Source organism: Delphinus delphis, chromosome 6 (genome assembly GCF_949987515.2).
Source record: "Delphinus delphis chromosome 6, mDelDel1.2, whole genome shotgun sequence".
Lineage (NCBI taxonomy): Eukaryota > Metazoa > Chordata > Mammalia > Artiodactyla > Delphinidae > Delphinus > Delphinus delphis.
In genome coordinates this window covers 53,191,966-53,653,876 of record NC_082688.1, presented here as the reverse complement: position 1 = coordinate 53,653,876, position 461,911 = coordinate 53,191,966, and the positions used below count along the sequence as shown (strand labels likewise).

The 461,911-nt window shown below is 41.1% G+C and overlaps 3 protein-coding genes and 2 long non-coding RNA genes across 8 annotated transcripts; 4 read left to right on the top strand and 1 right to left on the bottom strand.

Annotated features, from left to right (window-relative positions):
• Positions 1–1,260: 1,260 nt before the first annotated feature.
• LOC132426645 (histone-arginine methyltransferase CARM1-like) lies at positions 1,261–269,448 on the top strand. The gene is made up of 13 exons (XM_060013442.1): positions 1,261–1,438; positions 102,464–102,589; positions 160,336–160,442; positions 161,436–161,540; positions 180,363–180,473; positions 217,296–217,473; positions 222,447–222,537; positions 237,315–237,396; positions 238,630–238,715; positions 241,279–241,368; positions 243,210–243,347; positions 260,090–260,179; positions 269,415–269,448. The coding sequence occupies exons 1-13, from the start codon at positions 1,261–1,263 to the stop codon at positions 269,446–269,448; spliced, it is 1,416 nt and encodes a 471-aa protein (XP_059869425.1).
• Positions 269,449–296,392: 26,944 nt separating this feature from the next.
• LOC138414096 (uncharacterized) lies at positions 296,393–306,296 on the top strand. The gene is made up of 3 exons (XR_011246500.1): positions 296,393–296,637; positions 302,700–302,814; positions 305,985–306,296. It is a non-coding gene; the product is annotated as an uncharacterized lncRNA (long non-coding RNA).
• Positions 306,297–311,015: 4,719 nt separating this feature from the next.
• On the top strand, positions 311,016–357,955 carry PUM3 (pumilio RNA binding family member 3). 4 transcript variants are annotated; one of them, XR_009519873.1, is made up of 20 exons: positions 311,016–311,050; positions 316,428–316,519; positions 317,446–317,664; positions 320,258–320,393; positions 320,987–321,062; positions 323,108–323,201; positions 323,463–323,529; positions 325,164–325,338; positions 326,323–326,426; positions 327,424–327,502; positions 329,644–329,742; positions 330,665–330,718; positions 334,592–334,672; positions 341,821–341,963; positions 342,627–342,849; positions 344,479–344,566; positions 346,901–346,991; positions 350,681–350,813; positions 351,118–351,211; positions 352,176–353,129. XR_009519873.1 is itself a non-coding variant. In XM_060014682.1 (19 exons), exons 2-18 carry the CDS (start codon positions 316,438–316,440, stop codon positions 350,811–350,813), a joined length of 1,944 nt encoding a protein of 647 aa, XP_059870665.1. In that variant the 5' UTR covers positions 311,016–311,050; positions 316,428–316,437; the 3' UTR covers positions 356,059–357,955. The 4 variants fall into 4 exon arrangements, 3 of the variants coding, with proteins under 3 accessions (XP_059870665.1, XP_059870662.1, XP_059870663.1); XM_060014682.1 differs by lacking the exons at positions 351,118–351,211; positions 352,176–353,129 and adding an exon at positions 356,059–357,955; XM_060014679.1 differs by lacking the exon at positions 352,176–353,129 and having other exon boundaries at positions 351,118–352,166.
• A 247-nt stretch (positions 357,956–358,202) lies between these two features.
• Positions 358,203–461,019, top strand: LOC132426644 (uncharacterized). The gene is made up of 3 exons (XR_009519745.1): positions 358,203–358,316; positions 428,731–428,989; positions 460,979–461,019. It is a non-coding gene; the product is annotated as an uncharacterized lncRNA (long non-coding RNA).
• KCNV2 (potassium voltage-gated channel modifier subfamily V member 2) lies at positions 399,196–415,745 on the bottom strand. Its single transcript, XM_060013440.1, has 2 exons — positions 414,345–415,745; positions 399,196–399,477 (listed from the first exon to the last, which is right to left on the bottom strand). Exons 1-2 carry the CDS (start codon positions 415,743–415,745, stop codon positions 399,196–399,198), a joined length of 1,683 nt encoding a protein of 560 aa, XP_059869423.1.
• Positions 461,020–461,911: the final 892 nt, after the last annotated feature.

Sequence of the window (461,911 nt, the reverse complement as noted above, 5' to 3'; positions counted from 1 at the left end):
TTTAGATGAAAGAGAGAGACAAGAGACAGAGAAGGAGGGGAAAGCCTTGGGAGTGAATAAGGGGAGGAGGCAGAGAGGCCACATCAGGAACTCGGATCACATGGGAGGTGGGGTGGGAGTGGGGAGATGAATGAGACCAGGGATTTCATAAAGCCGGGCTGGGTTTAACAGTCCAGTTGGAAATTCTGAAGCTACAAACCCCAGGGCCTCGAGGGAAGCTCATTCTTGTAAAGTCAGCCTGCTTGGTTAAGGACATTGTCTTCATGGAATCCAAATGGATTTACAATCCTTGCTTCTTCCCTGCAGTTCATTGTCAGGAGATTACAAATTTAGGACACAGAAGTTGGTTCAGAATTTGAAAAGTTCCCTTTATAGCAAATGAGTCTACGATTGCGGGGCACTCTCCTCAAAAGAAGGACTGCTTCTTTTTCTTACCCCCCTGCAGCAGAAGACCAATTTCTCTGCAGAGAAGACAATGTTTGGTACGGTTTGGAGCCTCCATGCTTTGACGCTGGAGCTAACTGGGTAGGTTAGGTAGCTGGTGGAGTCAGGCGTCAACTTGGGGATGAGACTCCCCGGCCCTCCCGACTCACGTCTAGCGAAATGGTTCACAATCCAGCAGTGAGTACGTTTTCAATTCCGAGTTAGGTGATGGGAGATGAACGTGATCATCCGGGACCAGCCAGTCGCAAGAGTGTCCCCGGGCTTCCCCGCCGCCTGGCTGCTACTGCCGGGACCCTGTCAATGAGTAAAGAGCTCGGTACTTGGGACGGCTGTTCACACGTGAGCGCTAGGAGCCCCAGAACCCGCCCGAGAGCCAGTGGCCACCCAGAAGAAGCTCGGGCCGCGGCCATTTCCAAACCGACGCCCACGCCCGCCGAGCGGTACCAGCGAACAGCAGGTGTCACCCTTCTGCTTCCAAACCCCAACTGCCTCCAGGTGCCTCGCGTGCTCTCTAAACTTGTGCGTTCGGAGCCACGGCCCCGTGGGATGGCTGCACCCTCCCGCGCAGCTACCGCGCGGCCCTGTGTGCCTGGGGTCGCCGCGTGGCAGCGGCGGCCGGGCACCGGCTGTTGCGAGCGGATGCGCAAGGGGGCGGGGGCGGCCCCAGCCGGCGGACGAAGAGCGAACTCGCGGCGGAGGTGAGGAAGGTGCGGCGCTTCCAAGTCCCTCCCCTTCCCGCGGCGAGTTCTGGGCGCACGGAGCAGTGCGGGGCGACGCCGCGGCGCCGCTCAGGCTCGTGGTAGAGGCGCTCGCACCATGGCCGACGCTCCCGCTCCCGTCCGGATCCCGGCGCGCCGGCAGTACCGCGTGCAACTGCGCTTCGTCACCGAGGAGCAGCTCTTCAATGCGGGGCCGCTCTCGCTTCCCAACCCGAAGTCTCTACGGCTGGAGGTGCACCCGGCAGGGGAGGAGGCGGATGCGACGGTGACTGACGGTGAGGTACTGGCGCGACCCACGCACGCGAGTCGCGCTCGGAAGTGGCGGACCCTGGCGCGCGCGTGGGAGAGGGGCGCGGGGTGCGGTCCTCGTGGCCCTGAGCAGGTGTGCGCCCCCTCCGCACGACAGCTCGCTGGGGGGAAGTGCGGGGCTACCTCGCCAGTGCTGAAGAGGCCCAGATGGATCTAATTGTGTATGACTGCGCTCAGAGAAACTTCGGCGCTCGGGGCAGACAGGCTCTGCGAACTAGTCTCGGCCATAACTTATAGCTTGTCCAAAGTGAGGCGCGTGATTTCCTTGCCGGGAACCTATGCCTCCTTCCTTCCAGGCCTCGCTCCCTTTCCGAGGCAGTGGGCCACCTTCCAGCCTGACGCTCTCTTGAGGGCGAAGTTCTGAGTGTAGGAAGGACTGAGCCGGGTGTGCAGCAGTCTGAGCCCCTGGGGCGGCTTGTGTGGTGTCTACCAGGCATTAGTTTTTGGTTCAGAAGGTGACCTTTATCAAGGACGTGCAAGTGCAGCCCCGGGGGTTCCTCGAGCCGAGCAGTGGGTATATTAAAGGAATGCTGCTAATCTTTGTGGGATCCCGGACCTTTTTGAGAATTCGAGGAAACGTCTAGAACGTGGCCCCAGAAAATGTGTATACTTGCGCACCAGACTTTGCATATGACTATGAGGGGGTCACATCTCTTTCCTGCAGCTCATATTAAGTACCGGGTTCTAATAAGTGTAGGGAATAGAGCCTGAGGCAGCTGCAAGTCTTTTAAGACTCCTCAGGTTTCTTCCGACCCTAACTTCTAAGACGCTGTGTAGAGTTTAAAGTGTTCTGTGTCGTGGTTTGGTTCCAGTGGGAATTTAAAGTACTGCCCTCCTGCTCAGTGATAAGTAGGATACCGATTCACTGCTGCATCTCTAAGGCCTTAGAACAGATCCAGGCACATAGTTGGCACTCAAAAATTGCTTGTTGTAGAGTAAAAGAAACCCTTCACGTGTGTCTTCTTCCTTTACTCTAGGCTGGGATAGGGAGGTTTGGGTTTTTTAAAAAAAGAAGCATTAAACATCATTTGACCAGTATCTTAGGAAGCCTGAGGTTGGGCAAGAGATCAAAAGCCTTACTCAGCAACTCATTGCTTTCTCTTTTGGAAAGGAGAAGGAAAGAGAAGTAGATTTCAGTGTTGCTCCTGGGAATTCTGAAACTCAAGGTGCCAGAAAAAGAATTCAGTTTGCCTGTTACGGTAATTTTGTTTAATCTGTAGCCATTCATAGAAACAGAAGAGCAGATTTGAGATATACATGGTACTTGCTGTCCTGTGGCTTTTCCACAAAAGTGCCTTAAAAGAAGACATATTAGAGGTTCAAGGTGACTGAAGTTGTAGACTCCCCAGAGCACACCCAGTGCCTGGCCTGTGAGGATATAATTATCTTACAGAGAGGAGTAAGTTTCCCCCGGTGTAGCACATCAAGTCTGGAGATAACCTGTGTGGTATGTATTAAACCAAATTAATGGAAATAAAAAGAATAATTAAAGCTAAGGCAAGCAGTCATTGCCACAAGACTTTGACTAAATTCCTTGGGAAAGATTCACTCACAAAAAAGCAGAGAACTCGCTCTCCTAACAGCTTGAGTCCTAACATGCATTCTGTATATGAACACAGTTACTAAGGTTTGCCACTTTTTTATGGAGAGTTTTTGGAGAACAATTCTGGAGTTTTTTTTAACAGTAGCTCATTTTACTATATAACCAACTAGACTCCTGTGGATGGTGGCCAGGCAGAGCAGCTTACAAACAAATCCTAATGAACTATTAGAAGAAACATTCTATTGTACTCAAATAATGTACATTTAGTAGCAGCATTTTGAAAGGGTAGAATTTCTCCTGGAATAAAGATTGGCCCAAATTCTTTAATGGATTATAAGAAAGGGCCTAAGCAATGTATCATTAGAAAACTATATAGTTTCTTAACTCACATCTAGAATTAGTTATTAAACAAGTGGACTCTGAAGTAACACTGCCTGGATCTTTTTATAACTGTGCTACATTTAGCAAAACTTTCATCCTACTTCAGTTTTTTCATTTGTAAAATAATACACATGTGTTATGATAATACACATGTTATGAGGATCAAATAGAAGGGTGCAAACACCATGCTTGATACAATACCTGGCATATATTAAGAGATCAGTAAGTGTTGACTGTTTTCAATAATATTATTGAATTATTGAATAATTATTGAATAATGATTGAATAATATTATGTCCTGTCCCCAAAACAATAGTTTTCTCAGGCTGTTCTGAGGAATAACTAGGCTGTATTTTTGTGAAGATGTTTCAAAGGAAACTTAATGAAATCTGATAATAGCTTGGAAAAATGGAATAATCTTTTAGATTCCCGGTCTCAATAGTTTGTCACGTAAAGAATGGAACAGAACAAGACAAATCAGTTTATTTTCAATCCCTCCAAAATTGACAGTGATTTTATGAGGGGAACATACCAGGGGATACAGCCAGTAATGTGCTCTAGCTTGTGGAGTCTGGGAAGACATTCATCTATTCCTTTTTCCCTTAACAATTTTTTTGAGCCCCTTTCCTACCAGGAGCCTGCCTGAGAGCATGCTTAGTTCATCCTCCTATCCCCAGAGCCTTCCACAATACACACAAGGCATCAATAAATGTTTCTTGAGCGAGTCAGTGACTTAATTCAAGAAGTTTTTAATCTTGCTAAAATGAGAATTAAAATACTGAGTACTGAGAGTGCAGGCTCTGAGTTGTCTCCCAAATGATTAAGACACTGGCTTCACTTACAGTCTAGAAGGATGTTTTAAAATATAGTGAGTTAACAGACAATCAGAGGTATAGTAAGGTCAACAGATCAGGAGCCAGTTGCCGTTGAAAAGATAGTTTGTTACTCAGTTCTCAAGAGGAGAGGGCACAACATGGTGGGGCGGGGGGGGGGGTGGGGTGGGTGAGGGGAAGCGCTGGAGTCCGTCAGGAGGCGGGGGAGCTGGGGAGCTGTGGGCAGGAGCCTTCACCGTGCTTTCTGTGGGAAGGAATGGCTGAGGCCGGGTGGGCAGGTGTAGATTGGCTAGTTTGAATAATTCCAGTGGATTCTGGTGCATACACGCTCTCCCTAGTGGTCGGGTATCTGGCCCTGGGGTGATGAGGGCAGGTGGATAGTGGCCCAGAGTGTGACGGCCCAATAAAGCAGGTGGTTGGAGTGTGGGCTTTGGATTGGTTGGATTATATTTGAAAAGTGTGCTTGCAGGTGTGTTGTTTACTGTCTTTAGGAATTGGCTTACCCTGGGAGGGGCACTCTCTCCCGGCATCAGCAAGGCCCCTAATGTCAAAGCCTCAGAATACAAAACGAAAAGACATGGTTAATACGAGGGAGAATCAGAATACAAGGGAATTAATAAGTATATAGGGTGGGGCTGAGTCCTGCTGGGAGAGGAGGGTGGCTGCAGGTAGGAAGGGCTTGTGAGTCAGGAGTTGAGTTCAGGTGACGGGGAAGAATATACATTGTTTTCATACCTCAAGTGTATAAAAGAACTGGGAAAGGGAGGGGAACCAAAAAAAAGTGGGGAATGAGGCTGCTTCTTCTCCACCCCTTTCTCCAGGGTCTCTGTAAGCCCCGTGCTGTGGGTCTGGGGGAGGAAGTTAAGAGCTGAGACTGTATTGTGCAAAGGCTAAAGGCAGAGTGGATCTCCAGGAGAAAAGAGAGAACTTTTCCTCCCTTCCTCAGTTTAGAGTTGCCTTTTAGTTAATCTGGAAGAGTTTGGAAAATATGTGAATAAGCCACACTGATAATCCAGTATAAAAATGCAATGGTTTTTGTCTCTGAGAGGTTGTGAGAGGATGCTAGGTCTTTTGTTCCCTCGTGGTTGCTCATCTCATTAGAGGAGGGAGAAGAAACGTCAGAGAAGCATATCCTTTGTATCACATGGGAGGACTAATTTTCCTTCATTCAGTCTGTGATAAAAGTGTTAGTAAATTGAGGTCTACGGACAGAATCTGGAAGTCAGTCACCTATGTATGACATGAGCATTAATTACTTTTCATTCCAAAAATATTTATTGAACATGTGTTCTGTGCTAATCACTGTATGGGCAATACAGGGGCTAGATAAAGACCCAGCTTTATGGAACTCATGTTTTAACTGGGAGAAGACAATAGCCAAAGACACAACAAGATAATTTCAGATTGAGGTAAATGTTTTAAAGAAAACGAACAGAATGAAAAAACATTCTGACATTGAGACATTGAGAGGAAGGCTGATTTAGAGAGTGTGGTCAGGGAAGGCCTCTCTGAGGAAGTAATCTTTGAGGCAGGAAGGATGAAGAGAGCCAGCTAAGCACTGGGCTGGAGGAAAACTATCACAGGCCAAGAGAACAGCAGGTGGAAAGGCCCTGGAGCTAGAAGGAGCTGGTGTGTTTGAGATGGCCAGTGTAGCTGATGCTTGTTAAGGGGGAGGGGGAGGAATGTAAGTTAAAGTTAGCGTCCCAGTTATTATTGGAGCATAACAAGCTACCTCTGTGACTTAAAATAACTATTTTATAATGCTCCCAGACAGACTCTGTGGGTTAAGAAACCAGGCAGGGAGTGGCTGGGTGATTCCTTTGCTCCTTGTGGCATTGACAGGTTACTCCTTGGCACACAGCTGGTGGCCAGCCTGGTCTGGGGGATCTAGGAAGGCTTCCTTCACCTGGGTTTGCATCTGGGCTGGTGTGATGCTTAATTTTGCTTGTTAATTTGGGTGGGCCATGTGCCCAGATATCTGGTCAAACATTGTTCTGGATGTTTCTGTGAGGGTGTTTTGGGATGAGGTTAATATTTAAATTGGTGACTTTGAGGAAAGCAGATTGCCCCCCCACCCCCGCCCGAATGTGGTGGGCCTCATCAAATCAGTTGAAGGCCTTAATAGATTAAAGACTGATCTTCCCTGAGCAAGAAAGAATTCTGCCAGTAGATGGCCTTTGGACACGAACTAGAACGCTGAGGCTGTCAGTATGGAGACTACAGGTGACCTCTGCATATGGCGTGGCTTCCTCCTGCATGGTTTCTTCACTCTGGGGCTTTCTACCAGGGAGACTTTTGGCTCCAAGTGGGAATTTTCCAGCACACAAAGCAGAAGCTGCATTCCTTTTTGTGATGCATGCATGGAAGTCAGTTGACGTCACCTGTGTCATGCTCTATTGGTCAAAGCATTTATTAACCTGCTCAGGTTCAAAGGGAGAGGATGTAGACCCCGCCTCTTTATGGGAGGAGTATCAAAGAATTTGGGGACGATGTTTTAAAACTGCCAGTTAGACCATCTGGGTCATGTAGGGTGTAACACACACACACACACACACACACACACACACACACACACTCTCTCTCTCTCTCTCTCTCTCTCTCTCTCTCTCTCACTCTCACTCTCTCTCACTCTCACTCTCACTCTCACTCTCACTCTCACTCTCACTCTCACTCTCACTAATGGGGTTTTGCAGGAACTACAATAACAGCCTTCTTCATCACAATTACTGAAAAAGCTGGTAGAGAGCATGGGTTTGGATGTATACCACACTGGGCTTTCTCATTCTTCTCTTATAAATTGAACTTGCTCCCACTTGGGGTGAGCACCCCATAAAATAACTTTTCTCCAAGCAGCAGACCAAGAAGCAAGCAGGGAGGGGGCCGGAGTGAGCAGGTCCTATGCTGCTCCCAAAGGCACAAATCAGAGAACCCTGTGGGAGACAGGGCGGTGGTGGGGAGGGAGGCTAGACTCCTCACTGGGGCACAGCATTTCTCAGTGGGGCACAAATAACATTTGTGCTGGGGACGTTCTTCCTTCTGAGAAACACTGCAGCGTGGTTAGCACCCTGCACCCCGCCTCTCATACCCCAGTTTCCGTCACAGTGAAGAGCAGTCTTCGCGCGCGCTAGTGGAGCTCCCGTCACGTGGACACATGAGGGAGGAGAAATGCAGAACTCCCCCTCCTGCCTGCCCCAGCAGTCACAAATGCAGCACACCCTAACACGCCTCCATCTAAACTATTTGGAAAACAACTACATATTTCTCTGACACAGTAGCCTCTCCCCTAAACAGTAGGCTATTCCTTCTGTTCATGGGCAAACCTGACCTTGCTGCTCTTTGATCCTAGCAACTATCTCGATATTGTTGCCCTGAAGAGTTGTTTGAAGATGTGAAATACCGTCAGAATCCTGCCAAGTAACTCCTTTCTTTCATTGTTATTTTACCAAAAGCAGTGCTATCATGATTTCATTGTAGCTTTCCAAGGAAGATATTTAATGCAGTGAAACTGAGGCTTTCAGCTAGACCTGGTTTTGTGTTCCAGCATTATGGGATATATACCAGTGAAGAAAAAGCGTTTCCTTCCTCTGTCAGGCAGTAACGGTACCTCGAACGGATGACAAATGGAAAACCGTTCAAGGCCCTTGTGCATCCGAGTCTAAGGACACCAGAAGTGGAAATAGATGAAAAGACTTGTTTTCCTGGCCAAATAAAGACCCTTTAAGATCCCTTTCCTCCCCCATTTTCAATAGTCTTACTAAATTGTGGTCTGTGATCAGTACCAATGAGTAAACTAGTCCAAAGACAGGCAATCCACTGATTAATACTTAGTGCCCCTGGGAAGAGAAAAGAGGCATGGGGATCTTGTGCATAAACTGTAGATAGCATAGTTGCCCGTAATTTTCAGAGTTGTTATTCAAAACAAAGAGGTTGTTGAAGGGGAAGAAAAGCAATATCACTGACGTCATATTTGTGCTTTGTGTTGTGACTGGCCACAGGATATTGGAAGTAGATAATTACTTGAAAAGATGACGCTTATAAAAATGTATCAGATTAGAACCATCCTGATGATGAAACTCCTTCTGTACCTCCTTCCCCCCTCCTGTGGTCACAGGTGATGTACGCTCTTAACCCTGGCACACTGGAGCATGTGGAGTGCGTTCTGTCGTCGGTATCCTCCTCCTCCCAGGATTTTCCTCCCTTATAAATCCCCGGTGCCTGGGAGCCTTCCCCACACCCCTCACTTCCCTCTCTATTTTGCCAGGGTTTCACCCTGAAGATTTGTGGGTAGAAGCTGAAGAGGTTAGGTTTTTCCAGTGCATTAGCATTTTAATAGGGACAGATTCCTTGCTCACTGGAACGCCCTTATAGTCTTGAATAAGGTGTTTTTTCTTCAGGTCTGAGAGATGGCTGGGTATCCCAGATCACTTTTTAATTATTATATTTACCTCCATTTAGCTAAGCTACTCCTTCGTGGTAGGTAGGAGATAGCGCGTTATCTCCAGCCTCACAATGACCTGGAGGGTAAATAATATTGACCTTATTTTATGGGTCCATTTTCTTCCAGGTATATTGTCCTCAAAGCCTGAGCACCTTCCCCTTTCCATGATACCATCTTGTGTTTAGCTACCTGGTCTTTAGCCTGTGATAAAGTTGGATGTCTAGCTGCAAACCCATAGGATGAGAAAACACTTGCTTGTTGCTTGGAGGGAGCTGGATTCTTCAGTGAGCTTAGAAACCTGAGGGAGCGGGTAGAGTGGCTGATGGTATTGTTCTTGGCATATTTTAGACAGAAATGAGGTTTCCTGAATTCCAGGCCAGCCATCTAAATAAAATTCTGTGACCTTTTTTGGTTAATTGCTTCTCACCATTTGAACCTCTGTTTTATGATGAGGCTGGTGAGGTGGCTGGATCAACCAGATCAGATTCCCCCATTTACTGGCTCCATGACCTTGGGTAGGTTTACTGGCTCTATGACCTTGGGTAGGTTTACTGGCTCCATGACCTTGGGTAGGTTGACTGAACCTGCCTGAACCTTGGTTTTCTCTTCTGGAAGCTGAGGTAAGTTTTACCTCATAAAGTAATGGGGAAAATAAACAGAATAATAAAAAGTGGAAAAATTCAAAATGACTTCAATTAATTTCCAAAGTAAATGGAGTCAAAGTTATCAGATAAAAATAGTGCAGAGATATTTGACAAGCAGTTGTAAAGCTAAGCTGCCACTTCTCTGGAGCTTACATTCTAGCACCATTCAGAAAGCATCAGGATTCTTTGTCTGGGCTGGACTTCCTGCAGGACTGTTGGAGGACATGTATATTTTGTGATTCCAATAGATTCTTTGTGTATAGTTGTCTTTCATATTCAGAACATGGCTAACTCTCTGCTGTCAACCTCTCTGCTGATGGATCTTTTCTCAGGGCCTTTTTATGTGCTGTTCCTTCTGCTTGAAATGCTGTTCCATGTCCACATCCCCATCCCAGCCCTTTGTGTATTTGGGTCCTTCTCATCCTTTAGTTTGAAAGTTATGTTTCTCACCAGGCTAAGTGCCCACTGTTCTTACTGCATCCACGGCCATTTAGCTCAGCCCTCTCGCTTTCATAGCAATTATCACAACGTGTAATGAGGAACTTTAAAATAGTTATTCACTCTTCGTTAAAATTGAAGTTGGAATCACAGGCCACAATCACAGGAGTATTGAGTGAGAAACCTTGAGAAAAAGGGAAGGGGTTGACCCCAATGCTTTTGAGAATGTGAGGAGAGGGTTGAAGCATATTTTCCAGTTAGGAACCATGAAGGCATAAAGAATAAAGAGCACTTGTCAGGTCAGGTGGAAGGACTATTTGGATCAGGGCTACGCGTATTCTGAATTTTGTCATCATGGAATTGAGTTCCTGGCCAGTCTGTTTGTGAAGGGGAAAAAAAGTCTCCCATAATATTTTGTTTTTAACTATAGAAAGTTTACTGTTATCTCCTGGGAAACATAAGTCAACCTAGAGGGTCTTATGACTACTGAAAAGCTTATTTAACATGTTTGCTATGAGAAATTGTATCTACTTACTATATGTTGGTTTTAGAAACTTGCATTTGTTAGAATGTTTGTTGTAGAAAATTGAGTCTGTTCACCTAGTTGTGTTGTACACAGCAGCACTGTGAGGAATAGGTTACTAACTTTCCTCAGTAATGCTCCGCATATCAGTGATGGGAATTAATGTCATTTATTGGTTAATGCAGTTCATATTTACTGCTCATGAGCCAGGCACTGTCCAAGGTGCTGGGCAGGTAGCAGGGTATTAGTTATCTATTGCTGAGTAACAAATAATCACCAACCCAGTGGCTTAAAAACACCCACTGCTTGTCTTACTCTTTCTAGGGTCAGGAATCTTGGCGTGGCTTAGCAGGGTCCTCTGCTCAGGATCTCTCAGAGCTGCAGTCAAGGCTCTGCTTGTGCCGAGGTCTCATGTAAAGATTTGACCGGGGAGGGATCCTCTGCTAAGCCCACTTGTGTGGGTTATTGGCATAATTCAATCAGTCGTTGTTCACTGAGGGCCTCGATTCCTTGTGGCCCACTTGCAGGAGGCCCCCTCCAGTTCCTCCGTACATGGGCTGCCCAACATGGTAACTCGTGTCATCAAGGCCAGTAAGAGAGAAAGGAGTCTGACAGCAAGATGAAAGTCTCAGTCTTTTTTTTTTTTTTTTTCCTGCGGTCCGCGGGCCTCTCACTGCTGTGGTCTCTCCCGTTGCGGAGCACAGGCTCCGGACACTCAGGCTCAGCGGCCATGGCTCACGGGCCCAGCTGCTCCGCGGCATGTGGGATCTTCGCGGACCGGGGCACGAACCCGTGTCCCCTGCATCGGCAGGCGGACTCTCAACCACTGTGCCACTAGGGAAGCCCGAAAGTCTCAGTCTTTTGTAACCTAATCATGCAAGTGACAGCCATGACCTTTGTCGTAGTCTGTCAGCCAGTAGGCCATTCCACACCCGATGGGAGAGAATTCCATAGTGGCATGAATACCAGGAAGCAGGGACCACTGAGGGCCATCTCAGAGTCTGCCTGTCACAAGGAATGACCAAAACAAAGTCACTGCTTTTACCAAGCATACATTCTGGTACCAGTCAGAAAGCATCAGTGTCTTTGTCTCTTCTGGACTTTCTGTGGACTTGTGTGAAGAGAATATATTTGTGCTTCTAACACAAATTGCTAAACACCAGGTGAAGAATCCTGCTTTTTAAAATTAGTTGTCATGTATAGTCCTGCCGTGAAGCTCTCAGGGAGTTTGCTGCTCAGTTGTAGAACTAAAGCACATATCTCAAAGTATAGGAAATCTCTCAACAGAGCTTCACTGATCAATGGAACAGAAAATCCGTTCCAGTGTGCTTTTGGCTTCTAGGTCCTTTGCTTTGCTTTGGATAGCTGGATGGCAGAGGCCCATATTTATGATTAAGGCAAATCCTGTTGTGGGAACCTCTGTTTAATTTTTAGTCAGCTTTACTTCATCATGACTTCATTTCTTTGTCTGGAAGGCTCAGCTAGCTTTTCTTCTTTGCAGGAATGCAGGGAAGAGATTATTGAAGATAAAATTTGCCTTGTGTTTAGGTTCAGACACGGAAGCATTTTTATGAAGTCACTCCCAGGGGAAACTGAGCGAGCTGCTGTTTCAAATACAGGAAATTACAGTGAAGTTTTATAGAGTGAAACAAAGAAGTTAGGACAAGATGGGAGAGGAGAAAGAAAGAAGGAACAGTGGATGGATTGGTGGATGGATAGAAGGGAGGGAGGGAAGAAGAAAGGAAGCTAGAGTGCTCACTGTGGGTTTATTGCATCTTAGGGGATAAACAACCGGTTCACTCCAGCAATACTGCTGTTTTCTATACTAGCCATATTTTCTGTACTAGCCACGTTTTATGTCATTATCTAAAATATATTTCACAAACTTCGACATTTACACAGTCATGGATTTAGAATGTATATTTTAAAAGACATGGAGGGACTTCCCTGGTGGCACAGTGGTTAAGAATCTGCCTGCCAATGCAGGAGACACGGGTTTGAGCCCTGGTCCAGGAAGATCCTACATGCCGCGGAGTAACTAAGCCCGTGCGCCACAACTACTGAGCCTGCGCTCTTAGCCCTCGAGCCATAACTACTGAGCCCACGTGCCACAACTCCTGAAGCCTGCGCGCCTAGAGCCCGTGCTCTGCAGTGAGAAGCCACCGCAATGAGAAGCCTGCGCACCGCAATGAAGAGTAGCCCCCGCTCACCACAACTAGAGAAAGCCCATGCGCAGCAGCAATGAAGACCCAACGCAGCCAAAAAAAAAAAAGACATGGAGATAGATAGTGGACAGGGTTGAGAGAATACCTACGTCTTGAATCGTGGGTATCAGAAAATAAAAGATGAATGAAAATCCGTAAATTAGGGCAGGGAAGAGGAATGTGAATCTAAATTTTATGCATTGCTGTCAGCCTAACCAAGTCCAGCTAATGACACTGCAGATCCCAAGGTATTTATAAATATTGCAAATTAATGGGAGATGGCCTGCTACACTTGGCAAAAGACTGAGGCACATAGCAAAAGTCTCTTATTGGATAGTTGTTTACCATGTATCTGCTCCCTAACATTTCTGCTTTTTCTTTTTGTCTCATATTTTTTTCACTTTCAGTTAGTTAACTATGTGGTGGGGGGGGGATTTCTTCTTTTTTGGACAGACATGTACATGTAAGTCTTCTGTGATTCTGAGATGCCCAGTCTTCCTATGTTATTTGGGGCATGAGATTATATGCTCTAATTTACTAGAGAATTAATAAACATGTTTTGGGGTATCATGGCAAGGGTAGAGAACTCTCATAGCTGACAGTCATTAGAAGTATTTTATGTGGTGGTACAACATTATCAAGTATTTTAATTTGCGGGGTAGTTGAGGTAATGGTGATGGTATAAACCTCAATCTCCCAACATATCCTCCTCCCAAAACAAAAATAACAAGAAGAAATAAAACTCATGTTCTCAGCATAACAAGAAGACGAAAACTGTCCAAACTTCAAAATACCTGCAACTGCAAAAATAAACATGGAGTCTCAGTGAGTTCTCTCTCATCCTCCTGCTGTATGCCCTTATAGGTTACAAGGGCAGTCCCTGAAAAGTTGCATAAAATAAAGAAGGAAGAACTTGTAGCAGGCCTCATATTGATCTAAAGCTATCACCATAAAAAGAAAGTCCACTCTAAGAGTGAAAATTCTGGAAAGAAAAAAGGTAATGTCGTAGATCAGGAAACTGACAATAGGAAAGAAACTTAAATTGCAAACAGTGTGTCAAGAAGCAGTTTTGGAAAGGTAACACTTCAGGAGAAGAGAAGAAGTTTATAACAGGAGAGGCACCCTTAGAAAACCACATGTTGCAGAGAAATAAAAGAAAGCACATTTGTGATCCTACAAGGCAAAAGAAAAAAGAAAAGGACAAACAACCCCACCCCTACAGCCTTGTTCCCAAACAAACAAACAAAAAACAGTGGGCAGAAGAACTGAATAGACATGTCTCCAAAGAGGAAGTGCAGATGGCCAACAGGCACATGAAAAGATGCTCAACATTGCTAATGATCAGGGAAATGCAAATCAAAACCACAGTGAGATATCACCTCACACCTATCAGAATGACTATCATCAAAAGGAATACAAATAACAAATGTTGGCGAGGATGTAGAGAAAAGGGAACCCTCCTACACTGTTGGTGGGAATGTAAATTGGTGCAGCCACTGTGGAAAATAGTACGGAGGTTTCTCAAAAAACTAAAAATAGAACTACCATATGATCCAGCATTTTCACTCCTGGGTATATGTCGAAAAACAAACAAGATCACTAATTTAAAAGATGCATGCATCCCAGTGTTCATAGCAGCATTATTTACATTTGCCAAGGTATGGGAGCAACCTAAGTGTCCATCAACAGATGAATGAATAAAGAAAATATGGTATATATATACAATGAAATACTACTTATCCATAAAAGAATAAATTTTGCCATTTGCAGCAACATAGATGGACTTGGAGGGCATTGTGCTAAGTGAAATAAGTCAAACCGAGAAAGACAAATACTGTAGGATATCATTTATATGTGGAATCTAAAAAAATTACAACAAACTAGTGAATAAAACAAAAATGAAGCAGACTCAGAGATACAGAGAAGAAACTAGTGGTTACCAGCGGGGAGAGGGAAGGGGGTGGGGGGCGAATATAGGGGTAGGGGAAAAAAAAGGTTGTTACTTTGGAAAATTGTAAAGCGCTATAGAATTTAAAGAATCTTTCAATAAAAAATTAAAAATAATTTTAAAAGCCATCCAGTAAATCTACCACATTTTAGTACCCTGATAGAAGAGTGTACTCTTAAAGTAGGCATCTCTTAAACCACTCCAAGCCACCTGTACATAGAAATGCAGAGGTGTCAACAGTTTTCATTTGTATGTAACTACCTTAAAAATATAGCAGGAAATGAGAAGCAAATTAAATCAACTGATGAAATTTCTACCAACTAAATGAAATAAAATAAAATATTCTCAAATAAACTTTTGAGGATTTGAAAAAACAAACATTTGAAGCAGAAATTTAAAAACCAATAATAGACCAATAATAGAATAATAACCAATGAAGACTAATTTAAAAAATTCCCTAAGGTATCTGAGACCCAAATGAAAACCTAATAAGAGCATTAAAGAAAGTCAGGAAAATACCAAGAGAATGAAAAATGATATTGAAAAAGAAATAGAAAGGTAAGAGAGAAAGTATTTGAAATGCAATGTAGGCAAAGATGATCCAATTAGGTATAACTGGATTCCCTGAAAAAAGATATACAAAACAATGGAACAGAATTAATATTTAAAACTATAATTAAAAAATCCTTATTTCTTGCAAGTAAAAGGTCAGAATCTACATACTGAAAAGGCTTACTAGATATCAGGGAATATCGGCCCATAACAACTAACTCTGAGACCTATCTCAGTAAAATAGATTATATAAAGCTTTTTTAAAAAGTCCTTAGAGTTACATGGCAAAAAGATAAAATATCTTACAAAGATATTTGGGTCGCCTTAGACATTCAAAAACAACATAATATTTGTTTTTAAAAAACAAAATACAAAGTACATCAGCAGTAGAACAGCATTGTCATGTTTTTTACATCGGCAAGAACTCAGGACTTTGTAACCAGGACCCTTCTTGTGAATCTATCAGACTCCCACTAACACATGAGGAGATGAGCTTCAGAAGGGCTGGTGATGAGAATTTAATGTATTTCATTGTACATCTAACACTAAAAACGGGGATGAGGATAGAGAAATCTGTTATATTTGTTACATGTTAAAGTAGTGATGAGAAGAAAATTTATCATCTTAAACACTTTTATCAATGAAAATAAAAATGAACAAATGAAATTCCAAACTCAAAAAGCTAGAAAATGTATACAAAAACAAAAGACAAAGGAGGAAAATAATAAATAAAATTAGATATAATCAATAAGTCAAAACCATGGTTTTTGAAAAAATTAGCAAAATATACAAACTACTAACTAACCTAATGAGAAGTATAAATATTCAAAACAAGAATTGGCAAGGAAGAAATAACACTTAAAACAGAAGAATTAAAAAAAATCATTAGAGACAATTTTGCCAACATCTGTGCAAATAAATTTGAAAACCTGTGTGGAATAGACAGTGTCCTAAAGAAATTGACTTTGTTAGAAACAGAAGGTAAAACAGACTAATTTCCGTCAAAGAAATAGAGAAGGTTATAAGGGAGCTACTTCATAAGGAAGTACCAGATCCTGATGGTTTCACAGCGGAATTCTTCCAAACCATCAAAGACCAGATAAACCCACTGCTCTGTAATTTATTTGAGAGTATTGAAATTCTTTTTTAATAAGTAAGCTAATGAAATTATAATTAGAAAATTAGTACCAATATAATTTATGAATATTGGTGCAAAGTTACTTAATAAAACATTAGCAAATAGAATCCAATGCCACAATAAAAAACTGATAAACCATGATTAAGTGGCATTTATTCCAGGAGTGCAAGATTGTTTCACAATTAGGAAATCCAGTAAAATAATACACCACATTAACAGATCTAAGGAGAAAAAAATCATATAGACATCTCCAGAGATGCTAAAAAATCTTTGGACAAAATCCAACTTAATAAAAGATATGTAACTCATTCTTAAGGCCAGCATCTTAATGGGAAAATGCTAGAGGCACTTCCACTAATACTAAGAACAAGAAAAATACTCATACTATCTGTACTACTGTTCAACCTTGTCCTAGAAGTAATAGCCAAGACAATTAGAGGGATAAGAGTTGGAAAAGAAGAAGTAAAATAATTGTTTCTATTTGCAGATAATATGATGGTGTACCTGGAAAACCCTAGGAAAACAATGGTAAAACTTTCTCACATAATAGAAAGAATTCAGTAAAGCAGCAGAATATAAATTTAAAATAAGGAAATTGAAATTGCTTGTCTTCAGATAGAGAAACTGTATTTCAGATGAAAAGCACAACCACACCATAGCTCTCTGAGAGAAACAAACATAGAAAACAACAATTCTATGATGTTTGAACATCGTAAGCTTAAAAAGTGCTTAATCTACTGTAACTCTTGACCAGGGGACCAGAGATTAGAGTCATGTGGCCACAAGTCAGGGAACAGGAGAGGCTGAACGAGGTAAAGAATGGATTCTTCTGTAGACCCTCCAGAGGCCACACAGCCCTGGTGACACCTGGAGGCTATATGTGTATTGTTTCAAGCCATCGGGTTTGTGGTAATTTGTTACAGCAGCCATAGGAAATTAACATGGAAAACATTGAGTTACATTCATGTTTGGAAATAATGTAGGTGTGGTTGTTTAAAACAGAAAATCAGTATCTGGATAATTCACTCTTTGAATTTACAACCATTTTTCTCTGAGTAGACATAACCAGTGCCTTCTAGTAGGAGTTTGTGGTGCATTATCTCAGTATAATTATGGGCAGTCAAATTATTCCTCTGAGACTGAGTAAAAAATGTAGCTCAATATTCCTCTGGACCTTGGAGTTAAATATAGATGACCTAATGACCATGGCTAACTACAAAGAATTTGAAATCTAAGAAATATTTGCTCCCGCCACTATGTATCATCATAATAATGATACTTTAGACACTTTTAAAAAAACTGTGAGTGTGAGAAAAAAAACACAAAACTTCTGAACATTTTATAGTACAAAAAGGGCACTGAATAAGTAGCTTGAGACCATGTGAATTAAATCCATCCTTAACTTTCAGATGAGACAACATGACAGATTGGGAAGACCGCTAGATTGAGAGTTAGCTTATTCAGTTGCATTAGATTTTTCTGGGTTCATTCCAAGAGGTTTGAAAAGTATAAATTGCTCCATTTATGACTATGATGGGTTGGAAGGGTGTCACTTCTTCCAAGGAAAATAAGCTCTTCAGTTGCAGTTTTTTAAAAAACTCTTAAAATTTTTAAGGACATATAGTTGATTTACAATTTTGTGTTAGTTTGTGGTGTACAGCAAAGTGATTCAGTTATATATATATATTTATTTTATATTCTTTTCCACTATGGTTTATTACAGGATATTGAATATAATTCCCTGTGCTATAAAATTAGGACCTTGTTGTTTATCCATTTTATGTATAATAGTTTGTATCTACTAGTCCCAAACTCCCAATCCAACCCTCCTCTTCCCCCCTCTGCCCCTTGGCAACCACAAGTCTGTTCTCTGTGTCTGTCGGTCTGTTTCTGTTTCATAGATAAGTTCATTTGTGTCATATTTTGGATTCTACATATAAGTGATATCATATGGTATTTGTCTTTCTCTTTCTGACTTACGACACTTAGTATGATAATCTTTAGGTCCATCCTTGTAGCTGCAGATAGCATTATTTCATTCTTTTTTATGGCTAAGTAATATTCTGTTCTATATATATACCACATCTTCTTTATCCATTCATCTGTTGATGGACATTTAGGTTGTTTTCATGTCTTGGCTGTTGTAAATAGTGCTGCTATGGACACAGGGGTGTCTGTATCTGTTCGAACTATAGTTTCCTCTGGATATATACCCAGGAGTGGGATTGCCAGATCATGTGGCAACTCTATTTTTCGTTTTTTGAGGAACCTCCATACTGTTCTCCACAGTGGCTGTACCAATTTACACTCACACCAGCAGGGTAGGAGGGCTCTCTTTACTCCACACCCTCTCCAGCATTTGTTATTTGTAGACTTTTTAATGATGGCTATACTGACCGGTGTGAGTTTTACAAATCACTGTAGTTTTGATTTGATTAGCGATGTTGTAAGCTCTTCGAAAGGAAGTGCAGGTGTTCTGAGTATTTGGATGTTGTGTTCACGGGAACACACAAACTCAGGATTGGTGGCATGAAAGCTTTTGACTGAGAATGAAATAGGGGGCTGGGATGATATCAAGGTGGGAGTGTGTCATAGAATTCCTGACCTAGTGGAAATCATGGGTGGATGCTGCATGCCTGGCAATGATCACCAATTAGGTGTAGGAGTGGTGAGAGGTTTCTGTTATCTGTGTATCCACTGGTGAGGAACTTGAACTATCAGTACAAATATTACATTGAGTGAATGTTTGATTTCTTTGGTTGACAGTTTCTTTTTTTTAGAAAGCAAAATAATTGATCCATTCTACACATCAGAGAAACATTATTTAGAGATGTGAAAGTGATGGGACTCTTGAATAAAAATGGCTCTATTGTAGCAGGAAGAATCCAGGGCATTTGGAGACATGTACTCTAGGTTTTAGGAAGTGTACATAACTGTGGTCCAAGATTCAAAATTTGAAGATGGTCATCATGATTTGGATGTTATCAAAACTGACATTCTCATAGAATAATCGTGCATAATTCCAGTGAAGAACAAAGGGATGACATCTTTAAAGACTATGACTGCATGAGGAACTCTAGAACAGGTTTTTATTGATCGTGAATAAAAAGTGTAAAGCAAAGGTATGTAAATAACCAGGGATAAATAATTGCATGATACAGAACTGTAAGAAATTAATCAGAAAATCTACAGTACAGCATGGCTTGAGACTTGTAAAGTAAAATTCAAGGGATTTTTCCTTTTTTTTTTTGCTTATGTGGACCACCATCTTGGGTGAATATACAATGTTAATTGGAAACAGCAGACTCTGTTTTGCTTCTCTATTCTCTAATAAAGGGGAATAGAATTCCAGTTTAGGTGAAAGGGTGGAAGAAGTTAAACTCTTCATAGATTCTTAACTTGGGATCCCTAGACTGCCAAGCAGACTGTGGGTAGAATTCAGAGGGTCCATGAACTTGAATGGGCGAAAAGATACATTTTAATTTTATTTTCACTGACCTCTCACTTAAATTTAATATTTCTTTCAATTTTGAACATGGGCAACAAGGCCCAGTAATGTTAGCATTAAACTTTATCACTAATAAAATCACAGATGTTTTCATATGTTATTACAATAGTTGCAGCAGCCTCAAAATATCATATATGCATGTCACTGCTTTAAAATTACAGTAGTTTTAAGAACCACAGTTAGATCATGTTAGTTAATTTCTTAATAAGGAAAGCATTTCTTAATATATTATCATATTCTGAAAACTATTTCAATATTAGTTTTCTTAATAATTTTGTATATTTTATTTTATGCATTTAAAAATGTTGTTCTGAGAAGGGACCCATAGGCTTCATCAGACTGCCATAGGGGTCTACAGCATAAACATTTTAGGAACCCCTGAACTGGCTTCTCTAAATGAGTGTGTCTCCTAGCTTGAATATCCTGGTTACGTGGACAATGGGAAGAATTATGAACTGAACTTGGTTATCTCTAGGAAAAGTGCAGAGTCACAGAGGTACCAAATGATTGTAACTGGGTAAATGTCATAATTTAACTTAGATAGTCAATTTGGTCTTAATATTTAGCAAACTAGTAAAGATTTTACTAGTATGTCTCATAAGGCTGTACATAGTGCTACTCTGATCTATTTGGATCAAAGTCCTCCAACAGCCTTTGTGGTCAGTAACACAACTTTACACCGTGGGCCCATATTTCACCTTGAGGTCAGTTAAAAATCAACCAGAACGTGCTGTGCCCACCTTCAGCAACCACCCCTAGTGAAGCCTCTCTGGTCATTCAACCTCTTCCTTAAGGACCGTGGTACCTGTTCACAGTTTTCCCCTCCAGTTTGCATCTTCTCATGAGCCTTGGTAGTTTTATGGCCTTTGGGTAACCTCCGTGACCTCAAGCTTTCATTTCAGTTTGGCCATGCACTACCTTGGCCACACTTTTTTTTTTTTAAGATTTCCAAAACAACAAAACATTTATTTTGAGATTTGAGAATAATGGGAAAATTAAGTAATGGGAATTGGACCCTCATCCAAGTCTTCTGGGAAATTGGAAGCACCACCCTCTTCTGCAGCTCGATGCTTCTCCAGTTTAGCAATCAGTTCTTTCGCTGGATTGAAGACACCATTGGTCTGCTGGTCACAGACATAGCAGCGCGGGGTGGTGCGGAAATGCTGCAGTGCACAGCTCTCGCAGAAATAATGCCTGCACTTGGAGACAACTGGGTTTTGGAAGGTCTGGCGACAGACTCTAGAATTTGTTACCTATCAGAAATGCTCCATTTCTGAAATCTCAAACTTAGAGAAGACAGATATCTTACTGTCTAATCTCAACAGCTTGGCTTTTTCTTTAAACAAATGTTAAAATTTATAATTGAATTAATAGCCACCATTTAAAAATGGAGAGATTTAGTATGAAAGTCTGGATTTTTCAGCTTCTCTTTAAGAATTGGAAGATTTACGATGTTGGCCCTGAGCTTCTGTGTGGGTGGAGTAGCGTAAGGGCTGTCAGTTTTAGATGGAAAAGTGATCTCCAGGTCGCCTCAGTCCCTCTTGTCTCTGTTGTTTCCCATCATCCCTATTGTTTCTTTGATCTTGAGGCCAAATGTTAGTTATTATTTATCATTGCATTTGTTCTTCTCTCTTCCAGTTCTCTTTGAGCACTTACCTGCATTTTTGGCGATTAGGCATTTGACTCTGCAATGTTTGCAGTTTCTAGTTTTCATTATAGTTCTTTTTTAAAAAAAATAAATCCTCTATGTATGTTTGTTTATTTTTTGGCCACGTCGAGTCCTAGTTGCAGCATGCGGGCTTCTCTCTAGTTGTGGCGCATGGGCTCCAGAGCTTGGGGGCTCTGTAGTTGTGGCACGTGGGCTCGGTAGTTGCGGCGTGCACGCTTAATTGCCCTGAGGCACGTGGGATCTTGGTTCCCCAACCAGGGAGCGAACCTGCGTCCCCTGCACTGGAAGGTGGATTCTCAACCACTGGTCCACCAAGGAAGTCCCTCATTATAGTTTTTTATCTGTTCAAGAACCTAGACCCTTTACTCCATTTTCTTCCCATTTTATTGATATAAACACACTGCTTGCTTTGCTTCTTTTTTTGTCTTGTGGGGATCTAAAGTTTCATTACTTTGAAAACTTTTTTTAAATCACTGCTCTAAAAGCCATTTAAGGTTATTAGCATAAAAATAGAAATTGGAAACAAAATTTTTAAAACACAGGGCCTTCTTGGAAATTTAAAAACAGAGCAAATAAACAATTAAACACCTCTTGACCTATCATAGTCCGTAGGATATAGCTAAAACAGTTGTCAGAGGGAATTTATGGCAGTAAATTATCATATCAATAAAAATGAAAAGAAATAAATACCCAACTCAAAAGTTATAAAAATAACATTCAAACAAACAAAAACAGAAGAAATTAAAATTAAAAGTAGTAATTAATGAGTTAGAAAGTTGAAAACATGAAAAAACTTTCAAAATCTTGTTCTTCAAGAAAAATCAATGAGAGAAACCATTAGCTAACCTAATCTAGGAAAAAGGAGAAAGCACAAATACACAAAACTAGAATTGACAAGGAGAAATAGATGTTAAAAGAGAGGAAATTATAAAACTCATGAGACTACTTTGTACTAAATTAAAAAAACTGAGAAAGTAAATACCACAAATAATTTTAAAAATGCAGCTTACAAAATTGACCCTTTTAGAAGTCGAAGCTCTGAACAGAACAATTATAGTCGAAGCTCTGAACAGAACAATTATCATAGAAGAAAATAGAGGTAATATTTAAAGGGCTACCCCATTAAAGCACCAGGTCCAAATGGTGTCACAGGGGAAGTCTACCAAACTTTTTAAAGGTCAGTAGCATAAAGAATACTTAAAATATTCCAAAGTAGAGTAAAGGACATCTTTCAAATTTGTTTTAAGAGACATATTTATCATTGATCCACAAACTGATAAAGACTGCATAAAAATTTACTGGTTATAAAAATTTATAACCAATCTCAGTTATGACTATTGATGAAAAAAGTCTTCAGTAAAAGTAAACAGACTCCAACAGAATATTTAAAAAATATTCAATAAAATTTCATTGTAAGAATATTAGAAAATTCATTAATTTGTTATTTTAATAGAGCTAGGGAGGAAAACAGTTGTATGATTTCCAGAGACGTAATAGACATTTAACTTCTCTGGAAGCTCCCGCTCTACTCTCATACCTTGTCAGGCTCTGCACCCTGTGACATCAGGTGCTCTCAGGTTTCCCGCTTTGCATTCAGTCTTTCTCATAAGCACTGTGGAGGCCCATAGAAAAGAGTTGGTGAGTGGGTAAGGGCTCCACTTGTGTCTGGGGCTTCCAGGGATTCTAAACTGTTGTGCTAGTCTACTTCAGTCTTTAAAAATGTATTAATCTTTCACTTAATGTTTTTAAGTTTGCCACCTCTTTCTTCCCTAGTTTGCCAATTTGCATCTCTCATCTCTCCTCAGGGGGTTTTGAATTCAGTTTGCCTTGTAACCTCAAGGTTAGTCTCGGTTCTCCAGAGAAATGGTACCAGTAGGATATGGAAATATTTATATATATTTTATGTATATACATATATACATATGAATGAAGAATTGACTGTAAGGAATTGGCTCATGCAGTTATGGAGGCTGAGGTCCTACGATATGCTGTCTGCTAGCTGGAGACCAGGAAAGACAGTGGTGTAATTCAGCCCAAGTCTGAAGGCCTGAAAACCAGGAGTGCTGAGGACCGGACAACATCAGTGTACCAGCTCAAGTAGTCAGGCAGGAAGGGTTGAATTCTTGCTTCCTCTGCCTTTTTGTTTTATTCATGGCTTCAGTGGATGGGATGATGCCAACCCACATTGGGGAGGGCAAAGTGCTTTACTGATTTTACCAATTCAGATGCTGATTTCATCCAGACATACCCAGAAATAATGTTTAGCCAAATATCTGGGCACCCCATGATCCAGTCAGCTTGACACATAAATATAAAACTAGGGTTAGAGTGATGGTCTTTTGTGGCTTTTTATATCCTAAACTCAGGAATTGTGGCTTTTTCATCAATATATCCTCATAACTGAACACAGAACTCTCCTATTAACCTCATTATTGGCATAAACTAGACATGTTAAGTTACTTTAGTTGGAAAATTTTCTATTTTTTTTCCTTCTATGTATGAAGAATCTTAGTATTTACTCTTGGTTACACCCTAGTGGTAGCATTTTTAAAACAACTGACAGTATTTATTAGTAAATTATCTGATAGCATTTCAGGAATGAAAAATAAGCTGTAACTAAATAAGCCAGTGTACAGAAGAGCAGAAACAAATCCTTTTGGAGACAAATAAGTATTGCTATATTAAAGAAAGATGAAGAAATAATCACCAAGATTTTTCTTAAATAGAATACATTTCTGAGAAAAGTTACCAACCTCAGATTTTTCACCCCAGAGACTTTCTGAAGACAACCAGGGCTTTCTTTTGTGTTGTCGGAGTTCCTCCTCTAATGAATGTTGTATTTAGGGGGAAGAATAGAAAAACAAACCAAATAGATGCAAAATTAAGTGCCTAGCCGGGAGAATGCAAAGTCCAGTCCTCTAACACAGCACACAGCCAGCCAGACCGTTGAAATTAATTGGGCATTTCCTTCACTTCTCATCTTTCCTAGCCTCTGTTCTGTAATTTATTTCTCTTGGTTTCTGGGTTTTGTCATTTATTTATTTATCGTATTATTTTTGAAAAACTTTGATTCTGATTTTGGTTCCTGGCAGCCGCTGTTCTCCTGGGTCACTTTGGCCTCAGCTTCACTACTTACCTCAGCTCCTGTTTCTCTGAGTGGGTCTGACAGTCAAGCCCTTGCACAGGTAAACACCTCTGGTATGATTGAGCCCTATCCCATGGCCAGTGTTTCAAGTTAGATTATGTCTTCTCCATTTCTATGTATATTTCACATCTGATATTTATCTCTTTCAAGTGTTTTCTAATGTCTACCCAATAATACCTTTTTCTGGATTAGTTTACCTTAATCCAGATCAGTCTCCATCTCACACCTCCTCCTCTACTCAACCTGATTTGTGTGTTAATGTATCTAAATTATGTGTTTATTTTCATGTTTTCCTTGTATTCATGGAATGTCTCTGGTGAACCATTAATAGATTATCTGTGGCATCTCTCTTTGTCCATTCTGTTTTCTCAGTAGATTGTAGATTCAGCATAGGCAAGATGGAAACTTAGCCCATCTCTAAACTTTAGAACAAAGCTTAATTTCATGCTTCTTGGGAGGATGCAGGAAAGCCTTTTATGAGTCTGGTGCGTCATTGTGAGCTGTAATTAACATATGCCCTTCAGTGGTTGTTCGGAAATGCTTGAGTCTAGATGTGCTAGGGATGTTATACAAAAACTGCTCTTAGAGCTTTTGGAAGATAATGCAGATAGCAAGCATCCATATTAACTATTCTTATTCTTATCTTTTGGCACCATTTTCTTTTGGGATTAGAAAAGCATTTCCATAATTAACCACTGAGGACTCCTTGATCATCCACATCTATCACAGACAGTATAGGTTACCAATTCTTTTTTTTTTTTTTTTTTTTTTGCGGTACGTGGGCCTCTCACTGTTGTGGCCTCTCCCGCTGCAGAGCACAGGCTCCGGACGCGCAGGCTCAGTGGCCATGGCTCACGGGCCCAGCAGCTCTGCGCGGCATGTAGGATCTTCCTGGACCGGGGCCCGAAGCCGTGTCCCCTGCATCGGCAGGCGGACTCTCAACCACTGCGCCACCAGGGAAGCCCTCTTTTTTTATTTTAACTGGAACAAATTAATTGTGCCAGTTGACTTTCAAAAATGCTGCCTCATCCTTCACTCTCAAATCTGTTGGTTCAGGCAGACTGTCTTCTGAGTGGCTAATATCTAATCAAACATATTTACTTCTCATGTGTCCTCACATGGTAAAAGAGGGAGACAGAGCTCTCTGGGGTCTCTTTTCTAAGGGTACTAATCCCATTCATGACGGCTCCACACTCAAGACCTAAGCACCTCGCAAAGGCTCCACCTCCTAATATCATTATATTAGGGGTTAGGATATCAGCATATGAATTTTGCTGGGGGAAACAAACATTCACAAATGGCAGGTATTACATTTTCTAACAATTAGCTCTTGGGTTATATGAAATCTTTGGCTCTATATAACACACTAAACTTCACATATCTTCAAAGAAAAATTGCCTTACCAATTAACTTTGGTCAGCAAATACTAGGTCCTTTTTCGTTGCATAATCTAATTTTTAAAATCTTGGTGTTTTGTTTCTCTCAATCCCATAATACCAATTGATACTTTAAAAAGTTTGCTGTGTGAATTAAGAACAGTGTTCTTTAGCAAAGGCAATTATTTGATTACCTACCTGTGCCAGCTGCAGCCTGGCATTTAATCTGGCTGCGGCCCACAGACCGCAATTTGAACAATCAGGGTAGTTTTCTGTAATTGCAATAAATCATATCATTAACCATGACAGACTTTTCCTCCCACAGATTTTTTTTTTTTCAGTAACAGTTAACTCCTGAACCCCTCATGAAAGCCAGATTTCACTGTAGTCAAATGAATTTCATAGTCAGCTTGCAGAATATAAAGACGGAGCCTGTGTTGGAAAAACACTGTTGTCCTGAGAGTGGAGCCTGAGGAGGTCGCTCTAACTTTAGGAGATGGAAGGCTCAGATTAATGTGCCACACACAGAGGCCATCTGAAGGGATAATTTGTGAAAGGATGATCTGCTGCAAGGCTGTTTAATTTTCTAACAGGGAAACAGATGGAGATCAAGATGTGAGGCATACTTATATTGTTACATTTCGGTCATTTATATAAAATACACCTGCCACTGTATTGAGGCTTCCTGGGATGAAAAATATGAAAAGAGAAAATATTTTAAAAGGAACATTTATTGCCACCTTATGTAAGCTCATTTTACAATATGTCCCTTTTAAATAGGAATTTGAAAAGTGGGCTAGGTTCAAGATTCTACGATCTTAAAAACTTTACCTTCACATACGCCCTGTCCAGTGCCTGCTGTGTAGCCATGTTTAATCGTTTATGATGTCACATGATATACTCTTCTTTGTTATCCAGTTGGTTTTCAAACTGTTGGCTCTTGTCATGGTAGATGAGAAGTTTAGACCATTTTCACTCTAACCTTACTGATTTTGTTAAACACATATCTTTTCCCATTATTGATGTTTTGACCACTTATTTCTTGTTCCGTATCCCTAAGTCTCCTTTGCTTTGTCTATAAGTGCAATAAAATAGTGTAGTGTTATGATTATCTAAATTGTATTCATACTTAAAACAGTACCAAGTACTGGTTAGGACTTACATAGAGAAAGCAATATAATTTCATATCTCTAAACCCTTGCTAACCAAGGAATAATATCCCAATGGCAAAGACATTGCTTTCTTTAATTTCTTTTGGGATTTCTTTCTACTTCTAAGTCATTTTTGGCTCTCATTGTGTGCTATATTAGGTGCATGGGAGGTGAATTCTCTGACTCTTGAATAACCCAGACTGTCTTTATTTTGCCCTCAAGTTAATTTCTAACTGCTGGCTGTACAATTCACCTCAGACATTGAATGCATTTCCACATAGCCTTCTAGTATTCAGTGTTGTTTTGAGAAATCTGTTCTCAGTTTGATCTAGTTTTTTATAGGTAATCCACTTTTCCCCCCGTAGTAGTTTTGTTTTTCTCTCTATACTTGGTATTCTGAAATTTCACAAAAATGAATCTGAATCTTTAAATTTTTTAAAAACTTCATCTTCCTCAGCAATTAGTGCCCTTTCACTTTTTTGACCTTCAGACTTACTCATTCTAATAATCACCTCGTTCCATTTCAGAATTCTTTCTTATTTTTTATCCCTCAATTATAGCAGCTTGTCTTTGTCCTTGTTTTATAGACAAATATTCTTTTGCCTGTTAACTTTTCAAAAAAGATTTCTGAACATAGAGAAATACTAAAAAGTGGGTACAATGACTACCTAATACCCTCCAACTAGATTCAACCATTGCTAAAATTTGATGCAATATCCTTTGTAATTTCTCTGTGGATATCAAACCTTCTAAAATATCCTCTTTTTACTAAATTATTTCTAGTTCTTGTGGTGTCAGTTGTTCTGATTATTTCTCTTGGTTATTCTCTTTTGTGGCATTGGTTTTCCTTAGTTGTATGTACTTATATTAGTTGTTTATATTAGTTTATGTATTTTTAAAAAGACTAGATTGATTAGTGTATAGGATTGATGGGCATTTCCTGTGCAATTATGTGTTGATTATTCTATAAGCCAGCATGAGTTTCTACTAACATGCACTAGTGAGGGTCTATTTCCCCAACATATTTTGCTCTTCAGTGAGAAGCCTGGCAGTAGGCTCTTGTAAGAGAGCAGGCTTCACTTTACAGTGTGGATGTGCAGCAGGCAATCAGCCTGGGGACCTCTGCTCCAGTTGCCAAAGGTATAGATGACACCAGGACTTCAGTGTATTTGTCACTAGGCAGAGTGATCGTTCTTCTTTTTCCTCTTGCATGTCTGTTGTGTGATTCCAGAGTTATCTTCTGCTTTGTTTGTGTGCTCGACTTCTATGTTCAGGGCCATTGTTGAGTTAGAAGAAGGTACCTCCCTCTGCACAGATACAAAAGATATGGTTAACAAGAGTGTGGCCTGGATTTCAGCCCTTGTTAAACCCCTGTGTGCAGTGTACAACCTACGCACCTGTGTGTGGTGGCCTTACCTACATCTAAGACCTCAGAGCCTTCCCCGGAGCGCACATTTGAAATGCTCCATAGGGCGAAGGGAACTAGATGGAAGGCTGCAACAGCCTTTCTAGTGCCCACCCCAATTCCCACTTACGTATAATTTCTACATTGCTACTAGTACGATTTTTCCAGTATTCACAAACGTAACGTCTTCACCTGTCCAACAAGAGAGGGAGATGTGAGTGTGAGGCTTCCATCCTGAATAAAGTTATATTAATAGATGCTGTGAAGTCGTGAGAGCGAGCTACTGGAAAGTCGGGACAAGGGAAGGCTAAAACAAAGAGGAAATGCCCAGATGGAAATAAGTGGTGTGAGGTAAAACTCAGAAAGGGTACAGGGTTAGCGATAGTGTCTGGAGAATCACCTCCATGGAGGTGATTCCTGAAGCCAGAAGAGAGAAGAAACTGTGAGGGGCCACATGCAGAGAGTGCAGAGAGCCTTGCCAAACATGTCTAGGGTGGAAAAGGCAAGAGTTTGTGAAGTTAAGAGAAGAAACATCTTAGGCATGGGAAAACAATCCATGCCATTTTGTATCATATTTAGCCGACATTTATAATTATTGTTTCCTCACTGAACACTGGAAAAACAACTATTGTGCATGGCATACAGTTTCCTCCAGGATCTGACCACTGTTTAGCCGCCTCCTGTCCCCCAATCCCCAGCTTTCCTGGGCACTCCTGCATTTCCAAACCCTTTTGTGTTCTCTCCTATGTCCGTAACTTTGAACATAATAGTTACCTAATTCTTTTCCATCAACCTGAAAAACTCATTTGTCTCCTCCTAGGCTTAGCTAGATGTCTCTTTGCCGTTGAAACCATTCCTAACTGTAGCCCATGTTGAGTTGATTTGTTCCTCCATTGTCTTCCCTTTGTATATTGCCCTTAAATCGTATTGCATTTAATTACCCATATCAGAATGGTTTCCTTCCAAAACTGTCCTCATCATGCCATCCACATTACCTGATACTCAACAGGGAGGTGCTTAGTGATTGCCAGCTAAGTGGATGAATGAGGTCCATGCCCATTGCCCCCCCCCCGCCCCAGCCCTTGATTCTCTGACACATCCACCTTCCTTTTGGCCCTCTTTTATACATGAACAGTTTTCATTCTTCAGATTCAGAAAAACCCATCTGAAAGACTTACCTGCTTAGAGGCTACAATAGCAAGCAGTCTATTTATTCCTCCATATATCCATTTAGTACACAGTACTGGGTACTGGCAGAAATACTGAAGATGAACAAAAGCAGACCCAATTCCTGCCATCTTCGAACTCAGTGGGAGAAACTGATGTCAATCACATGATTATATAGACAAGTGTAATCTTGTTCTCCAAAGAAAAAACACATGGTGCTAGGAAAACCTCTAGTGGGGCAGTAGGTAGTCAGGGAGGTCATGGAAAGTCTGCTTCTGGGAAAGTGGCACAAGCTGAGATTAACAAGGAGGAGTGGGGAGAGTGATCCAGCAAGTCTGAGCAGTATGTGCAAAGATCCTGTGGCTGGCACAGGGAACAGAATGCTCTAAAAGAGGCCACTGTGGCCAGTAGTGAGGAGCAAAGGTGAGGATATTGAAGAAGATGTTGGAGAACTGTAGGCATCTGCACATGCTGTGTCCTCTGAGCTAGGCTAAGTAGCTTTTGTCTTTAGTGTGCAGATCCTGGGACCAGTCTGCCTGGGTTTATATACTGACTCTAGCGCTTAGGTCCTGTGTGACTTGGGAAAGTCTCTGTGCTTCAGTTTGCTCACCTGGAACATTAGGATCATATTAGTACCTACCTTAGGATGAAATGAGTTAGTGTGAAAAGCATTTAGAATAGTGCCTAGCATATAGCACTGTGATAATTGCCAGCCATCGTCATATCTTTCCCAGGCATATTACCAAAATAAATCTGGACAATATTATAATCAAGGAAGTATTTGCACTAAGTCATGGGAAAAATATATGAAATATATACCTATGATGATATATATACAGATATATATAAAATATATACTTATGACAATATAGATGTTTGTACATGTGTATAAAATATATACTAATGATATGTATATTTTATACTTCTAAATATATTTTATATCTGTCCTTATTGGTATATATTTTAAAAACATGTGTATAGTATATATATCTATATCATTGTAGACATATACATATGATTTTTATGACAGTGCAAATAATTCCTTGTATCTAGTCTTGTCCATATGTATTTTGGTAGTATGCCTGGGAAAGATGTGTTATATTGGAAAGTACAGAGAGAAGGGAAATTAAAGGATTGTTTCACTAATTTTCCTTTAAACTTTGATACAGTTAAAAAACCTGTGTGTAAAGGATTTTTTTTTCCATTTCTTACCCCTGTTTAAGAGCAGGAAGGACCCTGCAGTTATCATTTTTCTACAAGCTAGGAGACAGCATGCTTTATGCACCTAAATACATTGATCCAGTACCTCTTGACCCTGTAAATCAAGGTAGACGTGCAATAGCAGAAATTTTGCTGATAAAAATCCACTTGTTCAAGTCAGTAACTACTACTACGATATACTTGCATAAAGGGTATAAAAGGATTTCATTTCAAGCATCATTGAGTTGTGAAAGTAAGAATTATGCATAATTGGTTTCATTGGAACTATTATTTAAGAGGCCTTATTGATTTTCATTGGTGTCCACATATAACTTGTAATATTTCCTTCAATGATCATTTTGATTGCACTTGTGTTAAAATAGCATCAAAAGCACAAATAGAGGGAAAAGAGGGATTTCATTTTTTAATTTTTTTATGGAATGCCAGCTTTGTGCTGTTTGGCAAAAGTTGACATTGTGTGTGTGTGTGTGTGTGTGTGTGTGTGTGTGTGTGTGTGTGTGACCAAGTTTAGTGTCTCTTAGAAGATATTAGCTTCTGAATACATTTGGACCATGAAACAGTGTTCCCTTTGTCTCCCTTTGTCATTGCTAATTAGGAAAAATTGTCAGACTCCCCAGTGGTAGCATGTCTAATTTAATAACCTGAGAATGTGATGCTTGAATATATAATGAAATGTACTAAATACCATGGCTGTTTTATAATTACTGATACAAAACATATTGTAACTAATCTTAACTGACTAGAAAAGACTTTTATAAAGCACAAAATAGAGTCAGATGAGAACTACAGCTCTAGCTGCCTAATTTAATATAATTATCAATCAGGAAGTTGTTCTTGAGCATGGGCTGATGGGCCAGAATTTGTTTGAAGATAAAGAATATCAGTGAACAACCCTCTTGCTAGATTTTTTTTCTTACCTCTGTGAAAAATTTAATGGAAGTCTCTCTTTCTTTGGGAAAGCTTCTATCATTTGGTTTCCACCAGCAGCCTAAGTGATCATCCTAACAGAAACGGCAATTTTACTCGATGTTTCGATATCGTGTGTATACTACCTGAGCCGGTATTTCTATACACTTTAGGAAGCCCAGTCTCTTCCAATATTTTCTTTGTTTTAAAAAATTATATAGGTGGTAGTATGGAATAGTCAACCTTACTTGCATTGAATTCCAGTTTGAGTCTTCCCTAGGTGTGTGACCTCAGAGAAAGATGAATTTGGCAGGTGACTTAACCTTGGAATCTCAATCTCCTTATCTGACAACACAGGTACATTTATTACAGGGATTAAATAAGATTTTAATGCAAAGCACATTATCTGACACATGATAGGTATCAAAAAATCGTTTTCCTTCCTCTTCTACCTTCTCCTCTTGAGAAAGCAGCCCTGATATGGGAGTAATGACACATGAAGACTTAGTGTAACGTGTGACTTTGAAGCAGCAACACAATTTATTAGTTTATATTTGAGTGCCTTTAATTTTGTCAGAAGAGTCTAACCCTGTGTGCGTGGGAGATGCTTGAACATGGTGATTCAGAGCTTGGAGGTGAATGAATTTAAGCTTGGATGAACTTGAATCCTGGCTTAGCTACCTGTGAGTTTTGTGCTCTGGGGAGATTACTTAATGCCTGGGAACCTTTCCTGATCTGTAAAATGGGGATTGTAATAGTATCACTTCCTAAGGGATTAAGTAGTGAAGGTTCAATAAATTGAGGCCTATGAAACCTCATACAATAAGGGACTCAGGGATGCTTTCCTGTGTCCTTGTATTTTAGGTGTGTCTCTTATAATTCACACATCCTGGTGAGGCTTTTGGCTTCGCTGATCTACCCCTTATTTCTGATGCTGGCATCTGAAATTCCCTTAAGGTAAAACATGGATTTTTATTCCTCATTTAGCAACCATTTTGACTATGCAAATATTGCAAGGATAATTTAATTAGTTTGAATGGATTTGTGATTGGTGGTGGAATCAGGTTTTTTCCCCTATTAATAATGGTAGCAAAGAGGTTCAAAAGCAGGCAGTAGCTAGTCACACACGTTCCTCCAAAGAGTAAAAACATCTATCTCTGCATAGTTTCTCCAAAATTACACATTTTGGAGTTGTTTCAGGAGGTTGAGAAGATAGAAGCTCCAAAAATTTTGCATGTTTTAAAACATATTCCCATTTTTCCCTCAGCATAGACCAGATTCCCTGCATATGTCATTTGCTTGTTTCACCCATTTTTTTCAGTGCACATTTATTGAGCATTTAATAGATACAGAGTTTCAGGTATGATCCCTGCCATCAGGATATTCATAGATAGGGTCAGAGAGCAGTGGGGACAGATGCAGAAATGGATAATGCGATAATACACTCTAATGGACAGTACTGCAGACCTGAGAAGGTGTTACGGGGGCATGAGAAGGGGCACCTGACCTAACCTGGGGAAGAGCAGGAAGGGAAAAATGGAGGAGGCTCTAACCAGGGGTTGGTTCTCAGAGGTGGTTCTATGCTCCTAGGAGGTGCTTAGAATATATGGGGGCATTTTTGATTGTCACAATGATTAAGGAGTGGCATATTTGGCCTTTAGTGAGTGAAGGCAATAATGCTAAATGCCCTTTAAAGTACAGGACAATTCCACACAGCAAAGTTGTCATTTCACAAATGTTAATGGTGTCCTGGTTGAGAAACACTGAGCGAAGAGGGAAAATAAAGGGAGTAGCATTATAATCTGTGTCTATTTTGGGGCGGCAGGGGTGGTGGAGGGGAAGGTTTGCTTTGAGCTTGTAGCACTTGTGAAAATAGAAGCAGTGAGAAAGCGGGAATAGTCTTTTCCTGTCTCTTGCTTTCTGTTGGAGTGCCTTGAACTGGTTTTGCAATCCCACGACTTTCCCAAAGCTTCATGATCCGTGTTGGCTTGAATATGCCTGTTGGAGAGGGCAGGGCTTCTCAAGTCCCTGGAGAATGAGTCCACCCAGCTCACTAACAGAATGATGAAAACCCCAGGAGGAAACATTTCCAATTTTTATTTTTTTCTTCCCAGCAGACTGCCAAGTTAAGAAGGGGCCAACTATAAAACAGTAGTGACATTCTGAACCAGAAAATCTGTTTTTCTTTTCTTTGATACATTTTAAAATAAAATAGTTTTGCTTAGACATGCAGAGAAGTTAATAGAGTTGTCCGTGGCTATGGCCTAAAAGGAGAGAAGACACCAGGAGAAATAATTGAGTACATGCAGTGGCAGGAGGAAAGGAAGAGGAACAGGGCTCATGCGTCTGGGTGCCTCTGGCCCCAGGGGAGCACCCAGTGATCACAGAGGATATATAGCCCAGTAGTGAAGGCAGAAACAGTATTTCGGCAGAAACAGGAGTCCCATGATGATATATGCAAAGGTACAGATTCCAGTCCATTAAGTCCCAGGGTTTTGCAGATGTATGGTGTAGGCCAGAGTTAGGGACGGAGTGGAGGAGGTGTAAGGAGGGGCTGGGTCAGCCAGTCCCTCCCCTGGCCTTTAGTCGGCACCTCTGACTATTATATATATTGGAGGTCCGTGTAAGATTTCATTACAAAATAATGAAAAAAGTTTTCCTTTAAAAATTATTTGAAAACCCACTAGTATCGAAGTGCTCTTTCCTGTGTTAGCCATTCATTTAAAAATTAATCTACTGTGCAACTTCGGTCAAATGCCTGGGCCTCTCTCTGCCATTATTTTTTTCTCATCTGGATAATAAGAGGTTCAGGCTAGAATTTCTAAGGACCTTTCAGCTTTAACATTCTGTGAATTTTCTAATATATTAATCAGTTTACTGCACTGTTATGAAAGGGAATGATTTGGTAGCCCGAGTATGGATTGATTCACAGCTAGTAGCAGATGAACAACACAGAAGACCTAGGAGAGTCTAGGTTTTGGATTTGAAATTTACAAGAGGTGTGAAATGAAAACGTGGTTGTTTATGGAAATTCGCAGTTTCCTGCACTCACAGTTGCTAGTGGTTTTCATCTAGGCAGAACATCTTGACAAACAAAGAACAGGAGCCCTAATTCACCAATTTCCCCAATGTTCTAATTTAGGTCTTTAACTGGGACAGTTAGTGGGCCAGCCTTCCACTAGGTAGATGTGTTGGTTTTTATGGAGTAAAATTTTTACAGTGGCATGGTCAGAAAAGAGTTCTCTCAATTCATGTGGTAAGTGTCTTTAGCTAGTTAATACAGGTCTATGGGGTATAAAATGACTTTTCTAAGAGCGCTTTGATTAAGCAATACTCTCTGTATCGCCTTGCTTCCAGTGCAAGGATTTGGAAGCATTGTGCAGCCTGTCTATTCTCACACTTTCATACATTTGCTTCCTGTTTTCCTATTAGCATTTAAAAAATCATATTACTTACTTGACCTCCATTCATTTTAAGCATATTATCCCTGCTGCAGGTTCAAGCGGCTTGTTAAGGAGCAGCACCTCTGGGTTCTGCTACCATCCTTTCCGTTTGCCTGGGGAGGTCCCTTGGCTATCTGCCAGTAATTTTAAATGGTTTTGCAGGATGGTTGGGTTTAGGCTCACTCTCCACTTGTTTTGAAATATACTGGCTGGCATAGTAGTAATTTCTTCAGAATGATCTTCACATGAAAAGAGAAATGAAATGCCCAAAAAGAAGAGTAAAGCCTAGCACGTCTTTATACAGCAATTACAAATCCACGTGTTGGTATTTTATTTAAGTCTACAACAACCCCATGAGGAAGGTATTATTATTATTAATTATTATGATAATTATCATCACTGTCATCATCATTATTATCTCATAATTATAGCTAAGGAAATTGAGACTTAGAAGGTGAAATAACTTAACCCAAAGTCTCCTAAGCCTGTTTCGATCGCTTAGCAAACTTCGTTAGCTAGCTTCCACTTGGTGGTTGTTTGTAGAAATTATAAAGGTATATAACAATATATTCTTCAGTTACATGTACATGGTTGTAGTCTAGTATCCCAGATTCTTGTACTAATTTAAATTGGAACAAGAGCACATCACTTCTATTAGATTAATTCACACTCAGGTCTGATGAAATGTCATGGACACCAGGTGAAGCGTGACTATTATTTTGTGAGAGCTTTTGGTTTGGGGCTGGCATTTTCATGGTTTTTTGCTAATGCATCCAGCATCATGGAGTGACAGAGTGCAGCCTGGCTCACAGCCCTTTAACTATGAAATGCACGGCCACTGGTGTCTCTCAATTATGTTTTGAGATTCTGTGGAACAGAATGCTCCATCTAGTTCCTTTCCTTTGTTATACCTGAAAGCAGATCGGAAGCCTGAAGTCTTTATTTCTTTCTATGAGTGCTTACAAATCAACAGTGAGAGAAAAGGATTCATTAGACGTTTTCCAGCCTTTCTGACAAGGGAGTAAAGCAGATAGGTGGGTTCAAGTGATGTCAAGTATCAATACTGGTTTGTTTCAATGGCCCGGCACAATTCATCCTTTCAGAATACCGTCAGTATTTAACATTGCCTTGACTCAGATCTCTGCAGTTCTCAGAGTCGCTGGGATTCACAAGGACGCAGTAGAATAGCACATCGTTAAGGTATTGTGACTGATGCTTGCCGAGTTCACCTGTACTCTCCAAGGAGGTTTGTCACAAGTTTCCCTCTTTTGCCCTCATCAAATCTTGTAAACAACCTGAAATTCTTATCAGAAATAGGTAAGCCTGTAAATCATAAATGAATAATTTCCACTATGTACTCTGCCCAGTACCTCCTTCCTGCTGCACATCTGTACTTCACTTTATGCTAATTTCTTGCACTTTTATTACATGTTGCTTGGTCGTTATTTTAATTTAATCTAAGGTATGTGCAAATTGTTTCAAAGTTTTTGAGGGCGCTGAATTATATTCATTTTTCGAGATAAAGGTTTTTTTTCCCCTCGGTGTAGAAGTACTGCAAACTCATTATGTAAAGCAAAAAGGAAACTATAAAAGGGTGGAAGGCAGAAGAAAACAAAACTATCTCATAAGACAATCATCACTAATACTCTAAGTCTTCGTTCTAAGTATTTTTTTTTACATACTTGTTTTTACAGCATATGTAAAATTGGTGCTCTGGTTTTCATTGATCACAATATAGCACTTTTCTGTGCTCAGAAAATCCTCTCTAAATGTCATTCTAAGTAAATCCGTGGTATTGTAAATATTCGATATCCAACATAATTTTCTGCTACTAAACTCAGGAAGAGAAGGATTCTTAATATCTTTAAGGGTACAGATCTTCACTCAACAGCCTATTTTATAATGTTGATATAGAAGAAACTTTAATGGCTGGTAAGCACATTGCAGGTACCACCAGAGAGGATGGCCAGGAGCCTTTGAACTGGATGAGTCCTTTGAAGGCTTCTGCTGTGCAAAGCATTTACCTTTCTGGGTGGGAAACTGGGCGTTTCCTGGGGGGTGTCAGGACAGCAGCTGGTATGGTACCTGTAAGGCCATACCAATAGACTGGGTGAAAATTAGTTCTGGATTTCTGTTTAGAGTCAGGACCAGGACAAGGACACCTGCTAAACCGTTATCATTCTGGAAAGTTCTAACCAATTCAATGACAAGTGTAAAAATAAGAAAAAAGGAAAGAAAATCTATAGATCATTTGTCTATCTAAAAAAATTAAAGAGAATCAATTGAAAAATTAGAATTATCCAGAGTTGTGACCAGATTCAAAACAAACATACAGAAATAGTTCACATGACCACAGATGAGCTGAAACATAATAGAGCCTATAATGGAATAAATTCTGTGTAGACAATTGGTCTAAATATAAAATCCCTAGGAATGACCTTAAAAAATTGTCTAGCGATCTACATTAAGAGACTTTAAAACTTGACTGCGAGCCTTGAAAAACTTGGATAAATGAAGGAACATACTGTGTTCCACGTTAGAAAAATCCCTTCTTATTAATGCTGGTATCAAAATTATCCAAACTATAATCAACAGACTGATCAGTGGGAGAGAATTGATATCCCAGAAATGGACCTGAGTGTGTAATTTTATATCCCGTGGGTATTACCGTGGGGCACTGTGGGCTGTTACTGTGCGAGGGAGTATACATGGAGGCTAAAAAGATACACTGTGGAATCAGACAGGCACAGATTGAAATCCCAAATCTGCTAATTTTTGTTCTTTGCTGTTGTTTTCCCCATAGACGTAACGTGAGGATAGTAACTCCTGTTATCTGAGGGTTAAATGGTACCTGGTATCCAGTCAACAAATGGCAGAGTTGATTAATGTTATTTCATCTTAAAATATTTGGAAAATTATGCTTCCTGATTTTTTCCAAACATTATCCTTGAGATTTTAAAATGTATTCTTGAATCTGTATTTGTGTAATTATGAAAGATAAAATATAATAACATTTGACTCTTATGGAGTATAAGGAAATTAATATAATATTTCCTGTGTCCCTACAATTTGACCAATCATTAGTTATAACGAAGCCTGTCATTTTCACCTGGGTTCCAGGAGCATCTTAGAAGTAAGTCATGTATTTCTATGATTCAGTTATATGCAGCGTCAAGTGTGTGATTTACTGTCATACGTAAGCAATCCTTAGTTATAACAGTGATAATTGTCTATTGTAGAAAGTTTGAAAAGCACAAAAAGGTACGAGGAAGAAATTTAGAAGGATTTCGTAATTCCATCACTTGAAGATAATCATCGTTAGTGTTCTTAGGTTTTTCCTCTGGATTCTTTTTCCAATTAGATATGCAATTTTTTTAGAATTAATAAATACATTCAGTCCAATTTTAATAAAATCTCAACTGAACTTGCTGGAAGTTCAATTCAATTTAACAAAAGTATTCCAAAAAGTTTTATGGAAGAATGAATAATAACAGTTTAAAAAATGTTTCAAAAAGAAAAATATTTAGGGGAGACTCTCCCCTATCAGATATGAACCTGTGTTGTAAAACTCCCCAAATTAAAATTGTATTGTACTGGTGCAAGATTGGATAGTAGATGTGTAGTATTGTAGATATCCCAGAAATAGAATTTAGTGTTTAGGAGAATTCAGTACTTATCAGTGGGAAGAAACATTATTTAGCAAATTTGTGATAATGAATTAGATCCTTACCTCTGACCGTAAAGCAAAATCAATTTTATACTAATCTAAGGTTAGAACAGTTCTTACAGTTTTTACAGTTCTTACAGTTTTACAGTTTAAACAGTTATTACAGTTTTTAAGTTGGGTACCATATGTGTAATTCTAATATAGGCTTTCTTTATCTTAACCTGTACCTTGCTAGTAATAGTCTGCTTTATTTTAAAAAGGCAGTTTCTTCTTTTATCTTATTGAGAACTTGAACTAAAACTTCCTTCTTGCAGTAAGTTTGTTTCATTAAGGTGACTTTTATTTGAGAGGGCATTATTTACCATGCTTTTTTTGTGTTTCAGAATAATTTCATAGGCCCAGGACATTTACTTATCCTTAGAGAGAGAGTAGTAGTTATTTTTTTTTCTTTTGTTTTTTGTTTGTTTGTTTTTTTGGTACACGGGCCTCTCACTGCTGTGGCCTCTCCCGTCACGTCACGGAGCACAGGCTCCAGACGTGCAGGCCCAGCGGCCACGGCTCACGGGCCCAGCTGCTCCGCAGCATGCAGGATACTCCCGGACCGGGGCATGAACCCATATCCCCTGCATCGGCAGGCGGACTCTCAACCGCTGCGCCACCAGGGAAGCCCAGTAGTAGTTACTTTGATGTAGCAGGGTAAGTTTTTCACACTTGCTAGAGGGCTTCTAGGATCTTTTCAGGAGAATTCAGAAGGCACTTTTCATGGCACGCACTCAAGCACCTGTTTTGACTTATGTATGATTTATTTTGTTTCATTTCTCTGATTTCATATATGTACATGCTCACTGAGTGCCTCTTCATGATCCAATCTAATATGGACAGGATTCTACTAATTTGGATTTCTGTAGCTCCCCCAATTAGGACTTTGATTTGTATAACTCATATAAGTGTTTCATCGAATAACAATTGTAAATGCATGCAGAGTTGCTGACACCCCTAGCAATTTTTTTTTTTTTTTTTTTTTTTTGTGGTACGCAGGCCTCTCCCTGTTGTGGCCTCTCCCGTTGAGGAGCACAGGCTCCGGACGCGCAGGGTCAGCGGCCATGGCTCACGGGCCCAGCCGCTCCGCCGGCATGTGGGATCTTCCCTGACCGGAGCACGAACCCGTGTCCCCTGCATCGGCAGGCAGACTCTCAACCACTGCGCAACCAGGGAAGCCCACCCCTAGCATTTTAATTGTTGAAGGTAGAGGGATGATTCCAAGATTACCCAAGAATTCTGTGACTGAATCATCGCTCCTCTAGAATCCTCTATTCACTTGGATTGTACCGTGTAACTTGCATATGATAGGTAGATCTGTCATGAAACTTAACATTTGTCTGGTCACCTAACAATTCCCATTTTTGATTTGTGATATGCTGGGTATATTCAGTAATTTTAGCACTGTTAGAAAATTCTAGAAAGAATCCTCAAGGTAAAATTAATTGTGACTTACTATGAACACAATGTTATATGGCTTCCTGGAGAATGATAAAGGAGGTTAATGTAATTTGCAGCAAAAAATAATAAATGAGTGATCAGATAATAAACACTGACAGTGAAGCCCAATACACTGAAATTTCAAGCTTTCGCTATTGTGTGAACCTTTTTTATTTTTTGTATCACCCTGTTTTTTAAAAAAATAAGGCTTGCAGTAAAGTTATTGTTTCCTTTTCCTGCAATTGCTGAGAGGGTTTAGTTGCTAATGAAAATGCCTTTGTCTATTTTTAAACTGTGAGAATGTGCTTTGGAGACACGAGTAGTTTTTTCTTCTGCAAATACTCTTGTAATAATCTTTATTGACGTGCTAATCTTTGGTTGTCTGAATTTCCAATGTGTTAAGAGAATGGTCATGTTATAAGAATGTTGAGCATCATACCGTAGGCAAAAAGAGCTACCATATCCCTTAAGGTTTTTCTAATCAACTATTTGTTGAGAAAATTTGGTGATTGTGTTTGACTTACAGGACTTGGCATGCTTAGTTGAACAATACTAGATTTTGAATGAAGTTTTTTTAAAGGGAATAACATGCATCATAGCACTGTATCACCAATGTGCACAACTGACAGTTTTTTAAGATAGTAATTTTAATCCACTTGTTACCAAAATCTGATTTCAGAGTTCCACAGTATTAAAGCTGTATATAGCTTATAGAACCTATAGCAGCCCATTCATATATTCTGAGATGCAAAATAGATATGATGGAAACTTTTGTCATATGATGTATAATAAAGAAGAATTAAGTATCGTGGCCATTGGTTTGTTAATCTGTAAGAATGTGTGAATTTCCATGTTTCATGTTTCCAATTCCAAATTGGAACGGATGGGACCTGAATAATTTTAGTAAATATTGTCTTGAAATGAGAAGGAACTTTTCAGAGTGGCTTTCTAATTTCAGTAAGCATGTCATGGCTACTCAGTATCTGAGATGGCCAATGACCCATAAATTTATTTTGGAAAGACTGCCACTGGGTAAAGTTTTCTGAAGTGTTTGATTTTCCTGGATCAAGATTGTTTTAATTTCTGTGTGGCTTCTTCCAAGTTTATGCAAACCCCATAGGGAGAAAACACAAGCTATATCCTTGTTCTACAGGGAAAAAACTACTTTAGAGAGAATTGCCTTGTCCTGAGTTACTGAGCCAAGTGGCAACTCTAAGAGTAGAATCTGTTCATACAGTTACATGACACAGGTCTGGTTTTGTTTCTTCCTATCACTGATTTCTGTCCTAATAAGTTAGCTTCTGTTTGCAGTCAGTCTAACGTGGTAGACATAGCTAAAAACCCAAGGCTAACCCTTCTGGTGTTCTGATGTCTTTCGGCCAATGGACAAGATCTTACAAATGACATATAGTACAGGTTTCACATATTGTGGCAAACATTACCATCCCCAGACCGGTTGTAGCTGATGATTCATCCCTTATATAGAGCCACCAATAACACTCCAAATATAACCTCAGAAAATTGTGAATCACAGATTTTCTGTGAACATCGTATGAAAGGATCAAAGTGAGCCAAAGAGAGTGGGGACACACAGAGCATTGTGTGTTTCGAGCTGGTCTCGGTCGGTTGGAGAACCTGGAGTTCGGAGAGCAAGTCCAGAGACTGTGCTTGTCCCCTGCATGGAACCCTTGCCAGAAAACCTCCTTCTCTCTCTCTTTTTATGTCTCTATCAAATGGTTTTACTAACATTTGGGATGGATTCCCCACCCCGCCAGCCCACCCATCTTGGGAGGCATAATCAGTGTAACTAGTCATCTAAAATGACTAGCTGGAAATGTTATGTGATGGAGTACCCTTGGTACCTGTGGTGGTTAATTCTGTGTGTCAACTTGGTTAGACTATCAGCAGTTATTTGGCCAAATACTAGTCTAGACGTTGCTGAAAATGTATTTTTTCCATGTGATTAACATTTAAAAGCAGTTGGCGGGACTTCCCTGGTGGTCCAGTGGTTAAGACTCCACGCTCCCAACGTTGGGGGGCCCGGGTTCAATCCCTGGTCAGGGAACTAGATCCAGTGTGCCGCAACTAAGAGTTTGCATGCCGCAGCTAAGATCCTGCACGCTGCAACTAAGACCTGGTGCAGTCAAATAAATAAAGACAATTTTTTTTAAAAAATTAAAAAAAATCAGTTGGCATTAAGTAAAACAGATTATCCTCTGTAGTGTGGGTAGGCCTCATCCAATCAGCTGAAGGCCTTTTGAGGAAAGACTGAGGTCTTCCAAAGAAAGAGTGAATTCTGCCTTCACACAGCCTTTGGACTGGAGACTGCAACATCAAATTTATCCCTGAGTCTCCAGCCTGCTGGCCTGTCCTGCAGGTTTAGGATTTGCTACCCCCTATGATTGTGTGAACTAGTTCCTTAACATCAGTCAATCAATCCATCCATCAATCTCTCTTTCTCTTTCTCTCCCCCCTCCCTCCCCACCTCCGTCTCCTTCTTTCTCTCTCTCCTCTCTCTCCTCTCTCCCTCTCTCTCTCCCTCTCTCTCTCTCTCTCTCTCTCTCTCGCTCTCTCTCTCGCTCTCTCTCTCTCGCTCTCTCTCTCGCTCTCTCTCTCTCTCGCTCGCTCTCTCGCTCTCTCTCTCGCTCTTGCTCTCTCTCGCTCTCTCTCTCGCTCTCTCTCTCTCTGTCTGTGTGTGTGTGTGTGTGTGTGTGTGTGTGTGTATATATATCCTATTGTTTCTCTGGGAGAACACTGACTAATGCAGTACACAAGAGTTTTCCTTGTGATAACAAAAATATATTTTAATTGAGTGTGTGTTACATACTGGACACTATCCCAGATTTTATTTAAGTTACATAATAATCCTATGAAACAGATATTTTCTCCACTTAAGAGGTAAGAGAAACCAAAGCTCAGAGAATCTAAGCAACATGCCTAAACTTTCACATCCAGTTGGTTGCCAGCTTGGCAGTCATTTAAAAATCTTAAATTCAATCCTCTGCACAGAGAAATGGCTGTCACTTTGATGTTTGTCGTATAATTGCTTAGATGACTAGAAAAGCAACCTTGCCTTTTCTTCTCCAGGTTAATGGTAGATAACAACCTAGTCACCGAAGCAAGGTGTGTAATGGAATTCAGGAGCAGCCACCTAGACTGTTGTTACATTTAAAACTCATCCCAAACTTGTCCTTGACCTAAGGGAGTCTCAAGTAAAACAGGCCTTAGGAAGGAAGAACCCGGGCCCAGCGGGGAGAAGCAGCAGTTAGTGTAAATGTCAGTTCAGTTTCCTAGGGGATGGACTCAGGTGCGAGGATTATGGGTGCCCATATTCCACTTGATCCCGAGAGGCTTACTTTGATCAGCTTCATAAACCAAGGGTAACTGGCCAGCTTGAGTTTCCTAGGAGTTAGGGTCCTTTCTGTTTGGGCACAACTAATGTCTTTTCTACAGATAGTTGTCAGCCAGTGAAGATGTTGCACGTCTCAAACTCTTCAAATTCTGCTCTCATCTCGTATAATTGATCTGTTTAATTCTACAGGTAAAGTAGCACCTGGATGGGATGAAACCATTGTAGATGCTATTAATTTAAAAATAGTTTTTATTGTGGTAAAATATACATATGATAAAATTTACCATTTTAACCTTTTTTTTTTTTTTTTTTTTTTTGGCGGTACGCGGGCCTCTCACAGTTGTGGCCTCTCCCGTTGCGGAGCACAGGCTCCGGACGCGCAGGCTCAGTGGCCATGGCTCACGGGCCCAGCCGCTCCGCGGCATGTGGGATCCTCCCGGACCGGGGCACGAACCTGTGTCCCCTGCATTGGCAGGTGGACTCTCAACCACTGCGCCACCAGGGAAGCCCATTTTAACCATTTATAAGTGTACAATTTAGTGGCATTAACGTAAGTCACAATGTGTGCAACCATTGCTACTATCCATCTCCAGAATTTTTTGTCATCCCAAACAGAAACTCTGTGCCCATTAAATGATAACCCTCCACTCTTCCCTCCTCCTAGCCCTGGTAACCTCTGTTGTAACTTTCTGTCTCTATATGTATGCCTCTTAGGTATCTCGTAAAGGTGTAACCATACAGTATTTGTCCTTTTGCGTCTGCCTTATCTCAGTTAGCTCAGTATTTTCAGGTTTTATCTATGTTGTAGTGTGTATCAGAATTTTTTTCATTGCCTTTGGTCCCACCTCGAGTTCTACTTCTCTGGCCCAGCCCCTATTCATGCATCAGAATTTGCTTCCTTTTGAGTCCCTGCTTTAAATTCTTTTGGGTTTATATCTAGAATGGAATTGCAGGATCAGTGATTAACTTTTAGAGGATCCACCAAACTGTTTTCTACAGTGACTACACCATTTTATATTCCCACCAGCAATGCACAGGTTTCTAGTTTCTTCAGGTAGGTCCTCATTAACTTATTATTTTGGGGGGAGGGGGTTGTTCGTTTGTTTTTATAGTAGCCATCCTAATGCATGTGAGGTGGTATCTCATTTTGGTTTTGACCGTGCATTTCCATAATGGTTAGTGATGCTGAACAGCTTTGCATATGCTTCTCGACCATTTGTGTATCTTTGGAGAATTGTCTATTTAATAAGCCCTTTGTCTGTTTTTGAATTAGGCTGTTTGGTTTTTTGATGAGTAGTAAGTTCTTTATATCTTCTGGATATTAATCCTTTATCAGATATATGCTTTGCAAATATGTTCTTCCATTCTTTGGGTTGTCTTTTCCACTCTCTTGATATTGTCCTTTGATGCCCAAAAGCTGTTAATTTTGATGAAATCTCATTTAAAAAAAAAAATCTATTGTTGCCTGTGCTTTTGGTGTCATCTTTTTTTTATTTAAAGGACATTTGTATATAACCATTCCCTCCCCAAATGGTAGATCCATTAGTTTATTGGACATCCCATTCAAAACATATTCTAAACCTCCTTTGAAAAAACAAGTTTGTGCTTCATGAGCCAAGATACTATAGCACAGCACAGTGATTAGAGCATGATTCTGAAGTTAGACTGGCTAGGTTTTAAGTCTGTTTAGCCACCCTCTAGTTATGTGATTTGGGGCAGATTCATTCATATTTCTGTGCCTCAGTTTTATCATCTGTAAATTTGGGTTACAGTAGTACTGAACTTAAAGGGTTGTTGTGAGAATTAAATGAGGTAATTACTGTCACATCTCTAGAACACTGCCTATTAAATTATATAAGGCAACGTAGTGTAAGGTAGACCACTCATATATTCTTTATAACCTTATAGAGAAATCTGTCAGGATTCTCTATATAACTTTTCCAGACTTTTTATTGCTCTTTTCTCTCTTTGACTTATGTACAGGAGCTAGCTAACTTGCTTAACCTCAATAAAAACTTCGTCTACAGATGCTTACTTAGAGCTCAAAACTTAATACCCCTAAAAAAAGCAGAATGAACAGGCAAGGATCCTCTGACACAGAAAATAATGCCTCTTATGCTGTAAAGCCGAGAAGAGTATAGCCAGTTCTCTTAATTTGATCTTAAAGATGTCAACCAATTTTTGTATCACATTCCTTTAGATAGATAAGGAAAATATATAAAGGATATGATTTTATTACCACAAATTAGAACTAAACTCAACTGACAGCTGGTCCTGCTAGATACCTAATTACTGTCAGAACAAACCATGGCCCACAGTCAACTACTTTTCAACCAAGATCTTATTTTTAACAGATGTTCTAGGATGTTTCATTGGTTTATATCTAGTAACTATACAAAAGGTCAGTTCAAGGTGTTGCCTAGAGGTTAGTTTTGCAACTAATTCATCTTAAAGGGTTCACAAGGAGGTTGCGTTACTTAAAATTAATAATGCCAGTTTTCAGGAAGAAAAGATTTCAGCCCTGTTCTCTTTGAAAGAAGCATAGGGCTACCATTCTTTCTCCCCTCTTTGGATGAGAACAGATCCAAAGCTGTTTTCTCAATATATCTTGGCTTTATGCACTGGTCCTCCTCCATCAACTCCTTTGGTCCACCCTCTTTGAAGGTGGAGTGTCTTATTTTGGAGACTAGTATACTGATTAAGCTCCTCAGATTTCAATATCAAAACATGTAAGTCTTCCATTTTGGGGGAAACAGGGAACATGGGCATTCTAGTTTCTTGAGAGAGACTATAACACAACGATCTGCTGTCTGCAGTTGACAAAATCAAGTCAACAATTTAAAATAATATTCATGTAGGTACATGTCTGAAATAATTAAATTCAGCCCTTCGTCTATAGACTAAATTTTGTCTTAGGTAAAAACAGGCTGTTTATGACTGGAGAGCATTATTTTTGATCTCTAGTAGAATAACTTTTGATTTATTTACAATTTGTCCTGAAAGTCTCAACTTAAGTTGAAATATGATAAGTAGAAGCTATATGAAACTTACCCTGGTATATCTTATCTGTTGAGAGTGTTGTGCACCACATCAGTTTGTTTTCCTCATGAAAATTCAGAAGAGGAATTTCTCAGGTATCTCTGATATCTGTGAGTAATTGATATGTATTTGTATTCTGGACATTGTGAGCCAGTATCTGATTATGTTCATCTCTGTGTGTAACCAACCTGTTAACCAGATTTAGAAGGTTTGAGACAAACTGACAGCCCATTTCTAGCAAGCGTATGAGACTGTAGGATGTGTGCCTGTGTACTTATTCCACCTTTAAGCAGAGAAGTGGATTAACCTATTGATTAAGAGGATGGGCTCTGAAGCAGGACAGCTTGGGCTCAACTCCTAGTGCCCTAGTTTACTAACTTTGTGAGTGGGGCTGGGTTAATTTCTCAAGTTTTTTTTGCGTTTCAATATCCTTATCTGTAGAAGGGAGACAACAGTAATATCTTTCTCACTGATTTGTTGTGAGAATTAAATAAGTACCATGTATAAAGCAGTTAGGACAGTTTATGGTGCATGTAATTCTCCATGCGTTAGATATTATTTTTGCTCTCTTACTGTTTTTCTTAATTCTCTTTTTTATCAAGTTATATATGTATTTTTATTAGAAGAATAATCTATTTCTGGGGACTCTTTTTGTTGTAGGTGTCAGAATCACATGTTAAACTGCAGTAAGTAAAAAGACTAATGTTACAGAATTTCAAAAATGATTTTGCTTCAGGCATAGCAGGACTCAGGAGCTCAAATAATGTCATTGTTTCTCATGTTTGATTAGTCCTGGTCTATTTTAAATGGAGCAGAGATCACTTCTTGCCCTTTTGACACAGTCACTCCATCCTGTAGATTTATATAGAAGCAAATTGAATTAAAATACCTTTGTCGACTGAAAAAAGAAATGCACGGCCTAAAAGTTGAGAAGTATGTTTTATTTGGCAGACAAAACTGAGGACTTAATCTGGGAAGACAGCCTCTCAGATAGCTCTGAGGGACTGCTCCAAAGAGGTAAGGGAGGAACCAGGATATAAAGGAATTTTTGCAACAGAAACCAGGTAGTCAGAACATCAAAAGGTTACTGTTAATTAAAGAAAACCAGACATCTTAAATTAATGAATTTAGTGCCTTTCTATGTTTGAGAAGATGCTAGGGTCTGGGCTCATTGAAATCATTCCTTTAATAGGCACCTTAACTATGGCCAGTATCCTGCTTTTCTCTATCCTGAACCCCCTGAGGGTGCACAGTTAGGGGTTACTACAGTGACTGCTGGCTTGAAGGCCTCAACATCCTTTGCTTACTGGTATGGCAGGCAACATTTTTCCTTCATACCTTGATTCCACAATCTTCAAAAACCACACAAAAGAAAACAAATGAACTAATAAATCTTTTGTGCTATACAGTTCTTCAGGACATTCAGAACCTTTTGGAAATGAGATAGAATATAAGTTGCTATAAGTTACTAAATAAAATATGTTACTTAGCAGTGTCTTTAAATTTTGACTCTTGTGAATATTACTTTCAGTGCTGCACATATTTCTTTTGCTAAAAGGATAAGAATTATTTTGCCTCTACCATGAGAGAATTTTCATCCTCATAGTTTGAAAATTCTGTAACAGTTCAGACTGTGTTTCCACAGAGAATCCTCCACAGTCAACAGAGCTCAGTTATGTAACTATCAAGTCATGTTTATAGTTAACGGTAATGTGACTACTGCATCCATGACCCAAAGACACGTGGGCAAGGGCCAAGATCACTAAGTTTCTTCTTTGTCAACTCGTACAAATTAGTAATGCCCACTAGACATTGTGTTGAGAGGGACTCTGGGACTGCTCTGGGCTGGATGGGAAGGAGTGCCCTGATGGATTTTTAGGATCTGCATTGAATAAGTGAGTTGCCATAGATTTGTCATCCTTGTTTTATACTATCAGTTCTAACCAGCTACAGATTATATCTTGCGGAGCCACATGGAATTCTCATCTGCCTGTATAAAATAATTCCAAGATGTTCATAATCTGTCATATGTAAAAACTTAAAGAGTCAGAAATTTTGAACTCTTTCTTGGTAGAATTATTAGAAATGAGAATTGTCACTTAGAAATTCTAGTTTAACACAACTGTTACTATTTAAACTTACTTTCTTTGCTCCCCTATGTAGAAAACACTTGAATAGAAAAGGATTGCTTTATTCAAAACAATTCAAAATAGAAATCCATTAACTTTCCCAGATGATTAGAACGTGACACATACGGATATAAAAAAAGTTTGGGTAGAGGTAAATATATCTTTTGAAGGCAGTTATTCAAAACCAATTCATAACTGGCTTTCAAAATATCCCTTTCAAAATTACATTCTCTGTGTAGATACAGATTGGATTTCTGATGCAGCTCTAATAAAAATAGCAGACAATGTAAACACAGTTAATTCAAAATATACATTTTGGGTTATATTCCAGATTAATATGCTTTAACTTTAGAAAAATGGTTATTATGGCCACAAATCCTCCATTAAAAAAAATAATACCACTTTCAAATATTTTCACCTAAATTTCGAGAAGTACAAACTTCCTCTTTACCCCAAATATTTTAATGAAAATTTTATATTGTTAACATTCATATATCCAAAACCTAGATTCCATCACTAATGTTTTCCTATACTTGCTTTATACATATGTTTATTAATCCATTCCTCTATCAATTCATAAATATTTTTGGTTTTGACATGTTTCAAAATCAGTTGTAGACGTCTGTACATTTCTCCTTAAATACTTCAGCATGCAAGTCATAAAGTTTGATAACTTGTTTACTGTTTTTTTTCTTTTTTGGTAAAAGTGATACATGAATGAAATATGTAAATCTTATGTGTACCATTTGATAAGTTTTGACAAATTCTTCTGTTCATGTAACCCAGTGGCTATCAAGATAGAGAACATTACCAGTACCCCTAAAAGTTTCTCAGTCTTGTGCCTCCCCACCCCCTCAAAAGCAACCACTATTTTTATACTTTTCCCCTTGAATTAGTTTTGCCTGTCTTCTGTGTGGAACCACGCAGTATGTACTCTTTTTTTGTGTGTAAAGCGTCTTTTACTCAACATAATATTTTTGAGATTCATCCATGCTGTTCTGAGTATCAGTACTTTAGTTCCTTTTTATTGGCGGCTTGTATTCCAGTGTATGAATATACCTCTGTTTGTTTGTACATTTCTGTTGATGGACACATGGTCTCTTTCCAGTTTCTGGCTATTATAAATAAAGCTGCTGTAAATATCTGTCAGCTGCAAAAAAAAATGCACAACCTAAAAGCTGAGAAATCATGTTTTATTCAGCGGACTTTCTGAGGACTCAAGCCTGGGAGGCAGCCTCTCAGATAGCTCTGAGGGACTGCTCGGAAGAGGTAAGGGGGGAGCCAGGATGTTGGGGCCCCCCATCGGGGGCCGCTGCCATGGCTGACCACTTGGTGGTGTGCCGGGGAACCTGTTTGTCTCCATCCTGAGCTCCTTCAGGGCTCACCACGGAGGTGGGCGGCGGCTACAGTGGCTGATGGCTTGATGGCTGCAATATCCTTTGTGTGCTGATATGGCAGTGACATTTTTCATCCATATATCCTTGTACCTAGTCTTTTTTATGAACGCATATTTTCATTTCTCATGAGAAAATACCTAGAATTGGAAATGCTGAGTCATAGAGTGAATAGATGTTGGGTTTTGTAAGAAATTTCCAGGCCTTTTCTAAAGTGGATAGACCATTTTGCACTCCCACCAACTATGCGTGAAAGTTCTGGATGCTTCACAAGCTCAGTTAAGTGTTCTTGGTCTTCTTAATTGGAACCATTCTGGTGGGTTTTAGTAGTGTGTATTTTGTTGTAGTTTTAATTAAGTTGACTACTGATGTTGAGAACTTTTTCAGGTGCTTATTTGCTGCGCATATTTTCTTTTCTGAAGTATCATTTCAAGTCTTTTGCCTATTTTGGGGTTTTGTCTTTTTATTATGGAGTTGTGGGAGTATTTTATAAATCCTGTGTACCAGTATATTAACAACTGTGTTTTGAGGATGTTTTCTTCTCCTTGTGGCTTGCCTGTTCACATTGTTAAACCATTAGGTATAATGTTTTATGAGGTTTTTTGTAAATGCCCTTTGCCAGATTGAGGAAATTCCCTTCTATTCTAGTTTGCTGAGAGTTTTTAATCGGTGATTACTGAATTATGTCAAATGGCTTTTCTTTGTTAATTGAAACATTATAGTTTAAAGTGGTGAATTATGTGATTGATTTTTTTTAACATATTTACTGGAGTATAATTGCTTTACAATGGTGTTTTAGTTTCTGCTTTATTACAAAGTGAATCAGCTATACTTACACATATATCCCCATATATCCTCCCCCTTGCATCTCCCTCCCACCCTCCCTATCCCACCCCTCTAGGTGGTCACAAAGCATCAAGCTGATCTCCCTGTGCTATGCGGCTGCTTCCCACTAGCTATCTATTTTACATTTGATAGTGTATATATGTCCACGCCACTCTCTCACTTCGTCCCAGCTTACCCTTCCCCCTCCCCGTATCCTCAAGTCCATTCTCTACATCTGCGTCTTTATTCCTGTCCTGCCCCTAGGTTCTTCAGAAACATTTTTTTTTTTGATTCCATATATATGTGTTAGCATATGGTATTTATTTTTCTCTTTCTGACTTACTTCACTCTGTATGACAGGCTCTTGGTCCATCCACCTCACTACAAATAATTCAGTTTTGTTTCTTTTTATGTCTGAGTAATATTCCATTGTATATATGTGCCACATCTCCTTTTTCCATTCATCTGTTGATGGACACTTCAGGTTGCATCCATGTCGTGGTGATTATAAATAGCACTGCAATGAACATTGTAGTACATATCTCTTTCTTTCTTTCTTTCTTTCTTTTTTTGGCGGTATGCGGGCCTCTCACTATTGTGGCCTCTCCCGTTGCGGAGCACAGGCTCCGGACACGCAGGCTCAGCGGCCATGGCTCACGGGCCTAGCCGCTCTGCGGCATGTGGGATCTTCCCGGACTGGGGCACGAACCCGTGTCCCCTGCATCAGCAGGCGGACTCTCAACCACCGCGCCACCAGGGAAGTCCCTACATGTCTCTTTTTGAATTATGGTTTCCTCAGGGTTTATGCCCAGTAGTGGGATTGTTGGGTCGTATGGTAGTTCTATTTTTACTTTTTTAAGGAACCTCAGTACTGTTCTCCATAGTGACTGTATCAATTTACATTCCCACCAACAGTGCAGGAGGTTTCCCTTTTCTCCACACCCTCTCCAGAATTTATTGTTTGTAGATATTTTGATGATGGCCATTCTGACTGCTGTGAGATGATATCTCATTGTAGTTTTGATTTGCATTTCTCTAATGATTAATGATGTTGAGCATTCTGTCATGTGTTTGTTGGCAGTCTGTATATCTTCTTTGGAGAAATGTCTATTTAGGTCTTCTGCCCATTTTTGGATTGGGTTGTTTGTTTTTTTGATATTGAGCTGCATGAGCTGCTTGTAAATTTTGGAGATTAATCTTACTCTGTAAGTTGCTTCATTTGCAAATATTTTCTCCCATTCTGAGGGTTGTCTTTTGGTCTTGTTTATGGTTTCCTTTGCTGTGCAAAAGCTTTAAAGTTTCATTAGGTCCCATTTGTTTATTTTTGTTTTTATTTCCATTTCTCTAGGAGGTGGGTCAAAAAGGATCTTGCTGTGATTTATGTCATAGAGTGTTCTGCCTATGTTTTCCTCTCAGACTTTGATAGTGTCTGGCCTTACATTTAGGTCTTTAATCCATTTTGAGTTTATTTTTGTGTATGGTGTTAAGGAGTGTTCTAATTTCATACTTTTACATGTACCTGTCCAGTTTTCCCAGCACCACTTATTGAAGAGGCTGCCTTTTCTCCACTGAATATTCTTGCCTCCTTTATCAAAGATAAGGTGACCATATATGTGTGGGTTTATCTCTGGGCTTTCTGTCCTGTTCCATTGATCTATCTTTCTGTTTCTGTGCCAGTACCATACTATCGTGATTACTGTAGCTTTGTAGTATAGTCTGAAGTCAGGGAGTCTGATTGCCCCAGCTCCATTTTTCTTTCGCAAGATTGCTTTGGCTCTTCGGGGTCTTTTGTGTTTCAGTACAAACTGTGAAATTTTTTGTTCTAGTTCTGTGAAAAATGCCAGTGGTAGTTTGATGGGGATTGCATTGAATCTCTAGATTGCTGTGGGTAGTAAAGTCATTTTCACAATGTTGATTCTTACAATCCAAGAACATGGTATATCTCGCCATCTATTTGTATCATCTTTAATTTCTTTCATCAGTGTCTTATAATTTTCTGCATACAGGTCTTTTGTCTCCTTAGGTAGGTTTAATCCTAGGTATTTTATTCTTTTTGCTACAGTGGTAAATGGAAGTGTTTCCTTAATTTCTCTTTCAGATTTTTCATTGTTAGTGTATAGGAATGCAAGAGATTTCTGTGCATTAATTTTGTATCCTGCTACTTTACCAAATTCATTGATTAGCTCTAGTAGTTTTCTGGTAGCATCTTTAGGATACTCTATGTATAGTATCATGTCATCTGCAAACAGTGACAGCTTTACTTCTTCTTTTCCAATTTGGATTCCTTTTATTTCTTTTTCTTCTCTGATTTCTCTGGCTAAAAGTTCCCAAACTGGGCTTCCCTGGTGGCGCAGTGGTTGAGAATCCGCCTGCCAATGCAGGGGACACGGGTTCGTGCCCCAGTCCAGGAGGATCCCACATGCGCGGAGCGGCTAGACCTCTGAGCCATGGCCGCTGAGCCTGCGTGTCCAGAGCCTGAGCTCCGCAATGGGAGAGGCCACAACAGTGAGAGACCCATGTAGTGCAAAACAAAAAATGTTCCCAAACTATGTTGAATAAGAGTGGTGAGAGTGGGCAACCTTGTCTTGTTCCTGATCTTCGAGGAAATGGTTTCAGTTATTCACCATTGAGGACGATGTTGGCTGTGGATTTGTCATATATGGCCTTTATTATGTTGAGGAAAGTTTCCTCTATTCCTACTTTCTGGAGGGTTTTTATGATAAATGGGTGTTGAATTTTCTCGAAAGCTTTCTCTGCATCTATTGAGATGATCATATGGTTTTTCTCCTTCAATTTGTTAATATGGTGTATCACATTGATTGATTTGCATATATTGAAGAATACTTGCATTCCTGGGATAAACCCCACTTGAACATGGTATATGATCCTTTTCATGTGCTGTTGGATTCTGTGTGCTAGTATTTTGTTGAGGATTTTTGCATCTATGTTCATCAGTGATATTGGCCTGTAGTCTTCTTTCTTGTGACATCTTTGTCTGGTTTTGGTATCAGGGTGATGGTGGCCTCGTAGAATGAGTTTGGGAGTGTCCCTCCCTCTGCTATATTTTGGAAGAGTTTGAGAAGGACAGGTGTTAGCTCTTCTCTAAACGTTTTGATAGAATTCGCCTGTGAAGCCATCTGGTCCTGGGCTTTTGTTTGTTGGAAGATTTTTAATCACAGTTTCAATTTCAGTGCTTGTGATTGGTCTGTTCATATTTTCTGTTTCTTCCTGGTTCAGTCTCAGAAGGTTGTGCATTTCTAAGAATTTGTCCATTCCTTCCAGGTTGTCCATTTTATTGGTATGGATTTGCTTGTAGTAATCTCTCATGATCCTTTGTATTTCTGCAGTGTCAGTTGTTACTTCTCCTTTTTCATTTCTAATCCTATTCATTTGAGTCTTCTCCCTTTTTTTCTTGATGAGTCTGGCTAATGGTTTATCAATTTTGTTTATTTTCTCAAAGAACCAGCTTTTAGTTTTATTGATCTTTGCTATCGTTTCCTTCGTTTCTTTTTCATTTATTTCTGATCTGACCTTTATGATTTCTTTCCTTCTGCTAACTTTGGGGTTTTTTTGTTCTTGTTTCTCTAATTGCTTTAGGTATAATGTTAGGTTGATTATTTGAGATGTTTCTTGTTTCTTAAGGTAGGGTTGTATTGCTATAAAGTGCCCGCTTAGAACTGTTTTTGCTGCATGCCATAGGTTTTGGGCCGTTGTGCTTTCATTGTCATTTGTTTTTAGGTAATTTTTGATTTCTTCTTTGATTTCTTCAGTGATCTCTTGGTTATTAAGTAGTGTATTGTTTAGCCTCAGTGTGTTTGTATTTTTTACAGATGTTTTCCTCTAGTTGATATCTAGTCTCATAGCGTTGTGGTCGGAAAAGATACTTGATACAATTTCAATTTTCTTAAATTTACCAAGGCTTGATTTGTGACCCATGATATGATTTATCCTGGAGAATGTTCCATGAGCACTTGAGAAGAAAGTGTATTCTGTTGTTTTTGGATGGAATGTCCTATAAATATCAATTAAGTCCATCTTGTTTAACGTATCATTTAAAGCTTGTGTTTCCTTATTTATTTTCATTTTGGATGATCTGTCCATTGGTGAAAGTGGGGTGTTAAAGTCCCCTACTATGATTGTGTTACTCTCAATTTCCCCTTTTATGGCTGTTAGTATTTGCTTTATGTATTGATGCGCTCCTCTGTTAGGTGCATAAATATTTACAGTTGTTATATCTTCTTGGGTTGATCCCTTGATCATTTTGTAGTGTCCTTCTTTGTCTCTTGTAATAGTCTCTATTTTAAAGTCTATTTTGTCTGATATGAGAATTGCTACTCCAGCTTTCTTTTGATTTCCATTTGCATGGAATATCTTTTTCCATCCCCTCACTTTCAGTCTGTATGTGTCCCTAGGTCTAAAGTGGGTCTCTTGTAGACAGCATATATATGGGTCTTGTTTTTGTATCCATTCAGCCAGTCTTTGTCTTTTGGTTGGAGCATTTAATCCATTTACATTTAAGGTATTTATCGATATGTATGTTCCTATTACCATTTTCTCAATTTTGGGGGGTTTGTTATTGTAGGGGTTTTCCATCCCTTGTGTTTCCTGCCTAGAAAAGTTCCTTTAGCATTTGTTGTAGAGCTGGTTTGGTGGTGCTGAATTCTCTTAGCTTTTGCTTGTCTGTAAAGGTTTTAATTTCTCCATCAAGTTTGAGTGAGATCCTTGCTGGGTAGAGTAATCTTGGCTGTAGGTTTTTCTCCTTCATCACTTTAAATATGTCCTGCCACTCCCTTCTGGCTTGCAGACTTTGTGCTGAAAGATCAGCTGTTATCCTTATGGGGATTCCCTTGTGTGTTATTTGTTGTTTTTCCCTTGCTGCTTTTAATATTTGTTCTTTGTATTTAATTTTTGATAGTTTGATTAATATGTGTCTTGGCTTGTTTCTCCTTGGATTTATCCTGTATGGGACTCTCTGTGCTTCTTGGACTTGATTAACTGTTTTCTTTCCCATATTAGGGAAGTTTTCAAGTATAATGTCTTTCTCAGTCCCTTTCTTTTTCTCTTCTTCTTCTGGTACCCCTATAATTCGAATGTTGGTGCGTTTAATGTTGTTCCAGAGGTCTCTGAGACTTTCTTCAATTCTTTTCATTCTTTTTTCTTTATTCTGCTCTGCAGTAGTTATTTCTACTATTTTATCTTCCAGGTCAGTTATCCGTTCTTCTGCCTCAGTTTTTCTGGTATAGATCCCTTCTAGAGAATTTTTAATTTCATTTATTGTGTTGTTCACCACTGTTTGTTTGCTCTTTCGTTCTTCTAGTCCTTCTTAAATGTTTCTTGTATTTTCTCCATTCTATTTCCAAGAATTTGGATCATCTTTACTATCATTATTCTGCATTATTTTTCAGGTAGACTGCCTTTTTCCTCTTCATTTGTTAGGTCTGGTGGGTGTTTGCCTTGCTTCTTCATCTGCTGTGTGGTTTTCTGTCTTCTCATTTTGGTTAACTTACTGTATTTGGGGTGTCCTTTTCGCAGACTGCAGGTTCGTAGTTCCCATTGTTTTTGGTGTCAGTCCCCAGTGGCTAAGGTTTGTTCAGTGGGTTATGTAGGCTTCCTGGTGGAGGGGACTAGTGCCTGTGTTCTGGTGGATGAGGCTGGATCTTGTCTTTCTGGTAGGGAGGTCCACGTTTGGTGGTGTTTTTTGGGGTGTCTGTGGCCGTATTATGATTTTAGGCAGCCTCTCTGCTAATGGATGGGGTTTTGTTCCTGTCTTGCTAGTTGTTTGGCATCAGGTGTCCAGCACTGTAGCTTGCTGGTCGTTGAGTGAAGCTGGGTCTTGGCATTGAGATCGAGATCTCTGGGAGATTTTCGCCATTTGATCTTACGTGGAGCTGGGAGTTCTCTTGTGGACCAGTGTCCTGAAGTTGGCTCTCCCACCTGAGAGTCACAGCCCTGACGCCTGGCTGGAGCACCAAGAGCTTTTCATCCACACGGCTCAGAATAAAAGGGAGAAAAAATAGAAAGAAAGAAGATAAAATAAAGTAAAATAATATAAAATTAAAAAAATTATTAAGAAAAACGTTTTTAAAAGTTAAAAAAAAAAAACAAATGGAGAGACAGAGCCCTAGGACTAATGGTAAAAGCAAAGATGTACAGATAATATCACACACAGAAGCATACACATACACACTGACAATAAGAGAAAAAGGGGGAAAAATATATATATATATATATATTGTTGCTCCCAAAGTCCACCTCCTCAATTTGGGATGATTCCTTGTCAATTATTCAGGTATTCCACAGATGCAGGGTACATGAAGTTGATTGTGGAGGTTTAATCCGATGCTCCTGAGGCTGCTGGGAGAGATTTCCCTTTCTCGTATTTGTTAGCACAGCTCCCGGGGCTCAGCTTTGGATTTGGCCCCGCCTCTGAATGTAGGTCGCAGGAGGGCGTCTGTTCTTCGCTCAGACAGGACGGGGTTAAAGGAGCAGCTGATTCGGGGGCTCTGGCTCACTCAGGCCGGGGGGAGGGAGGGTTACGGATGCGGGGTGAGCCTGCGGCGGCAGAGGCCGGCGTGACATTGCACCAGCCTGAGGCGCACCGTGCGTTGTCCCGGGGGAGTTGTCCCTGCATCCTGGGACCCTGGCAGTGGCGGGCTGCACAGGCTCCTGGGAGGTGAGGTGTAGATAGTGAGCTGTGCTCGCACACAGGCTTCTTGGTGGCAGCAGCAGCAGCCTTAGCGTCCCATGCCCGTCTCTGGGGTCCGTGCTAATAGCCGCGGCTCGCGCCCATCTCTGGAGCTCCTTTAAGCAGCATTCTGAAGCTCTTCTCCTCGCGCACCAGGAAACAAAGAGGCAAGAAAAAGTCTCTTGCCTCTTCGGCAGCTCCAGACTTTTTCCGGACTCCCTCCCGGCTAGGTGTGGCGCACTAGCCCCTTCAGGCTGTGTTCACGCAGCCAACCCCAGTCCTCTCCCTGGGATCCGACCTCTGAAGCCCGAGCCTCAACTCCCAGCCCCACCCGCCCCGGCGGGTGAGCAGACAATCCTCTTGGGCTGGTGAGTGCCGGTCGGCCCTGAGCCTCTGTGCGGGAATCTCCCCGCTTTGCCCTCCGCACCCCTGTTGCTGCGCTCTCCTCCGCGGCTCCGAAGCTTCCCCCCTCCGGCCCCCCCAGTCTCAGCCCGCAAAGGGGCTTCCTAGTGTGTGGCAACCTTTCCGTCTTCACAGCTCCCTCCCACTGGTGCAGGTCCCGTCCCTATCCCTTTGTCTCTGTTTATTCTTTTTTCTTTTGCCCTACCCAGGTACGTGGGGAGTTTCTTGCCTTCTGGGAGGTCTGAGGTCTTCTGCCAGCGTTCAGTAGGTGCTCTGTAGGAGTTGTTCCACGTGTAGATGTATTTCTGCTGTATTTGTGGAGAGGAAGGTGATTTCTGCCTCTCAGGCTTCCACCATCTTAAGCTCCTCTCTGGCAATTTTTGCTTCATGTAGTTTGAAACTCTGCTACTAGGTATATACACTTTTTTGATTATTTGTTTTCCTGATGAAATGACCATATTCCATTATGAAATGACTCTTTTTATCTCTGGTATGTCTTTATTCTTGAAGTATACTTTATGTGATACGAGTCTACCTACGCCAACCATACGCCTGTCAGCTGAAAAATAATGAACAACATGAGAGTTGTGAGTCACGTTTTATTTGGGGCAAAATGAGGACTATAGCCCGGGAGACAGCATCTAAGATAGCTCTGAGAAATTGCTCCGGAGAGGTAGGGGTGAAGGTCAGTATATATGTGATTGTGGTGAGGGGGGGAGTACATGCAATCAAGCACATATTTTTGCAGAAGGTTTCTGCTCGTCTCATCAAGGTTACTGCTAGTCACGAGGAGCAGTTGTCACCATGAAGGATTTTAGTGCTTTTGTAGATGTGAGGAGATACAAGAATTGGGCTCATAAAATCAGCTCCTGAAAATATCTGTCTGAAGACCTGTTCTGCCAGTTTTTCCCCGAGCACAGAGTGCCTCATTGCTGTTCTCCACCGTGAACTCCTTTCAGGGGTGTTGAAAATCAGCAGCTGCAATAGCGCATGATTTAATCCTTGTAGAGGTAGATGGCAAGTACCAGTTTGTAGTTGACATGCTTATGGATTGCACATATATATATTTAAAAGTGGTGTAGACGTCATATAGTTGGGTTTTGGTTTTCAGTTAATTCCAATAAACTCTGCCTTTTAATTAAAACATTTAGTTCATTAACATTTAATTAACTATTGATATGGTTGATTTACTTCTGTCATCTTATTATTTGTTTGTCCCCTCTGCCATTTTTTTCCTCTGTTCCTTCTACCTTGCCTTCTTGTGGATTATTTGAATATTTTAAATAAATCCTTTTAAATTTATCTGTTGACTTTTAGCTATATCTCTTTGCAGTTTTAGGAGTGGATTTAGGAATTATAATACACATTTTAACTTTTCATAGTCTATTTAGAGTTATTATGGTACCACTTATGTAAAATGTAGAAAATTCACAGCTGTACAGTTCCATTTACTTTCCTATTGTTTATATTTATCATATGTATTACATCTCCATTTGTTATAAACCTCAGAACACAATGGCATACATTTTATTTTAAATTATAATGCAACTTTTAAAGCAACTAAGAGAACATAATCTGTTTTAATTAAAACATATTTACTATGTCTGATGTTTTTCTTTCCTTTCTGAAAATTCAGGTTTCCATCTGGTATAATTTCCCTCAGCTTTTTAGCATTTTTTAGAGTGCAGGTCTTCTAGAAACACATTCTTTTTGGTTTCCATAATCTGAAAGTATCTTAATTTTGCTTTCATTTTTGAAGAATATATTCTCTGGATATAGAATTTGGGGTTAGTAGCTGTTTTTTTCTTTCAGTATTTTGAGGGTGTTCTACTATCTTTGAACTCTGTTATTACAGATAGCAGTCACTGATAATTCAAACTGCTGTACTGTTGTATGTTAAATGTCATTTTTCTCTCGCTACTTTCGAGATTTTATGTGTTTCTCATTGAAGTATAGTTGACTTACAGTATTGTTAGTTTCAGGTATACAGCAGAGTGATTCAATTATATATAAATATATTTTTTAGGTTATTTTCCATTATGGCTTATCACAAGATATTGAATATAGTTTCCTGTGCTATACAGTAAATCCATGTTGCTTGTCAATTTTATGTATAGTAGTTTGTATCTGTTAATCACATACTCCTAACTTTTCCCTCCCCCGCCTACTTTCCCCTTTGGTGCCCATAAGTTTATTTTCTGTGTCTGTGAGTCTGTTTCTGTTTTGTATATAGATTCATTTTTTTAGATTCCACATACAAGTAAAATCATATAGTATTTATCTTTCTCTGACATACTTCGTTTGGTATGATATTCTCTAGGTTCATCCATGTTGCTGCAAATGGCGCTAGTTCATTCTTTTTTTGGCTGAGTAATATTCCACTGTGTGTATATATCAAATCTTCATAAGCCAGTCATTTGTTGATGCCTTTCCTATTGTAAATACTGCTGCTATGAGCATAGGGGTGCATGTATCTTTTCAAATTAGAGTTTTTGTCCTTTCCGGATATATATGCAGGAGTGGGATTGCTGAATCATATGGTAGCTCTATTTTTAATTTTTTAAGGAACCTCCATACTGTTCTCATAGTGGCTGCACCAATTACATTTCCACCAACAACGTAGGAAGGTTCACTTTTCTCCACACTCTTTCCAGGTATTTCTTATTTGTAAACTTTTTAATGATAGCCATTCTGACTGGTATGAAGTGATACCTCATTGTAGTTTTAATTTGGATTTCTCTAATAATTAGTGATGTTGAGCATCTTTTCACATGCCTGTTGCCTATCTCTGTGTCTTCTTTGGAGAAATGTCTATTTAGGTCTTCTGCCCATCTTTTATTGGGTTGTTTACTTTTTCAATATCGAGTTGTTTATTTTGGATATTAACCCCTTGTCAGCCACATCATTTGCAAACAGTTTCTCCCATTCTGTAGGTTGCCTTTTTGTTTAGTTGATGGTTTCCTTTGCTGTGCAAAAGCTTGTAAATTTGATTAGGTCCTATTTGTTTATTTTTACTTTTATTTCTTTTGCCTTGGGAGACTGACCTAAGAAAATATTAGTACAATTTATATCTGAGAATATTTTCTCTATGTTCTCTTTTAGGAGTTTTATGGTGTCATGTCTTACATTTAGGTCTTTAAACCATTTTGAATTTATTTTTGTATATGGTGTGAGAAAATATTCTAATTTCATTGATATACGTGTAGCTCTCCAACTTTCCCAGCAACACTTTTTGAAGAGACTGTCTTTTCTCCATTGTGTATTCTTGCCTCCTTTTTTCGTAGATTAATTGACCATAGGTGTATGGGTTTGTTTTTGGGATCTCCATTCTGTTCCATTGATCTATATATATGTTTTTGTGCTAGTACCATGCTGTTTTGATTCCTGTAGCTTTGTTGTGTTGACTGAAGTCTGGAAGGGTTATGGCTCCAGTTTCGTTGTTTTTCCTCAGGATTACTTTGGCAATTCTGGGTCTTTTATGGCTCCATATAAATTTTAGGATTATTTCTTCTAGTTCTGTGAAAAATGTTGTAGGTATTTTTATAGGGATCATGTGAAGTCTGTAGATTGCTTTGGGTAGTATGGCCATTTTATCAATATTAATTATTCCAATCCAAGAGCATGGGATATCTTTCCTTTTCTTTGAATCATCTTCAGTTTCTTTTATCAATGTTTTATAGTTTTTGGTCTTTCAACTCCATGGTTAAGTTTAATCCTAATAATTTTCCTTTTTTGATGCAATTTTAAACGGGATTTTAAAAAAACTTTCTGATATTTCATTGTTGGTGTAAAGAAATGCAACAAATTTCTGTATATTGGGACTTACCTGGTGGTGCAGTGGTTAAGAATCTGCCTGCCAATGCAGGGGACATGGGTTCAAGCCCCTGGTCTGGGAAGATCCCACATGCCATGGAGCAACTAAACCCATGTGCCACAAGTTGAGCCTGCACTGTAGAGCCCACGAGCCACAACTACTGAAGCTTGCATGCCTAGAGCCCATGCTCTGCAACAAAGAGAAGCCACCGCAATGAGAAGAAGCCTGTGCACCACAACGAAGAGTAGCCCCTGCTTGCTGCAGCTAGAGAAAGCCCACGCACAGCAGCGAACACCCAAGACAGCCAAAAATAAATAACTAAATAAATTTCTTTAAAAAAGTTTTCTGTTTATTAATCTTGTATCCTGATACCTTGCTGAATTCATTTATTAGTTCTAATAGTTTTTCTGTGCAGACTTTAGAGTTCTCTATATAAAGTATCATGTCATCTGCAAATAATGACAGTTTTACCTCCTCCCCTCCAATTTGTATACCTTTTATTTCGCTTTCTTGTCTGATTTCTGTGGCTAGGAGTTCCAATATGATGTTGAATAGAAGAGGTGAGAGTGGGCATCCTTGTCTTGTTTCTGAATTTAGCAAGAAGCCTTTCAGCTTTTTACTGTTGAGTATTATTTTGGCTGTGGGTTTGTCATAAATGACTTAATTATGTTAGAATACGTTCCCTCTCTACTCACTTTGGTTAGAGTTTTTATCATGAATGGACTATGAATTTTGTATTGAAATGATTATGTGATTTTTATCCTTCCTTTTATTTATTTACTTATTTTTATAAGTTTATTTTATTTATTTTTGGCTGCATTGGGTCTTTGTTGCTGCCTGTGGGCTTTCTCAAGTTGTGGCGAGCAGGGGCTACTCTTTGTTGCAGTGCACGGACTTCTCATTGTGGTGGCTTCTCTTATTATGGAGCACAGGCTCTAGACACACGGGCTTCAGTAGTTGTGGCACACAGGCTCAGTAGTTGTGGCTCGCGGGCTTATTTGCTCCACGGCATGTGGGATCTTCCTGGATCAGGAAGATCCCCTGCACTGGCAGGAGGATTCTTAACCACTGTGCCACCAGGGAAGTCCATCCTTCCTTTTATTAATTTGGTGTATCACATTGATTGATATGTGTATATTAAACCATCTTTGTGGCCCTGGAATGAGTCCACCTTGATTATGGTGTATGATCCTTGTTATGGATTCGTTTTGCTAATATTTTGTTAAGGATTTTTACATTTGTATTCATCAAAGATATTGGCCTGTAATATTGTTGTAGTGTCTTTCTTTGGTTTTTATATTGGGGTGATGATGGCCTCATAGAATGAATTTGGAAGTGTTCCCTTCTCTTCGTTTGTAATACTTTGAGAAGAATGGGTATAAGTTTTTCTTTGTATGTTTGGTAGAATTCGCCAGTGAAGCCATCCAGTTCTGAACTTTTGTTTGTAGGGAGTTTTTTTATATTATTGTTATTATTACAGGCTCAGATTCAGTTTCCCTTCTAGTGATCAGTCTCTTCAAATTATCTCTTTCCTCTTGACTTAGTTTTGGCAGGTTGTATGTTTCTAGAAATTTGTCCATTTCTTCTGTGTTGTCCAACTTGTTGGCATACAACTGTTCATAGTATTCTCTTATGATATTTTGTATTTCTGTGGTATCAATTGTTATTTCTTCTCTTTTATTTCTTATTCTGTTTACTTGGGTCCTCTCTTTTCTTCTTGGTACGCTTGGCTAGAGGTTTGTCGATTTCCTTAACCTTTTCAGAAAAACAGCTCTTGCTTTTATTGATCTTTTATATTTTTTGATCTCTGTTTTATTTATTTCCTTTCTGATCTTTATTATTTCCTTCCTTCTGCTGACCTTGAGTTTCGTTTGTTCTTTTCTACTTCTTTTAGGTGGTGAGTTAGGTTCTTTTTTTTTTTTTTTTTTTTTTTTTTTGCAGTACATGGGCCTCTCACTGTTGTGGCCTCTCCTGTTCTCCGGACACACAGGCTCAGCGGCCATGGCTCACAGGCCCAGCCACTCTGCGGCATGTGGGATCCTCCTGGACCAGGGCCCGAACCCGTGTCCCGTGCATCGGCAGGCGGATTCTGAACCACTGCACCACCAGGGAAGCCCAGTTAGGTTCTTTATTTGAGATTTTTCTTGTTCCTTGAGGAACATCTTTATTGCTATGAATTTCCCTTTTAGAACTGCTTTTCCTGCATCCCATAGATTTTGTAAGGTTGTGTTTTCATTTTTGTTTGTCTTGATATATTTTATGATTTCTTCTTTGGTTTTATCATTGACCAATTGGTTTTTTAGTAGCATGTTGTTAAGTCACAATGTGATCATTCTTTTCCCACTTTTATGTAGTTGATTTCTAATTTTATACTGTTGTGGTCAGAAAAGATGTTTGAGGTAATTTCTGTCCTCTTAAAGTTGTTGAGGCTTATTTTGTGACCTAGTATGTGGTCTATCATAGAGAAGGTTCCATGTGAGTTTGAAAAGAATGTGTATTCTGTTGTTGTTTTTTTTTGATGTAGTGTCCTGTAGTTATGTAAGTCCAGCTTGTCTATTGTGTCATTTAAGATCTTTGTTGCCTTACTGATTTTCAGTCTGGATGATCTGTACAATGAAGTAAGTGGGATGTTAAAGTCTCCTACTATAATATTATTGTATTATTGTCAGTTTCTCCCTTTATGTTTGTTAGTTTTTGTTTTAGATATTTGGATACTCCTGTATTGGATGTGTATATGTTAATGAGTATAATATCCTCTTTTTGTATTGATCTCTTTATTATTATAAAATGTCCTTCTTTGTCTTTCTTTATAGTCTTTGTCTTAAGTCTATTTTGTCTGAGATGAGTATTGCTACCCTTGCTTTCTTGTCATTTCCACTAGCATGAAATATTTATTTTCATCTTCTGATGTTCATTCTGTGTGTGTCTTTCACCCTGAAGTGAGTCTCTTGTAGGCAGCATATTGTAGGTTCTTGTTTTATTAACCAATCCGCCACTGTATGTCCTTTGATCTGAACATTTAGTCCATTGACATTTAAAGTAATTATCGATGGTATGTACTTACTGCCATTTTAAACCTTGTTTTCCAGTTGTTTTGTAGTTCTGTCTTCACTTTTTGTTTTTGCTTTTGTGGTTTGATGATTTTCTTTTGTGGTATGCTTGAGCTCCTTTCTATTGGTTTTTGTGAGTCTATTGTGTATTTTTGATTTGTTATTAACATGGAGTTCAAGTGTGTTGACACTCAGCTATACCTACTGCTTTAAACTGATAGTCATACAGGTTCAAACACATTCTAAAAGATCTATGCTTTTATACTCTCCTCTCCCATATTTTATGACTTTGATGTCCTAGTTTACATCTCATGCTTATCCTTTTGCTGTTAACTGTAGTTATAACTACTTTTACAAAATTTTTTTGGATTGTTTTAAAATCTGTATACTGGCTTATTTAAGTAATCTTCAGTCCTTTTATATATTTGTGTTTCCTGTTGTGATTTCCCCTTTCCAATAGATTCTTCCTTTTTTTTCTGTTGAGAGAAGACCCTTCAATATTTCTTTTGGGGTAGGTTTGGTGTTGCTGAATTCTTTTAGTTTTTGCCTGAGAAATTATTAAAAAAAATTTTATTGAAGTACAGTTGATTTACAATGTTTCGTTAATTTCTGCTGTACAGCACGGTGACTCAGTTATACATACATATATATTATATATATATAAATACATATGTAGGTGTAAATATAATGTATATATTCTTTTCCTTATTCTTTGCCATTGTGGTTTATCACAGGATATTTGATCTAGTTCCCTGTGCTCTATAGTAGGACCTTGTTGTTTATCCATCCTATATATAATAGTTTGCATCTGCTAATCCCAAACTCCCAGTCCTTTCCTTCTACATTCCCTCCCCCTTGGCAACCACAAGTCTGTTCTCTATATCTGTGAGTCTCTTTCTGTTTCATAGATATGTTCATTTGTGTCATATTTTAGATTCCACATGTAAGTGATATCATATGGTATTTGTCTTTCTCTTTTTGACTTATTGTACTTGGCTTAGTACGATAATCTCTAGGTCTATTCATGTTGCTGCAAATGGCATGATTTCATTCTTTTTAATGGCTGAGTAATAGTCCATGAGAAATTCTTTATATCTTCTTCTGTTCAAAATGATAATCTTGCTGGGTAGAGTATCCTTGGTTGCGAGTTTTTGCCTTTCCGGATTTTGAATACATAACGCCACTCCTTGCTGGCCTGCAAAGTTTCTGAAGAGCAATCAGCTGATAGTCTAGTGGGGGTTCCTTTGTAACTGACGCTTTGTTTCTCGCTGCCTTCAGAATCTTCTCTTTATCTCTCAGCTTTGCCATTTTAATGATGATATGACTTGGCGTGTGTCTGTATAGGTTGATCTTGTTGGGGACACCCTGTTCTTTCTGTACCTGGCTATCTGTTTTCTTCCTTAGATTTGGGGAGCTTTCAGCCATAATTTTCTCAAATTCACTTTCGATCTCCTTTTTTCTCTCTTCTCTTTCTGGAACCCCTATGATGTGTGTAGGTTGGCATGTTTTATATGATCCCATAGAGGTTTTTATTTTGGTTGCACCACACAGCATGCAGGACCTTAGTTCCCTGACCAGGAATCAAACCCGTGCCCTCTGCAGTGGAAGTGTGAAGTCTTAACCACTGGACTACTAGGGAAGTCACCTGTCCCATAGATCTTGTATGTTGCTTTCATTTTTTTCATTTGTCTTTCTCTCTGCTGTTCTGATTAGGTGGTTTCCATTTTTCTTTCTTTCAGATCACTTATTCATTCTTCTTTGTCATTTAGTCTGCTATTCATTCCAGAAAACAGAAGTCCAGGACCGGATGGCTTCATAGGGGAATTCTGTGAAATGTATAAGGAAGAATACCTATCCTTCTTAAACTCTTCCAAAAAGTTCAAGTGTATGGAGCACCCCCAGATTCATTCTACAGGTGCATCATTACCCTGATACCAAACCCAGACAAAAAACACTAAAGAAAAAAAAAAAAGAAAGTTGCATGCCAGTATCTCTGATGACTATAGATGCAAAGACACTCAAAAATGTTAGCAAACCGAATTCAACAATATATAAGAAGGATCATATACCATGATCAAGTGGGACTCATTCTAGGGATGCAAGAATGGGTCAGAATCCACTGATCAATCAATGTGATATGCCATATTAACAAAAGTAAGGATAATAATTGCATGATCATCTCAAGAGATGCAGAAGCATTTGACAAAATTCAACATCCATTCATAATAAAAACTCTCATCAAATTTAGTAGAGGGAACATATCTCAACATAATAAAGGTCATGTATGACAAACCCACAGCTAACATCTTATTCAGTGGTAAAAAGCTGAAAGCCTTTTCTGTAAAATCAAGAACAAGTCAAGCATGCCCCCTCTCACAACTTCTGTTTACATTGGATTGGCAGTCCTATAGCAATAAGACAAGGAAAAGAAATAGAAATTATCCAAATTGGAAAGGAAGAAGTAAAACTGTCATTATTTGCAGATGGCATGATTGTATATGTAGAAAACCGTAAAGTCTCCACTAGAGAACTCTTAGGACTAATAAATGAATTGAGTAAAGTTGCAGGACACAAAATTAATATAGAGAAATCTGTTGCTTTTCAATACACTAATAGTAAAGTATCAGAGAAAATGAGAAAACAATCCCATTTAGAGGTTGGAGTTAGCGGATGTAGGCTTTTATATATGGAATGAATAAGCAGCAAGGTCCTATCGTATGGCACTGAGAACTATGTTCAGTATCCTGTGATAAACCATACTGGAAAAGAATGTATATGTCTGTATAACTGAATCACTTTGCTGTACAGCAGTAATTAACACAACATTGTACATCAACTATACTTCAATTAAAAATAAAAGTAAATTTAAAAAGAAAACAATCCCATTTAAAATCACATCAAAAGGAGTAAAATATTTGGAATAAATTTAACCATGGAAGTCAAAGACCTGTACTCTGAAAACTATAAAACTCTGTTGATGGAAATTGAAGATGATAAAAAGAAATGGAAAGATACTTGTGTTCCTGGACTGGAAAAATTAGTATTGTTAAAATGTTCATACTGCCCAAAGCAATCTACAGATTTAATGCAATCCCTGTCAAAACACCTGTGACATTTTTCACAGAACTAGAACAGATAATTCTAACATTTATGTGACACCACAGAAGACCTCGAATTGCAAAAGCATTCCTGAGGAAAAAGAACAAATCTTGAGGCATAACCCTTCCAGACTTCGGTCTAAATACACATCTCCAGTAATCAAAACAGCATGGTACTCGCACAAAAACAGACACACAGATCAATGGAACAGAATAGGGAGCCCAGAAATAAACCCACACACTTATGGTCAATCACTCTGTGACAAAGGGGACAAGAATATATCAATACAATGGAAAAAAGGCAGTCTTTTCACTAAGTGGAGCTGGGAAAAGTGGACAGCCAAATGTAAAAGAATGAAATTAGAACATTTTCTCATACCATATATAAAAATAAGCTCAAAATGGATTAAAGACCTAAATGTAAGACCTGAAATCATAAAACTCCTAGAAAAGAATATAGACAGAACACTCTTTGACATAAATTGTAGCAATGTATTGGGTTGACCGAAAGTTCCTTCGGTTTTTAAGTAAAAATAAAGGACACATTTTTCATTTTCACCAAGAACTTTATTGAACAACATATTTACCATTTTGTTCCACTACCTTTTGCCATTTTTCAGGCAACTTAATAATTCCATCTTCCCAAAACTTTTTGAGCAAAGAACCGTTCCAGGTACCTTTTACAGTCTTCCAGGGAATTAAAATTTTTTTCCATTAAGAGAATTTTGTAAAGACTGAAATAAATGTAAATCCGAAGGTGCAATGTCTGGTGAATACAGCGGATGAATCAGAACTTCCCAGACAAGCTGTAACAGTTTTTGCCTGGTCATCAAAGAAACTTGCGGTCTTGCGTTGTCCTGATGGAAGATTATGCGTTTTCTGTTGACTAATTCCGGACGCTTATTGTCAAGTGCTGCTTTCAGTTGGTATAATTGGGAGCAAACTTGTTGGAATTAATCATTTGGTTTCCTGGAAGGTGCTCATAATAGAGGACTCCCTTCCAATCCCACCATATACACATCACGTTCTTTGGATGAAGACCAGCTTTTGGTGTGGTTGGTGGTGGTTCATTTCACTTGTTGCACTATCTCTTCTGGTCCACATTATTGTACAATATCCACTTTTCATTGCCTTTCACAATTTGTTTTAAAAACGGAAGATTTTTGTTACATTTAAGTAGAGAATTGCATGTGGAAATACAGTCAAGAAGGTTTTTTTCCCTTAACTTATGTGGAACCCAAACATCAAAGCGATTCACATAACCAGGCTGGTGCAAATGATTTTCAGTGCTTGATTTGGATATTTTGAGTATGTCAGCTATCTCCCATGTGGTACAATGATGATTGTTCTCAGTTAATGTCTCGATTTGATCACTGTCAACTTCAACTGGTCTACTTGACCATGGAACATCGTCCAGCGAGAAATCTCGTTCAGCACGAAACTTTGCAAACCACATTTGACACATTCGATCAGTCACAGCACCTTCTCCATACTCTGCACAAATCTTTTTTTGTGTTTCAGTTGCGTTTTTACCTTTCTTGAAATAATGAAGCATAATATGCCAAAAATGTTGCTTTTTTTTCTTGCATCTCCAGTATTAAAATGGCTAAAAAAAAATTCACCAATTTTGATAATTTTTTTTAAATGCACTCTGATATGACAGCTGTCACAATACAATCTAAGAAAATTGTTTTGAATGAAGTTAAAGACAACCAAGTACTGCTAGAGCTATCTTACAGAAAAAAACGAACGAATCTTTTGGCCAACTCAATGTTTTTATGGATCTGTCTTCTGAGACAAAGTAAACAAAGGCAATAGTAAACATATGGGACCTAATTAAAGTTAAAAGCTCTTTCACAGCAAAGGAAATCATCAACAAAACGAAAAGGCAGCCTATTGACTTGGAGAAAATATTTGCAAATGATCTGACTGATAAAGGATTAATATGTAAAATATATAAACAGCGAATACAAATCAATATCAAGAAAACAAACAACCCAATTTAAAAATGGGCAGAAGACCCAAATAGACATTTTTCTAAAAAAGATATACAGATGGTTAATAGGCACATGAAAAGATGCTCAGCATCACTAATTATCAGAGAAATGCAAGTCAGTACCACAGTGAGATATCACCTCACACCTGTCAGAATGGCTGTCATCAAAAAGTCTACAAATAACAAATGTTGGCAAGGATGTGGAGAAAAGGGAACCCTAGTACACTGTTGGTTGGGATGTAAATTGGTGCTCCCCCTTTGCAAAATACTGTAGAGTTTCCTCAAAAAATAAAAGTAGAACTACCATGTATGATCTAGCAATTCCATTTCTGGGTATATATTCGAGAAAATGAAAACACTAATTTGAAAATATTCATACACCTGAATGTTTATAGTAGTATTATTTACAATAGCCAATATATGGAATCAAGCAAAGTGTCCATCAACAGTTGAATGGATGACTGTGTTGTGTGTGTGTATATATATACACACAGTGGAATACTAAGCTACGAAAAATGAAGGGAATTCTACCATTTGCAGCAATGTGTATAGACCTACATGATATTATACTTAGTGAAATAAGTCAGACAGAGAAAGTCAAATACTCTATATGCAGATCTAAAAAATAAAACAAATGACTATACGTAACAAAACAGAAACAGACTCACAGATATAGAGAACAAACTATTTGTTACCAGTGGGGAGAGGAAAGAGGGTAGGGGATTAAGAGGTACAAACTGCTATGTATAAAATAAATAAGCAACAAGGATATATGCTACAGCACAGAGAAATAATAGCCATTATTTTGTAATAACTTGAAATGGGGTGTGATCAATAAAAATATTGAATCACCATGCAGTACACCTGAAACTAATATAATACTGTAAATCAAGTCTACCTCAGTAAAAAGAGAATAGCTTAAAAAAGAAAACAAGCCCATGATCTTAATTGTTTGCTAATCATATTCAACGTGTGTTCTGCTTTGGATCTTTCTCCAGTGCATCATCTGTGTTTGGTTCATTATGTAGCCCTCCTAAGGGTGAAATTTTGTCCTTTCCTGTTCTGTCTTCCGTTTAGGGCAGATAACAGTGTCTTGCACGTAGTAGGTGGTCAATAAATATGTGCTGAGTTGAGTTGCTTTTGTTCCATCGTGGCAGATGATCAGGTCTGCTGTTGTAATCTCTCACTGCACTTTCAGTTTCCCTTCATAATGTATTTCCACCAAGATTTACTGATTTACAAGACTGCTAATCTCTCCAACTATATCACATGTATTTTTAAAACTACTTTATCCCCAGTACTTAACCTAATACATGGTATACAGGGTACAATCAGTAAATATATGGTCAATGAATAGTTGGGAAGGACATGGTTTAGCCTTGAATAATGCAAAAATATATATCCTAATACATGTGAACTTATGCTTGGTGTTTTGAATGAGAAGGCTGTTTGTTTATTCAGATTAGATTTTAAACCCTGTCCACTAGCCTAAGTATTTTACCTAGTAGTGAGCCTTTTCAGAAAGATTTTATTAGAAGTGATTAAACCCCCAAAAGGTTCAGTTCTTAGAGGGATCCTTCATTTTCATAAAACATTGATTTACATGGGACATATTTTTAGATATCAGTTAATATATTTAATATGTTGCATTGTTTATTTGTTCATTTATTCACTCATTCAAAAATATTTTTGAGTTTTATATGCCAGGCCTATGCTAGACTCTGGGGATACAAATATGAAAAAAAAGGCAAATTCCCAAACTAATAACTATCCCTCCTAACTCATTATATTTCTGACAGACCATTTCTCTCATTTTGTCTTTCATCTTGGGCTCGATATCCTTTGTCCAGGTTATTATTATCTAGCCTATAAAAATCAAATCCAAAAAAAAGTGTTATTCTGTTCTTTTAAGGTGTTGATCAAAGTCATACCAAATCACAATTCTCTACCTTTAAGCATTGTTCTCACTGAATTCTGGCAAATTCAGTTGCAGTATCCAGCTGGTGGTCATTGGCACGTATGACTCAGCGTCAAGAAATGTACTAGAACTTTTGAGTTAATGCTCAGACTTCAGGGCATTTTGTGAATCAGCCCTGCTGAGTGTTTAGATGACAAGTAGTTGTCTATTAATAGAGTGGACTCTAACAGGAAACAGTGCGCTAGCTGGCTGGTTGTTATGGACACATATTCCTTGAATGACAGTCTCTGCATGTAGCCTGTGGTGGAGTTTCACAGAAGGGAGAATGAAAGACCTTGTTAGTGAGCGCTTGCTATCTGTGACTGTGTTTGCTTGGCACAGATGTTTAGGACCATTTATTCCAAATAGGCAAACCTACATTTTTGCTGGCAAGTGTTGGGTTTTTTCTGTGAAAGGGTTGATGGGTCTCCACTTTTGGGGAGAATTGTTCCTAAGGGCGTGAACTCCTTGGCATTCCTAGACTACTCTGACCATGGGCTGAGCCAGATATATATGCCTCAGGGTAAATCCAAGGTGACATATCTGAGCCAGAATCTTTCAGGTAGAGAGACACAGAAGCTCCTGGTAAAAAAGTCATTGGCGTGAATGGGAAGTTTCCACCAAGCTGCATAAGATCCCTGGACATATTGGTAGGGGACTGACAGCGTGTGATGCAGAAGGTCTTTGATTATATGTATCCAGTAAAGGTATCCTGTCAGGAATATGTAAAGAATTCCTACAAATCAATATGAAAAAAGGTAGTTTTATCAATAGACAGATGGACAGAAGCTTAAATAGGATATCCAAATGGCTAATGAACATGAGAAAAAGCCCTCAATCTCACTTATTATTAGGGGAATAGAAAATAAAATCACAGCAATATATCATTCTGCACACACCAGAATGGATAAAATTTTAAAAGCTGATGATACCAGGTGTTGGTGAGAATTTGAAGCAACTGAATCTCTCATACACTCTTAATGGAAGTGTAAATTGTTACAACACCTTTGGAAAAACGTTTGACAGTAGCTACCATAGCACGTTCTTACCCTATAACCCAGCAATTCTGTCTCCTATGTGTTTACAGCAATTCTGCCTCCCAGATATATTATAGAAATGCTTATAGATGTGTATCAAAAACACGTACAAAATGTTCGTAGCAGCACTAGTTGTAATAGCCCCAAACGGAAAACAACCTAAATGTTAATCAACAGTAGAATGGATAACTTAATTATGAAGTTTTCATAAAATGGAATATGTTATAGCAATAAGATGGAATTAAGTATTGTTACATACAATATGAAAGAATCTCATTATAATTAAAGAAAAAAAAGACAGATGCAAAAGAGGTTCATAGTGTAATTCCATTTGTGTGAAGTTTTAAGCAGGCAGTACTAATCTATGGCAACAACAGTCAGGATAGCAAGTCAGGAAAAGAGACTCCAGAGTGGGCATGAGTGGGGCTGCTGGATTGTACCATTTATTCATATTGGTGCTGGATACATGTTGCATTTGTGAAAGTTTCTTGAGCTGTACACTTATGATGTCTTCATGTTTCTTTTGTATGGTGTGTTTTGAATTTAGAACATAAGATATAAGATGAAAAAATACATTTGAGGAACTTTCTGTTGATAGTGAAGTAGTGAGTTTTAAAAACATTTTGGCTATGGCAAAGTATTTTACTCTTCCTCAGCAAGCTTGCATGCCTTAATCCAGCAAAACTGAAGAAATTAACAATTTTATTTTGAAATTTTTGATTAAATTATTTCACAGTGTGATAATCAATAATCTTTTAATATTTGGACTTTCTTTTAATAACTGATTTATTTTAAAATCTAATAACTCATGCACTTAATTGATCCAGCCAAAAAAATGAATATGGCCTTCTGATCCAATTTCTCTCTCTCTCTCTCTCTCTCTCTCTCTCTCCTCTTTCTCTCCCCCCACCCTCTCTTCCCCCTTCCCTCCCCTCTCCCTCTCCTTCTCTCTCTATTGCTCTCTGTCTCTCTCTCTCTCTCTGTCTTTCCTTATCTCTGACTTCTTTCCTCCCTCCCTCCCACCCTGCCTTCCTTCCTTCTTTCTTTTTTGTAAGTATATGCTTTGGGGGAACTTATGATTTTTTAATTGAATAGGTAAGATTCTGTTTTATTGACATATTTGGAGTGGACCTATTGAAAGAGAAATTTTATGAAAACATATTGGTTAGAATGTGGTTCTAAAGAGGTCATGATAATATGTTCCTAGATGGAGCAATGATCTTGATGGCCCCTTGGCCATAGGTGACATTTGCAGCTTCCAGTAACTCCCTTGAAGATACTGAATGTTGGCCTTGAGACAGACAAGAGGAAAGATATATATGCCTCAGGGTAAATCCAAGGTGACCATATCACACTGAGTGCTGCAATGATATAAATCTTCCTGTGAAGAAGAGTTCATTTCATAAAATTAACCATAAAAATTTGCCATAGGAATATTTCCTCACCTTATTGAGCATGTAATTTTGAGGAACTTTCAAGAGACTAACATTATTAATATACGCAGAGTTTATATAATGTGTACAATCTATAGAGATGCAGGTTAAATTTACTTAGGAGCAGACACTTATCCAGTATGGGCACTTCACCATTTAGAACTTCACTGACTTTAAAATGAAATGTGCATTGTTACCCATTTGATCTTCACAGGCCTCAGCATATTTCTGTATTGCTTGCTAAAACATAATCTACTTTCTGTTCCCCCCAAACCATTACTCATTAATCCCCTTTATTGCTGCTTCTCATGAATTCTTTCTTTTGTTTACATTATTTATACCTAGCAGGGTTCCATCATTCATTCATTCAGTTGCTCATTCATTTATTCATTTACTTATTCATACTATTGAGAGCTTACTCTGGGCTAGTCACTGTGCTGGCTTCTGAAGGTGAAGTTGTAATTAGGTCACAGTCTTGAACCTCCAAGAGCTCACCATTCAGTAAGAGAGACCAATAGATAAATACATATTTGAAATGCAGTGAGCTTCGTACTTTAATACAGGACTCCACAGAGTATAGTAGTGAGAGAAAGAGTTGTTCAGTTCAGCTCTTCTGTATAGGAAGGTTGGGTAGGGTGGAGGGAATAGGAAGACTCTGTCTGTCTATCTATCTATCTATTTGGAGAGGTTAGATAATTGGGTTGGCTCTGGAGAAAGAGGATTTCACCTGCTAGAATAGATGGGCAAAGGTTGGGTACATAACACAGAATGTTGTGGGAATTGTTTAATGTAGAGGGAACTATAGGTCACTCCACATAGTTTGTCAGGAACAGATCACAATTAATGGGGAAGGCAGTAAAAACTAATAGCAATAGCTAATATGCTTTAAGCACTTACTAAGTCTCATCTTAATATTTTATATATAACAACTCTTTTCACCTACTCAACAACCTGTGTGGCAGTTACTCTTATCGCCTTTTCATAGATGAGGAAACCGAGGTCAGACGGGTTAAATGATTTGTCCAGCTACCAGTTATTGGTGAAACCAGGATTTGAACTCTTAACTCCTATGCCATGTTGATTCTTAAATAAGAAATAAGAGCTTGGAGAAAGAGGTCTTAGAGGCCCCATGCAAATGAATACGGAATCAGTTCCACGTATTATGGGGAGACTTCTAAGAGTTTTAAGGAGAGCAGTGGCAGGATAAAAAGTTTATTTTGGAAAATTCACTCCACATCCGTGGGGAGAATAAGTATTAGCAATTTTGGAAGCAGGGAGATCAGCTATTTATCTGTCCCCCATTCTATTTCATAATGAAATCAGAGAGACTTCAAAGATTTGAATAATACACAGTAAGAAAATTAATTTCCAGTAGGAAAGAAAGATAAAGAGGAAAAAGAGGGTAAAGATATGAAGTGGTATCAGTATTAAGGCAAGGGCAGCAAACACGGTTCTGTGCTATGGACTTGCTAAGGGTGTACGACAAGATTAGTTCTAAGCCATCTACGTAAAGATGGAAAAATAATCAATTCACAGTCTCCTATATGGGAGACTATGGGACAATGGAAGGGGAAGAGGAGAGGTATCAAAGGAAGGATGGATGTGTGATACACATTTTTCTGATCGTTTACCTTAATATAGAGGCGGACATTAGAATGTCAAGGCTGGCAGACATATTTTAAAAATATTACTGTTAGTCCATATTTTGATAAATATTGGGAAGGAGTTCAAAATTATGTTTCTGAGTAAGCTCCTTTTGTGCACCCGTTGAATGAAGGGTCATGTGCTTTAACTGTCAGCTGAGCTAGGCACATAGTTGGTGTTCTTTTATAAAAATGGGGTTGAGGGAGAAAATTGCATGCCCGAGTAGAACTAGTCTCTATGCCTTACTCCGTTCCATTGCTTACCTATGCACTCATGCACACATATTCTGCTTGGAAGTGAACTTAAGGGCAACAGTTGAGAGTAGAGACTCAAAGGCAGGATCAATATTATCATAAGAGAAAAATTTCCATCTGTGCTAACATAGAGTCAGGATGTATAGACCAAGAGCGAAAGTTCTGCTCCATATAGCATGACCATATAAATTTTAGTCTGGAAAAATTGTTAAAGCAGGTGCAACCAAATATCCACCACAGTTACGACTCATTAAAATATCCAGAAGGCTGGGTTTGAGCAGGACAACCTCCTGGTGTGTCTTCCAAGATTAATTATTTGTGAAATGTAAACCAAAGTGAATCAGGTATTGTGCTATGTGGAATTGTTTGATCTACACCAATTAATAGTTCTTCTGAAGCTCTTCGTGGTGGCAATATTATACAGTAGGATCGATTTATTCTTAAGGCCCACGTTGCTCCTAATTAGAAAAGAAACCATAAAGCAATAAGCCACGCACTTCAAAAGTGGTATTTGATTAGTAAGGAACAAGTTGAAAAGAGCATGATATGAAACTTTTAAAAAGAAATCGTTTAAAAGAAACATTTTGGGGCTTCCTTGGTGGCGCAGCGGTTGAGGGTCCACCTGCTGATGCAGGGGACACGGGTTCGTGCCCCGGTCCAGGAGGATCCCACATGCCGCGGAGCGCCTAGGCCCGTGAGCCATGGCCGCTGGGCCTGTGCATCCGGAGCCTGTGCTCCGCAACGGGAGAGGCCACAACAGTGAGAGGCCTGCGTACCGCAAAAAAAAAAAGAAACATTTTGGTTGACGGGAAAGTATTAATGGAATTAATTCCTCAGAACCCTGGCTCTCTCAGTAGCTGGATAGTGGGAACTTGACAAATATCAGAAACCAGGGGTCTACACTGAGAGTAAGTAGCTTTTTTTAAAATTTATTTTTATATTTTTAAGAAGATGTTGGGGGTAGAAGTTTATTAATTAATTAATTTATTTTTGCTGTGTTGGGTCTTCGTTTCTGTGCGAGGGCTTTCTCTAGTTGTGGCAAGCGGGGGCCACTCTTCATCGCGGTGCGCGGGCCTCTCACTATCGTGGCCTCTCTTGTTGCGGAGCACAGGCTCCAGACGCACAGGCTCAGTAGTTGTGGCTCACGGGCCTAGTTGCTCTGCAGCATGTGGGATCCTCCCAGACCAGGGCTTGAATCCATGTCCCCTGCATTAGCAGGCAGATTCTTAACCACTGCGCCACCAGGGAAGCCCGAGAGTAAGTAGCTTTTAATCCATAACCAATCCTTGCCTCTGGACTCAAAGGACAAGGACAAGAAAACAGCAGATTTACAGATAATCTTGCATTTACTCTTTTAGACTTCTCTAGAGGTGATAAAGAGAATAATAGAGTTTGAAGTAGAATCACCAAGAGCTTACCTTTTCACCTGCTCTTTCACCCTCTTCCTTGTTTTGGGGTAGATTGATCTAAGAAACCTCAGTTTGCAATTTGATCAAGCAAGAAACCAGTGTATGATTTGGAGAACATTCCAAAAGATAAAGAAGGAGATAATTTTGGAGAAAAATTTTAAGTGTCATTTTTTACTAAAGTGGGGTAGTTAATTGGGAGTCTTTTACCAAATCCTTAAGAAAAAAGATAATTACAATGTTATTAAACTTGATCCAGAGTTAGAGTATTTTGGTCAATTTCATGAGGCACTGTATTCATTTTGAGTTAACATGCCACTGACAGCCAAATATGGCGAAAGAGCAAAGCAACCGTAGATTAATCTTCCGTAGGAATAAAGGTGTGAAAATATACTAAACTCTTAACAAATGAAGCACAGTAGCTTATTAGAACAATAATTAACAATATTTAAGACAGTTTGTCAAAGAAATGTAGGGATAGAATACCTGTGAATAAAATTCTGCACTTAGCACATTAATAGACTAAAGGAGAAGAAAATATAAATAGATGCTGAAAACATAAGTTCAAGCTTCATTTGTGATAAAAATATTAGTAAACAATGTTAAAAATTTAAACTCCGTTAATATAGTAAAGACTTTGTATCATAAGTCTATAGCAGACATCATACTAAATGGTCAAACTAGAGATGTTAATCTAATAGTAAAAAAATATGACATAGATGCCTACTCTCACTGCTATTTGTTCCATGGTGTCATCGAAGTTTTAGGCAATAAAATAAGTTTTTTTTAAAAGGTGCCAGAAAGGAAATCACAAAATTATCATTGTTTTCAAATATCAGAGTATTTACCTAGAATCAACTGAAAACACTATTAGGTATATTAATAAATTTGGTAAAGTTACCTGATAAAGGGGGGGGGTAAAGCTTCCAATAAATATTTTAATGGAGAGCATATAATATATATAACTAATTTATTAAAGGTCAGACAATGATAAAGCTGTGTGGAGAATTAAAATAGGGTTAATGTGTTAGGGAGTCACTGAGAGACTAAAGATGGAATGATGGGGGGCAGCAGGGGGGCTTTATTAGGAAGTGATTTTGAAACTGATATTTGAGTGAGAAAAAGGAGCCAGTCATGAAGTAAAGGAGTTCTCACCTACAGAACTATGAGCTAATAAACTTGTGTCAATTTAAACTGCTACGGTTGTGGTCATTTGTTACCAGCAATAGGTAAGTAATACCTAAGGGGTGTCAGAAAGAAAAATAGCTTTTAATTGAGAGGCCTGCAGAGTGAGCTCATTATGGGTCAGCCAGGTTTCTGGTATACAAGAGAATGCGGGGAACTTCAAATACAAGATCAAGGTTATGGAGGAAAAGACCAGGGGTATAGTAACGGCTAGTAACAGTGTGTTGGAGGCCATGGAATTACAGGATACTGGGCCAGGTAAATGAGTGACTTGGGAGGCTTCAAATTCTAGTACTCCATGAGGTTAATGGGAGGGTGAAGCATAATGGGATCAGTCCTGAATGTGAGGAAAGTGGGCACCAGCTGGAAGGTTTGGGGCCACTGGGTATTATTCTCTTCTATAGTTCTTGGGGGTGTGACAACAAAGAGGTTAATAAAGTTTTCTTGGAGAAGTGTTCTCTTAGTGAGTGGAACTAAGAGGTAGCATCTTAGTCGTCTTGGTGGTGTGGAGGGCTGGGAGAAAAGTGCTCTCATTGGGAAGAGGAGGCTAGAAACTGTCTCTTCTTGCACAGAATCTAGAGTGTAGAGAGATAATAGACTGAGAAACCTAGCAGACACTAGGAACATTATGATAATAAAATTGCCCTTAGTTTATAAAGCAGAGAAAGTGAATCTCCCAGTATTAACCTGCATCTCTATGCTTCCAATCTTGTAACTCTTCAGTCTCCTGCTTAGAATCCTTGGTGACCACAGCTGACATCATACTTAATGGTGAAGCACTAAAAACTTTCCCCCTAAGATCAAAAACAAGACAAGGATGTTTGCTCTCACCAGTGCTATTCAACATTGTACAGGAGACTGAAACAAGAAAATGAAATCAAAGCATCCAAACTGAAAAGGAAGAAGTAAAAATATTTCTGTTTGTGTATAAAAAATCCTAAGGAACCCATATACACTGAAAAGCTGTTAGAGCTAGTAAAGGAGTTTAGCAAGTTTGCAGTATACAAAATCAACACAGAGAAATCAGTTGGATTTCTATACACTGGACAATCTGAAGATAATTTTAAATTGTTTGAATAAAATAATTAGGAATAAATTTAACAGAGGAAGTGTATGAGTTGTATACTGAAAACTACAAAACATGGTTGAAAGAAATTAAGATGAATAATTGGAGAGACATCTTGTGTTCATAGATTGGAAGACAGTTTTATTAAGATGATATTGGAAGACTAAATATTATTAAGATGACAGTACTCACCAAATTTATCTACAGATTCAGTGCAATTTCTGTAAAAAATCCAATTATCTCTGTTGCAGAAATGGATAAACTGATCCTAAAATTTGTATGGGAATGTAAGACACCCAGAATAGACAAAACAATCTTGCAAAAGAACAAAGTTGGAGGACTCACACTTCTCAATTTCAAAACTTAGTACAAAGCTATAAGTAATCAAGACAGTGTGGTACTGGCATAAGAATAGACATTTAGATCAATGGACTAGACTTGAGAGTTCAGAAATAAACCCATACGTCTGTGGTCAATTGATTTTTGACAAGGGTGTCAGTTAAATGGGGAAAGAATAGTCTTTTCAGCAAATAGTACCAGGACAATTGGATAGTCACATAAAAAGAAAAAAAGAATTTGGACTGCTTCACCATATACAGAAATGAACTAAAAATGGATAAAATTGTAAGGTTTAAAACTATGAAACTCTTAGAAGAAAATATAGGCTTAAATCTTGTGACCTTGGATTAGGTGATGATTTCTTAGATATGATACCTATAAACACAAGCCACTAAAAAAAACATAAATTGGAATTGGTCAAAATTAGAAACTCACATGAAAAGCAACTATCAAGAAAGTGAAGAGACAATACATAGAATGGGAGAAAATATGGACGAAAGATTTGAATTGACATTTCTCCAAAGAAGATATAAAATGGCCAGTAATCTCATGAAAAGATGCTTACTTACATCATTAGTCATAAGGGAAATGCAAATCAAAACCACAACATCACTTCATATCTATTGCGGTGGCAATAGTAATGATAATCTAATAATAGCAATAATAATAATAATAAACAGATAATAACTGGTGTTGGAGAGGATGTAGGGAAATTGGAAGCCTCATACATTGCTGGTGGCAATGTAACATGGTGCAACTGGTGGAAGACAATTTGACAATTCTTCAGAAAGTTAGATGTCGTTACCATATGACCTAGCAATTACACTGCTGGATGTAATCCCAAGAAAATTGAAAGCATATGTTAAAACAAAGACTTGTGCCGGAATGTTCATAGCAGCATTATTTATGATAGCAAAAAAAAAAAGGAAACAACCCAGCTGATCAGTGGATAAACTGATGAATGAATAAACAAATGATGGTATTTCCGTACATTAGGTTATTATTCAGCCGTAAAAAGGAATGAAGTATTAACATATGCTATGACATGGATGAACCCTGAACACATTAGGCTAAGTGAAAAAAGCCAGACATAAAGATCACATGTTGCATGAGTCCAGTTTTTAAAAATGTCCAGAATAGGGAAATACGTAGAGACAGAAAGCAGACTAGTGGTTAGCAAAGGGTAGAAGGAAAGAATATGGAGTGACTGAGAGTGGGTATGGGGTTTCTTTTTAGGGTAGTGAAAAAGTTCTGGAATTATATAATGAGGGTTGCACAACCTTATGAATTAAATAACCCACTGAATTGTACACTCTAAAATGGTGAATTTAATGGTATGTGAATTACATCTCAAACAAAAAAAAAGAAAATCCTTGATGAAACCCAGGTTCGTTTTCAGGGTGTGCTGAAGACCATGGTTTTGATGACTTGAATCCATTTTAACTTTTGTAGCAAGCCTCCATGCAGGCTAGAGGCTGGAGAGTTTCCACCAAGCAGGTGGATCTGGGAGAGCTTTTTTTTTAAGAGCCAGACATGATGCAAAGGCAATGTTTCTGATCTCTCCACCGTTAACACATTTGGAATTTAAATTTATTATGTGTTTTAGTGGCAGAGACAGCAGAGTTCCCAGGATCTAGTGTTGAGAGCTAGGACTGAAGCACCCATGTTGCTAGCATCAGTTGCAGCTGAGGTTGTATAGCCCTGTAGCCAGCAGCTGCAGCGGTAGCTTCTAGGTTCTCTGGTTTCTGATTATGGCAGAGATGGTGGCTTCATTGGAGGGTCATTTGGGAGGGATTGCTGTGGGGATCGCTCTTTAAGGGTGAGCCTAGAAGCTGCTTACAAAACTCTTCCAGTGAGTTTCCAAGCCCTGTTTCTCTAAATTAAATATCTTTTGTTTAATCTAGTTAGCGATTTCTGTTCTTTCAGCTAAAGCCTGATGGATCAACACGGTATATGAGGCTCCTGCCAACATCCTCCTCCTGTTTTTCCTGGCCCCTCCCTTTGTGTTCCAGCTCCATCAAACTAATGTCATTTCCCCTACATACCCCGCTTCTTTATGCCTCTGTGCCTTTGTACCTGCTGTTACTTCTGCCTGGATCATTTCATTCTCGCGTCTCTGCCTAGTCTTTTTTTTTTTTTTTTTTTTTTTTTGCGGTAGGCGGGCCTCCCACCGTTGTGGCCTCTGCCGTTGCGGAGCACAGGCTCCGGACGCGCAGGCTCAGCGGTCATGGCTCACGGGCCCAGCCGCTCCGCCTCTGCCTAGTCATTTTTAAGCCTCAATTTAGAATCATCTCCTGGAAGTCCCTTGGAACACCTTCCCTCCCCTCCAAGTCTGGGCAGGTGCTCTTCATCTGCAGCACACTGTCACCTTAACACTTGATGGTTATACTTTATGTTACAACACTTTAAAGTTGAGACTGTGAGCCCCTGAGGGCAGAAACTCTTCTTGCTCTTCTTTGTTACCTTCTTAATTAGCAAAGCCTGGAATGTTACAGCGCCTGCCTATGCTTGCTTTTCAGAATTGAATTTATGCCTGTAAACATTCCTATTAATTTTTATGTGTAACATTATATAAGGACTAAAAACCAGCTTAAAAATTCAATTAAAATACTGAAATATATGTAAGGGAAACGATAATAACTTGGGGCTCTATTTCTGGGTCCATGATGGAGTATAATTATTTCTTAATTTATCTCCCCAGGGTGATTTAAGGACTAATTACAATGAGAAATATTTTCACAGAATTGTGAACATGGTCAAATTAGGGCATACCTTAATCTACTTCTGTTGGGTTGGCAAAAAAGTTCATTTGGTTTTACATAAAAATAAAAGACACATTTTTCATTTTCACCAAGAATTTTATTGAACACTATATTCACTAACCGAACGAACATTTTGGCCAACCCAATACAAACATACAATACATGAGGCGGTCTAGGTTAAAAATTTGTATGATTTGATAATTGGATGGGAAATATATTCCAAATTACCATTAATTATTTACTCTTTATTGTCAACTACAACTTTAAACCCACAAATACATATTACGTATTTTATGAATATAAGCATATGTATGTATATAGATGTTTTAGCAAAGTATTTCAAGGGTTACAGATCTACAGTCTGAAGACTGAGCCTCTCCAAGTGTTGATGATGGAAACTTTAATTTAGAAATATGGCAGAAGATAAAAAGCAGGGGAGATAAATTTTTGTCTAGCAGTATTTCAGAGTGGCCTTCGTGAATGTCTGGACACTGAGTGTCTCATCTGGACACAGGTTTCACGTTCTGGATTTATCAGAAAAATTAAACAGACAAAGATTTCGAGTTAAGAAAAAAAGGTAGATGGTTAAGTTAGGAAAACTCACTACTCAAAATACAGCATGGTATTTTTAAAAAATAGTGAATTAGGAAGATATGCATAAACACCATACAATATATGAACTTGCACTCATTTGTTTGAAAACCTATGTGAATTTTTAGGGAAACGTGGGAAGACAGTCACATTCAGCCTTCATACTCTCATTCTTTATGATGCATTTACCGAACTCAGTGCCAAATGCCTTCTAATAATTCCCTAGAGGGGAATTTCAGTGTAGTGTTGTACATACATATGATTCATTTTCTGCACTTTTCAATTCAATGTAATAATACTAAGCGATTACTACCACTTTAAGGCATCTGAGATATATACTACATTTTTATCTCTTTTTGTAAAAATAAGTTTTATTGTCTTATGAAAAAAGCTATGCATATTAATTACTGAAAAATCAAGAAAAAACCCCAAAAAACAGGGACAAGAAGATAACCTGTAATTCTACCCACAGAAAAAAATGCTCTTAAAGATTCAGTGCCTATGCTTCCAGACACTTTTCTATAATTCTTTTCCTTATAAAATTAGAGTTACACAAAACATTTTATTCTTTTGAATATATGAGGAACAACTATTCATGTTGACATTTTTGACAATTTTATGGTGTTCCTTTATGTGGAGTACCCTGATCTATTTAATTAATCCCCTATTGCTTGACATTTAAAATTTTCCAATTTTTTGAAAGTACAAGTAGCACTATAATGAATGAATTGTAATTAAATCTTTCCACACAATCTTTATTATATTCTAAGAATAAACTCCCCAACCTGAAATGTGGGTGAGAGGGCATGATTACTTTTAAAGTTTTTGATATATCTTATCAAGTTGTCCTCCCCAAATATTCTCTCATTTACACTCACATCGTATGAGTGTTATTTCTCTGTATTGTAACCCACATTCACTAAAAACATCTCACGAATTTGATAGAGAAAAACGTTGCTTCTCTGCTTGTGGGTCTTTAAATATATTGTCCTTTTGTTATATATTGTGACATGTTTCCATTTTGTGATTTGTCTTAAGCTTGTGAGCTTGTAAAGAATGGATGGTCAAATGTATTTGGTTTTTTCCTCCATGGCATTTGACCTCAGTATCATGCCTAGAAAATGTATACACATATTCTGCAGCTCAAGTTTATATGGCAGTTTACCTATATTTTCTTCTGTTATCTTTATAGTTTATTTACTTTTTAAATTTATTTGTTTTATTTATTTTTATTTTTTGGCTGTGTTGGGTCTTTGTTGCTGCTCGCGGGCTTTCTGTAGTTACGGCGAGCCGGGACTACTCTTTGCAGTGCGTGGGCTGCTCAGTGCGGCGGCTTCTCGTTGCGGAGCACGGACTCTAGGCACGCGGACTTCAGTAGTTGTGGTGCACGGGCTTAGTTGCTCCGCAGCACGTGGGATCTTCCTGGACCAGGGCTCGAACCCACATCCCCTGCATTGGCAGGTGGTTTCTTAACCACTGTGCCACTAGGGAAGCCCCTATTTTTTTTTTTTACAAATAAATTTTTAATTTTGGGGGGGTGGGGGAAAATAAGAGGTAAATATGTAATTATTTTCATTCCTCAAATGTTTATCGAATTGTATCAACACAACTATTGAATAAACCATCCTGTCCTCACTTATTTGTGCTTTGTAAAGTTAAAAAGTAATTCAGTTATTAAAAAATTTGCATTGTGTTCTATAAAAACATGCTGATCTAAACATTAGCAATCCTTCTGTGACTGCATTAAAAATGGAACTGCTGTACTGGATCAAGTCTCTTAGTGCCTTTTATAAAAGAATCAAGAATTCCTTTATAAAGTGAAGGTGTGGGGCAAAATTATGATTTTTTTTTTCAAAATTATGATTTGATTGCCAGTGAGAGCCCTCTTGGTCATCTTGTCACCTTTTCTTCAAACCTAGGATTTCTTGGAAAATTCCAAATCAAGATCTGCTGTATTAAATGACATTAGGAAAACATTTCCTAGTTGCTCCCTAATTGTAAAGGAATATTGAAAGTATTGCACATTTAAAAAATTTAGACGGTTTATCTGTTTATTTAGTAACCATTTTGAAAAACATAACATTAACTGCTTTTGCGCTTGTCTACTGAAAAAAATGAACAACCTAAAAGTTGAGAATTATGTTTTATTCTTTGGGCAAAACTGAGGACCTAAGCCTGGGACACAGCCTCTCAGATAGCTCTGAGGGACTGCTCCAAAGAGGTTAGGGAGGAACCAGGATATATAGGAGTTTTTGCAACAAAGAACAGGTAGTTAGAACATCAAAAGATTTGTTAATGAAAGAAAATCATATCTCAACTTAAGGAATTTAGTGCTTTTCTGTGTATGGGAAGATGCAAGAGTCTGGGCTCACTGAAATCATTCTTTTTATATGCACCTCAGATATCTGGGGCCAGTATCCTGTGCTTTCACATCCTGAGTCACCTCTGGGTGCATTGCTGAGGGTGGCTGCAGTGGCTGAGGGCTGCAATATCCTTTGTTTATTGTGGCAGGCAACATTTTTTCATTGATACGCTTCTTAAAAACTTCTTAATAGCGTTAAGAAAATTGGAAATGCCTCCCAAGTCATTGATTATTGTTAAGAGCTGGTGGAACAGAGCTGAATTCATTCAGTGACTAATTAGATTGTTTCTTGTCTTACCTTTGTGATATACTGTGATTTGTAAGAAATATGGAGTTGGTCATTCAGATGACCAAAATATATTTCTCATATATATTAGGTGTTAGTCCACAGTTCCTGGCTAAGAGCTCCTAAAACCCTTGGAATTTCCTAAGTGTTGAGAGTGATAAAAGTGTCTTTGGGCTCGTTAATGAGGTGACCTTTGAAATGCACCTAGGGATGGGAGCTGGTTACCAATGGAGCCAACATGTGGTGAGAGGGCTGGACTTTTTAGGCCCATCCCCTGACCTTTGGGGAGGGAAGCTGGAGTTTGAATGAAATGTGTCTGTGTAATGCAGCCTCCGTAAAAACCCAAAAGGTTGGGGTTTGGAGAACTTCCAGGTTGGTGAACACGTGGAGTGCTGGGGGAGAGGTGTGCTTGGAGGGAGCGTGGAAACTCTGTGTCTTTTCTCCATACCTTGCCCTGTGCGTCTCTTTCGTCTGTTCCTGACTGATATCCTTTTAAAACAAACTGGTAATCTATTAAGTAAAATGTTTCTCGGTTCTGTGAGCTGCTCTAGCAAATTAATGGAATCCAGGGAGGGGGTTGTGGGTACCTGTGATCCGTAGCCACCTGGTCAGAAGCCCAGGTAACAACCTTGGCTTGTGACTGGCATCTGAAGTGGGCTGGGTTGGAGGCGGGGCAGTCTTGTAAGAGTGAACCCTTAACCAGTAGAATCTGATACTGTCTCTGGGTAGATAGTGTCAGAGACAGTCTGCTGGTGTCCAGAGAATTGCTTGCTGGTGTGGGGAAACTCCCGTTTACCACATTGTACTTGGTACCAGGAATCTACTTTAACCTTTATGCAGGCAAAAGACCAAAAACATTCAATTATCTATTTCTCAAGGGTAATTGAAGCAATCATTGAATTAAGCTTAATTTAGTGGTGTTAGAAATTACTTTTGAATGGAATAGAGACTTAGTCAAATATCTAATCGTTCTAATGATATTTTGAGGTCTAGCATTCACTTCTAGGAGCTCTGTTTTTCAAATAGCAAAGGTGCTGAGAATATAGGCACATATGAATTAATGAACATATAAACATATAGGCACATATGAATAAATGAACAGAAAAGAATATGAAAAAGAAATACATGGCATGACATAAAAAATAGGATAGACAATCCTTATTTTTGGATGGTTAGAACAGTCCTTCTTAAACTTTCTTGTTCATGAGTCATCCTGGGGTCTTCATTAAGATACGTATTCTAATGCAGAATCTAGGGTTGATTAAGATACGTATTCTAATGCAGAATCTGAGGTAAGCCTGACAGTCTACATTTCTAGCAAACTTCTGGGATTGATAAGGCTGCTGGTCCATGGAGCACACTTTGATTGGCAACAGAGGAATTTGAGTTCTTTCATCTCTGTAGTTCTAGGCTTAACTAACAATAAGAGATTCCTCCTTTACTTGGTAAAGGGATACCTTGGACTTAATTTTCCCAACTATATTTCTCTTTCAGTGTGCAAATCATCCACAATAACATCCAGAATCTTGACCCTCAAATAGATTACTTGCCACCTACAGGTAAAAAGGAAGGTGATAGCACATTCCCAGATTTCTCCAGGCAGTAATAGTAGAAGTGCAACAAAGTCAACAGAACTTCAGTGATGCTGAGCAATGCTTTTACAGCACATACAAGAGAGACTTTTGCAGTCTCTTCCATTGGGTAGAAAAGACCAGTCACCATGGAGTGTCTCTGCAGTAAGCTTTCCAAACTACACAAGAGCTGCTTCTCATTTGCCAAGAGTTTCTGATTTGCCTGACTCTCCTTTGGTCTCTTCTCTAACCTATGGTAATCATTAGTGTGTACAGGAGGCTGTGTGGAGTGTGAATGTGTGTGTGTGTGTTTAAATTGACAGATAATTTAAGGGTTTTTTTTGAATAAGGGTTTTAAGGCAAATGTAACCAACTAAAGAAATTCCAACTTTGCAGATTTCCAATTGCAAGGAGGCTAATGGAAGATGTTAAAGTTCTAGCCGCAGATTTGCTATTAACTAACTATATGGTCTTGGACAAATCACTTTATTTATTTATTAGTTATTTATTAAATGAGCAAGTGGGGTAAGATGACCTCTAGTGTCTTTTGAGTCAATAATTTGATAAGAAGAGCTTGGTATAAAATCTGAAATGCCTTTCTCTGTCCTTCTCCCCTTTCTTTTCACTTGTCAAGGGAGCTACATAAGGAAGAACAATGAGAATAGATTTGAAGCAGTCCAGACTGAGGTCAGCTTAAGCAAATCCCCCAATAATTCTGAGCCTCATGTTCTCAGAGATGGGAACCCCATCTCATGACACAGCAGTGAGGAACAAATGAGGTGAAAGATGTGAAAGTGCTCAACCAAGGTGGCTAGTTGGTGGGTCACCCGATTCTCGTTCTGTTACTTTGAGCAACTGTTGTCAAAATGGCAACATTAATTGCAGCAAATCAAAAGTTTTTAAAAATCCCTTTTCCAATTGCCCTATGCAGACTGATGTATTAACATTCATTATTCCACCTGCAAATGAAGCGGAACTTGCATATCTGCCGTCCTCATTCATGACATACTCATTCACTAGCCTATGTATCAATACATATGCTGTCCCCTCTGCTTGGAATGACCTTGCTCCCTTCTTTCCTTTCTGCTTGTAAAGCTCTTTTCTTCCAAGGCTCAAGTCAAGTGTAATGTCTCCTATGAGGGATCTCCCAGGCAAAATTCGTTGTTTGTTTCTCTGCAGTGCCATAACATTTGAACAGACCTCTTCTCCTTGCGCTGTGAGCTCTCTCAAGCCTGTGGCTACAGTTTATTTATCTTTGCATCTTCCCTAGTGTCAATCAACAGTGACAGGGTTATAGCAGATGCTCATAAATGTTAGCTGCGTGTGCATGTTTGATTGAATCCCCAAACCAAGGCTTGCAGACATCTGGTTCCACCACATCTGCTGCAGGGCAAAACCAAAAATGAATCTCTACAGCAGCTCTTGACAGCAGAATTGTTATTTTATACTCTTTCATTGGAAGCTCTTGCTTTTTTCTTGTTATAGCTAGTGAATCCACGCCAGAGCAATTATCCTCGATTGAGTTAACTTCAAGAGAATAGTTTATAGTCTCTAGAAACCACAAGGAGGAAGTTGGTGATCTGAGAAAACTCTTCCCAGAAAGAAAGTAGATACCACAATATTTAGTTTAGACTCTAAAGAGACATTCACAATGAAATTAAATTTAAATCTGAGATGACCAGCTTCTTCAGGGAAAGTAGGAAGAATTAAGAATTTTACATTCTTAATGGAAAAATGAGGAAGTGAATTTTTTTCTTGATCTTGTATCATAACTGGAAAATCATTTCATAAGCCAAAAGCTTCAAACCATTTGCCAGAGTTGGAAAAAAATTGTCAACTGAAAATACCAAGTATTTGATTGACACTTTGATATCTGTAATGCTCTGAGATTTCATTTTCATTGCTTTTGTGTGGTTTAGGAAGTGACCAAGGCTTCTGTAACTGTACTGATTCAGTTGTTTAATTCAGTAAGCATGTATCAGTCATATTCTATGTGCTGAGTGCTGTTCTGGAAACAGTAGACATGTATTTGATAGGAAAAACTTGAGATCAAAAGAAGAACAAGATCCAGTACCCCTTTTCCTAGAATTCCTAGTAACCATGGCCCTCTGGCACCTAGTCACTTTCACACCTTGAGAAATTGCAGGGGGAGCTGCAGGATTACTCAGGCAAGCATTGCAAATAAATTTGAGGGAGCAGTAGGTTCCTAGAGAAGCTGTTAGAGAAGTGGCATACTCTTTCATTAAAGGCAGTATGAAATGTTACTTCCTTCTGATTTGAAAATATTGGACGCGGAGGTGTTTGAAATTTCATTATGAAGTTGGTTTCAGTGTTTATTTGTTCTTTCTGCTGTGGTTATGTATGGAGAGAAGGATGTGGGAAAAAAAGAGAGAATGGTTACAAAATACATTTAAGCTGATTCAGAGTCTAGAAAGATGAGTCGAGTTTGTCGTTGCACTTTGTTTTCAGCAGTGGATATGGCAGATGGGCCAGACGTGTCTGAACTGGAGTGATCCTGATGGTGGTTCCAGTCAAGTTAACAGTTGATGGTCCCTGCTACGTACCAGGTCCTCCAGGGGAATCAAAGATAAAGAGGACACAGTCCCGCCCATGGAAGGTCTGACACATTGCAAAATGGTTAAGACTGGGCTGAAAATGGCAGAATAAGCTAAGTGCTATCACAGAGGTTCAAAGTGCTGTTGGTTTAGTAAAGTGAGGGAGATAACATATGCCAGTTGGGAACAAGGTGCCATGGCGGTGGTGGTGTTTAAAATGGACATTGGTAAATTAGGCAGTGTTTTCGGTGGCAGGATTGATTTTCTGTATCACTTTAGAAGTTCTGCTCTTCCAATTCACATTTCTACTATCACCATAGTCATAAGCGCTTCTTGTACAGCAGCTGGTAATTAGTCTGACTGGAGTACGGTATGTTATTAGGGGGTTGTGGATCTGTTGGGCAGAAACAGGAAAGATACCTGGGGATTTACAGCTCCAGGCAGGAGAGTCTGTTCTTTAATATTCAGTGGGGAAATCTTTGAAGGTTGGAGCAGAGAAGTGTAGTGACTGCACTTGTGCTTCATTAATAGTAATCTGGCAGCTTGGAGTAGTGCGAACTCATTTTCATTTGCCAGAGCAGATGAGAGTGGAGAGACTGTCACAGTTGTCCAGTTAAGATGTAGTGGAACCGTAGAACTAGCAAGGTCAAGGGACTCAGGCAGAGAGTTCTTAGGTTTGACACCAAAAGATGATCAATAAAAGGACAAATTGATAAATCGGACTTTATCAAAACTAGAAATTTGCTCTGTGAAAAAGCCTATTAAGAGGATTAAAAGACAAACTACAAAATGGGAGAATATATTTGCACATCACCTATCTGATAAAGGACTGTATCCACAGTATGTGAAGAACTCTCAAAACTCAATAGTAAGCAAAACAAAACAAAACCAATCCATTTTGAAAACGGGTAAATGATATAAACAGACATTCACTGAAGAGGATATTCAGATGGTAAATAAGCATATGAAAAGATGGTCAGCATCATTAGCCATTAGGGAAGTGCAAATTAAACCCACAGTGAGTATCACTACACAACTTTAAGAATGTCTAAAGGAAAAAATAGTGACAGCACAACACCATACATTGTTGAGTATGTAGAGAGACTGGATTATTGGCCCATTGCTCATATGAATGTTTAATATCACAGTCACTGTGGAAAAGAATTTAGTAGCTTCCTATAAAACTATATGTGTAATTACCATCCTTCCAAAAGTTCAGGAAAATGATATTTACATTAAAATGAGCAACAGAAGAGTATTGAGGTCAAATCCCATACAGAATGACTCGAAGAAAAAAGGTGGTCAGGGACATAATAACATGCCTACCAACAATGAAAGCATAGTATAAAGATATGTTCCAAAAATATCTGTAAGATTAATTTGCAAGACAAGAGACATTAAGAAAATTATATAGGACATGAAATAATAAACATAAATCAGAATTAGAAAAACTCAGAAGTGAAATGAAAGAATTCAAGAAATAATTAGAAATAAAATAATTAAAAATAAAATAATTTTATTTTTTAATTTAATTTTTTTTTATACAGGTTCTTATTAGCTACTTTACTAGTGGATATATGTCAATCCCAATCTCCCAATTCATCCCACCCCCCACCCCCCCGCTTTCCCCCTTGGTATCCATACGTTTATTCTCTACATCCGTGTCTCTATTTCTGCCTTACAGACCGGTTCATCTGTACCATTTTCCTAGATTCTACATATATGTGTTAACATACGATTTGTTTTTGTCTTTCTGACTTACTTAACTCTGTATGACCATCTGGGTCCATCCACGTCTCTACAGATGACTCAATTTCGTTCCTTTTTATGGCCGAGTAATATTCCATTGTGTATATGTACCACATCTTCTTTATCCATTCATCTGTCGATGAGCATTTAGGTTGCTTCCATGACCTGGCTATTGTAAATAGTGCTGCAGTGAACATTGGGGGGCATGTGTCTTTTTGAATTATGGTTTTCTCTGGGTATATGCCCAGTAGTGGGATTGATGGGTCACATGGTAGTTTTATTTTTAGTTTCTAAGGAACCTTCATACTGTTCTCCATAGTGGCTGTATCAATTTGCATTCCCACCAACAATGCAAGAGGGCTCCCTTTTCTCCACACCCTCCCCAGTATTTGTTGTTTGTAGATTTTCTGATGATGCCCATTCTAACTGGTGTGTGGTGATACCTCATTGTAGTTTTGATTTGCATTTCTCTAATAATTAGTGATGTTGAGCAGCTTTTCATGTGCCTCTTGGCCATCTGTATGTCTTCCTTGGAGAAATGTCTGTTTAGGTCTTCTGACCTTTTATTGATTGGGTTGTTTTTTTTAATATTGAGCTGCGTGAGCTGTTTATATATTTTGGAGATTAATCCTTTGTCCATTGATTCGTTTGCCAATATTTTCTCCCATTCTTAGGGTTGTCATTTCATCTTGTTTATAGTTTTCCTTTGCAGTGCAAAAGCCTTTAAGTTTCATTAGGTCCCATTTATTTATTTTTGTTTTTATTTCCATTACTCTAAGAGGTGGGTCAAAAAAGATCTTGCTGTGATTTATGTCAAAGAGTGTTCTTCCTATGTTTTCCTCTAAGAGTTTTATAGTGTCCAGTCTTACATTTAGGTCTTTAATCCATTTTGAGTTTATTTTTGTGTATGGTGTTAGGAAGTGTTCTAATTTCATTCTTTTACATGTAGCTGTCCAGTTTTCCGAGCACCACTTACTGAAGAGACTGTCTTTTCTCCATTGTATATACTTGCCTCCTTTGTCATAGATTAGTTGACCATAGGTGTGTGGGTTTTATCTCTGGGCTTTCTATCGTGTTCCATTGATCTAATATGTCTGTTGTTGTGCCAGTGCCATGTTGTTTTGATTACTGTAGCTTTGTAGTATAGTCTGAAGTCAGGGAGTATGATTTCTCCAGCTCCAGTATTTTCCCTCAAGATTGCTTTGGCTATTTGGAGTCTTTTGTCTCTCCATACAAATTTTAAGATTTTTTGTTCTAGTTCTATAAAAAATGCCATTGGTAATTTGATAGGGATTACATTGAATCTGTAGATTGCTTTGGGTAGTATAGTTATTTTCAAAGTATTGAGTCTTCCAATCCAAGAACATGGTATATCTTTCCATCTGTGTCATCTTTGATTTCTTTCATCAGTGTCTTAGAATTTTCTGAGTACAGGTCTTTTACCTCCTTAAGTAGGTTTATTCCTAGGTATTTTATTCTTTTTGTGGCAGTGGAGAATGGGATTGTTTCCTTAATTTCTCTTTCTGATCTTTTGTTGTTAGTGTATAGGAATGCAAGAGATTTCTGTTCATTAATCTTGTATCCTGCAACTTTACCAAATTCATTGAGTAGCTCTAGTAGTTTTCTGGTGGCATCTTTAGGATTATCTATGTATAGTACCATGTCATCTGCAAACAGTGACATGCTACTAGTCATGCCATGGCTAGGACTTCCAAAACTATGTTGAATAAGAGTGGCGAGAGTGGACATCCTTGTCTTTTTCCTGACCTTAGAGGAAATACTTTCAGTTTTTTACCATTGAGAATGATGTTTGCTGTGGGTTTGTCATATATGGCCTTTATTATGTTGAGGTAGATTCCCTCTATGCCCACTTTCTGGAGAGTTTTTATCATAAATGGGTGTTGAAATTTGTCAAAAGCTTTTTCTGCATCTATTGAGATGATCATATGGTTTTTCTTCTTCAGTTTGTAAATATGGTGTATCACATTGATTGATCTACGTATATTGAAGAACCCTGGCATCCCTGGGATAAATCCCACTTGATCATGGTGTATGATCCTTTTAATGTGTTGTTGGATTCTGTTTGCTAGTATTTTGTTGAGGATTTTTGCATGTAAATTCATCAGTTATATTGGTCAGTAATATTCTTTTTTTATATAGTATCTTTGTCTGGTTTTGGTATCAGGGTGATGGTGGCCTCTTAGAATGAGTTTGGGAGTGTTCCTTCCTCTGCAGTTTTTTTGGAAGAGTTTGAGAAGGATGGGTGTTAGCTCTTCTCTAAACGTTTGATAGAATTCACCTGTGAAGTCATCTGGTCCTGAGCTTTTGTTTGTTGGAAGATTTTTAATCACAGTTTCAATTTCATTACTTGTGATTGTTCTATTCATATTTTCTATTTCTTCCTGGTTCAGTCTTGGAAGGTTACCATCGATTTCCTCTTTTATAGCTGTTAGCATTTGCCTTATGTATTGAGGTGCTCCTAAGTTGGTTGCATATATATTTATAATTGTTATATCTTCTTGGATTGATCCCTTGATCATTATGTAGTGTCCTTCCTTGTCTCTTGTAACATTCTTTATTTTAGTTTATTTTGTGTGATATGAGTATTGCTACTCCAGCTTTCTTTTGATTTCCATTTGCGTGGAATATCTTTTTCCATCCCCTCACTTTCAGTCTGTATGTGTCCCTAGGTCTGAAGTGGGTCTCTTGTAGACAACGTATGTACGGGTCTTGTTTTTGTATCCGTTGAGCCAGTCTGTGTCTTTTGGATGGGGCATTTAATCCATTTACAGTTAAGGTAATTATCGATATGTATGTTCCTATTACCATTTTGTTAATTGTTTTGGGTTTATTTTTGTAGGTCTTTTCCTTCTCTTGTGTTTCCTGCCTAGAGAAGTTCCTTTAGCATTTGTTGTAAAGATGGTTTGGTGGTGCTGAATTCTCTTAGCTTTTGCTTGTCTGTAAAGCTTTTGATTTCTCCGTGCAATCTGAATGAGATCCTTGCTGGGTAGAGTAATCTTGGTTGTAGGTTCTTCCCTTTAATCACTTTAAATATATCATACCACTCCCTTTCTGGCTTGTAGAGTTTCTGCTGAGGAGCCAGCTGTTAACCTTATGGGAGTTCCCTTGTATGTTATTTGTCATTTTTCCTTTGCTGCTTTTAATAATTTTTCTTTGTCTTTCATTTTTGTCAATTTGATTACTATGTGTCTCAGCGTGTTTCTCCTTGGGTTCATCCTGCCCGGGACTCTCTGTGCTTCCTGGGCTTGGGTGGCTATTTCCTTTCCCATGTTAGGGAAGTTTCTGACTATAATCTCTTCAAATATTTTCTCGGGTCCTTTCTCTCTCTCTTCTCCTTCTGGGATTCCTATAATGTGAATGTTGTTGCATTTAATGTTGTCCCAGAGGTCTCTTAGGCTGTCATCATTTCTTTTCATTCTTTTTACTTCATTCTGTTCCACGGCAGTGAATTCCATCATTCTGTCTTCCAGGTCACTTATCCGTTCTTCTGCCTCAGTTATTCTACTATTGATTCCTTCTAGTGTATTTTTCATTTCAGTTATTGTATTGTTCATCTCTGTTTGTTTGTTCTTTAATTCTTCTTGGTCTTTGTTCTTTAATTCTTCTAGGTCTTTGGTAAACATTTCTTGCGTCTTCTCCATCTTTGCCTCCATTCTTTTTCCGAGGTCCTGGATCATCTTCACTATCATTATTGTGAATTCTTTTTCTGGAAGGTTGCCTATCTCCACTTCATTTAGTTGTTTTTCTGGGGTTTTATCTTGTTCCTTCATCTGGTACATAGCCGTCTGCCTTTTCATTTTGTCTTTCTGTGAATGTGGTTTTCATTTCCCAGGCTGCAGAATTGTAGTTCTTCTTGCTTCTGCTGTCTGCTCTCTGGTGGATGAGGCTATCTAAGAGGCTGTGCAAGCTTCCTGATGGGAGGGACTGGTGGTGGGTAGAGCTGGGTGTTGCTCTGGTGGGCAGAGCTCAGTAAAACTTTAATCTGCTTGTCTGCTGATGGGTGGGGCTGAGTTCCCTCCTTGTTGGTTGTTTGGCCTGAGGTGACCCAGCACAGGAGGCTACAGGCTCTTTGGTGGGGCTAATCATGTACTCTGGGAGGGCTCATGCCAAGGAGCACCTCCCAGAACCTCTACTGCCAGTGTCCCTGTCCCCGCGGTGAGCCACAGCCATCCCCTGCCTCTGCAGGAGACCCTTCAGCACTAGCAGGTAGGTCTGGTTCAGTCGCCCCTGGGGTCACTGCTTCTTCCCCTGGGTCCCGATGTGCACACTACTTTGTGTGTGCCCTCCAAGAGTGGAGTCTCTGTTTCCCCCAGTCCTGTCGAAGTCATGCAGTCAAATCCCTCTTGCCTTCAAATTCTGATTCTCTGGGAATTCCTCCTCCTGTTGCTGGACCCCCAGGTTGGGAAGCCTGATGTGGGGCTCAGAGCCTTCACTCCAGTGAGTGGACTTCTGTGTTATAATTGTTCTCCAGTTTGTGAGTCACCCACCCAGCTGTTATGGGATTCGATTTTATTGTGATTGTGCCCCCCCTACTGTCTCATTGCAGCTTCTCCTTTGTCTTTGGATGTGGGGTATCTTATTTGGTGAGTTCCACTGTCTTCCTGTCGATGATTGTTAAGGAGTTAGTTGTGATTTCGTTGCTCTTGCAAGAGGGAGTGAGCACACATCCTTCTACTCTGCCATCTTGGACCAGTCTTTCCAAAAATAAAATAATGATTTTAGAAATGAAGACTCAATAGAAGCAACAAAAACTACAGCAAATAAAGGAGAAAAATGGAAATTTTTTTAAATGTAAGAGGGAATATAAAAACACATAAGAAGAATTCAAAAGAAAATTGTAAACATAAGCAAAGAAGATGCAACATACACATAAGAGTCTCTGAAGAAGATATCAGAACAAAAAAACAAATACTAAAATTACCATTGAGAAAATATTGATGAAATAATTGAAAACATGTACCGAAAGAATAAACTTCATACCTGAAAATATTATATTGGCCTAGAATGCCCAGCATAAAGCACTTTCTAGTAAAAATTACTGACCTTATAAAGAAAGAGAAAAAAATCCTTAGGAATCTAGACAACATTAGCATATTATCTGTTATGAGAAAGAAAATCAGATTATCATTAGACTTTTGACAGTAATGCTATATGATGGAAGAAAATGGAGTAACATTAAAGATCTTCAGAGAAAGAAAATGTGATTTTATATCCAGAAAAACTGACCCTCAAAAATATAAAAGACATAGACAGTGATTTTCATGAAAGAATTCAGAGAATGTCATTCCCATGGCCCTTCCTAAGGAATCTACTAAAGAATTTGTTTCAGCGAGCCCTTCCTAAGGTTCCACTAGAGAATGACTTTGGACAACCAAAAAGACTAGAGAGGCATCCACACAGGACTAGTGTGGAGTATTAAGTAGTTATTAAATGAAGGCTGAAAGGGAACACTCCTACTGGGTAATGGGTGTATGAGTTGACAGTGCAGACTTAGCATAAATATAAAACAAAATGTAGAGGAAGGGGTGCACACTTACAAAACCAAACCAGTGCCAAACCAAAACAACAATAAAACAATTAGACATCTCTTTCAGTAATCATAGTTGGTAGTGATAGTATTCATTATTGTTATTCTGAGACTGATGTCTTAAAAGCTCCTTTTCTCTCTCTGTCTCTGTCTGTCACGTATGACAGCTACCACAGTCCTCAACTCTAGAACCACCTCCGGATCCCTTTCTTCCTTCTCCTAATCTTCCCATTCTCTTCATTTCTTTTCCGCTGTTAGCTTTTAGTCTCTTTCAACCTGAATCAATCGATCCATTTTCAGTTTTTCTTCACAATCATTACTCCAGCAAGCAAAAAACTAGAATCTAATCTTTCAAATACAAAATTCTCCTTACCAGGTAGAAGAGAGGAAAAAGCTATGAATATATCATTTATTACTACTGTGTCACATCCCCTAAGAAACTGTGTTATTCAATGTTGATGTCTAATTTTAATATTAGATTTCTTAGAGTTCCATAATTCTGCCCTTTTTTCTTACACTCATCTTCCGTAGTTAAATTTGTTGAAAATAATTGCTTAGTTGTCTGTATACTTTATTCCATCTTTATAGGTGCTGCCTGTACAGTCCTTTTTTTAGTTATGTGTCTAGGAAACATTCCTTAGATAGACTAACTTCCTAGTTCTTGATAGCAAAATATTAAAAGGCTTACTTAGCAAAGAACTGGCATAATGACATATTATTAGGTCATGAGCACTCTTTGGTCCAGGAATTTATGTATAAAAATATATTTTAGAATATCTGTTCTAGACCATGTCTGATATCTAATATTCTTAATCTACTAGTGTTGTAGCTTTCCTGTGGAGGTTGGATTTTGCATTTGCATAGGCTGAAAGGAGAGGGAGGTATATATGTGGAAAAGTGGAGAAATACTGGTTAAGAGAGACAAGGACAATTCTCTTGACTTTACCTGGTGCCACGTTCCATGTTTACTTGTATGCACTTTCCATGTTTACTTGTATGCACTCGTAAAATGGTTGCATCCTGGATTTCTTTGTGTGCCTTTGGAAGTTTTGTCAGATGGGCTGAGGTGGAGGATAGAGTAAGGCATCTGGATTCACTATCATTATGGATTTTCTTTGGGAGTCCTCTGGTAGAACAAGTGGCTTTTCCTCAAGTAGGAAACAGCAAGGCTCTGGGCTTTTCTAAAGTTCGATAAATTTTGTGCACATGAACTTACTCTGCTTGTTACTCTGCTGCTACCAAGAGATCAGGCCTTGCCCTTCGAAAAAGTAGCAAAGAGGGTCGTCAATGAAAGCAAAGTTCAAAAGCAGAATGATAGTGAATAGACAGGAGCAGCCAGCCTTCCATATCACTGAAAAGATGAAATGAGATGTTCGTAAAGGGAGTCAGAGTGCTCTGCAAATGTTGTTATTATTACAAGTAATAACAACTTGATAGAAATATAGATGCCTTGTACCTTACTTAAGTGTACAGTGGAAATGATCTCCACAGCATCCTTACTTTTCACCAATGTAATGGTATCTCCTGGTCTTGGATTTATATGTATCCCTCAAACAATTTTTTATCGTATGTCTTCATTTTTCTAATATAAATTCTCTAAAAAGACACAATTCTCAGTTAATACACTCTCCCCTAGAATAGCTGCAATTTAATCTTGACCATATTCGTCGACAGAAATCATTTAGAATGTTTGTTTTCTGTACTAACATGGTAAAAGGACAAGAAAGGAAATCAACACAAGAAGATATAAGATTAGCAAATAAAACACACGATAAAACATTCATTTCCATGAATGATTTTTTTAATTTTTACTTTTAATTTTTATTTATTTTTGGGTTGGGTCTTTGTTGCTGCATACGGGCTTTCTCTAGTTGCAGTGAGCAGGGGCCACTTTTCGTTGTGGTCCGTGGGCTTCTCATTGTGGTGGCTTCTCTTGTTGAGGAGCATGGACTCTACGTGCGTGGCTTCAGTAGTTGTGGTACGTGGGCTCAGTAGTTGTGGCTTGCAGGCTCTAGAGCACAGGGTCAGTAGTTTATGAGGGGAACTTTATGAGGGGGAAAAATAAAAATGTTCCCACATCTCTCCGTTCAGAGGAAACCACTGATGGCATTTTGATGTATATCTTTCAAAACAGCTCTCTCCAAAGTCAAACACAGCGTTAAATTGCCACAGTAATATTGCACATGCTGTTCGGCAGCCTTAACTTGGAGCTGCCTGATTAAAGCAGCCATGTAAGTGATGGGCTCTGGGCCTCTTTACATCTGATAGCTAAATAAACAGCTCTAAGATGCATGTCCTTGAATATACGTTTATTCACACTTGATAAAGTACATCGTAGAAAAAATTTTATTATGAGTGGAATATCTAACAAAGAGTACATAGGCTTTAAATTTTGAAGCATATGGGCAGACTGTATTCCAGGAGCATAGAAATTTACATTGTGAATAACTACCATTCACTGTGTTCTCACACCCTCTCCAGCATTTGATACTGTCATTTTATATTTTTAAAAACTTAACAGTAAGACATAAAAAGCTTGATCTCATTGTTTTATCATATATTTCTTTGATTATTTCTGAGATTCATTATTTTTTCACATTTTTTTTTGTTATCAGCATTTTTCTAGGTGCCAGTTGTCTATTAATCCTCCTTACTAAATTTTCAGTAGGTTGATTGCTTCTTATTTTTTACAGCTGATTGTATATTGAGGATATTAAGTCTTTGTTAAGTGTGTTGAAAATATTTTTCCTAGTTTATCATTGCTTTTTAAATTGGCTTAAAGTATTTGAAAAATTTTGCCATATGTAGGTTTTAAATTTTTGAGTAATTACCAGTACTTTCTGGATTTTGTTGTATACTTAAAAAGACATTCTCCACCCATATTTAAACAGAGGGTAAGAAGAGGATGAAGAAAGGAGGATACATGGACAGGCATTTTACAGTTTATAAAAGTAGGAAAAGGAGCTATTCAACAAAACAAACAATAATAAAACAAAACTTTATGAGCCTGTCTGGTTATGGAGAATTGAACCAGGTAAAATATAAAGCCGTTTACCTGTTCTGTGGGGGTGTGCAGTCAATACATGGAGAAATGCTTTCACTGATTCAGCAAATATTAAATACCAGGTACTGGGCTAGGTTTTGATTCAGAGGAAAAAAGATACTGATTCCAAAAATAAAGTAAAATTGCCCCTGCCCACAAAGAGCTTACAGACTGTAATAGTCATGTATGTACAAGGGACTGTAGAAGCCTAGAATCCTCATTCCTTCTTCCTTCTCTCTTATTCTACTTCTAAACCATAAAGGAAATAATTGGTAAATGCTAGGAATCCTGCTTTCTTGAAGAAAATATTTCTTTTGATTTCAAAAAAAAACGTATTGTTTAAAAGACCCCAGACTCCTCTTCTGTATCTACATTCATGGCTACCTCCCTGCAAGGAGACACTTATGCCTTTGAGGCACTGACTGGGCTGTAATCTCTAAACCTGTAATCATGTTTTATGCCAGGAAAATGTTTTCAAAACATCTGCAGTATTTAACCAGCCAAGATGTTTTGTGAAAAATATTTGTGAATGCTTCCATCAGGAGATACTCACTTGTGAGTGAAGTAATGGATGAAAATATTTGAAAATATTTGGTCATTTTAACTCTGTGTGTCTGTTTTGAATGTGCATATGCTCATGTGTAACAGTAGAATTTTATATATATATAATTATGTTTTTAAGTTAACACAACTATTCTATTTAATTTTGTAAGGGAGAAAGGAGAACATTAAGAATAGAAACTAAGATATACTTTATAATGAGAGGAATAGTAATAGTCCTTTATTGTTTTAATAGGATTTTAGAAATTATTTCACCTTTATTATTCAGTCTTCACAAAAAGCCTGTAAAATAAGCATCAGTATTTTTATTTTACATAATGAAGAAATGTGGCTCAAAATGATCGGGTGATTGAAGTTCCAATGTTAGTAAACATCAAAGATGAAAGCAAAACTGCAAGTTTCATTGCTCTTTCTACCATACTACAGCTGCCCAGGGTGAAGGCCCTGTCTAACCTGTAAAGAGAGGAATTGAGAGTTAGTTCCCAATTATCTATAGGTGAATCTAATGAGACCACAGCCACTTACCACGGGTTCTGCTTGCAGAATGAATCTCCCTCTTTATCCTGCTTGCACATTGTGGTAGGAAGAACGTGCGTTGGAGTCGAATACCTGGGTTTGAATTCCAGTTCTGCCACTTATTAGCATATCGAACCTAAACTCTTTTCCTAGTATTCACGTAGGAACACTGGCAGTGATGGTACATAGAGTGAAGATTTGTTGTGATATCTTGGGCACATAGTAGGTGCTCAAGAATCACCCAGAAAACCATGACCTGATCTCTCCTAGGATGGTGTCAAGAGATACAAAATGATTTGGGGAATAAAGGGTTATAGGGAATGGAACGATAGACACAAAAGCAAGAGACAAGAGTCAGTTTTGAGCCCTTTGTTCAGCCATATGCGAAGAATTATTTTTTTCACTGTGGTTACATTCATCCTCATGTTCACTTATGTCCCAGGAGGCATTATATTAGGAGATAGAAATGGGGAGCCTTGAAAACGGAAATGCAGGAATGGCTGAACCTTTTTATAGTCCTCAAAATGGACTTTCCTAATCCTTCTCTTTCCCACCTTTTATAGCTGATGGTGTCTGTATCTTCAGATGCTCACTCAACAGAGACACTGAATATTGCTGTGTGGGGAAGGAGTCCATCTTGATTTTTCTGGGCTACCACAGTGCTTTGCTGAAGTTTGAGTCTCATGCTGGTAAGTTTTGTGTCTTTTCCAAGCCCCTGGCTTTTCCAAAGGCAAATCTCCTGGTTGGTTGACTTTCGGCACCGTGTTTCCTGATGCGAGTTGCCATCCACTGATAGAATGATTTAAAACTGGTTCTGGTGCTTAACTTGATGTGGTGGCTAGAGAACAGTCAGCCTTCCCTAGACCGTGAGAACTTTTGTGTTCTCATACCCCGCCCCCCAACCCTGCTTTGGTTCTCCTTCATCCAAAGCTGCAGGAAAGGACACCAAGGATTGTCCAGATCTTCACCACTGTTGTTGATTCTCCTGTGAAGTTTGCCGAAATGTGATTTTCAGTTTGAGCGTCAATGATTTCATCCTGTTTTTGTCTTTGAATCACTTGCTGAGCATTTTTAGACTCTGGACAACAAATGTCTAGCAATAGGGAGGTAAATTAAAGTATAACTAGAAGTATTTTAAGAAAAGACTCAAAGGCACTCTGAAAGATTTCTGGCTGCTGGTGGGTGGGGCTGGGTCATGAGGCTGCTGGCTGTAGGATCCGGGGGGTCCGAAAGCTGGTGTCGACCTGCTGGTGGGTGAGGCTGAGGCCCAGGGGGCCCCAGAGCTAGTGCTGGCTCGTTGCTGGGGGGAACCAGGTGACTGGCTGCAGTGCCCTGTGAGTCTGGAGGCTAGTGCTGGCCTGCTGGTGGGCAGCCTAAATCCTGGTATGGCAGGCTGCAGGGCTTCAGTGGTCCTGGGGCTGGTGTCTGCCTGCTGCTAGGTGGGGCTGGGGCCCAGGGGAACCCAGGACTGGTATCCACCCAATGGTGGGTAAGACCAGGTCCTGGGCCTACTGCTGGCTCATGCCGGCTCACTGGTAGACAGAGCTGGGTCCCAGTGTCTCTGGCTGTAGGGCCCTGGGGGTCCCAGGGCTGGTGCTAGCGCACTGGTATGTGGAGCCAGCCCTGGGTCCTGGCCTCTCTGATGGACAGGGGCAGCTGTGGGCTCAGGGGGTCTTAAGGCCATGGGCCTGCTGGCGGGTGAGCCGTGTTCACCTGGCTAGTTGCTTGGCCTGAGGCATCCCAGTACTGAGGCTGAAAGGCTGGTAGGCAGGGCCACATCCCAGCACTCATAAGCTAGAGGGAGGATTCCAAAATGGCGCTTACCAGCACCAGTGCCCATGTGGTACAGTGAGCTCCCCAAATGGCTGCTACCAGTGTCTGTGTCCCCAGGGTAAGCTCCATTTGCCTCCTGCTTCTCTGGGAGGCTCCTTTCAAATGACCGCTTCTGCCTTGGGTCCCAGAGTGTGTGAGATTTTGTGTGCACCCTTTGAGAGCAGAGTCTGTTTCCCACAGCTTTTTGGAACTCCCGAAAGTAAGCCCCACTGGCCTTCAAAGCCAAATGTTCTAGGGGCTTATCTTCCTGGTGTGGGACCCCCCAGGCTGGGAAGCCCATTGTGGGGCTCAGGCCACTCCCTCCTTGGGGAGAACCTCTGCAATGTAATTATCTCCCCGTTTATGGGTCACCCACCTGGGGGCGTGGGTCTTGACTGTACGACATCTGCATCCCTCCTACCATCTTGTTGTGGTTCCTTCTTTATATCTTTAGCTGTAGAAGATCACCATTTCCATTTGGCTATGATGAATATTCTTTTACCGTATACATTTTCTCGTTCCTGTTGGATCAGTATCTAGGAGTAGAATTGCTGGGGCATAGAATAAGTGTATGCTTAGTTTTTTAAGAAATAGCCAGAATTTTTTCCAAAGTAGTCGTACCGTTTTACACTCCCACCAATAATGTGTGAGAGTTCTGATTGCTCCACATCTTTGCCAGCATTTGGTCGTTCAGTCTTTTAAGTTGTTTTTTCATTCTGGTGGGTGTGTATCTGGTGGGGTGTATCTCATTGTGGTTTTAATTTACATTTTCCTGATACCTAATGATGTTAAGCAGTTTTTCACATGATTATGAATTAAAATCATTTGCTTGTTACTAACTGGTTGTTTATCTATGGAATTGTTCTTTATATATCCAGGATACCAGATATGTATCACATATCTAATTAATGGGTGTTATCTTCTAATCTGTAACTTGCTTATTTGTTTCCCTAATGATATGTTGAGAAGAAGTTTTAAATTTTGATGAATGCCAGTTTATCCTTTTATTTTATATTTCCTTTCATAAGTTTTATAGCTTCAGATTTTATATTTTAGGTATACAGTCAATCATTTTTTATTTGGTGTAAGGTATTTAGCCAAAGATTATTTTTAGACTATATGGATATCCATTTATTCTAGCCCTGTTTGTTGAAAAGACTTTTGCAAGTTAAATGATTGTATATAGACTTGGTCTATTTCAGAGCTCTCCGTTCTGTTCTCTTGATTATCTTTGTGACAGTATCACATTGTCTGGATCACCTTTAAAGTAACACTTGAAGTCCATTTAAGTTTGTTCTCCTTTATCAAGATTGTTCTAGGTATTTTTGGTCCTTTGCATTTACATATACATTTTATAATTAAGTTGTCAATTTCTACAAAAGTGCTTGGTCTGACTGATTGAGATTGATCAGTTTGGTGAGAATTGTCATGTTAACAATATTAATTGAATTTTATCTGATTTGTAAACTAACAAGTTAGGTTGCCGCTATTCCATGAATGCTGACAGAAGACATTAAGACTCCTGGTGCAGAGGTAAAAGACGATTTTAGACTCTCAGGAAAAGAGCAGCAGCCAAAGTGTGAGCATATTTTCTCTGAGTTCTTTAAGCCCCAAATCCTCCAGACAGATGTGGAGGATAAGATGGGTGCCTGCACATGCAGTGGGATGCATTACAGGAGAGGAACACTGAGCTTCGGGAACTTCTGTTTAATAGCAGGCAGTAACCAGGCTTGCTCTTTGTTCCAGAGGAAGATATTACTTCATACCTCAGGGTTGCTTGCTGCATACACCACCCTGAGAAAGAGCCCAGGTGGAGAGTGCTGAAAGCCTGGCATTCATGGCCTACCCAGTAAGGCATATTTGAGTCCCATCTAGAGACCCATGGACAAATTTATTAAAAGAAAGAAAGAAAGAAATGCTACACATTTATTTTTTTAAAAAGAAATACTACAAATTTATTAAAGAAAAAAAATGCTACAGGGCTTCCCTGGTGGCGCAGTGGTTAAGAGTCCGCCTGCCGATGCAGGGGACATGGGTTCGTGCCCCGGTCCAGGAAGATCCCACATGCCGCGGAGCGGCTGGGCCCGTGAGCCATGGCCGCTGAGCCTGCGCGTCCGGAGCCTGTGCTCCGCAACGGGAGAGGCCACAACAGTGAGAGGCCCGCGTACTGCAAAAAAAAAAAAAAAAAAGCTACAAATTTATTTTTAAAAAAATTTTAAAAAGAGAGACCCACGGAGGAGTATTTCCCAGAACTTTTTCTTCGTAAGGAGGAGGGAGATTTTCTCATTTATAAACTCCAGAGAACGATAGTACAGAAAACTTCATTCCTAGGTCAAATCAAATCAGACACAAACACATATTTTCCAAGAAAGACATTCATGGACAAGGCATTTTAGAATTTCTTCTACAGGGCTTCCCTGGTGGCGCAGTGGTTGGGAGTCCGCCTGCCGATGCGGGGGGGCACGGGTTCGTGCCCTGGTCCGGGGGGATCCCGTGTGCTGCGGAGTGGCTGGGCCTGTGAGCCATGGCCGCTGAGCCTGCGCGTCCGGAGCCTGTGCTCAGCGGCGGGAGAGGCCACAGCAGTGAGACGCCCGCGTACAGAAAAAAAAAAAAAAAAAGAAAGAAAAAAAAATAGAATTTCTTCTACAGCTAAGAAAAATAATATCAGTAGTACAGGATGTTCCACAGGCAACCCTCTTAACAGTTCAGTAGAGATAGGCCCCTAGTCTTGGTAAAATGTAGACCTAAGTTATAGATATGTAGGTGCTTTAGTCATTTAAGATATCTCCAAAACTGTAGACAGACAATACCAAATGAGGATGAATACCAACCTCTCAGTACTTTTCATTTGTTAGAGGGGACTAGACATCCAATAGACAGAAATAATTCAAATAGGCTTGAGACAGAAATAAAGCTAGATATCCAGATAGCAATGAACAACAAATAATTTAGAAGCAGACTCAGTGAGTACAAATTACTACCTTAGCACAGTTAGACTTGCCCCAGTAGCCAAGAAAGATAGGCCTGAACCCAAGGAGCTTGTAGGGTGCATTTCTCAGGCAAGCTCTGATAGATAAGTCTGTGTGAGCATCTTAGTAGGACCTCCATGTTAAAATTCAAACAAGAACAACTTAATAAACATTTTTGGAGTACTGAGGGGGAGTTTTATCTTTAATAATAAAATAAGTATGAGGAAGTCCTGCTTTCACAAGAACTGGCTCCCAGATACAGAGAGAAGGCTGTATTTGTAGGTCAGATACGACAGCCTGCAATTCCTTGTGTGTGTGTGACTTTTTAATTTTATTTGTAATTGTGGTAAAATATGCATAATTTTAAATGTACCATCTTAACGCATTTTAAGAGTACAATTCAGTGGCATGAAGTACAATCACATTGTCGTACAACTCTCACCATCCATCTCCAAACTCTTTTCATCTTGCAAAACTGAAACTCTTCACCCATTAAATAACAACTCCCCATTCCCTGCCTCCCCACCAGCCCTGGCAACCACCATTCTACTTTCTGTTTCTGTGACTTTGACCACTCTAGGGTACCTTATAGAAACTATAGTACCTGTACTCTTGTGACTGACTTATTTCACTTTGCGTAATGTCCTCATGTTTTATCCATGTTATCACATGTGTCAGAATTTCTTTCCTTTTTAAGGCTGAAAAATGTTTCATTCTATGCATATAGCACACCCTGTCTATCCATTCATCCATCAATGGACACTTGGGTTGCTTCCACTTTTTGGCCCCCATGAACAATACTGCTGTGGACATGGGTATGACACTTTTTTGATGGGTGAAATCTGTATTGGTTTTGGCTCTGTAGAGGTGCCAAGGAATGAAGAGGATATAATTTTCACATGAAAGTGTGCGTCATTAATTTCTTCACTGCATCATTAATTTCTGCACAACAGCATTAACTTATCGTTACACAATTAAGAATTTGTTTTTCTCTGATTAACTTGAGGTTTATCTTTCTCTGGCAAATTTTTTCTTCAAAGTGCAGATTTTACTGTTATTCCTGGTAATAACATGTATAAAACACAAAGCATTTAAAAATATCTGTTGTCTCAGTTCAGTCCAGCAAATATTTATTGATCACCATCCATATCCCAGGTGGGCTGCTCTGGATGAAAAACACAGCCTCGGACTCTGAGAGATCTTAAGGTTGGAGGAGCAAGCAATATGAGAAGTTCTGAACGAGTCTCTTAAGTGCTGTGGGGACATTAGTCAGGGCACCTACCTCAGCCTTGAGGGTCGAGGAAGGCTTCTCAGGAAAGGGACTGTTTAAACACGGCAAGAATGGGGTTTAGAAGAGCACATTGGGCAACAAGATTAGGGAGAATATATAGAGTGAGAAAAAACAAAGACCTAAAGAGACACCTTAAGGAACCACCGACATTTATGGGCAGAGAATAGGAAGTGTGGAAATGAGACTGAAAGCAGCAGCCAGAAAGGCAGGAGAAAACCAAGTGAGAGTAGTACTGTGGAAGTCAACAGCACACTTAAGAAAGGAGCAAGGTTATCCAGATGTTACAGAGAGATGGAGTAGGAAAAAGACGTAAAGGTGTGCGCTGGATTAAACAACAGGGTCTTTGATGAGCTTGGCTAGGGAAGTTTCAGTCGCAAAGTTTAGTACAAGATTAGTGCACTGAATCAGATCCATTGATTTCTGGGTGAGGGCTACATACCAAAGACAATCATTTTCCTCCTCTCTCCCGACACCTCAGTAAAATAACAGACACAGCAAGAGTGAAGAGAAGGAAGGAAGGACCATCAGGAAATGCAAGTTCAACAAATTCCTAGAAGATGGGTGATCAGAGAGAAGAAGGAGCGGCTCAGAATCTATGAGTGGGTGCTGCCATAAAAGAGAACCCCGGGGGCTCCAGACTCAATCAGACAGTAATATGGAGGCTAGCAGTGAGGACGGGGGAGCCAGATGGGATTAACTAAATGTCTCTCTACCTGATGATGCTATCAGCAGGCTCTCTACAGCCTCTCTCCTCCTTCCTTCATCCCCATGCAGAAAGTGCGACAGGCATTTTACTTCCAGGGAAAAACCAGAGGACACCTGTAAAGAGACTGAAAAAAATGGGAAGAATTTCACTGCTAATATATGTGCTTCTACTTCACAGAAAAGCTGTCCTTCATTCTAGCATTTGTAGCCCCCTTGCACCCCCATCCCAAAGGGGTGCAGGCAGGTACCCCTCCTGCTCATCCTAAAACATGACATAGCAATTGCTATTACATATATACAACTTCCTGGCAACCATTCTCTTTGTGGGTGAGACCTAGAGGAAAATGAGACTTTCTTAAAAAGTTAAATATGCATTATCCTATGACCCAACAAATCCATGCCAAGATATTTACCCAAGAGAAGGAAAAGCGTTATGTATGCCGAAAGACCTGGACAGGAATTTTTACAGCAGCTTTATTACCATAGCCAAAATCTGGAAACAACTCAGATAGCTGTTCATTAGCATGTGGATGGACAAACTATGCCACATCTATACAATGGAAAGCTACTTATTAATAAAAAGAAATGAATGACTGGTGAACTCAACTACATAGATCAATCTCAAAAGTTTTAAATCGAGCGATATAAACCAGGTATGTAAGAGTCCATATCGTATAATTCCATTTATATAAAATTCTAGAACAGGCACAGTTGATCTATAGTTGCAGAAAGTTGATCAGTGATTGTCTGGGGCTGGGAGTTAGGGGGAGCTTGACTGTAAAAGAGCATGGGGGAATTTTTTTTTTCCCATTTGACTTTATAGTATGTGCATTTGTTTATTTTTATTGAAATATAGTTGACATATTATGTTAGTTTCAGGTATGCTACACTGTGATTTGACGTTTGCTTACATTATGAAATGATTACCACGATAAGTCTAGTAACCATCTGTCACCATACAAAGTTACTACAACATTGTTGGGAATTCCTTGGCAGTCCAGTGGTTAGGACTCAGGCACTTCCACTGCCTTGGCCCAGGTTCAGTCCCTAGTCGGGGAACTAAAATCCTGCAAGCCGTGAGGCGTGGCCAGAAAAAAAAAAGTTACTATATTATTGTTGACTTTATTCCTTATGCTGTACATTATATCCCTGTGGCATTTTTCTTTTTCCCTTTTCTTTTTTAAAAATTTGTATTGGAGTATAGTTGATTTAAAATGTTGTTAGTTTCTGCTGTACAGCAAAGTGAGTCAGTTGTACATATACATATATCTATTCTTTAGATTCTTTCCCCATATAGGTCATTACAGAGTATTGAGAAGAGTTCCCTGTGTAGGTCCTTATTAGTTATCTGTATGTAGTAGTGTGTATAGTTTTATATGTAGTAGTGTGTATATGTCAATGCCAATCCCCCAATTTATACTTCCCCCCTCCCCCCCACCTGGTAACCTGGTAATAAGTTTGTTTTCTACACCTGTGACTCTATCGCTGGAGGTTATATCTCTTAATCCCCTTCCCCTGTTTCACCCCACCTCCCACCTGCCTCCCATCTGACAACCATTCATTTGTTCTCTGTATCTGCGAGTCTGTTTTCATTTTTTGTCTGTTCATTTGTTTTGTTTTTTAGATTCCACATATAAGTGAGATCATTATGGTATTTGTCTTTCTCCATCTGACTTATTTCACTTAGCTAATACCCTCTAAATCCATCCATGTTGTCACAATTGCAAGATTTTTTATGGCTGAGTAATATTCCAGTGTATATATATATACTGCATCTTCTTTATCCATTTCATGCACACTTAGCTGCTTCCATTTCTTGGCTACTGTAGATAATGCTGCACTAAACATTGGTGTGCATGTACCTTTTTGAATTAGTGTTTTTGTTTTCGTGGAGTAAATACACAGAAGTGAAATTGCTGAATCAGATGGCAGTCCTATCTTTAATTTTTTGAGGAAACTCCACACTATTTTCCACAATGGCTATAACAATTTACAATTCCACCAACAGTGCACATGGGTTCCCTTTTCTCCACATCCTCTCCAATACTTGTTATTTATTCCTTTTTGACAATAGCTGTCCTGACAGGTGTGAGGTGATATTTCATTGTGGTTTTGAGTTACATTTCCCTGATGATTAGTGATGTTGAGCATCTTGTCATGTGTCTGTTGGCCATCTGTATGTCTTTTTTGGAAAAATGTCTATTCAGATCCTCTGTCCATTTTTACTCAGGTTGTTTGTTTGATGTTGAGTTGTATGAGGTCTTCGTACAGTTTGGATATTAGCCCCTTATCATACATATCATTTGAAAATATCTTCTCCCATTTGGTAGGCTGCCTTTTGTTTTGTTGATAGTCTCCTTTGCTGGGCAAAAGCTTTTTAATTTGATATAGTCCCATTTATTTATTTTTGCTCTTGTTTCTCTTGCCTAAAGAAACACATCAAAAAATATATCTATATATATTGCTAAGCTGTCAGAGAGAATACTGCTTGTGTTTTCTTCTAGGGCTTTTATGGTTTCAGATCTTACATTTAAGCCTTTAATCCATTTTGAGTTTATTTTTGTATAGGGTGTAAGAAAGTAGTCCAGTTTTATCCTTTTACATTTAGCTGTTCAGTTTTCCCACCATCATTTATGGAAGAGGCTGTCTTTCTCCATTGTAAATTCTTGCCTCCCCTGTCATATAATATTTGATCATATAAATGTGGGTTCATTTCTGGGCTCTCTATTCCATTGACTATGTGTTTGTTTTTGTGCCACTGTAGCTTTTATCACTATAACTCTGTAGTATAGTTTGTTCTTCTTCCTCAAGATTGCTTTGGCTATTCAGGGTCTTTTATGTTTCCATACAAATTTAAAAATTATTTGCTTTAGTTCTGTGAAAAATGCCACTGGTATTTTGACAGGGATTACTCTGAATCTGTGGATTGCCTTTGGTCATTTTAACAATATTAATTCTTCCAAGCCATAAGCATGGTGTATCTTTCCATTTGCTTGTGTCATCTTCAGTTTCTTTCATTAGTGTCTTATAGTTTTGAGAGTACAAGTCTTTAACCTCTTTGGTTAGATTTATTCCTAGGTATTTTATTATTTAATGCAATTGAATATGGGATTGCATTTTTAATTTCTCTTTCTGATAGTTTGTTATTAGAGTATAGACATGCAGTAGATTTCTGTATATTAATTTTGTATCTTGCAACTTTACTGAATGCATTCATTAGTTGTAATAGTTTTTTGGTGGCATCTTCAGGATTTTCACTATGTAGTATCATGTCTTCTGTGAACAATGATAGTTTTACCTTTTCTTTTCCAATTCATATTCCTTTTCTTTTTCTTATCTGATTGTGATGGCTACGATTTCCAATACTATGTTGAATAAAAGTGGAGAGAGTGGGCATCCTTGTCTTGTTCCTGATTTTAGAAAAAATGTTTCAGCTTTTCACCACTGAGTATGATGTTGGCTGTGGGTTTGTCACATATGGCCTTTATTACGTTGAGGTATTTTCCCTTTGTATCCACTTTGTTGAGAGTTTTTATCATAAATGGAAGTTGAATTTTGTTAAAAGCATTTTCTGTATCTATTGAGATGACTGTATGATTTTTATTTTTCAGTTTGTTAATGTGGTGTAGCATGTTGATTGAATTGCACATATTGAACCATCCTTGAATCCCTAGGATAAATTCCACTTGACTGTATTGTGTGATCCTTTTAATGTATTATTGAATTTGGTTTGCTAATATTTTGTCAAGGATTTTGCATCTATGTTAGTCAGTGATATTGGCTTATAATTTTCTTGTTTGTGGTGTCTTTGTCTGGCTTCAGTATCATGGTAATACTGGCCTCATAGAATGAGTTCAGAAGCATTTATTCCTCTTTAATTTTTTGAGTTTAATAGAGAAGGATAAGTGTTAAGTCTTCTTTAAATGTCTGTAGAGCATACCTGTGAAGCTGTTTGGTCCTGGACTTTTGTTTGTTGAGAGTTTTTAAATTACTGATTCAGTTTCATTACTGGTCATCAGTCTGTTCATATTTTCTATTTCTTCCTGATTCAGTTTTGGCAGATTGTTCATTTCTAGGAATTTATCCATTTCTTGCGGTTGTTCATTTTACTGGTGTATAATTGTTTTTGTTTGTTTGTTTGTTTGTTTTTGCGGTACGCGGGCCTCTCACTGTTGTGACCTCTCCCGTTGTGGAGCACAGGCTCCGGATGCGCAGGCTCAGCGGCCATGGCTCACGGGCCCAGCCGCTCCGCAGCATGTGGGATCTTCCCGGACCGGGCACGAACCCGCATCCCCTGCATCAGCAGGCGGCCTCTCAACCACTGCGCCACCAGGGAAGCCCTTGTATAATTGTTTGACAGTCTGCAGTTCTGATTGGGTTATGGTTGAGTCAGTTTTAAGAAAACAAGAAATTCCTATCTTTGGTAATGAAAATCAGGATGTGGCTTATCTCAGCATGTGAATGTTTTATAATTTTTTGGTAGTTTATGGATTTCAGTAATTCAAGGCTTTAATAAATGGAAATTTTTTTCTGGGCTATGTGATCAGCATAACCAAGTTAAGAGCAAAATGTTATTTTAACTTTTTATACTATAAACGTTAAACCTATTATCTAATGTACTGTCCACTTGAAGGATTTAATTGGTCATCTTACTGATGAGGAAACTGAGATTCAGAGAATATCGGTCATTTTCTTAAGGTAATATGACTAATAATTACTGATCAAGGATTTAAATCTAGAGTTACCTACTCCAACACCACAGTGCATCCTTCTGTAATGACACATTTAGTTTTAAGAAAGAAAGAAACCAGTGAAAAGAATAAGGTGCAATTGCACAGCAAGAAGACTGAATGGAAAACCTTTCTTTTAATGTGTACTCACTTAGAGCACTTAATGCTCAAGGAAACCATACTGGAAAACTATAGATAGAATTCACATTTCTGTGATATCCATGTTTCAAGCTTATGGTACTGTTCAGAGTTGGTACCAAAAGGCTTAGCAGGCCTGGGAACTTCATGTTTAGGGACTCTCAAAGTTGAGGCTGCCTTCATTTTCTGGTTGAAACTTATCTTTGAACCTTTATATTGCAGTGAAATGGAAATTTTGAGATTTCAATAGACAAAGTGTAAAGAACTTGGGATGTATTTTATTCTCTATCGCATCCAATGGCCAAGCAGTTGCCATGTACTACCACACTACTTCTGTCCCTCTACCTGAAGGATATAATCTTAAATAGCTTGGATAGTCATAAGGCCCAGAACCAACATGGCTCACTTAGTACTGGGGGCGCTGATCCTACACCAAGGTCCCTGTCATCATTCTGTTGACTTAGGTGACAAGTAGAGAGAGTATACTAATCCTTTCCATTACATTTCTTGAGACAGAGACTTTGGGCTCAGTAATTTAGAGTACTAAGATACTTCTTAATCTGTTTATACCAATAAAAAAGCAGGGAAAAAAGTTTCTAAATAAGAAGCCCTTTGGATAGGACTAATTCTCGTATAATGAATTCTTAGTTGGTTCAGTGTGTAACCTGTACTTTAGGAATGAGCACCAAAACCTGGGCTCACCATGCTTTAGAGCACTGGCTATAATTTATTAGTCTCATTCCTCTGTAAGAAGGAAAAATAATTGATAACAGGAGTTTCTGACTTGAGGATTTTGCCAAGGATGCCTCATGACATCTTCCTAATTCTGGAGTTCATGTGTCTCTTGATCTCTGCTGAAAGTGAATCCCAGCACCAAAAGGACTGCAAATGCATATGTTTGCAAATTGGTGGTCGTCCATGGATTAATTGAATAGTAGCTTTCAAACTCAGTGAAAGTCCCTGGGGAGTTGGCTGCCTGATTTTTCTGGCCCTGGAAACGGAGCAAGCCAAAAAGCTGACCCCTCATTCTGGATCTGTCAGGGCAGGTCGTGATGCAGGCTGGAACCTACAGCTGCAGGAAGGTAGTGGCAAGTGAGGAACAAGCTGGCTGTGACTCGGAGGGTCCCATGTGGCAGTGGGATATTGATTGTCATTTGTCAGCCTGGGTGTTGACAGAGGACCGTCTATTGGTGTCACTGCCCATCAGATACGATCGCTGAATTTTTGAGATGTGCTCTGCTTTTCTGGAGTAAGAGGATGTGGCATTTGAAATGTGAGGGTGCTATTTTATATATAGAAGTGAGTGAACAGCTGCCAATTACTGTAACTTGGGTAAGAAAGAAAATCCAGCTTTACTGGGGAGTTGCCCTGTCTTGATAATTAGGTGGAACCACTAAGAAAGAAATGAGCAAATATTCAGATGTCTGTGTGAGGAATATTTCTTCCCTCCCTCCTTTCCTTCTTCAAAATTGTGACTCAGTGATCTGCAAGCCTGATTTGGTTACATATTAAATAATCGCCAGTGATCTCAAAGACTACGGTGAAATCCAGTGCATTTAAATTCATTTAGAAGCAGTGGGGATATTTAATAATGACAGGTGTCAACAGAGAAAAAAACATTCTCATTAAATGGACTTAAGATGATTACTGTGAAGCATTGACTGTGCATGTACTAGATATGTGCAAGATTTACTCCCTGTTCATTCATTCATTCCACAAATATTGAGAGTGTATGTGCCAAGCACTTATTTATGTGCTAAATATACAGTGCTGAATAAATAAAAGTCCTTGCAATCATATAGCTGACATTTTAAGAGGACACAGACAATTAGTAAATGGACATATATAGTGGGTTGTGTGTGATAAGCCCTGAAAAGAAAAATAAATCAGGGAAAGAGGCAGAGAATAGGAATTAAGTGTGTTTACTGTTTTGTCAGTAGCGGGAAAGCTTCACTGATAAGACATCTGTCTTTTGAGTAGAGAGCTGTAGCAGAGGGGAGGAGCCTTGTGTGTGCCTGGGCTAAGGGTGGTCGAGACAGGCGAACAGAGCTGCAAAGACCTTGAGGCAGAGAATGCTTGCAGAATGGCACTAAGAACAGAGGGACTAGATGAAATGGGAGAAGGAGAGTGGTGAGATCAGAGAACGAGAGGCCAGATTAGGTGAGACATGGGAGGATTTTGAGGGAGATTGAAAGTATCTGAGGGCATGAAGCAGAGGCCCAGCATTGCCTGAACATTATGTATGTACTTTTTAATATACTTTTTACAACTATGTATTTATACTTTTTCTTATTGTAATTCTCACAGCATCCCTGTGAAGTTGGTATATTATTACTTATTCCCATTTTTACACAAAGACACTAAGGCTCATAGATATGAAGGAAGTTGCCCAAGTGACAAAGAGAAAATGTAAGGCTCTGTTCTTTCAACAGCTTCCTATCTGCCCCTGCACTCTTCATGGGTTGATGTTTAATATAGAAAACTCATGTCATTAATTGGGATGATAATAGAAACATGGAAAAGCCCACTCTTATCAACATTCCACTAAGTGAGAAAAAGAAATAAAGACACAGGTGAACCTTATTCTGGGAATTATGAATCTTGGAGAAGTTTCATTATCTTTTTTTGTTTTGAAAAAATTTCCAACTTACGGAGAAGTTGCATAAACATAACAGAGAACTTCTGAATACCCTTTGAACAGGTTCATTAATTTACAATATTTTTTCATATTATATCCATCTCTGTATATGTCTGTACATATATATAAACACATATTATTATATTCCTGAACCATTGGAGAGTAATTTGCACATGTCATATTTCTTTACTCTTTAGTGTTTCACGAGGTATAGCCTACAAATAAGAATATTCTCTTACGTGACCACAGTAGAATTACCAAATTCAGGAATTTAACATCTATTCAATATTTATATTTAATCTACCATCCATAACCCACTTTAAAAAATTGTCCCAATAATGTTTTTGCATCTCTTTTCCCTCTCTAGTTCTGGATCTGGTCCAGGATCGTGTATTGCATTTAGTTGTCTTGTCTCTTTAGACTACCTTAATTTGGAACAGTTCCTCAACCTTTTCTTTCATGACATTGTGTTATTTGGAGAATAGAGACCAGTTATTTTATAGAATATTCCCCAATTTGAGTTTTTCTTATGTTTCCTCATGGAAAGATTCAGGTTATGCGTCCCTAGTCAGAAAACTACCTAACTGCTCTTGTGTCCTTCTCAGGATTTCACATCAGGGAGCATTGAGGTCTATCTACCCCTTGTTGATAATAGAAATTTTGATCACCAGGTCAAGATGTTTTTCAGTTTCTCCACTATAAAGTTACTATGCTTTCCCTGTTAGATGTAACTAATAAGCAACCTGTGTGAAGGCACTTTGAAATCACTCAAATATCCTGTTCTTCATCAAGCAGCCCATTTATTTATTTATTTATTTTTTTTTGCGGTACGCGAGCCTCTCACCGTTGTGGCCTCTCCCGTTGCGGAGCACAGGCTCTGGACACGTAGGCTCAGCGGCCATGGCCCTCGGGCCCAGCCGCTCCGCGGCATGTGGGATCCTCCCGGACCGGGGCACGAACCTGTGTCCCCTGCATCGGCAGGCAGACTGTCAACCACTGCGCCACCAGGGAAGCCCCAAGCAGCCCATTTATTATCCATTGCTTTGGAAAGACAGTTGACTTTTTTTTTTTTATATATATGTAAGCGCGATTCTGCAATCTTGCTAAGTCACTTAGTTCTTGTAGGTTTCTTGTGTAGATTACTAGGAGTTTCTGCATAAATGATTATATCTTCTTGGATTAGGGACAGTTTTACTTCTTGCTTTCCTATCTGTATTTTTTTTAACTTCTTTTTCATGCTTATTGCACCAGCTAGGACCTCTAGTACAGTGTTGCCTAGAAGAAATGAGAATGGAAATCCTTACCTTGTTCAGGTGTCTCAGGGAAAGCATTCACTTTTCACCATTAGCAGTAGTTCTTTTTTTGTAGATGTCTTTTATCAGGTTGAAGAAAGTCCATTCTACTCCTAATTTGCTAATAGTTTCTATCTTGAATTGTCTTGTGAAATGCTGTTTCTGAATCTATGATGATTGCATCATTTTTATATTTAGCCTATTAATATCATGAATTACATTTATTGATTTGTGAATGTTAAAACAACCTTGAATTTCTGAGTTAAACATCATTGTTGTGATGTATGATCCTTTCTATATATTGCTAAACTAGATTTGCTAGAATTTTATAAATAATTTTTGTGTCTGTGTTCCATAGGTATTGCTTTCTTTATGTTTTTGTTTGATTTGTGTATCAGAGTAGTGCTGGTCTTATAAAATTGGGGCAGGCTCCCTAATCTGTAAACTCTTTGTGTAGAATTTGGCATTGCTTCTTCCTCAAATGTTTGTTAGAATTAACAACTGAAGCCAAATGGACCTTGAGTTGTCTTTGGGAGAAGATTGTTAACTACAAAGTCAATTTATTAAATATATATATAGGTCTATTTAATGTGTTTACTGTTTATTGAGTGAGCTGTAATAGTTTATGTCTTTTATGGAATTTGTTCATTTCATCCAGGTTGTCAAATTAGTTGCCATTAAGTTGTTCATAATATTCCTTTATCTCGGTATCATCTGTAATGATGTCCTTTCTCTCATTTTTTATATTGGAAATAGGTTTTTTTCCTCGATTAGTCTAGCTAGAGGTTTATCAACTTTATTGATACGTTTCATGAAACAGCTGTTTGTTTCATTCATTTTCTCTGTTTTGTCCGTTTTCTATCTTATTGATTCCTGCTCTTTATTTTCTTCCTCTGATTACTTTGATTCTCTGATTACTCTTCTCTAACTTCTTAAGGTAGATGCCTAGATCATTTATTTCATTCCATTCTTTTTTTTTCAATATACACACTTAATGCTCTACATTTCTTTCTACACATTGTCCTAGCTTTATTCAATAAATTTGGGTATGTTCTGTTTTCCTTGCCATACAGTTCAAAATAATTTGTATTGTTATTTGTTTTTTTGTCCTATAGGTTTCTTTTTTGATCTATGGATTATTTGAAAGTATATTGTTAAATTCCCAAACATTTGGACGTTTTCCCAATAGCTTTCTATATTCTACTTGGATTCTTTTGTGGTCTGAGAACATGGTTTATATGATATCAGTGGTTTCAGATTTGTTGGAGTTTGTTTTCAGGTCTACAATATTGTCCATCTTGGTGAATTTTCCACATGCACTTGAAAATAATATGTGTTTTGTTATTTTTGGGTGGACTGTTCTCTAAATATCAGTTAAATCAAGTCAATTTATCTTTTATGATACTTGGTCTACTTATTTATTAATTATATAGAGAGGAAAGTTGGAATGACCAACTGTAACTGGATTTGTTGTACGTTATAGTTGTTTATGCCCCTTTGCTATATTAAAGTTGATATTCTATTGAGTATATGTGAGATTATGCTTCAGATAGTGACTCAAGAAAGCAAAAATTAAAGACTCCAAGTTTCTAGGAGCTATTTTTCAATTTTTTTCTCTTATGAGGAAAACTCATACTTCACTTAAACTCAGCTGGAGCATGGCTGCTCCATGCTCTCTGCTCTCAGTATTTATTACATATTCACTGGCCCATTTCCTGCTGAACATGTGCACAAAAATATCTGCATACTACTGATATATTTATGGATGAAATGACATTATGTCTGGGTTTTGCTTTAAAATGTCCAGCTAAGAAAACAAAAAATACATGACTGTAGAAATGAATTAAGATTTACAAAATCTTAGTACATTTTGAATCTTAATGATAGAAATCTTTATATTAATCTATGTATTTTATGTACTTTTGAAAAGTTTCATAATCAAAGTAAAAATCATATGTTAATAAGTCTATAAAAATATGATTGGTTGGGGGGGCGCCTTCAAGATGGTGGAGAAGTAAGACGTGGAGATCACTTCCTCCACACAGATACATCAGAAATACATCTACATGTGGAACAACCCCTACAGAACACCTACTGAATGCTGGCAGAAGACCTTAGACCTCCCAGAAGGCAAGAAACTCTCCACGTACCTGGGTAGGGAAAAAGAAGAAAGAAAACACAGAGACAAAAGAATAGGAACAGGACATGCACCTCTGGGAGGGAGCTGTGAAGGAGGAAAGATTTCCACATACTAGGAAGCCCCGTCACTGGCGGAGACAGGGGGAAGCTTCGGAGCCATAGAGGAGAGCACAGCAACAGGGGTGCAGAGGGCAAAGCGGAGAGATTCTGGCACAGAGGACCAGTGCCGACCAGCACTCACCAGCCCCAGAGGATTGTCTGCTCACCTGCCAGGGCGGGGTGGGGCTGGGAGCTGAGGCTTGGGCTTCAGAGGTCAGATGCCCGGGAGAAGATTGGGGTTGGCTGCGTGAACACAGCCTGAAGGGGGCTAGTGTGCCAAAGCTAGCCCAGAGGGAGTCCGGGGAAAAGTCTGGACCTGCCTAAGAGGCAAGAGACCATTGTTTCCTGGTGTGCGAGGAGAGGGGATTAAGAGCGCAGCCTAAATGAGCTCCAGAGACAGGCACGAGCCGCAGCTATCAGCGCAGGCCCCAGAGACAGGCATGAAACGCTAAGGCTGCTGCTGCAGCCACCAAGAAGCCTGTGTGCAAGCACAGGTCACTGTCCACACCTCACCTCCTGGGAACCTGTGCAGCCCGCCACTGCCAGGGTCCTGTGTTCCAGGGACAACTTCCCCAGGAGAACACACGGCGTGCCTCAGACTGGTGCAATGTCATGTTGGCCTCTGCCGCTGCAGGCTCGCCCCACATTCCATACCCCTCCCTCCCCCTGGCCTTAGTGAGCCAGAGCCCCGAATCAGCTGCTACTTTAACCCCATCCTGTTTGGGTGAAGAACAGATGCCCTCAGGTGACCTACACGCAGAGGCGGGACCAAATCCAAAGCTGAACCCCAGGAGCTATGCGAACTAAGAAGAGAAAGGGAAATCCCTCCCAGCAGCCTCAGGAGCAGCCGATTAAATCTCCACAATCAACTTGATGTACCCTGCATCTGTGGAATACCTGAAGAGACATCGAATCATCCCACAATTGAGGCGGTGGGCTTCGGCAGCAACTGTAGACTTGGGGTTTGCTTTCTCCATCTAATTTGTGTCTGGTTTTATGTGTATCTTAGTTTAGTATTTAGAGATTACTATCATTAGATTTGTTTATTGATTTGGTTGCTCTCTTCCTTTTTTTATTTTATATATTTTTTCCTTTTTCTCTTTTTGTGAGTGTGTATTTGTATGCTTCCCTGTGTGATTTTGTCTGTATAGCTTTTGCCATTTGTCCTAGGGTTGTGACTGTCTGGTTTTTTTGTTTGTTCTTTTTTTTTTTTTTAGTAGTAGTTTTTAACGCTTTTATCATTGGTGGATTTGATTTTTGGTTTGGTTGCTCTCTTCTTTCTTTCACTCTTCTTTTATTAGTTTAATTTTTTTATTTTTAATAGTTTTATTCTATTTTAATAACTTTATTTTATGTATTTACCCTTCCTTTCTCCCTTCCTCCCTCCCTTCCTTCCTCTCCCTTTTCTTCTGAGCCATGTGGCTGACAGGGTCTTGGTTCTCTGGCTGATCTCAGGCCTGAACCTCTAAGGTGGGAGAGTCGAGTTCAGGACATTGGTCCACCAGACACCTCCTGGCCCCACCTACTATCAAACAGCAAAAGTTCTCCCAGAGTTCTCCATCTCAACACTAAGACCCAGCTTCACTCAATGACCAGCAGGCTACAGTGCTGGGCACCCTATGCCAAACAACTAGCAAGACAGGAACACGACCCTACCCATTAGCAGAGAGGCTGCCTAAAATCATAATAAGGTCACAGACACTGCAAAACACACCACCAGACATGGACCTGCCCACCAGAAAGGCAAGATCCAGCCTTATCCACCAGAATACAGGCACTAGTCCCCTCCACCAGGAAGCCTACACAACCCACTGAACAACCTTACCCACTGGGAGCAGACACCAAAAACAACAGGAATTACGGACCTGCAGCCTGTGAAATGGAGACCCACTGCACAGTAAGTTAAGCAAAATGAGAAGACAGAAGAACACAGCAGATGAAGGAGCAAGGTAAAAACCCACCAGACCAAACAAATGAAGAGGAAATAGGCAGTCTACTGAAAAAGAATTCAGAATAATGATAGTAAAGATGATCCAAAATCTTAGAAATAGAATGGAGAAAATACAAGAAATGTTTAACTAGGACCTAGAAAAATAAAGAGCAAACAAGCAATGATGAACAACACAATAAATGAAATTAAAAATTCTCTAGAAGGAATCAATAGCAGAATAACTGAGGCAGAAGAACAGATAAGTGACTGGAAGATAAAATAGTGGAAATAACTACTGCAGAGCAGAATAAAGAAAAAAGAATGAAAAGAATTGTGGACAATCTCAGAGACCTCTGGGACAACATTAAACACACCAACATTCAAATTATAGGGGTCCCAGAGAAGAAGAGAAAAAGAAAGTGACTGAGAAAATATTTGAACAGATTATGGTTGAAAACTTCCCTAATATGGGTAAGGAATAGTCAGTCAAGTCCAGGAAGCGCAGAGAATCCCATACAGGATAAATCCAAGGAGAAACACACCAAGACACATATTAATCAAACTATCAAAAATTAAATACAAAGAAAAAATATTAAAAGCAGCAAGGGAAAAGCAACAAGTAACATACATAGGAATCCCCATAAGGTTAACAGCTGACCTTGCAGCAGAAACTCTGCAAGCCAGAAGGGAGTGGCAGGACATATTTAAAGTGATGAAAGGGAAAAACCTACAACCAAGATTACCCATCAAGGATCTCATTCAGATTCCAACAAGAAATTAAAACCTTTACAGACAAGCAGAAGCTAAGAGAATTCAGCACCATCAAACCAGCTCTAAAACAAATGCTAAAGGAACTTCTTTAGCCAGGAAACACAAGAGAAGGAAAAGACCTACAATAACAAACCCAAAACAATTAAGAAAATGGTAACAGGAACATACATATCAATGACTGCCTTAAATGTAAATGGATTAAATGCTCCAACCAAAAGGCATAGACTGGCTGAATGAATACAAAAACAAGACCTGCACATATGCTGTCTACAAGAGACCCACTTCAGACCTAGGGACACATACAGACTGAAAGTGAGGGGATGGAAAAAGATATTCCATGCAAATGGAAATCAAAAGAAAGTGGGAGTAGCAATTCTCATATCAGACAAAATAGACTTTAAAGACTATTACAAGAGGCAGAGAAGGACACTACATAATGATCAAGGGATGAATCCAAGAAGAAGATAAAACAATTGTAAATATTTATGCACCCAACATAGGAGCACCTCATTACATAAGGCAGATGGCTAATAGCCATAAAAGGGGAAATCGACAGTAACACAATCAGAGTAGGGGACTTTAACACCCCACTTTCACCAATGGACAGATCATCCAAAATGAAAATAAATAAGGAAACACAAGCTTTAAACGATACATTAAACAAGATGGACGTAATTGGTATCTATAGGACATTCCATCCAAAAACAGCAGATTACACTTGCTTTTCAAGGGCTCTTGGAAAATTCTCCAGGATAGATCATATCTTGAGTCACAGATCAAGCCTTGGTAAGTTTAAGAAAATTGAAATCATATCAAGTATCTTTTGTGACCACAACGCTATAAGACTAGATATCAGTTACAGGAAAAACATCTGTAAAAAATATAAACACATGGAGGCTAAACAATATGTTACTAAAAAACCAAGAGATTACTGAAGAAATCAAAGAGGAAATCAAAAAATTCCTAAAAACAAAGGACAATGAAAACGTGACAACTCAAAACCTATGGGATGCAGCAAAAGCAGTTCTAAGAGGTAAGTTTATACCAATACAATCCTACCTCAAGAAACAAGAAACATCTCAAATAAACAACCTAACCTTACACCTAAGGCAATTAGAGAAAGAAGACCAAAAAAAACCCCAAAGTTAGCAGAAGGAAAAAAATTATAAAGGTCAGATCAGAAATAAATGAAAGAGAAATGAAGGAAATGATAGCAAAGATCAGTAAAACTAAAAGCTGGTTCTTTGTGAAGATAAACAAAATTTATAAACCATTAGCTAGACTCATCAAGATTAAAAGGGAGAAGACTCAAATCAATAGAATTAGAAATGAAAAAGGAGAAGTAACAACTGACACTGCAGAAGTACGAAAGATCATGAGAGATTACTACAAGCAACCTTGTGCCAATAAAATGAACAACCTAGAAGAAATGGACAAATTCTTAGAAAAGCACAACCTTCCGAGACTGAATCAGGAAGAAATAGAAAATATAAACAGACCAGTCACAAGCACTGAAGTTGAAACTGTGATTAAAAATCTTCCAACAAACAAAAGCCCAGGACCAGATGGCTTCACAGGCAAATTCTATCGAACATTTAGAGAAGTGCTAACATGTATCCTTCTCAAACTTTCAAAATACAGCAGAGGGAGGAACACTCCCAAACTCATTCTACGAGGCCACCATCACCCTGATACCAAAACCAGACAAAGATGTCACAAGAAAGAAAACTACAGGCCAATATCACTGATGAACATAGATGCAAAAATCCTTCACAAAATACTAGGAAACAGAATCCTATAGCACATTAAAAGGATCATACACCAGGAATGCAAGGATTCTTCAATATATGCAAATCAATCAATGTGATAAATCATATTAACAAACTGAAGGGGAAAAACCATATGATCATCTCAATAGATGCAGAAAAAGCTTTCGACAAAATTCAACACCCATTTATGATAAAAACCCTCCAGAAAGTAGGCACAGAGGGAACTTACCTCAACATAATAAAGGCCTTATATGACAGACCCACAGCCAACATCGTTCTCAATGGTGAAACACTGAAACCATTTCCACTAAGATCAGGAACAAGAGAAGGTTGCCCACTCTCACCACTATTATTCAACATATTTTTGGAAGTTTTAGCCACAGCAATCACAGAAAAAAAGAAATAAAAGGATTCCAAATCGGAAAAGAAGAAGTAAGCTGTCACTGTTTGCAGATGACATGATACTATACCTAGAGAATCCTAAAGATGCTACCAGAAAACTACTAGAGCTAATCCATTATTTTGGTAAAGTAGCAGGATACAATATTAATGCACAGAAATCTCTTGAATTCCTATACACTAATGATGAAAAATCTGGAAGAGAAATTAAGGAAATACTCCATTTACCATTGCAACATAAAGAATAGAATACCAAGGAATAAACCTACCTAAGGAGACAAAAGACCTGTAGGCAGAAAACTATAAGACATTAATGAAAGAAGTTAAGATGATACAGACAGATGGAGAGATATACCCTGTTCTTGGATTGGAAGAATCAACATTGTGAAAATGACTGTACTACCCAAAGCAATCTACAGATTCAGTGCAATCCCTATTGAAACTACCAATGGCATTTTTCAGAGAACTAGAACAAAAATTTTCACAATATGTATGGAAACACAAAAGGCCCCAAATAGCAAAAGCAATCTCGAGAAAGAAAAATGGAGCTGGAGGAATCAGTCTCCCTGACTTCAGACTCTACTACAAAGCTACAGTAATCAAGACAGTATGGTACTGGCACAAAAACAGAAATATAGATCAATGGAACAGGATAGAAAGCCCAGAGATAAGCCCACGCACGTATGGTCACCTTATTTTTGATAAAGGAGGCTAGAATATACAATGGAGAAAAGACAGCCTCTTCAATAAGTGGTGCTGGGAAAACTGGACAGCTACATGTAAAAGAATGAAATTAGAACACTCTCTAACACCATACACAAAAATAAACTCAAAATGGATTAAAGACCTAAATGTAAAACCAGACACTATAATACTCTTAGAGGAAAACATAGGCAGAACACTCTATGACATATATCACAGCAAGATCCTTTTTGACCCACCTCCTAGAGAAATGGATACTAAAACAAAAATAAACAAAGGGGACTAATGAAACTTAAAACTTTTGCACAGCAAGGGAAACCATAAACAAGACCAAAAGACAACCCTCAGAATGGGAGAAAATATCTGCAAATGAAGCAACTGACAAAGAATTAAGCTCCAAAATTTACAAGCAGCTCATGCAGCTCAATAACAAAAAAACAAACAACCCAATCCAAAACTGGGCAGAAGACCTAAATAGACATTTCTCCAAAGAAGATATACAGATTGCCAACAAACACATGAACGGATGCCCAACATCACTAATCATTAGCGAAGTGCAAATCGAAACTACGATGAGGTATCACCTCAGACTGGTCAGAATTGCCATCATCAAAAATCTACAAACAATAAATGCTGGAGAGGGTGTGGAGAAAAGGCAACCCTCTTGCACTGTTGGTTGGAATGTAAATTGATGCAGCCACTACGGGAACAGTATGGAGTTTCCTCAAAAAACTGAAAATAGAACTACCCTATGACCCAGCAATCCCACTACTGAGCATATACCCTGAGAATACCATAATTCAAAAAGAGTCATGTACCACAATGTTCACTGCAACTCTGTTTACAATAGGCAGGACATGGAAGCAACCTAAGTGTCCATTGACAGGTGAATGGATAAAGAAGATGTGGCACATATATACAATGGAATATTACTCAGCCATAAAAAAACGAAATTGAGTTACTGGTAGTGAGGTGGATGGACCTAGAGACTGTCATACAGAGTGAAATAAGTCAGAAAGAGAAAACCAAATACCATATGCTAACACATATATATGGAATCTAAAAAAAAAAAAAGGTTCTGAAGGACCTAGGGACAGGACAGGAATAAAGATACAGACATAGAGAATGTACTTGAGGACACGGCGAGGGAGAAGGGTAAGCCGGGACGAAGTGAGAGAGTGGCATGGACGTATATACACTACCAAATGTAAAATAGATAGCTAGTGGGAAGCAGCCACATAGCACAGGGAGATCAGCTCGGTGCTTTGTGACCACCTAGAGGGGTGGGATAGGGAGGATCGGAGGGAGATGCAAGAGGGAGGAGATACGGCGATGTATGTATATGTATAGCTGACTCACTTTGTTATACAACAGAAACTAACACTCCATTGTAAAGCCATTATACTCCTATAAAGACGTTAGAAAGAAAATGTGTTGTTACAACGTAAAAAAAAAATATATATATGATTTGGGGCATCAAGAGCTACAGACATTTTTCCCGGAAACAAATCTCATTTACCTATATGTTTATCTACCTGCTGGTCATCCGAGGTGTATTGATCAAGAGTTTTCAAGCTGCACTGAAATGAGCTCTTCAAATTACAGTAGCAATTGCAGGAAGGTGTGTGATTGAGCAGTAGAACTTGAGAATCTTTATAATTTGGGCTTTGTTGAATTTGGCTAATAGTTTTTGGCAAAACAGAACAAGGTTATTTAATATAGGATAGTCTGGGCTCAGCATTACTCGTTGCAGTCTTCCTTAGTGCCATCTCCCCATCCTTCCTTAAAGTGCTTTTAAATGGTTTTGCTGTCTTGGGAGTGTCAAAGGAACTATCTCATAAAATAGGTTAACAGAAAAGAAAATATTTAAGTGTGTTTTAAATATTTAAATTTATTTATTCATTAAAAAATGGTTAATGCACTCTGGTGGTGGGGATGTGGGGAAATATGCATTTTCCTGTATTCCTGTGGAGTGTAAATTATAACAGTTTGTATAGAGGGCAATTTGGTGATATATTTCAAAATTAAAATGGGCCCATCTTTTGATCTCACTTCTAGGAATTTAATTTACAAATATACTCATAAATGGGAGAAATGAAATTTAAGAAAATACTTACATTAACTGATTATTTTTAATATCAAAATACTGAAAACAACCAAAATGTTCATCATTAGACTGTTGGTGATTTGGAATACCATATAGCTGTCTAAAAGCTAAAACCTCTGCATACTTAGGAAAAAAAACCTTCTAGATATACTGTTAAATTAAAAGTTTTTAAATGGGAGGCATTATTTATATCACCTATGATTCAATGAAAATAATATTTATTTGGTGTTTAAAACCCTCAACCATTCCGGCACTGAGCGGGGTGTTAGGGATATAATATTCCCTTTCATTGATTTTCTATTTGCTGAGCAATTTGTTACCAGGCAAGTGTCTCCCCCAACCCTCCCACCTTCTCTTTGTAAGAGAAGACTCCCTGTGGTTCCCAGGTAAGATAGCGATGTCCCCAAAACAATTTAGTTCATGTCATCTTAAGCTATTTTAGTGTATCCTTATGGAGTCATGGGGCATAAAGGAAGAGACAGTATGCTGTATTAAACTCGTCTCAAGGAAGGGGTATCATTATAAAAAATTTGTTGATGAGACAACATGTTAGTTTGCTCATTAAAAGGACTACCAGATCTCCTGGGATGTATAGTCAATGGTGGTGTTACATCAATCAGAATGGAGTTAAAATCTGCTTGTGGTGGTTTGAAATTCAGAAATCATTTCTGTACCAAAGTAACTTGCAGAAGCCATAGGTTCAGGCCAGTCTTCAAATTTCACGGTATACCTGAGGCTTAGTATTCAAACTCTATAAACAGGTAGTGTTATAGAGTATAACGTCCGTATTCAGCAGCAAGAATAATTACATGGGTAAAGGTTTCTCTGAGGAAAGAATTTAAGATGCCACCATCTTCTCCAGTAGTTCACATGCTAATGAAACATATTCCTGGAAACTCACAGATACAATAATGGTCTAACATGACATTGCATATCACACAAATGTGTGGATAAAGTGGTGCTTCCAGGATTCCCAGAACAAGGAGCTAGAGCAGCCTTTTGCCTAGGAACGCCTATAGCTCTTTGGTAACATCTTGGTCACCCCCTTTCCCTATGCTGGTTCCAGAAATTGGCTAACCTTTTTGGTTTCTACCATCCACACCTATAAATATTCATAGGGTTTAAGGATTCTCTTCCCATCAACCTAAAGGTCTTCTTTTTTTCTCTCTCCTTTTTATCTTTTCAATTCTTACAGAACTACTTTGAGCAGAGTTTTTCCGCAGTGGCACCATTGACCTTTTAGTCTGGATAATTCTTGGTGGGGGTGGTGGATGGAGATGTCCTGTGCACCGTGAAATGCTTAGCGGCGTCCCTGGCCTCTAAGCAGCATGGCCCTCCCTAGTTGTGACAACCAGCTGTCTTCAGACTTTGCCAGATGTTCCTTGCGGGGAACAAAATCACACTTGGTTGAGAAACAGTAACTTGGAAACCTCTTGAAAATTCTGTGGGTTTGATTGCTGAAAATACGGAGGAAAATTAAGGTTCAACAAATAAGCTGCATTTCTATTCCTTTTTTTTTTTTCTTTCTTTTCATCACTGATTTGACCAAGAACTACAGTTTGCAAATGTAGTTCTTGGTCAAATCAAGAACAGTTCTCTGATCACCAGAGAAATGAATTTCCCAGAAGATAAATTACATTGAGCCTACAAAGTGATTTTGTTTTTAAATTAAGCTTTAAGGCGTTTAGATTAGGTCTGTACTCTACCCTCCAGATTCTTGACAGTCACCACTATCTAAAGATGTACATACTTGGCCTGCTTTACTTATTTCCATAACTTGTTCTGAATCATGAAGGATTTGAGTGTGCCAGTCCTTTCTAGGGTAGACTATGGAGGAGAAGGCAAGGACTAACGTGTATTCTTCAGGCGTACTTTAAAGCCACCATAGTCCACATAACACTTTATCCAAACTAGAAAAAAAAAAAAAGCCCCATTCTTAAGATAGTTTTTCTCTCATCTGCCAGAAGGTTATCTGTATACTGATATTGTCAGAAAAAAATACAGTTGCCTGCCATTTGCTAAAGAATTGTAATAAATAAGTCTGCAATGCTTTTGGTAAATAGTGTAGCCCCGGGGTTGGGCATTGCACACCCTGTAAAACCACACATGGGGGTCTTACATATTTAAATTATGTAAGGTCTGTATTCCATAGGGAAACTTTGATTTAGGCTTTCCTGGGAATTTCATTAAGTGATCTGGGTTTAGAGCATATCATTAAAAGAACAAGGCAGATCGTAGACTGAGAGTAAAATCACCATTATCTTATTTTCCCTGTGGTTGAAGGAAAATAATCTGCTCTTCCTAATAGGCAGGCATTCCAACTCAGACCCTGTCCTGGACCAGTCTTGGGGATGGGAGGGGTAAAGCTCAAGGAGGAATGGTTGAGGGGGAGAAGGAAATAAAAGCAGAGGAGACTTCTGAGTGGTGGTGACATCAAGGAAGAAATGAGTTTCTGAGGCTAATAAAACCTTCTGGCCCACATCGTGGGCCAGAACTAATCTAGGGAGGCTGTTCTTTCTAGGCTTGAGTACTATTTATCTCATTAGTGATTAGTGGTACCTAGCCAGGATTCTTAAGAGAGATAATCCCTCCATTTTCATGTTCTCAATTCAACATTCATTTATGATTGTTTCTCTTTCTTTTCTCCATTAATCTTTTTCATTTATTTATTCAATAAATGCTTTTTTCTGTTTGTTTATAAAAAAGATATTTAGTGTTTACTTCTTTACTGCTTATACCTTTTTCTTACTTAATTTTTGTTGTATATTGGAGTATGGTTGATTAACAATATGTTAGTTTCAGGTGTACAGCAAAGTGATTCAGTTTTATACACACACACACACACACACACACACAGACACACACACACACACACACACGTGAATCTATTCTTTTTCAAATTCTTTTCCCATTTAGGTTATTACAGAGTATTGAGCACAGTTCCCTGTGCTACAACAGTAGGTTCTTGTTGGTTATCTATTTTAAACATAGCAGTGTGTACATGTCAATCCCAAACTCCCAATCTATCCCTCTCCCCAACCCTTTTCCCCTGGTAACCATAAGTTTGTTCTCTACTTAAGTTTGTGTGCCTGTTTCTGTTTTGCAAATGAGTTCAATTGTATCATTTTTTTGGATTCCGCATATAAGCAATATCATATGATATTTGACTTTCTCTATCTGACTTACTTCACTTAGTATGATAATCTCCAGGTCCATCCATGTTGCTGCAAACGACATTATTTTATTCTTTTTAATGGCTGAGTAGTATTCCATTGTATACATGTACCACATCTTTTTCCATTCCTCTGTCAGTGGACATTTAGGTTGCTTCCATGTCTTGGCTATTGTAAAAGAGCGCTGCAATGAACATTAGGGTGCATGTATCCTTTTGAACCATGTCTTTCTCCAGATATATGCCCAGTAGTGGGATTGCTGGATCATATGGTAGCTCTATTTTTAGTTTTTTAAGGAGCCTCCACACTGTTCTCCATAGTGGCTGCACCAATTTACATTCCCACCAACAGTGTAGGAGGGTTCGCTTTTCTCCACACCCTCTCCAGCATTCACTTTTTGATGATGGCCATTCTGACTGGTGTGAGGTAACATCTCTTTGCAGTTTTGATTTGCATTTTTCTCTAATAATTAGCGATGTTCAGCAGCTCTTCATGTGCCTCTTGGCCATCTGTCTGTCTTCTTTGGAGAAATGTCTATTTAGGTCTTCGTTCAATAATGTTTTTGAGCAGCTACTGTGAGCGTGCACTATGACAGATCCATGCTTTTATGGAGAAATCATTTTCTAAATGTAACTTCTGCCCAAGAAGCCTCTTCACAGAAGCCCTTGCAGCTGGAGATAATTTTAGTTTTCTCAGTTTCCATTTTAAAGTTTATTTTACATTATTGTATCTGAGGGGAAAACATTAGTACAATTTCTGTTAGCATTTTGGCTTAATTATTTTCAGCATTTTTGTTTTGTACGCATTTCTAAATGGTTGTGATTATTATTTCCATATTATTTTACATCCTCCTATTTTCATTGAGTATTCCATCATAAGCATATTTCCATATTTTTTGGACTTTATAAGCATAATTGCAAATATGTAAATAATATTCCCCAAAGAGTTCCTGTAGCTTACTTATTAACCTGGCCTCTATAGTAGGATATTTTAATTCTTTCTACTTTTTAAATTATAAATATTTTTGCTATTATAGTTGGTAAATAGCAACATTTTTTATGTTACAAATAAATGAATGTCTTTGGGCCTATAGTTTTTGGATGGTTTCATTCAGGTCAGTCCCCAGAAGTTGAACAAATGTGCCAAAGGATATGAACTTCCGCTTCTTGCTCTGATACATACTGCCAGACTGCTTTCCAAAACACATGTTCTGACTTATGATGACTACAGGAGTATTTGTGTGTGTCGTTTCACTGAAACCTTAACAGAATTGGATGTTGCAGGTTTTACTGATTCAGTTGTTCTTAAAAATAGTACATAGTGTCAATTTGCATTTCACTGCTTTCTACGGATATGAAATTGAGGGCGATTTTGTTAGAATCCCAGAATTTCATCTTTGGGCACTGGGTGGTGTCATTTGTTTGCCATCACGTGACCATCTACTCAGGCAGTGGCAGTCATCAGAGCTCTTCATGGGTGTTACTCTGCTTTTCTTTTTTTAGCCATAAGGTAAGATTCCACTTCCCTACTCCCTTAAGTTAGATGTGGACATATGACTTGCTTTGGCCAATAGATGTGAACAAGAGAGGTGTCATTTCTGCCTGAAGATTTTACAAGCCATGTTCCTGCTTTCTTGCAGACACAATCCTAGGCACTTTCTAGCCTGGGTCCTTTGGTGAGAATAACATGAAGCAGAAGCCCTGCACTGACCTGTTGCATATAGCATAAATGAGAAGGAAATGGGGTTAAGAACATAACATACCTGTGTGTCTGACCCAGCCAGCACAGCTGCTCCACCTGCCTGCGTGGCTATGCCGTAGTGCCCGTGTGCAGGACCCCTTCAGCACCACAGAACACGCAGCAGACCTTCAAGTCAGGTGCTTTTCCAAACAAGGAAAGAGTGGTATTTATGTACAATCCCTTCAATTCCAAGCAACAAAGTGGGTGACAACACCATGCATCTGCCAGCTCAAATTATTTTTGTCATCTCAGATTGAAAATTGTTTTAATATTCAGCAGGGAAATAACTTAATGTGGGTTGGCTTCAGGCAACTTTAAAAAAATTGTTTTTCCTTCACGACGGGCCTGTAAAAGCTAATAAAAAAAAAAGAAGCTAACATTTATTGATCATTCATTATGCTTCAGGGACTATGCCAGCAGAATGTCCTTTATTTCTCCTTGCAACATGATAAGGTCAGTGCTGTAATCATCCCCCGTTTACAGGTGAAGAAAGGGAGGCTTGGGGTGAATGTCACTTGTGAAAGTCATTCTCTGGTTAATAGCAATACTGGGATGTGAACCAAGGTCCATGGGGCTGTGCACCGCCACTACATGACAAAGACCACCTTGGTTTTTCCCAGACTTTATCAAGGCCCCGAATTGGGCACATTTTGGTCTTGCAAAATGTCCTTTACTACTGTCATCTTTCCCTTTCAACTGCCTTTGTCATATTGTGATCAGAGATTTTATAATACGTATGATTTTGTGCAACCAACACTTAGGAAGCAGACACTGTACAGGCTTGAGACACAAACATTAATGAGACATAGTTGCTTCCCTTCAGGAGCTAATACTTTAGAGTGGCGCTCACCAGTAGAAGTGCAAGGTGAGCCTCAAAAGTGAGCCATGTATGTAATTTAAAACATGTATGTGTGTGTATTTCACTTCTTAAATTAAAAATACACATAACAAAATTTACCATCTTAACCATTTTAAAAAAAATTTATTTTATTTTTGGCTCTGTTGGGTCTTAGTTGCAGCATGTGGGATCATCTGCTGTGCCGCACGGGCTCCTCGTTGTGGCTCATGGGCTTCTCTTTAGTCGTGGTGTGCAGGCTCCAGAGCGCGTGGGCTTTGTAGTTGTAGCCCACATGCTCAGTAGTTGTGGTAATCGGGCTCGGTTGTCCCGTGGCATGTGGGATCTCTTAGTTCCCTGACCAGGGATCGAACCCGTGTCCCCTGCATTGGAAGGCAGATTCTTAACCATTGGACCACCAGGGAAGTCCCCATCTTAACCATTTTGAAGTGTACAGTTTGGTGGTATTAAGTACATTTATACTGTTGTGCAACCATCTCCAACATCCATCTCTAGAACTCTTTCCACATACGTAATTTTAAAGTTGTAGTAAACACATTTTTTGAAAAAGCAAAAGAAACAGGTAAATTTTATTTTAATAATATAACCTGGTACATCCAAAATGTTACAGTTCAAAAGTGAAGTCAATATAGAAAATTATTAACGAGGTATTTTTACATTCTTTTTCTTTCATCCTGTGTTTTTGAAATCTTGTAGATTTCATTTTACTCTTAACAGCACATCTGAATTTGGACTGGCCCACGTGTCAAGGGCTCCTTTGCCTTATGTGGCTAGCGGCTATCGTATTGCACAGCACAGGTCTAGAGGGAAAGATAAAACATAGAATGATTATTTCAAGGTAATGAGGAGGATGGTGGGATGGAATGTCCATGGGACACTGTGGGAGGACAGCAAAGGAACACTTACCTCACCCTGGAGCTCCAGGGAGGCTTCGGGAAGATGGTGCCTGAGTTGGGCGAAGAAGAGGAGATTTAAGGCGTGGAGGCAAGCCATGCAAGGAACTGCCAGCAGTTCGTTGTGGTGAGCAGAAAATGCATGGCAGGGGAAGTGGTAGGAGGTGTGACTTAGCAGGGAGAGCAGGGCCCAATGGTGAAGGGCCTTGTATGGGAAACCAAGGAGTATGAATTTTATTTCATGTCCCTCTGCAACTTTACAATGTCGTTTCATACACATTAGGTAATTTGGGGACAGCATCGGCCCTTGAGGTGAGCATTTGTGGCCAAGACTACTTACTGCCTCCTCATTCTATTCTCTCCTCCTTCCGTACTGTCAGAAGTTCTATTTTATTAGAGGTGACGGTGACCATCGTTAAAATGTACACCTCCCAGCCAGCCTTGCAAATAAGGATGGCAGTTCACTGGATAGGGTTTCTGGGAAATCTCCTTAATATGGGCTGATTCAGAGAGGAATTATGTCATTTATCCATTCTTGCTGCCTGGAGTGTAGACTTGATTGCCGGAGTTGCAGCAGTCATTGTTGGCTATCAGACACACTGAGGATGGAAAGTATATTTTAAGCACATCAGAGGAGAAGGGTTCCACGGTACCTATGTTTGTTTGACTGTGGAACTGCTGCACCAGCCTTGCACTCCCTAATTCTGGACTTCTTTTAGATGAGAGAAAAATAAATCACTGTGTCATTTAGGTCACTGTTATTTGAGTTTTTGTTTTACACGGACAAACCTAATCCTGACATATAGGCTACATAACCCTTTGATTAACTCTGTTAGTTCATTTTGCAGAGTTTACCAAAAATCTGAAAAATTAAGTGATCTGATATAAGGATCATGTAGGGAGTACTAGTGTCAGAGACAAAACTGAAGCCCGGGAATTCTGACCCCAAAGCCTATGCTTTACTTATTGTACCACTTTGTTTTCCAAGGATGTAATTTCTGTTAATTTCCCCTTCCTGTTACTGCACATTTTCAGGAGAGCTGCTGTGCAGAACAGTGACCTTAGAGTACCAGGTCATAGTTAATGACATAATGTCCTGTATGGGGGATCTAGTAAGATCTGGTGTGCTGCCCACTTTGTCCCAGCCCCTACCTAGGCATGGGTGTCCTTTGCCTTGACCATCTGGCAGGAGGCCCATAAAACATAGGGTCCACTGTGTTCTCCTGGCTGTGCAGAGAGAAGGTTCATCCATGCCCTACTCATTCTGCGGGTACAGGATTGTACAGGCATCTGGCTTGCCCTTCTCCCATCCTGTAGTCGGCTCCCTGGCTATGTCACTGCTCAGTTAGCATCTCTAGCACAAGGCGGCGATACCCCAGTCTGTTAGTTCGGCAACTTGCTGGCATCTCTGCAGAGAGCTCAGCAGGAAAGGAGGTTGCTGACTCAAGGCTAAATGTGATTTTCATATCATCTGCACAGCTCAGTCATCTGCAAGATCTTGTTACTTGCAATTGGCCAAAGCAATCAGTGGTTTATTGAGCGTCCTCATTGACCTGCAGAGCGACCATCAGCAATACCTCCTCTGCCAGCAAACGGTCCTGAGCCAAGTGCCGTGTGCCTGCCTCCCGGTTCCAGGTGTGGCCAGGTTGTAGCCATGGCCTTCAGATGGTGCTTGCGAGCTGACCTGATACTTATCACTCCATGATTTCTCTGACCTTACGTGCCAATATTCCTGCACAGCTGGGTAGAGAAGTACGTCTGCTGCTTGGCTCTGTATCTAGAGATGAAGTGAGTAAACTTTTTCTGTAAAGGGCCAGCTACTAAATATTTTAGTTTCATGGGCCGTATGGCCTTTGTCACAATTACTCAACTCTGCGCTTGCAGCATGGAAACAGCCATGGACAATATGTAGAAGAATGAAGGTGGCTATATTCCAATTAAACATCTTTTATGGACACTGAAATTTGAATTTCATGTAATTTTCATTTGTCACAAAATATTATTCTTGCTTTGATTTTTTAAAACTGTGTGAAAATGTAAAAAATTCCTTAGCCTGTGGCTGGTACAAAAACAGGCCAGAGGCTGGATTTGGCTCATGCGTGATAGTTTGCCCACCCGTAATCTGGAGGAAGGGTAATGTGATAGTTAAAAGCGTGACTTTTGGGGCTTCCCTGGTGGCGCAGTGGTTGAGAGTCCGCCCACTGATCCAGGGGACATGGGTTCGTGCCCTGGTCCGGGAAGATCCCACATGCTGCGGAGCGGCTGGGCCCGTGAGCCATGGCCGCTGAGCCTCTGGCTTTCACCAATCAGCCGTATAACTTAACAGCAGTCACTCCATCCTTCTAAGGTTTGGTTTCCTCATTGTGAAATGGGAATAATTCCAGTATGTACTGCAGAGGACTGCTGGTGGATTAAATGAGATAATGGATGTAATGTATATAGCCCAGCGCACTGTAAGCATCCACCCCGGGCCCAGTGCTGGGCTAGTCACTACGGGAGATCCAAGATGAACCAGGCACAGCTGCACTCTCCAGGAGCTAGGAACCTAGCAGGGAGGTGGCCGTGTGCCCCAGTAACTGTCACACACGTGGCAGAGTGATCATAGCTGTAAGAGAGGCACAACAGGGACAGTTTGTCATCTGGATGTTTGCAGTGCTGCTTCTGGGGTGTTTTGGAACGCTCAGGGTGTTCTCTCAAAGAAAGCATAGACCCATCTGGGACTGCCACGGCGAGGCCAGTCCCTGTACCTGTGTCAGTCCCCTGCCGCCCAGTGGCGCTGCGGCACTGAAACCCGGCTTCCCCATCACCCTTGCCAGCACGTCTGCTATTTCCTCTACTCAAGGTCCCTCGGCAGCCACAGGGGTAGAGCTTTCACTTTCCATCCTTTGTAACATAGCCCACTTGAGGTTTTGGCAGTTAGCACTTTGTCATTGGTAAATTTCTATTACATGGAAGTCATTCTAATAAAATGTACACAATTTGCCAGTAAGTCATTTTGCGAGCAAGGTGAGATGTATGGTTATTGACCTTTGAGGTATTTGCATTTATGTTAACTTCCACTTAAAAACCAATCCTACCCTTACTCCTTTGTAAGATTACTTGTTCTGCCCAATCTGGCCACCAGCTAGAATCCTTACTGGGCTTATCACCTGGGGACCACCTACCTCTATATTCCTGGCCTTGAGGATAACAGAGTGACTTGTCTTGAATGCCTAGAACTTCCATATGGTTTTAATGGCATACACCTTTCTAAATCGTTTCCTTTTATATAACAAATGAATCACAGACACACTTCTGAGACTGTAATAATAAGTAGTGATATTCACATACTAACAGCTGATCTTACCTCCAGAAAGAACTGGTGAATCCCTTAGCAACAGTCCTGATCCTTTTCAGTTTGTCTCCTGAAGTCTTCCTGAATTGACATCACCCGCGAATCCTTGTGTGTCCTGTGTTGCTCATATCCTGTGCTGTTCCGTCCCAACCTGACCTGGCACCTTCTTGAATCAGGTACTTTATACTGACGGCAGAGCTTTCTCTGTATCTCCGACTGCAGTTACTCAAGTTCAAGCCTTTAAAGTAGTGATCTTCTTATTCTTCCTTTTTGCAAAACCCTTTAAGAGGGTCCTTTTCTTCCAATACACTTAAAAGATGCCTGCTGCAGCTGGCAGTTACCTTGGGAATGCCTTCTCTCATTTTTGCACTGTTACAGTTTCCTTCTACCCTGTCCACCCTTTGATCTCCCTTCTGCTGTGACGGTTAGGAAGGGGTTTTGAGGTTATTCTAGAATTTTGAAGCATGAAAGGAGCTTCCAAGTTCAGTATGTCATGGAAAGCTGGCCTGTGAGGGCTCTTGTGTAAAACGGTTCCATACAACACTGTTCTTTTCATGGTCTATGGGAATATTCTGTGCAATGCACAACCTGTGTGGTGATACTCAGCTACCGTGGCCCAATGGACGGGACGCATTGAGGCCCTGGTGCATATACTCTACCTTACTAATGAAGAAGGGGGAGGAGGAAGGGAGAATAGCAGGACTTTTGTAGAGCTTCTTTTGTGCCAGGTACTCTTCCAAGCACCTTACATGTATTAACTTATTTAATTATCAAATAAGAGATTTTTACTTATTCACTCCTATACTGTGCAGTCCCCATCCTGGATGATGGTGAACAGGCTGGAAACAGGCTTCCTTCCCTCATGCAGGATGCGATCAAATGATTTTTGATGGAACTGATCAAAAAGTTAACTGTGATATCCATGGCAGGACCAAAGCTCAATGCAAAGAAAATTGCTGAAATTGTCATCAGACCCTCCTCAACAATCCACATGACGAATCTAACCTTGTGCTGAACATTACATCACCAAGTGGCCTTTCTGTACAGCCTTAGTTTTCTCTGTAACTCCATATGTTGGCCCCTCCACCCTGGAAAATTAGGCCACTCCCCCACTTGCACAGCAGACTGAAAAATTTCCCTGCTGAGAGCTTTGCTTCAGGCCATGACCCTCCTCCTTCCTCTCTGCCTTTCCAGATTCCTCCTGCTACCTGCAGCTCACCTTTCGCCTCCCCTAAACAGCCTTCCCTGATGGGATGAATACACAACACTTGGTCTCCTTGGATTTTTGAATACAAATTATCCCACATGATTTTGTGTGTAATAATGCATTGGTTTTTAATAGTCATTTTGTGTGTCTCTTCTTTGAGGGTGGGAACCTCATTTCTAGTTTTGTTTGTACCCCCTCTATAGTCCCTGCTCTTGTGCCCAGCACACAGCAGGTGATCAATAAGTGTTTTTTAATAAGGAGCTGACTCACTGCCAGCCCTCTGGCCCCCCTTGACTCAAGTTCTTCTGAGGCATGCAGCCTTCCAAAAAAAGCTGACTTTCTTGGCTTCCTTCCATAGTACTGGAATGAATTTCAATACTAGACCTTCAAAGAAACAACTCAGAAAGGGCCATTTCTACCCTTGAGGAATTGCGAACGAAACAAATCCCCAGTGGAGGGGAGGCCTAGGGTCCCCTTGGATAAAATTCACACCTGTGTCTATTCGTTTTTCTTTAGCAGAATAAAATAATTTCCAACCTGAGCTAACACTGAGTACTTATTATATGACATATATATGTAAATATAGATATAAGGGTATATACATAAGTAAGTAAATGTAAATATGTATGTATATATGTGCATATATACATACAACCACCCTAGGGGATAGGTATTATTATCAATTCTCATTTTTCAAAGAACACCTTTAAGTAACCTGTGCAAGCTCACACAATAGCAAATAGTAGAGCCACAGCTGTATGCCAGACAGGCTAGTTTGAGTCTGAGCTCTTGGCATTTGCACTATATACTTTTATACTGTAACTCTTCGGATTAGAGTCCTGTGAGTGTGTGTGAATACGTGTGTGTGTGTACCTGTGTGTAGACAAGACAGGAAACAATTTTAAAGTGTAATATTTTATAAACTTGATGCTTTTTTCTAGCTTTATTGAGATATAGTTGACATATATCATTGTGTAAGTTTAAGGTGTACAGTGTGTTGATTTGATACACTTATATATTGTGAAATGATGACCTCAGTAGGGTTAGTCAACACCTCCATCACCTCAACTAATTACCATTGATTTTTTGTGGTGAGCACAGTTAAGGTCTACTGTCTTAGCAGTTTCAAGTATATAATACAGTATTATGAACTATAATCACCATACTGTACATTAGATCTCCAGCACTTATAACTGGAAGTTTGTACCTTTTAACAGCATCTCTCCGTTTCCCTCGCACCAAACCCCTCATAACCACCATTCTACTCTGTTTCTATGAGTTCGGCTTTTATAGAATCCACATATAAGTGATATACAGTATTTGTCTTTCTCTGTTTGACTTATTTTACTTGCCATAATGCCCTTAAGGTATGTCCATGTTGTCATAAATGCCAGGATTTCCTTCTTTCTCATGGCTGAATGATATTCCGTTGAATATATATGCCACATCTTTTTTATCCATTCATGTGTAGACGGACATTTAGGTTGTTTTCGTATTTTGGCTGTTATGAATAATGCTGCAGTGAACATGGGAATGCAGATAAACTCTTAGAGATAGTAATTTCATGTCCTTGGGATATATCCCCAGAAGTAGGATTGCTGGATCGTATGGTAGTTCTATTTTTAATTTTTTGAGGAACTTCCATACTGTTTTTCGTAATGGCTGTACCAATTTACATTCCCACCAACAGTGCACGAGGGCTTCCTTTTCTCCACTTCTTCTCCAACACTTGCAGTCTCTTGTCTTTTTGATGATAGCCATTCTAGCACATGTAAGGAGATATCTCATTCGGGTTTTGATTTGCATTTCCCTGATAATTAGGATGTTGAGCATCTTTTCATGTATCTGTTGGCCATCTGGATGTCATCTTTGGAAAAATATCTTTTCAGGTCCTCTGCTCATTTTTTAATCAGATTGTTTTTCTGCTGTTGATTTGTATGAGTTCCTTATATATTTTGTTTATTAATCCTGTATCAGATAGATGATTTGCAAGTATTTTCTCCGATTACATAGATTATCTTTTCATTTGTTGATTGTTTCTTTTCTGTGCAGAAGCTTTTTGATGTAGTCCCACTTGTTTAGTTTTGCTTTTGGTGTCATATCCAACAAATCATGACCAAGACCAATATCAAGGAGTTTCTTTCTTGTTTTCTTCTAGCACTTTTATGGTTTCAGTTCTTATGTTTAAGTCTATAATCCATTTCGACTTAATTTTAGTAAGTGCTGTCCAGTCACATTCTTCTGCGTGTGGTTATCTAGTTTTCCCAACACCATTTTTTGAAGAGATTATCATATACTCATTGAGTATTCTTAGCTCCCCTGACAAATATTAGTTCACCATATATGTGAGAGTTTATTTTGGGGCTCTCAATTCTATTCCATATATCTGTGTGTATATTTTTATGCCAGTACCATATTGTTTTGGTTAAAATAGCTTTGCAGTATATTTGATATCAGGAAGTGTGATGCCTCTGGCTTTTTCTTCATTCTCAGGATTGCCTTGGCTATTCAGGGTCTTGTATGGTGCCATACACATTTTAGGATTGTTCTATTTCCATGAAAAATGCAATTAGAATCTTGATAGAGATTGCACTGAATCTGCAGATCAGTTTGGGTAATATCAACATTTTAACAATATTAATTCTTCTGAATGATGAACATATATGTTTCCATTTATTTGTGTCATCTTCAGTTTCTTTCATCAATGTATTATAGTTTTCAGTGTATAGATCTTTTACCTCCTTGGTTAAATTTATTCTTAAGTTTTTTGTTTCTAATGCTATTGTAAATAAATGTGGTATTTTAAAATTTCTTTTTCAGATATTCCATTGTTAGTAAGTGTATAGAAATGCAACTGATTTCTGTATGTTGATTTTGTATCCTGCAAATTTACTGAATTTGTTGCTTAGTTCTAACAGTGTTTTGGTGGAATCTAGGATTTTCTTTATATATGGTCATATCTGAACACAAAGACAGTTTTACTTTTTCCTTTATAATTTGTATGCCTTTTCTTTCTTTCCTTCTTTCTTCTTTCCTTACTTCCTTTCTTTTTCTTATAATTGTTCTGGCTAGGATTTACAGTACTATGTTGAATAGGATTGGTAAGAGTGGGCACCCTTCATCTTGTTTATGATCTTAGAGGAAAAGCGTTCAACCTTTCACCATTGAGTATGATGTTATCTGTGGGCTTGTCATATATAGCCTTTCCTATTTTGAGGTACATTCCTTTTAATTAAAAGGGATAAATGTTTTTAATGTGCTGTTGAATTCCATTTGGTAATAAAGTGTTGAAAATTTTTACATTTATATTCATCAAGGATAATGGCCTATAGTTTTTTTTGGTTTTTTTTTTTTTGCGGTACGCAGGCCTCTCACTGTTTTGGCCTCTCCTGTTGCGGAGCACAGGCTCCAGACACGCAGGCTTAGCGGCCATGGCTCACGGGCCTAGCCGCTCTGTGGCATGTGGGATCTTCCCAGACCGGGGCACAAACCCGTGTCCCCTGCATCGGCAGGCGGACTCCCAACCACTGCGCCACCAGGGAAGCCTTGGCCTATAGTTATTTGTTGTTGTTTGTTTTGTTTTTTTTTGTAGTATCCTTATCTGACTTGGTATCAGGGTAATACTAGCCTCATAAAATAAGTTGAAGAGTATTTCCTCTTCTTCAATATTTTGGAAGAGTTTGAGAAGGACAGACATTAATTCTTTAAATGTTTGATAGAATTCATCAGGGAAACTGTTGGACCCTGGTCTTTTCTTTGTTGGGAAGTTTTTCTTTCATTACTGATTCAGTCTCCTTATTCATTGTAGCTCTGCTCACATTTTCTAATTCTTCGTGATTCAGTTTGGTAGTTTGTATGTTTCTAGAAATATATCCATTTCTTCCAGGGTATCCAGTTTGTTGACGTGTAACTGTTAATTGTAGTATCTTTAATCATTTGTATTTCTGTGGTCTTAGTTGTAATGTCCCCTCTTTCATTTCTGAAATAATTGAGTCTTCTTTTTTTTAAAGATAGTGTAAAGTTTTGCCAATTATATTTACCTTTTTAAAAAATACCTCTTTGTTTTGTTGTATTCTAATGTTTTGCTGGTCTCTATTTTTATTTGAATCTGCTCTGATCTTTGTTATTTCCTTCCCTCTGCTAACTTTGGGCTTATTTTCTTCTTCCTTTTCTAGTTTCTTGAGGTATAAAGTTAGGTTGTTTATTTGAGATCCTTCCTTTTTCTCTCTGTAGTTGTTTATTATTATAAACTTCCCTCTTAGAACTACTTCTGCTGCTTCCCATAGGTTTTGGTATGTTGTATTTCCATTTTCATTTGTCTTATATATTTTTAAATTTCTTTTTTGACTCATAAGTTAGTCAGGAGTATATTGTTTAATTTCCATGTATTTGTGAATATTCCAGCCTTCCTCCTGTTATTGATTTCTAGTTTCATACTGCTGTTGTCAGAAAAGATACTTGTATGATTTGTTTTGATACTGGTAAATTTGCTAGGACTTGTTTTGTGACCTATCGTATGATCTATCCTGGAGAATGTTCTCTGTGCATTTGGGAAGAATGTGTATTCTTCTGCTATTGGATGGAATGTTCTATATAAATCTGTTATGTTCATTTGGTCTAAAGTATAGTTCAGGTCCAATGTTTCCTTGTTGTTTGTCTGGTTGGTTTATTCACTGTTGATAGTGGGGTACTGAAGTTCTGTACTATTATTGTATTGTTGTCTATTTTTCCCTTCAGATCTGCTAGTATTTGTTTAATAGATTTAGGTGCTCCAATGTTGAGTGCATGTATATTTATGATTGTTATATCTTCTTGATTGATTGACCCCTCTATCATTATATAATCACCTTGTTTTTCAGTTTTTACAGTTTTTGGCTTAAAGTCCATTTTTTTCTGATGTAAGTACAGTTGACCCTTAAACAGTACTAGGTTTGAACTGTGTGGGTCTCTTTATATACAGATTTTTTTTCAGTAAATACATACTGCATTACCATGTGATCCACAGTTGGTTGAATCCATGGATGTGGAACCACAGATGTGGAGGGCTGACTGTAGTTATATGTGGATTTTCAACAGCATGGCGGGTTGGCAGCCTTAAACCCTGTGTTGCTTAGCGGTCCACTGTATAGCTACCACTGCTCTCTTTTGGTTTCCATTTGCATGGAATATCTTTTTCTGTCCCTTCACTTGGATTGGAGCCTTTGTGATTCCTGAAAGCTGAAGTGAGTGTCTTGTAAGGAGCATATAGTTGGGTCTTGTTATTTTTATCCATCCAGCTACTCTATGCCTTTTGAGTGCAGAAATTAATCCAATTACATTTAGAATAATTATTGATAGAGTAATCATTGATAGATAGGTAAGGACTTGACTAATGCCGTCTTTATTATTTTCTTGCTGAACAAATTCCCTTGATCTTTTTTCTCTGCTCTCGATGCCTGCCTTTTTGAATTGGTAATTTTCCACAGTGGTAAATGTTGATTGCCTTTATCTTTTGTGAATATACTATAGGTTATTGCTTTGTGGTTACTATGAGGCTTACACAAAACATCTTATAAATATAACAGTCTATTTTACACTTACAATAATTTCAATAACACAAAAACTGTACCCTTTTATACACCCCACCCCTGTTTTAGTTTTGATGTCTCAATTTACCTCTTTTTTATATAGTGTGTTTATTAACAAATTATTTTAGCTATAGTTATTTTTAATACTCTTGTCCTTTAACCCTTATACTGGAATTAAGTGGGTAACACACCATGTTACAGTATGACAGTATTCTGAATTTGACTATATACTTACCTTTACCAGTGTGTTGCATATTTTCAATGTTTTTATGTTACTAATAGTGTCCTTTCACTTCATCTGAAAGAAATCCTTTCAGCATTTCTTGTAAGGGAGGTCTAGTGGTGATGAACTCCCTTAGCTTTCGTTTATCTGGTAGTCTTTAACTCTCCTTCATTTCCGAAAGATGCCTTTGCCAGATAAGATATTCTTCGTTGGCAGTTTTCTCTTTCGTCACTTTGAATACATCATCCCACTGTCTCCTGGCCTGTAAGGTTTCTGGTGAGAAATTTCCTGATACTCTAATGGGGGTTCCCTTGCAAGTTACAAGCTTCTTTTCTCTTCCTGCTTTTAAAATTCTCTCTTTGTCTTCAGTCTTTGACAGTTTTATTATAATGTGTGCCGGGCAGAATCTCTTTGAGTTTATTTGGTGACCTAACTTCATGAACTTAGATACCCAAATTTCTGTGCAGATTTTTGAAATTCTCAGCCCTTATTTCTTTAAGCAAGCTTTTTGCACACACCCCCTTTTCCTCTGGAACTCCAGTAATTTTTAAGTTGTTTCTTTTATGATGTCCCATAGGTCACATATGCTTTGTTCACTGTTTTTCATTCTTTTTTCTTTATTCTTCTCTGACTGGATAATTTCAAAGGTCCTGTCTTCTACCAACTTCTTTCTTCTGCTTGATCCATTCTGCTATTGATGTTCTCTGTTGCATTTTAAAATTTAGTTCATTGTATTCTTCAGTTCCAGAGTTTTCTGTTTGATTCTTCTTTACGATTTGTTTCTCATTTTGTTCATGCAGAAAAAACTTTTCCTGATTTTGTTGAATTGTCTTTTTGTGTTTTCTTATAGCTATCCAGTTTCCATAGACCAGCTATTTCAAATCATTTACTGGATAAATCACAGATCTCCATGTCTTTTTGATTGGTTACTAGAAGACTATTATGGTCTTTTGGTGATGTCTTGTTTCCTTGATTTTTCATGTTCTTTGAAATTTGTTTTGCTGTCTTCACATCTGAAGTAGCACCACTTCCTCCAGTCCTTACTAACTGGGACAGCAATACCTTCCATCAGCCCTGCTAAGGGTTCTGAGGCTCTCAGACCTTCTATGGATACATCTGCTCCACGTTTCTTACTCCCTCTTGTGACAGAATTCTTAAGTTTGGATGTCTTCTCTTGATCCTGCAATGCCCCAGGCTGAGTGCTGATGGTCTCCCTTTGTTTCCGCAAAGGTGGTGCTAAAGCTTAAGTTTATGGGTTCTCCCTGGCCTGCAGATTTGGGCTAGCTTTCTGTACGTTCTCACTAGCTATTTGTCAAAGCTTGCTGTCACTGACGCTCTTGGGAGCTTGCATAGAGAGCTGGCCACAGGGTAGATATGTGTGTGGGTAAGGCACACAGAGCATTGGGGATGCCCATGGGCCCGTTGGGGAGATCCACAGGTGAGGTGTCCCCAGCAGCTCATTGGTGAGCTTCTTGGTGGAGTTCACGATGCAGTTAATAGGATTCTTGTTCATTTCATGCCCTCTGAGAATCCTGTCTGCTCGTCTCCCAGTCTCCCCTCATCCCCAGTACATGCTGCTTACCATTCAGTCCTGTGGATGGGGCAAAAGAGAAGTGAGCGTCTTTGGCAGCATCCTGCACAGCTGCGGAAGCTGGGCACTTACACACTCTCGTTTTTCACCGTGGTAGAAGTCACGAGCAGGATCTCTCTTGGCCCTGAGCTTTACTGCCTTGGGTGAGGGGTAGTTTGAGTAATGTCAAAATGTTCCTCTTACCCTCTCCATTGTGTCCAAATCCCCTTTTTGTTTTGCTTCAGTGGTGTGCTGGCGCTTATCTGTTGGAAACCTGGACTTCCACAAAAGATCTCTTGTCCATGGGTGATTATCTAAGACAGTGTTTTCCAGGGCCTCCCAGACCATGGCTAGGAGGGGCTGGAGCCAGTTCATGGGCCACTCAGGGTCCACCGCTGGGACCAAGATCTGCATACCTATTACCCAACACATGGGTGGGTGAGACTTCTCCTGGGTTTCTTGGTGTATGGTGCTGGATCCCACAGCTCCCACAAAGGCACTTTTGTCCATGGATGGATACCAAATTGTTATTGTTAGGAAGGGGGGGTTGGACAGGAACAAAAGACGTCTTACTCAGCTATGATGCTGATATCACTCTAAACTTGATATTCATACCATGTATATTGATAGTTACCTGATTTAAAAGGACAGTGAGATTTTTTTAAATATCTGTATTGGATTATAATTGCTTTACAAAGTTGTGTTAGTTTGTGCTGTATAACAAAGTGAATCTGCTATGTGTAAACATATCCTCTCCCTCTTGCGTCTCCCTCCCACCCTCCCTATCCCACCCCTCTAGGTGGTCACAAAGCACTGAGCTGATCTCCCTGTGCTATGCAGCTGCTTCCCACCAGCTATCTATTTTACATTTGGTAGTGTATATATGTCCATGCCACTCTCTCACTTCATCCCAGCTTACCCTTCCTGCTCTCTGTGTCCTCAAGTCCAAAGACAACAACAAAAAAGAATAATATGTGACAGATGGCGTATATGACTTTTCAAAGTCTAAATTATTTACTATTTGTCTTTTGCAGAAAAAGTTTGCCAACCCCTGATACATAGTATTGACTTTGTTTTAAGTTATAAAAGGATCTTATATCTTACAATCATTCTGCAACTTGCTTTAATATTCAGCCCTATTTTTGAAATCTGTGTTTATTGACATATATATCTACTTTAGTCCTTTTAATGGCTGCATGGTATTCCATCATATTAATATAGCACACTTTGCCTACTCATTCCTCCGCTAGATGGACAGTGACATTGTTTACACCCTTCACTATTAAAAAAGTCAAGAAACATTTTTTTAAAAGTGAGAGATCAGCTAGAGTATTTTAAATAAATTTTTGGCAAAATTTTGCCAACCTAGAATAATAAATAACTAGATGTTGAAAGTAACATCTCCAAATAAGGAAATTCTGCAGTTACACACAGAGAACCCTTTGCTGTCATGATTTTGTAACACTTGGAGTCAAAAGGATTTCCCTGTTTAGCCAGTCTCTCTGGCTGCAGCGGAAGTCATTTCCCTGTTATTAATGTTACATTGATATGTTACATCTTACTTTTTGTTTCTGTTCCTTATTTTCCCAGCCATCTTCATTCAGTACATAGACAGCTTCTTCCAGTGTAGAACATGGACTTTCTACATTTTAGAGTTTCCCACTTTCTGGAATGCAGATAGTGGTATTGGAAGGAACATTGGCCTTGCTAATTTTTACTCAGAACAAACTGTGTCTTTCCCTCTCCATGTGCACAGTGGCGATCAGAATACCTCTTGGCAGTGGGAATTGAATTAAGTGACACCGTAAATGTGCAAACATTATCAAATGGAGCAGTTCATGAATGTGTGCTTGCTTTTTAACCGTGGCTGAGACTGGTAGCAGGAAGTATCTCTCTTCTCTGCTCCTGATTGCGCTTTTGTGTTTCTCTCCCCTCGTGCTCTTTCCCCCAGCCTCCTCCTCTTTACTTTGGTTCCTGGGCAGCTGCTACTGTGAAGACAGTGCAGATCCCATCTGCTTTTAGCATATGGGACCAACGCTGTTGCTTCCAAAGTCCTTGCATTTGCTGTTCAGAGCAGGGTGGGTTATTGTATGGAAAGTGAGGCAGAAAATTACAGAATGATTTAACAACCAATCTTTGTTAAATCTTCGTATAGTAATGATGAGAACAATAGGTCAATTTTTCTATCCATCATCCATCCATCTCCCACTTTTTTCTACTGAGAAGTTGTTTCCTCACACTTTTATATAATAAAGTACAAATAGATAAATTTTAAGATCAGGGAAAATATAGAAAGACTGAAGCCAAGGGGAAATTAAAACACAAACCTACATATTATAGGACCCATAAATCATGGGTACTGTAATTACTGCCAACCCATGATTTTGGCTCTGAGCATCCTGGCACCCAAGCAAAAGAGAAAGTGCTGTTGACTTATAAGATCCCCAGTGTCCATAAGGGGCAGATCAGTGGTAGGTGGGCAGAATGTCAGGCCAAGTTTCCCTTGGCATTTCACTCTGAAGAAAAGTTTTCTTGAGCGGGCTCCTAATAAGATTTGGAACATTTTTCAGAGTATCAAGGGTTCTAAACTCAGTGCTCATTCTAGAGCTAGGATGCAGTTAAAGTTTCAGATAAACCCTACATATAAAAAGAACTGCTGATTGTAGTTATGAAAACATTGAATGATAACCAGTATTCCTGGATTTAATTTTCCTGACTTTGGAAAATTAAAATGGTCGATGTTATCCACCATTCCATATGAGGAAAGTATAGATGGATGTCAACCAGGAAGCATTCATTCAACTGTTAATAAATCCACTAGCCGTTTGTCATGAAAGTAAATGGTTGGATCAGTTTGTTAGGGGATGATGCTAACGCAGTGCATGCTGTGGGCATCCTGAGTGGAATTGCTCTTCAGCTGTGGGTGTCACACTCTTGAGTCTCCTTGATCATATCTAATTACAGGGGAAGGTTGGGGGAGGTGGATGGTCTAATGAAAGTTCATCTTCACAGGTGAAATCACACTATAGGTCAGTCAGCAGTACCATATTCATATGAGAATAGTTTGTTTGGGAATGATAGTGATCATTTCACCAGAACTTACCTAATAGCTCTAGAGTTAGAGTTTGAACCTGCCCTAATGAGTGTCTATACAAAACAGCCAAATAAAATCATTGTGGAGAAACTCAGCAACGTCTTCTGTAAGCCTAAACTGCAACTGACGATTGATTGAAAAGCTAGCATGGTAAAGTGCGTTTGGCTATCATTTTCCTTAGCTTCAGTGATTTCATGGTGCTTAGAAATTGAAGGGAAGTAGTTGATATTTTAAGTTGCAGACTTGCTGTCCACTGAGTTTTGCAATGGACCCCTGGGGATATGGGATCACAGACTCAAATGCCTACAGAGCCCAGGCAGGTCATGGAAATGCATGAAGTGAGCTGGTTGCAAATAAGAAAGAATGGTGGCAGCTGTGGTGAACTGGAAATCTCGTATTCATTCAAAAGGTGGCAGCAGCTACTTCCCTCATGTGATTGTTGCCACAGAGCGAGTCAGACCCAGGGATTTCATGCTGTGCAGTTTTAGCCAGAAATTCACATTTCTTGTGAGATTTATTTTTCTGATTTTTAAGACATATGATGACCAGGTTTAAAAATGCCTGTAGGGCCTCTTCAATAAGTGGTGCTGGGAAAACTGGACAGCTACAAGTAAAAGCATGAGATTAGATCACTCCCTAACACCATACACAAAAATAAGCTCAAAATGGATTAAAGACCTAAATGTAAGGCCAGACACTATCAAACTCTTAGAGGAAAACATAGGCAGGACACTCTATGACATGAATCACAGCAAGGTCCTTTTTGACCCACCTCCTAGAGAAATGGAAAGAAAAATAAACAAATGGGACCTAATGAAACTTCAAAGCTTTTGCACAGCAAAGGAAACCATAAACAAGACCAAAAGACAACCTTCAGAATGGGAGAAAATATTTGCAAATGAAGCAACTGACAAAGGATTAATCTCCACAATTTACAAGCAGCTCATGCAGCTCAATAACAAACAAACAACCCAATCCAAAAATGGGCAGAAGACCTAAATAGACATTTCTCCAAAGAAGATATACAGACTGCCAAAAAGCACATGAAAGAATGCTCAACATCACTAATCATTAGAGAAATGCAAATCAAAACTACAATGAGATATCATCTCACACCAGTCAGAATGGCCATCATCAAAAAATCTAGAAACAATAAATGCTGGAGAGGGTGTGGAGATAAGGGAACCCTCTTGCACTGTTGGTGGGAATGTAAATTGATACAGCCACTGTGGAGAACAGTATGGAGGTTCCTTAAAAAACTACAAATAGAACTACCATATGACCCAGCAATCCCACTACTGGGCATATACCCTGAGAAAACCATAATTCAAAAAGAGTCATGTACCAAAATGTTCATTGCAGCTCTATTTACAATAGCCCGGAGATGGAAACAACCTAAGTGTCCATCATCGGATGAATGGATAAAGAAGATGTGGCACATATATACAATGGAATATTACTCAGCCATAAAAAGAAACAAAATTGAGCTATTTGTAATGAGGTGGATAGACCTAGAGTCTGTCATACAGAGTGAAGTAAGTCAGAAAGAGAGAGACAAATACTGTATGCTAACACATATATATGGAATTTAAGAAAAAAAAATGTCATGAAGAACCTAGGGGTAAAACAGGAATAAAGACACAGACTTACTAGAGAATGGACTTGAGGATATGGGGAGGGGCAAGGGTAAGCTGTGACAAAGTGAGAGAGAGGCATGGACATATATACACTACCAAATGTAAAATAGATAGCTAGTGGGAAGCAGCCGCATAGCACAGGGAGATCAGCTCGGTGCTTTGTGACCACCTGGAGGGGTGGGAGAGGGAGGGTGGGAGGGAGGGAGACGCAAGCGGGAAGAGATATGGGAACATATGTATATATATAACTGATTGATTTTGTTGTGAAGCAGAAACTAATGCACCATTGTAAAGCAATTATACTCCAATAAAAAAAATAAAAATAAAGAAAAAGGAAGACCTTTCTCCTGGTACTTGAGGCACACTACCAACTACCGCCTCCTAAGGTGATGCAGGAGAGCTGATAGCTCTGCAGTGCTCCCTGGCCCTCTCTGTGTGGTCACTCAATGGGACAGTGCTCATTCTGTAGCCAAGTTTAATCCAGTTTCAAAGTAAAATGTCATGAGACCCTGTTTCAGTATATTACTACAAGCTATGTGAGTTACATGTATTGGATTCCTTTTTTGACTTCTTTAGCAATTCTATTAAAACACACGCACAGACACACAACTTTGCCTGATATGACTTGTGCTCTAGAAATTCTCTGACGCTTGTTATTCAGGGAGCGAGACATTGTTTGATTTTCCTTTGTACTTCACTGAAAATGCTAGAAAATTTGGTGATGTGAATAAAATGTTTATGAAGTTACACCCAACATGCCCTCAATTTTCCAGTACTCAGTACACAGTGGGTGTCCCATAATGCTGGTTGAATTGGTGAACCTCAAAGTCAGTCTGCCTAAAAATCCAGCACAACTAGGAGCCATACTAAACTACTTCTTAAATCCTGGATGCAATCGGGTACTGTCAGGCTCCCAATTTGAATGGAACTCAAGTGATGTCACGTGGAAACAACAGACCTACCAAAGGAAAAAAAAAAAAAAAGCCTGTAGGCTGGATTTAGCCTCTGCTCAGTCATTTTGCACACAGTGGACCAGCTGTATAAATGTGAAAGAGGAAACAAGAGAAAAGCAAAGAGATTGAGCTAAGACGACACATGCACATCCATGCTTTTAACCAGTTATAGGTTCATGTCATTGGGAAAACTATGGTAGGTGCATTTTGCTTTCTATAAATGAAGACAAGATTAATTTCCTATAAGTATTGTATGTAGTATTACTGTTAAATCCATATTTGAGTGGAAAGAGAGCTAGATCTTAAAAGTTGTATTGCAAAACCAAAAGGTGCTACTTGTCATCTGAAAGTTTGTTTGTTTGTTTGTTTGTTTTTAACGTAACTTGAAATTTCAAGTCTGCCAGGTATAAAGTCCTTTCTTTCCTTTGCCTTGCAACAGGTACAGAATTTCTCAGCCGAGTTTATGGGTATTTATGGCTCATTTGTCTACAGATAATATATAAAGAGAAGGCCCAGAGAGATTTTTGTACCTAGTTATTATGCTAAGTTTTCACTTGGCAAAGTGAAGTGCCCCAAACATTACATACTGAAGGTACAGTCTCTGCTATTTCAGATTTTTAAGTTTCATGTTGGGTTACAGTAATGCTTACCTCAAGTTAACTGTTTTGGGAATGTAGGGAGTATGGCATAGGCAGCTGTAAAAATGTTGGTTTAAGTTGTTAAACATCATTTTAAAAACTGTGTAAATCTAATCAAGTTGGAAACGTGCCTGATGCCACCTGTTTGGTGTTCACCTGTGCTGCTTTGCTTGCTGGGAGGCATGCAGAGGCCTTGGGAAGCCACGAGAACTAATTGAATAATGGCTCGGGCAGCCGCATAAATAAATTAGTCCCTCTGTTGAATGTATGCTAAATGCTCCAGAAGGTGCATTCTGGCCTCACTTAGTGAACTGAGGTACCATTTGTCTTTCTGCAAGTCCGTTGACCTTCAAATGACTAGGTAGTTTTGTGGAATTCAGTCTTGATCCTAAGTAGTGCACATATGGGAGGGTCTTCACTGAAATTGGTTCAAAAATAATGGTAGAAATGAGCCCAATTGCAAAGAGACTGATTCACTTCTAAGGTAGAGAAAAGTATGGTGTAGATTAAAAAAAAAAAAACACTTGAAATGAGTACAACATAAAAATATATAAAATTGTTAGTAAAAGCGAAAACCAAACCAAACCCAAACCAAAAAAAACTCTTAAACCTGAGTCAACTGGCAATGAGTAAGCAAAAACAAAAAACAAAAAAAATTCTTGTGAAGTGGGAGATTTCTGTTCTAGTCAAGGCTACCTATATAGAGTAGCTCAGGACAAATGTCATAAGGAAATGTCTCATGACATTTAAGACAGAGAAACAGAGTATCCTGAAACCATGTGGGGAAACAGGTATTATCTGTGTGGTCTTCCCCATCTGCATCTTTCTGTGTCGTCATCTCTCTCAACTGCCTATTCCTCTTGTACTTGACCCTGCCTGGCTACCTCCCCTAAGACTACATCATCTTGTAGCCAGGGTGATTTAGTGATTTATCATCCCAGCCAGGACCCTTTGAGTGTGAGAGGGAATGCGATCAGTAATCTGTCCAGGATGGCAGACATAAATTGGAATGTCCCAGGTAAACCAAGATGCAGGATCACTCCTCTTTGGAGCCCCAGAGCCTATCCTGTTTACTAGTACCTGGGTCTTTTGGTCCAGGCTGAGTGACCCGTTAGTCAGCAGCTCATTCTTAACTAATCTGCTGGATAAGATATAGGATCTAATGGTGCAAACAGAACATCAGGAGTTATGAGCAGGGCCGGAAACTCTTAGGGAGTATGGACAGGAAAATAGAGCTGGTAGCTGTCCCAGAGTCAGGGATTCAGCATGTTATAGGACCAGAAATGTTAGATCAGTTGCTTTGTAGTAGCCTTTCACACAGCAGTGTGCTCTGGGAGCAAAAGCTGGGTTTAAGCTTGAATTTCCACCTCTTGCCAACAAAAGAGTTTTCACTGGTATCCTTTCCTTAGAATTTTGTTCCTGCTTTGGCTTAGTGACTTATCCCTCTGTCCAAGGCTGACCCCTGATCCTTCTGCTTATTGGAAACCACACAGTTCTCAGATCTTGGTCTTGCCTTGCTGATGGGTGGAGTGTCAGGGCAAGTGTGCTAGGATCCCCCAGGGATCAGGCAGCTGGCTCAATATTCAGACAAATGAGACAAATGAGCAAACTGTCCTTACTTTCATAAATGGTGAAGCTCACTATTTTACTAATGTCTTGGTCACTGCTGGTCATCTCAGAAAGTGTTTAAATTGGTTAAAGACATGCATATAGATTGCCTCTGACATTTGGTAAGATTTGTAATCCAGTTATTTTGCATAAGATTCTTAATATTTAGAGATATGACAGATATACAGAGAATACTCCCAAATAGCCCTTCCCAGTGCTTTGTATTAATGTTTTGTTTGTACAAAAATAATTTTAGTTAAGTATTACATAGGTTATGAATTACAGGTTTGGTTGCTAATTGTAAGGCTTTGAGAGGAGAGCAAAGCCAAATAAATACATTTGATTTCTTAGAGCTTATAAACATATTTATTTTAAGAGAGGTTGATTGGCAGTTGCTTTTAAGAAATGCTAACAAATTTATTTTAAAGAGGAGGCAAAAGCACTAGCTTGAAGTTTGGGGAAGCTGTCCGTTTTTCTAGTTTTCTCATGTGTACAATAGAAACCTCCAGTGTCTTATAGTAATGCTATCTATGGTGGGCACTCAGAGAATCTACTTTATGTCTCATCACTTCCCAAAGGCTCTACCCTCTAACTACCATCACATTGGAGACTAGGTGTGATTTTTCGGGCGGGACAGACATTGTCTATGGTAATGGTCACTGGACGTTCCAAAATAAGATGCAGTAATAGTAACCCATCTTCTCTTCTTCAGTTCTCCAAACTAGAGGGAGAGACTTTTGGTAAGAGGAGTGAAGGGATCTTTAAATCCAGCAGGTGATTATGCCTTTGGAAAACATTTTAGCAAGGAGTTCTTTTTTTTTTTTTTCCTTGACTTTTGATCTGCAGGCACCATTTGTTTGAAAGATGCCATTAATTCTGTAGAGCCAGGATGACTCCCAGAGGAGAGTAAAGAAAGGCCAGCTGTAGAGAACATACTAAAATTTAAATGGATGGGCTTCCCTGGTGGCGCAGTGGTTGAGAGTCCGCCTGCCGATGCAGGGGACATGGGTTTGTGCCCCGGTCCGGGAAGATCCCACGTGCCGTGGAGCGGCTGGGCCCATGAGCCGTGGCCGCTTGGGTCTGCACGTCCGGAGCCTGTGCTCCACGACGGGAGAGGCCACAGCAGTGAGAGGCCCGCGTACCGCAAAAAAAAAAAAAAAAAAAAATTAAATGGTATTCACATTTGCACATTGTCTCCTTTAACTGCTTAGAGCAGAAAAGGTGGGAGGATATGGCTCCGAACCACTGCTCTGGAATAAGGAGATCCCTGTGGGGTATTTCCCAGGGGTCCGAGGGCAGAGTAGATAAGGATGGGGAAACACACTCAATTGCCAGTAAAAGCCAAGTACCTCGGACACAGCATGGATTATGAGTAAAATGGGAACTCCTTTCAAAGGACGTGTTTATCCGCACTGTTTCTGAAGAGAATGGCCTGGTGGAACTGGCATTGTAACTGCTCTGGCTGTAAGCCATCGTGTTTTGTCATTTCTCAGCACAATACATAGATGTAATTTTCTCTATCATATAGATATTAACCAAGGACATGACAGTTCCATGCCTCAGCCATGATTCTAACTATTCCACTTTGATTCTCAGACTTGACTTAGGTTCTTTCTTGACAAACCATTACTTTCAATTTTAGCATGTAGTTATACTCAAGGATCAGTTAAAGACTACTCAGACACAGCCTTTCCTTTCTGTTCTGTTACTCCTAAAAGACCAGATTGAAGGGATCTGTTTTTGTTTGCTTGCTTCTCTTAAATAGCTACTATTTACAAGTGATACTGTCTGTGGTGCTTGCCGTACAGAGTTTATTTACCAAGATGTAGCATCTTTCTGTGCCAGGAAAGGGTAATACCTGTCTGGCTGCCTCAGCTGTTCTGGCCACATGTCCCCAAATTATACTGGAAAATCCACAATTGACAATATGATAATCATGGTATGGATTTTTTTTAAAAAGTCAAACTGTAGACGTTATTGCAGAGCTGCTTTTGGACGATCTTGAGTGATTTACAAATAGCCCATCTTAATTCTCTCTAGTCCATCAGCTCAAATTTGCCAGGTTAAGGTCTTTTTACTGGGGAGGAAGTCAAAGGTATCTATTTTCCTATAGTCAGTATACAAAAAAGGGAACAAAACTGACCACGTGCCCCCATTCAATCCTGCTTCTCCTGGTTTCATGGTCCTTAGAATCAAGGGTTTATTTTCTCCTATTTATTCCCTAATCAGAGGTGTGTGAACTTAAGTATTTGGGCCCAGTTGGCAGTGAAAGTTTAATTAATCAAAAAGTTCTAGTTAGGTATCACTGGCGGAATCAATTATCTTTGGTTATGATGCAATTTAAGTCAAAATCTATTCACCGTCTGAACTCCTAAATGTCAGTATTACTGTTCTTTTCTTCTTTTTTTAATGAGGAGGAACATAATATTCACATAAAAAAGTTTCCATACCTTCTTCATTCCTGCTCCCAAAGTTGGATACATGCAAATTGAATTTCAGGAAATTTCCTATAGAGATATATTCTGTGTGTGTTTCCAGAGAAATGCATAGCAGTCTCAGGTATAGGTGGGAACTGATTAGATCATAAGGGTGGAGCCCTCATGAATGAGATTAGCATCCTTACAAAAGAGACCCCAGGGAGCTCCTTTGCTCCTTCCACCACGTGAGGACACAGACACAAGTCCGCAGTCTGCATCTCAGAAGAGAACCCTCACCAGAACCTGACCATGCTGGCACCCTGATCTCAGACTTCCAGCCTCCAGAACAGTTTTTAAGGACAACTTTTATTGCTACCATGTATTATCATCAATACATGGTTCTGACTGCAATACCTTCTTCAGGCTGCACAGGGAGCTCAGGACCCAGAAGTCATTAAGAGAAATACAGGTAGGCTGGGGAGGCAGGGGGATTAACTTTTATCAAGAAAATCCTGATAGTTTAACATAAAACTAGGGTACTGAATTCAGTTATTACATGTTACAGACCCAAATCATAGAGCTGCCCCAACATCTAGACAGTCTCTCCTACTGATTATAAATGAGTGAACTGAACAGTTCATTTATAATCAAAAGAAGTTTATAATCAAAATAAATTTCTGTTATTTATAAGTCACTCTGTCTGTGCCACTCTGTTATAGCAACCCAAAGGGACTAAGACAGTGTCTTTAGTGGCTACCAGAGTCCGTCCTTCTGGAGACTGAGGAAAGGGGAGAAATAAACAATGAAATTTCTTTTCCTTTTTAAAATGTGATTTTTTTTCTATCTTTATACATCAGGTGGAAACACAGACATTTCTTTTATTTACACGCAGTAATTTAAGTATTAAAATAAAGGTATGGGTGACTTGTGAGGAGAACATTCTCTGGGCAGCCGTTGTGACAGAATTCACAATCGTCAAGAGTTAATTGATGCTGATTCCTGGACATGCCAATATCTGACTTCTAATTTGCTAAATCCCATAAATACATCCCAAACTGGTCAAACTAGAGACCCTGATTTTTGGTTTATCAAATGTGGTCCCTGTGCCAGGATTACAGAGTGGTGATTATAGTGTGTATAATGTAATACAATTGGATTTTTTAAAAATAGCAAACACAGAGCCAATACGTCCAAATTAGTATTGATTTTGGAAGGCTATTTATGTATTGCATGAATGCTGGTGTAACACAAAACTTCTTTGGAGCTTCTCTTTCACCTTTTCCTTTGAAGACAATTGGTGAGGTGCACAAGCAGACTATCCTTATTACTTGATCAAAATTTTGCTTTTGAACCCAAAATGGTACTTTGCAACTCACCACACATCCTATTCACTAAATTAGGCAGCCATTACTTTTGCCTGTATTAAAGGTACAATTTCCCCCAAAGGATAGAGACTTGAAACTGTAGAGAATATTCAAAAGACTATTTATTGGACAAGTGAGTTTACCATAGGCTTTGAAAGCTCAAACAACTGAGATGCCCAGGACACAACTCACAGAGGGGTAACACAAACCACTGCTGGCAATCTCTGAGAACTCAGAGGGAATTGGAGAGGTGCCAGGAGAGTAGAGCTGGGTAAATAGTATCCAGTATCATCTTTGTTTTTCAGTATATCCGAGAATTTATTGTATTTTATTTTACTTTATTATTCTTTTTTTTGTTGAGAACATTTAAGTTCCCTGTTAGCAAAGTTCAATTATATAGGGACTTCCCTGGTGGCGCAGTGGTTAAGAATTTGCCTGCCAGTGCAAGGGACACAGGTTCGATCCCTGGTGTGGGAAGATCCCACATGCCATGGAGCAACGAAGCCCATGTGCCACAGCTACTGACTCTGTGCTCTAGAGCCTGTGAGCCACAACTACGGAGCCCGTGCGACACAACTACTGAAGCTCGCGCACTCTAGGGCCCCCGTGCCACAACTACTGAGCTTGCGTGCTGCAACTACTGAAGCCCGTGCGCCTAGAGCTCGTGCTCTGCAACAAGAGAAGCCACTGCAGTGAGAAGCCCGCACATCTCGACGAAGAGTAGCCCCTGTTTGCTGCAACTAGAGAAAGGCTGCGCACAGCAACAGAGACCCAATGCAGCCAAAAAAAAATTTTCAATTATATTAATACATGTTAACAACTGTAGTCACCACGTTATACATTAGATCCTCAGGCCTTATTCATTTTATAGTTGAAAGTTTGTACCCCTTTACCAACCTCTCCCTATTTTCCCCACCCCTTAGCTCCTGGCAACCACTTTTCTACTGTCTGTTTCTATAAGTTTGACCTTTTTTAAAAAAAGTTTCCAAATATAAGTGATATCATATAGTATTTGTCTTCCTCTTTCTGGCTTATTTCACTTAGCATGATACCATCAAGGTCCGTCCATTGTGTTGCAAGTGGCAGGATTTCCATTTTTCTCGTGGCTGAATGATATTCATATATATATATATATATCATATCTTCTTAATCCATTCATCTATTGACAGATGAATTGAAACAATTTCAGCAAGTTCATTTATCATTTCCCCAAATTTATTGAATTCACATTTTCAGCCTGTTACTGGGTGGCTGTTATGTTAGCACGATGTTCTGAAGACTAGAGATAAATAAGGCTTGACACCGTGCCCCCAAACCATGCCCTGAAAGAGTTTGATATATATAGAGAGATGGACACTTTAAAAATTGAGAAATTGGGTAAAATATGAAATAAGATGGTAAGCTGAGAGCATGAGATGAGAACACAGGTTCTGGTCCCTAGCTACACATGAAAACTAACTGCAGGCTTTTGAAAAAAACAGAGATGCCTTCTCCCCACTACCAGAGCATTGAATTTCTCAGTATAGGTGGAGAGTCCAACGTCTACATTAAAAAATTCTTTCTAGAGAAGAATTCTGGTTTGTAGCCAAGTGTTGAGGCCCCCTGTGTTGCAGCAGTTCATTCTGCCTATGGGTGTTGTAGAACACAGCAGTGAAGAAATGCTCATTGAACTGAATCTTGGAGAATGAATAGGAGTTTCATGTCAGAAGGTAATCCAAACAGAAGAGACGGACAGGGGTTTCAAAGTCAAGAAGCCAGGCCAGGCCCACGTTGACCTGGGAATGTGTAAGCGCTTCAGCAGCACGGTGGGCGCGTAAGGGTATAGTGCAGGTCTTATGTGTGCGGGAAATGGGGGCAAGGAGGGCGTGCACCCAGGGGCGGACAGACGTGAGGGACTGGAGCTCATGGTGAATCCAGACTGGGTGGGGCGTTAGGGATCCCACGTGGGCTGTAGGAGAGAGACCCGGTCACAGCACCAGCAGTAGAGAGGAGAGACCCCAGGCAGCGACGACCACTGGGCAGGACTTTGAGAGACATTTCTAAGGTGGAAGTCACAGAATTTGACCACTGTGCATGCTGTGTTATCAGTAATATCACTTCTGGAATTCTTTGAGCCTTCACTTCTGTATTTTTTTCCTCACACAGTAGAAGGCATTCCCTTGTATACACATATCCCCAGTTCTTTTACCTTTTCTCTATACACTTAGGGAATACTAAATATGAAAACAAAGAAGACTTGTCACTATAATGATAGAATGAGATTTTATATATATACCCACTTATATACATATATATTTTGTGTTCACATATATTTTATTTTTCTTATCATCAACCATCACCTTCCTCAGAGCACATACTGAGAATAAGCCTATGAACTTTGTTAGCACCTTACCAGGAGAATTCAGTGAGCCCAGACTCTGCCTGTGTTCCAGTATGGTCTCAAACTTGACATTTCTGAATGCAAATATGTCTGACAAGTGTAAATAAGGGTGTCACACCTCAGAGCAGTACCCATTCCCACCTTGCCGTTCCTTATCATGCGTGTGTCCAGAGGTGAGCACACCGTTTTCATCTTCTAGTGGCTTCTCAGGTGGAATTTTGTGAAGAGTGCAGTGGTGAGTGCCGTGGTTTCCAAGAGGTAGAAATGGATCTGCTTTCTTCTCCTTGCAGAATTCAGCGCATTTTCAAATACCTTGAAAAGATGCCGGCGTGAGGAAAAGGAACACTCAGTGTTCAGCCAGCGGACAGAAGAGGCGTCTGCCGTACAGTACTTCCAGGTCAGGGGAGCGGTCCCAGGTGGAGCTGAGTCGTTTCAGAGTGACACACACCTGTGAATATACCTGGGCGAGGCGGTGGGTGGAGAGGAGCGTGCAGCGGTGTTTTCTTTTCTTCTGCCGCGCTGTGCGGCATGTGGGATCTTAGTTCCCCGACCAGGGATCCGAACGCATGCTCCCTGCCTTGCAAGCGGGGAGTCTTAACCACTGGACCGCCAGGGAAGTCCTGAGAGTGCGGCGGTTTTTAATGTGTGGTCCTCTGACCAACAGCAACAGCATCACCCGGATTGGGATCTTGTATCTGTCACTTAGCGAGTTGTCAGGACTTGGGCAAGTTGCTGCATCTTCCTGAGGCTCAGTTTCCTCAGCTGAGGAACATACTTCATCTGATTGTTGTGGTGATTTAATTTGATTAGAGGATGTATGTGAAACACTTAGCATGGTGGCTGGCACATAGAAAACTCTACCAAATTGTAGCCATTACAGTGATGAGATTTATTACTCACTGTCAATGCTCATGGTTTTATACGTACCACCTCACCCAACCGGCTTGCCTCAGGATCACCACCGTCACTGCCTTCTACCCCACCCCACCCTCTCCTGGGATTTCTATCCAAGGCCCATCTTTCTCTCTAGGCTGATGGGACTCATCAGGGCCGTCCCTTTTGGCCCTGGCCCCTTTCTCTCTCACTTACCTCTGTTATTCTTGATCTGTGCTCTCTCAGCCTCTGCTTTGGGAGGGGGGACCCTGGGCACCAATCTGGTCAAGATCTAGGTCTGAATCGGCTGTATGGATCAAAGTTCTGAGGTCTCCTTAGAGTTGTGGGCCTTACACATGGGGCCAGTGTGGACAGGTCCCGGGTGTCTCAGAGCCTCGCCCCCCCCGCTGTGTTGGACCAAGCCCGCCTTGACCCAGGTGGCTGTAAGAGCCAAGTACCCGTGAAGGTCCTGCCTCATGGCGTGTTTACCCTCCCTGTCCTTCTCTCTCCCTTACAGTTTTATGGCTGCCTTTCCCAGCAGCAGAACATGATGCAAGATTTTGTGAGGACAGCCACTTACCACAGAGCCATCCTCCAGAACCACACTGACTTTAGAGATAAGGTAATGGTGGCAGCAGGTTATTAATCTCAAACCATTTTAAGAAGCCTTGTCAGAAACTAGGCTGAGCATTCAGCTTTGATAGAAGTACCATACGACCCAGAAATTCCACTTCTGACTGTAGACCGAACTAACTTGAAAGAACTAAAAGCAGGTATCGAGGTGACTATTTGTACGTGAATGTTCATGACAGCACTATTCACAGTAGCCAACACGTGGGAGCTTTCCACATGCCCATCAACTGACAAAGAGATAAACAAAATGTGGTATATCCATTCGATGGAATATTATGAATGTTGTTTCTATTGATATTATTCATATAAGGAACGTAATGCTGATGCACGCTGCAGTGTGGATGAACCATGAACATATGCAGTGAAAGAAGCAGCTACAAAAGCACATATGATTCCATTTATAGGAAACATCTAGAATAGAAATCCATAGCGAGAAGGCAGATTAGTGGTTCCCAGGGGCTGGGGGAGGGCGACTTGGTGGGTACAGGCTTGCCTTTTGGGGTGATGAAAATGTCTCGACAGAGGTTATAGTTGCATAACATAGTAAATGTACCAAAACCCGCTGCATTGTACCCTTTAAAATGGTTGATGGTTAATTTTATGTTATGTGAATTTTACCTCAGTAAAGAAATTAAGTTTTGAGAGCCAGGAACTCAAGAGACTAAATGCACTATGTTTTGGTGCACAGGGCAGGTTAGGAGCTGTATTGCTACATAATGAATAGCCCTTACTGTGTCACTTCAGTTTTTTTTTTCATGGACTCCACAAGTGCCTGCATTTATTTCCTTCACAAAATGGATCTGAATGGTGAACGATTGCTAACACTCTGTGCAAGTGTTGTCCCTTATTTTCCTACCTGTTAAACAGCCAAGGTGTTCAAGATACTGTACAGCTCATCTCAGAAACAGGATCACTGGTCAGTGAATCAGCAGTCATGGAGTCTAGTTTCATATTTTCCCATTTAAGTAGCTCTGTGGTCTTAGGCAAACACTAGATTTCTCTGGGCCTCACAGTCTCTTCTACTGCCATAGTAATTGTAGACCCGTGGCCTTTGAGATTTGCAGCATGAATTCCCCAGGAGGAATGTGGTAGAACATTGAAATAAGGATCCCAATCCCTGCATCCACACCCATTTGCAAAGTCGTACAGCTGCTCCTTTCATGAAGAGATAGTTTAGTTTTTTATCCCTTATCTCTGTGCAATCCTTGGGATGTACTTTGATCAACAGAATATGATAGAGGTGACGTTGTGTGAGTTTCAGAGCCTAGGCCTTCATGAGCCTTGTGGCTTCTGGGCTCACCCTGGTGGAACCCTGAGACCACCATACTGTGAAGAAGCCCTGTCTAGCCTGCTGGGGGTTGGGAGGTCACTTGGAGGAGTGAGGCAGTCCAGTCAATAGCCAACACCAACTGCCAGGCCAATCACTGAGGCCAGCCTGGACCTTCCTGTCCAACCAGCCCTCCAGCTGAATGCAGGAACATGAATGAGTCTAGGCAAGACCAACCGAGAAACTGCCCAGCCCTCCCACAGAGCTGGGAGAAATAATACATTGGTTCTCGTTCAAGCCACTAAATTGTGTTGTGGTTTATGATGCTGAAATAGTTAATTTAAGTAGAGAGAAGACACACGAAAAAATAGTGATAAATAGGCCCCCAGCTAGAAGTTGATTTGCTCATGGGTTGCTTTCTGCTGTCCTGTCCATTCTGCTATAGAGCCGTCGGAGAATTCTTAATGTTGGGTATATTTTCTCAGTCCCAGAATCTCCATTTGGCTCTTCTTTATGTCGTGTATTTCGTGACTGAGACTGTTTACTTTTCCCTTGATTTCAGTGGTGCTCATGATTGCTGCTCGGAGCGTTATTATAATAGCTACTTGAAGGTTTTTGCCAGATAATTGTAACATCTGTGTCACTGCTGTGTTTGCTTCAGTTGATTATTCCCGGGGAATTGATATTTTCCTGAGTCTTCCTATGCCAAGGAATTTTAGATTGTTTTCCATACATTTTGAATATTATGAGACTCTGGGTCTTGTTTAAAGCCTATGGAGAGAGTTAATATGTCTGATTTAGGATGCATTCAACCTGGTTAGGTTCGGACTGCGTGTTCCATGCCACTAGTTGATTTTCCAAGGGCTCTGGTTCCCGTGTCATTTCACTTTTCAGAGCCTTAGCAGTGCAGCTGGGCTCTGTTCCATGTGCATGTCGCTGGATGGTCAGTCCGGCACCTAGGCAGAGTTCTCAGAGTTTTGATGTGCGAATGATCAGGTCCATGCATGTATAGTTTGAGGGGTGAGTACAGGAATTTATTTTAAAAAATACTTTATGGGGTTTCTTTGCCCAGTTCCTTCCACTCCCTGATCTCCCTGATACTTTCTGGTTCCCTGGGACCCCTTTTGAGTCTCTGGACAAAAAGCTCACTCTGCCGTGCCCGTCTATGACCTCGCCTAGGTATCGCCAAGCAGAGAGAGGACAAAGAGAGGGGAAAAAAGCAGTGGGGCTTGGCCCCAGTTTTTGGGAACTATGGCACCATTGAAGGCAGAGGGAGTTTCCTCTGTCTCATAGTTTGGGCTGATGTGATGCTACGACCCCCACAAGGTTTCTGGGAGCTGGAGCATAGAAGAAGGGAGGAAAGGGACGGAAAAGAAAGCGGGGGGGCAAGGAGGAGGAGGAGAGGGGAGGGGAGAGGAAAAGAAAAAAGAAGAGCAAGGGAAGAACAATTTCCACACTCTCTTTGAGCATTCGGAGTTCCCCTTCTCTCAGCTGGAGCCGGAACAGAGGACACCTCCCGCAGCTCTCTTGCCCGCACCCTGGTGTCCATTTCTGGTGTGTTGAGTTCAGGCCACGGGTGAGGGTAAGGGGGTATGGATCAGTAGTATTTCAAGTTCTGGTCCTCTTTCCCAGTCTCCCTGCTACCATTGACCTTTCAGAGGCTTCAAATAGCTGCTCCATGCATTCCGTCCAGGTTTTAGAGCTGTATTCAGTGGGAGAGTCAGGGTAAAGTGGGCTTTCTCCTGCTTATGCAAAACTGGGCATTTTCAAAAAGTCAAATGTAGGTACTCTGGTGGATGAGTGTGTTGGTAAGAGAAAAAGGTAAGACCAGAAATGGCCATGCTTGACCAAAGGGTCTCATGTGTCTTGAGGTACCAGGACCCTTGCTTTGCCAGTGGGGCATTCCTGGTGAACAGTGAGGAAGTAATAAGCATTCCTAATGAGGAAGACCAGGTTATGGTAGGTAGGCAAGGTGAGGATGGAGGGGAAAAGCTTGTTTCTTTTGACACCTTACCTGGTGTTCAAGGCTGTGGATAAGCAATCTTACTGACCTAAGTCTTACAGGTTTCTCATCAATTAAAATAATTCAGCTCTCAACTGTTGATTGTAATACTTTTATTTGGGGAAACTTCTCTCCTTCTGAAATTGCTTAGCTTTCTTTTTTTAATTTTTTTTTTTGTGATGTGGATCAATTTTTTAAAGTCTTTTTTGAATTTTTTACAATATTGTGTCTTTTTTTTTTTTTAATGTTTTGGTGTTTTGGCCGCAAGGCATGTGGGATCTTAGCTCCCCGAGGGATCGAACCCACACCCCCTACATTAGAAGGCCAAGTCTCAACAACTGGGCCGCCAAGGAAGTCCCGAAATTGCTTAGTTTTAATCTATAATCTATTTTCTATTTTCTATATTATCTATAATCTGTTTTTAATTCTGGTTATAGCTTCTAAAGACCACTCCCCCAAATTACTTGCATTTGATGAGTTTTTCAGAGTTTCATATAGATCTTGTCATTCATCTGTAAAAACAAAGATATTGGACCAGATCATCTCTAAGGTCACTCCCACCTCTAAACTCATTTGATTCTACAAAATACCTTTTTCCTGCCAGCCTGAAATGGGTTTTTCTGCCAATGAAATAAAATAGGCATCCATCTGTTGGGGTTTATGAAGGTGATAATTAATCACATGACGGATAATTAATTATATCCCTTTCCCCCTCTGAGTTCTGAACCAGTTTAGAAATAGACACAGATGTCAGGTAGAAATCATAATATCAGCTTTATTTTTGGTAATGCTATTTGCAGAATGGGGCTTGGGCCTGTATCCACATAAGGCTTCCTACCCCTTTTTCCCCCCTCAAACTGAACTTTTCCTCTTACCTGTATGCTGAACATGTGGTCTCCCCAGACAAGTCCACAGCCTGCCCAGCAAGCTTCCACCTGGGGGACTCAAGAGCACATGCTTGGGTGGAGGATCGGCAGGCTGGCCCCTTCCAACTACCAGCACTATGCAAGCTCAAACCATTTTCCAGCATCACCAGTCAGATAAGTCACTCCTATTAGGAGATAAAAAGAGGAAGGGGAGATGACCTCTCTTGCTTCTAGTACTGCCCACTCCTGGGAATAAGTATCTCCTCCCCACTGGAAACTGAAGGAACAAATTGTCCCAGTTTTAATGTCCCAGGAATCCCCTCAGTCCTAGACAGACTAGGATAGTTGGTCACACTAACTCCAAATCTATCAAATCCACCACAAATCCAAAATGTTTAAAAATCCTTTTCTGTTTGCTTCATCATACAGAAGACCCTCCTTGAATGACCCCTCAGTCCATGGAGGATGCTACCTTTTTATCAAGCTCTTGTGTTCTTTCTCATTGAAATTGGTTACCTAAAAGGGCATGGGTTTAGAATGATCAATACCAATCGCTATTATTTATTGAGCAACTCAAGTATCTGCAAGCACCATGCTGAGAGCTTTCCATACAGTGTCTGTCTCAGTTCAGGCTGCTATAACAAAAATACCATAGACTGTGTGTCTTAAACAACAAACACTGATTTCTCACAGTCCAAGATCAATGTGCCCGTAGAGCTGGTATCTGGTGAAGGTTCATTTCCTGGCTTGTAGACAGCAGCCTTCTCGCTGTATCCTCACATGGCTGAGAGAGAGAGGAAGCAAGCTCTCCTCTCTTTCTTCTTATAAGGACACTAATCCCATCATGAGGGCTCCACCCTTGTGACCTAATTACCTCCCAAAGGCCACGTATTCAAATACCATCACATTGGGGATTGGGGTTTCAACATGTGGGTTTTGGAGGGCACAAAAATTCAGTCTATAGCAGTTTCCTTTGATCTTCATTACAACTTTATTAGATAAAGACTAATATGTTTGCCATTTTAGAGATGAGAGAACTGAGACCTGGGAATGTTGATAATTTACCTGATTTTATACAACTGATAAATGAGAAAGCCAGAATTTGAACCCAGTTAACCTTACTTTAGAGCCCATGCACATAACCTGTGAAAGGCACTGCCATGGGAAGGTGGGTTGAAATTGCCAAGAGAAACTTTTGTTTCTCTGGGCTTAAGGGTGGAGTGAAAACATTGTGGTTACTTAAACATCCCCATGCAGGTATGAGGCAGCATTGCACTGTGGTTACGTGCATGAGTTCTGGAGCCAGAGAGCTGAGTTCAAACTCCAGCTTGGCCACCTGCTGTGCATGTGCCATAGACCTTTATCCTGTGCGCCTTGAGGTCTTGAACAGGTTATCTAAAGTCTCTGTGCTTCAATTTCCTTATCTGTGAGCGTAGCAGCTACCTCCTAGAGTCCTTGCAGGATCAAGATGATACAATGCATAGGAAGTGCTTAGTATATTGCCTAAAATATCAACTCAGTCCATAATAGCAAGTATTATTATTATTTATGGTCTTGGGGATGGTGCTATAGTTTCTACCACTGCAATAATTTTAAATCTTTCAAATCTTGATTTCTTCATTCTGCCTCCTCCATGCCGTTTTAATGAAAATCCTCTCTTGGCCAGAGCACTGCTGGCTGAGAACCCCATTTGGAATCTATCCAGGAAACTGACGCTGCTGGAACCCACCCCCTCCCCCTCCTCAGAGTTTCTGTTAATTGCCATATGGCTATTTTTAGTTTCTTTTGCGTGTGCACTTGGAACAAGCAGGAAAAGTCCATCCTGCTGAGGGTACTGGGTTGTGTGAGCCCTAGGGTTTCAATTTGGAAATGTTTTGACACTTCATTTGTCAGGGCACCAGTTGCTGGAAACTTGTGAGAGTAAGCAGGAGCCGGGAGCTTATTATTTTTTTAAAATCAGCATTTTCACTAAAGGAGAGCATTCCCAGTTGCAACAGCTGCTTAGTGCATCCAAAAGTGAGGTTGGCTTAGGCAGAAGGGATTCAGGGATTTGAAAGCTTAAAAGAAAACATAAATAACTACAACAAACATGCAAAGCAACCTGTTCAGATTGTCAGCTGATCCTCAGATCTGCAGAGCCTGAGCTGCTGGCTCTTCCAGTTTGAGTTTTCTTTGGTGTGGACTTACCATCAGTTTGGTCGAATGTCCTTGGGTCCATCTCTGATCCTGCACTGAAATTCTCTGACCTTAAAACACTGCTACTACTTTATTTGGTTAACCTGGCACACTAATGAGGCCCAACCTTAATCACTGATGGAATAAAGGCTGTAACACAGGCCTGCCGGGTAGTCGTGCTGGCATGTGTTAAAACAGGTCTTGCTTCCTGAAAAAAATTTTAACCTCTTTAATGAGGTATGAAGCATGTACATAAAGCTGTACATATTTAACGTATACAACTTGCTGAGTTTAGGGATAAGTATACACCCAAGAAACTATCATCACGATCTAGGCCATAACCATATCCATCACTTCCAAAAGTTTCCTCCTGTCCTCTTTATTTATAATGGTAACTATTATTATTTTGTGATAAGAACACTTAACATAAGATCCACTCTCAGCAAATTTTTAAGTAATAAATACAGTATTGTTAACTGTAGGCACTAAGCTGTGAAATAGATGTCTAAGAAGTAAGAATTATTCATCTTTTTTAAAAATAAATTTATTTATTTTTGGCTGCGTTGGGTCTTCGTTGCTGCGTGAGGGCTTTCTCTAGTTGCAGCGAGCGGGGGCTGCTCTTCGTTGTAAAGTGCGGGCTTCTCATTTTGGTGGCTTCTCTTGTTGCGGAGCACGAGCTGTAGGCGCATGGGCTTCAGTAGTTGTGGCACGTGGGCTTAGTAGTTGTGGTTCACAGGCTGTAGAGTGCAGGCTCAGTAGTTGTGGCACATGGGCTTAGTTGCTCCGTGGCATGCAGGATCTTGCCGGACCAGGGCTTGAACCCGTGTTCCCTGCATTGGTAAGCGGATTCTTAACCATTGCGCCACCAGGGAAGATCAAGAATTATTCATCTTGCATGACTGAAACTTTGTACCCTTTGACTAATACTTTCCTGTTTCCCTCTCTCTCCAGCCCCTGGTTACCACCGATCTACTCTCTGCTTCTAAGAGTTTAACTCTTAGATACTTCATATAAGTGAAATCATGCAGTATTTGTCCCTCTGTGTCTGGCTTCTTTCACTTGGAATGATGTCCTCCAGCTTCACCCATGTCTTGTGTCACGTATGGCAGGATCTCCTTTCTTCTAAGGCAGCACGGTATTCCATTGTGTGCGTATGCCACGGTATCTTTATCCATTCTTCAAATCCTCCACATCTCGCTGCTGAGTGCTGTTAACCATTGACAGCAGCATCCTCATTTAGAACTGTGGAGGGAAGTGGGAAGAAAGGAAGTAACTCACGACTCCTGCTAGGTTCTTTGCATATCTTATCTCATTTTAATCCTTGCATGTTAGTCAGGGTTCTAAGCTGCCAGCATCAGAAACCAACTCTGCTAATTTAAGAAAAAAAGAAAAAAGAATTTCCGAAAAGGATATAGGATCATCAGAGAGCTAGGCGTGGAGGCTACAAGGAGAAAAATAATTTCCAAAATCATGCTGCAGAATTGATCTCTGGGAGACATCCATGCAGCCAGACGTGGGCACCGCAACCTGCATAGGCTTCACCTGCTGCTACCCTGGAGTGTTGTCCTTAGAACCTTTCTCTGTTGTGCTGCTGGAACCGGGAGGTGACCATGACCGCACCTGAGTGGATTCTGTGCTGTCCTGCGTCTGCACACTGTCAGCTTCACAGTGCAAGATGCATCTTATCAGGAGAGCCCCGGTCATGCCTGTGCTTTAGCTTCAGGGATGCTGGAAAAGAGCAGCAGACACCTGTAACTTCCCAAGTGGGAGGCTGGTACTGCCCCGGAAGTGGGACATTCTCCAAGCACAGGAAGGGGGTTCAGATGCTGAGAGGCACAGAAGAAAGGTAAACGCCCGCCACACCACACGACAAAAAAATTCAAGATATATTATTAGCCTGATAGTACAGAAAAGGGACCAGGGCTACATAAATTTAACTAACTTGCTTTAAGGTACACGACTGCTAAGTGGTAGAGCTATATGCGAACTCACATCTGCCGGGACTGCACAGTGATTTTGGGAGCAACATAAAGCCATTCTCTATATGTTCTAGGTTGATAATCAAACTGATATTTTATCTCTGTGATCTTTGGAACATGTATGGGGGCAGGATGTGATAGTGAAAAATGATCTCTGATACATCTATATATCTCTGCCTGTCGTGTGTGTGTGTGTGTGTGTGTGTGTGTTTCCCTATGCCTTGGACTTCGGAGGCCGTTTGTTTCCTAGGGCTGTCATAACAAATTACCACAAACTAGGTAGCTTAGAACAGCAGAATTTTATTCTCTCACAGTTCCAGAGGTCAGAAGTCCAAAACCAGGGTGTCAGCACACCCATGCTCCCTCTGAAGGCTGCAGGGGAAGATCCTTCCTCGCCTCCTTCTAGTTCCTTGAGGCTGCTGGCAGTCCTTGGTGTTCCTGACTTGCAGATGCACCACTCCAATCTCTTCTTTGTCACGTGGCATTCTCCCCATGTGTCTGTGTCTCTAATGTAAATTTCTCTCTCCTTGTAATGACTCCAGTCACAATGGATTTAGGGCTCACCCTAATCCAGTATGACGTTATCTTCATTTGCTATATCTGTAAAAACCCTATTTCCCAATAAGGTCACATTCACAGGTTCTGGGTAGACATGAATTTTGGAGGACACTATTCGACCTAGTACCGAGGCCAAGGTTCACGTTAGGTCATATATCACAAAAACTCATCCCTGGGATAAATTCTCTGTAATACAGGTGAGGAGAAAGAGGTAGAAAATGGATGTTGGTCTTAACTGATCTCTTTGGCCCCTTAAGCTCTAAGGGGGTGTCCACATAGATTTCCTGAATGTGAGTAAAGCAGATGGCGTGTCTGTGCCAGGATTCTCCTGAGCTTGAATAAAATCTGCTCCTGTAAGAGTACTGGAGAAAGATGCCAGAATCAGCAGAGGAAAATGCTTTCATTTGGTATGAAAGCAAAGTGCAGCTTTCAAGGAGAGCCAAGAAGACTGAATAAACAGCGATCACAGACTGTCTTTCAGGGCATTTGGGAAAGAGGGAGCTAGGGACTTTAATGCACTAGATGGATTTTCTAGTCAAGATATCTGTGCTCCAAGCCTGTCTCTGTACCTTTCAAGATGCTGACATGTGACCTCTCTTTGGGGTTAATTTTAAAATGGGATAAGAACACTTAACACATGGTGGCTATAAGAATTCAGTGAACTGCTATACCAGAATCTCAGCACAGCATCAGAATTCTGCGGACATACTGGGAAATTGAATCAGAAATCACTGGCACTTGACTGGGCTTATTAGGGTAAACTAGGTTATGCTGCTGTAACAGTCAACCCCCAGACCTCAGTGGTTCAAACCAATAGAGCTTTATATCGTGCTCATTGAATCCATCATAGGTTAGCGAAGGGCTGCGTTTTGTCTCATCTCACTCAAGGACCCAGGCTGAGGAAGCAGCCTCCATGTGAAACATGACTAGTTCCTGTTGCAGAGGGAAGCGGAGCGTGGCAGAGCACACTCCTTGTTCTTATATCTTCCACCTGAAAGGGACCCATGTTCACTTCTGACCACATTACATGGTCCAAAGCAAGTCATGTGGTCACTCCTAATTCCCAGAGAGCAAGGGATACAATTCTACCATGTGCCCATAAGGAGAACCAGAAATATCTGGTAAGTGGCACTAATGACTATCATACCAGATGCCACTTTTGCAAAATCATTAAAGAAGGGACAGATTGCTAAGGTGAAATTCGCAGTGCCTCAGCTCTGCATGGGAGGGAGCTAGGAAGAAAAGAGGTTTGAAAAAAATCAATATTTCACTGGTATGGTTTTACTGGCTAACTTACTGTGAACTTCTGCCTGGTGGATTCTCTTCCCACTACAGTCAGGGCATTTCAGAAACATCTTAGGGTTGAATTTCTAAACCTTTCCCATTCCCTCTAAGACAGTGCCATGAAGGAAGGGCCAGTTTGGAGCAATGACTGACTTTGTTAAAGGCTTATATAGAAGACTCTGTGCAACAGTAACTTCTGAAGTAGGTGTCTTTGTCTTAATATCTGCTTTCCAGGTTAAAAATGGAAGTGGATAAATAGGATAAAGTCAGTATAAAGGAGTTAAATTGCTGTACTAGAACCTGGTCTTTTCCAGCACTGGACCAGGAATTGGGCATGGATGCACTTAAGAGCTTGTGCCTGTATCTTGTTTTTGCTTGATTTCCTGAATCTGAGGTACTGACACACTCAACTCCAGAGTGAGGGCTTAGGTTTAGAATTTAGAAGTTCAGAAACCCGGAAAAGACAGAATCACAGAAAAATGTCAGTGAACATGTTGAATTTTGTTTAAGTAGCACCATTTTCTTAGCCTCAGTCCCGTAAATCACAGATCACTCAGCAAAGGCTTACGTGGTAGTATTTTCTTAGGGAGGGCAATCTCAGTGGAGCAGGAGAGAGGCAGAGCAGAGGGGGGGAGAGCAGGTGTGAGGGAGGGTGTTACCGAGCTTGCCACAACTTGATGAGAGACTGATCACCCGGTGTCACCGGACATCATCAGGGAGGTCATATGAAGCCACTCTGTCTTCAAACAGTTCATCGGGGGAGAAAAGGAGAATGACTTCTCCATTGGCTGCCATCTCCCACTGGTGGAGCACGCCCCAGCAGGGTGTTAACTCCCTACTCTTCATGGTGCACATGCATGCGTGCCAAGTGGGTACTGTCGTGCCTGCCCCATGCCTCAGCTGCAACAAGGGCACTGCGGTAGGAGGCAAGGGACAAAGTGCATGTGGCGTGAGTGAGGTGGCCACTGTTTTATTGTACCCGTGAGCAATGTGAGGGAACAGGAGAAGCCTCCGCAGCAAACTCCTTCAGCTGTAGCAGCAGCAATGAAACTCAGCTCCATGTTTCAAAGACCAGGACAAGCAATTCCTAGGGCCACTCTGTCCGGCCAGCAAGGCGAGCGTTCCATTCTGGCATGCTACAAAAACTGAAGGTGTTATAAACATCCCCCAAGCCGGGAACCTGGGAGTCAGGCTAGACTTTTTCTTTTCCTTTCCAGTTTCCAAATTCTTTAGCTGCTTTTAATCCAGCATTTTTGCAACTCCTTCTCTTCCCCTTTGTCCCACAGCTGATTCTTTATTCGCATTGTTACTGTATCTTTCCTGGAGGATTGCAAATGTTTTCCAATTAGTTTCCCTACTTGTCCCAGTTAAGATAGCTTTGGCCTCCAGCAGGAGGAAATCCCTACTTAAATTGGCTAAAATGTTGGAGGTAGTATGATTCTGAGGTGTTTTAATCCAGTTTCTCTGAGCATCACATTTCAATTTAACCACGTCCAAGAAAGAAGCATCTTTCTTACGTCTGTCTTAGAAGGGGGAAAACCTTTCCAGTAGCTCCCAACAAACTTCCCCTCAGGTCTCATTAACAATATTTTATCACACACGCAAGTGTAGTGATCACTGGCAAGAGAAACGGAACCACTTACGATTGCCCTGGACCAATCAGGATCCCCTCCCTGGGACTGGGGATGGTTATCCACAGAGGAGGATAAATACTCAATAAAGTGAGGTTCTGATAGGAAGTAAGGCTTCCCTGCACCCTCTGATCCTGTGTCCTCCAGTCCACACCACCACTATGATGCTGCTGAAACACAACTATGAAATAATTCTTCCACTGAAAACTCTTCTACGATCCTTCTTTGCTTAAAGATTAAGTCCAAGCTCTTAGTGGCGTATACAAGACCAGCTACAAGCAAGCATCAGCTTTTGCTCTTGCCATGTTCATTTCTCAACCATGCCCCCTACTTGTACCTCTAACACACACATCATGCTCCTGAGAAGATTTGCTGCCTCCCAGACATGACTGGCTCTACCATTCTTGGGTGCCTTTGTTCAGACTGCTCTCAGTCTGGAGCTCTTGCCACCCCCTCCATTCAGACGGCACACGTTGACGTACCTCTTGATTTTCACTCCTCGGGTCATCTCAGTGAAGTATTTCCAGAATCCTTGGTAGAGTAGACTAATCCTCCTTCATAGTTTCACTGGGTCTATTATATAATACTATCCTTGCCACTGTAACACATCATTATGCTTCTCCCTACTAGACAGTCATGTTATTTTCATCTTTGCATTCCCAGCATCTAGCAGTATTTGGCACAATGGGTAATAGAAGGCACTTTTGATGTCTGATGAATGATTGAGTGCCTGAGGGTTTAGAGCTGAGTGAGCTAGTCTGAGTCTATTGGCAGCATATGAAGGGGGTTAATCATGGAGAGAGAAGGTAGGAGTGATTAGCGTCTTTGTATTTTCTGTAATAATAGAGAAAAATAGTTGGAGAACTGGTGAAAGGGTGGTTAAAAGATTGGTGAAGGGTTTATCTGTCCTCTGCCAGAAGAGCAGGTGGAATGAAACAAGGGTGCTCATAAGTATTATTTATTCATTATTTAAATACAGGCAACCCTTTTGTTGAAAGCAAGTTTCACTGCACAGAGATGCAGAGTTCTGTCTTATGGGGAGCTATCACAGCAGAATTCTTCTGCCGTAGAGAAAGTTCTAATTATCTGAACAAGATTTACGCCTAAGCTGCGAAGGCCATCAAGGATGTCTTCTGCAGCTCTTGAAGGGATTTGGAATTTTCCTTTCTTTGACAAACCCTAGAGGAAGAGATGTGATGGACTGCAAAAGGCTGTGTAGTTCTCTCATTCTGTTTCTGCTCGGAAGCTGTTCAGTCACCCTGTTGGTCAACAATTTGGATGTTGGAATAGTTGGGTGCAGTCTGTGGGGTAGGGAGCCCATGGCAGGTAACTATGATGATAAAGTACATGACAGTGGAAAAGCATGGGGTACTTGTAACTTGGGGTGATTCAGTGGAGATATCTACAGATATAATAAAATAATGGCTGGGAGAAGCAGCAATGGCTGTGGAAGAGCCAGGTGGGTAGGACACAATTTCGGAGTATAAGGCATACAGAAATGACAGTTGGGGTATTGCAATTCAGAGCAGCCGTTGATATGCTCAAGCAAATAAAGAAAGAATGAATAAATAATAAATGGCGTAACTGGAAGAATTGAGTGTGGGGTAATCAGGACCTCAGTATCGGAAGACAGTTATAAAACTGTAGGGTGAAAAGAAGGCTAAATGGGACAAACATTACTGTAGCCTGAACAACACAGAAAATAGAATTGAAAATGAAGGGAGTATCTAAGAGCATAGGGTTTCAACTAGGTACGTTTGTTTTTATCTCATCTCTGCCATTTTTTTATTTTATTTTATTTTTTGCGGTACGCGGGCCTCTCACTGTTGTGGCCTCTCCCGCTGCGGAGCACAGGCTCCGGACGCGCAGGCTTAGTGGCCATGGCTCACGGGCCCAGCCACTCCGCGGCATGTGGGATCTTCCCGGGCCGGGGCACGAACCCGCATCCCCTGAATCGGCAGGTGGACTCTCAACCACTGTGCCACCAGGGAAGCCCCTCTGCCATTTATTAAGTGTATGACTTCAACTCCATCTGATTCTCAGTCTCTTTATGTGCAACATGGAGAAAATAATGGTACCCACATTAGATAGTTGTCATCATGAGTAAATAAGGTAAAAGTACTAAGCAAGCATAGTACATAATAAGTATAAAAATAATGGTACATATTTATTTTTACTTTATTAGTCAAGGGTAGTTTTATTTCATGTTTTCTTAAGGACCTGGATGTTCTTTGTTAATTTTAACCTAGTGAATCCAAATAAATAGCTTTGAACCCTCTTGGGGCTTGTTAGACCTGTTCAGACATTTTTCAGGATTTCTTTGCCTAGGAAGCCATAAAAGCATGTAATTAAAATCATCTGTACAAGCAAAATGACCTTATATTTTTAATACTTCAAGAATTTTATTTACAAATAGATTCACGGAACTTTTGGCCACTGTTACATGGATCAATTGTTGACTTTTCCCCATTAGTCCTGACAAGAATTTCATACCATTTTCTGGTGCTGCCCCATATAAGCCCCAAATTAGCCATTTTTATAGTTACTGCCTGTGTATCCAGGGGAAGCTGAGGATGAATTCTCTCTCTAGAGGAACATTGTATACTAGAGCTAACTGGATTGTAACGTAATGACAATATGACAATGTCCAAAGAAAGTCATCCTTTGAAGGATGCTTAAGATCACAAGCTTGAAGAGGATGCGTTACGCTGGTAGAAGGTACGTTCTCAGGGAGGTAACAGATTCGCGCTGTATCTTTTGGATCATGAATCTGTTCCCTATCTGTGGTAGTGAGACACATTTTTATTATTCAGTTTGTCTAACAAAGATTTAGTGAGTGTTTTTACTGTGTGCCAGACCCCATGCTATATCAGGGATTCAGTAGTGACCAAGAAGCAGATAGAAGTCTCTCCTTTAATGAAGGGGAGGGAGCAGAAATTAATCAAATAATCCCTCTTTGAATGAAAAATTATAACTGTGATGAATGTTATGAAGGAAGGGTTTGAGTAAGTGATGATAAGAAAGCGTAGAGCTGGGGCTTCCCTGGTGGCGCAGTGGTTGAGAGTGTGCCTGCTGATGCAGGAGACACGGGTTCGTGCCCCGGTCCAGGAAGATCCCACACGCCGTGGAGCGGCTGGGCCCATGAGCCATGGCCTCTGAGCCTACGCATCCGGAGCCTGTGCTCTGCAACGGGAGAGGCCACAACAGTGAGAGGCCCGCGTACTGACAAAAAAAAAAAAAGCGTAGAGCTGGAGGACTTTACTTAGCCTGGGAGGGGAGCAAAGGCTAAGGAAGTCTTCCCTGAGGGAGAGCTGTTTGAGATCTGAAGGATGAGTTGATGTATCAGCCAGGGTTCCTGCAGGAGAGGCAAGGCACACCCAACAAGGTGTTTTAGAAGAGTTAAATAACAGGACCATTTACAATGATGTGGGCAGAGTACAGGGAACCAACACGGTACGGTGAAGTGCCCTGGCACTACCAAGAGTGGGGACCTGTTATCACCCCTTGACCTAAAGGGGGAGGGGGAAGGGGAGGTTACTGGAAACCTGAGAGAATAGTCATAACTCTAAGAGATGGAAGCCCGGCAAGGGCTGTGGCCTTTGGTAGAGGGGACACAGCCAGTCCATGGAGACCCGGGCGGGAGGAAGCCAGGAGAATAAGTCTTCTGACCGCACTGTCCTCACTCCCTCTGACCTCCTGTTGTCTTTTCTCTTGGGCGATCCTGGCCAGAGGCCAATAGCGTGGAGCCATTGGAAGTGTATAGAGTGTGGTGTGGTCAGATTTACATCTCTTCACAGTCCCCCCTTTCCTCCCATCTTTTGCTGCACAGAAGGATGGCCATGGTGCTACAGACAGCCGAGCGCTGGGTACTCATCCAGCTCTGCCCTTTAGCAGTAGCGTTACCTTGGGCTGGAAACGGTCTCTCCAAGCCTGTTTCCTTCTCAGTACAACGGGGACATAACTATGTACTCTCCATCCCAGCGGGGCATGAGGATCAAATGGATAGTGTCTGGGGAACGTCCTTTGGAGACTGGAAACTGCTTTACACGTGGAAGAGGGTTTTATTACTCTCTTTTTGCCTCTGTCTGAGGTGAGATACTTTTCCTTAGGATAAGAAAGTATAACTTAATGTCTGCCAAGGTCCTCAAACATACCCAGTTCTGTGATGGCCTAGCAATGGTAGAATAAAACATGGGCTCAATATAATCTTCTGTGAGGACAAGAAAACGTGATTAGAGGCAGCTCCAAGGCTTCCTGAGGTGCCAGATAAGACGGTGTAACATAATTATGTCCTGTCTTCTCCTAGTCTGGGAAACCCCAGCTGGAAAGGGCTGAAAGAGTGTATTTCCATTAGAGCCTAAATACTTGCTTGGACTTGTTTGTTTTTCACCAGAGAATGAATTCTCAGCCTTCCTCAGCTTTGTTTCCAACGTTTCATGGCTTACATAGACAGGGCAAAATGTCCCTCCCTCTCCTCTCCCTCTCCTACAGGCCCCAGACTGAAAATTCACTTGTTAACTTTTTAAATATACACACAAGCGGGAAACAGATGGCATTATCTGGGTAATGCTAGCAAAAGATCAGATTCTTTTTCAAGGGCTATGCTCTGTTTTGAAATAGCCAAATGAATAAGGTTGTTTTGGCTTGAAATTCGTTATTGAAATAAGGTATTTGCACAACAGTTTATAATTTTTCGGCTTTTCTCTAGATAGGGTCTGGGCCTGTCAATGCATCTTCCTACCAAAAGGCCTAATTTGGCAAAAAGCTGAACCGTATCAGCCTCCCTCCCATCTCTGAATTTTTCTCTCTCTCCCTGTTCCCACTGTCTGCTGTCTCTCTCCCAGTGGTAAAATGTTTCTTTGGTTTTTAGTCTGCAGGATCAAGAGAAGTGAAAAACACTGCTCTAAGATGTGCTTCATGACACCCTAATAAAAGAGACAAAGTGTTCCCTTCACACATTTCTAGGACGACTGTCACCAGAGCAAGCAGGTGCAATTTCTATTGTATCTTAATTTTGTATCCATGTTTTGGACTGAGCATAGTATCTAAGGTATTATATTTTTAAATTTATTTATTTATTTTTGGCTGCATTGGGTCTTCGTTGCTCTGCACGGGCTTTCTCCAGTTGCGGCGAGCAGGGACTTCTCATTGCAGGGGCTTCTCTTGTTGTGGAGCACAGGCTCTAGGCGTGTGGGCTTCAGTAGTTGTGGCACGCGGGCTCAGCAGTTGGGGCTCGCTAGCTCTAGAGCACAGGCTCAATAGTTGTGGCACACGGGCTCAGCCGCTCTGCGGAATGTGGGATCCTCCCGGACCAGGGCTCGAACTCATGTCCCCTGCATTGGCAGGCGGATTCTTAACCACTGCGCCACTAGGGAAGTCCTATTATATTTTTCATTGAAGAACGCTCTGGAAACGTTCTTCTGGACATGGTGCATCTTTTTAGGGGGCCATGGATTGCACTCTCCAACCTACAGCCTCCTCTCTCTAGACAGCAGTCACGGGTGTTCTTGCAATAAACCCAGGACCATGTGAAGATGAAGTATTTCCTAGGGAGGATGAGGAGAAGTGAATGGTGGTATTTCTAAAAGTATAGACAGCCTGACAGCAAATTCCAGAGACTGGGTGACATTTTAAATTAGTAATGCTCCTAATTATCCAAATCCTAGGAGACCACATGGAATACAGCCACAGCTCTAGGATTAATATAAGTGAGCACCGTGAACCCATTACTAACAGCATGTTCTCTTAGAATAATGGCACCGTATCTGTGTCAGCACAGTGTGATACTGCAGTTAAAACACAGATACGCACATGCACAACCTCTGATATTTCCTATTTTTTGGAAAAATTTTCCTACTATCAAAGTAAAAAAAAAAAAAAAACTATTGTAAATTTTCCTGAAAAAAGTAATACTTCGTTTCCTTGTCATTCATTGCCTATTGGTATTGCTGGGTTAAAATATCAGATTTATAAAAGTGAAATTAAATAATCAACATGTGATTTTATAGAACATGAGCTTGGAAGGCAGAAGTGCCCAGATTCAACTCCTGGCTCCCCTACTTACTGCTAGGTGAACTTGGGCTCATTCAGTGTCTCTGATTTTCAGTTTGTCATCTCACAAGTGGCCATCATAATGCTATCTATTCGTACATTTATTGTGAGGATTTAGAGCCAAGTGAAATGCCTTGCTCAAAGCTAGTGCTAAAAGATGCTAAGAATAAAAGTCACTGATGAGACAGAAATACAGGAGCCTGAGATTTCAGTGATCAGACTGAGCTGCAGACCTCAGCTTCAGCTGTGCATGGGGCCAGGGCCCCAATCCATACTGTCCTTCTCTTCCTCGCAGCATGCAGGTCCAAGTGTTGGTTGGTCCCTTTGTGCCAGTGAATGGTGGTCTTTCTGATTGAAGTCCTAGGTCTGAACACAGAGGATAGAAGTTTCTGTAAATTCTATGTGTCCACTGTCTTAATACCCTCCTACCCTCCATATAAACCTCCCCAACTTTTTGGAGGGGGCCTAAAAAAAAAAGCACATATCTCACGTTTGGATTTTTAAAGACTGTCTTCAATTTTTCCTGAATATATATACACACACATATACATATAATATGCATATACGTATGTATATATGTATATCATGCTAAACATTATTTGAGACAGTTTTCATTTTGTTCACGCTGACAGGTAGGGTAAGCAAATTCATTCATGACCCACTACTTTTCTTGGCCCTAAACATCCTAAAAGTAAACCATGTTACAAAGAAACTGTAGTAATAATAACAATCATTTGAAAAACACCAATTATACACTAAGTGCTTGGTACACACTTCATACTAATCCCCACAGTAAACCTTAAAAGGTGGGTATTATTGACCCCATTTAACATAGGAGAAAAAGAAGTCTCACAGAGATTCATAACTTGGCCAAGGTAAGACCACTTGTAAAAATCAAAGCTAGTACTTCGATCACAGTGCTCAAAGTTGGCATGATGCCAACAGCTAAGCTCCGGTTTGTGTTTTCACCCCTTTTTTGTCTTTTCCTTTCCTTCCAGGTTGTTCTAGATGTTGGCTGTGGATCAGGAATACTGTCATTTTTTGCTGTACAGGCCGGAGCTCGGAGAGTCTATGCAGTTGAGGCCAGTTCAGTAGCACACTATGCTGAGGTTAGTGGTTGTATTTTTACAGCAGTTACTAACTAGGTCTTCAGTAAACTTCAGGAGACTAAGTGATGGACCTTTCACGTAGGTCATTTTAGAAGAATTTTTGTTTTACCAGTCTGATTTTTTTTTCCTGTTGGGATGTTACTCCTGAAAGAGCCCGCCTTCACTGTAGTGATGGATATGAAAACAATTATTTTAAAAATTTCTTCACGATACTAAAATTATAACAGGACTTTCTTGGGCCTGGGGGAGATGAATGCTGTCTTATCTTTAATGACCTACTGAGGTGAGGAGTCAGACATCCCTGGAGCTAGGTTTATTTTTTTTCTTACATGCTGTACTGACAATAACCGCACCACTCACTTTAAATTTCAATTTTGGTTTAAGGGACTGTTGCTACGTGATTGTAGTTGGAACATGGGCAGATGTCTGTGCTTCTTTTTCAGATTTCAGGTTCTGATTAGAGGACAGGGAGATGCTTTGTTTTAAATATGGTACTCCATTATCCTTATAAAATGTGTACACATATTGGAGAATAAGTCAAGAGTCAAGTAATAATAGCTTTCAGTAATATTTGGATGTAATAACAACCCAGTCGAGCTGCAGAGCCGGATGTGTGTGTGCACGCACACGCACAGGGTCATGTGCTTGTCGTCCACACCTGGAGGAGGCCTGCATGGAAATGAGGGACAGAATGGCAGATCGAGAGGGAAGCCTGGCAGCTGCTTCTGAGGAGCATCCTGAAACTTTCCTCCAACCTGGGACAAGTGCTAGCTCTGAGTGATGGTTGGGTTTGGATTGAATGACCCGGAAGGGGCCAGAGACCAGTAGACAGTATGGCATGTTCGGAAGGAAAGACTGCCAGGGCCTGATGGCTGGCATGTTCTTACACTCTCTTCTTCCAACAAGTCTTGGATAAAATATTTTTGGTCATTTGCTTACGTACCAATTCTTAAGAGTCATTTTTATTAACTATTAGGTGCACACAAAAGAATATTTGTAAAATGTGTACATTTTAATATTTGAAAAATGTGTACATTTGTAAAATGTGTCAAGAATAACAATACAATGAATGTGTGTCCACTACGTCTTTTTTTTTGGCCACGCCACGTGGCTTGCGGGATCTTAGTTCCCTCACCAGGGATCAAACCCATGTCCCCTGCAGTGGAAATGTTGAGTCTTAACCACTGGACAGCCAGGGAAGTCCCAACTATGTCTTTTAAGAGATAGGCCATTAGCATTTCCATTAAAGGTTCATGTGTCTTGTCTTGATCGTGTCTCTTTTCTGCCCTAAATAGAGGTAACCACTATCTTGAAATTTTGTTAATCACGTTCTCACTGTTCTTTATAGTTTTACCGCATATGTTTCTGTCCCCAGAAACATATCCTTTATGAACTTTCCATAAATGGAATCGTAATGTATGTATCCTGTAATTTGCTTTTTTCACCCAGCATGATGCTCCTGAGGGTCATTTTGTTGATGCATACAGCCCTTGTTTATTCCTCTTCAAGTGCTGGATAGTGTTCTATTATATGAAACGTGCAGTGCACTGAGCTGTTGACGGACTTTGGATGGCTTCCATTATAAAAGTATTTTTATGAATATTCTTATACACACTCCCCACTGCATCTGTGCTGGAGTTTCTCAGTATATACCCAAGAGTAGAATTGTTGGGTAATAGGGCATGTATACCTTCACCTCTGTTCTGTGATGCCAAATTGTTTTCCAGAGTGGTTGTTCCAATTTTTACTCCCTGCAGCAGTTAACGAGACTGCCATTGTTCTCCAACTTTGGCAACACTTGATATTGTCAGGCTTTGGAATTCTTGCCAATCTGGTGTTTATTACATAATTGTGGTTTTAATTTGTATTTTCTACTCACTAATGATTTTGAGTATCTTTGCACAGTGTTTGGCCATTTGTACTTTCTCTTCTGTGAAATACCTGTTCCAATTTTTTTGACAGTTTTTCTTTTGACTAATTCATTTGTAGAAATGATTTCTATATTCTGGATATTAATTCTATTCAGTTATACATGTGAAAAATGTCTTCACCCAGTTTTGTACCTCACTTTTTCTCTTTATGGAGTTCTAAATAAGATTTAAATGTGGAATTCTAAATAAGAAAAGAGGAAGGGCTTCCCTGGTGGCACAGTTGTTGGGAGTCCGCCTGCCGATGCAGGGGACACGGGTTCGTGCTCCTGTCCGGGAGGATCCCACATGCCGCGGAGCGGCTGGGCCCGTGAGCCATGGCCGCTGAGCCTGTGCGTCCGGAGCCTGTGCTCCGCAGCGGGAGAGGCCACAGTGAGAGGCCCGTGTACCGCAAAAAAAAAAAAAAAAAAAAAAAGAATGCATTCAGGGCCAGGGATGGTTAGAATCTTCTCAAAGCATGGCTTTAAGGACAGCCTGGTCCCTCCTGATGGAAACCATGGCTTCTGCCGCGCTCCTGGCTGTTGCCATGGGTGTCATGAGATGTCCCCCCGTGGGCCAGGCCTTTCACCCTTGCAGAGGATGATCTGCACCAGCTCTTGGTTTCTGCTTCTTCTGCTGACACTCGTCTGTACAATTTGTGGGTGGCAAAGGAGAGTGTAAGCAGCACACGAAAGATTTTCACTCCAAGAATAGGCCTCAGTAGCCTCTCGGCACACAGTACGTGGTGCTACTTTCCACCTTTTCATTAGTTGGTAATTGAACCAGCAGACATTTAATTCTTTTCTCTGGAGTCTTCATTAAATTGCTCAGAAAATATCAAATTGTAACAAGAAAGAAAAATGTATAAATTTAACTACCATTTCCTGTCCGTGGATTCTTCTCATGAAAGGCTTCTGGGCTTTAAGTAAACAACGTTTTCAGCTTGCATAGAATTCAGTTTCAGTCGCATTCGGTGGCTCAAACTGATTTTGTAAGGGCTGACCTCAGATGACTAGATGATGCGAATGACTCCTTGTCTGCAGGGCATGCACATTTAGTCATTTTCTGCAGGATGGTCATGAACCTGCCCAGGTACAGCCATATGCTTTCACCCTGGGCCACATCTGACATTTCTGGGTTAGTAACAAGAGATCATTCTTGTTCAAGTAACAGGGCAGAACTAAAGATCTCCCGTGGGTTCCCAACCCATGAGCCTGCCCACCTCTAAAGGGCAGCTATCTCTTGCTCTTTTTTTCTTTTCTTATTATGAAACATAGAGCTGAAGCCCTCAGATCGTATAGACCAAATGGGGAAAAAAGGCATTAATCCAATCTATACATATATATATATATATATATATTATATATATATATATAGTCAAGGGGAGGCTGTTTCTTAACTTAAAATTGTGCACGAATGCATGTCACGTGTCTCCATATAGATGGTAAATTCCTTGAAGGGCCAGGAGATTAAAAGACTATGAGGATAAGCAATCATGAATAGATTTATGTGTTGTAGTCAATTTAAACTTACAACAAAGCTCTCTGGCTCTTAGATTTAACAATGTTCGTAATAATTATTGGGCCACTTAACAATTAGACTTTACTAGCACACAGTTCCTGTATATGCTTCATTAGGAAGACTTTTAAGGAGTCAGACCAAGTATTTCTACGTCATGGGTGGTGGAAGTAAAGGCAGGTGGCATTGGAGCTATTGTGACTCTGCCTTTCTAGACCTGCTGGATTCATACTCTAGGGCTGCTCTGTCCAGTATGGTAGCCACTAGACGTGTGGCTCTTTACACGTAAATATAAACTAATTTTTAAAATATCTTTATTGTAATATAATTGCTTTACAATGTTGTGTTACTTTCTGCTGTACAACAAAGTGAATCAGCTATATGTATACACATATTCCCATATCTCCTCCGTCTTGTGTCTCCCTCCCACACTCCCTATCCCACCCCTCTAGGTGGACACAAAGCACCGAGCTGATCTCCCTGTGCTATGCGGCTGCTTCCCACTAGCTATCTGTTTTACATTTGGTAGTGTATGTATGTCAATGCTACTCTCTTACTTCGTCCAAATTAAATTTCTTAGTCGCACGAGCTGCCTTTCAAGTGCTCAGTAGACACAAGTAGCTAGTGGCTGTCATATTGAACAGTGAAAATACAGAATATGTCCCTCATCAAAGAAAGTTCTAGTGGGTAGCACTGATGAAGAGGACACAGGTGGCCATACATCACTTTTCTGGCATGTGATGGCCAGGCTGGTGGCTGTGTTCCCTGCCAGGTATTGGCAGCCATGGCCAGGTCAGACTGGTTTGATGTTAGGTGAGGCAGCCCTCCCCAATCCCTCTTGCTCTGGGCATTGTTTATCTTTCCCTTATTTATGTGTAAGATCTGGCATAGAACAGGTTCCCTAGGAAACAGACTCTAATGCACAGATGTGCATGCAGGAAGTTGATTGCAGAAGGCTCTCAGGAACCTGACCTATGAAGGAAATAAGATAGAATTAGGTAGAGGGGTTAAGCTGAAAGGTAGTTGGAATAAAGGGCTCAGGCAATCCCACAGGGAATTCTTGAGCTGGGGAAACCCATCAGAGTTGAACCACCTGAGGCAAGGGCCTTTATATTTCACATTTTTAAGTATACACTTCCTCAGGAAGGAGTGTGACTTTGGGTAAGGTGGCTCTCTTGGGCTGAGGGAAGTTCGTAGACCAAAATTCAGCTGAGAGGCATCATCTGCCGGCATTTTCAGCAGCTGGGAGAATGATGCCTTGGTCCTGAAGGATCTTTACGGTACGCCACAGCAAGCACTACAAAATCAAGATGCAGGATCCTAGCTTTGATCTGTAGACAGGAAGCTGATGGAGAATAAAGATCTAATAGTAAATCAAGGAAGAGCGTTGAATTGGTGGAGCAAGTGGGATGATACTGAAAGCACAGGCAAGACCACAGGGTAAATTTGTTACGTGTGCTTTAGGGGTGGGCAACACTGTTCTAGAAACTCAGTCCATCATCTGATCTGATGTGCTTTGTACTATTCTAAGGTCTGTGAGGACACAGAGTACATATAAGATGTGATTTCTCCCCTCAAGTAGTTTGTCATCCAATTGGATTTCACACAAGCGAGATTCTTACCATAGGACAGTGAATGCCAAGTGCATCTGAATGGCAGAGGCGAGAAGTATCACCTCAAGGAACAATTCCCATCAGCTGGGCTGGTTACGGAACCATCAGAGAAGAGTTGTATTCTGACTTGAATCCTTAAGGATGAAGAGAAATGAAATGCTCCTCTTCTCCTTTTTCACCTCTTACAGCCAACAATGAGATTTTTTAAAAACCCTTGGATTTTTATGGGATTCCTCACCTTAAATATGTTGATAATCTCTTCACAAATGCTTTGAAGGCCATTTGTTGAAAAGGTACTTCTAATTTTTAATCTTGAACACTAGAAAGACTGTATACTTTGAAGTTTTCTAATGTGAGTTTATCCTTTGAGCTAGTATTTTTCTCTAATTTCTTCAGTGTCTCCAATAGCTAACTTCTCCATTGTCACTCTCCCACAGACACCAAAAGCCTGAGTCACCAAATTCCATCCAGCCCATCAACACTTCTTTGTTTTTGAACTGACAATAAAGTTAAAAGGTGGCAATAGCTAACCTGTTAGGGAAATAATAATACACATTTTGCATAGTTGAAGTTTTAGAATTTAGGTTGCATTTCCACATCTATAAACTCATAGTTCTTCAGGAAGAGTTTTTGAGGTGCTTGGAGCAGATAATATCATCTCCACGTTACAGATGAGGAAGAACCTTGGAGAAGTTAGGTCATGAGGATGGGACATGGCTCATGAGACCCAGTCCTTCAGTGCCACCTCCTTCTTCAGCATCCAGGTAAGCAGTGACTAGTGGTGTCTTTGGAGGTGAAGAGACGAATGTGTTTGTCTAGAAGCTGGAGCACTTACCCCTGTAGATAGTTCATACAGGAGGAGCCAGGAGGAAAAACATCTTTTTCTTCTGAAGAAATCTATTGTGGGGACTTCCCTGGTGGCACAGTGGTTAAGAATCCACCTGCCAGTGCAGCGGATACGAGTTCGATTCTTGGTCCGGGAAGATCCCACATGCCTCAGAGCAACTAAGCCCATGTGTCACAACTACTGAGCCTGTACTCTAGAGCCCATGAGGCACAACTACTGAGCCCGCGTGCCACAACTACTGAAGCCTGCGCTCCTAGAGCCCGTGCTCTGCACCAAGAGAAGCCACCGCAATAAGAAGCCCATGCACTGCAACGAAGAGTAGCCCCGGCTCACCGCAACTAGAGAAAGCCTGCACGCAGCAACGAAGACCCATCACAGCCAAAGATAAATTAAAAAAAAAAAAGTGAAATCTTTTGTGAAGCACTTAAACAGGCAGATAGGTCTGCCATGTAAGAAGGAAACCTTCCTCCATTGGCAAAATCAACTAGAAACACACTTAACAGAGGAGCAGTTTAAAGTAGTCCACGTGGAATGCCACCCCATTTGCCACAAAACCCCACCTAGGAAATAACCCTTCTTGTAGCTGGATTGGTGATGGATGAGGCAAGAAGGCGACTTGGGAGAGAATATTGATGCCTCTTCATCTCACTCAGTACTCTCTTTCCAGTAGGGGAGGCACTAAACACCTTTGCCAGGATTAGAATTGATGATGCAGGTTCTGGAATCACACAGTGTGGGGTTTTATCCTTGATCCATGGCCTAACGGCCATGTGACCTTGACAAGTGTATTAGTTTCCTAATTGCTGCTGTAACAAATTAACACAAACTCAGTGGCTTAAAACAGTACATATTTATTACCTTACAGTTCTGGAAGTCAGAAATCTGAAATGGGTTTTATGGGGTAAAATCAAGGTGTTACACAACTGTGTCCTTTCTGGGGGTTCTAAGGGAGAATCCATTCTCTGCCTTTTCCAGCCTTTTAGAGGCTGCCCACATTACTTGGCTGGTGGCTGCATCACTCTTACTTCTGAATCATCACTTCTTCTCTGACTCTGACCCTTCTGCTTCTGTCATATAAAGATCCTTGCAATTATATTGCCCCGCTAGGATAATCCACGATAATCTCTCCATCTCAAGACCCTTAATTTAGTCACATTTACAAAGTCCTTTTGCCATGTAAAGTAACATGTTCCCAAGTGTTCAGGGAGTAGGATGTAGACACTTCTGGAAGGCCATTCTGCCTACCATCCCAAATTACCTGATCTTTCTCTACTTCATTTTCTTCAGCTATAAAATTATAGGTAATAATAGTCCCTTGTGAAGATATTATGAGAATTGAATGAGAAAATCAATATAAGCATTAGTACAGTGCCTGACATGCTCTAGCTATTGTTATCACCGTCATGGTTATTAGCAGTATCATTATGGTGTCTCATTTCATCCATGTCTCTGTACAAATCAACTGAACGGATATCATAGAAGAGGAATGCCAGGCACAGTGGGAAGCATGGGGCCAGGCAGAGCATGTTTTTCAAGAGTGTGTGTTTAAATTGCATTTTGAAATTTCCTTATTAGTCCTTTTTATTTTTTGAATGTTTCAATAAAACTATTGATGAATACTGTAATATAATTTTATTTAATGTAATTTTAGTTAATTTCCTGTGTCAAGTTATATCATTCTTCTTTTTATTTTTCCTAATCTTTTAAAAATCTAAAAACCATTCTTAGCTTGCAGGCCATGCAAAAAAGAGGTCATGGGCCAGATCGGCCTGTGGGTAGTAGTGGTGACGCCTGGTCTAACATAACCCTAATTCATTAAAAAAAAATTTGTTTTAGTTGATTACCTAGTGTGTATCAGGTCTTACGCTAGCCACTGTAATGGCTAACAAGATAGACATGGTTCCTGTCCTCATGGAGCTCATGACATAATAACCACACATATATAATTAGAAACTGTCAGTAGTGGTTGAGAACCACTGGAATTTTGTAACATCAGGGATGAAACAGCCCCTAAAATGTATTTCCCACAGTGTTTTTGAACGATGCATCAAGGAGACCCTTCGGGGGCTGAATTAGAGAGGGAAAGGAGCTTGAACAGCAGCAGTGAGCCTACCCGCCCCAAGCCTCCTAAAGTGAGAGCAACACCCTCTTTTTACAATGATGGATAAACGTTATTACATCTAATTTAGTAAATAGCCAGAAAGACTAAAAGCTTAATAACAGATGTATTCTGCACCCCATTGAGACTTGGTTAAAAACAACTTGACTGTTTTTTTTCTTCCTTTCACTTTTTAAAAAGTTTGCTTTTATTTTTATCCTCAATTTTCTTTTTTTTCCAGTTTTATTGAGAAATAGTTGACATACATCACTGTATAAGAATAAGGTGTACAACATGATGGTCTGATTTACATATATTGTGAAATGATTACCACAAGAGGTTAGTTAACGTTCATCATCTAATATAGATACAATAAAAAGAAAAGGAAGATTTCTCCTTGTGATGAGAACTCTAACAATTTACTCTCAACAACTTTCCTATATATCATACCACGGTATTAATTGTAGTCATCATGTTGTATATTACATCCTTAGTACTTATTTATCTTATAACTGGAAGTTTGACCTTTTGACCACCTTCTTCCAATTCCTCCACCAGCCCCCCACCTCTAGTAACCACAAATCTGATCTCTTTTTCTATGAGTTTGGTGGGGTTGTTCTTGTTGTTTGGGTTTTTCTTTTAGATTCTACATATAAGTGAGATCATACAGTATTTGTCTTTCTCTATCTGAGGCATAATGCCTTCAAGGTCCATCCTTGTTGTCACAAACGGTAGGATTTCCTCATTTCTTATGGCTGAATAATATTCCATTATTTATAGATAGATAGGTAGATAGATAGATCACAACTTCGTTATATAGTCATCCATTGATGGTCACTTAGCTTGTTTCGTTTTTTGGCTATTGTAGATAATGCTTCAGTGAACGTGGAAATGCAGATATCTTTTTCTTTTTTTTTTTTTTTTTTGCGGTACATGGGCCTCTCACTGCTGTGGCCTCTCCCGTTGCAGAGCACAGGCTCCGGACGCGCAGGCTCAGCGGCCATGGCTCACGGGCCCAGCCTCTCCGTGGCATGTGGGATCTTCCCGGACCGGGGCACGAACCCATGTCCCCTGCATTGGCAGGTGGCCTCTCAACCACTGCGCCACCAGGGAAGCCCCAGATATCTTTTTGAGACAGTGGTTTTGTTTCCTTTAACCCCCCCCCCTTTTTTGCTTCATTGAAGCATACTTGATATTTTTAAATTGCACACACACTTGAAGTGTATACATCTTGAAGAATTTGATGTATGCATGATCCATGATACCATCACTAGAACCAAGTTACTAAACATATCCATCACCTGCAAAAATTTCCTTGTGTTCTTCTGTTTTTGTTTTTTTTTGATAACACTTTACATGAGATCTATCCTCTTAACATATTTTAAAGTACACAGTGCTGCCTTGTTAAGTATAGGTGCTGTGTTGTACAGTAGGTCTCTAGAACTTACTTATCTTGTATAACAGACACTTTATACCCATTGAAAAACAATTCTCCATTTCTCCCTCCCCTAGCAACGCTGTTCTATTTTCTGCTTCAATGAGTTGGGCTGTTTTACATACTTCATGTAAGGGGAATCATACAGTATTCTTCCTTCTGTGATTGACTTATTTCACTTAGCATTATGTCCTCTAGGTTCATTTATGTTGTAGCAAATGGCAGGATTTCCTTCTTTTTTTAAGGCTGGATAATATTCCATTGTATGCATATGCCACATTTTCTATTGTGAATAACGCAGCAATGAACACAAGTGCAGATATATCTTCAAGGTCCTGATTTCACTTCTTGTGGATATACACTCAGAATTGAAATTCATAGATCCTACGGTAGTTCTATTTCTAATTTTTTGTGGGAACTCCAGTTTTCCATAGTGGCTGCACCATTTTATATTCCCACCAACAATGTATAAGGAGGGTTCCAATTCTTCCACATCCTCACCAACTTATTTTTTTGCTATTACTTGTAAAAAGCCATCCTATTTAAGGTGATGTCTCATGGTGATTTTGACCTGCATTTCCCCGATGGTTAGGAGAGCAATACCCCTTTTATCTGTTTTACTTACTGGGTTTCTGGATCAACTTTTATTTAAAGAAGGGTCTGGAGGCTAAAAGAAAACCTTCTGAAGCTGATGTCCAATTCCTTCAAATTCCAGAGGGGGCCTAGATAAGTAAGGGTTTTTGCCCACATCTACAGTTGCCTTTCTTCTGCTGTGGGAAACTGTCCTTAGTTCCAACATTGACGCGTCTTCATATCTAAACCATAACCCACGCAGCTCCTTAGCTCACTTTGCAGCTTCTGAAATCTACTTTCCTTAAGACAAGAGTCTCAGCTCACAGCCACTCACCTTCTTGTCCCTCTCTTCCTTCCTAGCAGCCCCCACAGTGCAGAGCTGCTGTTGGCCCCCATTTCAGGGCCAGTTTGATTCTGGCCGTGAGAAGAGAGAAGCAGCGTCTTTGCAGAAAGTGTTTGTTGACCTGAAGCATTTTTCTGCGGTGGCAGCTACACATTTTAGGGGAATTGTGATTTAGGCTACACGTTTTCTTGACAAGCAGAGCAGGGAAGGTGGTACAGACTGTAACTTAAATTTGTCCAAATAAGAAAGGTGTCATTTGAACTCTCCTGGGGAGTGAAACTAACAAGCATTCAGATGGTTGATTACTAGTGGTTGCTAACAATGTCTTGATGTCTTAGAACTAACTCCCTTCAGCTCTAGCTGTGAATTTGCTTCACACTCCCATCCCCACCCCAACTTTACTTTCCCCAGCCAGTTCCAGGTAGCTCAAGAGTTTCACCCTATAGGAAGTCCCACAAGAGAGGGAAAAAAAACAGTCTCGGTGTTTAGCAGTGTGAGACCCTTGGAAGACCAGAGCAATGCCTGAAGAGGAAAAAATTCAGTCACATCAACAGGTGGGTTCCGCACACGTTGCTAAGTAATCACTTTGAGTCCTCATTTTCCGCAGGATTGATGAATCCTCTTTCGCTCTGGCTGATGGTTTGGCCATCGTGTAGCCTCAGATTGGTGTCCAATCTTGCTCTTTTCATCTACTGTAGCTGAGGAAATGATAACTGGTTTTGCCACCTGGGTTACCTTTTAATGATCTGAAAGACCACAAGGAGCCGCCATTTCTTTTGTGCAGCTCCTCACTCAGCAACCTAATAGCCATCTGAAAAGAGCTTTCTTGAAAAGAAAAAAGTCTGCTCCTCTCAGGCAGAGGCAATAATACCGCACGATTCTCTGATTAAACTGTCACACTGCGAGTATTACTGGGCATCTGACCTGCTTGAAACGGACTTACCGCTGAGGCTTCTTGGTATTTGCACTGCTGCTTTTCTGCCAACAAGCCATGAAATGACAGATGAGTGTCCCTAAACTTTAGTGTGGACGGCAAGTAAAGCGCCCAAGAAACTGCTGGGGCCCAGCCACCTCCTGGGGCAGTGCTGGAAGGGGAAACGTGTTTTTCTTTAGGGTCACCCTCTGTGGAAATGAACTTCAATCACGGGTGAAACTAAAGCCAGCACCACAGGGTACGTGAAACTGGAGCAAAAACATGCAGCACAGTCTCCCCTCGGCCCCAGCAAACAGGCAGCCTCTGCTGACAGGTATCGAACTTGGAACTGAAAGCAGGAAATTGTTCTCTCTCCTCCCGAGATTCTTTTAAAAAATAAAACATTTAAACCTCAAAACCACCATAATGTAGTATTTAAAAAAGCAACTTCCTGTGTGTGGGAGTGGCTAGTACTTCAGGCAGGGACCTGGTCCTTACGGTGGTTACGTATGTGCAAAGCTCTGCTTGTGTATCCTGATTGGTGTACATTTTTAGCTATCCCATCAACATATATTTATATATAGATAAGTTTATTTTGAAAACTATGTATGTACTATTGTACTCACATATTATGTACATTATAAACATACTCCAAAGTTAAAATGATGAGATCCCACTATACACCCGCACATAGCTAAAGTTTAAAAGACTGACGACAAAGCCAGTTGGACCGGCATACATCGTTGGTGATAATGTAAAATGACATAAGAACTTTTGAGAATAATTGGACAGTTTCTCTTAAAGTTAAAAATGCACTCCCCCTGTGACCCAGCAGTTCCACTCCTTGGTGGTTACCTAAATGAAGTAAGGAATTTCTTTGTGGAATATACGTTTCCACAGAGATTTGTATATGAAAAGCTAGAAGCAACCCAAATGTCCATCGGCAGATGAAAGGACAAGCCGGTTGTAATAGTACATCCAAACAATGGAATGCTATTAAGTAATATAAATTGATAAACTCCTTTTATACATAATAATATGGATGAATCTCAAAAATACTATGCTGAGTAAAAGAAGCCGGATACAAAAGAGCATATTAATTTATTCATATGAAATACTGAAGTAAGGCAGAACTAATCTAATAGAGAAAAGCACAGCAGTGGTTGCCTGAGGGTAGGTGGTGGCGAGTGGGGTGAAGGAGGGGTCAGGATTGACCGTGAAGGAAATCGGGGGTGCTGGATATTTTCTATATCTTGATTGTGGTAGTAGTTACTTGGGTACACATATTTATTAAAACATATTAAACTATATACACTTAAAATGAGTGTGTTTCATTGTATTTAAATTGTTCAACAAGCATTCAGTAAACATGCTTTTTAAAAAACAAAAGTAAAGTTCTGTTCACTTTTGTACTGGAAGTCTTAGTTCGTGCAGTAATATAAGAACTGGGAATAAAATGCACGAAAAGGGAGGAAAAGATGAGACAAGGATGAAAATCAATGATACTTTAAAACATATGTATTTCACTAATAGCACACAAAAACCTATAGAGTTGTGTGATTTTAAATATTGATTTAATATTTGGTGATAATGTGATTTAAAAGTCTGGTTCTATATTAAATATATTTAGGGCTGTTGCTGCTGGGTGGAAAACATACAAATACATGTAAATTAAAATGGAAGAAGGGCAAAATAATTTGAGCTAAATAAATCACAATACTCAATTTTTAACCCATCTACCATTATGCAACGCGAATGGTAGTTGTGTTGAAGAGAGTTGAAGCAGCCTGTGCAAGACCATAGCTAAGTAGATGGTAGATCCAGCCTTTCCCCCAGACAGACACTGATATCAGAGCCTACACACTTTTATTTTTTTTTTTTTTGCTGCCTGCTTGGAGTTTATTTTCTACTTGGTGCAAGGCACAGGGTTATGGGCTGTCAGTAAGGCTCTCATGTGGCTTGGATAGTAGAGTGGGGTCTTCTCAACTTCCTTTTTGGTGTTTTGCTGTTTTGATAATTTAAAAAACTGCTTCCATTGGCTGCAGTCTGCTTAGTCTGGGGGAGGGGAAGGAGGGGCGGGGCTCTGAGAAGCCTAGTCTGGTTCTGTATTAAATATATTTAGGGGTGTTGCTGCTGGGTGGAAAACATACAAATACATGTAAATTAAAATGGAAGAAGGGCAAAATAATTTGAACTAAATAAATCACAATACTCAATTTTTAACCCATCTACCATATGCAACGCAAATAAAATTTAGTTAATACATATCTCTTTTCTCTGATAGTCAATCAAAAAGTCTTACAAACTAATCAGAACGTGTTACATTTTTAAGAACTAGGTTTAAAATTATTAAAATTCTTCTTTTGGAAGATTTTTAAGCAAATTAGAAAATCATACTTCCAAGTTTTAAAAATTTTTCCGATCTGAGACTTTTTATATCGTTTTCAGAAATGAAATCATGAAGCCATGAAATATCCCGAAACAACAATTTTCAAAATGTTCTTTCCATAGCATGACTTTCTCTTGAAAACTTGTTCCTCCCTCATTCATTACTAAAAGTCATCTTTGAAAGGGCAAATTAAGTTTATTTTTTCAAAAGTGCCTGCTGGTAGAATAATTCTGACAGCTACATGTCATCATAGAAAATTTCAGCAAATTACAGCTCTTGTCTTTAACAAGAAAATTCCATGATTCATTTGTAAGTGGAGCAGCTCTTATAAATACTTGCTATGAAATAGCCAGCAAAGGCTCATTGCTGTAAAAATTTCCCAGGACATCCCTATTTTATTACAAAGTACTATAAACAGTGTACTATCTCGTAAAGGCTTTCTTAAAAAACATAAAATTATTCACATCGATGACATCCCATAGCCCATGTGGACTTCTTACTTAAACTTTTTGTCTTTAATAACTTACTGATATATGATGCCGTGAAGGAATTTCACATGTGGAGCTATCTCTGAAACATTCTCTTTATGTGAATTTTTTAGAAATTGGCACCAAAATAACTGCTCCATCAGTGGTTACATGTACACAGTTTTCCCATACATTGATATTATTAAAGATCATGAATCTTCTTTAGTACCTGGTTTCTTTAGTGGGCTCTCAGAAAAACAGTTGTTCTCGTACCTGTTTTTGAAACAGAATCTAGAATTTAACATAACTTATGTTAGGAACATCTGTAGAATCTAGAATTTAACATAACTTACATTAGGAACATCTGTATTTAATACAAACCTTCCACATAGCATATTTTTTCTGAATTGTTTCTTAAAATCATCAACAATGTTTTCTCGGAGTTGTCAATAATATTTGCTAATAGATGAATGCATTTTACTTTTTTGCTATATTGTTTCTATGTATTATTTCAGTCGTTTTTACCACAGCAGGAAGAACCAGTATTTCTCCTTGATGTGTGGCTTTGATCATTTGTTATTATGTAAGGGACCTCAGAAATGGCATATAAAGCTTGGAGAAATTTTCTGCAGAACTGGATTGAGTAATGTATTCCTTTAAACAGTTGTTCAAAAAAAAAAGAATTGTAAAAGTTTGTCTACGTAGCTCAGATGATAAGCTGTTTAAAAATGTCTTACAAATCCAGATGCTTTTTACTAACACCATATATAACCTTAAGGTGAGCTTTGTTGTGAATGATATTGGGTGTAAATATATATTTCAAAAAGTTTTCTTTGTAATTTTGAATCTTTTAAGCTGTCTTCTTGTAAGAATTAAATATCCATTATTTTTGCATGGATCTAACAAGAGCTAGTAATAAGAAGGGTCAGGTCTGCCACTGTCTTGTGTGCTTGTTTCTGTATGATGACTATAGGGGTACGTCTGGGATGTCCTGGACCCTGAAAGAGGGTGACAGGGTGCTATGTCGGAAGAAAATGGGTTACTGGAGCTCCTCAGTTTGCTTTCACCCCCTCCCCCACCTCCGCTGCCAGTCCTGTGATTGGCATATAAAATAGAGATCACGAGTGTAGGCTCTGGGCCCCGTGCCTCTGGGTCGTGGAGCGGCCGCCCGCGGTCTCCTGCGCAGATGGGCCCCGTGGCCTAGCGCCCCCGTCCCCAACGCCGAGGCCCGCGAGGGGTCGCCCCCGAGGTTTCCACCAACCCACGAGGACGAGCGCGGCAGCCATCCCCTCCCGCAGCTCGCTCGTGGCCACCCACGACTACTGCCGGCGCCGCCTAGGCTCCACTTCCAGTTCACAGCTCCTGCGGAAGCCCTTCCCTTCCACCCCGTCTCCCCAAAGCCCACCCTGGACACCGGTGGGCTGGCTGCTTTTTCGGGAAGTGCGCTCTCCCATTCGTGGCCACAGTGTTGGAGTCTCGCCAGCACTCAGAATCTGCCCAGGCCTCCACCGGCAGTGATCACCTGTGACCTGTCTCGGGAAGCCGTGGGCAAGCAGCAGCCTGGCGGCCAGCCTGACAAAACCCGCGGCCGGCCCCCGTCCTGAAGGGCCACCGCCAGCTGCCAGGCTTCCTTCCGAGGCGCTAGGCTTCTCAGAGCCCCGCCCCTCCTTCCCCTGCCCCAGACTAAGCAGACTGCAGCCAATGGAAGCAGTTGGGTTCTTTAATATCAAAACAGCAAAACACCAAAAAGGAAGTTGAGAAGACCCCATTCTTTACTATCCAAGCCACATGAGAGCCTTACTGACAGCCCATAACCCTGTGCCTTGCACCAAGTAGAAAATAAACTCCAAGCAGACAGCAAAAAAAAAAAAGTGTGTAGGCTCTGATATCAGTGTCTGTCTGGGGGAAAGGCTGGCTCTACCATCTCCTTAGCTATGGTTTTGCACAGGCTGCTTCAACTCTCTGCACTTTGGTTTCCTCATTTGTACAATGAGGTTATTAATAATAGTACATCTGATTATCTGTTCCTTTCCCTCTTTCTCCGTATGCAGCACATCAGATCTAGCAAGCTCTTCCTTCAAAATATATCCTGAATCCACCCACTGTTCCCCACTCCCCTCCAGGCAAAGCCGTCTCTTACCCAGAAGAGCAGATTAGACTCCTAACTAGTCTTCTTGCTGCTCTCCATTTCCCTTTTGTTCTGTTTTGCACATTGCGGCCTGAGTAATTCTTTAAAAGGATATGTCAGAACCTGGCACTCCTCTGCTCAAACCTTCCAGAGGCTTCCCAGACTAGCCTGAGTTGAGTCCAGAGTCCTTCCCACCGGCCTCCCCCCTGCCCCCGTCCCCGACCACGTTTCCTACCACACTTCCCCTCACTCACTCTGCCCCAGCCTTTCTGCCTTTATTGCTCTTCTCTGAAGGAACAGGCACACTTCCTATTCCTCCTGGTCTTTGCTCTCACTGTTCCATCTTACAGGAAAATCCTTCCCCCAAGCGACCACAGGGCTGGCACTCATTCCACAGTTCTCCTCAAACGTTAACGTAGAACCGAGGTCTTCCCTGATCACTCAGTGAAGAAGCACCTTCCTTTGGACCATTCGGTATTCCTTTACCCGCTTTATGTTCACTAATGGCACTTTATACCCTAAGATATTTCAAATCAATAGCCCGCTTGTCTGTCTCCTACCACTAGCCCAGTGTCTCTTAGTCTGGGCTGATCTTGCCTCCCTGGGGACGTTTATCAGTGTCTAGAGACGTTTTGGGTTGTCTTATTGGGAGAAAGGGGTAGAGGGCAGGGATGCTGCTAAGCACCTCAAATGCTCCAGACAGAAGCCCCAACAAAGAATTATCTGGCTCCAGACGTCAGTAATGCTGACATAAGCAACCGCACTGTAGAATAGAGGGGTGTGAGAGCAGAGACCTGGTCTGTGTTGTCTCCATTGTCCACAGTGGTTACAACTGTGCTTGGCACGTAGGAGGTGCACAGTACATTTCTGTCGAGTAAATGAATACAATGAGAGTGTGTAAACCATTCAGCGTAGAGTCTGCAAACGGAACTCTTCCGTTTAACGTCGAACAGATATTTATTGAGCGTCACAGCGTGCCAGGCACTGTGCTAACTTTTGAGGATAGAATAGTGAGTACGATATCCTAGGTCTCTGCTCTCATTAAGGCTCCCTTTTAGTGGACGTTAATGTTAGCTGTTCTTGTTATTAGCTTGGTTATTGTTTATATCAGTCATTCTGGCACTACCTACGGTTTTCCATGAGACTGTGGTTTGTTTTGTTGTGTTGTGTTATGGTTTTTATTTTTCAGCGATACTTTGGAAAACTTAGCTTAGATTTACCACAAGCAGCCTGGCATAGTGTAAATAAGGACTGTAGAATTTGGAATCAAACAGCCTAGGTTGATATATGGGCTGTAGCATTTAATGTAGGTGTATCTGTCAGAATAGGCAAGGCTTTTTCTTCAAGGTTCTGTTACAGTAACAAAAAACTCCAACTTCTGGGGCCTAACAACAACAAAAGGTTTATTTTTTTGCTCCCATGTCCATGGCTATGGCTTATTTTATTGACTAAAGCAACTCGCATGACCAAGCCTGACGGGAATGGGTCACAGGAAGGGGAAGAGAATATTTGTGAACAATAGGAAAACAGTTTGGTTTCTTCAACTTCAAAGATAAGTCTAATTTTGTAAAATCTGTTAGTCAGGCTTTAGGTTGCAAATCACAGAAGTATAACTCACATTGGCTTAAGAGAAAAAAGAATTTATTGCCTCACATAACCAGGGAGTCCAGAGGGGAAGCGGTTAGCCATCCAAATGAGGTTCGTTCTCTCTCTCTCTCTGTCTCCCTCTCTCCCCCCCTCCCCCTTCCTCTCCCTCTCTCTCTCCTCCCCCACTTTACCTCTGCTTCCTTCTCTCTGTGTTGGATTTATGCTCCTACCATAGACAGTCCATCTACATGTGGCGGGGAGGACCAGCAGCAGCCCCTGAATAACATCCTTTCAGATGCATGACTCAGAAGACAAGTAACCTTCTCCCCCAGGTCTACGTTGAAAAAATCTCGGGAAAGGATTTTGATTAGTCTCGCTACCTATCCTTCTGATCATTGTTGTCCGGGGAATGGGAGTGCTGCGATTGCCTGGCCTGGGTCCCAGGCCCACTGCTGTGGCTTGGGCGGTGGGGGGAAGCTGGCTGTAATTGGCAGCCTCACCAGCATTGCAGGATTAGAATAGGGGAGGAAGAATTGCCCAGAAATTCCCAGGAAGAGCAGGTCCTGCTCAGGTGAAATCAACGCAAGGCTCAAACACGTACCCGCCTGGCTCTAAATAAGATAAAGCATGTGAAAGCCTTTTGCAAGCCGTGAAGCATCATCCAAATGCTACTGGCTGTTCTTATTCCAAGTTGAACACAAAGCCCCATTATTTACAAGGGTACATTAATGCTTTGGGCAGGCCAGCGTTGTTCCACACGCTTACTTAGGTGAAAGTAAAGTTGCAGTAAACGGGCAAGAGGTTACTAGCAAATCGCAGTCAGTGGCAAACACCGTTTAGTATTAAACCTGGAAATGGCTGCTTGTTACTTTGGAATGAGGTTGCACCTGCCAGACAACAGCTTTATGGTGACACTGTGAATAGTTCTGCAACGTGCATTTGCTGAGTGCTACTATGACCCCGGCTTGGCGCTAGGGGATATTCTGGAAGAATAAGACACAGCCCCTCTCCTGGAGAAATGTTTCACTCTGAGCAGATCCCAGGAGCTCCAAATATGCAGATGATGTCAAGGAAGGATCAGGACAAATTGAATTTTTCACTTTCCTCCTGATGCCTTGACAGCCTATTTCTCATACTTACTGAATGACGTTTAATTTAATTCGTGTGCTTGAGGCAGCACGCTCTGCGTTGCAGCCCTGCACAGTTTGTTTGAAAGGGCTTTCGTGGCAAGGCCAAAGGCAGGAAGCACACTACCATGGTACCTTGATGAATGGATCCCTTGGGAAGGAAGCACCTTTATAATGAAGTCACAGAGGAAATCTTCATAAATCCTCGGAAGCTCAGCAGCGAGTGGGTGTGAGTGCAAACAGAAATGCTTGCACAACGACCCTGTTGAAGGTGGATAAGGCCAATGCTAGGCAGGATGTTTAAAAATCTTACTGCTGTGTCTCCAGGTGCCATCTCTGTAGCCGTCTTCCCAAACACACACACATGCACACACACGTACGCACACACTGCATTCGTCTCTGTTGTGAACACTCCTCCTGTTTCCAGAACCCAATGCCTCCTGCTTTTCCAGCCAAAACAGGGAAGAAGAAATAACTCACTTTCCCTTGTTGGTTGATCAGCTGGGTTACTCTTGTGTTACTGAATTTCACCCTCTTAATCCCTTTGCATTTTAGGCCTTGAACTCTAACTGGGATAAATGACAGCTTCTGAGAAAACGAATATGTGTGTTGGGGAGATGGGCAAGGTGTTTGGAATCACACTTAACCTTATTGTGACAACAGTCCTAAAGGTGAGTCTGATTCAGTCTTTATAGTAAGAGGAGGGGACGGTGATAAGAGCCATCTCTCTTGAGCCTCCCGCTTCCCAGAGCCTTAATTGGCTGGGGGCTTTGTCCCACAGCTGGCATGCAGAAAGGCCCAGTCTCTTGATCTTGACTCTCTTCCAGGAACCAGAGCTGCCCCAGAGACAGAGAGGATTCACTGACAAATATGTCCTTTTCCTTTTCCTATATCACCTGTATATTAGTTTCCTTGGGCTGCCATAACAAAGTACCACAGACTGAGTGGTTTCAACAACAGCAATTCATTGTCTCACAGTTCTGGAGGCTAGAGGTCCAAGATCGAGGTGTCAGCGGGGTCGGTTTCTTCTGGGGCCTCTTTCCTTAACTTGTAGACAGCTGTCTTGTCCCTGTGTCTTCCCATGGACTTTTCTCTGTGTGTGTCTCTGTCAGGACTAGGGTCTGTGTTTGTGTGTGGATTAGGGCCCACCCTAATGACCTCATTTTAACTTAATTACCTCCTTAAGGCCCCTCTCTCCAAATACAGCACATCTGAGGTGCTAGGGGGTTAGGACTCTTAACATATGAACTTGGGGGGCGGGGGAGGTACACAATTAGCCCATAACAACTCACCTCCCTCCCCTTATCCTGACAAGTGGCCTGGCCCCTTCCCCTCCCTTAACTGCCTGACCCAGGCAGACTTGGCTGTCCCAGCTCCCTAGTGGCCAGGTGTGTGGAACCAGAGAAAAGAACTAAATGGTTTACCCCCAAAAAAGCTGGAGACAAAGCCAAGAAGCCCTTGAAGCAGGGGGTGGAAAGCCTGGCAGGTGTGAGATGGTCATAGAAGCTGAGGATTAGATCTGAGGAGTCAGGCAGCCAGAGTGGACATGAATGAGGAGCAAGAAATCAGTGTGGTGACAAGAGGGTGGCCTGGGCTAGCAGCAGAGGCGGCAGGCTCTAGCCCAGGGCTGCTTTCTAGACGTTAGTGGCACTAATCCAGCCTTACATGGTTTATTCGACATCTGGGCCTTCTCTTCCTTGCCTTGCCATCTCCAGTTTGTGATTTTGTGACGTTATACTCGTTGTTTTCTCTGCTCAGAATCTCCTCCTACCCCAGTGTTAACCTCATAGCTCCTGCGTGACCTTCTGGATTTTATAAACTTGTGATGTCAGGCCTCCCTAATTCAGTACATTTTCATTTAGCTGCTCAGAGATCCAACTAGATTATTAAGTTCCATGAAAATAGAGACACACCTTACACTTTTTGAGTCTCTACAGTTGTAAGTTCTCAACAAGTGCTCTATGGAATGAATGTTTTGTATTAAGTTACTCAACATCTTTCTTTGAACTGACTTGGCTTATATGTCCCTTATGTGGCTCTCTTTCTGCCTTATATGTAAGGAAGCGTATGGTGTTTAGCTCAATGCTTTAAATAGTGTAAGCAGTTTAGTGAAAAGGTTATGAATGCAGACTCCGGCACCAGACTGCTTGGGTTTCTGTTCATGTTTTATTGGCTTGGTGACTCTATTGCTGAGGCTCCTGTAACAAAGTACCGCTGGGTAGCTTAAACATGGATTTATTGTCTCAGTTCCGGAGGCTAGGAGACTGAGATCAAGGTGTCGGCTGGGCTGGTTCCTTACGACAGTTACGAGGGTGAATGCGTTCCATGCCTCTCTCCTAGCATCTGGTGGTGTGCTGGAATCTTTGGCGTTCCTTGGCTTCTGCTGTAGCAACCCAATCTCTGCCTACATCTTCACATGGTGTTCTCTCTGCGTGCATGCTGGCGTCCAAATTTCCCTTGTTTGATAAGGAGACCAGTCATGTTGGATCAGGGGCCCACCCCACTCCAATGACTTCAACCTGACTTAATTACATCTGCAACAACTGTATTTCCACGTAAGGTCACATTCAGAGGTACTGGTGATTAGGACTTCAGCCATATTAATTAAGGGGGGGAGAGACAATCAACCTGTCACGGTGACCCTTGGCAAATTACCTAGTTTCCTTTTCCACATTAGCAAAATAGAATTAAAAATATAGCCTACTTTGTAGAGATATTGTGATTAAACAAATGAATATATTAGGCACTTGAGATAGTGCAGAACATAAGTAAGCCCTGCATCAGCCTTAGCTGTTACTTTTGGCCGTGTGTATGTCTGTCTCCTTCACTAACCTGTAGTGGCCAGGGCCTCTGCTTGGTCGTATTTGTAATGCTCTGCCGTCATGTAGTACAACAGAGCAGAGCACTTTGTGCCTGATACCTAATCTTTGAACTGATTGGTTAAACCAAACGTAGGGACAATTCAGAGTGATACTGGGGCTGGAATTAAAAGTCCATCTGGCTTTGTGAGATAGTATATTTGGTAGATTACACTTTATCATGCCATTCGCATAGTTGGGTCCCGAAAGGCTTGCCCTGGGAAGTATTTGAAACCCCTCCCCTTTCTTGATCTCTTCCTGAGGTTTCTGGCTTTCTTAGAAATGCTTAGGGAATTTGGTATTACATATACAAATGCTGTGTTTTGTATCCAGGTATAGAGAGAGCATTCAGCCTGAGTGGCTTACCTTTATTTATTAGCATAATTGAGTGCTGCAGTTCTGTGGTTTTCTACTCTACTCCTTTGTGGTATTATCAGTGCAAGTCAGGAAAAAGAAGGTAAGAGCAATGTGACATTTCTTCCTCAGAGGCCAGGCTGGGCCATCTGGCAATCTTTAAATCTGGGTGCCAGGTTGAATAACATGCTTTGGGTGACTTTTTAAATGTATTATTCAGGGTAGATGTTGTTTTAACCTCTGTGTTTCACACAACTTCCTAGCTAGTAGGAATCTTTCCTGTCCTTTGCTTGAAAATTATATGGAACACAGCCCACTAGAGACTAATAAATCAGCAGGAGAATTCCTCAGCTGGTCTGCATAGCAGCTAGTGATGGAGAAGGTGGTTGAATTATCTGCGCAAAGCCAGGACAAGGAAACGATGTGCAAGTGTCATTCAGCAAATCTGTGAGGCACAGTCTGGATCCTGACTGATCTAGCAACTCGGATCTTCCTCCTGATGGGGGACAGTGAGTTCAGCTTCTAGCCTTGACTGGGTTGCTCCTTGGTTTCTTGAAATTCACAAGTCATCACTTTTCTGCATCTCAGTTTCCTCTCTTGTACGATGAGGTCATTGAACTATGATTGTGATCTTGGAGGTCCCTTCTATGCTTTCACTTCTTCCATCACATTTTATAAACCTATAAACCCCAAGGTTTCTGTCTTCAGGCTAAATGGTTACAATCACTCGAGTTTCTGACAACCTACCCTTTAATTACTCTCTTGGAGCTCAGTGCCAATATTTGTATATTCTAAATTGCATTATCTCAAACTGAACTCAAGACTCAAATGAGAGCCTGAGTCTGTTTTATAAACAAACCCTGTGAAACAAGGGGGACACATGAGGTCAACTCTATTAATACTGAGAAATTATCTGAGTATCTCCCCACATGTTAAGATAGAAGACTAGGCATCATCACTGTGCATATGTGTTAAAGGAAAACTGTTTCTCTACTCACAGCTCTTATGACACCAAATGTGTGGGGTTTCTCCCCCCATACCAACCAATTTTCCAACTCTCTGGATTCCAACTGGGTGTCATATAATTTAATTCAATTCTGACACTAATTACTTGGAGTTAGTGTCAGATTCCACAGGTTTAAGGGCTCAGCTTCACAAGACTGCCCTCACTTCAGACACCAGTTGCAAGTGATGGGTCCCCAGGGTACCCATACTTCTGTCCATCTTGGCTACTAAGTCAGGGTTTCCTACAAACCCACTCAGTTTCAGTAATTTGCTAGAACAGCTCACAAAACTTAAGGAAACATCTACGTACATTTATCAGTTTATCATAAAGGATATTATAAAGGGTACAGATGAACAGCCAGATAAAGAAGTACATAGGGTGAAGTCTAGAAGGGTCCCAAGTACAGTTTCTGTCTCCATGGAGTTGGGGTGTGCTGCTGGCACGTGCATGCATTCACCAACCTGGAAGCTCTCTGAACTCCCTAGATGAGGGATTTTTGTGGAGGCTTCATCATGTAGGAACGATCACGATTGATTATTACTAACCCAATCTCCAGCCCCTCTCCCATCCTTGGACGATGGGGGATGGGACTAAACACTCCAAGCTTCTAATCATGGCTTGATCTTTCTGGTGACCATCCTCCATCCTGAAGTTATCCAGGAGCCCAACAAGAGTCAGCTCATTAGAACAAAAGATGCTTCTATCACCCAGGAAATTCCAGGGGATTTAGGAGCTCTGTGTCGGGGCACCAGGGGCAGGGATCAAATATATTTCTTATTTTGTCACGGTGTCTTTGTGAAGTTATAGAGTAAAACAAATCAAGAGAAGGGGGACTTCCCTGGCGGTCCAGTGATAAAGAATCTGCCTTCCAATGCAGGGGATGCGGGTTTGATCCCTGGTTGGGGAACTAAGATGCCGCATGCTGTGGGGCAACTAAGCCTGCGTGCTGCAACTACTGAGCTCGCGTGCCTCAACTAGAGAGGCTGCGTGCCACAAAAACAACAGAGCCCACATGCCCTGGAGCCCACGTGACACAACTAGAGAGAGAAAATCCACATGCCACAATTAGAAGCCCACGCGCCCCAACGAAGAGCCGGCGCCTCAATGAAAAATCTCACGTCCCTCAAGGAAGATCCAGCGTGCCGCAACTAAGACCCGACACAGCCACCATGACCCCCCCCACCACACACACACACAAAAAGAAATCGAGAGAAGGAAATGCAAAGAGGGAAAAGCATCCTTCACCTTTAAGTTAGGACTTCTTAGCAGGAGGACTAAGGTCACTGATAACTGGCAGAAAGAGATGAAGGGTCTTCTAGAAATACTTCACCAGGTCCCTTTTTAGTCAGATCTTTGCAAATGTTCAGCAAATGTTTGCTGAAACATTTCTGGGAGATAACAAGTCAGTGAAGGCACTAACAGCCTGGGGATGAAATTTTCTGTGGCAAGCTTAACTGGGACAATGTGTGGTTTGGGATCGTCTTGGAAGGAAGATGCTCTGTGGATGGATATTCCTCTGAAGCCAGAGGGCTTCAGATGTGGAAGAAGTTCTGAAACGTCCAGTGTTACTGAACCATCCCTGTAAGAAGGGAAGTGGTGTGGGGAAGGAGGAAGAACACGTATCAAGAGGCAGATGCTAAGAGTCTGTGAGTTTTAAGAGTAGAGTAAACGTGTTTGATTCAGGCCTAGTTTCTTATTAGAGCCCTGCTGCGTCCGTGTGTTTATTCTATAAGCTCCTAATTATAGCCACTCCGTAATGAAGTTCTGCCCAAGCTGACACTTCTTTAGATCTGTTTGTGGTTGTTACACATACTTCCACCTATTCATAATACTGCTTGGATGAACTTTTAGAAATGTGGTTCTTTCATAGGCAGCTTTTTTAGACTGGGTATTCTCGAAAGGGACCTGGAGAAAAGAAAATTCAGGATGCCTCGGCTACATCTTTGTGACATAGGCGTTTTATCCGCCCTCACCCTGGAGGAACAATCCCATCTACTCATCTGCTGTCTTCAGAGCGCTGTAGAGCTGCCTGGAGATCGCACCACTAGATATTCTCAGGTCACTAATTGCTCTCAAAGCCAAGGATGGGCTAATTAGCTGAATTTCACATTTGAGAAGATGAAACATTTGAAATTTGGTTGACACCTGAGACAGTTTTTATACTCACATATTTGGTGGAAAATGCAATCCAAATAATCCCACTTCCTTCATATTTAAATTGTTAAAATGTTGCTTTGTCAGAATTATTTTATAGATGCATAATTTTTTTCAACAAGGCCCCTCACATTGTTTTGACCAATAGCCAGTTTACTGGTATTGTTTTTATAACTTCCAAATCAGCAGAATGAAGAATATAATTTGTCGGTCATTTTTATGTATTGAAAGCTCTAACTTCAGACGCCCTTTGTTGTATACTGTTAAATGACGTTTGCCATTAAAAAATCTCAGTTCAGTCAAGCATTCCTTTAGCGACCAGTTGGTACAGCGGAACAGGAGTAACCTTGATAGAATTAATCATACTGAATTTCAGTTTTCGTATCTGTAAAGTAGAAATAATATTAACACCTCACTCAGTGTTACGGAATAGATATGAGAAAATAAATGGGACACTCATTGTGATAGGTAAGGGTCTAACGTTATTATTGATTCTACTAAAAGCAAAGCCACCAAATATAATCATATAAATATATAATTATATAACCTAACCATAACCATAGTTATGTAATCATACAACTAAATACTGTTGCTGTATCTGCCCAGAGGAGGCAAATCAAAATTTAATTTTTGTATTCATATGCTGTTATTTAACATCTCTCTAATGACCATAATTGCACCGGAGACTCACAGCCCTGAAGATTGCTTATGGATGGAAAAAAATGCCTCACTGGAGAAATGACTCATTTGTATAAGGGGAAAAGCATAGACAGAAGAGGACTCTTCACCCATCCACACAGGTCCTCTACTACCATGTGCTCCCTTGGAGCCCACAAGTAACTCAGCTGAAAGCAAAAGGGTAGAAATTGATCTGAGTTCTCAAACTACATGGTTCTGTTATGACTCACACGCTTAAGAGGCCCCTTGGGCTGAACAAGACACGCAACATCTATCAGTTAGTTCACGTCCATGTAACTAACACAAAACCCAAATTAACACTGACTTAAGCACACAGGAGCTTTTCTATCCCATGCAAAGGAAGTCTGGTTGAGGGAACCTAAGGCAGTGTGGCAGCTCCACAAAATTTGTGGAACCCCAGGCTTCTTGCATCTTCCTGCTGCACTAGCCTGGTACATGGTTTATCTCTTGCAAGTCACCTCAATGTCCAAGTTGGCTGCTGGAGCTTCGGCCAACAAATCCATGTTCTAGCCAATAGGATGGATAAAGGGAAGACTCAAAAATGTCTTTCCCTAGCTTTTCCTCCCTCCTTCAAGGAACCTCCCAGAAAGTCCCTCCCAACAAATTCATGCTCTCATCTCAGAGGCCAGAAGAACTTGGGCATTAGCCACACTTCACTGCAAGAGAGGCTGGGAGATATAGTATTTCAGCTGGTCCATTGTGGCCCACAGTAATATAGGCATTTTATTAATAAGGTGAAAGGCAAGAATGGATTTGGATAGGCAACTAGCAATTGCCACACGAAGTATAAATTACTTGGGGCTTTCTGGGGAAAGCATAGAAAGGGAAACTTATGGCCAAGGAGAATTGCTGCCTGGTGACTTGACCAACTGCCTACTTCCGCACTGCCACTCCTACTAGACACTGATCGCAGACAGCCTGGTTCACCCACCACAGGGCAAAAAAAAAGAGGGTTAATAGCTAGCATCTGTGGTGCACTTGCTATGTGCCAAGCCATGTATAATCACTTTTCATGCATTATCTCATTGTCTCAGAGCAACCCATAAAGTAGGTGCTGATATCATTCCTGTTCTACATACGTGGAAACCGAGGCTTGAGATTAATTTAACCAAGATTACTAGGAGATAGAGAAGCAGAGATTTGAAGTCAGGTCAGTTATCTGCAAAGCAAGTACTCGTAACTAATGTGCTGTACATTACACCTACAAGGAAAAGGGAAGAGGAAAAAAGTCATGAAGAGGTGACAGAATAAGTCCCAGCACTAAAGTGAAAATGGTATATTAAAATGCTAAAATATAATTTTTTAATGTAAAGTCATGACTGCATACAAATATTAAATTAATGTGAACTATTTTATTTAACTCATTAATAGGTTAAATGGGTACAATATTAAACCTGTTCAAAGGAGAAGTCAAAGAACCACATCTATAGGCAATGAGGAATGCTGGAAAGAATTTACAGATAGGTGCAAGACTGGTCTATCTGTAGGGCAGTAATCATTTGCATTCTACCAGATATAATTCCTTTCCATTTCTAAGGACAAGAATTACTTGCGTCATCATTAGTTTTGCTTACAGGGTTGAAAAATAGCTCTAAGACTCTGGAAGGCCAAGATACCGTGAAAGGGTATGCACCACAGGACACACAGTAACCTTTTTGTCCATTTTAAAATATCATAATTTAAAAACTTTCCTGAAACACCTAAATTGTCCTCTCTCTGTTGCCAAATATGCCAGCATTTAGAGAGACGTAAAGAATATCCCCCAAATTCCTTTTACCTACTTACCCTCCATTTATGTGCTACTAGAGGAGCAGCAAAGAGCAAGGGAAGGGCACAGAATCATCTTTTCAAACGAAGGTGGAAGCTGGATTTCCAAGGGCTGCCATATCACCTTTAGTGAGGTAATTAACAAATACTTACTAGATGCCTTCGATGTTCCAGACACTCTGCTGGACAAGCAAAGTAGACATGGCCCCTGCTGTCAGATACTTTACAGTCTACAGGGGACAACTTAACCTTCCAAGGGAGGGCAAACTACCTGGCTAATAGGATGTACAAAGGTTCAAACCCCCCTCTCACCCACACACACACACACGTATATACAACTCTGAGTTGCTTCTGCAGACATTACATATTTCTTAGTGCTTATTTTATAACTTAGTCAAAGCATCCTTTCTAAGTCTACACAGCTTGTCTGCCTCCTTGATGTTCTCATTCCCCAGTCGTTGAGCATTCTGGAACATCATCAGAGGGAAACAACTATGAGTATTAAAGTTGCCAGAATGTGTTTGTTGTTGTTGGCAGCCAAACTATAGGATTGGCAGCATTTCCCTCATGAAAGCTTCACGTTACTTGCTTCTGCCACCTTTGGCGATTCTGCAGCGATAAAGGGGTGTATAATCACTCCGTACAAAGAACTCTGCCCGTAAGTCACCCCAAAGAGAAACAAGAAGACATCCCTCTCTTTGCCTCTCCTTCCCATCCTTCTGCATCTGTCACTCCCTGTCTTTCTCACTCTGTGTGTTGTCCTCTTTGCCCTGCCAGCTAGCTCTTGTTTGCAAAGGTTTTTTTGTACTCACAGCTGTCACTGATTCCTCCGGGGGCCCATTTACTCTTTCGTGGCTGCAGATTCCAGAAGGCCCTGGTTTCTGCACACTATGAATGACACACCAGTAGCCCAAGAGGGGTCATATGGGATGCTCAGTGTTGATTACAGGCAGGAGGCAGCTGCATGCTGACGGAGGGACAGGAAAAGGGGGAGGGACAGTGACCAGGTACTTCCTCTTCGGAACCTTCTCAGAAAGCAGCCAACCCATAATGCTACCAGCTCTGATGACAGTTACAAACTAAACTTGTTTAAACACATTGATAGATACAATCACCTTCTCCCAAGTCTGCCATTGCCTTGTAGTGTGTCCTGGGCTTGGACACTGACCTCCCCAGGACTCCGTTTCCTGAGTTATAAAATGATGGGGTCAGAGCAGCAAGTTAGTAAAGAACTTTAGCATACATATTCTGTTGAAGTAAACTAAAGCCAATGAATTTTCTAACAGTAAGGTTAATATGACTTTTTAAAATATTTAAGCAGATATTTGGAATGCCCACTAAGGAACAGGGTTAAAAGGAGAGAATGGTTTAGGTATTCTGTTGTTTGGGGGACTGCTCACTATTTAAAATTAAAGTAATACTTGAACATGAGGAAGGGGAATCAAACTGTATAGGAGAGTCTAAAATAAAAAGTAATCATCTTGCACTCACTCCACTCATGCCTGATCACATTTCCCAGTGTGAACTACTCTGAACTTCTGTTATTTAATTTCTTTATCTGATTACCGTGGTAACTTTATGTCTCTAGTACTCATATTTCTGTTTCCTGAACTACCTACTTTGCATGCACTGCTGACCCTCAGTGTAATAGTGGAAGAACTTCCTCTGCTAGTGCAACTCCCAGTTTTGTCTGGTTATATTATTTCTAGATTGTCAAGATTTAAAATATGTACTTCACTAAGTCTTTAATGCTTTGTTTATAGGTTGCTTCAGAAAATTTACCCCCCACCGAAAAGCGTACTAAGTATAACGATCATATAAATATCTTTCACTATGGAACCAAGTATTTTGTTAACCTCATGATAAAAATTCACTCCTTCCTATGAAAGAAATGAAGTCACCAGCACCCTCATACCTCCTCCTTCCTCCTGCACCTTTTGTTAGTTATATATTATTTTTATTGGTATATTGTCAAGGTGTAATGTAATTCTCATTGAAATATAACCAAAGTTCATGTAACTGTTTAGTATTTGTTCTGTAATTAAATGGATTCATTTCAAACCATTAGTCTTTTGTGTGTGTGTGTGAATAGCAGAAACGTTGATTCCACCCAGCAAAGTCACTGACGAAAAGTGAAGTTCCAGCACATTTCTTTTGTCTTTTCAGTTAATAAATAAAAGAACAGGCATTTTATCAAAGAAGACATACACCTGGCAAATGAGCACAATAAATATGTTCAACATTATGAATCATTAGGGAAATGCAATCAGACTATGGTGAGATACCGCTACACACTTTAAAACAGGCAACATTTTAACTACTGACTGTACTAATCAAGTACTGGTGAGGACTATAGGGGAACTGGAATGCTTCCGTAGTGTTGACGGGAATGCATAAGGGTACAGTCATTCAATTTAGAACATGAAACCATATATTCAAATGAAGAATTTTATGCACATGTTCATAGTAAGCTTATTTGTGGTGGCCAAACTGCAAACAAACCAGAAAACCCCTTTTGTTATTTTTCAGGAAGAAAATGAACTATTCATACCTGCAACTTAAATGATTCTCAAAATAATTATGCATCATGAAAGAAAAGGACAAATACAAAAGTAAACATTAAGATGCCAATGATATTAACAGTCTAGAAAACACTAATTGAGTGGGGAAAAAAGTAAATCAATTGTAATTGCCTGGGGGTCCTGGGAGACATGTCAGAAGGTAGATATTGGTGTTGGATGTTTGTTATTATGATAATGGATCCGTGGCTTTACAAATATGAAAACTTACCAAACTGTACATTTTAAGTATGTTAATTTCATTGCATATCAACTATACAGCTCAGTTAAGTTTTAATAGAAATTGGCTTCACATAAAAATCTGAATCTCCTTTTCAGTAGAACTCTGCCAACCACATGTTAACTCCACCACCTCTCCTTGTCCATGGGAGGGATTCTGTTGCAGTAGCAATGAAGACTGGTGAGCCATGAAAGGTGTTTCCACTTGAGTTATCCGGGAACTCTGCCTGGGTCCTAAAAATCACATGCCTGGACTACACCTTCCACTCTCATACAGCTCCAAACTCACTGGTGGTTCTCACACCTCAGGGTGACCTCTGAACCCACCCAAAATTCTGACATCCAGGACTCAACATTAGTCCCACAGAGCCCTGCAGTCTACCCTAGGAGGCCTTGGAAAACAATGCAAATTAGATCACAGCTGGAGCGAACGCTATTGCTCTGCCATGATCAAACCATTAGTTTTTTCATATAGCTTCTTTATTACCAAATTCTTTATTTAATTCATATCTTAATTATACGAATTTATTTTTTACTTTTGGCAAAGCAGTTTTTGAGGAAGGGCTTATGTGTGCTATCCTGATTTCTTTCATGTTGAAAATATGAATAGTACCTCCTCTGGATTTAATCTTCTTTTGGTCACAATTTTCTTTTCGTCTGAATTTTGTAGATGTTGTCCCGTTGTCTTTTTAAAATGAATATGACTATAGAGCAGTCTAATGCCAGCCTGATTTTCTTTCACTTTTAAGGTGATTTTTTTTTTCTGCAGGGTGCCCAAGGAATTAATTCTTTTTTCTTTAAATCTAAAATCTTGAGCAGAATATAGTTCCATGTTGCTATTACCGTATGACATTTTCTTATGACCACTATGTGTTTTTGCTGTTAACAGATTCCATTTTTTTTTTTACTTCAGGGGAATTTTATTTTAATATACCTTTGAGTGATTTTTCCACTCTTCAGAGACATTAATTACCTTTATGCTGCTTTGTTTTAATCTTTCGTATCTGTTAGCTTCTATCTGATTGCAGAAATCAGTTTGTCTTTTTAAATCTGCATTTATTATGATTATCTCAAACTTTTCTATTAAAAGTATAATTTTAAATTTCCTATTATAAAATACTTTTTGCATCCAAAAATAAAGGTGAATATAAATATAAAAAGCACACATATGCCCACAACCCAGTGTAACAACTAGAATAATATAACCATGTATTAAAATTCCTATACGCTTCTCCCAAATTTCATGCCCTCTCTTCACTCCCAAAAGTACCAACATCTTAGCGTAAAAGAGTTTTAGTAGTATATCCTAATCAATGCAGTTTACTTTTGAATACATTTGACCTTTTAAATAAAAGGAATCATACTGTGTATTCTTCAGCAACCTATTTCTTTTCTTCCCAAAAATTCTGCTTGTGAAATTAATTTATGTTAACACAAATACCTGTAGTTCTTTTTTCTCACTGTTCAACCGTATTCATAGTACAGATATAACACCATTATTTTTTATAAATTTATTTGTTTTATTTATTTATTTTTGACTGTGTTGGGTCTTTGTTGCTGCATGCAGGCTATCTTGAATTGCGGCGAGTGGGCTTCTCATTGCGATGGCTTCTCGTTGCGGAGCACAGGCTCTAGGTGCGCGGGCTTCAGTAGTTGTGGCACGCAGGCTCAGTAGTTGTGGCTTGCGGGCTCTAGAGCGCAGACTCAGTAGTTGTGGCTCACGGGCTTAGTTGCTCCATGGCATGTGGGATCTTCCCGGACCAGGGCTCGAACCCGTGTCCGCTGTATTGACAGGCTGATTCTTAACCACTGTGCCACCAGGGAGGCCCCTAGATATAATACCATTTATTCATTCATTTCCCTGTGAATAGTTAATTCCAGTTTATTTTAAATTTTTATTTTATAATTACCAATATTATTATAAAGTTTTAATACAGGTTATCTTATACACATGTTCAAACATTTCTCTAGAATGTATATTTATAAAGGGAGTGATATTTCTAAGTTATAGAAATCTTCAGCTAATTGAATAATGCCACATGGTTTTCTAAAATGGTTATATATGATTTAAGTGTAATATATTCTCTTCCTGGATGCTGGTTATGTATTACTCTAGAAAGGATAGTTGTGCTGAACTTCAGTTTTGGAAGAATGGGATCTGAAGTGACAGGGTAACATAGAACTATCTGTTGTAAACCAAAGAGCAAGGAAGGCAACAAGACTGACTCAAAGAATAGAGTGTGTCTCACATCTGGAATTAGCTGCTCTTGTGTCTTAGAGATGTTATTGGTTGAGTTTGTGTCCTGTTCTCAAATATCTCTGTCGAGGAATTGTATTCAAACGTAGGATTATCAAATAACTATTTTTATTGTTTCTGAAAGATTGATCTGTGGGAGATAAATAAACATTCAAGAAAAAAACTGCAAAGTATTCAAGTAAGTTTGGATGTCTGATTTAGCCAAGCCAAACAGTTTTCTGCAGAATTTCTCAAATCCATTAATATGCTAATAGACACTGAATTTGTAAGAAGGATATATATTATAAAGAAGTTCCAGTGTTATTTGATCATGAAACTCCTTATGTTCATGGACTCCTGGAACGTACTTTGCAGAAATTTTGCTTTTTTTCTAATCATGACATGTTAGAACTAGAAGGAACCTTAAAACAACTCAGTTTTGAACTCCAGTTTTGCAAGAGGGATAAAATTAAGAGAGTTTAAGTGACTTCCCCAAGGACACACAGCTCTTCGATGGTTAAGGCGGGATTAGGATCTGTATCTTCAGATTCTTGATCTAGTGTTCTTTGAATTTGGTTAAAAAATAAATGAAGTTGCAAGATGCAGTGGCCTGTATGTATGTGGTATGTCCTTCTTTACCAGTGAGAATAGTGAGACTCAGATTCTTTCCTGTGAACCTCAAATTGCCCTTCTGACAGCTTATAACATCCTCTCTCTGAAACTGTATTAGATCTGTGATCTTCATGAGGGTTCAAGAGTCTAGGATTATTCTAGGTAAAGTCTCCAGGTAGAGTAGATATCACACACACTTGATCATCCTATCTTATTGGCCCCTCCAGCAAGATTTAGCCAGAAAAATGTCCCTTCCAACATCATGGTTCAGGTGGATGAGGCAGTCTTATACGTTGAGGTTGTGTGGACACCGTCACACCCCATAAGCAGAATTAAGGAAGGGCTTGAAATTTAGAAACGGAATCACCTTTCCAATAGGCAGTGGAACAGTGTGAACCAGAGACCCTTAAAAGTTCCAGACCCTTTAACTTTGAAAAAAGTTGTGAGAAGTATGTCCCCAGATTGAATTGCATTGTTATTTGTCGATACAGTGTTGTAATAATGAAACATTTGATGTAATCTGAATGTCCGGTAACTTGGGGTTGGTTAAATGAATCAAGGTATGCTATGAAATACTATACAGCCAATAAAAATTATGTTCTAGAGCAATTCATGGAAAGATGTCTAAAACAGAGCTTCCCGAAAAGTGTGCCAGGTAGTAGGTTTTGATGCCCTTTGCCCTCATGGGAGATGGTCAGGGTCTTGTGTGGCCTGAACCCCCAGCTCAGATGTCTCAAACTGCAGGCAGTCTTTCCTATTCACACTAGTGTGTCATAAAAATGACTTATTTTTTTATGTATGCCGTGATGCAAAAAATATTCAGAAAAGTGGTCTAAAACAAACTACATGAAACAAAAGGTTATGAAATATTACTACAAAAAGTACATTTAAAAAATAAATTTATTTTATTTTTGTCTACGTTGGGTCTTCATTGCTGCGAGCAGTCTTTCTCTAGTTGTGGCGAGCGGGGGCTACTCTTCATTTCAGTGCACGGGCTTCTCATTGCAGTGGCTTTTCTTGTTGTGCAGCATGGGCTCTAGGTGCGCGGGCTTCAGTAGTTGTGGCACGCAGGCTCAGTAGCTGTAGTGCACGGGCTTAGTTGCTCTGCGGCATGTGGGATCTTCCCGGACCAGGGCTCGAACCCATTTCCCCTGCATCGGCAGGTGGATTCCTAACCACTGTGCCACCAGGGAAACCCCAGAAGTACATATTTTTATAAACAGAGATACACTCAGAAGTCTACTAGGAAATACACCCTGCCTACACCCGGATGATGGGAATACAGTTACTTTTATTTTCATTCTTTGGCTCATCTACATCTCTCCTTTTCAGTGAACAGTTTTCTTTAATAACAATAATAGGACAATACTAATTTAATACTTACATGACCCTTAATATGCTTTATCTTGTTTTAGCCTCAAGCAGGCCTGTGAAGTAGACACTGACATTATCATTTTCATTATATAAATGCTATTTTTAAATTTCAGATTTGAAGCTCTTAAGAACTGGACAAGTTGATGCAGAAAGGAAAAGGTGGAAATGAGACACATCTGCAAAGTAGAAATAAGAAAAGATAGTAACTAATTGTCTATGGGAAGCAACTATGTATGCCTCCGGGATATTGAGGATTATGGCATTAGTAACCAAAACGGAATCAAGGAAATACAAGATTATGTAGAGATTTTAAAGAAATTCAGAGAAATGGTTAGTTTTCAAGAAGAAGCTGAGGTTGGCTCTTTACTTGTTGAGGTTGAAGAGATAACAAAGCAGGTTGGTAGGAATGTCCAGGTAATGGCCAGCGCCCAGGTGAGAGGAGAAGCCTGAAGCTGCAGTGTGGGCAGCCATCCCCGGTGGAGCCGCGCTTACAGCTCTGCAGGTGAAGCGCTCTCCTGAGAAGAGAGCGCACAGAGACAGGCGGGGCACCGAAAGCTTTACCCCTTAGGCCTCGCGTCCACAGACCCCTGAACTTGACAGCCGTGTGTAGAATGTTGATAGAATGGAATTCCACAAGTCCTTGTGCATGGGTAGATGTTGACAGTGGATGACATGTACAAATAGTTTCTTCATTGTTTTTCCTTAGATCAGAGATTACTTGATTTCTTTTAAGGAAAGCATAAGTGGAAAAGACATTTAACAAACTTGCAGTGTAATGTGGGTGAGAAGCACCCTAGAGGATGGAATTCAAGGTGAAACGTACCCTAGCTTTGGGAAGAAGTGATCAGAAATTGAGAAAATTCAACTGAATCATGACAGATGCTTGGTATACTGCATTTAGGGTGAGGAAAGGGTCAAGTTCCAACAATTCAAAATGGAGGGCCTCTGACTACATATAAATACAGTGGGCAAAGATCTAAGAGTCTCAGGAAACCACAACTTGAAAAGGGATGTGCTGTATATATTTGTGCTGGTGCATATAAGATGTTTATTAGGAAATATTTTTTCAGGCAGTAGAAAGACATACGTGTAATAATACGGCCACCTTGTCATATTTGGCATTAAGAAGAAATATATTAGAAATGTAATAATTATATTTCTCTTCAAGGTCCCTCTTTTAAGAGAGTTCAAAGTTATTAAATAGAATACAGGGGACATCAAAGAAAAAAGAATAGATAACTGTAAAATGTACTTCTAAAAAAAGGCTAATGAACATGGTATTACTTTTTTTTATTATTATTATTTTGGCGGTACGCAGGCCTCTCACTGTTGTGGCCTCTCCCGTTGCGGAGCACAGGCTCCAGACGCGCAGGCTCAGCGGCCATGGCTCACGGGCCCAGCCGCTCCGCGGCACATGGGATTTTCCCGGACCGGGGCACAAACCCGTGTCCCCTGCATCGGCAGGCGGACTCTCAACCATTGCGCCACCAGGGAAGCCCTGAACATGGTATTATTTATTTTTGGAATCAAAAGATCAAGGGATGATTTCATAAGGATCAGGATTGTTAAGTTATGCAAGATTGTTATACAGAGCTTTGGGGCATCTTTATTGCCAGTAGAAAACTAGGAAATAAGCTGAAACTATTAATAACCCCCCCCCCGAAGTACATGTGCATATATACACACACATATACATGGACCACACATACTCACACACATGCACATATAAGTGTATGTTTGTATAAAGAGCCCGGAAGGGTCTACATCAAGCTATTAATTGTTATTATTTGTGTGTGGTATTGGTTATAGGTGTTTTTATTTGTTCCATATCTGTGTCTTCTAATTTATCCATAGTAAACATGAAATGTTTGTGCAGTAAGAAAAATGTTTTTATGGTATTTATAGAAGCAAATAGGTCACTTCCCTCTCATCCCTATCACCCTGCCAACCCCTAACCTATAAAACTTAATTTTTATAATATTCTGTATAACAGTAGTACTGGTACTCTATCTTTTACAGATGCTAGTGAAAAGTAACCACCTTTCAGACAAGATCATTGTTTTGCCAGGGAAAATTGAAGAAATCTCACTTCCTGAGGCTGTAGATGTGATCATTTCAGAACCCATGGGATACATGCTGTTCAATGAAAGGATGTTGGAAAGTTACCTTCATTCCAAAAAATGGCTGAAAGCAAATGGTGAGTTGGCCAATTCCTGGTTTAGAAAGTAGGCTAACTTCTCTGTAAAATATGCTGTCTTACTTCCCCCATAATCAGTCCTTTATAGAAAGGAGGAGAGAGCATTTCTATTAAACCAGTTCTCTGATTTTCTCATCCTATTCTCCCATAATAAATGAGCTAGTCTCCAAAAGACATTGATGGCAGTGGCTGCGTGGTATTCAGTACGGTAAAGGAGACCAGTTCCGAGTTATGTGTTTTTGTCCTAGTTCAATCACTGTTTTCCTTAGCTAACTTGGCCTAACACTTGACCTTTTGACCTTGGCTTCCCCATCTGTATTACTGGAAGTAATCTCTAAAGCCCTTTCAAATGTTGACCTTCTGTAATGTGAGAAACTCTCTCGTGTCCATTTCTTCTTTCTAACATATTCTCTTCCTACTGTATGTCTCTTTCCCTATGGTCACTACGTATAATCGAGATAATAATATAAAGTCCAGTATTCTGTTTGTGCTTAACGAGTGTCTGTGCTAAGCAATTTCCATAAATTATTTTATGAAAACCTTACGAAGTGTGAATAATGAAAGTTTTCAGTTTATTTGGAGGGTTAGTGCAGAGGCTCTTGGTGATTTTATACTCCTTTCCCAGGGGACATATGGTGATGTCTGAAGACGTTTTTGAGTTGTCACAGCTGGCAGAGGTGGTGCTACCCGCACCTAGGGGGAAGGACCAGGGACTTGCTAAACATCTTTCAATGTGCAGGACAGCCCTCACACACATCAAAGGCTTATCCAGCCCAAAATGTCAGTAGGGCCAAGATTGAGACCTGGCTTAGTGGGAGACAGTATTACGATCTGCACTTACGAAGAGAAAACTGAAGCACGATGAGGGAAAGCATCGTGGCAAGGACACACCTCTAATAAGTGACAGAGCAGAGGTTTGGCCCCAGATCTGTCTGACCCTGAAACCCACACTCACAACTCCTTGCACACACACTGACTTTCCACTGTTCACCAGAGGGAGTGGGCATGTTCCAACAGCACATTTTTTTCAATTAAGGGTTAGAAGGTAACTGGCCAGTTTTAACAGTTGCATCTCTGATGAGAATTGCAGCTCCTTACCGGTTTTACTTACTTTAAAGTACTATTGTTGTGACTCCCTAGTCATACCCAGTGAAGACAAAACAGAGAATAAACTACAGCTCCTACTCACCAGGTTACCTGGTCTATATGCATAAGTAGAGCTTTAAGTTTGTCATTTCCTGCATGTTTCAAAATTTAGGGATGTAGAAATAGGCATTTTTTTTTTAAAAAACTCATGCAGAAATAAATAAACTTGGGCAAAGTATACCTAACATCAAGAACTCCATTAGCATTCCTGTTATAAATCAGCCCAGGATGATCTTGGAGGCCTTGTGTTCATGTGATAAAATTGAACTATGGGAGATGAGAGCAAAGTAGCTTGGATTTCCTCCTCAAGGCCTCCCAGAAAGAATATTTGTATTTTTTTTCTGGATTTTTCTCAAAGGGTTAGGTGCTTTTGGATGATGAGACTTTAAACAGAGTTAATTAACATGCATCTGTCGAGCTGCCCTCTAAGCCGAATATTTAGACTTAATATCTGGGCATCCTTTCTCCCCAGGTATTTGAAATGGTTATGAAATTTTATACTCGGCTGTGTATCTTTAACTAGACAAGTAGAAATGAATACTGATTTTATCAGCTCTCTACCCTGTGCATTCCTGGGGGGAGGATGATTGACTTTTTTCCTAATTATTTTTATTTTCCATCAAAATAAGACATAGCTTACCACATCACATGACAATAAAAAGGCTTACAGTGAAAATGAGTCACCCTCTGCCACACCTCTTCCTATCCAGAGACTGCTCCCCGAAGGCTTTTCCTTTCAACTCTATTCTCTGTTGCTTCTCTTAGTTACCTACATATTTCTATGTAAACTTATCATATTGCTCTTCTTGTCACTCTCTGGTTGAGAAGTTAGCTTTCCTGCGTAGCAGCTCCTTCCCTTCTTGAGGCATCCCCCCATCCTCTAAATGTATTTATACAGGTCCTCAATCCCTTATCCAAACCCTCGAGGCCAGATATGTTTCAGAATTCAAAATCTGGAGGACTTTGGGAAGGTCATAGAGTCATAGACCATGTGTTACTGAACACCTCCAGTGGGATCTGAGGCAGCCCTCCATAATGAAGCACATAGTATTTCTGCAACAAAACATGAACACGGATACCAAGTAGGATAAATAAGGACTATAAACTCATGTCAGTTCAGGTCAGGTTTTGCCATCAAATGATGTTGCAAACTTACCAAAATCTGTTGCTTTGCAGAGCTTTTTGGATTTCAGAATTTTTTTTTAATAGAAGGAAATATAGACCTAGATTATTACTTGTTTAAATCAATAATTGGTGTTTGCATCATTATGACAATGTAAGTACTGTTCAGTGCTGAGTCAGGTGGTATGGTAGGTGCATATGATTATATATTTTTTTCATGAAATCTTTTGTTTTTCCTGGAGTAAATTGCCTTGTTTTTTCATTAGTTTAGTTTTCCGTATACTCATGACTAATTTTTTCCATGCTTTAACAGGTCTGACAGATTGCCTATAAATATTTATTTTGTGGGATTCTCCTGTAATGCTCTGTCCTCCTCGACCACACATGAACTGGTAGCTCTCTAGTCCTATTGCGTGGCTACCCCACACTTTGACTTCCCACCATATTCTTTTGTCTTCCCCTTTCTTGGTTTATACCATTCATTTCAGCAAAGAATATTTTCTAATAGCTTCTGGAGAAAGGGTGGTTGAGAAGTTTCTGTTTATCGAGTCCTCGTATTATCATTTTGTTAGGTAGAGAATTTTAACTTGAAAACAATTTTTACTCAGTATTTTTAAGGCATCTTTTTTTGGCGTCTGGTACCCAATGTTGCTGTTGAGAAGTCGAATGCCATTCTGACTCCTGAAGTTTTAAAATGACATAGTTTTTCCCTCTGGATGCTTTTAGTAGTTTTTTTTTCATTTCTAGTTGTCTTAGTGTGAAACTTGTAAAATTCTTGTGCTGGACATTTAGTGGGTATGTTAAATCAGAAGACTCATTTTCTTCTACTCTGGGAATTTTTCTTATATTTTACCTTTGATGATTTCCTCGCCTCCATTTTATCTAATATCTTTGCAATTCCTGTTAGGCTTGGGCTCAGAACATCCTCCTCTGAAACTTCCCAGGTTTACACAAATAATGATACATATGACTTTTCCAGAGTTGTTTAATATCCTTGTATCTTGAAATTGAAAAACCACCAAGCAATCATTATTGTTTTAACGATAGTGCTTGAGATTTACATGGAGAAGTATGAATGATGTTACAGTCGTGGTTTTTCTCTGACCACCTCTGAAAATACCGTAATTAAAATGATCTGTTCTATTTTAACGGACATCAAGGGGAGCATCGTTAAAGTATGAGACCATTGACTGTTGGAAGAGATTTCACCCCTGGGTTTTTTCCTTCCGCTTATTAGCTCTGTGGTTATGGCTGAATCATTTAAATTTCCCTGTTCCTTAGTTTTCTCATTTATAAAATGGATACAATAATAGAACCTACTTTATATTATTGTGAGGATTAAATGAATTAATACATGGGAAGCCCATAAAAAGGTTCAAGGCAGAGTTAACATAAACAAGAACTTTTAGGTATTATTATTAGAATGATGATGATGAAGATCTGTGGTTTTTTAGATGATGAGAATAATAATGCTGATCGCCACATCTGCCTGCCCAGAAGGGCCCAACTCCAGGTCTGCCAGCCTAGGTGTTTGTTTGCCTGCTAAGTTATCTGCCTTTTCCCCCAGCGACTGCAAATGTCAGGAACAAAACACAAGTGCTGCGGGCTTCCCAGCGTGGAGGATGGTGAGCCTGCACATAAGCATAGGTTCTAACAGCACTTAAAAAGATAAATAGTCGATATGATTATACATCGACAAAGTCTAAGAATGAAAATAATAATGTGATAGGATGATGGAATGTTGTTTTCAAAGCTAAGTTGTTTTTACAATAAATAAAAGAAAAAATAAATAAATAAAAGAAGTGCCCAGAATTCCAAGCACCGGACATACAGAAAGGAAGAAAAACTAGTAGCTGAGGTGGGAAGCAGCTGCATAGCACAGGGAGATCAGCTCGGTGCTTTGTGACCACCTAGAGGGGTGGGTTAGGGAGAGTGGGAGGGAGGCGCAAGAGGGAGGGGATATGGGGATATATGTATATGTACAGCTGATTCACTTTGTTATACAGCAGAAACTAACACACCATTGTAAAGCATTTATACTCCAGGGACTTCCCTTGTGGCACAGTGGTTGGGAATCTGCCTGCCAAATGCAGGGGACACAGGTTCAAGCCCTGGTCCGGGAAGATTCCACGTGCTGCGGAGCAGCTGGGCCCGTGCACCTTAACTGCTGAGCTTGCACTCTAGAGTCCATGAGCCACAACTACTCAGCCCACGTGCCACAACTACTGAAGCCCACGAGCCTAGAGCCCGTGCTCTGCAACAAGAGAAGCCACCGCAATGAGAAGCCTGTGCACCGCAACAAAGAGTAGCCCCTGCTGGCCGCAACTAGAGAAAGCCCGCGCACAGCAACGAAGACCCAATGCAGCCAAAAATAAAATAAATTTAAAAAAAATATCATACTCCAATAAAGATGTTAAAAAAAAAACAACCAGTAGCTGAGAAAGCTAATATGCCAGGTTAAATGCCTCACCTAGGACTCTAAACTTTTATTATAATGTAGCTTTGTGTCTTGCTTTGACATTCTTTTTTATATGCCGTCTAATCTTCTGCCTGATTTTCTTATCATTGCTTTGAGGCAAGTTTACGTTTTAGCCTGCTGTGTAATAACTGAGATGGAATGAAAGAATGGAACAGGTCAAGTGGCAGGTCTTCAAGTAAGAAGGCAGTAGGAGTCAACTTTGAGTCTATTGTCTTCTGCTCAATAGGAATGATGTTCCCGACGTTCGGCGACATCCACCTGGCCCCCTTTTCTGATGAACAGCTGTACTTGGAACACCACTCCAGAGCCAACTTTTGGTAACGTTCTCTTCTCTCTTCCCCTCCTTTCAGAGTAAACCAGAGTTCTTAAACTGTTGACACTGTGGGTCATACACTGGGGTCAGGGACTGTCCTGTGCACTGTAGGCTGTTTAGCACCTTTCCTGGCATGTACTTCCTGGATGCCAGTAGCACCTTCCCCCTAGTTGTGGCAACCAAAAATGTCTCCAGAGATTACCGAACATCCCCTTGGAAGACAAAATCACCCCCTGTTGAGGACTGCTGAAATAGACAAATAAGGGAGCCAGTTAGGCAAAATCAAACATCCAAAAAACTGCCCTAAGGCTAAAATAATAGCATCCTCCCCCTGCCTGCTGTTCCTCCCTTTCCACTTCCTTCATCCATTCTTTTGGCCCAAGGCTATGGCTTCTGCTAGAACATGCCTTTGTCAGAGAGCAGATCAATCAATATACCTTCATGTATATGAGTTGACCCGAAATTTTTGGAGCTTTCCTACTAATTAGCTGTTGACCTTTGGGCAGTTCACTTCATCGTCTGAGACTTGGTTTCTTCCACTGGTAAAATGAGAACTAACACAAAACTCCTGCCAGTTTGCAACCACCATTCCTTCTGCCTTCTTTTCCTGAGACTGGTTTTTATAAGGAGAAGGAGGGGAGGAGAATGACAATATTGGACCTGTGGGAGGGAGAAACAGAACAGATACCATCCAAGTGGGGATGTGAGGCGCGTAGGAGGGAGCACAGCATGCAGCGGCAGGGGGGTGAGAATGTGAATGAAAATGTAAACTTCTCAGTTCTGGCTGAGGATGCAGAACCGTCCAACGGCAATATCCAGAGTTGATTTCCAGGGCTTTCTCTTTGTAATGCCGTCCATTGGTGAAGGGGCAGGAAATAGGAAGTGCTTTGCTTTCCCACATTACAAAGTGCTATGAGTGAGGTCGAAGGGTTATGATTTTTCTTTCTCCCCAGTTTTTTCTGGCAAAATAGGCTTTCCCACCCCAGTTTCATAACCTTTAACGGCTTCGATTCAATCTGTAATTTTGAAACTACAAGCCACAGAATTTCCAGTGGGGGTGAATGGCCTCTTAGTGTGTATGTGTGTGGTGACAGAGGGGGGCGATGATGTCATGTAAGGTCATGCTGACCCTAAATGTTTCTATCTTAAATGGAGAGGTTGGAGGGAGAGGAATTTCAGGTGACAGAGTATGCCAGACTTCACAGGGGAGGTTGGTTGTCCAGGCAGTTTTTCTGTGATCTCCCAGCAGTACCATCTGCTGCACGGATGGTTTTGGCAGAATGCCTTGAGAGAAATCAAGGAGGCGGCGGGGGTGGGGGTGGGGGCGGAGTTGGAGACTGTTGAGTATAGACACCCCTTTTGAGGAATTTCACTGCAAAGGGAGTTAGAGAGATGGGTGGTGGCTGACCAGGGAAGTGAGGTATAAAAAAGGTAGTTTTTTTAATGGAATAAATGGAACATGTTTTCATGTTTGACGGGGAGCCCAGCCAGTCTACTGTGATTATTAATACTCTCTAGGTAGTAAGAACTCTCTTGATGAGCTCACCCATTCCCACAGTTCAAATACCATCTTTATGCTAATGATTTCCGAGTGTATCTCTCCAGACTTGTCCTGTGAACGCCATACTTTTCCATAGCCACCTGCCTCCTGGACGTCTGCCCTTGGAGAGACGCACCATGTCCACAGCTCAACTCCTGATCTCCCCCACTGCCACCCCACACCTGCTCTACACACAGTCTTTCCACCTCAATTGCTGACAACTTTATCCTCCTAATCATTCAGGCTCCGTATCTTGAAGGCCTTCTTTCTTTGTTCCCCATACCTAAACCATTAAGAAATTATGTTGGTTTTACTTCCAAAGTACATTTGACCCCGAACAACACAGATTTGAACTGTGCGGACTTTTTTCAATAAATATATACTAAAGCCCTACATGTGAATCTGTGCATGTGGAACCGTGGATACAGAGGGCTGACTGTAAAGTTAATGAGCATTTGTTTTTATTTTTTATTTTTGGTGGGGGGGGGTATGCAGGCCTCTCACTGTTGTGGCCTCTCCTGTTTCAGAGCACAGGCTCTGGACGCGCAGGCTCAGCAGCCATGGCTCACAGGCCCAGCCACTCCATGGCATGTGGGATCTTCCCGGACCTGGGCACGAACCCCTGTCCCCTGCATCGGCAGGCGGACTCTCAACCACTGCGCCACCAGGGAAGCCCTAATGAGCATTTTTGACTGCGTGGAGGGTGGGTGCACGAACAAACCCCCCTTTTGTTCAAGGATCAACTGTATATCCAGAATCTGAGCAGTTCTCCCTGTATTTACTGTTTCCACTTGATCACAACACTGTCATCTCTCATCTCAGTTATTACGGTAGCTTAACCTGTCTATTCCAACATCCCCAAAGCCCTCCAGTAGGTTCTCCCCAGTCTGGCTCCTCATTTTCTACTGCTGTGTTCACTCCACTCCAGCCTCCCAGACTTCCTTGCCCATCCTCAGGCGTACCTGACACACTCCCACCTTAGGGCCTTGCATTTGCTCATCCTTCTCTGGAATACCTTTCCCTCCAGATTCACATGGCTAATTCCTTCAACTCCATAAAGTCTTTGTTAAATGGCTTCTCAATAGGACCTACCCTGACCACCATATTTAAAGTGGCAGCCATACCACTCCTAATCCCACTTTTTCTGCTCTGTATTTTTCCTCCAACACTTATCACCTCCTAAAAGACTTACTTATTATTGTTTATTGTCCGTATCCCTCCTCATAGAATGTAAGCACTGCAAGAGCTGGAATATTGTCACTGTTCACTACCTATCCTGCCACATGGTAGGCCCTCAATAAATATTTCTGATAAAAACTCCTGTGATCTCAAACATGTATGGAAATAATTACTATCAAGATTTTAGTTGATACCTTTCTCATTTTTCTTTTTCTTTATAAAATTAGACTCATACCATAAATACCATTTTATAGCACTTTTTAAAAACGTTATTAATACCTTGTGGACATGTTCTCAGGTCTTTTAGATATTATTTTGCTGCAGAGTATTTCTTTTGTGGCTCTCTTGTAATTTATCGACTCAAGATCCAATGTTGGGTATTAAATTATTAATTATAATTTAACCCTATACATTCTGTTAAGAAACAGTACTAAGGTATTGTTCCTATATTCCACAAGAATGTAGAATTTTATAGACTTCTATAAATTTTATAGGAAACAATGCTAAAGTGAACATCCTGTTATAGAAATCTTGTACATTCTGATTATTACCTTACAATAAATTGCTAGAAGCAGAATCACTGGACCAAAAGGTGTGAAGAAGGAACTTTACAAAAATTATTCTGGGGCTTCCCTGGTGGCGCAGTGGTTGAGAGTCCGCCTGCCGATTCAGGGGACACGGGTTCGTGCCCCGGTCTGGGAAGATCCCACATGCCGCTGAGCGGCTGGGCCCGTGAGCCATGGCCGCTGAGCCTGCGCATCCAGAGCCTGTGCTCCGCAACGGGAGAGGCCACAACAGTGAGAGGCCCGCGTACTGCAAAAAAAAAAAAAAAAAAAAAATTATTCTTATATGTTGCCAAATTGCCCTGTAGAAAAGCTTTACCAATTAACACTTCCACCAGTGGTATATGAGAATGTCTGCTGAGTCTTGCCCATACAGGATATGTTCTGTTAAATGCCAGTTTGATTTGCAAAAAAAATGGTGACCGATTTATTTTTAATCTGTATTTCTTTGATAGCTGGTGCATTTGAATGGTTTTATTTTTAGTCAACAGATACACACACAAAATTTTTTAATATATAGTTATCAAAATTCATAGCCTTCACTCTGTTTCTACTTTCTGTCCCTTTATAAGGGGGTTTCTGCATTAGACTACTAGCATGAAGGCCTTCTGTTGTATTGATGCAAGGAACAGGTGGTGAAAGCTTGCACGATTTCTGATTTCTGTTAGAAGAGGCAAAGAAGTGGATGCTGGCTGAAAGGAGGCAGGGGGATGCAAAAAGTGAGTCTGGGTGTATTCTGAGGGAGTGGGCTGAGAGACTGAGGAATAACCAACAGGCTAAATAAATGAGATCCCCAGGTACAACCCATCCTCAGTCCTCACCTGACTTAACTATCAACACCGCCGCTTGATGCCTTTGACTCTTCACTTCTGAGCCTAAGCCTGATTTTCTTCCTTCCTTATTGGCCCTAATTCTCCTTTGCTGATTCTTCCTCATGACTCAAATCTTTGATGTTGGATTGACTCCTGGTTAGTTCTTAGATGTCTTCCTATTTCTGTCTGTGATAACTTTCTTACTGATCTCATTTAAATACCGTCTTTATGTTGACAACTCCCATAGTTAGAACTCCAGGCCAGACTTCTCCCCAGAACCATAGACTTCGGATGTCCAAGTGGCTGGTGACAGCTCACCTTGGATGTCTGTTGGGCATCGTAAATTTAATAAATCCAAAGGCAAGCTGCTGATTTTCACCACCACCCCCTGCCTACCCCTGCAAAACAAACATAAAACAAGCAAAACAAAAAACCCTGCTTCTACTACAGTCTTGAAATAGCCTCCTAACTCATTTCCTCTTTTTCAACAACAACCAACATGATCTTGGTAACACATGATTAGGTCATGTTATTCTTCCACCCAGAACCCTCCACTGGCTTCCGATCATCTCCATAAGAACGTCCAGAGTTCTCCCGATAGATGGTAAGACTCCGCCTGATCAAGTTCCACCCTGCTGTCCCTCGGACATCATCTCCTGCTACTTGCTCTCTTGTCCTCTCCACTCTGGCCTCATTGGTTGGGCTCCCTGCTTCCCCTCGAACATACTTGGCCTGCTGGCACCTCACTGCCCTTCCCTCTGCCTGAAACGCAGGTGTCACTGGGGCTCGCTCTCACCTCCTTCAGGTCTTAGCTCACCTGTCATCATCTCAGGGAGACCATCTGTCAGTTAAAACTTGTCATCTCTTCCCTCCTGGAAGCCCTTATCCCACTTCTCACTGCCTTTTTCTCTATAGCACTTATTATCTTCTGCCATATATATGCTTTTACTTATCTGTTTTATTTCTTGGCCATTTCCCCCCATGAGACTACAAGTTCTGTAAGAGTGGCTGTTCGATTTACTGCTGTGTCCCCATCGTCTGACCTAGATGATCATAATTGCTCAATACATTTTTGTTAACTAGAAGACAGATGCATTATTTATAAGATTTCTTTATATATTAAGGGTATTAAGACTTTGTTGTAGTTTCTTCAGAATTTTCTCTTCGCCTTGTAATATTCTTTGTGGTGGTTTTTACCACAAAAGGAGTTAAAAACTTTTATGTGTGTAAATCTACCAATATTTTATTTTACAGTTTCTTTCTTTTCCTTTATTTGAAAAAAAGCTTCCCCACCCTGAGTCTGGTATTAGCTTCCTTCTACTTCTTTCATATTTTACTTTTTTTACACTTAACAGTCTTTCAAATATACATTTAACTCTAAAATTCATTTAAGTGTGCAGTAAGCATATAACTTTAGCCTTTTTAAATAACCAGTCATGGGGTTCACTCTTGGTAGACAAGCTTACTACATTCTGATGTTAGTAGCAGTCACCTACAGAATGAATCATTTCCTTTTCTTACTTGATTAAGATTCCTCGGCCCTTATTAATTAAGATTCTGAAAAGTATCTCCTGCGAGTAAGGCTCAGTCATGAAGAATCATCATTCTCAGCTGTAAAACTTCTTTAGGTGGTGGGTACTACTGACAGTACTGAAAATATATAATTGGTTCAGGGGGTTAAACCCAAGGCTTTTAAATACAATTTTTAATGGATTCTCATATCAAGAAAAATATATACATAGGATCAATTAAGAGGAGTAACCAAATATTCTCAAGAAGTTTGAGATGATACTAGTTTACCTCATTACAGTTATTACAGTTATAGAACATACAAGCGTAGGCAAGTAGGCAGTAGTTAAAAACTAGATAAATCAGACTCTAGAACCAGATTCAACTGTGTTTAATTCTTGGTTCTGTCAATTACTAACTGTAAAACCTTAGCCAAGTTAATCTAATTTCTTTTAGACCCAAGTTTCTTATTTATAAACTAAAGATAACAGTGTTACCTACCTGGGGGTGGGGAGTTTAAGGGATGGGACCTTTCCTTGTACAACTGTCATAGCCCTTTCTTCAGAGGCCAGTGTGAGGGTTCTAACAGTTGCTGAATATGTCTATCCCAGTTGCACATTCAGGGACTGGGAAAATAACTACATGGTGGGTATGAACTCATTGGACACCCTGTGCAATAGACTTGGTCAGACCTTCCTTTGCTACCTCCATAAACCCTTACTAACCAGAGATATCCTAAGATTTCTCATATCAATATCACTTCTTACCTCACATTCCTCAAAAAAATCTAGATATTCTCCTTTCTCCTACATAGTTGCTTTGCCACAGAGAAGAATTGGGGAATGTTTACCATATGTTCCTGCAGTGGCATTGCAGAGTCCTCCCTCAAGGGACTGGGTTTCCACTTCAGTCATGGGCCAGTGGTCACTGGATCCATAAACCAGATGTCTAAGTTAGATCTGGAAATTGGATGAGGGACCTAATCTTCCCATTGTGACAGCTGATATCCTGCTCGTAAGCTACCAAGATTTTTGTTGTTGTTATAGAAATTGAGTACTGTCTAGTCACTGTGCATGTATTTCACCTCTCTGGTAACACTAGGACCTTTTAGCAACCACTTACAGGTCCCTCTGGATCAAGGTACCCTGACTGCCACTCTAGTCTTGCCGTCCAGCACAGGAATTATTTCATTCTAGCCTATGATGGTTAATTACTGCTTTCTTGCTTCTGACATTCTGAAATTCCATCCAGATTATGCTCCTTCGGAGCAGAATTTAGTGGCAGCATCACCCGTCACTGTCTTTGATGTACTGAGGACAGCATGCCTCAAATCTTTCACTAGTTTGTTCCCCATTACCTATATGAATGGAGAGTTTCCTGGACTTTGCCTGAGAATAGTCAGGTGGAACAATCTTACATCTTACACAGTAAATCCGTCTAGCATTTCCACCTCTCTGAGCCTTGGACCCCTTCCTCAATACTATACTGCAGAAATTCTGGAATCTCCATCTCATTAACTGCAGGCCATCATGATGACCGAGCTTCAAAGTGACATACATCCCAGCAGACTACTAGGAGTGGTATCTGCTAGAACATTGAATCCTGGGAGTGCCGTTGTTGATGAATTGCACCCTATGCTGACATATTCTACCCCCACTAGTCCAACACCCTTAAAGTCCACTCCAATACCCATTTCCCTGGTTCTTAGCAGAAAATACTAACCGGCTTCTCTAATGTTTTAGTCACGTAAGTTATCTCCTCCTTGGAGTAGGAATTGTACTTACTGCTTGGGCTGTGCTGGAGTTACCATCCTGACAGCAATGAGGGACCATTAGCCTGGAGGCAGTGCGCAACAGTGAGGCAGATCTTGAGGGGAATAAGATTATCTTGCAAGGCCCAGGCTTCAAGAGGAGTTGTTGTGCAGCCTTCAGGCAAAGGGAAGCTGTTCTTCTCTGACAGGACAGATGAGAATTGGGCTTCTGCTGGTTTGAAGGATTCAGAGGAGTTGGGAAGGTCTTTTCAGGATTCTCTGCCTTGTCCACTCTACTATCTTAATTCCAGGTCTCAGGGCCCTAGTCTCTTCCTGTCAGGGCCCCAGCTGTGATATGTAAGATCTGTCAAGGTTGCACACCCAACATCCTTTGCAACTCTTCCACTGTTGCTGCTTTACTATCTTGTTTGGGGTGGGGAGACGGGGCAGTTCCAGTTTCAAGAATATGGCTTTTAACTCTCAAATTCTATACCTGATTTTCTGCACAGAAGGCCTTGGAGCACCAAGGAGATATGAATTCCCTGAAATTCTGCTAAGGAAGCCCTCTGGATTTCACAGTGTGACTTAAGTTGGGAGTTGACTGCTCTGAGATAATAGTCTTCTTTTTGCAAAGCTTCCAATGCTATTAACAGAGCCTTGTCTCTGTTAATAGGGGTCCAAAGGCTCAGAGCCTCAATCCATATAATTATCATCACCCCAAAACTTCAAGCACGCAGTTACCATATAGCCCAGTGCCTCACCTTCCACCTTTACTGCATCCTAATTAGCCACTAGTGAGACTGTTAGTAATTGTGATGAAACTACATGCTAAGAGTTTTCCCTCCACACTTACCAGTAATTCTACATTCGAGGGCCACACCCATATTGATTGTCTTAGCTTGTGTTCCCCAGGAATCAGGGTCTTAGGCAAAGCTCATGAGCTACTTTATTAACGAATGCCATCCCAGTAAAACAAGAATGAGGAGAAAACAGAGGTAGGCAGGAAAGGAGGGAGAGATGATGCAAAAGTGCATAACTGAGCTGACCACCACATGGTAGCAAATACCAAGAGATTGCTTGATCCCTCAGGACCATCTTTAGAGGTCAAATGAACTGTATCTCAGGACAGTTTACACAGATGATGGGAGAGAAATGTATTTATCCATTGGCTCTTAACTCCTCATTGGGCAACTGTTTACCCCTAACATTAAGTAGTCTGCACTTCGGGGTTGTACATGCATGGACACCAAATGGGGGTCAGGGCACCTCATGCCCCACAGTCTGCAGGGATGCTCAGGGCAGGAGGGGAGAGCACACAGTGCAGGTCTGAGGTGAGGCGCTGCTGGGTTGTGCTCACGTGGAGTCAGATGAGTCCATACCTTGACACAGCGGGGGCAGAATACCTGGCTGAGGACTCCAGAGGCAGATAAGACAGAGGATCTGAGGTGACCCTTAAAAGGTGATATACCACTTAAGGAACCAAAAGACATTTCCCAGTTTCCTTTTCAGAGTATTGTGAGTGGGCTGTACGCACCCATCATGCTTGACAACGGCAGAGCGAGTTGAGCGATAGCAGGGATGCTAGTGGTGGATGGTCTGTAGTCAGCTGTTCTTTACAGAAATCAGAAGTCTGTGCTTACAAAGGACAAGGGAAGATGAACGTAAGCAGAATTCTGCCACGGGCAGTGAGAGCTCCCTTCTTGCACCTTTCCACTCTGACTCTACTAAATGCCTCCTTGACCATGGTGTTGCTGAGAAACGTTATTTTGAAGGGAATCCATTCCGCTGAATGCACAAGCTGCTACATTCTACTGCAAAGGCACTGGATGGTTTGTTCTTAGGCTAATTCTGCCCCCAAACTGAAATTTCTACTAAAGGTTCTTTTGGTATAGCTAGAAGTTTAGGCCTTCTGGTCTTTCCCAAAAATATATTTGGCCCTGATAGTCACTGGTTCTTAGGAATACCATATGGACCAAATAAGAACATTTCAAATTACCGTGAGATACAACCAAATTTTTGTCGGAAGTCAAGTGTATGCACAAAGTATCACAGAGAACTTTTGCAGGAATACTACCAACACAATTGTGTTTGGACTTTCATATGCCACTGTCCTTACTTCATTTACATTCAGTGATTCCTGGGACTATAACCTTCGTTCAGCTACCCAGTATTTCTTCTTAATATTTCCTCTGGTTCTCTTTTATGTCTGCAGCTCTTGAACTCACCAGGCTTTTGCTCATGAAATAAGCCTCAATTTCTGTATTCATCTTTTTTGTAACCTATGTCAAACTCATAGCTCTTTCATAGTATTCTGCCACTGGGCCCATACACATCCAGATCTGTGTAGTCAGGGATACACTATTTCAGTTTCTGGATCCTCTCGCATCAGAGCTCTCCATTTTCAAACAGAGTTCAACTTCAGCAGACATCACTTCATCATCCCTGGGCCTGGTTCTATACACTCTTAAGCTAAAGCACTTTAGTTCTGTACTCACAGAATTAGGACTCCCCTGAATTAGGCAAAACTATTCATCAGAATTATATTCATAGCACACATAATGGCACACTGTTATTAACTGTTTTCTTTTTAGTTAAGGCACTTATGGTTTTAAGTGACATAAGAAAGAATTTTAAAATGGCTTAAAAAAAAGGATATTTTTGACTAACGTATCTGAAAAGCCTGAGTAGATTCAGCTTCTCAGGCACAAATGGCTTCCAGGGCACAGACACTTATTGGGTCCAGGTCTCTCTCTATCCCTTAGCTCAGCTCCATTCTTGGATAGGGCTCTTCCCTCATAGCAGCAATGTGGTTTCCAGCAAATCCAGATTTATAGACTCATAGCTCCATGTCCACTTCTCTGTTGCAACAGTTTGAACAAAAGTCTTAGACTTGACTTTCCTTGGGTCACATGCTTAACCCTGAGTCCATCATTAAGGCCAGAGAGATAAGACACTCTGATTGGCTACAGCTCAGCTACATGCCAGAATTTATTGCTGAGGGCAGAGTCAGAGTCAAACCATCCAAACCCCAAGAACTGAGAGTGAGGAAGAAGTGCCTCTCAGAAGAAAATCTGGTGCCGTAATCAGAAGAAGAGCAACTCTTTGCTGGGTAGAATGAACAAAAGATGTCCACCATAGTTGTCTTGACTGATCCACTTTTTCTTCTGATCCATTTCCATAGGTCCAATTCTTATACAAACCAGTAATGTCTAGATTTATGTTGGTACACCGAGGGGTGCTCCATGGATTCCTTTACAGAATCCCAGGCTTTCCCTTTCTTAATGAAAGAGGCAGTCTGAAGCTTGATTTCTTTTAAGGCCTGTGCACCCATTTCCCTTTCTCCTTTATACTAAAAAAACCCTATTTTTACAAATAAAAAAGCATATAAATATAGCCCATGTAAAATATAAGCCACTTTGCTAGGGTTTAAGCCAGCAAAACCAGAGACATAATGAGCTGAGCATCTTTATAGATACCGCTTTACAGAATGGTATGTCTGCATGCTGTTGATGCAGAAAATTGTTAAAAAGAGCCAAGCTTCAAGTCCTGCTATATAAAAGGAATGTATAAGAAATAAAACAAAGTTGCAGTTTGTTTCTAGGCATGCATCCTTCTCCTACCAGGCATTCCCAGCAGGCCATTCCAGCAACCCTCTTACGCTGCATCCTCAGCATCGTGTGCGGCTTAGGTGACGTTTTTGGATCCTCGTTTTTGTTTCCTAGTTCTTAGGGTTATATATGTCTCTCCTCAGGTTGGCATATCACTGGTTGTTAATTCTGGTAGAACATATTCCATTAAGATACCCAAAAGTTGCTTAATTGTCAAACAGCAGAATAGGATTTTCCTTCCTCCCTTAACTTTTCTTCCTTCTCTCTCTCTTTTTTTGGCCTTTTTAAAGGAAGGAAGTATTTAATGGGGATGAGTGAATTTTTTTGTTAGAATAGAATGAAGAAGCAAAGATATAAAAAAAAATTTTTATTGGAGTCTAGTTGATTTACAATGTTGTGTTAGTTTCTGAAAGATTTTTATTACAGTCAAACATCTGAGTTATGCTACGAGAGTGTGGTTCATATTAGCAAGACAAAGGAGTGTGTGTGTTAGAGAAACCCCCCACTGTTAACTTCTGCAAGAGAACCTCGGGCAGTACCACCATCCTTCTAAGACAGATCCAGGACACTGTGGGAGGAGGAAGGATAAAAGACCAAGGTGAGCTAGAGGAGAGACAAAAACAAAAGAGACCCAAGAGGGAGGATTCCCCTGCATGCTTCTCCAAGCTCGGCTCTGCATGGAGACCATGGAGAGGCTGATGGGATGGTAAATAGGTGGCCTCTTTTGCTGTACTCTGTGTGTGTTCAGGTGTAGCTATTGTAAGATTGTTTTCCTTCTGGACTGTATTTGCAGGATTTTTCAGATGTTGCATGTCTTACGGTGGAGAAGGAGGAGAGGAAGAGGGAGGTACACTTGAAATTTGAAGTCAAGAGAAAAACATGCATGTAGACTCCTCCTTATGCGCTCATAAAGAGGCCATAAGCTAACTTGGAAAATAAAACCCACATACGATGAGAACAATGGAACTTATCCCCAGCTTCCAAGTCAACAGATTCGTTTCCTGATCCATCCCCCAGCAGTGTATCTTAGGAAACCCAGAAAGGTGCCACCTCCCATCTGCTTTCATTATTTTATGATGCATTTCAGAAGGAGATTTGAGATTTCTAAGAAATGGAAGTATGGTCCAGCCAGAAAGTTTTTAAAACCCAGGGAGTGGGCTCTTTGCCTACAGCTCTCCGTCTGCCCCAGGAATGGTGCCCGTTTGCACCACACTGATCTTGGCTGCTGGGTTTTAATTGGCAGTGAACACACAAAGGGAATGGCACATCCTGGGCCCCTCTCAGAGCTGAGGTTGAATGCAAAGACTCCAGTACACAGAGAATAGAGAGCAGTTCCCAGCCTCCGCCACTGCCAGGTGGAGGGCTGTCTTTGCCTTTGGGATTTTCTCTTTCACCTACTTGGCCAGGATTCTAGAACAGCTAACTTAGTCGTCTTCAACCCTGATCGTGCATTAGAATCACCTGTTGAGCTTTGGAAACAAGTGCTAGGGCCGCACCCCCAGATCATATAAATCACAACTTGGGGGATACAGTCCAGGCATCAGCACTTTTTAAAAGCTTTCTAGGGGATTCTCAAGGACAGTCAAGGTTGAGTCCTTCTGGGCTTTCTGGGAAGTTCTCTGTCTCTGTCTGACCCTCCACTCCTCTCCCCTTGCCTGTCTTCACCCCTTCTTCCCTCCCACCCCTCTCCTCTCTTCCCCTTCCCTCTCTCTCCCCCCTTCCCTCCAATAAAAAATTTTGTGATAATGACTTACTTCCCCAAGAAAACTTCCATTCTCTTTCTAAATACTGAAAAGATCGTCTAAACTTACAGTGTTCTGTTTCCAAACATTTTCTAGGATTATAGGAGTCTTGTTTTCAAAATGTGTACTTATAAAGTGATGCACAGCAGTCTGGCTTCACCTGTGGACAGCCTGGCTCTGGCCCTTGATGGAAGGAGATTAGGAAACGAGATGAAGCCAAAGAAACTTTGGCGAATGATTTTCTGTTTCCCCATTGTCCTTATTGGCACCAGTGCCCACACACAGGGCCATTTAGGACACCAAGTTCTCCGTTCATTCATTAAATGCATAGATAGATACGTAGATATCTTTAGCCCTAATAGTATTCGAGGCCCCATGCTAAGTGCTAAATATACACTGAAAGAAAAAGAATAACTTCTGCTTTTAAGTGCCTAAAACTTGAATATTTAATTGTAATACCAGGTTTTACATTTTCAAATGGAAATATTTGAGCTGAGTCACAAAGATTGAGTAGGAATTAATAGGGCAATAGAAGGAAAGGAGCATTCTAGGCAGGAGGGAAAATAGGCAAAGGCTCAGAGGTGAGAAATGGTATAAGCCCTTCAGGATCTGTAAGAGGCTCTGGGGGATGGGGTTTTGCTTGCAGGTTGGCGGTTAGCTGTTGACTTAACAATATTAGGCCTCCCTGCCTCTCGTGAGGGCCTCTGAGGCATCGCCTCCTGATTAAGAGCCTTACTTTGACTGAAAATCTAACTGCACGCCCCCAGTTTTTATGATTATTCTGTGTCTTTTTTCTCTCTTTTCCCTGCAGGTCAGCAGGTGTAGGGGTGTGGGAGGATAGACACTGATGAATTGAATTTCCATTTGATTCACAGACTATATACAGCATGTGCACACACACCCTTAGTAGGGAAAACTCTTTTCAATCTAGGGATAAAGGCCTTCAGCCTCTAGTGATAAGGGCCCCAAGCCTTTCTGGAGTTGGGCCTGGGAATTGGAATTTTTAACAAGCTCTCCAAGTAGTCCCATGGCGCAGTCACACTGGGAAGCACTGCCCTAGTGCACAGTGCTGATCTGAGAAGGTGAAGTTCAGAGAATAATAGCCAACACTTATGTAGTAGTAACGAAATGCCCAGCACTGCTTAAAGTGCTTTACTTATAGTAACTCATTTAACCCTTACTGAAACCCTACAAAGTCAGCTTATAATTATTCCCATTTTAGAGATACGGAAACGGAAGCACAGAGTTCAGGTGACTTGCCCACTGCACACAGTCAGTCAGTGGCAGAGTGTGAACAAAGCCACTCTTAATGCACACCCTAGATCTCTGTAGAGAGCCAAGACCATTAGCCAAGCTGGCAGGGAGTTCTTGCCATGCTCCAGGCACCAGTCATGTGCCGGTAGACGCTTCACGTCTGGCTCAGTGAGGGGAGGAAGCACTTGTAGAATTTGTCCATTTCTGTGGTCCAGATGTCCCTGACCACAGAATTGGGCGGAAATGTGCCCAGTGATGAGTCAGCTCCAGTTCACCACCAGACACAGCTGTCACTGACTTGTGACTCTAAGTGGTGTTGGCCACCATGGCAAATGCCAGCAAGGTGCAGGCCAGTGGCTATGGAAGAACAGAAAGGGGAAATCTGTTTCCTAAAACAGTTGGGGGAGTATCAAGAGGCTTTGGAGATCTCAAGTTGTGCTCTGGGTTGAGATAATGAGAGGGCCAAGGAATTGTATTTCGCAACATGGAAGGCATGTCCTGGAGCAGGCAGCCACCTTGTGGTGTGAGGTCAAGGGTGGGGACCCTAAGGCCTTCCTGCCCCCAAATATCCCTGTCAGTATTCTCCCCACAAGTAATTTCCTCCATCTCAGCTACCTCCTCCCTTCTCTCCCCACCCCAGTTCAAGTGCAGATTCTCTAGAGAGATTTCTTCCTCTAATCTACCCCTTGCCCTTCACACTTTCTCACACTTGCTCCAGGGCTAACTTAGAGGACCAGTGAGGCAGCCTCGCAGCGCATCACAGCTCTGTGGGTCTTGGGGACGCAGGACAGATACATGCTGATTCTTTGTGCTACCTGTTTTAGGTACCAGCAGTGTTTCTACGGGGTTAACCTGTCCAGTCTCCAGGGTGCTGCGGTGGACGAATACTTCAGACAGCCAATAGTAGTAAGTGTGTTCTTTCTTCCCATGTGTTTATCTGTTGATTCATTCACTTACTAACTCAGGCATCTGGGACGCACTGTGCTCTCAGGCTCTGTGCTAAGCCATCACAGAAGCAAAGAAAGAGCTCCTTGGAGCACTGTGTTTCAAGTTTTCCAGCTCTGATCTCCCGAGCAATTAGGAGAATTCTCAGAGAATGATACTGTTGAAAGCAAGGCGATTTTCCTTGTGCCCTTTAGTAAGTAACTTCTGACTCTACAACCGTCCTGACTCACCCCATGCACATACTCAGCCCTCATACTTGTTCAATAATTCACATCCTCCCATTGATTCCAGTGGCCCAAGGCATAATGAAAGGGGACGCTTTGGGTAATAAATAGCTTGGAACAGGAGTTTTGTTGTCAGACAGATTTGGGTTTCAGTTGTGGTCCCATCTAGCTGTGTAACCTTGGGCAACTTAAGTTTGCATTATCTGAAACTCTTTCAGTTTTAAGTGGAAGGAAACCCAACTCAAACTGGCTTAAACTAAAATGAAATTATTGGTCCTCAAATATTGCAAAGCCTGGAGACAGAGCTTGCTTCAGGGACCTGTTGCAGGAGTTCAGACAGTGTCACAATGGTCTGGTTTTTCTATTCTCATCACTTATCTCCATTTCCTCTGGTTTTACTCTGTTCCTAGACAGGATCTCTCCTCATGGTAGCAAGATGGCAGCAGAAGCTACAGCTTCAGATTCTTACAACTCTGAGTCCCACAGGAGAGCCTGCCTTTTCCTAATAACTTTGGCAAAACCCCCAGAATTAGTTTAGATAGAGCCTGCTTGTCCTACCTTGGGTCCTGCGTCCATCTGTGAGCCAATTCCTGTCTTCAGGGGAAAAGTAATGCTCTTCGTTGGCCAATCTGACGTCATAGGCCACACCTGGAGCTGATGGTAGACTGAATTCCTATGGAACTTCTCGTAGTGTCAAGGGGAGGTAAATTCTGGATGGTCCAAAAACCACCAAATGCCTGCTCCAGAGTCGTTGGTGAGGTTTAAATGATATAACCTAGTAAAGCACTTACTAGATAAAGCGCTTACGAAATAATTGTGAGCTTGTATTATTAATATCATACTCATTAAGCTCATGCCCTCTAAATTCTAACTCTTGTTGACTTAAAATTTCAGGAGGAAAGCTAGACTGCAATCTTGTTTGAGTTCAGTTTATTCTGATAGAAAGGTATCTTTGGTTTTTTTCCCCAAGGACACATTTGACATTAGGATTTTGATGGCTCGGACAGTCAAGTACACAGTAAACTTTATGGATGCAGAAGAGGCAGATCTCCACAGGTTGGTACCAACCAATGTTGCTCTTGATTTTTAAAATCTCCTCTACCCCCCCCCCATCCCCCAAACTTCAGGGCAGAGTTCCACAGCTCACACAGGGAAGAGATTTCAGGTGTGAGTCACACACAGGCATGGTCCATCAATTACTAGTTTCATTTATTGCAAAATGAGGGAAATGATGCCTCCTTCATAGGATTGCTTTAGGAATTGAATGGGAAAAATTAAATAGTAGTAGCTAATGCTAACATAGCCAGACACTGTTCTGAGCCCTTTACACATAATGACTCATTAGATCCTCACAGCAACCCTATGCAGGTGGTACTGTTTTTGTCCCCACTTCACCAATGACAGCAATGAAGCAGAGTGGCACAGTAAGTTGCATACACAGAATTATGTAAAATGCACAGAATTAGTATGTGTGTTAGAGGGAGTATTGAACCTTTCAGAAGGCCAGAGTCTGGGCTTTTTAACCGCTTACCCAGGCCAGTACCACAATAATGACCAGAAGAGGAGCTACACCTTGTTGAGTGCTTACTACATAGTAGGTAACATGCTAAGAATTTTACACGCACTGGCTCATTTTCAAAGAGGGCCCTCAGTAAGTGTTAGTTTTTGCCCTCTTTTTTCCACTTGAAGAGACTCTGAAATGAAGACTCATTTCTCAGGTGGTGATATGAATCCCCTTCGGATGACCTTTCATTAGTATTTTACCCTTTTCTGCCTGAGAAGATTGATATTTGTATTTTTTTCTGGGTAAGAAATGTAAGACCCAGCTAGGTTATAATTTGCTTGGACTACCGAGGAAGCAAGAGTCAGACTTCAGAAGGTACAGCTGGCTAACTCAAACCATCACCTATCTTGAGATCATGATGGACAAAGGATGCTCTGTCAGTCAGGATTGGCTAGAGCGTGCTGCAGTAACAAAACCAAACTTCGGTGACTTATGATAACACAGGGGCCTTTCTCCCCTACACTGTTTTATTCATGTGCACCAGCTTTAGCTCCATGCAGCATCGCCAACCCCAGCAATCAGGCTGGTGCAGCAGCCTCTGTCTGTAACAAGGCTGATTACTGAGGAAGAAGAAAGAGCATGGCAAAGCATGTACTGACAATAAAAGCTTCTGCCCAGAAATGACACAGCTCACTTCTGTTCACATTTAATTGGTCAAAGCAAATGACGTGGCAGTACCTAAGCACAAGAGGGTGGATGAATGCAATACTGCTGTGTGCTCAGAGCAAGAGAAGTGGCATTTGGGAACAAGTCTGATTACTGCCACAGGTCAAGACAAAATTGACTTCCATTGGCTTTGTTTGCTGCTCTGAGCTGCCTCCTGAGTCAGGGAATTTTTTGAAAATTATGTCTTTGTTGGCGTTTCAGAGATGTCATTCATTCATTTGTTGCATTGATTCAGCAAATGTTTGTTAAGATTCTACTTTGTGCTGGGTACTGTACTGGTGCTTGCACAGATACATTAAGTAATTTCTTAAGTCTCTCGTTGAGGAGCTCATGGTCTGTTTAGGGGAATTACAAAAGTGGGAGGAAATAATTACAGTGCATTAACAAACAAATTCAACGTGACAAGTATAATGGAAAACTCTAGAAATGCTCTTGACTTCTGCAGGGTAGAAGAAGTTAGGCCTTTGGAGGCACCATAAATGCAAACAATCTTAAAAATAACATTTTCCTTTGAAAATCTCTAGCACATTCACTAAAATGTGTCTCCCTGGAGCAGTACAGCCCCAGCAGTGGACCAATAATATCATCTTTTAATTGTGGAATACTTTGAAATTTACAAAGCACTCTCATATACATTTTTTCCCACTTGACACACACAAGAACCGTGAAAGGGAAGTAGAAGAGAGATTTTGCCACTCTTCAACAAAAGAGGAAACTGAGGCTCAGAGAATTAAGTGACTTACCAAAGCTCCACAGCTAAAACAGGTCCAGCTTGTAGATTTCGTTGTATCTTTTCCAACATTCTTTCTCTTCCAACTTACTCTGCATTTGGCATCAGCGATGGCCACTTCTGCATGACTCTTGCTGTAGCCTGGTGGGAAGTTAAATTGCCTCCCTGAAAAATAAATGAACTATGACAGTGACCTTCTGAGATTGATGTTCCCCCCTTGTGGTCCATTTCATCTTTTAGGGGCCTGAGCAGCCTTTCCCTTCTGAACAGCTGCATAGGGGAGCTGCCACAGCCCATGTTTTGGCTTCTGGAAGGACGGTTGTCAGCTATGTCCTGAGTCATCCTCCTGTTCAGTGGTCCAACCCAGCTCCGGATGCTGCACTCGCCCTGTGGAGTTCTGGGTCACTGCAGCACAGTGGGCTGGTCCTTGCAGAGTTTCATCAAGAAGCAGCATTCTCAAATGTGCAGCATCACCCAAGCATTAATCACGCACTAAGGGAATCTTGCTGCCAAAGCAAGAGCGCTTAAGAGAAAAAGAAAATGTTCTGTGAATGTTCCCACTGATCTCACAAGTGTATCCAGTATGTCTGTCAACAACAACAACAATAATTCCAAGTGTTTCTTTTTTTCTTTCTTTCTTTCTTTTTATTTCCTTGCAGAGTAGAAATTCCGTTTGTGTTTCAGATTGCGCAGTCTGGCCTCATCCACGGCCTGGCATTCTGGTTCGACGTGGCCTTTGTTGGCTCTCTGTAGGTATCATACCCCTTCCTTACCTACTCTCTCCCATGCCATCCTCTGCTATTTGTCCCCATAACTTTAAAGGTTTTAAAAAACTAAGCTCAACAGCCGTAATATTTGTTTCTCCACATTTCCAGAAAATAAACACTGATGTTAATGTTACTTTTAGATTTTAGAGTGAAATGAAAATAAGACAGTTTTCCGTAGTTGCCATATCAATTCTGGCTAAAATACTCTTAGGCCAGTTGTGTTGGGCTTTGGAGGAGTCAGAAGAGGGCCTGTGCTTTATTAAGCAGCCTGTTCTTTTCCACAATAGATGGGGGCATGGGGGAGGCCAGCCCCTGGCATTGTTTCCATCACACCTAGTTATAGAACCTCTTGTATCTGAGTCATATCTCAAATCATACTTTCCCCCATGTTGGTTCACAGGTTTCCATTTCACGGTCTAGAATCCTTTTTCAATGATCAGGCAGGCGGCATTAGGTAACTTCCCCCTCTGTGCACTCCTCTCTCCCCTACGGGAAAGGTTTGCAAGTTGTAGGGGAGAGACCACCTACTAGTTGACTGTCAGTGTTGGGTGTGCTTTTAAGGGCTGCGCTGCTCCTATGAACCCCAAGTCTCTGCTCTCCTCCTGACACCCCTGCTCTCTTCCCAGGCTTCTCCACGTGTCCCAGCTAGCAGTGAGGGTTGATCTGGGCCACGCGACCAGGCAGAAGGAAAACTGACAGTACACTCTCCTCCACTTCTTATAAAAACATCCAGGCTCTCCATAGCATCTACTGAGAAAGACGTGTCTTTGGGTCTGTGATGCAGCTCAGGGGGCTTGGGGGACTCAGGGGAGGCCGGGATCCCTGGAAGCCTTGTTGGGGCTGACAATCAGAGAGAAAGGAAACAATGTACGAGTCATTCCTATTCCACACAGCATGTGTGTTCAAGGAATCTGTGCATCTATTTCTCAGACTCTCCCCCACTAACATCCCAAGTAAACGAATTTGTTCTGCAAGCGTAAGGGAGATAAGCGTGAAGCCGCCTGCTTCAAGGGGGAAATCTCTTTGAAGTTAAATGCTTTGTCTTAAAAAGCTGTAGAACACTTGCATTCTACTCCGTAATACAGCTGAATATATATTTTGATATAAAGGTGGTTTATATTACTTAGCAGTTAAATTATGTAAAATTACCCCCCGAAAATCTTCAAGGCAAAATGTCCTCTCTAGCAATTTTCCCCGTGTTCAGTGTGCACCTTACTACCTGCAAGCCCATGACCACTGCCTAATCTCAGGACAGGTGACCCTAGCATTCAAAGCACCAGCAGGGTGTCCCCACTTCTTCATATGAAATGAAAAACATCAACTTGAACACACACACGCACACACACAGACACACACACAATGTCCGGGCTTGAAGGGCAGTAGAGGTCATCTGCCCCTGTAGTTTTTCTTGCTTCCAGAAACCCCATCAGGACCCCTGAACAGGTGGGCATGAGACAGTAAGAGGCTACACTCCAGACTTCTCACCCTGCCAGACTTTTCCAACAAATCAATTCCCAATTTAACTCCGCTGTTATCAGGCTTCTAATGAACTTTGACATAGCCATACAGATTGATAGAGTGACCAAGTGCCTGGGTTTGAAGCCTGGCCTGACTCCGTAGGGTTGTTGTAGGATTTAATGGGCTAATTACATAATGCTCTTGGCACTGTACCCAGCACATAGTAACTGCTCAATAAGTTGAGCTATTCACATCTTAAAAGTGTTCCATGAGCTAATACACAATGAAAACCACTTGTCCCCAGTTCAATCCATTAATGTGGGCCTGGAGCCTAACTGGCTTTTAACTCTTGCCTTGCCCCACAGGGTCACAGTTTGGCTGTCAACAGCGCCCACTGAGCCTCTGACTCACTGGTATCAGGTGCGGTGCCTTCTTCAGACTCCTCTCTTTGCCAAGGAAGGAGAGACCCTCTCAGGGAGAGTGCTGTTTGTGGCCAATAAACGGTAAGCAGGAGAGTACCGACGGATCCCGCCTATTTCCTGGGCGCTGACAGGTGGGAGCGAGAGGAAGCTGGCAGGCCCCTGAGACTCCAGCACCAGAAATGGACAGCAGCCTTTACAGAGGCCTGGCTGAGTTTGCTGAGATGCCCTCAGCCTCAAAGCCTGCAGGGCACACGCCACCTTGCACTGAGCACGGCCAGGAAGAAAAGCTTAAGATGAGTCAAGGGCAGTGTTCCCCACCTGACTGCAGAGGGAGAGGGAGGGAGGGAGGGAGGGAGGGAGGGAGGGAGGAAGGAAGGAAGGAAGGAAGGAAGGAAGGAAGGAAGGAAGGAAGGAAGGAAGGAAGGAAGGAAAGAAAGAAATCCATCAGCTTATGGGAGCACTTGCCAAAGACTTGAATTATCAAGCGCTCTAAAACCCACGTCAGCTTCCTGGCCTTACTTCCATCTGTCTAGCCACACATCCCCAAATTTAGTACTGGGAAATCGATCTGTACTGCAGGGGGGAAAGTACTGCAGGGGTGGTTCATGGTGTGTGAGGCAGGACCGGCTGCTTCTCTCTGGTAATGGACTCACGAGGTCTCAGCAGTGAATACTTTGACTTACCTCATTTTTAGAAGGCTCTATTTTCTTTCATCTTGTTGGAGCTTTTCCTGGGTGAATTAGCGGAGAAAGGCATAGAGGAGTAGCTCAAGGACTCTCAGGGTATTACGGGTACTCAGAGGTCATCTCATCCAACTTTCTTCCCTCCCTACCGGCACTCCCACCCCCACCACCTTCCTTGGACCTGTGCTTAAACACTCCAGTGACAGAGAGCTCACTACCTCACCAATCAACCCTTCCACTTCTAAAGTCTTTATTTTTTTCATGACATTAACCAAACATGTTCACATGTAAGTTGAAAACTCCAAGAGTGTCTAGAGTCCAGCCATGCTCCCACCCTCACCCCATCCCCCAGATGTGAGCCCTTAGTCTTTATCCTTTCAAGTCATTTTTGGTGCATGTACCAGCAAAAACATCGCTGTAGAGTTGTTACTGTTTTATAGGAAGGTTACACTAGCAGTCTGCAACTTAAGTTTTCGCTTAGTAATAAGTCCTGAATCTGTACAGATAGATCTGCTTTGTTCTTTTCATAAGTGCAGAACAGCCAAGGACATGGATATACCATAATGTCTTTTTAAAAATCCCTGATTCACTGACATTTAGGTTGCTTCCAATTTTTTTTTTTTTGGCCATTGCAAACAATTCTGCACTAAGTATCCTTGAACGTAGAGCTTGCACGGTGACATGAATATTTCTAAATGAGATGCCTAAAAATAGAAATGCTGGATCAAAGGGTAGGTACATGTTACAGTCTACTAGATCCTACCTTTCTCAGTGACTGCACCAATTTCCACTCATACCAGCAACAGATAAGCAAACTCTTTTCTCCACGTCTCTCCTGAAACTGGATGATAACTGTCTCTATGGCTTTTGCAAATCCAATAGACTCCAAAATAAGTGTTTAAAGTTGCATCTGGTTGTTTTGGTTTATAATTCTTTAATTACTTATAAGGTTATGACTTTCCATATAGTCATTGACTGTTGACTACTCTCTTCTACTTTAGACATCTTTAATTATTAAAAAATTATTCTTGCTGTTGATCACAAATCTATTGATACTTCTGTAGATTCAACTCATTGATCTTAGTTATGTTGCTGAATTCAAAAGAAATAGGTCTGTTCCAACCTCCAAATGGCAGTTGTTCAAGTATTAGGAGCATCTTGCCGAATATACTCCTGGTCTCCCTGTCCTCAGGCTAACATCCTCAAGTCCTCCCTCCTATAAGAGTGATTTTGAAATATTTTAAAATTCTAAGTCCTTCCCTCTGGAAATACGCAGGGTCTCAATGTCCCCTTTAAAATAGTTCTCCAGAAAAGGGAACCCTCTTGCACTGTTGGTGGGAATGTAAATTGATACAGCCACTATGGAGACAGTTTGGAGGTTCCTTAAGAAACTAAAAATAGAACTTCCATACGACCCAGCAATCCCACTACTGGGCATATACCCTGAGAAAACCATAATTGAAAAAGCGTCATGTACCACAGTGTTCATTGCAGCATTATTTACAATAGCCAGGACATGGAAGCAACCTAAATGTCCATCGACAGATGAATGGATAAAGAAGATGTGGCACATATACACAATGGAATATTACTCAGCCATAAAAAGAAACGAAATTGAGTTATTTGTAGTGAGGTGGATGGACCTAGAGACTGTCATACAGAGTGAAGTAAGTCAGAAAGAGAAAAACAAATACCGTATGCTAACACATCTATATGGAATCTTAAAAAAAAAAAGTTTCTGAAGAACCTAGAGGCAGGACAGGAATCAAGACACAGATGCAGAGAATAGACTTGAGGACACAGGGAAGGGGAAGGGTAAGCTGGGACGAAGTGAGAGAGTGTAATGGCCATATATACACTACCAAATGTAAAATAGATAGCTGGTGGGAAGCAGCTGCATAGCACAGGGAGATCAGCTCGGTGCTTTGTGACCACCTAGAGGGGTGGAATAGAGAGGGTGGGAGGGAGGGAGACGCAAGAGGGAGGGGATATGGGGATATATGTATATGTATAGCTGATTCACTTTGTTATAAAGCAGAAACTAACACCATTGTAAAGCAATTATACTCCAATAAAGATGTTTAAAAACAAAATAAAATAGTTCTCCAAAACTAAATACAGGACAGCATACATGTCCTGGCAAGTGCTGGCTACAAATCGACAGTGAACGCTGCTGTTAATTTAAAGTTTAAATTAAGTTAGGGGCCATTTTACTTGAGTGTTTAGATTATTAAAAGCAAAAAGTATATTTTTACATGACCTTTAAGTCATTTCTCCCTTCTCCTAGTATGCAGCTGATTTTTGTCAGCTTCAATTCAAGTTTTTGTATTTGTTCCACTTATGCATTTATCATGCTGTTTTTAGATCCTTACTAGAACCAATGGATTATCTTACTTAAAAAATTTTTTTTGTGTAGCATGTTAGTGAGTCCTACCATTTTGTATCATTTGCAAATTTAATAGGCAAACTTTTATTTAAAAAGTATTAAGCAGAGAGAGGCCCGGGGTGTAAACCTTCCTTCAAAATTTGCATAGCCTAATTATCCTGAGCAAAAGAAGCCGGTCTTAATATGTTACATACTGTATGATCCCATATGTATGACTTTCTTGAAAAGACAAAACTATAGTGATGGAGACAGATCAGTGGTTGCCAGGGGTTATGGGTGGGGAGACAGTGTGACTGCAAAGGAATAATAACATCCTGATTGTGGTGGCAGTATTTACATAAATCTATACATGTGTTCAAATTCACAGAACTGTACAGCAAAAAGGGGGGCGGCAGTCAACTGTACTGTATAATTTAAAATATAAAATAAATAAGATATTGATTCAGAGGCCTATTCCACAATTAATATAAAGCTATGTTAGAAATAAGACAAATAAGTTCTGGGTATTTAAGGTACAGCATGGTGGTTATAGTTAATAATACTGTATTATATACTTGAAAGTTGCTAAGAGAGTAGATCTTCAATGTTCTCACAAGAAAAAAAGAAATGGTAATTATGTGAAATGATGGAGGTGTTGGCTAATGCTATGGTGGGAATCATTTTGGAGTATGTAAGTGTATCAAATCAATGTGTTGTTTACCTTAAACTTACACGACGTTATATCTCACTTATGTCTCAATAAAGCCCCCCCAAAAAAAATTTTTAAAAGTTGCATAGCCTAATCTACACCCTTTGGATCTGGCCTGGAAGCAGCTCAAAATGCCTCCACCTGTGCTCATATCCAGCCCACATTCCTCCATCCAGGCCAGAGGAAATGTGAACCAACCTTTATTGAATGTGATTCCAGATGAGCTTAACCTCTAGTTTCACCCTCATTGCCCAGTCCAATAACACTGCCACAAAGGGAAATGAAAGTTATTGGACACAGCTATTACTATTCTTTTTTGAAACTATGCTGTATCTCTAGTTTTCATAACTTTCTATCTTCTTAAATGGCTGTTTAATTTTTTAATACATAATATAGTTACACTGTACACAACAGAAATGTACAAAAAGGCTTACAGTGGGCTTCCCTGGTGGCGCAGTGGTTGAGAGTCCGCCTGCCAATGCAGGGGACACGGGTTCGTGCCCCAGTCCAGGAAGATCCCACATGCCGCGGAGCAGCTGGGCTCGTGAGCCACGGCCGCTGAGCCTGCGCGTCCGGAGCCTGTGCTCCGCAACGGGAGAGGCCACAGTGGTGAGACGCCTGCGTACCGCCAAAAAAAAAAGGCTTACAGTGAAAAGTCTTCATCCCGGTGCCAGACCCCATTCATTCCCCTCCTCCTGCTCCAGCGTGAAGCCACTGTTAACTGTTCCTTGTGTATCTCTTAGAGTTTCATTTTGGATATACAGTTAGAAAATACTGTACTTGTAGGAATACTTTTCCCTCTGTTTTTATACCTAAATGGCAACATTCTATACCTGTTTGCTACATCTTAATTTTCTCACTTAACAATACATCTCGAATACATTTCCATATCAGTACATTGAGATCGTTCTCTTCCTCTGCCTTGAGTTACGCTATTTGTGCATCATTGTCTTCCTTCATAAGCTTATCACTTCCTTCATGGAGGTAAGGGCTTCATTGCAGTTTTAAAAATTTGTAACAAAATATTTGCTCACATTTTTCAATTTGTGCCATCATCTATCTATTGTGTGTTTTTTTAGCTGTTAGTAAAATTTCTACTCTTTTTCTGCTTTTTTTCTAACAACATCTTTGTATTAATGTTATGGTTGTTCATCAGCCAATTAGTGAGACTTTTCTGGACAGCAATTTACAAGAAAGAAGTTCCTATGATGGGGAGAAATGTGACCGTCTTCCTGCTGTTGTTCTCAACTCACACTTTCTCTCCTTCTGTGCTGCTACAGAGTCATACTGCTTCCTGCAAATATGGCTCCTCTTGTGATTCTTTGTATAATTCTTTATGTTCCAGTTCCATGAGAATTTCTGCCCAGTAGCCTTGCTCACCCCAATTCCTGCACATCATGTTACAAGAAATAAAGCTTTTGTGTTCCAGAAAATGTATCTGCAGGTAGTGTATTTGTGTAAGTACCTTCTGAGATGTGCTGGCCCTGGACTGTCTTGCCCCTCTTTGCACTTCTGTACTTTTTCCCATACAGCTTACAATCAATCTCAAGTGCTTTTGCAGCCCTTACACCTAAGTTGGAGATGGCAGATATATCTTTCTCCCAGTTTTACAGAACATGTGGTCTGTGGTCTGCAGTATCTTTATATTCTCCTTGTTTGGGGAGTGCTTCTAGGAGGAAAAGTAAGAAATACTAACTTATACCCAGTTCTTCCTGGAAGTCACCACTTTATTCCTAAATCCTTATACATCACCTGTTTAATGACTAGTTATTTAAAAAGTGCTAAGGAGCAGTAACCAGCATCTGCCTGGAGTTTTGGACTTTGCCTTTTCTGCTTTGTGCAAACCAGGATAACGTTCATTTGCTTTCAAATATTTATATTTTAAGGTATCTCAGGGTGTAATTAGGTGAGTGAATTTAAGTCATCTTCTTCTCCCGCTTCTTTTTTCTAACGTATCTTGGGTTTCATCCTTATCAGTCATATTTTTCTACCCTCCCTTCCTTCATTCCCCCAATAGGCAAGAAGAAAGCAAAGCAAACCATGTTCACACCCCTGCCTCATGACTCCCAGGGCTCCCTCCTACAGCCCTCTACACTTTCATCATGGCGCCTTTGTTATGTTGCTGTTATTTGTCTATATGTGAGCTCCCACAAAAGAGAGCCTGAGTCGTATTCTATGGTGCCCCTCCTCACTTAATACATTCCAGAGATTCAGCAGTGGTGTGGAATGACTACCGTAATGATGGGGTCATATGCTGATGATTCCTCTATGATTAAAAATGTAGCCCAGCATAACTGAAAGAAGATGCGGAGATACCATGGGCATGCAGTGCTTTTGCAGGAGGAAGAAAGGGAGGAAGTTCTGTATCTTATTAGACCAGCACCCTTGTGTAGTGAAAGAGACTAGGTTTTGGAGTCTGGATGTAGCCCGGTTCTGTCCAGTCTCTTTTCCATACTGGTTGCTACTTGAGTGATCTTGGGCAAGTTAATGAATCTCTGTAACACCCCAGTTTCCTTACATCATCATCTATAAAGTAGAATGTATAATAATTGTCTCACTAGGATTTTGCAGATATTAAGGGGAAAACATAGTATAGTAATTAACACGTATGTCCACAGTAAACCTTAGTTCCCTTTCCTCTTCCCTTGCTCTCTTTCTTACTCTCATTGTATCTCATGAGATTTTTTTTGTTTTAAAATTGTTTTCCTTGGTATTTTCTGCAAACCTCAGCACTTCCTTAATGTCAGGGTTTTCACACTATTTTTTCAGTAAGGGACTGCCTCTTTGTTCTGCCTTAGATTGGACCTCCCCTTCCCTTATCATCAAATATTCTTTTAAACTCTGACCTCCTGGGAGTACTCCCTGTGCAACCACACCAGTGTGACAATGACTGCCCTTTTCTTCCCTGCCAGGAACATTTATGATTGTATTGGTAGCATTTTACTTCTGACAGCCTCCCATCATTCTTGAGTTGTCATTCATTTTATTGCTCTGGACAGTAAAAGAGAACATCTCTTTTTTATGCAGTTTATGAAATTTATATCCCTAAAGTTCACAGAAATGGTCTCCAAAGTTGTTTGATTATGCGCACCTATGAGTAATATCACTTTATGCATGTGTTCCCCAAGTACACTAACATTTCTCTTTTAATTATGTGAATGTGGGCTTCCCTCGTGGCACAGTGGCTGAGAATCCGCCTGCCAATGCAGGGGACACGGGTTCGAGCCCTCGTCCAGGAAGATCCCACATGCCACGGAGCAACTAAGCCCGTGTGCCACAACTACTGAGCCTGCGCTCTGGAGCCCACAAGCCACAACTGCTGAGCCTGTGTGCTGCGACTGCTGAAGCCCGTGCGCCTAGAGCCTGTGCTCTGCAACAAGAGAAGCCACCGCAAGGAGAAGCCCACGCACCGCAACAAAGAGTAGCCCCGGCTGGCCACAACTGGAGGGGGCCTGCACACAGCAACGAAGACCCAACGCAGCCAAAAATAAAATAAATATATATAGAAAAAGCTTTAATTATGTGAATGTACTACAGTAATAATAGTAGAAAATACAAAACCAAGTGCTATAGATAGACCTATATGGATGTATATATATGTGTGTGTACGTGTGTGTATATATATATATACACTATATATATACACACAGGCATAGAGAGGTCTGTGTACATATACACATACAGAAATTCATACAGTGTGCATTTTATAAGACACAAAAATAAAACTAAAAAGAATTTAAAAAATCAATATGGCTTATCGCTGGATCTAGCTCAGCTGCTTATCCTGTGCCAAAATGTTTTGAAACAAAATTTAAAAATTTTGGATCCCTAGCGAAGGTCTGCTATGCTCAGGTGTGCTGCCAGAGAAGTTGGTTTGCAGAGACTTTGATGAGATGCGTGGTTTATAAAACTAGAAGACGTGCTGACCGAAGAATGAACACTTTGGAAGCTTCAAGTGCTGCTGCTATAATGCTCAGCATGAAACTGCTTCACCTTGGACTTCAGCGAAGACAAAACCTCTCACAAGGTATGGATTCAGACAGCTGTAGCGGAAAGAATTCTAGGGGGAAACTATTGTGCACACTTAGGTGCAGTGAAGGAACAAATCTGAACTTTTCACTGACCACACTGAGCCATGGCAGGACATGAAGCTCTTTTTTCCTTCCATTAGGGAGATAGGACTTTGATGAGAGGTAAAGAAGAGGAGTGGGTTGTAAAAAGTATAAAGTGGCAATATTATCATATTTAGTATATGAAAAAGAGCCCTGCTGAAGACCCCGCAGCAAGAACGTACTGATTGTTCTTCCGAATCACAGCAGGAACCGTCCAGCTCTTAGTTGCGACCAATCTGACTCTGCGCATCCACAGACTCACACATTTGAAAATACTTCCGAGTGCTCGGTTTATGCTCTAAGTTCTACATTAATTACTTCAAGTATTGTTAATAAGGTGTCTTCTGTTTCGTGAAATGTGTTGGTGTGTCCTTCCCTGACTTGTTTGCCAGGCTGATCTGTCAGCCTTTCTACGATGCCAGCAAAGGTTGCCCCCTCCTGAGGAGCTCACTGTTTCAATGTCTAGTTCTCAAGTCTGCCTTCAGGTATCACAAATGCTGTGAACGACTGGATGTGGGTATCATGGAAGAGACATTTTAAAACAAACAAAAAGTTCCAAGTCAGATGAGTTGAAATGAAATAGGATCAAAGGACATTTTAAAAAATATATGGCTATGGAGGGGCGGAGTCAAGACGACCTACTAGGAGGACGCAGAGTTTGCATCTCCTCACAACTAGGGCACCTACCAGGCACCAGTGGGGGACCACGGGCACCTAAGGGGACAGGAGGAACCCCCAGTGACTGGGTAGGATGTGGGGCATGGGGGGAGTGAAGGGGGAGGAGAAGTGGAGGCAGGACAGGACTGGCGCCCCTGAGGGGTGGCTGGGGGAGGGGAAGGGATCCCACGCCCCAAGGGGGAAATTGGGGAACCATTGGGAGGGCAGAGGATCAAAATGGAGTGTGGCCAGGTTTCCCCTGCCCACTTGGGTACCCAGGAACCTGCTGACATCCTGGGCCTGATCCTCTGCCCACCCAGGTCCCCTCCAGCCCTGCAGGTCCTGAGGGAGTCGGAGGGAAGGAAGGGGGAGCAGAAGTAAAGGCTGGACTATGGGACTGGCACCCCTGATGGGCAGCTGGGGGAAGGGAGGAGTTTCTACACCCAGCAGGACCCACCCATGGTTAGGGGTCCAGCGGGGACAGGGGAGACCGTGGGGGAGACGGTGGGGGCGGTGCGTGGAGGAATGGAAGGGAACACGACCAGTGCTTTCCCTGTCCACTTAGGCACTGGGGAGCTTGTTGGGGTCCTGGGCCTAACCCTCTGCCCTCGGAGCATCCCTCCTGCTGCGCAGAACACAAGCTCCACCCCTACACCCCACCCAGGGCCCCACCTCTACACTCTGAGATCCCCTCCAACGCGCTGGACCTAAACCCCACCCACACACCCTCACACAGGGCCCTACCTCCAAACTCCAGAACTCCACATTCCAGAGGCCCTCCTCTCCACGTGCTGCTTCTCCCCTTCCACACAGGTCCTAAGCAGAGGGCCCGCCCCATGCTTGAACGTCACCTCGCCTAGGTCCAACCCCACCCTAAACCCCACCCCTGCCTAAGTTCCACCCTCACCTAAACTCTGCCCCCATAGGCAAGGATTTTTTTTTTTTCTTTTTTTCTCTTTTTAGATAGGGGTTCTGTTTTACCTTGTTGATTCATTGTTGTTGATTGTTTTATATTTTTATTTTTCCTAATCTTCTATTTTTCTCATTTTATTCTTTATGCTTTGTTATTCTCTCCTTTTGGCTTGTCCCACCCCCCTCCCCTTTTTTATTTTTTTATGTGTTCTGGTTTTATTTTACCTTGTTGCAGTTGTTTCAATTATAGTTTTATTTTTCCTAATATATTTCTTATCTTTTTGAATTTATTTTGTTTTTTATTCTTTGATATTGTACTGCTTTTTCTTTCTTTCTTTCTTTCTTCTTTTTTTTTTTTTTTTTTTTTTTTTTTTTTTTACCACGCTACGAAACTTGTGGGATCTTGGTTTCCAGGCCAAAGGTCAGGCCTGAGCTCCTGTGATGGGAGCTCAGAGTCCAAACCGCTGGACTAACAGAGAACCTCAGACCCCATGGAATATCTATCAGAGTGAAGCCACCCAGTGGTCCTCATCTCAGCACCAAGACCTGGCTGTATCCAAAGCCTGCAACTTCCAGTGCTGGATGTTTTAGGCCAAACAAGCAGTAAGACAGGAATATAGCACCACCCATCAAAAAAAAAAAAAAAAAAAGAAATGACAAAAAAATGTATTACAGATGAAGAAGCAAGGTAAAAACCTACAAGACCAAATAAATGAAGACGAAATGGGCAACCTACCTGAAAAATAATTCAGAGTAAAGACGATCCAAAATTCAGAAATAGAATGGAGAAAATACAAGAAATATTTAACAAGGATCTTGAAGAAGTAAAGAGCAAACAAACAGTGATAAACAACACAATTACTGAAATTAAAAATACTCTAGAAGGAATCAATAACAGAATAACTGAGGCAGAAGAATGGATAAGTGAGCTAGAAGATAAAATGGTGGAAGTAACTGCCAGGGAGAAGAATAAAGAAAAATGAATGAAAAGAATTGAGGACAGTCACAGAGACCTCTGGGACAACATTAAACGCACCAACATTCGAATTATATGAGTCCCAGAAGAAGAAGAGAAAAAGAAAGGGTCTGAGAAAATATTTGATGACATTATAGTTGAAAACTTCCCTAATGTGGGAAAGGAAATAGTCAATCAAGTCCAGGAAGCACAGAGAGTCTTATACAGGATAAACCCAAAGAGAAACATGCAGAGACACATATTAATCAAACTATCAAAAATTAAATAGAAAAAATATTAAAAGTAGCAAGGGAAAAGCCACAAATAATATATAAGGTAATCTGCATAAGGTTAACAGCTGATTTTTCAGCAGAAACTCTGCAAGCCAGAAGGGAGTGGCAGGACATATTTAAAGTGATGAAAGAGAAAAACCTACAGTGAAGATTACTCTACCCAGCAAGGATCTCATTCAGATTTGATGGAGAAATTAAAACCCTTACAGATAAGCAAAAGTTAAGAGAATTCAGCACCACCAAACCAGCTTTACAACAAATGCTAAAGGAACTTTTTTAGGCAGGAAACACAAGAGAAGGAAAAGGCCTACAAAAACAAACTCAAAACAATCAAGAAAATGGTAATAGGAGCATACATATTGACAATTACCTTAAATGTAAATGGATTAAATGCCCCAACCAAAAGACATAGACTGGCTGAATGGATACAAAAACAAGACCTATACATATGCTGTCTACAAGAGACCCACTTCAGACCTAGGGACACAGACAGACTGAAAGTGAAGGGATGGAAAAAGATATTTGATGCAAATGGAAATCAAAAGAAAGCTGGAGTAACAATTCTCGTATCAGACAAAATAGACTTTAAAATAAAGACTATTACAAGAGGCAAAGAAGGACACTACAGAATGAGCAAGGGATCAATCCAAGAAGAAGATATAACAATTGTAAATATTTATGCACCCAACATAGGAACACCTCAATACATAAGGCAAGTGCTAACAGGCATAAAAGGAGAAATCAACAGTAACATAATAGTAATAGAGGATTTTAACACCCCACTTTCACCAATGGACAGATCATCCAAAATGAAAATAAATAAGGACACACGAACTTTAAATGACACATTAAACAAGATGGACTTAATTGATATCTATAGGACATTCTATCCAAAAACAACAGAATAGACTTTCTTCTCAAGTGCTCATGGAACATTCTCCAGGTTAGACCATATCCTGGGTCACAAATGAAGCTTTGGTTAATTTAAGAAAATTGAAATCGTATCAAGTATCTTTTCCGACCACAGTGCTATGAGACCAGATATGAATACAGGAAAAAATCTGTAAAAAATACAAACACATGGAGGCTAAACAATACGCTACTAAATAACTGAGAGATCACTGAAGAAATCAAAGAGGATACCAAAAAATACCTAGAAACAAATGACAGTGAAAACACGACAACCCTAAACTATGGGATGCAGCAAAAGCAGTTCTAAGAGGGAAGTTTATAGCAATACGATCCTACCTTAAGAAACGAGAAACATCTCAAACAAACAACCTAACCTTACACCTAAAGCAATTAGTGAAAGTAGAACAAAAAAAACCCCACAAAGTTAGCAGAAGGAAAGAAATCATAAAGATCGGATCAGATTAAATGAAAAAGAAATGGAGGAAACAATAGCAAAGATCAATAAAACTAAAAGCTGTTTCTTTGAGAAGATAAAATAACCTGATAAACCATTAGCCAGATTCATCAAAAAAAAAAAAAGAAGATAAAATAACCTGATAAACCATTAGCCAGATTCATCAAGAAAAAAAGGTAGAAAACTCAACAGAATTAGAAATGAAAAAAGAGAAGTAACAACTGACACTGCAGAAATAATAGAGAATCATGAGAGATTACTACAAGCAACCCTATGCCAATAAAATGGACAACCTGGAAGAAATGGACAAATTCTTAGAAAAGCACAACCTTATGAGACTGATCCAGGAAGAAAGAGAAAATATAAACAGACCAATCACAAGCATTGAAACTGAAACTGTGATTAAAAATCTTCCAACAAACAAAAGCCCAGGACCAGATGTCTTTGCAGGCAAAATCTGTCAGACATTTAGAGAAGAGGTAACATCTATCCTCTCAAACTCTTCCAAAATATAGCAGAGGAAGGAACACTCTCCAACTCATTCTACAAAGTTACCATCACCCTGATGCCAAAGACAGATAAAGATGTCACAAAAAAAGAAAACTACAGGCCAGTATCACTGATGAACATAGATACATAAATCCTCACCAAAATACTAGCAAACAGAATCCAGCGGCACGTTAAAAGGATTATACACCGTGATCAAGTGGGGTTTATCCCAGGAATGCAAGGATTCTTCACAATATGCAAATCAATCAGTGTGATACACCTTATTAACGACTTCAAGGATAAATACCATATGATCATCTCAATAGATGCAGAAAAAGCTTTTCACAAAATTCAACACCTGTTTATGACAAAAACTCTCCAGAAAGTAGGCATAGAGGGAACCTACCTCAACATAATAAAAGCCATATATGACAAACCCATAGCCAACATCGTTCTCAATGGTGAAATACTGAAACCATTTCCTCTAAGATCAGGAACAAGACAAGGTTGCCCACTCTCACCACTGTTATTCAACATAGTTATGGAAGTTTTAGCCACAGCGATCAGACAAGGAAAAGAAATAAAAGGAATCAAAATTGGAAAAGAAGAAGTAAAAGTGTCACTGTTTGCAGATGACATGATACTATACATAGGGAATCCTAAAGATGCTACCAGAAAACTACTAGACCTAATTAATGAATATGGTAGAGTAGTGGGATACAAAAGAAATGCACAGAAATCTCTTGCATTCCTATACACTAATGATGAAAAAATCTGAAAAAGAAATTAAGGAAACACTCCCATTCACCATTGAAATAAAAAGAATAAAATACCTAGGAATAAACCTACCTAAGGAGACAAAAGACTTGTATGCAGAAAAGTATAAGACACCGATGAAAGAAATTAAGGATGATACAAACAGATGGAGAGAGATACCATGTTCTTGGATTGGAACAATCAACATTTTGAAAATTACTAAACAAAGCAATCTACAGATTCAGTGCAATCCCTATCAAACTACCAATGTCATTTTTCACAGAACTAGAACAAAATATTTCACAACTTATATGGAAACACAAAAGACCCTGAATAGCCAAAGCAATCTTGAGAAAGAAAAATGGAGCTGGAGGAATCAGGCTCCTGGCCTTCAGACTATACAACAAAGCTACAGTATTCAAGACAGTATGGTACTGACACAAAAACAGAAATATAGATCAATGGAACAGGATAGAAAGCCCAGAGATAAACCTACACGCATATGGTCACCTTATCTTTGATAAAGGAGGCAAGAATATACAATGGAGAAAAGACAGCCTCTTCAATAAGTGGTGCTGGGAAAACTGGACAGCTACATGTAAAAGAATGAAATTAGAACACTTCCTAACACCATATAGAAAAATAACCTCAAAAAGGATTAAAGACCTAAATGTAAGGCCAGACACTATAAAACTCATAGGAAAACATAGCCAGAACACTGTATGACATATATCACAGCAAGATCCTTTTTGACCCATCTCCTACAGTAATGGAAATAGAAACAAAAGTAAACAAATGAGACCTAATCAAACTTAAAAGCTTTTGCACAGCAAAGGAATCCATAAACAAGATGAAAAGTCAACCCTCAGAATGGGAGAAAATATTTGCAAATGAAGCAGCTGACAAAGGATTAATCTCCAAAATATACAAGCAGCTCATGCAGCTCCATATCAAAAAAAAAAACCATCCAAAAAATGGGCAGAAGACCTAAACAGACATTCCTCCAAAGAAGATATACAGATTGCCAACAAACACATGAAAAGATGCTCAGCATCACTAATCATTAGAGAAATGCAAATCAAAACTACAATGAGGTATCACCTCACATCCGTCAGAATGGAATCACCCAACAATCTACAAACAATAAATGCTGGAGAGGGTGTGGAGAAAACAGAATCCTCTTGCACTGTTGGTGGGAATGTAAATTCATATAGCCACTCTTTAGAACATTATGAAGTTTACTTTAAAAACTAAAAGTAGAACTACCATATGACCCAGCAGTCCCACTGTTGACCTTATACCCAGAGAAAACCATAATTCAAAGAGAGTCATGTACCACAATGTTCATTGCAGCACTATTTACAATAGCCAGGACATGGAAGCAACCTAAGTGTCCATCGACAGTGAATGGATAAAGAAGATATGGCACATATGTACAATGGAATATTACTCAGTCATAAAAAATGATATTGAGTTATTTGTAGTGACGTAGATGGACCTAGAGATTGTCATACAGAGTGAAGTAAGTCAGAAAGAGAAAAACCAATACCATATGCTAACACATACATATGGTATCTAAAAAATAAATCTGATGAATCTAGGGACTCTACGGGAATAAAGACGCAGACCTAGAGAATGGACTTGAGGACATGGGGAGGGGGAAGGGTAAGCTGGGACGAAGTGAGAGAGTGGGATGGACATATATACACTACCAAATGTAAAATAGATAGCTAGTGGGAAGAAGCCACATAGCACTGGGAGATCAGCTCAGTGCTTTGTGTCCACCTAAAGGGGTGGGATAGGGAGGGTGGGAGGGAGATGCAAGAGGGAGGGGATATGGAGATATACGTATGCATATAGCTGATTCACTTTGTAATACAGCAGAAACTAACACAACATTGTAAAGCAATTATACTCCAAGTAAGATGTTTAAAAATATAAAAAAGCCCACAGAAATGAGTGCTTAAAAATATATATATGGCTATGTCTTCCTCTTATTCTGTTTGTCCTCAATAAAATCTAGACCTTGAGTTACCGGTTTCACAGAATCTGACCTTATATTTAAACCTACCCAGGCCACTATTGGGAATGATAGGGAGGGATTTATATCACTCACTAATTTCTGGAATTTAAAAAAGAAGCCTAGTTATCAAGGAAATTGAAATTAAAATAATAATATTTTAATCCCAAACATTTAAATATTAAGAATTGGAAAAAGTATAATGAAATTAGTAGTTTTATGCTTTGTAGGTGAGGCGGTAATTTGGTACACTTTCTGGAAGATATTTTAGCAGCAGGTCTTGATAGCCTTAAATATGTTTTATATGCTTTAGCCTGGTGAGTCTACCTCTAAGAATTTATCCCAAGCAAGATAATCCTAGATAGTACGTAAGGATGTATTACAGGAATGTCTTTTGCAGAGAATTTCATAAAACCAGATTTTTGTTACCATAAATAATAATATATTATTATAAAAACATAAATATTTAACAATGAGAAATTGCTAAATGAATTGTGCTATACCTACATAATGGTATTGACAAATACATTGTTGAGAATTATAGGATAAATGCTAACGTTAAATAAAATAAGGAGATAAGGACTATTTAAGCAATTTAAGCATGATTTTGCTAAAATTTTATATTTATAAATGTAGGGAAAATTACATAGAAGGGAAATATTCTGCAATGCTAGTTGAAGGAATCCTTGTCTAATGACATTATGGACTATTCTATTTCTATTTTTCCTTATTTTTCTACAGTGAGTATGTCACCCTTTTATAACCAAAAGAAATACATATGTTCTTGAGAATGACTAATAAAAATCCCACAAACATAGCCCCTTCAGATTAGTCATCAAGGATATAGCATATTACCTGTTATTATTAGCAGCTTCTTCTCACTGTAATTGCTTGAGGCTTCGTCTGGGGTCTCTTAAAATCACATTTGTTGGCTGTTTTACGTCAGTTTGAGGTTTTAGCTTAGCCAATTCTCGCATGATTAAGATTGTTTTGGTACATCAGTGGTGACCCATAAAGGGTCTCTGTTACTTAAAGCCATTTCTGCCATTGATATTGATAAAACTTTTCTTTTAAAAATACTTTAATCAACCAGAAATACCATTACCTTTGTAATATTTAAACCAAGAAATTATAGCTATCAGACTCTTGTAATAAACATTTTGCAAGCAAACAAGCCTTCAATTACCTCTACCAATATTAATCATATCCAAATAAACAGATACAGAAACGTATAAGATGCCAAACACATGCTCTTAAAACCCGGGTGAAGTAGGTATGCGTAGGTGATGCCCAGGACTTCCCTGGTGGTCCAGTGGTTAAGACTCCACGCTTCCACTGCAGGGGGCATGGGTTTAATCCCTGGTTAGCAAACTAGGATCCCACATGCCACATGGTGCACTCAAAAAAGTAGAAAAAAAAGGAAAAAAGAAGGTGCCCTAAATATATGTGACTGGCTAACACCAGCCTTGTGAGTTGATATGTTGGTTTTCTTTTTCTGCCTTACAGACAGAGCTATGACATTCAGATCGTGGCGCTGGTAAACCAGACAGGCTTGAGGTCTGGGAACACCCTCGATTTAAAGAATCCCTTCTTTAGGTAAGAACTGCCCTCATCCATTTCACACCTATGTATATAGGATCTCAATTGACCATATGACTAGGTAAAGAGGTTTAGAATAATTCCATCTTTCCCAAGAGGAGAAAAAGCATCTATTCTTCTCTAAGGAGACTTGGATCCCAATATGGAGTTGAGTGTTTTATGTTCCATTAAATAGAAATCTATATAGAACAGTCTGATCCTGATACAGCGCAGGAGAGTCCTACAAAGTGAATTCTCCTTACAGCTGTGTGACCTCAGGTAAAGTCACTTTCCTTCTGGCATTCAGTTTCCTCATCTGCAAAATGTAGAGTTTAAAGATGATCTTCTTTGCCCTTCATTCACTATGGGATGATTTTACGTAGCAGTTATTCCAATACACCTAAAACACGAGTCCATTTAAAGTAGATTTTTTTAGATGTTTTTTGAGAGCATGTAAGTCAGGACATAATTTTCTTTGGCAGCTGTGCCAGAGATTTTGTCTCTGGCCATCAGATTTTGTCTGATACGAAGAACTTGCCACAGGGGGTTGGATACAACAAATGTTTGTGGAAAATCTCCCCATTTGCATAGCTGTTCAATATGAGCCAATTAAATATCCACTCATGAAATCAGCCACACAAAACCACGGGATACTGTCACTCTTGACCTTCTTAATAGAAAGTGACTTTTCTCTCATATTTTAATGTCTCCCCAAGGCTTTAATTCAAGGCGTCATGTCTGTATAGTATTAAAAAGCTTAAAGAAAAGAGGAAACTCAGGAAACCACACCAAGAATTCTTTGGCCAAGATGGGAGAATAAAATGTTGACCTTGAAGCAGGGGAGGCGAGGCTGTAATTGTATATGTCATATGTAGGCTGTCACACACGGTGTGACTCTTTGAAACCTATTGCCAGTTGGGGATATGGATCTGTCTCGAATTCCGAGGGAAGAGAGAAGTCCTCGCTCCCATCCCTTTGCACAATCCTGCCATGTTAAGGAAAGAGCACAGGTTTTGGGCTCGGAGAGAACAGGCTGACTACTCACCAGTACTATTGAACCTGCCTAGCCCTCAGTTTTCTCATCTGTAAGATGGGATAAACAGCATACCTCACCAGGCGATTGCAAGGATCTATAACATGTCCAAGTACGTAGTAGTTCACATAACTGGTGCTCAATAAATGCCTCTTTCTTTTCTTCCTGTTCTCGGCTCACCAGCTCTCTCTCTGAGTAAATAGATGTGGATTTGTAGTTCATTCCAAACAGAATCATTTGGGTTTTGGAAAAGCAAATGAATTCTTGTAGGGTTTCAGAAAACCCACTTTTGAATGAAAGAACCACATAAGCTAGTAACTCTGAGTCCCCCTTCCACTTCATCACACAAGACCAAGGTTTGAACCAGAAAACCACGGAGAGAGGGCCCGGGCCTTGGCCAGCCCCTGCTTCGCACGAAGACATAAACACAGTAGCCACAGGTCAAAGTGAGAGTGTCAAAGGTCTGCTGATGCCTAAGATGGCTACAGCCCTGTCAAACAGATGGACAGTGGAGCAAGGGGCAGATACCTTTCCTTTTCCCCTTTTCCCTCACTCAGCAGCAAGTCTGATTCATGTATTTAATTAAGCAAATGAGGTGCTTGAAAATGTAACTTCCCTGGGGATCACAGATCTTGAGTATATTTCTTCACCATCCCTTCCTGATGTCTAGGCCTCGGTATCCTCAATGGAGATGTGGGCTAACTGACAGAACTTTTGACGAGTACTTGGTATATAGTAGGTGCTTAGTTAAATGTCCAACAGTGTTAATACCCTTCTCCTCCTCCCCCACATGCAACTCCAGTTTGCTATTGCAGCAACCGAGAAGCAGCAGCCCAAGGGGGAGAGAGAGAGAGAGAGAGAGAGAGAGAGAGGGAGTGAGAGAGAGAGAGAGAGAGAGAGAGAGAGAGAGAGAGTGTGTGTGTGTGTGTGTGTGTGTGTGTGTTGTATGTGTGTATTTGGGAGAATTAAAATAAATGGCATTACTCAGAGGTACAATTGGTAATACAGCCTCAGAATAACTTTCTCTCCATTTGTTTTTTATTCCGCCCATTTTTAGGGCACAGTAGGCCCTACTGACACACAAAAGCAAAAGATTAGTTTTGGGGTTTTGGCAGATCCCCAATACCGTCTGGCCACCAGTGACATGCTAAAAACATGTCAAGATCAACAAATTAATTGCTGAACACATGAGCATCCACCATTACACATAATGTGAAAGTTTCTCTTTCTCCTTGGGCAGTGTCGGGGGGACTTTTATTTTGACTATTAATTATTTTAAAGTAATTTGAAAATAAAAGAAGAGCTAACAGCTGTTCCTAAAAGTGAGCAAAGGCACAAAACTACTCTATCAGGGAGGGAAAGTTCTCCGGTAACCTAGTACATCTTCCAAGAACTGTGAGATTAGTCCTTCATCATTAGGGCCCCACACAGTCTGTCCCAGGACCTGGCTGGGCCACTCACTGTGCTGGGCTGTGGAAATGCGGCTGTGACCAGGGCAGGTGCAGCCCCTGCCTCCATGAAGCTCTCATTGTAGTGGGAGGGAAGTGGGCATTAAATAGCTATCTGCATAATTAATTATATCATCATTACTGCAATAAGTGACACGCAGGAGAAGTAGAGGTCACCAAGAGAGTGTTAATCCATAAAACCACCACCACGGGTGCCCCAAACCCAGAAACAGCTGAAGCTGCTTCAGAGCACCAGGAGAGAGAGCTCTGAGGTACTGTTGCCAAGTCCCACTAAGGAAAGCTGGGTCCCACTAAGGACCCAAAGTTTCCTGTTGAAACTTGAGACCTTAATCAAGTTTGCTCACTTCTGAGAAGCCTCCCAAACCCGAGGCTGGCTGAGATGCCCCTTGCACATCACTCAAAGAGCCCTGTGCAAATAACCACTTCTAGGGTACCTGGATGACTCTGTCTCAATTATTATTTTATTTGTCTGCAACGCCACATACCTTGAACACAAGATTTTGCCTACTGCCGTTTATAATGCAGTGTAATGCAGTATCTAGCGCATTAGGTGTGAGATAAACACTTGATGAATGAGTGAATGAATGTGGCCCCGTGGAGCTCCTGATGGCTCCTAATAGAACTGTGACCAAGATGCCATGGCCCAAAGAGCATTTCATCTTCCATGCTCACACCACAAGCCAAGCCTCTGTTCTACTCATGGCTTCTCACAAAACAATTTGACCCTTCTTCCCCCAAAATACTAAGTTCCCTTGACTTCCTCAAGTTAAATATTGGTTTCCTTTGTGCTTTTTTTCAACCAGTTTATTAAGTAATTATTGTGTGCCAGGCACTCTTCTCAGTGCTGGGGTATAAGAGAGAATGAGATAGGTACAAACTCCCTGGTCTCATGGTTTGATGTCTCCCAACAGACATCAGGAAAGTAAGCAAATAAATAAGATAATTTCAGATAGTGGTAACCTCTGAAAAAGATAAACAGAGTAATGTCTACCTGATTTCAAGAATTACAAGAAAGCTACAGTAATCACGGCAGTGCAATACTGATGAATGGATGGCATGTAGATGAATGGAAAGAAATAGAGATCAGAAACGGACCGAAACGTATATGTCAATCTATTTTCAACAAAGTTGCAAAGGCAACTCAATGGAGAAGTGATAGTCTTTCAAAAGTGGTGCTGGAATGATTGGGTATCAGTATGCCATTAAAAAAAAAAAAGAAAAAAAACTTCCTCCAATATCTCACACCATCTCTAAAAATTAACTCAAAAGGGATCATAGATTAAAATGTAAAGCATAGAAGAAAATTTTTGTGACCTTGGATTAGACAGTAATTTCATAGATATGGCACCAGAAAGAATTCATGAAAAGAAAAAAATGATAAACTGTCCTTTATCAAAATTAAAAATGAATGAAAAGATAAGTCACAAACTGGGTGAAAATATTTGGAAATCATTTATCTGGAAAAAAAACTAGTATCCAGAATATAAAAAGAAGGTGTGATGCAGTATTCTCAAAAATAATAAGAAAACAGTGATTTTTTTAAAGAGCAAAAGATTTGAACAGATACCTTATCAAAGAAGGTATAATAGCAGATAAGCACATGAAAAGATGGTCAACATCATTGGTCATTAGGGAAGGTGCACATTATAACCATAATGACATACCATTACACACCTATTAGAATGACTAAAATAAAAATCCTGACAGTACCAGGTGCTGAGGAATTCGTGGAGCTCCTGGAACTCTCATTCATTGCTGGTCGGAATACAAAATGGTACAGCCACTTTGGAAAACAGTTGAATAGTTTCTTCTGTCATTAAAAATTCACTTACCATATCACCCAGCCATCCCACTCCTGGGTATTTACACAAGTGAAATGAAAACTATATTTGAATGTTTATTGTATCTTTATTTATAGTCACAAAAAATTGGAAATAGATGGAATGTCTTTCAAATGGAGAATGAATAACATCCACACAATGGAATAATTTTCAGCAGTTAAAAGAAATGTGGTACTGATACATGTAATATGCAGCTGAATCTCAACTACATTATGCTAAGTGAAAAGAAGCCAGACCTAAAAGGCTACATACTATGTGACTCCATTTCTATGACATTCTGGCAAAGGGAACGTTGTAGATACAGGAAACAGATCAGAGCTGGGGTTGGGAGAGGGTTGACTATAAAGGGGGTATGGGAACATGGTGCAGGGTGATGGGATTTTTCTAGGTCTTGATTGTAGTCGTGGCAGTATGTCTTTATGTGTTTGTCGAAACTTGCAGACCTGGACACTAAAAAGGGTGAACTTTACTGTATCTATAAAAATACTTTAGTTATATAAAAACTTACAAGAATGAAAAAGGGATAGCAGAAAACAAATGAACAGAGTGATGTGCTGGACAGTGGCAAGGCCAGGGATCGGGGGTGGGTGTTATTTACGTGGGGTGATCTTCTAAGCCTCTCCAAAGAGGTAGCCGCAGAGTGAAGACATAAATGTCAGGAAGGAACCAGCCTGGGCAGACATGCCCGCAGAGCCTTCTACAGGAGAGCAGGAAGGGCAAAGCCCTGAGGCAAAACGAGCCTATTGAATAGCAAGAAAAGAGAAATAAGCCGCTTAGTCTTTGCTGTAAACCTATAAAAAAAAGCAAAAAGTCTTTCAGTGAACAAAAATCTGGATCCTCGTCTCAGATCTGAATTTAGGCTATGCATAATCAAACTCACTAAATATAGTGGGTAAATACAGATCTAAGGCTGCCCATAAAAACTCCAGGAAACAGCATGGAGCAGGAAGAAGGAAGTAAGAGGGGGCAGGGAGGGAAGGAGGGGATGTGAACATACAACCGGCTTGCCTGTAGCTTTGGATCTGGTGGAATTTAATTACTCCGTGTCATAGAATCACCTTCTCTGTTTTAGGTTTGCTTAGAAGATAGTGACAAGCCAAGCCATAAGTAAATGAAGGCCCGAGAAGTCCCTTGACATGCAAGTTAATCCTTTATGTTCACATGCATTCTAAATTTTACAAGGATGTTTAGGTTTATCTAAATTCCTTTTTTCCACCTTACCTTTAAAATGTGCATCCTTATTTGACTGACAAATCTATTTCTTGGTGCTTCTTTACCTGGACTGGTCCTTAACAGCTTTCTGCATGTAGCCGAAGAATGATTTTCTTTTCTGTTTCTTTCTTTTTTTTTTTTATAGTAAAGCCAACAGCATTGCTTTAATTTTTGAAGTATTTAAAAAAGAAATTGAACAAAATCCTACCTCATGTTTATAACGTATGCGTATGTATGACATGACATTAGAGCATGTGAGGGGTGATCTATTTGCAATTTTAATCTGTTCTTGCAAATATTTTCAGTAAATATTTAGTGCCTAGCTCAGCGATGTGTTAAAGAATTTTTGCTTTATTCAGGTCATGGAATAATATGATGTCAGGAATGTTCCTCATTGGCAATATTTGATGACTCTGTGTGTAGTTAAGAAAATAAAGATGGAACCTTTGTCAGTCCTCTTAGGTTTACAATAAAAATGTACAGTGTGAGACACCAGTGAGGCCTCTCCTTTACGTTAAGACATTTGTTGTATGTCGCACTTCAAATGGTGGTGAAAGATGATCTTTCTAAAGAGCGGGTTTTCCCCTGGCTTAACAACCCTTATAAAAATGGATGTCACGTCAGCACCACAGTCTAATGAAGCCCAAGAGGCAACCTGCTCGCTCTGTGGGGGAACCTGGGATAAAGAGCAGTTACATATTCTCATCAGTCAGCCGGTCACCCACAGCCGTCAGCGTTCCACTCCGGTGCTTTCACTCCTTCTGGCAGCTCAGTTTGAAATAGCCTTCTCCTTCTATCCATTCCAACAGTCCTACTCCCAAGACTGCAAGGCTTCCTTGCAACTCACCCTCACCAGCGTGCCTCTCTAAAAGTACCCTTTCCTACCTTTAATGTGTCTCCCTTCTTGAACGAACCCTTTCATGCAGCATTTTATCACTTCCTACCATAAACACACACATCTTTCTCTTCTATTAACTGGTTCTTTGTGGGTTGGATCAGAGAGCGATTCACTTTTTAATTTTCCACAATGCCTAACAGTACACCCAGTGCATGGAAGGTGCTCAATAAATGTACATTGGTAAAATAAATAAATCTATCCTGAAGTTAAGAGTAATTAGAATAATGGAATCGGGCCTGACAGTGTTCTGTTTTTTTTAATCAATATTTTTTTATTGAAGTATAGTTGGTTTACAGTGTTGTGTTAATTTCTGCTGTACAGCAAAGTGATTCAGTTATACATATATATATACATTTAAAAATATTTTTTCCATTATGGTTTATCGTAGGATATTGAATATAGTTCTCTGTGCTATACAGTAGGACCTTTTTATTTATCCATCCCATATATAATAGCTTACATCTGCTGACCCCAACCTCCCACTCCATCCCTCCCCCAACCCCCTCCCCCTTGGCAACCACAAGTCTGTTCTCTATGTCCATGGTTCTGTTTCTGTTTCATAGATAGGTTCATTTGTGTCATATTTTAGATTTCACATATTACCAATTTCATATGGTATTTGTTTTTCTCTTTCTGACTTCACTTAGTATGATAATCTCTAGTTGCATCCATGTTGCTGCAAATGGCATTATTTCGTTGTTTTTTATGGCTGAGTAGTAGTCCATTGTATATATGTAATACCACATCTTCTTTATCCATTCATCTATTGATGGACATTTAGATTTTTCCATGTCTTGGCTATTGTGAATTGTGCTGCTATGAACACAGGGGTGCGTGTATCTTTAAGAATTATAGTTTTGTCTGGATATATGCCCAGGAGTGGGATTGCTGGATCATATGGTAGTTCTATTTTTAGTTCTTTAAGGAACCTCCATACTGTTCCCCATAGTGGCTGTACCAACTTACATTCCCACCAACAGTGTAGGAGGGTTCCCTTTTCTTCACGCCCTCTCCAGCATTTGTTATTTGTAGACTTTTTAATGATGGCCATTCTGACCAGTGTGAGGTGGTACCTCCTTTTAGTTTTGATTTACATTTCTCTAATAATTAGCAATGTTGAACATCTTTTAGTGTGCTTATTGGCCATCTGTATGTCTTCTTTGGAGAAATGTCTATTTAGGTCTTCTGTCCACTTCTTGATTGGGTTGTTTTTGTTGTTGTTACTGTCGAGTTATATGAGCTGTTTGTATATTCTGGAAACTAAGCCCTTGTTGGTCACATCATTTGCAAATATTTTCTCCCATTTGGTAGCTCGTCTCTTCATTTTGTTTATGGTTTCCTTTGCTGTGCAAAAGCTTGTAAGTTTGATTAGGTCCATTTGTTTATATTTGTTTGTATTTCTATTGCCTTGGGAGACTGACCTAAGAAAACATTGGTACAATTTATGAGGCCTGACAGTGTTCTAATTGCTTTTCAAGAAACTGTAAACCCTGGATTACAGAAACACAATATGGCTGCTGCTGCTGCCACTGCCTCCACCCACACCCGGGGCAGACATTCATAATCAATCCCCACACTCTTTCCCACCGAACCCTGATGTGACCTCACAGTCCTTCTCAGCCTGACGCCCTAGGAAGCCATTATCAATCTATGGATATGGACAGAAGAGATGAAACCCATGACTTTCAATGATTCAAAACATTGATATTATTTCCCAATCTTTGAACAGTCCTGAAGATCTATAATATTATGAATTTATAATTTATAATTTGTGCTGAAGCACAAATTTGATAACAGATACCTGCTACAAGGGTGGATGATAGAGAGGGTCTTTTTGTCAATAACTCAGAGGATGCACCTCCATGTCATCAATAACTATCCCAAGGTATTCCTTAAAAATTCTTTGTCATCATCGTCACCCTATTTTTAGAAATTTAAGTAAGCTCTTAGTGTTACTAAACAAATGATGTGGAGTAGAGCTTACTTTAATGGAGGAATCTAGTAACTTTACTACTTATTCTAGTCCTATATCTTATAGAATTATTAAGAATCAAAGGGAATTACTTATTAAGTGTTAATTTAATGTGTTTTATGGGGAAATTACATTACCATATTACTTACAAATTTGAAAGTGACCTTAAAGCATGTCCCCTGTGAATATCAAGAGCAGATTCTGAATTTAGGGAAACCTTGGAGACCTCAGTCTTTCATGAAGCCATCACATCATAATTAAGACAAGGCCAGAGCCCTGGGGAGTCATGGCAAGTTGGTCAGGAGCTGATGTCAGGAGCTGCTCTGAGGTAGCCCGCATCTCAGGAAGTGCAACCAGGACAGCTGTGGGACTTAGAGGTCACACAGGCTGAGGAGCTCCAGGACACACACCAGGCAGTGGCTGTAGAGGTTAAATTGTGCCTTTGACTGCCAGTAAAATGAGGCGCTGACTGAAAATAAACGGTAACTTTATCATATCACAGAACAGAAAGTCCAGAGGTAGAGTGGACTCCAGGATTGGTGACTCAGTGGCTTGGTGTTTTCACCAAGGACTGAGGTTCTTCCCTCCTTTGGCTCTGCCATCCTCCCTCACGGGTCAGCCCCCTTAAGAGGCACAAGGAGACCATGAAAGTTACGGGAGTCACATCTACACACACCGATGTCCAGAGTCATAAGAAGAGGCTGTCACTTCTGGTGTCGCCTCTTAAAGATATGCTGGTTATATCACTTATATAACACTTATTATGTACCAGGCACTCTTCCAAGCACTTTACAAACGTAAACTAATTGTGATCCTTACACCCTGTAGGTATGTATTATTATTAACCCCATTGAACAGATGAGGAAATGGAAACAGAAAGGTGAAGTAATTTTCCTGATGACACACAGCTGGTAAGTGGTGGTGCCAGGATTGTAAACCAGGCAGCCCACTCCAGAGTCTGTGCTCTTAACCACAAAGCTCTCCGTACCGCAAAAGAGCTTTTCAGAAGCAACCCACAGACTTGCCTTCATACTTCCGTGGCCAGACGTGAGTCACATGCCCACCTCTAAACCAGTCAGTGACAAGAGACATGGGATTACTACAGACGGGCTAAACTGAACAAGATTTATCTCTGAGCTGGAGATGGACTCAGCCTGAAAAAAAGTAGGGTTCCATTCCCCAAGAAGGGGAATGGACATAAGGCAAGGAACCACTGTCACCTGCTTATGAGGGGCTGCCTACAAACAGTCCAGCCGCACTACTGATTCCATTTCCTCTGCACTTATAAGGTAAGACGGTGTATTATACCGTAGTCATCCACACACGTACGTCTCCCTCTTCCCACTTGCTTGCAAGCACTCCGAAGATAGGAACAAATCTTACAAATCTGCATATTCCCCACAGGGCCTGGCATAGGGCCTGGCTCATAGAAAGTGTTCAAGAAACGTTTGTTCATTATAATTGAATTTTCATTCTCAAGTCTACTTAATTGGAGAGGTCAACAGTTGGCCATGCTCAAGGCAGGCTGGTAATGCATTTTCACATTGATCTAGCAATCAAATAAATTCTGAGAAACTTCCCTTGCCATGCAAAATAGCATGAAATCACACATTAACATAGGTCAGTACAAAAGCCTAAACTTATTAAATTGTTAGTGTCTTGCACTCAGCACCCTTGGAAGTAACATTAATGTCACATTTTATTGTGACTTGACAGTTCCACTATATTTAACGAAACACATCAGAGCGCCATAGACAGAGCAGGCTTCATAATTTGTACCACTCAGTGCAAAAAAAAAGATGCAGAGACCCAGCCTGGGTAGATGAGTCCGTCTCCCCTTTCATGAGCTTATTGTTCCAAACCACGGTGGACAGGTGACCCCGCAAGAGACTGTGACTTCCCAGTACTGAGATTGAGAGTGGGTGCGAGGGCCCCGCGGATTTGCAGACTGAGCTCAGTCCCTGAACAGGAACTAGCATTGCTCTTCCCCACCTCTGGAAACAGCTGGACATATGCCTGATTCCAGCTCTACCCTCCTGGGGGCAGAGTGTAAGAGTAGAACTCAGGCCACCCTGCCTGGTTGCTACTGTAGTCAAAGGGGCCGGGGCAGGGAGGGAGAAGCCCGCCAGAGCCTGGGGCTTAGTGGATGGATCCCAAAGAGGCAGTAGGAAGGCGGGACCCCCTGTGAGCCGAAGCTACCAGCCCCAGGCGTGTGCTCTGTAGTCCCAGCACACTCCACTGACAACACACAAATTCAAAGATAAAAGTATTAAGGATCTCAGGACAGCAACTACAGAGCGTTAAACCACAGGACCCTGTGCAACTGCACTTATCACACGCCCTGGCCACAGAGGTGAGCTGTAGTGCCTTGCTTAAATGTGAATATCCATCTATGGAGAAGAGAGACGCCCTTTTAAGTCGTGCTATTATACAAAAGCTGGTTGAATGCATGAGCTTATCTCAGGGGATGGGGAAGAAATTAGACAATGAAGAGAGTAACTGCTCTCTGTACAAGTGTTCATCCCGGGTTCCGTTCAGTGGCTCCTCTCCTGATGTATGCCATGGTGACTTTGGACTTTACCCTGTAGACAGGGAACCAGGAGCCATTCCACGTTTTTTAAGTGGAGGAGTGACATAATCAGATTTGTCTCAAACATGGGTTTCTTTGGGGGCAGTGTGGAGGAGGAATTCAGCCGACCCTAGGCAGCCAAATCGACCACGTTCTACATCAGTTAGTACTGAAAGTAATATAGCAGCACCATGGTTACAGGTGAGGGCTCTTTAGTTAGAGTATAGCTGGATTCAAATCCTGGTTCTGTCACTTACTAGATATATAAACTTGACCAGTCACCTGCCTTCTCTGAGATGCAATTTCCTTATCTGCTAAAATGAAGTAATAGCAATAGGGTTCTTGGGAGGGTTGATGCAGTGATATACATAAAGCATTTAACACAGTGCCTGCATCATTAAATATAGCTATTATCCTATTTTATTGCCGTAGGAAATAGATTCTTATTGGTTTCTCTTCCCAGCTCCATGTTGATACCCTTTCTAAAACTTCTGTGGTTCCATTTATAAGAGGAAAAGGGGCACATGCCTGACCACCCCCATCTGCCACTCTCTCTCCCCTCTGGAACCTATAATTCCTTGGGGCAGAAGGAGTGACTATTACTTCCCCTGCTTTATAACCGTATTCCTCTACCTTAGGATAGCAGTCTCAAGATCTAGCTCTCCAATGTGGAGTAGCATCTTATCTACTTACAGAAGGAACTCTTGTCTGGGTCACTTTCATATGAAAGGAATTTAGAAAATTCCACTTTCTGTTCATAACCTAATTTTAGACATATTGTGGCTAAAGAAGTCACCTCATTCATTCACTCATGCCTTCATTCATTCACCCTCTTGCCCTGGATCAAAAAGTCTATGTAAAAGATGAACTAAAGGGTGATGACTTAAGGAAGAAATAAAAATATATTAGTTTAATATTTGCAGTATATTGTTTCCATTAAAAACAAAATCTGTCAGTGTTATATTAATATAAGTGAAGTAATGTGGAAATCCCATTTATCTGTAACTCACTAGAAGAGAGATCATTTGGGGGACACAACAAAAGCAGTTCTACCTCAGGAGCACCAGAGGCGACTGGCACTGTTTCCCAGGTATTAGGAAATACCTAGAAATTAGAATGAGAGAATGTGTTTATCAAAATAAAAACTCCAGGGCCATGTTCTTTCAGAAATGGAGAAGTTAAACACCACGAGCTCTAGCATCGGGCACACTAGGTTTGCATGTGCGTGGAGACTGGCAATTTTAAGTTTCGCAATTTGGCGAAACCTGTGGGCAGTCGGAATTGCCTTGCCAGGCCCCCTGAGTGATGCTACAAATGAGGAGCAGGTGTGTTGACCTCCTTGGCCCTGATGGTCAGTTAGAGAAGTCGGTGCTGGGCTAGGGCAGGAAATGGAGATGCGGGTGGTCTCTGGATGCTACTCCTCAAACTTCAGTGTGCATATGAGTCTCCTGGAGAGCTTGTTAAGATGCAGAATCTGATTCAATTAGACCTGGGGGTGTGACTTGAGATTCTTTATTTCTAACGCACTCCCCAGCGATGCCAGTACTGCTGGCCATGGACCACGCTTTGAGTAGTGAGGGAGCATACTCCAGTGGGTGGCTCTGTGCCAAGGTAGCTTTTGCTGCCGGTTCTGTTCTCACCTGGTGCCTCAGTATTTGTACATTTCTATGTTGTGCATCAAGCTGGTAACTGGGTCTCTTTCTTTCTTACTCAGTTGTTAACAAATATCTGCAGAGTACTTACTATTGCAGAGATAATGGCAATTTGAAGGTTTGAAGCAGAGGGGTGATGGGACGGGATTTATCCCATGTACTGGTTCACTTTGGCTGCTTTTGATAAACAGTATGTGGGCAAGAATGGAAACAGGGAAATCCATTAGGAAGCTGTTTCCATAGAACAAATGAGCGTTGAGGAGTTAGGGCAAGGTTTTTAGTGGTGAAGATGCTGAGAAGTGACCAGATTTAGGATCTATTTTGGAGACAGTAGAAACAGAACTTGCCAATAGATTGGCTGTCAGTAGGAGACGAAAAGAAGAATCAAGGTCAACTCCCAGGTGTTTGGTCTGAGTGACAAAGGGCTACTTACTAAGATGGAGAAGATTGGGGAGGGGCAGGTTTGGGAGGGGAAATCAAGAGTTGTGTTGTGGGCATGTTGGGGTTGAGATGGCCGCTTGTGTCAGAGGAGAGTTGAGAGCAGGCAGTTAGATGTGTGCATCTGGAACTCAGGGGGAGCCCAGTCTGGAGGTAGGGGCGGGAGAGCCACAGAGCATGCAGGTGGGAATTAAAGCACAGGCTTGGATGAGGTCCCCTGGGAGACAGCGTAGAGAAGAGAAGAGAGCCCAGAGCAGAGAACTCTAACATTGAAAAGTTGGAGAGAGTAGAAAGGGTCTGCCAGAGAGTCTGAGCAGTTTGCCCAGTAGAGTAGGAGGAACGAGTGACAGAACAAAAGAAGAAATTGCTTCAAGGACGAGGGGTGAACAATTTGCGTCAAATATGGCTATGAGGTCAAATATGATATGGGAACAGACTTAGCCCTTGGGACAAATAACATGGAAGTTATCAATGGCCATGATAAGAGCCATTTCAGGGGTGAAGAGTGAAGGGGAGGATGACAAAGTGGGCAAAGTGTATCTAGACAGCTCTTCCCAGGAGTCATGATGTGAAGAATAGCAGAGACATGGGGTGAGAGCTGGGTGCCTCTATCTGAATCTCTGCCTTGACAGCATGTACATAGCACCTCATTTTCTCCACCTCCGGTTGGACTTGGGCCGCAGCTTGGTCTTTATAGACTACACGTAGGCTGGAGTCTTTTCCTGAATCTTAGCCCCACGTCTGGCAATGTACAACCGTCTGCCCGACGACCCTGAAGACAAGTTTCTGCCCACTAGAGTCTCCGTTTAAAGTAAGAGTAAACCATGTACCCAGGAGAGATGTGGACAAAAAGAGAAGGAAAGGGGTAAGTCTTTTCTTTCTTTTTTTAATTGAAGTATAGTTATTTACAATGTTGTGTTAGTTTCCGGTATACAGCAAAGTCATTCAGTTATACATACATACGTATTCTTCTTCATATTCTTTCCCATTATGGTTTATTACAGGATATTGAATATAGTTCCTTGTGCTATACGGTAGGACCTTGTTGTTTGTCTAGTTTATATATAGTATTTTGTATCTATTAATCCCAAACTCCTAATTTATCCCTCCCCCATCCCCTTTCCCCTTTGGTAACCATAAGTTTGTTTTCTATGTCGGTGAGTCTGTTTCTGTTTCATAGATAGGTTTATTTGTCTTATATTTTAGATTCCACACATAAGTGATATCATATGGTATCTGTCTTTCTCTATTAAGTGTTTTCCTTACAAAACCAGACAAGTTCTATGTAGTTGATGGCAGTCAGTGACGATGCTGGGTCTTCAGAAAGCATGACCATCAAAACGATGACGGTTGAAGGTAAGAGGTCAGAGACCTCCCATCGTCAGCAATTATAAGCGAGGTGACAGACGCTCACAATGCTAGGAATTATTTAAATTTAATTTTTGAATTGTCAGTACATTCACATGGTTCAAAGTTCATGAAGTAAAAAGAATGTACAGTGGAGTCTCCATCTGAGCCCTGTCCCCAGCCTTCCAGTTCCCATCCCCTAAGTCAACTAAGGTAAGTTTCTTGTCCATCCTTCAGTACACACATGCAAACACACATGCATTGTTCCCTCTCTCCACCTTTTGGCAAAAGTGGTATTATAGCCAACGTACGATTCTGCATCTACAAAGACAGGAATTTGGCAACTTGGAGGGAAGTGGATTTTTGCAGCTTCACCTAACAGCTGTGAAATTCATGAGAAATGTCCTTTAGGAAAGCACTTTTTTATTAGGCAGTAGGTATGAAAAATGGAGTCTAAGTTGAGATCTCATGTGTCTGGGAGCATCTGTTGAATGGGGTGGACCTGTGAGGAGGTAGAAGGTACCTGGGAGAACAAGGTAGGAAATGTGACATTTGTGCCGAAGAATTCTCATACAAGTTCCCAGGTCTGTCGTGGAACCTTGCCATCGCTGACGTGTTTGCTCGCCATCACCCCATCCCTTGCAGCGCTCTGGGAAGGCTCTGCCCTCCTGCCAGCACACCCACAGGGGTCCTTGGCTGGATCCCTCTGAAGTCAGTCACCTACGAAGATCACCTCCTGTTCTCTGTCAAAATTGGCCTTGTATCGCAAATGCCTCCGTCTCGGCTGGCCACCCTTGCAGTGCCCCCATCAGGATTTATCGTGTGACCAGGTCCCCGTGCTCCTGCTTTAATGCCCCACCACCAGCTGCATATCTGAGCCCCTCTCCTAGCAGGGTGGGTGTGCCTCTTGAATGTGAATCAACTCTAATATTTAAAAAAACAGGACCCAGTTTTTTAAATTACCATCTGACATGCCAAGTGAAGTGAAGCTCATTTTCAGATGATTCCCAGCTGTCATAATAGCATTGTGCCTGGATGGCTCAGTCATCACAGAAGAAAGGAGGGCGATCTTATTTCAAATTTAACCTGATAACAGGAATTATGATTGGAAATCACCTTGAGATATTTAGAGCAGCTACTTAGAATCACATCGATTAACATTTGTCCATTGCTTTACTGTTGATAAAGCGCTCTTATGTACACTGTCGTCATATATGTTAGGGACTGATGGTGGCTCCAAGGAGAGAACAAAACTGAAGTATTTTACTGCCTAAACTTAGAAATGGTGAGGAAACGGACAGGTTCTTTCAAAAGGAGACCACAGAGCTAAGCACAAAAGAATAAGCATTACCAGCGCCAAACCCAGAGAGACCGAGATGAAAACATTGTCAATTCAAGATAGATATATTGTAGGAGGAGAGTCAAGCCAAACTGAGCTCCTATAACAAAGTGTCAGGATGGAGGGCTGGTAGACGACTGTTTGGCCAAAGTAGGTTGCTTGTTCTTTTATTTATCGCATAGGTAATACATAGCTTTGTATTAAAATATCACAACTTCAGATAAACCTGAAAGAAAGTGGCAGTATATCTTAGGCTTCTCTGTCTAGCCTCTCTTGTGGCCACATTCTTGGAAACATTTGCCTGAATTTCATCTCCACTGAGACCCCCAATTTGCTGCTGTAAATTGGGGGTCCTTGTTTCCCTGTAAAGTCTTTACCAACCTGCTGTCTCTTCCAGTGGTTTGGGAATCAACATTATCCTAGCTGTTGATGACTCAGGAATGGACCTAACTGATGATAACCGCATGTCCTGGAGGGTTGGCACTCGTAGTTATCGTTTGTCTCAGAAGCTGAAATGCGCACTCTATCCATATAAATTGTGGGAGAATTCATCTTGATGAATGCCGAGTGGCGATTTTGACTGGCCAATTGTGAATACCTATTTTCTTTATGGTGCTTTCCCCAGAGTTTTGCGGAACTGGCTGGAACACATTTTTGTGTTTCTACTTCCCACCTTCACTCCATTTGCCTATCAGGTTCCCTTGCATACAGTAGGTACTCAATACATGTTTACTGAATGAAAGTTCTCTTTCTTAGAGCATGATGAGGCTCCACCGCTGAATGGGTTCAGAGGGCTTCGTTTCCCAGGAACTCCTCATGTGCGAAGCGATTGTCCTGATGAGAAAGTGAGAGCTGAATTGTTGAAAAGACTGATTCTCCCCCTTGAATCAGGTGAATGTATGGGAAGGTGTGAGACTTTCGGGCATCACTACCGTGTGATGAGTCTGAGCATGTGCGTGTATGTAGGTATCATTCCTTTATTCCTGGACTGTGGAAGTTCCCAGCATGGGACCCTTCTCACCAGGAGCCAGCATTCAGAATTCTTTCTTCTCTGACAGTTCTCTTCTCAAGACTCCCCTCCCTCTACAACTCATCCGTCAGATTACAGCTGTCCCCAAATGAGTGAAAAATGGGCAGGACACAGGTAGAGGTGAGCTCTCCAGAATGAAGACCAGTGATGGCCAAGAGCATGGAACAAGAGTGGGAAAGGTGCCAAGAAGATTAACACTGACCTAGCGTTTCTGGAACACACTTGAGGGGGCTGTTTTTCCTGGAAAGTTCTAATAGTGCTAAGCCTGCACTTACCCCAAACCCTCTCCTGGGTCACAGATGAGGAGGGTGGCAGGGATGGGACACAGAAGGCAGGAGAGGGGAGCATAAGAGCAAAGAGAAGTTGAATTAGAGGGAGAAGAGAGGGAAATTGGAAGTAGAATCAATGGAAACAGTAAGGATTTATCAATAGCCCTTTTCCCAGGTGGGTGTTAAAGAGTATCTGTCCATCTGCCTGTATATGTGTCTATCCCTCCATCCACTCATCTATCCATCCATCCTGCCTTTTTCTAAAAGGATTTAAGTGCGTTTCCAAGGATAAAGTATATATGATGACATAGTATAAACTATAACTGGGTAGAATAACAAAGAAATGCAAGGATGGGGACAAAACGGAGCCGAGAGCAGGGCTCACCCCCATGTGCTGGGCTGGATGGCTGAGGGGCTGCCTGTGACAGTGAGAGTCAGTGACACACACGACCAGAGGGAGAATCTTGCTAAACCTGGAACTCTGGGCTGTGAAGTGTGTCTTCCTTGGTCATGTCTTGCTTGGACTTAGCACACCTGGTTGGGTGGGTGGGTTGGCCGCTCTTTGCCACAGGTGGCAGGGGAAAGGCAGACCTAAATGTGTGTGATTGTGAGGATTGTCTGTGTTAAAGCCTGAATGCAAAGATTGCTTCACTCGCATAAGGCGAATTAGCTGAAAGAACCTGCCCAACTATAGAAAATACCTTGTCAGAAGTTACAAAACATCATTCATTTTTTCAGAGTTCCAAAAAGAGCCAATTTTAAAAGCTTTTTTTGAGTTGAGAAAAAAATGCCCTTAAAACTATCGACCCGGCCTGTGAGATTCTTTTCTTAGCTGACATCTCCCTCTACTGACAGTACATCCTCTCACTTCTCCTTCACAACCCAGCAGGGAAGTCCTTTGAAAGCGACAAGCCTGTGAAATGCCTTTGAGTCCGTGCTCACAGATTGAGGAGGTCCCGGGGGGGGGGGGGGGGGGGGGGAGATCATAGGTTCTGCTTGGGACTTGGGGAATCGGAGCCGTCCAAGTTCAGGCAGCAACAGGATACACCTGTCTGGAGCTCAGAAGCGAGACCTCAGACAGAGAAAAGTGGTGGAGTGTTCAGTGGGAGGGAATGAAAGAAAAGAGATGGAGGAGGAAGATGCCTGAACTGGAGAGCCTCCCAGAAAGGTCAGGAAGATGGGTAGGAGCAAATCAACCTAAGTTCAGGAATTCATTCCCCTGAAGGCCTTTTTACAGCCACCCAGCTTGGCTTGTTGAATCCCAATGTTGGGAAACTCACTCCTTCACTGTCAAGAACTGTTTGACAATGTTTATTGTTAGAAAGTTATTACTTATAATGAGCTGGAATCTGCTTCCCCACAATCTCCATCCGTTTTTATCATCCTGCTGTTCTGTGCTATAAAGATAGAATCTGTCACCTCACGCGTTTTCCCAACAAATGCTTCCCCACAAGAATCCCATGAGAAAAATATGGCTAAATGGTTCAGTTACCCAGTTCAAGGTCTGTTCTCTCCTCCGCCACCCCCTATAAGCCCTTGAGAGCAAAGACTCCCCTCCCTCCCCAGCCTCCAACCTAGCAAACTTTTCCGTTGTACTAAGGGCTTCGTTTGCATGGTCTCTAGACATCGTATCAATTGAATGAGCTAGGCATTATCATTACCACCATTTACAGTGGAGAAAGCTGAGGCTCAGAGAGGGAGGTTACTTGCACAAAGCCACATAGCAAGTGTGGGTAGAGCCCAGCTTGACATCCATGTCTCTCTAATAATCAAAGCCTGGGCCCTTAAATCAATCTGATTCTACCTATTTTGTCTGTAGACAGCGTGGGGTGAAGAAAAAGCCCATAGTGTTGCCCACTGGACTGAACCTACTTGAAAATTGGTAATTTGGGGTCATGGTGCTTAGAGATAATACGGTTAGGACTTTGTCTCTGGACCCGTTTCTTCCTCATCTCAGTGTCAGCATCCGTGGAAGCCGCCTTCCTTCCCAGGTTTATTCCATCCGCTTAGCGGCGCCCCCGATGTCTCCTATTTGACTCTACCTGTGGGCGACACAGGCGCCCTCCAGCCCTCTCCGCTCAGCGCTCATCCATACAGGACTCCTGTTCTCCTAAAGTGTGGGTCAGTCCTTCCAGCACCTGTTATTCTGGATTCCTCCAGAGGACAACAGATTCCTGCTGGCCATGTTTTGGATGGAGTTGGCTCCCTACCAACCAGCTCTGAGACCTCAGTAAGTTACTGAAGTCCTTTGATTCTTGAGTTTCTTACCTTTAAAAAGGGAACAAGTACTTGATGATATGCTGTGAGTTTAACTGAGAATGTAAGTGAAATGTCCAACACAGTGCCTGTCCCACATCACATCTACGCAAAAGTAGGCGCTATTATCAGTCTGTGCTTGGAAATGGAAAAATACGTGATTCTTCTTTCTACCTGGAGAAGGTAAACAATTAGAGGAAATGCTGGCAGCGAAGGGAGAGAGAAGTCCGGGGAGTAAGAGAGCAAATAAAATGCCCTGTCATGGAAGCCACAGAAAGAGAAGGTGTTTTCCTCAGGTCCTGCTTCCTAGTGGATGTTCAAGAATCTCTGTCTTGCATTTGACAAAGAGATAACGGGGCTTTCAAGACTTGTTTCTGTGGAGCAGTGGGGATAAAGACAGATGGCAGAGAAACAGAGCAAGATCTTAAGGAAATAAAAGCAGTACTGAGGACTCTGTATAAAGTGTGGCACGAAAAGAAAGCAGAGGAGAGAGGCAGCAGGCCAAGGGCAATGGGATATGTCAAGTAGATGACTGATAAATATTCACTGAGGATTTATCAGGGGGCTGAGAGAGCGACTGAGTGAGTGAATGAAGATGCTTAGGGTTTGATTAAATGTATTTGATAACGTTGACGTTGCTTAGTCTGTGGCACCTATATGCCTTTTTAGTAATACTGGTGGGAGAAAAATTGGGAGGATTATATAATATTTTCAGCCCCCAAAACACATCTTTACCAAGAGCCTTAGGTAAAAAAATCCTTTCACCTACTACCATTTGTGCAGATTCTGCCTAAATTAATCTGGGTGGGCCCTCAGAGTCTCTACTTGGAACAAGCTCCCTGTTGGCACTGCTGGCTGTGCTGCTGGGCGCCAGTATGATGGGCCGTACTTTGGGTAACGAGACTATAGCATATCTGACCTTGGTTTGCCCACACCCACTGTGACATGTGGTGGGTACCTGAGACACTCTTGGTGTCAGTTCAGTTCTAGCACTGGTCTCTTCTCCTTCGCCTCTCCCCACCACCAACCCTCACCAGGAAAATGCAATAAATAAAAATTCAATAACAACAGTTGCTTAGCATCTTGAATTCACAGCTTCAAGATATTGTCCCTCTATTTGCTTTGAGCGGGGAAGGGAATGATTTTTCTTCATTTTTGGATCTCAGAATTCTTGATTTTTTTTTTTTTTTTGACATTAATGGTTTGGTGGAAACCCACTTTTGTTGATTCGGTATTTCCTCTGTGGATAAACTTTGTGGCTTTGGGAGAAGCTTCCTTCTTTTATGAGGCACTTTTAACCTGCAGGATTTCCATTTAGCTTAATTGGCATATTTATGTATTGAGATGGGTGCCTAGAGGGCTCAGGCCACGGCATCTTTTGTATAAATCGAAAAAAATGAAACAAGCTGTTCTCACAGTCGTGTGCCCTTCAGTCATGGAGCGCGGTAAAATGCTCATCATTTCCAGGCTGCGAAAACTCAGGAAGATCAATAGGCATAATGCAACCCGGAGTCATTTAGAAAAGCAAAACTCGGGGTTTTCAAAGCCCAGTTATTTCAGGAGCTTGGCCATTACTAAATCCCTGTTAAATCCTTCCCGGGCCTTCATTCTGTCTCGATGTGAAGGAATGGCCTTCTCCACTCCTGATGAACCCTCCTCCTCAGGTGAAGCTGGGGAGCCTTCTCCTGAGGGTCGGACAGTTTGTGAAGGGTGAGAAGCTGACTGTTCCCGGCCAGCCTCCTCGGATGACAAGCCCAGCTGCAGACTGTCGCTCTCCAGGCCCCGTCTGGAGCCTGGCATGCTTTGAAGGCAAGTGTGGGAATGGATTCTTATTGGTATAATATGGCTATAGTTAATGGCTTATAGATTTCTAGATCGTCTGGCCCCACTAGGCATGTCTATTAATTCTCCCATAAGATTGTCCGAGGTGAGAGAAGGTCAGAGAGCCTGGGACATGGGCGTGGCTTTCCTCCAAGCCAGACCAAGAAAGGTCTCCTTAACAAGAATTCTTATGACCTCCTAAAGGCTTGAGAAAGAAAGAGGGACCTTTTGGTGGATACTGAAAGAATTTGGCCTCTGGGCTCAAGAAGGCATGTTTCACAAGAGGGACAGGTGATATCAGAGTAGCACGAATGCCCTGCTTGGATGAGTTCATAAGAATAGACACAGGTGAACCAGCTGCCCTTGGAGGTTTTAGCTTCTGCCACTATGGCTACAGTGGGTTGACTGGTGTTCCTAGACACTTGTGGATGTGACCTTATTCGGGAAAGAGATCTTTTTTTTAAATTAAAAAAAAATTGAAGTATAGTTGATTTACAATGTTGTGTTATTTTCAGTTATACAGCAAAGTGATTCAGCTATATATACATATAGATCTATATAGATCTATATAGATATATATAGATATATTCTTTTTCAGATTCTTTCCCCTTATAGGTTATTGTAAAATATCGAGTGTAGGTCTCTGCTATACAGTAGGTCCTTGGGAAAGAGGTCTTTTGCAGATGTAATTAAGTTAAGGATCTCTTGGTGGGCTCTTTCTGGATTATCCAAATGGGCCCTAAATCCAGTGATAAGTGTCCTCATAGGAAGAGGAGAGGACACAGATACAGGGGAAAAGGCCATATAAACACAGTGGCAGAGACTGGAGTGACGCAGCTACCAGCCAGGGTGTGCCAGGGATCGCCCAAAATCACCAGGAACTAGGAGAGAGGCAAGAAATGGGTTCTCAGAGCCTTCAGCAGGAACCAATAGCTTGATTTTGGACTTCTGGCCTCTAGAACTATGAGAGAATACATTTCTGTTGTCTTAAGCCACCACGTTTGTGGTCACTGGTTACAGCAGCCTTAGGAACCCCATACAATGACCAACCACCCAGGCTGCTGGCACCCTGCTCCAGAATCAACCCTGGAGTAACTCAAGTACTGAGAAGAAATATGGATTCTAGAAACTAGTGATAAAAAATGAGGGGCTTCCCTGGTGGTCCAGTGGTTGAGAGTCCGCCTGCCGATGCAGGGGACGCGGGTTCGTGCCCCGGTCCGGGAAGATCCCACATGCCGCGGAGCGGCTGGACCCGTGAGCCATGGCCGCTGAGCCTGCACGTCCGGAGCCTGTGCTCCGCAACGGGAGAGGCCGCAACAGTGAGAGGCCCGCGTACCGCAAAAAAAAAAAAAAAAAAGTGCGCTGCCTCTGCGAGTTGCCTTGCTTTCTGGGAGGACCAGTGGGGGGCTACAGCCAGAAGGGTGGCCTGAGGCCACAGTGAGAAGAGAAGTTGTGGGAAAGCCTGTGAATCTGCCCTTCCTCTCCTCCAGTTCACTGGGAGAAATCACCGACCACCCCTTCAGATTCCCTCTGTCCGTGTAACCGGGATGCAGGCAGGCCCTAATGCCTCCTAGGGTAAAGGTGTTGAAGGAAAGGAGCTACCGGACAGGGCAGTCTTGAAGGATTCACTCCTCTTCTCCTCCACCTCTACCCCAGAGCGATTGCTTATAACATAATGTAGTGAAGAGATGCCTTCCCCACAGTGCTGCTTCTAAGTTTTTATTTATTTATTTATTATCTTTATTGGAGTATAATTGCTTTACAATGGTGTGTTAGTTTCTGCTGTATAACAAAGTGAATCAGCTATACAGATACATATATCCCCATATCTCCTCCCTTTTGCGTCTCCCTCCCACCCTCCCTATCCCACCCCACTAGGTGGTCACAAAGCACTGAGCTGATCTTCCTGTGCTATGCAGCTGCTTCCCACTAGCTTGGTTCTGAAGAACCTAGGGGCAGGACAGGAATAAAGACGCAGACGTAGAGAGTGGACTTGAGGACACGGGGAGGGGGAATGGTAAGCTGGGACGAAGTGAGAGAGTGGCATGGACTTATATGTTCTCTTAAGTTTTTTTTTTTTTTTTTTGCGGTACGCGGGCCTCTCACTGTTGTGGCCTCTCCCGTTGCGGAGCACAGGCTCCGGACGCGCAGGCTCAGTGGCCATGGCTCACGGGCCCAGCCGCTCCGCGGCATGTGGGATCTTCCCGGACCGCGGCACAAACCCGTGTCCCCGGCACCGGGCAGGCGGACTCTCAACCACTGCGCCTCCAGGGAAGCCCTGTTCTCTAAGTTTTTAAAGATGCATTTCCGATCACAGGAGTTGCCTGGTAATTCATGGGGCTCATCTTTTCTTCTCTTCAAAGTCACACACATGAGCCCTTCAGACTCCATCCAAAGCAGCATTGCTGGAACAAGAATTTAAATGAACACAAGAAATGCCTGTGATGAGGGCTGTTTGATATACAAAACAAAATATCAAAAGAGAACCAGGTGAGGGCTTCCCTGGTGGCGCAGTGGTTGAGAATCCGCCTGCCGACGCAGGGGACACAGGTTCGAGACCTGGTGCAGGAGGATCCCACATGCCGCGGAGCAACTAAGCCCGTGCGCCACAACTACTTAACCTGTGCTCTAGAGCCCGCATGCCACGACTACTGAAGTGTGTGCATCTAGAGCCTGTGCTCTGCAACAAGAGAAGCCACCACAATGGGAAGCCCTTGCACCGCAATCAGGAGTAGCCCCCGCTTGCCGCAACTAGAGAATAGCCTGCTCACAGCAACAAAGACCCAACGCAGCCAAAAAAAAGACCCTTTTGACCTACTAGTAGTCCAGAGATCTATACAGAGATGTGGGCAAACATTTGTGACCTCCATTGACTTCCAGCCTCTGCCCTGTCAGGGGACATGTCCTCCATCTCCTCTCCTCTCTTCTCCTCAAAGGCAAAGCCTCTTCATCCTCCCATTCTAGGTCTAGGTTGAGGCTTTGTTAAACTACAAGAAGAGTGGTTGCCTTCTGGCAGCCATCTTGGATGAGGAAGTAACATCCTTGGGGATACAGCCATGACCCAGGGTGGGGAGGCAAAAGGAGATGCCTGTATTCCTGGTAGCAGTGAGTCATCATACCAACCTTGGACTGCCTACCTCTGGATCCTTTTTTATGTCAAAATTATACCCCTCATCTGTTTAAGCTACTCAGATCAGGTCTCTGATTACCAGCCGTCAAATGCAATTTAAATCTAAAGGCTTTTAATGAATATTTTGAGCTTAGTTACCTCTGTTCACTAGCACACTTGCCATAAACTTCTCTTTGGTTGCAGGCATTTGGGTGAGTCTGACATCCATTTCCTGAAGTGCTATGAAACTCGTTAATCATTGAGTAGTTTATTTTCTAACTAAATTTTTCAAATCCAGTTGTTCTGTGACAGCTCTAGAGCAGGTGGTTGATGATGCATGAAGAGGTCTTGTCCAAGTAATACACGACAGTGAGCAGATGTTAAAGGGCTTTACCAGTTACAATGGAAAGAACATCTGTGAAATAGATTTTACCAGTAGATGAGGCCAGACATTACCAAGGAGAGGTTGGGAAGAAAGAAGGAGGTGACTGGGACCAACTGGCATAGGTGGAATAAGGGTGAACGCACACTGGCACTCAGGCACTCTGTTGTTGTATGTCGTCTTGTTTAAATTCACGTGAAATACAAAGTTAGTTTGATCCACTGAGGTCATTTGTAAATGAGATGTTAAGACATTAAGGAGAGTTCATCTGTAGTCTCTTTTCCTATCCTGTTAAATATGTAGAAACATTATTTTTTAATGAAAAAATATGAGAGGGTAATTTTTTCATAATTGAAGTCTTCTGAATCTAAAAGGAAGTAATAAGAATTACGTAAATGAGATGTTGTTATAAAACAGGTTTGGATGGGGACTTCCCTGGTTCTCCTGGGGCTCCAGGCCCCAATGCAAGGGGCCTGGTTCGATCCCTTGTCAGGGAACTAGATCCCTCTTGCATGCCGCAGCTGAGAGTCCGCATGCTGCAACTAAGGATCCCTCATGCCACAACTAAGACCCGGCGCAGCCAAAATAAATAAGTAAATATTAAAAAAAAAAAGCAAGGATAAAAAAAAAAAACAGTTTGGATGAAAAGACTTCCTAGGAGCAAACATTGGGAAGAGGGAGGAAAGAAATGAAACTAAATAGATCTATTTTTTCATTACTGAAGATTCAGTGCAAAAGCAAAGGGCAAAGAATAGCTAGGGCACTGCTGAAGAAGAAGATGGGAGGACTTTCTCCATCATATATCAAGACTAACTATGGTGCTCTAGACAGACATCCAGGTATGGGTGCAAGGATGAGCAAGTAGAGAGTGGCACAAAATAAAAAACCCAGACAAATGTAAATTGGTGCAGCCATTATGGAAAACACTATGGAGGTTCCTCAAAAAACCGAAAGTAGAGTTGCTGTATGATCCAGCAATCCCGCTCCTAGGTATATACCCAGAGAAGACTATAATTTGAAAAGATACATGCACCCTTATGTTCATAGCAGCACTATTTACGATAGCCAAAATGTGAAAGCAACCTAAATGTCCATTGATGGATGGATAAAGAAGATGTGGTGCATATATACAATGTAATATTACTCAGCCGTCAAAAAGAATGAAATAATGCCATTTGCAGCAACATGGATGGACCTAGAGATTATCATACTAAGCAAAGTAAGTCAGAAAGAGAAAGACAAATACCATATAATATCACTTATATGTGGAATCTAAAATACGACACAAATGAACATATCTACGAAACAGAAACATACTCACAGATATTGAGAACATACTTGTGGTTGCCAGTGTGGAGGGAAGGATTGGGAGTTTGGGATTAGCAGATGCAAACTAGTATATATAAGATGGATAAACAACAAGGTCCTACTGTATAGCCCAGGGAACTATATTCAATATCCTATGATAAACCATAGTGAAAAAAATATGAAACAGAATATATATATCTATAACTGAGTCACTTTGCTGTATAGCAGAAATTAACACAACATTGTAAATCAACTATACTTCAGTAAAATTTTTTTAAAAACCAGACACAGATTCATACATAGACAATCACTTTATAACTAAAGAACCACTGCAAAGTCACAGGGAAGGATGTCTTTTTAAATAAATGGTGCTGTAACAATTGAATATCCTTAAGTGAAAAAAGAAAGAGGGAAGGAAAGAGAGAAGGAAGGAGAGTGGGAAGGGTTTTGATTGCTACTTCCCTTTGGATGAGGGAATCCAAATAAAAAATGTGCTCACCTTCATTAATTCAGAGTGGAATAAAAATCAAAGCTGCAATGAGCTGTCACTGCACATTCTCTAGATTGGCTACATTTTAAAAGTCGAACAATGTCAAATGTTGATAAGAACGTGGAACAGTGAGATCTAATATGCAGCGTTGGTGGAAGTATACATTTGGATATCCACATTGGGAAATAGTTTGGCACCATCTAGTAATACTTTAGATGTTCATCTTCTTGATGTAGCAGTCTTACCCCTAGAAAAGGTCTGCATGAGCACATGATGAGACATGTAGAAGAATCTCCAGAGCAACACTGTTCATAATAACAAAAGACCAGAAAAAATGACCACCAAAGTAAAACCGATAGAGAAATTTTTATGCAATTGCATTCCATACAGCAGCAAAAATCAATGAACAACAGCTACAATAAGAGTAGCGTAAGTCCCCTACATATGAACGAGTTCCATTCCGATAGCGCATTCATAAGTCCAACTTGTTTGTAAGTCCAACAAAGTTAGCCTAGGTCCCTGACTAACACAATCGGCTATATAGTACTGTACTGCAATAGGTTTACAATACTTTTCACAGAAATAATACATAAAAAACAAACAAAAAATAAAGAAAACATTTTTAATCTTACAGTACCTTGAAAAGTACAATAGTGCAGTATAACAGCTGGCATACAGGGGCTGGCATCAAGTGAACAGGCAAACAGAGTTACTGACTGGAGGAGGGAGAGGAGGTGGGAGATGGTAGAGCTGAAGGGTCGTCAGCAACAGGAGACGGAGGGCGAGCTGCAGTTTCACTCACACATGATGTTGATGGCACAGGTTCTGGTTCCTTGCTGGATTCAATTCTGTCTACCCTCTTGAAAAAGCGATCCAGTGACACGTGTTTGAATCTTTGAAAGTATGCAACTTGAAGGTTCATATGTAGGGGACTTACTATAAATCTTTTTTTTTTTTTAATGTTGAGCAAAGGAAGGTAGACACAGAATGAGTCCTGTCTTAGTCCCTTCAGGCTGCTATACAAAGTACCACAGACAAGGTGACTTAGAAGCAATGGACATTTATTTCTCACAGTTCTGGAGGCTGAAGTCCAAGATTAGGGTGCCAGCACAGTTGGGTTCTGGTAAGAGCCTTCTTAGCAGTTACTTTTCATTGTCTTCCTTCCTTTCCTCCTCTTCCTAGGGCAGAGAGCAGAGCACAGAGGAAACAAGCTGTCTCATGACCCTCACAAGGGCACGAATGTCACTCATGAGGGCTCCACCCTTATGACCATCTAAGTTACCTCCCAAAGGCCCTACTTTCTAATACCATAATGCTGTGGGGCAGAGTTTCAACATAGGAAATTTAGAAGGACACAAGCATTCAGACCATAACAATTCCCCATGATTTCATTTTTATAAAGGTCAGAAATGGCAAAAACTAAGATACAGTGTTGAGAGATGCATGCTCATGTGGTAAAAGGGAAGAAAAACAAGGAAGAGAAGAGCATAAAAGTGGGAGTGGGATCAGGAGGGACTTGGGGGACTTTTAGGGTGCTGGAAATGTATTTCTTGATACAAATGGTTGTTCCTCGGACAGTCACTTTACACTTATTCATTGAACTGCATATTTATGTTTCATGTGTTTTTGTACATGTGTAATTTTTTTTTCCAAATGAAGTTTAAAAAAAAAAAACTGAAGAGGCTCAATTCATGCGGATATATGAATCGGGGGAAATTGGTAGATTTGATAAATGACCTCTTCATACTTCAAGTAACGTCCATCATACTTTGAGATGTTTGTTTTCTGCTTTTGTTAAGACATTGTAAGTATTTTCATCCTGTGTCTCTCCTGGGCAATAATGACTGAGTCAGTGATCATGTACAGCAAGAATATTTGATTTTCACAAAAGTTGTATTTCATATAAAATATTTAACTTACATCAGTTTTTCTTTGCTCTGCATGAGGGGACACAGGTAAGAATGTTCAGAGAAGCATTATTCAAAATAGCAAAAAAAACAGGAAAAGGTGTCCATCAAAGTGAAATTGATAAATCGTGCTATATTTTGGCTATATTCAGCTACAAAATAAAAGCTACGTACAGCAATCTGGATCAATCTTTCTTTTTTCTTTTTTTTTAATATTGAGCAAAAGAGGACCAATACAAAGGACAGGTTTTCTATGACTCCATTTTCATCAAATCCAAAAACATGCAAAATATAAACTGGTGTTTAGAGGTGCACGCTTATATGGTAAAAGTGTGAAGAAAACCCAGGAAGGGATGAGCATAAAAAGGATGGGCGGGCTTCCCTGGTGGCGCAGTGGTTGAGAGTCCGCCTGCCGATGCAGGGGACACGGATTCGTGCCCCAGTCCGGGAAGATCCCACATGCCGCGGAGCGGCTGGGCCCGTGAGCCATGGCCACTGAGCCTGCGCGTCCGGAGCCTGTGCTCCGCAACGGGAGAGGCCACAACAGTGAGAGGCCCGCGTACCGCAAAACCAAAAAAATACAAAATTGAAAAAGGATGGGCAAGGCAGAGGAGCAGGGCTGACATGCACTAATGCCATTCTAGGCTCACTAGGGAGAGAAATCAAGTCTAAGAAACTCTCATTCCCTAAGGATGCTGAATAGTTTCTAGAATCATATATAGCATCTCAGGATTGGAAGGAATCCTAAAGATCACTAAGATAAGTAGCCCTTTGATTTTTTTCATTTCAATTTTCTTTATTATGTTTCAAGACAACTTAGAGATTTCAACAGAGGGTTTCCAAACTTTTAATTTTGCCAAGTAAGGTATATTTTAAAACATACTACTATCATTACCATTATTTCATACAAGGTATAATACAGCATTTCACACTTATAAAGAGGTAAAAAATAGAATAAATGGTAGTCCTTTAAATTGAATAAATGAAGGTTTAGAAACTTGCATTTATAAGATATGTTGCCTATATCTTTCCAGGGACTTTGTAAAAATTTTATAGTGGACCATCAGCAGTCCCTAGACTAGCATATGGTGAACCTTAACCTCACCGACCACTGCTCTAATACTTGAGCCTTCTTCCCAAATCCCTAGGAAGTGTCATTTGCTTGAATACTTCTGGTGAATGAGAACTCACTCCCCCCTAATGACATCTCTTCATCTTTGAACATCTGCAACTATTTGAACATTCTTCTGTTTGTTGAACCTAATTCCAGTTCTTTCCCTTTTGATTAATCGGTCCTAGATCAGCGACTGCACATCCTGTCCAGACTGTACAGTCTTTTATTTGTCAACCTCAAGATCTGAGCAACGTGCTTTTCCACCTGCCCATACATGACCCATGATCCTCCTCATATGTAAACGGCCTCAGATCTTTTGTACAGATTTCATATACATATCCCAAGTCATCAGCTACCTTGTCACTCTGCTAATAGTGTTCCTATTTGTCTATATCCACTTTAAAAATGTGATATTCCAAACTGAGTACAAACGACTTTCTAGGTGTACTAGCCCAGAGGAGAGTAAGCCCTTCATCTCTCTTATTCTAGACTTTATACTTCTTCATTTAGTGCAGTCTAATTACAGTTTTCTCCAGATAATGTGCCCAGGAGTGGTATTGCAGGATCATATGGTAGCTCTATTTTTAGTTTTTTAAGGACTTTCTATACTGTTCTCCATAGTGGCTGTACCAATTTACATTCCCACCAATAGTGCAGGAGAGTTCCCTTTTCTCTGCACCCGCTCCAGCATTTATTATTTGTAGACTTTATGGTGATGGCCATTCTGACCAGAGTGAGGTGATACCTCATTGTAGTTTTGATTTGCATTTCTCTAATAATTAGCCATGTTGAACATTTTTTCATGTGCCTGTTGGACATCTTTATGTCTTCTTTGAAGAAATGTCTGTTTCGATATTCTGCCCTTTTTTTTTTTTTTTTCGGTACGCGGTCCTCTCACTGTTGTGGCCTCTCCCGTTGCGGAGCACAGGCTCAGGATGCGCAGGCTCAGCGGCCATGGCTCACGGGCCCAGCCGCTCCGCGGCATGTGGGATCTTCCCGGACCGGGGCACGAACCCATGTCGCCTGCATTGGCAGGCGGACTCTCAACCACTGCACCACCAGGGAAGCCCGGGTTTTTTGTTTTTTTGATATTGAGTTGTATGAGTTGTTTGTATATTTTGGAAATTAATCCCTTGTCGGTTGCATTGTGTGCAAATATTTTCTCCCATTCAGTAGGTTGACTTTTTGTTTTGTTTATGGTTTCCTTTGTTGTGCAAACTTTTAAGTTTAATTAGGTCCCATTTGTTTATTTTTGTTTTTATTTCCTAATGTATTGTAAAATTGCCCAGATCGACTCTGATTGTTATTAACTCATTTGATAAAAACAATCTCATATGTGATTCAATGTGAATCTAGAAATTGGTTGGTCATAGAAAGGATAGAATAGTCAATCTTACAATTTGATAAGATATGAGAATAGCCAATTATTTTTTAAGTGCTCCAAATTCACCTAATTTGTGCTTAGCCCACATCTCTCCACTTGTCAGAAAGTGTACAGTGAGGTCCTCAAATGTCTTTCAGGGAACTCATGCAAGACTAGTGTGCTGGCCAGCATAGCGTGCTCCAGGAAAAAGAAACTGAAGTTACTGAGCTGCCACTTGTCCTTGGGCCTGGCTCGCTGGCTCCACCCACTGGCACCAGGGTGTCTTACAGCTTCTCCAGGCTGGCTGACTCTCTGGAACTGAGACTCAGCTACCCACTCTGCAGCTTGCAGAATTTTTCTCCCTTCTTGGAAAATGAGAATAACGTGGATTTCCCACTTACAGTCTTCTGTTACCCATGTTACTCTTGAGGTTACAGAAGTCCCACCAGTAGGAATTCAGTATCTCATTACCTGCACCTTGATTTGCCTGGGCCAAAAGGCACAAAAGTAAAATGACAAAATGTCCTTACCTATCTTGTGCATAATGATGAAGTAAGACAATTTACAGAGAAATTAAATTATTAATAATAAAAGTACCAATTTTCATTTGTACTGTTAAGAGATTGTGTGTTTGTATAAAATTTATCCCAGCCTCCATTATTTAGCAATATGTATATAGCTAAGTATAACCTTATTATATATATTTGATATCATATTTAATAGAAATTCACTCAAGACCCACAAGCCGTTTGCAGAGAGATAGCATGAAACAGGGTTTCTTTTTTTCAAATTCAAAAGAGGAGAAAATATTTATTTTCGTAAAATATCTCTAACCTAAATAAAAAGGCTTAAATGCATTTGCATTACATAAAATTAAGATATTTATGCAGAGTGTGTTACTTATAATTACCAAACCAAAGCTTGTTGTCTGTTTTACTTGTCTAATCCTTAAGAAGTCACCCTCTGGGGAACTCACCCATGGTATTTTTGTTCTTCCAGCATCAATAAAATACAGTGGTAGAAAAAAGACTGAAAAATTGAAATTCATGAATTATTTGCACTCCCATCCCATTCCAGTCTGGCCCGTTCCTTTAACAAGTATTACTTGAGCATCTACTGCACACCCAGTCCTGTTGTTCTAGGCACTAGGGAGACTGACGTGAAACAGACAAATCCCTGCCCTTTTGTAGCTCAGTTTTAGTGTGGGAAACAGACAGCAATAAAGTAAATATATAGATAATTTAGATAAGGTTAAAATGAAGAAAGTAAAGCAGGATGGGGGCTAGAGATTAATGGAGTGAGGGAAGGAGGTTTTTAGGTAGAACGACTTAGAGACTCAAAAGTTGCCATATTTTCTGTTACTTTAACAGTTGGACTTTGCTGGCTTTCATCAATTACTACACCTCCCTCTTCCTTCTCACCTCTGGAGGGAGAAGAAAGGCAAGGAAAACCAAAGGACAAACGACTCAGCGTTATTTCTGGGACTGAGTGAGACTCATCTTGATTTTGCGTTTTGGGTTTTTTTTAAATAAATTTATTTATTTATTTTTGGCTGGGTTGGGTCTTCGTTGCTGTGCATGGGCTTTTCTCTAGTTGCGGCGAGCAGGGGCTACTCTTTGTTGCGGTGCGCAGGCTTCTCATCTCGGTGGTTTCTCTTGTTGCAGAGCACGGGCTCTAGGTGCGCGGGCTTCAGTAGTTGTGGCTTGCGGGCTCTAGAGCACAGGCTCAGTAGCTGTGGCGCACAGGCTTAGTTGCTCTGCGGCATGTGGGATCTTCCCGGACCAGGGCTCGAACCCGTGTTCCCTGCATTGGCAGGCGGACTCTTAACCACTGCACCACCAGGGAAGTAGTCCTTCATCTTGATTTTTGGATAAAGAAACGAAGAGAGGAGCAAAGAGGGGCCAGGAAGCGGTTTTGGCTTTAGCTGCCAAAGAGGAGAGGAGAGACTCCGGGAAGAGAAGGTGTTAAAGAAATCGCAGTGCTTCAGAGGCGTGACCAGAAAGGGGGACTAGACGGGGCAAGGATTGTAATGAACTCATTCCTTCTTCGACTGGAGCCTGGCTAGCTTGAGGGATGTTTTGCTTTCTTCAAATGGCAATATGCGTGATTGGCTCATTAAAGAGGCACTGAACAAGGATTATCAACCGGGGTCTTCCAGTCTTCAAGAGGTCTCTGGACAGAATTCAAGCGGTCCATGAACTAAAATGGTGCGACAGAGAGAAAAATCAAATACATCTTTATTTTCATCAACCTCTCACTAAAATTAATCTATTCCATCAAATATAACCACCACAAACATCACATTACAGTTGTTGCAGATACCTTGAAATATCATTTTTGCTCATTAGTATTTCAAAACCACCATGGGCAGGAGGTCCACCCCTGGATCTCATTTACTGCATTAATAAAGAAGCACATGTATTACTGTACCTCACATTTTCTTTAGTATTCTGATGATTGCATTTCAATATAATTGGCTTACTTTGTAATCCTTTGCATTCTAAACATTATGCATTTAAAAACATAACGCTGAGAAGGAGTTCAGAAGCCCCAGCCGAATGCCAGAGGGCTAAGAACTCTTGTATTACACTTTGTCAAGAGCTTGACTGGGAAGAACAGAATCCTTCAAGTCGTTCTGTGCCAAGGGAGCCGGCAGAATTGCCAAAGAACAGATAGGACCGCATTCACCCCTTGCCTCTGGGGCTCCAGGCACTCGACTTTAGGGGAGACTAATAATAATCAGGACTCTCCTTTCTAGCTTGCTAAGGAGTCACCCATCCATCCTGTGGGTTTGGATACTGTCAGACATTTCAGGGGAAATAGTGCCGCCTGGTGGCAGATGTTCTTCCTCAGCCACACACTTCTGTCTGTCTTGCAGGTAGGAACATTCAGGGCAGAACACATTGGCACTTAGAATGGTCTGTGCATAGCTCTACCCCTACCCCATGTACTTTCTTTCCACTACATGTGTCCAGGCTTGCCAATTCCCAATATCACAGATTTGATCCATGATAATATTCAAGCCAGGTTTTGCAGAATCACACTTTATGTCTCCTTTTAGAAATGTTCACCAGTGGGCAGTGATTGGCAGTGTTTAAATTCCCATGCTCACAGGGCTTCTATAATGGTGACAGTCTCTTTCCCCTCAAAAAAGCATTTTTATTTGTCTTAGTGCTTGGAGCGTTTCAAATGCAAGGTGCACAGAGAGACAGGAAGGCTGTGGGGGACTCCTTTTCTGTCTGTCTTGAGGCTTCAGGCGGTATTGATCTTAGTGGATTCTGGGTTTCTGACACGTTGACCCTGGGTTTGCTTCCTCGCTTTGGTCAATTTGTCCTTGAATCATCCGTTGCGGCGCCAGCTCCTGACGCGGGCTCTGCTACTTCTCCTCCCTTCCCCAGCCACTTCCCACGACCTCCACTGCCCCCTCACTGGTCTAAGCCACCAGCCTTTCCTCTCAGGTTGTCATAACAGCCTCCTAACTGGGCTGCCTTCTTCCTTTGTCCCCTTGAGTTCATTCTCCATGTGGCAGACAGTGAGCCTATAGAGACACAAGTCAAATCATACCACTCCTCTGCTCAAAATCCATCTCACTCAAAGTCACAATAGGTCTTCACAATATCCTACAAGCCTCTGTAATCAGGCCTGCAGATAACTCTCTGATCTCACCTACTACCACCCTCACCGTCAGCAACAATACTGGCCTCCTTGCTGTTCCTCAACCAAACCAGGCATGTTTCTGCCTCAGGACATTTTTACTTGCTGTTCCCTCTGCCTAAAACGCTGTTCCTCCAGGGACCAACATGGCTCACTCTCTCACTTCTTTCACGGGACCAGAGACCCATACCCGTTATTTTACTTTTCTCTGTAGTACTTATCACCATCTCACATCTTATGTATTTTACTTATTAATTTTTATTGTCTTCCTCCACCTGCTAAAACATGATCTCCGTGAGAGTAGCGATTGTTGTCTCTTCGGGTTATGATAGTATCCCTAACATCTAAAAAAGTACCAGTCACAGCAGAAAATCCAGTGTCTGTTGTATGAGTCCTATTTCCTGCCATCAGGAGGTCACACTCTACCTGATGGATGGACCGTCTTTCACGCCTGCAGTGAGATCTGTCCCCCAGCCGCCACTCAAGACTCTCCTGGCCTGTGAGGTCACTGGATGACTTTCCTGTTCCGAGCTATATAGCAGGCTTCTCTGTTCCTTGTAGCATTAAAGCAGGACCCCCCCAAAGCAGAGTGGCCCAAATCTACTTTTTCTGTCAAATTTGAACCAACCTTGGGATGCAGGGATCACTAAGTGGCAGGTTTTCAATATGATTACTTTGGGGAAGTAACAGTATGCAAATTGGCAGGGCTTGTATAGGGTGGCTTTGCTGTAGTTTCTCCTGAGAGCTTTTAACAAATACCATTGCTTAGATCCTTCCGCTAAGGGAGCCTGACCCCATTAGTCTGAGCTAGTGGTGAGGGGCGGGGCGTTGTGGGGTGTCAGGCATTGGTAGTTTAAAAAAGCTACCAGGTGTGCAGCCAGGGAGGAGAAACCCTGATTCAGGACTTTAGAACTGGCAAAGCATTTTCATGCGTTACTGTCTTTGCTTCTCACATTACATCCACGTGACAGGTGGGGTGGCAGATGTTTTTTGCCCCATTTTACAGGAGATCCAAGAAGATCGCTGACTTGGCAGCCAGGAAGTCTAAGAGTTAGGATTTGAATCCACCTTTGGCCCCAAATCCGGGACTCTTTCCCACCAGCGTAGAGCAAAAGTCACCTCTAAATGAGGTTGTAAATCCATCCAGAGCAACGTTCTCCTCGATGGCGTATTTCTAACTGCACTTCTTTCTCCGTGAGGCTGCATGAGAACAGAGACCAGGCTGCCTTATTCGCTCAGAGCCTAGCGCAAGTTATTTGCGGAGTGAATGAATGAGGAATGAGTGAATGCAGCCTTTGCACCATTGGCGCATTTGCTCTGCTGTTCTCCGCAAGTTCATTGTCAGTTTGGGTGCCTTTGCGCTGCTTCGGTTGGCTACACTGTCCAGTGACAGTTCCACTCAGATGCTGGTTTTACTCCAGGGACATCTGAGCTCACATTTTATCCAGGTCAGGGGAGCTGCCATGAACCCTCTTTTCTTCCCTTTTCCTCAGCACATTTCTGCAGCTGAAAGATTGACTGAGGCATCGGCATGAAGAAATTACATTCTGTCTGCTCAGAAGTCCCACACCAGTGGGCTCGTTATAGTTAGGCCTCAGTGGGATAGTTCTCTTTCTCAGCAAGTCAGAGTGGAAAGAGAAGGGAAGAGTGATCTTCATTAAGATGTGTTCACCCATCAATTTCTTTCCAGATGAACCTAATGGCTCCCTACAACGTGGAAAAGTCCCATCACCTCCTGTTTCCGTGAGGGTGCTTTTGGATGAGATAGCGTTAAATTGGTTGACTTTGAGGAAAGCAGATTGCCTCTGTCAGGTGGGTGGGCCTTATCCAATCAGTTGAAAACCTGAATAGAACGAAAGACTGACCTCCTGGAAGCAAGAGGGAGTTCTGCCAGCAGACGGCCTTTGGACTTGAACTGCAGTGTCAGCTCTTCCCTGGGTCTTCATCTTGATTGCCTTTCGACTTGAACTACAGATTTCGGACTTGCCAGCCTCCATGATCACGTGAGTCAATTGTTTAAAATCAGCGTCTCTCTCTCTCTCTATGTACATATACACAGATCCTATGGGTTCTTTTCTCTGGAGAACTCTGACGAATACATCCCAGTAGTAACAGCCCAGAATATCTCCAGGCATTGCCAGGTGACCACTGGGGGGCAGAATAGTCTCAGTTGAGAACCACCGCTGGTGACGGGTGAGGCTCCCTCAGGGCATAGTTTCTGGAGAGGCTGACCTGGCTAGAATAGTCCAGAACCTAATGGAAGCTAAAATACCTCCTAGAAGGTGTTCTCTGTGTGTAATTCAGTTGGAGTTGGTTCCAGGTCTGGTCTGACAGCAGAGGTCTCAAGGAGTCTCTGGAGTATTTTAAGCTAAAACTAAGGAGCTTTGCCTTGAGCGTCAGATTCTCTCTTCTACAGAAACTGTGTCATACTTGCCTGAATTTTACTTCAAAGAAAAATGAAAACAAACCACCCTTGAATCCAGTCCTTACAGACTTTCTCATTTATAAGATTTTCTCTCAATTACCTTATGTTGAAAAATAGAATATTACTTAGAGAAGATGAGCCATAAACTAGTTCAGATCGATGCAGATTTTGGATGTGAGTAGAAGGCTCCTGAGAGAATCAGTTTTTTTTTATTTTTTGTTTTTTTTTTAAGGGGCAAAGAAATATTATACAGTCGTTATTCCTGGGTGGTAAACTTGAATGTTGAAACTCCTTTCTGAAAACAGTATTGGGTGACTCCAAAAGTGCCTCTATTGATGACAAGGATACTTCCATCAAAAATGAATATGAATAGGGCTTCCCTGGTGGCGCAGTGGTTGAGAGTCCGCCTGCCGATGCAGGGGACATGGGTTCGTGCCCCGGTCCGGGAAGATCCCATGTGCTGCGGAGTGGCTGGGCCCGTGAGCCATGGCCGCTGAGCCTGCACGTCCGGAGGCTGTGCTCTGCAACGGGAGAGGCCACAACAGTGAGAGGCCCGCATATCGCAAGAAAAAAAAAAAAAAAGAATATGAATAAGGCAAGCTAAAAAAAAAAAAAAAGACCTCCTAGACAAAAAAAACAAACAATATGAAGGCTTTATTAAATGAAACATAAAAGCAAATAATATTTCCAAATTTGTATCTTATTTTAAATGTGGCTTTGAGTATGTTCATGTCACTAAATAAATTAAATATTACAAGGAGACATTTGGCTAGTTCCCCTATGTCTATAAAAGTTGGCCCAAATGTACTTTTGCAGATTGTCTCACTGACAGGAAGGAGACCTGAATGGTCAGCATCCGTGGTATTCTTTAAGCGAAAGGATCGGAGGGTGACCAAGCCTGTCCCCTCCCTCCCTCTCCTCTCTCAGCCTTTCTACTCTGCTTTTTCTCCACTTCCTCCCCCCTACACCCCAGCCTCCTCTTCTGCTTCACTCTCCCATTTCGTCTTCCTGTTCTCCTTGCTTTGCTTACTCTCCTTGCTTTTTCCTTTTTCCTTTCAAATATGTACCTTTCAAAGATCTCCATCCCCTTGGGCATATGTGCCCATTCTTGTTCTCCTGTCAAATGTGATGGAAAGATGAGAAGAATTTAGGAGAAGAGAGGGGAAAAAATCAATTCTCGTTGCGTCACTGAGAATGTCAGTGTGGAGGAGCCTCCACAGACGAGCAAGGTCTGGGAAAAGTCACGCGGAGGATGGTTCCATCCATACACTTGGCAAAATATCACTCGCTGCCCTCCCATCTGAACCTCAGAACGGCGCGCATAGTTCCAACAAAGCAAACAAAGTAAAGGTTATATATTTCCTCTACTGCAGGGATGAACTTGCTGCAGGAATCAGCATTTTTTCTTTTGAAATCAGATTGACTTGGCTGCGCTCCCAACCGCCAGAGGTAGTGAATATTTTCAGCTGGGTTTGTGGAAACCGCTCCCTCGCTCGTGGATCTTAAAGAATCCTACCGGATGTCAGCTGCCCACAAAACTGAGGAGTGAGCCTTTAATCTTTAGTTTGTGATGGCGGCCAAGGAAATGCCCATTTCCCAGGTCCCGTGACCTTCTGAGGCAAGTGGCCCTGCTCCACCTTGTATCCCCTACATTCCAGGAGTCCCTGACCCCGCCTCCACTGCCCATCACCTCCCCGATTTTGCCCTTCCAATCCCCGCAGTGTTTTCCCTCTTGGACATTTCAGCTCCATTCTTCCAGGAACACAGCCTTTTTCTTCTTTTTCTTTTTCCCTTTCTTTTTTTTTTTTTTTTTTTTTAATAAGTCTGACTATCTTGCCAAGGAGCATAGGGGTGAGAAAAGGGGAAAAGACCTCTTATTTTTTAGGGACAGCTTTGAGAGTAAGGTTGAATGAACGCCTCCGTAAATTACTCTCCCATGCTTCTTCCATTTTCTGTCTTCAGTCTTTGGTGAGTTTTCTCAAAAGCTCCTGCTTGAAATATTTGAACAAACTGCTAGCTTATACTTACCTTATTTTTTATCTCCGTTATCCATAGGTAATGTTTCTTGGTTTACATTTATTTCTTCATTACTTTTTCTTTTGTTCCCATGCAAAAGACAGATTGGCTGAAATGAGAAAGTCTGGAATTTGGATGTGTGTTACTCTCCTATGAGTATGTTTATAAGCTTTACCATACCTTTCCCCAGATCTTTCCCTAATATGTGTATTTCATAGGTGTTATAAATGATTAGTCTTATAAGTGCTTATTTTCCCTAATGTATTAAAAAGAATACATGTGGGGCAGGTGAACTTTTTTCAGAGGTTAACTCCACAGTCATTAAGTGGACAGAGTCCCTTGTTGCCTTATAAGGCAAGGATCTATAAAACCAAGCCTTGCAACTCTTCCTTTATAAAAGCTCTTGAAATCTGTTCCTTCTTTTCATTTCCTGCTGTCAGCACATTGGTCTGGACCCATGTGACTCTCTGCTTAGGGGTCTTAATCTACTGCTGCTCCCGCCTGTAGCAGATCCTGCCAATAGCCTGTCCGTATCACCCACCCCTTTCTATTCTGCACACTGCCCCCCACCCCATTGCCAGCAGGTGCATTTATGTCTGTTTCTCCGGTGCTACCAGATGCCATTTTGATGCCCATGTGGCAGACTGGCAGTTCTGGGGAACCTTGAATCCCTGCCCCCAGGAGCAAGCCCTCAGCCAATGACTGCTGGGAGCTCATGTATAAACACCTCAGCTCCTACATCCCTTGGGTGGGATGCCTCTGAGCTCTATGTTCTACACTGGCTCCCAGAGTCCCCCAACAAGACTAATGTCCAGTTATCCACGATGATAAATTACTTGACAATGAATACTTTACTGTCTGCCTCCTGTTCCCTATCTCTCTCCCCCAGTCCCATGTTGGTTATGTCCTGGCACCACCCCCAAAATCAGTTATTTTTGCTTGAATCTTGGTTTTAAGGTTGACTTGTGGAGGAACTCATTCTAAGACATTGCCTCTCATGTCAGCCCCCACTAAACAGTCATGTTATATTGAACTTTCTTTAAAACTTCAAGGAGGTTAAAACCCCAAAACTTTTGTCAACATCACCATCTCCACTCAGAAATCATTGGCAACTTGCAGTGGGTAAAGTACAGATGGTTTTAGCCTATGGCTTAAGATTCTATATCATGTGGCTTTTTTCGACCTTCTGTAATCCTGTCTCCTACAACTTCCTTCCGCTCACAATGGAGGTTCCAACCATTCCCAAAGGACACAATGCTCATCTTGACCCCCAAGCATCTGCCGGCACTATTCCCACCACCTGAGCCGCACGTCCCGCCGCTTCAGTGTATCTGAGGCCACCCACCATCAGGACCGTTGTCCTCTTTGTGGATCTTTTTGCTGAACACACCATAACTTTGGCACTTTGCCTTTATTTCTTTATTGTGATATGTACCATCTTTTTCTTTATTCCTCTCCTGGCCTCCCACCTAACTGTGAACCCCTCCTAGGGTAGTTAAACCACTTTCTGTCTTTAGGACCTAGAATGTAGGTTTACAAAGACTAGGAGAGGACACAAAATTCATACTCTGCCATTTATTAAATGTGTGACTGGGCAATATATATATGGTCTCTTTGAATTTGTTTCTGTATTAGTGATATATCAGTAATGTAACACTAGATATAGTTGTGATGATTTGAATGACATAATACATATGAAAAGTGCTCTCGAAACTATCCAAGGGTATCTAGCTAGTCATGATTAAGTGGTTGGCAAATAATTCCTTCTGCTGCTGCTGCAAGTGGGAATGATAAAGGTACGTAAGACAAGCAGCTCCCTAGAGATAAAGAATGAGTATCAGGAAAAATCAGCAAAAAAAAAATATGTATCATTACATTGAGTTTTATTGAACCGGTTCATGGGCAATCAAGTAGCATGATTCTATCTACCCCACATATTCATTAATCCTACAGAAGTTTATTGTTTCAATGTCAGATCATTTTTCTCCCCTGCTCAGAACCCTGAGACGGCTCTTCTTTTTCACTCAGAATAAAACCCAGAGTCCTTAAAATGGCCTAAAAACCCTTTCACCATCTGCCAACCGGCCCCGCCCTCCTCCTGAACTTGTTTCCCATTACTCCTCTCCCTGGCTGATTCCAGCCTCCTCGGCCTGCCTCCTTTCCTCAAAGACATAGTCACGTGGGGTCCTGACTCCTGCCTTGGGTCCTTTGCTCCAGCTCTTTCCTCTGCCTGGAAGGCTCCTTTCCCAGATGCATGTTTGGCGAACTCCCAGCCTCCCCAGATTTCTCCTCAAACCTCTCCTTAGTGACACCTACTCTGACCACCCTATTTGATGTTATAACCGGTTCCCCCACTCTGGTTCTCTCTTTACCCAGCCCTATTCTTTTTACTATAGTACTTCTCATGTATCCTACAATGCCTTTATATAGTGTCTGTTATTGTTTGGTGTTTATTATTAGCAAGTCTTAGTTGACTAATATATATCCCAAGTGCCTAGAACAGTGCCTGGGACAGAGTAGCCACTGAACAAATATAGTTGCTGAATTTGTTGACTCAAGTTCTTACTATGTGCCCACAAATAAAATAGCTCTGATCCTTATACTTGTGCAATTATAGTTTAACAATTACACCCATTTCTCAAATATTATCGACAGCTGAATACGTGCCAAGCAATCTGCAAGGCCCTAGAGATATTACAGCAAACAGAGGAACAATTTCCCTGCTTTCGCACAGCTAATCCTTGTGAAATGATATGATGTTGTAAAAATTCAGGCGTTAATATACGTGAAATACTCAGCCACCAGATTAAACATTCCAGATCGTTATTTTCACGTCCCTGTCTTGTGGACAGACACCAAGAGCACCCTGCCTTGCACATACTAAACCTCAGCAATAAAGTGTACTAAGACAAACACTGGATTGTGTGCTCCCCAAAAACCTAACTTCTACTTTCCATGCGAAGTCATGTTTTGATTCAATAGTTTATATAATTTATTGTCCCAGGAGCTATTTTTTTGAGATTTTTCTTGGAAGACCTATTGCTTTGAGTTGCTAAATACTAGACAATACATTAAAGAGTATATGGTAGAAATTTATCTTGTCCCCCTAAATATAGAAAAGACATAAGGTTAGGCTTCTAAAACCCTGGTGATGGTTCTGGGTTTTGTCCTGGTCTTGACACTAAACCAGTCATATGACAGTGACAGGCAGAGTGTGCACCACTCAGGTCTTCCTTCAGGAGAGAACTTGCTGCAGGAGGTAAGTGGTGGGGTTAGCTGAAAGCCTCCAGCTCTCAGACCTTCGGCATCCACCACAGTGTCCAAACCAAGGCCAGAGGCTTCCAGGGCTGCTCCAAGCCAACAACAGAACATGGCTGCGATGCAAGAGCCAGGCCATCCCTGCCCAACTCGGGACTCTTCTAACGGCCGGTTTTTGCTTTGAGTCTCCACACCAGCCTGGCCAAAGCATTCTCAGAGCTGTTCCCTGGGGCTCTTCCTGTACAATCTTTCCTTTCCACATTGCAGTCCAAGGCCCTTCCTCTTACCCCACTTCCTCTTCCCTTTATCTTTACAGGCTATTCCCTGCATAAATCTTATGTTTCTAACTCTGCTTTTGCTTCCCAGAAAACTTGAAATAGCACCACTGGTACCAGGAGCGGTTCCAGAAAGCTGGCAAGAAGATGGGGTTGGAGACAGGGTCACTCACCACAGGCTGGTGAGGAGGGTCCCAATCCAAGTGGTAAGTGGGGCACAGCTAGTCATGGGCACAGATGGTTGTTCAACTACTAAAAACAATCACCACTGATGAGCAGGGGGTCCCCCGGTGGAGAGGAATGCCCTTGCCAGGGCGGTGGTTCAGGCATTTGAATGTTATGGGGGGCTTCCGTGTATCTAAGGGGAGTGGAGTTGGAGGACTCCCTGCAGAGTGACAGTGGGGCCCGGAAACAGATAGTTAAAGGCAGGCGGAGGAAGCAGAGGCATCTCTGGTCACTTACAAAGAGGCTCCTGTCCCTTGCGGGAGAGGACAACGTGAAGAGCAAGCCCAAGAGAGTCGTGGATCTCCAGAATCTTTAAAACGCTTAGCCCAGGCAGCCTGTTACACGGAGGCCAGTGGCCCGCTTGGGAGAACTTGAGACCCTGAGATACGGGATGGGGACATGAGTGGGTGCCCCCAGTTTTGCTCTGCTGACTGCCCTGAACATGCAGAGCTTGCAGAGGTGGCCACACTGCCTCGTAAAAATCCACACTCTGCTTGAGCAGGAAGACACTGCAGAGGCCTCTCCCTGCAAGACAACACCTGCTCCCCGACGCCCTGCTCTCAGGAGCTGCCCCCGCTGCCTCTCCTGGCTGCCAGGCCAGTAACTAGGGTTAAGTCCAGCATAGCCCAGCAGAGGACATGCTGGGCCTGATGAAGGAGAAGAGAAACTACCCCCCTCCCATGGGACCAGCACGAGTTGGCCAGCATGTAACTGTCAGGGGAGAAGACTACCCAGGGACTGCGTTAGGAGGATGCTTGACCAAGGGGCTGGAAGGTAAAAGTGAACAAGCGGGAAAACTCTGACTTGGGGTCACTTTCTTGGGACATGGGATTTAACACTCCAGCGAGGACCCTGGAGGAATGGGGCAAACACTATGTTTTTACTCAAATCACAGAGCAGAGGTGAAATGCCTGAGTTACCACAGCAGATGGTAAAATAGGATGGAAAAAACAGATGGAAAATAGGATCAGAAACAGTTCACACTCCTTGGAATGAACAACAATATTCATTTACAGTTTTGCACCAGGGCTATGTTAGCTCGCCCACTTTCTGTCTTAATATAGTCCAAAGAGATCTGGACCATCTGGACATCCCGCAGAACATCACACTGATCCATTACATTTGTAAAATAAAGACATGGCTAGCATGCTAGAGACCTTGGTAAGAAGCATGTGTTCAAGAAGGTGGGAAATAAACTCTACAGAGTTTCAGGGACAGGCCACTTCAGTAAAGTTTTCAGGAGTCCTAAAAAGCTAAAGGAGGTACACATTTTTAGGGTCGGGGCATGTCAGGATATCCCTCCAAAGTAAAGAAACGTTGTTGCCTCTTGGATTCCCTATTACAAACAAGGAAGTACAGTATCTGGGGGGCCTCTTCAGCTTCTGGAGGCCAGATAGTCCACATCTGGGAATCTTGCTCTGGTCCATGCGCTGGAGGGTGTGGAAGGCTGCCACCTGTGAGTGGAGCCTGGGTCAGGAAGGAGCTGTACAGCAGGTCTAAGCTGTAGTGAAAGCAGCCTCTCCGCTTAGAGCAGAACAATGGGCAGACCCTGTGGTGTGGGAAGTGTCAGTAGTGAGAAGAGATGCAAGCGCAGAGTTCATGGTAAACCCAAGTAGGAGGATCGTATAACACAGGGCCTTGGGGTTCTTCAGCAAAGGACTTGCCATCTGTAATGGAGAATTATGTGCATCTGAAGAAATAGCTCCTAGCATGTTACTGAGCCCTCATAGAGACAGAGTGCTTGATTATAGTGTACCAGTGACCATCCACCCACAGCTGCCAGTTAGGAGGCAGGTTCTGTCTCACCTGTCAATGCATAAAGTGAAAAGGGCCCTGCAACAATCCGTTATAACATGGAAATGGTATATCAGGGATCGAACCCAAGTAAGACCGGAGGGCATGAGTCAGCTGCGCGAACAGAAAACCCAGACCTCCATATCACCCACATGATGACAGCAGCCCCCCTTCCTCATCTCTCCCCGATGGCCACAGAGCAGGGTGCCTTACAAATAGCTGATGGAGGAGGAGAAAGCCCAAGCGTAGTTTACAGGTGAGTTGGCTAGGCTCAGGGGTGCAAACTGAAACTAAATAGTAGCATTACAACCTCATTCAGGCTGAAAGACAGCAGAGGGGGAGAATCTTCCTAATGGGCAGGCAGTGCCCCTGGTCATCCAATTGATGTGGAAGGAGAAGTGGCCCAAGGTGAGAACATGTAGAAATTCCTATCATTGGCCAATGCCCCAACCAGCTGGTCAGGGACCTGGAAAGAAAAGGACAATGGGAAACAATGAGGTCCAGGGTAAAGGCAGATGGGAGTGGACACAGCAAGTGACAATTTTCACATTGTTAATACCCATCAAAAGGCATCTGCAATAAACACTGAACAACCAAGAAGACAAAAACGACTTGGCCAGTTGACATCAGTGAGCTTGCAGCCCTGGGCACTCTAGAGCTGGCATGATGGGTACATGAACAGAGAGGCCACGATGGCAGAGGCGGAGGCTACACGTGGGCCCAACAGCATGAACTTCCACTTACCAAAGCCAGTCTCTAGTGATTCCTCTGAATGTAGAACCTGCCAGCAACAGAAACCAGTGCTGAACCCCTGATATGGCCCTGTTTCCCAGAGACCAACAGGCCACCTGCTGGAAAGTTGATGACGCTGGGCTCCTTTTATTATGGAACGGCCAGCTGTTTCTCCTCATAGGGATAGAGCCCTATTCCAAGTGTGGACTCGCCTTTCCTGCCCAAGAGCCTCAGCCAGCACCGCTCTCCAGGAGCTAAGAAGTGCCTGATCCATGCTCATGGAAAACGACACAACATGGCATCGAGTAGGGAACACACTTCACAGCAAGGGAGGTCATGTGATCCACAGGACATATCGCATACTGCACCATCCAGAGGGAGCCAACCTGACAGAGCTTTGCATTGGCTTTTTAAAGGTGCAGTTGAAGCACCAGCTTAGAGTCCAGAATCTGCAAAAATGGGATGCTATCTTCCAGAATGCAGACTAAATCTAAATCAGAAATCTCTATATAGTGCTATAAGAAGACTACCTAGGCCTGAGACCTAAGGAGCAGAAGCAGGAATGGCCTCACTTGCCATCATTCTAAATGGCCCTCTGGGGCATCTGTGTTTCCTGTTCTTACAGCTCTGGGCTCTGCAGAGTTCGAGGTCTTTGTCTCAGAGGGGCCATATTCTCGGCAGAGGACAGAGCAGGAGTTCCACTGAACTATGGATGCTACCTGGACATTTTGGACTCACTGTGTCCAGGACCAACAGTGAGGAGTCACCATGTTGGCAGGAGAGATGAACTCTCGTCAGTAGGAGGAGGCGGGGACGTGTGGGATCACTGTAGAGCCCAGGTGATCCACTTAGGTGCCTCTCAGTACTCCTTAGCCCCCAGTATATCTGTAAGTGGACCTCTGTAGTAGTCCTTGCCTTACAAGGGTATGCTTACCAGTGTCTCAGAACCCTCAATTAAAAGATCTCTTTTTCACCACATCCTTCTCCCTTTGTCCCTCCCTTCACAGGTGTCAGATCAGTATTAGATCAGTATCATGGTCTGAGGCTTCCCTCTTACTCCTGTCCCCTCCATCCTTGTCTTTCACAGGCTTTCCCCCCAGTAAATGTCTTGGCCTTCTAATCCTATCTTGGCGTCTGTTTCGTGGAGAATTCAAACTGACATGATGGGCTTCGGTTAATTGGCTAATCTTTTCTCCGTCTTAAAAGTAAGAGGAAAGTTGGGTAGGTACCTAGAGCTAGACATCATTGTAAGCCCTGACTTAACCTGTCTATAGTTTTTAAAAGTAAAATGGCAGAAATAATTAGAAAATTAGTAATTTATTAATAAGCTTGGTTATCAAGTCTTTATTGCTCAGAGATCAAGGAAATCACAAACTCAAACCAGTCACTAGTTTCCAAAGGAAATGCTTCTCATAAAGCCCGAAAACAAAAATTTAACAAAAACTTAGACCAAAAACATGTTCATTGTTCTCATCCTCGCTAAAACCTGGGGCTGGTACGTTTTGCTTGAGGAGTTTTGTTTTACCATAGTGCATTGTTAATGCTCCATGTATAAGTGATAACTCGTGGGCTTTAAGTGACATTAACTAATCTTTGACACGATCTTTCATTAAAGGTGGTATTTTAACCTATAGTCAGATACACTTTCATTCTGATGGTCTGATTTTTCTTTCTGTGGCTCCTGTGGGTGTCACCAAAGAAAGTAAAATTAGGACAAGGTCAATTTTATGTTTACTAGACAGTAACTAGAACATTCTAAATGCACAATTAATGTTTAGACTATATTTGTGCACTTTTTAGCAAATGTATGGTATTGAAAAACATAATCCACTCTAGTCAGAAGCAGTTCTTTTTTAATGAAAATGTGTTGGCAACTGCTCCGTTTCCATGGATTTATGACTCTAATAGGTCCTGAAAATAAAACCCAATCTTTGCCAAAATCTCACTTATGCTTTATATCAATAACATGCCCTTTATCCCTGCTTATGCGTTTGGGAAACAGAGAAACTATACCAATTAGTTAAAAATCTATTAGTTAGGACTCTAAAGAACGGATTTGGAGGGAGGGGAGATGTGTGGGAGCTGACACCTAACACTTTATTTTTGTGAAAAAGAGAAAAATTGTACAGAATCATGATGAATTGAAAAAAAGAGTGAATATTTTCCAGAATACATTTGGAAGTGTATAGTTCAAATTTAAACCATTTTCAATATCTAATGATGTTAAATCACTGCAGGAGACCTCAAGCAACAAGAGAGATACAGTTATGTCCAAGACATTCTACTTACCAAAACAAGTGCACTATACATTTAATTCTGTAATTCTAGTGACTGCAAAAGGATTAAACAGGGTTTAATCCTCAGTTAACTGGAAAGTCAAATCAAATCAAATCACCAACTTGAACTCCATTCCCTAAATAAGCAACTCTTAATTTTAGCTGCACCTTAGCATGTTCTGGGGGAACTTTCCAGATTCTCAATGCCCAGGTCCCACTTCAGACTAATTAAATCAGAATTACTGTGGTTGTTGTTGCTGTTTTTTAATCCACAGGTGATGTGTGGCCAAGATTGAGATCCACTACCTTGGATACTACAGTTGTTTTAAGTTTAAGCTTACTACAGTTATTTTAAGTTTTAAACCAGTTTAAATTACAAATTAAATCTCTACTGTTGGATGAAAGCATATTTGCCAAGTTACCTTTAATTTTACTAGAGCACTGGAAAAAGAATGAACTCCAAATGCCTGGTTAACATTATGTCTGATGGTCTTCCAATCCTTGGGGTGGCCATGTGACTGAGTTCTAGGTGCTTAAATAGAAGGGGAACCCTGCCAGGTCTTTTCCCTCTGAGATAAAAGGATAGCGCCCTACTGGGGGGAAAAAAAGTGGATTTCATCTTTTCTCCATTCTCCTAGCCCTGAACTCTGATATAAATCCGGAAACTGAGAAGTACATCTTGCAGTCAGAAAACAATAGTGAAATAAGTCAAGACAGAGAAAAACAAATACTGTGTGATCTCACTTATATGTGGAATCTCAAAAAACCGGAATTCATAAAAACAGAGACCAGATTGGTGGTTGTCGGGGGGGGGGGGGCGGTGATCAAGCATAGGGGAAATGGGTGAAGGTGGTCCAAAGGTACAAACGAAAAAGGAAAAAATGAAATCAGCTTGGGTCTGTGATGACACTGTTGAGCCACTGAACTACAGCAACCAATTGCCTTCAGAATTTTTGTTGGGGGAAGAAATTATTGATTAAGCCACTATTAGCTGAACCTTCCATTACTTGCAACCAAAATAATTTCGAATGGATACACATTGGCATGCGCTCGCCCTCTCTCCCCCTCCAAGCTACAAATCACTAAACATTTACTATTAGCTGATAACTTTATCAGCTTTTGAGTCACACAGCAACCCCAAAAAATAAGTGCTGTTATTCCCATTTTACATATGCAGAAACTGAGGCCCATACAAATTAGTTATCTTGTCCTCAGCATAGCCCAGCAGAGGTCATATATTCCTTGGATTTTAAGCCAGGTTCTTTTGATTCCAATGCCAGTGCTCTTAATTATGTTGCTATAAACCTCTTGCATGTGTACAGGTCTAGTTGTCCTGATTAAATTGCATGCCATATCATTTAGGAAGAGCATTTTATGCTTCTAGGAATACATATAACGTTCAACATTTAGGTCATTAAATATTTGAAGAATTAATGGGCTTAACTTGGTCAACTGTAAAATTATAGAAAATTTTGTTGGTGGTGGTGGTGGTCTGCGAAACCGCAAGATACTTCCAACTCACTCGAAACAAATAAAACACTCAAGTCAATCTTCCCTGTCAACTTTTTGACAGCACAGATTTGATAAATAACACCATAAATAATAATCTAGGACTTAGGTATGTGACAACTTTTTTTCTCCCTGGTGAGAAGGCAGAAAAATATCAGAGTTTGATGTATATGTTTAAGACAGCTACATGGATGTGTCTTAGAGGATATGGGGTGCTGCAGACTGTGGTGTTGAAAATACAAATGAATCTCTTCCAGGTAGGGTGTATATGTTAAGATTTTGTTATTATTATTATTAGCTAGCACATACCATACTATTTGCCTAATAGGTGCTGTTGATGGACCTCCTGCCATTCCTGTTCTGTATTCTCTCCTTTTGAGCTTTCACTGGAGAACTAATGAATTAGAGAAAGCCATCCAGAGTCAGTCACATTGAGTTTGGAGTCAGACTCACTGGATCAGAAATACTGAATGTTTCCCCTTTGTCCATAACATGAGGAGGAAAGATGTACTTAACTGTTCTTATGAGACTTAAATGAGCTTATCCAAACATAATACTTAAGGCAGACAATAAGTACTTATCAACGGTCTGTGTGCTGAAGAGTGGGATAGGTGTCTGGGAAGTAATGATGGCCCCCGCCCTCAAGAAGCCTAGTCTAGTGAATCATCAGTCTCAAGCCAGTGCCTTAAGAGGCGGGAAGCAATGTGATTTAGAAGACAGTAAAATCTGATGCTTGACACCCCTGAGATCAAGTCCCATTCCTCAACTTTCCGAGTGGCCCTCCAAAAGATATGTCAGTGTACCAACCTGCAGAAGCTATGAAAGTGACCTTATTCGGGAAAAGGATCTTTGCAGATGTAATTAAGTAAGGACCTCCAAATGAGATCATCCTTGATTACCCTGATGGGCCCTAAATCCAATGACAAGTCTTTATAAAACGTAGAAGAGGAGAAGACATAGAAGAGAAAGCCGTCTGAAGACAGAGGCAGAGGTTGAAGTCACGCAGCCCAAGCCAAGTAACGCCTGGAACCACCAGAAGCTGAAAGGGGCAAAGAATGCTCCCCCTAGGTCCTTCAGAGAGTGCACAACCTCGCTACCAGCATGATTTCTGACTTCCAACCTCCAGAACTGTTAGAGAATAAATTCTGTTGTTTGACCAGACCAGGTTTGTGGTGTTTCTTCATCTGTAAAATGGGGACAACATCCTAGTCTCATTTCCTGAAATGTTAAGTGGGGTTAACTGCTGTCTGGAGGAACGCGCAGACGTTTAAAACGGCAAACGTTTATTGAGCGCTTGTCCTGATCATTCAGTGTGCTAGGCGCTTTCCCTGTGTGACTTAGCCATCTCTATTTTATTAATCAGATAACCAAGGCTCAGAGAAATTCAGTCATTTGCCCAAAGGCATACAGCTAAGAAGCGGAAAAAAACCGAGGTCGCAATTCTAGCCGACTCCCGAGATTTCCCTTTAACGTCCCCCGCTGGACTGCCAGGGAGGATGCAAATGAACGCACTCTCAAAGCGTTAACTAGTTTAGCCTCAGTTCCAGCTACAAATTAGCCGAGCCAACCAAGCCTCCACTTCCACAACTGGTCAACCCTCGTGGGACGCCGCCGGCTCCCCTGGCCGGGAAGCGACAGGGTTAATGACGTCATTTTCAGGAGCCGCTATCACGTCTTCGCCCCACGGATCCTTTCAAGGGCCAAACCCCGCCTGTGACGCAGCCCTCGCGCTTCTGGACGAAGGGAGAATGGAGGTGGGCCAATAGAAATGCCGAATTTCCGTTTTTCCGGCTAATCCCCACCCCTTAACCGAACTCGGCCGAGGAAGAAAGGAAAAGGCGACTAGGGGGCGGGGCAAAGCGAGGAAGCGGAAGCCGTGGCGGCGGAGCTGGGCCACACGTGTGCGGTGAGTGTGGAGGCCGCTCCCGGGAGGGATTTGCGGCTTGCTCGGCGCTGAAGTCGGAGGGTCTATCGGGTAGAGGTGTTCACACATGTCACCCGCTGGGCGACCTTCTGTGCCCTTTTCTGTTCTGGGAGTTTGGGGGTTGACGGGAGCCTGGCGACGAGGGCGGTTTACAACTCCTCTCCCTATCACGCTTTCAGCCTTTTTGTCGTATGTTTGACATCCGCTCTGCGCCCGGTCAGTGCTAGATGCCCAGTTTGCAACCTGAATGTACAGTTGCAGGTTGTAAGCGCTGGGAAGGAAATGACCTGGGTGCCGAGATACAAGATAAGGGAGTCTGACGTGATCCTGAAGCCGAGACCTAGAGCGTGGCGAGAGGCAACCCCGAAATCTGAAAGCCCAGGGAAAACTACTTTCCCCAGAGGCCGTAACTTGGGCTAAGTCCCTGAGGTGGAAGGGGGACCGATGTTCGTGAGCTAGAAGTTCAGCCATATAAGATAAAGGAGTAGGGTGAGAGGAGGTTCTGTGGGGCTTTGAAGGCCATGGTGGGAGTTTCGATTTTCTCTACAATGGAAAAATATTCGCATTATTAGTACACAGTGAAGGCTTATAAGCAAGGGAGAAACACAGTAGGCCCTGGTTCTTTTTGGAAAATGGATAATAATTTGGATTATTATTGATTATATAGTTGAATTATTGATGATGGTTTGAATTAGGGTGGTGGTACTGGAGATTGAAGTTGAAGGGTTAGAGGTGTTTTTAAGGATTCGAGAAGAATTATTGAAAAATTGAATGTAGCAGACAAGGAAGAGTAAACTCTCACAGGTAAATCTTAGGTTTCTTGAGCAGTGGAGTGGATGCTGTGCCATTGCTGAAATGGGGAAGAATAGGGTGGGGAAAATTAGATGAGGATGTTATTGTTTGGGGGTGGTTTGCAGTGGTCATATAGTTAAAGAATTTTATTTCGGTTCTATTAAGTGTAAGGTGTTTGTTAGACACCTAAATGGAAGTTTCAGGTAGGCAGTTAGATACAGAAGCCTGGAGCCCAAGGAGATGTTCCTAATGGAGAGATAATTTGGGAGTCCAGCATAAAAAGCCATGGGATTGCACGAGATCACCTAGGGAGAAGAGAGAGGGGAAGACTTGAGGAATGCCAGCATTTAGAAGTTGGGTATTGAATGGTCATTACTTTCAAAGTGCAATGCTGAGCCTGCTGAGAGGAGTCAGGATCAGTCATGATCAGTCACCTGTCCCTCTGTGTCTGGGAAATCTCTGCTCTTTTCCTTCACGAGGCGGAATTGGGCTCTTTCAGCTCTGTGGCTCTCTGAACACTTTTTATATACTTCAGTTATAATGCTTAACTATGCCATGTTTTAATTTTCTGCTTGCCTGTCTCTATAACACCACACTTGATTTTTTTTGTATATATTTTTTAAAACCCATTAGCTCTCTAGCACATAGTATGTAGGTATGCAATACATTTCAAGTCCAAAGCATTGTTATAAGAAGGTCATCACAATGTGCCATAGGAATAAGGAGAATCATTTGAGAAAGAAGGCATCTGGAGGAGGAATGATAAGAAATTGTCATTTAGGCTGGATTTGAAGGATGGGTAGGATTTATATTGATAGAGAATGGCTTTAAAGTTTGGCTCCTGAAAAAGAACAGTGAGGGAGTAAGGTTGGCTTCAGTGTGGTATTGTGATGTGGGTAAGTTAGGACTAAGTTTTGAATGGACGTGAATGCCAGAGTGAGTTTGAAATTTTTCCTATAAGCAGTGGGAAGCTTTTGAAGGTGTTAGAGCAGGGAAATGACATGAAATGGCTGTGATAGTGGAAGACTAATTGGGCAGCAGGCGGTGGATCATAGCAGACTGGGTCTAACGGCAGAAAACAATGTGAGCAAGAGATAGAATCTGAATGGGGTAGTAGAGGGAAGGGAAAAAGAGGAGACAATTCCAAGACACTGGAGTGTGATGGTTGTATGTGATGGTACAGGGTCCCCAAGCAAATGCATTTTGCTAAGTGAGAGAAGCAAGACCCCAAAGGCTGTATATTGTCTAATTCCATTTATAGGACATTTTTGAAAAGGCACAAAGCTAGAGGGTAGAAAAAAGATCAATCATTGCCAAGAGAGCCAGGAGAGGATGATTGTAAAGGGGCTCCACAGGGCACTTTTAGGAGTGTGGGACAGTTCTGTAAGGTGCTGTGGTGGAGGATACATGACTGTGGGTTTGTCAAAATCAGCACTGTACACCAAAAAGAATGAACTTGACTATAGGCAGATGAAAAGAAAGTCAACTGACATGTCAGGAAATGGAATGCAGACTGGAACAAAATGCATCTAACTAGTACAGATGTATAAAAAGACCTCACTGAAGGAGTGGAGGGAAAAGAGCTGACCTAAGTAACTTTGGAAAGCAGTGTTTTGAATGGATACTGTGAGGGAAAAGACAAAAAACTGTAAATAAACACCACATTATAGTTGGTACATTTGTTTTTACCAACTATAACCCTGTGGCACGTCATTAGAGTTGGAGACATTAGTATGAACTTACTTAATAGGTACAGAAATACAGGTTTGTGTATACACATAGGCTAATATACATACATATATTTACCTAGCCCTATCTGGTGAAAAGACCTAGAAGCAGTGACACCCCAGTGACAAGCACACCTAGCACTCAGATCTCAGTAAGAGGGTTTCTCTAGGGTTCCTTGGAGAAATGACTGGTTTTAGGGCTTGTGCAAGGAAAATAAAAGGTAAACTTGGAACAAATGCCAGGAATTAAGGACATGCTAAGGAAAAAAAAAATAAAAAAGGATGGACCATATGAAAAGGACACAGAAGCAACGTTAGAGATTTCAAAGCTGGAACAATTTTAGCAACAAAATACTAAGGAACAAAATACATTTTGTTTAGCAACAAAATACAAAGATACTATTAGCTCGTATGCAAATAATAAAATACTATAAGCAACAAAATACATTTTGTTTAGCAACAAAATACAAAGATACTGTTAGTCCATATCGCAAATAATAAAATACTATGAGGCCATACTGATGTAAATAAATGATTAAATGAATGAGGAGAAGGAATAAATGTTCCCTACAGAAGAATACAAAATAATGAAGGTAAAAGTAAGGGAAATAGAATATCATCATGTAAACCCATGGAAATTGCTGCAGGCAAGATCCACTGGAGAGTGCTAAAATCAGTGAGGGATACAGGATATTTGCATGATCTCAAAACATATCCAAAATATTTATTAATTGCTTTGGGGATTTTAATGCATTGATTCAAATTCTTTAATACTCCCCGCTCTAGAAAGTGGAGCTTAATTCTCCTCTCCCTAAGTTTGGGCTGAATTTTAGTGACTTGCTTCTAACAGAGTATGGAAACGGAGACATAGGGCTTCCCTGGTGGCACAGTGGTTGAGAGTCCGCCTGCCGATGCAGGGGGCGCGGGTTCGTGCCCTGGTCTGGGAGGATCCCACGTGCCGCGGAGCGGCTGGGCCCGTGAGCCGTGGCCGCTGGGCCTGCGCGTCCGGAGCCTCTGCTCCGCAAGGGGAGAGGCCACAGCAGTGAGAGGCCCGTGTACCGCAAAAAAAAAAAAAAAGAAAGGGAGACGTAGTAACTTTACAGCAGAGACACCTTGCAAACACTATGTTAACCAGTGATCAAGGTTAATATCACTAGTCATGTCGATATCATGCTCCTCCTAATGTGATGGGATGAGAAGGGGACTTCATCTCTATGGTATTCTTCCCTCAAATCCGTAAGGTCAGTAGAATCATAGGAAAATGTCAGACAGACCCCAAATGTAGGATATTCTACACAGTGCCTGACCAGTACTCTCCAAAAGTGTCTTTGTCATGAGAAACAAGTAGAGATGGAGAAGCTGTCACAGATTGGTGGAAACTAAGAAGACTTGATGATTAAATGCAAGGTATTCTGGAATTGAAAAACGAGGTCAGTGGAAAAACTGGCGAAATCCAAATTTAATAGCATCATATTAATGTTATTTCTTAGTTTGGGTAAATGCATCATGGTAAGATGTTAACATTAAGGGAGGCTGAGGGGTATACTGGACCTTTCTCTGTGTCTTTCCCAACTCTTCTTTAAAACTAAACTTATATCAAAATAAAAAGTTCATGCAAAGAAGAGCTAAGGGATGCAGATGTGGTTATGAAGGCTATAGCCAAGTGACAGTGACCCTACAGTCATTAATGATCTAAGGAAACGGAGTAATTCAGAGGCCATTCATTTTCCAGAGTGCTCTTTGAGACCCTACTGGTCCCTTGAGATATTCCAGGAAAAAGTGGTTCAACCACGGTTGGGAAATCCTGCATACTTTAGCTTGTGCTTGGTGATTAATGGCTTAAATTAGCAAAAGAATCTGCCTTTCCTTAAAGATGCCTCCTTCATTATTTTCATTTAAGAGTTTCCCAAATACATTTCACCCCAGAACCCCTTGTTTCTCTTATATCTATTAATATCTTGAGAAATTTGTCGTTCTTCAATGGAAAATTCTTGTCTAGAAATATCTGGAATTGTCTAGGGATCCCTAGCATCTACTCGAGAGGGTCAACTTTAGAAATTTTGAAATGAGTTGAATATGCAACTTTGGAAGGTACAGAAATAGACAAATAAGACATAATAACTTTTGCTCTTGATACATTTGGCTGCTTTCAGGAGCCTTGGGCAGCTGAGGGGTTATCTGTTGTTTGCCATGTGCACGGTGGGGTCTCTATCCAGAAGCAGCCTGTTAGGCAGATTTCTTTAAAATGAAATATTTCAATAATCTTATTTCGGAGGTCTTTGAAAATTACTTGATTGCCTCTAAAAGAATAACAGATTAAACGTTCGAAGTTAGTTTTTGTTTTAGCTACCTTGGGTTACATAAGGAACTTTTAGATAATCTTCTTTCATTAAATTTGAATATATGATAAGTGCAATGTTTGTTCCTGGCTTTTTAGGATAGAGACCAAAAAATCAAGTGGTAATATTGTCATTTTCTCATCACAAAGTCTTCCCAGGTTGTAAGTAATGCAAACACTGACAGTTTTATCATGCTTAGTGTAAATAATGATTTATTTTTAGCCATTACTATTGCTGAAATGTTGCCTCCAAAACACCACACACTAGCCAAGGTGTGTGTGTGTTCTTAGTTTTTGTATTGGTATCGTATTTATTTTCGCTCTTACAATCTTAGAAGTCATGATTGTGTAGTTCCTGGACTCATGGGTGCCTGTGCTGGATGCAGCTAATTTGTCCTGCAGCTGTGACCTCAAGGAGTAAATGTGGCAGTGACCACTAATGACTTTTATTGGATGAGAGCAATTCAGTGATCCTTTTTTGGATTTTGTTTTTGTTTTCCAGAGTTGCTATAATGGAAGTCAAAGGGAAAAAAAAAATCACAGGAAAAGGTACAAAGCCATCACAAGAAAAAAACAGATTTCGTGAAAACAGTGGTAAGATACTCAAAACATGCTTCCCATGTGGTTTTTTTGGCCCTTGGAGGGAGCAGTTGGTGGTATGAGGGGGCATGTAGCAGATTCCAATCTATTCATGGGTTAGAGTTAGGATTAAAGTAGTAGGAAAAAGTAGGTGTTACCATATATGAGTTTGCATGTTCCCTGCGAAACTTAGACCTTTAAGAAATTGCCAGGATAATTGGTGAATGCTGTACTTTTGAAAGATATGTCGGCTAGTGATGCTGTTCCCTCACTTTAGTCACGCTAATTCACAACATTTTATTTTAACGTTTGATAAATTGTGGCTGATTAATACGTGTACTGGTGAGCCAGATCTTCAGGATTTCTCATTGTGATGTCTTTATCGTTCCATCAGGTGTCAGTATTGCAAAATAGAAAAGTCAGGAATTGTGTCAATGACTAGTTTCCTAAGCAATCTTTTTTTTTTCTTGCAACTAGAAATTCTGAAAAATGAACATTTTAAATTTGTTTATATATGATATACTTTCTAAATTTTAAATGTTCATTTTATTCTTAGATTCCTATTATGTTATTGATGCCCTAAATACACACACACAGACACACACAAACATAAAAATAATATCTCATCTTGTGATACGTGCTTAAAACAGAAGTACACCTAACTGACAATAGTGGTTATCTCTTGAATTATGGGTAGTTTTTATTATGTATTTCTCTACTTCGTAGGTTTTCTATAACGAACCTGTATTATAATTTTATAATCAGAGTAAGTTTTTAAATTTTGTTTTGATTTTTTAAGTCCTACTGTGCTCCGTTTCTGAGAATAAAACAAAGTATGTTTCACTAAAGAGTGTGTAATTTTCTGTAACAAATACAATCCAGTGGATAAAAGATCTAGGCCCAGGATCATTGAACTAACAATTATTTATTATTGTTACTAGATTCTGGTTCTTCAAAGACTTTCCCAAAAAAAGTTGTTAAGGAAGGTGGACCTAAAATCACAACTAAGAACTTTGAGAAAACTGCCACAAAACCTGGGAAAAAAGGCGTGAAGCAGTTCAAGAATAAGCAGCAAGGGGATAAAATACCAAAGAACAAATTCCAGCAGGCAGATAAATTCAACAGGAAGAGAAAATTCCAGCCAGACAGTAAAAATGATGGTAAGCACTGATTCCTTTAGCAGAGTTTTTTGCCTTGCCTGAGCTATTGCCTGAACCACCGTGCACAGGGACTCTAGAAGTCTGGTAGAGACCTTCTGTTCTTGTTCCTTGACAGGCAACACTTGGGATGGGGGTGGGGGAAGGTAGATGGGATTAAATAAAAAACAGAAAGCATCTTCCCTGGTCAAAATTGTCCTCTGGTACCTAGAATTCCTTACTTCCTAGGCCCTTGCTGAATTCCCCTAGCTGTGGAATTAGGATAAATTGTATTGGCTTTATGCATTGGAACCTCAATAAAACATTCCTTTCTGTAGGCTAAAATTAATGAACTCATTCATTCAACAAACAAATACTTAATACTTAAATTTAATACTTAAATAACCAGTGTGTCCCAGCTAAACATCCACCTTGGCTAAGGATGCCCCGGTGAACAAGAAACATATAGACCCTGCCCTCACAGGGCTCAGGCCACTCTAATATCATCAACCCATCAGATGGCTCAGACCCGGTAAACAGTTCCAGAGAAGGTATAGTATACATGTGACAGATTTGACTTGAATTGGTTGAACAGGCTAGGTTGCTAACTGATTAGAAGTGTTGGCAGGGCTCCTCTTTGTTGAAACAAACTACTAATCTCTTCGTCATGATGTTTAAGCGGTTGTCTCTGACCCAGAGCTTTGCTGTCTGTTGTACATCCTGCCCTTGCTGTGCATCGTCTCTCCTGCACTGGTCTCAAACGAGCAGCTTCCAGGTTACGCGTGCTGTCATGCATATGCCTTCTCTGCAGCATCATGAGAACTTCTCTGGTGTCTTTCATACTCTTTTTCTCCAGCGTGGCATAGCCTGACACTGCTCCTTTGCTGCCAACTGAGACCACTCCATGGGGCCTTTTTACTCCAGTTCTTTAGACCTGATCCCTGTTCTCTCCTCTGCCTAGGGCTGCTCCAAGACAGGGGCGTAGGGAGAGAGGAAAGGAGGGAAATTTTCATTATTTCTCATTAGGCCTGGAGGATTCTTGCATGCTCTAGCTTCCATTTTTTCTCTTTTCCCCTTCTCTTCCAGCTTCTCTTTCCTACCTACTCTTTCCTACCTTCTCTATTAGGTCCTAAATCTTCCTTTCCACACTGGAATTCTCAACACCTGCATTTTAAGTGCACACACATCCTCGTCTTATTATAGTGGAGCCCTGGTTCCTTTTGCTATAGGAGATAAGTTCCCAGCATCTCAAAATGGAACTTTGATTTTATTTTCTCAGTTTTATACCAGCAACTGAGGGGGATTGGATACTAGACATCCCCAGAATTGGTTGTATCTGCTGCAGCCCAGCATGGCATATGTCAAGGGTGCCCAAATATTTGTAGAATTAAATGAACTCTGGATTGGTTATTATCCTCTGCTGCATAGTACATGATGCCCTAATATTAATGGTAAATATGCCTTCTGTTGCCTGTAATCCTCTATTACCAGGCTGGGAATAAGCAAGTGAGCAGAAAGGGGAGTAACTAAATACACTGTAGTATATTGAACGCCATTAAAAATTATATTCTTGAGGAATATTTAGTTTCATGGAAGAATACTTACAGTATAATAATGTTTAAGTAAAGACAATAAGGAAATTCATATAAAACGTGTAGGGGAAAAGACAAGAAGGAAATAGTTAATCCCTAGGTTTTGAGATTATAGGAGAATTTTGGTTTTTGAGTGTATTTCTAATCAGAGAAGGGGAGAGATCTAGAAATAACTTATTCTCCTAAGGGTTCTTTGCAGGGTACTCATTTAAATAATACCCATTTTATTAAGTTTTTTTTTGTTTGGCCTCTGGGTTTTTTCATTCAATTAATAAGTTATTTAGATTGTGAAGACCAACAATAACCAATAGAAAGATACTCGACTTTTATAGCATGACCCTAATTGTAGAGAACTGAGGAATTTTGATTGTGCATTGTCATGAGTAAGAGACAGCAGAGAATAAAGTTTTAGAGCCACGTCTGGGTTTGAATCCTGACTCTGCCACTTAGGAGTTAACGTGACCCTGGACAAGGAACTTACCTGCTCGGTGCCTTTGTTTCCCTGACATGAAGGGGATAATAATAGTACCTACCTCGTAGGGTTGTTGTAAGAATTAAATCACTTAATACATAACAGCACTCAGAAGAGTGAATTTTTGAATATGGTTTTTCCTATGTTAGTTTGGACTAATTTTTGTTTTCATTGAGAACTGATTACACCTGAAGTCCAATGATCTTAATGTTCTATAGTAAAATTTTATTTTACAATTGAGAAAGATGCTTAAACTTTTTAAATTGCTTTTATAATCTGTTTAGTTTCCTTTTGTTTTCTTAATAGGTATCCTGTTAAGATTAAATAAATAGCTGTTGAATAAATGAACAGTTGGTGTCAACCAAATTTAAAATGTGTAAACTGCTCAGAAAATGAAATAAAGTATAAGTTGATAGGGAATGATGTTTTCCTTCTTCTAGTTTCCTCAGTGAGTATTGATCTTGATTAGTGATTGCCATAGGTGCCTAATTTGTCCTTGTGTATGGCACTGAGAATGTTAAATGTAATTGAAAATAATTTCTGTAATGACTAGACACAGCAGTCAAGAAACCCAAATGGGATGAGTTCAAAAAAAAGAAAAAAGAACTGAAGCAGAGCAGGCAACTCAGTGATAAAACCAACTACGACATTGTTGTTCGGGCAAAGCAGATCTGGGAGATCTTAAGAAGGTAATGCTACTTAATGGCATCTTTATTAGGCCCTTTGAGATGATGGAGGAGTAACAGTGTACCTAGTAAATAGTGAAATGTCCTAAGATAAATGACATAGCGCTTGGGTTATTTAGGGAGTACTCATAATACTCCAGTAGAGGCATCAGTGTTTGGATGTCTGCCTGTTGCAGAAATGTGTGGAATCATTCGGATGGTGTCAGATCTGCTTATGAAAATGAATGAGAGTTAAAATGGATTTGACATCCTTCCTGAGAAATTTCTGAGAAAATGAAGGACAGTTCTTTTCGGCTAGGTTTTAAAATACTTGAGTACTTGGTGTCTTGGACTTGTTTTATTATTTTCTTTACTTTTGAAGTTCTGGCTGTTAAGATTTAGATTGATGCGTAAAATTATACCTTGTGAGATGAGTTTCTGCCTTTGAGAAAATTACTTTTCTCTGGCTGCTCTGGAATAGTAATTTTAATGTCCAGTTTGCTCTCTCCGAAGAGAAAATCATACTGAACTGGGTGAACATACACTGGTTTGGTTTTTATTTTTATGTGTTTAAAATAATGTCTTTACTTAGGCTATGTTTCCTGCCTCTTTTATAGAAAAGATTGTGACAAAGAAAAAAGAGTGAAGTTGATGAATGATTTGCAGAAGTTGATTCAAGGGAAAATTAAAACTGTAAGTAGGGCATACTCAGTTGCAATTTTAACAATTGAAATTGACTTGCAGTAAAGGGTAGTTGACCATTGTGGCAGGTGAAATTGTTTCTGTTTTTAATGTATTTGGCCTCAAATTTCAAATACCTTTTATAATACTGATTAAAAAATTTAATAGTGAGAGACCTTACTGCCGGGAAATTATAAAAAGGCTATCAAGTATTTGGCTGTTCATTTTAAAATAATTTACTTAAAATAAATCAGCGTTCTCTTAAAGTTATCTCGAGAAATTTATTAGTTCAACAGTGTTCGTTAGAATGTCTTGCTGTGAACTCTACACTTTTATATGTTCTAAACTGCTGGCTCTTTTGTATGTGTGATGCAAACACATGATTACTTTCTTCCTGCGTTTACAAGCATCATGCAAAGATCTTTATAATAGATTTGGGACTTCTGAATTGATTTTTGTTGTTGCTGTTTAATCCTGTTTTATAGTAAACTTCTGTTGATTCTTGTGTATTTGGATAAATACTTAGTGATATTCACTTGTAAGCCAACAGACTCAGTATGTTTGGAGACCCTTGAGGGGCAGCCTTTGCCGAACCACGTACGTGGGTCTAACCAGATGCTATATTGCAGTTTGAAGGACTGTCTTAAAATAGTGAGTTCCCAGCTGCTGCTTTCTTAAAGCCAGCAAGGTCTTTTTAGTCGGAACTCCTCCTCGTCTCTAGCAGTAGTCTGTTACACTCAATTTATAAATACTTTACACTCAAGATCCTTTCCCAATTACCCTTAGGTTATTACTGCATGCCCATGGACTTGGGGGTTAGTCTGGTATTCAGATACCCACTCTGCTATTTAACATACGTGTGCCTTTAGACAATAACAGCCTATTGATTATTTACTGTGTGCTAGGAATTATGCTAACCAGTGCATACTTTGTATCCTTTAACTTAGTCATCATCCCTATTAAACGTTTGATACATCTGGGCTCAGAGAATTTGAGTTTCATCCCCAGGGTCCCAAGGATAGCAAGTTCCTTAACTTCTCATAAACTTACTTTAATCTATAAAGTGCTAATAACAACAGCCCACTTTTAAGGTTGCTTTGAGCTTAAATGAGAAAAATATACTTAAGCACATATATTGGTTACATAGTAGGTAATCAACATATGCACAAAACAGCCTTATTTCTTTTTAAAAATTATTTTTAAAGTTTTATCAAAAATGTCTATGCAAATCTCCCTTAAGGAAATTCTTCGGAAATCCATGACTTTAATGAAGGTATACCTTCACCTTCTGACTTGTTAGAATTTAAAAATTTAAAGACAGACTCAGCAACGAGTAATAAGCACTATTAAAGTAGACTGTAGCATATAAAAAATAATAGTGCATGACTGATTATCTGCGGTTATTGCTTTAGAAAATTGATCAGCAAGTCCTTCAGTGAGGATCTAATCCATCCAATAGTTGTGAGGGGGCTTGGGTTGGAGAATCAGATTTGAAATTCTAGGAATATAACTGGATGTATGTTCAGGGATTATAATGAAAATGTGAGAAATGGAGTGATTAGCTCATAATGTAATTGCCAATGTGTATCTAGATTATTATAATAATTAGGTATAATTACTTATGTAGTAATACTTTGGTTGCCAAAGCCAAACATTCTTAGATCATTTATATTTTTAGAAAAATCATAGAATAATAGAATTTTTGCATTGAAAAATTCCTCTTTTAGGGAAAGTAACTATCAGAGAAATGAAAAATGAAGTGTGTATAATCATTAGACAGGTTTGGTTTGAATTATAATGATAGAATCTTGCAGAATACTTAAATGCATTCCTGTCTCGATGCTGTACCGTAGCCAGCAAAACCAAAGAATGCCATTCTGAACAATTAAACAAGAATTTCTACTCCCAAGTAACCTAGGTTTGATTAGCTATGAAGACCCTACTTTTTTTTCCTCACAAGGAATTGTAAAAGAGGCAGCAATACAACATAAATAATATGATAGAAACATATATTTTCAGAGAGAATTTGTCTAAAGGCCCCACCTGTTTTCCTGCAGATTGCGTTTGCACATGATTCAACTCGTGTGATCCAGTGTTACATTCAGTATGGCAACGAAGAGCAGAGGAAACAGGCTTTTGAAGAACTACGAGGTATTTCTTATATATATTTCGTAATTGTTTGTAAGAAGTCGCTTGTTTTCTCTTGAAATACCCAACACTGTCCTGGAAAAGAATTCTGTTGAGGGATAGCAGTGTGTCCTCTGCAGGACCTTTGCTGTTTATTTGTATTTTTTGCCTGGGACAAATAGGGAGTTATTCGTTTGTGTTCCCAAGATTGTGCAGTTAGTTCTTCCCTTGTTTCTGGAGGACTGGAATGAGGTTATCATTAATGTAATGTATTTTGTTTTTCAGGTGATTTGGTTGAATTAAGTAAAGCTAAATATTCCAGAAATATTGTTAAGAAGTTTCTCATGTATGGGTGAGTTGTTCTATTTATAAAATATTTTTTATTAGTTTTTTAAAGGTGTGGATACCTATTGTGTGCAAATAAATGTTGCTTAAAAGTTGCATAATAGGAGGCTTAAGCAGATGCTTGTGATGTTTGCAATGAGTATGGTCTTAAAAAATTAATGTTATTAAAATTAATGTACAATGATGGTATTGTCTTCATTGTTCTTACGAGTATATCTTGAAGCCCTGGAAGAAGAGAAATGGTTATAATGAACTTTAAATTAGTCACCAGTTATTTGGAAGATGGAGTGATGGGAGGGGCAGGTGAGTAGGCTCAGAAGCAGGGTTAGTGGGTTAGGAAATGTCGAGATGGGAGGATTTCCTAAACTAGGTGGAATTGATACTTGTCTTCCTGTCTCAAGTATAATAATGGGCCAAAATATGCTAACCAACAACAAAAAGTACAGCTGACAAATTTTCAAAAACTGTGTTCCTGACTAGAATTACTGGCCGCTTGATTATTTTAGGATAGAATAGAAATATTTGTGATTAAGCCCTGTTTTAAAAGAGAATCCTGGGGCTTCCCTGGTGGCGCAGTGGTTGAGAGTCCGCCTGCCGAGGCAGGGAACACGGGTTCGTGCCCCGGTCCGGGAAGATCCCACATGCCGCGGAGTGGCTGGGCCCGTGAGCCATGGCCGCTGAGCCTGCGCGTCCGGAGCCTGTGCTCCGCAACGGGAGAGGCCACAACAGTGAAAGGCCCGCGTACCGCAAAAAAAAAAAAAAAAAAAAAAAAAGAGAATCCTGGGGCTTCCCTGGTGGCGCAGTGGTTGAGAGTTCGCCTGCCGATGCAGGGGACACGGGTTCGTGCCCCGGTCCGGGAGGGTCCCACATGCCGCGGAGAGGCTGGGCCCGTGAGCCATGGCCACTGAGCCTGCGCGTCCGGAGCCTGTGCTCCACAACGGGAGAGGCCACAACAGTGGGAGGCCCGCGTACCACAAAAAAAAAAAAAAAAAAGAGAGAATCCTGGCATATGTTTTATTCATATTATCCTGCATGTTTGACTTTTACCGTCTCCTTTTCTCCTTCTACCCCGCTTCTTTTAAGCTGAACAATTTACTAATGGGAACTGACATTTATTGAGCACTTACTATGTGCTGGTTACAGTTCTCAGTGCATCCTAACTCATTTATCCTCACATCAACCTTATTCTTTCTATTCTATGACTAGAGAAGCTGAGGCACAGAGTGGTGAAATACCTTGCCCGGGGTCTTTCAGCTGGTAAGACCCTAGGTCTTTTCAAACCTAGGCAGGCTGGCCCCCGAGTCACTTAGAAATGCAAGGTAGAGGGAATTCCCTGGCGGTCCAGTGGTTAGGACTCCGCAGTTTCATTGCTGAGGGCCCAGGTTCCATCCCTGGCTGGGGAACTAAGATCCTGCAAGCCGTGCAGCGCGGCCAAAAAAAGAAAAAAAACAGAAAAAGAAAAGAAAGAAATACAATGTAGAAATACAAGGCAATTTGATTTTCCTTCTCGTAGCGTTTCTCTGTGTTAGCCACCTCCACACACAATGATGAGCTGGTCTCGGAAGAAGTGTGTTATGTTTTGTTGCCACCCATCTTTCTCCTTCTATCACTTCTCTTTTCCCATGGTCACGCTGGGTTTAGGAGTAAAGCACAGATTGCAGAGATAATGAGAAGCTTTAAAGGTCACGTGAGGAAGATGCTGCGGCATGCGGAAGCGTCCGCCATCGTGGAGTACGCCTACAATGATAAAGCCATCTTGGAGCAGAGGAACATGCTGACAGAAGAGCTCTATGGGAACACATTTCAGCTTTACAAGGTGACATTTCAAGACATTTTTCCTAGAGATTTTACTTTCTCTGTGTGCTGTTCCTTACCTTCCAATGCCCTGTTTTCAGAATGTATTTTTACTTTGGTTGTTCCTTTAAGAGACTACCTCATAGCCTTTATCCTCTTGGATTATTTTGTCTCTGGTGTAATAAGCAAGTGATCATACTTACATTTCATTCTCCTAGAGCACAATCTTTAAATCCCCTATAAATTAAAACTACTTTTGTTACTCCTTCCCAAGTACTGTGTGTAATGCTTTGGTACTTCTGTTTCTACAGTCAGATAGACCAAGGAAGAAGATTCTTAATAGTCAGTGAAGCTCTGTAAACAACCCTTAACCAGCTCTGGTTGAAGGGCATCGAGCTCCCTGTTGCTGCCTTCTCCCATGTTTCCTCATGTTTGTGGATTACCCTTCCCCGGGTCATATGCAGAGAGGAAGCAGAGTAGAGAGACCCAACCTTGGATTTAGTACAAGGCTAGTAATGGGACTAGGACAGTTAAAGGATCAGTTTCAGACTTTAGGATACAAATACACATATTTATCTCAAGGGAGATGGATTGATTCCTGAGTTTCTTCTGCTAGTCAGTTTCAGCCCCTGGGTTGAACTTAGTGCTTTGTTTCCTTTGTCACAGTCACTATAGGAATATCCAGCTAATTACAAAACCTGGTAGCAAGAATTTGTTAACTGACTACTTGATCTTTTGATTAGGCACATGCTAGGTGCTTGGCAAGTATGAACTGGCTGGTTGGTTATTTAGCTTGGCTCTGGAAGTACGATGGTGGGTGTATAGAATGAGAATTAGATAATCAAAAATTACCCTGTGAGTGTATCTGCAGCGGGGCTTTTGTTATGTAAATATGGCAAATCTAAAAATTTAAGTTTATGTAAAATGACAATAATTGATTTTCTTTGTTCCGAAGTTGAAGAAACTTGATTAAATTTAGAAGGGTTTGATTTTTCTTCTGTTGCAGTCAGCAGATCACCCAACTCTGGACAAAGTATTAGAGGTACAACCAGAAAAACTAGAGCTTATCATGGATGAAATGAAACAGATTCTAACTCCAATGGCCCAGAAGTAAGGAAGCTGGTTTTTTTTTTTTCTTAACAAATGGCATTTGAAGGAGGAAAGTTTTACATAGCCTTTGCAGAGAAAAGGTGGATAGTTTCCCAGTTATAGTCTGTTATTTAAATTGGATTGTGAGACCTAAAAGCCCATGCATTTGGCCTTCGTGGAATTTGTACCACAGTGGAGTGGTTAGGGCATTACGTCTGGGACCAAACTTCCTGGGTGTGAATCCTGGTGCCTCTCTCAGTTACTACCTGTGACCTTGGGCAACTTAACTTCTCTGTGCCTCAGTTTCCATATCTGTAAAATTACGATAATAATAGTATATATTTCATAGAGTTTTATGAAGATTAAATGGGCTAATATTTCCAAAGTGCTCAGAACAGTGCTTTGCTGTTAAAAACAACATGTTTTTGCCGTCTCCATGGACACTCCGTGTGAACTTGAAGTCTTTGGTGCCTGATCGTTAGCCTCCACTGTACACCTGAATTCACCAAGTGTCACACTAGGAGGCTTGGATCAATTAGGTACTGTTGCAATTGCTGATACTGTTTTGATCTATTTAGGATTTAACTGCTAAAATGATTTTGTGAAACTGACGCATTATAAAGGAGGCTTGACAGAAAGAAAATAGCCATTAAAAAATAGTCTACATGTGGATTTCTAATCACATGTCCATTGTTGTGTAAAAGAATATAGATGTCCTTATTTAAGAAAGTCGAGTGTATTTTGAATGATAATTTCATATTTGCTGATTAGATACTAGAAACTTGTACTCTGGTCTTGGTTGTAGATGGCAACCAAGACCTATATATATTTTAATAGGTCTAAAAGTTTTTTTTTTTTAGTCTTAGTATTGCTAAAGATATGATTTATTTTATGACAAATGACATTTGCTAAAACCATTTCACTTGTTTTGATTATTTTAGGGCGACCGAGGTTACCTATCTCTGTATTATTGTGGTACCATTTCTGACTTTTTTTTCTTCTTTTTTTCTGTTTTCAGAGAAGCTGTGATTAAGCACTCACTGGTACATAAAGTATTCTTGGACTTTTTTACCTATGCACCCCCAAAGCTGAGATCAGTAAGTTCTCGGTTTTAGGTTTTAAACTGAAACATGTAGAACTGTGTAAAAAATGTGGAATACTGCTTTGATGTATATTGGCTTTTGAAAATTTTAAAGAATTGTTTCCTTATTTAGAAAAGATAATGTGCTAAACTCCCTTTGAAGAAGTCTACTAATTCCATTTAGATTTTTGCCAGAAAGACAGTAGAATTGACCATAATTTTATCAGTTTCATTGAATTTTTATATTTTAATTATAATCCAGAGAGCATCCTCTAGCTTAACCTAATCAGAAAATTAACTAACATGGAGGAATATTCAGCATTCAGGGAGTTCAAAATTCACCTGTATTGATACAAAAACAAAAAATTATATTGGTGTTAAAAGGTTACGGGAGGACACTAAGTGAACCGTGAAAAACTGGACCTTACATGAGAGTGAAGGTACATTGTACTGCCCTTCAAGTCAGTGATGGGAATATAGATGAGAATTCATTTAGTCCCCTGAATTTTGCTGGCCTCATCATACTGTAAACTCATCATCCATTTGTTCTCATTCTAATAATAAGCGATAAGCAAGTAACGAGACTCACGTCTTTTTAACAAATATGCCAGATTAAACATTCATAGGAATTTTGACCCTCTCAAAATTGACATGCAGAATAGTTTTCCAAGAGTAGCCGCCTACCTAAGCACGTGGTTCAGTGACCACAGCAGCTGCTGATTCTCTTTAGGGGATTTCTCTCTTGTTCTGGCACAGCACAGTACCTCACAGTTCTGGATTTACTGAGGCAGGACTTTATTTTCAGAACTGAGAAAATAATCATTTGAATATATTCCATAGTAGAAAGTCTTTATCTTTTTAATGTTGAATATGTTTTAGTAATAGCAAAAAATCATTGGGAACTTAGTGTGAATATAAAATAATCAGACAGGTCTTTGTGGCCCTGGGGGCATTTTCAATAGAGAGACTTTTAAAAAAGAAACTTCTGGAGGTAAAAGAAGCATAATTGGAATATCTGTTTAACTCCCCAACTGGATAGCTTTGAAGAGATTCATGAGTTCAGGTATGTAAGCTGAAAGCTGTGTTCTTGAGATTTATCCTGGAAAAAGATTGTGAGATAGTTAAGGGTGAAATTGCTGTTCCTTATTGATCAAAATAGGCCACTTTTCTCCTTCCTGGCAGGAGACTTTGTATTTATTTAATATAAATTTTAAAATTGGGAATGGACTAAACTGGCCCCGCAGCTCTTAGCTGGCAGAACTCACTTATGTCCTATATGCTAGACTTCCAAATATAATTATGAAATTATATACATTGAAAATAAGGAATGAAGATTAAAAATAAGCTAAAATTACCTTGTAATAAACTAGTGATTGGGTTTTTACTTAAAGGTCATTGAGTAAAGGCCTAGTGAAGACCTAGTCTAAATGTTAATGTAGGGGTAAATATTTCTTAGAGAAATGTTATTTAAGTGTCTTTATGGTGAATTATTAATATGATTTCCAGAGGTAATCCAGTGATAAATTAAAAAAGAAAAACTTTTTCAGACAAAATGAGTGTTTTGGTTTTCTGCTTGTTATATACATGACTCTTTTAGGGAAGAAATTTTATTTATTTTATCTGGCTTTTTTATTAAAAACTCCCTTCTTCCCACAGCCAACTCTTAGATTTCTTTTTCTTGAGAAGTCCTTTAGAATATACTATATGTATACAGTTGACCTACAACAACACGGGGGGTGGGGTGCCGACACTCCCGTCCCCCTCAGTGGACAATCCGCCTATAATCAGCCCTCCCCATCAGCAGTTTTGATTGCGGATTTACCCACCTTCAGATGGTGTAGTGCTATAGTACATATTTACTGAAAAAAACCCACGTGTAAGTGGACCCGCCTGGTTCAAATCGCACTCGGGGTCAACCGTATACGTACTTTTTTGAACAGACATTGGTAAAACTCAGGGATTTTAATAGAAATTGCCTGCCAGCAGGACTTACTGCTCTTGATGGAAAAGAATGTTTCCAGGAAGCGGTTGTTAAATTGTTTGCTACCTATACTTTCTGCCTTTCATTCTCTGTGCATAACTGCTCCTTAGTAGACAGATTGTGAGAAAGTAAAAAGAAAGAGTAAACCAAAGCCCTGAACTGCATTTATTCCCCAGGAAGTGATTGAAGCCATCCGAGAAGCAGTGGTATACCTGGCGCACACACACGATGGTGCCAGGGTGGCCATGCACTGCCTGTGGCACGGCACGCCCAAGGTAAGCGTCAGTCAGGGCTTGACTTGCCTCTCCTTAGACTTTTTCGGTCTCCTTGGGGTTGGGGTTTTGCCCTCTTGCGCACAACAATATTATCTTTGCAAAGTTGTGCCTCAAGGCCTCACAGAAACTGGCTCCCCTTTGAGCCTTTTGTTTCTTCTCTTCTGGAGTCTTCTTAAAGTTTGAAAACCTTGGGTTGTCTCATATGGGGGAGGCGTGTGTCAAGCAAGTAAACACACTATTTATGTTAGGCTTAAGTTTATAAAAGTTTTGGTACCTGTCAGCCTCTTTGATTCCTCATTTAATGATCTTGTTGTGGGAGAGGGAGAGGAAAGAGAAGAAAATAAGCAGCTGTGCATTTGCTCCCATGGTTCTTAAGTACTTTGAGGGAAAAAGTAATGATCCATATTAATTATAGAAGCTTAACAGAAATTATCCTCATTTCCTTGATTGGTATAATTCTGCCTTTAAAAGACAGTTGTATTTTGTCCACTTTTTTCTTTCGTCCACTTTTTAATACAAATTTAATTTCTCCTCAAAAAGTAATGTATTGAGTGCCATCTGTATGCTAGACTTTTATGCATGTGAAGACAGTTCAGACATTGGAAGAGGGATCTCAGTTCTTACTATAAAAGGAGGTAGTTTCACTAGGTTTGCCTTGCAACTAATAATTTTATGGTTCCATATTTATGTCTCAATGGATTGTCACATAGAAGTCTAAGATTATAATAGCTCTGAGAGGACTTATAGTGTATTGCATTTTTTGGTTCTGGTTGAATAACTATTTTCACTAATGAAAAGTATGCCACTCCAATGAAAGTTTAATATTATATAAAATTTTTAACTATGAAATACCTTAATCTATAACTAATCCATAACTAAACCTGTAGCTATAAGTTCATTGAGACAATTTTTCTTTTTTAAGGACAGGAAAGTGATTGTGAAAACAATGAAGACTTATGTTGAAAAGGTGGCTAATGTAAGTATAAAAACTACATATTTCTTGGGGACTTCCCTGGCGGTCCAGTGGTTAAGACTTCGCCTTCCAATGCAGGGGGTGTGGGTTTGATCCCTGGTTGGGGAGCTAAGATCCCACATGCCTCGGGGCCAAAAAACCAAAACATAAAGCGGAAGCGATATTGTAACAAATTCAATAAGGACTTTAAAAAAAAATGGTCCACATCAAAAAAAAAAAAATTCTTAAAAAAAAAAAAAAAACTACGTATTTCTTTCAACTATTTTTAACAATAAAATGTATTTATATCTATTATAGGAAATTTGAAAAGTTCAGAAAATTACCAAGAAAATTATTTATTGTTTCATTTTGTTATAATCTATTTTTATGCATATGCATGTCTTTTTATATATTATTAAATTTACACAAAATGAATTTCTCCTTTTTTCATTTAACATTGTACTGTGGCAATTTTCCATTTTTATTAGATAAGTTTTGAAGACCTGATATTTAGTCTCTAGGTAAATTGCACTTCAGAAACTTGTTACCAATTTTCATTACCACCAAAACATAAAAGAAAGTGAAACTTGTCTCTTTTCTTAGATTAAATTTGTAGTGTGGTCAAAGAAAATTTTAGTTAAGTTTCATAATTCTTTGGGATCTTTTGGAGATGGTATAACAGCTTTTCGAATGAAATTGGAGGATATAAAAAGTTTTTTCTGAAGGATTAGTTGCCTCAAGAAATAGTATTTCTGTGTATTTAAATACTAAATAGTTTTCCATAATAATTCTAAAATATATGTAGTAGTAAGCATTAGTTTTCAATTTTTGAACTATTTTATATATTATGTTTTATAGCTTCTAACTTACAGGTGAACTAAAATTAGTGATATCAACAACTTTTCCCTCTGAAAACTCCAATAAGAACTACTGGCATCTAGTGAATACTTGATATAGTAAATGCTAATTCAAATTCAGATAAACTGGTGCTCTGTGATTGTATACATATCTGTTGTCTTCTGTAGGATTCAAGACTAGGAAGAGAGTTAGTATAAAACCACATAGAAGGCAGCTAACTTGGCTGTAACAAAATGAAATAAGAGGCTCTCTAGTGAGGAGTTTTCAGAGTATGAGAGAATTTTATGATTCATAATTCATCATTAAGTAAATCTTTTTGTATAACATTTTGGTTTGAATATTTTAAATCAGAAATGAGTAAAAATAGAATGTTAATAGAAAGTTCTATTAGGTGGAAGGGAGGGATAAACTAGGATTTGGGATTAACATATACACACTACTATATAGAGTGGATAATCAACAAGGACCTACTGTATAGCGCAGGGAACTCTACTTAATATTCTGTAATAATCTAGATGGGAAGAGATTCTGAAGAAAAGATGGATATATGTATATGTATGACTGAATCACTTTGCTATACACCTGAAACTAATACAACATTGTAAATCAACAATAATCCAATATAAAATAAAAATATAAAAATAAAATGACATCAGAAAAAAAGTTCTGAAAGGTATTAATAGTAAAAGACACTCTTTTGTAATAAAATTAGATTGTTTTAATTTTACAATTTGGTTACATCAACAGTAAATTTTTTTGGACAACCTCATCCCCACAAGGTATTGCGATGTTAGCAAATTAACAATTCAGTGTCTCTTTTATCTCAAGGAGTTGCTTCTAAAGGAGTGAGATAAACTGATATAACCCATGGATTTGGTCTATGGGTTATTTGGAAGTATTTAATTTCCAAATATTAGGGATTTCTTGATATACTCTGTATTATTTCAGTCTTTTGAAATTTATAATGACTTATTTTATGGACCAATGGATGGTCTACGGTAATGTCTTGAAAAGAATATGTGGGTGTAGTCCTCTATAAACGTCAGTTAGATCAAAATGGTTTGTAGTGTTTTCATATCATGGATGTTTTTACTGATTTTACTTACCATTGTCTAGTTCTATCAGTTGCTGGGGAAGTGTGTTCAAACTTCCAAGTATAATTGTAGAATTGTCTATTTCTCATTTAAATTCTGTTCCACTTTTTGTATTCACCCAGAGAGATTTTACGCTTGGGTGTGCTTCCGTGTGTGGGACTTAAAAAACCATAAACCTGTGGTTGTGTACTATATGCACAACATTCTCTACTTTGTTTCCTTCATTTAATTCATCTCAGGGGTCATTTTATGTCAATATATATTCATCCATCTACCTCTCTCTTGTTAATGACTTTATGATATTTTATTATATGACTTCCGTAGTTCATTTAACAAGTCCCTACTATCAGACATGTTAGTTTCTAGTTTTTTATTTCAGATAATTCTCCAGGGCATATCCTTTGTTCGTATGTGGGAGCATGTCTGTAAGATACCTCCCTAGAACTACAGTTGCTGGATCAGAAAGTACATGCATTTAAAATTTTTAGTGTTGTTGTCAGTTGCCCTTAAAGAGGTTGAACCACTTTACAGTCTCATCAGCAACATAAAAGTGTGCCTGCTCTTCCCCAAACCTTTGCCAAATTAGTATATTATCAAGGGCTTTCACTTTTGTGTATAGGACAGGTGGGATATAGTATTTCATTGTTTTAATTATAGTCCTTAATTAATGAGCATTATTTCATATGCTTAAAGCCATTTGTACTTCTCTTTGTGAACTGATTCTTCATGTTCTTAGCCCATTCTTAGTTGATTGTTGGTCTTATATATAGTAAAAATGTTAGACCTTTGTTGTTTTTCTCCAGTTTGTTTCTAGTTGAGATGTTATTCCTGCCATATTCATCGGATCTGGCTCTGAATGAGTGTTGGCTGGTAGCAAAAGTCAAATCCCTCTTAAAGTAAAAAAAGATTTATATCATCATCTGGGATACTTAAAAGGAATATGCCACAAGCTTTGAAAACCTTTTTTTTTTTTTAACAAAGTAGAAGTTCTTTAAATCTTGGAACAATATCAGCATCATGGAAAAAATTGTTATTTCAATAGTAATGATTCTGAAAGTCCTAATGTATATTTGTATGATCTCGTGCTGCTCTCCTTTTTGAAAGCAATTGTTTTTATCTTACTCTCATATTCAGCATATAAGTATATTCTTCTAGTTCTTTTTTTTTTAGTGTTTCTATTTTAATTATATAGGATTATTTTAAAGAAATTGTACAATATACCAAAGAAAATGAAAAATTATTTGTAATCCTTCAACACAGTGGTGACAGTGGTTTTCCTTCCAGGATTTTCTGTGTATGTGTATTATGTATATTTTGTATATATAATTATATCTAAGTTTATATATTTTCTTTTTTATGATTGCAGTACTCTAGTTTTTTTTTTCCCACTTGTCACTGTAACTTTCTTTGAGTTTAATTTTCAAGTAGCTATTCATTAACAGGATACCTATTTTTGAGAGGTGTTATATTCTGATTAGTTTAAAAAAATGAGTCTCAGCTATTTAATATTGAAGGATGTGCTTACCTGTTTCTTTTTCTTACCCTAGAATATAATTAACTAGGTCCTGATATAAGAGCACATTTTTTGGAATGACTTTTATCCATCTCCTTTATATTATGCTGGATACGTCGTCAGGGTGATAACCTTTTTTTTTTTTTTGTGGTACGCGGCCCTCTCACTGTTGTGGCCTCTCCTGTTGCGGAGCACAGGCTCCAGATGCGCAGGCTCAGCAGCCATGGCTCACAGGCCCAGCCGCTCCGCGGCATGTGGGATCTTCCCGGACCGGGGCATGAACCCGCGTTCCCTGCATTGGCAGGCAGACTCTCAACCACTGGGCCACCAGGGAAGCCCCCGGGTGATAACCTTTTAACGTAACTCCGTAGGTGGAAGAAAAGGGAGAATCTGTATATTTTTTTAACCTTTACTGGCTTTCAATTCCTACAGGGCCAATACTCCCACTTGGTTTTATTGGCGGCGTTTGACTGTATTGATGATACTAAGCTTGTGAAGCAGATAATCATATCAGTAAGTAATTCACATAGTCTTGAATTTAATTTAAATTGATACATCATTTGTGAGTGTGTAAGTTTGATTTCACACGTAGATGTGTAAAGATTTTGAAATGTGTAAATACTTTCTGCCAGTATTTATTTTTTAGTTGCCTTAAGCCTATTTTGGGGGGTTGCTTTATTCCCATACAAACCATAATCCTGTTACTTGATTATTACTAATTAATGTTGCTTTAAATATGTAAAAGACTGCTTAAATTAGGATAATGTGACTTTTTAGACCACGTAACATACTAAAAGAAAAATTAGCGATGCAGTGTTTAGATTTGATCGGAAATTTATTTTCATAGTAATTCCTCAGTTATTCAAGAACTCATGTCCACCCAGGCAGAAGCTATCCATGACCTTTTTTCTCTCCCTTTGGAGAAACTGCCTCTGCATAGCTTATCGATACATCTGTCCTGACTTGAACTGGAGAAGAAAAACTGATGAAGTTCACTCAATTGTGATGGCTTCTTAGAGATTTCATGAAAGCTGGTGTAGAGTTAGATTAAAAATTTTAACTAAAATCAGAATACTAGATTCCTTTTTTCATTTCAGTTTTTTAGCCTGGTATAATGACCATAAAGTGGTAATAATTGAATGCCGTTTACTTAACCCTAAATTTGCCTTCAGAACAACTGAGCTGTTCTCTTATAAAAACTACACCCAAGTAAAAACTGTATTATGAAATAATTTTCTTCTTTCTGCAATGACTGCCCCTTTTCTGACTTGAGATTCTGTGATCCTCTTTTATTTTTCCTTCCTTTATTTCTAGCATGCAAGTTGTGTTAGGTGTATGATAGAGGTTTCGGGGGAAGGCATAAGAAATTGCAACATTGGTAGCAGGGACCGAACCTGGAAATATTTTAAAAAGCACATAATCTGTATAGACACAGATTATTCATTTGAAAGTCGGTACACATGGATGGGGCCCTTGCAGAAATCTTAATGACAAAAGCGACTTCCACACCATCTGCAGGGAGAAGCATATGGATGTTCAGAAAGAGAATTTACCTGTTGGCCTGTGGTGGTGCTGTGGCCTCTTTGTAGCCTATCTGGACCAGTTAGAGCTGGCTGATTAGGAAAAATGTCCCGACTAGTGGAGGGATAGGAGATTTGTTTTTTCAGATGCCAGCTCTAGGTCCCAGTGTGTGAATTTCTCATGCCCTTGCTGTCATTTTCCAGCTTTCCCCTTGAATGTTTTAAGATTGTGATGACTTTCTTTGGGATAGGATTGTGGGAAGAAACAAGTTGGCAGGACTTTGATGTTACAAACTGAGTATTTTGACATGTTCCTTGTGACTTTATTACCCTTTTGACTCCAATCAATAATGATTGTTTTTCATTCTAGTGACAGAAATGTGAGGCCATAGATTAGCTAATGAATAAAGTTGTTTCATGAAAATGGAAACAGGCTGGGCTATTGAAAGCTTGCTTTTGTTTAATATTTTCATGACAACTAAAATTTGCATAACTGTTCCAAATGGATTTTAAGAGAAACCAAACTTCCTTCAGGATTTGCCACAATTGTCTGCTAGATTAATTTTTTCCAAAGATTTATCCCACTTAAAGTCACTGTTGAAACAGTTTTAATTCTTTGTGCTTATCAGTTTGATAAGCACAACTGTTTAACCCACATTCCTAGTGACTTTCTCATACTTAAGGCAGCTTTCCCTGAGAATGGCCTCATTTGCTGATGTCTTGCCTCCAGCTGACAAATGCTCAACGGGTTTTGTGTATCATTAAACTACGTAGCCAGTGATAAAATTATGGAATGCTAATTGCTCTTGCATTTTCCCCACCATCCACTACAAAACCTGTTGCAGTATGCAGTGCTTGTTAAAAATACCCAAGAAAGCTTAGTGTTGCAAAACATTCTGTTCAGGGTAACCAGACTCCTGCAAATGTCAGGTTGAAATCACAGCCTGGTCAGTTGAGCCCTCACCTTTCAAAATGGATACACACTGTTTCCCACTTACTGTACTTTCTAAAATAAACATACTTATAAAATCCGACCCTGGAATTGTTGGTATGATGCAACTGCTTTGACAGCAGTGATCCTCTAAAAAGGAAGTAAGTACACTGGCCAATTGCTCTTTGAGAGTGAATATTGATACATACTTTAAAATGTAGTATCTTTAAGATGCTATACAGAAGATATAAAGGATAATAACAGTGTACACCCAGCCTCCCACCTGATTGGGCATGAAGAAGTAAAACTTGCCAAATACAGTTGAAGTTCAAGCCCTTTGTGTACTTTTTTTTTTTTTTTGCAAATCCTTGTACCCACCCCCCCTGCTGTGATGGATTGGTGCTTATTATTTGCATGCATTCCCTTATCCTTTTGCTATATGTAGATGTTTATGGTATTACTTTGCATGTTTACAAATTCTGTATAAGTGATGTGTGTTTTCTCCTGCAACTTGCTTTTTCCTTTTGGCATTATGTTTGTGAGTCATCATCAGGGAGGGTCAGGAAGCTTTTTTTTTTTTTTTTTTTTTTTTTTTTTTCAGTACGTGGGCCTCTCACTGTTGTGGCCTCTCCCATTGCAGAGCACAGGCTCAGTGAGCCCGCTCCGCGGCATGTGGGATCTTCCCTGACCAGGGCACGAACCCGTGTCCCCTGCATCGGCAGGCAGACTCTCAACCACTGCGCCACCAGGGAAGCCCAGGAAGCTTTTTTAATAAAGGGTCAGATAGTAATTATTTTAGGGTTTGTGAGTCGTGTATGGTCTCTGTCGCATATTCTTGTTTGCTTTGTTTTTTGTTTAGCAACACTTTAAAATGTAAAAAAATATATATATATATATATTCTTAGCTCACAGGATGTACAAAAACAGGCTGCTGGTTAGATTTGACCTACAGGCCATGGTTTACCCACCACTGTTCTAAACCATTCATTTTTCAATGCCAAATAGTTTTTTACTCTATGAATATACCACAGTTGATTTTTCCATTTTTTCTGTTGATGGACATTTAGGTTGTTTATAGTATTTGTAACTTTAAACATTCATATTATTTTTTGCTATTCCAAATAATTCTGTAAGCATTCTTGTATGTCTCCTCGTTTCTCAAAGGCATTTACTTAGCAGAACTGTGGGTTGCCAGATATGCTGCCCATATGTTATATAGAGTCATGTGTCTGTGTTTCCCACGCAGCCACTACAAAACCTGTTGCATTATGCAGTGCTTTTAAAAATAGCCAAGAAAACTTAGTGTTGCTAAGCATTCTATTCAGAGTAACTGGATTTCCTGAAATGTCAGGTTGAAATCATAGCCTAACAAACACTCCTTTTCTCTTTAAGACCAGGCTCCGATTCAATCTCCAGATAATGTTTTCTGATCTCTCAGCCAGACCTGCTCTCCCCGTTCTCTCAACTCTTATAATTTTTGTCTTTGCCGTCTATTCATTTAGCAGTTAATTGTGCTCCGACCCAGGGCTTACAAACTCAGAAACATTCATTGACCAGGCAGGTAAATGAGTGAGGCAGGCCAGGTTGGGAGGGGCAGGGGGGGGGACTAGAATGCACATGCCCTGTCCAAGGCGGTAGCCACCCTTGGCTCCAGCCTCTGGGAGTGTGAGCCCCATGGTGATAGATCTTCCAATTTATTTTTCTTTTTTAATTGTGATAAAATTTACCATCTTAGCCATTTTTAAGTATATAGTTAAGTGGTATTAAGTGTAGTCACACTGTTGTACAACCAATCTCCAGAACTTTTTCATCTTGCAAAACCAAAACTCTGTACGTTTAATAACCTCATCCCAATTTTTTGAGTGCAGCCAAAAAGTTGGACTTTTGTATAAAATCACCGCATTTTTTAAAACAAAACACTCAAGAGGCTGCAGTCGCTGCCAGTGATCTAACCTTCTTCTTACACTTCTGTTTTTATCCATTATTTAAATCTCTTATTTTTATTTTTAACTTTTAAAGAGTTCCTCTTGCCTCTTCTGCTAGATTTTAGCTCTTTAAGGTTAAGGTCAGCCTGTGTTTCTTTTTGTTCACACACAACCTTCCATAGAGGAACACGCACCATGGATGGGCATGGTGCTCAGTAATGTGTGTTGCATTTTGCATTTCTTTCTTCCACTGAAAATGCATATGTGCTCTAACCTTACCTCCAGTGTTCACCTTTCATTTTGACCTTTCCCTTTCCCTTTTAAAAGAGGGTTGGCAAAACAAGAATGCCAAAGAATCTGACAAGCGTCCAACACAAGGTCAGAATGGCCACACATTTTCACAAGGGAGATCTTTTGTTCTTCTCGCACTTTTCTTCTGTTTACATACCTGCTTTAGAGTAAAGCATAAGGGGAAGATATTACAACAGTGGTCCTTCTTGTGATTTTCTCTAAGTAAGAGGGAAAGTGAATTGAAAACCTTTACATTTGAACCTTCATTGTTGGGGCTCTTTGCTCTTTTGAGGATGCCAAACTCATGACTCCCATCAGCTTTATTTAACCTCCATAGTTAAAGATGCTGTATATTGATGGGTGTTTTCCATATGAAAATAATTACTTTATAGCAGTTTCCAGTTTATAGCATGAATTTTCTGATTTGCTCCTGGTAGTGGCCCACAGGTGGGGCAGGTGTATCATTTCCTTTTGCAGATAAGGGAATTGATGTATAGAGAGGTTAAAGGATTTTCCAAAGGCTACACAGCTTGAACCCAAAGACCAAATTCAGCACAAATCAACTGCTCTGTAGCTGCCTCTTCCCTATCTCTACGTGTTTTGACACTCAGTGTTCTCCAGGTGATCATCTAGAAATTTCTCTCCTCTGTGTGTGACCCAGGTTAAAGAGAAATGAATTAGTACTCCATAAAATAGCATCACTCATACTGTTTTATTTTTTCCAAGATGAATGTTTTTGATGGTAGGAAACCAGGAATAAGGGGGTGTTGGGGGAGAATTAACTGATATCACATTTTTAAGTAAACATTTTTTAGTTTCATATGATTGTTAGTTTATAAACATTGCACTCTTTTAAGAATCTTAGACCAACATAAGTGTAGATTCTAAATTCCTTAATTACAGACTGAAAGGTAGTAAAAGTTCAGTGAATTTGGGCACTAGTCCTTGAGTAGTATTTTTGCATGGATTTTATATGCATCTTGTGTTAAGGTGAAACCATTTCTGCCCAAGCCAGATACGATGCACTAGTCCTTAAGTGTAGAACCCACAGAGAAGATCAAGTACATTGAAGACTACATTGCTGGCTTCATGCCACCCCTTTTCCTGCTAGGCCAAGAAAAGAAAAGTTAATTAAAAATAAATAGCAGCCATTTATGTTCTTCACTGCCTACTCCCCCCCTCCCTTTTTTTTTTTTTTTTTTTAAAGCAAGTGTTTTTTTTTGTTGTTGTTTTTGTTTTTTTGCGGTACGCGGGCCTCTCACCGTTGTGGCCTCTCCCGTTGCGGAGCACAGGCTCCAGACGCGCAGGCTCAGCGGCCATGGCTCACGGGCCCAAACGCTCTGCGGCATGTGGGATCTTCCCGGACCGGGGCACGAACCCGTGTCCCCTGCATCGGCAGGTGGACTCTCAACCACTGAGCCACCAGGGAAGCCCAAAGCAGGTGTTTTAAAGGTATAATACCCCAGAGGGTTTTTTAAGGACGGCAAAGTTGTGGAGGTTTTTTAATGATTGTACAAATTAGCCTAAGCTATGTATCATTCTCAGTCTCCTCTTTAAACTGATTAAAGCATTTATCTTCTTTTATGAGTTGGTTAAACCTTAAATAAAGCCACACTAAAAGTAGCCCATATTTGTGGCACTAAATGCCTCTTTTTCAAAAATACGTATTTTGAGTCTACTTTGGGACTCATTTACCTTGAAATTGCAAAAGAGCTCCCATCCCCATGAAGTGATGTACATTTTTTTTCTGTCTTCCCCTTTAGTACTGAAATTTTAAGTCATTTTTTCTGAGTGGTTAAAATTTATATTCATTTTCAGGTGGTTAGATCTGTTGCACCTATTTACTAGCTTGTTTTTTTTTTCTGCACTGAAATTACTAATCTCGTAATTAGTAGGCACTCAAGAGAATAGCAGATCTGAGTATATCATCTGGAGAATTCCTTTCCTTAAGAATGGGGTGTATGTTTTCTTTGAAAGAGACTAGAGTTGAAGTCAGAGGAGCAGAACTAGTGAGAGCCCTTGCACTGCCACTCTCATGTCCTGCAGGTCACCTCCCCCCTTTCTGGGCCCCTCATCTGTAAAGCTGGGTGGTTGGACTGAATTCTTTCTGTGGCCCCAGCCAGTTCTGAAGAATCTTTGGTGTTCAGACACACTTGGCTTCGAATATTAGGTTTGCTGTAAGAAATAGGAATGTTAGAGAGGGAAAGACTAATGATTTTTCTGTTGCATACGTAGAATAAACGAATTTTTAAACAATGATTTTTCTGTCTTTGCAAGTATCGCCAAATCTACACAGGAGCTCAGTTGGGGTGGGGATGACATTGCCTTTGTTCCTTAATCAAACAACTAGAAAAGGAGGTTACTGTTCTTGTTAAGTTGATTGGAGATGTCATAGAATGCAATTATTTGTAACTGCTCCATGGAGTCTTTCTGCATTTATTTCCCTCCCCGCTCTTTTTGTTTTCCACGTGATACTTAAACAGCCTTCATTTGCCGTGAGTAAGTAACCTAACTTTAAAAGCCTTTATCCACTTGTTCTATTTAACAGAGTTTCTTTATCTCCTTTCACATACATCTCATTAGGGAAATTCTAATAAGAATGGTCGTCATCAATGCTGCTGCTCCATTTAAGTGCAGCTGCAAATTAACTGTATCTGCTCAGTGGGCCCAGCAAGCAATGTCCCTAGTAATAGTGGCCTAAGAAATATTGGTTACAATGAATGAGATAACTCCTTTAGACATATATTTTTTAAGTTCTTGAGCTTGGTCGGTTAAATACAAATGGATTGTTCAGTAATGCTAGTCCCAGTAGAGAGGCAGTTCTGTATTCCGAGTGTAAATTTCTTTGTGCTTTAATGAGACGACTTCAGAACTAGCTGTACATTTTTCATTAAGTACATTGGGGAAAAGTTATGTATCCTTCTTTACCATTCAGATTCCAATAATAGTTTATTTTAAGCATATAGATTCACTTTTTTTTCTATAATTTTACAGGAAATTATTAATTCCTTGCCTAACATAGTAAATGACAAATATGGAAGGAAGGTCCTGTTGTATTTACTAAGCCCCAGAGATCCTGCACACACGGTAAGAGAGATCATTGAAGTTCTGCAGAAAGGAGACGGTAACGCACACAGGTGAGGGACAGTAGAATAAAGGGCTTGGGCCCTTTATTCCTCTGCTCTGATTGTTCATTCATTTTGAGTGGCATGTGCTTCCATAAATCTACTCACATGTGTACACCTCTCATGCTCCCTCCCTCTCTAAAACTCCAAAGGTGAATTCCATTTTTCAGCCTGTAGTTTTGGCAGATTCTTAAAGTTTTTATCCTGAAAAGGAAATGAAAGCATCATGCCAAAAGAACGCCTCTGAGGCCCAGCACATAGCAGGCGCTCGGGTGTGTGTTTTGCTTTATGTTTAAAGCAACTGGTACCACTTAGTCAAGTACTGTAGGGAGCAGAATCCATAAAGTAGTCTAAACATGTGTTGTAAGATATTTTGCTATTGTCGTTATTTGGTTTGGGGTTGGTTCGGGATTTTTTTTTTTTTTTGTATTACACAAGGCAAGCTTCACTTATTGAGCGCTCATTCTGTGCCAGGCACTGTTCAGATCCTGGGGACACAAAGATGAAAGACAGATATCCCGCCCTCAAACTGCTTATCTACATGCACAACAGAAATTAGACAACAGAGCATGGCACAAACTGTTATAAGCTCTTAGAGATTTCTGTGATAATAAAACACCATATTTCCTTTGCTATTTATCTTACCTTAATTCTTCATTCAACATGTTACCACAGTAAGAAAGATACAGAGATCCGCCAACGAGAACTCTTAGAATCCATTTCTCCAGCTTTGCTAAGCTACCTGCAAGGACACGCCCAAGAGGTGGTGCTGGATAAGTCTGCGTGTGTGCTTGTGGCTGACATCCTGGGAGCTGCCATTGGAGATGTGCAGCCCGCCATGAATGCCGTCGCCAGTTTGGCAGCGGCAGAGCTGCATCCTGGTGGCAAGGATGGAGAGGTACTGTGCTATCGTGAGACAGGCGGGAAAGCCACAGTGGCTGCAAAAACTCCAATCACTGGGAACATTGCTATAAAGAGAATTTTAGTGATAATTAACTCACCTCATACCCACAGTACATTTGGAAATTGCGAATTCAAAACAGTGCTGTTAACACACACTGTCTTCTGATGACTCCACATACCTGTAGAGTAAAAACAAAATCCTCTTAATGCTGTCCCTGATTGACCCAGGCTGTCTTTCCAGCATATTCTGTGTTCTTAATTTTGTTTTGAATTTGCTGTGGACTTTTGCACTTCCTTCATTTGTATGAACTTCTTTTCTCAACCTCACGTGCTACTTATGTTTCCATTTTCCTGCGCTCTTCCTGTAGAAAGCCTTATTAATCCTTCCAGGGCCTTGGAATCCTTCTCCGTGAAGTCTCCCTTAATTCCCTCTCAATCAGAAAGTTTTTGCTCTTTCTGAAAGCTCCTGCCTGTGTTATTTGGGCCTTGTGTTATTCTGCCTGTATCTTAAGTTTCTTGGTTCATGCACGGGATATGTGCTAGGCAGTGGTCAACACCCTCCACCCCCAAAAAAGAGAATACCATTTGGGGAAACACAATACTTAAATAAATATGCACACAAATGATTATTGTAGAATAGAGATGCGTGCTGTGAAGGAAAACGCCAGGTTCTATGGGATTATATACAAATGAGAGGCAACCTGTCCTAGGAGGGCTTCCCGAGGCAGCGAAAGCTAAGCTGAGACCCAAAGGACTGGTAGCTGAGTGAGGAAAGAAGATTCTAGGCAGAGAGAAGAGCATGTGCGGCTGCCTTGGAGGAAGGAAGAAGCTCGGCACGTTTGAGAACAGGAGGCTCAGGGGGCTGGAAATCAGTGAGCAAAGGGAAGAGGAAGGTGGAAGCCAGATCCTGCCAGGCCCTCGCCCCGCGCTGGGTTGTGAGCTCCGGATGGACCCACATGGATGGGGAGCTCACTGTTTTCTGACACAGGAGATGGGGAAAGAAATGGGCCATGGATCTTAGAGACACCCTGGCTCCTGCCCTCACAGGGCAGATCCTGTTAACAAATTGGGACGATGCATGTGTAATGAAAGTTCCTCTGTAAGGACACAGGGCCTGTTGTCTCCCGTGCTGGACAAGGAGAGGTCCTAGGGGATCTCTGTGCGAGCAGTTGGTATGGCCCTTGAAAAGGAGTGAGCCTGCTCATCAGCTAGTGCTCCTCGGGCATCACCTTAAATGATGATTTAAACATCAGTCAGCATTTAGGTTTTAATGTTTCTGCTGTAGTGTTCTGTCCCATCGGTTTCTTTGCTCCTCAGAATTGCGTATGACAATCTGGAAAGTGGTTAGCATGATCTTAAGATGAGCCTGGTGGTGGAGCTGTTCAAACTGGAGCTCATGAAGCTGAATGTGAGCTGCCTCAGTGGCCATGTTATCTTGAATAACCATCTTCATTTCAGTCAGGGTTGGAGTAGATCTCTCGTCCCTCCAGGTGTAGTAGTCATTGTAGATAAAGACCTCTTAAGCCTTTTGGAACTTTCAACTCGCCTGAGACTTTATCCGTATGTGGTGATATAGAGTGGATGAAAACAGCTTTTTAATTAATATGTTCTTGATCCCTCACAGCTTCACGTTGCAGAACATCCTGCAGGACATCTAGTTCTGAAGTGGTTAATAGAGCAAGATAGAAAGATGAAAGAAAGTGGACGAGAAGGTAGGCTGTGCAACTTGACCTTTTCTTGTATTGGATGTGGAATTTCAGTCATATCTGGCATCCCTGAACTTTATGCCGGCCATTTAAGTTCAAATGAGAGTCTGTTGAGTTTGTGAGTAAGAAATGATTTAGTGGTTGCAAATAATGCTTTTTCCCCCTGGAAATTTGTCTCCTAGAATCCTTTCATTTTCTTTCCCTTTCCCACCCTCCCTCCCTTTCTCTCCTCCCTCCTCTGCTACCTGAGACTTCAAAACGGGCTTGTCCAACATTCTAAAATGCCATTTTATTCTTTGAGGATGGTGAGAGCAGAGTAGGAGGGCCAGTTTGTGAGTATCATCATTCCAGTTGAAAAGCATATTTATCTTTAGTTTTGAGGAAAGGATAAGCAGAAGAAAATTATCCTCATCAGAGAATTTTGAACTGGTGCCTATTTGGCATTGAAATATATATGACCAAAGAGCAAGCCAGGCCTTGGCACTTCCTGGTTTTTCATAAACCTTACAGCTGCTCTGTAGAAACTCAGCTCTCAAGAGGAGGACAGCATCTTTTATTTATTGATGAGTGAAAACTTGCGTATCATTCCCCTCTCAGTCCTGTCTTTGACCAGACCTTCTCTTTCTAAATTCAAACTCCATCTGGTATTTTAGCCACTGAAGAGGCTTCCTCCCACTGAGTTAAAACAGTTTGGGCTTTCTGTTACTGTGTCTGAAAAAAGTGACAGATCATGAATTTATGTCTTGAGGCAAGTTGCAGTTCTAATGGCTAGTGAGGCAACCAGTATAGTAATAGAACTGTTACTTCTCACTCTAACTTTAAGAACAGAGACTTGGGCCTATTTCTCACTGTAAATTTTTTATAAAAGAGGAAGCTTCTGGTAATTAATTTTGAAGAAAAAATAATGTATTGAATTATCTTTTTGTTATTAAAAACTTGGTGCATAGTTGAGCTTATGTCAGAAAAGTTGTCTTGCTTTTAAAATCCAAGCAATTTTCTAGTGACTTTTCTCCTCATTTAAATTGCCCTGGCAACCCTAAAACACATCTGTTTGAACTTGATGTATTTGTCATGTTCATGTAGCACCAAATGAGTGGCTAGCTGTCTTGGTGATCTGTTGCTGTGTAACAAGCCACCTCAAAACTTAGTTTTCAAAACAACAGTCATTTGGTCAGTGTTTGGTGGAGCTCAGAAGCTCTACTCTGAGTCATCTAGGGCTGCTTGTCTTGGGGTTGGATTATCCACTTTCATAATGGCTGGCAGTGGCTAAGTCCAGCAGCCTCGCTTCCTCTCCCTAGGCTGTTGGGTTTCCTCACAATATAGTGGTCGGGTTTTAGAAGGACAGAGTAGGTGCATGGTACTTTCATGATTTAGCCTCAGAAGTTATTTAAGGGCAGTTGTACCGTACTCTCTTGAGTAAGTCAGTCACAAAGGCCCACCCAGTTCGAAAGGAGAAGACATCAGTTCCACCTTTAGATGAGGGAGTGGCACTATTCTAGAAGCATACACAGGAGATATTGTTGCGGTCACCTTTGGAAAACACTGTCTGCCTCGCCAGCTGATTTCTGTCCCTCTTGAGCATGTGCCACGAAGAGTAAAATAGTCGTGGGCCTCTTGGCTTTTAAAGGCTCCTCATATTTGGGTATCTTTGAATTTTACGTGCTGCCTACCCAAGATGTTTGCCTTTAAGATAGGTTGTCCCCACCTCCATCTGTACCAGATCCTAGTCTTCAGAATTTCTCCTTTGTCCAAGAGTTAGTTAACACTTAGGTGGCACAGTGAATAAGATAATACACTCTGAGACCTTGGGAATCAGATATACTATAACAAAACATGAATCGTATTTTTGATGGGTGAACGAATGTTTAGTATTGTAGAGAGAAATTGCCAGGTGTAAGGCAGAATAGTCATTTGACCGTTAATTGTGTTCAAGGCACCTTCTGAGTGAGCATTTTCCTTGAGGGGAAACTTGATTTTAACCAAACACGAGGTGCTGCTGTCAAACATTTACTTCCTGAATAATTTTCAGGTCAGGGTTAAATCATTAAATAGTACAAAGAAATGTAAACATGACCAAGCGAGCATTTTATAAGAAGTCATTGTTTCTCTTGAGTAATTACTGCTAAACATAGCTGAGGATTTGGGTCAGAGTGGAGAGAAATGGCTGTATTAAAAACGCATTACATAAAGCTGAGCTACAATTTTTAGTGTTAAGTGATACTGGGTGAGAACGCTTTATTAGCTTTCTCATTAAAACAGGTTTCCAGCTTTAAGCGTAGTAGGGAGAGAGATTGGGAGTTTAAATCTGGGTATATGATGTTCATTAGGTTTATTTTACAGGTTGTTTTGCAAAAACACTCGTAGAGCTTGTTGGTATGAAGAACCTGAAGTCCTGGGCTAGTGTCAATCGAGGAGCCATTATTCTTTCCAGGTGTGTAGAAAGTGTGCCTTTTTCTGCTTAGGGTCCTTGTCCTCAATGCCCGTGGGTGCACAGCATGCTTCCTTCACGCTTACTTCTCAGTTCTAATGTCTGTTTCCAATAGTCCAGCATTCCTGTCAGTTACTCTTGGTCTAGACAAGTATACCAAATATTAGAGAGCAAATGTAACTCTTCCATCAGTCCTTACAGTTTTTCTCACATGCCCTCTTTTGGATCATAGAATTAGGGCATTCACAAGGCATCATTGGATTGTTTCACCACATTTATGGTTTAGACCAAAGTTTACTTGTATTCTTTTTTAATGGATTAGTTTTGTTCCTGTAAAAACTGACAGAGTTGTTTTTCAAATCGTGACTGACTTTACTGACTTTGTTTTCAACTATTCTAAAAGGATTCGAGAAGCATTTGCTATTAAAGTCTGCATGCTAATTAATCTTTGTTTCTAATTAAAATGATAGAAAACTGATGATTTGTGAATTGAGACATATGCTTAACTTGTATATTGTTGTTTGGACATAGGTTAAGTTTATAATTTACAGGTCATTGAAATTTCCATCTATTCTATTCCCAGCTAAGATCCTTTTATTAAGGATATTCATTTTAAAATAGATTTGTGTGTTGTTTTGAAGTAATCACTGTTGATTTTTTTTGCCCTGCTGTGTTACCGAGATTTGGAAAAACAGTTACCAGTCTCAGCTTGAATTTCCCACAGTATTTCACATGCAAGTTACTATGCAGTTTAATTTGTATATGTTTATAAATGTTGTAGGCATTTCTTCAATATATATTTTGATTTGGTACACATATACTCACAAATATGTACATTCCAAACGGGCATTCATTATTTTTAGGTATATCAGTATCTCCAAATATATGAGTGATACAGATCACTAGTTTATTTCTCATTAAAATTAGCTAATTTTCCAGTTGGTGTTGAACAGCCAGAGTCTATTAGCTGAAACATGAACTTTTTGACATGAATTTCTTTACTGGGCATTTGGACTGTTAACACCTACTGACACATTCTTTCATTACACTCAATTAACTAAAAATTATGGCAATGCCGTAAAATTAATTTTTTTAACATCTTTATTGGAGTATAGTTGCTGATTCACTTTGTTATACAGCTATATGTATACATATAACCCCATATCCCTTCCCTCTTGCATCTCCTTCCCACCCTCCCTCTCGCACTCCTCTAGGTGGTCACAAAGCACCGAGCTGATCTCCCTGTGCTATGCGGCTGCTTCCCACTAGCTATCTATATTTGGTAGTGTATATATGTCAATACTAGTCTCTCACTTCGTCCCAGCTTACCCTCCCCGCTCCCTGTGTCTTCAAGTCCATTCTCTATGTCTGCGTCTTTATTCCTGTCCTGTCCCTAGGTTTATCAGAGCATTTTTTTTTTTTTTTTAGATTCCATATATGTGTGTTAGCATACCGTATTTGCTTTTCTCTTTCTGACTTACTTCAGTCTGTATGACAGACTCTGGGTCCATCCGCCTCATTACAAATAGCTCAATTTCGTTTCTTTTTATGGTTGAGTAATATTCCATTGTATATGTGCCACAGAACCAGGAAGAAATAGAAAATATAAACAGACCAGTCACAAGCACTGAAATTGAGACTGATTAAAAATCTTCCAACAAACAAAAGTCCAGGACCAGACGGCTTCACAGGCGAATTCTCTCAAACATTTAGAGAAGAGCTAACACCTGTCCTTCTCAAACTCTTCCAAAACGTAGCAGAGGGAGGAACACTTCCAAAGTCATCCTACGAGGCCACCATCACCCTGATACCAAAACCAGACAAAGATGTCACAAAGAAAGAAAACTACAGGCCAATATCACTGATGAACATAGATGCAAAAATCCTCAACAAAATTAATTTTTAAAGATTGCTCATCAATCAGAGCTCCCCTTGGGTGGATTTCAAACCTGAGAAGGATACTGTAGGTTTATTATGGAATATTCCTTAAAACGGGAATATGAAATATCTGAACATGAAGTATCTGAGGTTCTAAAGGGAAGTGAAACTGGAGATAAATTAATAATTGATTAATATAATAATTATTTTTATTTGGCGTTAGAATACTGTCATGTGCTTGTTTGGCAAAATTCTTTCCTTGTTTATATTTTTCTTTAAAACTTGTGCAGTATGTGTGTGTGTGCGTGTTTGTTTTTGTTTGTTTGTTTTGCTAAATGTTTTTTAGAGTAAGTGACAAAGTGTCATTCTGGGTGAAAAAATCAGCCTTGTATGCAGTCTGAAAAATAACTCAGGGAAGCATAATTCTCTAGCATTTAAATGCATGAGCTCTAGACAGACTGCCTGGGTTCCAGTCCCAGCTCACTGTGTGGCCTTAGGCAAATTACTCAGCTTTTCTGAGCCTTAACTTTCTTGGATGTAAAAGGAGATTAATAATAATCCTAGGTTGTTATGAAAACTAAATGGGATGATGCATACATAGTGCTTAGCATTATGTTTAATGCGTGTGTTCAGTAAATATTAACTTGTGTCACTATTATGCACTGTGTGACTGTGTGTTTAGCCAAGGTTTATAAAATACGAACACCTATGAGTCACAAGTCTATTGAGAGGGCACTTTACTTTTCAGCTTTGCAGGTGGCAAGCAGTACTTGTTGCTTGTCTTCCACAAGCATGTCCTCCACTCTGTGGACATGATGGAAATTATTGGGACCAGGGTCTTTCAAACATGCCACGTGATTTCTTTCTGGGTTGTGTTTCAGTGGTCAGCATTTAAACGTGGTCGTGAGGACGTCGGGGGAGAATAGGAAATTCGGCCCTGGGGTTTGGTGGTTGAGTGCCTGTGACTTGGCCCCTATTTAGAGCAAGGGGCCTACTTGTTGCCAGTCTGAAGAGCTCTGCTCACCTGTGATAAAGTACGCCAGCAAGGTCTCAGAGAGCAGAGCTGACCTCATTTTGTTGAATGAGTCACACTGATCAAGTGGTTAACTAGGAGCCCGGCTCTGGCTATAGGTGTTTCAGATACAGGATCATGTGAGCCTCAAAACACAACCCTGTGAAGAAGGCCAGGTTCTTTTGTTCCCATTCTGCAGGCCAGGAAACTGAGTCTTTGAGAATTTAAATAGCATGCTCTTGGTTGTATAGTTACTGAGTGGCAGAGGCAGGTTTCAGATCTGGGCAGTTAAGCTCCAAGGTAAAGCTCTTTACGCCTTCACTCAGTGTTTTGGCAATAGAGTTCAGTAAGAAGGCCATTCATTAACTGCTTACCTTTCATGCTCCCCACCGTTCCTCCGTGTACACCTATTCACGCATGTTAATTCAGTCACTCTGAGCATTTCTTGACTGTCTGCTCTGTGTACATGGTGCCATGAGATAAATAAAGCACAGGGTCCTTGCTCCTGAGCTTTTCTAGTTGGAGAAGGAAAGGTAGAATAAATGTAGTAAACAATTTTGAGGCAGGGTGTTCGTCCTAAGACAAAGTGAAAGCAGGACCTATTATGTGGTTTTAGAATATAGGCTACTAGCCCCCATCATTCATCTGATCAATGGGAAGAAAAAGTATTTATAGTTACACAACTTGTCTCACAAGTCAATGAATTTTTTGTACTGTGTGCGAAGGTAGTATTTGCAGACAATCTAAGGGTTTTTTATGAAATTTAATTTTTTGTTTGTTAATTTTTGTCTTCTCTCTTCAGCCTTCTCCAGAGCTCTGATCAAGATGTTGCAAATAAAGTCAAAGCTGGATTGAAAAGCCTTATTCCCACATTGGAAAAAAGCAAAAACACCAGCAAAGGAATAGAAATGCTACTTGAAAAACTGACTGCCTAGGTAGAAACTGCTAAGAACAAGTTGGAGTCATTTTTCCTCTTCTGTTTTCCCAGTACAGAAAAGAAGGGCTAGGGTCCATCTTACTGGTAATTTGGGTGCTCTGTATATGTGTTTCTTCTTTGTATAAGAATCTATTGATAAAATGATTTCTAAAAATGGCCTTTTTGAGAAAAAAATCTCAGCCTTCTCTTTTATCATATTGAATAGTAAGCAGATTACAATGTAAAATGTTTAACAGTCATGCACAGTGAGACCAACCAAATTTATATAAAATTTAATTTTATTTAATTGTGCATTGATTCAGGGGAGAAGACATCTTCAGTGAACAGTAGTCTGAGAGGGCTTCATGGAGGAGGAGGAACCTGAGAGTTTCCTGCTTCAGAGGAAGGCAGGATGTGGTAAAGGAGAGCCACGGGGAGTCCTTGGTGGGAGCAGTGAGGTGGCAGTCAGTGGTTTTGAACTGAACTTCAGGAAGGCTTGGGGCTTGTTGGGTACCGTCATGGGGATACTCTGCATCCAGGACAGCTGCATTCCTAGCTGCCTTATGGATTGGGTGCCATGTTAGATTTTATTTGAAACAAGCCACTCCAGGAAGTTAAGATTTTTAGGAGGAAATGTGCTGAATGAATTAGGGGATCATAGTGGGTAGCAGTGTTAAGGTCATTGTCACAGGAGAGATTTTCCTGTCTTTGAAACTGGGCCTTCCAAGTAAATAGCTCCTTGTAGTGAGACTCTCTCTTGGGACTTTCCCTGAAGTAGTTGAGGCCTACAGGGTTTGAGTTAGAAGGATATGCAATTTGTTAATAGTGCAGAAGTTGGAATTTAAGTACAAGTAGGATGTTTGAATTTTAAAACTACACTTGGCTTCCAAGCAACAAAGCTTGGAAGGATTGGTGAACCTTGGAAGAGTTCATGGCCAGGCTCATGTAGCCCTGCCTATGAATACCTGACTGCTTTCGAAACCAGGCCTTGGGGCTTCCTCTAAGTAGCCTGATGTAACAGGACACCCACTCAGGTCTGTCACTGCAGTTACACCTCAGGTGAACAGCTGTGCCTTTCCTACCAGACCGCTGGGTCCCAGGACTACTCCCAACGGATGAGCTGCCAGGACGTTACCTGCTGCCCTCTCCTGTGGGTGCATTGAACCCTGCAGGAGCAAGAGAGCCGATGCCTGTAATTCTCTTTTGGCATGGATTCTCCTCCTACCCCCCACCCTGTACCCCGCCCCCCCACCACCACGACCCAGCCAGGTCTAAGGGTAGAGGTGGGACCGTTGGGGGAACTGGGGGTGGTGTGGGAGACAATGGGGAAGAGCTTGCTTTTGTTTGACTGATATATTGTGTGTTTGTTTTCCATATAAAGGGCCCATTTGGAAAGAGAGGGGGACAGAAATTCTGCTGTTTGTTCCATCTGTAAGACTAAAAAAATAACATCCGTAGTTTGGAAAGTTCGAATATTATGAAGCATATAACGAAAGAAGAAATTCTTCTGCCCCACTCCTCCACACCCCTGCCTTGTCCTCCCCAGAAGCAACGACTTTCAGTTCTTTTTAGCTCTGCTAAGTTTTTAAATATATGATTTTTGTGGGTTAAAAAAAAAAATCTATCCGTTTTAGGCATTTTCTTTTAGCTTCCTGTTATGGAAAAATACAGATTGAGACTTCACCACCACTGTCTCCCTACTTCTTTTCTTTCCATTTTCCCGGTAGAATTGCATCATCTTTGATAAATTGATGTTCAATTTATATGATTATGTTGACGTCAGTTGTTAAATACTGAAGGAAGTAGTGAGTTGTCATGACATTTCCTATACCATTTTTTTTCCTGGAATTAATAAATTGTCTCATTTATTTTTATTTGCTTACTTTTCTACATTCCTATAATTAATTTTTCTCAAACTGTCCATCAGAATTGCATACACTCTTCTCCAGTAGGCATTTTCCTCTTTTTTCAGCCTGGCAAGGCTCACATGTTATTCTGGGGTCAACCCCTTTCCCGATGGCTCCAGTATGTCCCATCTAGTGTGCCTCCAGTAGGTCATAGATGTGCTGAAATTTTAACAGCTTCAGCCCTTACTCCAGCAGGCCATACAAACATTTCCCTTGTGTGGTTCATGCAAAAGATCACTGGTATGAACTAATCCCAGGGGCCCTTTCCTTAAGTCAGTGATGGATTTAGGAAGGAGCCTGGCCAATGGACCTCAGAAGAGAAGTATATTCCTGGGAGAGGTTCCTTTGGTCTCACACCCACAAGGAACAGAGTCCCTTTCCTGCCGGCTGACTTTAGTATATGCAGAAAGCATACTGAGGATGGCTGAGTAAAAGGTTGAAAGAATCTGAAACTTTGATGTTGAACTGCTGAATAAATCAACTCCTGGAGCTGCCCTACCCCTGAACTTCCTGTTATGTGAGAGAATTAACTTTCATTTATCATTTAGGCCATTTTGAGCTGAATCTTTAGAAACTTGAAGCCACAATTGTGCTAACCTGTCAGTGAATACTGACTTCCACACTATCCAGTACATCAGGTCAACTGGCAGACACCTCTGCTGGAGCCACCTGGCTTTCTGAGCGTCCTAAGAACCTGCAGCACAGCCGTCCTCATCCCAGGCCTTCCCTTCATGTCTCCTATGGAGAGCCCATTTGAGGATCCCATGCATTTCATTTTCTTGCTTAACATCCTCTTTTGAATGGGGCACAATCTCTAGTAGCATCCTGAGAAAGAATGCATATGAGGGAAAATTTTAAAGTCTGAATGTCTATTCTACCCTTTCACACCTGGACACCTAGTTTAGCTGGATATAGAATTCTAGTTTGAAATTAATTTTGCCTTGGAATTTTGAAGACATTGGTCAATATTTCCTTTGGCTTGCAGAGTTACTATGGAAGTCTAATGCCATTCTTATTCTCAGTCTTTTATATGTGGCCTTTTTTGGGGGGGGGGGTTGTGAGGGGTTTCTCTGAAAGGTTTCAGGACTTTTTTAATCCCCAGCCTCCTTGTATTTCAGGATCATGTGCATTGCTATGTGTCATGTGTGTCTGCTCTTTATTCTTCGTGCTGGGTACTTGAGGATTTTAGTCGGAGACGTGAAGCCCTTCCATTTGGGGGCTGTATCTGTATTGTCTCCCTAACCCCCTCCTCCTCCAACCCTATTTTCTCTATTCTTTCTCGTTGAAAGAAGTCTGTTTTGCAGATTTCGAATGCTGATTTGATCCTCTAATTTTCTTTTTCAATTCTTTGGCTCTTTGTTTTGCTTTCTGTGTGAGATATTTCCTCCACTTTCTCTGTCAGCCCTTCCATTGACCTGTTCTTTTCTTGTTTCTTGAATGAAGTATCTCTTAAATCCCTGGGAATGTTGTCTTTTTTGTTTGTTTGTTTTACCTTGCTTTCTCTCTTGTGTCTGCACTTTTTGTTTATTTTGGTCTCTCATGTTTGAGACTTTCTGGGAGAGATCTTTGGCTCTCCTTTATATACTTAAGACATTTAAAGCTGATCAGAAAGGGGGCAGGCCCTTCTGGACTGTTGACTGCTCATTACACAGGTGATGAGGTAGGGATGCTCCTGTTTCACTGGAGTCCTCCAGATGTCAGGATCCATGGGCCTTGTGTCTGGGCCATTCTGTGCCTCTAGAGGGAAATCCACCTGGCAGCCAAAATTCTGGGTGCTCAACACTGCGTGCAGATTTTCATTAACCCACCTGCTTTGAGTACAGCACCTCTCCCTCATGTTCTCGTATGCCTGGGACCCCCTTGTCTGAAGAAATCGAACCACTGTGAGTCCACAAACTAAACTCTCAGCCTTCTGCCAGTGTGTGGAGTGGTAGTCAACCAGTTTTAGCCAATCCTCCTGTTTTCCATCCTAGGCCTCACTCCAGCTTTTCCCAGTACTTAGCACCTCTGCTTGCTGGGATTTTCTGTAGATCAGAGTGAGAATTAACTTGCTCCTCTGCTTATACGTGGTATTCAGCTTTCTTGGCCCTGATAACTTTCTCCGTGGCTTCCTCTTTTTCCAGATATTTGTTGTTGTTCACTGACGATGACTTCTCTCCTGTTTGTTTCTTTCTTTGTTTTGACTTTCTACCATTTTAATTTATTCTTAGCAGAAATCAACAAATGGTTTTAACCAAATTGAGAACAACCTGCCTGGCTGAATGGAGGATGTATTTTCCATGCAAAAGTTTCCTGCTTTTGAGAATGTCTTTAATTTTTAAATTTAGCTTTTGTAGCTTTCAGATTGCACCCCATGCTTTTCTCAGGGATCGATCTGACGTTGCCTAGAATGAAGGAGAACCTGTTCCCCTTTAAGCCTGGGGTAATATGTGTTTGCCTAATGGAATAAGGCTTCCTGCTTGCCTGAACGCAAAGGATAGGCTCTTTAAAATATGTGATGGCACTTGTTTCTGTTTGCAATGAAATTTTGAAAAGGTTACATCTTATTTATAGCAGATTAGTCACTCTTAAGAGTACATCTTACAAAGACAAGAGTGTGTGTATATTTTTAGAATAATGGTTAAGAGAGTACAGGGTCTCAGAAAAAGCAGCAACAGTTTATACTGAGCCGCTAATCAAACTATTTCTAAAACTAATGAACTTAAATAAGCATAAAAATCTGCCACTTGAACTTTTTTCTCACCTCTGAAACCGTTTAACGTAAGGAAACAGGTTATAATCATCTCCATCTGTTAAGGACTGAATTCATTTTGTCCCCTTCAAGTGTGTGTGTGGGAATCCTAACCGCCACTCCCACTTCTGTACCGTACCTCAGAAAATGACTGTATCTGCAGATAGAGTCTTTAAAGAGGTAATTAGGGTAAAATGAGGTCTTATGGGTAGGCCCTAGTTCAATATGACTGGTGTCCTTGTAAGAAGAGATCAGGACACACCTAAAGAGAAGAACATGTGAAGGCAAGAGAGAAGAGGGCCATCCCCAAGCCAGGGAAAGAGGATTCCAAAAGAAACAAACCCTGCTGACACCTTCATCTTGGATTTCCAGCCTCCAAAAGCTGTTTGAGGAGATAAATTGCTGTTGTTTTCGCCGCCCAGTCTGCGGTATTTGTTAGGCAGCCTTAGGAAACTAAGACACCTTTTCTAAATTCAAAACCTCTACCACCACAGTGCCTCCAAATTCCCTACCCTTTTTCCCAGATGAATTCTTAAGGGTTTAAATGAAGTCAACCAGTAGATACGTTATTTGGATTGGTCTTTTCTGAATGGTAACTAAACGGCCCGCTCTGCTCTGCATTCCAGAGTTTGCAAACAGACACTGATTGCTGTGGGCATGTTTGTACCCAAAACAGTGACTTGGAAGATAGTGCCGATGTTTCCACTTGCATCCCTGTGAAGGAGTGGTGTTTGGAATCTTTCATCAAAATGATTTCTAATGTTTAAACATGGCCTCATGCCCATTGCTGAATGTAAGTGGACGAAGAGAGCTCCAAAAACATGGTAATGAGAAATTTTGGTCCATGCTGTCTTGTTTTTAGGGGAATTAATTCTATCTTGGGGAAAATGATTAGTTCTTCGTTGTGCCGATATGTGATAGCACTTAAGTGGAAGGTGATAGAAATCTGGTAAGGTTATGAGAATCATCTGACTGTGCTCTTGATGACTATAATTAAGCATAATGAATAATTTAGGTATTTTAAATGACTTCCAGATGCTTGAAAACAGACTTTGCTTTTAGATAGAAATCCTCTTGCATTTAAAACTCATGTTCTTATTGATAAACCTGCCAGTGAACACATTGACTTGCTGCTGTTACATTCCACAGTAGACAGTGATAGAAAGAATGAACATGATTTTTAAAGACCTGTGTAACAGCAAGGAAGTGCTTTTGAGGAAATGGACAAGTCTTGGGTGTTATTTTTCTTGCCCAATCAACTATTCTGCCCCATCTGTATTGCTTAATACTTAAATCTAGCTCTAAACATAGATGTGTTGAAACCCGTTGCATCTGCGTGTAATGTAACCTGGTGGACGTGTGTTTTGGTCTGGCTGGCACCTCTTTGGGGGCTCCCCTCGTCTCACGTTTCAGTCGTCCCGTTTGTGTAGGGTGAGCCCATCATGACCTGCCTTCATCAGATGCACGTGACCCAGGGCTCCCAAATCACAGCACCATTCACTTGGCCACGGTGTTTAGTTCATGGGTAAAGTGCGCCTTTTAACAAATAGCATCAAATCAGAATCTGGCATGGGACCAAAACAAGAGCATTTAGAGCTCTGGGGCTTCACTGGATGCTGTGAGGTTTAACTCAACTTCAGTTGAGTTTACATGTGAAAAGGACCTAGAACTGGGCCTGAATACACAGGTTGGGGCTCAGTCCCAGGGCCAGGCTTTCTAATGGCCAGGTAGAATCATGGGAGATTTGGAGATTGCTGGAAAGCTTTGTTGTCACAAAGCCGTGACTTGGAAGTCAGAGTTCCCATTGTTGAGTTTTTTTGACATCAAGCATTTCAGCAACCCTTGCCCCAAAATGCAGTATTACACTTGCACTTTTGAGTTTGTATTGGCTAAGAAATCACATAGGAAGGTCCATGAATTCATTACCACTTTTAAATACATAATTTACAATCAATTTAAAGCAGCTGTGTACCTTTGAAAAGCCTTCACTCCATTTGTAGCTAGGGCTTGGGGCAAGGTAGGGTCTGCAGGCCCCCTGCAGTCTCTTCTGCCCACAGGTTAGGAAGCAAGGGTGAAAGCACTTGAGCCCAAATTGGCTGTTTTTTAAATGCAAATAACCCTGATAGGAACAGCACCTTTAGCTGTAGCCCGTGGTTAACACCTTCCTTTGAAGTCTATCAACTTTTCGGGTAGAATGCTGAGAGCTAGGCAGCTTGGAGAGGGAGTTGTTTCCTTGGGAAGGAGCAAGGGGTAATTTGAGGTCATTCACCTGGGCCAAAAAGCCTAGAACAGCAGAGAAGTCCAGGGTTTCAACTTGGTTAGTGGTCTTGTCATGCAGAGATGGGTGTGAGTCAGCACCGGGAGACACTGGGCCAACTCCAGGTGATTGCTTTGTAGAGGAAGTTGCCTTGGATTTGTTTGAGAAGCTTGGACCCAGCGTGGGTTCTGCCCCTTACTAGGCAGGTGATTTTGGTCCTCAGTTTTCTCATCTACAAAACAAGCCACCTGCTTCACGTTCCCTCAATTAGTAGACTTCTTTAAACAAGAACATTCACTACAAATGGGAGGGTTTTTTTTTTGTTTTTTTTTTTTGCGGTACGTGGGCCTCTCACTGCTGTGGCCTCTCTCGTTGCGGAGCACAGGCTCCGGACGCGCAGGCTCAGCGGCCATGGCTCACGGGCCTAGCCGCTCCGCACCATGTGGGATCTTCCCGGGCTGGGGCACAAACCCGTGTCCCCTGCATCGGCAGGCGGACTCTCAACCACTGCGCCACCAGGGAAGCCCCTGGGAGGGATTTTTGAGAGCAGTACCGCAGTGAAAAGCACTTGGAGTTTGTTTTCAGAAGATCTGGCTTTGAAGCGCGGCCCTGAGTCTGACCAGAAATGTGAGTCACAATCTTTAGAAACTTCTGTTTTCTTATTTATAAAAATAGAGATAGTACCTGAAAATTTCAGAGGGTTGAGGTCAGAATCAAATGAGATTGTGTATGTGAAGATGCCTTGTAAAACTTTGTAGGTGTTCATGATTCCCGAGATAGGTTGGATATTCCTTGCCTTGTTTGGTTGCCAAGTCACAGGGTTGCAGTGTGCCAGGGACTCGGCCAGAGGTGCAGGGTGGAAGAAGGGGAGAAAGGACCTTCTCCAGGGGAAGAACCTTCGGTGACTTAAGTTAATACAAGGAGTACACAGCCCTCCTCCACCAGGATTGTGGGGGGACAGGCATGTCCTGACTCACCTTAGAAGCAGGTAATACGTGGTACTTTGATTCTACAGTACAACAAATCATGCATTTGGGATAAGGTGAGAGCTCAGCAAACGGCGTTTGAGGCCTGGCCTGGCCTGGGAATCGAAGGATTAGTATGGTAGAATGAAAGGAGCTTGGGATAGATGTGAGTTCTAACCCGCAACCCACCAGTAGATCAGGTGGTTTCTAGATGGGATGCTCCAAGTCCCAGCTTGCCCTGAGATGCCTTGGGGAGCAGCACTGTGGTAGGAGGTGGGGGCAGAGCCGATGGGGCTCTTGACCAGCCACCTAGGCTCCAGTGAGAGCAGCCCCGCTAATATCTGTTAAACACGTTCAGATTTGGAGTTAGGTTTCTTTTTGTAACAGGGTTCTGCTGTTAAAAACAAACAAAAAGCTAGAAAACCACTGAGATTGCAATCTCCTGCACGGTGTCCTCAGTGCTGCATGCAGTCAGCAAGCTGGGCCAGAAGGGAGGCATTAGACTGCGAGCAGATTTCCTGTGAAGCCACGAGGCTTAAGCATCTGGGCCGCTTGCTTGCTTGGCATTACAAAGCCTGCTACATCATTTTGTATTCATACTTTAATTTTTTCTTAAGGGGAGATCCTAAATTGTACAGGCTTTAGGCCCCACGAATCCTGGATCCCTTGCGTTAGACGCAAGCTTCTTTTTTTTTTAGAAATTTATTTTTAATTTATTTATTACTTTTGGCTGTGTTGGGTCTTTGTTGCTGCGCTGTGGGCTTTCTCTAGTTGCGGCAAGCAGGGGCTACTCTTCGTTGTGGTTCCCAGGCTTCTTATTGCGGTGGCTTCTCTTGCGGAGCACGGGCTCTAGGCACGTGGGATTCAGTAGCTGTGGCGCACGGGCTTAGTTGCTTGTTCCACAGCATGTGGGATCTTCCCGGACCCGGGCTCGAACCCATGTCCCCTGCATTGGCAGGCGGATTCTTAACCACTGTGCCACCGGGGAAGCCCAAGACGCAAGCTTCTTAATGTACAGACATCACTACACACCCGTCCTAGTGAACTGAACGTGCACCCTTAGAAAGAACAAACCAGCCATTTGGAATGGGGTGGGTGTTGCTTTGCAAGCTCAACTTTATTAAGTGATGGCAAATCCAGTGCTGTATTATTCCTGCTAAATAAGAATGGATATATAATATTGGTTATTGCTCATCTTCTTTCTTCTCCTCCACCAGCATTATTATCAGAGTAGCATAGCTTTGAGGCTAAGAACGCATACTGTGTAACGATTCCCCATAGAATACTGTCATGTGATGTATTGAACACAGTGCCTGGACATGAAAAGCGCTCATAAGTTTTCGTTTTCCTTATTATCATCATTGGGTGATTAGTCGAGATAGAAACAACTAGTTTCCTATCTCAGTACCTCAGAAACAGAACGCCAGTTTTTGGTTGGGTGGACTGCCCAACTCAAAAACATTTCCGCCTTGTTCACAGAAAAGTTTTTTTGCCAATGAGATGTAAGAATAAATGTATTCATGCAGGAAGTCACGTTAAAGGAGAGAGAGTGCCCTCCTCTGGTCTTTTCTTTCTCTCACTCCTTTGAACTTAGATGTGATGGCTGGAACTTCAGCATCTGTATTGGAGCATGTGGACAAGGTTTTTACCTTATAGGCGTGTGAGCAGAAGGGAGCCTGTGTCCCTGCCAGCTTCATGGAGTTGCTATATTAACCTTGGACTATCAGCTCTCAAACGCTTTTATAAAGGCAGGGTTCTCAAATCACTTGGATGGCTTGTTAAAACAGATTTCTAGGCCCTACCCCAAAAGTCTCTGATTCAGTAGATAATGGTTTGGAGCCAAAGAGTCTGCATTTTTAATAAGTTCCCAGGTGATACGGATTGTGCTGGTCCCAGAACCATGTTTTGAAAGCCAAGGTTTTACGCATTTAGGGAAATAAACTTTTCTTGTTTAAGGGGTTAAACAAGATTTGGGGCTATTTTGTTATTAAAGTTGCGTCTTACACATTATTTAACTTTAGTAAGTAACTCTTCTTGCTCTGCTGAGTGTTGAGGAGCAGCAACATGACTAAAATGCCCCTCAGAGCGAAGCAGAGAGGTGGGATGAACTGCACAAGGAGTTTTGGGCCTCTGCATCGTTCATCTGTCAGATCGGTACTGAGCACCTGGTATGTGCTAGGCATGTACAGAAATAACTGAGACGTGGTCATGATTAACAGTAGTTAACCTCCAGGATTTAACAGCTGATACTCATGTGGAAGTCCCGTTGAATCAGACTCATTATAACCAGTGTCTGCAAGAGAGTGATGAAATGAGCAAATGACTTCTCATCATTTGATTAGTCTGGAAACGGGGAGGGGCACAGGGCTGGAGGGAGGGGTCCTTAGAGGCCATCAGAGGCAGTGGTAATCCACCTTACCTGCACGTCGGAATCACCTAGGGAGCTTTAAAATACTGATGCCTGGGCCCCGTTTCCAGGGATTCTGATTTGACTGGTCTGGGGTGGAGCCAGGGTACTGAATTGTTGAAAGTTCCTGTGGTGATTTTAATAGGTTGAATAAGGCTGAGCTAAACCAACTCAGAGAGATGAGGTGCCGGCCCCAAGGTGGCATAGAGGGTCAGAGGCAGGCCCCCTGCTATCCAGGAGTGCTCGTCAGATGTGTGGCTGGCCTTAGAAACCTGCTCGAGGCCAGGTACACGGCCAGGTTAATTCCCCTTCGCCTTTAATTGTCCGTGACATAGGATGTGTGGTGCTGTAAGCATGCATCTGCTCCCAGCTCGGTGACAGAGAGCTCGCTGCAACTCATCAGTTTCGCTAACAAGATTTTCCTTGGTGACAGCAGAACAGATCATTTTAATTAGCATTAGATAATGAATTTAAGAGCATTGAAGTAGTTCCAAAATCTCCCTTAACTTCCCTAAATAACATCATCCAGGAAGTACTCTAGTGGGATTTATTGTTGAGAAATATCTGTGGTAAGGACACAGCAGATGAGTCTCATTGCATGGGATTATTTTCCCTGGTTTTACTTTGAACATACAGACAGAACCACCGGCTGTCAGAGCTGCAGGGACTGAAATGTCTTCTGATGTCCTCATCCCTTATCGGGTTTGCACATCTCCTTGTCCAGTTGTCCCCATGAGTTGGCTGTGACCCTGAACTTAGACCTGCTGGTAACAGGGAGTTCATCCCCAATCTCCTGAGAAGCACCTTCCACTCAGAAAGTCCTTCCTTACACTCAGCTGAGAAGGACCCCTATAACTTCCCCCCTTGATCAATTCTGCTTTCTGGGAATTCACTCCCTGCCCTTTACCACCGGGGGAGCAGGACAACATCTCTGGGGGCATCTTAAGGGATTTGAATAGATGTTGTGTTGGGGATGAATACTGCTGCCGTTGGCCTCTGACTGAAGGGGCTGGGAAAAAATGCATTGTCCTTTCTGCCCTGAAAGAGCTTGCAAGTGGATTTGCCCTCTCTCTAAATTTCTGTGAAATTGGCAGTGGATATTTTTGATTCACATCTGTCTCAAAGAAAAAAGGAAAAGAAAAATCTCGGCAAACTTTTAAGCCGTTAGGCATGGGAGTGCCCATCTTGTTATTACGGTGCTAGTGTCTCCTGGGTCATATTCTGTGATTTAGAAAGAGGGTGTCTGTTTTCCTTTCCGAATTGGCCTGACCCCACTGTGGAGAAGCTGTTGCATCCCTAGACCTTAGCTGCTCTCTGGTAACCTGAATCAGTAATGTGAAATTGCATGAGCCAAAGACTCTCAGATTCCAGTTTTCTTGACTCTTTTTTTTTTGTTTTTTAATTTATTTTTGGCTGCACTGGGTCTTCACACGGGCTTTCTCTAGTTGTGGCCAGCAGGGGCTACTCTTCGTTGCGGTGCGTGGGCTTCTCGTTGCGGAGGCTTCTCTTGTTGCGGAGCACGGACTCTCGGTGCACGGGCTTCAGTAGTTGTGGCACGCGGGCTCAGCAGTTGTGGCGCCCAGGCTCTAGAGCACAGGCTCAGTAGTTGTGGCGCATGGGCTTAGTTGTTCCGCAGCATGTGGGATCTTCCCGGACCAGGGCTTGAACCAGTGTCCCCTGCATTGGCAGACAGATTCTTAACCACTGCGCCACCAGGGAAGCCCCCTTGCCTCTTTTAAACATAAATTTCGTAAAGTAAGATAATACAAGACTATTGCCTATTGGCTTTTCTATGGGCCAAGATAAAAGTATTAATTTTGTTAAGTCTGTAGTTTAAAAAAGTAGACTTTTGGAGGTATTAGAGAATTATTGTTAGATGTACTGTACAATCACATCCCATGTTTAAGTTACGCTTGCTCTGACACCAACTGGAATACTGCTGTGTGCTTTTGATGCTAATCACCCAGAGTTAGTGTCATATCCATAGACTTAAGGGCATGGTCCCCAACAAGACTGCCCTGTCTTCAGATGCCAGCCACACTTTAGGAGTCCCCAGGCCACCCACACTCCTGACCACTGGCTACAAATTCAGAAGTTCACACAACCCCTCAGTTTCAATAATTCACTAGAAGACTTACAAAACTCAGGAAAGCACCATGCTGTGACTATAGTTTTATTGTAAAGGATACAAATCAGGACTAGCCAAATGAGGAGATGCATAGGGCAAGGTGTGGGAGGGTCTCAAATGCAGAGCGTCCGTGCTCTCTCCTGGTGGAACACATCACTCTCTCAGTACCTCAGTGTGTTCCCTAATCAGGAAGTTACACTTAGCTGATCTCTAGAGTTTTTAGTGGGCATGATAGATGGAATCATTAGTTATGGGATTGGACTTAATCTCCAGCCCCCCTCCCCTCCCTGGAGGTTGAGCTGGCTCCAAGTCCCCAAACTCCAATCATGTAGTCTTTCTGGTGACCAGCCCCCATCCTGACTTACCTCATCTCGTAGCATAAACTCAGGTGTGATCCAAGAGGCTCATGAATAAATACATGCTCCTATTACTTGGGAAATTCTAAGGCTTAAGAGTCTTTCTCCCAGGAAGCAGGGACAAAGGATGTGCTTGCAGAGGAGTGGGAGGCAAGAGTGATTGTCACACCCAATCGGTATGTGCCCCAAAGTGAATGTGAATGGGAGACTTGAATCAGTGGTGGTTTTATTTGGTCGCCGCACACTTCTTAAAGGTTTTGTCATGCCAGTGTTTAAAAGATTGTGCTCTCTATTATGTTGTACATTATTAAATACATTGTATGTTTATACATACATATACAGGCACAAACCCATGATCTGTATTAACCGTTCTTTATAGGTAATTTTCAAGGTGATTTTGGCTGCATGTGATTTTTGCCTTACCGACTATAGAGTCTAGCCTCCATGAGCTCCCTGATTTGAGGCAACCCATTCAGGTTGTTGGGCAGCCTTCAGGGTCAGGGAGTTTCTTATGTTGAACCAAGTCTGTCCCCTGGTCCTGTGACTCTACCCTCTAGAGTCACACAGAGGACAGCCTCTGTTAGAAGAGGACTTTCAATACTTGAAAACAGAGATCCCATATGCTCCTAAATCTTCTTTTCTCCAAAGCAAACATTCTTTGATTTCTTCAGCCATTTTTAGTACATTCTTCTACATACATGGTTTTAGGACTTTCTCATGAATATTTAATGGCCCTTGTAAACTGCAGTGCCAAGAACTGAATACAACACTCCGAGTAGTTAAGTAATTATAGAACAGCTCTTACATTTCCTGATTTGGCACTCTATGCCCATTGATTCAATCATCCCGAGATTACACTTTTTTAGCTGAATTGTAATTTCTCAGTCTTTTTCACAGATCAAGTAAATGCACTTTGGACACACGTTCCTTAGATGCCCGACATCCATCTCCCTCTCTCCTGGTAACGTCGTCATGATTTGGCTGGTTACTTCCGCATTCTCAGTCTATACCCAGAGATAGGAACACAGCCCGGGACTGAACAATCAAAACACTGTTCCCTTCATCATAGTGTGTAGATCGTTCGTTTAAATTATTGAGGAAGAGGGCCTCTCTTTCCACTGGCATTTCAATACCAATATGATAAAAGCCTTGAGTTACTACTGAATGAAGCCAACATGGAGGAAAGCAGAATAGAAGGAGAGCAGTAGAGGGAGAGAGACTGAGTCTTTGTGACACCATTTGTGCCAGCGTCCAACTCTGCCTAAGGCTCTGACCTGGACTTTCCAGTTACTTGAAATTGCTGTTCTTTTGTTTGTTTGCTTAAACCGATTTTAGCTTCAGTCAAATGAGGCCTAACCAATATACTGTTTTCTATTTAGTGGTGTGGTAGTAAATGTTGAACAACCAGTTCTCTTTGGGAAGGGAAAGGAAAGGCCCTGATTTACAGTGCTTGCTAATTTCTAGAGTCTAAATACCCCGCTGTGACCAATTACAAGCTAACATGTTAACCTGTTCACAAATTTTCTAAGAATTTAATGATCTATGCTCATAAGCCAGCTTCAGCACACTACGGCTTCTATATCTTTACTCAAGATATTAATAAAAATTTTGATCAAAACCAAGCCAAGGATCAAGCTCAGAAGCCAACTAGAGAACTCTCTTCTGTTGTCCAAGTTGTTGTGGATACGTCAGCCAACGTTCTTTGGGCAAGCCCAACAAGCTACAGATTTAACTCTTTTTACTAAAATCCAGCCCATGTTTCTAAATACTTTGTCCACTATTACGAGAAAATGTCAGGAATTCTGCTAATGGCAAGTCATCTACATTCTTGCATCCCTCTGTGCTGTCAGTCCAGTCCTTGTAGGAAGTGGAGTCACCTTGTCATGGCTTGCTTCAGTGACCCATGCTGCCTCCTGAAGACCACTGTTTTCCATTCTAAATGGCAAGCCACCTGCTAAGCACTCTGGGGGAGGACTTTTATTGCTTGCCAATTGTTTCTGGAATCTCTCCTTCTCCCCACTTGGAAAACTTGAACATGGTCTGTGTCCAGTCTTTCTTCACTTTCACAGATTATTTCAGGTATGTGCCATGGGAGAAGTCAGAAATGAGGAGAGTTGGAATTTTGTCTAACCTTTATCATTTTTATTTTTGTAATTTTGCCAAAATCTATTTTCCCTCCAACAGATCTGCAATTTTTTATGGGTCTAGAGGCCTGCCTTATGGAAAGAAACTAGAGTTCTAATCATTTCTTCAGTCCTGACATTTGTGTCTCTCTTAATAATGTTTGCTGTAGCCTTTTTGATAAGAAGCACACTTCCACTGGTAGAATTTTAGTTCCCTCTCCTTTTGCTTCACCCACATGTTCTTCATTGTGTCTATTTCGGATCTATGGATTTCCAACTAAGTCTACACCCTCTTAACATTTCATATGATTCTTCTTACTCCTCTGTAGATATTTCTTTTCAATGATTCAACTTTCCACAGGGTCATACTTTGTGAGATCCTCAACCCACCAAGTTTCCTTGACACTTGTAAGACTGTAGTTCCCTCAGATTAAAATTCCGTGTTTGCCGTGGTCATTCCTTTTGTACATCATTATAAAGACATCTGAGGTCATCAGTGCTATAGGTGAACCCACTCTGTGGTTTTGTAGTGGGAATTATTGCCATTTTATCTAGTTAGTTTTCTCTGTTGCTTTCATCTTTCAGTGTAAGGAACTCTTTTTCAGGTTAGCGATCATGAGTTAGCAAATGCATTCTTCCTGATCCCATGATGCAGTGATACACCACATCCCTGGCCTGGGACTCAGTATTCTCCTGGCTTTACCATAGCCTTCCTAACCAAAATCCTGTTCCTGGACATCATCTTCACAGCCAGCTCTTCACTTCCCAAATCTTCGATACTCCAACTGTCCTTGGGGAAAAGAACATGAAAGTGAGACCTATGCAACCAAGTCCCTTAGTTGCCAAACTAGGATCAGCAGGGCATAATGGCTATGGCATTCAAAAGGGAGTCATGTTCTTGGGGTCTAGTCCCACCTTGGCTACTCACTGACTCAGTGACCTTGGACAAGCCCCTTTAAGCCTCTGGGATTTGGTTTTTTGTTGTTGTTTTTTCCTCTCATTTGATAGGTGGAAATAGTTGTCTCCCTGCCTATAGCTCAGGGTTATGTTCAGAATGAAGTAAGATGGTATGTGTGAAAGTGTTTGTGAACTGAGCATTACACACAAGTGGGCTTCTGTTAGTAACATTACCAAGGCTTCTTGTGAAATATAGGATGTGAAATTGTTGAGGGTGAGGATTATAATCAGGTTTTCTGTCTCCAGGGCAGTTCTCATTCTCCCACAGGAATTTTTGAGCAGGAAGTAAGAAAAGTGAAAAAAAACAGGAGTGGCTTTATTTGGGTGGTGGAGAAAATGTAATTTGAAACTTACGAAAAGTTGCAAGAACCAACATATACCCTTCACCCTGATTCACCAATTGTTTATATTTGCCCCATGTTCTCTTTTTTTCTCTAAACATATTTTTGTGCATGTGTATTTTGGAATGATTTGAGAGTAAATTGGAGATACGACCCTTTATCCCTAAGTACTTCTTTATCTCTTTCCTTAGACAAGGACATTTTCTCACAAAATCATAGTACAGTTCCCAAAATCAAGAAATATAACAGTCATGTAATACTACTTTCTAATCCACAGTCTGTATTACAATCTTGTCAATTATCCCAGTAAGTTCCTTTATGGCTTCTTTTTTTTAGTCCATGGTCTATTCCAGAATCACATATGGCGTTTAGTTGTTATGCCTCTTTAATCTCCTTTAATCTGCAGTAGTTCTTCAGCATTCCTTTGCCATGATTGACTGTAACATTTTTGAAGAGCACAGAAGAGTCATGTCCCTCAGCTTGGGTTTGCCTGATTTAACCCAGAGTTTGCTGTATCTAGGCAGGAGTAGCACAGAAATGATGCTGTGCCCCAGGTACATCAGGAGGCATCTTCAGTTTGTCCTATTTTTGCTGATGTTAACTTTGACCTTTTGGTTAAAGAGGGTCTGCCTTCTTAACTTGAAAGCTACTTCTTCTTTTTAAATTAATAAGGAATTTGGAGGAATGTATGCTGAGACTATGTAAATACTGTGTTTCTCCTCAAACCTTTGCCCATGAGTTCTGCCATCCTTTGATGATTTTCTACCCCTACCATTTAAGTATAGCCGGATAATATTTGAAATATTCCCTGATGTATTTTTCCTTCTCAATAATTCTTCTTTGTTCTGTGTTCTTTCCATTGTTGGGACTAAGGCTCACTGCCCCAGGGAAGGGTGGATGCTGGGGACCTTTAAGAACAGAGTAAAATTCTTGACTTGTTTCAAAATGAGCTCTTGAAAGCCACAGCTGTCAATTTTAAGAGATGCATTTTTACAGGAAGAGAGGTGTTCCTTCTTCCTCCTTCCCTGCTTTCATTCTCACTTCTTTTAATTTTAAAAGGTTGGCTTTGATGATTAGTATAGCAAAGCCTAACCCCACTGGATAATTAATTCAGGAAAGAAACTTCAATGGATGCTATAACCTGTTGGAGAATAGGCTATTTTCTTGACGTCAAAAGGATTACATCTCAGATTGCTTACAAATTTCACGGAGAAGATGGTACCTTTGAAGGAGAGATCTTGCAGTTGTCACTTTATCCAAGTAATAAAACTAGTAGCAAGACACGTGACATTAAGTGCCTCCTGCTATGCTGCTTTCTCACTGCATTTAGCATGAACATCACCTATGAAGTGATTTTGCCAGAATGGCTCAATCTGAATCATCTAGTCTCTAGACTGAATTTCCAGTTTATCATAAATACATGGGAGAGAGGAGCAGGTTAAATGATACCCCACACACACACACACACACACACACACACACACAAATGGTCATGAAGAACCTAGGGGCAAGACGGGAATAAAGACGCAGACCTACTAGAGAATGGACTTGAGGACACGGGGAGGGGGAAGGGGAAGCTGGGAGAAAGTGCGAGAGTGGCATGGACTTATATACACTATCAAATGTAAAACAGATAGCTAGTGGGAAGCAGCCGCATAGCACGGGGAGATCAGCTCTGTGCTTTGTGACCACCTAGAGGGGTGGGATAGGGAGGGTGGGAGGGAGCCGCAAGAGGGAGGAGATATGGGGATGTATGTATATGTATAACTGATTCACTTTGTTAAAAAGTAGAAACTAACACACCATTGTAAAGCAATTATACTCCAATAAAAATTTAAAAAAATAAAATAAAATCAATTGTTAATAAATAAATGATATCACAAGTAAGCTATCAGGTGAATTCAGAATGTGAGATTTTTTTCCCCAATAGGAAAAAATAGAGGGGGTTGTGCTAGACAAGATGATACTAAAGAGACAAAACAACCAAATGTAATGGTTAACCTTTATAAGATTCTGTTTTGGGTTTGTTTTTTAAGCCATAAAACAGGTTATTGGCATACCTGGAGAAATTTTAATATGGACTGGATATGAATTGCTGGAGTTGTGATTTATGAAATCATTGTCAAATTTCTTATTTGTGATAATGTTATAGTAATTATACAGGAGAATTTATTTAGAGTACACATGCCAAGATATTTAGAGGTGTTGTGTCATTACTGTGGGGAGACAGTTCTTTATCAATTTCTGCACCATCTTGTGAGCAAAGACACTAACAGCTTTTGTGCCAGACAGTCTTTTTTTTTAAATAAATTTTTTTATTTTAGACTGCATTGGATCTTCATTGCTGCACGTGGGCTTTCTCTAGTTGAGGCGAGCAAGGGCTACTCTTCATTGCGGTATGTGGACTTCTCATTCCGGTGGCTTCTCTTGTTGCGGAGCACGGGCTCTAGGTGCGTGGGCTTCAGTAGTTGTGGTGCATGGGTTCTAGAGCGCAGGCTCAGTAGTTGTGGCCCACGGACTTAGTTGCTCTGCGGCATGTGGGATCTTCCCAGACCAGGGCTTGAACCCGTGTCCCCTGCATTGACAGGTGGATTCTTAACCACTGCGCCATCATGGAAGTCTCACCAAACAGTCTTTTCAATGACATTTGACTAGCAGAAAGCTTTGGAAGATAGAGTGTCTCTCTCTAAGTCAAAGGGAAAGGTTTTTTTTTAGAGTGTAGCATAATAAAAACAGAGTCCCCCTCTCGGGTAAAAGTCAGGCAGGTTTTCTTGCAGCCCATTATAAAAGATTTGAGCTTCCTGAGCTTGGAGTTCCTTAATTGTGACACAAACCCACTGTGTGTACAGCACCCCTCCTCCCAGGCTTCTCTGTGTTACCCCCCCTGGGAACTGAGGGCAAGAGAAGCCAACGTGAACAAGAAGTTCATGCCACTTGCTGTGCTGAGAGTAGTAAAGTCCTTTGTCTCTGACACAGAAGTCCTGTGTCTTCTACCAGCATCTATAAAACTATGGTTGTTAGCTTGCAGCCTGGGAGAAAGTCCTTCATATCTGATGAAGGACTTGTATCTAAAATATACAAAGAACTAATTCTTAAAGCTCAATAATGATAATAAAAAAACCCCAACCCAATTCAAAAGTGAACAAAAGATCTGAACAGATCCTTCACCAAAGAAGATATACAGATGGCAAATATGCATATGAAAAGATGTTCCACATCATATGTCATTAGGGAAATGCAAATTAAAACAACAATAAGATGCTACTACACACCTATTGGAATGGCCAAAATCCAAAACATTGACAACACCCAATACTGGTGAGGCTATAAAGAAATAGAAACTCTCATTGCTGATGAGAATGCAGAATGGTACAGCATTTTGGAAGACGGTTTGTCAGTTTCTTAGAAAGTTAAACAGTATTACCATGCCATCCAACAGTCACACTCCTATTTACTCAAACTAGTTGAAAACTTATGTGTGCACAAAACCTACACACAGATGTTTATAGAAGCTTTACTAAGAATTGTCAAAAACTGGAAGCAACCAGAAAGTCCTTAAATATGTGAATGAATGTGCTACATCTATATAATGGGATATTATTTATCAACAACAACAAAATGAGCTACCAAACCATGAAGAGACATAGAGGACTTTTAAATTCATAGTTAAGTGAAAGAAGCCAGTCTGAAAAGGCTGTGCACTGTGTGATTCCAACTATATAACATTTTGAAAAGACAAAACTATAGAAGACAGTAGAAAGATCCATGTTTGCTAGGAGTTTGGTGGGGATGGAGCGTGGGAGAGAGAGAAATAAATGGAGCTCAGGGAATTTTAAGGGCAGTTAATCTATTCTGTGGATAAATGACATTATACATTTGTCAAATCCCATAGAACAACACATAAAGTGAACCCTAATATGAACTATGGACTTTAATTAATAATACTATATCAATATTGGTTCATCAGTTGTAAGAAATGTACCACACTAATGTAAAATGTTAATAATAGGAGAAACTATGGATGAGGGTGGTGGGAGGGTGGCAGGAAGAGTAAAGGAGAACCTTGTGTACTTTCGGCTCTATCTTTCTGAAAACCTAAATCTAACTTTTTAATAATTTTACTATTTGAAAACTATTTTTACGTAATTAATGTACACTTTTGTTTATAAATGCCTGATTTAAAAAGAAAAAAGTATAAAAAAAGTGTGCCGAGAGAGAGCATGCTAGAGGCATATATAGTAAAACATTAACTGGCGTTGAATCTAGGTGGAGGATGTGCAGATTTTCATTTTACTATTCTTTCTACTTTTCTCTCTGCATTTCCTAATGGAAATGAGTGGACTGAGGCCAGATCTAGAGGACTGGAAACACTAAGTATGTGTCAGTGGGGAAATAGGTGGTGATACAAGACCAGGTTTTCTGCCATGCAGAGGATGACAGAAACTCATTCTCATCTGGGCTTGGGTGGGGGTGGTCCCTGAGAGGATTTAATGAGGAGAGTGAGGGTGAACCACTGCTGTAGGTTCTTGAGAAGGACATCAATAGTCTTCTTACCCGATTGAGTCGGTACCTGATTGGGTTGAAGGGAACACAAAACCTCAGATAACTGATGACCTCTGTAGACAGAGAAAATTTGTATCTTGATTTCTAAGAGTGTATTTGAAGGAGACTGCAGATGTCTTAGAGGAGCCCCAGATACAGGGGTACTGATCACAGCAAAATGGAAACAATGGCATGTTTAGGGAAGGAGCACATAAGATGGTACTGCAGATCTGATCTCCTGTGATGCTTCAAGGGACAGACAGCAGCCAGAATGACTGTGGGCTGCCTAGGCTTTGTGGTGGGCATGAGAAAGGCGTGGAACAACCTACATCCACCAGAGGCAGGATCTCCGAGGACAAGGGCACCTGAACAGTGGATGCTAGGTTAAGAGACGGGGAGCAAAGAACAGATGAATGAGTTACTTCAGTGGAGGATACCTGCAGAGAAACAGCCATGGGTCAGGTGCCCGCCCTGCCCCCATCCACCACGTCACGGTGTTATGTAACGTCCTGTGTGCCCAGGTGCCACTTTTAGGATGAGAGAAAGGAGGAGAATAATCCAAATTAATCAGTATTTTCCCACTTAGACTGGGTTTAAATCAGGAATGTATGAGTTACCTCAAATCAGTTAGCCAATACAGTGATTAAAGGAAAGCTACATTTAGCTACACATTAGAGAGCCTGAATCTGTGGGGAAAGATACTACATTTGTTTAAAATCCTGGACCAGCTTGTGGATTCTCACTGGGTCCACCTTCCTGTGGCTCTCTAGTCAGCAAAATTCTTAAAATGTATAAAATTTTAAATAAGGAAAATAAAAAATTTTGACTGTTCCTGTTGGTCTGTATGACTGTCATGGAGTAATGTTTGTGTCCCCTCAGAATTCATATGTTGAAGCCCAAAGCCCCACTGTGGCCATATTTGAAGAAAAGAAGTGATTAAGGTTAAATGGGATGGTAAGGGTGGGGCTCTGAGCTGATAGGATTAGTGTCCTTATAAGAAGAGACTTTATTTATTTTTATTTTTTATTTTTATTGGAGTAGTACAGTTGTTTTACAATGTTGCGTTAGTTTCTGCTGTACAGCAAAGTGAATCAGTTTTACGTATACATATATCCGCTCCATTTTAGATCTCCTTCCCATTTAGGTCACCACAGAGTGTTGAGTAGAGTTCCCTGTGCTATACAGTAGGTTCTCATTAATTACCTATTTTATACATAGTAGTGTATATATGTGAATCCCAGTCTCCCAGTTCATCCCACCCCCTCTACTCTCCCTTCCCCCCTTGGTAACCATAAGTTTGTTCTCTACATCTGTGACTCTATTTCTGCTTTGCAAATAAGAACATCTGTACTATTTTTCTAGATTCCACATATAAGTGATATTATACAATATATTTGTTTTTCTCTTTCTGACTTACTTCACTCTGTATGACAATCTCTAGGTCCACCATGTCTCTGCAAATGGCACTATTTCATTCCTTTTTATGGCTGAGTAATATTCCATTGTATGTATGTACCACACCTTCTTTATCCATTCATCTGTTGATACGCATCTAGGTTGCGTCCATGTCCTGGCTGTTGTAAATAGTGCTGCAGTGAACATTGTGGTACATGTATGTTTTTGAATTATGGCTTTCTCGGGGTATATGCCCAGTAGTGGGTCATATGGTAGTTCTATTTTTAGTTTTTTAAGGAACCTCCATACCGTTCTCCATAGTGGCTGTATCAATTTACATTCCCACCAACAGTGCAAGAGGGTTGCCTTTTCTCCACACCCTCTCCAGCATTTATTGTTTGTAGATTTTCTGATGATGCCATTCTGACCAGTGAGGTGGTACCTCATTATAGTTTTGATTTGCATTTCTCTAATGATGTTGAGCATCTTTTTATGTGTTTGCTGGCCATCTGTATGTAACAAGAGAATTTAGAAAGATGTATTTTGTTATAGTAGTTCAAGCAGACAAATGCAATAACTAAAAGCAGTCACTGATGTGATTCAAAAGGCCTTAAACATATATATGTATACACACACACACATATGTATATATACGTCTCTGTAGATTTTCTTGCGGGAACAGCAAAAGGAGGATAATACGGCACAGTAACAAAACTAAAATCTTCTCCTGTGATTGTTCCCTCTTTTCAAAATCCCACATCTCCTGGTAGGTCCCCAGATGTCTCTTCTCCCCTTTCTCAACTGCACTATTCAATATAGTATCGACTAGCCAGATGTGACTTTGAACACTTGAAATGTAGCATGGCTGATTGAGAAACTGATTTTTTTTTAATTTTATTTAATTTTAACTAATTTAAATTTAAAGACCAAAGCAGTGTAAAACATTTTGCCATTAAACATGAATGTATTGTTTTAGTAGGACTAAATTTCACTTTAATTTTTGCATCACTTAATATATTATGGTTGCAGTGTGTAGACTGAGCACTTTGGGTTTTCTCGTGTTATACACGAGCGTATAGCGATCTAGTCAGCGACAGTGGATTGTGTCAGTTCAACTGATTTTTTTTCTGTGTACTGATATAGTATAATTTTTTGAACACTTTATACAGACCACATGAGTTATAGTAATTCCCATGTAAATTGGGATTGGTAATTGAGCTGAAATGCTTATTATTTTTGTTATAATTAAATCAGTTTTCTAATTAAAGTAATACATATAAAGAAATTTTTTTACTTTAAAAGAAAGTTGTACTATTGATGCAGGATTGAATGGAGACAGAGAAGCTAGGACTATGGTGTCTTAGTCTGTTTGGGCTATATCAAAAATACCACAGACTGCGTGGCTTAAACAGAAAACTTTCTCACAGTTCTGGAGGCTGGGAAGTCCAAAATCAAGGTGCCGGCAGATTTGGTGTCTGGAGAGGACCAACTTCCTGGTTCATAACAGCTTGTCTTCTGCCAGTGTTCTCAAGTGGCAGAAGGGGCAAAGGAGCTCTCTGGGGCCGCTTTTACGAGTACTAATCTCATTCATGAGGACCCCACCCTCATGATCTAATCTCCTCCCAAAGGCCCCCCTCTCCAAGTACCATCACATTGGGGATGAGGTTTCAACATGTGAATTTTGAGAGGACACAAACATTCTATAGCGTATATTAGAAGAGTTTTTATTTTTTTTAAAGACTGGAAGGAGGTATGTTGTAGATTTCACATAGAATGGAAGTTGCAATTTGCTACAGCAGAACAAAATGAAAAAGGTGTTTGTTGTGTAAAAAACAATTTTAAGTCAGTAATAGTGAAATTTCCTCTCAAGAGTCAGAAAACAATCTACAGGATTAGTCACCTGAAATCAAAATTACATGTTCAAAAAAATTAAAAATAATTTTAAACAGGATTTGAGCTTGTAACTTTGAATTCTTTCATGTGCATGTACACACACATACAACTATTTTTAGATGGAGAGATGGTAAAAAAAAAAAAAAACTATTTCAGTTATAGAAACTTTGTTAAAAATGTATGAGAAGCCTGAAAGTATTTTACAAAAGTTAAAAGATCTTGAATTAAGCAAACAAAGAATTGCCCATAGAATTCAAGACCTTTCTGATAATATCAAAGATCAACTAATTCAAAATTTGAAAAATTGCAAGTACTTTACTTTTAGATGAATCATGTGATATGAAAGATACTGCCCAGTGGTACTTTGGGTACATTTTATATCAAAGCACTGCCAAATTTATGGAGAAACATCAATTTGTGACTTAAAAGTTTATAGTATATTAGAGACTGTCACACAGAGTGAAGTAAGTCAGAAAGAGAAAAACAAATACCGTATGCTAACACATATATATGGAATCTAAAAAAAAAAGAAAGAAAAAAGAAAAATGGTTCTGAAGAACCTAGGGGGGACAGGACAGGAATAAAGACACAAACATAGAGAATGGACTTGAGGACACAGGGAAGGGGAAGGGTAAGCTGGGATGAAGTGAGAGAGTGACATGGACATATATACACTATCAAATGTAAAATAGATAGCTAGGGAAGCAGCTGCATAGCACAGGGAGATCAGCTCGGTGCTTTGTGACCACCTAGAGGGGTGGGATAGGGAGGGTGAGAGGGAGACGCCAGAGGGAGGGGGTATGGGGATATATGTATACGTATAGCTGATTCACTTCGTTATAAAGCAGAAACTAACACACCATTGTAAAGCAATTATACTCCAATAAAGATGTTTAAAAAAAAAGTTTATGGTGTAGATATTTTAAAATCTTTCCCATCTGTCAAAGAAGACCTTCTGCCAAATAAAGATTATTTTCTATCATGATGGATAGTGTTCCAGCTACGGTAGGTCAAAAGTTTGGATTCACTGTAGTGGTTTTTTTTGTTTTGTTTGTTTGTTTGTTTTTGCGGTACGCGGGCCTCTCACTGTTGTGGCCTCTCCCGTTGCAGAGCACAGGCTCCGGACGTGCAGGCTCAGCGGCCATGGCTCACGGGCCCAGCCGCTCCGCGGCACGTGGGATCTTCCCGGACCGGGGCACGAACCCGCGCCCCCTGCATCGGCAGGCGGACTCTCAAGCACTGCACCAGCAGGGAAGCCCCACTGTAGTTTTAATATAAGAGATGGATGGTTCTCTTATTGCTGAATTCTACTGTATCGTGTTGACAGTGTTGAACTTTATCTAAGCCCTGTGTTCCTGGAAAAGGCTACTGTAAAGGACCCCTGTTGTCACACATTCTAAGACTTACCTCCACCCTCCTCAATGACTAGGACTCCCTTATTACCTGGCTGTATAACCTCCTTTGCTTTCTCTGAGGGAAAATATGTAAATGTGTTTTTTTTCCTCCAAAGAAAAAGAAAGGGGCCTTAATTTTTTCCCTTTATAATGAAATGTCACAAAAATTAACTGAAAGATATAAAACTCTTCCATATCCAAAGGGTAGTACTCCACTGCATCTTCATCCAATAAGATTTGGCATTTCTATTAACGAGAATCATTTGCGTTTTATTAGACCTCCAGAAGTTAACTTCTAGCTCTACAGAATGTAGAATAGTCACAGTGGAAGGCACAGACCTCTTCAGAATCAGATAACCCTAGAAAGTTCCTCTAAATACTTAACATTCTTTTGAAAAGACACTCAATAGTCTTTTTGCCCATTACAAAAATTTTCACAATTTTTTCTAGCATGTTTAAATTGTGTGGATTTAAAATCTGCAAGGCAAAATTCTGTATGCCAAGAACTTGGTAGAGAATGTAAACATCAACTGTCCACTATCCAGTAGTTAGCAAATAAGAGAAATTTTATATAATCTCTCTCTCTCTAAATATATGTATATATATATTTACACACATACATACCTACATAGGGATTCTTAGACAAAAAAAAAAAAAAAAAAAAAGCATTCCATTCATTTTTCTCAAAGACAGATAACCTAGACTTGAGCTTTGGAGCTAGACGGGCTTCCCCCAGAGTGTTCTGTGTCTGGAGCACAGTGTTTCAGTCCCTGTAGAAATATGTTTACTAACCTATATCCTCAGCTCACACCTAGGGACATCACTAGAAGCAAACATACAAAATTGACATTATGTGACTTGTAGGGATGTCTTGCGCTAAGATGCACACTTGGGTCCAGCTGCCAATGCCTTCAGCCCTATCTGTTCCATCCCTGAAAGACTTTAAATGCAAACAGAAGACTCCCATCCCTCTCCATTTAAGCTCCCACCACAGGGAAGGGCATGTTCCCCTTGTCTATCTTTTCCAAGAGTTCCTGTGAATCATAATTTCTGAGGATGGGGGCCCAGCATTAGTCTTTTTAAAGATCCCAGTTGATTGTAATTGGTATTAAAGGATGAACAATGTTGCATTTAGATTGTAAAACTTCTCTGAGAACAAAGGTTTCTTTGTTACCCTTAATCAGGACACATTCTATAAAGTTAAGAAAGTGTGATTTGATCAAGGGGAGGGTTATGAGATACTAGAGTCAAAGGGAATTTGTGGTCCAGAAGGGACAAGGGACTTGTCCAAAGTTAATCATCCACTCAGTGGTGGAGCCAAGAATAGTTGGTGTGGTTGGCAGAACTTTAAGCTGGTGCCTGTGACCTTTGCTCCTTGGTGTCCCTTCTGTGACATGACACAAGAGACATTACCCAAGTGGGCTTAATGTCATCCCAGGAGCCCTTTAAAAGCAGAGCAGTTTCTCCAGCTAGTGGCAGGAGAAGACATCAGGAAAATTCAAGTACGAGGCAGTTTTTACATGAGGGCAGTTCTCTGTTGCTGAGATGGAGGGGGGCCTTGTAGAAGGATCTTTTAATATTGTGTGATACAATAAGAAGTACATATTTTGTTTTCATCCCTGATTCCTAGCAAAGAGCTCTTAAAACCATTAAGGAGTGAGAAGAATGTCTTGTTAATCATCATACGCTCCTTTCAGCCACACCAGAGGTTATGCTAAGGAGGTGACTCTTGGTGGGCCCTTAGATAGCATCAGGATGCTGGTTGGTTCCTCTGTGATTAGAGGGTTGGTCACTAATGGTCGATGATTTAATCAACTACACCTCTGTAATGAAATCTCCATAAAAACCCAGAAGGTTGGGGTTTGGAGAGCTTCTAGGTTGGCGAGCACATCCACATGCTGGGTGGCTGGCTCGCCCTCCAGAAGCTCGTGTGCTCAGGGCTCTTCTGGAGTTTACCCTATATACCTCTTCTGGCTGTATGTTTTTATCATTTTTATATCCTTCATAATAAACCAGTAAACATAAGTAGTGTTTCCCTGAGTTCTGTGAGCTGTTCTAGCAGATTATCAAACCTGAGGTGGGAGTTATGGGAACCCCCTAACTTTATAGACAGTTGTTCAGAAGTACAGACTGCCTGGGCTTGTGACTGGAGTCTGAAGTGGAGGTATCTTGTGGGGCTGAGCCCTTAGCCTGCAGAGTCTGTGCTAACTCTGGGTAGGACAGGAATTGAATGAGATTGTAGGTCATCCAGTTGGGGTACCCAGAGCAGTGGAGAATTGCTTGGTGTAGAAAGCCAGTTTCTACATTTCATATCATAGGTGCTGTCAATAAAAAGAGATAACAGGGCTTCCCTAGTGACACAGTGGTTGAGAGTCTGCCTGCCGATGCAGGGGACACGGGTTCGTGCCCCGGTCCAGGAGGATCCCACATGCCGCGGAGTGGCTGGGCACGTGAGCCATGGCCGCTGAGCCTGCACGTCCAGAGCCTGTGCTCCGCACCGGGAGAGGCCACAACGGTGAGGGGCCCGCGTACCGCAAAAAAAAACAAAACAGGTAACAGGCCTTGAGGAGCTGAGAGTGATCCCTAACTAACAGCCGGGACAAAGCCAGGAACCTTAGTCCTACAAAGGTAAGGAACTGAATTTGGCCAACAATCAGAATGAGCTCAGAAGCAATTGATCCACAGAACCTCCAAGTAAGAGCCCATCCTGGCCAGCATCTTAATTTTGGCTTTGTGAGACCCTAAGCAGAGAACCCAGCCAAGTCCTTCTGGGTTTCTGATCTACAAAACAGTGAGATAATATTGCTTCAAGCTCCTGAGTTTGTGACAATTTGTTATGTAGCCAAAGAAATCTACTACACTTGGGTCTGGGGGCCTCTGCCTTCACAGCGTTCAACATCTTCAAGGACTGGCAGGAAGCTGGTCCTTTTGTTTCCCTTGTGAGAGCACAGTGGTTTAGAAAGGTGAAGGAATTTGAGTTGAGTTGTCATCTCTGCTAATGAAAACCCCACTGCCATTGTGGAGTGGCTACCAGGAACCAGGCATTGTAATGCTTTTCATTTGTTACTTGCTTAATTCTCAGCCACTGTCCGTAAAGTGTATGGAATTTCCCATTTTACAGTTAAAGAACCAAGGCCCAGTAAGGCAAGTAAGTAAGCCCAAGGTCATGCTGCTGGTAAGTGCAGAGGTTCATATGAGGTCTGTCTGACCCTGTGGTTTTGTGCTGATGACACCAAATGACTTTGTATTCGTTTCCAAGGGCTACTGTAGCAGAATACCACAAACTGCATGGCTTAATAGAAATGTATTGTCTCCCACTTCTGGAGGCTGCAAGTCCGCGATCAAGGTCTCAGCAGGGTTGGCTTCTTCTGATGGATGTGAGGGAAGGTTCTGTTCCATGCCTGTCCTTTAGCTTGCTTCTGGTGGTTTGTTGACAATTGTTGGCCTTGGCTTGTAGAAGCATCGCCCCAATCTTGCCATCTCATGGCATTTTCCTTGCGTGCATCTGCTCTGTGTTCAAATTTCCCCTTTTTATGTGGACACAGTCATATTGGATTAGTGCCCGCCCTAATGACCTCAACTTGATCACCTCCAAAGACCCTGTTTTACATTCAGTGACCCTAGGGGTAAGGACTTCAACATCTTTTGGGGGGACGCAATTCAACCTGTTACAGACCTCAACTGCAGTTCTTCAAGAGAAGCACACCTGTCTGCAGATGTTTGTTGCCTTGCCCCATTAATCCTAGAGTTGGAGATTGAAATCAGTACCCGAGCCCTAGGCAGAGGGATTAAAGGAAGCTCTGGGTTTCTTTTCCTGCCCCTTTTCAGTAAGTCTTCCTGTTCCTTATCACTCCATCCCATGCCTTCCGGCAGTCTCAGCCTCCTCAGATCCTCGTGAGAGGAAGTTGTCAAACCCTCCCGACCTGTTACCCCTGCTTTGTGGTCGAATCCTGCGTATTCTCAGCGGTGTTGCCTAGAGGCTGCCGGTTCCCACCCGGTGAGTCCTGCTGGTTGGGGAGGGATTGGGTGGGTGGGGATGTTTCAGGGCATTGATGGGGGTTCCTGGGAGGACAGTGACAACTGGGCACAGACCAGAAGTCAGAAAAGACCTGATGCCATCACTTTTCTTGCTTGTTTCTTCTTTTACCGGAGGTGAGCTTATCAATAGGAAAAAATACCGTTTGTGAACCTTATACTGTAAGCCAGGCTCTGTTCTAGGGACTTTAGAAACAAGATCTCACTTTATTTTCCTTATGTTACTCAGTGTTTTATTGTTTGCAAAGCATTTTCTCATCTGACCTTTACTGCATCCTTTTGAGAGTAAAATAGATTTTATTTCCATCCTGTGGATGGGAATTACTAGACTGATGTCACACCATACATGATACAGGTAGGACTGAAACCTAGTTCACAGAGGCAGCCAGACTTTCTCATGGGAGCAGCTAAGGGTCTTACTCCCGAGGAGGTATGGTATTCCCTCCTGTTGTCAAGGAACCTTTGAGAACTTGCCTCCTTCTAAGGCCCCTGTGGAAGATGGCCAACTCTACGAGCCCTGCCCCATCCCGACATTCATATGTACACCCCTCTCTCACATACATCCATGCAGGCACACACGTGAGCTTTGTGATCTTACTTTTGGGAAGAAACCATGACCTGGACTCCATAAGCTCTCTTGAGGGTTCTATTGGGTTGGCCAAAAAGTTCGTTCGGGTTTTGGTACCGTGAAAAACCCGAATGAACTTTTTGGCCAGCCCAATACCTCCTCCCCATCAGTGTGTACCACCCTCTGCTCCCAAGGGACACATCCAAGGGACGCCTTAGCCCAGTGCAGGCATAATTCCTAGCTGGAGTTCCTGTCTCGCGTCTTTGCTACCTATTCTTCTTTTGGGGAGCACAGGGCTGGCATACAGTAAGTACTCTGTGAAGAATGATGATGGTCCGTGTTTATGTATTGGCAAGCTGTTGCTACATAACAAATTACCCCGAATTTAGAAGCTTGAAAAAACATACATGTATTATCTCCTAGTTTCTATGGGGCAGGAATGCAGGCGAGATTTAACCGGGTGCTTCTGGTGTAGGCTATCTCATGAGGTGGCCATCAAGCTGCCCCCCAGGCCTGCAATCGTCTGGGGCTGGTGGGTCTGCTTCCAAGCTCACTCCCGGGGAGGGCTTGTTAGTAGGACTCACTTCCTATCTGGCTAGTGGCTGGATACCTCACCACACAGGCCTCTCCACCAGCTTCCTGCTTGTCCTCAGAGCACGGCAGCGGCTTCTAGAGCGAGTGATTTGAGAGACAGTCCAAGACAGAAGGGGCAGTCTTCTGTTACTTAATCTCAGGGGTGACATACCATCACTTCTGCCTGTTCTACAGATCAGCTCTGGGACAGTGTGGGAGGGGCCTAGGCAAGGCTGTGGATACCGAGATGTGAGGTCAGAGGGAGCCGTCTTACAGGTCTGTTTGCACAATTTGTTGACACAAATATTTTTCATTTTCCAGAGAACTTCTCATATGTTATCTCATTTTTTTTTTTTTTTTTTTTTTTTTTTTTTTGCGGTACGCGGGCCTCTCACTGCTGTGGCCTCTCCCGTTGCGGAGCACAGGCTCCGGACGTGCAGGCTCAGCGGCCATGGCTCACGGGCCCAGCCGCCCCGTGGCATGTGGGATCTTCCCGGACCGGGGCACGAACCCGTGTCCCCAGCATCGGCAGGCGGACTCTCAACCACTGCACCACCAGGGAAGCCCTGTTATCGCATTTTTTAAAAACTTTTTTTCCCATAGTTTTTTCTCATTTTCCCAATAAATTAGAAGCCTCTCAAGGGAAGGGAGTGTCACCTTTCCAGATTGCTTGCTCCTTGCTGCATCCGATTGTCCTAATCCATACTAGTAAATAAAACAAAATAAAAACAAACCAAGCTTCTGTGGATTTGGAAAGAGTATTCATTTCATGAATTAGGTAGGCTGCTTTTCATGCTCGACCTCAATTTTTGCCTCTGTCAAATGGGGTACAGAGGGCTTCCCTGGTGGCGCAGTGGTTGAGAGTCCGCCTGCCGATGCAGGGGACACGGGTTCGTGCCCCGGTCCAGGAAGATCCCATATGCTGCAGAGCGGCTGGGCCCGAGAGCCATGGCCGCTGAGCCTGCGCGTCCGGAGCCTGTGCTCCGCAACGGGAGAGGCCACAACAGTGAGAGGCCTGCGTACCGCAAAAAAAAAAAATGGGGTACAGAGAAGAAAGGGTTGGACCGGATGTTTGCTAAGGACCCTTCTAGCCCCAAGGGTTTTTTTCTAAAGTGGATGGGACTATCCCCATTTGACAGATGCAGAGACAAAGGCAGAGAGTTGGGGAGGTGACCCAACTTGCCCAGCGCGGTCCTGACAAAGCTGGGAGCTGAACAGCATTCTCAGGACTGCTGGGACTGGTTAAATCTGGGCCAGCCAGCCCTTTACCTTTTGTCTTACTACTAGAATTTCTGGTACTACTAGTATCATTAGCTCTACGACCACCACCACCTCTGCCATTTATTCAGCGTCTGCTAATTGCCATGTCCATTTCAAGGCTTTATACTATTCATGAGTCACAATAATCCCAGGCCATAGGAATTGTTCCCATTTCACAGGGAGAAAACCTAACCCTCAGTGAGTTTTACCCGGATGATTGGCCTTAAGTCACCAAGGGATGAGTGGAAAGCAAGAGGTTGACATTTGGAGGCTGGGTGGAGGATACAGGGAAGCAGGACACACCAGACGCAAAGTGACGTCATCGAGCCACCCGCAGTGTCTGGCAGGGCAGCTGCACCCAAGCAGCTGCCACCACCCCATGCTGAGAGGGTGATGTGACCCCCAGGGACACCTGTGTAGAGGATGACCGGGACTCCAGAGCTATCCGATTGTGTCAGGTGGGTGGACTGCTCCACTCTGAGCCAAGTACAAGGTGGGGAAGAAGATGAAGCATACGTTCCTTACACAAAATGTGGTGACTCCCGAGCTGCAGAAGCAGCCGTCAGAGTGGCGGGGCTGGAGAGAGAAGTGCGGGCTCTGCGTGCGCTCTCTCGGCAGCCGTGCCACAGCTGCCCAGTCTGCCTTAGGACACCAGCTAAGCCTCAGCGGTTTCCTTGCAGAACCTAGGCTTCCTCTCTCCCCAGCTCAGGAAATTCACCTGCTCTTTCCCTGGGTTTAGGCTGCTTATAGGCCAACGTCAACTCCAGACCCTGGTCTCCGTTGCCCTCCAGTTCGCCACAATCTCGCCTTACCCCTTAATGTGCTCAGGCCTGCCAAACAAGGGCGTGAGTAGCAGCCCTGAAAACTTCTCCAAGCAGTTCCTGATTCTCCCTGGGACCAGGAGCTCAGAACACAGAGGGCTGCTGGGAGGACAAAATACCTTGTTAGGCTTTGGAGTCTCTTCCAGCAAAGAGAAGGCAAAACAGAATACCACGTTACATCATCCTTCACTGATTCCTTACGGGAGCCCTGTGTACCTGGTAGTATTCTCCTGATTTACTCACAGGAAACTGAGGCTCAGAGAGGTTAAATAACTAGCCCCAGGGTAGACAGTTAATGAGCAGCAGAGTCAGGACTTGAACTCAGGTATGTGCAGCCTGAGCCACAGGCTGTGGGCCCGATATCAGTGAGCGCCTATCACAGGCCGGACTAGAGGCTTCCTGCCATTGCCTAATTTTAAGCCTTGCGATAAGCCTGTGAGATGGGTATTTGGGGGCCATATATGGATGATAAAACTGGCTCAGGGCTTCCCTGGTGGCGCAGTGGTTGAGAGTCCGCCTGCCGATGCAGGGGACGTGGGTTTGTGCCCCGGTCCAGGAGGATCCCACATGCTGTGGAGCAGCTCGGCCCGTGAGCCATGGCCGCTGAGCCTGCGCGTCCGGAGCCTGTGCTCCGCAATGGGAGAGGCCACAACAGTGAGAGGCCCGCGTACTGCAAAAAAACAAACAAACAAACAAACTGGCTCAGCAAGTTTAAGTAACTTGCATGAGCACACAGAGCTTAGCCTGTCAGGAATCAAGAAGCATTCGGAATGCCCTTGTTGGGCCTTCCTTCCCCCAGTCGTCAGGGCCAAGAGGGAATCCCAAGCTCTAGGTGCTCCAGATTAGATCACCCCTTATGGAGACTCCACGCTTGCATCAGTAGGAGTGCTGGTGGATCCAGGACGGCACGTCCCTCCCACCTTCCACACTGACAGATTCATCACCACTGCTGCCCTGAGACCAGCAGGACCACCTTCCTGTTCATCCGTGTCACCATAAGATGCCTAGGACTCCTGTGGCATTACTCAGCCCCCAGACTTTCATTCTGACACTCCCCTTTTTTTAACATCTTTATTGGAGTATAATTGCTTCACAATGGTGTGTTAGTTTCTGCTTTATAACAAAGTGAATCAGCTATACATATACATATATCCCCATATCTCCTCCCTCTTTCATCTCCCTTCCACCCTCCCTACCCCACCCCTCTAGGTGGTCACAAAGCACTGAGCTGATCTCCCTGTGCTATGCGGCTGCTTCCCACTGCCTATCTATTTTACATTTGGTAGTGTATATATGTCCATTTAACTCTCTCACTTCGTCCCAGTTTACCCTTCCCCCCTCCCCGTGTCCTCAAGTCCATTCTCTACGTCTGCGTATTTATACCTGTCCTGCCCCTAAGTTCTTCAGAACCATATTTTTTTTAGATTCCATATATATGTGTTAGCATACAGTATTTGTTTCTCTCTCTCTGACTTACTTCACTCTGTATGAAAGTCTCTAGGTCCATGCACCTCACTACAAATAACTCAATTTCGTTTCTTTTTATGGCTGAGTAATATTCCATTGTACATATGTGCCACATCTTCTTTATCCATTCATCTGTTGATGGACACTTAGGTTGCTTCCATGTCCTGGCTATTGTAAATAGACCTGCAGTGAACATTGTGGTACATGACTCTTTTTGAATTATGGTTTTCTCAGGGTATATGCCCAGTAGTGGGATTGCTGGGTCGTATGGTAGTTCTATTTTTATTTTTTAAGGAACCTCCATACTGTTCTCAATAGTGGATGTATCAATTTACATTCCCACCCACAGTGCAAGAGGGTTCCCTTTTCTCCACACCCTCTCCAGCATTTATTGTTTGTAGATTTTATTCATGATGGTCATTCTAACTGGTGTGAGGTGGTACCTCATTGTAGTTTTGATTTGCATTTCTCTAATGATTAATGATGTTGAGCATTCTTTCATGTGTTTCTTGGCAATCTGTGTATCTTCTTTGGAGAAATGTCTATTTAGGTCTTCTGCCCATTTTTGGATTGGGTTGTTTGTTTTTTTGATATTGAGCTGCATGAGCTGCTTGTATATTTTGGAGATTAATCCTTTTTCAGTTGCTTCATTTTCAAATATTTTCTCCCATTCTGAGGGCTGTCTTTTCGTCTTGTTTATGGTCTCCTTTGCTGTGCAAAAGCTTTGAAGTTTCATTAGGTTCCATTTGTTTATTTTTGTTTTTATTTCCATTACTCCGGGAGGTTGGTCAAAAAGGATCTTGCTGTGATTTATGTCATAGAGTGTTCTGCCTATGTTTTCCTCTAAGAGTTTTATACTGTCTGGCCTTACATTTAGGTCTTTAATCCATTTTGAGTTTACTTTTGTGTATGGTATTAGGGAGTGTTCTAATTTCATTCTTTTACATGTAGCTGTCCAGTTTTCCCAGCACCACTTATTGAAGAGGCTGTGTTTTCTCCATCATATATTTCTGCCTCCTTTATCAAAGATAAGGTGACCATATGTGTGTGGGTTTATCTCTGGGCTTTCTATCCTGTTCCACTGATTTATATTTCTGTTTTTGTGCCAGTACCATACTGTCTTTATTACTGTAGCTTTGTAGTAGAGTCTGAAGTCAGGGAGCCTGATGCCTCCAGCTCTGTATTTTTTTTTCTCAAGATCGCTTTGGCTATTTGGGGTCTATTGTGTTTCCATGCAAACTGTGAAATTTTTTGTTCTAGTTTTGTGAAAAGTGCCATTGGTAGTTTGATAGGGATTGCATTGTATCTGTAGATTCCTTTGGGTAGTATAGTCATTTTCACAATGTTGATTCTTCCAATCCAAGAACATGGTATATCTCTCTATCTGTTTCTATCATCTTTAATTTCTTTCATCAGTGTCTTATAGTGTTCTGCATACAGGTCTTTTGTCTCCTTAGGTAGGTTTATTCCTAGATATTTTATTCTTTTTGTTGCAATGGTAAATGGGAGTGTTTCCTTAATTTCTCTTTCATATTTTTCATCATTAGTGTATAGGAATGCAAGAGATTTCTGTGCATTAATTTTGTATCCTGCTACTTTACCAAATTCATTGATTAGCTCTAGTAGTTTTCTGGTAGCATCTTTAGGATTCTCTATGTATAGTATCATGTCATCTGCAAACAGTGACAGCTTTACTTCTTCTTTTCTGATTTGGATTCCTTTTATTTCTTCTTCTCTGATTGCTGTGAATAAAGCTTCCAAAACTATGTTGAATTATAGGGGTGAGAGTGAGCAACCTTGTCTTATCCCTGGTCTTAGATGAAATGGTTTCAGTTTTTCACCATTGGGAATGATGTTGGCTGTGGGGTTCTCATGTATGGCCTTTATTATGTTGAGGTAAGTTCCCTCTCTGCCTACTTTCTGGAGGGATTTTATCATAAATGGTGTTGAATTTTGTGAAAAGCTTTTTCTGCATCTATTGAGATGATCATATCATTTTTCTCCTTCCATTTGTTAATATGTTTTATCACATTGATTGATTTGCGTATATTGAAGAATCCTTACATTCCTGGGAGAAACCCCACTTATCATGGTGTATGATCCTTTTAATGTGCTGTTGCACTCTGTTTGCTAGGATTTTGTTGAGGATTTTTACATCTATGTTCATCAGTGATATTGGCCTGTAGTTTTCTTTCTTTGTGACAACTTTGTTTGGTTTTGGTATCAAGGTGATGGTAGCCTCGTAGAATGAGTTTGGGAGTGTTCCTCCCTCTGCTATATCTTGGAAGAGTTTGAGAAGGATAGGTGTTAGCTCTTCCCTAAATGTTTGACAGAATTCGCCTGTGAAACTATCTGGTCCTGGGCTTTTGTTTGTTGGAAGAGTTTTAATCACAGTTTCAATTTCAGTGCTTGTGATTGGTCTATTTATATTTTCTATTTCTTCCTGGTTCAGTCTCAGAAGGTTGTGCTTCTCTAAGAATTTGTTCATTTCTTCCAGGTTGTCCATTTTATTGGCATAGAGTTGCTTGTAGTAATCTCTCATGATCCTTTCTATTTCTGCAGTGTCAGTTGTTACTTCTCCTTTTTCATTTCTAATTCTATTGATTTGCATCTTCTCCCTTTTTTTCTTGATGAATCTGGCTACTGGTTTATCAATTTTGTTTATCTTCTCAAAGAACCAGCTTTTAGTTTTATTGACCTTTGCTATCATTTCCTTGATTTCTTTTTCATTTATTTCGGATCTGATCTTTATGATTTCTTTCCATCTGCTAACTTTGTGGGGTTTTTTATTCTTCTTTCTCTAATTGCCTTAGGTGTAAGTATGGTTGTTTATTTGGCATGTTTTTTGTTTCTTAAGGTAGGATTCTATTGCTATAAACTTACTTCTTAGAACTGCTTTTGCCACATCCCATAGGTTTTGGGTTGTCATGTTTTCATTGTCATTTGTTTCTAGGTAATTTTTGATTTCCTCTTTGATTTCTTCAGTGATCCCTTGGTTATTTAGTAGTGTATCGTTTAGCCTCCATGTATTTGTATTTTTTACAGTTTTTTTCCTGTAATTGATATCTAGTCTCATAGCATTGTGGTCAGAAAAGATACTTGATATGATTTCAATTTTCTTAAATTTACCAAGGCTTGATTTGTGACCCATGATATGATCTATCCTGGAGAATGTTCCATGAGCATTTGAGAAGAAAGTGTATTCTGTTGTTTTTGGACGGAATGTCCTATAACTTTCAGTTAAGTCCGTCTTGTTTAATGTATCATTTAAAGCTTGTGTTTCCTTAATTATTTTGATTTTGGATGATGTTCATTGGTGAAAGTGGGGTGTTAAAGTCGTGTTACTGTCGTTTTCCCCTTTTATGGCTGTTAACACTTGCCTTATGTATTGAGGTGCTCCTATGTTGGGGGCATAAATATTTACAATTGTTATATCTTCTTCTTGGATTGATCCCTTGATCATTCTGTAGTGTCCTTCTTTGTCTCTTGTAATAGTCTTTGTTTTAAAGTCTCTTTTGTCTGGTATGAGAATTGCTACTCCAGCTTTCTTTTGATTTCCATTTGCATAGAATATCTTTTTCCATCCCCTCACTTTCAGTCTGTGTTTGTCCCTAGGTCTGAAGTGGGTCTCTTGTAGACAGCATATATATGGGTCTTGTTTTTGTATCCATTCAGCCAGTCTATGTCTTTTGGTTGGAGCATTTAATCCATTTATATTTAAGGTAGTTATCGTTATGTATGTTCTTATTACCATTTTCTTAATTGTTTTGGGTTTGTTATTGTAGGTGTTTTCCTTCTCTTGTGTTTCCTGCCTAGAAAAGTTCCTTTAGCATTTGTTGTAAAGCTGGTTTGGTGGTGCTGAATTCTCTTAGCTTTTGCTTGTCTGTAAAGGTTTTAATTTCTCTGTCGAATCTGAATGAGGTCCTTGCTGGGTAGGGTAATCTTGGTTGTAGATTTTTTCCTTTCATCCCTTTAAATATGTCCTGCCACTCCCTTCTAGCTTGCAGAGTTTCTGCTGAAAGATCAGCTATTACATACAAGGGAATCCCTGTAAGGTTATTTGTTGCTTTTCCTTTGCTGCTTTTAATATTTTTTCTTTTTATTTAATTTTTGATAGTTTGATTAATATGTGTCTTGGCGTGTTTCTCCTTGGATTTATCCTGTATGGGACTCTGCACTTCCTGGACTTGATTGACTATTTCCTTTCCCATATTAGGGAAGTTTTCAAACATAATCTCTTCAAACATTTTCTCAGTCCCTCTCTTTTTCTCTTCTTCTTCTGGGACCCCTGTAGTTCGAATGTTGGTGCATTCAGTATTGTCCCAGAGGTCTCTGAGACTGTCCTGAATTCTTTTCATTCTTTTTTCTTTATTCTGCTCTGTGGTAGTTATTTCCACTATTTTATCTTCCAGGTCATTTATCCATTCTTCTACCTCAGTTATTCTACTATTGATTCCTTCTAGAGAATTTTTAATTTCTTTTGTTGTGTTGTTCATCATTGTTTGTTTGCTCTTTAGTTCCTTTAGGTCCTTGTTAAACGTTTCTTGTATTTTCTCCATTCTATTTCCAAGATTTTGGATCATCTTTACTATCATTACTCTGAATTCTTTTTCAGGTAGACTGCCCATTTCCTCTTCATTTGTTTGGTCTGGTGGGTTTTTACCTTGCTCCTTCATCTGCTGCGTATTCCTCTGTCTTCTCATTTTGCTTAACTTACTGTGTGTGGGGTCTCCTTTTCGCAGACTGCAGGTTCGTAGTTCCTGTTATTTTTGGTGTCTGTCCCCAGTGGGTAAGGTTGGTTCAGTGGGTTGTGTAGGCTTCCCGGTGGAGGGGACTGGTACCTGTGTTCTGGTGGATGAGGCTAGATCTTGTCTTTCTGGTGGGCAGCACTGCATTTCGTCGTGTGTTTTGGGGTGTCTGTGACCTTATTTGATTTTAGGCAGCCTCTCTGCTAATGGTTGGGGTTGTGTTCCTGTCTTGCTCGTTGTTTGGCATAGGGTGTCCAGCACTGTAGCTTGCTGGTCGTTGAGTGGAACTGGGTCTTCGCATTGAGATGGAGATCTCTGGGAGAGATTTCACTGTTTGGTATTACATGGAGCCAGGAGGTCTCTGGTGGACCAATGTCCTGAACTCGGCTCTCCCACCTCAGAGGCACAGCCCAGACACCTGACTGGAGCATGAAGACCCTGTCAGCCACACAGTCGATTTTGGAGGCTGAGACGTACCTCTACAAGCTGGAGGCCCAGGAAAGCCGGTGGTGTAGTCCTAATCCAAGACCCAAGTCTGAAGGTCTGGAGAAACAGGCCGCAAGCAAGCTTCCAGGACAAAGAGGCGGTACTCTGACACCCCCTTTTCTGACCCCATCCCTTCTCCTTTCCGAATTCTACAGCACTTCCACTCTGGTCCCTGGAACTAGTGTCAATCATCAACAATTCCCCCTGTACCCTTAGCCTTTCCTTTGAATATTGAATGCTCTCTCTCCCTAACTGTATTATGTGTTTTACAATGGGGCACCATTGGATGAGACAAATCTTCATCTTGTGGGACTATTCTATGCTTTGCAGGGCATTTACCATCCTTGGTCCATCTGCACACTAAATACTCGTGAGATTTCAATGAACCTCACTGCTACCTGACTCTCCCCTGAGGATCCTGTTCTCCTGCACTCCTCTCAAGTGGTGGTGATTTTCTATCCAACAGCCCTTACCGACTGGGCCTGTCCTCCTTGCTCCTTCTTGCTGCTTTCAGATCATTCTGCCTTCCTCCTCCCTAACTGCTCCAAAGCAAATTTGAATTGCAAGTCATCAGACCCCCTTTTCCTTCTTAGCACAATCATCTACTGATCTCCAGGCCCTCTTCTAGTCCCTTGAAGAGGGGGAGCTGGCTCCCTCTCCAAAACCTCTCTTCACCAATTTTTGGTGACTCTAGTATCTCCATAGATGAAACTTCCAATACTCTGTGTCTCGGGTCCTTCATATCATCTTCTTTAATGGTTGTATCTTCTATCCTATTTGACACACTCACTCCCCTGGTCTTATTCCAGAACGTGTCATTAAGGGAACTGCAGCCTTTCCCTAAAGGCAGTTTCAACTGTCCCACTTTTTGTTCATCACTTTCTATTTTCCAGTTCACTGTAGTGTCTGAACTTCAAAAATCCTTCTTTCCCACCAGGACCTACACTGCATGGAACCTTCCACCTTTTCCTTGCTTCTCATGCCCTCACTAAGTATACTCTTGCCCAAGGGCATTTGCACTTGGGGGCTGCTCTTCACTAGACACCTACAGGGTTAAATCCTCACCTCCTTTTAAAGCTTTGCTTCAGTAGCATCCCTCACACTGAGGCTTCCCCTGATCATTTTATTTAAAAGTTCCCCTCCCCCCCAATACTGCTACTCCTTATCCTCTTATGGTTTGTTTTTCTCCATTGTACTTGTCACTAAGATACCATATATTTTCATTTTTATTTATTTCTCTGAGGTGGAAGTTTTATGAGGTGGAAGTTTTATGAGGGTGGAATTTTGTTCACTGTAAACCAGTGCCTAGAACAGTGCTCGGCACATATATGGTTATCCATAAATATTTGTTGAATGAAAAAAATGTGCTAGGGCTGCATTCTGAACCTAGTCCAGATGGACTACAAAGTTCCTCCCCCCACTACTCTGTGTCCTTTCAAGATGAACTCTGGTTATGAATTGGACTGTGGGACTAGTGACTTAGTAGCTTTTCTCAGGATGTGGGTAGGAGTATAGGAAAAGGAACACCATAAAACACCCAGATGTGGGCGACTGGCAATATGGTACCAACTAAAATTTTAAGAAAAGATGAAAGTTCAAATGGATTGCTGATCTCATGAAAGCACAGAACCAGTCCCACTGCTACTTTACTCTGTTCCCACTCCTTTTTTTTTAATTAAAAAAATTTTAATACACTTGTTATTTTTATTTTATTTTATTCTTATTATTTTTATTGGAGCACAGTTGCTTTACAATGTTGTGTCAGTTTTTGCTGTACAGCAAAATAAATCAGTTATACGTATACATACATCCCCTCCTTTTTGGATTTCCTTCCCTTTTAGGTCCCCACAGAGCACCGAGTAGAGTTCCCCGTGCTATGCAGTAGGTTCTCATTAGCTATCTATTTTATACACAGTAGTGTTTTCACTCGTCTTTCTCCTCCCTTCCTGACTATCCCTCTCTTCCCCTATTCTATTTAACATTTTATTTTTCTTCCCTCCCTTCCTCTCTGCCTCTCATTTTCTTACCTCTTACTCCTTGACCCCTTTTCTCCTCTTTTTAGCTTTCTCAAAGAACAAAGTGAATTATTTTTTTGGAAAGAATTTTAATTTCCAAGGTGTGGGAAAAATGAAATTGTCCCCTTTCTGGAGGTTCCCTTGAGCATCCTGCACTTTAATGAAATAAATGGCCTGGAGGGAGACATGGTGGGTGGAGGGTAGTTGCTGGGTCTGTCCGTGCTTGGGTTCTCTCCCTCCCTCCCTGTTTGGCCTCTGCAGCTCTAGGGAGATGGACAGGGCAGGGCAAACTTACCACTGGCCCCTGGCCCTGTACTACTTATGAAATAGAAATAAATGACAACCTAGGGATGTTGAAGAAAGTTGAAAGAGGGGGGAGGGAGCAACCCCTCTTAACAGTGAATCTTGAAGCTGGTAGAAAAGCATAATCCTGTTCCTGAATGCCAAGTTTTCATTTCCATGGATGAGTTGATCTAAGGGAGGCTGGTTTCTCTCCTTCTTCCATGAATTAGCCTCCAGCAGTTTCAAGTGGTGGCACCAGGTGTGTATATCTGATGGTGGGACATCCGCCCCCCCAGTGGGAAGTGGAGTGACCAGGAAAGTGCACGGCACAGAACTTGTGGTCTTCATCAGGAAGTGTATGTAGCAGCATGGAAAGAACAAGGACTTGTTTCCGGCATACTTGAGTTCAAATCTTTGCTGTGTCATTTTCTACCTCTGAAACCTTCGTCATGTTACTTAACTGCTCTGAGCTTTAGTTTCCTCTTCTGTCAAGTGGAGATCATAGCCGTCCCTACCTCACTGGGTCGTTGGAAGGACTGGAGCTGATACGCGATAATGGTGATGAGGACAGTGATGAAGGTGAACGTGAATTTGGACATTTACTCTATGCCAGAATTGTGCTATGTGTGCACATTTGTTCACATGAAGTGCCCAGAACAATGTTTGGCACATAATGGGCATTTAATACATTTCATTTTTTTTAATTAATTAATTTATGGCTGCATTGGGTCTTCGTTGCTGCGCCGGCTTTCTCTAGTTGTGGAGAGGGGGGGCTACTCTTTGTTGCGGTGCGTGGGCTTCTCCTTGCGGTGGCTTCTCTTGTTGGGGAGCACGGGCTCTAGGTGCACGGGCTTCAGTAGTTGTGGGTCGTGGGCTCTAGCGCACATGCTCAGTAGTTGTGGCGCATGGGCTCAGTTGCTCCGTGGCATGTGGGATCTTCCCGGACCAGGGTTCAAACCCGTGACCCCTGCACTAGCAGGTGGATTCTTAACCACTGCACCAGAGAAGTCCAATACATTTTACATAGCATTACTATCCAGCACTGTGTAAGAGAGTAACAAAATGACTTTGGGGTATGTGAACCTTTAAGACGTGAATATTTCAAGTCACTTCTGTCTTGTGAGGTGGAGAAGTTTCAGCTTCCCTGGAACCTTGATATAGAAAGCGGTATTTATCTAGGCAGATTAGGTTACGGCTGCAGAAAGAAACAACTGCAAAATCTCAGTGGCTTTACCCAGCAAAGGTGTATTTCTCACTTATACTACATGTCAAGTGGGGTCAGCCTAGGGTTCTGCTTATCATTGTCACTCAGAGCTGTGGCCTGATGCATACTCCATCTTGAAATCTATTTCCGTAATCACCAAGACAGAAAAAGGGAAGACTGGAATACAGAGGCAGCAGACAAACGCTTCTGTCCAGAAGTAATACATGTCTCTTTTGCTCACATTTGCTTGGCCAAAGACAGACACTTGGCCACACGTAACTTGAATGTGGTGGAGAAGTGCAAGCTACGATGCATATATTCCAGAAGAATGAAAATATTTAACAGCTCAGTGACATGGACCCTAATGACCACCATAGAAGGGCATGCTCTGGATGGTGGATGTGAATGAAATTGTTCATGAGGAATGGATAATAAGAGCTACCGTAAGTTGAGTACCTAGCATATGATAGACTGTGCCAGGGACTTTGCATTCATATATCAGCTAATCCTCCCAGAGAGGTCTTACTAATCTCATTATTATAATGCGGGAACTGAGGCTCAGGGAGGTTTCCTTACAATGGCATCGTAGGTATTAAGGATAGAATGAACATAGTCTGCACAGGTTGTCTGGATTATAGGGAAATCCTTAAAAAAGAGTCGTGCACTAGGAGACTACTGAGGCTGATTTCTAGCTCCACTTTCTAATTTTTAAAGTCTGAGCACGTGCAAGGATGGCAAACAGGTCTTGAGTGTCAACTCTGACAGATTTGTGTTGGCTACCAGAGAGCTGCAGTGAGAAGGTTTTCTGATGGGAAAGAGTAAAGTGATTGATTAACAGTGTCTGCTGTGGGTATAGGAAGGAGCGTGGCCACGTGAGAAACAGATGTTTGCTATCTCTGGGCATGTTTCTTAAGTTCTCTGGGTTTCAGTTATATCACTTACAAAACAAGGTTAATAAAACTTGTGTGAGTGAAGGTAGTAGATTGGCCCAGATGGTTTCTTGATGTCTTCAGAGGGCACCAAAACATTTGTTCCTAGCTGCATACATTCCAACTTATTTTATGCACCCTGTTCCATCATGTAGTCATGAAACTCCATTTGTATGTGTGGGATGGGTTTAGGGAAGGGAATTCAACAGGCTGAGTCATTGAAAATTGCTCCTAAGGAGTGCAGAACTGGAGGCCTTTGACAGGAAGGATGAGTCATTGGCAGTTAAGGGAACCCATCATCACTGTCCTACAAACATCTGTGAGCTGGATATACCTCCTGTCTTTAAATCCAAGGGCTCTGTTTCTCAGTCTGGGGTAATAAGTCGGGGAGATATGAATCCTCAGATAAACATGCTTCGTCTTTTCAGTGGTGATTTGGGGAATAGGACCAATATATTTTTCTCAAGATAGACAAGGTGTATTAGTCAGGATCCAGATAGAAAATAGACAACAGACTCAAAGTGTTTAAAGAGATTTTGATAAAGATTCTGTTAAAAGATATACTGAAGCATGCTAAAAGTATAAGGGTTATTTGAGTAAAAATAGATTTGAATTGATCAGGGCCAAACCAGAAATGTTAAGGAGACTTCCACCAACAGGAGCTAGAGAAAAGACTTTTATAGAGAAAAGACACACACATACATACACATATATATGTATGTGTATATCGATAGCAGAATATTACTCAGCCATAAAAAAGGAATGAAATTTTGTCACTTGTGAACATGCATGGACCTGGAGGGTATTATGCTTAGTGAAATAATTCAGACAGAGAAAGAAAAATACTGTCTGTTTCCACTTACTTGTGGAATCTAAAAAATAAAACAAATGAACAAATATAATAAAATAGAAGCAGACTCACAGATACAGAGCACAAGCTAGTGGTTACTAATGGGGGGGTGGAGGGGCAATATAGGTGGAGGGGATTAAGAGGTACCAACTACGAGACATGAAATAAATAAGTTACAGGGATGTAATATACAGCACAGCAAATATGATCAATATCTTATAATAACTTTGTGTGGAGTATATCTATAAAAATATCAAATTACTATGTTGCACACCTGGAACTAATATAATAATACAAGTTAACTATACTAAACTAAATAAAATAAAAAATTTATGTCCTGAGTCACACTAGCCACATTTCAAGTGCTCAGTCGCCGCACGTGGCTGGTGGTTACCGTACTAGTGCATAATGTTTCCATCATCACAGACGGTTTTATTGGAGAGATTGGTCTGGATTCTCGTGCACAGCCCTGATGGCTAGGGCACTGGCAAAAGGATTTGGAAACTGTCTTCATCCACAGAATCCTCTCCCCGATGACAAGCGACCCTCTCTGGGCTTGTACAATTTTTCTATACATCCAGCAAAATAGTAACGCGGATGATAATTGCAGCCATATTTATTTAGTTCTTAATATGTGCCAAATAGTGTGCTAAGGTTTTAAATACATATGTCATTTAATTACTACCGCAACCCCAAGGAAGACACTATTACTATCTCCATTTTAACAACGCAGACACTGAGGCTCAGAGACATTAAGTGACCACACAACTATTCAGTTTTACTGTATGAAACTGCCAGTATTCATCTGTGGTTGTTTTTTTAAGAACATAGCAATTTTATATGGTTCAACCTCATAGTAAATGGCAGAGCCAGATTTCGAACCCAGTTCCAAAGACCTTGCCAAGGGCAGTGTGGCTAAGCCTCTTTAAGTGACCACCTTGAAAGCTGCTTCTTGCTGTTGAAGGATTAAGTGAAATAACGTTGATTCTGTGCCTGGTGCACAGTTGGGCTCATGCAATGCTACTTCTGTTCGTTTTAACGCCTTTCTGTCAGTCTCTCTCGGGAGGCAGAGCACAGCTGTCTGAGCAGATGGGACCAGTAAGACTGGAAGGAGATGGTCACTGCTATTGACCAGACCCCATCCCAGGGACCTGGAAAAGTTCATCTTCCTCACCAAGGTCTCCCCCGCCCTTCCCTCCACTGCTTCCCACCCCTGTCTCTCAGGGAGTCGATTTTGCTCCGGAGGTCAGGGTCATTTTCTCTGGGTCTTGAGCAGAGGGAGGGGTGATGGACACTGGTCCTTCCTGTTCCCTGTGTCCTCAACAGCCCCAGAGGATGCATTTCATCAACAAACCCCTCCCAGGGAAGGGATGGCTGCTGCACTGAGAAGGTCAGGTGGTTCTGTAAGCTGTGCTCCAGATCTCCTGCATGCTGTAACTCTGTTTTCATGATTGTTTCTGGCAAGGAGGCTGATTTGAAATTCCTCCCTCTCTTATTGGGCAAGAGGGGAGAGAAGTCCCCCTTGTCTGAGGGGCCCGATGTTTGGGTGGGGTTTAGGCCTTGGGGGTGATTTCCATCCATGTGAGTAACCTTTGTCTCTGAAAAACCATAGTATAGTGTTGCTGGATTTAGCAAATGAAGCTACTGGACATCCACTTAAATTTGAATTGCAGATAAACAATAGATAACTTTTTAGTAGAAGTACATACCATGCAATATTTGGAACATACTTCTACTAAAAATTATTTGTGATTTATCTGAAATTCAGATTTACCTGGGCATCCTATTTTATCTAGCTGCCTTCCAACAGTAGGGCTTCTGCCCATCCTTTAGGTACCAGGTCATTTATAACGATGTTAAGGATGCTTAGGACTTAGGAGATCAGGAGATCTAGATCTAGTTCTCACCAGGTACACCCTACTTTCATATACAGAGCTCCTGGTGGGAGGGGCAGAGTGAAGTGATTTAGACTATAGTTCTCAGAATGTGGTCCATAGACCAGCAGCAGCAGCAGCATCACCTGGTACTTAGTAGAAAGGCACATCCTTGGGCCCCACCTGGACCTCCTGAATCAGCCAGTCTGGGGGTGGGGCCTGGCACTCTGTGTTTAACAAACCCTGATGCAGTCTGAGAACCAAAAGTTTAGATTTCGAGCAAGAGTTTTAGGGATCAGACAGACCTCAAAGCTCGGTCCTACCGTTTACTGGTTGTGTGAACTTGGCCTAATTACTGAACCTCTCTGAGCCTATTTCTTCCTAAATAAAAAAGGAATATGATAACTCATTTAGGGATAGATGAAGGAGTAAATGGAGTTATATATTCTAAAGTGCAGCCCATAGTGCCTGTCAGTGTAAGAAAGCACAAAATGATGACTCTTATTTTTACGATTCATTTGGAGATCAGATCATGCCCTGAGACAAATTTGCCCTGAGACAAATTGATAGTTGGCATGGCAAGCCCCTAGTTACAGGGGCAACCTCTGTTTGTTCAGTTCAAAAGTGCCTTTAAATCCCAGGATTTCACTTTCCAAGTCTTATGGAAGAAGGAAGGAATTAAGAGGAGACGGGGGCAGGGAGAGAAAGAACCTGTAGGAATTGGTTTTCTGACCCACAGATGGTGCCCAGAGCAGAGCGCCATGTCCATTCAATTCCTTTTGTTCAGTGCTTAGCCCAGAACAGTTGTCCAAAGGGCAGCGTTTTTTGTTTTTTTGTTTTTGGTTTGCTTTTGATTTTTCATGGAAAGGAGAAAAAAAGGAGGCTCTGAGAGGTGAGGACATGTAGGGGCTCCTGTCTAGGGAGGGGCACTAACACCCTCGGGCATGCGTCACAGTCAAGTCTGGGGGGACCCACATTATGGCTAGACCAGGGTTTCTCAATTTTGTCACTACTGACATTCTGGATCAAATAATTCTTTGTGATAGGGCTGTCCTGAGCATGCTTAGTAGTAACCCAGGTCTCTGCCTACTAGTGCCAGAAGCCCCTCTCATCCTCGGTCACAGTGGTGACAATCAAAACCATCTCTAGGAAAAAAAAAAACAAAAAAACCCACCATCTCTAGGCATTGCCAAATGTCCTGGGGCAAGTGGGGGAGGGGTGGACAAAACCTCCCTTGAATGAGAGCCACCAGTCAAGAATCTACTACACAATACCTACTCAGACCATTTTAGCAGCCACCATGTATTGAGCATTTACAAGTAGTACCTCCAATCTCCATGCTCATATTACTAGGAAGGCTTTTAAAGTATAAGTTAAAGTTGAAGAAACTGAGGCTCAGACACTTAAAAGTAACTTGCCCCAAATTGAACAGCTGGTAGATCTGAGCTTCTGACTGAGGTGGGTCTGACTAGTTCCAAAGCTCATATAGTTTCTGCTGCAACACTCCCTCTCTCTAGACAATTAAGAATGCTTTTTTCTTTCAATCAGGGAAATTCTTCTCAAGTCAACTCAAGTCCGAAAGTATTTATTGAAAAGCCATGAGAAGCTGCAAGAGAAATCTAAGCTGTCGCTCCTCTCAAGGAGGTTTCAATATCAATGTCATTGGGAAGGTCAGTATCTTACACAACACTGTTAGTTACAGAGTAACATGAGGCAGTCTGAGTTTGGGCCAAAATGAACATCTCTAGAGGTAGATTTTTGTGAACTGAACGCCTTTTGTGTACGTCTGCTTCACGTGTCCTTTCACTGTTAATCCTGATAATAAAAAAAAGAGGAAGGAGGAAGGAAGCCTTGAAATTCATGGCATCGACTGGCCGCACATCCTAACAAATATTAATGATTTTGCCTTGGGTTGAGCTGTGGGTTGCTTCCAGCCAAGCACTCAGCTATCTTCTTTCGGGCTCTCTGCATGAACTCCACATTCCCCCTTTCCCTTCGTATGGCGGTGTACTCGTAAGCCTTGAGCTTGCTGTAGTAATCGGAGAACTTGTTGTAGAGGATGGAAATGGGCATCCCGTTGAGGATGATCCCGAAAGCGATGCAGAGGAAGGCAAAAAGCCGGCCCAGGTGAGTCTCTGGGTACATGTCTCCATAGCCCACAGTGGAGATGCTCACCTGTGAGGGAGGGAAAGCAGAATGGAATTGTCAGCATCGAGAGCGAGGAGAAGAAAGGGAGAGAACCAGGCAGGGACAGGTGGCTTCCGTCCTGCTGAAGGTGCACCTGGTTGTATAACAGCTCCTCACGGAGCGTTAGGAGGTGCTGGAAAGGTGGCCTGCAAGACCTGGGGCATGGAAAGAACATAAGCTTTGGAGCTGAAAGGCTTGGCTTTAAACCCTATCACTTATCAATTTTCTTACTTACCATACAGGGGAGTTATATCTACTTTAAAGGGTTGTTGTGAAGGGCACAGAAGAATAATGTGTGTGAAGTTCCTGGTGTAGAATAGGCTCAATAAAGGTAGGTCTTTGCCTGCCTTCAGCTGGGGCCAAATTTAGGACAGAGTCCCTGGATTTGCCTACATGATACACGAACGGGAAAGAGCTTGGGCTTAGAACCAATCAGACCTGGTTCAAGTCCTGACTCTGGCCCTTCCCAGCTGAGTGACCTTGGGCAAAACATTCAGAGTCTCTAAGCCTTGGTTCCTGCATCTAAAACAGGGGGATAATAGCTAACTCTCGGGATTCTTGTGAAGACTAAATAAGAAAATGATGATAAAGCACTTCACACACACTTTGTCAGGCACGCACAAAGCATTAAGCAACCTCCTCTGTGGTCCTTCTCTCATCCTTAAAATAGAGACAGTTGTAATAGTTCTCAGAGTTGTTAGGCAGTTCAAATGAGATATTTTATATGAAGGTGCTTTAATTGCAAATGTCTGGAGAAACACACTCATTATTTTGCGATGGGACTTTTGTAAGACGTCACCGACCAAAACTATGTTCACCCTGCATGAAAGTCCTCCCATCACACTTGTCACACTGCTTTAAATTCCACTAATTAGAGATTTATTTAGGTTAACAAGCTTCTGTTTTAAAATGCAGATACCCACATGGGACTAGTTATCAGTCGATGTAGCCGGAGAAAACCCAGAAAAATCTCTCGGGGCCTGTGTTTTGTTTTGTTTTGTTTTGTTTTTGTGGTACACGGGCCTCTCACTGCTGTGGCCTCTCCCGTTGCGGAGCACAGGCTCCGGACGCGCAGGCTCAGCGGCCATGGCTCATGGGCCCAGCCGCTCCGCGGCATGTGGGATCTTCCCGGACCGGGGCACGAACCTGTATCCTCTGCATTGGCAGGCGGAATCTCAACCACTGCGCCACCAGGGAAGCCTTCGGGGCCTGTTTTTCATGCCTCATGTCCTAAGACTCCCTTTGGTCCCCAGACTCTTGGCAAAATTACTAGACGCCTTTTAGGCAGGGCTGTTGATTACAGTTGAAAAAATTGTGCATCGCACAACTCCAGGGGGCAACATTGGCTTCATCGATTTGTGTCGTCGCACAGTCTTCCAGCATATGCTTTTATAAAATGTACAGTCACCGTGTTGATCTGTACAGAGACAGCCTTTAACTTAGAAATGCAGACATTTTTGTTTCGATGATGTAAGGATTAATTTGAACTTAAAGTAAGTATGATTGATTAGTTAGAATGAAATGGAGAAGTGGGCCAGCTGGGCAAATCTGGTGGAGCTGATAAGAACCAGAGCTCCATCCAGCCCTTAAAAAGGGGAAGGTTGGGGCTTCCCTGGTGGCGCAGTGGTTGAGAGTCCGCCTGCCAATGCAGGGGACACGGGTTTGTGCCCCGGTCCAGGAAGATCCCACATGCCACGGAGCAGCTGGGCCCATGAGCCATGGCCACTGAGCCTGTGTATCTGGAGCCTGTGCTCCGCAATGGGAGAGGCCACAACAGTGAGAGGCCCGCCTACCACAAAAAAAAAAAAAAGGGGGGGGAAGGTTGCAACTCCTCTTGGGGTGGGTGGCACACTACCTCTCACTACTCCGTCTCTGGGGAGAGAACTGCTGAGGGCTGGGCTGCCCTCCTCACAGTGGAAAAACACAAGGCAGCATCTAACAGAGGCAGGAGGGTGTCGACTAGGTTAAGGAAGCAGGTGTGGCACTAGGCCACATGGGTTTGAATCCATTTCCCAGCTGTGGGATTTGGGCAAGTCGCCTAAATTCTCTCTGCCTCAGTTTCTACTTTTGAAACGTGGAGAGAATAATAGTGCGCACCTCACAGGACTGTTACAGGAATTGAAGGAGCCGCACAGGGTGTGTGAGGGATAATGTTAGTTCTTGTGCTTGTTAGACCAGCGGGCTGTGGAAAGAAGCTCTTCCCTGGCTCCTGAGAATGCTGTGTGAGGGAGATTGGTGGGGGGACACTCTGTCTCCAGTAGAGAATCTGCTTTTCCCACCTTCTCGACCAAAGGGCCATGAGAGGCAGTGATAAAATAAGATTGTGGGCTAATCTTAAAGAAAAAAGCTTGCTCTGTGTGTGTGTGTGTGTGTGTGTGTGTGTGTGCGTGCGTGTGTGCATGCGTGCGTTTCTTGTCACTGGCCACGCTGAAAGTAAAAGAACCCGAGTCAGATCTCTGTCCAGGTGTGTGAACAGCTTTCATTTGTCACTAACCCTGTCACTCGTACCTCTGTGTGAATGTTTAGTCCATTGACCTTCCCTGGAGGAGGCCTAAAGGGAGTCTGGATATAAGAGCGAGTGACAGGAAGGGGTCGTTTCAGAACAGGAAGCATCCATGAAGGGCCAAATCAGAGGCTTCGGTAAACCAGCCCCTCAAGGGTCCAGGATTGGGGGAGGGTTGGAGACAGGAGGATGCAGAGGAAGGAAAGTAATTGAGACAAAGTACCTAATTTAAACCTCTGCTCAGTCCCCACACTGGCTTTGCTTCCCTCCCAACCCCAATTTCTTTTTCTGGCTGAACTTTGAGCAAAAGGTCAAAAGCAAAGAGAATTGGCTGAAGGAAGATTAAATATTTGATGTGCAAAATATGGTCTAAATATTTTTGTATATCTTGGATCTCTATTTTTAGAGAAAAGACCTCTTCTGCTACGAGACTCTGTATGACTGATTCTGAAGAATTTGTTCAAAACGCGTAGCTAATTTATGCACTGTCTGTTTGACTCAGCCGTTGATCTGCTTCTTGCTTCTTGGCTCCAGAGGAACTGTGGATTCCTTGGTTTTTGGAAACTTTTTCTCCATGTTCCACAGGCCAAACCATTTCTCCCTGAATGAGCATGAAAGATGGAAGCTCCCAGAAAGACCAAAGTGACCTCCCAGAGTGAGTTCTCACATTAGCAGGAGTGGGGTTTGGAAATGTGACTGAAATTTCTGCAGTCCGTCTTAAAATCCTGAAAACACTGACTGGCCCAGCCCCTCTGGAAACTTACCATTCCGTTGAAAATTTACCTATTTTCCCTAGCCATTGGACCCCCCCAAAGCCAGAATGTAACCTTTCCCTACCAGCTCACCCACTAATCAGCAAATCCTGACCCACTAAACCTTACAAGGAGAACAAGTAACCAGTTTTTCTCTGAAACTTTAGAATAACTGTACTTGAATTTCTCCTTCAGCAAGGAATGTTTGTTTCCTTCATAATGACCTACGCACAGATTACATTTTAGCACCCAGTAATCCCTGCATCTAGGAATTATGATCTCAGGGAATAAAACTGATTTTTCAAAAGGATTAACACCTCTTCTTAGTTTTCCCAAAGAATTCGAGGTGGTAAAGACTAACATTTTCTGGTTAAAATGATTACATACTTCAATGCATATTGTCCTTTAAAGGATTTAGCTTCAAAGGCTCTACTTAGCTTACCCATGCTGCCGTTGCTACAAATATTTTAGGAATTCCTCTCTGGGATTATAATCTGCACAGAGGATTCAGTGGCATGACCTTGAAACAAGTGTTCTTATCCCCCTTGAGGGTTAACTCTAGGTGCCGGTCTTCAACTCAAGAGTCTTGACTATTTAAAAATATTGAATCCACCTTCAAAAAAGTAAAGATTTAGCCCCACTACAAAGAAGTATTAATAAATGGACATGTCACAGGTGCTGGAGATAATTCCCCAGTGGAATTCAAAAAATGTTTTGATCAGTGGAAACACTGTTAGAATGAGGTCATGGGTAATCACCTTGAAAAGAACAACCGGCCTCATCCGTATATGAAAGTTCTGACATGTACATAAATTGTACAATAAGGGGGAGGTGTGCAGAAGCTAAGGCAAGTTCGGGATCTATTCCTAGAAATAGTGACAAAGCCTTCCACACCCTCAGCTTACTTGCTACTTCTCCCTGCCCTCTACAATTCTATCATGTCCCGCTCAAGTTACATTGGCCAACAGGAGGAGTTTAGAGAGACAAAAGGGGACCACCCCAAAATCAGGAGTCGGCCAGATCAAAAGTCATAAAAGTGCCTAAGAGCCTTTGCCCCCCTTTATGGCTCCTGTGCTTTTTCTGAAGAAGCTAGGAGAACTTTAATGCCTTCTGTGCTGGACATTTACTCATTATCTCTCAGCCCTAAGCCCGATACCCTTCTGCGCTCTTTTTTTGTAATTCAGCGGCTGCGAAGATGCAAACTACATTTCTCAGATTTCCTTGCCTGCTGTCTTCTGCTTAGGTTCTGCCAATGAGAGACACGGTTGGGAGACTAGAAGATGGAATGAGGGAGTAAGAGTCTCTCTTCCTGCTTCTGGTTTCTGTCATCATCCTTCAACAACAGCAGATAGCTGTGGCTCAGGCATCTTTCGCACACCCAGCACGAGCCTCGTGGTGCCATCTTAGGGGTCCGGCAACAGCTACACAGTGGTTCCTTCTCTGTACTCCTAGGTTCCAGTAACTCTACCTTCTCCCATTTGTCTCCCCAGTTCTGGGGCCAACACTCTTTCCTACAGTTACCAATCTTCGGGTTATCTCACTTTCTCCTTTTTGCTCTTCCAGCCTATGTATCTATCTCCCTGTATAAAATTCCTTCTGTTTAAAATATCCCACGTTTTGTTTTCTGTTATCCTAATTCACCTTCCAAAGGGGTCTTCTCAAAGCAAGCAAGCCATCAGTAAAAATAAAATAAAATTAATCTCAGTGATCTTCTAAGTGCCACCTATTTGCAAGGAAATGATAGCATGCTTGAGGAAAACCAAGATAGAAACAAGGTCTCTGGGCTACAACTATCTGATGCTTCACCTAGAGATAGTTTTCGTTAATTTTTGAAGGAATGAGTTCATGACATAGTTTCCTATTTAGTTTCTATAGCTGTAACTTGCTCTGGAAAGCTCAGAAGGAAATGGTCTGTTGAACAGTCCAATTGTCCTTTTCTCCTTAAAAACATAGCCACAACAGGCCAAAGCTCACGGCTTCATCATAGAGCTAATTGTTCTTGTTGAGCTATGCCGAGCATTTCCCACACCCAGGCAACCCGGAGAGTCCCAACACGGCTGGAGCTGCTCCAGGCATGGGCCTGTTTATTTGGACACTCAGAAACTCTCCCAAGATGGAACGGCTGACCCTTTTGTGCATCTTACAGCCTCTCTCTTTTCCCCAGGAGAGAAGGAATCGCTTCTGTTTTCTTTTCCCAAAAATGAATCTGGAAGCAAAGGTTATTGCTTCCATGTGATAAAGGCTATCAGCTAGTCAGATATGGTACCTTCTATTCATTGAGGACAGAGTACAGGCTAGTGTTTTTACATATGTTTCCTATTACATCAGTGCTGACAAATAACCTCCATTTGACACACGAGTAGGATGGGTCTATCTTATATCCTAATGCATGAGCATTTGCAGACATGAGTGTCCATGAGGGATTTGTTCTGCAGCTGTAGGAGAATTCACAATAATGAAAATTACTGTGTTTCTCTTAAAACCCCGAGTTGAATTACAGAGGAAGGTTGCAGGATGCTTGGCATAGATAGAGGGGAGATTATTAAAAAGTCAGATTTTGGGGTTGTCTGAGAGTACTAAAAACACACGGAGGGAAGGATTAGAAAACCTGTCTCTAATGCGGGTGAATATACCACAAGGGCTGCAGCACTGGAGTGGGGCAAGAAAATATCGATCCTGTTTCTCTTTACCTCTTTATATTTTCAATGTGTGAGTGTATGTTTTCTGATACACATAATATATTTGAGCAGTAATATCTTAATGTAGTAGAATGATTGTATTACTGGACCCAATTCTTTGTATCTTCCTGTATCCAAGCTCTTTGCCATAAAACTTTGCATTGCTTTCCTACAGTGAGTGGGCTAACCTGCTTTTCCCGTTGACTCTGAGTTTGGCCTTGTGACTCGCTCTGGCCAATGAGTTGAGCAAGTGTCATGAACAGAAGCTTATCAGTGCTTGCATGATTGGGCTTGCACTCTCTCTCTCTTGCCCTTTGCCACGACCATGGATACATGCCTGCTGGATGATGAAAGACCTAGTCTCCTTCTTCATCCAGCTGTCAGCCAGCTGACCATCAGACTGTGACGTGAGCAGCTGACACCAGTCCAAGGTTCTTCTAACCCTGTACTTGAAACCATTCTGAGTTGCTGACTTGCAAACTCACAAGGCAAATAGATGCTTGACATTTCGAACCACTGAATTTTGGGGTGGTTTGTGATGCATTGTTATTATAGCAATAAATAGCTTCTAACTTACGATTAACTAAACACATATTTATCATGGGTGTGTGCTCAGAATTTTTTAAATTATGAGATGTATGATAAATAAAATGCTTGGAGACTATTGCATCAGAGTTACTTTTAGGATTCTACTTCTCAGATTCTCATGTCTGCTTGGTCACGTCTATTTAGATGACTTCCTTCTCAGCATTCAAGATTTAGTTCAATGTCATCTTCTCCAAGAAGGCTTCTCTGACTATTCCACTAGTCCATCAAAGATAGATTCTGCCACCCAGATCACTCTCTATCCCATTATCCTATATAAGACACACTCATATCTTAAATGATTTATTATCTTTCTCCATTAGGATGTAAACACCATGAGGGAAAAAATTTCACCTTATTTTTGTTTTTCCCTTATTACTCGGTATCCCTAGCATTTAGAATACTCCTTGGCACACTAAGTGCTCAAAAATAATCTTGCTCACCTCCAGTGCTGGACACCCTACGCCAAACAACTAGCAAGACAGGAACACAACCCCACCCATTAGCAGACAGGCTGCCTAAAATCATACTAAGTTCACAGACACCCCAAAACACACCACTGGACACGGCCCTGCCCACCAGAAAGACAAGACCCAGCCTCATCCACCAGAACACAGGCACTAGTCCCCTCCACCGGGAAACCTACACAACCTACTGAACCAACCTTAGCCACTGGGGGCAGACACCAAAAACAATGGGAACTACGAACCTGCAGTCTGCGAAAAGGAGACTCCAAACACAGTAAGTTAAGCAAAATGAGAAGACAGAGAAATACGCAGCAGATGAAGGAGCAAGGTAAAAACCCACCAGACCAAACAAATGAAGAGGAAATAGGCAGTCTACCTGAAAAAGAATTCAGAGTAATGATAGTAAAGATGATCCAAAATCTTGGAAATAGAATGGAGAATATACAAAAAACGTTTAACAAGGACCTAAAGGAACTAAAGAGCAAACAAACAATGATGAACAACACAATAAATGAAAGTAAAAATTCTCTAGAAGGAATCAATAGTGGAATAACTGAGGCAGAAAAATGGATAAGTGACCTGGATGATAAAATAGTGGAAATAATTACCACAGAGCAGAATAAAGAAAAAAAGATGAAAAGGATTGAGGACATTCTCAGAGACCTCTGGGACAACACTAAATGCACCAACATTTGAATTATAGGGGTCCCAGAAGAAGAAGAGGAAAAGAAAGGGACTGAGAAAATATTTGAAGAGATTATGGTTGAAAACTTCCCTAACATGGGAAAGGAATTAGTTAATCAAGTCCAGGAAGCACAGATAGTCCAACACAGGATAAATCCAAGGAGAAGCACGCCAAGACACATATTAATCAAACTATCAAAAATTAAATAAAAAAATATTAAAAGCAGCAAGGGAAAAGCAACAAGTAACATACAAGGGAATCTTCATAAGGTTAACAGCTGATCTTTTAGCAGAAGTTTTACAAGCCAGAAAGGATTGGCAGGACATATTTAAAGTGATGAAACGGAAAAGCCTACAACCAAGATTACTCTACCCAGCAAGGATCTCATTCAGATTCAACATGGAAATTAAAACCTTTACAGACAAGCAAAAGGTAAGATAATTCAGCACCACCAAGCCAGCTTTACAACAAATGCTAAAGGAACTTTTCTAGGCAGGAAACACAAGAGAAGGAAAAGACCTATGATAACAAACCCCCCCAAATTAAGAAAATTGTAATAGGAACATACATATCGACAATTACCTTAAATGTAAATGGATTAAAGGCTCCAACCAAAAGACATAGACTGGCTGAATGGATACAAAAACAAGACCCGTATATATGCTGTCTACAAGAGACCCACTTCAGACCTAGGGGCACATACAGACTGAAAGTGAGGGGATGGAAAAAGATATTCCATGCAAATGGAAATCAAAAGAAAGCTGGAGTAGCAATTCTCATACCAGACAAAAGAGACTTTAAAATAAAGACTATTACAAGAGACAAAGAAGGACACTACAGAATGATCAAGGGATCAATCCAAGAAGAAGATATAACAATTGTAAATATTTATGCACCCAACATAGGATCACCTCAATACATAAGGCAAATGCTAACAGCCATAAAAGGGGAAATCGACAGTAACATGACTTTAACACTGCACTTTCACCAATGGACATCATCCAAAATGAAAATAAATAAGGAAACACAAACTTAAAATGATACCGTAAACAAGATGGACTTAACTGATAGTTATAGGACATTCCATCCAAAAACAACAGAATACACTTTCTTCTCAAGTGCTCATGGAACATTCTCCAAGACAGATCATATCATGGGTCACAAATCAAGCCTTGGTAAATTTAAGAAAATTGAAATCGTATCAAGTATCTTTTCTGACCGCAATGCTATGAGACTAGATATCAATTACAGGAAAAAAACTGTAAAAAATACAAACATATGGAGGCTAAACAGTATGCTACTAAATAACCAAGGGATCACTGAAGAAATCAAAGAGGAAATCAAAAAATACCTAGAAGCAAATGACAATGAAAACACGACAACCCAAAACCGATGGGATGCAGCAAAACCAGTTCTAAGAGGGAAGTTTATAGCAGTACAATCCTACCTCAAGAAACAAGCATCTCAAATAAACAATCTAACCTTACACCTAAAGCAATTAGAGAAAGAGGAACAAATAAAACCCCGAAGTTAGCAGAAGGAAAGAAATCATAAAGATCAGATCAGAAATAAATGAAAAAGAAATGAAAGAAATGATAGCAAAGGTCAATAAAACTAAAAGCTGGTTCTTTGAGAAGATAAACAAAATTGATAAACCATTAGCCAGACTCATCAAGAAAAAAAGGGAGAAGACTCTAATCAACAGAATTAGAAATGACAAAGGAGAAGTAACAACTGACACTGCAGAAATACAAAGGATCATGAGAGATTACTACAAGCAACTCTATGCCAATAAAATGGACAACCTGGAAGAAATGGACAAATTCTTAGAAAAGCACAACCTTCCGAGACTGAACCAGGAAGAAATAGAAAATATAAATAGACCAATCACAAGCACTGAAATTGAAACTGTGATTAGAAATCTTCCAACAAACAAAAGCCCAGGACCAGATAGCTTCACAGGTGAATTCTATCAAACATTTAGAGAAGAGCTAACACCTATCCTTCTCAAACTCTTCCAAAATATAGCAGAGGGAGGAACATTCCCAAACTCATTCTACGAGGCCACCATCACCCTGATACCAAAACCAGATAAGGATGTCACAAAGAAAGAAAACTACAGGCCAATATCACTGATGAGCATAGATGCAAAAATCCTCAACATAATACCAGCAAACAGAATCCAACAGCACACTAAAAGGATCATACAGCATGATCAAGTGAGGTTTATCCCAGGAATGCAAAGATTCTTCAATATATGCAGATCAATCAATGTGATACCCCATATTAACAAACTGAAGAATAAAAATCATATGATCATGATAAAATTTATCATGATAAATTTATGATAAAACTTCTCCAGAAAGTAGGCATAGAGGGAACCTACCTCAACATAATAAAGGCCATATATGACAAACCCACAGTCAACATTGTTCTCAATGGTGAAAACTGAAACCATTTCCTCTAAGATCAGGAACAAGACAAGGTTGCCCACTGTCACCCACTGTTATTCAACATAGTTTGGGAACTTTTAGCCACAGCAATCAGAGACAAGAAAGAAATAAAATGAATCCAAATCAGAAAAGAAGTAAAACTGTCACTGTTTGCAGATGACATGATACTATACATAGAGAATCCTAAAAATGCTACCAAAAATCTACTAGAGCTAATCAGTGATTTTGGTAAAATAGCAGGATACAAAATTAATGCACAGAAATCTCTTGCATTCCTATATGCTAATGATGAAAAATCTGAAAGAGAAATTAAGGAAACACACCCATTTACCATTGCAACAAAAAGAATAAAATATCTAGGAATATACCTACCTAAGAAGACAAAAGACATGTAGGCAGAAAACTGTAAGAAACTGATGAAAGAAATTAAAGATGATACAAACAGGTGGAGAGATATACCATGTTCTTGAATTGGAAGAATCAACATTGTGAAAATGACTATACTACCCAAAGCAATCTTCAGATTCAATGCAATCCCTATCAAACTGCCAAAGGCATTTTTCACAGAACTAGAACAAAACATTTTGCAATTTGTATGGAAACACAAAAGACCCCGAATAGCTGAAGTAATCTTGAGAAAGAAAAACGGAGCTGGAGGCATCAGGCTCCCTGACTTCAGACTATACTACAAAGCTACAGTAATCAAGACAGTATGGTACTGGCACAAAAAAAAGAAATATAGATCAATGGAACAGGATAGAAAGCCCAGAGATAAACCCATGCACATGTGGTCACCTTATCTTTGATAAAGGAGGCAAGAGTATACAATGGAGAAAAGACAGCCTTTTCAGTAAGTGGTGCTGGGAAAACTGGACAGCTACATGTAAAAGAATGAAATTAGAACACTCCCTAACACCATACACAAAAGTAAACTCAAAATGGATTAAAGATCTAAATGTAAGGCCAGACACTATAAAACTCTTAGATGAAAACATAGGTAGAACACTCATGACATAAATCACAGCAAGATCCTTTTTGACCCACCTCCTAGAGAAGTGGAGTAAAAACAAAAATAAACAAAGGGGAGCTAATGAAACTTAAAAGCTTTTGCACAGCAAAGGAAACTATAAAACAAACGAAAAGACAGCCCTCAGAATGGGAGAAAATATTTGCAAATGAAACAACTGATAAAGGATTAATCTCCAAAATATACAAGCAGCTCATGCAGCTCAATATCAAAAAAAAAACAAACAATCCGATCCAAAAATGGGAAGAAGTCCTAAACAGACATTTCTCCAAAGAAGACATACAGGTTGCCAACAAACACATGAAAGGATGCTCAACATCAGTCATCATTAGAGAAATGCAAATCAAAACTACAATGAGATATCATCTCACACCCGTCAGAATGACCATCATCAAAAAATCTACAAACAGTAAATGATGGAGAGGGTGTGAAGAAAAGGGAACCCTCTTGCACTGTTGGTGGTAATGTAAACTGATACAGCCACTATTGAGAACAGTATGGAGGTTCCTTAAAAAAGTAAAAATAGAACTACTGTATGACCCAGCAATCCCACTACTGGACATATACCCTGAGAAAACCATAATTCAAAAAGAGTCATGTACCACAATGTTTATTGCATTTCTATTTACAATAGCCAGGACATGGAAGCAACCTAAGTGTCTATCGACAGATGAATGGATAAAGAAGATATGGCACATATATACAGTGGAATATTACTCAGCCATAAAAAGAAATGAATTGAGTTATTTGTAGTGAGGTGGATGGACCTAGAGTCTGTCACACATTGTGAAGTAAGTCAGAAAGAGAAAAACAAATACTGTATGCTAACACACATATATGGAGTCTTAAAAAAATGGTTCTGAAGAACCTAGGGGCAGGACAGTTATAAAGACGCAGACATAGAGAATGGACTTGAGGACACAGGATGGGGGTGGAAGGGTAAGCTGGGAGGAAGTGAGAGAGTGGCATTGACACATACACACTACCAAATAGATAGGTAGTGGGAAGCAGCTGCATAGCACAGGGAGATCAGCTTGGTGCTTTGTGTCCACCTAGAGGGGTGGGATATGGAGGGTGGGAGGGAGTCGCAAGAGGGAAGGGATATGGGGATACATGTATACCTATAGCTGATTCACTTTGTTATACAGCAGAAACTAACACACCATTGTAAAGCAATTATACTGCAATAAAGATGTTAAAAAAAAATCTTGCTCAATGAATGAAGAAGATGGAATTTTGTGAAGAATTGGTCCTAATATTTTGCATCTTTTTACTTGGCATCTTCTTTTCTCTTTGCTATATTGAAAATAAGGGCCCTTACTACACAATATGCAATGTCATAACAAGTATAGAGAAGAATTGGGTTAATAGTATATTGGTCCTGGGGAACAGAGCAGTCCTCAAATGTTCAAGGGGAGTTGCTCCTATTATTTTCATAGGTTAGTTTAGAAACGAACACAAGCTATCAGTCTTTAATCCATAATGATTTTTAATAGTATATATAATTCTCAGAGAATAAAATGGATGAAGGTCATTGGTAAAGGTTAAGGTTGGTAAATGGTAGGTTGACATGTGTAAATTCTGGCCTGTGAAAATAGTGCCTGATAGAGCTAATAGCTACAAAAGAAAATTCACATTGGTAAAAGCAATAATTAGTAAAATTTGTTACAGATAGAAACTGAATGGTGATTCAAGTTTTATTGTAAAGTCTATAGAAAACAGTGACCTTGAGTAAGATAATTTTTGTTAATATTAAAAGGGGGATAATTTGAAAATTTAAATGTTATTAAACAATAAACACATCAAGAAATTAAAGGGGATCACTAGGCATTCACTTAAGGAATTTTTTTAAAAAGAAAAATCCATTATTAGGAATAGAATTCTTATCAAAAATTTTATATTAATATACAAAAGGTAAAAGACGTTTTGTGTATTCAGAATATAGTATCAAAGAGTTCACTAGGTGCAGCTTACATACGCTAGCCTTCTAAGATACTTGGACGAATGGAAACTTGACTCTCTAAAACTTGGTATTATATCATCAGCCTGTGGATTTTCTCTTTTCCCTCCTTGCTTTACTCACCTCCAAAGTAAATGGCATTTGCTGGGGACAAATCATCCTTCATCAACCCCGTCTGTACACATGATTTATCTACTATGGGGATGACCTCTTGTCATTTGGAATATGATCAAAGGAGCGGCATTTGGCCAGCTCGTTTGGAAGAGCCTCACATCACCCCATCACTGAAGAAAACTCACACATCTTGTTGTATATATGAGAGCTCTGCTTTCCAGGGAAGCAAGACTCACTGAATTGCAGAGCTCTACACCCTCCCCTTTTGAGATGAGGAAACTGAAGATAGGGAGTTAGGGAGTGAGGTTTCACAGTTAATCATGGAGGATCCCAGTTCATTATTAGCAGATCTGGGACAAGAATCTAAATCTAAATCTTCCATTCCACTATACTACACTATTAGTAGGAGCCCTGGGTAGGTTCATATCAGAACTCCAGACTGTGGGTTCTAACATAGCCAATGTTAGTGTTGAAAATATCCACTTTCTAATATAGGAAAAACTGGTTATATTTGCTTAATGTCTTTAAAGGCATTACAAACCATCTATTTAAAGTAAATAAGGAAAGCATACACCCAGTTCTTTCCTATGCACGTATGGCAACGTGTTCATTGATCTTAGAAGACCCAATCAATCAGCATTTCCAGTGATTCAGGGATTTTCCAAGGATTTAGTCTAGCATATCAGAAACACAGATATTTGAGTAAATGGCATAAACTATTATAAAAGGCAAACACCAAAGAAAATGACAAAAATAACTAATATACTAAGTGCAAATGAAGCAAGGCATGCAGAAATACTAAAGCTTGAAAGAGGCAGTGCTGGGCTGTGGAAAGGGCATGCATTTTGCAACTGGACAGGCTTCGGTTCCGGTCCTCACGTGACTACCTTTAGCTGCGTGTCTAAATTATTATTATAACTCAAATTATCTGCACCTCAATTCCTCTAGCTGTAAAATGGGGCAATAATGCCATGTCCCGAAAGAATTTTTGTGGCATTGGAGCAGGTTTCAGTGTTAGATGCTCCGATTTAGCTGGAACCAGTGGGATTCCAGTGAGGGTTGCCGCTCTTCAGCCACGTCTCATTTCCTCCCCTGCATACATGGATGGCTTCCTTCAAAATCTGCAGGAAAATGTTCCTCTTAAAACAATAGTGATCCTAACCACCTCACATGGTTGTGATGCTGAAATAAGATACGCTTTATAAACCACTTAGGACAATAGGTGTTCAATAAGGGACAAATAACAAGAATGACGATGATGAATCTTCCCACGAACGTGAACAATGATTATTCCTTAAAATTAGCCTCTCAGGGGTATTAAGACTAAATCTAGATTTGGAGATAACTAGGACCACACCAAATTTCTTGGACTACGTCTTTCTTACTGAACTATGTCTTTCCGACCCTTTAGCACCTACCCGTTTTTTTTGTTTTGTTTTTTCTGTTTTGTTGTTTTTATCTTTTGTTTAAGCTGGGGACATCGAAGGAATGGAGAAAGCAATGGCCGTTAAAGAAGGCAGGGCAAAGATGAGGGAACAAAGCAAGGCAGGTGGCATGACCCAGGAAGGGGAGAAGCAGCGTCTGTCGGGCTGGGGAAGTGGGTGGGAAAGCCCACGGGCCGTGGTGCTCACCGCGGCCCACCACCAGGCGTGGGGGATGCTGGTGAAGTTGGTTCCACGCACGTCGTGCTCCACGGAGTAGACGGCCGCAGAGAAGGTGAAGATGCCCATGGTGATGAAGAGCAGCAGGCAGCCCACCTGCTGGTAGCACTGGCGCAGCGTGAAGCCGAAGGCGCGCAGGCCGGTGGAGTGGCGCGCCAGCTTGAGGATGCGGAAGATGCGCAGGAGGCGCATGACGCGCAGCACCTGGCCCACCTGGCCCACGCGGCCCATGGTCTCGAGGTCGTGCTCGTGTGGCGAGTCCTTGCTGTGCACCTGGTCCTCGCTCGTGAAGCACTCGAGCAGCAGCTGCAGGTAGAGTGGCAGGATGGCCACCAGGTCCACCAGGTTGAGGGCGCTCCGCGCGAAGCGCCGCAGGTCGGGCGTGGAGGCCAGGCGCAGCAGGAACTCGAGCGTGAAGAAAGCCATGCATAGCATCTCCACGTGCTCCAGAAAGGGCTGCGGGTTGCCACTGCCCGCGCCCTTCCCCGTCTGCTGCTGCATCTCCTCTACCGTGTTGAGCGCCAGCGCCACGACGGAGATGAGCACGAAGAGGCTGGAGGCCACCCCGATGGCCTTGGCGGCCACCGACGAGAAGGGCTTCTCCATGAGGTTCCAGAGGCGACGCCGCTGCGGCCCGTAGAAGCGCATGTCTCGGAAGAGCTCCTCGGCCTCCTCGGCCTGCGCCTGCGCGCGCAGCTCACGCTGGATCTTGAGCTGCTCGCTCAGCTCGTCGCGCCTCTCCTCGAAGCAGATGAGGCAGCAGCGCGGCGCGTACTTGAGCCGCACGCCCCAGTAGCCCAGTTCCTCCAGGAAGCGGCGCGGGCACAGCTCGTCGCGCACCAGCAGCACCCCGGACGCGTAGAAGTTGTAGATGAGCTGGAAGATCTCCGGGTCGCGGTCGAAGAAGTATTCGTCCGTCTGTGCCTCATAATCGTCGCACAGGCCCAGCTGGCGGCTGCGGCTGGTGGAGGTGGCCAGGCGGCCCAGGCGCGTCTTGGGGTAGCTGGCCAGCTCGGCGTAGTCCAGGTGGTAGCTCTGGCCGCCCACGTTCACGTTCAGGGTGGACGACACGACCGGAGCGTCAGTGCCGCCTTCGCCTTGGTCGGTGGTGGCCTCTCCTGGCTGCTGGTCCTCCTCTGCCAGGTCGTCCTTCCACTGCTGGTCCTCCTCGGTATCCGTGTCCTCATCGATGTAGTAGCTACAATAGCTCTGGGTCCACGGTGGAAAGCTGGTCTGGGAGCCCGGGAGGGCCCCCACAGAGCAGATGCGCCTGCGTTGTTGGCTGCCCACTGCCTGGGATGCGTCTTCACTCTCCGTAGTATGCCAGGACCTGTAGCCCCAAGACCGCCTCCTCTCATTCTGTTTCAGCATGGCTGGAGGAAGTGGACCCTTGCCTTTTCCCTCCTGGTTGTGGTAAGGTCCCCAGCCTGCTCACTGCCACTGGTAGATGGATCACGTGCTCTGCACTGTTGTAGAGAGACCGGCCCGGACCAGCAGACCTGGGGTCCACAGCATCGCCCTCAGAGCTGTCCCTCCTCAGGCCCTGGGCAGCCCAGCCCAGCCCAGCCTGCCGGGTCTGAACGCCTAGGCAGACGGCTGTTAACTGCTCTAATCTAGCTGATAGGGAAGAAGCAAGTGTTAGGAGGGATTTAGAGCCTCTTAGTCAGTGTCCTCCCCCTCTCCCTCCACTCTGTGACCTAGGGGATGATTACGTGGTCTTAAATCTGTAGATAATCAGAAGGTGGCAGAGATGATTGCTAATAAAAATGCCAGCCAGCCCTGCCCTTAGGAAGTGCCCAGTGTCCCTGTGCTGAGATGAAATCAACTGAATTTGCTATAGAATGTAGATACCTGTGTCTTGACACTTAACTGTTGAAGTTGCAGCCTCTGCCCTAGGTAAATCCGCCATGAACAGGGACAGAGGTAGCAACAGAATGCTTAAAGTGGACCTCCTGACCAGTCACTTTTCCTCTCAGCATTTGTCTTCTGTTTCGATCATAGAAGATCTCAAATCATCTCCTTCCCATCCGGTCACATGATCACGTTGTTTTCCCAAATGTATTCCCCTTAGCAGCACTGCTCTGGAGTCTAGTCTGATGTTTAAATCTATCTCAGCTTCTTTCTCTCTCTTTGTCTCTCTCTGTCTCTGTCTCTCTCTCCCTCCCTTCTCTTAAAGGATAAGGACACGTTTCAAAGTGGAATCTCAGGATGGGTGGGTAGATGTTCTTAGGGTATCGCAACCCCGCTCAGCTGCTGTATCTAGTGACCAGACTTCCTTCCAAGGGAAAAGTCTTCATCACTCTTCAAGACATCACTTAGAAAAAGTCTCCTGCCATGTGTAAGGCACTGTGCTGGATGCTAGATGCTGGAGATGGAAACTTGATAGAGACATAGTTGCGGCCCTCAAGTTGCTCATGGTTTTGTAGGTGATATAAATATTTACATATGCAAGCACAGCGAAAGAAGTGAGTGAAAAATACAGAGGTAGCAGAGAAAAGGAAGGGATTTGTTTCAAGCAGGAATTGGTTACCGAATTCAATTTATTTTGAATAGCTAATACACATTCACTACAAAATATTCAAAAGGTACAAAGATGCGTTACGGTAGAAAATTTATTTCTCCCCCAGCTCGAATTTCTAGCTATCGAGTGTGCCTCTGAGGTTTCGGTTACCCTTCCAGAAATATTCTAAACATATATAAGCAAAAACCTGTCTCCATCTATCATCCAAGTAGCTCTTTATTACTAACACAAATTACAGTATGCTATTCACTTTGCTATTTTCCCATTAACCATGTATCTTAGAGGTGTTTTCCTATCTGAACATAAATATCTGCCTCATTTTGAAAATAGCCACTTAGTAGTTTGATGGTGACAGAATTCAGGTTGTTTTCTACCTTGGCTCTTATAAACAATGATGTAATGCATAACCTGATACCTACACTATTTTCCATGTGTCAGGATACATGAAAGATCAATTATTATAGGTGGAGCTGTTAGGTCAAAAACCACATTTGTAATCTTGATTGATAACGCCCAGTTTCCCTCATGAAAGCTTTACCAGTTGACAACTCACCATCAGTGTTTAAGAGTATATTATCACACTCCTTGAGCTCTGCCCATTTTATAGATGAAAAGTGATGTGTGAGTTCATTTTAATTTGTATTTCTCTTACTGTGAATGCAACTGAGCATCTTTTCATGTGATTCAGAGCTACTATATTACTTCCTCTATTTTTCACTGAGTTCTTGGTATTTTCTTACTGATTTGTTGGAGAGCTTTCTATATTATGAAAACAGACCCTTTGCCTGTGTTATGAATTACAAATATTTTTCCTGTTAGCCTTTGGTGAGATTTTTTCCATGTTAAATATTTATTTTATGACTTCTGGGTGTTCTATTAGAAACGTCTTCACCTCTCTATCATTCTTAAAAAATTTACTTGTTATAGTTTTATTTTTCATGTAAGGATTTGATCCATCAGGAATTAATTTTGATGTCGACAGTGAAGTAGAGACCCAACTTTATTTTCTGGGCTTTTATCCAGATGTTCAAATGCATTAACTGAATAATCTGTTGTTTCCTCGTGGATTTGTAGTGCTGTCTTTATCATATAGTTCAGTTCTATGCTTCAAACATGTTGGGACAGGTAACAGTGGCTACAAGGTCTGCACCTGATAGATTAACACTGGCAGATGGTGTTTGGCTTCCAACGGGGCTCAGACCTATGAGCTTCCAGTAAAGCCTCCTGCCAGGCCTGGCCTCTGAGTTGCTCACTGCATTTCTAGGGTTCTCCAGTCGGCATACAGTATCGATGTTGTTTCTCCAGACACACACTTGGCCATTTTCCAATGCCATCTCTTCTTTAGATTGTGTTGAGTACGGTCACAGGAGTTTTCATGTGGTGCCGAAAGTCACCTTTTTCCTTCAGAATGAATTATCCTATGATAAAAAGTGAAAGCATCACTATTTTTATATTTTTAATTTCCTCTCTTTCTATTGCAATCATGTACCACTTTTTAACCTAAACCTTTAACACTCTTATGGCTTTTGCACTTAAAAACCTTAGAGTTAGTAATGTTTGTTAGTCTCAGAGTCAAGCCACAAGCACCACAACCATGAAGTAGATTGAGGAGTTTTGCTTTGCTGGACCACGGTTAGGTGACCGGTACTCCCAACATGTGCATGTGTCGGTGTGGGCATGTGGCTTGGATTTTCTCTGATGTGTATGTACGCAAGTGCAACGGTAGATGAGTGTCCACATACGGAGACACTTCTTCACAAAGAGAACTGTCCAACCGGGGGCTGGATTTGTTCTTAGAGCAGTCAGCTGCTCCTGGCTGAGTGCATGTAAGCATCTGTAGGGCGTGCTGCAGAGGGAGACCCGCGTGGGTGGAAAGGTGGGCTGGTTGATTTTCAAGCCCCATTCTGCCTTGAGATTCCTAAGATTTTAAGTCTTTGCTTGATGTTCCATTTGTCTAGAATTCTCCACTGCCCTTCTTCTCCCTAAGTCCTTGTTCTTCAAAGTCAGCTCAGATGTCGCCTTCTCCCTCAGAGACCCTTGTCTGACATCCCTCTATTTCCCCAGGATGGGAAGCTGTCCCTTCTCGGTGTTCTCATTTAAGATAACACATCCCACTAGCTTACAATATGAGGCGCTTCTGTTAATGAAGAGTGATTTTCCCATTATAAAAATTATATACGTGCACTAAAGAAAAAGGTTAACAATAGAAAACAGAGTACTAATAAGCCATACATTAATAACAGTATCATGCCCAGATACTGTACTATGATAATGTCTACAACAACCTATCACATAGGTGCTATAATTATTCCTATTTTACAGATGAGGAAACTGAGACAGAAAAGTTAAGTGACTTATCCAAGGCTACACAGATAGTAAATGGTGGAGCTGGGCTCTGCTCCAGACTAAACATCATGCTACAAAGTAGCATATACATGAAAATCACCTAAATCTCACTATCAAAAGACTGCTGTGCTTGCTTCGGTAGCACATACACACACACACACACACAAAAGACTGTCATTATCAATATTTTAACTTGTCTCCTTACATTTAATTTTATATATATATAATTATATATGTATACTTAACATGATTGTGGTCATATTAGACATAAAATTATGTATCCTGCCTTTTTCATTCAACATTTTAACATAAGCATTTTTAGTATTTTAAAAAACACTGTAAGCATTATTTTTTTTTTTTTTTTTTTTTTTTTTGCGGTACGCGGGCCTCTCCCGTTGCGGCGTACAGGCTCCGGACGCGCAGGCTCAGCGGCCATGGCTCACGGGCCCAGCCGCTCCGCGGCATGTGGGATCTTCCCGGACCGGAGCGCAAACCCGCGGCCCCTGCATTGGCAGGCGGACTCCCAACCACTGCGCCACCAGGGAAGCCCTGTAAGCATTATTTTAAACGGCTACAAAATATTCCATGTTGTGGGTGTACCATCCATCACATGACCAAAGATCTTTTATCGAAATAGATATTTTTCCATATTCCACTATTTTAACTAGTGATGTGATAAAAGTCTTTGTCTTTGAAAGGTTGTTGGTTGGTTTGTTTTTGTATTCTGGGTTATTCCTTAAGGTAGTTTTGCCAGAGGTTTGAGGCCATTCTCTCTTAATTTTGAGCCTTCCCATGGGCCGTTCCTGCTGTTCCTTCTGCTGAGGATACTCTTTCTCCACACCACCCTGTCTCCTTCCTCTGGCTAACTCCTGTTCATCATTTAATAGATGGAAGGCTATCTCCCCTTATCCTCCCTCTAGGAATGCCTTCCCTAGTCTCCTAAGGCTGAGTTCACCTCCTCTCACTTGTGATTCTGTAACAGCTCTCTCTATGCCGATAACGGCACTTCTCACAAAACCTTATCTGCCCATAAACAAGACAGGACAGCAAGTTCCAGAAGGGCTGGACAGTGTCTGCTCTGCTTACTGTTTTTCCCCAGGGTCTAGGCCAGTGCCTGGCATATAGCAGACCTCAAAATATACTAGCTGAAAGATGGAAATATTGCATACATATTGCCAACCTGCTTTCCAATTTGCCTCACTTTACACTCTAACCAATAAAATATGGGAGTGTCTCTTTCAGCATGCCTTGGTTATGACATCATTAGCATTATCATAATTTGGTAACCAATAGGTGAAAATGACATTGCATTTTTGTTTTAACAAGGGCTATAGTAATTATTTACTTATGCGTTCCCCAATAGCTTCTGAAGTCTTCTAGGGTAAAGACAGCCTTGTAGAATATCCAAGTCTGTAGCAGATTAAAAGATATATATTGAAAAGATATGCAAGATCTCTCTGTATTAGTTCTTACAACTGCATGTGAATCTAGGATTATCTCAAAAGAAAGTGTGAAAAAGTATCTATGCTCTGTACTGACATGGCCCCAAGCCCTACTTTGAAGGGAAAGAAAACTAGTGAGCTCTGAGGCTCAGTGGCTGGGAACAGTGGCTATGAGTCCCATTGCCCTGGTGACAGAGATTTATAGGCAGCAGGGTACAATGGGAAGAATATTGGAATTCAAGCCGACAGGACTTTGCATTCTGGTTTCAAAGCTTTGGGCAAATTTCTTGACATCTTTTCGTCTCAGTTTTCTCATCTGTAAAATGTGTTGCTGGAGGATTTCCTGTGAATATAAAAGAAGAATGCCCCTCTGCTTTATTTTCAGTTGGCCTGCATATGCCCAAATCGTGGCCTATAATACTCATCAAAAGATAGTCATCTCTCCCTCATCCAGCCACCTCCTTCCCCAGTTCCTGATTTTACACCTACAACACACAAATGTACTCATTTTTAGCACCTGTAGAGTTTCTCAGCACAGAAATAATGGTCCTATTCGCCATCCACCATTAAAATGAATCCCTTTATGTTAAGGCAGTGCTGACTAACAGAACTTTCTGTGTTGATAGAAATACTCTTATGGCTGAAAATATGACTAGGGCCACTGAGGAACAGAATTTTCAATTTTATTTAATTTTAATTAATTTATATTTAAATGTAAATTATCACAAGTGGCTAGTGGCTACCATGTTGGATAGGGCAGAGTTAAGATATCATCTGTGTCTGAATCAGTGTCTTTTAAATATGCAGAGCCCCAAGGAGCAATGAACTTTTAAGACAGTAACCCTGCAGTCATAGGAGTTTGCCTCCATAAACTGGCCTACCACTTCCCAAACTAAAAGGGAATGAGACAGGGAGAAAGTAATTTTGAGAGGAATGAATGGAGCCATGAGATGAGATGGAGAAGTGTGAGTAGGTAGAGGGCAGGCTTGGGGGTGGGGACATTTCAGAACAGATTCAGATTCAGGATGGCTTGGGAAGAGAGTAGTATTAAAAGGGAGAAACTGAGGCAAATGGTAAGAAGAACAAGATTGCTGAATATAAACACTTTGGCAAATTTACCCAGACCTAGTTCTGAAAGGCAGAGAGAGAGAAAGGACAAGAAGTTTACCCTTTCCTTGGGAAGCTGCATTTCCTTCAAGACCTTTGTGGTCCCTGTCAGTGAATGACTAAGATTGTAATTGATGAGGATCTCGATAATTAATACCCAAGCCAAAACAAAGAAATTACAAAAACAACAATCTCTCCAACTTCCAGTAAAGGAAAAAAAAAGTTTTTATTTTTTAAGGCGTCTGCTAAACCTGGTGAATTTCTTCCAATAATTGAATTATTGAGGTATTTGTTTACCTCCTTCTCTTTAAATTTACCTGTCTCATCATAGGTGAAACGTGGAATGAATGGGAACAGCGACTGATTGCAAAGTGTCTCAGTCAGTTGAAATTCTTGCTGCCCAAATTAAAGTTGTCTGTGAGTTTGGAGAAAGGAAGAGTGAGTGACGGGGAGAAGAGAAGTCTGTAACTAAACATTCTTTTCCTCGATGTCTTGTAATCAGGCTTAAATCTGAAGGGTGAGAGGCTTCCCTGGTGGCGCAGTGGTTGAGAATCTGCCTGCTAATGCAGGGGACACGGGTTCGAGCCCTGATCTGGGAGGATCCCACATGCCACGGAGCAACTAGGCCCGTGAGCTATAACTACTGAGCCTGCGCGTCTGGAGCCTGTGCTCTGCAACAAGAGAGGCCGCCATAGTGAGAGGCCCGCGCACCGCGATGAAGAGTGGCCCTCGCTTGCTACAACTAGAGAAAGCCCTCTCACAGAAACGAAGACGCAACACAGCAAAAATAAATAAATTAATTAATAAACTCCTACCCCCAACATCTTCTTTAAAAAAAAAAAATTCTGGAGGGTGCACCCACTTTCCCAAAGTACATCCATTGTCTAATTGCTTCTTTTAAAGATGAAGAACCTGCGACTCAGAGACGTGGGTTTCCTGCCTGATGCTACTCAGTGATTGGCCGGTAGAGCTGAATCTGGAATCTGGGACTCATCTATCTGCCACTCTGGGTGCTTTCCTCTCCTCTGTAATTCCGAGGCAGATCATGCAGCCCTTAACGATATGTCTCTTGCTTAGAAAACCTTCACTTTGATATCTGAACTACATTTATTGTTTCTCCTAAACATACATAAACAGTCTTCCAATATGGTTCTTTTTCTTCATTTTGCCCCAGCTGATCCAACAGATCTTGCCACCTGTTATGCCATTTTGGGAAGTGGATGCAACCAGTTCAACATAAAATATAAACACACGTACTGAGTGACCTAGTGGTCATCTAATCCCACTGCTCACATTAGAGATAAGGAAACTCAGGTGTCAGATGAATCAGGCCACTTGCCCAGGGTCTCATAGACAGGTGAGTTAGTACGTGCCTGCCTCTGGAGTCCTGTTTTATTTTTTTCCTTTACCTTATGGTTTATTATACTGAATATAGTTTCCTGTGCTATACAGTAGGACCTTGTTGTTTATCCATTCTATATATGAGTTTGCATCTGCTAATCCCAACCTCCCACTCCATCCCTCTCTCACCCCCCTCCCCCTTGGCAACCACAAGTCTGTTCTCTATATTTGTGAGTCTGTTTCTGTTTCATAGATAAGTTTATTTGTGTTGCATTTTAGAGTCTACATATAAGTGATATCATATGGTTTTTGTCTTTTTCTGTCTGACTTGCTTCACTTAGTATGATAATCTCTAGGTCCATCCATGTTGCTGCAAATGGCATTATTTCATTCTTCTTTTTTTTACAGCTGAGTAGTATTCCATTATATCTATCTATCTATCTATCTATCTATCTATCTATCTATAGATATATCTCACATCTTCATTATCCATTCATCTATCAATGGACATTTAGGTTGTTTCCATGTCTTGGCTATTGTAAATAGTGCTGGTATGAACATAGGGGTGCGTGTATCTTTTCGAATTACAGTTTTGTCTGGATATATACCCAGGAGTGGAATTGCTGGATCATATGGTAGTTCTATTCTTAATTTTTTGAGGAACCTCCATACTGTTTTCCAGAGTGGCTGCACCAATTTACATTCCCACCAACATTCCCTGTTCTAACGCCAGTACCTTTCCTCCAAACTTAACATTGTTTCAGTATCGCTGCAGCATATAATTTCACTTTGAGGTTGTGTTCATGTGGAACAAGCAAGCTGTAGATCTGGAAGGAGTGTTTTTGAATAATTTCAGTATCAGATCCTGGCAATTAATAAATCAGTTATCCAAATTAATTGCCTTCAGTGATCTAATTCCATGGAAAATTTCTCAGTCTTCCATTTTGTTTTGAGTAGGTAGTCAGTTATATTTCACATATCTTCCAAAAACAATCTGCTCTCTTCTGCCCAGACCAGAATGTTGCTTAATTTCCATGGCAGAATAGACCCAGCTGACCTTTAAAACGTTGAGCCTTGTATAATTTGACTTTGCATCTCGTTCTCTTTGGTTTTCCAGGGTTCTCTCTGGTCTCTGTCTCTATGTATCTGTTTCTGCTCCCTACACTTCGAGCAAAGAGATTCTCTCTGACCAGGTCTCCAGAAGAGCAGAAAAGAGGACTGTGCACTGCATTTGACACACAGAAAGCAATTGCAGAAAACTCTTGCACCCAAAAGATTTTTTTCAAATCTCAAACATTTGCATTCAAGAACTCTACCGAGGGAGGGAAATCTGCCAGAGAATATGGAACATCTGCTCTGATGCTGATATTACTGCGATGACTAGGGGGCTCCCTGAAGTAGGGGTGAAGGGAGCCAGATGATGCTCCTGAGGAGATTTGCCCATTTAAAAAGTGGCATCTGTGAAAATCTAGTAAGAATACAAGGAATGTGCTTGAACAGATGGTATGCGAAGAATAGTGGAATAGAACCATTCTCTGAAAACCTTTAAGGATTAATAAATGTGGCAAAGGGAAGGAATTACAAGTGATTAATGGTGACTCAATTATATTATTCAAATTGCCTATGTAGTTTTACTCCAAGCCTTTTTTTGCGGGGGGAGGGGGACAGATCAATAGTTATCAGTCATGGCAAAATCACATAGTGTAGGTAAGTACTTTCTGTGCAGCTTTCTAAAATATCGTGTCTCTGCATTGGAAAGTTTATTCATAAAATCAGAACCGAGGAGTTAGACCTTAGGTGATGAATGTGTGTGTGTGAGTTACACTCACTGAAAAGCCTAGATGGTAGATTTAAACGAATATATTTGTGGTTATATTGTTCTTAAGTTGATGTAGATTAAACTTTAAAGTACTGCAGCTAATGTTAGAGAATTCCATGAGAAAAGTCAGTATTCTGGACTTCAGATCAAATTGTAACTGGATTAGCAAGATATTGCCAAAAAGAGTTATAGAATAAATAAAAATCATTATAGTGGACGTAGCAACTACTTGTACGTAACCCTGTGCTTGGTGCTGCTAAAGGGCTTGTGATTAATAAGTAGCTTAGTCTTTCAGGAAAGAGAATCATTTTCCTTGCCCTCATAATTTCACTGTTGATTTGTTTTAAAATTAATTTGGCAAAAATCAATTTTAGCTCCCACTATGTAGGGACATCACACACTATGACTAAGCAAAGTCAAATTTAAAGAAGTTTTATTGCATGCAGCTTTTAGGAATCTGTTTAGCTGCATGTAACTGAAAGCACGCCAAGTAGGGATTTCTATATCTAGGCATTATTTTTCTTCTGTGACAAGATGCCCAAAGATTGGCAGTCCAAGGGTAGTAGAGGCTAAGTGTGTCATCATTGGGTCCTAAATGCAGATTTGCTTTTCCATCCCTTTTACTAGATGAGTAGGTCCTGCTGTGATTTCTATATCCAATGTCCATGTTCTAACACAAACATTTGTTCTAACCCGTTGGTCATGCTCCTGATACCTGAAGTTATTCAGAACAATTATCTTATAAATTTCATTGCTTTTAAAAAAGATACTGGATCAATGTTAAAAAAAAATCAACAATAGAGAAATGTACAAAGAAGAAAATAAAGTCCACCTCATATTTTAACAAATACTACTGTTAACGTCATGGTAAATGATCTTCCAGAAATCTGCATATCTATATATATCTATACACACACTGTATGTATACACATACATATACATAAACACACGTATAATTGTATAATTTTACATATTGTATAATTTCACATACCTATATTTAGATATATATATATATAATTTTACATACATAGCATGATGATAAATGTAACATTCTATAATCTTTATTCACTTAATGTGTGTCATAGTCATTTTTTCATATATAGGTCTATTTCTAGATTTACATCATCTTTTTAATGACTGCCTGGTATTCCCTTGTTTGTATGTACTCTGTTTATTGTCTAACAGAATATCAGTAGAGTCTGAGCACCATCATGATGCCTAGTATTTTCTCAAGTCTTGTGCCTGTAATCATGTGTATAACTATACTATAAAATCTCTGTAAGTGCGGGATTAGACTACACGAAGGAGCATAGTCTAAAGCCCCTCACACTGTAAACTGAGCGGCAGAAGAGTATGTTGAGGAAGTCAGGAGAACTAGTCCCAACTTGTATTTACTAGTTGTGTGAACTTCAGCAAATCACATCTCCTGTCGGGACCTCAGTTTCCACGTCTGTCAAATAATGACACAAGTACAGGTGACATTCAAGGTCTCTTCTACCAACCCTCATGATTTATTATTTTATAAAAGCTTGTCTTTTGTTAGTTAAATTATTATCAGTTCCATGAGAACAGGGACCAGGTCTGGATTATTACTTGTGTGTAGCCGAGTATGGCACTTAGAAAGTACCCAATAAAAATTTGCAGAGTGACTGAATGAAAGGGCCATGTTACCAGCATTCTGAATTATTCTGCAAATATACCAATTTCATTCCCAACTCCTTGCTTTTATTTATTTATTTTTTCCCGGTACGCGGGCCTCTCACTGTTGTGGCCTCTCCCGTTGCGGAGCACAGGCTCCGGACGCGCAGGCCCAGCGGCCATGGCTCACGGGCCCAGCCGCTCCGCGGCATGTGCGATCTTCCCGGACCGGGGCACGAACCCGCGTTCCCTGCATCGGCAGGCAGACTCCCAACCACTGCGCCACCAGGGAAGCCCTCCTTGCTTTTAGACAGATATAAATGTGGAAGAATTGTCCAGAATAGTTTTTCTTTCCATTCGTTATACCTTGTTTTATGAACCTTGGTAAGACTTTACAGATTCATTTATAAAAGTCTTAAGCCTGCCTTGTTCAGTTTCTCCTGAAATACTTTATTCACTTTGTCTGCCATTGTAAATGAAATGTCTCCCATATTTCCATTTGTAGGTGCTTATTGCTAGTAGAGAGAAAAGTTATTGATCTTTGTATAGTTATATTGTATTGAGCCATCTTACCAAATTATCTTATTAATTGTAGCAAGTTTTCATTTTTAAATACAGTTTCTGGAAACTAAATCATATTAATGAATCAGGAGAGTTACCTCTGCTTTTCAATGTGTATACAGATTATTTCATTTTCTTATCTTTGCGTTTGCTCATAGCTCCAAGACAATGTTGAATAGTAGAGGAAAAAAAGAATATGAGTAGGACATTTACAGAGTAACAAAAGAAATAACCAATAAACATATGCTGCAGCTATTTTTCCTGAACCAGGAACAAGAAAAGGATGCCAACTCTCTTTTTATACTACAAAACATGCCATAATAAAAACAAACAAAAAATATTCAGTTTTACTGTTAGTCATGTATCAAAGTGGCAAAAAATAAAGATTTATTGCTGGTGGGGAAGAACCCTTTGAATTGCTAACAGCTGCTTTAAATATTCTCTATTGATACCTATTAAAATTAAAAGTTCACATATACATTGATATAGCAGTCCCACTCTTGAGAATTGAGAAATACCTTATATTCAGGATACTATTTTGTTGGTTATCTAAAAGTATTTTTACCCATGTGGGGCCTTTTTCACTTTCTTTACAGTTCTTTTTTTTAATGTTCAATTTTATTCATTTTAATATAGTTAAATTTATCAATTATTTTTATAGCTAATATTTTTATGTCTGCTTAAGAAGCCCTTCCATAACATAAGGTCACAAAGTCATATTCGTATATTTTCTTTTGTGGCTCTAAAGCTTTGCCTTTTACATTTAAGTTTTAAATTTACCTGGAATTCATTTATGTAAAGATATGGCCTGAGGTTAAGATACAATTTCATCTTCTCCCTCCATGGATAAGCAGTCGTGGCAGCATTATTTATTAAATACTATACTGTTTGCCAAGTGATTTTCAGTGTTCCTTCTGGTGTGTATCAAGTTTCTATAGTTGTATAGGTCTGTGTCCGGGATCGCTATTCTGTTCATTGCAAAGTTTGTCTATTTCTGAGACAATCCCACACTGTTTTAACTGCTATTGCTATCAAGCTTTATAAGAAGTTTTGATATATGTGGAGCGTGTTCTTCAGTCTTGTACTTTCTCTCCTTCAGGAGTGTGTTTACTATTCTTGGGCCTTTGAATTTCCATATGAGTTTCAGAATCTGCTTTTCAAGTTCAAAAAAAAAATTTTTTTAATTCTGTTGGAGGCTTAGATTAGAAATGAATTGATTTAATATACCAGTTTGAGGGAATTGCTTTTGAGACTACCTAACATATATCTCTACATTAAGTTAGGTCTTCTTTAATGTCTTTCACTAAAGTTTTAAAATTTTCTCCTTAAAGTTTTAAACATCTTTCATTAGATTTATTCCTAAGTAGGTTGGATTTTTCTGCTAAAAATGATACCTCTGGTGGTTTTAAAATCTGTCCACATGTTCTGTGAAATGCCTCCCTTTAAAAGGTGGAGCTTAATTTTCCTCTTATTAGGTGTGGAATGGACTTAGAGACTTTCTGCTAAGGAAAAAATAAAGCAGAACTAATTCAGAGACTAAATCATTAAAGGTATTGTGGCTTCCTCCTTGTCCTTTCTCAGATCACCTTCTGTGCAGGAAGGCAGCTGCCGTGTCCTGAGGGTACTCAGGTAGCCTTACAGAGAGGTCCACGTGGAGAGAACTGAGACGTGCGAATATCCAGCCTCCATCCACATGAGTGGGCCGTCTTGAAAGCAGATCCTCTAGCCCCAGTCAAGCCTTCAGATGACTAAAGCCCCACCCACTGCAATCTCCTGAGAGACAGACCCCTCGCCAGAGCCATCTGCTGAGCAACTTCCGGATTCCTAACCCTCAGATATAGTAAGAGCTAATAAATGTTTGTTGTTTTAAGGCACTACATTTTGTGATAGTTTGTTACAGAATAATATATAACAAGTAGAGCTTTTGAAAACTTATATTTTCTTTTTGTTGTCGCTATATAGAAATGGAATTTATTTTTTTACATTATTCTTATAGCTGGCTACTTTGCTAAGCTCCCTTATTACTTTTAATAATAATAAATTCTCTATAGACTCTATTGAGTTTTGTGTAGACAGTCATCTTATATGTACTTAATGGCTTAATGTACTTAATGTACTTATTTCTGTCCTTCCAATCCTTATTTATTTTTCTTAATGCATTTGGCTTGCTCTTCAGTATGGTATTGACTAGAAACAATGATAGTGGGTATCCCTTTCCCATTCCTGATGTTAAGGGGATTCTATAATACTATTCTACTTGTGCGTGTTGTTACCTAGGCTTCTGATAGTTAACCTTATTGGGTTAAAGGAGCCCTTGCTTACCCCTAGGTGCTTCCCTCAACACACAAATGCACACATTTGTGCTCGCACATCTGTAGTTTACATTCCCTGCATGGAATTGACGAATCACAAGATACAAACATTTAAAATGCTGTTGGATATTGCCAAATCACCCTCCAAAAATGTTGCATTAATATAGTGCAGCCACCCGTAGTATATGTAAATGCCTGTTTTTCCATGTTTCACCAACCTCTTTTTCCCCCAACGCAACCCCCCATTTTCTTAATAATAAAACCAACCAGTTATACAGTAGTTACTATGTTACTATGTTCCAGGCACTGTTCTAAGGCTTCATTTGTATTATTCATCTAATCCTTACAACAGTCCTGTGAGGTAGGTTTTACTGTTATCCCCAGTTTACAGGTGAGCAACTGTGGCAGAGACAGATTCAATAACTTGTCCAAGGTCACACCACTAGTGAGTGATACAGGGTCAGGATTTAAACACAGGCAATCTGGCTCCCAAGTTCATGCAATGAAGCGTTATGCTTCACTATCTGTTACAACTAACAGCGATTGAACCCTTGACATGCAGGTGAGAGCTGTTATAACTCAATTAATCATTGTAATCACCATCTAAGGTAAGTACTGTTATCATTCCCTAGTACTTGGCATATTGGAGCACGTGCCACACCTTCGTTCCTTCGTGAAAACATTGGTTTGATGGTGACTTGACGGAGTGGTTCATCTTCCTATGCCCTTTGACTTCCCAGGAAGTGGTTTCTCTAGGCCATCAGGATTTGCCCCGGGAAGGGAGCTAGATTGAGACAATGGCTTGATTTGGGGGAAGGCATGTGGTTGCAGTTTGAATTTAGTAAGGATAGCATTCATATCTGTATTGAGCACAACACAGTCTGAAAGAGCAACGGCTCAGGAAAGAGAAAGACTGGGATTTAACCTTCCCTTCCACTTACCAGCAGGGTTTACTCAACTCTCTGAGCCTTAGATTTTCCCGTCTGTGGAATGGGGACAATGATAGCTACTTGGTGGTGGTGTGGTGAGAAATACATCTGGTGGTACGTCTGACCTAGTGTCTGGCATGTGGTGCTTGCTCTGCAAGAGTGAATTCCTTTCTTCTTCCTCAAGGGCAACTGAGTATCAGGGCCACAGATTGCTATAGGTGAAAACCAAACTAAAACCTAAAACCCAGAGAATAATCGCCATATGGACAGTTGAGAGTTGATTACGTGTGAGCAGATATTTTTACTAACATACAAAGGAAGTGTCTGATAACTTGCTGTGTGCCAGGTATAATTTAAAATATATTACATAGATCTAACTTTTAAAATCTTCAACCAATGCTCTAAGTTGTGCACGATTCTTATTATTCCCATTTTATGGGCAAAGAAACTGAGGTACAAAGAAGTTAAGTAACTTGCCCTTGGTCACAAAGCTCACAGATAGCAGAGCTGGGATTCAAACGCAGGCTTTCTGGTTCCATAGCCTTACTCACCATGCTATTCTTCCTGTGGAACAGCTCAGAAAACTTCCTGACAAATGTCTTACTGAGAAAAGTAGAACTAGCAAATTCACACACTCGGTTTCTGTTTGAAAGTCCATTTCCAAGGCCAAGTTTTTGTTTAGGTTTTGACGTCTTCCTTGGTTCTAGCCAATAGTGTGTATTAAAGTTAACTTGAACTTTACCATTGTGTTTGTTTCATGAAAGACCTGGTTCCAAATTGTGTTTTTCCGTTTCCTGGCTGTGTGAACTTGTGTCGGTCATTTAACTGCTTGAGCCTCAGCCTCTATAGGTTAAATGGAGGAAATCATACCTACTGCTCTGGGCTACTCTGATGATTAGATGAGATAGTATTGAAAAGGAAAGTGATTTGGAAACTGTAAAGTGCTGTGCAAATGTTATTTGATACAACTGTTCCACAAAGAGGAGCCAGCCAGAAGCCTTTGCTCACTTAAGCAAAAACCTCGCTTTGGGAATAGGAAGTGAATTTAATTGCTCCCTGTTCTTCTTCTATTGCTAATCTTAGCCAGGGTCTGAGCATAGCTGTGGCACCGCATGTACATAAAGAGAGGAGCTGGTGCCAGGATCCCACTTTCTCTGTGTATAAGTATCTCCAAGGGAATGTGATAGGTTTGCCTGTCAGCAGAGCGTTGCCTCCTTTGTGGTCCAGAATATTAACTGAAATATTACGCTACAAAATTATTAGCATTTCCTTACACAGAAAATGTTAAAAATAAAGAGGTGGCTCATGGGAGTTGAGAGAGAAGAGGTGAATTGTACTAAGGAACTGATGCTGTCCCGCTGCGGAAGACGTCTTTGGACCTCCGCGAAGCATTTCAAACAGCAAGGAGCTCTGATTTAAATTGCAAAGGACTTTTTTCTTCCAGAAAATTGTCTTGTGTGCCAGTGTCTGTTAAAACAGCCGGTTCCCGGAGTGACTGGCTGCATTCGAGTCAACAAATGATACATAAGTGAAAGTCTAATAAATACCAATTCCTAGTCCCACTCTGCAAGGATTCTTATTCTTTAGATCTGACAGGAGACTTGAGAATCTGCATTTAAAAAAGCTCCCAGGGGCTTCCCTGGTTGCGCAGTGGTTGAGAGTCCACCTGCCGATGCAGGGGACACGGGTTCGTGCCCCGGTCCGGGGAAATCCAACATGCCCCTGAGCGGCTGGGCCTGTGCGCCATGGCCGCTGAGCCTGCGCTCCACAACGGGAGAGGCCACAACAGTGAGAGGCCCGCGTACCTCAAAAGAAAAAAAAAGCTCCCAGGAAGATGCTAATTCACAACTAGGTATGGGAACCATGGCCTGAAGACGAAGATGAATATTGCAAATGGGGATGCATATGGCAGTGAGACCGATGAGTTTTGGGGACTAAGCTGGTTTTGAAAATGCTTCTGTCCCAGGTCCTTTTGACCTCCGTAATCTGTTTTCCCTTTTTTCCTAAAACCTGTTTTTGGAAGTGTTTTCTGGACAATTGCACTTTAGTCATTGCCTTCTTTGTCAACCATTTCATGACAACATAGGTGAATAATCTTAGGAGGTTAATTGCATTATGCTTTCAACTTGTGCCCCCCGGCCACAGTTGTGGGATTGATGTTTGATATCGCTGTTTCTGTAATAAAATCTCAATGCTCAGTTCTCTACTCCTCTTCTTTCTTTATGCCGTGAATGGCACATACTGCTGGATCAGAGTGTGCCCAGGGGAGGGGGAGGGAATCCCTGCCCAGTTGCAAGAGAGAAATACAATAGACATCCGAACGTTTGAAGTATCCTATTCTCAAAAATTTTGGAGGTGGTGAGGCATAAGGAAAGTCATTGTTGAAGGTTTAGAAATCACTGTGTTCCCTAAGAAGCGGCTGAGAGACAGGGCACACAAGCACACCAGGGACCTATGCAAGTAGGTTTGTTGGCTGTTTGGCTGTTGTAGTTAAACATAATACAAAGGATGTCTCTGTGCTCCTATCTTGACAAATGACTTTGTGATCAATCAAACCTATCCATTTGAATTCTGGTTTCCAGCATGAACTGTGTGACCAAGTCGGGATAGGTTGCTTAACCTCTCGGTCTTTTGTTTCCTTATCTGATAAAAGGATTTAACGATGCCCTAACTGCATGGCTGTTTTGAAGTTAAGACAAGGCCTATGAGTGTGCGGTTTATAATAAAAGCTGGTTTCCATCCAATCTGGAGCCTACTTCCGCCTTCTCAGTTTATACTGAAGTGTGAAGTGGAACCTGCTGCAAGGTACCTTGAGTCAGTCCTGATAGGAAAGTCTGTTAAGCTGAACCAATGTGTGTCAATGTCCCTTTGTACAGAAGGTGCTGGGATACAAGTCAGTGCATATAACCTCATAAAGTATGATGTGACAACACAGAAAGTAGCAGCTTGGTGATCTGCAGAAGGCAGCAAAGGAGGTTGTCAAAATGTGCTTGTTGAAATGGTGGTGAATCCAGGAGGACGTCTCGGCGGTATCCCCACTGGTCCACCCCAGGATATATTTAATACTGACTAGTCAGCTGTAAGAAGGTCTCATGATATGGTTGGTAATGTGATATCGTCATGGGTGAATTCCCACTTGCAGTGTCAGAGTCCAAAAGGCAGGGATCCCTGGTTAATATATTTGGAGCTAGTGGGACACAGACCAGCCCTATTTTATGTTTGTGGTGGAAGATACAGCAAACAGCTAACATTCTTTTTTTTTTTTTTTGTGGTACGTGGGCCTCTCACCGTTGTGGCCTCTCCCGTTGCGGAGCACAGGCTCCGGACGCGCAGGCTCAGCCGGCCATGGCTCACGGGCCCAGCCGCTCCGCGGCATGTGGGATCTTCCCGGACCGGGGCACGAACCCGCATCCCCTGCATCGGCAGGCGGACTCTCAACCACTGCGCCACCAGGGAAGCCCAACAGCTAACATTCTGTAATGTGGAGGAAAGCAATCTGGACAGGGGTTGAGAATCCCCGGGCTCCAGATTTGACTTTCTTGCCTTGGAAGAGGGTCATCAGGATAAGAATAGGTGAGAGATCCAGAAGGGGCACCAGGACTGAGTTTTATGCTGAGCACTTGGACTCAGGCTCAGTGTTCCTTGAAAAGAATAGAACTTTAGCAAAATGGCTGACGTTTCAGACTTTTCAAAGACTTTTCAAAGTTCTTTTCCTCAGTTACACCTCCCAACAGAGCTGTGAAGTCAGTGTTTAAATCCCCATTTGACCATGGAGGAAAGAAGGCACAGAGTAATTAGTTGGCAGGGCCAGGAATTAAATCCTTGGGTACCGGACCCTGGGCCTAGGCTTTTCCACCAGGCTATGAAGTGGGCCCTGTAAGGAATAAGGGTGAGGTTTTGATAGTATTGTGATGGCATGAAGGCCAGGGGATCCAGGAATACTGAAATCCTACCCTCCCAGTGATGTAGATGCCGTGACCTTGCAATAAAGAACAATGACAAAGAAAAGAAAAATATCATTTTACTTATTTAATACTGGTTGAGTTTTTCCTCCAAATGCCAGTGTAGATTGGAGCATGGATCCTGAGCTCAAAATCTGAGAACCTCTTTCTTCCCTTTTTGCCCATATCTGAATCTTGTAGATCATACCAGATCGGCTGGAGGAGAAGGAGTGAGACAGACAGGCATATGGAGAGTCACAGAGAGACTGATAACCAGGGCTCAGGCCTGCTCTTCCTAAAGGTCAGCCTACCACTTCTGCTACTTGGGTGGAAGGGAGGGAGAATGGCCACAGCAATCTGACCAGAGGTCCTCCATAGGGACGTGGGTTTTGGCCCTTCAACGTGGAATAGAAGAGAGAGGTGCACATTCAGAGCTTGGCCTTTGCACATACCCACTAGCAAATATGGCCCAGTAAGTGTTCTGGAGTCAGTCTAACTCAAAGCAACTTTTCCTCCTTTGGGAGAAGTTGGGGGGCTTTGGGAGAAGTGCAGATGGAGCCTCAGAACCGAATTCTTGCAGCGCTCTTCCAAACACCGTGCTGCACGGGGTAGGTGCTGGAGCGTGATGTGAAAGGTGGAGGAGTGGCAGGTAATGGTACTAAAGAGTGGTGAAAACCAGGAATGGAGGCCTATTAGATCATGTTAAAAAGCCTGGACTATATCCTTTAGGTTAATGCTACTTAGTGTTGTGGTCCATGGAGATGCAAATTCTCTGGCCCGTTCCGGACTCCTAAATCAGAATCTCAGGGGTGCGGCCCAGGCATCTGCATTTTAATACTCCCTAGGTGACTTTCATATTGGCTAGAGTATGAGAACTGTCAGTGTAGTTCATGGAAAGGGAATCAAAGGGTTTCAAGGACGAATGGCGCACGGTTGGCATTTTGGGGTGGTGACATAGCCTGTATCCCCTTCATCTGATGACTTCCATCCCTTCAGCTCCCCAGCAGGGGAGGCTTCTCAGCAGCTGTGCTTTCATTACCTGATAGGACCTACCTGGCTGTAGCTGGTGGGGCTGTGCAAAGATCATCTGACACAAGCAATCAAATGATCTTGCCCGCGTTCCCCGATTTGCAGGAAGTCCGTCTGTCTCTCTCTTTTGGTTCTGCCATTTTCTTCACCCAGACATTTCCAGATGTTTACCAGTGTCCAGAAAGGCAGCTGTTCTCCCCTTGTCTGGCAACCTCTCCCTCATCATGGCAGGTCTTGTCCTCAGTGATATGGCTGGACGGGGCCCCGGGTGCTGGTGCCCTGCCCAGGCATCGTGGCTCTTCCAGGTGTGAGGGACAGAGGTCTGTACCACATTCAGCTGAGAGGCCAGCTGACAGCGGCTCACCTGGGCTGTCACTATTTCAGCCCTGGAGGTTGCCCGGAGCCCCAGGGGGTGTGGCTCAAGATCGGGAGTTCACTGCTTGGAGTCGCATTTCCCTTCGGATCTCTGCTTTACCTCACCCCAGTCCTGGAAGTTGCTTCCTTTCCTTCTCCCCACATCATGCCCACTGAAGCTCACAGAACAGGAGACATTTCTTGCAGGAGACAAAAAAAAAAAAGAAAAGCTCTAGCATATTATATGCATTATAGATTTCCCTGCTTGGAGCTTAAGCCTGTTTGTGTGAGTTTCTGTTACTGGAGACAAAAGAACCTTAGCCAGGGCAACTAGGTTTGCCATTGAGAAATCACTACCAGCAGCGTAGATGCTGGAGTAGAGGGCAAAGATCTGACGGCAACACTTCCTCTCCAGGTGAGAGAGGAGAGTGGCCTGCAGTAGAGATGGAGATAGGTGAATAGATCTGTAATACACGTAGATGTTAAGAAAGGCGGAACATGGCAACAGTGATGAGGACGAGAGAGGGCTCATGGATGCCCGGGCCTCCTGTGAGTGTCTGAGTGAATGATGAAGCCTTTTTCTGAGACAGTGAACACGGTGCTACAGCAATTGTAGGACCATGAACTCTGAGGCCATCAAATGGTAGTGATCGAGGCTGATGGTAACCTCAGGGTGTAACAAAAGTAGGTTACACTTCCACTTGCCTCAGAACCAACTGAGAACTTATCACCCTAGGTCTTCGCTGTGTTTCTTCCTCTCTCTGTACTCATGCCTCCTCCCTCTACGGGTTTCTTGTTTTCCTTGCTTGTCCGTCCAATCTACCCTGTACTTCTTGCTCTCCTGTGTCTCTTTTGCTCTATTATTTCCCTTTCTGTTTCCACTTAGACTCATCTTCTTCACTTAACCAACCAGAGTATATAATGAAAGTACTATATACATCTAGAACTTGTATATTTTTGGCGAGTTTTATGCCTCTTGCTTTTGCTTTAAAAGCAATGTAGCAAATTACCTAATTATAGTGATCATTCCTATGTAGACTCTAGGCAACCTTAAAAATGAAAGGTGGATCCAATTAATGCCTAGTTTCATTTTTCAGATTCCAGTGTAATCCCCAACTGGGGCTTAAGCAACTTGTGCCTATTACTGCCATTGCCTTTATTACAGATGGTCCCCCAAACACCAATTTCCCGTTGGCTCCAGTTGTTCAAGACAGTAAAACTGCACATAAAAAGGCAGCTTTAAAAAAGTAGCCTAAATCTGGAATGAAATCAAGTGAACCGCAGAATTACCTCATCAACAACAAATATTCTTTATCTCCCCTGTGGATTAAGAGTTCCTGATACGTGGCTCACATCCTTTTATTGTCGCCTTGTGGTTTATCTATTCATTCCAGTTTTGTCGGACAAACATTTATTAGGCACCTATTAAGTGCTGGGAATTTGAAGAAGATGGTCCACCACCTCCAAATAGCAGACAGTCTTCCCATTTAGCCCACGCATGCCCCACCTCCTGTAGCTCAGCCCAAGGAGTCTAAATGAATGGGGGTGTTAGCACTGGGCAAAGCCAAGGGAGTGAACACCAGCTGAGCATCACAATGGGCTACATGGGGGTGGGGGGAGCTAGGTGCGCTCTATATGTTAGGACTTAATCATCACAGCAGTATTCTAAAGTAGGTGTCAATATTCCCATTTTACTAGAGGGGAAACTAAAGCTTGGAAAAGTTAAATGAATTGCAACAGAGTGGTGATCACCGTTTCTTCTTTTGTTTTTTTTTTTTCAATTATGGAAAAACATGCATACATAAAATTAACAGTTTTTTTTTTTTAAAGGATCTTTTTTTTTTTTTAGATGTTGGGGGTAGGAGTTTATTAATTAATTAATTTATTTTTGCTGTGTTGGGTCTTCGTTTCTGTGGAAGGGCTTTCTCTAGCTGTGGCAAGCGGGGGCCGCTCTTCATCGCGGTGTGCGGGCCTCTCACTATCACGGCCTCTCTTGTCACGGAGCACAGGCTCCAGACGCCCAGGCTCAGTAGCTGTGGCTCACGGGCCTAGTTGCTCCGCGGCATGTGGGATCTTCCCAGACCAGGGCTCAAACCCGTGTCCCCTGCATTAGCAGGCAGACTCTCGACCACTGCGCCACCAGGGAAGCCCTAAAATTGACAGTTTTTACTATTTTTAAGTGTGTAATTCAGTGTCACTTAGCACCTTCAGTGTTGTGCAACCGTCACCATTGTCCATTTCCAGAACTTCTTTATCATCCCAAACTGAAACTCTGTACCCATTAAACAGTTACTCCCCATTCCAACCCTGGTAACCTCTAGTCCACTTTCCAGTCACTCTTGTTTCAGATGCTACTTGGCTGGCATCAGTGGGAAGCTGCAGAGTGCAGTGGTTACAAGCTTAGGACTCTAACAGCGGAGGCCTGGGTTCAAAACTTGCCTTCTTTGAGGTTATCATTTATTTTTGTAAATTTAGAACCTTCACTGCAAATATATATATTGTTTTCATTTCAAGCAAAGGAGGCAAGGTTTCAGCTGGATTTTGAAGGTCAGGAAGACTGGGTAACTTCACATGTAGGAAATGAATAGTTGTGTGTAGAATATGGAAGAACACAGGAGGACCTTTCTGTTGGAAGTTACAAGGACATACATTAGTTATGCAGAGGAATAATGACGTGGGAGGGGACCTCTTCATCCCGGTAAAGGATCCCAAAATGTAGGTCATGAGTCTGGTGCTGAAAGGAAAAAACTAAATCTGCAAACATTCACACACGCATACAAAGAGACACAGAACTCCAGTATTATGTATGTATATATGTGTGTATATATTTACACACACGGTCTACATTTATGTGAGCGTGTGTGTGTATGTATAGGAGGGCAAATACATAGCTTAAAACCTTACTACTTCACCCATCCAAGGAGAAGGAACTTTCCGAACTGTCAGTGAAACAACTTAAACGTAGGGTTTTGCTTGACAGAATATAAGGAGAACAGAGCCTAGTACTGGTGTGCGTCCAAGCCCCTTTCAGACACCCTGAGAACTGCAATGACCCAGCCTATGTTCAAAGTTACAACTCCACAGGACCAGCTGACTAACGGGGAAGTCATATGGCACTAGGGAAATAACACCCTCCCTTGCCAAATGCCTTGACCTGGACCACTGAAACCTGGCTAAACCAGCCGTCTGCTAGAAGATGCCCCGGAGAGGAACTGACCTGGGGGTGACAGCTGGAGCCACCCCTTACCAGCCAAATGACCTTGGGCTAATAACTGTACCTTTCTGAGCCAGGTTAATTACACACATTACATGGGGCAGAAATGGGGATTAAGTGAGATAATTTATGTCAACAGTACTTGGCCTCTGCCTGGCAAAAAGAAGATGGTGAAGAATTTTTATTTCCTTCTCTTAATGACAGTAATAGCTACTGTTTTGTTTTTTCTTTCTTTTTTAAAAGCATTCCCTATGTAATCAGAGTTATCATACATTTTCTTCTTTACAACCTGCAGAGGAAGCATTATTATACAGATTGTTTTGCAGGTGAGGAAATGGAATCTCAGAAAAGTTCAGTAACAGCCACAGCTGGTCAATGGTGGGACTAGAGTTAAACGCAGGTGGTGTATCCTCCCTCAGCCTGCCCGCTGCCAGCCCACCTTCACCTCTCCTCCCTCCCAAAGCCAAGTCTGGCCTTACACTGTGGGCCCTAAAACACAAGGTCTTCTTGGAAGCAAGATATTTATTTCTTAGTAAGGGATCGGGAGAGAATACAGGGAAAAGACGACTTCGGTTTAGGCCCTGGCTTTACTCATTCTTCTTGGGACAGGCAGGGTTATTGACTTTTATTTCTTATTTCAGACTTCGGCAGTTATTTGGTCACATCAACAAGGGCAATGCCACTAAGTCAGTGCTGCCCTGTCAGTGGAGGGAGCCAGGTGGTGATGCTGGGAAGCTTCAATGACAACATAAATCATGGCTCTTCACCCAATCAGTATCAAAACGGGACAACGCCGGAAAGCAAATTGGGGTGGGGAGTGGATCGCGGGGAGGTGATAGAGGAACGTAGCTTCTGTTAGGATGATCTTATCGCCACGAGCTTGCTGGTATATTTTGACGTTGCTTATCCTGGTGTTCCTTCTAGCAGGGGTTGTAGAAAGGGTCTGGGACCGAAGATTTGGGGACAGTGAGTTCATCTTCAAAGCCTGGGTCCTCATCTCAAATTAAAGCCATTTGGGCTATAAGGTCTTAAAGTTTTCTGGCTCAAAACTTTGGTTATGTCATCTTTTCCCAATAGCCCTTGTCCTACTCTTTTGGCTGGTCTACTTTTTTTTCTTCTCCTTTAACTGTGGTCATTTCTGAAGATTCTGCCCTAGTTCCCATGGTCGTGTATTTTCTCATAGCTTTGGGGAGTGCGAGAACTTGAGCTGTCGCCTCAGGCTGGGCTGCTGAAATGCCTCATAAGCCGTCCCTCACGTTTTCAGGCCTTTCCTCGGCTTGTCTGCCTTGAAGGCTACAACCAGAATTTTCTCACTCAATCTTTGTTTCAGTAACATCCAATTATTCTCTATTTCTCAAGCTCAAGTCTTCGCGAGTTGGATCTGAGGCCCACTTTTATCCATTTAATGTTTTTATGTTAGAAAAAATATCTACTTAGAGTGAAAATTGAGGGCTTCTTCAATCAACTAAATTTATAATGGGCATAACCTTCAGGAATGGCACAAAATACTGCATGGATGCGGTCGCACAGGAAGGCGAAAATCAACCTGAAGGGATTTCAGTAAAGGAAGGGAGTGAATTTACTTGCTAATCTAACAAACCCAATATTGAAGTGATTAAATTATAATGTCACGAGTTATTCTTGGAAAGGGAGTATTTAGTAGATAGCGTAGAAAATGTCATGGGTTCTATGTTTTTTACCTAATGAAGGATTCATTTTTCAGTGGGACCCGCAACCAAAAGTAATTCATTCTTGGGCTTCCCTGCTGGCGCAGTGGTTGAGAGTCCGCCTGCCGATGCAGGGGACACGGGTTCGTGGCCCGGTCCGGGAAGATCCCACATGCCGCGGAGCGGCTGGGCCCGTGAGCCATGGCCGCCGAGCCTGCGCATCCGGAGCCTGTGCTCCGCAACGGGAGAGGCCACAACAGTGAGAGGCCCGTGTACCGCAAAAAAAAAAAAAATAAATAATTCATTCTCTTAAAAAGGATGTGACATTTTCTTTCCATTCACATAGGAACCAGGGGTTTCGTGATTTTTCCAGGAGTGATGTTTCCACAGAGAGAATGCTCTTTCTGCAAAGCACACACAGCTGCTAAAACCAACCAAAAGCTCAGAGTAGAGAAGCACAGAGGGCCTGCATCACACAGGCCAGCCTAGCATTGACTGAGATCAAGAGAAAAGCAGCCAGCACTTTTTTTTGTAGCGGATACTAAGAATAAGAAAAGCCTTACTTTTACAGAACTCAATGCATTCTCAATTCAAGACACTGAGATGGTATGTTAGCAAAATCTATGAACTCCTCTGATACGCAATTAGAACAGAGAAGAAAGAACTGGCAATCTCAGCCAGACAGTGTGGTGTCTATGGAGGAGAGTATAGGTGAGACCAGAAAACAATTAGTCCAGGTCACACTGGTTGTGTTCTCACCACCTCCTTAGTGATGAGTCTTAGTGATGAGAGTCTCGACACAGCTGTCATGAACCGCTGAGTGTCCTTTATCGCTCACTGTATTTAAGGATGATCATAAATAGTCCACAGTTTTCACTACAGTCATTGTCAGTAAAATTGTTTTTTCATTTTCTTTAAGCCCAAAGTTCACTTTTTCCTCTTGATATTGTTGGATAGTGGTATTTGGAAGAGATGAACCGTACTTGATTTTCAGGGGGCCAAGGTGATCAGAATGATCATTCTTCCCAGGTTCCTTCCATCAGGGGTGAGACAAATTGCATTTTACATGTTGACCCTCATTGTAATTTAGCTGCCGTATGCTTTGTGCCTTCTCCAGAGGCTACCGAAGTTACATACTGTTAAGGGCTGAATTGTGTCCCCCCCACCCCAAATTCATATGTGTAGGTCTTAAACCCCAGGAGCTCAGAATGTGGCTGTATTTGGAGATAGGGTTTTTAAAAGAGAGTTAAGGTAAAATGAGGTTATTAGGGTGGACCCTAATTCAATATGACTGGTGCTTAGAAAAAGAGAAGATTAGGACACAGACATGCACAGAGGAAAGATCATGTGAAGCTACAGGGAGGAAAAAACCGTGGAAAAGCCGAGGAGAGAGGCCTCAGAAGCAACCAACCCTGCCCACACTTTGCTCTCAGACTTTTAACCTCCAGAACCGTGAGAAAACAAATTTCTGTTGTTTAGGACATTTGGTCTGCCGTACTTTGCTATGATAGCCCTAGGAAACGGATACAGTCCCCTTCTGCCACCTCTATTCCTGATCCCGAGTGTGTGGGCCAGGACAATCGTGTTTGTTAGACACACAAAAAGGAAGCACAGATGTGACCTACGTGGAGCCTGAACACCTGCTTCTGTTTCCAAGTCCCCTTCCACCTTCCCCTCCTGTTCTGTATCCCAAGGCTTATCTCCCCAGCATGAACTTCCCACGACAGTCAGGCAAGTCTCCTTACTCTCTTGTTTGTCCTGCCCCACGTACACTCTCCTGGGTTCTGCTTTTACAGGAAATAGGTTTCTCCTCCAGTTTGGAACATGTTCCTGGGTCCTCCTCCCATCCAGCCTGCCAGGCCCCGTCGCTGACTGCCCCTCTCAGGGGCTCAGCTTCTTCTCAGTTCCTTCCCTGCTTTATAATTTGTGCCATGCTATTTCACACTTGATTTTTCTCTCTCTCTTTCTTTACAGCCTACCCAATTGTTTTTTAAAAAAGTATTTCAGGTAGTTACAGGTACGTAAAGTACAGCAAGATAACATAGATTTGGTGTGGGGGAAAAGAAAGAACAATGGCAGAGATATAAAAGGGAGCCGGGAACGACACCAATGGCAGAATGCAGACTAGCCTTGCTAGAGATTTGGCTTCCTTTCCAAGAAACCCACTTGAAAAAATGGAAACTTCACAGCTATACAGTCCACACGGTATGGAAATAAATGGGAACAAACTGATTGCTCAGAAGTAAAACTGTTCCTGGTAATAGGCGCATTGTGTGATGCATGGCATCTTGACACCTTGACAGTGGCCAACGGATGAGGTTTTAGGAAAGCCCTCACAGGGTTACACCAAAGTTGAACTCAGTAAAGGCAGTTCTAAGGATGCCAAACAGTGGGATTCGGGTCAGTGTTCTTTGCTGGTCTCCTTAAATTTAGGCATAGATTTCAGAGGTCTTAGAGAAAGAAGGGGATAACTTATGCTTCAGGCATTCCATCCTACTGTTTCTCTCAAATGAGCTTCGATAAACACCAAATAACAGGGAGCCATGAATTCAGTTTTCATACAATGGCCAGAACCTAGGCTGGGTTGCCAACTAGATTTTGATCGCTTGCCCTAAAGTTGCCTCAAACCAGGAATTAAGATGTAATTCCATTGGTCAGTGCCCTAAAGCCAGATATGCCCAGGAACACACCTGCAGGTGAACTGAGTAGGGTTTTTTGGCTTGTTGCATTGAGGGAAACTGCACACCTGCAGGAACAGTGAGGAGTCTTGGGAAGAAGATACCAGAAGGTTTATAATATTACAGGATTGGAGCTAGTGTGAGGCGATTTGGGGGGGGAGTTCAAGGAAGAAGGGATTGGCTCTGGATTGAGTGCTCTCAGGAATTTGGGGCAGTTCTGTGGTTGGGGATCTTGGCTCTTCTCTAGAATGTGAGGAGGTCTGAAGCATGGGTAGCATTGTGATTGGGAGGAAGCGGCAGGCTCGCTTACAAGCTGCAAGGGAGGGTAGTTGGTTATTTTGGTGGCATTTACAACTTGTTTCTGCCTGAGCTCAGACGTGATTGTGGAGCAGATTTCTTTTTGTCTCGGTTTATCACAGTAATAGAATGACTTTGGCTGGCATTGCCTTCTAGCGACACCATCTCTTATTTGCTGCTGTGAGCCCTGCTCCCTGCCATCAGGGGCTGCTTGTGTCTTTCTCACCATGTAGGGATTCAGGAGCCTCCCCAGGAGGGCACCCCACTAGATGCGGGGGAGGCCTTCAAAGAGGGACAAGAGTGTCCCCTCAAACTTTGGCTTGAATGTGCTCAAACTCACAGGCGATTAAGGGAATTGAGGCCTCTTTTATTCCATATGGCAAGAAAAGAATTTTTTTTTAAATAAATTTATTTATTTGGCTGCGTTGGGTCTTCGTTGCTGCGCGCAGGCTTTCTCTAGGTGTGGCGAGCGGGGGCTATTCTTCGTTGCGGTGCGCGGGCTTCTCATTGCGGTGGCTTCTCTTGTTGCGGAGCGTGGGCTCTAGGCGCGTGGGCTTCAGTAGTTGTGGCACACGGACTCAGTAGTTGTGGCTCGCGGGCTGTAGAGCACAGGCTCAGTAGTTGTGGCTAGGGGCTTAGTTGCTCCACAGCACATGAGATCTTCCCAGACCAGGGCTCGAACCCGTGTCCCCTGCATTGGCAGGCAGATTCTTCACCACTGCGCCACCAGGGAAGTCCCAAGAAAAGAATTTTAATCCCCCTAAAGTTTTAAGGCAAAGCCCTACTCCAGGCAGTGTCAATCTGCAAAATTAATATTAGCACATTGATCTTGGAGCCTCTCCCACATCCTCGGGTCCAGCTGCAAGGCCAGTGCTGCAGGTGAACTTTACTTTGGCATCTACAGATTAAAACAATGATTTTTCATGTTACTTGTTAAAAATATAACTCCCTTCTTAAAAAAGCTGAACTTTAATTATTACTTAACTCAAAAATCTTGATAGAATATTACATTATAGAAAGTTTATAAAACAGAGAAGGAAAATAAATACAATCCTATTAATTACTCTACCCTAACCACTGTCATCTCTTTTATTCCTTCTATCTTTTTCATGTAGATTTTAAAAGTTTTAATCACCCCACACACGGAATTTCATAATTTTCTGATCTACTTTATAATGTACCATTTTACCTTACAGCTGTGCTTTTCCATGTAACTATAGATTTTTTCTAGGTTTTACTTTTATAAAAAAATTTTCATAATTGACGTATAACATTATATTAGTTTCAGGTGTACAACATAACGATTCAAAATATGTAAACATTGTAACATGATCACTGCAATAAGTCTAGTTAACAACCATCACCACACACAGTTACAAATTTGTTTTCTTGTGATGAGAATTTTTAAGATCTACTCTCTCAGCAACTTTCAAATATACAACAGAGTATTGTGAACTATATAGACATCGTGCTGTACATGACATCTCTAAGACTTATTTATTTTATAACTGGAGGTTTGTACCTTTTGACCCTCTTCACCTGCTTTAATGATTGTTTTTAATGGCTGTATAAAATTTCACATAGATTTATCGTTTTCTTAGTTATACTTCTACTGATGGAAATGTGTAACTCTTTTCTTTTTTTTCCTGCTTTAAATAGCACTAGGATGAAAATTTTCAAGCATGTAGGTTCTCTTTTACTTTTTAGAGAACTCTTCTTTCTCCCTGGTAGTGTTAAAGATTTTCTCCTTACCCTTGGAGTTTGGGAATTTTGTCAGAACATAGATAGATGCCTCTCTTTTTTCAATAATTTTGCCTGAAATCCATTAGGCTGTTTCTGAAACTCATTTTTTTTTTCAGAGAAGTTTGTTTTACTTTTATTTCTTCTCCTTCTCTTCCCTTTCTTCTCCTTCTAGGACTCCTACTACCCTCAGGTTAGTTTCCTAGGTCTGTTGTCTAAGCCTCTTCTCTTTTCCCTCATGATCACCAGATCTTTGTGTTTTTACCTTGTGGTTTTACTTACTTCACCCTTTTGACCGTCCAGGCGACTGAATTTGAGTATCAAGAGTGATCATCTTCTTCTTAAATTCATGTACTGATTCTTTAAAAATGAAGTCTCCTTTCATGTGCTGAACTTGAATCTCTTCAGCGCTCGTATTATCGTATTATTTAGTGCTCTTATTTTATTTTATGTTTTTAAGGTTGCCCTCCATCTGCTTCAATAAGCTTTATTTCATCAGGGCCCTGCCCTAATCCTTGTTTCTTTTTCCTCTCTCTGACTGTCCAGCTCCCTTACCATCTGTTTATTCTTTTTCTTTGCTGCTCACTGGGGGTTCAGGGCTGGGATGCCTAAGCTGGGCTAGAGGGTGGGGTGGGAGGATGAGAGCAATGGAAGGCGTGGTGCTCTGACCCTGAAAGCTGGCAGAGCAGCGGTAGGAAGCCATCAGCTCCCTATCAAGGCATTGGATCGGGGAGGGGAGGCTTTCCACAGTGCTCCTCAGCCTCTTTAGTCTTTGGAAACTGGCCAGTGTCTGGGAATGCTCAGGTTGACCGATGGATGTCAGGTTTCCCTGCCGGGGTCCAGGGATCCCTGTGGATCAAGTTCTCCCTGAAAGCTGACTGCTTCAGAACCTTGCCCTGAGATGATCTTTTGCTGCCCCCTCACCCCCCAAAACTGGCTGTCACCTGGCCCAGAGGCTTAAAGCAGCCCACGCATGTCAGTTCGCCTATCCACTCCCTGAATTGCTGCAAGGCTCAAAGAAGTGAGATAAAGCTTGTATGAAGTTGTATGTGTAGGAAACACAGAATGCATCAAGGTACTGTCTTTCCAGAATTCTCTGCCTCTATGTGTTTCACAATTATTTTTGATATTTCAGCTCAATTATTCTTTCCTATAATTTTAGAATCAAGTTTTAAAAATTCTATGAGTTTTTGTTTGGGGGAATGAATTGGCATCTTTTAAATATTTCGTCATGGAAGATTGGGCTCTATATTCATTCAAACCTTCTTTATTTTGTTTCATTATTTTCTGTGTATATGGTCACACATTTTTCTCATTAAGGTTATTTTCAGATACTTGGTTATGATCATGAATTGTGCTTCTTTTATTTTTCTCATATTTTCTTTTGAATACGAACCAACGTTAATTTTCGAGATGCTCTTTCAGGGTAAGAGTTCTTAACCCTGGATGTAGTTTAGAATCATCTGAGGAGCCTCATCTCAGGCAATTTGTATACAAATTTAAGCCATTCTTATAGAATATTCTTTTAAAAAAGAAAGAGTGGGGGGCACTGGAAATACAGAATAGTATATATTCAATAAAACAAATTTCTCCTGCCCTGTCTTTGTATTCCCATATTTTCCCAAGAGGAAACTGTAGTTATTCTTCTAGGGCAAGTGTTGTAAAGGGTCAAATAGTAAGTACAGTCGATCCTTGAACAATGCAGGTTTGAACTATGTGGGTCCACTTATTTTTCAATAAGCGAGTATTTTTCAATAGTAAATACTATAGTACGACACAGTCAGTTGAATCTGCGGATGCAGAAGAACCCAGGATACGGAGGGCCAACCAGAAGCTATATGTGGATTAACACACCCCACCCTGAATTGTTCAAGGTCAACTGTATTTTACTCTTTGTAGACTCTTAGTCTCTGTCACAACTGTTCAACTCTACTGTTGAATACAAGAAGTTGTGTATGTGTTCCAATAAAGCTTTATTCATGGACATTGAAATTTGAATTTCATGTCATTTTCATGAAATTATATTAGTTTTCTACTGATTTTTTTTTTCAACCTTTGAAAAATGTGAAAACTGTTCATAGCACACAGAAACAGATGGTGGGCTGGATTTAGCCCTCAGGCCGTAGTTTGATGACCCCTGTTCTAGAGGCATTCCATGCATATTCAATTACACATTCCTTCTGTTTCCTGGTATATTTATTTATACCAGGAACAGGCTCCATGCTATACATAATGTTGTGCCCTGAGCTTTTTCTGTTAAGGTTTCCTGGTGGTCAACCCATATCCGTTCGTAGAGATACTTCCATTTTACTGGTCAGGTGATATTCAGGCGCGTGCTGTGATGTGATGAGCATTAAGTTTGTTTCTGATCTTGGGGGCTTCCCTGGTGGCGCAGTGGTTAAGAATCCGCCTGCCAATGCAGGGGCCACGGGTTCGAGCCCTGGTCCGGGAAGATCCCACATGCCGCGGAGCAACTAAGCCCATATACCACAACTACTGAGCCCACGTGCTCCAACTACTGAAGCCCGCGTGCCTAGAGCCCGTGGTCCGCAGCAAGAGAAGTCACTGCAATGAGAAGCCTGCACACCGGAGATTAGCCCTTGCTCGCCACAAGTAGAGAAAGCCCGCGTGCAGCAATGAAGACCCAACACAGCCAAAAACTAATTAATTAATAATTTGTTAAAAAGTTAGATAAAAAGATTGTTTCTGATCGTTGCCTTCCACAGATAATGCTGCAGTGGATATTCTTGTACATTGGTGTATCTCTGTGATTCTGTCTGTAGAATAAATTCACAAAGGAGTTATCAGTACTAACAATTCAGCATAAATATAAGTAAAGTTTCTGAGCAGAGGTTTGACCACTTTCATTGCAGTTCATTACGGGGCATGTCCAGACCACACCAAAGCCCTGGGTGGTTCAGGAGACAACTTGTTATCAGGGATCCTAGAGGGTAGGGCCTAAATTCATAGGTACAGGTATGTCTTAGATACCAGTGTGCAGAGGACGGGGGGGAAGGAGTACACAGTGAGCCCGCCCCTCACAGAACACCAAGACTCCGAATGACCCCTTAGGGGTGCAGATTAGAGGCTCCCTTACCACTCTCAGGGGCTGACTGGTGCCACACAGAGCTGGAGAGGAGAGAGTGATTGGGTTTACGATAGGATATGGGAGGAAGAAATTTGAATTTCATGATTTATAAAGAAATTACTTCCCCAGAAGATTATGCACTAATTTTATTAATTACATTTTATTTTAATGGCAGATGGATGTCATCTACATGAATCTTTTGGGGAATCATTTCATAGCATAAGTAGTTCCCCCTAAAGTGGTTTGTTTTATAATAAATCAAAGTTTGGATTAGCATGTGACAACTCATATTTACACATATATGTAGCCTTTGTACCCATGATAATTGCTGCCTCAGAAAGTGCAAACAGCAGATAATCCAAATTAGGTTTATTCTTGGTCCAGCAAAGGACTTAAGTCATCCCCAGCTTCTGTTTCTTCCCCTCTAAAATGGGAGGGTTGGGATATTTGCGCTCCACGGTCCCTTCCAGCTTTAGGACAATGCAACCTGGACAATCAAGAAATGCCCAATAGATCAGTAGGTCCAGGAAGTCAGGAAATGTGTCTGTTTTTTTTTCTTATTATGATATTCTTCTGCTACTTAGAACAGTGTGTGACATTTAGTGGGCACCCTGGAAATGTTTGTTAAATGAATGAAAAATGAATGTATCAAGTAGCTTTTGCATTTGTTGGAGATTCTTGTTGTCGAACCCAGCAGTCATTCCCCCTTCCTTCTTTGGAATAGAACTCTGCTATTGTTTAAATGACTACCCTCCTCCATATCCCTAAGTTTCAGGGGATGTGCTCTCAGGTGGCACCTGCCAGTCATAGTGATTCCATTGCTTTTGCCTGTGATTGGATTAAGCATGGTCACATGATATAATTCTGGCTGTAATGATAAGTTAGGGGAAAATTACTGCAGGACTCTAGGAAATTTTCCCCATTGATAAGAAGGGACTCCTTGAGTAAAGCAAACTGCCCATTGTTGTCCTGTCTCCTTGACTCCTGGGATGATTGCAGCCAACTTACAATCATGAGGGAGCCAGCTGAGGACAAGTTGAGAAGCCTAGAGTGATAGAGCAGAAATATGGAAAGAATTTGAGTCCATGATGACAGTGTTCAAGCCCTGAGGAAACTAACTCTGGAGGAGCCCTGCTGCTGGATTTTGTAAGAAGTGAAATAATAAATTCTTTATGATTTAGACAGTCAAGTTATTTTTTGTTACGTGCAGCCCAAATCATCCTAATAATATGTCACTTTTATAGTTATTATACAGACGACTTTGGTGAAAATGAAAGTCTTTATTGCTTTTAAGTTGGAGCTTAATGGGTAGAAAATAAAGATGCATTTTTATTATCCTTTCGCATGCTATGGAAAATTGTAAAAAGCAAAAACTGTTAGCTAGGGAAGAGTCTAGTATTGATGACAACAGAAAAAGCATACCTATCGCAAATTTTATAAACCACGTAGAGAGATTACAGAACTGGGCAGCTTTAAAAATGATTTGTGAGGCTAGATATAGCACAATATTTCCACTTTAAAATGGGTTAACATTTGTAATTGGTTACTTTTTTGACTTTGATTTTTCTTTAAGGTGGTAGGCAAGAGCCCTGTGTTCCATAATTTAGGTAAATTTCATGATACTAGCATTAATAACTGAATCAATAAAATACAGGCAAAGCACCCACAGCTGTGTCAGTATGTTGAAAATAGAGAAATGTCCATTATTTCTTTGGTGTCCCACCCATAGCAGGAAGTTGGGTGCTGAGGTAAGCTTGTTAGAGTTTCGGGCCGCTACGTGATTAGCTATAGTATTATGGGAGCACATTATAGGATTAGCTGAGGATAAACTATTATTAGACCTGTCAATATTTGTTAATTGCTCGATACGTCTCATCTCTGCCTCCACACAGAATCTCTCTCTTTTGAGCCCAAACACACACACACACCTTGGGCCACAGTAATGGCTGTTGATTATACTAAGCACGGGTCTCAAGGACCCTGCAAACTTAATTTTTTTACACTTTATTTTTCCAGGATTCTGGTGACAGGTGCCCATAACCCTGCTCTTATTCCAGAGATATCTTTGCTTATAGAAAGCACCAGAGAGCTCTAAGCATAGAGTCCCACAACCACACAAATGAGGTTGTTACAGAGAAACAGAGCAACTGGATGATTGTGCTAGAAGAAAAGGTCTTTGAAACCTTGATTGACAAGTCCTACCAGTTGCAGCAAAGAAGGCTTTCCATTCAGTTATGTGATCATACCATTCTTAGTCATAAGCTGTCGTAACTTTCTTCACCTTATAACCACTCTTATTTCATTTATTTTGCTTTCTCTTCCCCTCCGTGCTTTTTTTTTTTCTCCCACCCGTTTGCCCTCCTTCTCTTTTTCTCATAGGTTTGAGGAGGTGAAAATTTTGCCTAACAATAGTACAGAAGTGATCTTGCAGTGTTTCACAGACAGAAGTTCTATGTTAACTGTAAAGCCACTAGTTGGGGGTGTGATAAATGGCATATTCCATTCTGTTAAGGTCTAGAAGCCTTCAGAGGGGGCTAAGTCCACATTACATTAGGGTTGCATGAATGCTTCAAGTCCATCACTGAGGTTAGTTCTATGCGGTAGAAGAAGCGTGATGTAATGGAAGGAGATGGTGATTTAGAATGAAGCAGGCCTGAGTTCACAGAGCATCTGTGTTACCCAGTCATTGAATGACTTCAACCAGATCATTAGCCAATGGAAGAGAAGCCTCAGTTTTTCATTTGCCAAATGGGATATTAATATAGACCTTGTAAGTATTAAGTGGGAGGAGGCATGGGAAGCAGCTTAGCACTCACTCATTTTACAAACTTTTCTTTAGTACTCTGTGCCAGGCACATGTAAGGAAATTCACAACCAAATATGGCGCAGTGCCGCCTGACCCCAAGAATTCCAGAAAAGAAGCCCAGAGGAGGCTGGAGATGGTGGTGATGATGACGGTACAGTGACAGCGAAGGCTTCACTGTAATACTGAAGATCCCTGAGATGTATTACAAAGGACGAGCAGGAATTAGGTAAAAGGAGAAGTGAGGGGAAGGGTAGGTCAGCTTGAATGGAAATGTAGTAAGGACACTAAGGTTTCCCAGAGCATGTGGAATTACCACTGGAATTGTATGGCTGGATCAAAGGGAGTGATGGAGGTAGCGATAGGAGATGAAACCAGAGAATTTGTCAGGAATCCCACCGTAAAGGGCCTCGTGTACTGACGTATGAAGTTTGGGCTTACCCAGGTCACTTGGTCACATAGCCTGTAAGGGGTAGGTAGATCTAGGGTGGAACTCAAGTTTTCCTTCTTCTTTTTTATAAATAATTTTTATTGGAGTACAGTTGCTTTACAGTGCTGTGGTAGTTTCTACTGTACAGCAAAGTGAATCAGCTCTGCGTATACATATATCCCCTCTTTTTTGGATTTCCTTCCTATTTAGGTCACCACAGGGCACTGAGTAGAGTTCTCTGAGCTATATGGTAGGTTCTCATTGGTTGTCTCTTTTATACATAGTGTCAATAGTGTATATAACTCAAGTTTTCTAAATCCAAGACCAGGAGTTCTTCATTACAGCTCACCGTCTCCTTCGGTATGGGACCTTAACATAGTGACCTTCATCTCAGCGCCTGCAGGCGTCACCCGGAATGGTATAGTCTGGATTAGTAGCCTAAGTCTCTCCTTGGGATGAAGAGGTACAGGTGGACCCACCGAGATGTTAGCTGCATGGTCAGGGGCAGGCCTGGGCAAAGTAGTTAGCCTATGGCTTCTAAAGCAGGAGGAGTCTGAGATTAGCTGCCATAAAAGACCAATAGCAGGTGGGAAGCCCATCCAAAAGTGAGTGAGGACTATAGGGGATGATGCCCTGGGTCAAGCAATATGCAAGCACGATTACAGAGTAGGAAGGAGTAAAGATTGCAAGAGGGAAGAGGGTTCGGGACCCTCTTCATAAGGGCTGCGAGGGCTCAGAGCCCCTTGTTATTTATTAGGTTATTTATAACCCAGTAAGTTTTACCATTAGGTCTATAATTAGATTATAAAGAACCTAAAAAATAATCTCTGGCTGCAGAGGGTGTGCAGGAACTAAATGCACTCCTCGTTAAATGCACAGTTGGCACAGAGGGCGAGTTGTAATTGGCAAAAAGAGCATCCCTTGTAACTGAGCTCACCTTTGCAGGATACCACTCCCATGCCCCACTGAGGAGCTTTCCACTTCCTTCGGTATCTTAGCATGTGCTTTTCCTTCTTATGTCCTAAGGCCCTCCAAACCGAGGTTGCCATTTGAATATTTACATAGTAAACATTCCCTCGAGGATAACCCAGGCTTTTAAATTAAAGTCATTTGTTGAAACTCACCTGCCTGAGAATGTTACACTATCTTCATATCCTAAAGAACATCATTGGCCCAGAAAACGTGCTAGAGAGAATTCACATGTGGGGAAAAGTTATCAATAGATGGCAGAAGGGAACAAAAAGGACCCCCAAGAAAACCCATTCCAGCTGCTTTCTGGGCTAGAAGGCCAATCCAGTACTACAGGTCTTCAAACAGTGTCATCTTGGTAAACCCGTTTCTGTTTGCTTTGCTGGGGTTAATTTCCTGTCATGTTGTTTGCGTATTAGACCATAATGCTCTGAATTTGCTCTGAATTTGACAGTTGCTTTCGGTAGCGGGATTACTGTTGGTATGTGTCACTGAACGTAACCAGTTCTTTATTCCTCTGCCCCCTCTAGCCCAAACTAGAGAAGCATATTCTTTCAAGATCATTTTTCAATGTCCATATGTCATATTGATTTTGATCTGGAAATACTAAAGTACATTGAATTCCAGCTAGTGCCCTGAAAAGATCAAGGAACCCCCGCCCTGTGTTGCCCACAGACCAGCTGGGGCCGCACTCATCCAAGACTTGCTTTTGGGTTGTTGCCAGTTACTGAACCCTAAATTCATGCCTTTTGGGGAAAACCTAACGCTCCAGTTTGCAATGGCACTGATGTTTTTCAAATTACTTCAGAGCCAAGAAAGACATGGCTCTTTCTAAAATAGCTTGCAGATTCCGCATCGTAGTATATATAGTAAAGCCAGAAATTTTTTAGAACTCTAAAAAGAAATGTATGAGGCTGTGCTTTTCTATGGAGCACAGTTGCAAAAGTCATCTTTCCTAATTTGTTAGCGTCTGAAAACTTCCTTTAGAATCCTCAGTGGACTCTGGGTCCAGCAGAAAATACTGCCTGTCATCTACTAAGGGATCCGGTAAAACCACTGGGGGACCTAAACTTTCTTTTTTTTGACCTGAACTTTCAAACGTCATGATGAAAGCATGCAAACACCATCGTAGCTTGCTCCTGGAAATGGGACTTATCAAAGCGAGATACGCTAATTCTAGAACTAAGGCTCTTGCCGCATCTTCCTTCTTTCTCCGCCTACTTTTCTGCTTTCCTGAGGATGGCGGGCGGTGGGGGGGGGGGGCGGGGGGGTAGTGTCAAGGAATCACTCTATTCCTTCTGAAGAGATCCAAAGCTTTCAGCAGGGCCATATCGTCCATCAATTTACTCATATTTAAGAACTGCATTCTCAAATGACTAACACTGCTTGTCTTCTGTCCCATAAAAACCATTCCTGTGATTTGGAAATATTCTGATAATCTTGGGTCAGAAAAACCAATAGGTGGAATGGAAGCTTAATGGTGGCAGAGATCATGAATTGAAGTATCCCAAACGCTGAGAAGAGTGTCAGGCACAGAATGAGCATGCAAAATATTTGGTAAATAATAACAGAAGGAATGAATAAAGATGCAAGTGCGTTGGTCATTAACTAAGCGAGTCCAGAGAGTATGAGGTGCTATTGGAAAAGTGTAGTTTCCTCTCTTCTTCCCTCTTGGGTTGAGAGGTGTGAATCATGGAATGAGGGTGGAAGAATGGGTGAGGAGAGGTTTGAGAAAACTTGGAACTTTCAGAGAACAAGGTGAAGGGAGAAGAAAAGGCTTAAAAATGAACAAACAGAGCTTCCCTGGTGGCGCAGTGGTTGAGAGTCCGCCTGCCGATGCAGGGGACACGGGTTCATGCCCCGGTCCGGGAAGATTCCACGTGCCACAGAGCGGCTGGGCCCGTGAGCCATGGCCGCTGAGCCTGCGCGTCCGGAGCCTGTGCTCCGCAACGGGAGAGGCCACAACAGTGAGAGGCCCGCGTACTGCAAAAAAAAAAAAAAAAAAAAAAAAAGAACAAACAGTAAATACCCTAAGGAATTGAAAGCAGGGACTTGAACAGATATTTGTTCACCAATGTTCAGAGTATCATTTTTACAATAGCCAAAAGATAGAAGCAACTCAAATGTTCATCAACAGATGAATGGATAAACAAATATGTTATGTACATATAATGGAAAATTATTCAGCCTTTAAAAAATGAATTTCTGATACATGCCATAACATAGATGAAACTTGAACACATCATGCTAAGTGAAATAAACTGTAAACAAAAGAACATACTGCATGATTCTACTTATATGAGGTAGAGTAGACAAATTCATTGAGACAGAAAGCAAAAATAGAGGCTACCAGAGGCTGGGAAAGGGGAAACGGGGAGTCATTGTTTAGTAAGTGTGGAGTTGCTCTTTGGGATGATGAAAAAGTTCCAGAAATGGATGGTGATGATGGCTGTACAACATTGTGAATCTACTTAATGCCACTGCACTGTACACCAGAGATGGCTAAAATGGCAAATTTTATGTGATGTATATTTTTCCACAGTTAAGAAAATAAACAACAGCAAAACCTGACATTTTCATATGCCCAGGAAGCAAAGCAAACTCCATCTTTTTCTCTGACTCTTTTTCTCTGCTGTGGTACAGAGGACTTTGGCATCAGACAGAATTGGCTCAAATTTAAGCCACACCCCTGGTGTGGATTTGGTCAAATTAGTTAACCTCTCAGAGTTCCGGTTTTCTCACTGGTAAAATGGAGATGACAGAAATACTGAATTATTATCATGTGAGAATAAATGTTATCATGTATGTAAAACTCTTTAGCACAGGCAATAAATGGTCCGTTGATCTCTCTCTCACTCTCTCCCCATCTCTCCATGCTCACCACCCTTCCCAGCATCCTCTTCTATCGCTTCCATTTTACAACATGTGGTGCCCTGATCCAGGGCCTAGATCTCTAACAGATGATGTTCTCCCAGGCTGGGCTCAGCGAAGAGTTCCCATAGAGAAAGCCATTCCTGATCCAGGTGTGTGTTTTGAAAACTTTCCGTGCAGCTATTTCAAACTTGAGCTCCCGTTCCTTTTGTTGTGCCTCTGGCATTGCCGACTCAGCCTACACATTCCTCATTGCATCAGGGACTTCAGAGTCCAACCTGTTTCTTGGAACATCATCTTACCTTCCTTACACCAAAGTGTAAAAGGACTTCCTCAATCCTACGGGTTGAGGTCAATGAAACCTTGCTTCATTCTCTCTTTTACTGTTATTTTTATTTAAAAAATTATGTAGGTATAGTTTTGAGAGTCAAAAAGTTCTACAATGATTATGATGAAAAATAGTCTCCTCCCTCACCTCTGATCCCAGCCACTCAGAAGCAGGTGCTATTAACTATTACTGCTGTTATTGCTAATCTTGCACTCCACTTTCTAAATGATAAGACTTTATTGCTACACCCTGTTTTTTCCCTCAAGTTAGATATTTTCAATTGACTTCTTAGAATAAAAGATGAATATTTTACTCACTTAAAAATCTTTCCCAATTTTCTACCTCCACTTTCTCCCTCCCTACATCTTTCCATTATACAATTTTGGATTATATTAACATTTAAAGTTTAGATTTTTAGAATGATGTAAATCTTATTCCCAATGGTAGTATTTTTTATTATTTTTCTTGTACAACTTATAGTATTTTTATTCTTCTTCTTGTGCAACTACTTTTAATTTCCTTGGAAATAATAATCACTTAACTTTTTATTTGTTTGGTAAATCTTTTTAAGACTTTAAATGTCTGAAAATGTGTTAACTTCACCGCCATGTTTGACTGGTATCTTGAGTAGCGAATTCTAGATAAAACTAATCTTTCTTCAGCATATTAAAGCCATTATTACATTTCTTCTAGTTTGGGCATTGTTATTGAGAAGTGCAGTGACATTGTGATGTCTGATCTTTTATTTTTGACCTACTTTTTTTTCTGGAAGTAATTATGATCTTGACTTTGTCCTCAGTTTTCAGAAGTGTTGTGGTGCTATATCATGCGGTGTGTGTGTGTGTGTGTGTGTGTGTACGTGTGTACTGTGCTGGACCTTCAATGGGCCCTTTCAACCTGGCAACTCATGTCTTTCTTTTAGTCAATACTCATAAATTATTTCTTTGCTAATATTCTTTATTTCATTTTCTCCAAACTCTTTCTGAAACTCTCTGAGTGTTGGATCTCCCAAACTCATCCTCTAGTTCTCATATATTTTGTCTCCTATTTTCTCCTTTGTCTTTTGTTCTACTTTGGGGAAATGTTTTTCACCTTTATCTTTGAGTCCTTCTACGGACCTTTTAATTTCGGTTACAGTGTTTAACTTCCAAGAGCTTTTTCTTATTCTCTGAATGTTCTTTTTTACAGCATCCTGGCTTTATTTTATGCATGCAATAGCTTTTGTCTTAAAGTTATGAATTATAGAGATATTTTTGGACAGTTTCATCTGTTTTCTCCATTGACACTTTCTTCTGAAGTTCTTTTTTTCCTGTTTGTCTAATTTTGTTCATTTTTCATTGTGGGAGATTTTTCAAAAATTTTTGTGACCCTTGGTTGTTTATTCATATGTAAGAGTAAGGGGATCAATGCTGATTAAAGCTCTGTGAGCAGTAGGTGGGCTTGCTGGCTGGAGGTTTTCCCCATCCGTGACTCGGTCCAGGACCTGGCCATTTTTAGAGGGAATTCAACCATTGGCAACTAAAGATACTTTTTCTCAGTCAAATTAAAACCTTCAAATTTTTGGTGTGTGTGTGTGTGTGTGTGTGTGTGTACAGGAGTAGAAATCTACCTGAATCATTCTGGGAACTAACACAGTTGGGGCTCTTAAGATGGACAGTGTTGACTGCCAACTTGATTACCCTGTTTTCATCCAAAGTCTTTCTGGTTTATTCATTCCAGAGTATAAGCTTGCAGATTTCTATCAGGATTAGGGAGTAAGTCATCTGGGCTGTGAGAAAAATCTAAGGGGTTTCTTATTTATTGTATAGGTGGAAAGTAATGGAAATACTCTTTAAAATGGCAAATTTAGAAAAATTGGATACAAAATGAGTGCTCATCAACAGGGACAAGGTTAAGTAAATTGCGGCATAGCCATATCATGACATACTATATAGCCTCTAAAATCATGCTTTAGACAAGATAGATTACATAGGAAAATTGTCGTCTTGTATGGCTAAGTGAGAAAAGGTGAAGGCTATAAGAGATGTGTAAAATATGATTGTGTTTTTATTAAAACAAAACTAAAAACTGCCTTACTGTAAACTTTCTATCTCTATAAATATTTTAGTAGTAAGACGAGGGATGTGTTCATAAAATAATCCAGAGGATAGAGCTCTTTAAAAATAAGATGGAGGGCTTCCCTGGTGGTGCAGTGGTTGCGAGTCCGCCCGCCGATGTGGGGGACACGGGTTCGTGCCCCGGTCCGGGAGGGTCCCACATGCCGCGGAGCGGTTGGGCCCGTGAGCCTTGGCCGCTGAGCCTGCGCGTCCGTAGCCTGTGCTCCGCAATGCGAGAGGGCACAACAGTGAGAGGCCCGCGTACCGCAAAAAAAAGAGATGGAAAAGTTTCCAAAAAATTTTTGTCCCATCTGATAAATACAGCTGTAAGGAAATAGTTTTTCCAATTAGTCTGGCTATTTATTTTCTACTTCTAATCTTTTCATCTCTATGGCTCACAGATGCTTCTGCATCATTGTTTAGCCAAATTAGGAAGTGGGGTACAAGCTCTCTGATACCAAGTTATCCAGGACCCTGCAGCAAACTTTAGTGGCATGAACTCAGGAAACCAAAAACCCCTGAGGCCAGGAGGCGAGACGTATAAAATGAAGAAGAAAGTGAGCAAGTTGCAAACATCTTTGGAAAAAACCAGCATTTAGGGGGAAAACATTCAGTCTTTTATCATTAGGATGTTAGCAATAAACATTTTGACAATGCTCTTTGTGAGTCGGAGGAAGTTCTATTCCTAGTTTGCCTAGAGTATTTATCAGGAGTAGATGTTATATTTTCTCAAATGCTAGTACTGCATCTATTGAGACAATCATGTTTTTAGAAAAATCTATTAATAGTGTAAGTACACTGATTTATTTTCAAATTGTAAACCAGCTCTGCATCCTTAGAATAAATCCCATGTGGTCATGATGTATTCACTTTTTAATATATTTTTGGGTTTGATTTGCTAATATTTTGCTAAGAATTTTTACATCAATGTTCATGAGGGTTATTGATGTTTTATAACGTTTGCCTGGCTTTGGTATTAGAATCTTTTGAAGTGACTTGGGAAATATACCTTCCTGTTCAATTTTCTGGAAGAGATCAGGTAGAAATGGTATTTTTCTTTCTTCTTGAATGTTTGGTTGAATTCACTAGAAAAGCCATTTAGAGGACCTTGAATGGCTAGGCTCAAGAGCGTGGCCTTTGCTCTGAAACCTTCACTGGTCCCTATGGTAAAGAGATGATGGCTGAAAAGTGTGTTTTGGGAATATGGATCTGACAGCTGTGGGCAGGAGATATGTTGGCATTGAGGGCCTAGACAGAGGCAGCAGGAAAAACATAATTTCCAAAAGTTCTGCAGATAAAGCTTTGCTCAATTTTTCACAGGCTTGAGGAAACTCCCCACATAAAAGGGAAAGTGACTCCATTTGATGACAACTGCAGATAGGCTGGAAGGTGCCTTTTCTTCACCGAGAGGCTCTAAGGGTGGTGCAACTGTTGTCACTGAAAAATTTATCTTGGTGCCCAAGGTTTCTCGTTAGGCTAAATAAGTCCAGTCTGGCTTTACGCCTGCTTTATGAAGTCCCCAAACCAGAGTTAGATTGCAGCATTTTTAAGTGATTGAAGTTTTTTAAAAGGAAAGTGATTATTGTGGTCTGAACGCGGTTTGGAAAGGAATTTCCAGACACAAGGCAGAATGTAAAGAAGATAGAATTTATTAGAAGGAAGGGTCGCTGCCAGAACAGCGAGCTGACTTCCTAGTAGTCTGGGAGAGTCGAGCCCGAACATGTGCTATTGATCAGTTTTTAGAGCCAGAAAACAAAGGAATGGTCCGAGGTGAAAATTTCGTTTACTGACTGGTCGAGGCACATATACCTTCCTTCTATAGGGTGGGAGTGGGACAGGCCAGATGCCTTTCCTTATTTGGGACAGGTCCCAGGGCCCAGGTGGGTGGAGGAATTTCGTAACCATCACAACATGGTGGGTAGGGGGATTAAGAGTCCGGTAGGGGGTGTAACACTGAAACTTTGCAGGCAGGGTCGTCCTTTGTCCTCGAAGCATCACTGTCCTTGGAGCGCCACAATTATTTCACATTTTCTTTTCTTTACAGGTTTAAAGAGTCATAAAAGAAACACACATCTTAAGGACTCGTTCATAACACAACTCTGTAAATTAGCTGCCTGCCCTCAACACTGGAGATTTGTCCTTTTGCACAAGCACAGTCTTCTGTTCTGGGCATGATATTCTACATGTGTCCTTCTACACTGTTAATTATTTTAAGAACAATATTGCAATTTGATCATCTGATTGCAGTAGCCACTCTCAATGAGTTTCACTTTATTGCATCAGCTCTAGGGATAGGATAGGCCAGTGCCAACCAAGGAGCTTAGTAACTCAAACTGCAAAAATAACAATATGTTGTTTGTTTTAAGACTGAAGCCATCATATTTTACAAGCTCTTTTCAACTCATGAGTGAAAATACTTCCCCAAATATAAGTTTCATGAGAACATTGTTCAGCGTTTTCTTCTGCACGGCAACTCAAACAGTGCCTATATGTTAGTAAAGCAGGCACACCTTTCTAATATAATGCAATGCTGTTGGGAGGGAGACACAATTGACATCAATGGAAAATTCAGCGGATTAGGGAATGACTTTCATTTGGCATCAGTGTGACTGACTTGGCATTGTCAATATGGGTGGTGTTATTTTAAACACAGAACATCGTGCACAGTGATTTTCATTGTAAACAAAAAGTCCGTGATGTCGGGGCTTCCCTGCCGATGCAGGGGACACGGGTTCGTGCCCCGGTCCGGGAAGATCCCACGTGCCGCAGAACGGCTAGGCCCGTGAGCCATGGCCGCTGAGCCTGCGCGTCCGGAGCCTGTGCTCCGCAACGGGAGAGGCCGCAACAGTGAGAGGCCCGCGTACCGCAAAAAAAAAAAAAAAGTCCGTGATGTCAAGCTTCCGTAAAATGCCCTTCTGGGAAGTGAACCTACAAAATGTACACGAGGCAAAGGTCTTTTTTTCAAACATCCCTGAAAAAAAAAAAAAAGCTCACGTTTGGATAATACATATTTGTTAATCTCATCTGGCCCTTTAAATATGTGAAGTGACTTATTCAAATTTTATCGTTGACTCATTTTACAGATGAAAAATTGGAGGCTTGGAGGTGCAAGAGAATTTACCAGGATTATAAAGCAAGTAAGTGGCAAAACTAAGATCGGAACTCAAATCTCTTAACGCTGGCTCCCCTGCTATTACTATTAATGGCACACTGCCTCCCTGGCGTGAAAACACAGATGTGATGATGAAGCGATTCCTAGCTTGCAGAACCCAAAATACGCACACCTGGTATGTAACAAAGGGCGAGTTAATATTACACCCCTCGTATTGAATAGTTTGTAAATCAACTCCCAAATGTTATAGTTCCACAGAGAAAAAACTGTTAGGTTTTTGTTATTAAATAAGGTTAATTAATTCTGTCCATTAATATACCGTTTTGATGATATCTCAGAGAGCTTATGTGTAGAATCTTAGGGAAAAAGGAGACAGTCATGGAAAATGTGAATGTATTTAAATGTATAAACAGGGGTTTATAGGACATTTTTAGAATCCATAGATAGGTACCAGGAGATACAGGGATCCCTGAAATTAAATGTCAATTTTTGTATGTTTTTAAAATTTTTTTGTTGTGTCTTTTTCTGGGCAGATCCTTTGGTTTCATCAAACTTTAAAAAGGAATGTGATTATTCGTGAAGAACAATTACTCTAATAGACACAAAAACAATTCCCCCTTTCCCACACCAAGGCAGCCCCCAAAGATTTCTCCATCTCCTAAGCAATCAGAGAGCTTATTGTCTGTTTGCCACGTTTATTGGGTACCCATTGAGCACAGCTTTGCCTTGTTACCTAACTGTATCTATAAATAAGAGAGAGTTCATCTTAATCATCTGTGTTTGTTTCAGAGTACCCAGAATCCTCCTGTGTGTAGTCGTAGTGCTTAGTAAATCACGGATTCGTGAGTGTTGACTTTCAACTCTCTGATAACTAAGTCGGATTTTATCATTGACTCATTTTACA

Bases quoted from the DNA above. Each gene is read 5' to 3' on its own strand.
- LOC132426645 (XM_060013442.1), top strand. From the start codon at position 1,261: ATGGCCGACGCTCCCGCTCCCGTCCGGATCCCGGCGCGCCGGCAGTAC. The intron at 160,443-161,435 runs GTCAGGGGAGCG...TCTCCCTTACAG, and splicing joins CTGCCGTACAGTACTTCCAG to TTTTATGGCTGCCTTTCCCA. The intron at 237,397-238,629 runs GTAAGTGTGTTC...TTTTTCCCCAAG, and splicing joins ACTTCAGACAGCCAATAGTA to GACACATTTGACATTAGGAT.
- PUM3 (XM_060014682.1), top strand. From the start codon at position 316,438: ATGGAAGTCAAAGGGAAAAAAAAAATCACAGGAAAAGGTACAAAGCCA. The intron at 321,063-323,107 runs GTAAGTAGGGCA...GTTTTCCTGCAG, and splicing joins TTCAAGGGAAAATTAAAACT to ATTGCGTTTGCACATGATTC. The intron at 325,339-326,322 runs GTGACATTTCAA...CTTCTGTTGCAG, and splicing joins ACACATTTCAGCTTTACAAG to TCAGCAGATCACCCAACTCT.
- KCNV2 (XM_060013440.1), bottom strand. From the start codon at position 415,745: ATGCTGAAACAGAATGAGAGGAGGCGGTCTTGGGGCTACAGGTCCTGG. The intron at 399,478-414,344 runs GTGAGCACCACG...CCTCCCTCACAG, and splicing joins ACGCCTGGTGGTGGGCCGCG to GTGAGCATCTCCACTGTGGG.